Source organism: Mesocricetus auratus, unplaced genomic scaffold (assembly GCF_017639785.1).
Source record: "Mesocricetus auratus isolate SY011 unplaced genomic scaffold, BCM_Maur_2.0 Super-Scaffold_100033, whole genome shotgun sequence".
In the NCBI taxonomy this organism is placed as follows: domain Eukaryota; kingdom Metazoa; phylum Chordata; class Mammalia; order Rodentia; family Cricetidae; genus Mesocricetus; species Mesocricetus auratus.
This window is the reverse complement of record NW_024429213.1, coordinates 7647667-8224382: the sequence shown is the minus strand read 5'-3', so window position 1 is coordinate 8224382 and position 576716 is coordinate 7647667. Positions and strand designations below refer to the sequence as shown.

The following is a 576716-nucleotide window of genomic DNA, read 5'->3' as shown; positions in this document are numbered from 1 at the left end:
ATACTTCAAAATTTCCTCCTTTTCTCAGGCTGAACAGTCTCAGCTCTTCCCCTTCTCCAGACCTTCTCCAGCCACATTGGCTCATGAGTTTCCTTTTCCAAAGATGATTTCTCCCCCAAGGATTCTGCTCAGGCATCCAGAAATGCTTTTATTAGCAGTTGCTAAAACAGCCTACCTACCAGAAAAATGATCTAATGATGCCTTACATCAGTAGCTCTCAAAATGCTTTTGTCTCAAGGCTATTGTAGCCCCTTCCTTTTTGCGACAGGGTTTCACTGTATGTTGAGGCTAGATTTGAACTCTTTTTAATTTTTTTTTACTGTATGGGTATTTTGCATGTGTGCCTTGTGCCTGTGAAGGCCAGAAGAGGACATTAGATCCCCTGGAGCTGGAGTTACAGAGAGTTGTGAGCCACCATGTGGGTGCTGGGAATCAAACCTGGGTCCTTCAGAAGAGCAGCCCCTGACTCTTGATCTTCCTCCTCAGCCTCTCCAGTTCTGGCTGTCTAGACAGGAGTCACCACACTTGACCTACACTCTTAAGCAACTTTAAGGACCCCAGGAAGCTTCTGTTTAGAAGTTAAATTTACCAGTATTTACTGTTGTGGGATATTTGTGCACTATGTGAAAATGTATTACCGTGATTGGTGTAATAGGTTAACCGACCAATAGCTAGGCGGGAGGTATAGGCAGGACTTCCAGGCAGAGACAAAAAAACCACTGGGAAGAGAAAGGGGCGGGGTCAACAGCCAGATGGAGAGAAAGCCGCATAGAGAATATAAAAGAATGAAGATTAAAGGATGTGGGTTAATTAAGTTATAAGCCTAAGCTATTGGCCGAGCTTTCATAATTAATAAGAAGACTCCATGTTGTGATTCGGGAGTTGGCTGGAGGAACAGAAAAATCCGCCTGCAATTTGTTGTATATAGAACTGAAACCGAGACTTTTTAAATGTATCTAATCGCCCTGGCACTTAGGAGGCAGATCTCAGTGATTCAAGGCCAGCCTGGTCTACATAGGGAGTTCCAGGACAGCCAGGGCTACACAGAGAAACCCTTTATCAAAAAGCCAAAGAATAAAATGTGTCTCTATCAACTTTAAAATGCCATTCAGGGCTGAGGGGGTATGACTTAGGGGGAACAGCTTGCCTAGCATGTATACCTTAGGCCCATCCTATGGGCATGAGACACAACTCTCACTTAAAGGGAATAAGAAGCAGTCTATTCTGAAATAAAATATGAGTGACCATGATGGCCTAGGAACACAGATTCAGTTTGCATCGTGAAGGTTCTACACCTATAGAACAAATAGTCATAAAGCAAGGTCTTTTACCTTGGTTGGAACGTAAGGGTTACAGCAAAGCTGGGCAGACTGTGTAGGTTTCAGGTGCTATCTGATGCCATCCTTAGCCTTTGGGTTGGTGGAAGGTAGTGCTCTCAGGGATGTTAAATGGGACGTGGAAGGGAGAAACAAATGGCAACCAAGAGGCTAACGACAGCCCAAGCTAATTTGGCTTCAGGCGTACAACAACTCTCCATAAATACCAAGTTCTAAGACCTAATCAGTCACATAGAATCATTAACATACATGTGGTTATTTTCTGCAAGCTTCAGTTCACAATCCCTAGCACTGCAAAAAATCCATATGTTCTCTACGTGCTAACATATGCAACGTTTCATGAGAAATTTTACCAAAGTCAGAAAGGAAGACATTGTTTTACATTTTGCAAGTCTCTTTCCTGTCTGACTTTAGAAGACAGCCAGATCCCTTATGTAGTCTAGGAAATCTGCATCTGGGAGAAGGAGGTTGAAGGGGCAAAGACTACGATGTTTAAGCAAATGTTCATACACATCACATTACAAATGTTCACCCACATATGGCATGGGCATACAGCTCTGCCCATACCAGGGTTTAACCACAAGGCAATTCTAGGAAAGAGAGGAGGTCTGTCAATAGCATGATGCACATGAGAAACCAGCACATTGTAACAGTAACAAAGGATACATTTGGCAAGAAAAGGCAAGACAGGCAACAAAAGACTTGAAATAAGGGACAGAGAGCATGTGATGACTATTCTTGATTGTCAAGTTGACTACATTTGGAATTAACTAGAACCCAAGGGGCTGGGTATGTATGTAAGGGATTTTTTTTGAGACAGGGTTTCTCCGTGTAGCTTTGGAGCCTATCCTGGCACTTGATCTGTAGACCAAGCTAGCCTCGAACTCACAGAGATCTGCCTGCCTCTGCCTCCTGGGTGCTGGGATTAAAAGCGTGCGCCACCAGCGCCTGGTGAGAAGATCTACTTTTAACCCAGATCTTTTGAGGTGGGAAGACTCACCTTTAATCTGGGCCATGCCTCTGCTGGCAGCCCGTAGAAAGGACATGGAGGAAGGAAGTGGGCTCTCTTTGTCTGCTTGCCCTGGCTCTCACTGGCAGGTGCGTTCTTTTACTGGCATTAGAGCCTACTTCTTCAGGATTCAAGCATACACTGAAGACCAACAGAGGCATCCAGCCTCCTGGACTGAGCCACTGCTGGACTCTTGACCCTTTCATTCATATAGGCAGTCGTTTCGTTAGTTAGAACACAGCCTGCAAGTCGCTTTCATAATTCCCCTTTCTATATTTAGAGATTAATTCTATAAACTCTGTTGCTCTAGAGAACCCTGACTAATAAATTCCACTGGACCACTTCTTCCATGGAAAGGACACTTTGTCCTTACTGGAGTAGATCCTTAGTCTGGTTGCGGATTTGCCTTTCCTGCACGTAATGCTTCTGCCCAAACCACCATCCCTGGACTCACAGAATGCCTTACCCACCATCATGGTATTCCACACAGTATTGCTTCTGACCAGGAAACTGACCCACTTCACAGCCAGAGAAGTAAGCCCCCGACTGTGGAATCCACTGATCTTACTGTGTTCCCCCCCATAATGAAGCAAGTGGCCTGATACAAAGATAGAATGGCGTTTTGATTTTATACGTACAGTGTCAATTAGGTGGCAGCAGCCTGGAGGGCTGGAGCAGGGTTCTCCAGAAGGCAGCTTATGCTTTGAATCAGTGTCCAATACATGGTATGATTTCTCCCGTAGCCAGGATCTGCGTGTCCAGGAATCAAGGGGTGGAAAAGGGAATAATTCCACTCACTAGCACCTCCAGTGACCCACTAGGAAAACTTTTGCTTCCGGTTCCCATGACCTTTAGTTCTTTCGGCCTAGTTGTTTTGGTTCCAGAGGGAAGAAACAAAACATCTCCAGCCAGGAGACACAACAAACATTCCATTGAACTGGAAGCTCAGACTTCCCCTGGCCACTTTGGGCTTCCAGAGCCCTTGTGCCAACAAGCTAAGAAAGAAATACAAACAGTGTTGGGAAGGGTGATTGATCCAGATTACCATGGGGAGATGGGATTGCTTCTCCACAGTGGAGGTAAGAAAGATGATGTCTGAAGTCCAGGAGATCCATTAAGGCGATTCTTGGTGCTACCATGCCCTGTGATTAAAGTCAATGGGAAACTACAACAGCCTAGTCCAGGCAGGATGACAAACGGCACTGACCCATCGGGAATGAAGCTATGGGTCACTCTCCAGGAAAAGAGCCAAGACCTGCTGAGGTTCTTGCTGAGGGTGGAGGAAATACAGGATGGGTAGTAGAGGAAGCAGTTATAAATACCAGTTGCGGTCATGTGACCAGTTACAGACATGAGGATTATAGTTGACATGAGTGTTCCTGTCATATTTTGTGAAGAATGTGTTTGTATAGATGTTTGTGTTTTCTTTCCTCAATTTCTTTATCATATAGTGTAACAAATTAATGGAATATAAATGACTGGGCAGTGGTGGTGCATATCTCTAATCCCAGCACTTGGGAGACAGGGGCAGGTGGATCTCCGTGAGTTCAAGACCAGCCTGGCCTACAGAGTGAGTTCCAGGACAGCTAGGATTGTTTCAGAGAGAAATCCTGTCTCTAAAAACAGAGAGAGAGAGAGAGAGAGAGAGAGAGAGAGAGAGAGAGAGAGAGAGAGAGAGAGAGAAGAGACAGACACAGAGATAGAGAGACACAGAGAGAGACAGAGCGAGGATATAAATGGTTATCATATTTAAGTCTGGGATACTAAAACAATGTCCTTCAAAGAACATTACCACCTATTCTAAAGTTGGGCTTTTGCAGTTATATGAGGGATAGTTGTATTACATTAGGCATAATTATGACCTGGTTAAATATATGCATTTACAATTTGCAGCTGTATATGGGATAGTTATATCACGCTAAGCATGATTATAATCTGGTTACTGTTTTCATCTGGAAACTAAGAATGACATAAAGAGATATGGCTGTGTATCAAGTTGATAAGGGGTGAACTTGAGATAGCTATTGTTGGTTGTCAACCCGACTGCATCTGGATTGAACTAAAACCCAAGCAGCTGGGTTCACCTGTGAGGGATTTTTTACTAAATGAAATCATTTGAAGTGAGAAGAGCCACTTCTAATCCAGCTCTTTTGGGGTGGGAAGAGCCACCTGTAATCTGAGCCGTACCTGTCGGCAGCGTGGGTAAGGACATGGAAGAAGGAAGCTTGCTGCTTACCCTCCCTTCTCATTGGCAAGTCCATCCTCTCATAGCATTAAAGCCTACTTCTTGGGATTCTGGTGTAGACTGAAGAGCAGCCCTGAGACATCCAGCCTCGTGGACTGAACAATGACTGAATTCTTGAACCTTCTGTTGGTAGACAGCCATTATTGGACTAGCTGGACCACAGCATGTAAGCGATTCTAATAGATTCCCTTTCTAGACAGACAGACAGATAGACAGATAGATAGACAGACAGATTCTATAAGTTCTGCTTCTCTAGAGAACCCTGACAAACACAGGCCTTTAATCCCAGCACTCAGGAGGCAGAAGCTGGTGAATCTTTGTGAATTCAAGGCCAGTTTGGGCTACATGAGAGTGAATCAGTCTAAAGGAGAAACAGCTTACGCCTTTGATCCCACATGGGAGGTAGAGACAGGAGTGATATGGCTGGGTGGAGAGAGGAAGATAAGGGAAGAGACAGGCACTCATTGGAGCCTGAGGTTTGGTGGAGACAGATTCAGTCAGACTCAGTCTCATCTGTGGACACAGGATCACCCTTTCAGTCTGAGGTAGCGGTAAGAGCTAGTTAGTGGCTGGCCACTTTGCTTTTCTGATCTTCAGCTTGAGCCAAAATATCTGTCTCTGAGCTTTTATTATTCGTGCAGCCTTAACTTACATGAATCTAGAGTCCCTAAAGAACAAAGAGGAGAAAAAGAGAGAATTAATTCAAAGTATTCAGGTTAATAGTAGAAGCAAATGTGAGTGCTGACAATTTTATAAAAACATAACTGAAAATCTTAGGAAGACAGATTTATTCAGATCATCTGTTGATATGATTTAAAGGGAAACAAATTTTGAAGTACCCTGCACAAGTGCCAAAAACTGAAAATGAGGCAATACATAAAAATTAAAAAGAAGCATGGCATGGCAAAAATGTTAAAAATTCAGGTATTTCAGGCACTAAATGACAACAAGATGAATTCTTCTATCAAATGGTGGTTTCCTGGCAATAAAAACAATCTAAAAATTTGTTGCTTATAAGAAACACAAACCACCTGGCATTGGTGGCACATGCCTTTAATCCCAGCACTCAGGAGGCAGAGGCAGATGGATCTCTGTGAGTTCGACGCCAGCCTGGTCTACAGAGGGAGTTCCAGGACAGACTCCAAAACCACAGAGAAACCCTGTCTCGAAAAACAAACAAACAAAAAAAGAAAGAAAGAAAGAAAAGAAACACAAACCAAGAACATTATTCACAGAGCAGTCATATAAGAGGATATTCCTACATGAACAGGGGACAAGCTGGGATTACTATTTTGGCAGCAGATGAGGCAGATGTCACCAAAAAGCAGCACAATTAATAAATAAGGTCATTACATAATAGCAAATGCATGCAAATTATGAAAATTACAAGAACACTGATGAATGCATTGCCCAAACTATTCATACCCAGGTGTAACGGTGCATGCCTGTAATCTCAGCACTCAGAAGACTGAGGCACAAGGATAGCCAAGAAAACAAAATTGTAATAAAGCCCAAAAAAGGAAACAGACCCACAAGTAAGAAACAACCTCAGTGTCTGCCACACCTTCTTCCTGGGTTGAGATGGGGTCTCATTTGTTGCTTATAAAATAGACTGCTGGCCATTCTCCTGTCTCCATCTCCCATCTTGCCATAGGAGTGTGGTCAAACTGCTACTTCCGGCTTTATGAGGGAGAGGGTGATTCAGGGGATTCGAACTCAGCTCAGGTCCTGACTGTCTGAAGTAACTGCTTTTACACTGAGCTATTCCCCAGAAATTCTCTCTCTCTCTCTCTCTCTCTCTCTCTCTCTCTCTCTCTCTCTCTCTCTCTCTCTCTCTCTCTCTCTCTCTCTCTCTCTCTGTGTGTGTGTGTAAGACAAGGCCTCTTGTAGCCCGTTCAGACCTTGAACTCCTGATCATCTTGTTTATATCTCCCAAGAGCTGAGATTTTTAGACATGTGCCCCCACCTCTGACTGAGATCACTTTTTGCACATTGTTTTTTGGGGTTTGTAATTTTTTGCTTTGTTGTTGCTATTGTTTGAGACAGACTCTCTCTGGGTAGCTTAAAGTGATGTACAACTCATCATGTAACCATGGCTGGCCTCCAACTCATGGTAGTCCTCCTGCCTCAGCCTCCAAGATGCTGGGATTAGACAGGAGCTGCACAAGCCCAGATGTAGTTGGCTTTTGTTTTGTTTATTTAACAGTCACCTTGGAATCGTCTGGATAATTCATGATATACTGAAGTAATGAAAAACACTCACAATAGTAGTGTTTAAAAGCTAGAAATGGCCAAGTCTGTAGTAAATACCTATAATCCTGGCACTCAAGAGGTTGAGGAAGGATTGCCACAAGTTCAAGGCCATTCTGGTCTACGTAGTTTGAGCACAAAAGCGCTATTTATGTTTTCAACCCCCCCAACAAATTTGTCTGACCCATCTGCACCTGATCACACATGATGGGGGGAGTTACGCGGGCGGAAGTATGTCAGGATGTACATTGCCCCTGACTAGATGTAGGCAGGGGGTGCATAGCCTAAAGCGCACAGCGACATGACATGACAGAAGAGACCTTGTCTCCGAAATGCAGTTAGCTGTCAAGAGGCTCTCAGCCGCCTATAACTCGAGATCCAGAGGATCCGATGCACTCTTCTGGCCTCTGCTGGTACCTGCACTTCTCTCTCTCTCTCTCTCTCTCTCTCTCTCTCTCTCTCTCTCTCTCTCTCTCTCTCTCACACACACACACACTTAAAAAATAAAATCTAAAAAAAAAACCCACAGTCAAAGAAAAGAACCAATTCCTGTAAAACTGTCCTCTGATCTCCACACATATGCCGTAATATATATGCATCCCTTATTCTGTCTCTCTTCCCCTCCCCCACCTTCTCTCTCACGTGATCACTGTAAGCAAGTGAATTTTTAAGAAAAATAATACGAAGTTGGTCAAGAAGCCGGCCAAAATGTGAGACGGCTTTTGAGCCCCGAGCCTCCACATGGTCGAGTTCCAGATGAAAAGTGTTCTGCGCCTGGCTGTTGGGCTTAGTCATGTGACAATGACAGCCTGTGAGCTGGTCTACAGAAACTGCCTGGCCATCAATTTCTTGATGGCATTGCTCACAGATTGGTAGGATGTCCAGGTTTTATTCATTGAGATTACTAGGGGCACACCTCACTGTCTGGAGCAGGGCTCACCATAAAAATCTCAGTGCTAACAAACCAAACCAAACCAAACCAAACATTCTGGGGAGACTGGGAACACAGTTCAGTTGATAGAGGGCCTGCCTAGCATGCACGATGTCCTAGGTTCAATTCCCAATTCCACATAAACTGGGGAGGGGGGCAAGCCTTTAATTTTAGCATCCGAGATGTAGGAAGATTTAAAGGTAAAATTCATCCTTGGGTATATGTGAAATTTGAGGACAGCCTAGGTGTCGTAGCTGGGGTTTTTATTGCTGTGAAGAGACACCGTGACCATGGCAACTCTTATAAAGGAAACATTTAATTGAGGGGGCTCACAGTTCAGAGGTTCAGTCCATTATCACCATAATGACAGAGAGCATGGGCAGCGTGCAGGCAGATGTGGTGCTGGCTACATCTTGACCAGAAGTCAGCGGGAAGTTGTCTGAAACACTGGGTGGCATCCTGAGCATAGGAAACCTCAAAGCCCACCCCCACAGTGACACACTTCCTCCAACAAGGCCATACCCACTCAAAGCCACACCTCCTAATAGTGCCACTCCCTATGAGATTACGGGTGCCAATAACATTCAAACTACCACACTAGGCCACATGAGATCTTACCTAAAAAACAAAGGAGTAGGCCTAAGGATGTGTGGAAATTGGTACTTATGCGCATGTGTTAATGCAATGCCCATAGAAGACAGAACAGGGTGTCAAACCTGCTATAGCTGGAGTTACAGGTAGCTGTGAGCTCCCTTGTTTGTGTTGGTAGTGGGAACCAAGTCATCTCCCCAGCCTCATCTTTACCATTCGTGGTTCTAGTTCAGAGAACACATGTGTTCCTGTGTGATCCCAACTCCCAGAGTCCTGCCAGGCACCTGGCAGGCACTCAGTGAATCGCCACCGAGGGAAGCAATCCTCTTAAAAGCTATCGGAGTTTATATGAATCGGACTCTTGGTCAAGGAAGGGTTCATTCTGACCAAGAACAGAAACTTGTCTTTATAGATTATTTTCCAGGACAGGGAGGAAGTAGAGGATTTGAAATCAACAGAAAAGTGTGAAGAAAAAGAATTGGAGGAGAGAGACCCAAGTGTGATAAAACCAAGATTCGAGTCTGGAATCCCAGCACTTGGGAAGTGGAGGCAGGAGGATCGGGATTCAGGGTCGTCCTGTGCTACATGATAAGTTTAAGGCTAGCCTGGGATATATAAGACCCCCCCCCACATCCTTTCTCTCTCTCTCTCTCTCTCTCTCTCTCTCTCTCTCTCTCTCTCTCTCTCTCTCCTCCCCCCACACACACAAAGAAAGGGGGCAGAAAGAGAGAGACTCCTGATATCTCACCATTCCAGGCTACTGCAGACAGCAAGCAGTAGAAGGTTTTTAAGAATGTAATTAATCCGGGCTGGAGAGGTGCCTTAGTGGTTAAGAGCACTGGTTGCTCTTCAAGAGGACCTGGGTTAAATTCCCAGCACCCACATGGCAGCTCACAACTGTCTGTAACTCCAGTTCCAGGGGACCCAACACCCATGGCAAAACACCAATGCACATAAAATAAACAAATAAAATAAATTTACAGAATGTAGTTAATCAACCATCTGTGATCATAATAGAAAGAATTAGGGGTAAAATCTTGAAAAAAAAAAGAAATGGTTGCTGGGCGGTGATGGTGCACATCTTTAATCCCAGCACTCAGGAGGCGGAGGCAGGCGGATCTCTGTGAGTTTGAGACCAGCCTGGTCTACAAGAGTTGTTCCAGGACAGCCTCCAAAGCCACAGAAAAACTCTGTCTCGAAAAACCAAAAAACAAAACAAAAAACAGTGGCATTCTCCAAATAGAATGGTCACTCTAAGCCATGAATTTGAAAAAGAGCAATCCTGAATTATTAAGTGCTACTGAGATATTAGTCTATGTTGCCTTCCATCTCGCAGCTCAAGGTCAAGATCCATGCCAGGCCCCACTGTAATGCTGTAAATAATGTTTGGTTGCCTTGGAATGATCTGAATTCATGCTGTGTTGCTTGTAAGCTGCCTCATGTTGGTGCTGGAAACAAAACCATCTCCCCAGCCCCTACACACTAGGGTTGTCTGGGAAGATAGTGTAATAGGGTCCCAGATCTTAGCACAATGGTTCTCAACCTGTGGGTCATGACCCCTTTGGAGCAAATGACTTCTTTACAGGAGTTGAATGTCAAATATCCTGCATATCAGATATTTATACTAGCAAAATTGCAGTTATGAAGTAGCATGAAATAACTATGTTTGGGAGTCACCATAACATGAGAGACTGTATTAAGGATTGCAACAGTAGGACGGTTGAAAGTCACTACCTTAACACACCTGACTCCATGATGGAAGTGCCATTCAGGCTATAAAACTCAGCACATAGACAGTAGCACCTAACAAAACTAAAACAAAGGCCTAATCTGCCAAAGTCCATAGTTGTGGGAAAGTCTCTAGATGTACCAACCTTGCCTTTGGCTTCTGTAGTCCCATTCCTGGCTGACTATTCTTGTTAACTGAGGTGTTGTCCACCCAGGTTATGGTTTATGTACTTAAGAGCTCACCCTGTGAAAGGCTCAGGGCTGCACTGGGCTCCCAAACACCAGCCAGCTAATAAACTTTTTGTTGGCTTAAACCCGTGTCTGAGCAGTCTTCTTTGGTGGACACCCCACAGCAATGGGACCTAAACTGAGACAATTCCCCCCTCAAACTGATCTATAGACAAGCCTGTAGGCCATTTTCTTGATTAACAATTGAAGAGTGGGCCCAGTGTGGGGCCACCCCTGGCTGGTGGTCCTTGGTGGTCAGTAAGCAGGCTGAACATGCTATAGGGAGCAAGCTGGTAAGCAGCATCTCTCCATGGTCTCTGCTTCCGTTCCTGCCTTCAGGTTCCTGTCTTGAATTTGTCCCTGACTTTCTCTGATGATGGACTGTAATGTGGAAGCATAAACCTTTCCTCTCCAACTTGCTTTTGGTTGTGGTCTTTTTGTTTGCTTTGTTTTGTCTCTGCATGTTACAACTCTGTCTGTCCTGGAGCTCGCTTTGAGAAGAGGTTGGTCTCAAACTTCAGAGATCCACCGGCCTCTGCTTCCCAAGTGCTGGGATTAAAGATGTGGGCCACCATCACCCAGCTTGGTCATGGTCTTTAGCACAGCAATAGAAACCCTAAGAACTGTGCTATCTGAAAGGAAGGGTTTGATGAGTTCATTTTTTCCTTTCTTTCACCTGAGTTCCCGTGGTCCCAGCACTTCAAAGGAGTGACTACCTCCGAGATCTGCAGATCACAGCAACCACACCTTCACAGCATCAAAAAAGAAAGAGGCACCTTTTCCTTATAGAATAGTAAACAAGCATTGCACAAAGACATCTTCCCTGAGTCTGTCTGTTTAGTTTTCTTGGGACGGGTTCTCACACTGGAATCCAGACTGGCCCAGAACTTTCAGTTAATCCTCTTGCCTGATCTTCCTGAGTTCTGGGATTCCAGGCACGAGCCACCACACCTGGCTTTCTCTGAAGTCTGAATATCAGTCACAAGAGTGGCTGTCTGAGAAAATCACGGCTTGGGACTATGTCAGCAATGATCTGTCCACTGGATCCCAAGACATGCCCATGCAGTTTTCTATACATATCTTTGTGACATGTGGCAGCCTCTGAAGTGTGAAGCCTAGGGCAAGACCCTTTCCCCTGGGGCCACCTTGAATACCCATGCAGACTATTGCTGTGAAAAGACTGAGACAACTTAGAGAAGAAGGGGGTTCTCTGGGTGGTGGTGGCACACATGCCTTTCAGAGACAGAAGGATCTCTGTGAGTTCAAGGCCAGCCTGGTCTACAGAGTGAGTTCCGGGACAGACAGACCTACCCAGAGAAACCCTGTCTCCAAATATCAAAAAGGATGGGAGAGAGGGAGGGAGGGAGGGAGGGGGGAAGGAGGGAGGGGGGAAGGAGGAAGGGTTTCATTGGGGGGATTGCTTACAGTTTCCGAGGGTGTCCATAACATCATCATGGCTGGGAGCATGACAGCAGGCAGGCAGGCATCTCACTGGAGTAGCAGCTGAGAACTCACATCTGATCCAAAAGTTGGGGTCAGAGAGAGAGAGAGAGAGAGAGAGAGAGAGAGAGAGAGAGAGAGAGAGAGAGAGAGAGAGAAACTGAGTCTGTGTTATGAGCTTGAGAAACCTCAAAGCCCACCAGTAACACACCTCCTCCGCCAAGGCCATGCCTCCCAGTCCTTCGTGAACATAGTTCCACCAGCTATGCAACAAGCATTCACATGCATTTAGCCCATGGGGGCCGTTCTCACTCAAACCACCACACCGTGTCCTGGATTTACCCATGATGGGGAAGGAAAAATCTTCAACAAAGAACCTTCTGGTCAACTAATCATCTGATTTGTTTTAGTTTCATTTTTATTGTTTGAGACAGGGTCTTTCCATATATCTCAGACTAGTCCTGGGCTCAGGTGATTGTCCTGCCTTAACCTCCTAAGTAGCTGGGACTGTACTCTGCCGTGCCAACTGAGGCTCTTGTGGAGGGACTTGGCAGAAGTGCCAGCAGTGCAGGCAGAAACAGGTCTTTTGTAGAAAGACAAGTCCCATCTGAGGCAGGCTCTGGCTGCCCTTTGATGAGGGCCTGGCTTATTTCACAACCTTGGGGAAGCCTGCCAGAACTGAGAATGAAGCCCGCAGAGGCTGTGTCGGAAGTTCCCAGGGCCTGCCTGTGATGGGATGGGAAATTTGAGGAAGGAAACTGGCCATGATGGGAACCTAGTGACCAGGATAACGAGGCAGATGCCGCCACAGAGATTAACAACGAAATAGGCACCAGTCCTATCTAAAAGCCCTGGGTGAGTTGGTGAAGTGGCCAACTGTCTTAGGGTTTGGTTGCTGTGAAGAGACACCAAGACCATGGCAACTCTTATAAAGGAAAACATTTCATTGGGGCTGGCTTGCAGTTTCAGAGGTTTAGTCCATTATCGTCATGGCAAGTGGCGTGGCGGCACGCAGGCAGACACGGTGCTGGAGAAGGAGCTGAGGGTTCTACATCCATGTCAGTAGGCAGCAGGAAGTGACTGCCACATTGGGCCTGACTTGAGCTTCTAAAACGTCAAAGTCATCCTAGTGACACACTTCCTCCAACAAAGCCACCGCTACTCCTAAGTACCACTCCCTATGAACCTTTGGGCGCCATTTTGTTTCAAGTCACCACACCAGCTTTACCATTCTTCCTTTTCGTAGGCAAAATCACCTCTGGTGGAAGACAGAAAACATGGGGAAACCACAACAAATACCAGCAGCTGATAATCCCTGCCATGATGTTGAGCTATACAATAAGCTCCAGGCCAGGATAGGTGGGTTACAGAGTAAGAACTTACCTTAAACAAAGGTGGGGACTTCTCTCATGAAACAGGGTCTCACTATGTATACCTGACTGGCCTGAAATTCATTATATAGTCCAGTCTGGCCTCAAACTCAGAAATCTAACAGTTCTGCCTCTGTAGTTCTGGGATTAATGGTGTATACTACCACACCTGGCCTCCCAAAACCATTTTTATACATTTATCTAGATCTTTTATTTCATTCACCACAATTTTGGATATGATCCTATATGTATTTTATTCTATCTATACATATATATATTTCGTTATTTTGCTAATATGAATGGCATCATAGTTTTAATTTTAACGTTCGTTTGCTTTGGTCTGCTTATTAAAAAGAAACTGACTTTTAAAAAATAATATTTTCATGTATTCTTTGAATATTTCATACACATATACAATGTATTTTGATCTTATTCACCCCAATTATCTCCCTCCCCCAGGACCCACCAGCTGATCTCTTTCCCAACTTCATGTCTTCTTTCTTTGTATTATTATTATTATTATGAATATGTCCTTGAGTTCAGTTACCCTATATGAATGGGAATGGAGTCATCCCTGGGGCATGGGCAACCTACTTGTAGCCACATCTCCAACACAAAGTGATCCTTTCTCCCCAGCAGCTATCAACTTCCCAAAGCTTGTCAGCTATGAATGGGGCCTCAAGAGCTTATCTCCCCTTGCCCATGCTGGAATTTTCACCGATTTTATCTTATGCTAATCTTGTGCAGATGAACACAGCTGTTGTGGGTTCATGTGTGCATCAGTTATAACATATTCAAATGACAGCATTCACAATTCACCTCCCTATCCTGTAGCTGTTTCATTCCTACCCCATTCCAGATCCTGCTTCATTTCCCAGCAAAAACTCCACCACAGAACATAATTGGAATTTTGACCTATCACAGAGAAGCTAGTACCTCATAACAAACTGGAGTGCACGATCCCTTTGTTTAAATAAATGGTTAGATATAAGGCTGGTCCTACAAGCGTCTGGCGTCTAAGTCTACCCCTGGGCCTGTGGACCTGAAGTGATGCCATGAGACTCCCCATGGGACAGGGGATTCACAATGAGTCCCTTCCAGACATGATCTGGGCGGCAGGATATAGAAAGTCAGTGGTCCTTTACTGTGAGCATTATTCTGTGGATTCTCACGGCAGTATCTATGCGGAGGGGAAAGCTTAGATGCCTTTTTAAAAATTCCTCATTGATGACCAGCACAAAGGCCCCACCCATGCCATGCAGGATGTTAGATTGAAGGCCCTTGAGGAAGTCCCTTCCATCTTCATTTTTGAAGACCTTTATCTAGGAACCCACAGAGCCTAGGTATGTGATGCCTGTCCCTTTCCAGCCAGACTGCATGATCATATGTCTCCATTACCACCTGCACTATCATCCAGCTGTACCACAATATGTATATTCTTGGGGTTCAGGAGCATACTCTTGGCAGGGTGGCTCACCCTGAAGTTAGCAGCATGGGTAGATAATGATACCCAAAACCAACACATTGAAGCCCTGGTACGGCTGCAGATTCTGTCTGATGTGCTGACCTGCAGTCTCCCAAAGCCCTTGAACTCACACTCAGCTGGACTTGTTCCAATTGATCAGGACCTGGGTGGACTCCAACAGGTAGATGAGGCACTGGAAGATGGTACCAGTGGATCTTCTGGAGACCAAGCTGCTGGAGAAATACCACCAGAACTGGGTATGGTTTTTTCCCATGCTGCCCAGGAACACCTGCTTATACTTGTCCTTGAAGGCAAAACTGAGAGCTTGAGTGGAAGTAGGAGATGATATTACCAGATTGCCATAACAGAAGAACAGCATATCCTCATCTTTGGAGATTCGAACTATGTCGTCTACAATGCTCAGGTATTGCTTGTCTGCCAGGATCTGCTTGCCAGAGTGCTGCACCTGCAGGAGCAGCTTGACTGGCTTCATCCACCCCAGCCGTCGTGGGGATTGCACTGACTGGACAGCTGCAGCCTTGGGGAAGGAGCTGGCTAAGGTCTCCTTGCCGCTGCTAAACCCATAAAGCTAGGGCTCAGCAGCAATGCCATCACAGAGATCTGAGAAGGACAAAATTGAGCAGAAGGTGGAAACCAAATGGCTTCTGTCTCAATTAAGACGACAGAGACTTGCCTGCTACCTGAACAGCCTGCCTGGGGTCCTCCACGGTGATCTCACTGGCTTCGTTGGGGGCAGAGATCATCAGTCTTCAGCTGTCACACATGGAAGCATCAGCCAGACCCAGAAGGTCTCAGAGATTTTACTATGGAGGAGAAATGTGGGGATACTGACCTACCTTAGTGAGGCAGAGTAGAGCCATCAAGCCAACAGTGTCCACAGTGTGGTCAGAGCACTGCCCGGGATGAGGCACGGGGCAGTTTTTGCCCAGAGGTTAGCATTACCACACTGGAAGCAAGCTGCAGGCAGAGTCTGTTGCTGCCCATATTTTTGGAGATAGCCCCAGCTGCTGCTACCAGAAGGTGGTATTTTGCCATATTCACAGATCTTTCTCAGGGGTTTGAGAGCCATCATGTAATCTATTAAGTCTACCTGATTTTGAACAAACTTGACTCTTTTTTTGTTACTTGCCTCATGCTTAACCTTGACAACATATACAGAAGACTAAAGGTTGTCCTTGTAAATGAATTACATTTATACCTAACATGACTACAAGCATAGTTCTGAGCACATTAAAAAATCCAATCACTTTCAAGGTGACTGACCTTTAACTTGCATGTCCTAATTATCTTTAACAGCTTAAGTTAGTAGCTGTCCTAGTTACTGTAACACTCCTCTACACAGTTAAAGTGATATTCTGCAGCACAAAGAACTGTAACACATCTTTGCCTAGTTCAAATAATATTTCACAACAGTATTGGGTTAGACCAATGACGGCCTTTCTCTTCCAGCAGCCTGCATGTATGTCTGTGAACCACCTGCATGTACGTCTGTACATCACCTGCATGTATGTCTGTGCATCACCTGCATGTATGTCTGTGCATCACTTGCATGTATGTCTGTACATCACCTGCATGTATGTCTGTACATCACCTGCATGTATGTCTGTGCATCACCTGCATGTATGTCTGTACATCACCTGCATGTATGTCTGTACATCACCTGTATGTATGTCTGTGCACCACCTGCATGTATGTCTATGCACCACCTGCATGTGTGTCTGTACATCACCTGCATGTATATCTGTACATCACCTGCATGTATGTCTGTACATCACCTGCATGTATGTCCATGCACCACCTGCATGTATGTCTGTGCACCACCTGCATGTGTGTCTGTACATCACCTGCATGTGTGTCTGTACATCACCTGCATGTACGTCTGTGCATCACCTGCATGTATGTCTATGCACCACCTGCATGTGTGTCTGTACATCACCTGCATGTGTGTCTGTACATCACCTGCATGTACGTCTGTGCATCACCTGCATGTATGTCTGTACATCACCTGCATGTATGTCTGTGCACCACCTGCATGTATGTCTATGCACCACCTGCATGTGTCTGTACATCACCTGCATGTATGTCTGTGCACCACCTGCATGTGTGTCTGTACATCACCTGCATGTGTGTCTGTGCACCACCTGCATGTGTCTGTACATCACCTGCATGTATGTCTGTGCACCACCTGCATGTGTGTCTGTACATCACCTGCATGTGCGTCTGTGCACCACCTGCATGTGTGTCTGTACATCACCTGCATGTGTGTCTGTACATCACCTGCATGTATGTCTATGCACCACCTGCATGTGTGTCTGTACATCACCTGCATGTATGTCTGTGCACCACCTGCATGTATGTCTGTACATCACCTGCATGTGTGTGTCTGTACATCACCTGCATGTATGCCTGTACATCACCTGTATGTATGTCTGTACATCACCTGCATGTATGTCTGTGCACCGCCTGCATGTATGTGTGTGCATCACCTGATGCTTCAGTCAGTCAGAGGAGAGTATCACATTCCTTGAAATCGGAGCTGAAGAATGGCTGTGAGCATCCATGTGGGTGCTGGGAATCGAATCAGGGTTCACCACAAGAGCAAAGAGTTCCTTAACCACTAAGCCATCTTTCCAGGCCCTCAAACAAAATATTTTAAAGGCAAGCTAAACTTCAGTGTGTGAGGACGTGTAACTGAGAAATACAGTATAGTTCTGTGGTTACTGTCAAAGCAGACATGCTGATTATGTATAGAGGAGGGACAGAGATTAAAATGGAAAGCAGGAAGGTGCTCCTTAGCAGGATAATGGATTATTATCTTTTCTGGAGATTTACTTTTATTATTGTATTGATGAGAATGTGTGAGCAAATGCCTTCTGTGTCCAGGTGCCCATAAAGACCATAGGAGGACACTGAATGTCTTAGAGCTGGTGTCACAAGTGGTTGTCAGCTGCTTAACATGGCGCTGGGAACCAAGCCAGGCTCCTCTGCAGAAGCAGGTGGCCTTAAGCGGGGAGCCATCGCTCCAGCCTGAAGATTCTTATCTTTAAAAGATGTTACATTTTCTTTCTTCTGTGGGCACAGATGCATGCCACAGCACCCATGTAGAATTCAGAGGAAAACCCGAGGAGACCACTTCCCTCCCTCCACCATATGGGTCGGCCACAGGGATTGAACCCAGGTCATTGGGCTTGGTGACAAATGTTGGCCTGAGACTCATGTGTTGACATTCATGGCGGTTATGAGACCATCTAGCTTATAATAATTCGTTTAGTCATGCATTTGTTTTGCTGTGTGTATTTTATTTGGGTTTCGGCTTTTAGTTTCCTCAACCCTTTCCTCAAGCATCAGTTATTTACAACCCACAAGGACTTTGTTTTGATGTTCTTAGCACTCAGAAAACCTTGATATGATTCGTTTTGTTTTGTTTTGTTTTGTTTTGTTGTATGTTTTTCGAGACAGGGTTTCTCTGTGTAGCCCCGGCTGTCCTGGAACTTTGGATAAACCAAGCAGTGCTTGAGTTCAGAAATCCACCTGCCTCTGCTTCCCAAATGCTCAGATTAAGTGAGTGTGCCACCACAATGGTTCTTAAAATGTCCAGTTATCTTGCCTTTGTTGCAGCCACACAGCTCATACAGATGTTTTCCTGGTATCCAGATGTCTATCGTATGTTCTGGCTACTCTGGGGCAGTCCTGATTTCAAAGCTGGTTTGTTCACTGCAAATCATTCTTTCCCCATAGACACCAAGATCTTTAGGGATTTGTTGGTGAGGCGGCTTGAATGTTTGGGGGTAAGGAATATTGAGACTATGGTTCAGAGGAGAAAGTGGTACTGTCAACTACGGCCGGGCGGTGGTGGCGCACGCCTTTAATCCCAGCACTCCAGAGGAGTATGTTTTTTAAGACAGGGTTTCTCTGTATAGCTCTGGCTGTCCTGGAATGTGCTCTGTAGACCAGGCTGGCCTCGAACTCACAGAGATCTGCCTCCCAGATGCTGGGAGTCACCACTCAGTCTGCAGCATTTCTTGTTTCGCATCTTAGAAGGCTTAAAGAGGATCTGCACTAAACTCTTGAATGATTCCCAAGTTTCCTAGGTAACTCAGGGGGCAGAGGATACCACACAACCTTTCTAGAGTGACTCAGGGAAGCCCTGGTGAAACATACCCACTTAGATCCCGAGTCAATAGAGGACACCCGATCTTGAGAGACTGATTTAGTTGTGTCTATCTGCTGCCATGAGCATAATTTAGTCCACCCTGATCCTGGATATCAAGCAGAAATGACAGAAGATTCCCCTGGGGCCTGACATTATCGGACAATTTCCTCAAGGAAGCCACCAAGGACTTCTGTAATCCAGACCAGGGTAAAACTAGGGAAAGAGAGTGACAAGAAAAGAAAGACCACCTTGTTGCTGGCCACCCTCCAATACTAAAGAGCTGCTGGGACTTAGTGTCTCCTACTGGATGATGTGAGCATGTGAAAGGACAGGACATTTCAAGAGGGAGTGCCCAAACAGAAAGTAAGTGTCACCACCCTGTCCCAATTGTCAGCAAAACATTGGAGAGCAGGTGAACCACTTTCCCTGTGGCAAAGGCACGGGTGGACAGAAAGTAACCCGATCCTGCTCCAACAAGAACAGGACTGAAGGAGCTTGGAGTTGTCCTGTACCTGACACCCAGTATCTCTATGTGAATCTCGGGTCGCCCTGCTGGTGGAGGGACAAGACATAAACTTCCTATTAGTTTCGGGTGCTGCTTTGTCAGCCCTTCAGTCTAATCCCGACTCTCCTCCTGATAGCATCACCATGATAGAAGTCTCTGGAAAGCCCATGGCTTGCTGTTTTACTCACTCTCCCATCCCAGTGGAAAATGATAGTGTCAGAGAGCCTTCTTCTTCTGGGACAAGATCTCACGTCCCGATTGGAGACATTTATGGTCCAGGCCAGGACCTCATTCTCCTTTAATGGAGACTGAAATCAGTCCAGGAGTATGTGCTGCTCAACAGGCAGACTGAAAAACCAGTCGTGCCTCCTTATTAAAATCCATCTCTAAGACTCGATTTCCCCATCACCAGCAGAAAGCTTACAAAACACCATAGCTAATCTGAAACAGTAGGGCTTAATTTAGTGATTCCCTGCAATGCCCCTATTCTGGGTTTTCCAAAACCTAATAGAGAGTGGAGACAATTCTTTTATCCTGACCTAGTTTCAAGAGGATTCCAAATGGTTTGTTGCTGTAGATTTGACATAACTGGAGTCATCTGAGAGGAGGGAATCTCAATTAAGAAAATGCCTTCATGAGATCAGGCTATAGAGAAGCCTGTAGGGCATTTTCTAACTCAGTAATTTATGGGGGAGGGCCCAGCCCATTGTGGTTGATGCCATCTCTGGGCTGTCAGTCCTGGCTTCTATAAGACAGCAGGCTGAGAAAACCACAAGGAGCAAGCCAGTAAGCAGCACCTCTCCATGCCTCTGCATCAGTTGCTGTCTCTAGGTTCCTGCCCTGCTTGAGTTCCTGCCCTAACTACCCTCAATGATGGACTATGATGTTATGGAAGTGTGAGCCTAATAAACTTTCTTCCCCATCTTGCTTTTTGGTCATGGTGTTTCATCACAGCAATAGAAACCCTAACTAAAACACACTCTGAGTCTTAATACTTATTTGCTTTTTTTATTACTTTAATTTTAAATAGCTTGCTTCTCATGTCAATCTCAGTTCCCTCTCCCTCCCCTCCTCCCACACCCCCCACCATCCCCCCAGATTCCCACCCTATCCCCACTTCCTTCCATATAGGGGATATCCAGAGTCTGTCATTTCACTCAGGGCAGGGTCCAGACACTCCCCTAAGAGTCCAGGCTGAGAGAGCATCCCTCTTTGTGTTATGGACACACGATATCTGTTTGTATGTCAGGAATAAACGCTGATCTACTGCCCAGGGCCCCATAGGTTGCCCAGGCCTCCTCACTGACTCTCACAATTGGGGGGTCTGGATCAGTCCCATGCTGGCCTCCCAGCTGTTGGTCTGGTGTCCAAGCTCTCCCCCTTGTTCAGATCAGCTGTCTCTGCTGGTTTCGCCAGTCTGTTCTTTGCCAATTTGCTCATTGCTCCTCTCTCTCTGTCACTGGGTTCCAGGGGTTCAGTTCAGTGTTTAGCTGTAGGTGTTTGCCTCTGCTTCCATCAGTCACTGGATGAAGGTTCTAGGATGGCATATAAGGTAGTCGTCAAGTTCATTATCAGGAATGGGCATTTAAGGTAGTCTCTCCACTATTGCTTAGCTTGCCAGTTGGTGTCATCCTTGTAGATCGCTAGAGGTCTCACTGGTGCCAGATCTCTCTTCAAACCTATGACTCCCTCTATTATGGTATTTCTCATCCTGTTCTTCCCCTACTCTATCCCCCACTCAACCTTCCTGTTCCCCCATGACCTACTTTCTCCTTCTCTTCTCTCCCTCTCTTCTTCCCAGCTCCCACTCCCCCCACCCCCTGTCATGTTCCCAATCTGTTCAGGAGATCTTGCCTCATTCCTCTTCTCTGGGGTACCATACATATCTCTCTTAGGTTCTTTCCTGTTTCCCAGAATCTCTGTCAGTGGAAGTACAGACTGGCACTCTTCTGATCCATGTCTAAAATACATATATGAGTGAGTACATACCATGTTTGTCTTCTTGTGACTGGGTTACCTCACTCAGGATGGTTTCTTCTAGTGCCATTCATTTGCCTGCGAATTCCAAGATTCCATTGTTTTTTTCTGCTGAGTAATACTCCATTGTGTAAATGTACCACATTTTCTCTATTCACTCTTCAGTTGAGGGGCATCTAGGTTGCTTCCAGGTTCTGGCTACTACAAATAATGCTTTTATGAACATAGTGGAACAGATGTCCTTGTTGTATGAATGTGCATCTTTTGGATTTATGCCTAAGAGTGGAGTTGCTGGGTGTTGTGGTAGATTGATTCCCATTTTCCTGAGGAATATCCATACTGATTTCCAAAGTGGGTGTACGAGTTGGCACTCCCACCAGTAGTGGAGGAGTGTTCCCTATTTGCTTTTAAAGACCCAACTCCCCAGGCTAGCCAACTCACCTGTCTGATCCCTCCCCAGGGATGCAGGCTCAGTCCCACTCTTTGGGATGCTTTAGCTAGGGACTTGTTTGGCTTCTTGAGCTCTCAAGCCAAGATATGAGCGACCTCTTTCTTGTTTTCCCACAAACAGAAGGTCCCCAAGATGGAAGCAAAACATTCTGAATTTCTTAGTTGAAAGGGGCTAGGAGGTTTCCAACAGTCAGTCAGGGACTTAGGGCCAGTCACATCGACCTAAAGGAGAAAGAGACTTGAGGACCAGGTGCCGCTTATATTTTCCTTCCCTCTGCTGAAAACGCTTAAACAATTTTAGGAGTTTTAGAAACTGGGGATTCTACAGGCTCTGAATTGGCTGTATGGAAAAAATTGTCTGGCCTCTATGTCAGCTAATGAAAGAGACCTGGACAGAGTGAAAACGCAAATCCTGACCCCAGAACTAAGGCCTTCAGCAGGCACCCTCTAGGGCCCTTGCTTTGAGCTCTTCCACTAGTAAAGTCTTCAACCTCTAAGTAATTGAAAGAAACAGAATGACTTTGGGGTGCTTACTCAGTCCAGGGGACCCACTCAATAACCCATTGGCTACCTTGGCTGAGATTTGGATCTTGAATAGAAAGGCTGGCTTGTATGCAGCAGAGCTTCTAAGCCAATCACTGTTCCAGAGGCATCTAAGTTGACCTTGGGGCATGATTTGACTGTTTATCTCCAATAACGTGTCAGGACAATTGGAATCAAAACGGAGTCTGCTTAACTGAATACAGACTCTTAAAAAATCAGCTTTTACTCTTGGAAGGCTCAGCTGTGCAAATAAAAACATGCCACACCTTCAGTCTTGCCACCTTCTTCCTCAAAGGAGGCACAAGCAAAGACAGTCAGAAACACGACTCAACAATAATCCTACAACTCCTATTGTTATGGAAGACTTGGAAAGTCCCATGCAAACTCTGATTATTTTATTTTTATGGATGGCAATGCCTTCATTGAGCACGGGACCCACGGAGCCAGGAATGCTATAGCAACCCTTTGTGACACCCTAAAATGTAACCCCCACTCCACCAAGTAGTAGTCAGGTAACTGACTTCATAGCTCTAACCAGAGCCCAAGAATCATGTCAAAACAAGAGGGTCCCTGTCACACTGATTCTAAATATGCCATTTTAGTCCTTCATACCCATGCCACAACATGGAAGAAGAGAAACTTCCTTACAGCTCTACGATCTCACATTGAATGTCATCAAGAAACAGACAGAGGGCTTTCTGTCATATTTCAACCGAAACAAGTGACAGTCACCCATTATAGAGGACACCAAAGGAGAACAGATGAGGTGCATACTTACTCAAACTAGATTGCAACAGAGGCTTCCTTTTCCTAGCTGTCCTAACTGTGGCTTCCTCACCCGTTGCTCCTCTAACCAAGAAAGGAAAGGGCTTCTCTTTTAATTTATTGTCTCTTGGTCAGCTTGACAGATATTCTCTTACCCTGACTCACTAATCTTTCTGATTGCTAGATCTTTCCACAGTAAGACCCATCTAAGCCTGAAGAGACATCTTTGTGAGCCTAAACCCTGGACCATCCTGGGAGGGGTCAATCTTTTTGTTTGCTTTTTCCAGACAGGGTTAGTTACTCTGTGCAGCCCTAGCTGTCCTGGAACTCACTATGTAGATGGGGCTGGCATTGAGCCCAGAGATCTGCCTGCCTTTGTCTCCCAAATGCTGGAAGTAAAGGCATGCATCACCACTGCCCAGTCTGCGTTGGGTCAAACTTACCAGTCAATATTCTGGCTTTTCATACACCCCGTATACTGATATCACTAACAGCAGAGTGAGAAGAGGACTCTGTCTAGTTGATCCAGACTGGCAGCAAATAGAACCCTCTGAAGCAGTAGGATGGCTTCACTTGTGTGCCTGGAGGAGGCAAGCCTCTCTTTATGCCTTACCTGACTAATGTTTTCTTTGTTCTGTAACAATTTAAAAGCACCCTCCTCGCTGCTTAGTTAGCATCCTGTTTGGGAACCCCTCTGTTTCTGGAATTCCCCCGGCTTTCTTTCTAATCAGCACGCTGATTGAGTACTCTCTGGACTACTGCAGACTTCATTTCTTGTCCCCAGGACAAACATCCTCAGGGGATCACAGATCACAACTATTATAATCCTCCTGTCTCAACCTCTTGAGTGCTGGGATTACTTGTGTGAGCTATCACATACCTGGCAAAGTCTTGATGATGCTACTGTTAGCAGACACTTACGTCCTTGAGCCTGGTACCTTTGTTTTTCTGTATTTCCTTTATTTAAAATGTTTAATGTTTTATTTGATTATTAATGTGTGTGGGAGCAGTATGAAGGCCAGAGAACAACTTCGGGAGTAATTATCCTCTTCCATCATGTATGTCCAAGGGACAGAACTCAGACTGCCAGACTTGGTGGCAAGAGCCTTTACCTGCTGGCTAGTTTTCCTGGCTTTTAAGGCAGGACACAGACACTGGTAAAGGAAAGTTGACGTATTGAATTTGGCCAAATGGAGAAGTGGAGAAGTCGATTTTCCTCCCTACTGTGCCTTTGGTCATTTTACAATTTATAGAAAGTCATGAGACAACACCTAGGAAATATGTAAATGAGGCATGTTTACTGGTTCTTTCCTAAGAAAGGGACCTGGACCTCTTGAGTGCCTACCACCAGTGATATACTACACTCTATAATGTTATATAGTTTGTTTTATTTTTGAATATGTTTATAATTGAAGTAGAATTACATCAATTTCCCTCTCCCATTCGTCCCCCAACCTTTCCCAGCTACCCTCCCTTGAACCCCTCTCATGTCCTCTTACACTCTCAAGTAGATACCCTCTTTTTCTTTATTGTTACATATATAGGTGTGTTGCGCATGTGTACACACACACACACACACACACATACACACACACACCCTGCTGAATCCGTTTTTGTTGGTGGTGTGTATATAGTTTCAAGATTGACCACTCTGCATTGGATGACTAATAAAGGGTCTAATTCTTCTTCTTCCAGAAGTCATTAGTTGTCTATAGCTCTTTGTCTAGGGGCAGGGCCCCATGAATTTTTCTTTTTCTTTTTCTTTTTCTTTTTTTTTTTTTTTTTTTTTTTTTTTACGAGACAGGGTTTCTCTGTATTGTTTTGGAGGCTGTTGGTCCAGCCCGGCCTCGAACTCACAGAGATCTGCCTGCCTCTGCCTCCCCAGATGCTGGGGCTGTGATGCAGATGTAGCCACTGGGGCTGGGCTCCCCATCATCTGTTGATATCTATATTGTGTCCAGTTGTGGTTTTTCTGTGATGGTCTCCATTTGCTGTAAAGAGAGGCTTCTTTGACAGGGGGGAGGGGTAGCTGCATTTATCCAGGAAAGGTGACTCTCAAACCTAACAAGTTTTTTACTCAAATCCAGGCTGAGGAAAGCAAGGGTTTAAAGCTCTCCCAGTTTTGAAATAGAAAATCATCTCAGGAGTCTTGTGGGCGTGAAAAACCCTGTCCCGTCCCAGACTTCTTTGTTGCTAGATGCAGCCTTTGACAGGTAGGAGTGGAAACCTTTGTATCTTTTCTTCGCCTTTGACAGGTAGGAGTGGAAACCTTTGTATCTTTTCTTCGCCTTTGACAGGTAGGAGTGGAAACCTTTGTATCTTTTCTTCCGAGGTCAGCTTCAAGCTCTAGATTCCTGTATGCCTGTCAAACACTAGTTTCCTAAATGGCAAAAGGTGATGATAGTCTCAGAGCAGCAGGGAGGCTCCAAGCCCGTCCCAGCAGCTGTGCTTCAGCAGAGACTCAGACTTACATGGTGGCTCAACATTCCACAGATCCAAGTATCTTTGATGGTGTCTTCTGAAATCAGATGCTTTTGCCTGCCCCATATACTGTGATAAGACACCTTTGAAACAGTCTAAATTCAGTTACAGGCCAGAGAATGGAGGAAGAGAAGAGATCAGAGGAGATTATTTTAACCGACAGCTTCTTACAAAATCAACACAGAAAAAGACAAAACTGCTGGGCTGCATTATTTTCTGTGTGCCGAAGACTGCCTATCAAGGCCACCTCACTTTCAGCTTCCAGAAAAGACTAACCAAAAAGCAGTGCATTTGCTTACGGACTAACCCAATCCCGGGACTCTGTCCCATTTGCTTTGTCCTGACCCTTATGATCATAGGTGTAAACAACGTTTCCTTCCTCCAACATTTCATTCTAAAGCATACAGCTCTGTAGGTCCATAACTAGTGATTTCGACTGCTGTTTGGTCGTGCTGCTGGTGGCTTAGGAAACCTATCCCAGGACCAGTTTTCACCTCTTAGCATGTGTCAGCGCCATCAATCATTGTTTCAGAGGGTTCTTTGAGTTTGGAAGGTTGATTTGATTCCTGGCAGCAGCCTTGCACAGAGTTCTCTTTCTGTTTTTTCTCCCCCCTGGGCAAGACAGATGGCTCTACTGTTCTATTTTGGAGGCCACACAGAGTGGCAATTTCAGAAGTAGCTCCTGGAAAGTGTATGTTGGGGTAATGGGGCAGGGCTTCATGCGCTGTATCAAACTGGGTTATTTTCCACCCTCCCGACTCCAGGGTCAGGTCAGGTGAGTAGGACTCTGGGAGACCCTCCCACGAGGGACATTTGGCAGGTTTAGCTTCGGCCAGGGCAGCCAGCCCTCCCGTGGCTTCAGGTGCGTGACTAAGGTTTCCGGCTCAGGCGTGCCCGGGGCCTTTCCGGGCCTGGCTGTCGCCCACGCGCCGCCGAGCTGGAGCCTGCGTGCCGGCAGGGGCGATAAAGCGATGGCGGTGGCCGCGTTCCAGAGCGGAGTCTCAGCGCCCTCTGATGGGCGCGCCAGGGAGGGCGGGGCCTACGAGCAGATGCCCCGCCTCTTCAGACTTTGGGAGTAGGTGGAGCTGCAGCGGCTGTTACTGGCAGTGGCGGCTTAGGTTTCGCAAGGACATGACCTTGAGGGGGAAAAAAATCCCCTAGTGTGTCACCCGTGGTTGTTATCCCGGGCTAGCGAGCTGAACTAGTTTCGAAGCCCAGAGAGAGAGAGAGAGAGAGAGAGAGAGAGAGAGAGAGAGAGAGAGAGAGAGAGAGAGAGAGAGAGAGAGAGGGGAGGGGGAGAGAGAGAGGGAGAGAGAGAGGGGAGAGAGAGGGGGAGAGAGGGGGAGGGGGAGAGGGGGAGAGGGGGAGAGGGAGAGAGGGAGAGAGGGAGAGAGGGAGAGAGGGAGAGAGGGAGAGAGGGAGAGAGGGAGAGAGGGACCTAAACGTTCATACTGTGTATTCGTGGCCAACTGTCCCTCCATTACCGCCTGGGCTTTGAGCCTGGGGCCCGGAAGCAGGCATGTGTCTGCATCCCGACTTTGTCCGAGCCTGCCCTTGGGTGACATCATTCCATTGAGCCTCAGCAGAATGAGCGAACTGTGTCCTCTCCTCCTTCACTCCAGAGCTAAGGCTCTTGGTTTAGGTGGATTCGCCCAGCCTCTCAAGGAGCTAGGGTTTCTATCAGAAGGATGGTTTCAGTCAAGGCAATTCAGGGGTTTACTCACAAAAATTAGAATGGATGACCTGCCCCATCCGGATCTCACATAGGCAGTGGCTTTTGGCTTTTTGGATTTTTACTGGAGTTCCCCGCAGGACCGAGGCATTGGCCCTTTCCCCACCGTCAGCAGTGTGAACTGAATTTTACTGAGGATAATACGTCTGTATTAGACGCTTCAGACAGCTTGATCAGGTTGAATAGAACAACTTGGGGTGGAGAGATGGAATTTTGTGAAAAGAGAGTCGAAATTGTCTTGTCTTGTTTTAGAACCTTTATTAGTCATTTGCCTTAATCGTGTGAGTGTGGTGTGTGTGTGTATGTACATCTGCGCATATGGGATGCATGTGACATTTAGAAGACAACCTTGGGTGCCCTTTCTCAGAATGCATCCACTTTATTTTGAGATAGTGTGTGAAGCTTTCCAAGTAGACTGGGCTAGCTGGCTAGTGAGCTCCAGGGATCTGTCTGTTTCTGCCACCATCTTTGTTTTTGTTTTTTGTTTTTTTTATTTGGGTTCTGGGGATCCAACTCAGATTTACTGACCAAGCTGTCTTCCCAGCCTTGACCTAAATTCTTTAAAACAAAAACTAAATGGGTGGTGTGTAGGTGTGCATGCCACAGCATGTCGTGGACACCAAGGGCCAATTTGCAGGAGTCCATTCTTGCCTTCCATCACGTGGCTTTGGGGACTGAAGTCAGGTTATCAGGCTTGGTGGCAGGCCTCCTTCATGGCTGAAGCATTTTGCAGGTACCTGGCCTAACATTCTTGTAGTGATTAGGGAAGGAGCGTAGCATGCCTTTGGCCTCTGCCTGGAACAACACTGGCAGGTAACATCTAATACCGATGGAGCAATTGCTGGAGTCAGTCTGCGCGATGTTCTTACCAACCTCACTGGAAATTTATTGATTCACAACTTTGCTTTGATCTGTGACTATACAGTTCATGTTGTCTCTTCCACTGTGGAACACGGCATTCAAGGTTCCCAGGTCCTGGTTACTCATACATGACTCAGAAGAAACTATTTTCTTATTTCCTTTAAGGCAGAGTCACTTTATGTAAATGCTTGCCACCTATGGCACCAGGTCTCTTGCCCGTTCTAGGCCCTCGTTCCCTTGCTTGAGGAATCAAGTGTCTGGTTTAGATTATGTGGCACAGACACTTAGGGTGCCTGTCTGAGACAGCAAGTGAGAGAAAAAGGTCAGCCTGCCACCCAAATCCTTTTATTCTAGATCCTTCAGAAGTTCTCCCATAAACTTCAGTTCTAGTCCTCAAACAGTGGAAACCTCCACCTAGATGGCAAACATAGGCTTGCCCCTAATATTTGTGGGATCTGGGGTTAGAGAACACAGGGAGGGCCATAATACCATGTGTCTAAATATTTGAAAGTTATAAATCGAACTAACAAACCATTAAATATGTCTTATATCCTCCATTTGTGTATGTACCTGTGCATGTGCATGTGGGGGCCAGAGGTAAACATCAGTGTTGAGGAACTAGGCATCAGACACATTCCCTGATTGGCGGACAGATGCGGAAAAGGGCCATGACTAGAAAATAAAAAAAGGCAAACCTCCAAGATGGCCAGCTTCTTCCTCACCCTTCTGAACTGAGACAAAAGCCCGGCAGCTTAAAACAAAGGCCTGGTAGGCTTTTTCTCCCCATCAGTAGCCCCTCCTTGCTGATGAGTTTCAGGTTGGATCAATGCATGTTTACACAATAGTCATGGGTCAAATAGCCGTCCTGTCTTTGTTCAAGCTGTGCAACCCTAAATTAGGGGAGGAAGACCCTTCAGAGACTTTTAAAACACCAGAAAATCTAGAAAAGACTGGATTTTCCCCCAGGCTCTCGAGGGGCCCCGTCTGCTTTGTGCTTGCTGTGTGTTTCCTAGTAAAAGGCTTTCTCCTTGGCCGTGATTCATGGCTGATTCTGTCTGCCATCGAGAAAGACTTTCCCCACTGCTACCTGTCGAAGTGGAGATTAAAGATTTAATTCTTTACCTGTCAGAAAAACTGAACTCTATCAAGACTCCTATCCAATAACAGCGCCTTCCTCCCTTGTCCCCCACCTTCCGGTTTTCAGACAGTCTATCTCTGAACCTTGAGCTCACCAGTTGGGGCAGGCTTGCTGGCCCGGAAGCGCCAAGGGTTTGCCTGTCTCCACACCCCCGGGCTGGAGCTACGAACACACTGCCATGCCCAGCTTTTACATGGATGCTGGGGATCCAAACTCAAATCTTTATAATTTCAGAAGTAGCACTTCACCCACTATTGCCCCAGCTCTCATCTTCCTATCTTAGCCAATGTAGTCCTAGCATTCTGGAAGGCCGACTTGGAATTCTTCTATTCCTCAGTTGTTGTGGCTGGGACATGGGGCTACAGATAGTAATGCCAGCTTAAGGCCATGCCGTGACTTCCTCTTCCTCCCTGACTATATTTGCAAGGCCTCAGGCATTACGCTGGCCTGCCCCTGTCACCTGGCAGAATGCACTCAGGCAGCACTCTGGCCAGCCCAGGTGCAAAGAACCCCTTTAAAAGAAAGACCCCGTCCACGTATGCTCTCTTTCTGCTCTATTCTCTTTCCTGCTCCTCTTTTTCCCGCTCCTCTCTCTTGACAGGACTTTTCCTGTCTCCCTCTTCTCTTCTGTCTTCTCTCTGTCTCTGTGTCTCTTTACCTCTTTTCTCTTTCCTTCCCCCTTTTCCTTTCTAATAAAACTTCTCACTAAGCTCTGTCTGCCTGGCGTGTTTATCCCTTCACCTCGGTCAACCTCGCCCGACGTGGAATCTGCCAAGGTCACCCACGCAAGAACCGCCTCACGCTTTATCACAAGGTCTATCTCTGTACCACAGGAAGAGGTGAACCTTCCCACATGCGCAAGCACTGTATATATCTGCAAACTGCTGCTCTTCTGGAATGTGCACACTGCTGACCTTTAAGACACAACCCGACCTTTGAGAAACTAGACCAAGAACAGTGGGTACAGGACCTGGTGGGTGGAGAATTCCGAGGTCTTAGGTCACCAGTGACTCCTTGCCTGTGTCTCCCTCTCGTCTAGTCTAACTGGGGTACTGGCCAGGTGCTGTGGGGGTGTAGCCTTGGAGCTAGCACAGCTCCTTCACAGAGGCTAGACATCCACTGCAAACTATGAGGGTGCTGGGAAGGGAATCGTCCCCCCCACACACACACACAGGGTTTCTCTATGTAACAGCCCTAGCTGTCCTAGAACTAGCTCAGTAGACCAGACCGGCCTCCAACTCACTGAGATCCACCTACCTCTGCCTGGGATTAAAAGGCGTGCGGCACCTCTGCCCAGCGGGAATCGTTATTTCTTAGAGGTACAAAGGATGCTAAGGCTGGCAGAAAGGTTGAGAAATGGATGCAGATCCTAGGCCAGGGTCTCTGGATTATCAATGGACTGTAGGAGGTTGAACACGTGTCTTCCAAATGGTAAAAGCCCCGACCTGTTGCAGCTTATGTAGCTTTCAGGGGTCAGCCTCCTCTACCAGAACAAGGTGAAACCCTGAAGCCCATCCTGGTGCAGCTTTGTACTAGGCAGAAGTCGGACACCACTCCCTGTACCATGCCAACTTGGTAACCAACGCTTCTATACCAGTTTTTCTTTTTTAAAGATTTTCTTTCGTTTTGAGATGGTGTCTCACTCACAGGTTGGGCTGAATCTCAACACAAAGATCAAGCTGTCCTTGAACTCACAGAGATCCACCTGCCTTCGCCTCTTGGATTAAAGGTGAGCATGTTAGTAGAGGTCAAGAATCCTTTGGAGCTGGAGTTATGGGCGGTTATGAGTTGTCCAACATGGGTGTTTGTAGCACAAATTAATAAAGACCCAGAGACAAATATTAGAGTTCAAGCTTCAAACTGAAGATCAAAGAAGCAAAGCAACTAAGCCAGTAGATCTTATTTCTACCCAGCTGAAATGGCAATCCTGTCTCCACGAATCCTCATGCTTTTATTCCTTTCTCCGACCAGCCATAACACTCCTGTCCTTACCTCCCTAGTGCTGGGATAAAAGCCATGTGATCTCAAGTGCTGGGATCAAAGGCATGAGCTCTGTTGCTCTTTTAGACTGATTCTCTCTCATGTAGCCCTGGGTGGCGTTGAACTCAGAGAGATCCATCTGCCTTTGTCTCCTGAGTCTGGGGATTAAAGGTGTGTGCCACTACTGTCTGGCTTCTATGGCTAACTAGTGTGACTGCTTTGCTATTTTGATCTCCAGTGACTTTAATAAATCATAAACAATTTATCACCATAGATGCTGAGAACCAAAACCTAGCCTTTGGAAGAGCAGAAAGCACTTATTTGTTTTGCTCTATTTTTAAGACAGTGTCTCAACATGTATCCTTGGTTAGCCTGGAGCTTGTCATGTAGAGACCCATCTGCCTCAGCCTCCTGAGCGCTGGAATTAAGAAGGAACACACCATACCATCCAGCTACTGGAAGCATTCTTGACTGCCAAGGCATCTCTGTATCTGTCTCTGTCTTTCTGTGAGATGATCTCATGTAGCCCAGGCTGGCCTCTAACTCCCTAGGTAGCCAAGGATGGCCTTGGATTCCTGATAACCACCACCATAGTTTCAAGGTGAGAGAGCTACTCAAAGCCTCCATGAAGAATTCTGCACAAACTTCCCACCCCGCCAAGATGGCACTAAGAGCAGCTTTTTTCTTTTGCATGTTTGCTTCGTGAGACAAACTCCCACTGTGTAGCTGAGGCTATCCTGGACTTGCTGTGTAGCCCAGAGACCAGCCTGAATTCAAGCTTGCAATCCTCCTGCCCCAGGATTGTCAGTGCATTCCCAGCAGAAGCAGCCTTTGGGAAGCAGAGTGTCTACATCATACTGACACATAGCTCAAGACGCCTAGCAAATATAAAGTCCCTCATCTCCGCTGGAAGCAGTCATCCATGAAGGAGTTGGTAGATGAATGCCCAAGCTTCCCACCCTGCAGCTGAGAGAACTCAGGTGTGTGCTGGGCAGGCTGAGCGGCAGTGGCTCTTGGTGCCTGACAACAGTGCTGCATTCCACCCTCCCTGTTCCCTGTGGGGCTTCTGTCAATCACGTCCCAAGCAAAGTAATTCCATCTGTGTCGTGGTCCCAGGATCTGCTTCTGAAGGAACGAGAGACAGAGAACATTTCATGCTACAGTCTCGGCATCCATAAATAAAGGAGTGGTCTATGGCCGAGACTTCTTTCCCCTGGACCATTGCCTAGACAAGGAGTTAAACACGAGGTAACTAAGAAAGACTAGCTATGTCTTGGTACCTGATAGAGTTAGTGTTCTTCCATGGTAAAGCTACAAGTTGATCATGTTCACAGGCTCATGCTTACTTAGCTAGCTTTCTTATACAGACCAGGACCATGGATCCAGGGAGTGGTGCTGCCCACAGGGGATTGGGCTCTCCCACATCAGCACCACTCCCTGGGAAAGTGGTTCTGGGTTATGCAAGAAAGTTAGCTGAACATGAGACTGTGAGCAAGCCAGCAAGCATCGGTCCTCCGTGGTTTCTGCTTCAAATTCCTGCTTGAGTCAATGCCCCAATGTCTCAGTAATGAACAGTGAGCCAAGTAAATCCTTTCTTCCCTTAAGTTGCTTTTGGTCAAGGTATTTGTCTCAGCAACAGAATGAAACCAGAACACTGGCCAAGTGACTAACATCTAACAGACAGTCAGTGTCAAAGCTGGAGTCAGACATGGATAGAGAGGGACTTCAGCTACCCCTAACTACGTGAGTAGTACATAAATAGCCTATGATAGATTCCCTGGTTGGGCCAGGGCAGCCGACAGAACATGTGGGCCCTTCCTTGGCTCAGCTCCCGATAGCGCAGAGAATTAACCAGTCTTAGAAGATACTTTCTTAGTCTTCGTCTAGTTTCTGGCATTGTCTATAGAAACTCTAGAAAAGGGGACCTCAACAGATGTTCCCCCTGTCATGTAAGCCTCTCCCAATTATCAGGAGTTTCTCTTTCTTTTCTGTAGAGGGAGACTTTTCTCCATGTAGCCACTTGGACCGGTTTCTCCTCACCCACCTGGTCTCCGAAGTCATGTATAAGATAACCACTCAGAGACTTGATATATATTTCTAATTGTTTGGCCAGTAGCTTAGGCTTATTACTGACTAGCTCTCTCTTAAAATATTAACCCATTTCTATTAATGTTTGTATCTCCATATGGTAGTGGCTCGCCAGTGATGTCCTTGCATTTTGCTTCCACAGAGGCATCTCCTTAACTCTTTCTTCTCTCCACATCTTTGTTTGGAATTCCTGCCTGGCTTTACTCTGCTAAGCCGTTGGCGGAAACAGCTTCATTTATCAACCGATAAAAGCAACACATATTGACAGCATACAGAAAGACATCCCACATCACTTTTTCTTAATTTCCCCCCTTTCCTCAGTTTCTCGTTCTTCTGTAATAATTCAGAATAAAGCCTGCCTCTGCTTCGCAGGTTCTCACAAGAGTCTGTCATTAGTATTCTTTGGCATGTGACAACAAACTGGAGTTACTGTCCCAGGCCAATCTCTGATGGCCATAAGTGGTTGGCATTTTAGGTCCACAGGTCGTGCATAACTGTGCTGTGAAAGGTCTCATCACACTAAAAATCCCTGCAAAGGAGGAGTTTTCTATTTTCTTTCTATTGTGGTCAATTCTAATCCACTGGGCAGAAATAACACAGAAGCACTAGGCTGTCTCCTCTGGTGAGGAAGCTTCCTTTAGAAGACTTGCAAAGGTGAAAATGGGTCAGAATCACCTCTCACAGTTTCACTTACCACTCTCTTCCTCCTCCTGCTATCAAATGTATCACTCTGCGTGTTAAGAATAATGCAGAGTGGATTGGAACCGCAGGTGGTGGGTTCCTGGTCCTGCACTGGGAGGACCGCTGCTCCCAGGCGGGCAGATGCGGAAACACAGACCTGTAGACTTGGCTCATATTGAAAGTTTTATTGAGGAGAAGGCAAGAAAACAAGGTAAAGATACACAGGGACACAGAGACAGAGAGAGGACAGAAGAGAAGAGGGACCCAGGAAAAGTCCTGTCTGCCCCAGGGGAACAGCAGAAAGAGAGCATAAGTGGGGGGGTCTTTCTTTTAAAGGGGTCCTTTGTAGCTGCGTGCAGACTATGTAGTCATGGTGCCGTGAGCTGACTAGGGTACCCTCTGAGTGCATTCTGCCGGGTGACAGGGGCAGGCCAGTATGACGCCTGAATCTTTACAGAAGGGCTTTCTACATTTTAAAAATCGAGACAAAGTGTGTGTGACTTCCCTCTGTGTGTGTGTGTGTGTGTGTGTGTGTGTGTGTGTGTGTGAACATATGTCTATTTACTACAGATAGTGTTAATGCCACTGAGCGGGAATAAAGACCATTACCCAAATTCTTGTAGTTGACTTAAGCAAGCTTTTTTTTCTGTCTGACAGGGCTGTCTCCTTAAAGCAGGCTTTAAGACACAGCAGTGAACACAGGAGACAGTGCGGTTTATATAGCTTTAAAAAACCTGCAAGACGAGGAGGTGTCCAAGGGCTGGGGGATTTGGCTGAACATTTCAAAATTATTTGGCAGAACATCTTACTTTATCCATGTGGAAGTCAGGGTATAGAGTACAGAGCATGTTAAATTCCAGAAAATGGGTCAAGACACGGTCAGATTTAAGTTTTACAGAAAATGGGAATGAACTTATTTTGACCTTGTAAGAAGACGACTTCTAATCTTAAAATGGAGTTAGGTTGGTCCGTCAATAGGGCAAGGGCGACAAAGAAGGAATACTTGTTCCTCAATGTCCCCTTCCCTTTCCACTGGGGAGGAGCAGTTCACAGGTGGGAAGGGCCTTCCTCAGTGACACTCTTTTGCTAGAGCTGTTGGCTCATAGGGCTGATGATGGTGGAAGGCAAACTGGAAAGGGCGTGGAGACTTCGCTGGGATGTTTGACCGTACAAGTGATACGGGCATCCGGGGGTGGTGGGCTCCTCCAGGGCTTCCGGGCTTTGTGCTGCAGAACAGTCACTTAGCAGAGACACCTAGATGGTAGCAGGAGCAGGGATGGCTTATTAGAAAAGGCGCGCTTGGGAGTTGGCGAGCTGCCTCAGCAGTTAAGGTGAAGAGCACTTGCTGCTCTTCCAGAGGCCTGGAGTTGAGTTCTTGGCAGCTGACAACCACCTGTAAGCCAGCCTCAGGGGAACAGATGCCCTTGGTCTCCACAGGCAGCTGCACTCGCATGCACATACCCGTATGCAGACACATCCACCTACACATAACTAAAAATGATTAAAAAAATAAATCTTTTTTTAAAAAGAAAAAGACACTTTCGAGGGAGGAAGCTAGAGCAGGGGCAGGTTTAGCAGCACAAATGGTAAGTGCTGAAGAAGGCCAAGGCTTTCCGGTTCCATCGTGTGGGCTTCGCAGCATGTTTGAACAGCACGGGCTTTCTTGCACACGTAACTTAATGGGTTACCTGTGTCATTAGCATCTTCAGACACTGTGCCTCTGGCTTCAGGCAGTTCTAGCAGGGCTCCTGGCTGTGTGTGGGGGTGTGTCGTGGGGGAGCAGGGTGGTTCCAGGGTTGGAGACTTTGTTTACCAGCGTGTTTTTCTCTAATGTTAAATTTGTGTCATTTGTGTTAGGCCTTCGGAACTCACTGCCCACTCTACTCTTCCGCTCCAGGAGGATACCTCTAAGACCGGTGGTTACAAAGACTATGCCTACCGCTGCCACTTAAGGTAGGGATGAAGACTTCATCTGGGATGGGGAAAATTCCTCCTTCACCTACATTACCTCCTTCTAGCCCATCTCCATTAGTTCCCTCGTATCAGAGGTTAGACCAATTCAGTTGTATTTTGGCTTTCAAGGTTCAAGTGTAAGAAACAATTTCCCAGGAAACAGTGGCCTAGGATGGCTGAATTCACACCCAGAGTCCTTATGGAAGGGAATGCCAAACTTCCTCTCAGCAGATGCGGGATTTAGCCGGTTTTCATGGATACCCGAGGCTGATGTTTTACAAGGGAGCAGCAGCCACCCTCCACCCCCACTCAGGCCTTGGAGGAGCTGCTGGGACCAGGAGCATGTGGGATGGCTGAACCGTGGCCAGAGAGACATGCTCCTGCGGTCTCTACACGAACCCGACAGGCAGAGGAATCTCCGGGGCATTAGCTTGTTAAAGGGCCGGGATCAGAGGGTCTGGGTGGGGGCGGGGTCCCCGAGTTTCAGTATTCCTAAGCAGCTCCCAGATGCTGCTGCAGCTGTCTGCCGCCTCTCCTGCATGCACAAACCAAACTGAGAGGCAAGAGCTTGTACCCAGGCCTGGCAGGTTTCTAAAAGCCTCAGCTAGATTCTGAACACGACACTGGACTTCATGGCCTTAGGCCAAGCCTGGCTGTAACCCTCAACACCAAAGCCTCTTGCCGGCTCGGAGGGGGCTCTGCCACCTTCTGCTTGGGGATCATCCACGTCTCCAAACGAATGAAATCAGCAGTCGGCAGTTTGGGCAAATTGTTTAACTGTTAGCTTAAACTGCCGGGTCCCTGCTCCAGCCTATAAGTTACATAATGTGACCTTGTTGAAAAGACTGATAAAAGCATTTGGGAGCAGGAAGCCGATTTCTGACTGCTTATTGTTGGTGGGTGGGGCTAGGGCTGGGGTCGGGGAACGCGGCAGAATGTGGGAAGGGTTTTAGGAACTAAAGGGGCCTGGCAGATGGAGAGGACAGGAAGGCTCCGGTGGCCAAGGCTTGGGATAAAACTGATTGGTGTGTCAGCAAAATCTGTCACTGGCTTTAGCGATTCAGAAGGCAGACACGTTCTCTCATCTCTGCTAATCCTCATCTGATAAAGACGATTTCCCAGGCACTATATCTCCAGAAAAAAATAAGCAGTCAAACCTGAACGCACAGCCCTCTCGTCCGGCGTGCTCTCTGCTCAAGCCTTTCTTTCTTATTGCAACATTTCTTGGGCGATGGAGGGGCTGGGGACGCTGTGGCCAGACCCCCAGGATGGTAAGCAGCCTTTCGGATGGGCCATTAAGGGTTCTCCGCAGAGGCTATCCACAGTCTATTTTTTTTTTTTTTTTTTTGGTTTTTCGAGACAGGGTTTCTCTGTATTGTTTTGGAGGCTATCGTTCCAGCCCAGCCTCGAACTCACAGAGATCCGCCTGCCTCTGCCTCCCGAGTGCTGGGATTAAAGGCGTGCGCCACCACCGCCCGGCTCACAGTCTATTTTCTTGCCGAATCCTGGGTGATACATGAGTTCTCGTTGGGCCTTCGTTTGATGAAGGTTTGACAAATGAATGTACGCAGTGAAATTGGGGCGAGCTTCTGACCGGCTTTTCTTAACCTAACAGTACAAGTTTGTGTGGAGGAATGAATGCAAAGAAAGGAAAAATGGCTGGGCATAGTCAAGGAATCATGGCGGTGTGGGCAGAGACCCCTCCTGGGTACCCTATGACCTGGTGACCTGCACTTCCTCCCCTCAGGTGGGGATCCAGCTGCTGAACGGCTCTAAGCCACCAGGTACTAGGAAGGCCACGGGATGCTGCTCTTGCTTCTTCATGGTGAGTCCTGCTGCTGTGGCTCTGGGGTGGGAAGGTAGGCAAGGGTCACAGGGCCTCTGCCTTGAGAGTAGGGGCTCCAGGTGGCTTCAGCCACAGTTGCATCTGGGTACTCTCTGATCAGATGTACCTGCCGGGTGACTGTGGGCAAGGGGTAGAAAAAGCTGGAAGTGGAAGATTGTTTTTTCCTTAATTTGTTTATAAACAAAACTCCAGAGCCAAATATGAAAGAGTTTAGTTTTTTTCATTTTACATACCAACCCAAGATCCCCCTCCCCTTCTTCTTCCATCCCCCACCTCCACCCACCCCCATCCACTCCTCAGAGGGGGTAAGGCCTCCCTTGGGGAGTCAACAAAGTCTGGCATTCCAAGTTGAAGTAAGACCAAGCTCTTCCCCCTGTATCAAGGCTGAGCAAGGTGTTGCACCGTAGGGAAAGGGCTCCAAAAAGCCAGTTCATGCACCCAGGATAAGTCCTGGTCCCACTGCCAGCCCCCCTAACAGATCAAGTCACAGAACTGTCACCGCATTCAGAGGCTCTAGTTCAGTGCCATGCAGTTTCCGCAGCTGTCAGTCCAGAGTCCGTGAGCTCCCACTGTCTCAGGTCAGCTGTCTCTGTGGTTTTCCTCATCATGATCTTGACACCCCCCCCCCCTTGTTCATATGATCCCTCCTCTCTCTCTTCAACTGAACTCCGGGAGCTCAGCCCAGTGCTTGGCTGTGGGTCACTGCATCTGCTTCCATCAGTTACCGGATGGAGGTTCTATGATGACAGTTAGCCTCGTAGTTGCTAATCTGAGTATAGGGGAAGGACAGTTCAGGCACCCTCTCCACTATTGCTAGGAGTCTTAGCTGGGGTCATCCTTGTGGGTTCTTGGGAATTTCTTAAAGGTCTTTCAGCCATTTGAGTTTCTTCTGGTGAGAATTCTTTGTTTAGATCTATACCCCATTTTTAATTGGATTATTTGATTTGTTGATATCTAGTTTCTTGAGTTCTGTGTATATTGTGGAGATTAGTCCTCTGTCAGATGTGGGGTTGGTGAAGATCTTTTCCCATTCTGTAGGCTGCCATTTTGTCTTGTTGACTGTGTTCTTTGCCTTACAGAAGCTTTTCAGTTTCAGGAGGTCCCACTTATTGATTGTTGATCTCAGTGTCTGTGCCACTGGTATTAATATAGGAAGTGGTCTCTTGTGCCCAAGCATTCAAGGGTACTTCCCACTTTTTTCTATCAGGTTCAGTGTGACTGGATTTATGTTGTGGTCTTTGATTCATTTGGACTTGAGTTTTGTACATGGGGATAGATATGGATACATCTGCAATCTTCTACATGCCAGCATCCAGTTATGCCAGCACCATTTGTTGAAGATGCTTTCTTTTCTCCATTGTATAATTTTGGCTTCTTTGTCAAAAATCATGTTTTTATAGGTGTATGGATTAATATCAGGTTCTTTAATTTGATTCCATTGATCCATGTGTCTGTTTTTATGTCAATACCAAGCCTTATTACTATAGTAGAGTTTGAAGTCAGGGATGGTGATGCCTCTGGAAGTTCCTTTATTGTACAGAACTGTTTTGCCTATCCTGGGTTTTTTGTTTTTCCATATGGCGTTGAGTATTGTTCTTTCAAGGTCTATGAAGAATTATGCTGGAATTTTGATGGGGATTGCATTGAATCTGTAGATTGCTTTTGGCAAGATTGCCGTTTTTACTATGTTGGTCCTACCTATCCAAGAGCATGGGAGATTTTTCCATTTTCTGATATCTTCTTTCATTTCTTTCTTTAAAGACTTAAAGTTCTTGTCATACAGGTCTTTCATTTGTTTGGTTAGAGTTACCCCAAGGTATTTTATGTTATTTGAGGTAATTGTAAAGGGCAATGTTTCTCTGATTTCTTTCTCAGTCTGTTTATCATTTGTATATAGGAGGACTACTGATTTTTTTAGTTAATCTTGTATTCTGCTACATTACTGAAGGTGTTTATCAGCTAGTTCCCTGGTAGAATTTTTGGGGTCATTTATATATACTATCATATCATCTACAAATATCAAAAGTCTGACTTTTTCCTTACCAAATTGTATCCTCTTGATCTCCTTTGGTTGTCTTATTGCTCTAACTAGTACTTCAAGTACTATACTGAATAGATATGGAGAGAATGGACAGCCTTGTCTTCTTCCTGATTTTAGTGGAATCGCTTTGAGTTTCTCTCCATTTAATTTGATGTTGGCTGTTGGTTTGCTGTATATAGCTTTTATTATGTTTAAGTATGTCCCTGTTATCCCAGATCTCTCCAAGACCTTTATCATGAAGGGGTGTTGGATTTTGTTGAAGGCCTTTTCAGCATCTAATGAGATTATCACGTGGTTTTTTTTCTTTCAGTGTATTTATATGGTGAATTACATTGACAAATTTTCATATGTTGAACCATTCCTGTATATCTGGGATAAAGCCTATTTGATCATTGTAGATGATTTTTTTATGTGTTCATGGATTTGGTTTTGAAATAGGGTTATTTTTTTTAAAAACATTCTTATGTATTTTCATTTTCTGGATGTGAATTTATTAGCGTTATAACCCCAAATCAGTGATTTTCTAGACACACTATTTTAAATTCAAGGTGGGTGTTGTGGTATACACCTTTAGTCTCAGCACTTAGGAGGCAGAGGCAGGGGGATCTCTGTGAGTTTGAGGACAGCCTATCTTACATATTGAGTTCTAGGGCTACATAGTGAGTCTAAATATTTAAAAGAATTTCATATTTTAAACTCAGTGAAAAACAAAAATCTCTTGGAGCAAAATCTTCCTAAGGGGGGCAATGGAATTGTGCATTATAGAGTTTAAATATTTTTATTTTTCAAACTCTGGGTGTGTTGAAACAGGGTCTCATATATGCAGGCTTAAACTTATGTGGCCAAAGCTCATCTTATCTCAGCCTCCCAAGTGCTAGGATTACAAGTCCAAGCTACCATCCCCCTCCATCCACCCCCGCCCCCTGCTGCTGCTTTCAATCAGTATACCAAAAATGGGCTCAGCCAGTGGCCCCATGGTAGAATGAGTACTTAGCATGAATAGGGTACTTGGAACCATCCCAAGGATTGTCCCAAAACACCTCTGTCCCAAAAACCTAGAAATACTTGCCACAAAATACTTTCTCCAGTGGCTCAAATCTCAGCTCAAGGGTAAAAATCAATCAATCAACCAATCAATCAATTTCCTTTTCAGTTCTTCAGTAAACGACTCTACACAAAGAATCTGGTTTTCTGATCCTTGTGGGGGAATTAATTACTTGAAGTTATGGTAGTGTATGTAATGATATTTGTATATGGCACATGTTACAGAATATTTTACCAGATGATTCTAAAATTCTTATTTTGTGTTCTAGTTTTCTTTATGTCACTGTGAGAAAACACTCCAACCAAAAGCAACTAAGGGTAAGAAAGGATTTATTCAATTCACATTGAGGAAAATCAAGGCAAGCTCAAGGCAGGGTTGAAGGAAGGCGGCTTGCTTGTCCACGTAGGGTTACCTATCACCTTGGAACTCATTTCAAAGCCAAAGACGTACAGTTGCTGGCTTGTTGGTTGCCTTATACTTAGCTAGATTTCTCATATAGCCCGGGACCACCTGCCTAGGAATGGTGCCTCCTGCAGTAGGCTGTGCCTTCCTACAATCAATGAATAATCAAGACAATCCCTCACAGACATACCCATATGCTAATCTGACCTAGGAATTTCCTTAACTGAAGATACCCTCTCAGGTGACTCTAGGTTGTTTCAAGTTGACAGTGAAAACTAACCAGAACACTCTATATTCCATCTTTTTTTTTTTAAAGTGGGACATGCTCTGTTCCATCAAGCAACAGACAACACACCTTTAGTGTATGCAAGGGATGCTAGACGGGTACAACCACATGGCCTTTGTCTTTGATAAACCTACATTCCTTAATTGGGAGTCAATCAATCAATTGATAAATAAAAGAAATAAAAATCATCAATGGGGCATAGGGACATCATGATAAATAGGATATGACTCCTTACTTGAGAAGCCTCCAAAGGATGGGGTTGACATTTATATAATCACTAATAGCCAACGTCTTGCTATTTCTCCTTAGAAAGGAGAGGTTTGACTGAGTCATGGGGACAGAATGTTTGCTTCTAAGAGCCAGTATTATTTTTAACGAGTATCCAATGATCCGCTGCCACTCACAGGGCCCAGACAGTATTCAGAGCCTGCGTGCTGCAGGATGGAGCTGTCTCCGCTACAGAACCCTGAAAGACATTTAGACTGCTTGTGACAGTTTGGCAAGCTCAGGGGTGACATAATTTGCTAACAATAGACATACTTAAAATTAATGATCAGTTCCATGTCCCCTAGTGCTTTCATTTAGAGCACACTCCAGCAGCACGGAGGCTATTTCTCTGATGACGAGTCACAAGCAATGAGAACAACATGTTCCCAAGAAGCAGGCAGGGATGGTGATCTGCCTCCTTGTTCGGGGAGGGCATGGAAAGGGCTGATTGAGCATCCTCAAACCAGAACTTGAGAGAATCAGAAGTGGCTCAGAGCAGGGGAAATGGGGGCAAGACTGAATGAAGCAGAAACAATCTTCCTGGGGACATGCTTCTCCTCACAGGTGGATAAGGACAGACACTCCCATTCCTCCTCCACTGTTACCAACCCCCCCATCTCCCTGTTGCTCACAGCATCACATCTGTATTCCAGACTTGCTTTTGAGGGTCCTTCATACCTGCTTGCTCTACACCGAGTCTCGAGTCATCAAGATTCCTATTTGTCCACTTCTCTGCCTTAGAATCTTAGAGGTGATGGGTGACTAATACTTGTTTGTCAATTGAATGCATGAAGCTTTGTCAATTGAATGCATGAAGCAGTCCAGAGTAGATGCTTTTCCTCAGTTGGATGCACTCACTTATACTAGGAATTTGGTCTCAGTCTAGAAGACTAAGGACTGCATTTAAAAGAAATCTATAGGAAAGTAAAATCACAAGATGCTATTTTTAGACCCATAACAATAGGCAAAGTGTGAAAGACTGACAAACATCAAGTCTCGATGAGAATATAAGAGGCCTGGAACGCTCATGTATCTCGGCAGGAATATCAAATGGTGCAACTGAAGGCATGTTAAAGGAAGTCCATGATCATCTGAGTAAAGAATGACAGATATTTATTTGTAGAGCTCTCATACAATGACAGCAAATAACTACTGAGGTCTTCTGCTCCTGGAGGTGCAGGATCTGCAATCCAGGATGCTGAGACCACAACCCAAGAGAGCCCAAGTGAACCCTCCTCTTCCTTATAAGGGGTCATGTCCACACACCGAAGCCACACCCTAAGGCCATTACCTCAAGTCTATTGGCAGAACGAGATGCCACTACATGTAATCATTTTGGAGAACCATTAGTCAGTTTCATGGAAAGGTAAACATTTATATGGCTCAAGCAATCCCACTCCGAGATAAGTGAGAACTGAAAATACATGTCCATAAACACACACCTGCCTACACACACACATCGCTTGTGTCCACTTTCGTTACAATAGACTAAAACTGGAAAAAATACAAATGTCAACTGTTAGCTACTTTTCATTTCTCTTGTGGCTCCCGGTTTTGGTTGTCTATCATGGCAAGGAGGGAATGGTGGACTAGAATAGCTAACATCATGGCAGCCAGGAGGAAGAAAAAAGGGAATCCAGGAAGGGGGTGGGGCAAGATACACCCAAGGATTCATCTACCAGACCTAGTTCCTCCCGCAAGGCCTCACTTCCTCAACACTCAAAGTGACTCCAGCAGCTGGGAGCAAGCACTCAGTACCTGCATCTCCCGGGGGCCATCTCATATTCAGACCATAGCATGACTCAGCAGGGAAGGGAGTAAGTTAGCCAAGGTACCCCCAGTACTTATCACAGTCTAGTCAACTCAGAACCGAAAAGTAATGGCCAGTTGATATGTTACAACATGGAAGAACCCCATGGACATGCTGGTGAGTGAAAGAGCCATTTACCATCATCTCTGAAATCCTACAAAGGCAAAGGCCACCTACAGTCCAGAAACAGCTGTGTTGTTGCCTGCAGAGAGGACACATGTCAAAGGGACTTGAAGAAGTCTTCTGGAAATTCGACTGAAATGCTCTCAGTCTTGATTCATGTGGTAGATGTAAGCGTTTGTTGTACTCACTGAACTGCATTTTAAAATGGGTGCTTTTTTGAATACCACCATGCCTGCTTTTACATGGTTCTGAAGCTGAGACTTCATGCTTGCTAGAGTCTAACAACTGAGCCACGGTCAGTAATGGAGTAACCAAAATGGATACATTTTATTGAAGGCAATCTTAACTGTGTCTCAAGCAACTGAATTTAAAAGAAGAAAGCAGGATGTAGGGAGAGAATAACTACTCCAAGGGGACTGCTGTCATTGTAGAGTCAGATACTGTGGCATGTTGAGCAATACATGGAGGAGATTCATTGATGCTATTGTATGTTCTTGATTTTGAGTGCAAGCAATGTGTCCTTTGTACAGATAGAGTGTTTGTTTATATATTCCCTCATTGTTAGGGATTTAAGTTGCTTCCTGTTAGGGGCTTGTCTTTGGTTGTTATGCCAAAATGTCCAAGGTTAAGTATCTCATAAAAAAAGAGGTGAATTCAGGTTAACATTTTGGAGGTTGAAGAACACAGCACCATGTGTATTCAGCCTTGGTAAGGGTCTCGTAGTAGATGAATATGCAATAGAAAGAAATGATATGGTGAGAGAGAGAGAGCAAGACAGATTCTCGGGGAGGTGCCAGGCTTGCTAATAATAATCTACTCTTGTGGGACTTCCTGAGAGAGTAAGAAATACATTAATTCTCTCTAAGAGCAGCAACTACTTACAGTAAGTTCCAGTTCTTGAAGGGCCTACCACATGAGCTGGGCATGGTGACACATGCATATCAACCCAGCATTCTGGAGATGGAGGCAGGAGTATCAGGACCAGGAGTTTAAGGCCATCCTTGGCTATAATAGATAAGTCAAGGTCAGCCTGGGCTACATGAGACTTTGTCTCAAAGATAAGTAAAAAGAAAAAGGGGAGGGACTGGAGAGCACTGGCCTCCACAGGTACCACACAAACTTAGAGCAGAGATACACATGCAGGCAAAACACCCATATCCATAAAACAAAACTAATAAAGAAGAAAGAGAGAGCCCTGCAGCCGCCATCACCACATTTCTTTCTTTCTTTCCTCCTTTCTTATAAGTCTTTTGGTACCCAGTTTCACATGTTTTGAGTGGATTTGGTGGGTTACAACGTTCTCCCATTTAGTTTTTGTAGATTTATTGACTGACTGATTTTAGCTGCTGAACCATGTCTTCTGCTCCTTCTTTTCCTTCTTGTCACAAAAGGTGCCTGCATTGTGGAAGAAGCCAGTTCTGGGGTCACCTGGGGCCAGAGGCCATGGCAGGGTGCCCCCTGGTGCATCTCTGTCCTCCCCAGTTAGTTTTGTTTTGAAAGCCTAGCACTGGGCTTGGCTGGAGGAGCAGTTGGCGAAGCATTTGCCAGGGATGGGAAGAGAATGATTTCTAGAGCCAAAGTGGCTAAATAAATTCTGCTGAAACCAGAAACCAGACCACATTTTCCCATACTATTTTAGTTTTGTGAGGCGCAAGCCTTTTTCAAACAATGAAAAGAAAAAAATATTCCAAGCTCAGCCTGTGGTTGGAAACTCCATGAGTAACCGTTCCCCTAGCAAACCTGGGGTGGGGGAGGGGCACATATTTGCAGAGTCTGGTGCCTCCAGGGAAAAGCTCCCCAGCTGGTCCACATTAAGACAGCAGACCACATTCTGTGGGGTGCCTGGGCCGGGCCAGCAATGCCTCCCTGGAGCTTGGAGCTGGCAGGTCCATCTCACCAGGTCACAGACCCAGAGTCCCTTTCTGGAGTTTGCGCAGAATTAGGGCCACCTTGTAACCTTTTTTTTTTTTAATAAATTGATGTAAAATTCACACAAATTGTACCACACAAATTTAAACTGTGACATTTAGCACAATCACGACATTGTGCAACTATCACTTTTATCTAGTCCCCACATGCTTTGCACTTTCCAGAAGTGTTGAAATTTTGTGCCATTATCAAGCAGTTACTCACAGCTTGCCCCTCTTCTCAGCCCCTGGCAACTACTGCTTTCTGTCTTTATGAATTTGCCTGTTCCAGATATTTCCTGCAAGTGGAGGTAATATGATATGTGGCCCTGCGTGACTAGCTCATTGCACCAAGCATAATTTGTTTTGCAGTTTTGGGATTGGACCTAGGGCCTCACGCATGCTCTGTAAGTCCTTTGCCACTGAGCTATACCCCAGGCCTCTTTTTACTTTTTTTCTTTTTTCCTATCTTTGGTTTTTCGAGACAGGATTTCTCTGTGTAGCTTTGGAGCCTATCCTGGCACTCACTCTGTAGACCAGGCTGGCCTCGAACTCACAGAGATCCACCTGCCTCTGCCTCCTGTGTGCTGGAATTAAAGGCGTGCGCCACCAACGCCCAGCCTACTTTTTTTTTCTTTTTAGTATTTTAAGATAGGGTCTCTCTACATAGCCCTGGTTGTCTTCGGAACTCACTCTGTAGATCAGGCTGGGACTCAGACTTAGAGTCTCTACCTCCTCAGTACTGGGGTTAAGGCATGTGGCATCATGCCAGGAGCTTTTTTTTTTGAAACAGGGTCTCACTATCTTGTCTAGACTGGTTTTGAACTTGAGATCCTTCTGCCTGAGTATCCGGGATTATTGACCTGTGTTGTGAAGCTCAGTTTTCATGTTTTTGAAATTCATCTTTCATTTACATTTGGCATATGCCCATCACTTTTATTTTTAAGGTGGGTTATTTCGGTGTATAGTATGCCATATTTACTTACCCAGTTGTTGGTTCATAGTCACTACTTGTTCCTTTTTGGCTAGTGTTCATAGTGCTGCCATGAATTTTTATGAATATCTGCTTTCAATTTGGTTGTACGCCCATGAGAGACATAGCTAGGTTACTTACTTCATGCTACACCTTGGCACTTTCTCTCTTTAGAGATAAGGTCTTACTATGTAGGTCAGACTGGCCTTGAAATCTTGGTCCCCCTGCTTCAGCCTTCTGAGTGCCAGGATTACAGGTGGTGTGCCGTAACACCTAGCTCAGCACAACATTTGCACAGCACAGTCGGATCCCATTTTTACAAAGTCCTCAGGGACTCTTGCTCTAGCTTCACACTGGATCACCCATGGGGCTGTATTTGCTTGGGGTGTTGGTGTGTGTGTGTGTGTGTGTGTGTGTGTGTGTGTGTGTACACGCGCACATGCGAACCATGAGGAGACCAGAAGACAATCTCGGATGCCATCCTCAGGAACTGTCCTTGCTTTTTGAGACAGGGTTTCTCACTGGCCTGGAACTTGCCAAGTAAAATAGTCTGACTGACTATCGAACTCTACAGATCAGCCTCCCCAGTTCTGGGATTACAGGTGGATGCTGTTCTTTAGAGTCTGTACTTCATAGACTGCACTGTCACTCAGCCCAACCTGTGGAAACTTACAAATGCCAAGGTTCCGTCAAGGCACAATAGTACATGCCTGAAATCCCAACACTTGGCAGGTGGAGACGGGAGGGCCACAATTTCAAGGCTAGCCTGGGCTACACTGTGAGTTTCAGGCCAACCTGAACTACATAACAAGACCTTGCCTCAAAAACAAAAATCAAGCAACAACAACAACAAAACGAGGGCTGTGGCTGTAGCATCTAAGAGGCAGAGTGTTTTCTAGTGTGCACAAGGCCTTGGGTTCCATGCCCAGCATTGACAACTAAACAGATAGACAAAACAACAGAAAAGCACATCAATGCTGGGGTCCACCCTTGATATAATTGGCTTAGGCATCGCGAGTTTAAAAAAACAAAAAACTGCCCATGGGATTCGATGCAGCCCTGGCTGGACCATCCTACACCCTTTGCAGTGTCTCCATAGTGATAGCTTTAATATTCCGACACCTGATGTGCCAGTCAGCTTTCCATTGCTGTGGCAAAAATTCCCAAGCTCAGTGACTGCTGAGGAGGAGGGGGTTTGTCGCATGCCTTCAGAGGTTCCAGTCTGTGACTGTATTGCTTTGGGGACACAGGGTGGAAACAAACTACTAACTTCATGGTGGCTAGGAAGGACGTAGTGTCCCTTCATGATGGCACATGCCCTGTGGTCTCTGAAAGGTTTTGTCACTTTCCATAGTGTCACAGGCTAGGGACCAAGCCTTCAGCACACGAGCTTTTAGGGGACAGGGAATCTAAACAGAACACCTGGTGTTTTGCTTCCTATTCTGGGAGATATTTCCACTGGCTTCTGAGGGATTTGTTCCTTGATGAGCTTTAATCCTGTGACAAATGCCTTGTGGAGTCCACTTCTGGCTTTGGCCCAGTGCTTTCTCAGCTGTCCAAAGCACCACAGGGCACCTGTTCCTCATAGCTGTCCACACAATAGAGATGGGAGACCCGAGTGACGACGGGATATTCTGTCCGAGGCTTAAGAGGAAGGGCACGCTTAGACTGAAGCGGCTGGCAGTCACGGAGCCTGCACGGATCTTTGCTAGCTCTTCTGGCTATATGTTATGGTTGTTGGCTTGGTGTTTCTGGGGGACTGCAGACAGTGCCAGTGGGGATATCTCTGATTCTTTTCCCTGCTTTTAGGACCCCGATGAGAAGGTTTGTGACTGGTCTTGCTCTATCTTACGCTGTATTTAGTTGATGTCCCTGGGAGGCTTGCTCTTTTCTGGGGGGAAGATACAGAGACAGAGAGAGTGGATCCGGGGAGGGGACGGGGGAACTGGGAGAAAGAGAGGGAGGGGAAGCTGTGGTGGGGATGTACTGTATGAGAGAAGAATTAAAAAAAGCCGGGCAGTGGTGGTGCACACCTTTAATCCTAGCACTCAGAAGGCAGAGACAGGAGGATTTCTGAGTTCGAGGTCAGCCTGGTCTACAGAGTGAGTTCCAGGACAGCCAGGGCTACACAGACAAACCCTGTCTCGAAAAATCCAAAACAACAACAACAAAAAGAAGGGAGCAGAAAGAGAGTGGGGGTGAGAGTTAGCCCTCGAAGACCCAAAGTGTATGAGAGAAGGCAGAAGAACATGTCCTCAGGGGATGGATCTGAAGAAGGAATGTTTTTGGAAAGCCTCTCCTCAGACTATGCCTGGCCCAGCTCGACCATTTCTTGTCCTCCGTTCCCTATTCCTTAGACCAGGAGGAAAACACTGAAATCACTTCTGATTTCCAGATGGATCCGTCCCCAAAATACTGCCGTGAGAGGAGACATTGCTAAGCAACAGATAAATGAGTTGACTTTCTGTTCTCACAGACTGTAATCTTTATTTTAATTGGGCAAATGGGCTTTTCTGGCCAAGGGTTTCCCATGGAACTCAGCTCAGGACAGCCAAGGAAATTTGTTTTGGAATCGTCACTACTGATTCTGAGAGACACCACCTTCCATCTGGAGACAGAAAAGCCAGGATTGCCCTGACCCTTCTCAGTCCACTCTTACAGACCTTCTGGCAAGGGACAGGGAGGAATTTCCTTTTGGTTTTGAACTCAGGTTATTTTCTTGAGCAAGGTGAAGTGTTCACAATTCCTCAGGGGCAAGAGGAGGGAGCTAGCATTACAAAAATAAAGGGGGCTGGTTTTTGTTAGCTTTCCATTCCTGGACCGAATACCTAAGATGGACAGCTTAGAAGGAGGAAGGGTTGCTTTGCACTCAGCATTTCAGAGGCATCTGTCCCTGGTCACTTGGCTCTGCCACTTTAGGCCCGAGATGGCGCAGTATGGTGGGTGGCAGGTGGCAGAAAAAGACTACTCAACTACATTCAGTCGTCAAAGGGAGACAAAGACCAGGGCTGGGACCCTAATAGTCCCTTCAAGGACACCCCTCCCTCCAAAGACCTACTCCAGTCAGCTCTATTTCTTAAAGGTTTCTCCTAATACTTCCAGGGATTGTGTAGCTAGCTTTAGCACATGGGCCTTTGGAAAGACATTCGAAAACCAAACTGTAACACTTGTGTCAGGCTGTTGCTTAAGAATTTCACCAGCAAGATGGCTCAGTGAGTAAAGGTGTTTGCCACCAAATCTGATGACCCGAGTTTGATACTTAGACCCCGCGTGATACAAGGAGAGAAATGACTCCCACAAGATGTCCTCTGACCTACATGTACACACACACACACACACACACACACACACACACACACACACACACACACACACACACGAATGCAAAAGAATCTGGATAAAAACTATAGGACCTAGCAGAGACCCCACAACCACTGCCATTTAGTGGCTTTACCTGAACGTGGGAAACATGTTAGGTGCTGGGTGCCAGAAATTCCACCATCTTTTTTTCCTTCCTTTTCCTTACCACTGTGTAAATCTGAAAGCCAGGCAGCTCCCCTGCCATCCTTACCAGAAGATAGTTTCTGCCTGAAGCCTTCTTCTGTTTCCAAATCCTGCTTGGCTGTCTGCTTGACAAATCTAGGTCACTTACTCTGAGCCCTAACTGCTAGACAAAGTTAGGAAGGAGAGTTTCTGGCTTCTAGATGAATGCAGGAAGAGTATTTTAGAGGCACCATCTTCTCTGCTGTCAAATGTCTTCTGTTATCAGTGACCATTTGGTGGTAAGGAGCAGAATCCACTTATCCGTGCAGATGGGTTCAGTTGATTTCTGAAACGGGAACAGAAAGTTCTAGCAGAGGGCCTTGTGGGGACTCAGATCTATTGCTATCTGCACACAAGAGGACTGAAAGTCTGGGTTGCATTCCTAAGTCACAAGGGAAACCAAATTCCCAGTGGGCTAGAATGAGGAGGGAGGCAGGGCCTTTTGGGAGGTGACAAGTCATGAAGGAGGAACTTATTTTTTGGGGGGGGTTTCAAGACAGGCTTTCTCTGTGTAGCTTTGGAGCCTGTCCTGAAACTTGCTCTGTAGACCAGGCTGCCACTGCTTCCTGAGTGCTGGGATTAAAGGCGTGCCTCACCAACACCAGGGGAAGGAGGAACTCTTTAAAGTGCTTTTATTTGGGGGGGAGAGACAGGGTCTCACCATGTATCCCTGACTGGCCTGGAACTCACAGAGATCTATCTGCCTGCTGCCTCCCTAGTGCTCGGGTTAAAGGTGTTCCTACCAACGCTTGGCCCAGGATGGGTGTGCTTCTGAGAGAGATGTTGGAGAGCTCCCCCCCCCGTTTAGGACACTTTGTTATGGCATTATGAGTAGGGGGGCTGCCCACTGGCTTCCTCACACTTCCCTTCTATGTCTCCATAGCTTTGAGTCTCATGCTGCTTTTTGTTCATTTTGGTTTTTTGTTCATTGAGACAGGAGATCATGTAACTCAAGCTGACCTCAAACTTGTAATGTAGCCAGTGATGACCTTGAACTCCAGCTTCTCCTGCCTACACCCACCAAGTGCTGGGATTAGAGGCCTGTAGCAGCACACCCAGATCCCATGTGGCTTGCATATAAACCCCAGCCCCAGTGCTTGCACTCACGAGAGCTTGCTGGCCAGTGGCCTAGTGCTTCTTTCATTTTCATGGAGAAGGAATGGATCCAATTAGATGTGCTTACATCAAGGTGTAGTGGTGCAAACAGCTGTGCCTGGGAGGAGGCAGCGGGGACCCATGGGACTTGGAGTGGGTCATGTTTTCTTAGAAACAGTGCTTGCTAACAACTGCTGTAGAAGCCCGGACAGTGAGTGTCAGAAGGTGCCTCAAAGGTCAGAACGTGAGGTTCTTTCATATCGCCAGGAGCTCAGATTAAGTGTGTGGACTGGCAGATAGCACGGCTTAGTGGAAAGACACACATTAGTGCCATTATCTACCCTCCTTTCTCTGTCTTTAGACACCAGGGGAATAGTGCTGAAGTGCAAGGCTGTAAGAGTCAGTGAAGTAATGCTCGGAATCTATGAGCATTACTTCTTAAACTTGATTATTACAGCGAGGTCTGATGGCATACACTTGTAATTTCAGTACTTGGAAGGCTGAAGCAAGGGGATTGTGAGTTCAAGGCCAGCCTGGATGACAAGTGAAACACTGTTTTAAACTTTATTATGAGAGAAAAAAAAGCCATACAAATTTAGTGGCATTATACATGTTAATGTTACCCATATGACATATACTGCCACAAGTTCCTAAACTATTTCCTATATTCATGGTTTTTGCTCGTTGTTCATGTGTGAGGTAGGAGTTGAGATTCTTTTTATTTTCAGGGAATTACAATTTGAAGGTTCAATTTGTCCTGGTCTACCTTGAACTAATCTTGTTACCACAAATCTAGTAAGTCTAGGTTGAGTTGTTCAATGTTACTGGGGAGCATGGACACCCTTTCAGAGGTCTTAGTCTGAATTTTGTTAATAAAAAAATTTGGCAAGGCATAGTGGTTCACGCCTTTAATCCCAGCACTCGGGAGGCAGAGGCAGGTGGATCTCTACGAATTCGAGGCCAGCCTGGTCTACAGCGTGAGTTCCAGGGCAGCTAGGGCTACATAGTGATTCCTGTCTCAAAAAATAATTGAGAATAGACTGAAGAAATCTTGAGGACAATTTTATTACATTTTGAGGAAAAAAAAAAACCAAAGCAGGCAAATGAGCTCAAATGAGTGTGCTTAGCATGGACAGAGAAGAAAAGGGAAAGTTCCACTTTTCTGAGTAATTCAGACAGGCAAACAGACTAACATTCCTATAAGCCACTGGCCTTACAAGGTGGGAGGGCTGAGAAGGAAAAGTATAGTGTCTCATTAGAGGGGCAACTGTTGCTCCTATCTTTTGAGTATGGTTTAAGGTGAGCCTGCCTTCTTGGGAGGTGGTCTCTTGGCTAGGTGACTGACCAGCTCAACTGGATTAACTCTTAAGTTTTGGCAGCTTTCAATGTTAAGTCTGAGAAGCAGCTCTCTTAAACTGATCTCTCCAGATCAAGGCTACTGTACCTGTCTTACATTGATCCATGTAGAGGGAAAGATCTTTTTTTTTTTTTTTTTTTTTTTGGTTTTACGAGTCAGGGTTTCTCTGTATTGTTTTGGAGGCTGTCGGTCCAGCCTGGCCTCGAACTCACAGAGATCCGCCTGCCTCTCCCTCCTGAGTGCTGGGATTAAAGGCGTGCGCCACCACCGTCCAGCCAGAGGGGAAGATCTTTATTAAAGTAAGTTATGTTACTTTGTCATATTTTCCACTCATAAATGTTGTAAATTCCGTAACACATTTGTAGGAGGAAACAGTGCTCCGCCATTAACCATGTGACTTACTAGAGGTGCCTATAGATGAGGTAATAAAAGGGCGGTTTACCGCACCGCTAACCACACCCACTTTAGGCATGACTAAAGACGTATACGGCTGGACGTAAAGACGTATACGTACGTAGGCGGTGAATTACGTCACTAGCCAGGCCCACTTTTGGGCATGGCTAGGGGCGTTACGAAGGAAGGTATAAAAGACAGGACACAGGAAGTCTCATTCTCTTTTCCGGCTTTCCGGCTTCCAGTTCGGCAGTGGAAAACTACTCGGCTCATCTGGGTTACTTGTTTGTCTCCTGTGAGTAATTTCTACAGTAAATATTTACTTATAATTTCAGTAAGTATGCCGTTTATCGTTGTAGCATCACACATTGCTATTTTTGTTTTAAATAATCACTTGGTAGGCAATGAAGGTGAGAAAAGAGAGGTTTTGTATATTTAGAGACATCTACCATTTCCATCGTTCTTCATTGCCTTCCTATAGCTTTTCATCTAGCTTCATTTACCTTCAGAGCAGGCCCAGAGACAGCTTATCTATTAGGATAACCAAGAGAAGGTTTCTTATACATATGCTAAAAGAATTTACAGGGAAAGATGGGTATAGTGAGTGAAAGCAAAAGGAACATGACTTTCAAAAGAGATACAGACACTAAAAACGAGGGCTAAAGAGATGGCTAGGTCTGCAGACTGCTTGATACACATTCATGAGGCCCTGAGTTCTATTCCTAGCACCCACATAAAAGGCAGGAGCTGCAAGATTACAGCCGTAAACCCAGTGCTGAGGAGGCAGAGACACGAGGTTCTTTGGAGTTTGCTGACGAGCAGCCATCTAACCAAATGGGAGGGCCCCAGGTTCAGCAAGAAACTGACTTAACATGGCGGTGACTGCGGAAGACACTTCATGTTGACCTCTGTCCTCCATGAACAATCATGCACACCCATAGTATATTCCTTGTTTGACTATGTCCCATTTGTTCATCATCCATTAGTCTGTTGATGTATTTGTTGTTTGTATCTCTTGGGTGGTATGAAGATTGGGCTATGAATGTTTCTGTTCAAGTGCTTGTTACGGCCCCTGTTTATGACTCCTTTCATTATATACTTATTCTTGGAACTTCTAGGCACCCAGCAGTCACTCTGTTATATCTTGCAATGTCTCCCACCCCCCACAGATGAGTCCCACTTTTATAAAGTAGGTCTGCTTAGGTCCTTGGTTTCTGACTTCGAATGCATATTGGAATCAGCCCCTTGGAGCTTTACAAATCCCAGTGCCTGGTCCCGCCCCTAAAGGTCTTGATGCTATTAGCTTGGGTTTGTGAGTACTAAAAGCGCTCATGTAATTCCTATGTGAAGCCCACACAGACCTTTCTTTGCAGTCTCCCTGTAGCATTACTTATGGGCATACTGCTGCTCTCAGCAGAAATATTCATTTGATGGAAGATATGCTAGGATTGCAAGCAGAACTCACCACAATATTTATTATTATTATTATTATTATACTATTTTAAATAGTTTTTTGGTGTCCTGCTTTTCTGGCTTACTAAGCTACCTAGTCTTCATGCATGCTAAGCTAATACTGGAGTTTTGTCTGTTTTGAGAACTGACTTGATTCAACTTAAATTCTGCTTACTAATCCAGTAAATTACTTACTGTTTCTAATGGTTATCAAAGTTTCAAAGACCAAAAATAAATCTCTTATGGTAGAAATTTTTTTTTCCGAGACAGGGTTCCTCTGTGGCTTTGGAGGCTGTCCTGGAACTCACTTGGTAGTCCAGGCTGGTCTCGAACTCACAGAGATCCGCCTGCCTCTGCCTCCCGAGTGCTGGGATTGAAGGCGTGCGCCACCAACGCCCGGCTTCTCATGGTAGAAATTTAAGATAAACTACAATCTATGTGTTGATATAGCTTATACATCCACATGGTGTTTTTTTCATCATGGTAAAAATGCCCACCTCAGTGGTTAAAAGCAAGTACTGCTTTTCCAGAGGGCCCATGTTTGGTTTCCAGAATCCACATCAGGTGGCTCACAAACTGCCTGTAACTGCAGCACTAGATGTCCCTTTGTCCCCTTGGGGCACTGCGCTCACAGGCACGATGTTTTCAGTTGATGAAACTTTGATGTTTCTGGGCCTGTGGTGAAGCAGTACGGCATGTTGAATGGGTTTGGTGGAGCACAGCAGCTTGCCTCACGGCCATCAGAAGTGAGGAAAGACCGAGAGTCCTGAGATGAGAGATCCCCCTGACAGACTCCCGGTGCTCTACCTCCTCCCCCCCTCTTTTTTCCCTTGGTGTTTTGAGACAGGGTTTCTCTGAGTAGCCTTGGCTGTCCTGGAACTCTGTAGGCCAGGCTGGCCTCTCTGCCTCTGCCTCTCGAGTGCAGGGATTAAAGGTGAACCCCATCACCGCTGGGCCATGGCTCAAAATTTAATCATAAAATAGAATATACAACAACTAGGCATGATGGCGAATGTTTTTAATCCCAGCACTCAGGACGCAGAGGCAGGCGGATCTCTGAGTTCAAGGCCAGCCTGGTCTACAAAGCAAGTTCCAGGACAGCCAGAGCTGTTAAACAGACAAACCCTGTCTTGAAAAACCAAAACAAACAACCCCCCCCAAAACAACCAACCAAACAAAAAAACCCCAACCAGTCAACCAAACTCAAAAAAAGAGCAAAATACAATGGAAAGCTTCATTCCATATCTCTTGATCGCTTGAAAGCATTTAAAAACATTAGCAACCACCGTTTTGATCTCTTGCATCACTTGTGACAATTATATATCAGTTGTGATGATCTATATTATATTATAAAGTATAGTTAATAATGTGATTCTCTATAGCTGGAGTTACAGGTAGTTGTAAGCCACCCTTTTATAATCCTGTGGGTTGTCTACAAAGAGTTCTTAAAACAAGGCATTCTTTGGCAAGAAGTTCATAAAGGAAGGCGTCAATTCCATTTACTTCTACAAATATTTATTGAGCCATAGTGTGTGCTTGGAACAATGCTGGCTGTTCAGTGGGAGAAACATGAGTCACAGGATTGAGAGTGTACTTTTCTTAATTAGAAAGAAGAGAGTAGAATGAAGGGCTGTTGGTAAGGAAATACTGCAACTTGACCTAGTTGGAAGGGTTGATGAGAACAGGTCACTCCTCTGTTCTGTGGAGGACAGCAGTTAAGGCTTTTGGCCCTGTCTCTCCTGCAGGGTATATCAATCAACAGAGATCGTATTCACAGCCAATCTTGCTGGTAGCTTGATGTCTATTTAGCAGGTTTTTTTGGGGAGAAGGGAAAGCTCTATCAAGCTTCTTCAACAGCAGAATATCAAAGTAGCAGGTTTTCAATTGAATACTCAAAGACAAGTCTGAAAGGGCCTTCAGGGCAGCTGAAAAACTATGGGTGTTTACAACAGATGAACTGCTGGAAGCTGAGGAAGCCTACAGAGGCAACAAGAAGCATCTTGAACACACTCCTGTGTTGTCTATGCCTTCAGGTTCCCATAGGGGCTTAGAGACAAGGTTCTGTGTACATGATGGGAGGGTGTTAGCTAGAAATTGGGCACATTTACTCTTGGACACTCATTTTCCTTGTATAAACTGTGAAATGGAACCCTGCCTGACATCACCTGATTGGAAAACCAAATGGTCCATCTGTCAGTGCTGTCTTTCTCCTCCTATTTTCTTTTCTACAGGGTCTTATTTACCCCTGGTCGGTCTTGAACTTACTATGTAGCTGATGATGACCTAGAACTTGAGATCCTCCTGCCCTCACCTCCTGAGTGCTGGGATTACAGGCATGTATCATATACCCAGTTTATGCAGTGCTGTGGACCGAACCCAGGGCTTGTGTGTGCTAGCCATGCAGTCTACCAACTGAGCTACATCCTCAGTCTTCATACTGCCTTTTCTATTGGTCCCCAGACTAGGATTGGGACCACAGCCTTGCACAAGGAAGAAGACCATGATACCCTGTTTGTTGTCAGTAGCAACCACATTGGGAGGGGGCAGGTTTTGATGACTTTAGTTGATCACCCACTTGAATTTTCAGAACAAAATTAATAAGCATTTTTCTTTCCCAGTATGATGCAAAAAGGTTTCTAGTGAGTACGGGCTGGTGAGTGGAACTTAACTGCATAGTGTTCGTAATCAATTCTTCTGAGATGGAGGAGGTCACTGATAGTGGATTTAATATGCCGTCCTTGAAATAATTGAGTTCATATAGTGCTGGTGATATGGTTCAGCAGGTTAGAGCACATGCCACCAAGCTGGATGACCTGAGTTTGATCCCTGTAACCCACATGATAGAAAGCAGAAAACTGACCTCTGCATGTACACACCCACACACAGGCACAAGATAAAGTAAAATAAGATGGGGAAATAGGGAACTAGGAATCTTCATGGGGACAAGAAAATAAAAGGTTCTCATGCCCTTAATTCATAACCTGATAACCCACCAAGAGTCCCTTTTCCCTTATAGACAATGTATGGCATGTGCTTGTCCTTTATCACAAGATAACAAGAAACCCTGCATGGTGACTCACCAGCCACTGAGCCTGGTGACTAACAAAAACCACCAGACCCCAGACTGCTCAAACCACCCGGTAAAAGGCGTTTTGTTTTTCTCCTACGTCTGCACTGCACTGGGATCTCCTACAATAAATGCTGTCCCCCTTTCCTTCCAATTGAAACTTGTCTGAGACTTCATTCTGTATGTCTCAGTTTTTATTTCCACCATTATTGGGATCTGAGATTATCCTTAATTTTTTACTTTTAAGTGACTGTTAAAGAAAAAGAAAAGAAAGATAATAGGCTTTTCTTTCATTTCCATCCTCCTCCCCATGCCCCCTTTTTCACAAGACTTAATTGACTCGCTGGGGTTTTCCGAAAATTGAATTTTTATGGTGAAAGGGGCCAATGACACCAATAGAAATTTAACAGAAGCCCCATATGTAAATACATTTCCCAAGTAGCCACGTTAAAAAGGTAGAAACATTTGACATTAATATTTAACCCGATATACCATATAAAAATACCATTTAAATATGTAACCCATACACAATTGTTGATGTAATATTCTACTTTTTTGGCATCCTCTATATACTTATATTACTCAGTTTGGGCTGGACACACTTCAAATGGTTAGGGGCCCGTGTGGCACTGGGGAGCACAGGCCTTAATGTCGGGTATAGTGACACCCTCGGAGATTCCCCTACCCACACAAGCAACAAATCCTCTAGTCACATTCTAAAACATACCGTGATGCTACAGGTAAGGAAACTTAGAGAAAAGTGGGACGCAGGGACTAGGGCGTGGCCTGAAGAGGCCATCTGATGACGCAGTCCTCAGTGGAGGATCCATAGCCTGCTACGGGGGTGACCTCTGACTACTGTTCTTTGTCTTTTCTTCTTCTGGCCCCTCTCTCGTCCAGCGGTGGTCTTTGGCCTGCCCTGCACCCTGGCCACCGAGGCCTGTTTGCAGGCCTGCCCTGCGGCCTGCACGTGCAGCAGCGTGGAGCGGGGCTGCTCGGTGCATTGCGACCGTGCGGGCCTCCTGCGGGTGCCCACCGAGTTTCCGTGCGAGGCGGCCTCCATCGACCTGGACCGCAACGGCCTGCGCATCCTGGGCGAGCGGGCCTTCGGCACGCTGCCGTCACTGCGCCGGCTGTCGCTGCGCCACAACAACCTGTCCTTCATCACGCCCGGCGCCTTCAAGGGTCTGCCGCGCCTGGCCGAGCTGCGCCTGGCGCACAACGGCGAGCTGCGCTATCTGCACGCGCGAACCTTCGCGGCGCTCGGGCGTCTGCGCCGCCTGGACCTGGCGGCCTGCCGCCTCTTCAGCGTGCCCGAGCGGCTCCTGGCCGAGCTGCCGGCCCTGCGCGAGCTCACGGCCTTCGACAATCTGTTCCGCCGCGTGCCCGCGGCGCTGCGCGGCCTGGCTAACCTGACGCACGCACACTTGGAGCGCAGCCGCATCGAGGCCGTGGCCTCCAGCTCGTTGCGGGGCCTGCGGCGCCTGCGCTCGCTCAGCCTGCAGGCCAACCGCGTGCGCGCAGTGCATGCCGGGGCCTTTGGCGACTGCGGCGCCCTAGAGCATCTGCTGCTCAATGACAACCTGCTGGCCGCGCTGCCTGCAGCTGCCTTCCGGGGCCTGCGCCGCCTGCGCACGCTCAATCTGGGTGGCAACGAGCTGGGCCACGTGCTGCGTGCCTGGTTCTCCGACCTGGAAGAGCTCGAGCTGCTTTACCTGGACCGCAACAGCATCACTTTTGTGGAGGAAGGCGCCTTCCAGAACCTCTCGGGCCTCCTGGCCCTGCATCTCAATGGCAACCGTCTCACCATGCTCTCTTGGGCCGCTTTTCAGCCCGGCTTCTTCCTGGGCCGCCTCTACCTCTTCCGCAACCCTTGGCACTGTGACTGCCATCTGGAGTGGCTGCGCGATTGGATGGAGGGCTCTGGGCGTGTGGCTGATGTGGCCTGTGCCTCCCCAGGTTCCGTGGCCGGTCTGGACCTCAGCCGGGTGGTCTTTGAGCGCTCCTCTGACGGCTTGTGTGTGGACCCTGAGGAGCTGAACTTCACCACATCCAGGCCAGGCCCCAGTCCAGAGCCAGTGGCCACCACAGTGAGCAGGTTTAGCAGCCTCCTCTCTAAGCTGCTGGCCCCAAGGGCCCCTGTGGAGGAAATAGCCAACAGCACCTGGGAACTGGTCAACATCTCGCTGTTCGACAGCCTTCCCTCTCATGGAGTGGTGTTCTTGGGCTGCAAGGTCACGTTTCTCTTCGCCTCTTGCCTCTTGCTCACCCTGGCACAGTATGTAGTGTTCAGCCTGCAGAGGGACTGACTTTCCACACTGAAGTGACCCAGACCACGTCAGCCAAAAGAGGAAGATTTGTTTGACTGTGATGAGGAGTGTCTGGAGTGAGAGGAGAGGGAATACCACTGGGGTGGGTGCTGAAAGTTCTTGCTGAGGGTGGAAGAAACAGGTTGTCTCCAAAGACAGCCCTAGGCAGAAGAGCACTCATGGAAACGCAACTGACGTGGGTATGAATTTCTGTTCTTCTCACGTGGGCATCCATTGAAGGGGAGAATATGATTCATGGCTTTTATGCCATAATTGGTCCCTTAGTATAAAACAAGAAATCTATTCAAATATAGGTTACTTTTCAAGGGCATGCAGAAAATGCAAAAATAATTAAATTTAGTGGAAAGGAAATGTTAAAACTGCCTGGCAGTGATAGTAACATGATGGTCAGGTGCTCCCCAGGGGTCTTGTTTTTCTGTTTTTAGGAGAGCTACTCGTTCATGGTGTGGCTCTTTTTTTACTCACTTGCCATGCCTGGCACTCCAACGGTCCTCTTATTCACACTCTTATGTCCTTTCACTATGGACTTCTAGAGAAAGTGATGAGAGATTTTCCTTTAATAGGATTAAAAACTCTTTTAAGAACTTCAGGTTCAGATATACAGTCTTTGTAATGGTACCTATTGCTTCGAAATGAGGTCAAGCTGAAAGAACCTTTCACATTTACTTTTTTTAGATATTTTTTATTTTTAAGTTTAAATTTAGATTAGAAACAAGGTTGCTTCACACGTCAATTCCAGGTCCCTCTCTGTTTCCCTCCCCTCCACCCGTGCCCTCCCACCAACCCCCCAATATCCCCTCATTTCCCCAGGGAGGGTGAGGCCCTCCATGGGGGTGGCCATAGTCTGTCATTTCATCCAGGACAGGGCCTAGACCCTCCCCCAAGAGTTCAGGGTGAGAGTGCATCTCTCATTGTTGGATGGGAGTCCAAAGTCCATTTGTATACCCAGGATAAATACTAATCTACTACCCAAGGCTCAATAGATTACCTAGGCCTCCTCACTGACACCCAGATTCAGGGGGTCTTGATCAGTCCCATGCTGGATTCCCAGGCATCAGTATGGGGTTCAAGAGTTAACCTTTGTCAGGTCAGCTGTTTCTGGGGGATAAACCAGCCCAGTCTTAATCCCTTCCTTTGGTCATCAGTCCTCCCTCCCTGTTACTGGCTTTCTTGAGTTCAGCTCAGTGCTTAGCTGTGGGAGTCTGCCTTTTCTTCCATCAGCCACTGAATGAAGGTCCTATTTCCCAGACTCTCTGGCCATGGGATTGTAGGCTGGCACTCCCCAGATCTATGTCTAAAATCCATATATGAGAGAGTACATGCCATGTTTCTCTTTTTGTGACTGGGTTACCTCGCTCAGGATGGTTTCTTCTAGTGCCATCCATTTGCCTGCAAATTTCAGGATTCCATTGTTTTTTCTACTGAATAGTACTCCATCGTGTAAATGTACCACATTTTCTCTATCCACTTTTCAGTTGAGGGACATCTAGGTTGCTTCCAAGTTCTGGCTATTACAAATAATGCTACTATGAACATAGTGGAACAGACATCCTTGTTGTATGAATGGGCATCTTTTGGATATATGCCTAACAGTGGAGTTGCTGGTCCTTGTGGTAGGTTTATTCCCATTTTTCTGAGGAATCTCCATACTGATTTCCAAAGTGGCTGTACAAGTTGGCACTCCCACCAGCAATGGAGGAGTGTCCCCCTTTCACCACATCCTCTCCAGCATAAATTATCGTTGGTGTTTTTGATTTTAGCCATTCTGACAGGAGTGAGATCGTATCTCAGAGTTGTTTTGATTTGCATTTCCCGGATGGCTAAGGATGTTGAGCACTTTCTCAAGTGCCTCTCAGCCATTTTAGACTCCTCTATTGAAAATTCTCTATTTAGTTCTGCAGCCCACTTTTTAATAGGGTCCTTTGGTGTTTTGGAGACTTGCTTCTTGAGTTCTTTGTAAATTTTGGAGATCAACCCTCTGTCAGATGTGGGATTAGTGAATATTTTTTCCCATTCTGTGGGCTGCCTTTTTGTCTTGCTGACTGTGTCCTTTGCCTTACAGAAGCTTCTCAGTTTCAGGATGCCCCATTTATTAATTGTTGATCTCACTGTCTGTGCTACTGGTGTTATGTTCAGGAAGCTATCTCCTGTACCAATTCGTTCAAGGGTACCACCCACTTTCTCTTCTAAGAGGTTCAGTGTGGCTGGATTTATGTTGAGGTCTTTGATCCATTTGGACTTAAGTTTTGTGCATGGCGATAATCATGGATCGATCCGCATTCTTCTTCATGCCAGTCTCCAATTATGCCAGCACCATTTGTTGAAGATGCTTTCTTTATTCCATTGTATATTTTTAGCTTCTTTGTCAAAGATCAGATGTTCGTACGTGTGTGGGTTAATACCCGGGTTTTCAATTCGATCCCATTGGTCTACCTGTCTATTTTTGTGCCAATACCAAGCTGTTTTCAGGACTATAGCTCTGTAATAGAGCTTGAGGTCAGGGATGGTGATGCCTCTGGACGTTGCCTTGTTGAACAGGGTTGTTTTGGCTATCCTGGGTCTTTTGTTTTTCCATACAAAATTGATTATTGTTCTTTCAAGGTCGGTGAAGAATTGTGCTGGGATTTTAATGGGGATTGCATTGAATCTGTAGATTGCTTTTGGCAGGATTGCCATTTTTACTACATTGATCCTACCTATCCAAGAGCATGGGAGATCTTTCCATTTTCTGAGGGCTTCTTTAATTTCTTTCTTTAAAGATTCAAAGTTCTTACGATACAGGCCTTTCACTTGTTTGGTTAGCGTTACCCCGAGGTATTTTATGTTGTTTGTGGCAATTGTAAAGGGTGATGTTTCTCTGATTTCTCTTTCAGCCCTTTTTTCATATGTATATAGTAGGGCTACTGATTTTCTTGAGTTGATCTTGTAGCCTGCCACTTTGCTGAAGGTGTTAATCAGCTGTAAGAGTTCCCAGGTAGAGTTCTTTGGGTCATTGATGTAAACAATCATATCGTCTGCAAACAGTGAAAGTTTGACCTCTTCCTTCCCAATTTGTATCCCCTTGATCCCCCTTTGTTGTCGTATGGCAATAGCTAGAACTTCAAGTACCATGTTGAAAAGGTATGGAGAGTGTCGACAGCCTTTTATTGTTCCTGATTTTAGAGGAATTGCGTTGAGTTTCTGTCCATTTATTTTGATGTTGGATGTTGGTTTACTGTATATAGCTTTTATTATGTTTAAGTATGTCCCTGTTATCCCAGATCTCTCCAAGACCTTTATCATGAAGGGGTGTTGGATTTTGTCAAAGGCTTTTTCAGCATCTAGTGAGATGATCATGTGATTTTTGTTTTTCAGCTTGTTTATATGGTGGATTACGTTGATGGATTTTCGTATGTTGAACCATCCCTGCATCCCTGGGATGAAACCTACTTGATCGTTGTGAATGATTGTTTTGTTGCTCTCTTAGATCCGATTTGCCAGTATTTTATTGAGTATTTTTGCATCAATGTTCATGAGGGATATTGGTCTGAAGTTCTCTTTCTTAGTTGTATCTTTGTGTGGCTTGGGGATCAAGGTTATTGAAGCCTCATAGAAAGAGTTTGGCAAAGACCCTTCTGCTTCTATTGTGTGGAATACTTTGAGAAGAATTGGTATAAGCTGTTCTTTGAATTTCTGGTAGGATTCTGCGCTGAGGCCATCTGGACCTGGACTTTTTTTGGTTGGGAGACTTTTGATGACAGCTTCTATTTCCATAGGGGTTATAGTTCTATTTAAATTGCTTATCTGTTCTTGATTTAGGTTTGGCAAATGATAGCTGTCCAGGAAGTTATCCATTTCCTTTAAATTTTCAAATTTTGTGGAGTACAGGTTTTCAAAGTATGACCTAATGATTCTCTGGATTTCCTCAGAGTCTGTTGTTATGTCCCCCTTTTCATTTCTGATTTTGTTAATTTGCATGTTCACTCTCTGCTGTTTGGTAAGTTTGGACAAAGGTTTGTCTATCTTGTTGATTTTCTCAAAGAACCAACTCTTCGTTGCATTGATTCTTTGTATTGTTTTCCTGGTTCCTACTTTATTGATTTCAGCCCTTAATTTGATTATTTCCTGGCGTCTACTCCTCCTGGGGGAGTTTGCTTCTTTGTGTTTTAGAGCTTTCAGCTGTGATATTAATTCTCTGGTATAACTGTTCTCCTGTTTCTTCATGTGAGCACTTAGTGCTATGAACTTCCCCCGTAGCACTGCTTTCAAAGTGTCCCATAGGTTTGGGTACGTTGTGTCTTCATTCTCATTGAATTCGAGGAAGTCTTTAATTTCTTTTTTTATTTCCTCTTTGACCCAGGGATGGTGCCGTTGAGCATTATTCAATTTCCATGAGTTTGTAGGTTTTCTGCAATTTGAGTTGTTGTTGAATTCTAATTTTAAAGCATGGTGGTCTGATAAGATGCATGGAGTTATTCCAATTTTTTTGTAGCTGCTGAGGCTTGATATGTTGCCAAGTATGTGGTTGATTTTTGAGAAGGTTCCATGTGGTGGTGAGAAGAAGGTATATTCTTTTTTATGTGGATGAAATGTTCTATAGATATCTGATAATCCCAGTTGGGTCATTACATCTATTAGACCCTTTGCTTCTTTGTTGAGTTTCTGTCTGGTATTCCTGTCTAGTGGTGAGAGTGGTGTGTTGAAATCTCCCACTATAGCTGTGTGGGGCTTTGGATGAGATTTAAGTTCTAATAATGTTTCTTTAACGAATGTGGATGGCTTTGTATTTGGGGCATAGATGTTCAGGATAGACACTTCATCTTGGTGGGTTTCACCTGTGATGAGTATGTAATGACCTCCTTCATCTCTTTTGATTGATTTTATTTTAAAGTCTAGTTTGTTAGATATTAGGATTGCTACCCCTGCTTGTTTCTTGGGTCCATTTGATTGAAAAATTTTTTCCCAACCTTTAACTCTCAGGTAATGTCTGTCTTTGAGGGTGAGGTGTGTTTCTTGTATGCAGCAGAAGGAAGGGTTCTGTCTTCGAATCCATTCTGCTAGCCTGTGTCTTTTTATGGGTGAGTTAAGGCCATTAATATTGAGGGATATTAATGACCATTGATTGCTCATCCTTCTTCGATTTGCAATGGTTGTTGTTGGTGGAATTATGTGTGGAATTTCACCCCTTTGTTCTTTTGGCTGTTGGTAGAGAGGGATTCTCTAATGCTTATGTTTTTCTGGTTGTAGTTAGCTTCCTTGGGTTGGAGTTTTCCTTCCAAAATTTTCTGTAGGGCTGGGTTAGTGGACACATATTGCTTGAATCTAGTTTTGTCATGTCTTGTTTTCTCCGTCTATAGTGATTGACAGCTTTGCCGGGTATAGAAGTCTGGGCTGGCATCCATGGTCTCTTAGTGTAGGTAGAATATCTATCCAGGACCTTCTGGCTTTCAGAGTTTCCAGGGAGAAATCAGGTGTAATTCTGATAGGTCTGCCTTTATATGTTACTTGACCTTTTTCCGTTGCTGCTCTTAATATTCTTTCTTTATTCTGTATGTTTGGGGTCTTGATTATTATGTGGCCAGGGGATTTTTTTTGTGGTCCACTCTATTTGGTTTTCTGTAGGCTTCTTGTACCTTCATTGGCATGTCTTTCTTAAGGTTGGGAGAGTTTTCTTCTATGATTTTGTTGAATATGCCTTCTGCCCCTTTGAGGTGGATTTCTTCTCCTTCTTCTATACCTATTATTCTTAGGTTTGGTCTTTTCATGGTGTCCCATATTTCCTGGATGTTTTGTGTTAAGGATTTGTTGGATTTAAGGTTTTCTTTGGTTGATAAATCCATTTCTCCTAGTGTATCTTCAACACTTGAGATTCTCTCTTCCATCTCTTCTATTCTGTTGGTAATGCTTGTATTGGTAGTGCCTGACTGTTTGTCCAGCTTTTCTATTTTCTGCCTTTCTTCAGATTGTGTTTTTTTAATGTCTCTATTTCAGTTTTCAACCCTTGCAGTGTTTGCATTGCTTCTTGCAATTTTCTGTTTATCTTTTCGTCCGTTTGTTGCCTTTTATGAATTTTTTGGTTTGTTCTTTCTTCCATTTCTTGCATTTTTTGGTTTGCTTTTTGTTCCATTTCTCGCATTTTGTGCGTTGTTTCTTCTTCCATTTCCTGCCTTTTTTGGTTTGTTTCTTCTTCCATTTTTTGCATTTTTTGCTTTGATTTTTCTTCCAATTCTTGCATTTTTTGCTTTGTTTTTTCTTCTATTTCTTGCATTTTTTGCTTCATTTCTTCTTCCATTTCCTGCCTTTTTTGGTTTGTTTTTTCTTCCATTTCTTGCATTTTTTGGTTTGTTTTTTCTTCCATTTCTTTGAGGGATTTTCCTATATCCTCTTTTAGGGCCTCTATCATTTTCATGAAAGTGCTTTTAAGGTCGTTCTCTTCTGCTTCGTTCGCATTGGAATGTTGGGGTCTTGCTGGTGTGGAGTCTCTAGAATCTGGCGGGGTCATATTTGTTTTTCTGTTGCTGACTGTGTTTTTGTATTGTCTCTTTCCCATCTCTTCTTCTAGTGGGTGCAGAAAGAGCCCCTTACTGGTCTGGGGACCAGAGTTCCCTTTTGGTGGGTGCTAGCAAGTCCAATAATCTGGTGGTTCTTCTATTCCTTTTCCAAATGCTGGTTCCGTGGGTGGAGAAGAAGAACAGGAATCTGGGGCGCTTAGCCTCCTACCTGGTCCCCTGGACCCTATGCTGGGTCCTGTTGTACCTGATCCGGAACAGCTGTTTCCCTGGACTCCCAGCCTCCTCTCGTTTCCTGGTCTCGTTGGTGGGAGAGAAGATCTGGAGTCTGGGGTGCTTGAGGTCAGGGATGGTGGTGCCTCCAGACGTTGCCTTGTTGAACAGGGTTGTTTTGGCTATCCTGGGTCTTTTGTTTTTTTTTTTATTTTTACGAGACAGGGTTTCTCTGTATTGTTTTGGAGGCTGTCGGTCTAGTCCGGCCTCGAATTCACAGAGATCCACCTGCTTCTGCCTCCCGAGTGCTGGGATTAAAGGTGTATGCCACCACTGTCCGGCTGTCTTTTGTTTTTCCATACAAAATTGATGATTGTTCTTTCAAGGTCTGTGAAGAATTGTGTTGGGATTTTAATGGGGATTGCATTGAATCTGTAGATTGCTTTTGGCAGGATTGCCATTTTTACTACATTGATCCTACCTATCCAAGAGCATGGGAGATCTCTCCATTTTCTGAGGGCTTCTTTAATTTCTTTCTTTAAACATTCAAAGTTCTTGCGATACAGGTCTTTCACTTGTTTGGCTAGTGTTACCCCACGGTATTTAATGTTGTTTGTGGCAATTGTAAAGGGTGATGTTTCTCTGATTTCTTTCTCAGCCCTTTTATCCTCGTATATAGTAGGGCTACTGATTTTCTCAACGAACCAAAACTTGGTTGCATTGATTCTTTGTATTGTTTTCCTAGATTCTACTTTATTGATTTCAGCCCTCAATTTTATTATTTCCTGGCGTCTGCTCCTCCTGGGGGAGTTTGCTTCTTTGTGTTCTAGAGCTTTCAGCTGTGTTATTAATTATCTAGTATAATTATTCTCCAGTTTCTTCATGTGGGCACTTAGTGCTGTGAACTTCCCCCGTAGCACTGCTTTCAAAGTGTCCCATAGGTTTGGGTATGTTGTGTCTTCATTCTCATTGACTTCTAGGAAGTCTTTAATTTCTTTTTTTATTTCTTCTTTGACTCAGGAATGGTGCAGTTGTGCATTATTCAATTTCTGTGACTTTGTAGGGTTTCTGCAATTTGGCTTGTCGAATTCTAATTTTAACGCATGGTGGTCTGATATGATGCATGGAGTTATTCCAATTTTTTGTAGCTGTTGAGGTTTGATATGTTGCCAAGTATGTGGTTGATTTTTGAGAAGGTTCCATGTGGTGGTGAGAAGAAGGTATATTCTTTTTTATGTGGATGTTCCATTTCTTTGAGGGATTTTCCTATATCCTCTTTTAGGCCCTCTATCATTTTCATGAAGGTGTTTTTAAGGTCATTCTCTTCTGCTTCATTTGCATTGGAATGTTGGAGTCTTCCTGGTGTGGAGTCTATAAAATCTGGTGGTGTCATATTTGTTTTTCTGTTGTTCCTACTGTGATGGGAAGCTCTGTGGCCGTCCCCAGTCACTGGAAGGCACATGGGGATGTGGGGCCTTTTTTACCTGGATCTGCTGGTTTCCTGATCTCGTTGGTGGAAGAGAAGACTTGGAATCTGGGGTGCTTGGCTCCCGCCGGGATTGGAAGCTCTGTGCAGTTCCCAGGCAATCCCCAGGCACTGGAATGCAGGCCTGGATGCAGGGCCTGTTTTACCTGGTCCTGCGGGACCAGCTGGTCCCCTGGTCTCCTTGTTGGAAGAGAAGACCTGGGATCTGGCGTGTTTGGCTCTTGCTGGGATGAGAAGCTCTGCGGCCTTCCCAAGTCATTGGAAGGTACGCCGGGATCCATATTTACTTTTATACCTGAAATAAATCATTAAGATACCAGTTTTAATGTAAAAGTAGAAAATATAGTAAAAAAAAACTTCAGTGCTGCTTATTTGTCTCAAACACAAGATTAGTAAATATTAAGCAGGAACAATAGAGTAAAAATATAAAATCTGTACATTTACCTAAACAGAATTATCTGTTATGGTAAAAGGTTTTATATTAACAATGATTGCCTCATTGCGTTTCAAACACTAAAGTGGACACTTGTCTATTCATATTTCTTAACTAAGCATATAGTGATTTGTAAAGAATTCAGTTTCCATATTCAGTATGTCACCACCAAATGCATTCTATTTATGTGGCCCTGCAGTCCTCTTCAGAAGCAGCAGTAATGTCCTTTGCAATATCTTGAGACACAAGTTGTATATTAACATATACATGTAATCTTGATGATAGAAAGGCATCCCAAATACTTTTTAAGTTGTTAGAACAAAACAAAACACAATTATGCGCTCTATTTCCTGAAGTTTCAGTTGAGGTAACCTCGACAAGTCTCAGCCCCACATTTGCAATCAGTTCTGATCCTTTTGGGGGCAGGGCTGTAGAATAGAATCTGAAGGTAATTCTCCAGAACCATTCATTTGTTAATCAAAAGTCAGCTCTTCTCTAGCTTTTATGGTTCTGTGGGAAGCCGAGAATCAAGGGTATTGATGAAAACATTAAAGACCTGAAGATTTGGGTAACAACTATGATTCACAAAGTGAGACACATTTCCATATCAAGTGACATCCACTGTGAATTCATCAGATTCATAGTCCAGATCAAAAACAGATGTGATTCCTCGGTTGTCATATAAGTGTCCATGCCTTTCAGCTTCTTCACTTGTGATTACCTCTCCAACATATTCCATGACAAAACTCATTCTTTTAATCTTCACAAGGGTTTTTACACCCTAGCCACAACCATTGCTAGTTCTAAAGATGCACAGGGAATCCTGTGTACCTTTTTGTACAATCCTATTGGGATAATCAGGTCCACATTGGCACCTTGAGTTGCATTCGTAGATGGGAGTGCCAGGTTTGACTTTAGTTTGTTGGTTCTTATTATAAGCCAAAACAACTCCAGGTCCAATAGGACAACACTTTTTTAAAGAAGCAGACTGTACACAAACATCCAAAGCTTCATTGTTTAAGGTGATTCCTGGAGCTGGCCTGCACTCATTAATGTAGTAGAAGTCTAAAGGCGGTGTTGGGCCCCAGACCCCACAGGGTACAAGTCCATCCCATTTTCTAGTCCTGGCTTCCTGCCCTGGCATTGGCCCTCTGACATCAACATTCAGCAGGAGGAAAACACGCTGTCTTCCACCTGGGGTTTTTCCACTGTGCTGTAAACCTGTATATAAAGCTCCTCACTACTACAAGAGAGAGACCTCTTAGCACTTGCAATGAAGACACACATACACACATTCTCCTGGCAATAAAGGCAGCACGTGCATTTTCTTAGTAAAAACAGCTGGACATCTGATCTTTCTTTTCCTGATACCTTGGAGTTGCTTGTGGCATGCACGCTGCAATTGGAGGTTCCACCGAGATTTGAACTCAGATTGCTGGATTCAGAGTCCAGAGTTCTAACCATTACACTTGGGCGCCACAATTGGAGGTCCCACCGAGATCCAGAGAGACTTGGAAAGACTGGGAAAGATTGGCCAGAAAGAAGACTCGGGAGAGGAGAGACTTGAGAAAGAAAAGAATTAAAAACAGGTACCTCAACTTCTAACAGTAAAATTGAATGATCAAATCTCCAGGCTTTTGCTTGAGAGATCACCTTCTAAGGAGAAGGTGTATTGAATTAATCTCCAGGCTTTCTCCTGACACCAAGGTCGGAAAAGAAAGGGGAACTTGAGAAATCATCCTCAGTTGGAGGATGGATTAAAAGTGGGTGAATTGAAAATTGGTAACAGTTAGTAAACGAGGTACTGGTATTAAGTAAAAGAAAAGGAAAAAATAAAAGTTTATGAAATGAAAAATACACAGAGAGTCTCGATACTTTGTACAGTTGTGTTGTCTTTAAATTGTTTAATTGCTAAGAAAGGAACAATAACTGCTAAAAGACATTTGATTATTAATGCTGCTAAATTTAATCCAACTTATATATTTTGAAAATGCTTTGACTTCTAAATTTAAATATAAGGACGGGTTTCTGTTTTTTGTTTTTGTCATGATCCCCATGGTATTTCAGCGCCCCTTAACAGCAGGAAGTAATTTGGAAAGAACGACACCCACATCCCCAAATATTGTTTGTAAATGTGTTTTACATTTATACAGGGTTGGTTATTGATACTAAGATTGGCATTAACGCCCTAGTCACCTGAGATAGGTGTTAATTTATATATAAAGAAGGGGGGAGATGTTGGGCCCCAGCCCCCACAGAGTACAAGTCCGTCCTGTTTTCTAGTCCTGGCTTCCTGCCCTGGCCTTGACCCTCTGACATCAACATTCAGCAGGAGGAAAACACGCTGTCTTCTACCTGGGGTTTTTCCAATGTGCTGTAAGCCTGTATATAAAGCTCCTCCCTCCTACAAGAGAGAGACCTCTTGCAATGAAGACACACACACACACACACACACACACACACACACACACACACACACACACACACACACACACACACACACACATTCTCCTGGCAATAAAGGCAGCACATGCATTTTCTTAGTACAAACAGCTGGACATCTGGTCTTTCTTTTCCTGATACCTTGGAGTTGCTTGTGGCGCGGGCGCTGCAAGGGGGACCCTCCAAGTCAACCATATTTTCAACAAATATCATCCGTTTGTGTTTCTTTCTTCTGTTGAGGTAATCTTGTCATCTCTGCAGAGCTATTCTTTGCTTGGCTTTCTTTACAATGTACTTGGAGACAGCTGGTGGCAAGGTTTTGCTACTGTTTTTTAGAGTGATTGCCTTGCGTTTATTTCCCTGAGATAAGTACTCTTGTCATTGGAGAACTGCTGCAACAGTTCCTCAAGGGTTCCCAAGTATTTTGTAGACTCTGGCCATCCTTTCCACTTTACAAGATAATATTCCACATCTTTGTGTGTGGGAATCACCTTGACTTCCTGATTCTCTTGCTTCCACGTTGGGGCCACAGGTGTGAGCAGACCTAGGTTTGAAATTATTATGAGCTTCTTATATTGGCACTGACTAATGACCAAGAGAGCAGCAAGGACCTGGGAAGGGGGAACTGAGATTCCTCAGGATGGGAGCTGACTAACTGCATGCCTGAAGGCAAAGGTCTACCAGAACCTACAATGAATGTTCAGGAGTTCTCAGTGTGGAATGTAGGAGGGTACAGATGCCAAGTCCCACCCGCGCTCCTGACACGCCAGTTTTTCTCAGGATGGATGTAGAAACGAGCGGAGGTTGACCATCTTGTCAGCCTCAGAATTGGCATGTGGTGCTATCTTGCTTCAGTAGTTATTTGGGCTCTAGCCATGAGGGAAAGCTTTGCAGGTTGCATGTTGGCCTGTGAGTTGGAGTTTGTGGGTCAGTGGTACAGTGCTTGCCTAATATTGGTGAGGATCTGGCTTCTATACTAATTACTGAAGAAAACAAACTGGTCAGTCACACTCCCATCTCAGTCTGTACAACAGGTACAGAGTCTTAATGGGCCATCAGGTGATGAGGTCAGCAAATGTGCCATGTATCTGCTAAACAGATGTTCCAGTTTGTCTCCACACTGAGTAGCGGCAGCTGTATTTGCCAAAAGTTCTGACAATGGACAATCTTCATGTGCTGTGTTCCTTTCTTTATATGTAGACAGGCAAGTTTTGAAAACACACACAGATAGGGTATGCCAAGCTGTCAATGGCAACAGTACTTTTTCTTTCTTAAAAATAGGGTTTTTTGATTCTTTGATAATTTCATACATACTTTGTGTTTGTGTGTGACAGCGTCTCACTATATACCTGGCCTTGAAGTCATGAACCTACTCACTCAAACCTCCTCAACTGCTGGATTACAGGCATGGGCTACCATGCCCAGAAATAATATTTTTAAATAACACTAAGTAATAGTACTAAGTACTCCTAGTGAGTGAAGGGACATTAGCCCACTCCAGCATGTGGCTCTGGCAGGTTTACCCTTCTCCCCCTGTAACGAGCATTCTTCCTACCAGCCTGGTCCCAGCACCGTGTCAACCCCAAATAACACAGTTACAATGCTGTTGGCCAATGTCCAGGGCTTCTCTTTGGTTAGTTCTGTATTAAGTATTAACCCATAACTACTAATATATATTTCTATGAGGACTTATCTTTCCGAGGACAGCATCCTGATGCATCCCCTCTTCCCCAGGATCACACAGCGACCCCTTCTCTTGACTACATTTCCCAGAATCCTCCTCAACTCCTAGTCCCACCCATCTTGCTTCCCTATTGGCCAACAGTGCTTTATTTATACCAATCAGACAAACATATACACAGAAGGACTTCCCCCATCATCCCCCATTCCCTCTGCCTTGCTAAAAACCATTAGATTACATTTCTAAAGCTAGACACCAAGGTCTATTTATTTGGTCACCTCCTCCACCTGAGGCTGACTGCCAAGGCCCAGCAATCAGAAGCCCCCCTTGGCTCACCTAATTAACATGGCCAATTAAAATTAAATACCTCATCCTAACACAGGGTTTCCCCCTTTTCTTTTATAAACCACCATTTTCCTATGGGCCTCAGCAGTCTCCTTTCTATTGAGAGGCAGTCCTCTGTCCCTCCAGGGCAAACACTTCTTCCCCTTTCCCTTGTCCCCTTCCCCTTCTTTGTCCCCTGTCTCCCTTACCACTGCATCCTAGCCCATTCTAACACAGACCTCCCCTTCTCCTCATCTCAAAAGTATACCTGCAAGGCCATTTGCTGCTGTTTTTCTGCTTGAGTCAGAAAGCAGCACTTTAACTTTTCTTCCCTGCTTAATAAAGGAGCTCTGTGAAAACAGGTGTTTGGGTGTGGTTTGTGCCTCATCTGGGGTCTGGGAGGAAGCCTCCTGCTGTGTGGGGCTCTCCTTCAATGGCCATTGATTCAGTTGAATGAGTAATGACCAGCATTTAAAACAACACATAAGAGGCAGGAGAAATGGCTCATTGGTTAAGAGCACACACTGTTCTTGAAGATTGGAGTTCAGTTGCAAGCAATAATGTTGGGCATCTCACAAGTAACTTCAGGGATCTAGGGGTCTGACATCCTCTTCTAGTCTCCACAGGTACAGCACCCCTGCACGCATGCGCGCGCGCACACACACACACACGTACACACACACACACACTCTTAGGAATAAGAGAAGCATTTAATAGCAAACACAAGGTATAAGTGGTTTGGGGATGAGCTCAGTGACAGTGTATGTAGCATGTACAAGGTCCTGTGTTGCATCTCCAGCAAAGCACCACACAAAGAGCCCCAAATCCAACATCAACAAAAATATGTTAGACTCGGAAAGTTACAAGGTGTCACATGTGACATAAGAGTAAACATTGTAGCCGGGCGTTGGTGGCGCACACCTTTAATCCCAGCACTTGGGAGGCAGAGGCAGGCGGATCTCTGAGTTTGAGGCCAGCCTGGTCTACAGAGCAAATCCCAGGACAGCCAGGGTTGTTACACAGAAAATAAAAAAAAGAGTAAGCATTGTGTTGTGAAACCTGTAATTTGCTTGTTCTTGTTCATATTGTGTGTATATGTGTATACTGGGTTGCTATAATTATATTTTATGGTGGGGTTATAGTTTAAAAATGTGCAAATTGTTGTCGTTTGTTTGTTCCCCCCTCCCCCAAGACAGGGTTTCTCTGTGTAGCTCTGTAGACCAGGCTGGCCTTGAACTCACAGAGATCTGCCTGTGTCTGCCTCCCGAGTGCTGGGATTAAAGGCGTGCCCCAACTCTGCCCGGCTCACATTTGTTTTTTGGTTTGTTTCCTTTTAAAATTATACATAATCCCTGGGGAGGCACTCTTGTGTCAGGGCATGACATGTGTTTGGGGTCAGAGGACAGCTGTGGAAGTTCTTTCCGTCAACCATGTGTCTTGGGGATTGAACACATCTGGTCAGGTTTGGTGGTAAGCATCTTTATCTGCTGAGCCATCTCACTGGCTCCTGAGTATGCATGGTCGCTCAACCTGTGTGGTGGCCAGGGAGACTGAGAGAAGATCACGAGAGTCCAGGAGGGCAGGTCTGTGTTTGGGTAACCATGGATGTTCACAGTGGGCATACAGCCTGGGTTACTGGGGAACAAGGTGTCGCCTTGAGAGGAATGTCCTTTCTTTCATTTGGAATGGGTTCAGGAGTTAGCCTCACAGCTTTGCTGTAGTTCTGTGTGGGTTAGGTGACCAGCTTTTTTTTTTTTTTTTTTTTTTTTTTTTTTTGGTTTTACGAGACAGGGTTTCTCTGTTTTAGAGGCTGTCGGTCCAGCCTGGCCTCGAACTCACAGAGATCCGCCTGCCTCTGCCTCCCGAGTGACCAGCTTTTATTTACTTGGATCAACACTGAAATAGCCTCCTGGGAGACAGTTTTGCAGATATACCTAGTCCAGTAGAATTCTGGGAATGTGGGAGCTTCTTATTGCCAGATAGATCCAGGGATGCCTGAATAGTAGCCCTTCTAAATTCTCAAGACATCAGGGAGTGAAACTTTCCCATTATGAGTTCATTGAAGTCAATCCTGTGGGGAGCAGAGGAAGACCTGAGTGAATGTGTGTGTTTGACATGTGCACAGTCATGTCAAGGATTCCAATGCCTCAGCCCTATGACAGTGGTAAAGCCTTCCTTGGGTGAGGCACAGAGGGATAGAAAAGCCTTCTTGGGGGTCTAAGAGTGAATAATGACAGTGTGTGCAGAAAATGTCCGCATAGCTTTCTTCCCCACCGGAGATTTATAACCTGAAAATTGCTTCCCTACCGAGACCACCCCTAATGAGATTAGCTGTACCTGTCCCGTTGATCCATCTGTATACTCTAAATCCTCCCTCTCTGTTCAACTCTATATAATAAATATGCTGGGCTTTGGGGTGCTGAGGCTTCTCCATCAGAGAGCTCAGTTCATCCACTTGCTAATTTTCAGTGTACGTGTAAGTGTTAACAGCTCTGAAGGGCAAGGTTTCCCCAATGGAAGTGTTGCAGCTCTGAAGGGAAAGGAATCCTAGCAACCAGGAGCCAAGGAATCTCACAGGGTCACACTGTACAACAAACCGCACACAGAGATTTATTGGGACAGACACAAGAAGGTGGCTGCTCAGGTGAGAAGCAGCGGGAACTGAGCAGGAGGCAGGCTTATATAGGGTTTCTTGGGGACGAGTTTTCCAGGGTGAAGACTTCTAGGGGAGGGATTGGCGAGATTTCAAGTCCTGAGCTTGGGGTGAGCTCAGGGATTGGTGGGATTTTGAGCTCAGGACTGGTTAATTTTCAAATCCAGAAGTGAGATCAGACCTTTTACCCTATAGTATATGTATCCATGTGTTTGTCATTTCTTCATTCCCACATGACCCCAGTCACTAATCCTGGAACCAGGCAAAGGTGCAGCACTTTCCCCTTAGCACTTAGGGAAATGTTAGGTACTATGGGTTCTGCTAAGCAAAACTGTATGTAGCAGTCAGGATGGGCCATATCCTGTTGCTGTAACAAACAGCCCCCCAAATCACTGTTTTGCTGGAGTTAATTTCTTGCTTATGGTATATAGCCAATGTAGGCTTTTTAGGGGTGTAATTATGGGGCTTTCTCCTTGTCGTTACTCAGGGACTCAGGCTGACTAGGGATCCACCACCTCAGGCGTTGTTGCCAAAACGAACTTCTGCATTCCCAGTCACAGGAAGGGGAGGTTGGGAGAATCAAGCATTGATGTTGTGTGACAGACTTTTCCTAGGGAGATGTAACACACACATATATACTCAACCCAGATAGGAAGCTCACTAAAGACCAAAGTACCTTCCAACTTGGTGAACCTATGAGTTTTATTGGGGTCACTTACAGGAGTCTGAGTGAGGGTTACTTACAGGAGCAGAAATGACTCAAAGACAGCTGCATCACCAAAGCCCACCCCAGCGTGGGGAAACCTGGAACACACTGCACAGCCTGCAGGCAGCTCAACAGGTTGGAGGGTGTCCTTTCCAGGTGCCTCAGTTGAGCTGAGTCCCTTCCGGACAGCATCTCTTCTGGGTAGCTGGGCTGGTCTCTGTTCCTCCTAGGTAGCTGAGCTGGTCTCAGTCTTCTTGCAGCTTGGTCCCTCTGAGAGCAGCTCTCAGCAGTTTTTTTTTTTACTGTTTTGTCTTGGGAGGGCGGGGCCTAGTGAATCTGGTCAGTTTCAGGGACTTCCTGAAGCTATTTTGGGTTGTTTACTTGCTGTCTTAAGGGGCTTCCCTGCTGGATGAAATGTTCCAATCAAGGAGGAAACTGCTACACAACAGTGGATAGTTGTATAAAAGAAGCTATACTTACCAAGACAGGGAAGTAGGGTCCCTCATGTGCCCAGGAGAGGAGAAATGGGACTATATGTGAATACAGCAAAGCACAGCACTAGTGGCTCTGATTTGGTGGCCCATTAAGTAGAGCACTCACTCTTCAGAACTGCTTGAAGAAGCAGTGACTCCAGGGAGAAGCCCCCAGGAAGGCTTCAGAACACAGCATTTGCTCTGGCCAATAGTGATGCTATGGTCTCTTTCTATTGGTTCTCTCAAGAAAGTGGAGCAATGCCAGGCATGGCGGTACATGCCTCTTATTCCAGCATGTGAAAGACTGAGGCAGGAGGATAGTTCAAAGGCTACATAGTGAGCTTGTCTCACAAAACATGAAGGGGTGGGTTAGATCTTGGAGGAGTTGGGGGTGGGGAGGAGATATGATCAAAATACTTATATACATGTATGGGATTCTTTTTTTAAAAAAAGATTTCTTTATTAATTTAATGAACACGGGTGTTTTCCATATATATATTCTGTGTGAGGGTGTCAGATTCCCTGGAACTGGAGTTACAGGCAGTTGTGGACTGCCATGTGGATGCTGGAATTGAACCTGGGTCCTCTGGAAGAGCAGTCAGTGCTCTTAACCATTGAACCATCTCTCCAGCCCCATGTATGAAATTCTTTTTTTTAAATTTTATTTTCCAGTTTAAATTTAGATAAGAAACAAGGTTGCTTCACAAGTCAGTTCCAGGTCCCTCTCCCTTTCCCTCCCCTCCTCCCGTGCCCTCCCCCAGTCCCCCCCCCCCCCGTTATCCCCTCATTCCCCCAGGGAGGGTGAGGCCCTCCATGGGGGTGCCCATGTATGAAATTCTTACAGAATAAAAATATATTAAAATCAAACCAAAAAAGGATAGACATAGAGTTCATATTTTTCTTTTAAAAAGTGTTTTCCAGCTGGGTGTGATATCACGCACATACCTTTAATTCTTGAATTTGGGAAGCAGAGGCAAGAGGATCTTGGTGATTTCCAGGTCAGCCTGGTCTACATAGAAAATTCCAGGTCAGCCAGGGTTACAGACCCTGTCTCAAAAAGAAAAGTTTTCCAAGCTCAGTGGCAGAGCACTTATCTAGCAGGCACAAGGTCCTGGGCTACACCCTCAGCTCTTAAAAATGGCTTCCATACACTCATCCGCTTTACTATACTTAACTTCCCAAAGTTTGATCTTTGGAAAAAGTTCCCAGAGGGAAGGTCCGAAGGTGGTTTGCACTGACCTCACAAGAATGGTCAACAGCCCTCATTGCTCACCCTCTTCCTTGTCAGCGCTCTACTTCCTCCAGAGGAAGGTCTGCTGGGCACAGCTGTCCTTATTCTTGGTCCTCACTGGCACCCTTCCTCCTTCAGGAGAGGACCCTATTCTCTTTTGTTCTTGGCCAGAGTTGTCCCTGACGTCCGAATCCCTTGCAGTCTGGAAGGGAGGGATTGAAACTTTTCCAAAGGGGCGGTTACAGTGGGAGAGAAGAAAGTAGGCCAGCCAGCTGTTCCTGGGAGGGAGTGTTGGCAGCCCTCAAGGCCCCAGCCTCCTTATAGGCCTCACCCACATGCCGGGAACCGCCAAGGTGTCTCTCTGTTTCCCAAACCAAACTGACATTTTGAAGTCTGCCTCTGAAACTCCACCTAGGAAATTCCAGTGTCTGGAAAGTCACTGTCCTTTTCCTCTGTAGAACTTCCCCCGGGAACATCACTTAGTCCTACTGTGTGATCACTAGAGCAAGAGAGTTGAGGTTGTCATCCCACCTGTCGACCTTCTAGTCTTTTCTCCATCCCAGGTCTACACTGCTTAGATTGCTGCTAGGAGCTACAAGGAACAAACAAGGGTAATGGTGACTCCAGTTAGCCTAAGGTTATATACACTGACATGTTTCTCTACAAATATCCCAACCTGTGTTGAGCCAGGTGGAATCTCATCTCTAAAGTGTTGCACATATAACCAATGTTTTCTCATTTGTGTTATCACACAGGACTCTTAGGAGCCCCCTGAGACTGTTTGCAGGTTCCTCATAGACAGGCCCTGTTGGGCTCTGTCTTTCTACTCACATAAGGCCCATTGGCTGCCTTTTAGGATGCTAGCCCATGTGTTTGTCTCAGGAGGCAGGGACTGCTGAACTCTGTCATCCTGTCTGTCTCTGCATCTACGGTCTAGTGGGTGCTGGGGCTGGCACAGCAAATCTTATTCAGCTTTCAGGGAATGTGGGCGGAGCCGGGTTTATGGGTCATATGGAGATGATTTTGTTTTCAATTCTGGAGATGGAATCCAGGGCCTCATACATATTAGGCAAGTGTTCTGCTACCAAACCATACCCACAGCCCTGCGTTTGTGCCATAAGCAGTAACGACTGGGTCACTGCCACTTGAGGTAGGTGTGTCCCCCACCACCCCTGGGCCGCTTTGAGGAGACTTTCATCTAATTCTCTTCTCCCTGACACACTATGTACAGTCCGCTCCCAGTTTAGAAGAGCAGCTTGGTGTCTGTTTTTCTGTGGCCTGGGGTACAGGCTGGAGTGAGGCCTGGCCTCCAGTCCCCCCTGGCCTACTTCAGTTCCCGAGTGAATGCTACCTTTATTCCCTCTGTCTGTGCTCTGGGCAGATGAAATTGAAAGCCTCTCCTGTAAACATACAATTTTGAAGGGTGTTCCTTTGAAATTTTGCTGACTTTCAGAACTGTGAGCCTCTGAGAAGAAAAAGAGTTTGTTTTTAGCCAGACTGAGTTCTCCCAAGACCAACCCACAGGTAGCCCATAGGGGCTTTTCTCCATCGTTGCCGCTGGCAGAGTTCCCTGTTAGCCTGCAAACAGATCCTGATGCCTGAGGGCTACTCAAAGCTCACTCTTGTTCTTTTGAAAGAATCTTATTTTGTAGTCCGAGCTGACTTTGAACTCATGGCAAACACCCTGCCCCAGTCCCCTGAGTGCTGAGATGACAGGCATGAATCACTGTGCCTGGTTTTTGTCACTCATCTTTTGGCACATTAGTGGGTCATGAAACTGGTAGATGCTACCAGCCTTTGAAAAACCAGAATTGCTCAGTGTAGCTCAGTGGTAGAGTGTGTGCGTCCCATGTGGGAGGCCGTGGGCTCAGTCCTCAGCAAGCCCTTAGCTCCTTTTCCTGCTGTTACCATAAAGTATCCTGGCAAAAGCAACTTAGGAGAAAAGGGGCTTATTTTATTCATAGTTAAAGATACAGGAAAGTTAAGGCATCAGGAGCTTGAACCAGAAGGAGACAAATGCTGCGGTTCAGTTCAGGATCCGAGCGAGGGAATGATGTTGCCCATAGTGGGAAGGTCCTTTTCTTCTCAATAAATGCAATCAGGATATTCCTCCTGAGGTACATCTCCCAAGGGATTCTAGATCTGTTGGCAATTAACACTAATGATCTCTTCCAGGCCCCCAAAATAAAGTAAATGGAAATTTAAGCTTATATCAGTAGTAAAATATGTTATTTCACTATACTATGATTCACCTAAATGTGCATGCACTTCATGTATGTGTGTGTGTGTTTACAAGATTCCAATATAAAAATCTATCTTTCCTTGTGTACTATAATTTTTGTTTGTTTTCAAGACAGTGTCTCACTATGTAGCACTGACTAACTCACTATGTGAACCAGGCTGGCCTTGAACTCACAGAGATCCACCTGCCTCTGTCTCCTAAGTATTGGCATGGGCCACTATACCTGATTAATTTTGACTATTAACTTAGGGCCACAGATATGTTTTTTAAATTGTATGCACTGGTGTTTGACCTGCACGCCTGTGTGAAGGAGCACTGGAACTGGAGTTACAGACAGTTGTGAGCTGCCGTGTGGGTGGGAATTGAACCCCGGTCCTCTGGCAAAGCAGCCAGTGCTCTTCACCGCTGAGCCCTCTCTGCAGTCTCCACAGCTGTCTTTGAATCTTTCTTTTGTCACTCTTGTCTCATGCAGCCAGTGCACTTGCTGTCCCCGTTCTCTGTTTAGAGAACAGGCGTTTGGAAGGTCATCTGGGCAATCAAGGCTGTGTAACCCGTCTGCTAATGAGTGCTGGGCTCCTGCACTGAGCCTCTGCCTCATTTAATAAGTTAATAGCTATTAATGAGAATGTCCTTGAATGACACTCCTGGTATCCTGCAGTGATACTATTAATAATTCTCTTAAGATCGTGACAAACCCAATTACCCAAGGAGAAATAACTATAGAGATTGTCATCAATATGAGGAACCCCATTATGTTACTTCTGTACCTGACTCCTAATGTTATATATGGCTGCCTTTTCCAAAAATTTCCCCCCTTTATTTCAAAATGTGTGTTCCTCTGGAAAGGAGATGGCTAGCACCATTCATGGCTTACTATGTGCCAGGTAGGGAGGGGGTCAATACAGAATTATTTAGTTCTATCATCTACTGTTGTAACAATATTGTGGCACAGGCAGTTAGGCCTATTGTACAGATGTGGAAACTGAGGTTTAGAGGCTCAGACGACTTGCCAAAGGTTCATAGCTAGTATATGACAAAAGTGGGATTTGAATGTATGTCTCTCAACCTCAGACGCTGAGTCGATGTCCCTGCTCTACACAGTAAGGAGACAGGCATTTCTCCTCTGGGACTCACAGTTGAAGATTGGGAGCAATGATCAAAAGGATTTCCAAAGAAGTGGCCTCTGGGTTAGCCGTGGTTCTCATCACTCTGACACAATACCTAAGAGGAGCCTGTTAATGGAGACAAGACTGATTTTGGCTCTTAGTTGCAGAGGGTCCATAACACTAGGGAAGGCATGGTGGGAGTGTACTTCAGGGATTTCTCAAATGACTGTGGTATCCAGGAAGCAAAGAGCTGTACCAACCCAGAACCAAAACTGTAACATCTACAGACCTGGTCTTAGTGACCCACTTCCTCCATCCAGGCCCTCCTCCTAAACAGAGTTTCTCAACCTGTGGGTCACAACCCCTTTGAGGTCACATATCAGATATCATGTATATCAGATGTTGACATTGCAATTCATAACAGTAGCAAAATGACAGCTTTGAAGTAGCAATGAAAATAATTTTATGGTTGGGGGTCACCCCAACATGCGGAACTGTATTAAAGGGCTGCAGCATCAAGAAGGTGAAAACCACTGGTCTAGACCATAAACATGAGGAACTGTATTAAGGGACCACAGCATCAGGAAGGTGAGAACTACTGTCTAGACCATCAGCATGGGGAACTGTGTTAAAGGGCTGCAGCATCAGGAAGGTAAGGATCACTGTAAGGTTTCACAGCCTTCAAAACACCTCCCCAAGCTGGGGATGAAGCACTTGAATCATTCACCATAATCAAGAAGGGGAGCCTGCTCAACAGAGGGCAAGTGGGTATTTGTAGACCAAAAAAAAAAAAAAAAAGCAAAAAGGAACCCTGGCCTGTGGGAACACTAGACCTTGAGCAGAGACCCACTTCCCCTTCTGCCTGGGAGTAGGCAGCTGTAAGACAATGTTTACTAAAAACATGTTTACTAAAAACAATACAATGCCCGGGGGCAATAAGTTCCTGAAAAGGCCTGCCCACAGAAACCACCCTGACCTCGACCTTGTCCAAAGACTAACCGCCTCTTCTGCCATGCCCAGATCAGTTTTTGGGGTGAGAGCAGAACCAGCCAGGGGGGAGGAGAGAGCAGAAGCTTCTCTGGTGGGAGCCTTTCTTAGGAAGTTTTCTTGAACCTTTTTGGAGCCTGTTTAAAGTTTTGTTTACATCGTTGAACGAGTCTCTGTGTTGTCAATCCCCGACACCCTCCGCACGTTCTCGGACACAGGCCACGCAGCAGACGCGACACTGGCCTAAATCTCACACTATATATGAAAAACAACTCAAAAATGAATCATTACATTAAATATAAATATAACACATTTTGGAAAAAATGGGATGGGTGGGGGGCTTTGGAGCTAGGAACAATTCTTAGACCCGATGCCAAAAGGAACAACTTATTAAAAGGAAAAACTGACAGATTCTCATCAAAATTAAAGTGTTATTCTGCAACAGGCCACATGTATAGGATGGAGAGCTAAGTTACAGGCCTGGTGAGATGACTCAGCAGGGAAAGACACTCTCAAGCCTGGTGACCTGAGTTCAATCCCAGGGACCCACATGGTGGAAGGTGAGAACTGACTCCTGCAGGCTCTTCTCTGACCACACGGATGCCAGGGAATGAGGGAATGCATGGGCCAACAGATATCCAAAGTAAATAAGGGAAGAAAATAAGTCACAGACTGGGATGTTGTTGAAAGTTTCTGTCCCACCGGGGCCTGCAGCCGTTTGGTCCCAAATAAACACACAGAGGCTTCTGTTAAGTATAAGCTGTTTGGCCAGCAACACAGGCTTCTACTGTCTAGCTATCTCTTAATTATTAACCCATTTTTATTAATCTAAGTATTTCCACATGGTCTTGGTTTACCCTGTGATGACCAGGCATGTTACTTCTTCTGTCTCTATATGGCGTCCCTCTGGCGGCTTCTCTCTGCCTTCCTCTCCCCAGCTTTCTCCTGGTCTGGTTGCCCCGCCTATGCTTCCTGCTGGGCTACTGACCAATCAGTGTTTTATTCATCAACCAATAAGAGAAACATATATACAGAAGGGCATCCCCCATCTCTGGTAGAAAGTATTTGAAAACCGCATAGCTCATGAAGGACTCTCAAACCCCAATAGTGCAGTTAAGAAATGGGCAGAAGCCATAGACAGACCTCTCCCTGAAGAGGATGGAGTGATGGAGAATAAACACATGAAAAGATGCTCAGCATCTCTAGCCAGCAAAGAAGGACACAGCTAAGCCACAGTGAGATAAGTCAAGGTGCCTATCAGAATGGCAAAAATAAAAACCAATTATGACACCCAGTGCTGATGGCTCATGTATAAAAGTGCAGCCAGCCACTCTGGAAGAAATTTGGCAGTTTCCTATGAAATTAAACACACAACTACCATGTGTTATAACATTTGCACTCCTGGCCCCTCATCCTACTGAAATGAAAGCTTACATATGCATGGTCATAGTAACTTGACTCATGATAGCTTATGGAAATTTGGGTACCAGTGTCCCCCAGGAAAATCTTATCGTTGAAGTTTTTTGCCTTCTCTATTTTTTCAAAAATGGCTTAAAATTTAATTTATCATTAATACTCTATTTCTTTTTGAGAAGAATGTTTAGTGTATTTTGGTCATATGCATCCTCCCCTTACACCTCTCCACACTCTTCTCACTGTCCCTGTCCTCGTCTGCTTTCTGTTGCTGTTAGAAACATGATGACCAAAAGTAACTTGGGGAGGAAAGGGTTTATTTCATCTTCTAGCTTACAGTCCATTATGAAGGGGAGTCAGGGCAGGAACCCGGAGGCAGGAGCTGAAGAGGCCATGGAGGAGAGCTGCTTACAGGTTTGTTCCTCATGGTTCCCTCGGCTTACATTTTGTACAACCCAAGGTCACCCGCACCAATGTGCCCACAGGCCAATCTGATGGAGGCATCTTCTCAGTTGAAGGTCCCTCTTCCCAGATGACTCTACCTTGTGTCAAGCCAACAAAAAGCTATCCAGCACAGTGCTCTCCCAACTTCATTACCTTAACAAAAAACAAAACAAAACAAAAAACCCAGGGGTACAATAGGGCTATGTATGCGTGTGTGTAGGACCATCCACTGGAGACCAGGCAACCTATCCCGAGCCACATACCTGAAGAAATCTGACTCCCCCACCCCCATCTGCCGATTACTGCCAATTACTCCTCTGATGCTAGTGGCGATTGTGAGCCCTTCCCCCATCCGTGCTCTGGGTGCGTGTGTGCACACATCCTGGTGTCTTGTGCTTGGAATTCAGGACTGTGTGCATGCTAAGCGCACTAAGCTGCGCCTCCAATCCAGTTTTACTCTTTTTCCCCCCAAGACCAGGTCTAAGGGTGCAATTCTGACTAGCCCGGAACTCACTGTGTTGTAGACCAGTCTGGTCTAAAACTCACAGAGATTCATCTGCTTCTGCCTCCCCTAGTGCTGGGATTAACCAGTTTTATTGTTTAAAAAAGAATTATTATTGGGGCTGTGGAGATGGCTCAGAGGCTAAGAACACACATCGCTTTTGCAGAAGACCCAGGTTTGTTCACGGCACCCATATGGCACCTCACAACCATCTGTACCTCCAGTTCCAGGGGATCTGACCCCTTCTTGTGGACTCTGTGGGCACTCTATGCAAATGGTGGACTTGACTTTACACATGAGCAAAACACGTACACATAAGATCTTTTAAAAAAGAATTACTAGGAACTTTTAAAGGCAGCATACAAAGTGACGAGCTTCATTACATGTTTCCCTACATGTATGTCATTACACTTTGCCCTCCTTTCTCACTGCCCTCTTCCATCCCCTGCCTCCCCTTTCTGGCTCCTGTCCCTCTCTCGGCTTTTATGTCATATGAATGCCATTGTACTCTCCTCTCCTCCTTATTCTGAGTTAGGCTCACTTAATATGGCGATCTCTGGTTCTGTTTTGCTGCAATGCTATGATTTGATTTCTCCGTGTTTGCACAGAATCTCTCTGTGTGTGGGTAGCCACTTCCTTTATCCATCCATCCATCGTGAGCAGTGCAGCAATGTTGTGCATGACTGTCTTCCTAGCCAAGCAAGTTCTGCTCAACCCCCTTGCAATAGAATTATTCCAGCTGGGCTTGTTTATACCCCGAGTCATGTATGTCACAAGACCCTCACCTGAGTATCCAACAGCTGTCCACCACATGGTGTAAGCAATTCTCTCCTAACTGGAGGTAACCTCAGGAAGGGGCTAGGGTACACAAGGGTGAGGTGGGGCACTAGGGGAGGCTATAGAGAAACCTTCATCCTTGTTGTGGCTATTTGTTGGTGGGGAATACCCACATCCCTGTAAATAACCTCTCACCTGTGCTCTGTAAGGAAGCCCAAGAAAATCATTGGATTTTCAGAATGAACTTGCGGGGGGTTGTGTCTCTGTCACTGGGATCTAGTGGTGGTGGTAGTGGTGGTAGGTTGCTTCCCGGGTGGAAGGAAGTCTAGATACAGGAAGTAATGTGGATGAGCACGTATCTCCAGTGGGTGTATTTACCTCTCCGGCTATACATAGAAGGGATCATATATATGGTCAGTTTTATTTTGAGATTTTTGAGGAACCTCCGTGCAGATTTCCTAGTGGCTGGACCAGTTTACACTCCAGTGAGCAGTGAGGAAAGGCTCTCCACACCAGCATTTGCTGTCGTTTTGTTTCTTGGTGACAGCCATTCTGATTGAGGTGAGATGGGATTTCAAAGCAGTGTCTATCTGCTTTTCCCTGATGATAACTAAGGATGTCGAATACTTTTCCAAATAGTTACTGGCCATTCCTAATTCTTCTTTAACAGAATTAGTTTTGGTACAAGGGCTCACTATACAGACCAGGCTGCTCTTTAGATTGCATTTTCTTGTCCCAGCTCCCCCTCCCCCTCCTTCTCCCTCCCCTCCCCCCTCTCGCGTGTTTTCTTTCTTTCTCTGCATTTCCTTTTCAAACTGAGAGGTGTGTGTTTGGGAGCCTTGTAAAGGTTCCCGTTCATTCGTTCGTTGGGAGCTGCTTTCCTGATACCCAGTTTCACCAGCACACTTCGGGTCTTCTGATTGAGACTGCAGAGATGGCTCTGTGTTTTCTGAGTCCCCTGGCACTTCGCTGACTAAGATAGCAGCTGCAGGCGCAGCCTTCTGGAAAGACAAAGCCAGCATCATTTGTCTCTGCTCCACCGCCTGCAGTGCTGTGGCTCCCGTTTTCCTCATTAGGAAAATTCCTTTCACCTCAAGGAGCTGATGTGAGGAGTGAAGGGGAGAAATAGCCATGGAGCCCTGTTTTTGGAGCCAAGGAAAAATGAGTCACTGCTGGAGACTGCACGGTGCTCAGCAGAGGTAACCAGCTCCGGGGCCAGAGGTTGAGATAAACCAGAAATTCATTTCTTTTTCATAATTCAGTCCAGAGCTGTGACAATATGGGTGAGCTTGAAGGATATTAAGCCAGACACAGGAAGCCAAAAATCACATGAGCTCATCCCTACATAACCTGAAACAAGTTGAAACTAAAAAGGCAGAGAACAGAAGGGAGGCTGGCTGCCTGCTGCTGCCGCATGTTGTCAGGTTAGTACAAAGTTGCAGATACACAGGCTTGTAGGTGGGTTTTTTTCTCTGAACCTCTGGCTCCCAAATGAACAACACAGAGGCTTATTATTAATTATAAATACTGATAGCTTAGGATTGCTACTAACTAGCTCTTACAACTTAAATGAACCCATGCTTATTAAATTACGTGCTGCCACGTGGCTCATGGCTTGTTACCTCATCTTCTACACATCCTGCTTCCTCTGCGTCCGGCTGGTGACTCCGCCCTCCTTCCCTGTGTTGTTTCAGTCTGGCTCTCCCACCTAACCTCTTCCTGCCTAGCTACTGGGCAGTTAGTTCTTTATTAAACCAATGAAAGCAGCACATCTTCACAGTGTACAGAAAGATTATTCCACAGCACAGGATGAACAAAGCCTTCCTGGACAGCATGGTGACTCTAGTTAGTAATACTTACTGAAATTTGCTGAGAGGTTTTTACATGTTCTCACCACAGAAGTGATAAATGCGGGGCCTGGGCAGATGGCTGCTGGACTCTCGTGGGCACCAGACATACACTTGATGCACAGACATACATGTAGGCAAAGACATCCATACACATAAAATAAAAATCAACAAATATTTTTTAAAAAGGAATCCATCCATGAAGCAATGGAGAAAAAGCTTGATTTAGCCATTTCACAAATGCACATGTAGGTCAAAGCATCATGATGCACACTCTAACTGGATACAAATTTTATTTGCCAATTAGTAACTAAGGACAGAGAGTGTAGGAGTATTCACAAGGTCCCAGATTCCATCCCTACCACCCTGTATCAAACCAAGACAAAAACAACTACAGAAAGTTCAGTGGGAAGGAAGTCTGTAGCCTATATGGCAGCTACACTACAAAGCTCAAAAGACCCAGATTTCTCAAGTTATCACTCCACTGCATATAGTTCTTATAATCCAAACAGGCTGCCAAAGCACCAGCCATCACATAAGTATCTGGTTAGAAGGGTCCCTTCTGATTAGAATAAATGAAACTGGACTTTTTTTCCATCAAGAATATTTTCTGGCCAGGAGTGGTGATGCACAACTTTAATTCAAACACTAGGGAGGCAGAGGCTGGTGGATCTCTGTGAGTTCAAGGCCAGCCTGGTCTGCACAATGAGTTCCAGGACAGCTAGAGTTACATAATAGAGAGATCCTGTCTCAAGAAAACAACAAAAGCAACAACAAAACCCCAAATCCAAACCCAAACAACAAAAACCAAAACACAAACAAACCCTAAAAGAAATATTTTCCGGATAATTCTTCTCCCAGAGCTCATAGGCTATTAAAGAGAAATTTCATTGCCTGGTGTGAGATAATTCCTTATGAAACACTGGTTAAGGAGGCCTTAGGGAACCCCAAAATAACACAGGGTTTTGTCATTGCTCTTAGTTGCCTGCTGGAAGGAGATGAAAATAACACATACTTGGGTTTCTGGGTGGAGAGAAGTCAATTTGGAGCTGACTGGGAGCTTTTCTCTTGCTGGTTAGCTTTCGGGATACAGGAAGGTGCTGCAGGCTATGGAGGGAGAAAAGTCACCAACTGTCTTACCCAGTGTAGTGGCTGCTTTTGTGTATCAACTTGACACAAGTTAGAGCCATCAGAGAGGAGGGAGCTTCTGTTGAGGAGATGCTTCCATGAGGTCCAGCTATAAGACACTTTCTTAATTAGTGATCAATGGAGGGGGGCCAGGAACATGGTGGGTGGTGCCATCTCTGGGCTCTTGGTCCTGGGTTTTATAAGAAAGCAGCATGAACAAACTAGGGGAAGCAAGCCAGTAAGCAGCCCCTGCCTCCAGGTTCCTTCCCTGTTGAGTTCCTGTCCTGACTTCCTTCGGTGATGAACAGGAGTATGAGAGTGTAAGCCAAATAAACCCTTTCCTCCCCAACTTGCTGAGAGCAACACTAAGCTATGGGTGTAAACATATTTGAAAAGCAGTCTGGTATGCCCACATAGCTAAACAGTAATAGGTCTCCCACTCACGCCTCCAGGGTTAATGACCTCCCTAGCAGAAGACTGCACTACCTGGTGAACAAAAATATGCATAGGTAAGAGCTGGCAAGATCACTCAGTTGGTAAAGTACTTGCAATGTTAGCATCAGGACCTGTGTTTGATCCCAGCACCCCAGTAAAAAGTGGATGCAGCAGCCATGCATCTTTAACCTTACTAGCACTGGAGAAATAGAGTCAGATGTTTCCTGTCTCAAAACAATGAAAATAAAAAGGTGGACAGGCTAGAAAGATGACTCATTGGGTAAAAGTGCTTGCTGTGTGCGAGCCTGACTGAGTTTGCTCCCTCGAATCCGTGGTGGAAGAGCACTGACTCCCAAAAGCTGTCCTCTGGTCTCATACACATGTACTCCGTCACACCCACCCTACACATTCCCTTTGCACTAATAAATAAAATGGAAATTAAAAATTAAAGTGGAGAACCATTCAGGAAGATACCTGGCATTTACCTCTGGCCTCCGTATGCATGCTTATATGTAAACACACACGGATACACACACACACACACACACACACACACACACACACACGCACGCACGCACACACACACGTACAAGTGTGTTTCTATTTGAAGTAAACCTTCCCTGGCGTGGGAGGAACTTTGCCTTGACATACTCTGCTTGGGCTCTGGACAGTGCTGGATCTCAGGGCCTGAGGAGGTCTACCTTGCTACGGCACAAGTATGGACAAAGGTAAGGAGCTTGTCTTTGCCCACTCTTCAGGGCCTCTACTTCCCTCTACTTCCTGCTTGACTACAATGCTTCTTCCTGTTTACTGAGCATGACCTGCTTACCTCCTCTCCCGCCCCCGCCCCAGCTGCAGCAGTTCCTCTATTCCCATGGAATACTTCCCCTATTCCCATGGCCACTTCTAGTAACTCATGAGGGACACCAAGCAGGAAATAGTAGAGTATCCATCTAGAACATACTTCTCTCTCTCTCTCTCTCTCTCTCTCTCTCTCTCTCTCTCTCTCTCTCTCTCTCTCTCTCTCTGTATGTGTGTGTGTCTCTGTCTCTCTGTGTATATGTGCCTCTGATGTTATTAGCAGATGCTATCCACTTTTGTTTTGTTCAGAAAGTGTTTCTTGCTGCTGGAACTCCCCAAATAGGTTAGTATGGCTGGTGAGAGAGTACCAGTGATCTGCCTGTCTCCGCCCCACCCCTAGCAGTATTGGGATGACACATGCATGTCACCATGTGTCCATTTGTTTGCTTGTTTGACTTGGGTTTTGCTTTGAAATGGACTCTAGTGATTGCACCCAGGTCCTTGTGCTAGCGTAGCAATCAGTTTACTGACTGAGTCATCTCTTTTGGAACCAGCTGTATCAATGCAAAGGATCTCAGTTCCTGTGTCTTACAAAGTGGACACAGCGATACCTACCATCCAGGATTGTTTTGAGAAGTAAATGACATGGCTGTGCCTGGTACAAAGTGCTTTTCTTTCTGTAATTAATAAGTACATGTGCCACTGTCCCTAGGGAGATATGAACACATGTCTACTCACTCCAGATAGGGAAGTGATAATAGACCTAAGTACAGATACCACCAAAGTCTAACATAGGGTTAGTAAGAGGACTGTGGGTGAGGGGTAGTTTACTGGAACAGAAATGACTCAGACAGCTGCATCACCAAAGCCCACCCACCATGGGTGACAGTTCACAAAAAAACAACCCCCAAAACCCCCCTCAAAACCCAGGTTACACCACACAGCCTGCCGGATGTTCAACTGCCTCTTTGAAGCAGGTTAGATGGTTGGAGCCTCTTACAGGCTGCTCTGTTGATTTCTTCTTATTTGGTGGGAGATGGAGGGGGAATCAGCTGGTCTCTGCCTCTTCTAGACTACTTGGCTGGTTTGAGCTCCTTCTAGGCAACTTGTCTCGAGAAGCAGTTTTTAATGCTTCTCTGTGCTTGGGGATGGGGGCTCCTAGTGAAGTTGGCCAGTCTCAGGGACACTCTGAAGCCTTTGAGTTGTTCTGAGCTTTGAGACACTCACTTTACAAGCTTAATATGCTTCCCTGCAGGAGGGAATGCTTAATCTCCCCTAGAACAGTCTACATCTTCACAAGCTGCCCTCCATGATGGATGGTTTTATCTCGAAGGAAACGGCTGAAAATACAAGTGATCAAACCTTTTGTTTTGTTGTCTTTTTTGAGACAGGGTCTCATGTAGCCCAAGCTGACGTCAAACTCACTAAGTAGACGAAAATTGTCTTGAATTTCTGTTCTTCCTGATTCTACCTTCGGAGTGCTGAGGTCAAAGGCCGCCACACCCAGTGTAATGGTTAACCTTGTCAACTTTATGGGATTTGGAACTACGTAGGAGACACACCTCTGAACATATTGATGAGGGTGTTTCCATAGAGGTGTAAGTGAGGCGGGAAGATCCACCCTGAATATGGATGACACCATCCTATGGGGCCAGGATCCTGGGCTGAATAAGAAGGAAAAAGTGAGTGGAATGTGTCTTGTTGCTTCCTGAGTGTGGATGCAGTGTGAGCAGCTGCTTCCCATTGCTATCTCATGTCTTCCTCATCACGATGGACTGTATCCTTTTGAACTGTGACCCACAACCTTCCTTCCTTAAGTTGCTTTTTGTCAGGGTTCTTGCACAGTCATGAATAGAGTAGTGAGTGCAATAGGCCTTATAGTCTTTTCTTCCGTCCTTTCCTTTTTCTCTTTAGTTTTAAGACAGTGTTATACTCTATGTATTCTAGGCTGCCTTGCACTTGTCATCCTCCTGCCTCAGCTTCCTGAATGCTAGGCTTAAATCTATATGCTACCACATCTTCTTTGCCTTTTTGTTTTATTCTTCAAATTCAAAATGTATTATATTCATACTTATTTGTGTGTATGTGTGGGCATTAACATCACGTGGTACCATGTGGAGGTCAGGGAACAACGTATGGGAGTAGTTCTCTCCTTTTATCATATCATGTGGGCCGTGGGTGTTGAATTCAGGTCATCAGGCTTGGTGGAAAGTGCCCTTACGTGCTGAGCCATCTTATCAGCCCTGCTTTGCTTGAAAAAAGCACAACTGTATGTATTTATGGGATACAGTATGAGATTTCAGTACATGTATACAATATGTAATGATCAAATCAATGTAACTGATATATCTATAACCCAGATAAATGTCTTTTTGTTGTTGTTCTGGGAACAATTAATAATCTATTAATTGCTTGTCCTGAACTATAGTTACTGTATCACAGAACATTGGATGTTCATCTTTCTCTCCAACAGTACCCCTGTGCTTAGTAGCTTCCACTGTCTCTATACTTAAACTAGCTTGGATGTTTTTTAAGCGTTAATCTAATTAATTTTCATCAATAAAAAATTGGGAGTCAAATATTGGGGTAAGAACCTGAAAGATCAGACAACAGGGAAGCTAATTGCCTCCTACCTCTTCTGTTCCTCTGTCCAAAAGGGGCTGAGATCCTCTCTCAGACCGCCTTACCACTTCCTGTCTCCTCTCTGTCTACAGTCTTTCAAACCTTTATGGTTAATTTTGGTCAGCTAGTGGCTGGCCCTGCCCTCTGACTCTAAGCAAGCTTTGTTTGTCAGAACACAATCAAAATATCATACAACAGTCTTTGATTCTAGAACACATATGTTCTATTCCTAGATTGCTAAGAGTGTTTTCAGAGATGGGTTTCAAACATTACCAAATAACGTCATTGGCCTCCTATACTGGTTTTCTGTTAAGGAAGTATGTTCAGAGAAGCCATAATTGTCCTTGAAGTTCCTCATACTCTCAGATAATCAGAACCAGAAAAAGTTGAGTTACACTAGTTAAAATGGAGAGCAAGACCATGGTAAACAATAATGACAGAGATATGTTTAATGCTGCCTTGGGAATAAAACTTACATATTAGGAAAATGAGCATGCTTGAACTCATGCCTATCAAAACCATGACACAGGCCAGGAGCAGTGGTGCATGCCTGTAATCCCAGCACTTGAGAGGCAGAGGTGAGAGGACCTCTAGTTCCAGAGCAGCCTGGGTTGTATAATGAGTTCCAAGGCAGTCTAGCTACAGAGTAAGACCCTTTCTCAAAAAGAGAAGGAACAAGGAACCGGAGAACTGGCTTATTGGTTAAGTACACTCACTGCTCTTCCAGAGGACCTGAGTTTCTTTCCCAGTATCCATGCTGGGCAGCTTACAACATTCTGTAACTCCAGTTCTAGAGGATACAACATTCTCTTCTGGCCTCTATAAACACCCACCCACCCACACACACACACACACACACACACACACACACACACACACACACTAAAAATTAAAAAAATTTTTTTTCAAGACTGGGTTTCTATGTGTAGCCCTGGAGGTCCTGGTACTTACTTTGTAGACCAGGCTGGCCTTGAACTCAGAGAACCACCTGCCTCTGACTCCCAATTAATTCTGGGATTGTTTAATTGCTCCCTTTACTGCTGGGATTAAAGGCATGTACCACTACTGCCCTATAAAAAATCTTTAAAAAAAGAGAGTAGCACAAAACAAGTAACTGAAAACAAAGTTGTCTATTCAGATTTACCTAGGCAACACTCTAATACTTTAGAGATCTGCAGAATATGGCATTTAAAATGCTACTTTAAAAGCTTATAATATCAGACAGAGACTCCCAGATCCTGACAGTGACCCAAGGTCTCCAAAGAAGATTATGGGGCACCACGATGTCTATACCTGGATTATGGTGACTCTGACCAGTGGGTGAGATGCTCCAATGCAACGCCTGCTGCCAGAACCCAGCCCAGACTGTGGACAAGCAACAGGACACTAGAGAATTGATTGCACCACTTTGACCTAGACAAAATAAGGTCAGTCTTTTCCGTGCCGCTCTGCAACAGAGGAAAACAAAAACTCACACCTTAAGAGCCTGGAGAAGATCAATGATGTTCTTCTGATACTTCTGCCTCCAAAACTATGAAGACTTGGATACAGCTAACTGTATAGGGACTGGTCCCTGTCATTTTTATTAGATTCAGAAGTTGCATAGAATTTATCCTTCTCAGATCTGATGGTAGTGATGGTCAGGCTAGCTATAACATTGTCAGCTTGGCAGCATCAGGCAGCCAGATCCTTCTGCAAGCTATGGCCAGCTTGGTAGCTCATTTTATATGTAAAAATCAAGTGGTATGGCTCCTAAATAGGGGTCTGAGGATGTAAGTGCATGTAAGTTTTAAGGGTCTAAAAATTATTTAAGATGTATAAATAATTTAAATATAAAAATGGTTTTACATTGTTTTTCCCTTCTGTGATATGAAAATTCAGAGTTTAACCTGTAATAAAGTTCTGATAAGCTGGCAAAAAAGAGAGAGTAGCAAAAGACTTCTTTGGTGACGGTGAGAGCTGTACTTATCTGCCAGCATAAGTATTTAGAATGCAGTTGGGATTACACTGTTTTGGAAAGTGGCAGTAGTATGTTCTCTAGGGTCCACTACCTCATCAATCACAGTTCAGGTTTCCAGTACCAGGCATTAATTCCCTCCAAAGTCCAATTAGATGGCTGTTGGTTACCCTCTAGATGTAAGTGCCACTACTGTACTCTAGGGTATATCTTGTTGTGCTGGTTATGGCTGTTGGGTAGGACTTTTAATTGCTTTTCTCCCTTGGCACCTTACATAGCACCTTCCAAGCTTGTGAGAGCTAGTCAGCAATAGTGTCTTACCTTCAAGAAACTTCTTTTTGTAGCAGATAGTGACCAGCACTGAAACGTGTAACTGGTCAATATATAGAGAATAATAGACCACTTGGTGTCCATCCTCGATTAGTACATCTACAACACAAACCCTACATTTATGACTCAGTGAACATCACCAAAGAGGGGGTGGAAAGACTGTAAGAGCCAGAGGATCAGTATGTCTGTTACTTGACAGTGCCTCCTATATAAATATGACAGGGAAGCTGTGTCCATCAAACCTTAACAATACGGTTGTCTAAACAAGACATGTACAATGACAATACCAGTTGACATCCCAATATGGATAGGGGACATCTCACAAGACCCCACCCCTAGATAAAGAGCTATAGGCAATTAGTGACGTCTAAAAGAGAGACGACCAATCTTCTTCAGGCCATATGCCAGAGACTGACGTCTGATATCTTCCTGGGTAGTCCTCCACTCACTTTACTGATGGACTTTTTTGAGACAGAGTCTTTTTCACTGAACCTGGAGCTTTCCAATCAGCAAGTGAGAACCTACCCTCAGAATGGCAAGGGAGTGCCCACCCCCAGAATTTCTGTTTCTGCCTCCTCCTAATGTGGGGTTCCAGAAGCATGTTACCATGCCTGGTTTCATCTGTGGTGCTGTGTGTCTGAATTCTTGTCATCATGCTTGTGTGGCAAGTGAGCAGTTTCCTAGGACCCACTGTAACTTTTTGGATAGGTTTTAAAGTATTTCATATGTATTTATTTTTATCTTATTTTTGAGATTATAGTACAATTACAATTACATCATTTCTCCTTTCCTTTTCCGTCTTCCAAACCTTCCCATATACCCCTCCTTCCTGTCTTTCAAACCCATGGCCTCTGTTTTCATTAGGTGTTGTCACATCTATATCCCTAAATCTAATTTGCTCAGTCTGTTGGATATGTGTTTTCAGGGCTGACCGTCTGGTATTAGAGAACTGATTGGTGTGGGCTCCCCTGGGGAAGATTATTTCTTCTGCTTTGAGCTTTCCTCAGTTGCCTGTAGTCCTTTGTGTGGGGTTGAGGCCTCATGGGCTTTTCTCCATGCCCATTGGTGTTCTCCCTGTTCAGCTCATAATGGTGCAGTCATTTTGATGAGACTTTATGGGTGCAGCTTCTAACATTCCTAGGAGACACTCTCACCAGCAAAATCCCTGTTCCTCTGGCTCTTACATTCTTTCTGCCCACCTCTTCAGCAGTGTTCCCTGAGCCTTAGGTGCACGAGTTGTTTTGAAGATGTATTCATTTGGACTGGGCTCCACAACTCATTTTGATTGGTTGTAGTTTTATGTAATGTTCTCTGTATTTTGCAAAGAGAAAATTTAAATGTTTTAGGAGCCTAGTATGCACAAAGTCCTGGGTTCTATCCCCAGCGTTATGGGGAAAAAGTATTAGGGGAACTTAAAGAACCTAAGGTAGACCAGATGTTCCATAGTGTAGGAAAATAAACAAATCAACAGCTCAAACTGTTTTGCCGTTCCTCTCCCCCACTCCAGCAAAACCCATGGACCCTGCTGCCAGGTGGAGTCAGAACCTTAGGCACATCTGCCTTACAACTATGTGCCTCTACTGCCACCTTGAGCATAAAACTCACCGGCTTCTTTCTTCTCTGTTCAGGTGTCCCACAGGGGCAGGAGCTGCAGTCTGCTGTTTGCTGCCAGGGGAAGCCGAGAACAGAGCCCATGGCTTCCACTTTGGGAAGTTTACATGCAGTATTGGAAGGTGTTGAAAAGATTCTAGGGCTTTTTAGCCAGGTCCCCACCCCAAGCCACAGCTGTTGAGGATTGAAACAGGGGCCTGCACGTTAACTGTGCTTTTTGTTTTTGACAAATCCATCCTAATTCTCTATTTGCTTTTGGCATAGGATCTCTTGAGCCCAGGCTGGCCTTGAGTTCTATATGCCTTGAGCTCTTGGTCCTCCTTCCTCAGCCTCCAGAGTGCTAGGATCACCACCACGCCTGGCTTCTATCAGCTCTAATGGACAGTTGACTTTATTAACACTGTCCTCTATGCCCTGTGCTGCTGTATCTTTGACTTAATTTGGAGTTATACTTCTTGTTTTTCTTTTAGTGATTATGTAATATGCCCCTAGGAATTAGGGTCTGTTTTCAAAAAATGTCTTTTTTCAGTTACATCTCTGTACAGGAAATACCATACTGGAGTGAAAATAGTCTGTCCTAAAATCAGTGGTGCCAGGAAAAAGACTATCTCCCTGTCTGGGAATTGGAGCCCACAGCTAAATCTAAATGTGCATACTTTCTGTTTTTTTGCTTCATCTTTTCTATAAATTGTAACACTGCTATATGGGCAAAGCAGAGGCAGATGGAGAAATTCTGTCTCCCCAGTTTTGGCTAAATTAATCTCTCTCTTTTCTTCTCAACTAGCATCTTTGACTTACAAAAATCTGTTAATCCCCGACCCTTGACAATGTAGAGATTAAGATATGTTAAAGCTATCTCCTTCCCGGCTTCTGTGTCAGAGTCATAAAGTGTTAAGTCTCAAACCCGGACAAAGGACTGAAAAGCCTGTCTAACATACCAAAGTGGACCAGGTTCTCCGAGCATCCTTCAGTTCCTTACAGAGTCTTCCTGGCTGGCACACCTAGCCCCTACCCTAAATCTCTCCATATTCTGGGCTGCCCTTCCCCCAGCTGCCCTTCCCTATAGAGTCAACCGTTTTGAGTCTACTCTCTTGGCCAGTCTCTTGGCCCAGGCTGCCACTGTTGTTTGGCGTCTGCTCTCCTCTCTCCCCTCCCCCTCTCCCCACATGGCTCAAATAGGACATGCTTACTCTGGGATCTCCCAAATGTCCCTGCCTCTGGCTATGTCTCCCTTTTATCTACAGTAAACTTTCTCCTCCAACATACCTAGGACCAGTCAGGCCCTTTCCTCTTTTCTTTTTTTCATTCATCTGGTGCCAAAACCGGAGACCAGTCATATCCATCCCCCTTTTCATTTTTTCATTCATAAGGTATTTTAATTGTATGTATATTTAAAATTCAAACAAGATATTGATATTTATGTGTATAGATGTAGTCATCTACTTTCCTATTTTCTCTTCACAGTTCTAGTTAGTTTTAAAACATTTATTTTGTATGTATGTATGTGTTTGGGTATGTGAATGCCACAGTACATGTCGGAGGACAACTTTCAGGAGTGAGCTCTTTCCTTTCATCACGTGAGCTCCAGGGATTGAACTCAGGTTGTTAGCTTGAGAGCAAGCACCTTTACCTGCTCAGCCATCTTGCTGGCCCCTAGCTAGTTTAGTTTCGGTTGTATGTCAGACATTATACCAACAAACTGTCCTGAAGAAACTACTCGAAGCCTAAGGTGATGTGCCTTTCCTTCATAGAGGAATGGAATTCAATTCTAGGAGGCACCCAAGACACAGGCAGCCTGGGGTCATCGGAAGCAGATGGCAGGGCTGGAGCAATGTGAATAGAGCACCGGGTTACTTGTGTTTCAACCCCACCCTTCGGCAACCTTTTCTGGAAGAGGCAAGTGCCCCTGGAGGAGGAGTCTTCCACGGCTCCTCTCTCCCCTCCTTGCACGTGTGTGTTTGTGTGCATGCAGAGGCCAGAGCTTGCCATCAGGAGTCTTCGCCGATCAATTTTCACCTTACTTTTTAAGACTGGGTCTCTCAGTGAATGTGGAGCTCACCAATTATGCTAGACTGTCTGGCCAGTGTGCCCAGGCATCCTCCGCTTCCTAGCTTCCCAGTCCTGGCATTATAGTCCTGTGTTGTGCTGCTGTGTCTGGCTTGTCACATGGGTGCTGGGGACCTGGCTTGAGGTCTTCATGCCTGTGTAGACTCAGAAACAGCTCTCTAGCCGCGAAGCATATTTGCTTTATGTTTTGACTAGATCCTTTTCAAATTAGGGCTTGCCATTAGATTTTGTTAAATGATTATTTGGGGCAGCTGCAAAAATCGCAGTTGGTGGATTGTGCTTTGCTGTGTTCTGTAACTGAGATGTGTTATATTAAGGAAAGCACACGGATAGTGCCTTGTCACTATCACATCTATTTAGAGAGCGCACGTCCATGGCACTCAAGAATGTTCTAGGAGAAGTTCTGTGAAAACTGTTAATTGGTGGAGAACCTGCCTTGTGCAGCCTCTGCTTTTCTGCCTCCTGCCTCAGTTTACCACCTCACAGTCAGATTCCACTTGTAAAGTCTCAGCAGGATGTTTCTTTTGAATTCCCCTCCAGTAGCTCATCAGAATTGAGCCAGATGCTCTGGCAGTGAGGAGGGTCCAAGCTTCATGATGGCACCCCCCCCCCTAGTCTTCCCAGCCTAGTTCCCTGTCAGTCCGGCCCCTCTCTGTGGCCATATGCAATTAAGGCAGAGTTTCACACAATAGGTGGCAGAGTGGCCATACTTCAGTGAGGTCTTGTGACTCTCCCGGAACCTTCATGAGTAGGTATAAATAGTGAGCAAGCCCAGCTAATGGGATTCTTTTCCAAGAGTAGCTCAACTCCCCAAGATGGTGGCTGCTTGGTTAGGATTGTCACTCGTGTGTGTGTGTGTGTGTGTGTGTGTGCGCGCGCACGTGTATACATATGTGTGAAGGCTGAAGGTCAGCCTCATGTTCTTCAGTATGTTTGCTTTTGCTTTTGAGATAGGGTCTCTCAGTGAGGCCTGAGGCACTCCACTTCAGCTAGGTTGGGAGGCCAGCCGTGCCACCATTCCTGGCTTTTTCCATTGGCGCTGGGGATCAAACCCTGGTTCTCGTGCCTGTTGGCAGGTACTTACTGACCAGCAGAGTCCCCCGCCCCCAATCATGCCTACACTCTTCTTATAGTGAGAACTCTGAGTAAAGCATTGGCTAGTAATCACTTGTATCCATGTTTGCTATTGTGAATCTTCAGGTGAGCATGTAAAGTGCACTTGGGCTTGGCTCCTCTCTGGGTGTATGCAACACAGGCAAATGTGGGGCTCTGCACCTACCCTCTTGGGAACAGCATAAGGCTAGGGTAGGGAGTGTGTCAACTAGGTAAACAGGGGCACCCCATAGCCCATGTCCCGGACTCTAGATAGACACCAAAGCAAAGCGAACGACAAGGCAGCACCGTCATGAATCTAAGCGACAAGCCTGGACTGCTTCCTCCTACGGCTTTCAGGGCAAACGTCAGACAGGCACATTTGCAGAGCTGGGGCACCTACGTCACGAAAATCAATTTAGACTTCTATTTCCAGCAGATGTCACAACTTGTGTTTGTCTCCCTTTTTCTAAAGATCAGAAGTTATTGGAAATGTGCCTCCAAGTGCAAGCTGAAGGCTGCGATAGCCATGGCTGGAGGGGAAGGGTCCCAGGATGAACACCAGGAGCCTGGGACATGCTCTACCCAGAGGGAGGAAACCACCCCTCTGGTACAGACCTTCGCGGGGGAGGTCTGCGAGGCCTGGCCTGCAGAGGGGTTAAAATCCGACCATCTTCTTCTGCCTTTCATGGTGTTTGTTTCCAAGCTGTTTGGCCTGGAATCTGAGGAGACAAGTGCCTTTTCATGTTTTATACATTTTATTCATACATTTCTCCAACTTTGAAATGACGAAAGCCCAAGTCTATGGTTTCCCATTACACAGCATCCTACAGATATGTATATTCTACAAAGAATACTATGCAGTTTCTCTTCTTCCCCTGTCACACGAGATAACTGGTTAGGGTTTCGACTTGTACTGTGCTGGCAGTGCCACCAGCATTGTGGTTGTCCAGGTGACAGGGCAAAGGGATTGGGATGGGAGGGCGTGTGCTAAGGCATGTAAATAGATACACACAGAGAGAAAGAAAAGCAGGACATTTACAAAGAATCCGAACCTTTCCAACCCCTTCAGCTCCTCTTGCAAGCTAAGGCTTTGCTGTACCCTGCGAATACTTACAATCGGATACGGTGAAATATACAACAACCATTAACATCTCTCTCTTTTTATCACTGAGACAATACTTCAAAACCTTTTATAAAAAGGCAATAATACATACAGAAAGAAAGAACACGTTGGCAAAGCTTTAAGCAAAACCACCCCGGAACTGAGTCTGAATGGCAATGCACCTACACTGCACTGAATCACGGCGCTGTGGTCTCAGCACCGCCAGCCTGCAGAGGACATCCCAGGCGACATTAAGACTGCAAATCAGCCCCTACCCCCCAATTCTTGGTCTCTGCCAAATGAAAAATAAAGGCAAGGCCGCTCTCTGTGGAGGAATGCCTACATCTACTCCCAAGCACAAGTCCTTCTGAGACTCTCTCCTGGTCCAGGAAGACATACCCCTGGGCCTTACTCTTTCACTCGCTCTAGAGAATGGATTTATCTCTAGGCCGTAGCAAAGTGTCCAGCTTTTGCCCACACACAGAGCTGGAGTTGTGCTTGGGGGCTAGACATGAGGTGACCTGTGTGGCTGCAAACATCTCCTTCCGTTTTCTTTTGCTTGGTCCATTTGCACAGGTTCAATCAAGGGAGGTAATGGAGGGTCAGGTGACAGGAGGTGGGAAGTCAGGCTGTCCTCTCCCGGATTATCCCTCTAACAGCTAAGACTTGGGGATGCCTGCCCCAGGGGTGCCGCTGCTCTCTCCCTACAGCTGCTGCTGTGGGCCAAGGGCACCCACAGGAAGTATAGATGGGAAGGTTGGGACACTCTCCCTCTTTCCCCCTACTTCCTGGATGGATGTGATTGTTGAACTTCACTCTGTAAGCTGGGCAATCCGAGACTTCCCCCAAGTTTAAGACAAGCACAGCCAATTAGTCCTCACAGTATGGTCCTGTAGGCAGAGGTGCCACATGAAGAGAGAGACCCTATGTCTAAAGGGGGCACAAAAGGGCAAGTGCCCCCAAACAAAAGCAGTGATGAGAAGAGCATGCAGCCCTTCTGAAAGCCACAGTGAGAAGCAAAGCATCTTTCTAAAGAATTAACCGGAGCCGCAGAACAAGGAAGATGCCCATAGGGGCTTCGGTGCGCCTAGCGTAGACAGCCCTTGTTAAGCGACTAGACTGAGAATGCTGTGCTCAGTTCTGATAAACCATCAGCACTAGCTGCCCAACGTTGCTGATCTGAAACAAGGAGTGACGAGCTGGAAGGGGCTTTTTATGGAATGTTAATCAGTGTGCCCTCTATTCTTTCCAAGGAGACATTTTTGTTAAGAATTCACTAACCAAGCAGTTTTCTCGATAGTGTTAGTGGCAAGCGAAGCTTAATTTTGCTCTGCGCAAGAAACTGACCTGAGATGCTCAAGGAACATCCCATCAGTGGGAGACAAGAGAATGCTTTGGGCTGCTTCCTTCTTAAGGGGCGGCAGCTTCCATTCTGGGTAGCCTTCGCTTCCTGGAGGGTGGCTCAATTGACTGAAATTTGCAAAGAGTAAACTGGTAGCCTTAATGAAGAGACACCTGATTGAAAAACAAGAGAACTCTAGGATGAAAAGCTTGAAAAGATTAACAGTAGCTTCAAAGGATGGTTTGGCCTGCCTGCCTACTCCAGCCCTTGGATACTGGGAAGGGGCCACTTCCAGTGCTCTTTGCGCGGTGGGGGACCCGGCAGCTTTACTTATTCTGCCGCCAATAGGCTGGGCTGAGACTCTGCCTTCTGAATGCAAATAGCAAGAAGTAGGTCAACTGGTTTCTTTGCCTTTCTGAGCAGATATTCTAAACCATCGCACCTGACAGGGGTGCATCTAAAAAAGTTACAATGTTCTCTGACACTGGGAAACTTCCAGATGAATTAAACTGAGTGACACTTTCCTTTTCAGTGTTCAGATAGGAATACAATGCACGTGAGAAGTAAGTACTGCCTTATGATTAGAAAATCAAGCCACTTCATCTTTTTTAACAAAGGACTTAGGAGATTCAAACGCCCCCTCCTGTGGTGTGGGGAGTGGGGCTGGGGTGGCAGAGAGGACCCACAATACGGCTTCCCCACACTCAACTGGCCACTGATTTAGTGATCTCTGATCATTTGCTCTAGTCTTTAAAAGGGGTGTGTGTGGTTCTTCTGATGAGATGGAGGCAGTCAGGAAGGTTTTAGCGGTATCCTCTGATTGCTCCAGGTATGACTGTCCCCGTATTACTGACTTCAGAAGTGATTTCTTCTCTAGGTCATAAACGCACTGCTTTAGAGCTGTGTATTAGTGGAAAAGAACAGATGACCTGTTGGAGAAGTCACTGCATTCTAGGAGCAGGGTTTTCACCACCTGCAGGAGAGCAGGAAGGATGCTTGCCTGAGCTCAGACTCCCCTAGAAGGCCAGTGAGAAGGTCCCCAGGCCCCCAGGTGCCAGAGCACGTCTCTCAGTCCGGGGTCACAGACATTGAAATTGGCCTCACTTTGCAATGCTCATTCTACCTGCAGGAACATGGCAGATGGCTACAGACAGGCCTTGCCAGGCTGTCTGAAGATGAGCTCTCAGGAGCACGTGGGAACGTGAGGGATTCTATCGGAGAGAGGGGCAGCTCTGTTCTCCATGTGTTAGTTGTGGTCTTTGTTTGTGCTTTACTGGAAGAGGTAGAGCAGGTTCAGAGCCACTGGAAAGAGTGGCTTATGGTCAGTACTACTGCAGTAATGGTGTCTGGCCTGGGCACCAGTTAGATCAAGGTCAGCGCTACACAGCCCTAAGCAACTCCTGGAATTTTCTCCCTCCACCTAGCAAGAGCTCACTGTTGAACCTGTCTCTGGTATGGCATTTGATCCCCCTACTACGGGAGCAAACCCAAGTTATTCTCACAACAACTTGTCGGTAAGTTGTGACCCATCTGGACACTGACAAAGAATTGTCTACAAACAGAAACCAAATGGCGTGGCGCACTAACAGCTGGGGAGGGTGGGGTGTTGAGAATGGAAAGGGAGCGTGAGCGCAAACATGCCTTCTCTGTTCAGTGCCCAAGAGGAGCTGTTCAGCCCAGAACTCACTCTGCACATCCTGCCAAGGCACAAAGTGATGAAAGTGATGGTATGTTTCCAAGGACCAGAGTCACGCCAATGCCTTGTTCTCACACATATGAAGGGGAGACACTCTGGTGGCCTCTGGCAAAGAGTCTGAGGGTCCCAGCCTGAACCTCCTCCAGTGATTCTGATATGGCAGGGGATGAGATGGTCAATGGTTCTAAAGCAACAAGGACAGGTGACTCCCCTGTGCCAAGGGATAGAGCAAGAGGAAGGAGAGACCACAGGTGGCCTTCGAGTCACATGTGCTCCAGGCTGTGCTCTGGCAGGCTGCTCTGTTGCCCAGCCAACTGATACTCACTCTTGGGCCTTTGATGGGTCAGTGAACATCCAATGAATTTTAAAACTGAAAAGATTAGCAGCTTGGAGACCTGAACAAATCTGCAATGAAATGAAGGACCCAAAGGCATTTAATTATTGAACACATACAATGAAGTATATTTAAAAAAAATTGGTCAGACTGTCCTGTTAGTTATCATTTTAAAGGAATTTACAGAGTTGTTATAGATTATTCTTTTGGAATAATTCAGTTTATAGCAAATGCCTAAACTGGTTTCTTCATTGCACAGTATATTCTCTTTAAATGGGTGCTTAAAACAATTCCATACAGATTAAAAATCCGCATTTCTTTGCTTAATTAAAACGTTAATACTCTTAGACAACACAGATCTGAAATGGCGAAACCAGCAATACCCCCTCCCACCTTACAACAAATTAAATTGAGACAAAATTACAAACACATTTCACTACATGATTATTATTAATAAAAATCAGTTTCTTTTTTTTCTGTTTTATAAAGTTGCCCGAAATGCAAGGGATGTGCATAGGTTTACAACTTAGTCATAATAGCAATTTATTCTTATTCCCCTGGGTGTGCCCCGTGAACGGAATGTACTTTGCTGTAATTACAGATTGTTTTGTCCAACACAGACACACCGACAGCATAAACGCTCGCGACTGTCCACATGCATTAAGAGTCAAGACCCAACTTCAAATCTCTAAAAGGTTTACAGGGTGCTTCAAAGAGACAGTATCACAGTATCTGGGTGTTACATAAAGGACTTCAAAAAAAGAGAGAGAAAAAAGGCCTTTAAAAATTTATGACTGTTTTGTAATCACTAGACTAATTATTTCAAATAAATAAAGGAAAGAAAGATATTCCAATCCATAAAATCAGACTCTAAAAAGAATGTAGTGTTCCACCCCCAGTCAAGGTAACAGAATCATTGTTTATTATTATTAAAATAGATTATAGAAAGCAGCATCTATTTTGTGCAGTTTTTAGGGGCCTTGGAAATAAAAAGCTATGATTTCCAAAAATATAACATTCCAAAGGATTGAATAATACATACATTTAAAGATACATTTTATTAAAGTTTAGGAGAACTGATTAAAAAAGATACTGTCTCTTTAAATTAGTGTGTAATTGTTTTTCTCCTCCTATCTATTCGGACATGACAATAATTATAAATGTAGGTCACACTACAACTAGGTAGTCTCTAGGGACCACGACCTGCTGACACAAGGCCGATAACAAAGAGGCTTTTCCACGTAGGAGGCGGCTCCCAGTTTTATACTCAGATAGTCAGGGAGAAGCCTAATAGACCCAGGAGACCGGGACCCACTGTGGGGCTGTGCACACGAGCTCAACGGCTTCCTCCAGATGTCTGATTGTCTCATCAATTTCGTTGTTGATAATTGTGAGATCGAAGTAGTGTGCGTATGTTCTCTGTAAGACATCGGACTCCTTCTGCAGGCGCTGGAGAGATTCATCCTGCATAGGGTGGATGGAAGAGGGGCAGGTACGGGAGAAAGGTAAAGCAAATGTCAGAGAGACGTCAGCTGTAGTCTCTACATTGCAGTTTGTCCCCGTGTCAGAACAGGTCGAAAGTAAACAGTGGTGGGGGCACAAGGCCCAGATGACTGTGTGACAGAGATGATTGTCCCTGTCTGGTGATGAGGGGGTTGTAGAACTTGCACTGGCAACTGTGACTGCCTGATATGCAACAGGGGTCACTGTGAAAAACAGACACAAACCAACACTCCAGCAAACACGTGGCCCCCACCCAGGCCCACCTGGGCCTATCCCCAGAGCCACGTGGGGGGAGGCCATGCAAAGCATGGGTTTCCAGTGGTACAGTTCTTTCATCATTGCTCTAAGCCAGGGTGGACCCGAGCTGCCTCCTATGGCGGGAGTACAAGTGTGGCTGGGTTGAACTCTTGGTCTTTTTCCCTTAATTCTTAAAGCCCATTTGAGCCTTGTCTTTGGATAACAAATTAAGTTGTAGTTTTCCCCTTCTACCTAAAAGGTTTAGTGTGTTCCAGGAATGGTACATAATAGCTCTCACTTGACAGCCGTTCATGCCAGAGGCAAAGCCTTCTGGATGCTACAAATAATGGCTGGAATAAGGCCATTTTTCCAACTGGCATCTGAGGAACACCCCCAAGTTGGTCTGTACTGGAAGTGATGAGGCAAATGTCACTGTTTGCACATATTCATGTCTCTTAAGAAAACAACTCTAAAGCCTTGAACTCTTGCTTGCTGAAGGATGACTGACACTCCTGTACACAGGTGGTCTCAGACCATCAGAACTCTCCCCCGGCTGAGCCGACACCAGGATGGAATTTGGGGTTTCCAGCTTGTCCCAAGAATACTGCTTTTCTTTTTGAGCCAGAGTCTCACTATGTAGTCCAGGCTGGCCTGGAACTTCTGTCTTAACCTCCCTAGTGCTAGGACTACAGGCACATGCCATCATACACACCTTGAATACTCTGTTAATGCTCGAAAGAACCACCAGGAAGACAGTCTGCTTCTTTCTTTTTATGAGTCAAATTCCTTTCCTTTCCTTCCTTTCCCCTCCCCTCCCTTTCCTTCTTATACAGGGTCTCTCTGTGAAGCCCTGGCTGTCCTGGAACTCTTTCTGTAGACCAGGCTGGTATTGAACTCACAGAGATCCGCCTGCCTTTGCCTCCTGAGTTAAAGGATTAAAGGCGTGTGCCACCAACACCTAGTAGGTCAAATTTCTTATGCTGAATTCACAAAGGTCAAATTCAAATTTGAACTTTGTGAGTAAAATTAACTACAAGCTCTCTGCTCTACCTGCCCAACACTAGGTAGCATAAACTATTAGTTGGAGTCTTATACACACACACACACACACACACACACACACACACACACACACACACTTCCCTCTGCCCTTGGGAGTAGACAGGGACAGGGCCTCTGTGTAGCCCAAGAGCCTTATTCCATATACATATGTATATATCTATAGCCTTATGCTTATTTAATTACCGGCCCCCTCCTCAGCCAGGGCATAAAGACATGTATTGCATGTTCTGCCATTGCTGTACCCCAGAGCTGAGCAGAGTGGCTCGCACGCTGTGGGTGCCTAATACAGGCTATTGAGAGAACAAGCGTTTTTGACTTGCACTGGTCCCTTCAGGATTTTTGTAAGTGTTAAGTTTATTGTCAAGAAACCGGGTGATTGCACTAGGGTATGGGGCTCAGGGTAACAGAATCTGGTCTCTAGACAATGTCAAAATGGTGATACCTTCAGGGACCAAGGAGTGCTGGGTGCCCAGCCCTGGCTAAGGACCCCTCTTCCTCTTCTCTCAAGGTACAGTTCTCCGGCAAGGGAATGAGCAGGGAGGAAATTCTATTCCAGCCTTGTGCTGGACACACAGACACCAGAGCAGCCAGGAATTCAATATTCCTTATGTGGGAACTCTGACCAATCAAAGTCTACTGGTTTAGTCACCCTCTACAGGATTTTCAAAGCAGGACACAGCATGCTTTGAGTATCCCAATGACTAGTGGCTGAGGTCACTAGTCATCTTCTGAGGTCTCAAATACACACATTCTACTTGTACCTGAAAAGCATAGTATTTTCACTGTGGCTCAGTTCCACAAGAAACACACTCCTCCTTTTCAGCAAACGTGTTCACCGGAGGCGGGAGTGCTTCCTAGCAGTCCCTGGAGGCACAGTTCCTAAGAAGTCACTCTGTGTGCTATGTGGTCCTGGGCCTGGGACACCGCTAGCTGGTTCTGGTTTGTTCAGAACATTGGGCTGATGCAAACATTCAGGGAAATTTATGGCTAGACAGAGTTCTCTTTATGGAAGAGCACAAGTCCCTTGTGTGTGCACCCTTTAAGGTGAGGCTTGGTCACCCTCCTTTTGCAGCAGCTTGTCCCCTCACAGATAAGCAGGCTTAACTCAGTGAAAACAAAATGCCTTTATCCTAACAGTAAAAGCAAGGATTTATGGAAACAAAATGTCTACATTCTACATCTGTTAAAAGACACAGGTGTATTCTATCACCTCCTAGCTGGTACTTACAGGCAGTTTTCTGCACCATTTTGGCAGCTATGGAAAATTAGTAAAAAGGCAGGACAATAGGCAAAAAACAAAAACAAAGCAAAGATGATAATTCAAGAAAAATACATAGTAACCAAGGAAAAACGTTAACCACAACGAGGAGTTTCAAACACACACGGGAAAGTAGAATTTTACAAAGGAATACGCCTTTTGCCAATGAAATGGCAAAGAACAGAGACTGAAAATATGAGCATAAAGGTCAATCTAAACATTAAAGGTACACACAACTTCCAAGCCTTGATATCACTGTACTGCAAATATGGGGCAGCATTCACTGGACGTAGTCGAGAGTCTGCAAAATCATGCTCTTCAGGATAACTGCACAGGAGCATCTTCCTAGCTCAGGACCACAGGAAGCAGATGTGGTTACATCATCAGCATATGCTGCCATCCTTGCTTCCCAGGAAGAGAGCCTTTGGGAGGGCTTGCTAAGACCTGGGCCAGCCTGGCAACTGCTGACTTGAATTGGCTTGAGAGCTCCCTGAATGTACTCCTTTTGTGGTGCTGGGGATAGAACCTAGGACAATGTTCATACTAGGCAAGTGAGAAAGGAGGCGCCCTGCTCAGGGCAGCTCATTTTTAGGTTTGCTAGTGTCCAGAGTTCTTCACAGGCAGGGGGATCCTGGGTATCACCATCAAGGTCACAGATTCTTTAGCGTGCCTCTTGGCTCCAGGGGCTGCCACTATCTTGACACAATCCTGCCAAGGAGGCAGTAGACTAGCTGCCCTGGAGGGCAGTGTCTGCTCAGAACACCTTGGTCCTTGGGAGCTGAGGGGATTTCCTCTTGTACTTCAAGAGCAGACATATTGATTAAGGCTGCAGGCTGCCTCACTGATAGCTCCAGTGCACATTGGATCTCCTGGAGCAGACTTCCTGCTGCAAATGGAGACTGATATGCTTCAGACTGTGCTAGGGAGGAGGCTGGAATCTGTCTAATGTTCTGTTCGCAGAAGAAAACCCTGCTTCTGCAGTCTAACACCAAATATCGAACAAGGCCATGTGCTCTGGAAATCAGAGTGCCCAGCGAAAGGACAAAGCAGGGCCTTGCTCACTCTTACCTCATTTAAACCTGGAGTGATAGTTGGCGCCGCAATGAAGACAACAAAAGGAGCGAACTCAGCAGTTCTCAGGACCTTCAGTGCCTGTGTGGAAAAGACAGACACTCAGCACAAGAAATAACCAAGATAACATGCAAAGGAGCCTATAAAATGTGACACAAGGCCTTGGTTCAGGTTTTTGGCAAGTTATAATTAAATGTACCAACTTTATAAGTAACGTATATTGCTTTCCTCCTAAAGGGTGGACATCAGTTCAGAAAATAGGAGCTGACAAATCGGATATGCTTCTTATGCATCTCATGACTTTGCTGAATTTACTTTTTTCTTTGTAGTTAACACTGACTGTGCTGGTTAATGTTCATTTAAACCTGGTGATTGGATGGACTACATTTTAGTTGACGGGAAATGCATTCTAGGGAGACGTAGATCTGCCGGCTGCCTTCACGGTGATTGGGAACCCACTTTGTCATGTATCTAACTGCCAATTGCTAACCAAAGATAGCAAACCCTGGCCGCCGTCACTTGTATGGGCTGTGTTCACATTTACACAGGCCTTCTGGTGAAAAGCCCCCTGTGGGACTCCTGGGAAAAGGGAGATCCTTGCCCAGGGCTACAATCATGAAGTCCTCCCACTAAGGACACTGTGTGGTTGTGGTCAATAACTTGACCCATGTGAGGACATGGCATTCAAGTGGAAGGCCTTCTGATGTTACTTCCAGTATCTTTCCAAAACGCGGCAAGTCCATGCAAGTGACTAGTTTGCAGAGATGTGCAGCAACTCTGTAAAAGCTCACTGTTCTGTTCCTCTCCTGGGAAGCCATGATACTCTTATAGGTAATAAATACTCATCCCAGCACACAGCTGACCACACCCCGGTACCTAACCCACATGCGACAACATGTGAGTGACTCACAGGCCCCAGGAGTAAACACCATGCTGCTCTATTTAATTTTAGTTTTCTTTCCCGAGACAGGGTCTTAGTATATATAGGCTGGCCTCCCTCAAACTGGCAATCCTTCTGTATTGGCCTGGGATGTGTACACCATTACGCCAGACTGTTTACTGCCCATCATACAAGAACCAAACATGTCTATTTTGTTACCTATATATTTGCTTTGTAAATGATGATTACTTTTTGTAAAAAATGTTTACATTACTTTGTAAATGTCTGTTTCCTTTCCCCTATTTCTTGGGCTCCATCCTTAGCCTGATCTATAGTGCTAATCCATAGCCTGATTCCCTGTCTCTATTTTGGGGGCTTTTAAATCCATATTCTAATCCACCGCTAGATGATCTTTCTGAAACACAAACTCCATTTTTCCCTCCTAACCCTTCAACAACCCCCTCTGCATTGCAGGAAAACACATGCTCCTTTAGCGTAAAGGCTGGGTCCCATGTTTAACCTCCTCTGCCTAGCTCTGCTCCATCTGCTGGGTGGACTGGTTTTATTGAACAACTTTCAGTCCTAGAAAAGGCCCAACTCTTTCTGGTTTCTTAACCTATTTGCTTGGTGCTTCCTCTACCTGGGTCTTTTCAGTTTGGCTGAATAATCCTTCAGAACCTAGTTTCCGGAAAGTATTTTTTTGGAAATGATCTCATATAGACAAGAATGACTTCCAACTTGTAATTCTCCTGCCTCCTTCTCCCGAGTGTTGGGATTACAGACATGCCCAGTTTTCTGTAGTGCCGAGGATTGAATGTAGGGCTTCATACACGTTAGGCATGCATTTTATCAACTGAGCTGGACCTTGAGCTCCGGATCCTCTTGTGTTGCTGATATCACACCTGGCAGTTTCTTTGGAAAGTTTACCATTGGGTTCTGAGGCCCTGCTGTGTATTCCTAAGTACCCATCAATCACACTGGAAACACAGTCACTGGGGGTGGTTTGAGGGCAAAGGCTGTGTCTTGTTCAGTTGTTTGTCTTATACTCAATAATATACACCATGAACTGCCTTTATGAGTCAGTAAAACTGTAAAAACAGGAAATCTAATCTGTAAAACACTTCTCCTGGCCTTTGAAGCACGTCTAACTGGAGAGCCATTGCTCTCCTGGCATCTCCAAGCACACAGAATTCTAAGATCCAATCTGAGTGTAAGCTTGGCATGCACTAGAATTCTAGATCTAGATTTTGGTCACAGACTGTCTTTGGGTAGGCGAGGGGACCGTGGTTCACTGTCGTATCTGCCCAAATCTCTTTAGTGGTCAAGCCACAGGCTCAGAATGTTTTCCAAGCCTCCCCGTGTTCACGTTTGATAGAGGTAGCTGCCCATTTCTTTGTTCACCTGTTGTGACTGAACACGATTCAAGTAAGCCCAGTGAGAGTCCTCACATAGAGATGCCCTCTTTGTCACTATCAGGTGGGATATAAGGCTTTCTCATCATTTCCAATGGATAATCTCTCTCTCTCTCTCTCTCTCTCTCTCTCTCTCTCTCTCTCTCTCTCTCTCTCTCTCTCTCTCTCTCCCTCCCCTCTCTGTCAACTAAGATGTGGAAAACTTTTCTCCCTGAGGTACCTCTGAGTGCCAGATGGAAGTACATACAGTCTGTATCCTGAATGGAATTCACAGAGGACAACAACAACGATACCCCACGAGAGACGGTTTTCTTCTTAGTCACACACCCTGCTGGCCACCCAACCCTGTGAGTGCATTCAATTCTAGCGTGCCAACATGCTGCTGCACAAACAAACTCATTGCTTGGAAAGAGCAGTTCAGCTCCCGGTGGCCTAGCCACACATGCACTGTGTGCTGCCCTAAGTCTACAGCTGTAAATAAGGAGGGCCACTTGACTCCTAACGGCAGGAAAGCCCCAAGGAAGGGCGTGCTCACCACATTTCCAGAGGTTTCTTGTGCCTGAAAAATCAGCTCTAGGTGCCCCCTCCCACCCCACAGCTGACAAAGGTTAGAACCAAATTTAATGCTTATCATAATAACTGCAGTAGGTCCTGTGGTTAGCATATTGCTCCCCTGTCTTTTCCATGGTTTCCTATTTCTATCCTGTATTACTGTGTTTTCCAAAATTCCAATGCGCCTCAAATCCCAACTGTGGCTTTCTTGTCTGGCTAGACTTCAGTGTGAGTATCATCAGCACACAGCTCATTTGTTTCTGACAGTCTCTAGCCTCATATCCTGTTCTAGTTACGGTTTTCAAGCAGGAGCCATTTTAGGTCCAGGCTCTTGGCTGAAGTTCATTGTCACTTTAGGGACAGAAAATGGAACTGCTCATAAGGAGTCCCCTCCCTCAGGTGGTGAACATCAGAGTTACAAGATGAACTCCAAACCTCTGATTTAAGGTGAGATACAAATTTGTTAGTAGTCACAAGTAAATCTCTCTTTCTAAAAGGGAGGAGGGGAAGAAAGGGAGGGAAGGAGAGGAGAGAAGAGAAGGCAGAGAAGAAAGGAGGAGAGGAGGAGGGAGAGAGACAGAGACAGACCGAGAGAAAATACACACTCTAGAAAAACCACTAGAAACACACTGGATTCAAATAATCACTAGATTCATACTAGATTAAAAAAGTATCATTCATTTATGAGGGGTAATTTATGGAGATAAACGCATTTTTATAGTTCATCTATGTATGACCAAGAATTTATCTTAGGCTATCTTGCCAAGGAAAACGAATTAATTTGATTCAAGGACCTACGATGCAGGTCTCATTAGACTATTGTAGTTTGCAAAGTTACAAAGTATACAGGGCAAGCAGCTCAGTTATTTTTTTGCACAATGCAAGGGCTTCAGGAAAAACAGTGACAACCAGAGAACAGAATGGCCTCTGTCTCTTGGTCTTGGTACTGAGGAAGGAACCTAGGAGCCTCCAGCATGCTAAGCAGTGCCCCTACCAATGAGCGAGGCCCCCGCCCCTGACTCTTTTTTAAAAGTTTCTAGTATGTTTGGAATTTATCTCTGGCTGACAACTCTTCTCTCTTTGGGCAAAGGCAAAGCTACAAATCAACTGCCATTAACTGTTTTGGACATAGAATCTAGCTATTTATTCCAGGCTGGCCTTGAATTTATGATCACCTGCCGTAGCCTCCTGAGTGCTGGTATCACAGGCAGGCACAGCTGCTCCCAGCAACTAGTATTAACTTTGCAACACTTCTGACTGGTAAATCAGAACACAGATCAAGTTAAAAACTGTTATATTAAGTTCCAATTCCCTACCAGTTACTATTCTATAGTTTCTGCTTTATTGGTATAGATTAGTTCCTCAAGTTTTATTCCCATGAGAAATGAACTTTACTTTATTTTTTCAGTTTCATTACCCTATAGACGTTTTTAGATGTTAAAGAAAAAAAAGGTTTAATTGAAGTGTTACTCATAAGGTGGGAGGGAGAGCTAGAGGGTGCCCAAGATTGCCTTGCCTTGGATGGCACAAAAGGTTGGGATTTAGCATACAAAAAGTAAAAACCCAACATAGTTCAAAGGTCACTTTCTCCTGACTGGAGAAGCTTGGTTACATTAAGCTGTTTTCTTCACCTATGGCAGTAGATATTGATAGAGTTCCTCAAGCTGACCAGGGATATAATCTCTTGCTATTTTTAAAGCATCCAGGATACTGGTGTATTTTTTTTCTAGCTTAGTACCACTGCTACGGCCCTCTAGGTTGAAGCTGGACCACCACATCTTATCATTTAGTAGTGGTGCTCAAATTTAGCATCACTTGTCTGAAATAGATTAAGACGACACAAAGCATTAGACATGTCGGAAGGGAGCTGAGCACCAGGGTTAGGTGGTCATCCACTGGGCCACCTATGGGACAAGTGGCTTCAGCTGTAGTAGATGCCGAGCAGTTTTAAACAAGAAAAGCCACAAGGCACTTTCCCTCTTTTGGAGTTTCTGAGGTGCATGCAGGAAGGAATTACATCCTCACCAGCTCGTCTCCTTAAGTGCATTCTTAACTCTCGGCACATAGCGTGGCACATTAGTGTTTTGTACAAGTGTGCTGAGTCAGACTGACATACAGTAGAGACCTTAGTCTAAACAGCTGGGGTGGGAAAGGAGCATGGAGGAAAACGTTCTAAGAACAAGGCCCTGCCTGAAAATAAGCCATTCATGGCCATAGACATCCTGAAAGTAGGAGGAGGTTGCTCCCCGGGCCTGAAGAGAGTGGACTGAGGGCAGGGAGGCCCAGCGGAACCCTGTTAGTACGGACCCCATAGGTACCCCAGATTGTACTGCCATACATAGCATCCAGCTAGGAGTCTAGACTGGGCAGGAGAGCCTGGGACCAGAATGGTCAACCAGTCCATACAGGGGCCAGATGGCCCTGGGCCATTCTAGGGCAGAGGCCAGGATGCTTAGGGCCCGCCCTCAGCGGCCAGTGGAACTGAGAGATCACAGTTGTGAGAGGAGGGGAAACAGGAAGCAGGAGAGGAAGCACAGGTGAGCTCATCCAGCAGTCAGGGCAGCAGGGGCCAGTGTGCCCGGCAGGAGGAGGTGCCGGGCCAAGTGCAATGGAGAAAGGATCTGCTGTGGACGTCCTGATGAGGCTGAGAGATGGGTCTCCCGCTCAGCAGTGCAGAGCAGTGCATGGCTGTGCAAGGGCAAGGGACAGGGACAGGGACAGCTGGGTGCTATGAGTGGAGCAGCAGCGGCAGCAGCGGTGGTGGTGGTGGTAGCGGCGGCGGTGGCAGCAGCAGCAGCAGCAGGGAAGGCAGAAAGCCCTTGGAAGTGGCCTGAGGTAATGCAGAGGGATCTGAGGAGCCCTGCAGCCAGCATACTGCTAGAGACATTACTACCAGCAGAAAACGACGTTCAGGTGAAGACCAGTGTGGAACCCAAGGAGAGGATGTCGAAGACCAGGACCAGGATTGAGACTTTGCCTCTAGCCACCCCTGGCCAGAAGATTTTTCCAATCCCTAGTAAGGAGGGATTAGTAGTTAAACAAAGATCAATCTGTGTTACACATCATCATATTTAGTTCTCTATAGGTCCAAGTTAACCGTTAAGTAAACTACAGTGTTTACCCTATGGTTTTACTCCTCCCTAGCCCCTAAGCAGATCCTATTGTGATTTCCAAAGTTCCGAGTTCAATAACCCCACTTGGTGGTAAAATGGAAATGGATGAAGCTATTGGCCATGGGTTAGACCCTTGGAGTCCAGAAATGGAGCCATCAGGGCCCAGGTCACACAGACTGTAATCTACAAGTCTCATGCGGTGATCCCTCAACAGGGCTTTTCCCTGTCTGGGACAGGTACATAAGCCTCCTCCTGTTGAAGCAGAGCCTGCTCAACCAGGGGCATTTCTCTATCTCAGCACGTGGAAGACCCATTCTAGGCTAAGCGATGAAAGATGTGGGGTATGAATCCATCTTGGAAAGGGCACGTCTGAGACCTAAGAGTCCCCATCAGCCTGTCCTGTAACTTCCTCTCATGTCTATCAACCCCAAGTCCTTTTCCTTGTGCTTTAAGCCCTACTTCTACTTGGCTTATGCTCAGACATGAGAAATTAGCTTGTCAGCATTTCTGTTCTGCTTGTGTATGCTAAGCATGTGCCCACCTTACCGCTGAGCTACAGTGATGTCAATCCCTATATGAAGTCTTCAACTTTCTCAAGTTCTAGCATTACTATTGCTTCCTACATAAGACTTGGTTACAAATCATGTAACCAATCAACTTTGTATCTAGCTCCTTTTTGAGTCCCCTCCAAGGAAAGGAAATAGCAGAGGCTGAGAGCCACCTGGGCTCTTAATCCCTGCTTCACCTAACCCTAGGTGAAAGCACTCACAACTACTTTCATGAAAGCTACGGCTGTTTCACATCCAGCCCTCAGGATCAGTTTCTCACAAATGATCAACGTAAGATATCCGCAGATGCTCTATTGGTCCAGCATGGGCTGTACCAGGAGACCAGAGGTGGGCTGCTGTGATAACAAACGGCCAGAGCCTCATCCTGAGGTCAGGTAAGTGTAGGGATTCTGGCAGGCACAGACCCAAATGGGTACTTCACCGAGCTTCTGAGTATAAGCCGCAGAAGACAACAATATGCTTCTTAAATGCATGCTGTGTACGCTGAGTTCAGTTACTGGTCAGTTTACACCCTAGACTGTTGACCCAGGCAGTCTTGAGAACTGAAATTTTCCTGTGGCTTAGAAAATGGTTTCCGTGACCCAAAACTTTCTGATGGCATTTTGGATTTCAGAATCTGAGCTTACCAGCATGCAGGCAAGATGGAGTGGGTTCAGGGTGGCTTGGACATTACCTGAGGCTCCACATCCAGTATGGCAATCAGCCCCTGCTCGTGGATTTTCCGAATGGTCTCCAGTTTTGTCCCATACATTGCATCCTCGTGGCTGCCATACTCCAAGTACTCATTATTTGAGATGTCTTGCATCATTTGGTCATGAGATACAAAGTAATAATTCTTGCCATTTTCTTCATCTTTCTTTGGAGGTCTGGTTGTATCTGCAAAGTTCCATTAGTGAAAGGATTAAATGTGGATTGATGAGTTACACTCCTAATAGACTTACTGAACTCAATTACTGTGTGTGTGTGTGTGTGTGCGCGCGCGCGTGCACACTGAGATCCACGCTTCTGTGTTTATTATGTAAGCTCCTCAATTGTTTTTAAAAGCCGGTTAAGCCAGGTATGATAGCACACAGCTGCAATTCCATCACTTAGGGGAGGTAGCAACAGGAGGATTACAATTCCAAGGCCAGCCTGGGATACAAGAGACCTTGTCTCAAAAAAAAAAAAAGCTGTTGATAATTTACATTGTCTCATAGTCTGTTTCTAGCAATGTTGCAGAAGCAATTTAAAAACCATATTTATTTATGTAAAGCAGCATATCAGATATTTTCTTTGGTTTGTTTGTTGTTTGGTAAATATTTTAGTGTTGTGAGATGCATTTCACACTGTCCCAGGAGGAAAGACATGAAGTGACTGTGATATTTTTGGAATGAAAAATGGCCTTGATAGAGTCAGGTATTTGAACACTTGGTCTCCTGTTGGTGGCACTGTTTGGGGAGTTTGAGCCTTGCTAAAGGAAATATGTCACCTGGGACAGAATTTGAGACTCACAGCCTTGTCCAATTTCCAGTTTGCTCTCTCTGCTTTGTGTTTGAGGCTGGAAATGTGATGTATCAGCTTCTTGTTCCTGCTGCTATGTCTACCCTGCTATGACAGACTCTCACCCCCTGGAACTGTAAGCCAAAACAGACTCTTTTTTCTGTAAGTTATCACAGCAACAGAAAAATAACTAATAGGGTGACCCAAGATTAACATAACTCACTAGCCCTTAGCTTACTTGGGTCCGTGCAGAAGGAAGAAAAGATAAAAGAATAGATAACTACATGTGGCTATTTACATTTAAACCAACGGTAGTGACATAGTTAAGTTTCTTCATCTCACTAGTCGTATTTCAATGACTGAAGAGACAGAGGACTATTCAATTGGACACTTTAGATACTGAAACTTCTCCTAGATAGTGTTAGTCTACACCACTTCACAATGAGACTGTTTCTTGCATATAGCAAAGGCACACCATCCTGAAAACACAATGGACATAAAGGGGTGTGGCTGTGAGTATCCTAGAAGAACTAAACCAAAAGGCGAGGCAAGGAAGTGCTGAACTGCTCTAGAGGCCAAATGGTCTTTCAGAGATTTTTTTTTTAATTTTTTGAGACAAGGTTTTACTTTGTACCCCTGGCTAGCCTGGTTTTTGGTATGTCACTATGGCTGGACTCAAACCTGTAACTTATCCTGGCTTCTCTCTGTTTCCTGGCTGCCATGAGGTAAGTTTTGTTCTGCTGTAAGCTCTTGCCATCATGGTATTCCATCTCACCACAGACCCACAGCAATAGAGCAAGCCAGCCACCAATGGACTGGCATCTCTGAACTGTGAGCCCCAAATCACTTTGTTCCTTTTAAGTTGTTTTTCTTTTCAGGTATTGCCATATCAGCAAAAGGCTAACACAATTGGACATACATATATACCCTCTCTGTCTTCCTTCCCTGTTTTCCCTCCCTGTTTCTGTTCTCTCATCTTTCAACTTCCTTCTGTATTGCTTCCTTCCTTCCTTGAGTAAAGACAAATTCATGCTACTCTTTGCTGAATACATGGACCAACCAACTCAAAGAGGATGCTTTCTCTAGTTACATTGAAAGCTGAAGTTGGCATACCTAATCCTCAGTTATCTTAGGTAATATTACATATTACATCAGGTAATGTACAGTGCATGTAATGTACATCAGAGTCCACAATTTAAGAGATCAGACATGGTTGATGTTATCAAAGGTATGCTTTAAAACTGAGCTACTTAGCTGCACTGTGGTGGCACACGCCTTTAATCCCAGCACCTGGGAGACAGAGGCAGGCGGATCTCTGTGAGTTCAAGGCCAGCCTGGTCTACAGAGTGAGTTCCAGGACAGGCTTCAAAGCATCACAGAGAAACCCTGTCTCAAAAAACCAAAAACCAAAACAAAACAAAAAACTAATCTGAACCAAACAAAACATAAGTAAACATTTAATAACCTGGAAGCTCAACTGCTATGTGATCAAGATGCAACTAAACATTACCCAAATGTAATATGGTCATGGTACAGACATGAGAACTGAATGAACATTTCAAAATGTTTGAGTAGAAAATCGCAATGGCACCAATTGCAATACCCGGTAAGCTTTTCTGGTGCTAACCCGTGTACTTCTGAGGGCCCCTGGCTCTGAGGTCTACATCAACCTTGCTTCAGGAAGACTCTGAACACTCAACAGGAAGGAGTCGGTCTTGACATTTAGCCCTGGCAGGCGTCAACCTGCAGGGGTCCTATTGTGTCTGCCTCTTTTGTGCTGGATGTAGGTGTGTGCCACCCCTGTAGCTCTAGAGTCTTTCCTTCTCCGTTAGCTCTGCCACCCTGCCTGTCTTCTGCATGGTTTTTGGAACTGAAATGTTGACCTTTAGAATAATGATGTGAACAATAAAATGGCAGCTCAGATAGCTATGACTTAACCACCATCCGCTTCACACACATTCTCTCGAACCTTTGTACAACCATGAGATGACCCCATTTCACAGTTGTGGAAATGAAGAGGGCAAGAGGTTAACAGTGTGAAATAGACAAGTAAAGGTGATTGAAAATATTACAGATTTGAATTCCTTATACTAAACAACAGAGAGTTCATTAACTGGACTTTAAAATTATAAGTCAATAATGTAGATAATTGGTGGAAACATGGTTGTATCACAGAAAAATATCAAACAGTTAAAGATTATTTTTAAAAGAATCATTCATCTAGATAATGTTTATGATATACTGCTGGGGAAATTAGGTTCCAAAAAACATGGACAAGACTTATGCTGTAACTCCCCGCTGTGCATATGTTGACATTAAGAGAAGCGTAGAAGGGGGGTTAACCAACATATAAATGTACTTAGTATTTGGAAAATGAGTTTGAATTTCCTCATTCCCTTCATTGCTCTTGTTTTGGATTTTACTAATTTCCTATAGTACACAGTTATTATTTATATAATTAGAAAAATATGCATATTAAAATAACAACATGGTAGGATAGAAAGAATTCTGATTGATCCATTGCTTACGTGGAATAGGGTATGCAAACCGGTCCGGGTGCTTTGTGATGAGGGTGTTTTTTATGTGTCTTCTCCCAACACCATGTGCACCTATGTAATTTTTGAAAAGAGTGGTAAAATTAACAGCTAGTAATAACATTTGTAAAATGGTTTGGAGGTGAGAATAACAAGTCGCTGATCCAGCTAGACTTACCTAGTAAGACCAGTGTTTTCCTTTTGAATGCTGGCAGTTTGACTACTTCTTCATATGTGACAAGATCTAATTGATCAAACACTAAAATGCAAAGATTTAGAAGAAAGGTAAGTTTATGGGATGGTAATTTCATGGAGGCGAATTATAATTTTATTGGAAAAACTAAGTTACAGTAACATCATGAATCCTGCTTATGATATGGAGTTTCCATGTGATTTAATTTTCAGTGCCATTATGGGAGAAAGTTTCATTTTTAAGCCCATGAAAATGCACTTGAGAACCAGGAACAACCAAAGAGATGATGGGTACATGCATGAAAGTCCAATTCTAAAGGATACTTCATAGTTTTTCATGCAGTATTCCAACAAATCATTTGAGTGGACTCAGAAACACATGCTGTTCATCTTTTCACAATTCTAAGAAATTAGCAATGTTAAAAAGAAAAAGTCTTTGGGAAGCAACCAACACAAGTAGACCATGGGTGCAACTGAAGTTAAGCGAGTGAGGGCCAGCTGTAGCACGTCCAGAGATGGGTGAGAAATGCATGGTCATCCAGTTGTTACTTAATGCTATTGCTCTTTATTACTTCTTCAGAATTGATGAGGGTGGCATGTTCCAATCCGTCAAAGCCAGGTTCTGGACGGATTTTTATAAGCTTTTAATAGAACATTTCACAAATTTTACTGTAACTCAGTCAGGTCTTGGGAAGGCATGGGTTTTAAGCAGAGAATCATGCATTCCTGGCCCGGAAACCATGTCAGCCATTAATTATATGAGAAGCTATGTGATAAATAAGGATGGACAGGATGGAAATAATCACGGAGGGTTTGAGCTTCGAAACCTTTAAGAAAGGGTAGTTCTTTAATTATTATAGACAGAGAAATACTTTAAAAATATGTTTCAGAAATGCGTTTTTCAACACTATGATGAGAACAATTTCAAACAATATGGGAAAGCTCATTGTTATTGAAAGGGTCTGATTCTCACACACATTTGAAAATTCTCATGAGAAGGCTGAAATCAGACATCTTCATTTCCTGTAACTACCCTCTCACGGTCATACCCAACTATCATCAAGTACATAGTGAAGTTTCCTCTTAAAATATTAAGTTCTCCTAGGATTTCAGAGGGGGTAAATAATTCAGTGAAGTGGATCCCACGGTTGAATCATGCAGAGAGCTTCTGCTCCCTGAAACAATATGGCCAAATGATCTTGAGAATCAGCTCAGTCCTTAACATCTGTGATCTGCACAGTAGCAAAGAACTTTATGATGCAAAAATAAGGTACCATGGAATGCAATAGATCATAAACACATAAATGAGTTAAAAGCATCATTCTCAAAATATACAAAGGAATATAATATATAAAATAAAGGTTAGTGCATATTAATGGGTCTTTGTATATTTGTTTTTGTTTGATAAGTTGATTCTATAAAAGTTGAGTAAAAAAACTTTAGACCATATTCTCTAGCAATAGCTTATATTGGAGAAATGTTCACAGAATGGCATGGTCACAAAATTAAAGTGAATATGAGACTCCCTGTGGTAGAGCTAGTTTGCTGTGCAACTGTGATAATGGAATGATGAGAATTGCAGAAATAAAAGCAGGAGTGCTTATGGCATTGCTTTCTGTACCCATTACCTTGAATCCTATTTCCATCAAGGAAAAGTGTGCTGATGGGAAGAAGTCATCAGCAAATTGATGTGCTTTTATCTATACAAACCATCCAGTGCTTCATGAAAGAGCAAAATGATGATGACACAAAGTTTTCTGAAAGGCAGACCTCCCTCTCTAGAGTTCTAACTTGAGTTTTGCTTATTTATGCCTTTGTAATTTTCTAAAAGTATACAAGTTAGGGACCAACAATCAACACACCACAAACAAATGAACAGGTAGGTTAAACATTAGAATCTTAGCTATGAATGAGTAGCATGAAGAGGTTACTCCGGTCTAAATAAAATTGCCACATAGTCATAGGGTTGCAAAACAAAGCAAAACAGGATATTTGAAAACAAGAGATACAAGGAATATTAGAAGAACACTTAAATACTGAACTTTTAAAGGGTTTAAATTGCTTGCTGATTAAAGGAAAAGGACTTAATAAAATGAAATCATCAAAAACACAGAGGCATAGTCATTCAACAGGTTACTTACATGCACAGAGGCCATTGGGAGTGAGACAGCATGAAAAATGTACAGGGGTCATTGAAATATGTTTTATTAGTAAAATAAAAATATAATAGGCACAAAATAAACTTTGTCATGCAATATTTTAAACACAAGGTAAATAAACCACATTAAGAAACAAACTCATTTTAATACAAATTCAATCACACCCTTATATAAAAGCCAGTGGATTTTATATGCTGGTATGTATATGGAATTTATGTGGGAATGATAAGAAATCCCTTTTAGAGATAACAAATGTAGGGGTCTTTTACTTTTCACTTTGAAAATTCCTGTACCATCTGTAATTTCTAGTTATGTGTGCCTATTAGCTTATTATTATTGTATTTTATGGTTCTGGGATCAAACTCAGAACTTTGCCTTGCACATGCTAATAAAGTGCCCTATCACCAGCTTCACCTCCAGCCCTACTTTTATTATTAAAAAATGCCAAAATCAGTGAGGTTATAGGCCATTTTTCTTCAAGATAGTTTAAAAAGGCTACTAGTTTGTAGTATTAAGCATAATTTAAACACTGAATATATACTATCCCAGAAATCCTCTAAGTTCATATACACCCACATTAGCGGTATTTTCAGGACATTAAATACCCCTGCTCTAATGTCTTATGTTAAAAAAATGAATACAGCAGGGCGGTGGTGGCGCACGCCTTTAATCCCAGCACTAGGGAGGCAGAGGCAGGCGGATCTCTGTGAGTTCGAGACCAAGCCTGGTCTACCGAGCGAGTTCCAGGACAGGCTCCAAAACAATACAGAGAAACCCTGTCTCGAAAAAACAAAAAAAAAATGAATACAGACTCTCTAATTTGTAAAAAAGTTTAAATCAGCAACGTGAACTAAAAATGACTTTTAAAAAATGTGCATTGGTGTTTTGGCTGCATGTTTGTCTGTGTGATAGTATCAGATCTTATAGTTGCAGACAGTTGTAAACTCATGTGGGTGGTAGGAACTGAACCTAAGTCCACTAGAATAGCAGTCAGTGTTTTTAGCCACTGAGCCATCTCTCCAGTCCCCTGAAAGCGACTTCTTGAAGTCCTGGGCTTCGGAAGCTCAGTGCATCTAGAGTACGGTTCTAGCAGGATGACAATACTGTTTGCATCAGATACATGTGGCTAAAAGTTTGCAGAAAGTGTATTTGGTGTACAATACCATAATCCAATTCATACCCAAGAATTCAGAAATATTTCCTGGCACACTTTGTTTATATTTCTCTGATTTCCTGGTAAGCTACTTAACATTTCAGGCACTTACATATTTAAGCAACTATTTGGGAAAAAAAGGCAAGATGTTAACATTGAACCCTTGCTTGTGTTTGAAAGGCTACAAGTAGCTTCAAATACTGAAAACCAAACAGACAAACAACAAACAACCCCCCTCCAAAGCCAACTTCAGGTAAGAAAGAATTCCAACTAGTGGCACTGGTTAGAGAGGACACGGGATGTCTGTAGTGGCCAGATAGCTAATGCAAAACAAAACAAAGCAGGACATATGGGGGTACCAGGGAATGAAATATTCATCCAAAAGGGATATCAGCAACTCAAAGACCCTAAATAAGGAAGTAACTTAGTGATGCTGCATTTACTATTTTGTCAAGGGATGTCTAAAACCCAAAGTTTTGTGTTACATAACTTGATTTTCAAATGTGATATCATAAAATTATTTAAATATTGTGTTTGGATGAAATTTATTTATACCACTATATTATGTAGGATGTAGGCTGCATAGTTTGGCAAAATTCTGCTTTAACTAGACATGTGGATTTTCCTGGTGACAGAAATAATAGACTTTGATGTTATTATTGCCATTCATGGTGCTGTTGACAAAGTCTCTATCCTTTATTATATTTGAAGATACAAGTAATTTCCAACTTTGATGATAATATTTAGAACTTGTCATAAGTACATGATGAATTTTCCAAGGTTTCGAACAGGTAAGAAAACCCATGACCTTATTTTGAGTTACTGTACAACATAGGAATAGAGCTTGCTATCTTTTATGGCCACTTTCTGAAAGAAATCCTTGAGAAATACAGTTTGATTTGTGAGCATCTGGTTAGTTGTTGGTATGAAAGAATATACTATTTCCATGTTTTCACAGAATCTGCCTTACCTAGATGGAGGTCACCAGTATTTTACAGCAATTCTTTTTTTTTAAACAATACATGCCAGGTTTATTCTCACAACTGCATACACAGCTCTGGGACTAAAATGTTATAACTAATACAAAATGATAAAATTATTTGCAATTAAAATTTGCTACTCTTAAATCTTCTGAAGTGTAATGTTACTTTTGTTTTTAATTTTTTAAAATTTGTAACTTTGTAAGAAGCAGATGTTCTTTCTAAGGTAAGCATGATTAAGACACCCAAGGGGCACGTGCAACTACACCGTCGCCTCAGCAGATCATCACTGCTGAAGGTGTACAGCAAGTCTTTATGTGGGCAATACGATAATTTATGAGGCAACCTCACCCTAGCTAAAGCAGACAGCTGTCTTCTGACAGCTTCATCTCTTACAGGGATAAGCAAAGGGTTCTGGACCTTAGGAAAAACAAGATGGAAACATTCACTGATAAAGTAGAGGAATCCTCAAGAGATGGTAAGAGAAAGGAATGCTAGGCTTAGTTAAGCAAGTATATTACAGACAGACCAGGATAAAAGTTGGCCATCTTCTCCTAAGAGAGAGATTAAGGAGAACTCATGACTATGGGGGAAGGAACCCTGACAGCGATATTATGACTAGACTCCCAGATAAGCAGAAACACAAAGATTTAGAAAGAAACTTAAGTGGCTATGCAAGGACCTTCCTTCCAAGCTGCTCAGACTTTCTTTGAAGTCAGGCAGATAAACACAGACAGGTAGAACCATCAATCCCTCCAGCATGACAAGGACTGCTTGGATGCCTAGAAGAGATCATGGTTAGGAAAATACTAAGGGCAACAAAAAGAATGGTGGCCCTCTGTTCCCTGTGCAGCTAAGGTTACTATTTTTCCTCAGTTTGGGTTTATGAGAACTTTGGCACATGGTTTGGGAATAGGAGATGACATGTCAAAGGATGGAGAAGAAAACAGTTGTATCCCATTGTCTAAATCAAGGACAAATGCTTTTCACCCTGGATAGGCAGCATTTTTCAGAGAGCTACAGCCTGAGCCATGGAGCACTGAAAGATTACTCAGATTTACCCCAAGGGTACCTGTTTGCCAGGCTGAGTGATGAAAGAACCTTAGCTCCACTGAGGTTTACAATTAAGGACAACCTTGATGGGCTAACCTGGCTGCCTTGTTTGAAGGCGTCAATGGGCTAAGTGACCAAGTCACACACTTCCTCTGGGTGGGCTAATGATCCTGTCTCCGGTCACCTATTCGGCTGACAGTCACATTTGTAGGAATAGTGGCCATTGCCTACTGGGAAGCCAAATGGGCATGGTGGAAGAAGCAGAGTGATGCCCCAGTGCTCCAGGAACAGAAAATGTGAACCACAGAAAACGAGGACCACTAGCTTTCAGAATGGATGCTGATTCTCTGGCAACATTCTTCAACGGATGATTTGATTAGGTCTTTGTCAACAGTCGGAGAAGTCGAATTTTCTGATCAATTCACTTAATTATCACCATAGAACATTGGCAAATTGAATACTGATGTCCACATGCCTTCCAATTAGTAAATTATAAAGCTAATGACATATTAAGCAGATTTACCCAGCTATTTCTTTGCTTTTCTAGGTTTAAATAAATTTGAGTGTCATTAGTGTTTATGTATCATTTAACACTATACAAATTACAAGTTGAACTAGATAATGAATGTCCTCTTTCATTTTGATGCTGAGGATGGAACCCAGGGTCTTTCACATGCTAGGCAAGCACTTTACTACTGAGCTACAACCCCAGTAGCTGATTACTTTTTCTGTCTTTAAGTAATCTCCTTGTGAGTTGGCTTGATAGTGCTAGACTAGTGGAAGCAGAGAGAAGACGTCTCAGGAAAAGCTACCTTCTGCTGCTGCTGTGCAGTTTCTCAAACAGCACTACTTGAACATAGTGGTTGCTAGAGTCTGTCTAGATACTCTGCTTTAGATATTTCTGCCCTGTATGCAGCCAACACAGAAGCCATTGTGACGTTACTGCACTGTGGTAGCACATGAGAAACAAAGTTTTAATTGGGAATAAGAGTGCACAGAGTAACCGGTGCAAAGGGAAAGAGCCCCTATTAAATCGAGCCATTTCAACTGAACCCATACGGACATTCACATTCAATTCAGAAGTCATAAATGCCTCTTCCTAGTGGATGTTGATGCACACTGCACAAAGAAAGTCACATTCCAGATTTCTCAGAAGCATACTGAATTGCCTATGAATGAATGGAGTTGTGTGACGTTTTTGGCCACATGTTTGATATTCGGGAGTTATTTCTGAAACCTTGGGAACTATTCTATCGCCAACATTTAATTTCTCAGGAAAAATACTTATAAAAGGAGCCACACTGAGAAGTCATTGAAATTAAATATACTACCACATATTTCCTTTCAGCTTAGATGACATCCTGCGAGTCTGTTGGGAATTCAAGTGCAATACCAGATCACACTTTCTTGGTATGCATTTTGGTTTTTAACACAACAGTGAACCCTGTGATTCATTTGAAACCCAGTTGCCATACAGACACAGGTAAGGTGAGGTAATGAGGGCCTAGATAATGTCCTTGTGTTTTTTAAGAACTTCAAAGAAAAATAAGGGAAGTCACATAATCACAGAAGCTATCTCGAGTTAGTATGCACATCACCCGTGCCCTTTCAGACTAGCTACAGAACCCTCTGTAGCATGGCCCTTCTAAGCAACTTTGTCTTTAATACTGTCATGGGTCCATATCCAAGGGCCAAGAGGAGCTAGGAGGGAGGGTCATTCTCTCAAGTTCAATCTCAGCCAGAGAGGAGAGAACCCCAGGGACTCAACACGCTCCCAAACACTTGGTTCTCAATGTTCCTTTCATCATAGAGGATACTACCTCCAAACAGCACCTTTTGTAGTGGCCATCTTGCCTTGCCAGTGAAATTATAGCAGTGACCACATTCTTTGGGCGTGGTTTCAGGTGCAGACGTGACCCTTTTAAGGTAGAGGAGCTGCGGGCCCACACTCTCTTGGGTTGCAGAGAGCATCGGGAGAGCACAGACTTCATCTTCTGGAGCAGGAAGGCCTCGGCAGTTATTTACTCTTATCTGTGTAAGTGCTTCCATAATAAATACCTATTGATCATTTATCTTGGGTCTGGTGAACTCATTTAAACCCTGCCTGCAACCTTTGTCCTATAAAGTAGAGCTCTGCAAAATAACTGGTAGGAGGCAGGGGTTCTTAAGGCATCTGCAGGTTGGTCAAGGTCTCATAGGATACAAGGTTCTGGAAGAGAACTCTGAAGACCAAATGTAAATGCTGTTTTTGTTTAGGTCTTGGAAATATTTGACCTGGCCTCAGAAGCAGACATGCTTTTCCTACCTGCATTGTGCTTTGCCAAATATTTGTCTTTGTACTGCTTCTTTTTCTTGCCAAACCAAGTACAGCTGGCCTGCTGCTCTTGTTTGGTCTTCTCCATGGCAATGCAAGCTACTCGCCTAGTACACAAAGAAAGAAAGAAGAATCCAACAAAGTTAATGCATAGTTTTATGCTGAGAAAAGAGAAACAGTCATTTGAAAGCTACACAAAACAGCAAGAATATCCTCCCTCCTCGGTCCTTGAAATCACTGACATAAAGGCTGTTCTTTGGCTTTCACGACAGCTTCCTAGAAATGGCTTAAAACTCCAAGCATATGTTAAAATTGCATTGTGTTCCTTGAGCCCACATTAACTGATAATAAGAGTCAGGAGTTTCAACATGTGGTTATGAGATTCAGGATGATGAGCATGGGATGATGAGTCTGTTTGCATCATGATTTGTCACTCACTAGCCTATTTTGAGTGCTGAGTACTTAGTGTTAGGCACGTTTCTGGGAATTTTCCACGTATTAGCCCAGGTAATCATTTTGACACACTGAATCACACATTGCATAGACATTCTTAAAATTTATAGTTTTGTCTTTCATATTTTATTATATTAGAATGATTTTTGCTTGTCATATGAAGTAAGAGTCCAGTCTCTTTGGTCTCCTTTATGGCTACCCAACTGTCCTAGCAGGATATAATGAAAACAGGAAGACCATTCCTCACTGCTGTGTAATGCTATTAGTTACATAGCAAGTGCCTGTTTTGGTATGGGAGTGCTTTAGGATTTTGTCTCTTTAGTTGGTCTATCTGAGCATCTCTGAAATACTATACCTTTGTGGGTTTTGGCATTTGGTTGAGTAAGACCTTGTTCCTTGTTCAAGATACCCTGGCTATCCCTGAATTTGTGCATTTCCAGATGAACTTTAAAGATAATTTATGCATGCATGTATACATGTATGAGTTGGGTGCTGGGTGTCCTCCTTATCACTCTCCACCTATTCCTTCGAGGCAGGATCTCTCCCTGAACCTGGTGCTCATGTTTTCTCAGCTAGGCTAGAAATCAACAAGTCTCAGTGATCCTCCTGTCTTCATTTTCTTAGGAGCAGGCATACACCTGATTTGCTATGTGGGTCCTGAGATCTGAACTCTGGGATTACTCATGAAGTCATCTCTCTAACCTCTCCAAGTAAACTTTAAAGTTAGTTTGTTAATTTCCAAACTTGGAATTTGGACTGAAATGGCATTGGTACAATTAATGTAGGAGGGATAGACATCTTTACAATACTGAGTCTCCTAGTCCATGAATGAAATGTTTGTCTGTGTCTTCTTTAATACCTTAATAAATTTTATTTTGTTTGAGACAGGTTCTCATATATCTCAGTGTGGCCTCAGAGTCTTTATGTAAGCCAAGAATAACTTTATACTCTAGATGCTCTTGCCTGCACCTCCCAGTGCTAAAATTGCAAATTTGCATTACCATGCCTGACATTTTCTCTTATTCTTAGAAACAAGGCTTCATGTAGCCCAGACTGGCCTCAAAGTCACTATGAAAACAAGGTTGGTTTTGAACTGATCCTTTTGTCTCCACCTTTCCAAATTCTGAGATCACAGGCATGAGCCACCACTCCCGGTTCAAAACTCCTCCTAAGGCCTCACACACGCTAGGCAAGCATTCTACCATTGAGCTACATCTCCAGCCTTGCTAGGCAAGCATTTTACCATTGAGCTACATCTCCAGCCTTGTTTCAATAAATTAGAAACCAGTTATCAATCCTGTAGTTTCAGGAGAGTCTATTTTTTTTTTCCATTATGAAAGAAGGTCTTTGTAGCCCAGGCTGGCCTGGACCTTACATATGTAAATTAGGTTAACCTTGAACTCCTGGAAATTTTCCTCTTTAGTTCACACTATATGGGGATTCAGATAGGTATCACAACCTGATTGACTGAATTATTTTTCCCAATGTAAGGAAGGGTGCCTGACAGATTCTCTATCTTCGTTAAGCCTATGTCTTACTCTTGGTTCTCTGGCATAATAGCAAATGCTTTCTTGGTAAGATGGGTTATTTGGTACTCCTAAGATTTTGCTTATGGCTCTGATGAAAGGTTCTCACAGAACAACTAGTTGCTGAGTTTCCAAGTACCCTTTGAGCTATTCAGTGCTTTCAAGCTTATTAAAACAAAATAAAACAAAACACCCCTTCATTTTTTTTTGCAGCATTTTTTCCCTGTGCAGCAAGAAGACTGATCTGGAGAGCCTAGACTTCAGCATTGCCGAGAAGTGAACCATCTTTTTCCACTGTGGCTTCTCCAGATTGCTGCAGAGGACTAAAAGCTCATAATTTACATAGCTGCACTAACTAAGTAGGAGGAAGCCTACTTACTGTTTTTCTTCCCTAAAATTTGTTTCCAATACAGTCTCCTATATTCCAGGATGGCCTCAAACTCTCTACAAAGCTAAAGATGACCTTGAGCTTCCGACCATCCCATCTAAGACTCCCAAGTGCTGATTACACGCCTGCACCACCACACCTGGTTTATTCTGTGCTGGGAATCAAACCCAGGGCTTCGTCACTCCAGCTACTATATCGCCAGCCCACACATGAGTATTCTGAACGAATGCTCATAATATATGACAGCTCTCTAGAAACATTTTATGGAATGGATTATTTCCAGCAGCAGCAGAAGACTTAGAAATTGCTTTCCTTCTGTTTATACTAAACTGTCTGCAGAAGAGCAGACTTACAGACAATGCCAGATGGCTGGCTGCTGCTTCTCCATGTGGAACATGATGGCACCTGAAGTCCTCATCCACTCCAACTTTCTAAACTCAAGAATAGTTTTGGGAAACATGAGGTAGTTGAAAGAGGCAATCAGGCCAAAGAGATTAACCAAGCAAACTCTAGTGAGAAGGACTGGTGAAAGAGCAGAGGTATTTATGGGCTTGATATTTTTGATTATTTTTAACTAAGTTCAAGTATTTTTGGGGGGTACAGGATAAGGGGGTGGCAGAATTCCAGCTTTTGGCAGTCTATGTTTTGTTACTGTTAGTATTCAGGCATCTGTATTGGCCTGCCCTTGGGGTTCTGACAGGTGACATCCTCAACTGCAGGTACATTCACTACATTCCCTTTTAAAAGGGCCCTGTACACCTCCTCCTCCTCTCTCTCTCTCTCTCTCTCTCTCTCTCTCTCTCTCTCTCTCTCTCTCTCTCTCTCTCTCTCCCCTTCTCTGTCTCTCCTTGTCCTTGTCCCTCCCTCCCTCCCTCCCCTGCTGCACCTGTACCCAGAGGCCATCTCTCTTCTCTCTTCCCCCCATTTTCCCATTCACTTTCCTCCAAATTAAAAAAAAATCCCTTCACCAAGCTCTGTTGCATGGCATGACACTTTTAAAAATTAAAACAGTTATACAAAAAATAAACCCAGGCATTAAATTACCTTTTTGGTACTAGATTTCTGGTACCAAATACTTGAGGGTAAGATTATGGACATTTAATAGATAATACACACCCTCTCTTCTCTCAGTTAAAAACAATGTCTAAAATGCCTGTCTGACTTCAGCCTGTTTCACAAGTTCAGCTTTCTAACAGAATAGGTCATCTTTCCCCCTCTCTGTCTCTTGTTCTGTGAATGGAACCCAGGGCATGCCGGGCAAGCATCTACTTCTGAGATAGAAAGACCATTCTTAAGCTTCTGATTGTCCTTTCTCCCAACAGTGGAACAGGTCATATCTTTAAATGCCCTGAGTGACACTGAGTCATGGCACTTGAAGATTTTTTTTTGCTGGTGTTGTAGGATGGTTACAAAATAATACAGAGGGACAAGAGGAAACCATACTTGGCAGAAAATGCCATTCTAAAAAGATTAGAACAGTTTGTAGGAGTTGAGGGCTCTGCCTAACTGATCTGAGGCTAGTCACTCAGCTTGTGTCTGAGCCTGCTTTCCTTACCCATGCGCACATCTAACCGGAAACAGTATCCGACTAGCAGCTGGGCATTGAGAATTCTTGAACAATTCAGTTTTGGATTTGATCTTTGATTGCAGGCAGTTGAATTTTATACAGTTAGCAAAGCAAAGGATTTATCAAGCAGGTTTTATAATACAAAGCATGAAATTGAGAACTGGAAGGGAGGGAATTGTCGCATCATGGAACAACAAAAACATACCATTCCTGAAGTTCAGGAGAAGGAATGAGACCTGCAGTTCCATTTTTGGAGTTTTCCAGTTTACCCTGCCACCAGTTGTGGTCATCCTTACTAATAATCTGAATGATGTCACCAACTCGGAATCGGATGCCAGCTTCTTTGCAGGGGATGAGGTCATCCTTGGCTGGATCATATTCAAATTGTGCTCTTACATAGATCTATAAAATAGGAGTTTGTAAGGAAGGAGGCCAGTGATGTGAAAGAAAACAACCACACACCCACATTTACAACACAAATAGGACATTAGAGGGTGAAACGATGTATGGAAATAGGATACAAGAAACAGGGTGCCACATCTAATGATTACAGCTTCAACTTTGCGATTTATATTTAAAAGGAACACTTAAAATATTTGTTGAATAAACGCTGCTTTTAGTAATAGGATAGGTATATAGTTATAGAGCAGTATGCTCACCAATTTCAAAACTTGCTACGACTATGGTGATGATATGGATATGTTGTCACGACCATGAGGCAGCCTTTAAGGCATGGAGACTGGCCCTCAGAGTGGGCTTTTTTCTTAAAGTAGCAAAAACTCTCTGGGTTGGTATCTTGCTGTTGGATGCTGTCATGACAACTGGAAGTGTGTCTATACACTGCAGACAAAGCTATATGCCTCAAACAATATTAAAAAGTTCAAAATACAGCTTTATTTCTTTACAGGAATTTTGGCTTTGTATTTGTGCTTTACTCTTGTGGGAAAATAAAGATGAATCAGAACCCTTGTTTTGCCAATGTACACTTGAAATCAGTACACAGAATCAAAGCATGCATGATTTAAGGACTTGAGCTTTACGGTGTGTGAATTTAGGAGACATAATAGCAGACAGGGTTATAACACAACAGCATTTTATGAATGACTGGAATTCTGAGTACTTTAAAATAAGGTACTATATCCAAGGTTGCCTGAGTTATTCAGTTCTGAGGCTAAACTGTGGGCATAGTCTACCAAATACTAATTTATACAATTCCTAACTTAAAATCAGATTTTATTTTTAGCATTACATTTCAAGAAAAAAAACCCACGATTCTATCTCTTGATATTAAGTTTGAATAGTTACATTTAAGTCACTGTAAAACCAACCTGAAAGCTTTGGAACTATTGTGTTATATCTCTATTTTAACACTCTACCCCTTAAAATGAACAGTTCTTTGCATTTGTACCTAAAATCCACACTGTAAAAGTGCTGGCTGTTTGAAAGGTACCTGCTGATGCTGCACAGCACTTAGCATTTCTAAACTAGCATAGGCATATCAGGCCAGGGTACTGATGCTGCTTTTCATTACGCATAGCTTTTAGACATACACAGGCAAATACAGACTTAATTTTAATTTAGCTTCAAGATCAGAAAAATCCCTTAAAATGTTCAATAAGGCATGACTTTAAATTTAGAATTCTATGAATTCTTTATGCACTAGAGGCAGGTAAGACTCTCTAAGGCCATCCTCCTTAACTGTGAGCAAAAAAAATGATCAGGTTGAAATTACAATAACCATCACAGCTACAGAGGTGTGAAGAAAAAAATCTTTATAGAGAATTAGTCATGTATAATGTGTTAAAATGAAATGGTACAAGCTTTCAATGCTCAAATGTTATGGTCCAAAATGCAGACATTATGGGATGGAAAGGGTTAATAAAGGATTGACTATTAGCTCGGTTTAGAGAAGTTTCTATAGAGGGTATCTATTCACCTGTCGTCCTTTTGGTTGGGTGGTTGACGGCAAGTCCTGTAGAATAAAGCCAACCCAGGAGAAAAAATTTTCATTTACTTGTCAAGAGTACAAAGTAATTTGTGTGTTTCTGTTACAATATGGTTAAAAATGAACTAGATTTAAGTTGTAAAGAGACCATATACATTATTACATTTCTCAGAAGTGTTGAGTTATATATATATATATAAAAAAATCAAACCCAGGCCATTTAGCAGCAAGCTGAAGAAAGCAGGTAAGTTGAAGCAGAGAGAAAATGTGTTCTTAAGAAACAACTCAGCATCTTCAACACAAAAGCCACTGCGGTTCAAACAGCCTATTATAAAACCCCTGAGCACAAAAAGAACGGTTGTCTGTTTCAACTTCATCACTGCAACCGTTTAGATTTTGAAAAATTTAATGGGTCTATGGCTTTTTACCATCTTAAAAGCATCACATGTTATTGTTAAAAAGGAATTCTTTGGGAGCCTAGGAACAATTTTCTTGCACAATTTTTCTTACTTAGATACTTGGAATATCATTCCATTTGAGATGATCTTTGAATGATTTATGACTTTATTTGATAAAAAGTCGATATATTCTTAAAGGGCAAATTAGAAGTCAGGACAGAAGGCAACACTGATGCATTACTAGAGCTCTCGTAATTGCAGCTGGCTGACAAGCAGCAGCAGCAGCAACTTAAGAGACTTGCTATCTCGAAAAATGGCAAACCTGCACATGTAAATGCTTCTGTTTGATTAAGCAATTCTTTCTATAATCCAGAACGGAAAGTTCTGAAAAAATGGCAACTTTCAAGTTCAAATCTAATATGTACTTTGTGTTAAAGATGTGATCCAGCGTGGCTTAAGTGCAGTTTGAAGCCAGTTCCTTTTGCTTTTCATATCCAGGCAAGGCTTATAATTCACAAAAATATGTGCACGAACCACAATAACAAGAGGGCACACCAATTCGTAAACTTAGATAGCGGAAACTACAACATGTTGCTGATATCCCTCAGAATGGAAAACTATAAAACCCAAGAACACCCAAATGCTTATTCTGCAAAATCCCTTGTATTTCTTCATCATTTTTAATTAAAAAATTCTTAAAGAAATTGAAATACAATTCTATTTATTCCTTTGAGCAGTCATACATACTGGTGGGGAGGCGGAGAGGTATTTTAGAGTAACTATAGAAGTCTTGAACTATGTTTCTTCAAGTGTAACTGATTTTTAAGGAGAAGGAAATGTTGAGGAAGGTTTTTCCAGGAGTACACTGCACTGCTGCTGCAGTAGCCTTGTATGCCTGCAGAAGACAATCTTTCCACTGAACACATGTAACTAAACACTCATGGCAGGTAAGCACCAACATAATCGTCACACTTGGCTGTGTGGAGCTAGAGTTCTTACCGAAACAGAATTGTTAGTGCTGCTATGACCATTAGCAGGGGACTGTCTGGAAGTGGAGGGGGAATCTCTCTGAAATAAGACACAAGGTTCATTAACACAGAACACCGGCACAGAAACAGGTATTTACATCAACAGTTACAACCACAGTCTCACAACCATTTCCTTTGAGGTTAATGCTATAAAAGGTGCCTTACTGACTTACTTGCATGATTTCACAGAAGTATGAAAAAACTTTTTTGTTGTTTGAAGATTCCCATATTATAAGTGAGGATGGTGTTACCATTCCCTAATGATTATTTTTCTCCTGTATCCTAAATTGTACAATCTTTACTTTTTTAGTTGGACCCCAGGAGAGTGATATTAAAATCCTACTAAATATCTCATGATGATATGATGATAAATATTATCATATTATTGTGCTAAAGATCTCAACTGCCTAGTTTTATATTAAAGAATAGGTTAAAGAATAGGATTGAGAAGTAGGCAACGGTTTTTAGGTACCCACTGTCAAGAACTACCAAGTAACTAAATTGAGAGTAAATGAGCCTAAGAGAAGGACTTCACATGTAATCAATTTAGACTTTTCTAGAATAAATATTACTAATGGGGGTAAAAGAGAAAGCTGCATCAGAGAATAGCTCTCTTCCTTTGTATTATTTTAGCAGACTGAGTAAAATAGTAACTCCAAGCAACAATGTTCTACTTCTGGCCAAATTCCTAGGAGCCACAGCACTCTTCCTAGAGCCACCACACTCTTTAGATCTCTCTGCTGTTCAACCTACTCAGAATTCTTTGCAGGTTCTATTCCTCAGTGATCAAATCAACTTTAATGAAAAGCACCAAGAGAAGAAGAAAATAGGGCTTTAAAAACCTAATTTTTAGAGTTCTTTATAAACTTTGACTCAAAAGATATATTTTTCTAGAATATTGAGAGAAAACTTCTGGAATTTGTTAGCCTGAAATTGAATGAGATTCTTTAGAGGAACATTCTCATATAATATTGAGTGGTTTGCTCTCTATTTGTCACCCTTGGGGATTCAAGTTAGTAGGGTTAGGATACAGAGGAAGTATGAGCCTTCATTTTAGATGCCCTGCCATAGGTAGAAGAGGTCAAGCCCAGGTGGCTTAAAATAACAACCAAGAACCAATGTTGGAGGTGAGTAGAAAGAGAGAAGGGAGTCATTACTTTCCCTCTAATATTCAAAGGTGTAGATTTTATATGTATAATACTTGTGTCTCCCTTAAACTAGCCCAACCACCTTGAAAAAAAAAAGAGAGAAACTTGTATTAATAACTAACAATATCTTCTGGTTAGCACCCTCCCATCCAATCTATTTATTCAATTTCATCAACACATGAGAAATGTTGTGAGGAGCACCTATGGTTTTAGAGTATTTAAATTATCTATAAAGATGTATGCATGCTATTCTCTCTTTCCCTGAACTCTAAGTAACGAAATTTAATGCTCTGAATCTTGAAGCTGGAAAAGTTCTGCAAAGTTTTGAAATATATTATTAATTGACATTCCATAGGAAGCCACCAAGAGGAGCTCAAGACCCAACAAAATAGACATTTTAATTGTCACTGACTCACTAAAAACCTGAAAAAGCACAGATTCTTATACATATGTTGAATAGGCTTAGATGAATTATTTTCTTATGAGATGTGTAGCATCATTATAGACTTGAAAAGTATAATTTCTATTTCAAATTTTCTTAAGCAAAAATCTAGTAATTTTGCTACCAGACCTTAAAAATTACCTTTAGAAAATGTGCACTTCATATCTATTTATTTGCAGTGATGGGAATTGAACCCAGGGCCTCATACATGCTAGGCATTCTACCACTGAGCTATATCCCCAGCTCTTATACTTCATAATAACATGCTTGGAAGATCCACAGGAAAAATTTAAAATAAGCTTCAATAAATAATACCTGAGCTGAATGTGCTATAACCAAAGAATGATATTGTTATGATAATTTGTGCCTCTCAATATAGAAAGAATAGATTTTTGACTATAATGAACAACATAAAACTGAAAAAAATGTAAGTTGAAAGAGTTCTAATTGCTAGCTCTAATTGCTTTAAGAAACTTTGGGGTTGTTATTCTACAAAAGGTATTTGTTTATGAGTCATTTGATATGTCAAATATGCAGACTTTTGCAAAAGGTTGCAAGAGCCCTGCATCCCTGCCGTGAAGTCAGTTACCAATTCATCAGGGTCTTAATGTTCATCTTGAGACCTGCCAGTCATTCAAACATCAGTATCTCAGCAGAAGTTGATCACTCCTCAGATTCTTGGAAAGAAGAACTACCTATGAAATTTCTTAGCAAGGGAAGTGCGTGGACTTCCTGGAAACACTGCTGTATTTTTTGACTCAGGGATTTCATTTTTTTTTCTTTATCAAGTTTCATGTTATTGCAGCTTTCCTATATTTGTCTTAGATTTGGCTGCGGAAAGGCTGAAGATATCTGCATGGAATTGGGGCGGAGGAGGTGGGTGGGACCTCCTCTGTTCCGTTATCTTCGTTGTAAAATTGGTGTGCAGTGATCTAACAGCACAGGCAGAAACAATTTCCCAGAAAGCAAAAACATTCAGCCATCAGCAGACAGTCAGTTAAGAACTCAGAGGAGATGGGGGCGGGGCTCGTTAGAGTTATTACCTCACAGGATGAAGACTGAGTGCGGTAACTTGGAACAATCTTGAAGGTAATACTCCCCCGCATTTCCCTCTGTGGAGGCAAAAGAGGAGAGCTCTCATGCAAACACATGATACAAACACAACGCAGGCATAACCATTCAAAACGCATGGGTGCAATTAGTACGCACCACCTGACAGCACACAGCCCTAAACTAAAACCTCACTATAAGGCAGGGACCACTCAGGTTAGAAGTTTCTGGGAAAGGGCCAATGAAGTCTTGTACAGTATTGAATATTCTTATAGATCTCTGACAGTTATTTTTTTGTAGACATGAAATACAAGAGTTGAAATGACATACCTTACGAAAATGAACTAAACAAGAGACTAAGTAATTACATAAAAATCCTATCTAATATGCTACTGTCTGATGCTATCTCTGTACAATTGCTCTTATACTTTATTAACTTTGGACTCTTTTTTATTACAGCAAGTCTTGCATGCTTACTTCATGCCTAATCGGTATTCATTACATGGGAAGCTGCTGCCCTGAGCAGGAGGGACCCAGGGCATGAAACAAACGTTTCCCCCTGTTTGCTACAACAAGCAACACAGGTGGGGGTATGCCAATGGGTGCCAATGCTCTTTATTGAAGGCTTAACTTCAGTAGAGATTTTTTTTCAAGTATAGTCAATAATGGCCTGGCCTACAATGACTTTGCACCCCCTTGTGTTGTAGAGAGATACACTACAGCTGGCCATGACTCAGCTAAACAGGAAAGAGGTTTCTGATGCCGCTATGTCTGGAGCCTTTTGAGGTCCATGAGAAACTAGTTCGCACCAGTACATATCGGGAAGGTTTTGCTGTAAATATCTGGTTGGTGAGAATCAGATGACGGGTGAGCAGTGTGAAAGGACCACACTGCTAAAGGCAGATAAAATGGTTCCAAACTCACTGCAATGAAAACATTTTCCTAGTTGTCAGGTTTTTTTTTTTTTTTTGTGTGTGTGTGTGTGTTTGTTTCTCGAGACAGGATTTCTCTGTATTGTTTTGGAGGCTGTCCTGGAACTCGCTCTGTAGACCAGGCTGGCCTCAAACTCCCAGAGATCCTCCTGCCTCTGCCTCCTGAGTGCTGGGATTAAAGGTGTTCGCCACCAACGCCCGGCTGGTTGTCAGTTTTTAATGAACATGTTACAAATTCAACTTCATGTACATGATGGTATAAGAAGCGTTCTGATTATGACTGAAGAACAGTGTGTGTTTTTAAGTATCTATTTAGTGTGTGTGTAAGGTATGAGTAGGAATATGGTTGTTGTACTGCGTTCAATGTACGTACATGTGGGTATGAGTGCCAGCACCTGTGTGCATATGCTCGCACATGCCAGAGCATGTTAAGCAGTCTACTCTATTACTGTCCACCATATTTCTTTGAGACAGGATCTCTCACTGAACCTGGATCCAGGCTGGTGGTTAGCAAGCCCCAGCCACCCTCATGTCTCCACCAGATACAATGCTGGGGCTATAGGTAGATGAGACCATGCCCTGCTTGGGTGTGACAGCCAAACTCAGGTACTCTCACAAGTGCTTTTACCCACTGAGGCATCTCTCCATCCCCTATATTATGTATGCTTTTACAAAGTAAGTTAATAGAGCTATCAAGAAGGCTCAGCAACAGAGAAGACTGATAGACATGCTATCATGGAAGGGAAAAATTTCATGGGTGTTAGCGGATATTCAATCACACTGTGCACGCTGAGTTTGCATTGCACTAATTAATTAAGTAAAATGAACCTTGGGTCAGGAGGCTGAGTTTAGCAACTAGAGGGCGCCTGGAAGAGAGAGATATGCACTGGAAGGAGCAGGGAGGGATTTAGAGTGGTGTAGAGTTTTTTGTTTGTTTGGCAGATGCCAGCAAGGAGAGAAGGTTATCAAGGTGCTATTCAACCTCTCTGAGCTAGCAGGTTTTCACTCCAGCCTTTGAATCTTGAGTCTTATTTATAAACATAACTATAGATTTAGGTAAAGCTACCTTTAGTGGCAGCAACAGAGCCCTTGCCTGCGGGAACAGAATTCTCACCAGGCTGAAGCCTGAGCAGCTGGGCCTCTGCCAGAGGAACAGGCTAGTAACTGTGGAGTCACAATTGCTGGCTGAAATAGCAGAAGATTAAGGTGCAGGAACTGTGCTGAAGTTAAGAACAACACATGGGACTCCACTCCTAGACAAAGAACTACAGGGAACTAAGGACTGTTGAGAGGGAGAATTAGTCATTCGTAGGGGTGAGTCTCCCAATTGGTCATCCAATTCTAAGTGGTTAGCTCTGAAAGCATGTACATACAGTTAACATTTAATGCACTCAGCAAGTTGTATTTATATATGTAAATATTTACACATATATAATAACAGAGAAAAAGAGTCCATTCGTGAGAGGGATTGAGAGAATGGTCTACAGAAGGGGTTGGAGGGAGGAAAGGGAAGGAGAGAAATGCTGTAATTATATTTTAATTAAAAACACACTAATTAAAAACAAGATGGCTCAGCATGTAAAAGCACTTGCCACAAAGCTTGATGACCTCAGTTCTACCCCAGAGCTCATAAGGAGGAAGCAGAGAACCAGTTCCTTTAAGCTGTCCTCTGAACTCTACATAAGTAGAGGCATGTGTGCAACCACACTCACATACAGACACGTAATAAATAAATGCAATAGAAATCAGAATTTAAGCTAATGAGCTAACAGTTAATCATAGAAAAGGGAAAACTCATTTACTTACAAGCATTTTTTGTAGCTGTTCCACTGTTTGATTAGCGACACTGATGCCATTGATTTCTCGAATTTCATCACCAACATGAAGAGTACCTACAAAAATCATACACAATTATAAAAGTGAAATGAGTAAATATTTTTATAATAATGAAAAGGCAAATGTATCAATGTAATAAAAATAAGTTACACATCTAAAGCTAATTTTCAGAGGCAGGACCACATTTGGTTGTAGAATTATTTAACTTTTATGTAGTAAAACCATCCAAACAGACAGATCTACTTTCAGAAAGCACAGTTTTGATAGATGGCCATAGAAATTTGTTGACAACCCAATAAGAGACTATCAGGTATGAGCAGACAGAACTGAAAATAAGACAAATAACTAGTACTTCTAAAACAAAAACATAAATGATGATATAAGTTAATAAATGAATAAGTTGAACAAGATTTCAGACATGGCTAAGGAGAATTTCAGTGAACTTGAAGATATAAGATTATATATAATATAGGTCATAGAAATAAAGACACAAGGAAAAGAGGAAACAAGAATAAAAAGCTATGGAATGAATATAGGAGTGTTTAATGTACATCTAAGTGAAATTCAGAAAGCACAGAGAGAATGAAGAGGCAATGTTTGGGCAGTTGAACATTTTCTTGAACTGATGAAAGTGTTACCATACAGATCCAGGAAGAATAAGATAAATAAAAAAAATCTGGGCCAGCAGTAACAGGCTCTTGTCACCAGTTCTGACAATCTGAGTTCAATCCCTGGAACCCACATGGTGGAAGGAGAACTGACTCCCACAAATTGTCCTGTGACCTCTACATACATACTACGGCATGTATATGTGTGAATGTATGTGTGCATGCATGTGTGCACCTGTGAGCGGGCACACACACACACACAATAAATAAATAAATAAGCACAATAAAGATATTGTTTAACTTGAATATATGGAAAGTTTAAAATTTCAAGGTAACCACTAATATCACAGAAATAGGGTACTGAAATTAAAAGCTAGTAATTAGGGAGTAATGAAACAAACAAACAAACAAACAAAAAATCTCCAAAAAATGAACAAGGAAAGCAAGATAGTAGAATCATCACAACAAATATTAATGAACTACTCTATCAAAAATAGTGATCAAAACTGGCCACAGTAGTGCATAGCCTTAATCTCAGTGCTCAGAGGGTGGAGTGAGGAGGATTACAAGTTTAAAGTCATCCTTGGCTACATAATGAGCTTGAGGTCCATGTACCTAATTCCTCCAGAGAGATTTATAAGTAGACACTGAAATACTCTACTACTATAAATGGTATTTAAATATTGGTGGGGCAGGCATACAAAAATCAATCAACATAGAAGATTTAAACAAAAACATTAGCAACACCAAACCAATCATTATATAGGGAACTATGTATGCAGCAGTTAAAAAATAAAGGTTCTTCAGAAATACAGATTCACAAAAATGATTAATGTGCTATGCAATTAGGAAAGTCTTAACAAACTTCTGAGAAATGGTGTCATACAAACCACACTCTCTGACCACAGCATAATCGAGTTAGCAGTAAATTACAGAAAGATGTCTAAAAAATCTCTTCAAATATGATAAAAATACTAAATCATGAATGGGCCAATGAAAAATTACAATAGGAATGTAAGAACACTGACAAAAAATCGTGTATCAAAACTGGTGGGATACAGATAAAATTGTACTTTGAGTTTTCATTTTACTTTACTTCGTTTCCAGTGGTGGGGATGGAACTTAGGAACATGGTCTACAATGACTGAAACTCAAAGACAAAGAGCTTTTTTATGTAAACCATAAAGAGAAAACAAAACGATCCCTCCCACTTCTAGCAGTTGGTATAGGAAGAATTAAGGATGGTAAAGAAAGAATTACAGATGGAGCTCACCTTGCCTGTGAATCATACCCCCATGCATGATTCTTGCAACAATACAATGATTCAGCTCATTCATTTTCAAAGTGATTCCCTATTTAAAAAAAAAGGGGGGGAAAGGTTGGTAAGGGTACAATTAAGCGAAAACACTATATTTGTGATTTTACTGTAATTTTAATGAGAAGAGTTATAAAATTGTTAGACAATACATAGAAAATGAAGATACTCTATTACTTTACACACAAAATTGTTTTATGATATAAATGCTACTTGTTGGTGTATTCATTGCTATAATAGCATGCATCCATTTTATATAGTGCTTTTTAATCTTTTGATTATGATTATTTTTTACATCACTCTATTTTTTATCTTGCCAACTATTTAAAAACAAAAAAGGATTTTGCTCCTGCCAAGGGTATATACTTTCTATTAGGGTATCCCTTATATTTCTTTCAAAAAATAACAGTTTTATTTTATAACCCACATAAACTACTTCAAACTATAAAATTTGCTAAGTTTAACATGTGTGGACATGTGTGAATCTTTATTACAATCAGATGGTGACTGTGTCTTTTTTCCTTTCTAGATTTTTTTAAAAATTTAAGTTAGAAACAATCTTATTTTACATATCAATCCCAGTTCCCTCTCTCTCTCCCATCCTCCCATGCTCCCCACCAAACGTCCATCTCAGGGAGTCCCCAGGGAGGGTGAGTCCTTCCATGGGGGATCATCAAAGTCTGGCTGACTATGTTATCTCCAAAAGATTTTTCTTATTTGTTGGTCATCTACTCCCATTGCTCTATGCTCTCCACTCATGCCCAAACACCTACTGATGGGCCTTCCTTGACTATAGCTAAGTTTGTATTATCCAGAAATGGACCACATTCATTTTGGTTGCTTTAACTTATAATTATTTTTAACTTATTTTTTGTCCTTGTTGAACAGTATTGCATTGTTCAGATACAACTCACTCATCCATTTCTCCACTGCACTGCTTACAGTTTTGGCAGTTATAAATAAAGCAGCAATTCGGGCTTAATCTCCATTTATGACATTTTTTTTTAAGATTTGGGACATTTCATGTATTTGTGCATCATCTTTCTACAGACACCAGGATAACTTTTTCTGGGTTAATATTTTAGTATAGACACTGTTGAAATGAGAATATACTAGTGTTTTCATATTTTGCCAATTTGCTTTGCTAACATTAAGTTTAGACATTATTGTCTGGTTTTATAGGGTAGCACTGGCTTTATAGAATGAGTTGGGAAAAACTTCCTTTTCATTGTTTTGGGAAAAGTCCATGCAGAATTATCTGCATGGGGTAAACAGATGTTTGTTTACCTCTCCTCAGGAAACATTAATGCAATAGCCATTTTTTTCATGCCCAATCTGATCTCCTGCTTGACTGATGCTGTTGAGTTTCTGTTTTCTATTCCACTGATTTCTACTTTTTTTTTTCAGTACCGATGATTGAATTCAGGGCCTCAGAGATACTAAGGCAACACTTTACCACTGTGATAAATCACCATCTCATTTGTTTCTATTGATTTTTATTATGTCTTCTACTTATTTTGTCTTTCATTTATTCTCATTTGTCTTTTTTTAAAGGTGGAGATCTGATACAAGGTTATTGACATGAGACATTTTTTGTTCTTTAATATATATTAAATTTTAGAAATATAGTGTGTTACATATTTCTCCTTATTAAGTACTATTCCAGCTACATCACACAAAATTTGATACAGTATAGTTAATTTTCATTAATTGCAAAATGCTGTTTATCTTCTGATTTCTTCTTTTATCTACGGGTTAATTCAAATTGTGTTACTTAGTTTTCAAGTATATGAGATATTTTCTTTCTTAAATTTTCTTTTTACTTTTTACTTATTTTTGAGATAGTCTTGCTAACCTCGAATTCACAATCTTCCTGACTCTGCCTCTAGAGCACTGGGATTAAAGATGTGCCAACCTCTGCTTTTTAATTGGGGAATTTAGACTACTAATATTTAGTATGATTGTTAACATAGTTTGATATAAATATATCTTCTTGTTGTGTTCACTTTTAATCTCTTTTTTCTGTGTTTTTGTGGATTTATTCTCATTTTGTTGTACCTTATGGTACGTTTTGGGTCTGCTGACAAGTCCTAATGATGCTTCTCTGTCCTTCATCTCCAGTGCTGCAGTTATGAGCACATATGAGTTTTTACATAAGTGCTGGGTCCCAACTCAGCAAGCTCTCTTACCCACTGAGTCGTCTCTTCAGTCTTCCCCAATCCAAATTATCCGCAACCCTTCATGTTGCTGCTTGAGCAGCTGCATTTGGCTTTATTATAGCATATGCATTTACCCTGCCAAATTGTCTTTGAGTGACACTATACTACTGCATTTATGAGAACTTTCTGATAGCACACAGCCATTTCTTTCTACTTGACCTTTTGTTTTACCCTTGTAGTCATTCTCCATGCTGTACACCCTAATGCAAAGTATCTTTGAAAGACATTTAAGAGATAAGGAAAAAAGTTACAGTCTTTTAGGTTTGGTGTGTCCACAGATGCTTATATCTGACCCATTTTTGAAAGACACCTTTGGTCTCCCTGGGTTCTTAGCTCTGCTCCTCAGTCTAGGAACTCTGCCCGTTTTGCTTCACAACTCCATTCCCATGCACTGGGAAGTAAGATGGGCAATTACAGGTGCTACTGCCTTTGCATCCTCCCTCTCTCTCAGAGATCTCTGTCCTTTGTTGCTTCATGTCCAATATCTCAAAAACAATTTTCATGTGTAATTTAATATTTGTCATAATTTCATCCATTTCAGATGAGAGGGCCAGAAGTCTAACTTTTTTTTTTGGTTTTTCGAGACAGGGTTTCTCTGTATTGTTTTTTGGACCATGTCCTGGAACTCGCTCGGTAGACCAGGCTGGTCTTGAACTCACAGAGATCCGCCTGCCTCTGCCTCCCGAGTGCTGGGATTAAAGGCGAGCGCCACCACCGCCCAGCTCAGAAGTCTAACTTTTGTAGTTATATTTAAAGCCATTTTTACATTTTGTTTTTCAAATATTCCCTGTTAAAAGACAACTTTTCATGAACATATTTTTGCAGTAGACCTGGTTGGTCCTAAGAATCACACAGGGAGCTGTTAATAATGCTGACTCTTAAACACACTCTTTAGATTTATATTCATGGGGACAGGAGTGGAGCCCAGAATTATGTACCTTTTAACAAGGTCACTTTATAGGAAGGTGGTCTTGAATTTGAAGTGGTTACTAGTAGGCATTCAATTATTCCTCTTTGGAGAATAAAATTCTGTCAGAAAACTTCATGGAATTAGCTGAGAATTTATATTCTAGCTTAATTTGAACCATGCCACAACTTATATTTTTGCATGGTTCCTATTTTGAAGCTCTCAGAAGGATTAGGCAAGTACTGTGAAAAGTATAGTTTTCAAAAATGATTTTGATCCTAACATTCAATTGTAATGCTCAGGTTTCATTTCCAATTTGTACATTCAATCAGCATGTATGCTTACTTAGAGTAGTGTTCTGGAAAATGTCATAAATGAATGCATACGTCAAACTGAGTTTCATAAGGGAAATGATGGCATACCAGAGATCCCACGCTTAAAGCTACTAGGTTTTTATATTAAGTCAACTAACATAAATTGTAACCTACTATGTTGTGGACACCCTTTTAGGCACAGTAGTAAATTATAGTCAATGTTTTTCATTCTGTCTGCCCCCAAATTTCTCTGCAGAGAAGAACTGGCTCTTGTTCTTTCTGTTCCCAAGGTCACAAACTCCACTTATCAAAGCTTGAGGAATTGGGGGGTGGCATATATTCCTGGTCTTTCATTGCTTACACAAGCAAGCCTTTCCCCTCTTGGGTAAGCTAGTTCAAGTATGGTATTTGTCATTTCTAACTAGGGAAACAACTGTGAGCACACTGTTACAAACTGGAAAAATACAGGGTATAAAGGAAGTGTATCACCCTTAGGGAATGCATGCCTTCTAAAGGGTCTCCAGGCAGAAGAGGTCATGTAGATAGAATCTTCAGAGTCATTCAGAGCTATGAAGAAGACAACTGAATAGACGACCAGCCATAGTGGTTGCAGTAGAGTTATATTTAGTTATATTCTGTCACTGTTAATAGACCATCCATGGCCACCCTTCTCCCCCTCCTTGTGTAGCAGTCTGTACAGGTTGAAGTTAGCTGATTATATAACTCAAGCTTTTCCTACTTACCATTGGTTCATCTGTGTTCTTTTGGAACTGTACCAGCCGAACTCTGGTCACATTTTCCATGTCCATGTCTCCGTTGGCGCTTTCTGGAGAATCACCATTTAAATAGGGAGAGGTCGGGGGAGGTGTGACCCTTAATGCTTCATCACTGTAAACTTCATGTGCCACTACGTCGTGAGTCTGAAGTAAGGCCTGGCATTTTTATGAAAGTAGAAACATATTAGCTGTAGTACCATCCTAGCAGAAATCTGCTACATAAACATATATAATATCATACAACTGAATGGACAACTATGTAGTGACATTCATGGTGTCTACCATAAAATTTTTATATAGCCCAAAGGATGAAGGTAATTTATAACATGATTTAGGAATTCAAATTAAACTGTATAGATGTACTTAAGACACCAATTTTCTAAAATATAACACATATAGAACTCAAAATTGAAAGTTTAAGATTTTTTACAAATTTGCATATGAGTATGCACACGCGTGTGAGTACACACATGTGCTATGGTGTTCGTGAGGAGATGAGAGGACAACCCGTGGGAGTTTTCTATTTCTACCATGTGCGTCATAGGGATCGAACTCAAGTTGTTAGGTCTGGTGAAAAGTGCCTTTACTTGATGAGCCATCATGTCTGACATGCAAACATTTGACATGCTTTGTTCACTTTTGTTTTTTGGAGCTCTTGGGTAAATCTGATAATTATTATTATTACTATTATTATTATTATTATTTGGAGATAGGGTCTCATGTATTCTGGGTCAGCCTTGAATTCACTAAGTAGGAAAGGATGACCTTGAGCTTCTGTTTCTGCCTCCCAAGTTCCAGAATCCCAGGGGTGCATCAGCATCCTCGGTTCAGTGCTGGGGATGTAACCCAGGGCTTTGTGAATTCTAGAGAAGCACTCTACCGACTGAGGCACACCCACACCCCTAGGTTCACAATGATTACTTATTCATTTTGCAAAACTCACTAACAAAGACAATTGATTTCCTTGACATCTGTATGCCATCTTGGTGAACTTTGATGCTAAATCTCTTTTGTTTCTCTAAAACAGACATCTTCCTGCTTTGTCCCATCATAAACCCTTTTTTAATAAACATGAGAAATTTAGCTCAAAGAGAATTTACAACTGACTATTGTTGGTCTGTTGGAAACTTTATACAGATATACTACTATATATTAGTGTGCATGCTAACTCTAAATTTAGTTTCATTTTCATCTGTAATATGTGTGGTAATGAGGTATGTTAGGATAGCAAAATGCAATTAAATAGTATTTCACTATCTGAAATCACTTCCTAAAAGGCTCACCAGAGCCATGCTTAGCTATTTTAAAGTCATGCATACAGGGCAAAAATAAGGTAGCGATGTTAAAACCAGAAAGGAGATGGTGCTGACTTGTCAGCAATAGGTGCTCAGAGTAATACATTTATTCTATTTCTAATGGAAATGGTCCATACTGCCACAACCCCAGGCTGCTGTTCTCAACTACAGGTTTAGGTGAAGGTTACTGAAAGGCACTGACAACGCACAGCCTTCACGGAGAGCTCCTCAGGGCCCGGGAACTGTGGCTACCAAGTGTGGAGGTTGGACCACGTAGGCAAATCCTTTCTGTGCTTTAATGGTAGCCACCAAAGAAGCTAAGATTTAGAGAGGCAAAATCAGGAAGGGGCCAACTAGTGAAATTCATCTGTTAAGATCAGGTTCATCATATCAAGTACAGAGGTGTCTTTTATGACTCATGATACTTTGACACGTAAACACAGGCAAGCTTTCATGGGGATAAGGTCAGCCCTGAAGTCCCATGAATTGGATAAAATGTTTATGTCACTTCCTGTAGATTATTTCCATTCATCCTTTCAAGTTTTATAAATAGGCTTGCATTTAATGTATTATTTATAAGGAAGAATAGGCCCTCAATCATAAAGCAGCATCAACCTTAACTTTTAAAAAGTTTAAATTTTATTGTCAACTAAAGTCACACTTGATATTAACCAGAATTTGCTGCTGTTAATGGCAAAATAACACTAAATCCTCAGCTCTACTTCACATGCAAACAGAAAAGGGAAATATGTACAGAATGCTCAGAATAAGGTTTAAAAAGAAAAGAATATATAAGATAAAAATAAGGAAACCAAAGTGAATATTTTCCTTTAGATGTCTTACAGGGTAGGACTGAGCAATTAGTACTAGGCTGAAGTAGCTGGCAGTTTGTTTATTTGTTTGTTTCTAGACACAGTCTTGCTATATAAACAGCAAGACTAGAATTTCACCCCTCCTGTCTCACCATCCTGAGTGCTGGACAGCAGGTTTGGGCTGCCATACAGCGCTTAAATTTATCCTAATTTTTTCTCCCGTAAATTATGTTTTCTGTGTATGCACATGTGTTAGCACCCATGAATATGCTGGCTATGGCACATGTGTGGAGGACAGCTTGCAGGAGTCTGTATTCTCTTTCCATCATGTGGGTTCCAGGAATTGAACTCAGGTTACCAGGCTTTACCTGCCAGGCCATCTCACTGGCCCCTTCATTTTCTCTCCTTTAAGTTACTGCAAATGTTTTCAAAATGTCTGCTTTAAGTACTTGGTAACTGAAAGTTAAAAGCTCTGGTTATAATGATTAGAAATCAAAGTTGAGATAACTGAGCAAATTAAGTATAAAATATCAAATATTCTAAAAACAACACTGGAACTTTGATAAAACAAAAATATTACATTTATTAAAATATTTCTACATAGCTGTTATTACTTTTAAAAACCCAGGGTTTTAAAAATCATTATTAAAATATGTATATGACAAGTCGGGCGGTGGTGGCGCACACCTTTAATCCCAGCACTTGGGAGGCAGAGGCAGGCGGATCTCTGTAGTTCGAGGCCAGGCTGGACCGACAGCCTCCAAAACAATACAGAGAAACCCTGTCTCGTAAAAACCAAAAAAAAAAATGCATATGACAAAACTTTAGTACTTAAAAGCTTATTTAATATATATTTTAGAATCTTATTTCTTACAAGGGACATTATCCATATGTATGTTTATTCAAGAATTATCAATAAGCTTAATATAAGCTTATGGGGAAATTCATTAGCATTACAAACAGTCTGCTTTTTAAGAGCCTGGGCTTTGAAGCCAGTAGATCTGGCTTGAACCCAGGTTGGCCATTTTACAAGTGTTTACCTCACAGGACAATTTGTACTAATGAGGATAGTCACACATCCCAATTATGATCAAGTCATGTTTCCTACTGCTTCCAACACAGAACCTCATTCTGCCACTATCCCCATCTTTCTGTAAGCCTCTATGATTTCTTTCAATGTCTTCTAACTGGTCTCTCTGCTGCAGTCTGTTCACAACATAGGAACTTCAGAATTTTCCCCCCTTCCTTTGAGACAGGGTCTTGCTTTGTAGCCCTGGCTGGCCTGATACCCACTATATACCTCAGGTTAGACCCAGACTTGTGTTATTTCTCCTACCTATCAAGTGCTGTGATGACAGGAATGTGCTACTATGCCCAGGAAAAACCTTGAAAGCATGGATTGGATCATATTTTCTTGCTTGCAATCACTCTTTAACTAGGAGAAAACTGTGGACTCTACTATGGTCTGACCTCTGCTAAGCTTTGTAAGCATTTCTATACCACATTCTGCCCTTTTACTAAATCCCATCTTTAATGGATTTAGTTGCACTCCTTAAACCTACACAACTTCCTTCTGCTTTTTCCTCCTGTTTGAACTTTCAGGGGGGCAGCTCTTCCTTTAACAAGTCTTCACTTAGCTAACTCTTCCGAAGGGCTTCCCCCGAGGATATAATATAGCTCACACTTTATTATTATCACTGTACTACAATCTCTCCTTCATAGTTATTATCACTGTATGAAATTACCATGTTATTTGATGTGTTCAGTTTGTTTCTAATCACCTGCCCACCCTATCCTGCAGCCTCACTGAAATGGGAAATTCCATGAGGGCTGGAACTATGTTTTTCCTATTCAAAACTAGATCCCTAGGGGCTAGCATAGAATACCTGGAGCACAGTAGGGACTTAGATATTTGATAAATGAAGAAAGATGTCTTTTAAGCACAAAGCTAGATATTCAAAGAATTTGGGGAATTATTATCTCTGAAAATGTTTATTGATAGGGACACATACACACACACACTCACTCACACACACACACACCATTCTCTCTGCAAAATAGATCAAGGCTTGGAAGGTAGGTAAGCTGTGAGGAACTGGTCTATATAGGCTCTAATGATTTTCTGGGAAAAAACTTATCCTTTAAAATGGTCTTATTTGGGAATATACTAATTTATTTATGTAGTCTCCTTCAAATCTGAGAGATTTATTAGTCTGAAATGATCCTCTATAATTCTATGAAGTGAGCTCAGGTTAAAGAATCAGATAGGTTTGTTTAAAAATGTGGAGAACACACTGCCCAGAGCAGTGAGTGGTGAAGTGAGCACTTGCGAACGGGGCCAGTTACTGTTGTGCTCAGGGTTTTACTGAGAATGTATGACAGCTACTGTGGGGAAACTAATAATCCTTATTAGCTAACACTGATGAGACAGAAAGCAGGCTAATAACAGTAGACATATCTATTTAGTTCTTACTTCAACTAAAAGAGGTTGAGCTCACATCAGCAAGGATGGAGTTTAACCTCAGGCCTGCCTGAGTTTAGAGCTTTAATCACACTGGGGAGACATGGACCCAATACATGCAATATCAGTGAACAAGATGATCTCAAGGGTAACTAACTCTTTTTGTGATTGTTCAAGTTTGATGATACTAATAGGTCACCAAATCCTTTCATGTTCCTGCTTTGGTATACAGAGGACAATGACTAAATGAGACCACAAGCTCACAGAGTTAAGCTGAGTCTAGGACAGACATAGGAGAATTGCTGAGGCCCATTCTCCAGGGAAAGGGCCTGCTTCAGCAGGTCAGCGTGGATTAGAGTGTTACACATAGGAATAGAAAGTGGAAAACAGAAGGTTAACACAGAGTTAGAGTAATTAGGAATGACTTCAATAGTAAAGGTGGAAAAAGTTCTACAATGACACACTTCAGCTGTAAAAGTAGGCTCACCCAGACACAGAACTGTATTTCTAATTCAGTACAATCAGAATGGAGTTAAACACTCTCAGAGATGTGTTTGAGTTCGGCCATTAAAGCCTAGAGAAATTAGGTAGGGGATACAGGAAATTGCTTCTTTCAAGATGGTTATTTTGAAGGACAATGTTAAAGTTTTAGAAATATTACATGTACAATGAAATAGCATATATGTCAAAACTCACAGGTATGGAGATGTTATACTGTAACTATTATTTTTAAATTAGCATTTGAAATAAATAATTGCAGTAAGACCAACAAGGTTTTAAAGTTGTATTTTCACCCAGAGGGCAGTTGCCTGGATTTTCAATTCTTTGCATATATTCCATATCTACAGCTGTGACTGTTTAGAAATGTTATACTCAGCATGAATTACCATCTGTAATTGTGCTTTTTTTTAGAAAAAAAGATCTGTATTATTTTTACTTATTAGCCTGTGTGTATACACCTTTGTGTAGATGACCTTGGAGGCCAGAAGACGTTGGATCCCCCAGAGCTGGAGTTACAGCAGTTATGAGTCTCTTGATGTGGGTGTTGAGAACTGAACTTGGGTCCTTTGGAAGAGCAGCAAGCACTAGCAAACACAGAGCCATCTTGCCAACCCCTGTAATTCTACTTTTGAAATGCAGGTAAGTAGATAGCTATGAGCTTTTTTTCTACAAAAAGTTTCTTAGTTATTTCAAATTTTAATTATTGGCTAAATGCAAGTGTTATTCCCATCTTTCACAGGAGCCAATGAAAAATGTATATGAGTTCTGCACTATCTAAAACAAGACACCTTGAGTTTAGTTCCTGGAACCATGTGATGGAAGGAAGACTCTTTCAACTTGTTCTCTGATCTCCATGCATGCATTGCGGCACATGTGCCACCACAAAAGCCAAAGCCAGTTTTCATTGAAAATTGTCCTCAATTACAGCTGCCTGTGGTTTAGGCAGCGGAGCGTTCCAGTGAGTGATATAAGAATTGGAAGGAAGCAGATTCCCATTTGAGGCATACATAGTCCTTGAAGAGCCACTTTTACAACTGTGATACAAGGTCAACAAAGACAATAAAGTCAAAGTATTTGTTATTATCTGGGATTATAATCTTAGTCTGAAACTATAGTCATGAACCACAAAATGATAGTTTAGTCAATGATATGCTACATATACAAGATTATATTGAAGCCGGAAAACTAGGGCCTAGTGACTTCATGGCATAGTGCCTACTTACATGGCTGTGGTGGTGATGCTGATGTAAACAAAGCCTGCACAGCCAGTCAGATGAAAGCATAATATATATATACAGTTATCCATGGGCCATCACACTAGAGAGTCATGATGTTACTGGCTTAGTTCCTTATTGTTATACTTTTTGTCTTTATTTTACAGTGTGCTTCTTCTACTTAGAAGAAAGTTGAATCATGATAGCATATGCTTATAACCTTAGCACTTAGGAGGCCGAAGCATGAGGATGCTGAATTCGAGGCTAGTCTGGGTGACTTAGTGAGACTATAGGTCAAACATAAATCAACATCAGGACCAAAGAAACAACACATTTCCTGTAAGTGCGCATGTTGTGCTATCCTGGCTATCCTGGCACTAGCCTCACGTGCTTGTGTTCACTTTGTGTCTCGATTTCATCATTTCTCTTGTGCTTGTCAAATTTCATGTTGTTTTGCTCACTGTGATTCTAAGCACCTCTGAATATATGTATATACATGTCTATACACTGTGTATCCTGGTGTACACTAGCAGCCCATATCACCTAGGCTCTTGGAAGGACACTCTATGATATGCTTCCAATGACAAAATTACCTAATGGCACATTCCTCAGAATTTATCCCAACAGTAGGTGACATACATGACTGTACAAGGGTAAAATACATTTGACGACACTAGCAGTAGTTTATGAAGGTTACTAACACCTTCTTGTCAAAGTATGCTTTAGGTTTACTGATGTGTTACTTACCATGAAATGAGGTTGTGTTAAAATACGCTTTAGTTCCTTTGCGTCATTATTCTCAGGGTAACATGAAATTTCTTCCAATACCTAGAAAAACAAATAAGATACATACATGGTATGAGATTTACAAAGCACGGAACTCCTTTAAATTAAAAACCATGAGTGGATTTTTGTAGTAGGGAAGGCAATTACTTTGGAAACATTTGTTGAGTTCAAAGGTTATTAAAATATTAGAATGGTATTGACAGTAGTAAATGAAACAAATGCAATAATAGTTTGCCTTCAATACCCAGCTATGACCCAAAGGTAATGAAACACTAAAAAACAAAATGGGAAGTTCGTAACACATATTTATTACAGGTTTAAGAAACTTAAGTAGCTTAATGAGAAAATTCAAATTTAGTCCCCAAATCAACTCGTACTGAAAGTTAATAATAGTCTTTAAAACTGAACAGCACTGCTAGTTCATTAAAAGCATGACCAGAGGTTCAATGAAAGCAATATACAAAAGAATGCAAGGTAGAATAATTAATTAAGAATACACTTTCTTCCTTGCAGTCTAGTGGGAGTAATGCTGTTCTCCATGCTTATTTTCCAACATAGAGAAAACCATGCTTCTACCAATGGCTCCCTAGATGAAATTCCAGCGAACCCAACACCAAAATAAAAACTCAAATGCCGTAAGCAGCTCTTCTTCTGCACTCAAGTTTTCCTGACCAATTAGGCGTTACCAGTTTGTTTGGTAAAAACGCTGCTTGCAAGTGAACTGCTCTTAAAAAGTTCTCCCTTTCACCCAGAAATGGAGTCCACCTGTTCACCTTAACACAGGACTAGCAGCCCACAGCAGCACCTCGGCTTTTTGAGCAGGCACCCGTTCCTGCTCTATCTGCACATGGCTGCTTCAGGATTGCCTCAGCACCACTGGGTGTAAGGGGCACACAGCCCATCAACCGGCATGCCTCTTCTGCCCCAACCTGCCAGAACTTCAGGAAGGGGTTCACTTGGCCCGAGTCTCAGATTTCAGCACCCTGCCACTCACACCCATACTGATGCTTCTTTCTCAAATGCCCTGTTGATGATTGATGGCTATGCAGCTATTTCATATTGCTTAATGAAATTAAAGTAGTTCTCTTTGGTGTATTCTCTGTTTCTCTAAACTCTATTTCCCTTGCTACTTTCACGGCCTATGACCTGTGTACAGAGGTGTGATCTCCTAAGCTAGGGGAAATTCTTCTACTGTATAGTTAGGACAAAGGATTTCCCCTGAGTGTCTCTGCTTCTGCGGGCACTGACAAGATTGGGCAGTGACTCATGATTCCTTCCTGATAGTGTATTCCTTTCAAAGAACGAAAGAACACTTGCTGGGCAAATTAAGACAACTTTCTCTTACCCTATTCTCACCAAGTGAGAAGGCCTGCCTGCAGTGATCTAATTTCTCAGTGAGTATGTAAGCATACACTATATATATACACATATAAATCAAAAGTCATGTTCCCATCTGCCAGGAAGCTGGCTGTGGTGGTATACACCTGTCATCCCAACACTGAACTATATGGTGAGATCCTGTCCCAACAAAACAAAACCCAGAACCAAATCTGCTAAGAAAGGGACTATGTCTTCAGTTCTCTTTCATTTACTAACCATACCTTGTAAGAAATATTTTTAAGGAAATATTTCTTTGCATAAAAACTTTTAAAGACCGAACAGTAAAAAAACAAAACAAAACAAAGTATTCACCAATGGGGAAATTTCTACATCATTCCAGTAATAAGAAAAAATTACACAGTGCTATAATCATAAAGATCAAATAGAGGTACAAAATGCTTATTACATAATATTTGGCCCAAACCAATATATTTTGATTGATAATGCATCAAATTCTACATGCAAATGAAAAAGATACAAAAATGGAAATGGGATTCTGGGTGAATTTTGTTTTCCAAGCTTTTTGCAAAGCCACGTTTCCACAAGAGGCAAGTATGAAAAAGCCTGGGGCAAACTTTAATGTGTTGATCATTGATGATGCATAAAAATGACTTCTATGAGTTCAGTCTGTTTAATTGTTATACAAAAGTCAATTAACACACAGTACCATATTAAAAAAGCAACTCAGATTTTAAGGCATGTCTATTTCTACCAGTTGCAGTAAAAATAACAATAAAAAAGGAAAGACTATATTAATATGTTCATTTACACAGCAAAACCCAGAGGTCTGGGAACTACTGTTGCTGAGGCTTTTTTCTTCCCTACATGGATGTTCAACGATAAATTTAGCAGTTGGAATCCGAGTATGAGTCAAACTGCCATCCTAAAGAGTGTGCCTCTTAACACACAGCACAAACATCTTCAGTGAAGGTAGCAAATGAGACGGTGCTACATGCTTCCAGAACAACATGTCACTTACCTCTTTGGCTCTCTGTACTGCATCGCTTGGAGGATTCCTGATTTGTGGTGAAGACTTTGTGTTAATTTTGTCGTACAGCTAAAAAGCAAAGGAGAAAATCCAATCAATACTCATCAGGTTTTGCTCCAGTTTACGTTTTTCTGTTCGTTATTTCAACAAACAATATTTCCCTCTTAAGAAGTCAGGGAGATGAGGTCAGTGGGTCTTCTTTACAATTGTTCATCATTCAAGGGAACTTGTCAGAGTCTGACCTTCATGCATATCTTTTAAAGTAAATACTTTTAAAGAGAGGAAGTAAAATTCTATCCTTAGCAATTAATATTTGTCAATATAGCAGCAATCCCAGTGTTTTTCTCCAGACAGAAGCAACATCCACTGATGTGACTGGAGTAAAATGAAAGAATGCTTTCTGGCCAAGAAGAGTCTAAAAGAATTTTCAGAAACCTAGATCTTGGGAAAGGGCAAAGCCAACTCCTTCTAGGAAGGAGTGTTCTCACAGAGGTTTTTCTTGTCTTACTAAGGACACGGGTGTTCATCATCAGAATCAGGGCTGGAGCCTTCAGCAGGGAGCCAAGACAGAACCCTGTGTCTTTTGCCTTTGCAAATTCAGAGTGTGAAAAAGAGCTAAATAAATTTATATCCCCTATACAAACATGAACGATTTAAGCACCAACTTGCTAAAGAACACTACTTTAATTTATCAGAGAAAATACTGTGCAGTTGAGAAGTGTAATCAAAATGCTAGTCTAGTTCTAGCTCAAATGGACTGTCAATAGTGGACTTTAAAAACTACAAGTTAAAAGTGACCTTGGTTAGTCCGACGACTTCTATTTCCTAACTTCTCTAAAATAGCCTGAAATTTGGGGGTTGTTTGTCCCTTCCCCCCATTTTTCTCTGCACACCAATTCTAGTCTAGAGGTGAAATACTGACTTTAAACATTCTTTAGATTATAGATAGATGCCAGAAAAATCTTTATGACTTGTAAATTTTTAGGCCATACCACATGTTAAAAATTCCTAATGAAGCATTAAAAAATGATCAAAAAGTGAAAATAGAGGAGGGGCCATTTATATGATATCATTAATTAAGAAAGTACTATTGAATTGAAGACTGAAGTTTAAGCAGAAAAGTAAAATGTTACTCTACTTAAAACATTTTAGGGCACTAGTGGTATGTTGTTTGGCCAAATCCTTGGGAGGATATGTGTGGATGTCTTCTTAAGGTTTACATCTCTAGTGATTGCCAAGTAAAATTTGGAATGAAAAATGTACTTTTAATAGAAATGTATCTAGGTAGGGTCTCATTATGTAGCCCTGGATGGCTTGGAACTCACCATACAGACCAGGCTGGCCTCTTACTTGTAGATATGCCCTTTTTTTTTTTTAACTCAGAGAGTTCTGTCTGCCTCTATCCCCCAGTATTAGGATTAAAGGTGTGTAAAACAATGCCCAGCTTACAGAAATAATGTAGTGATTAGCTTTCCAGACTAACTTATGAAAAGAAATGAAATAATTCATATATAAAATATTAAGAAAACCTCAAGCAAAGTGAATGTCACCCACTTCAAAAAGCTAAAACAAAAAGAAACCATCAGTCAGAAATATTTAAATATATTATAATTATAAGATGAATAAATCCTATAACATTGTGTCTGTAGTTAACACAAATTTTTTTATTGATAGTAAACACCATGTTGTGTTCTTAGCAAAATAAAACAATGGTTAACACTTAAAAAAAGACAGTGGGCCTGAGAGATGGCTCATTATATAAAGGCATCTTCAGGTAGGCATGTCAATACGAACTAAAAGGGATGTCTTATCAGATCTCTCTTCTCAGGGCTTGGAGAACCCTGTGGAAGAGGAGGCGGAAAGAGCATAAGAACCAGCAGATGTTGGAGGACAGCAAGAAAATAAGACCTTATAAATCAACAGGGTCAATGCATATATGAACTCACAGAGACCGAGGTAGCATGCACAAGGTTTGCGTGGGTCTGTACCAGATGGGGTCCTAGAGCTGAAAGGAGGAGTGGACACATGTCCCCATTCGTAAGCCATCTCCCATTGATAACCACTTGCAAATGAAAATTGAGTTTAACCCAAGGGATTCTTACTGGGAAAACAAACTATTCTTAAGGGTGGGCTGCATGACCAGCAGGAGATGGCCAACAGAAAGCAAACTCAGTGGTATCTTTGAAGGTTCCTTGTCTCATAATGTTGTGTCAGGACCTTTTTTTAAAATTTATCTTATTTTTTTATTTTATTTATTTATTTATTTATTTATTTATTTATTTATTTTTTGGTTTTTCGAGACAGGGTTTCTCTGTATTGTTTTGGAGGCTATCGGTCCAGCCCAGCCTCGAACTCACAGAGATCCGCCTGCCTCTGCCTCCCGAGTGCTGGGATTAAAGGCGTGCGCCACCACCGCCCGGCTTATCTTATTTTTTTAAAATTATACAAACACATTTGTTGCTGTTTTTCTTCTTCCCCTCCTTTCTTCTCTTTCACCCTGCAGTTCCTGTAACATTAGCACTTCAGTCTAGTGTTTTTGTAGGACTCCCGAGTGTGCAAACTAATGGGTCCTGTTTCGTGTGCCATCTCTTGGACTCTTTTCCTTCTGTTGGTTTGTTTTGTCCTGTTCTTATGTGTTAGTTTTGTTTTATTATTATCCCTTAGAAGCCTGTTTGTTTTCTAATGAGAGGCAGAAAGGGGGTGGATCTGGATGGGAAGGGAGGAACTGGGCAGGATAAAGGGAAGGGGACTTTTATGAATATATTATGTGAGGAAAAACATCTATTTTCAATAAAAGGAAAAAAATCACAAATTTAAAATGTTTCAAAATCAGAAATGCTCCAACATCTGAAATACCTTAAAAATACTGAATTACAAGTGGAAAGTTCCACATTTTAACTCACACAAGGGCTTGTAGTCAAATTCCAGGCACACTAAAGATGTTTCATAAAATTATTTTCAGGCTGTGTGTACATGATATGTTTGAATTATAATTGAAATTTATGTTTAGTCTTTGGTCCTAAATCCAAATTATCATTGTACGCAAATATTTAAAACTAAAAAAACCCTCAAATATAAAACACTTCAATCCTCCAGCAATTCAGATAACAGATGCTCAATCTGCATTACCAGGAACAATGACAACTGCTTCTTTTATTGAGCATTTACTAGATGCTAACTGCTAGTCAGAGACCTTAATGTAAATGTACTCATCTAACCTCAGCTAATTGTGCAAGGCTGGTGCCTCTGTACAGATGAGGAAAACAGACAACAGTGAGGTAAGAGCCACAGTTCTAGCTTTAGGATGACTTCATGGGTGGCGTGCAGGTATCTGGAGTGTCATCACTTTCATGGCTATATTGTAAGGAAGGTGGTCAGATAAAACTCCTCTGTGCCTGTGGTATGGCCTGATGCACACACACACACATACACACATCTAGAATTCCAAACTAAGGCCAACAGGAAGTCTGTGGCACCAAGTCTACTAGGAAGCTGCCAGTGCTGGTGTAGGGCTCGCGTAGCAGTCAGCATTGCCTCTGCACTTGGCCTAGGTAAGTCTTACTCTACCTACAGAGGCACACGCATGACATGTGTAGGAGTCACAGGCTTGAGGAGAGAACATATTTGATTTTCTCTTCCCCTGCTTCTTGAGACAGGAAGGAGAGGGAACTGTTTTTTTCCCCATGTAAAGTGAAGGGTACAGGGAGCGTCCAGAAAAGCCTGCACAGGAATTGGAAGTGGCAGACAGGAGAGCTCCTTGCATTGGTCTCGGGCCAGGGCTTTGCTGAGTTGCAGCAACTGACTGGCCCACATTGGCGCAATGGGGTAGCCTTGTTAAGGGGATCCTCGGGAGGCTCAACATGTGATATTTTAGGTCTTAAGTGAAAAGTGACTAGTGTCTGTAACCTCCAGTACATAAGGTAAGAATGTGTGCTTTCTATGAGTCAAATAAAGACCCAAGAGGGTAACCTGCCCAAGGCCATTCTGATGGAGTCCTGTCCAAGAGGATTGCCCACACAGAGCAGGAAGACCCAGAAATAGGGGCTATGGGTAATATCACAGGGCAGGATGAGAGTGTGCTTCTGAGGCTAGCAGCAGGCTGTGCCAACAATGCTAAAGCTGCACATTTGCACCTCAGGACAGCAGCAACTCTGGGAAGCCTGCCACATCAAGGGCATCAACAAGCAAAAAGGAAGTGGCTGTCTGATGTTCGTGATTATAGATCATGCTGTGTAAGGGTTTCTTTTTCTTCTCCTTGACCCCGGAGTTCTACAGTACAAGATAACAGGACACGGTGTACGTTGCACAATTATTTCCTCAAAAATTAAAAATTTGAACTTGTACATAGAAATTAGTAAAAAATGTAGAGCACCACAAAAATAAGCACAGCAGAAATACTTATTTTAGCTGTTTTTTAAGGAACCAGATACAATTTTTATTTGCTCCTGCTTACACACAAAATTAAACACATCTTGGCCATATTTCTTTCTTTCTTGGATCTTTTAAGTCTGCCTTACTTAACAAGATAGAGAAGACGTTAGATATCAATAAATTCTGTTCCTTCATTTTGAAGAAGATTCTAGAGTTTGGGTAAATGCCACCCAAACACACATGTATTAAAAGTCTTGTTTTCCAGCTGTGTCACCAGTGGAGGTGGTAGAACCTTTAAGAAGTGGGGCCTAGTAGAAGGATGTTAGGTCATCGGGGCTGTACCTTTGAAGTAGATACCGGTATTCCATTCCCTTCTCTTTACTTCTTGCATGTCATGAGACAGGAAGCCTCTTCTGCAATGATGTATTGCCTACCCACAGGCCCAAAAGCAATGGGGAAAACTGACCTGAAACCTCTAAGACTGTGAGCCAAAATACACATTTGTTCCTTTTTTAAAGGTGATTATCGAGGGATTCTGTCATAGCAACTAGAAGCTGACCAACGCAGAAGTGAAAATTAATGTCTACTCAGGTGAAATGCTGCACTTATGGTTACACAACCAGAGCAGCAGGGAATGATAACATGGCCTTTTGTCTCACACCAGATCTCTTGGGATTATACTAGAATTTAGTAATACATAACAACTAACAACCCGTGCTAGGGAGATGCCTTTAGTAATATTTGGGGTAAAACTGCAGAAAATGCTATTCATAGAACATGGAAAATGTAAAGCAAATATGATTTGGAAGTTATTAGTCAATCAATCGCAGATTTTGTCATGCTATGATCTTAGTCTAATTCTGGGCAAACAGAAGTGTTTTAGGCTTTAGAGGCTATCTAGTCTCTGTCACTACTATTAAAGCCTGCTGTGCTGTGTAAAAGCAACCGTTAACAACGAACAGATATGGCTGTGTTTTAATAAAATATTTCTCAAACAAGTGGTTGCCTGGATTTGGCTTGAGGGTGAGAACCTGTAACCTCTGCTGTAGAAATTTAAGTTCAAGGTGGTCTGGCAATGTCAAAAAAACCTTCTTTTTGTTATTTGCATTCCTTAAAGTGGAAGATAAAGAAGCATATTTATAAAGCTGGCATGCTGAAGTGCGTGGGGAAGAGGATAGGAAGATGCTAATAAATTATTCCTAGATGAAAAACAAGGATGTGGAACTCTATGACTGTTTGCATTGTTTTTCTAAGAATTTAGCTACTCAAGTTCAGCATATACATATTTATATCCAAGCCACACACATAACATCAGGGCACAAACAAGGAAATGGGAACAGCTGCAAGGGAAATGGGCTGTCTCACACCGTCACTCCAGACAGGCCTGTTCCCTGCCAGTCTTTGGCGCTGTGTCAGATACGACCACACACAGCCACATGGACACATTTCACCTCTGCCTCAGAGACAGAGAATAGGGGCAGCTCCATTGGCAACCTGCATTACACATTGCAGCTGTTACAAACAAAGCAGAGTAAACTCACTGGTGATATTCAATTCCTATCTCCTGAGCTCTCCAACAGAAAGATGAAATCAATTAATACATCACTTCTAATTTACTTGTAAGCATGAAATAAATCTTCTTTGTTTAAATCTCATACTCTATTACATCTCATTCTTGATTTTGTAGTCTTCAAAGAGCAATTAATGCTCACTGGTTTATTTATCATTGAACATTTAAAATAGAATTAGTGGGAAGGCACTATGAAATAACTATCCATGGGTTGTGTAACCCGTTTGCTTTTCTCCCCCACAGAGGAAACCATATCAAAGAACAATGACATAAACCACTTGAGACATTGTAACTCTTTTTTTTCCAAGACAGGGTTTCTCTGTGTAGCCTTGGCTATCCTGGAACTTACTATGTAGACCAGGCTAGCTTCAAAAGTCACAGAGATCCACCTGCCTCTGCCTTCTGAGTACTTGGATTAAAGGTGTGTGTCACCACCACCTGGCATGATTCTAGTTTTTACAACAAAACTATAAGCACGGACCAAAAACCGAATGGGCTTGTAGAGCTACAGAGGACACTGAAGTTCACTAGCAACCACTTACTATAAAGAAACTGAAGCAACTTCCTGTTGGAAAAGAATTCAAGTGTGTCATACTTAGCCACAAAATAATGAAATGTGCCTGCAATCCTACTAAGACAGATAACAAGAGTATGAGCAAGATTGCATGAAACAACAATGATGAGATAAGAAACAGACTATCTTATTAGGAACTTCCTTCACGGTTTCTGTGACTGTGAACCAAGTTCCAATGCCACACATTAGTGAACTGAGAGGTGATGGACAAAAGGATGTTTTTCACTTATAATACATTTGAAATACAGCAAAATGTTAAGGAAAGGTAGGAGATTTAATACTAAAATACAGGGAACTGACAAGCAGCTATCACAGATGATTTTTTTGAAGTTGTAAATTGGAGAAAAATTTCTGAGATCTAAACTCTAATTTCCTGCTCAAGTTAACATACCAACTTGAGATCTTTAGCATAAACGCCTCCTTGGGAGGTTTGACCAGAGGACTTCCTGGGAAAGCCCATCTCTTAAACATAAACAATTGGTATAATGAAACACGAGACAGTGCAGACAGCACTATGGGGCTGGTCACACATCCTTAGTATCATTAAACATGAGATAGTACAAAGGTAGTCCACACAGGTCTCAAAGAAATATTATGAAAGCTAAAATGGAATTTTCAAGAAACTTAAGGAGCTATAAATTTATAAACTCCAAGAAAAAATGTTTTACACATTTAAGAATGATTATGCATTATTGTGATTCCACGGTTTATAAAAGGATATCAAAACCACCAGGATACTTTTTCTTTTATGGAGTAAATATTTGCCTACTCCATTGGTACCCTTTTCCTCTAAAAACTTATATACTACAGAATTTTCAAATCTGTTCAATTAAAATATAGCTCCCTGTGTCTATCTGAGTGTATTCCATACATGTTCAGGTGCCCACTATGATGCTAAATAAAATAGGCTAGTCATGAAAAAAGCAAAAACTGGATTAGTGAGATACCTCAGTGGGTAAAGTTGCTTGCTTCAAAACCTGTTGACCTGAGATCAATCCTTAGAACCCACATGGTTGGAAGAAAAAGTCAATTCCTGAAAGGTCCAGATGCACTATGCACATGTCTGCCTAAGCAACACACACACACACACACACACACACACACACACACACACACACACAATTAAAAAAAACATTAAAAAAGGTCAGTATTGTGTGCCTCACTGAGGTTCTTGGAATAGTAATACTGATAGAGACAGTGAGTAGAATTATGGCTGCCATGAGCTAAGAGGGAGAGGTGATAGAGACGTTGTTTTACTTTTAGTCCAGTTGAGGAGGATGAAAGAATTCTGGAGACAGATGGTGGCAATGAGTGCACAATGATGTACGTGCACTTAGCCCCACAGTACTGTACACTTCAAATTGCTGAAAGTGGGGCTGGAGAGATGGCTTGAGAGAGCCCATGCCCTATGGTGGGATGCCATGCTCAGCCTTAATGCAGGGGGGAGGGGCTTGGTCCTGCCCCAACTTAACGTGCCAGGCTTTGTTGACTCCTCATGGGAGGAGTGGACTGGGGGGGGGGGTGGGCTGGGGCCCACCAACCAGCTAGCTAGTACCTGCCAAAGCTGATGACTGTTTGACACTGGTCGGGGAGGCTACCAGTAACTTGGCCTCCCAAGGTCCTCAGGGTGTTTCATTCCAGACATTGAAGTCCAGAATTCATGAGAAATAGTTTTGGCATTTCCTGACTGGCAAGGTTGTTACACATTCAAACTGTCGTAACTTATTTCTCAGACTCTAAGTGGCTAAAAAATTCTACTTCTTTTTTTCCTTTAGGAAACTTCTGAGTTCTAAAAATATTCTATTCCAAACATGTCTACTAAATCAATGTCATCTCAAAGATACAAGACAGTAAATCTAGAGTTGTAGTTTTCCAGGCTAGATGGAAAACTCGAACTCTCTCTAAGCAGTAAAGCAATACAATAAAGATGTCAGTCATATGCAATACGAGGGATTCCAGAACTTGTTTATTTCTAATGCAATACTTTAACATATTACTTAAAAAATACTACAGGCTACTTATGATGTAACATCTAAATTAAGCTACTCCTAGAGTGGGCTTTGTGGTTTTAGCAATTCATTTACTGGTTACAGTTTTAGAGAACAAGCTTAAGCTTTCCTACAAAATCATATTAGTTAGGTGGGACATCATATCACTACTGAGACAACAGCATTACATGCTAGCACTCAAGGGGTATGACAGATTGGGAGGGAAGTTTTGAAACTTAGTTGTCAAAATGTGCCAGAGATTATGAATGCACCATTTAACAATATTTTATAATACCTTACTTACAAAGTAAAAACTTATTCTGTAATAGGAAAACTTTTCTAAGAATAAGAAGACTGAGGATTGTTACGAAATAACATTTCAAAACACTCTTTAATCTGAAAAAATAAAACCATCAAAAATGATCAACTGACCATGCAAAGTACCACACAAATTCTGAGCCATCATTGATTTAAAAGACCACAAGAAGACAAAGACTATACTTTAGCGCTTATTTCCAAGAACATGAAGTAACTGACAGGATGACACTGAGTTATTTCCTGGTGGACTTGTACACTTAGCACTCACACCTGATTGAAGTGATAATTCAGAGTAAAGTCAGTTTTCCACATTGTACTGAGTTGAATTGTCTCTCCCCAAGTTCGGTTCTATTTAGAGCCCCAGAATGTAACATTTGGAAATGAAGGGTTTTCAAATGCAATTAAGATGAGGTATATTGGATCAGGGCCAGCTTAAACTCAATGGCTGGTATTTTTTTAAGGGGGTTACATGAAGACAGATAAAAGCACTGAAGACAATGACATATAAGGAACAGAGCAGAGCCTGGAGGGAAGTGTCTACAAGCCAAGGGATAGGGGCAACCCGCAAAAGTTTAAGTCGCTGCTTTAAACCACTTGATTTGTGATACTTTGATTTGGCAGCTTCAGCCAACTGGTACTCACATCAAATTGTATGTTACTAAAATCACTTATGGAGTGCATACATAAACCATCGTAACACTGGCACCTTAGAATTTTAAACAGAGGCTGAAAAAAGTTGACCCAAGTATGTCTCCCTCATGCCTCTCTCTATTTTTGCCTACAAAATGAGGAACAGTGTTCATGTGCTGGGACTATTTAGGCAGCAAATATATGGAGATTTTTGATTCATTTCTAACTATAGATTAAACTAGAATTCAAATTAGAACATAGCTTCCTTTGTAGAACCAGCGGTTTTCTTTTGTAAGTCCACACATAGTAACTGTAGAGAATGGTGTGATGTGCTCAGATGTAGACACTGGGCATATCAAATCAAGGTATTTAGTATATCTGTCACCTCTTACATTTATCATTTCTTTGTGGTAAGAATACTTAAGTCCTCTCTTGTAGCTATCCAGAAATAATCAATACAATATTGTCAACCAAAGTCACCCTACTGGGTAGTAGATCACCAGATCACATTCTTCCCAACAACTCTGGACCACTGGCCGACCTCTCCGCATACTTCCACCACGGGCATCCCCCCAGCTGCTCACTCTTCCTACTCAGTTTCTGTGAGATCACCGCTAGAACCCACATACGAGTGATATCACGCTGCATCTGTCTTTCTGTGTCTGGCTCATTACACGAATCATAAAGCTTTCCAGGTTCACTCATGTTGCTGCAAATGACAGGCACTTCAATGCCACAGTACTTTTGTTCCCTCCAAATTCTAATGAATGCTAAACTTGTTTAAATTTAAAGCCATGACTAGGGCAAACAAAACCCTCAGATGGTCTTCAGTCATCCTTAGGAACTTCTTACTGTTGTTTTGTCAACTTAAAACTTCTGATCTCAAACTTAGATACTTAGAGTGTTACTGGATTAACAAGAATAACATAAAATGGTTCCCCGAGACTCAGAAACCTGAAAGAATTCATGCCCCTCAAAACTATGCCAGTGGTTGTCACTACTAAAGACACCATAGAACAAAACAATTCCTACCAAGCATGGGGTATGAAGTAGTAGAAGAAAGAAATGTGGGTGAACAACGTTTTAAAAGTTTCTCCCCAAGAGCTGTTCATCCCTACTTTCTCTTGCTTTAAAATTTTAATTTGTTTACTATTATTATTGTGTGTGTGTGTGTGTGTGTGTGTGTGTGTATGTATGATGTGTATGTGTTTGTGGGGGGGGGTCCATGCTATTGCATGTGTGGGGAGGTCAGAGGCGATTTTATGGTGTTAGTTTTCTCCTTCCACTATGTGGGCTTTGGATATCAGACTTGGCAGCAAGTACCTTTACCTGCTGAGTCCTCTTATTGGCCCTTTTCTCTTTTAGACAGTCTTACAATATAGACCAAGCTGGCTCCTAACTTGTGATCCTCCTGCCTCAGTCTCCTGAATGCTGAGGATCAAAGCAAAGATCTTGTACATGCTAAGCAAGTGTTCTACCACTGATTTACACCCCCTCTATGCCTGTGTCTAAATCGTATTTTCTAGGTCCCTTACATTCTAGAGTCAGAGATCAATTATCTCCTTCCACTATGTGGGTTCCAGGGATTGAACTCAGGTCATTAAGCTTGGCAGCAAGCACCTTCACCTGCTGAGCCATCTTACCAGCTCCATGCTCATTTTAAAGACTTTATTTGGAATTATGTTTATATATATACACATATATTAATATATATATATATTTATATATGTGTATGTGTGAGTATATGCCTGTAAATACATTTGTCTATAGAAGCCAGAAGAGGGTGTTGAATCTCTTGGAGCCAGAGTTATAGGCAGTTGTCAGCTGTCAGATGTGGGTGGTGGAAACTGAACTTGGGTCTTCTGGAAGAACAGCAAGTGTTCTCTCTCCAGTTCTTACACATATAATTTAGAACTGCTTGTTATAGCAGCTAATGAGCTCCGATTCATATATACACTCTATAAAAAGCCAAAACAGGGAGGGGTAGATGACTCAGTGAGTAAAGTGTGCTCCATGTAAGCATTAGGGCTTGAGTTCAGAGTCCCAGAATCCATATAGAAGGCTGAACTCGGCTTTGTGTCTGTAACTTCAATGCTGGAGGATCCCTTCAGCTCACTGGTCAGTTGTTCTAGACAAATCAAAAAGTGGCAGGTTTAATGAGAGACCTGCCTCAAAAAATAAGGTAGAGAGTGAGCAAAGAAGACACTCCATGTCCATCTCTGGCCTCTACATGTATCACACAGCATCATAAATGCTACCCCCACGCCCACACAAATTCAAACTAAAGAAGGAAATTCTGATAATTTAAGTTGACAACATTTATGGACAGAAGCCACTGTTCAATAACTCTAATTATATCGTGTGAAACTGAAACATCATACAACATTCTTAGCTTTCTCCATAGTGGTCCTCATCAAAATGCGGCTCTACCGGACTTCAAAGGAAAAGATTTGTGTCTGACTTAGCTTGAGAAATGCTATTAAATACATGTCAAAAGGTTTCTTTCTTCAGAACATCTTAGCTCTGTTACTATAATTATACCCACTCTGAATCCTATACTTCTTTAGTCATCAAATAACCAATCAGTTCAAGTCTTTTCTCCTTTTCTGCCATAGTATTACCTAGCAGAAGAATGCTCTATAGAATATCCTGTAAAGTTTTGCTTTAACGTAATCTGCACCCTAGAGTAGGTGAATCAAGTAGTACCAAACAGTTCTACATCTTCCAAGCAAGTTTTGTTCTCTTATTAAGGCAAAGAGCTTCCTACAAAAATGGCTGACATCTACTCCTACTATGGAACCATCCAAGATTTCACTGTAGAACTCAATCAAGTTTTCTGACACTACACTGAAGGTAGGCATGGACCGTCACTTTCTGTTCCTATTCCTTTCTTTTTCTTTTTTCTCATTACGCAGTCTTGGCTGATCTGGAACTCTCTACGTAGACCAAGTTGGCCTCAGAACTACAGAGATATGGCTGCCTCTGCCTCCCAAGTGCTGGGATTATAGGCATGGGCCACCACACCTGGTATAGCTTCTGTTTCTTTTCTTTTTTCTTTTTGGTTTGTTTCTTTGTGCCCTAATCGGCTGTCGAAGAAGCCTGCCAAATTTAATGATGGAACATCCTCTTATGTTTGAAGAAGACACCAAATTTATGAATCCCAGTGTTCCAGCAATATTAAATATTCATGTGTGTGAATATATCTAGTCCACTGCACAGTATCTCATTTGTTTTTATCACTTCTATATGCATTCCTGAGGAATAATGTTTTAAGGCAATAGGAAGAAATCACTGTTAAGACAAATAATTTATTATAATAGAAACAAAAAATGCCTTGGGAAATTAGGGCTGCATTACACTCTTTAAAAAACTCACTCATCACTTGAATACACACATTATTTATAAATATAAGTAAATACAATTTCCCCATAGTGGCTGGTAAGGATATACTGCATTTGTACTACACATATGTTTTACTTTAGTTTGGAATCTGTACTATATAGTTTGCCCCATTTTTTATAGATCCAAATTGAAAACAGAGTGCTATGTTAGAGATCTAAGAATCCCTATAAAGCAAAAATGTCTGCCAAATACTAAATGTTCTCCAAACAAGAAAACTAAAAAGATGAGACTTACATCTAGCAGTGTGTGAAGATGCTGATCCTGGAAAACACTGTGTAGAAAATCTAGGTCCTTTTCACTGCAGTCTGTAAGTGCGTGGATCTCTTCCAGGCTGTCCAGCACCTGAGAGACGGCTCCTGGGGGGTGAAATGGAAAAGAAACTGCTAGTACATCATCAATGTCACACGAGATTGCAACCTTAAGCTTGCGTTTATTAAACACGGAAGGCTTACGTGTTTATTAAGGAGAGGCTTAAATGTGCTTCATGTCATTTAAGGGCAGAATATTTTAAGTGCTTATGTTCTCAACAAAGTATTTGTGTATTTTGTTTTTAAAAGTGAACTTAAGCTTGCATATTTAAATTAAAGCACTCTGTCAACATAACTCGGCTACTAGGACAGAAGATCTGGGTGCAGCAAGGTATACATCTGCTAGACAGTAAGGGTATTGGAGCCCCAAGGCATTTGCAATATTATAGAAACAACACAGGTAGACCTTTTACACAGGGCATTCCATCAGGAACTGAGAGAACAACCAACTATGGATATGAGGCACAGACCATCAATTGAGAGCTGTTGCTGCTTAAAATATGCTTGAAATTTTTGAAAAAATAGTTTTAGTTGGCTAAGACCTCAGTCAATTTTTTTCCCTTTTAAAACTATACATATGAAGTCAGGAGAACCAAAGTCATTCTCATTGTCTCAGGACCTTATACAGACCCACAGACAAAGGGATGGTAGATAAACAGGCATCCAAATACCACATGAAAATTTTTAGGAAAGTCATTTTGTAGGGCAAAGAAAATGAAGTGTTATCAGTCTCCTTACATTTCCTCAGGACCACTAGGCAGGTATCATTAGTGAAAGGTACATGTGAGCATTATTAAAGTCATTTATACAGCCTTAAAGAACCAATCACCTTGTTTTACTCTACAGAAGATATGCAAATATACATTCCATGAAAAAGAATCCCAAGAGGCACATTTGTATATAGCAAGAAAGTCTAAGAACAAGTGCTTCTTTCATTGTCAGTTAAGTCTTCAGATCAGCAGTTCTCAGCCTGGTGGGGGATTTGGATTTTTTCTTAACGTCTGGGGCTATTTTGGTTTGTCACAGTAGCAGAAGGGAGGGTGGCTATTGGTCTGTGGTGGTAGAGGCTAGGGATAGTACTGAATCCGCTCCAAGGTCTAGGACAGCACCCTCACAACAAAGAGTTGCCTGACCCAAAATGTCAGTGCTAACTTTGAAAACCCTGTTTCAGACAACAGTAACAGTTTCTAGTTCTTGTCTCAGATCCCATCCATTCCAATGAGCTCATTGGTGAGAATGTAAATCAGTGTTATTCCCCAGAAGGTAATCTGGCAACATATGTCAAGAAACCTTAAATGCTAATGTATTTAAACTTGCTAATTTCACTTACAAAAATCTACCTTAAAGAGAAAACCAGGATTCTGTACAAGGATATTTAACATATAAATGGAAGATAAATCTAATAGATAATGATTAAATTATAGGATGCTCATATAATGAATATACAGCTGAATAAAAATTGTTTTTGAAAAATTAAAGATAGAGGAAAATTCTCATAAAATTTAGAAAAGTAGAAAACACAACCATGTGACACGTTTCCTAATTATGGTAAAAAGAAAACCCAGACAGACAGATAGACAGACAGACAGACACACACACACACACACACACACACACAGAGTGTAAAAAATAGAACTAAATACACCAGAAGTGTAACAGTAGCTATCTTTTCCCTACTTAGCTCTTCCTGTTCTTATCCATATGGTCCAAGGTTTCTACAATAGCAAAACAAGTTGCTACCTAACCTACTGATTTTCATAGCATTATTTAGCTACATTAAAGTTTTGGTGTTTAAGTCATAAATCATGTGGCTATACATATGGAAATTACTGTGACTATTAAAAAACGTCTTTATTTTGGGACAGTTATAGATGCAATGCACTTGTAAGAAAAATCACACAAAGATTCAAGTTTATCCAGTCTCCTCCAATAGTATCATATGACAAAACCTTAGAAGATACCACAGTCAGGATGATGACATAGGTACAAGCTACAAAACTTTCATCCTGACAAGGTGCCTTCATTTTGCCATTTTGGTGATGCTATATAAATGAAACCAGACAGCATATAACCATTGGAGACTGACTCTTTTTTTAAACCTAGCATACCTCTGTGCAGCCATTCAGTTTGTTCCTCTTCGCTGCTGAGTTGCAGTTCATGACATGAATATGCCAGTTTGACCATTTATTTGTTAAGAAGTAACTAGTGGTACTTTTAAATTTTGGAAATTAATGCCTATCAAGCTATTGAGATTTTTACCAGAAACATAAGTAGATATTGAATGGGATAAAAAGATACAAGGTAGAAATCAGTTCTCATTGCCTATGCTAGTCCTGAAGATGTATGGACACAATCTATTGCCTTTTACCTGCTCTTAGGATTTTTACTTTGCTCAACGTAGCAACAAACAAAACCCTCAAAGAACAACAGAACCCCCCCCACCACCCTGTAAAGTAGCACAGAACCAACTTTGTTCATCCTTACTGAAAGATCTGAAAAGTTAAGAGAACATGTAGAAAAAAAAAACTAGTCCCCAATGTCCCCATGAATCTCGGATTCCCTAAAGTACATCATTACTAGCAGATTAAATGATACTGGGGTTATCACATTTTTAAAACCAGGTCTAAAGCCCTGAACTTATGAAACTTGGGTGTATGCACTCATGGCATATACACCCTCTATACACATATAATTAAAAATAAATAAAATAATTCATAATAATGGCAGCTCCTAATTCTTTAGATTGTATTATTTGCCACCACATAAAGGCAAACATCTTTCTAGATACTACTTTCAGAAGGGTCCAATAAGGTTCCAGCTAGAAAGTGGTTGAACCAGTGCTCAGCTTTGGATTTGTCTAGCTTCAAAGTCCAAGCTTTGCCCAACTTCCTATACTAATTGGCTATGCTAGGAAGCACAGAGAAAACTTTTACAATTATGGTTCATGCATATATATGGACGTTGGTAAAGAATTTGACCATATTGTGTCAACCCATAACCAAGTTCCTTACTGAATTGAATGTTTCTCCTTTGTGCCAGGTGCTAGGTAGGGGCTTCAAAGAAAACAGAAATATGCTCTCAAGCCTCAAGGGGCTCTCAAGTTGGTATATACAGGAGGCAAACTACACACCTTGAAGTGAAAGTTCCTGGGACAGGGTTGGGGAGGAAGAGGAGAATGAGCAGGAAATCCCTGCCTTAACCAGGGGATGAATCTGTTGATGGGGCCACTGGATGGATGCCTTTCTGAAAACATTGAAGGCATCTGTTAGCCTCCATCCCATGGCCTCCAATGGTCTACTAAGTCTCTGTCACTTCTGGAGTGACTTACAGTCATAGCTTATACACAAATGGGGTTCATTTAATGTACTCTCCCTCATGAAAGGGGGCATTTCTCCAGTTGTACTCAAGTCACCTACTTACAGCCCTGAAGAAAGGTCTCTAATTTTAACTTTCTGCAATTATGTAGGATAATTGTTTCATTTAATTTTTCTTTCATTTTTCAAACTGAATAAATGGTTTTGCTCTAATCTTAATTTTTCTTTACCTTTCCACTGTTATTATTATTATTATCATTATTACTGTTACATTCCCAGCTGGGGATTGAAGCCCAGGCTCCACTGATGGCTGGCAGATACTCTTCTACTGAGCGACACTCCACCCCAAACTGTGACCATTTCAATAGCTTCTTTTTAAAGTCTTATAATTTCTTTATTTCTGTTTGTGTTGTGTTTTTTGGAGGCGGGGTCTCACTATGTAGCCCCCGCTTGGTCTAGAACTTAAAAGAGAACCTCCAGCCTCTGCTGTGCTACCATGGCCTGCAGTCTTGTTATTTTTTTCTTTGGGGTTGACCAACAGAAGCGCAAAACACATTTTGGGCTCCCAGATGTGCACAACTAGCATCTCTAACCAAGCCCATCTAAAAGGTACATAGTTTTTCAATGACAGAAAAAAGGTAAGAAACAAAAATTAACATGGGGCTGGAGAGCTAGTTTAGTGGCTACACTTGCAGAGGACCCAGGTTTGATTCCCAGCAGTCACATAGTGGCTCACAACCATCTGTAACTCCAGTTTTAGGGGATATGGTGCTTCTTCTGATCTTTTTGTATACATGTATATACACGCGCGCGCGCGCACACACACACACACACGTAAAAACATTCACACACATAAATAAAATAAATAAACCCTAGTTAAAAAACAAATGGACACAAAGATTTTGGTAGGTCTTCCCCATTGCTATTGCTTCTGATTTTAAATAGAGGTACTAGTGGTAATCAAACACACAAATGGTTAAGCTGTTACTACTATTGATTTTATATTGTCATATAGGACTTTTTCAAAGATGGAAAATGATACTTTTCCTATAAAAGCCTGGAGTAAATTTCTAACTACCTTAAAGAAACAAATCAGCCAATAAGTAGTCCACAAGTTCTCCCTAGGAGACAACTGCAGGAATCCTATTTGCTTTTGTATTCTGGGCTGTACTTTGTAGAGTATGTGGTTCAAAAGGATACTTTATCAAATACTTCTTGATTACAAGTATTTTTCTATTTTTTTTATTTCAAGCTTGCTTCACATGTCAATCCCAGCTCTCTCTCTCTTCCCTCCTCCAGGCTACTACCCAATCCCCACTCCATTCCTCAGGGAGGGTGAGACCTCTGTGGGGGATCTCCAGAGTCTTCCATTTCATCCAGGGCAGGGCCCAGGTCCTTCCCCAAGAGATCAATCAGACTGAGAGAGCATCCTTCACTGTGGGAGGGGCACCCAAAGTCCATCTGTATGCCTGGGACAAACACCAATCTACCACCCAAGGCCCCACTGATTGTCCAGGCCTCCTCACTGACACCCACATTCAGGGAGTCTGGATCAGTCCCATGCTGGTCTCCCAGCCATCAGGCAGGGGTCCAAGAACTCCCCCTTGTTCAGGCCAGCTGTTTCTGTGGGATTCACCAGCCCAGTGTTAACCCCTTTGCTCATCACTCCTCCCTCTCTGTCACTGGGTTCTAGCAGTTCAGTTCAATGTTTAGCTGTGGATGTCTGAATAAATTATGAAGATTTTATAGTTAAGTATTAAAATAGAAGAGCTAAGGTTAAAATAGGAGATTTTAGAGCTAATTACAATTATCCATAGAAAATATTTTTATTTTTTGGAGACAGAATCTGACTATATATATAGCTCAGGCTGGCCTCAAATTCCTGATCTTCTTGTCTCAGTCTCCCAAGAGATGGGGTTACAGGCGTGAGCTAGCATGCCCAGATAAAAACCATAGTGGAAATTATTTTTTTATTCTTGCTATCTTATGTGATTTTATAATAACCCTGTTATGTAAGTAAATGTTTTTATATTTGAAAAACTGGAGGCTTATCAGCATTCAATAACCTAGCCAAGGGCCACTCTCAGGCGGGAGTAGAGGAATGAATCCTAGCACCAACTGTGACTCCTGTCCCAGTGTGCTCTCTATAAACTCAAAGCACATATGACCTCAGCAATGCCCCCAGGTCACATTGCAGTAATGCTGTACTCCAATTTCTATTCTCTTTTCATTTCATTTGCATTTACCATATAAGGTTCTTTTCTAGCATTTGATCCAAATTCTTACACTGATACATTTACAATGATACATTTGCAATGATATCCTGGTTTAGGATAATACTTTACACAGTTCATTCAGTAATCATGTGTTTCTAAAAATTCAGGTTGAAAATCATACACTTGAATTGTAAACATTTCTACTTTTCCAAAGAATCTTGCTTCTCAGAAAGTTTTTCTGAAAAGTGTTCTCTTGCTACTATGAAAACAAATAGTCAAAACAGCATAAATATATCAGCTACCTTAAAATGTTTTCTAGGCCTATTTATTTAAAGAGGAATATGTTTTTAAAGTCAATAAAATCTTTGGATCCAGAACAGTTTCATTTCAAGAGTGGAAAAGTCTCACAAAAAATTACCAAGTAAAAATAAACCCAAAAGGACAGCAGAAAAATAAACAGAATAATATTTAAACTATGAGGTTCTCAGAGTCAGTGTAGGTTGAGTCCCTCTCACCCATCACCTCTTCCCACATAGCAAACTATGAACAATTCCAAACGGGCAGAAAGTCTGACAACCACCCAGTTCACAGAGTTCTTAACAGCTTTCTGTACTGCTCTATCACATACGTGGATAGTCAGCTAGCCATCTGGCAATTCATTGTATTTCTCATCCCTGTCAAAATGGCAGAGTGGCCAACACTAGTTACTTCACTCTTAAACAGTTCAGCAAAGATTTCAATTCTTACCCAGGCAAAATTGAAATACAGCAAAGTATACAAATCTCAAGTTCACCATTCAGTGGGCTTTGCTGTCTCGATGTTCACCTGGCAGTTATTTCAAGAAAGATCTGTGTGCATTTCTCGTATACATGTATAGCTATGGAACTTGGTAACACTGGCAAATGCAGCATGGGAATGCAACTCACTTCTTCTGAAGGGTAAGCCATACCTTCTAGTGCCTATTTCAGGAGTGGTTCATTAACACAACACTATACACACACTCTCACTGCCCAATCAAAGCTCTCTCTTGCAAACATGATACCTTTTTTTTAAAGACAGGGTCTCATTATGTAGCTCAGGCTGGCCTTGAATTATGATTATCCAGTCTTAGTCTCATTGGGTGCTGGGATTATAGGTGGGAACTCTGTCCCCAGCTATGCAACATAATGTTTAAAATTTTGTTTTGCCAGATTTGGAGGCACATGTCTTTAATGCCAGCACTCATGAGACAGAGGAAGGCAGATCTCTGTGAGTTCAAGTCCAGCCAGGGCTACATAGTGAGACCTGGTCTCAATTTTTTTCTTTCTCAAAAGTGTACTTTATTAAGTTAAATTCACCAATTTATATGTACACTGTCATCACTCAAAAATATTCCCAGTGTCTAACTGTAGTCTGTCTCTTCTTACCCCCTCATAGCCAACAGCTTTTATTTTCAACGCACAAAGCAAATTTGGGCTTTTAATCAAGCTATGAGAAATAAGAAATTCCACAATGTAAACTGTATTTTAAACTGTGGCATATGCACTATAAGCAATTCCAGTTCTGAAAATTTATATATAATGGTACATATCTCAGACTCTTTATGTGTGTAGATAATGGTATAGGTACCTCAAAAATGTATTAGCTTAAGTTTCTTAAGGAACTCTACATATATGTTTCATCAGCATATTGAGGCTACAATTCTAGTGGCATCATGTTTATTAAAATAGTCTGTTTCCAAGTATTCTTCATTTTTATTTACTTATTTTTTGAGACAGGATATCACTATACAGTCCTTGAACTAATAGAGAGATTTGTCTGCCTCTGCTTCTCAAATGCTGGGATTAAAGGCATGCAACAGTAGACATAAGTAGTAAAACATGTGACCGTAGGCATAAATAGTAACTTTTTGGGCATTATTTTTTCAAAGTACTTTAACAATATTCTGCTAGCCCTTAAATGCTCATTTGTGCACAGTTTTATACAGATTGGTACACATGACTGATAGGATGCTCATTCTCAATTGTGATGTTAGCTGTGGCTGATTAAACAGGATAGCGAGAGGAAAAGGAGAGAGAGAAGGGAGGAAGAGATTGATTGTTTGATTGATTTCCATTTTTACAGGCACCAGCATGGATATATAGGTAGCTGCTGGACCCTTAAGGTCCTGTCACCTGCTATCCCTACTGTTTGTGATCAATTACTTTTCCTGGCATGGGGACTGAGCATATAGAATGTTACTTCTGTGGCAAGGTTGAAAAATTGTTCCCTGTCTTGGGAAAACAAGGGAACAACTCTTTAGTCATTTGTGTTGGGGCAGCAAGCTGCCAGGTTGTGAACAGCCTTGTAGACAAGGCCACAGCCAGTGAGGAACAGAAATTTTCCATTAACCACTGGGTGGCTTTCAAAGTCATGCCTCCAAAGGGGGATGGCAGCTGTGGAGTGCCATCGCAAGACATCTTGAGGCAGAGGCACTTAGCAAAGCTACGCCCACACTTCTGACACATGGGTGCTTTGGGGAGGAGGCACAGATCACTCAGCCACAGATCGCTAGTATATGGTGAGGTTTTTGTAGCTATAAATATCAAATGGAATAAAAGTGACCATGAATTTAATTGTTAGCACTCAGATTTTCTAATTTATCTTTGTCTCTTATTTACTTTCCTTTAGGAAGCATCACTTTGAGGCAAAGCTATATTTTGCATTTTGAATACTGACATTGATGCAATCTACCCATGTTATCTGGACTGTCTCAGTTTTACTTACTTATGTGTGCATATTTCTTATCGATCAATTTTCTCACATATTCAAATTACTTTTTTTTTTTTACAATGAAAACATACCCATCATTGCTCTTCTTTGTTATTTAGTTTTTTGAGACAGGGCCTCACTCCATAGTCCAGACTGGTCTCCAACTTGTGACCTTTCTGCCCCAGTCTCCTGAGTGCTGGGGCTGTACCACTGTACCTCTGTGTCTTCCAGTCACTATAGCTGATGGTGAAGTTGTTAAAAGACTTGATTTCAGGGCTTACTTTACAGCCCAACATTGATAAACAGAATGGACCCTGTATCAGTAATAAAACCCATTTATGTGTAAAGAAGCTGTCAAAAGAAAACTTGGTTACCCCTAAAGTTTTCTTGAAAGACAACTTCAAAATAAAATGTTACCCTTTTCCCAGAATATATTTGTGTTTGAAATTCACATGTGAAATATTAAGTGTGGTCTCCCCCCAACTTTTGAAAGAAGCAAGAAATGAAGTTGAATGACAATGCCTCAGGAAATCAATATATATACACAAGGTCTCCTTTTATGGTTAGACAGTATTAAAATTCACATTTAAATATCCAAACACAAACAGCCATGGAAAAAGTCAAGCCAACTATTAACCATGCAAAGCCAAACACTTTTGCATAAAGATAAACCTTAGAGGTAAACAAAGGGATACCTACTTTCTGCTGCTAGAAGTCCTAGGAGGAAGGCAGCATATGGACAAAGGACAAACATGATTTTAGAGCAAGCAGGTTATCAAGCCACAGTTGGGCCTACTAGATAAGCCACAAGCACAGCCTCCCCAGGCAATCCCCCCAAAATTTCAGACATCAATTACTGGGATCTAATTCTAAATTCTTTGCTTTGGAATATGAGAACAATCTATTTCTATTTTGAATTAAGTACCAAAGCAACAAGATACTGCTTACCATAAGATTAACCTTAGATAATCTAGTAAACGCATAATGAAGTTCAATAATTGAAATAGAAAAGCATTTTTCATCAAAAAATTGTTTTACATTACAATGATACACTTAAACATGCCCAACTTTTCTTTGGATGACAAGTTGGGGAGCTAATTAATTTTTAAACTGTGATTTTAAATACTCACATTTTCTCAAATGCATACTCATTACAATAATAAACTTTAATTAAAGGAAACAATATGCCATATTTTGTGAGCAAGCAGCTTTAGTCCCTGTTCTCAAATTTCAGATGTTGTAGAGAGAATTTTAAGAAATTTTCTGAGACAAAATTGGGATTGCCAATTACTACTTTCATGAGGCTTATTAAAAAATGTACCTACATATCAGTTCATAAGAATAGAAAATGCATTATTTAAGGTAAAATACCAAGACAGTCTGTGGAAAGAATGGGCAGCTGGGGAAATTCTGTTCCCTGTCTTCTCAGCCCTTCCTGCCCACCCCCAGCACCACCCTACAAGTATAGGTTCTACAGCCATTTCTTTCTCTTGTCTTGGGCTTGGATGTACTTGCAGGTAACCACATAAAGGGCTTCTGGTTTTGTAGTGTAAAGTAAACCCGTACAAATTCAAACAGAAAGACAGAGGAGAGGATAACTTTGGGAATTTAAAGTAAACAAGCATAAGGATAAACAGAGAAGACTTTAGGTTTGAAAATTAATGAAACTACTAAAAATGAGATGGAAGTAATGAAAAACAAATGTAGATATTTTCATTTACAAAAGTGCAAAGCTCTATTTGAGTCTAGATAAAATACAGAAATGGCTCTCTGCAGCTGATGCACCAGTGTTAGCTGCAGAGAGGACATGGGTTGGCAGATGGCTGCTTGGTCAGTAATGCTGATTAGGGCAGAATGCCTTCCTCAGAAAGACTTAGTATTAAAAATTAATTTTAGAAATGTATGAATAATTTCTGATAGTTATGTGAAATATGTAGGAAAATGTTACACTTTCCTTTAAAATTCTCCTTTGCTTTTGTCTACTGACTACATAAAAATTTCCTCTTCATGAGGTAGTGATTTACATTTAGATTTTATTTCTTCTACTTTTGTTTGTAGCACCCAGATTGCACCACTGGAAAAAATCCTTTACAGGTATTTACCATAGCCATTTAAATATATGCTACTTAGAAGATCATGAAGTTCCCAGAATTAAAGAAAAGACAAAGGAGAGAGTACAGGAAAGGGAAGTCAAGAAGGAGAGGAGTGCTCACTTGTGAATAATTAATATGAAGTCTTGCAGGGTAGCCTGCAAGATGGCAGAGGAAGTTTTGCTGTTGTTGTTGCTTAAACAAAACCGTATACTAAAAAAATTGTTTCAATCAAACCACTTAAAGATTGTACTGAAGAAGGGAAAATGTAGGTGGTAAAAACATACTTAATATAAATAAGCATGTCTATGAGTATAGATGATTTCTTTCTGTGAAGAAAAATTTCAACTCTTCCAGAAAAAGAACATTCTCAGTGGGTAGAGGAAAATACTAATTAATGGCAAATTCTGGAGATTAGGTCTACAAAAAGTGATTCACAAGGACTACGATGTTTTCTAAGCCCATTTCAAAAGACAAAAGTGATGGTATAGACGTTGACCAGAAATTACAAAGAGATAAGTTATTCTAAATATAGTACAAGTTGTGACGCTATCATGTCATCACCAATATTAAATAAAATCCATGTCTGGATCCACTCTCCCTAAATAAGGTTAACTGTAATCTGCTGAACGCCAGAAGAGATATGTTCAAGCTCTAAAAACTGTCCAGGGAATGGGAGCAAAATATAGTAGGGAACAAAGGGCAGAGACAAACTGGTCCAGAGCATGTGTATAATGACGACCATGGCCCAGCCCAGTGCACCAGAAGGGCTCAGGTAGCTTCTAAGGCAGCACAAGAGGAAGCCTCTGGGCTTTGTCTCCAGTCACTTCTCTAAGCTTCTGAATGTGTTTGGAAATCACCTTCACTCGAAAGAGGAAGATTCATATCCCGCTTGGTAAAAGTCAAAAGGAGGAAGCGCACACCTGCTGGACTGGGAAGGTCAGTGCTGTCATTGTGCATATGGCGTAGGCACACTGATTGCTAAGAGAGTGTGAGTCTCTATGTGCATGGAGACAGAGCAGAAGCAGAAGCACTGACAGGCATTCCCAGACCCACCAGGGAAAAAGCCTTCATATTGCTGCTGTAGGAGGGGCTTCAAGCCTGGATTCTAATGCTCATACACAGATATTGAAGAAGACAGTTTAAGCATATGAGAACCATTCAGAAGGACAAATTCTACCACATAAAAATTGTCTCCAACAGAAGTAAAGCTGAGGCCAGATGACACACACCTCAGGAGTTAAGTAAACAAACAAGAAGGAGCCCATGGCCAACACTGGACAGCCACAAGATCTGGAAGCTGGATGGCTAAGACACCTAGGGTGGAACCAAACATGATTGACAAAGTCAATGAAATGACTCCAAATGATATTTTGCTATATTCATAGATTGGTGCCTACCCCAATCATCATCAGAGAGGATTCCTCAGGCACCTGATGAGAGCAGATGCAGAGCCCCACAGCCAGACATTAAGAAGAGCTCAGAGAAGCCCCCGGAAGAGGGGGAGGAAGGATTGTAGGAGCCAGAGGGGTTAAGGACACCAGGAGAACACAGCCCATAAACTAAGAAGAGCTCATAGGGACACAGAGACTCAAGCAGCAATCACAGAGCCTACATGGGTCTGAGCTAGGCCCTCTGCACGCATGCTGTGTTTGTTTAGTTTGGGGGTCTTGTTGGATTCCTAACAGTGGGCCTGTCTCTGATTATTTTGCTGCTTGTGGGACCCTTTTCTTCCTTCTGAGTTGCCTTGTCCAGTTTTGATATGAGGGTTTGTGGCTGCATCTTGTTATGCCTTGTTGAGTTGGCATTACCGGGAGGCTTGCTCTTTTCTGAAGGGAAATGAAGGAACAGTGGATCTGGGGGAGAGAGGAAGTGTAGGGGAAGACTGGCCAGGTGTGGAGGGAGGAGAGGCTGTGATAGGGATGCATTGTATAACAGAAGAATAAATAAAAAGAAAAGAAAGAAGTCTAATCACTCTGCATCTAAATTGGTCATTTAGATTTTTAGTGAATGGTCCTGGGGAACACCTCACTGGTCAGATGTCAATGTGAGCATTTTATAGAATGATTGTGTGAGCACTAGCATGTTTTTCCCCCTCAGGAGTACTTACATATCATTCATCAAAACAGGTAACTCTTCTATGAGCTTCTTCCTTGAATACTTTCACGCATGAGTTAGAGACTTTACAGAGAGAAGAACTTGGTAACTGTTTAAAGCTCACAAGACAGCTTTTACATGGAAGACTTAATTTCAAGCAGTGCTGTCCCCAAGTCTGATCCCATGTGGTAGACACGGGAGGCTCTTACATTAGAAGTTTTTTGCAGGGGGAAAAGATGATCATCTAGACCCAGCGAGTCTGATTATGACCCTGGGGTGGGTGAAATGGACTGTAGAGTTTGGAGTGTACAAAGGGAAGAAGTATCGAGGTAAAAAGAAACTGGCACAACGTTGGTCTGGGAGCATTTGGGGAGGAGCTCTGGTATCCAAATAAAGAGGAACCAGACACCTGTAGGTAGGATTTGGTGGGTGACAAACTTCCTCAGAATCTCTTGGAAGACTTAACTAAATTCCCACAAAGATTATTCAGAATGGACGAGAAAAGATAGACGTCAATTAATTCACACAGGTGAATGAGTGAATTTCCCAATTACCTGAGGAGGTAGGGTCTTCCGAGAAATCTGGCAACTCTTCAGGAGGGTCCCCGTAAAAGGAGTTGAATTTGTGACTCGACACAGCAGCTAGTACTGCACCCTAATACAAAAAGATGAAAAAGCATAAAATTAAAACATACACACAAACATAAGGCATTACCTGAATGGTTATTTACCTTAAGGATTATTTTGTTTGTTTGTTTCAGACAAGGTTTTTATCTCTAACAGGCTGTCCTGGAACTCATTTCATAGATCAGGTTGGACTTGAACTTACAGAGATCCACCTGCCTCTGCTGGGATTAAAGGCGTGGACCATCACTGCCTGGCACAGAAAGTAAACTTGTAAGAAATGCTGGGAGAGCAGTGGCTCTCAGAATGATTTTGGATTACTTTACACTAATTCCAAATTCAGAATGAAGTGTATGAACTAATTCCTTCTTGAACTTACATATATATCACATAGTACAAGACTTTGTCATAAAATTATGTGGCAGAAGGATATTTAGTAGAATAGAAAGATGTTTGCAATAAATTATATTTTAAAAAGTTTCCACCAGGTGTTGGTGGAATATGCCTTTAATCCCAGCACTTGGGACACAGAGGCAGGCAGATCTCTGCAAGTTCCAGGATAGCAAGGGTGTTACCCAGAGAAACCCTGTTTTGAAAAACCACAAGGAAAAAAAAAGCTTTCAAAATAGTAAGCCTGATTTCTTCTTTGGGAAAAAGTTAATAAGTATAAAACAGTAAACATATACGAGAATATTAACATAGTATCACTGAGTAGTAGGATTGTTTTTTTATTTTTCAATCTTTTTCCTCTTCTCTTTTTGTAACAATGACTATACTACTCTTGTACATCAATTATCAATCAGGCCACACATTAGAATCAACTACATGCATTTTTTCAATTGTTGAGACTGGGTATTGTGTATCACAGACTGTCCTTGACGTTGCTGTGTAGTTGGGGCTGCCCCAAACTCTTGATCCTATTGCCTCTACCTCCTCCCAAGTGCTGGTATTCTAGACATAATATATTATAGATATAATAGCACACCTGTTTAGGAACCCTAGTAGAGAAGTACTGCCATACTGAGTGCCTGGCGTCTTTTAGGACTACAGTGTGGGGCAGCAATGGGAGTTATTGTTTTAGTAATAGGAAAAGTCATAAGCTGCCATGCTTGCTCTCTAGCTCCGCCTGGTTTGAACTACAAAACATTGCTTGAGTACATCATTAAAGCTGTCTAGGTTTTCTTGTTCTTGTGTATTTGAGCATGTTTATGTGGATGTGTGTGCACACACGTGAAGGGCAGAGGTCAACCTAGGTGCCATTCCTCAGGAGCCATCCACTTGTTTCCCAAGACAGTCTCTCAGTGGGAACAGGGGCTTGCTGATTGGACAAGGCTCCTCATCAGCAGGCTCTAGGCATCCTCTTGTCTCTGCCTCAGGGCTGGGGTTGTGTGTTCTTCTGTGGGTGCTAGGGATGGAACTTAGGTTCTCATGCTTGTGTAGGAGGCACTTTTCTGACTGAGCTATCTAGCTCTTCAATGCCTCTCTAGGCTTTTTCAAATCTGTAAATTGAGAATATGAAAGGGGATGTACCTTACTTTACTCTGTTAAATTGCCAACAGTCTTAATGTACACAAAAGTGCTTTGAAAGCTGTTGAACATTCTGGAAGTATATACCATTACTAAGTCTACTAAAATAGAGGAAGAACATAAGTGTAAATCTTTTGTTTCTCTATATAGAATTGTTCACTTAGGTAGTTTAAATATCAAATTACCAAAGTGGTCTAAGTCTATTATAGTTTCCTTGTAACTTTTCATGATTTTTTTTTCTGAGAGGAAAGATAAATCTGCCATGTATGTAAGTACATAAAAATGTTAGTGACAATGCGTTTCCAAAGGTCTACTTTTTGGGGGTCATGTTAACTTTTTTCCTCTAAATTTTAGTTGAAAAATAGACAATAGGAAGTAAAGAACCAATGCCAGATTGTGATGTTTCATGTCTGTGGTTGAGGCAGGAACAGTGGGAGTTTCAGGCTAGCCTGGGCTACATAAAAGGCCACGTCTCAAAACAGCAGCCGCAGCAACAGCAGCAGCAGCAGCAGCAACAACAACTACCATAACTACCATCATCAAGAAAGAAAAAAAAGTGAAACACACACAAAACAAAACACAAATGGTTTTGATATTGCTATTTGAGGCAATTGCCTATATTTCCTGTAGTATGGGGCTAAAACAAGGTTTTAAATGAAGAATTATATTAACAATATAGGAAAAAATAGTAAATGTTGAGTTCTTTATACGGAAGACTCTTGTTTTCCTTCTTTTTATTTATTCTTTGTGTCTTTCACATCATGCCTCTGGATGAGCAAGGGCGGGGTCAGTTGTCCCTCTTTCGCATCCTCAGGGTTAGTTCTCCCACACCACACCTTTCAGGGCCAGCTCTGTGCTGCCCAGGTGAGACATAGGTCTCCCGAGTGCTGCAGCTGATAAGGAGCAGGGACAGCTCTCTCACTCTTGTGACCTCAGGGCTAGTTCTCCCACCCACGTCAAGTGTGGATGGGGGGGGAGGAGAGGGGAGGGCATCTCTTCCTAATCCATGCCACCACATGACAGATGAGTAGCAGAGACAGCTCTCCCATGCTCACATTGGGGCTGGCTCACCCACACCTCTGCCAACTGTACTGCCCAGGAGAGACACAGGGTCCACTTTCCCGAGTGCTTCTGTTGGTAAGGGGGAGGGTCAACTCCCTCATCCACCACAGGTGGCAGGGGTAAGGAGGAGTACATCTTTCCCTTGCCCTCATCACAACATGGCAGACAAGGGGAATATGGTCAGCTATCCTACTCCCGAAGCTATAGAAGAATCTTATTTTACTTTGCTTATTATACATAGTCCCTAAAAGCTGGGCAGAATGGAACTGCTATGCATCGAATCCTATTTTCTATGCACCCAAATCAGAATTTTAGAGAAGTTCAACTGAGTTTCTTGGAATGTTAGTGTTAGGTTTTAAGGCTTTCCCCAGCTACTTCTGTAGCTGAAGATCCTATAAACAAATATTACACCAGTACTTAAAAGAGCCTGAGAGAAAAATTGCCTTGAAACAGTGAGTTCCTGATTTCTCTGGCCTATGGCTAGAAGTTTGGTTTATTTAGTTTTCTCAGCTCAGTGACCATACATGGTTCCACTAGGCAATTATGTGGAATAGGAAAACAGTTTCAAAATAGCTCAGAGTCACAGAATTTTATTATGCTTTGAGAGCCAGTCTCAGTGACGGGCCATTCTAAAAGATTCATTTCATAGGTGGCAAACCTGAGATCCAGAAAGGCTTAGCAACCTGTCATGATTAAAAGAGTAATCAACAGTGCTCAGAACTGAGACCCACTGATCATTCTTCCTAATTTAAGGGTTTCTACTCTACCAGGAGTTAACATTTTCTTTTTACTCTGAAAAGGGATAGATCATAAATAGTTTAGTCTTAGAAGGCTACGTGGTTTCTTTTGCTACTACTCAACTCTGCCATGAAAACACACAAAAGCAACAACAGACCACATGTAAATGAATATATGGCATTGATTTTCAATAAAATTTAACAACCCTCAAAGGCTGGACTGGACCCCCAGGCCACTGTTTGCCACCTTCCACAGTACACTACAGCTAGTGAACAGCCAGTTGGGTACAGCAATATAAACAATAGCTTACATAAGTGGTCCTCCATTTTTTTGGTTTATTCAACCTTGACAAAGAAGCTTGCCCTTCAAATTTACTAGGTATGCTTTAGCATGTTTTAAGGATGTAACATAATTTTTAAGTTAGGACTATTCAAAATCTGTTAAGAAAACTATGATAAAACAAAAACTTTTCAAGTACTAAAACAGCATTCCTAAACTGCCTTGTCTTATGCAGTTCAGGGAAGCTGGAGGAGACTGATGAGCAGGCAGAGAAGCAGGCAAGGAAACTGTTGCAATTTGCAAAACCTATAAAGGATAGCCATGGAGAGTTGTCAGAAATCTCCAATGCTTGTGTTCTCTTCCTTTTTAAAAGAATTTATTTCACAACTTCTACATGTATTTAATATATTCTGGTCACACCTATTCCCCTGCATCCTCCTATTTTCATATCCTTTTGTTTTGGGTCTGTTTTTACTTTGGGTCCTCCCTGCGCTTAATCAGAGCTGCCTGTATGGATATGGGTGTGGAGCTGTCCACCGAACATGGGCGATTCACTTGCTACTATACTAAGAAAGATAATGACTTCTTCCCCTGGACTGCCATTAGTTTCTCAAACTGGGATGTGGTCCCAGGAACCCTTCTCCCATCTATGACTGTTTAGGGCTCAGTCTTGTGCAGGCTGAGAGTTTATGTGTGCCCTTGAGAGGAGGGTCTTCCCTTGCTTTCTATATTAAGAGGTATGTGGTTTTATCCTCTTAATCGAACTGCTTAGTTTCAACTCACTGTAGCCATTTGCTGGAGAGGGGCTTTTAAAAGATATCCTAGGCTGGCCTTGAAACCTTCCTGCCTCAGCTTCCTCAGTGCTGGGATTACAGGTGTGTGGCACCATACTTGGCTCAAACCATCATTTCCTAAACTGACTGCAGTATATTCACTCAAATATAGAATAGTGCTTCTACTCAGATAGAATTGTTTTCTTTTAAAATCCAAACCCTATATTTATGTCCTGTTATGTTTGTTTAATAGAAATTATTTAAAACAGAAAGCACATTGAAATGAAAATTGTTATTTTGGACAGAAAATTGCTGCTTACACAAAAATCAGTAGTGACAGTGAAGGGGATCAAAATATTTTATTCCAAAACATACCACTTTGATATAAAGATTTTTAATTTATGATACATTTTTAACTGTTTGAGAATTTCATACATGCACACATAATGTGTTTTGCTTCATTATACAGAAATAGGCTTTCTAGGGGTCAAAATAATTCCTGAAGCAAAGGGGATAACTTTTGGAACAGATATCTTATTGAGCTTGTCCCTAGCTTAACAAGCTCACATGCCAATAGACTCCTTTAACAGCTGGTGCCCAAGATAGAAGGCAGTACACCCTCTCGTGATGTTTAATTTCTACTGTCAACTTGGCTGCACTCGGAATCACCAAAGATTCCAACACTGGGTGAGTCTATGAGAGTTTCTCGAGAGGGTTAACTGAGGAGGGAAGATCCATCCGATTGTCACAGCACCATTCCTTGGTCTGGGGACCAAGACTGACTAAAGAGAAAGGACACCAAGCACTGGCATCCATCTCTCCTGGCTTCCTGACTGTGGACAGACACAACATGACTCCTTTTCTCACACATGCTGTCACGTCCTCACACATTCGAACGGTAAGGCTAAGTAAACTGTCCTTCCTTAAGTTGCTTTTGTCAGGCATTTTGTTGCAACGAGACAGTAACTAATATATGACTTAAGGAGTCCACACTTCAGAGCACAGATCTCTTCACAGCCTAGATAACACATGAACATTAAACCTCCCTTTACTCCGGCCCTTAATTCTCCCAGGAACACTGGTTTACACGTCTTGTATTTCTTTTCTGGATTTATTCCTGAACATTTCATTATTATGCTGTAGTGCATAGACTTGTTACTTAATTTCCTCTTAAGACTCTTCACTGCTCATATACGAATGGCTGGTTCATGTCTGTGTAGTGATTCATAACCTATACTTGTTATGAACTTGCTCTTTCTAGTGAATTTCTTAGGATTTTCTACAATATGGAACCATTTCATCTGCCAAGACAGTTTTGTTCTCTTCCCAGATGGAAGCCTTGTCTGAATATATTACGACCCAGTTATCTCTACTTCTGATATGTTCCACGTGATGCTGATCTGCTGGTCCACAAACCTCACGTGAGAAGTGTAGAGTGGTTTCTCTTCTTCCTTAGTTCCAGTAACTTACAATCTTGGTATGAAAACATTACAGGGAAAATCCCAGAAGTCAATATTTTATATGCTTTAAATGACCTTGATAATGGCATATTGCTACAATTATTGCATTTTACAATGAGTTATTGTTAATCTTACTGTTCCTAATTTATTATTCACTGTATCAGAAACATGTTTATATATATATATATAAAACAGCAGAATATATGGAATGCAAGACAGAAAGATTTCAGGCACCTAATGGTCTTACATGTTACATGACCACTATACTACTTGGGGAAAACAGTGGCAAGGGAATATAATTGCATAAGTAGAAGACCTTCTTGTAGATAATGTAAAGGAAAACGATGATCAAAATAAGTGAGAAAAGTTTAAGCATAATTTTTTTGGAAGAAAAATAAGAACAGAGATTATTCAGCAAATATTTCCAGTGTTTTATGTTATTTTTAAAAGTTCCTAAGGGTTGGCAAGGTTGCTCAGTGGGTAAAGGTACCTGCCACCAAGACTGAATCTTTGAGTTCAATCTCTGGAACCCACATGGTGAAAGGAGAAAACTAACTCCCACAAGTTGTCCTCCGACCTCTACATGCCTAGCGTGGCATGTATGATCTCTGTCCTTTAGGCATACAAAGTAAATAAATAAAAAGTAATAAAAGTTCCTAAAAGCTCTAAAATATTAAAGTTGAATGACTAGCAAGAATCTGAAATGCTATATAATGCTTATTCAGGAATTACAGTTATTTATAGATCACTAAATCAAAGGTACTACCATTAAAATCATAATAATGTATTAACAAAAAGCACAAAGTTGTAGTAAAACCCATCTTTGGAGCATTTACCACAGTCTAGTTTTCTTCTAACTGCTGTAAAAGTAACTCATTGAATCCTGCTACTCCTAGAATTAGCAGCTACCACTATGCATACTTTACAGATAGTGACACACATCGAGGCACAGAGATGTTAGGTAATTTTCTTAAGGCTTTCAATGAGGGAGAGTCAGAACTGGGCTTTCCCTACCCATCATAGCAAGGATGCTCTTCTGTACTGCTGCATGAGTCTTACTTCTTACTTCTTCTGCTACCCGTGATCAAAATTCAATAATCAGCTTTCAGTGAATTTTCTTTTTTAATCACTTCTAAGGTAGCCTTAAAATTTAGGCTGCTGCACCATTTGGGGAACTTCAAATCAGTGTCTGCAGTAAAAAATGAGTGGGCGCCTAGCTGTTCACTTGGGGAAATCAGCTGTGGGGTGGTAGGTGTTGTAAACCAGGGAAGTTACAACTTTTATTCTAGAAATTCATAGGAGAGGCATAAAGAGGATAATAAGTCCTTGAGAAGGGCAGTCATGGCAAGTGTTAACCTGGTGGCTGACAAGTCTCAGGGATGCAGTCTTGCCAGAAGCTGAAAACAAGCCCATAATGATTAGGCTGACGTTCCTAATTCTATGTTGCTTGGCTGGTCTTGAGACTTTAAATAGCCTGCAAAGGGATGTGGTAAATCCACATGACCCCTATTTGTTGTGATAGTTTGGCCCTGTCCAAATGAATCTTAGTCACCAGTTTGGCTATTTTTGGTCTAAGTCTGCTTCTGTGGCACCAGGGGAAGAACATGTCTCCTGTGATGGGCGAGTCCAAGCCTGAGTGAAGCATCTGTATTTGGGCAATGAAGGTTCAACCTTGCATAGCGTAATGTTATGTGAAGCCAAAGCAGGACCAGGGATTAAAAAGATTTAGAGAAGAGTTAAGAAAGAAGCACAGACACAGTTTCTTTGGACAATTGGACAGGAAACAAACTGCAAAAGAGCTGACTAAATTTTACTCTGAATGATGTTTGTTTCATTTGATGCCTATACCAGTGTAGATAGATGTCAAGGCAAAGAAACTCCTTTGGCCGGGTGGTGGTGCACGTCTTTAATGCCAGCAATGGGGAGGCAGATGCAGGCAATCTCTGTGAGTTTGAGACCAGCCTGGTCTACATAGTGAGTTTCAGGACAGTCAGGGCTACACAGAGAAACCCTTAAAAAAAAAGAAACTTCTTTGGGCACTACCTCAATGATGGCATATTATTAATTGTTTTTGTCAAAGATTTTCTAAAGGCAGATAGAGAAGAGCCAGTTTGAAGTCCTGACAACAAAAAATTAGGAGAAAAGTTTAAATAAGAATGTTCAACATTAATAACAATATAACAAGACTTCTCTTGCTGTTTAGCAACATTTAACATCCCAAAGAGTCTTCTACAAGGGTGGGGATGTTTTGTAACTGTGCTGTTCAGTATGGTAGGTACTAGCCTACTGAGCTCTTGAAACATGATGGTATGAATGGGGAACAGGCACTTGGAATTTTAAATTTTAAGTAACTTAAATTCACAGAGGTACATGTGGCTAATGGATAGCATTTTGGGCATTTCAGACTTCCATGGTACTATTATAACCTGAGAGTTTTTCCAAACACTTACACAAAATCTACAGCTGTGTAAAATCACTCATAATCTCCAAGGGGTAAAGAATAATAAATTAGCAGTATTATAATTTAGGACATCTGAAAATACTCAAGAAATTTTGCAGCAGGTAGGAGTCACGTGACTAGAGAGCACTATCTAGTCAGCTGTTACAGAACAGACTTACCACATTCAGCACCACAGATCAAGTAAGCTTCAGTCATTTCCTCTGCATCTCTGCTGCTGCCCCACAGAGCTGGATACCTCCACCACTGAATGCTGGCTCTTTTTCAGAAAGTTCTGAATTACAATGGCTCCCTGGGAGGGGTCATTATCATTGTGCCTTTTAACTTTTTGAGGCAGAGGATAAGGATGGCAGGTGATCTGCAAACATTTCCTTATAGATTATGGTGTGGGGCTTTCATTTATTGCTTTATGATGGTTGTTCAACTTTAGATTCAATGTTAACCTAGTTGCACTTAAAAAATTCAAAGTCTTATTCTCATTGTTAGCTTAACATTTTGATGCACTGTTTCGTTATGTAGCCCAGGAGGGCCTGAAACTCATGAACCTCCTGCCTCAGTTTTTTCAGTGGTTGGATTATAGATGTATGTCATGTTATATTTTCTGGATTATAGATGTATGTCATGTTATATTTTCTGTCAAAATATTTGTGTTTGAGAAAACAAAGCTTAGATTCATAACATAACCATATCTCTGCTATGAATTTTAAAGACAAAACAAATAAAAATATAACGTCTTCTAGTTGCTAAATTTAGTTTTGATTCCTACTGAATTATTAACTTAAATGATCTTAAAAACACACAAGTTTACTGAAATGGTAACAATTTTTAGAAATAATTTAGCTACAGCAAAAATAATGGCTAACATGAGGATGTGTCTGTAGGAATCAAAGCAGAATAAAAACATGATCATCAATTCCATCTAGTAGGCTTTTTGGTGGTTTTGAAATTTACCTTTAGTTTTCTCCTTGCATTGAATTTCCTCAGTTGTTCTACTGTTTCTGGAAGATGAATTTTGTAGGCATAACGATCCCGCTCCTATAAAAGAAGATTATGATCATATATAACTACTGAAAAAAGTAAAGAAGCTTAACATGAATTATGAAGGTAAAGTCTTAATGTGAAGTTTAGATTTAATTTTGGGAAATTGGTTATTTTATTCCAAATACTGACACATATTCTGAAATAAGGGATATAAACACTAAAATTGATGGCTAAATAGTATTTCTAGCAAGAATAAAGGACTAAAGTAATAGATTATCTAATTTATAGACCTGTGGCTAAAGTTATAATGGTTGTGAAAATATGAAATTATTTTTTCCTACTTAATTTTTTAGCTAGCATGCAAAATAACAGATTTCATTATGACATTTTCATATATGTCATTGTGCTGAGGCTGTCTTCATCATGAACCGTCAGGTAAAATGAGGCCTTAAAAATTCTGTCTATATTGACTCGGCATTGTGCACTGCCAGGAATAACTAACTGGACTACAAAAATCCCAAAGTCTCCCAACTAGGACAGACTTTTCAAGGTACCTAGTTCAGCCCCTTCCTCCATGCAGGGTCTGCTTCAGCCTTGCCCAGAAGAAATCACTTCCTTTGTGGCAGCCCTTTAGAATGCCAATAGAGCAATTTAGACTTTTATCTTAGGAAAATGAAACTAGATTCCTATCTTTCACCCCACAAGAAAGTCAACTCAAAATGGATCAAAGAGCTTAATTGTAAGACCTGAAATTCTGAAACCATTAGAGGAGAAAATAGGGAAAACATTTGAAATTGTAGGCATAGGGAAGGCTTTTCTCAATAGGACTAGGTCACTTAGCAAATAAGGTAAACAATCAATAAATGGGACCAGATGGTCTTAAAAGGCTTCTGTAGAGCAATGGAAACTGTCAATTGACTGAAAAGGCAGCCTATGGAATGGGAAAAAAATCTTTGCTGGCCAGACACCTGGCAGAGAAGTCGTATCTGAAATATTTAAAGGACTAACAAGAATTAAGAAACAACAAATTCAACAAATGGGCTAATGAAACAGACAGATCTCCAAAGATGAAATAAATATGGTCAATAAATATTATGAAACAATGTTTGACCTCACTAGCCATTTGAGAAACTCAAGTCAGAACTAGCCAGAATGCCAGTCCTTAAGGAAACAATTGACAAACATTGGGGTACCATTTAATAAGACAGTGGTCGAAATAGAAAAAGTACTCACTACAAAAGTTTAAGGAGTGAGGATGTGAGGAAATTCTGATAAAGAGCAAGCAGATTAATACATGTAGAGAGAATGCAGTGATGCAACAGTGGAGACAGATCCGATGGGAGGGACAATGAGGATGGGGCAGTGGGGATGAAGGTGCCTGCTGCCAAGTCTCATGACTTGATATTGATGCCCGAACCCACATAGAAGGAAGAACCAACTCCACACTCTATCCTCTGACCCCTCCCTCCAATGTGCGCCATGGCACACCACCCATATAAAAATATATGTAATAAAAGCTTCTTAGCACCTCAGTCTTTGTATGAAGATACACTTAATTTATCTAAGCAACAGAGTGGCTTTTTACTACGTAGTCAGACTGTTTTATACATTGCATATAACCTTTTACATTCCCAGTAACAGCATGAGTTCCAGTTGTTTTATATCATTGTCAACACTAGGTGTGATTAGTCATTTGTTAATTTGTGTATATTTACTTAACATGTATGAGTGTTTTGCCTGCATGGATGTATATGCATCATGTGTGTGCAGTGCCTGTGGAGGCCAGAAGATGGCATCAGTTTCTCTGGCCCTGGAGTTACAGATCATTGTGAGCCACCGTGTGAGTTCTGGAAATCGCACTTGAACCCTCTGGAGCAGCAACCAGTTCTCTTAACTGTTGAGCTCTCTGTTTAGCCCCAGTAGTTTTTATTTTAGCCATTCTAACACAAGTGTACAGGGGGCTCACTGTGGCATTATTTAGATTTTCCTAACGACTACTAATGTTGAACAGCGTTGCCTGTGCATCTTTGTAAAAATGTCTGCTCGAGTATTTTCACATTTTACATTACATTTTATGTTTATGGAGTTTTGAGGATTTTTTACATTCTTCAGATTAAGACTTTTATCAGATACATAATTTGGGAGGATTTATTCTGTTTGTAGTTTGTTTTTCATCCTATTAATAGTGTCTCTCAAATAATAGAAGCTTTTAGTTTTGCATGTATTTTGCAGGTAGAACAGGATGTTCTGACAGACTGAGCATGGGTAGTCCAGGAAGAGGACACCATGATACACCACAATTTTGGGTATGAGTAACTGAAGTTTGATTCCAACTGTACTGGGAAAACTAGGGCAAGCATGGCAACAAATGGGGTTTATAGTTGATTTAGAAAACACTTCCAACCTAACGGCATAAACAGTTTCCCCAAAGTGTTAGGTACCGACAATATGGAAGTCAGTTCGGAATGGAAGCACTGAGATGATTGCCTAGTGTGAGACAGAGCAAGCACATTTCATCAAAGCTTCTGCTGAGGGAAGACCCTGGGTCAGTTATTTGATGTAATGGCTACAAGACTGAAAGCTGGAGAAAGGAAGGTACATACTTTAGGGATCCCGGGGTTTCAGGAGAAAGCTTAGGCTGATATTGCTGCTATTTTCTTTATTCTATTTCACTACAGCTTTGATTTTTAACACATCCTACCCTCGGTATAAGGTTGTAGCCTGAAAAGCCAAAGGACAAGTTAACATTGACTTCAAGAAAAGCCCATGGGCAAGAGGATATCTGTGCAGGACAACACGTTGTGGCTATTTTACAGCCTGGCTTTGTCTTCCTTTCAGACAAGGAAGTTTACTACAACTGTGACACTGAACTCTGCCTGTACTCAATCCTACTGTTGTTGGGATAGGTATTCTTAGCAAGTATCGTTAATTCAGGTAGATAGAGATGTTAAACAACTATAAGGCATTCATATATTATTTGGTTTAATACTCAGATTCCTTTTCAAGACAAGAGCTGTTTTCTTTAGAGTTTTTGAGATTCTGGGGTTCAAACTTTAGGGCCTTGCACATGCCAGGCAAGTACTCTACTGAGAGAGCTGTTTTAGTGGGGTTGGTAGGATTGGAATAAATAAGAAAGACCTAGTCTTTTTAAGCAAGGAAATAATTATTTTGCTTTCATTTTTGACTCAAAACAATGTTGACTTTGGATACCCTTTATTATAAGAATTTTCATCATTTTATTTCTTTAATTTGCAGTTATTGGGGCATTTTCATTAAGTATTACATTTTAGCCATTCTAAATCAACATAACTTACGTCCCCAGTAATAAGACACATAGATACATTAACAAGGGCTAAATGTAACATAAAGTAGCTCTTTCCAGCTAGATAAGTTCTTCACTGACTTCTTTGTATCCAGATGACATGCAAGCAATGAGAATAACCTATAGTTCACACATGGCAAGTGACTCTGAGTTCAGCTTTCCAGACTTTTCCTTTTATTCTACTGACACTTTAAAACATTTCAGTGCCAGGAATCTATTCTGTATGGAGCTCAGACTACTCAAAATGAAAACTATAATCATTGAAAGAGACAAGAATTTCCAGAAACAAATATGTTATTAGCCAAGATAGGATTTGAAATGAAAGCCACTTTAACTTGTATAATGCTAAGACATTTTTAAAGGATCTTAAAAATGATTTAAACAGCTACTATTGTCCTTATTCGGCAGCAAAAGTAAATTCTAAATGACAAAAGATCTTCATTGGAGAAAACTGAGAGAAGCAAAAAAGAATAGTAATCTTATAAGCTGTTCATTTCATATCAGGAAGAAAAAATACTAAAACTAAGAAAGTAAAAAAATAGTGAAGAATCTAGTCTTTGCTGGGAAAATCAGAAATATTAGTATTAAAATATTAAAAGGTTGAATGCATATTTCAAAAGCAATATTCTTTTTAATGTTATTGGGAATTATACTTTGGATTGCATGTATGCTAGGAAAGTGCTTTATCATGAACAATAGCCCTCATTCCAAGAAATAATATTTCCAAGGAGAATCAAGATTTACTGAAATGTCAGAATTGCTTTATAACACCATTACATGTCATCATCACCAGGAATTCATTATTAACCAATATTTTTACATATCTTAGTATCTTGCATATTCCTGGAGGAAGCAGCATGGTAGGTATAATAGTAGCCAGGGAAAACTTTCCAAGAAGCTGGTATCTAAATAAAGACCTGATGATGGTGAGGGAACAAAGCACAAAGTAACCTAGATAAATAAAATTCTAGGCAAAGGGTATGACTAATCCAGGAGGGTTGAAGCATTGATGTGCCCGTGGCTTGAGGATCCATCAGCAAGGAGGCCAGAATGACAGAAACTGAGGCTCAGAAGACTAGGGCAGAGTAAAGTCAGAAAGGTATCAGGAAACCCAGTTAGATAGCAGGTTAAGGAAGAATACTTCAAGAGAGAGTCCTGGATTCAGGCCTCATCATGTACAGACACTTAAAGGCAGTAAAACTCAATGAGGTCTTCCAAGTGGAGAGTGAGATGGAGAAGAAGATGAGGGCCAAGGATGAAGGCCAGTCAGTGGAATATCTATGTGATGTGGTAGCTAAGGAAAGGAAGAAAAATCAGCAAGATCTGAGGAGCGACAGCCAGACAAGCAGAAGGGAAACAGAGGGCAGGTGTCCTGGGAGTCAAGGAAAGAAAGTTTCAGGAGATGGAACTTTGTCAACAGACCAGGAAGGTCTGGCCCTGGGATCTGATCACTAGATCTAGCAACATAAAGGTCAGCAGTGACCAGACAAGAGCTGTTTTCTTTAGAGTTTTTGAGATTCTGGGGTTCAAACTTTAGGGCCTTGCACATGCCAGGCAAGTACTCTACTGTGAGAGCTGTTTTAGTGGGGCTGGTAGGATTGAGATCATGACTAGGATGAGTTCAAGAGAAAGGGATGGCAGAAAGTGGAGAAATGTATGCATAGGATTTTTTTTTTTTAGTTTTGCAATTGAGGGAACTAAGGATTAGGGGCAGAAGCTGGAGGGGTCTGTGGGAGCAAGAGAAGGCAGATGTGTATGCATGCACGTGGATGTAAGTAATAAAAACAGATGTGCATGCATATGAATATAAGCAATACAAACAAATCCCAACACATTAGACCCAAGAGATCCAGAAAACTGATAATGTGGGAAAGAAGGGAGTGATTGAAGCAATGCCATTTAGTTAGCCAAAGGGACAGGATATAGAACATAAACGATGGGTCATGGTAGGCTGAACTAAAATCTTGGTTCTATCACTGACAACTTTGGTGGCTTAGGGCAAAATTCTGGCCATCTCTGAGGATGTATTTTTCCTTATAAAGCAATAATTTCCTGGAATTACAGCACAATGTTTTAATGAAACAATGCTATTTCCTGACGCCTAGAGATAGTATTTTCCTTAATCTAGAAACATGGGATCCAAATCTTTTGAAGTGTGTCTTTCCCCTAAGTGCCTACTGAAAACCAGTGAAGTCCTACAGAGTGTACAGCCACACCCAAAATAAAGGTAATGCAAGATAACATGGTTACTTCGGCGATTCCTTTTCATCTTTGGTACATGTGTTGTCAGACAACAGCCTGTCTGCCCTCACAGATTCTGTCTTAATTGCTTTTGTGCCCTGTTCAACAGATGAATATCTTCCACGTCTCAGACAAGGTGCAAGACAGCAAGCACGATGGACAGAACTGATGGAAAGACTGAGAAACAAGCAGAGTCAAAAGGTCCATCTCCTAGGGTAGCGCACTGCTGCTGCTAGCCTTTAAGTCCAGGGTGGGTGATGACCCGTGAGCACAGGTACCTTAAGCCATGGGTGATTCAGTGCTTCATAAACAGTGATCCTTTCGGCGGGATCCAGCATCAGCATGCGGCGGACTAGGTCTTTGGCACTTTCAGAGATATGGCTCCACTGCCTTGGATTCATCTGAGGAGGGAACAAGGAAAGCTCCACAGTTATCTTCACCACTTACTATTGTTTAACATTCCATAATCTATACTATTTCAATGTAACATTCTCAGAGCAAATAACTGACATCGGAATGCCTGTTTCCCAAGGAAGAGGAGAACACAATCATTATATGAGGGTTTGTATCAGCAGTTACTCTCTTGGTGCTGCTAAATTGTAATATTTTCAATATTTAAAAGGTAGACCGACTGTGATTCTGGTTTCTAGTTATTGATTTTCAACTAAAAAGGGTAGAATATATAGATCTACAAAGTACTGGAATTTGAAATGAAAAAAATTAAGAAAGATTTGGTTTTTTTGGAGACAGTCTAGGATGGACTGAACTCACACTGTAGCCCAGGCTGACCTTGAACCTCCAGCCTCTAGAGTGCTGGCATTACAGATCCCACCACACCCGTTAAAGAAAGTTTTAAAAGCAATGTCTTCAAATACTGGGATCAGGTGCTGAGTGTGGTATATACCACTACAATTTTAGTAACTGGGAGGCCAAGGCAAGGGAATTTTGAGTTTAAGGTCAGCCTACGTTGGATAGAAATTCTCAAAGAAAGAATGATGCATACAAGCCCTAAAACAAAATTGGGAGTAACATTAATTGTGAAGCTATAAAAATTCATTAATTGAATATTCTGACCAGAGTATTCAAAATCTAAGGAAGAATACACTATCATCATAACTCCGTTAAATAGCCAATTCCACTTGTATTCTGTACTTGGTGATGTCACTTTTTTCTTTTAGAGAGGAGACAAGCAATTAGTGTGGTAAAATTGAACAAAACCAAACAATAAGAATTACGAGTTTTCAAAACGTCTTCTGATAATGGCTGTGGATCTTTGAGGCAAAAGCTGGAGGGCTCCTGGGAAAGGGGATATGTCTAAGCCCAGAAATGAGACAAACAGTCAAGGAGAGTGCTCGGAGCTTGGAAGGGAAGTGGGAACTGGAGGTAGTGATGGAGGTGGATCTTATTCCCTGTTCAACACCAGGAAGTTGCTTGATTGAATGACCATATGGGAGCTGCTAATTGCCAGGCACTTCATGTAGTAGTACAACTTTTGTAATGTTGCTGTTGTTTTTCAGTGTTGGAGACAGAGTCCTGGTCCTCACACATGCAAGGCCAAGTGTTCTGCTAAGGAGTTCCACCTCCAGCTCAGTGTGCTGGCTGTAACAGTAGAGATCTACGTAACCTCTTAAGATAAAATGATGGAGAATGAATACAGCAATTTAAAGTCAAAGGAAATCACAGCATGAAAGAATTATTCCAATTTGGCCAAGGGCTAGCAATAGATACTGAGCTTTGGCTCAGGCCAGGCTTGGAACTTACAGATGGGGAGGAAAAAGCTTCTCCATACTAGGGAGAGCTCTTACAATTGGACATTCTATTTTCCTTTTCTTAGATGCAAAATTACAATAACAACCACTTTAATTTGTTGAATTTTAGGAGATAACTGGCATGAGACTGCTTCAATATTGTCATCCTATTGGAACTGTGGTCAATGGACCTGCTTGAAAGTGGTGACTAATTAGGCAGGGCCTAGACAATTATGCTCCGTTGTCATTTTTTTTTTTGGCCAATTTGACACAAAGGGAAGCTCTTGGAAGGGGAAGTTCAATTGAGAAAATGCCTCCATCAGATGGGCCCGTAGATAAGTCTGTGGGGATTTTCTTGATTACTGATTGATGTGGGAGGGGAGGGCCCAAGCCACATCCGATGGTTGTATAAAAAAGCAGACTGAGCAAGCCACGAGGCACAAGTCCATACTCAACACAGGACCGTGGTGTCTGCTTCACTGCCTACTTCCAAGTTCTTGTGTGGCTTCCCCCCACTGATGGACTGTAATCTGTAAGCCAAGTAAACCTTTCCCCCCACAACTGCTGTGGGTCATGGCATTTCATCACAGTAGCAGAAACCTGACTAAGACACCCTTCTTCCCTATCCTGGGACTCATGTGATTTTCAAAATCTGATTTATTTTTTCTTGGCAAATGAAAAGATCCTAAAGTGGTGGCTACACATTTTGAAGAAAGGGTTTGCAATGGTGATTTCCTGCTCTTTTTATGAGGTGTCTAACACTGACAACACAGTCCTTCAGCTGGCAAGACTACATAAAATTGAGTTATCAGGGGCAAAAAAAATGGGTTAGAAAACAATCCTTTATTTGAAGAGCATTTACTTGAAATGTTAGCATGTATTCCAGTTTACTAGTATTCTCTGACATCTACCTTAAAAGAGCAAGTAAGGGGAGAATGACAGCATGTAGGGAGAAGGACAAATACTGTGTGTTTTTGCTCACACACAGAATCTAGATTTAAAACATATACATGCCAGGAAAGCAGAAGGGGGGCTATTTGGAGGAAGGGGACGGGGGAGGATGGGTAATGAGGAGCAAATGTTTATGTGTGTGTGTGTGTGTGTGTGTGTGTGTGTGTGTGTGTACACAAAAATGGCATAAGGAAACCCACTATTTTGTATGCTAGCAAAAATGTAATAAGAAAGTGGAAAAAAGGATCAAACAAGTCAGCAAATGAGAATCAGCTCTAAGACCAATGACAAGAGCCGGGGCAGCTTCCAACTGAGCTATACTACATTCAGAAGGTGTCATGGAGCTGTTCTTAGAATTGTCCAAGATCAGGATTTTACTGCTTCTTCAAGTACCATCAGGGTGTCAAAATGATTTTAGTTTCTGAGATGTTTTGGAATAACCTAAAAGTGTGGAAATGCAGAATAAGATTAGTTATTGAAGCTGAGGGCTCTTCCTATCCTTGTGTGATTGATGACTTCCATAATGAAGAAGCAGCAGTACATATGGACAACATTGTATCACAGTATGTTAAAAAGTAAAGATAAGGCACACAAAGTTCACAGAGATGGCAGAAACGGACCTATGCTTTAAACTGCTGATGAAAATCTGGGTCTTTTGTAAAGGAAGCTTTGAAAACAAACAAGAAGTGAGATTAGCCAAAGAAAATGGGAGATAAGTTGTAAGGCGCAAAGCTTCAAGTATTTAAAGCATTGGATACTTATTTTTACGCTTTGGTACAGAAATTATGGTATAGTTGCTACCTTATCACTTCCTATAATATTGTCACAATTTGTTAGAAATAGGAAATTTTAAAATAACTTGATTTTTGGACATCACGAACAGTCCAAATTTCTGCCAAGGCATAAAAATAAGTATTCAATGCTTTAAAAATAGACAAAATCAAATACCAGACGCTGTTGGAATGAAGCACATTGCCTTGGAAACCGGGAAGTTAGCAACTGAGCAAACACAAAGGAGGAATTCTATTATTAGCAAATGCTTATAACTCAAAAGGGCAGGTGGGAGATTTTATTATATGGTGACTATGCCATCAGCTGCTGAGAAGACTGAGCATATGAACTACTATGTCTCAGCCACTAGCATTGCTGTTATTCTTAACGTGGTACTTGCTTTTCTTCCTTCTTTCCTTCCTTCCTTTCTTTTCCTTCCTTCCTCTTTCTTTCTTTCTTTCTTTCTTTCTTTCTTTCTTTCTTTCTTTCTTTCTTTCTTTCTTTCTTTCTTTCTTTCTTTCTTTCTTTCTTTCTTTCTTTCTTTCTGGTGTTTCTGAGACAGCCTCACCATGTAACCTTAGCTAGTCTTTAGTTTTATATGTAGACAAGGTTGGCATCAAACTCAGATGCTCTTGCCTCAGGCTCCTAACAGCTGGGGTTAAAGGCATCACCACCATGTCTGGTCCTTGGCACATTTTTCAACTGAGTTTCTTCCAATACATTAGTATTTGTAATTTTATTTGGTTTGGTAACATTCAACCAGAAGGCCCAGCCTATGTATTTCTGATAATCGCTCACAATCTCCAAGGATAGGAGGGTGACGACTGCTTAATAAGCAAGCTCCTAGAGTATTTATTTACCTTGAAAGTAGCACTTTTATTTACTGATGGTCAATTGACTCTATGAGAAGCAGAAAAAAGCTATACTTCTTTCTGTTTCAGGAGGGTACTGTTTTCTCTTATGAGCTGACAGTGCACAAGGCAAACAAACTAAATTATCCACTATTTTCACCTCCAGGTGCTGTATCTACACTTTAAAAGGATGAGGCTGCAACTCTGAAACTACTTTTCCACATTATGGGCTACAAAGATGGCTCAGCTGTTAGAGTGAGTATTGGTGTTGCAGAGAACCTGCCCTCAAACCCCAGCTTCCACACAAGGTTCCCAACAACCACCTGGAACTCCAGTGGCAGGGAAATCGGCTATCTCTGGTGCACATACCCCCACACAAACACATACGTACACACAATTAAAAATCAAATACATCTTTAATAATTGTAGCTGACAAAAATGAAAAGAAAATGTTAGTGGTCCCAGTTTGGGACTAGTGTTACCCAAACTTGTAGTTGGTCTTATGTTACCAGGCATGGCCAAAAATGAAGCAATGATTCAGTTGAATAGAAAACATGAGCTTCAGTGATAATGGGGAAAAAATCTCCAACATTAATGCCTTGACCAGATACAAAGATATACACTCTCATAGTCCCAAACCCTACCAACTGCATGTGTTGGAATATGGCTAAAAACGTTAAGAATTGGGGCTGTGAATGGGCCTTCAGCTTACTTATTTCTGAGACACCTTAGGTCTTTTTTGATATAACCCTTCACAATGTCAGTAATAGCATTATTTTTTTAAATAATGAAAGCAGTAATCTCATAATTATAAGGCAATGATAATAGTTGAGGTTTTCAATGCACAGTAGCTACAGGATATGAATGTTTAACTCATATAAAAAGCCTCTCTATTGGAGCTGAAGATACGGCTTAGCTCTTCTGGAGGACCTCAGTTTGGGTCCTGGCATTCATGTTGGGTGGCTCACTGCCTGTAACTCAAGCTCCAGGGTATCTAACACCTCTGCTCTCTGCATGCACATAGTGCAAACACACAACATTAAATCAATACATTCTTTAGAGAAAATACCTCTGAACTGTTATGAAACATCAGTTTACTCAGTAATATAAAGTTATTTTTCTGCCTGGATGGTGGGAATTTAAAATTAGGATAAGACATGACTGAAAGTATCTGAGTGAAATTTCCATTTGAATGTTATAAATTAGGAAAAAAGCTTTAAAAATAAAAGCCTTTTCCTAACTATAAAAAAGGCCCATAGAAGTCTGCTTCTCGCTGAATTGAGTTCATGGTAACTCAAACTTACCCACACCCCACTGTACTTCACAAGACTACTGGGTCCCTGATGTCAACACAGCCCTTTGCTATGGTGGGGTGCGTACCTAGGTGACAGTCAGTTGGTGAGCAAAGACAGACAATAATTTCAAAACACTTTTTGAGATCTTTAAATCTGAATGGAAAATAAGTCATAATCCATTACCTTGTATTTTCCTTTAATAATGCCTTCAAACAATCTCTCCTTGGTTCCATAGAAAGGCAAACAACCGCTGAGCAGGATGAAAAGGATCACACCACAGCCCCAGACATCGACAGGCTTTCCGTAAGGCTCTCTCTTGACTACTTCTGGGGCCATAAAGTGAGGCGTCCCAACGCGTCCTATATTTAAAACAACAACATTCTGGGAAACTGGTTTTATGAAATGAGGTTTTTTTTTTTACTTGAAAGCTGAAATTAAAAAAGCAATATCAGCCGGGTGGTGGTAGTGCACACCTTAATGTCAGCAACTGGCCGACAGAGGCCGGTTGGATCTCTGTGAGTTTAAGGCCAGCCTGGTCTACAAAGTGAGTTTCGGGACAGCCAGGGTTATACAGAGAAACAAAACCAAAAAGCAATATCAGTCTGAATGAAAATTTTACCAATATCAATGTTCTTACACCACTTCTTTCCCCCTTATAAAAGGAATTCATGAAAGGAAAAAAATAGTTTATCTGACCACTTTTTGAAAACACTGGGTCTAGTTATTTCTTGCTTCTTCAAGAAGTTTAAATTTAGAGCCAGGGCAGGGGCAGGGGAGAGGGCATAAGAGAGCAACAATTTGATGGCAAAACACTTACTTTTAATTGCCAAGTTCCTATCAGGCTGATTGTAGCCAATTCCCAATAGTTACTGGAACGGGAAAATAGCTCCCTCCTAATGTTAACATTTGAAGACAATGAGAGCAAACAGAGGGCAAATTCAGGAACTCCCTTCCATGCAATCCTCTTTTGCTTTTTGCTTATTTTGAGACAGGGTTTCCCTGTGTAGCCCTAGCTGTCCTGGAACTCACTCTGTAGACCAGGCTGGCCTCGAACTCACAGAGATCCACCTGCCTCTGCCTCCCGAGTGCTGGGATTAAAGGCGTGCAGGCCTGGCTCACAGGAGTTGAATGCCAAAGTACCATCTGACTCTGACTCTCATCTTTAAAGAATTTTTCCTCCCTCTGGGACTAGCTGCTTGCGCATTAGAACCATCTTTGACTGAGTACTCTCAAGATAGACTTGCCCTCCATGGAGGAATAAAAGGCTTAAACTCTAGGGAAAGGACTTTGGGGTAGGCCACTGCCTACCAGGCAGCTCTTATATTTTGCAGGCCCAGCCCTGCCTCCCTTCCTCTGTTTGTCCGCCTGTCTCTTCTTTTGCTGAACTCAAGATCATCTTTACTTTGAAGATTGCAAAATACTTTATCTCACTGTGGTCCAGAGTTTAAAAAGAACCTAAGACATCTTTCAGTCCATCTACAGAGAATATGTTGCAAAGGCCTGTTGGTGGCTATCAAACTCAGCTGGGATGGAGAGGGTTAACCATCTCTGCTGCAGATCAGTCTGCTTTCTCTCCCACTCCTCATAATGCAAGAGTCAGCTCAGGGTTCCAACAGGGAAAACACCTTCAGTTAAAATGTACAACGAAAACGCAGTACCGACTACGAGGACCTGATGGGAGGCATACTTTTTATTTCTGGATAGTCTGGTTTTGCTGCCTCAAGCAGCATAAATGGGCTGCAGTGTTGGGAGCTGAACCTCCCAGTTCGCTGGCAGCTTCCACAACACAGAGTCCCAGAATAATAAACTTTGTTCTGATGGACACAGTAGGGGCTGGCAGAAGTAGGGAAAAGGAGGGCCAAGGGTTCAGGGTATCATTTCAAGTACTGCTCCCAGGACAGTCAGGTACCTGCTGAAATGTTCACATGGAACTTTGACAATCAACTCCTATGACTTCCTACTTAGGTCGAGTGACTCGTGTGTGTGGAATAATCCAAACCACCTGATCCAGACCCAGCCATCCCAAAGAGGCTCTCTTCATCCATCTGGACTCAAGAGAGCACAAGTATGGAGAAGTCAGCACTCTTGCTTTGGGAGGATGTATACTCTGAGCTCAAGAAATAGCTCAGAGATGACAAAGGTACACTGGTGGCTTTCTAATGTCAACGACATCAGTAATGTGAAACACTTCACTACACTCTTTGCTTTTGCTACTAATTTTCACTTTTTTGCAACCACTTGACTTTTATGACTTTGATCACAAAATTCTAAGAACAGGAAACCAATCACCAAACCAAACATGCAACTGCTTATGAACTACCTCAGATATTTACATAAATATTTACATGCTAATTTTCATGCAACGATAAAACCCTCCCTCAAACTTCAGGGAGGGAGCTGTTCTGAGTGGTTATGCTTTTTAATACTTTAGGATTTGAATCTCCATACACTCAGACTTTTTTTTAACCTTTTGTAGGCATTTTACAATTTCCTATTTTTCACATAGGATGTTACACACCAGTCAACCTTTTCGTGGTGACCTGCAGTTGTCATCCTGGCTATCAACAGAGACGTTCCACTACAGGAACCTCACAGGTATGTAAGGATAGATCTCTGCGTGAAGCTGTCCCACTTTGCTGTCACCTTTACTATATTTTTTTGTCATCAGGCTTTCATTTTCTTTTCTTTCGCCATGCACTCTCCAGTCTCGGAAACTCTTAATTTGTTGCTTATAATCTGCCACTAACTGGAAAATTACTAGTCACCAGTCTTTCATTTAAACATCTCCAAAGTGCTCGTTAGGTCCTCACCACCATGGTAGGTATACATGGATGAGCTATGGCTCTCCTACTCCTTACAAATCTCTTGTCTTTGCTTTTACTTCATGTCCTCGATCAAATTTTGTAAGGAAGTAGGTAACTTAGATAGTTCTGGTTACATGGAAGAGGGGGGATGACATTTATAATGTGCTTGCTTTTAAAAGGCAATAATTGCTAGCTTAGTCATCAAGCAAAAGACTAAACTTGACAGATAAAATGACAAAAGGCACTCTAAACAGATGGACTAGCAGGTGCAAATTATGAGGGTGCAGAAATCTATACAGTTTTATGAGAGCCAGGCAAAAGTCCTCCTCCTGTGTGTGTATTTACTTTTCAACAGAGAGGTCTATGAATGGGTTTTAAGGGTAAATGATTTTACTACATTGTAATTATTTTCTAGGTTGTATTCATGGTAAGTGGATTCTCTAGTCAAGTGTTAGATGGGGGAAGTATAAATGGAGTTCAGTGGTTTTAGCATATAGAACATATAAAGGACATAATCCTTTCTATTTGGAAACCCAGGTAATCAAAGGTTCCAATCTACAGGAAAAAAAGCTTCCTGTTCCCAAAGTTGGTAAACATTAGCAAAATTTCAAAAGTACTTTGAACAATAGGAAAGTTCTTTTTTCTAAGGGAAATCATGTGTTCCTTTATCTATTCATATTGTGTTTTCAAAGGCACTGCAATATTTAAAATAGTTACTTCAAGAATATACAGAAAGGTTCATTAAGAAGTGACAATATTTTGACTATTAGGAAGTATTTTAGGACTGGAGATGTAGCTCAGCAGAGTGCCTGCCTAGATGTACAAGCCCTGAGTTCCATCCTCAGCACATATTAAAATTTGGTGTCATGATGCACATCTGTAATCCTAGTGCTCAGGAGGTAGAGTCAGGAGGATCAGAAGTTTAAGGTCTTCCTCAATTCCTTGTCAAGTTAGAGGCCAGCCTGGGCCGCATGAAATCCTGCGTCAAAACAAAGTTTAAAAAGGATTTTCATTCTAGAGCATAGATAATAGGAACTTTTGAATAATGGACATGCTATGAGTTCAAAACTATTTGAAAAATAAAATTAGAGGGAGGGTTCATGGACTTTAGGAAAATGGCTGAACATGGAGGCAAACTTAATGAATCTACTTCCTCCTTTCAATCAAGATTTGTGAAATAAAACAGAGTCCATGCCACAGTGAATATGAACAGAATACAGATCTGGAGTAACATACACAAAGTCATTCACTACAGAACATATAAAAGGAATTTGGCTCATTTTTCTCATTTTCATGTTACTGGAAATGTTTAGCTGGAAAAGTATGTAAGATCAGAAGAACTTAACACAATTTAATTTCAAAGAGAATGTGGTAGAGAGTGATTTTTAAAATACAACTCTAATTCATGCTCATTTTTTTCAGAAGACAGTCCATGTCGTTACTGCTTGATGCTCTCTCTAGTCATAACGAAATTGAATGAAACGTCTCGTGTAACAGACAGCTTCTTTGATAGTTATGGTTTGGAAAGCATTTCAATTTAACACCAGCATTTATTTTCTTTTATAAGATAGTGTCTTGCTATATTGTCTAGGCTGGTCTCAAACTCAAAACCATCTTCTTGCCTCAGCCTCTGTAGTGCTGGGATTGCATGTGCACCGTACCTGCTTAACTTGAAGACTCCGTGGTAAGGGGTTGTTGTTATTCTTCATGAAGCTGGTAGTACTTGGAGGTGGAAAAGAGAAAGCACTGGCTACTCTGGCAGTGTGGAATGAAGAACTATACAATTTGTAAAACTAAGAAATAGAGGTAAACTCTGGACAACATTGTGGGCTGGAGTCTGCTGAAAAGAATAAATAAAGACCCCATAACACTGGAATCTTAATTAGCATCTACTTCTATACACCAGTGAAAAAAGTTCCTACTCTTACTTTCTTATTTTCTATTATGGTATAGGGATTTTAAAATCATGTTTGACTTTGGTGAATAAGATACTCAGCCTGTATGCTTATCTATTTGCTCTTCAGAAACACACAGGCTGGTGACTTCAGCAGGATTCTTTGATATATAGAAAAAGGAAAATGGTAGGAAATTTAAACTTAGACACACTGTAACCCTACAAGGTAAACAAAGATACTAGAAGTAACTTTATGTGTGCAGTTCAACTTCTGAAGCTTCTAGACTCCAAACAGTAACCACTTTGCGCACTGTTCTTGTATTGTGCTTCCTTGAACCTTCTTCTCTGTGAAGCCCTAGGGACATACACAGCACTTTCTGCAGTGCTGGAGATGGAACCCAGCACCTCATATATGCTAGACAAGTGCTCAGCCACCAAACTACACCTACATGCCCAGAGTCTGTTTTTTCTTCTTGGTTTTTTGAGACAGTGTTTCACTGTGTATCCCTGGCTGTCCTGGAACTCACTCTGCAGACCAAGCTTGTCTCAAACACACAGAGATCCTCCTACCTCTGCCTCCCCAGTGCTGGGATTAAAGGTGTGCACTACCACCACTTGGCCAGAGCCTATTTTTAAGGGACTAAAATTCTAGTTATGACAGCAGAGTTACTAAGTTGAAAACTATCAGATGGTGCTGGGTAGAACGGGGTGTGAAACACTCAGGCTGGATTAGTATCTAGTTTGAAATTTTACACCAGCTTAAAAGTTATAAGGTTTTGAAGGGGACAAACAAACATGTTACAGTTGTCTTACCTCCAGCGACAAGTCCAGATTCTCCTAACTGAATAGCTACTCCGAAGCCCCCAAGTTTAACAGGTGCCGAGTTTTCTTTTGAGGCGAGGAGAACACAGTGGGGCTGAAAAGAAAAACAGACAATCAAACCCGATGATAAGAATTAATGGGAAATAACTCAATTTACACAAAACTAAAGAATACAATATAATAGTACCTAAAAAATGGAATTGGGTTGGCAAGATGGCTCAGAGGGTAAAGGTACTGGGCCAAGTCTGACAACTTGGGACCCACAAGGAAGAGAGAACCAACTCCTACAAATTGTCTTCTGCCCCCAATAAAGCTACATGTATTAAAAAAAATAAAAAGCCTATTATTAAAAAACAAATTTCAGTTAAAACAAGCTTCTGAAGTTGGGCAGCAGTGCTGCACTCAGACAGGTAGATCTCTGAGTTTAAGGCCAACCTGGTATACAGAGCAAGTTACAGGACAGCCTCCAAAACAATACAGAGAAACCCTGTCTCAAACAAACAAGCAAACAAACAAACAAACAAATAAAGCTTCTGAATTACTTTATAGGCTGAATTCCTTGTCCTCTTCTCACTTCTGAATACTTTCTTTTTTTGTGCAATAGTCTCTTTATTTGATTGACAGTTTATATTTGTTTCAGCAAAAATACATGGTATACTTCCTCCTGCTACAATGTGATTTTACTTATAGTTACTATAGTTTGACCCTTAGGGGCTGCCAATGGCCTTTTCTTTGTTCACCCTCCCCATCTTCTTCATTTTCTTTATTTTTTCTATCTCCGAGAAAAGGAATCAAATGGTCATTTTGTTGTTGTTTTTTGAGACAGCGTTTCTCTGTGTCACTCTGGCTATCTTGGAATCACAATATAGACCAGGCTGGTCTCAAACACACAAAGATCTGTTTGCCCCTTCCTCCCAAGTGCTGGGATTAAAGGTGTGGATGTTGGGTTTTAATAACTTGACTTGAGCTGTGTTCCTAGGGATTTCTCCCTGGGCATGTCTTGCCTGTGGACTTATTTTCTTTCCTTCATTGTAGTAACAATGGTAGTTTCTTATAGGACCTCATCTTCATGCTTCTTCTTGGAAGTTTGTTGGAGGTGATGTCAGAAAAGAATAACTGTAGTGACCTTTCGTGCCTGCTCTCTGATACACCTAACAGTACATTTGAATGATTCTCAAAACGTGCCTAGTATGAAAAGAGAAGCCTGTTAGGCTAAAGCACTTTTTATTCTCTCTTATATGTTAGACTTACAAGCGGCTAAAAGCCACCCAGTGTGTGTGTGTCCTGGGAACTGACACCATTTTAAGTCAGTTTAGCTGACAAGCCAGTTGGCTTGAAAAAAGGCCCCACCATCCTGCACAATAAAACTGAGCTAGTGTACCCATACAGATGTTTGATAGTGATAAGCAGAAGTGGGAGGGATCCTTATTCTTCCCAATAAGAGCATTAGAAATCTCCAGAAGTTATTCTTACCGTTAGAACAATTTTAAAGGCCTTTACATAGTTATCATAAAGAAATGTCAACCCTAAAATATAAGTGTACATAAGTATATGAGAACAACAGAAAGAAAGAGGGGCAAGGGAAAGCAGGCACACAAAAGAATAGTGAACAAAGTGGCATGACAAAACCGTTAGAAGAACCTACGGGAGCTGGGATTGTAGCTCAGTGTAGAGCACATGCCCCGCACACGCAGGCCTGAGAGGATGGGCATGATTCAGGAGGAGAAGATACAGCTTACATCCAAACAGGGTCTCTTGGGCATGCTGGTGCAAGCATCTTATCATCTTCTTGGGAAAAGTATAAGCTTAAGTCAGAAGTCCATGGTACACTCCTCATAGTTGACTATATTTATTCTGAGGTTAACGTTATACCATATCTATCTAATTCTTACCACTATGTGGACTCAGCCATTTTCAATCAATTATGTGTGAAGCATCATCAAAATTGAACTTTAGGTAAAAATACAATAAATCCACAGATACAAATGGATAGATTATAAAGCAGAAAGTATATAATGTAAAATTAAGCTGGTGAGGACTTGGGAACTGCTATTTATTTGAGTGAGTGACAGAGGTAGGTCAAGCTTGACAAATTGGTTCCTGCAATTAGCCTTGGAGTGAAAATAAAGATTCCATTTACTGAAATGGGGAACCCTAGGGGAAGAATTTCAAAGATGGACTACTGAGTGCTAGGTCTTATAAAATTGGGTAGGGCAGGGGTTGAGATGAATTTGGGGATCAACAGCATGCTAATAGCCAAGATAATGAATCAATTTCTAACAGAGTGACTACTATTAGAGAAGAGGATGAAGAGTTAGGTCTTAGTGGGTAACTGGAGGACAGAAAAATGAGAAGAATACGGCAAAGGAAAAGTCATGGTCAGACAGTGAAACAAGATGACTATCAGAGTTTGTATCTTAGAAGCCAAGTGAAGAAACTTTTTTTCAAGAAGAAGTGCTTTGTAGTGATCAATGTTATTAAAGCCATTTTAAATTGAGAACTGAGAAGAGATGACTAGATTTGACAGTTTGGAAGTCACTGGTACCCATGATGAGAGTGGTATCAGTGGCACAGTGGAGATAAAGATGTCTATTGCTCTAGGTTCTGCAGGGAATGGGAAGAGATGATGTGGAGACAGAAAGTATAGATAGGCTCCAAAGTTTTCTGTGCTAGGAATGGAGATAGGGGATGCAGCTAGAGGAACATATGGAACTGAACAAGTCCTGCTCCCTCCAACCTTTTAACATTTACAAGTGCGGGAAAATAAACTTCCGGATCCCCACCCGTCTAATACAAATAACCATCGACACCTGTCATTCTCTAAAGCTTTTTACTACATGTGTGCTTGTAATTGTGTGCCATTTCAGAGGACAGCTTGAACAAGTCAGTTCTTTCCCTTGCCTGTGTAGGCTCTAGGGATCACACTCGGTCATCAGGTGTCGAGCATCTTTACCAGCTGAGCATCTTGCTGGCCCCTATTCTGCCATTTTTGCTTTACCTATCCTCATTAGCTACTGTTTTTGCTCAAACATTCAAAAACCAATCATATAATTCCACTTGTTTACCAAGTTTAGTGCTTCTAGCAGAGGACTTAAAAATAATTTCATTTTTAAATATAAATAACATATGTAAAACATTTTATATAAATCATTACCACATCAAAAGGTAATGATTATGATTACCTTTCTTTTAAAAATATTTTATTTTTATTTGTGTGTGTGTGTGTGTGTGTGTGTGTGTGTGTGTGTGTGTGTGTGTGTGTGTGTGTGTGTGTGTGCCTTGCAGAGGCTGAAGAGGTTATCTGACTCCTGGAGCTGCAGTTACAGGAAGTTGTGAGCCATTTGACGTGGGTGTTGGGAAGTGAACCATGGTCCTCCAGAAGAGCAGGAAGTTCTCTTAATTGCTGAGCCATCTCTCTAGTCCCTCTAATACTAGTACTATATTCAATCTTTCTTGACTATCAAAACAATGATTTTTAGTTGTGCTTTAGTTTAAAATAAGAACCAAACCCTAGTATTTGGGAGGTGAAGACAGGAAGATCAGGAGGAGTTCAAGAGCAGCCTCAACTGCATATTAACAGTGAGTCTGAGCCAACCTGGGCTCCAGAAGATTCTATCTCAAAACAAACAAACAAACACGTAAATTAAATGGAATCCATGGCCCATATATTACCTTATTGCAGAATAGATTTCCCCTTCTGGTATATTCTTCCCCCTCCCTGATTTTCACAGTAGTGATACTCAGTAATTTCCCCCATAAAAATCCCCTACAGTCTAGATTTAGCTAGTAGTACCCACAGGGTTTATAATTTATTATGTTTTGTACTTTGCTGCATTTCATGGAGATTCATAGTTAGGTCCAGAATATTTTTATTTTATTTTATTTAAATAACATTTTAAAATTTATTTTATATACTGATCACAGCTTCCACTCCCTCTTCTCCTTCCAGTCCCCTTCCCCCTTCCCATCTACTCACCTCCCCTTTTACTCCTCCTCCATCTCCATTCAGAAAGGGGCAGGCCTCCCATGGGCTTGAGTAAAGCATGGCACATCAAGTTGAGGCAGGAGCCAGCTCCTACCCTAATCTTTGTTTGTTTGTTTGTTTTGTTTTGTTTTTCAAGACAGGGTTTCTCCGTGGCTTTGGAGGCTGTCCTGGAACTCACTCAGGCTGGTCTCGAACTCACAGAGATCCGGCTGCCTCTGCCTCCCGGGTGCTGGGATTAAAAGCGTGTGCCGCCACCATCACCTGGCTCCTCCCCTAATCTTGATTAGAGTCAGGTTCCATTTCAGCTTTATGTACTAATACTTCATGTGGTTTAATTGTTACATCTCATCAGTAAGGACATGTCTGGTTGCCCTGCTTTAGTTACAGTAGTCAGCTGTAGGTTCAGGTGCTAATTGTCTGACCCATCATGGGATTTATTATCAACTGTTCACTTAATGATGTTAGCAGCCTCATTTCAAAGAGTCACACTTTGGGATCCTAAAATCTTAGTATCTGTAAAAACCCTGAAGTAAGATTTACATAGCATGAAATGTACATGTCATAATGTACTACTAGAGAGTTTTGATGAAGCACATCTGTACAACCCAGAGTCCTACCAGGACAGTACCACCACCCCGTAAACCTCCTTGTCCACTTCCCATCCAGTCTCTGCTGCCATCCCACACCCTTCTGTGACCTTTTCATCAAGGGCTTGCTCTGCCAGTGTTCGGACTTCATATATATATAAAATCATATGCCCTGTTTCATGCAAGATTTCTTTTAGCACATTTCCAAGATCCAGCCATTTTCTTGTGGTCAGGAAGGGAAGTCATTTCTTTTTATTACTGTATTCCATAGTATTAATCAACCCATTTTTTTCTACTCTCCTATGGATGGACATTTTGGGCTGTCCCCCCCCCCCCCGTGTGTGTGGTATATGCATGTGTGTGCAAATGCGCATGCCTATAAACATGGAGATCAGAGGAGGCATCCCGTGTCATGATCTATCACTTTTCACCTTATACCTTTGAGGACAAGTTGCTCACTGAACCTGGAGCTAGACTGGACACCAACAAACCCCAGGGATCCTCCTGACTCCATCCACCACCTTTCACTGAAGTTATAGGCCTGTGTGGCCATGCCCAGGCTTTATGTGGATGCTGGTATCTGAACCTGGGTCATCTTGCTTGTAGAAGAAGAGCCCTTAGCCACTGAGCCATCTCTCCATCCCTCTTGTTTTGCTCTAAAGGATACTATTAGGGCAACTGATGAAATTTGTAACAAGGATTGTCAAATACATAATGGTATTCTTTCAATGTAAATTTCCTGATTTTGATTACTGTACTGTACAATATAGCTTTTTTTAAAGTCTAAAATTATGTCCCGAACTCCTATCCTGTTTTTCAAAGGCACCTAAAATAACTTTCCCATGTGGTTATGCTTTCATTTGTCATGAAATGAAACTCATTTAGTTTAATTAGATTTGTACAGTTTGGTGTTTTAATTACAAAAAACATGCCTGTACTTCCAAATTCAAAACTGTCAGACAGATAATCTCAGATAGGTCTCGTTTTTTTTTTGTCTTTTTTTATTACCCCTCAACATCTCCCTCCTCGTTGGTAGGATATAAAGATAAGAAATAAAATGCATACAAAATATATTTCCTGTGATGTGCCCTGTATGTCCAGAGGAGGTTCCTTTCTAACTGCTTCTATTTTCTTAGGGAAATGAAAAGCAGCCACAAGGTGAGAGTGGGGGAAGGAAATGGGGTTGCTTGCAGTTTGAGAAGGCTGAAGGTGTGAAACACTATTTTTGAAGGACAATGAACCAGGGCAGTGGCTCTCCAATTTTAGCACCAGCCTCGCACAGACTGTTGGGCCTCATCCCCGGATTTCTTGGCTCTTGGGTCTTGATGGGGTCTTTGAGAATTCCTGAACTAAGGACATTAGGATTCACATTAAGGACCGCTAGCAGTCCAAGGGGCCAGTTAAGGTTTCTGATAGCCAATCTGAAGCCAGACTACTGCGTAGGATTGTGTAGTTATACCCAGCCGTCCTCATCTTCACAGAGGAAGGTCAGGTCTGGGGGAGCTGGTGAGCTGAACTTTACTAGGGTTGGGTTTCACATAAAGCGGGGATGGTGACAAACAGAAAGTTAAGAATGAACAGGACAGGCTCATATAAAAATCTAAGATAATACTCCAAGCTGATGGCAACACTGACTGACATGGAGAAGAAATTGTGGTTATAATATGAGAACACTAAAGTTTAACAACCCAATTTTGAAATGGGACGGCTTAGGTGGGGGACAACAGTACAATACAAAATAGTATTTATATTATATTTTAGGACATAAGAAGCACTTTATGACTCTTTCAGTCATAAAAAATTCTGCCAGGATTTTGAAGAGATATTTGCATATACATGTTTGTTGCAGAGTTTTCAATGCCAATAAGTGGAGATTAACCTACATGTCCATTGAAAGATAAATGAATAAAAAATGAAATATAGCCAAACAATGGAAATATACAGCCTTAAGTATGAAGGAAAGTATGTTACATTCTACAGGATAGGTGAACCTCAAGGATAGTAGGCTAAGTGAAATAAGTAAGTCACAAAAGGTTTATTTTACTCAATGTCACAGAATCAAGGTTGCTAATGTTGAGACTAGGGGGAGAGAACATTAGTGTATAGTGCTTTGGAGTTTTAATTTTGCAGCATGAAAATGTTATAGTGATGTGTCGTATGATGATATAAGTATACTTGGCACCAGTGAATGATACACTCACAACTGGTTATGTGGTAAATTCAGTGGTATGTGTTGCTTACCACAGTAAGAAAAAAAAAGACTGCCAGACAGACAGTAAGCCTCTTCTTTCTCAGAGATTCTCAAGGGGAAGTAAGAATTATAAAATATTTTTATTCTAGCAATGTCAAATTATTGTCTTGTGTATTAGATTCTTAACAGACTAAAAGCTCTGGAGAATATGATGTTCAGAAGAATATACCCAGAAAGACTTAAAATGTTAGAAGCGCAATGAGTTAAATAATATTTAAACAAAGTAGAGAATGACAATTATGTTCTCAGCTACGACCAAAAGGGGAAATGACATGCAAGTGCAGGGCAGCAGTTACACAGATGGACTGATGGTGGTTAAACTGTGGCCTGGGACCAGAATGGAAGCTGCAGAGCCTCGTCAGATTTTCCTTGAAATAGGAGAGACCACTTCAGGTTACTTGGGTAAGTTTATTGTTGAGATGAGGACAGACTAGCACTGCAAATCCCACCTACTCTTCAATTTTTTAGGTTGTTATAGAAAATAAATCCAGGGTCTTAAAGGAAGATATGAAAGTATACTAAAATAGCGTAGAGACCAAATAAAAAACTTCAGCAAAACTGGAGTAAAAATGTTAATCACCAATGTTAGTATAATTCAGGGCAGAAAGACCATTTCATGGCAGCAGCAACTTGTAAGATGAATTGAGAAGAAACAGAAATTTAGGGGTTGTATTGTAAAATCCATATAGAAGATTCCTCATCATTTCTTAGGAAAGGGGAGTCTGGCCATTTCTGCTAGTATTTGATAGCTTGTTGGCATTTTAGAGGATGACTGAAGCACTCCCTAGTTTAAGCTGGAAAGGACACATACAGAAGATGTAATTTCCTAAAGTTCAGCTTGAAGCTGTTGCTCAGAGTGGGGTCTTTACACAGCTTCAAAAGGAGCCCAAGGGCTGTCACACTGAAAAAAGAAAGAAAAGGGGAAAAACAACTGTACCACATGTGAATATAAAGAAGAAGAGAACTCTAGCCAATTGCACCATCACCAGACGGGAGAGCCCAGCTGTCACAACCTGGTCTAGGGAGCTTTGGGTTTAGTCCTTCTACTTCAAGAACGCCTCCACTGTAAGTATTCTCTGATATTTTAAAACTACATTCACAAGCCTTTGTTGTAGTTAAGACTTGATAATGTGAACATTCAAAGTGAAGCTCAATGTATGCTGACAATGCTATTTTGATACTAGCAATTCTTTACTTTTTAGAGCCACTGAGTGGACAATACCTCTGCTTGGACAATACCTCTGCTTGGTTTTCAAATGAGGGTCTGTCTTTAGGATATTTAATAACAATACAGTCACACCACATAATGATTTGCAGTTGTACTTAAAGCAACTGTAAGCTATTTTCAGACATTGTAAACTTAACTGCAATGTACTACAAACTATGTATCTAATCTCTTGGCTTCACTAAACTATATTGTCTCCCCATCTTAAATACCTTTTATTATCTTATTACTATCTTAGGGAACTTACCAGATCAATTAAAATTTACGTTTTGTGCTCAGGACATAAATAAAGGGAATACTCAAGAAAAGAAAAAGAAACCACTATATATTTTAAAAAGAATTAATTCAAACAGCTAAAATGAAAGTGGACACTTAAGTTTATAACAAAACTAAATATATTACTAATATTATTTCCCAAGTAACAAGCTTTCAATTGTTGTTCTGTATGCAGCAATTACTGCAACTTTTGAAGCATGGCCTGAATGGGCTCAGTCATATTATCAGTAAATTATCAAATAGGTATGTATTAAAACACGTTATATTGATAGACCCAACACCCAAATTGTACTTTAAAAGCTATTTTCATTTATTTTTAATTTGTTTTGTTTTTTAGAAATAGGATTTCTCAGTAGCTATGGAGCCAGTCCTGGAACTCATTCTGTATACCAGGCTAGCCTCGAACTCAGAGATCTGCCTGTGCTGGGATTAAAGGCGTGTACCACCACCACCACCACCACCCAGAAAAAGCTATTTTCTTGGTTGCAGCCACAGAAGAGACGCTGGGAGAGTAGGAAGACGACGGTGTGTGTGTGTGTGTGTGTGTGGCGGGGGTGAAAGTGCTCATACAGGGTTGCAAACATAAGAACAGAATTTGTTGAGTAACAAACACTAATTTGCAAATGAATGTGACTACTGTGTGAGTTACAAGTCAGGTCCACTATGCGAACAGAGCTTACTCATTTTTTCTTGTCTTCTCTGACAAATTCTTAGCACATCAAACAAGTAGCCTTTGAAATATGAATAAACGTACCTAATTCTTAATTAATTCTAACTAATTCTTAATTCTAATTAGTGAAAGCTGGGCATGGTGTCTCATACCTTTAATCCCAGTAGTCAGGAGGCAGAGGCAGGTGGATTTCTGAGTTTGAGGCCAGCCTGTACAGTTAGTTCCAGGACAGCCAGGGCTACAGAGAAAACCCCTGTTCTGAAAAACCAAAACAACAACAACAATAACAATGACAATAATGAGTGAACAATACGAACAGAACACATCAGCTGACGTATAGCTGACTTATTTACTTTCTTACTTTTGCAATATTAGAGATTGAACTCCAAGGGCTTCGCACTTGATCTACCATTTAGATATACTCCTGGCCCTCTTTCAACTGCACTGCTGTGAACTTGTGATTCTCCTAATTCAGACTCTAAAGGAGCTGTGATTACAGACATACATGAGCCATCAAGCCCAGCTCCTAATTTTAAAGGTAACAGTAGTTAGTTACCAAGGTTGAGACAGGCTATAATTTGTGAATTGGTTGACAGTCACTGGCCGCTGGGCTATCTGCGATCTGGTACGGCATGCCATGGTCCTGTGGCTGTTGAACACACCACTTTTGCTTTGTTCTCCTTCAACTTGACACTAACTCAGTTCAAAAGATTTATTAATGCTTTTGCTCAACCATTATTAATTATTGTTTAATTAATTATATTTGCATATTACAGGATATGTTCTTTGTGCTAATATCTTCCTAGAAACAACTTGATTATTGCTCTTTGGCCTAGAAATAAGTATGAAAATTCTGATTAATAGTTTGATTCTGTGAATTCTATATTTATTTGCATACTGTTATAGACCTAGAAAATACAAAGATTAATAACTCTTCTAAAGGAGCAAAGCTAGATGGTGCAATCTCGTCCTAAGACACTCAAGGTAGATAGTGGTAAAGGAATCATGTCAAACTACTATTGAGTGATAGAATTCAGCATTAATAAGGAAATGGTGATCAGCTATGATGGGAGTGAAGTTTACTGAGGAGGTTCAGGGGTTTTCAGAGTCAGAGTGGAGCCCCAACTTGGGTACTGCCACTTAGGAGTTTTCAGGTCATAGGCAAAGAGCCTACTTATGGCTCTATCCTGACCTAACGTACTATTATAAAGTCTTATATAGACGTTAGGTCAGGATAGAGCCATAAGTAGGCTCTTTTATATAAAGAATTTATATCATGTGTTCAAACAGTATCTGGATCACAGCAAGTGCTAAATAATGATTAGTTATTCATTTGACTATTTAGCACAATTCAATTTTGACTCTATACACTGGACACCACCCAGGAACTTTTAAAATAAACCAATGTACAAAGTCCATTGCAGATACAGGGTATCTGGGAAGAAGTCAGACATGGGTATCTTTAAAAAGCCTCGAAGGGACGCTCATCCACAGATTGGAGTACCATTGAGAATCCCTTCTACAGAGTGCTGCTGCAGGTTTGAATTTTTGGTGCTAAGACTGTTAGTACCTTCCAAGCTAGACTGTTTCATTCTACAAAAGCATTTACTCACAAAGAAGCAATATTTGCCTCTGCACTTTCTACCACTGGTCCTTGCTTTGTTCCCTGCAGACATGAATAAGAAGGGGAGACCCTATTCTCCATGACCTTGCAAACATACTCATCTATAGGTTAATGCGACTATTTACTTCAACTTATCGCTACAACATAATTTGAATTCCACTTCTTCTCCCTATTTGGTGTATGGCTTTTCTTAGGTACACCACCAAGGATGATAAACAATGATATTACAGGAAGACTATCAGCCTGGGACAGAATCCAGGTCAACAGTAACAAGTTTCACTTATGTGTTAAACCAAAGATGGTGTGGATTTTTGCTGTGACTGTATTATATTGCTGATACAGTACAGGGAACTGGATTTCTGTGAATGCAGGGGAAGATTCCAGCACTTGTACTTTTTACACTTTACATCTACTTTTCCCAAATTCCCTCTTTCATTCAGTAATATTTATTGTGCTGAGCACCTGGACACAGAGGCAAACAAAACAGACTTGGTTCTTAATACTAATGGGGTTTAAAATACATCAGAAAGAAAAAACTATTTGGGGATGCCTATTCCAAGTCATTTCAGCTTCCTGAGCTGTCAGCATCCTTTCACCTATGGATAGAATGCTTCTACCTGAGCATCTGAGAGCTTCCTGTATAAACACACAACACAGATTTCTTGGTCTCTTACTGGCATGGCATGTTGCATTATCAGCAGCCTGCTACCCTCCCTAGATTGTCTCTTCATTTTAAGATGTCAGATCACAAGAAACATGCCTGCATGTTCCTACAAACATTGTGCAATTTGTCTTCCTGCATCTGGGACACAGCACAGCCAAGCCTCAGTTCTTCCTTCATTCCTTCCTCCCAGTCCTTCTCTCTTTCTCCCTCCATGGTCCTAAATTGTGGAGACAGTTCTCAAGATGGCTTAACAGAACTTCCTCCTCACCAGTCACTTCCTCTTCCTTGGAACCATCTCCTTCGTTCTGTCAAAATTTAAAGCTGAATGCTACTTTCTATTAAAAGCCTGTACTCAACCAAAATATAGTTTCAGGAGAGGCTATATTCTTCCAAATATTTTTCTCTCTCTATAGCATCAAATCAAGAAATTAATTATGCAAAGACAAATGTTGCATGTTTTATTCTCATATACAGGATCTAGATATAAAAATACAGTATGCAGGAGACATAAAAGCAGGAGGAGGATAATGTGGGAGAAGAACGTGTCTAAGGAATGGGGAACAAGGAGTAATGAGGTGAAAAGACAATACTGCATATTTTCTTAAATGTAGATTATAGTTAAGTATCTGTCTGTCTATTTATTGATCCATATGACATTATGCAGAGGGGTACTATTTGGAGAGGGAAGCAGGGGACAGGAGGAAGGGCAAGGGAGAGTGGTGGGGGTGAATATGAGTAAAATACAATGACACACATATAAAAACATCATATTTAGTGAAATACATTTTGTAGACTAACTAAAAACACCTAATTTAAAAGAAAGCAAAAATTAAAAAAATATTGTGGTGAGATGTGGCTCAGTGGTAGATTATTTGCCTAGTACGTGTAGAGTTCTAGGTTCAATCCTCCGTACCATAAAACAACGACAACAAGAAGAAATTAATTTTCATAATTAAGATCTATTCTTTATAGCTGGGAAGTGGCACTACATGCATTTAATCCTGGTACTTGTGAGACAGAGGCAGGTAGAGCTCTTAGTTTGAGACCAATCTAGTCTAGCGTTCCAGGACAGACAGGGCTACACATAGAAACCCCGTCTCTAAAAATCAAAAACAACAACAAAAATCTAGGTGCCTAATGATCAAACTAAGCATTTCACAGTCATGTAAGTACTGCTTGGAAATTGAAACCAGTATAACAACATTGGATAGTAAGAATATTAACACAGAAACCCTGCTCTCAGTAAGCATTTTTAGAGGAGTGTGTATTCAAACCCTGAATGCAGTAATAAAGAGCAGTTTGGTGGGTTTTGTTGTTTTGCTTCGTTCTAAAAATGCTTTTTTTTTTGAGACACGGTTTCTCTATGTAGGTAGCCCTGACTGTCCCGGAACTTGCTCTGTAGACCAGGCTGCCCTCAAACTCACAGAGTTACACCTGCCTCTGCCTCCTGAGTGCTGGGATTATAGGCGTGTGCCGCAACCATCAGGCAAGGTACCTAGTTTTTTTAAAGCTAGCTTAAAAAAACCCTGAAAAAAAAGCTAGCTTTTTTTTTAGTGTTGGAAACTGAAACAGGGCTGCACACATACCAGACAAGTGTTCTATCACTGAGTTACAAGACCCAGGCTCGAAGCAAACTATTTTGAACACTTATATGAGAAGAGGCTTAGAAAAGATCATTTGTCCTTATCTGAAGTTAGGTATGACTTTGAAAGCCTTGCTTTGAAGTATTTAATTTTCACACATCTATTCATTTATTCATTCATATATGTGTATGTATGTATGATGTGAATGTGCCACTGCACACATCTGGAGGTCAGAGAACTTGTAGAGTCAGTTTTCTCTTTCTACCACGTAGGTCTTAGAGATCAGATTCTGGTAATTAGGCTTGGCAGACCATACCTTTACCCTACTAAGCCATCTCATTTGCCCTCTGCTGTAAAGTCTTTGCTACACCCATGAAAAGGTTTTACAGAAAAACAGGGTCGTTACTATAAGAAAGGAATGTGAGGAGACTTGCTCGAATTATCCTTACATACATAATAGGTCCCAACAGTCAAATGCCTGAGAATTGTCCAATAACAAGTAGCTCTGGGACCAAGTAGAATTGAGATACTTAGAAGGTTCTGGTGACAATCTCAAATGATATAATCCAGAGCATAATTAAAAGTTTAGTTAATTAACCTCTCATACCCTTGAACTCCATGTGCTGTTTCCCATCTATATTATTGCCCCACGCTTCAAGGGTGGGCGTGGTTTGCTGGCTGCTATCTGATCTGGTATTAGATGACCACTGTATTCTCCTATGAAGTGATACAAGAGTCTGTGAAGGGAGGCAGGCCCCAGGCTTGGTCTCTTTCGATAAGTGTATATCTCTACAGATAAGTAATTTTAATACTCCTATCTTGGTCTTAGGTGAAGGAAGAACTTTGGGATCCTCTTTTCTATTCTCTCAGTGGAAGCAGAGGTCACTACAGCTTATCCAATACATACCATGTGCAATGTATGTCGAAATGAATGGATGCCAACTGTGAGGGGAAGGGGAAGGGGAAGGACAGGAAGCATTTCTGAAGCTGGGCAGCGGCAGCAGGGAACTCGGCTCACCCATGACAACGTGCACCTTTAGGGTCAATTTATACTCATCCTTGAAAAATATGAGCTGCTGTGTCTTTTTACTATCTCTATTCCTATAACAACAATGCTAAGAAATGACGCTCAGATGGTTCAATTATCTATTTTAATATAAAAGTGAAATGAACTCTGTACACATGCCATAGCAACAGAAAAGGTTAGAGAGCCTACTGTATTTATTGCTGTTTTGTGATGCAATAATGCTACTACACACATTGTGCGGATAGCCAAATGATTCCAAATAAGGTCCGAAACGAAATCCTTATTTCTGCTTTGTGTTAAAGCAGCTGTTGTTATCACAGCAAATGACTCATGTTTGGCATTCTATTGTAGGAAAACATGAAGAAATAAAGAAGTACACACAAAGAGTATGTCATTTAATACTCTGTTCTGACAGCTACAGAAGACACTGAGAAGTCACACTGTGACAATGACGACTACTTCAGTTGACAGCTGGCCTTGCTCCTCCTATGGAATGCACTTTATAACTAATTACAGTGACAGATCCTCACAACATTTCTCTGCAGTGCCAAATGATACTAGCTGTCTAATGGATGAAAAATTACTATCTACAGTGTTAACAACCTTCTACTCTGTTATTTTCATCGTGGGACTGGTTGGGAACATCATTGCCCTCTATGTATTTCTGGGCATTCACCGCAAAAGAAATTCCATTCAAATTTATCTACTTAATGTCGCCATTGCAGACCTTCTACTCATCTTCTGCCTCCCTTTCCGCATAATGTATCACATCAACCAAAATAAGTGGACACTAGGTGTGGTTCTTTGCAAGGTTGTGGGGACACTATTTTACATGAACATGTACATTAGTATTATTTTGCTTGGGTTTATCAGTTTGGATCGCTATGTAAAAATTAATCGGTCTATACAACAAAGGAGGGCAATAACCACGAAGCAAAGTATTTATGTTTGCTGCATAGTATGGACAGTTGCTCTTGCTGGATTTTTAACTATGATCATTTTGACACTGAAGAAGGGAGGGCACAATTCCACATTGTGTTTCCATTACAGAGATAGGCATAACGCAAAGGGAGAAGCAATTTTTAACTATGTTCTTGTGGTAATGTTCTGGCTTATTTTCCTACTGATAATCCTCTCATATATTAAGATTGGCAAGAATCTACTAAGGATTTCTAAAAGGAGGTCGAAATTTCCTAATTCTGGCAAATATGCTACAACAGCTCGGAACTCCTTTATTGTACTGATCATTTTTACTATATGTTTTGTGCCTTATCATGCCTTTCGATTCATCTACATCTCTTCACAGCTAAATGTGTCTTCTTGCTACTGGAAGGAAATCGTTCATAAAACCAATGAGATCATGCTGGTTCTCTCCGCTTTCAACAGCTGCTTAGATCCAGTCATGTATTTCCTGATGTCCAGTAATATTCGCAAAATCATGTGTCAACTTCTTTTTAGAAGATTTCAAAGTGAAGCAAGCAGAAGTGAAAGTACTTCAGAATTTAAGCCAGGGTATTCCCTGCATGATCTATCTGTGGCAGCCAAAACGCAGTACAGTACTAAGGGTAACTGAGGCAAATGTGCTAAAATAAAATGACACGAGTCGGCTTCTTCATTCCTTGAGATCGGTAAAATTATGGAACAAAGCTCTAGCATATCCAAAACCCAGCTCTTTAGAAGTGATCTTTCACTTGCTTAATTGTAAAATAGTTCAGGCAAAGAAAGGCTCAGATTTTTAGAACTGTATGTAGAATCTTCTCAGAATATATTGTTAACACTTTTAACATAAGTTGTGAAGTTAAGTAAAATTCGTGGATTTAACAACAAAATGGATGAAGTGTCATTGTTTTTCAAGTCAATAGAGAGTTACTAAAATTAGGCACTTGATAATAATTTTAAATGTTTAAAAATAAAGCAATTTGGGGACTGTGTTGAAATGTCAGAAAACATGTTTGTTACTTCAGAAGCATGTATCACTTGCTGCTGTATGCATTTATGCCTAAATATCTGCTAACAAATGAATTAATAAAATTCTAATAAAAGTGAGACCACTATCACTGCTTAGATAAAAATGGGAAGATTTTAAATATATTCGCTAACAACTTGATAAGCTGGCAAAGGGACTGACTTAAAGGAGATTCATAAATGATTCATCCACTGACAGAGGAAGAGGGTGCAGCATGTGATGATATGACCCAGGAAGTCCATTGCAAGGTACAGCTCTTACGGAAGCATGCCAATACACACATAAGAACATATGTGCAATGATGCTCAGCTGTCATAACTGGGAACAATTAAGGATGTTCCAGGAAAAGCACGAAGAAACAAACTGTGGTTTATTTACCAAATGAAGTACCTTTAACACTTCAATGCAATAAAGTGCATACACATACATCAAACATGGGGATGTCTCAGAAAGCAGTATTGAGTGGGCTGGAGAAATGTAAGAACCCTGGCTGCTCTTTCAGAAGACCTAGGTTCAATTCCCAGCACCTACATGGTGGCTCACAATCATCTGAAACTCCAGTTTCTGGGGATCCAACACCCCCTTCTGGGGCAATGTACAAATATGGTACACAGACATACATGCAGGCAAAATACCCATTCATATAAAAAATAGTACTGAGTAAGAAAAAGTAGCATTGACTGAGAAAGAAAACCACACACAAGAGTAAATCATTTATGTAAAATATTAAAACACTATAATTTTCTTTACTTACACACAATAAAAGTTCAAAGCATGCATGAAACATACAACATACATACCAATTTAAATTTAATGGTCACATGTGAAGAGTTTTGACACAAACATGGTAAAAGCTTAATGTGTATTAAACCCAGGTGCCTAAGTGTCACTTTGACAAATTTCTGAGTAAAAGCTGCAGGTTAAAATTAAGAGGGGCAAACTGAAAACTTCATGTATGTTCAAGAACAAATAGTAAGCTCTAAGGAGAAGGGACTTAGAACTAACTCCTATGTCAGTGTAGCTTGGCAAGTCAGAAACCACTAAATATTTTCCAAGTAGTCGAAAGAACAAAGGAAGAAAAGATAAATAAGATGGGGAGGAAAAGATGTTTAAAAGAAAAAATGGGCATAATTACCCTTTCCCCAGTCATTATTCTGAATAGAGTGGAAGGAACATTGTACATTGCAATCTACAGAGGAAGTATCCTTAGGGGAACTGCAAAAATTTGGCCAGTGTCTGTACATATTTTTGCTATATACAGAACTACAATGCCATTGTCTGAATGTGTAAAAGGTTGTCGTGACAAACTCCAAGAATCTATGATATGTTTCTATCACAGAATGTGGATTTTTAAAAAAAAATCAGAATGCTTCTGCAGTCAATGCTCTCCCAACAGAGCTATTTTGGCAACTAGATGACAGCAAGACTACTACTACCTTTTTTCTTTTTGAGATGGAGTCTTACTATGTAGCCCTGGCTGGCCTTGAAGTTGCTGTGTAGACAAAACTGGTCTTGAACTCACAGAGATCCACATGCCTTTGTCTCACAAGTGCTAGGATTAAAGGTGTGTGTCATCACATTCAGTCTAGAATACTTCTTAAAACTCGAGTTAGAGCACTGGCTGGGAAATCAGTGTTAAAAAGTGTTTAGAATGCAGTTAGGAATTATACTGGTTTAAGTACAGTGGCAGTAGTAGGTTCTCCTCTAAAACCCATGACCTCACAAGCCCTGGGAGAATTGCCTAGGTTAGTACCAGACATGATTTCCCTCCGTAGTCCTTATATGGCATTGCACATGTGAGATATTATTTAGAAACTTGTTCTGCCTGCAGATATTTTGCAAAATGAAGATAAGCTGCATATACTTCTGAATTTCCTTTCTCTATGTGTATCTAGTACTAACCCTTGTGTTGACAAGATAGAAGGACAGTATTTCCTATGTACATACACCAATGCTCAGAAAGAAATAAAAGATTATATGTAATAAATAACCCTAAATTTAATGAGCCACAATAACCAGCATGACAAAAGATCTCTAAAGGTGCAAGATTGACACATATTTTGGTAGTAACCAACAGCTTTCTAATTGGAGTTGCCATATAAGGACAACATGAATTGCCTGGTTCCCTGAGTGACACCTCAATTGCTGCTAGTTTTGGGAAAGTATTCTGCACAGAGTCAGGGTAGACATAGAAACAGATGTCTGTTTAGAAAAAGACAATTTTATGTAAGTCTTGATTTTTAACTTAAAAATGGATTAATCGTGCTTATACAAAAATAGAGCTAATAAAATTATAACAATTTAAACTAAAGGCTATTCAAAATTACTCATAAAACCCAAGATAGAATTTTCTCAACAGACAATATGGATGCTGCAGAACTATCTAAAGTGGGTATCTAAAGTAGTACTGAGCATACCTAATTTTAAAATCTGAAAGTCAAAATGCTCCCAAATCTGAACCATTTTAAAATTGCAGATACTGGAATTTTAGGGCAGGGATGTTCAACTAGTAAAGTGTATGCAGATGTTATCAGATCAGAAGAACTCCAAAATCGGAAACACTTAGGGCCCTGAACATTTCAGATAAGGGATACCGAATCTGATAGCAGAAACTTACTTCACTGATACCGAACATATTCCTATCCCCAATAAGAAAAACAAGGGAGCAGACGTGGAGGAAACTGTTGATGATGTGAGGGGGGTGTGTGGAATGGGATGGCTCTCAGGAAGGGACAGGAACTAATCAGAGGGAGACCCGCAGCTTTGTAAGTTAAGGTGTGCTTGGTTTTTGAAAAGCTTCCAAGGTGACTGTCATAAATCCCTCTCTCTGAGACATAATCACCGCAAATAAAGGAACCATCACTAAAAGCTTCAAATAGGAAGAGGTGGCTTAATGAAAAGTGCTGAGCAAATTTAAAATAAAAAGTCAATTTACAGCCTCACCTTGTATAACACTAAAGCAATTATAAGTGGAATTAAAAGTTAGTTGTAAATGAAGAGGCCATAAACATTAAATAAACAGACGACTAGATTGTCTGTGGATGATTAATGCAATGGTAGAAATCTCTGTAGTTCATGGCCTGGCTGACGGGCTGCTGCAGCACCGCTTAGCTCTGTGTGGGTTTGCAGATGAAGACTCGGTGAGCTGCTTGGGTGATGGGAACAAGGGCACAGATCTGGGAAGGAGATAAGGGGTTGGTCCTGAATTTCCACTTTGTCTCTTGCTTCCTTCCTTCATGTTCACAAGCAACTGCATGGGAATCAAAGTAAACCTGTCTTGTTGTGCCTTTCAGTCTGCTAGTGGTGTGGGAATGCATACTGAGGAGCTTTCATTCCTCACGGACACTGTCTCTGCTACGGCAATGCTTTTCCTTGTCATTTCACTCTGCCTAAGCACCACAGCAATTGCCAAGATGTCTTTATGTGTTCATGTGTACACCTTTGTGTGCATGCATGTGTGCAGGTGCACACTGAAAGTCAGAGGTCAGCATGAGATGTCTTCCTCAATCACTTGCCACTTTAGTTTGGAGACAAGCTCACTGGCTGAACCTGGAGTTCTGATCACGCTAGACTGGCTGGCCAACAAGCCCCAGGGATCCTTCTGTCTCTGGGATAGTAAGTGTGTACTGCCATGGCCTATATTTTCATGTTGGTGCTGGGGTATTGAACTCAGGTATTAATGTTTGTGTGGTGAGCAATTTATTTGACCAAGCCATTTCCCCAAGACCCCAAGATGATATTTACCCAAGACTAAAATCTACCCCTCCCCCAAAAAACCCAACCTCCCCAAACCTTAAAGTACTCCTAACATGTATTTAGGAGAAAGACTTCTGTTTATCATTTATCAAAATTGTATCATGCCCAAGTCCCCAAACCTTCAAGTCTGGCTTTCTGGCCGTCACACATTTGTATATCTTGCAAGGTCAACCTGAATCTTGAAAGCTAAATCAGAGCAAACACACAGAGGTAGAACAAATAAAAAATAACAGTGAAGTAGTACATCTTACCTGAATTAATTGCTTTGAGTTCATAAAACACACAAAAAAACCACTATGAGTTGAGTTTTGAAAAGTTTTTAGTTACAATTTAGATACATGTGTCTCTTTGAGCTTTGATTACCTAGGGAAATTACTTAGGAGCAACAGTTAGCTATTAGTTATCTTATTGGTAGATTCACATATAAGTTTTGCCCTATATAATTACTGATTAACTATTATTGTTTTCTTGAAACAGGACAGTTATATTTAGTACAGGTTGGTCTTGAACTTGTGATTTCACTGTTTAGTCATGCTAGGATTTTATAGTTGTGCATTTTTTTTTAATGAGACAGGGTTTCTCTGTATTGTTTTGGAGGCTATCGGTCCAGCCCGGCCTCGAACTCACAGAGATCCACCTGCCTCTGCCTCCCGAGTGCTGGGATTAAAGGCGTGCGCCACCACCGCCCAGCATACCTAAGTTTAATTTAAAATTAGAAATATATTTAAAAGGGCGGGGGGAGGGAAGCTACACTACAATAGACAGTTAAGGACCAATGACTCAAATTTAACATAAGTTAATGTTCCTTAAAAGTTGTTTCGCTGGGCATGGTGGTGCATGCCTGTAGTCCCAATCATTCAGGAGATTGAAGCAGGAAGATTGAAAATTCAAGGTCAGCTGGGGTGACACAGTGAGACCTTGTCTAAACATAGGAGGCGGTGATAATAATAATAATTCTCTAATACCCATACACAGTTCAAAGTTAGATATAGTAAAGCTTACCTCACAGCATCCCCCAGTGTATGTTCTAAAGCTAATGTATACCTTTTCAATGCATGTTTTTGTACTTTTATAACACTTATGTGTATAGCAAGATATACTTTTTGTTTTAAAAGTTTACTATTTTACCATTTTATTTTAAACTTTATAGTTTCTTTTTTACAATTATTTTTATTTTATGCACATTGGTGTCTTGCCTGCATGTCTGTCTCCATGAGGCTGCCAGATCCCATGGAACTGGAGTTACAGGCAGTTGTGAGCTGCCATGTGGGTGCTGGAATTGAACCTGGGTCCTCTGGAGGAACAGTCGGTGCTCTTAACCACTGAGTCATCTATACAGCCCCTATTTTTTTATTATTTTATAATTTTCCCCAACTATGGGTATGCTTATCTATGTATCTGACATGGAAGCTTTCTTTCTTTCTCAGATGAAGCATTTTAGGGTGTATTTCCTCTACCATTGGGCACTTAGGTGGTTTCCAGTTTTTCTGTTAGTAGGAACCATGACGAAGAGCAGTCTTCTGTTCACCCAGGGTCCTTGCATGGAGGTTCCTTAGAGTTGACATCTACAAGCAGCAATGCCTGCCTGGAGGCCTACCCAGGTCTTCAGCACGTCCCAATTCTGATCACTTATTTTCCAAAGCAATTTTACTACTTATATACCAAATCTCACAACTAGGCAGAAATGAGCTCCTAGCTGCCCACATCCTTGCCAACACTTGATTTCATCACACTCTACTTTTTATCAATCAGATAGGTGTAAGATGGTATCTCCTTGTGGCTTCAGCATGTACTTTCCTGATCACTAGGGTAATGGAACATCATCTCCTGTAATACTTCCCACAGCAGGCTTTCTTTTGGGTAAATAAATAGTCTGTTCATAGTTGTATCTCCCACCTCCTTCCTAGTTGCTTAACTTCCTAGCCCAATAGTCATCAGAGAGGCTTCACCTAGCAACTGATGGAAACAGATACAGAGACCCTCAGCCAAACACTGGACACACCTTAGGGAATCCTGTGGAAGAGGCAGGGTGGGGGAACAAGGATTATGAGAGTCAGAGGGGCCAAGGACACCACAAGCAAACCTACAGAATCAGCTAACCTGGGCTTGCAGGGGCTCACAGAGACTGAAATGCCAATCAGAGAGCTTGAATGGGATTGACCTAGGCACTGCACACATGTTACAGTTGTATAATTTGGGTTTCTTGTGGGACTCCTAACAGAGGGATCAGGAGATGTCTCTGACTCTGTTACCTGCTTTTGGGACCCTTTCATCCTACTGGGTTGTCTCCTTATCCTTAATAGGAGAGGAAGTACCTAGTCTTACTGCAGCTTGATAAGTCGTGTGATGGGGGATGTCCTTCTGTATGCTGTGAATATATGTTTCTCTTATTGGCTGATGAATAAAGCTGTTTTGGCCAATGGCCAGGCATGAAGTATAAGCATGGCTACCAGACTATGACTGGGAGGAGGAAAGCAGAGAGTGAGTCTCGAGAGGAGATGTTATGTAGCTGCCGAGGAACAGGAGACCAGGGCATCACAGGTAAGCCAAGACCACATGGAGATACACAGGTTAATAGAAATGGGTTAATAATTAAGAGAGAGAACTAGCCAATAAGAAGCCTGAGCCATCGGCCAAACAGTTTATAATTAATATAAGTCTCTGTGTCTTTATTTGGGACTAAACAGCAGCCAGACTGGGCGGAACAGAAACTTCTGTCTACAGTCATGGTTGGGAGGCTTGTTCTTTTCTGAAGAGAAAGGACAAAGAGTGGATGGAGGGGAGGGGAGGCTGGGAGGAGAGGAACGAGGAAAAACTGTGATCAGGCTGGGAAACATTAATAAAAAATTGTTGAAGTAGTTCTTTATACATTCTGAACATTAATCCTTTCTTGTTGGAATGGATAACAAATAGCTCCCACCTGTATGTGCTCAATGGCTTTTTCTGCCAGGCAACTGTAGCAAGGAAACAAAGTAACCTTATCAATAAATCTTGCCAATCACTAGTCTTTTAGTATACATTCTTCAAGGACCCTAAAATTTGTAGGCAAAATCATATTTTTGATAGCTTAGCACTTTAGTTATAAGTAGTACAGAGGTGTTAAATGAGGGGGCGTCTAAGGACATAAAAATAGAAATGTTTTCTGAGTGCTAAAACTATAAAGCCCAGACATTCATGTATAAATATGTAAAAACACATTTAAGAAGCACAATGTCTCAGATCAGATGTTCTGATTAAATATATTAATATGTCACATGTTAATTAAAGAAGAGAATTAGTGGTTCACCAGGTAATGAAAGAAAATTAAGGGAAGGATGTGCTGGGGAAAAGTCAGTACTACCTATCCAGACAGTCCAGGGGACTAGCGTTGGCCAATTGATATGGAGTACAATCTATGACCTCACTGATATGACCATGGGGAGAATGCGGTAAAGATGAGTCCAACTTACACCTTAATAACATTTCAATAAATAATGAACAGAGAGGTAGCATATAATAGACAGGCTAGAAGTCTGCCTGTGTTCAAATGTTTGCTCCACCATTCATGAATTGCCTTGGACAAGCTCTTCCTCTTCCATAAAAAAAACAAATAAGCAATGGTGGTATCTCACTCAGAGAGTTGTTAAGAGGGCTGAATGAGTTAATAAATGTACCCAGCAAGCAGAGAATATTTGGTATGTTATCCAAATAGCCGAATTCCAAGGAAAAGGCAGAAGTACACAAAGAGCAATGACCATAAGCTGAGGGTAAACATGAGATCTAGGGAGGGATACAATGAGCTGCTCTGGGTCAACTCTGGGAGAAACTCAAAGGGGAACTGAATCCTGGCTCCCATTCCTAACAGCGGTGATAGACAGGAAAGCAAAGCAAATTTATTCTGTTATACACTAGACAGATCATACTCTGAAACTCAGCAAGAAAGGTGCCAGAAGACACATTAGGATATATTTGAGCCTTGGCTTTTCTATATAACCTGGGTGGAGGAACTAGTCATCCCGCTGTGGTGGAAAATGGTGACAAGGCACCTTCCCTAAAATCTGCCCCAATGGTAGGGACTCAAGTGAGAGTAGCAATCCTAATCTCCCTGCTGTGTTACTTGTTTTTATTCTTTTGGAGGCAGGGACTCCCCATGTAGCCCAGGCTGACCTCCAACACACTATTCTAATGACTCTCCCAAGTTCAGGGATTACAAACATACACCACCATGGCCAGTCTGTGCCCTATCTTCAAATACTGCCCAACAGTAAGTTTCTAGATCAAAAGTTCTTTATGCTGTCGGCCAATACTGCTGGCACAGACATTACAGACAGTCCCTTAGCGGCAGTTCCTTTCTGTTGCCATCCTCCCTCTCTGGTGTCCTGGGGATTCAGACTTTTTTAGCGGCCAGCCGGCCGGGTCACTCCCTTCTGCTGACTTCCTTTCCTGTGCTCAGCAGCACCTCTTTGTCTTCCTCAGTTCAGGTTTGTCTGTGGCCCGACTTTCTCTTTTAGGACTGTTTGCACAATCACATGCCCTCTTCTACACCCCCTCTCCAGCTGTCAGAAGCAGAAATGCTCACATGGATGGGGAAATTCGGTCTGTACTCAGAAGACGAACACCGTTTCCTCTAGATTTTTTAAACAAACACATTCAGCTGGCTGCAAAGGGAACTGACAGCTTTGCATGCATGCTCATATTCAGTTCCCCTTTGTGGCCAGCGAGGCTTGAAAAACACAGGACACAGGGGGTCAGATCTTGTGAGTAAAGATGACAAGGTTCCAAGTATTTGTGGCAACTGGGGAGAGAAGACTACTAAGTAAACATATGTGAGTCTCCAATGGTTGGCCATTTATGAACCTCAAAGCAGCGAAACCTTGAGTGAGGACAGCCCAGGGGGCGGGGGGGGGGGGGAGGGGGAGGAACAGCTCCTCTTCCCTTCTGGAATGATCGTCTGTCTTTCCATCGATTTACCCGGCTCTCAGGATTGAACTACTAGGAGCTAGCAGGACTAGGTTTTTCTTCTAGTCTTAGTGCAAAGCTAGATTAATATTCTGGAAGCAAAAAGAAAGGGAAAGGCTATTCATAGTGGATAAAAAATACAAAGGAAATGGTCCAGATTCATGGCACACACACTTAAAGTAGCTTTTAATATGAAGAGGAACAAAAGCAGTGTGACAGCTCCAAGACCTGCCTGGGACACGTGTGGTCCTCTGCGAAGCACAATTTCTCTTCCTCTGAGGAATGTTCCCTAGTAAATAGTGAACTGACTCAAAGGTACACACACCTTATTAATCCCTAAGGGGACAGCCAGTTTATTGTACTTAGAGAAAAAATATAAAAGCCTAGTTCAAACATCAAGTTTGAAAGCATATTAAAAGAAATATGGTAGATTATAAAACCAATTTCTACAAAGGGGATAACGGATATAAGATTCTTTTAAGAAAAAGTGAGCCTTTGAGTGGCTTTACTTGTCAGCTCTTTTGTTTGTGAGGTGGGAAGAGGGAATGGCGTTGTTATGTGAGAGCCCCAGGCAAGATGGGGAGTGGCAGAACGACTGAAGATTTAGTGAGAAACCCCATGTTCTCAGGGATAAAACAACATTTGTGTCCCCAATGTGGAGCGCTGACTTGTGAGGCACCTTACCAGGAAGGATCAGGATAGCTGATAGGCTATAGGTAAAATCTACTTAAAATGTATTTATTAGTTACTTTTATTATAAGCCTTTTAGTATTATCTGGCTTTTCAAACTATATCCATCAGCCACCATGACTTTAAAAGTTAAATACTAGAAGACGGTCACAAAACTGTCCCATGCTAAAATGTTAGACTTCCTTTTCTTCTTTGGGAGGAGGGGCAGGGTCTCATTTTGTAGGTGTGGCCGTCCTGGAGGACAGCCTGGCATCACAGAGATCCACCTGACTCTGTCTCCTGGGTACTTGTGCCACCACACCCAGGGTGTCACATCTTAACCTCCAGGACAATTATAGTCATGAATATTTCACAGAGGCGACTCTTATGATAGTCATTAGAATAAACAGACAAGACAAAAGCAAACCAAAGAACCCTTAAATGATCTATCCTACTCATGGCTGATTGTGGGCTTTCATCTTAAGGACAGAATTTACAGTCTTTAAATTATTTAATTTTATATTTAAAGTGGTTTTCATCCACTGGAATAAGGACATTTCTAGATTAATTAGGTCTTAAAAGGACAAATTCCACATTTTTCTATTTGCTTAGTTTCCAGCTGGAAATAACTGCAATGCAGGCAGGTTCAGCTTACACTGGTGATACACTGCCCTCTGGTGGCCAAAGCTCTGTGTTAAATTTTAATGCAGGCTTTTCTCTCCAATTGTTTTCTACCAGGTATTTATTTCTGGAGATGTGGAACTCAAGCAAATTTATTATTGCCAAGCATCAATACATTAGTTTTACTAAAGGATTACATTTAAGGTTACTCTTCCTTGAAAGAAAAGGCAACAAGAAAATATCAGAAGCAGTGCCATAAATAGTGCTATTTGAAAGGTTTAGAAAACAAGGTTTGTTTGGAATGATGATTTGAAATGACTATTTCAGCTCTAACCTATTTCTACATGTCAAAAGATTACCAAGTGGCAATGGAAGAGACTTCAGTTTAGCAGGAATCAAGAATGATTCCTAAAATCCACTGGGTAAAAGGGTAACATTAAATTCAGAATCTGAAAGAATGACCCTCGTATTACATGGAAAGGTGGCAATGGGTACATAAATAAGATCTGGTTTTGGTCAAAGGAGATACTTGGTCGGTCACCTTATCAAAACCAATAACCCCCAAACAGACTCCGTGCGCGCGTGCGTGTGTGTGTGTGTGTGTGTGTGTGTACGCGCGCGCATGCACGCTTTTTGTTTTGTTATTTATCATATATACACAATTAATTTTGGTTTTAATTTTTGACAGGGAGAGGAAGGGAGAGCATGAGTTTGGGTGGGTAGGGAGGTAGGGAGGACTTGGGGGAGGGGAAAGAATATAAAATACAGTATATGAAATATCTTCTTAAATAAATAAATAAATGAAAAACAATAACCTAGATTCTGTGAGTGCTATCCTACTTGAGCTGAGTCAGGATAAAGTAGCGTTTAATACTCAAGAGATCAACAAATCAAGGCCCTATGCTAGCTGTGTTACCATAGAAAGTGTGTGTGTGTGTGTGTGTGTGTGTGTGTGTGTGTGTGTGTGTGTGTCCTCTATGGACCTCCATCAACCATCTAAAAAGTAGAATAATAACACTTATCTCAGAGATATCCTAAAACTTCTCAGTATGTGTCTGCATAATCATAAAAATGTAGTTAAGGGATTGTCATTTATTATCAAAGTCTCTTTTTTTTTAACCCATCCCCTCTCTGAGACAATGTCTCATTATATAGCATTGGTTGACCTGGAACTCTCTATGTCAAGTTGAGTGGCCTCAAAGTCACAGAGATTCACTTGCTTCTGCCTCCTGAGTGCTGGGATTAAAGACCTGTGCCGCCATGCCCAGCTATTTTCAAGTTTTCTAAGAGCAGTTTATATAAAATGTATTGTTCCAATATCTGGGGCTGCCAACAGGAGAAACTAAACACAGACCCTTACAGACACAAGAAGGAAGACCTCATGCCCACTTCTCCCTCGTCTTCTCTTGAGATCTACCCCTGTTCCTTGGGTAAAGACAGAAAGTGACAGGGAACACATCATTAATCTTAAGACAATTTTATCTAGAAACTCAAAAGCAACTCGTAATAAAATGGCCAGGAAACTTTGTTCTTGGAGAGGAGCAGAGGAGACCTCTGGGCACTGGTGCATGACTAATTACCCCAGTCTCTCTGCGTTCCCAGTTGCTGTTTCATGGTGTGATGTGTGCGCGTTTCCATCTTGTCACATGCTGCTACTTTTAAGGAAAGGAAGTTTCTTTGAGCACTGCAAGGACATCACAGGCATGGCAGTAACAGAACTGCTGGTCCATTTCTGTCTTTACCTTTGGCTTTTAAAGACGCCAAAGTTAAAACTCTTTCCTTCGAGACTTTCTTGCTTTCTTTAATACATTACTAAGATCACCCCCCCGCTAAACCTCCTAATTTCTGGTTTGCATTCCAGCCGCCACCACTGCGGTGATCCCAGTTCTGTGATGGCTGCTGAGGAGGTTCCATAATGTTTCTGTGCATTCCTGAAAGGTAATGGTTAGCTGTTGTATGCAGGCCTATAAGAAAGACAAAAGCCAAATCCAAAGAACAGGGAAACCTGGATTACCAGGTCCCCCATGTTTTGGTATTCGACACTTTACAAGTTTGATAACTCGTTTTTTGTTGTCTTTGGTGCTGGGAATTGATGATATTTATCAATGTCCAAATTTTGGATAGATTCTCTACTAGTTTTTAGTAGTTATCGAGACAAATATTCACGCTGCTTGGTAAGAAATCATCTCCTAAAAGCAAGAACACCTTTTGGGGGGCACAAAAACCCAATGTTTAACAGACACTTAGGAATTGCTTTTGCTAGAAGCCTGGGGAAAGGCTCAAGTGGTTAAGTGCTTCATGCAAACATGAGGACCTGAGCTTGATCCCCAGAATCCATTAAAAAAATCCGGGTATGGAGGAGTGCTTTTAATCTTAGTGCTGGGCAGGCAAAGACAGGTGGGTCCTAGCAGCTTGGTTGGGCAGCCAGTCTAGCCTCACTAGAGAGCTTCATGCCAATGAGAGATCCTATTCGCACCGGAGGTGGATGGTGTTTCTGAGGCTACAATCTGCGTTTGTCCTTTGGCTTTCCCATGCACACACACATGCACCTGTATACACTCAAACACGTGTACACATCCATACATGTAAAAAGAGGGGAAAAACAGTGCCTTCTCATTTAGAAGCCCAGGTAACTAAAAGCACAATGTAAGCCTGGCATCTCTGCCTTCATTTTGCATCTATCCCTTTTACCTTGCCTTGCTTGTTATGTTTTAATCACCCAAGGAGTGTCGATCAAAACATCAGCGATAACTAACTTATTCCATTGCCCTTCAAGGCCAAGGACACAAAGACAAAACTAAAAAGGGCATCTTGGTATCCGCCTTTTACCATGTCCTACTCCAGATGCCTAAAAGCTGTCTCCAGTCATTCTCCTAACCCAGCAGTCCTTTGGATCCAACCCACTAGATTAGGACGGTTAGCCACAGTGAGGATTACAGCCTGAGCAATCATCTCTTGAGAACCGCCCTGTCCCCTCCAACAGTAAGAACTTCGACAGACCACCTCCCTGAACCAGAACTATCTGTTGACCACAAGGTGATTCACACAAAGTATTGGCTACACCTTGACCAAGCTGTTTAATTATGCACAGCTCTTGCCTTCTTGCCTCAATTTGCCTTCTATTTAAAACCTAAAGCTGATGTCAGTACTCTGCAGAGGGACTTGGGGTTACTAGACACTTAACTGTTCCTCTTTTCAATGTGTGCATGTGATTAACTCTCCTTTCTCTGCTCTTCACAATTTCTCATTGTTTCTTGAATTGGCACAGTAGAATGGGTGCCATAGCCCAGCCTGTTAGGGCTACTGGAGAAGAGGCTCGCATCTTAAAACTCTAGTTACAGATGGGTCTCCCCTGATTACAGCTTCTTACAGTAGACGGGAGGGCCTGAGAGCAGTAGAACTGGAAACAGGGCTGTGGCTAGACACCACATCCTGAAGACAAACAGGAGGTTCAGTGAGCTTGAACAAACCACAGCTTTGAGTAACAGGGTTGCACTTCACGTCTTAAGCTAAGTAACTTGGTAAACATTGAACTGAACAAGGCTTACCATGGCCCCCTTCGAGGGAAATCCTAATCTTTAGAATGTAACGTTCTAATGTGCACAAAATAAGACATGGGTTTATTTTTTGTCTTGTAGACCAACTTCCCTCTCAATGCCCTGAGCTTCTGATCAGTCAGATGGACAATTTAAAAGGCCAGTTACAGCCAGATTAGATATTAACTTGGAGAGCCAAAAATAACTTCCCATTTGAAACACATAAATTCAGGTATGACTAAGCTAGCTCATGTCCTCTGGCTTTTGGTTTTGAGGGATACTAGTACATGTGACCTTAAGCCCCTCCTGCCCCCCAAGTTCACAGAGTCAGTAAAAACAGCTCACCATGGGTTGCAAAACTGAATGTGCACATGCCTGCCTTTCGGGTCACTCTTACTGAAGTACTCCAAACGAATTCTGGGGCCAGACTTAAAAACTGTACCTGATACATGCATCAAGAAAATTTAGGTCAAAGTTAGACTTTCTGCATCAAGAAAATTTAGCACAAGGCAGGACTTGATCCGGGGAAGCTAACACTTCCAAGAGGCAGATCACAGAATCAGAGAAGAGCCATTATGTGGACAAAGAAAGCAGAACTTTAAGATGTGAATGGTGTGGAACACAAAGAACCAAAGACAACTCCTTGTAACAAGGGGCACTTTTTATTTCACAGAGAATTTGCAACTTGGTTTACTATTCTTAAAATGACAAGTAATATTTTTGTTAGTGTATTATCACCCAAAATTATTTTTTTTCTACTACTGGAAATATTTTCTACTTTCTTAGAAAAAATTTCCGTTATCTTACTAGCAGCCTCATTTTCCACCACTATTCATCAAACATTCTCTGTTTTCTCCTTCCAGTTATTTTCAGAAGGTTTTTTTTGAAGCACTTTGATTTACTGTTTTTTCCATTTTCTAATTCACAGAGCATTTGAGGTCTGTATAACACATCACATCTTCCTTGAATTTTAAGAAACTCTACCTTATGGCTAGCCACTCTACTTCTGTGACCTCCACATGCCTCTAGAAACGTGGTAAAAACTCCAAGAAATATTTGAGTGAACTGCACTGCTTAAGGAAAATACAGAACACTAAAGGCCACCTTTGTAAGGAGTTCTCCATCTTGGGGAACTCAAGTACAGTAAAGGCTTGTGGGATATGCAAAGTCCCGGAGTTCTATCCCCAGTACTGCAAAAGGGAAAAGGTTTTTGTAAAGGCAGGGAGGGGGTTGAGTTTCCAGTTGGATGATGGAGAGAGAGCTGTGCCCATCCTCCCTTTGCCTGCTGGCAGAGTTATCTTTGCCTCTTCTGCCCGTTGCTACTGAAGAAAAGCATAGCAAAATGACAAAGATGCCAACCGCCAAACAATTTTTTAGATTTATAGAAATTCTGGTGACTTTCAGATAACATCAGAGTGTGTAGCCCTACTTGTTCTTATAAATCTCTGCATCAATCAGCACAAAGCATACAAATTGCTGTGAAGGCTAACGTGTGTTTGTAACTAGCCCCAGGAGGTCAAGGTTGATTGCTATGTTCTTGCCAGAAGGGGAAGGGGAATGGGCACAGAGCTTCCTGCCCACTGTACCACTGCATAAGCCAGACTTTCGCTCCATATAAACACCCTTCTTGTAACCCAGTTCTCTGAGATAAAACTTTGCCACTAATAGCCCTCTCCAGCTTCTCAGGACCAATCTTTGAATAAACTCGACCTCTGATCTGCTAGGTACTGGATGAGTGGTAAGCAGGCAGGGTGGACTTGGGTTTGGAAACAAGAATTGGCAAAACTGGGCTGGGGATGCAGGCAGCTCAGTGGTACAGTGCTAAGTGTACCCAGCTCTGGCTATGTACATTTCCCCTTCACTTAGTGGTCAGTTCACAGACTGAACAACATAACAATTTGGTATAACTAGTAACTTGTTCTGAAACATATTTGTTACTTTCAAGGACCCCCCAAATTCACTATTTCAAGCACAACTTCAACTTACTTCAAGCACATTCCAATTTGAAGGAGAGAGAGAGAGAGGAGAGAGAGAGAGAGAGAGAGAGAGAGAGAGAGAGAGAGAGAGAGAGAGAGAGAGAGAGAGAGAGAGAGAGAGAGTGAGTTGGTTTTCATACCCAAACTGAGTTCCAGTCCCTGGGTACAGTCTGTATATCTCTGGGCATCAACCTTTTCAACCTCAAAATAGCGTTCAGACCACTGATGCCCATGTGGTTTTAATCCAGCACAGTGACACTTGATTTGAACAAGCTGGTATAAATAAAACTTGAACTTTTGCTTCCCTCTACTCTTGGGAAGGATGAATTGCCAAGAAGCCACTCACAGATGATGTTGCAGTTAAGTTTAGAGATGAATATGTATCGGTATTTTATTGAGTTACTGGAGAGTAATTCCTTCAGTCATGCTCACAGAAAAAGAATTAGCTATGTGGGGTTAAACCTTTTAATGCAACTTCAGCCAATCACAATAGTAACACTAACTACTTCAGGAAATAATCATAAGGAAGTATACTAAATATGTTTACAGGTAGATTGTCCACTAACTTCCTCCCACTAAAGAAATAGAGAAACGAGGTGTTTTTTGTTTTTTTCTTTTTTTGAGGAGGTACTTGCTACATCTACCATAACTATTGAATTTCTTCAATACTCTGATTTCCCTTTTCTCTCCATTGTACTTAGTGTCATGCAAGACTCTATCCATTCTGGCTAAGGATACTGGAAGAGTGAAGAATTGAGTCTGAAATTTGCATCAGTCCCCTGAACAGTATAACCTTAGTCAGCATAAGCTCCTCATCCAGGTAAGGGGGACTCTTTGTTCGGTTTTAGCTTAAAGGTTAACTCTTAATGTCTGGAAGGATGAAAGTGTCTGAACTGTGAAATCTGATCGTTAAGTAAGGTAGTAGGCAGAGCAAGTGTTTAACTAGCCATGCGTAACTGCTAGAGTCGTGGAGTTTTCCTACTTGTCATATCAGCAGACCCGGTGTGTACCCACACATTCACCTGAGGGGAATGCACTCTTGGAGACATTTTCTTGGAAGCAATTCTGTAAGAGCTCAGTTTTATCTGACTTCTCAAGTTTAATGATGTTTTACAAATGTTCGAAACTTTTTCTGGTAGCTTTATAATCCAAGGCTTATTACTGAAGAGGACAAAAATTTGGGAAGCCAAAGAGAGGGAACTAGTTGTCATTTGTTTCTGTAGCGACTCAACATCATTGTCCGATCGTTCTCAATATTCTCTTGCCCTCCTTTTGCTAGGGAATATCTGCTATGGATATTCATGGAGGCACCATTGCCTCTGCTGCTTTTAGCCTCTGAGGCAGAAGCTACTGCTTTTCACAAAAGAAACTTTGTCCCTTAAAAGACACGTTGGCCCTTCTGTACAATCAAATTCTCCTTTCAACAGGGGATTTTTCTTAAGAAATGAACTGGTTCACTTCAGTCTCTATCTGTCTGATTCTAAAAGCAGCAATGTTATGCAAACGAGGCTTGCATATTTAAGACTATCTACAACTGCAGTCCGTGTAAATCACCAGCTATAGAGGCACTCTGAAACATATGGTGCAATTTCTAAATAAAAACTGTAAAGAAATAAAACGGGGAAGACAGTGCTACACCTTAATTAAGGGTCGAAGTATTTGAATGCAGACAAACTGCTCAGTGTTTAACTGTTTCAAAATTATAATGTATTAGGAAATAATTCTCATTTTTATAAAATCTGACATATAATTTTAATGCAATCCAAGATACAGAAAATAATGAGAACATGATTCTGAAGAGGGGTAGAGAATACAAAAATCCCAAGAGGCAGAAGTCAGAATATGGGAAAATGTTTTAAAGTTTATCATCAAAAGAGAGAAGGTGATTAAAAAAAGAAACTCTGCTGTACAACATAAAAGCCCACAGAATGTAGCACTTCACAAGTTAATAGTGAGGACAACAGAGAAATGGTACATTCTAAAGAGAAATCACATTCCTTAAAAAGAAAAAAATTTGCTATGATAATGGCAATTCTGGAAGACAGAAATCATGATTCTTATTTGACCAGAACTAGTAACTTTTCTGTTACTATCATCTGAAAAAATGTAAATAAGGAGAAAAATAAACCTCTGCAGCAAGAAAGACTTAAAAAATAAGATGTAAAAAGGTAAAAACAAGCCAGGCAGTGGTGGCACACACCTTTACTTCCAGCACTTGGGAGGCAGAGGCCAGATTGTGAGTTTGAGGCCAGATTGGTCTACAGAGTGAGGTCCAGTACAGCCAGGGCCGTATAGAGAAACCCGGTCTCAAAAAAAAAAAAAAGTAAAAACCAGCTGGTCTGTGGTGGTGGAGCATGTCTTTAATCCTATCACTTGGGAGACAGAGACCTGGGGGAATTCTAGTTCAGTCAAGGCTACCCAGAGAAATCCTGTCTTGAAAACAAAACCAAAAAGTAAAAGCCAGGGCTGGGGAGATGACTCAGTGGTTAAGAGCACTGGCTGCTCTTTGAGTGAGTCTTGGCAGCCATAGTGATCCACAACCATCTGTAACTCCAGTCCCAGGGGAAGTCAAGACTCTTTTCGGGACCCTGCAGGCATTGCATGCACATAGTGCATGGACACATATGCAGGTAAAACGCCCATGCACATAAATAAAAATGAAAGCTTTTAAAAAGTAAAAACCACATTTGCACTTACACTGGGTTGAAAACACTATATCCTCTAAATAAAGAAACAAATCCTGAAAAACACATATACTAGGTGACAGAGGAGGACGCATTAGGGTACTCTAGCCACCAAGAATACCAAGTATAGTTTTGACACATAATTTAATTTACTGAAGTATGAGAGTTTAGCGCTATTTGGAATGAGAGATTACTGATAATCTCGTAATGACCACTGGAGTTGACCCTTGGTCTTAATGTTTTTCTTCTGTTTAATTCCTTCAGGACCTTGTCTGAGTTTTGTTCATTTGGAATTGGGTTGACTTCTGGATTATGAGAAAAGAACCTTCTAGTAGTACTATAGAAAAATGTTTTAAATTAGCCATAAATATACTCAGAAATGATATGTAATTAATGTAATCAAAAACTAGTTTTTATTTATTGGTTTTAAAATAAGAGCTTTAATATAAAAACTTGCAAGTAAAACTATTTTATTAATTTTAAGTTGTCATATAAAGTGATGGGTTTTACCTGTCTGCTAATGTGGCCACATCTGTAGCACTGTCCTCTCATCAGCATGCATTAATTAGTATGTGGATTTGGCTTTCTAGGCAAAACCTATCACAAGTTACATATTGCTTCATAATTAGAACTACAAATTCCTCTAATGAATGAATGATAAATCTCAGGCATTTTTAATGATTTGTATCAACTTTGTTTTCTAGACGAAGGCATTTCCCATCACTTTAAATCCTGTTGCTTCTACTTCAACTGGACCACTGTGACAACTAGAAAAGGTGAGACACCATCTGGATTTTCCAGCTTCATCCAGTACATTTTGCCGCTTTACCAAAAAGCATAAAAAGAGACTTAACTTAAATACCACATATAGTTTTAATATTAAGTATATGTAATTCTGTTCTAGCTCCTGTGACAAGAAAATTCAAGAAAATCTGATCTAAATGAATAACATCTCGACATGCATTCAACCATCCATGATTTCTACCACAGCTTTACCGATCATTTACATCTTTTTGTGTGTCATTGGTCTCTTTGGGAACTCACTTGCTCAGTGGGTATTTTTAACAAAAATAGGTAAGAAAACATCAACGCATGTCTACCTGGCAAACCTTGTGACTGCAAACTTACTTGTGTGCACTGCCATGCCTTTCATGGGAATCTACTTCATGAAGGGATTCTATTGGAAATATCAATCTGTACAATGCAGACTGGTCAATTTTTTGGGAACCCTATCCATGCATGTAAGTATGTTTGTCAGCCTCTTAATTTTAAGCTGGATTGCCATAAGCCGTTATGCTACCTTAATGAAAAAGGAATCCTCACAAGAGGCCACCTCATGCTATGAGAGAATGTTCTATGGTCACTTACTAAAAAGATTTCGCCAGCCCAACTTTGCCAGAAAAATGTGTACATATATATGGGGAGTTGTGTTGGTCATAATTATTCCTGTTACTCTATACTACTCAGTTGTAGAGACCACAGAAGAAGGAGAAAGTCAGTGCTACAATCAGCAGATGGAATTGGGAGCCAGCATCTCTCAGATTGCAGGTCTCATTGGAACCACATTTATTGGATTATCATTTTTAGTCGTAGTAACATCATACTATTCTTTTGTCAGCCATCTGAGAAGAGTGAGAACCTGTACCTCCATTATAGAGAGAGATTTGACCTACAGATCTGTGAAAAGGCACCTTTTGATCATCCAGGTCCTCTTAGTAGTTTGCTTTCTTCCATATAGTATTTTTAAGCCCATTTTTTATGCTCTGCACCAGCGAACAGACTGTCAGCAGCTGAATTATTTAATAGAAGCCAAAAATATCCTCACTTGTCTTGCGTCAGCCAGAAGTAGTACAGATCCCATTATATTTCTTTTATTAGATAAAACATTCAAGAAGACACTATATAATCTCCTTAAAAAATCTTAATTCACCACATATACTACTGTATGGTTGACTTTTGGATGGAAACCACCACAAAAGAGGAAAGCATTTGTGTGACTCTATTAGTGACATTAGTTAAATGATGAAAATGTCGCAGCTGGGTTGACAATGGACACCAAGGAAATCTCTTTGGGTTTTATAAACAAATATAGGCATAAAATTGGACTTACAGTTCTACGTATGCTGAAAGTCGAGATGGCAGAGACTTTCAGAAGCAAGTCAAGTATACCAACAGGATCCCACTGTGTATGCAATCAAACAAACCTTTTTTTGGGGGGAGTTTCAGTCAACTATGGATCTTCTGTTTAATACACAAATTTTATGACTCGAAAGATGAAGAAGCAATAGGCTTATGGGTTTGCCTGCTTCTAACCTAACACAAGAACCCATCTATGATTAAATTTTATTTTGTTGGGAACTCAAAAAAAAAAAAAAGAATTAGGAATGTAAGTACTGGAAAAGTCAAACAGTAAGAAATATCTTCATTTAAGTCTTATCTAACTGCATGAATAATGCACTGTAAAGTACATTTGGCATAATCTGGCTCATTTTAATGGGAAAGGCAATAATCAATGATTCTCATATCTAATAGCTAGATTTCACTTAAAATAGTTATTAATGACAGTACCTGCCATATAGTTATGTTTAATTAATCTTTGTAAACTAAATGAATGAATGGTGAAGAAGTGTAATCATGTTACAGAAAAGACTGGCCTATGGATTTAAACTCTGTGGGTTCAGTATTGGCTCCATCTCTTATTTAGCTGGACAATCTTTATGTATTAATTTCTCTAATTGTGGAACAGAAAATATGGACAGATTCATATCATTACTATTAAATTAGATACTGTTATATTGTGAGTGAGCAGTTAGTACTTGCTGTGTGTTAGATCCTGTGTGTACATATGAGTATAAATTTAATCATCACAGCAATAAAGCATGTTAATGTACGTACCGATGAAAAAACCCAGATGCATAGTTAAGTGGTCATCTCAATTCTCCCAGCATATCAGTATCTTTAACAAGTAATTATTTCTTAGTGATAATTTCTTTCAAGTAATCTCACCGGCAAGAAAAAACAGTGATTATATTCTGTATTATATACATTATGATTAAAAAGCAAAAATAAAAACCGTGTTCCCCAAATTATCGCAAGTTCCTTTGGAACTATAATCTATCTTCTTCTTTTATAAACTTCCATTCTCTTCTCACACAGAAACAAAAGAGTTGAGTAAAGTCAGTCATTAACCACAATTTATCACCGTGTCAGAAACTTCGTAAAGACTCAGGTTTGCTCTTCCACTTCATCATCACTTGGGTGTTCAGAAAGAAGTTCACATTAAGTCCAAGTCTTTAATTTCAAGGCAGGTTTTATTCCTGAACTACAAGTGTAGACCAGATTTTCTAAGAACTATGTGCTCAAAATTAGTAGACATTTTGTGTAATTTTCATAAAAAATCCAATACAGAAACATAACCAGTATAATACTTGTTTTTATTTCTTTCCTTAACTGAGAGATGAAAATATCCAAAGTTGGAACCCATTCTGGCATCAGGTATTAACAGTGTATATCCTGAGTATGTGTTTGCTTGTTTGCTTGTGTGTGTGTGTGTGTGTGTGTGTGTGTGTGTGTGTGTGTGTGTGTTGGGGCATGTGCTTGGGTGTGGCGATTATCGACTTCAGGCCCTACCCTTCAGGAGCCATCCATGTTAATTTTGAGAGAGGGTCTCTCTCTCTCTCTCACTGGGACCTGGGGCTTGCATATTATGTGAGGTTGGCTGGTCAGCAAGCACCAGGTATGTGCCTGTCTCCCCAACACTGGATTATAATTATGTGTACTAAGCCTATCCTAGTGACACTTTGGTGCTGGCCACTGAATTCAAGTCTTTGTGCTTGTGTGGCAAGTACTTCACCAACTGACTTATCTCCCAAGCCTGTTCACCTATTCTTTCACAGTACTGATTGAATTCTCCTTTGTCTCAGTAACATGCAGAGACAAAGGAGAATTACAAATTCCTGGTGACCTCCTTGTGTGCAGGCTGAAAACTGAGGTATCTAATGTAGTGACTTTGTAGACATGCAAATCGAAGAATAACTCAGAGTCCATTGGAGACTGCCTGAGATGCTCAGATTTCTTCAGTTACAACACATTATCCCTACATGAGATTTAAACCCCAAACTCGTTAGACTAAGAGGAACTGAAACGATTATAATTTTTATGGAAACTATACCATATTAATTCACTGCACTAAGAGTTTAAAACACATGTAAAACTTTAAAAAGTCATTATTTAAAAATCACTTGAAAGGGCTAGAGAAATGGTTCATCTGTTAAAAGTACGGGCTTCTTTTCCAGAGGACCTGGGTTTGATTCCCAGCATGCATATTGTGGCCCACAACTGTAACTCTAGTTCCAGGGAATCTAATGATACCATATTTACATGGTACGTAGACATACACACAGGAAAAACACCTATACTCATAAAATAATAAAATAATTTGAAAAATCACTTTACAGGCCAGGTGTGGTAGTGCAAGCCTTTAATCACAGCACTTGAGAGGCAGAGGCAGGTGGATCTCTATGAGTTCCAGGCCAGCTAGGCCTACATAGTGAGTCCTTGTTACAGTTCTATTTGCTATGTTAAAGATAAATGATATTACCAAACTAGAATTACTTATATTTAAAAATGACATGTAAAGAGGTATGTGGTATGTGGTCTCTCTTCAAATTGCTCATTCTGACAGAAAATGGAAGCTGTATTAAATTATATGCTGAGTTTATTCTCAACATATTGGTCTTTGCATGATTTCCTAAACAGGTGACTAGCATGTTGAATTTCTTATTTCTTAGTAGTTGAAGAATTGGTTATTTAATATCATAGAAAAATATTTTATACAAAGTATCACTTTCTAAATCTACCCTAATTTTACCACTTGTAGTTTAGAAATCTCCAACGATACTTTAACTATAGAAAACAGGCACGATTCCTCTTTTCTTCCTCCCTCATATACAGTCTCCTTAGGCAACTGGGAAATTATAAACTAGGAATTCAAACTATTACCTCTGGACAGACAAAATTCAGGACGCACTATTTAATGTGAAGCAAGTCAGCCCTTCCTGGGTAGGAGAGGAAGGTGACCCATGGTTCTGATTTGGTGAGGACTTCCTGGTCTTGCAGTCTGTCTGGGTGGGAGCTATGATGGATAAGTGGGTGAAAGGAAAGCTTGCAGACAGACCACAAAGGGAGCACTGGTGACTTGCTGAACATTTTGATCATGTAGCCCAAAGCTGGGGGTTGCCATGTGATAGCCCTCTGCCCCACTGATCCCATTTCAAAAAGTTACTGCAGACAGAAAAGTTTTGTAACTGATATTAAAACCTCTCTGGCTATATGACATACATCTCCCCAGGCTCAGGTAGTGGAAGGAGCTACTTCTAGTAAGCAAAAGAAATATTTATCCTTTAAGAACTTGTGGGGCCATTTTTCAAATTCCAATGACTAAGAGCTTATAATCAATCAAAACGTGCACAAGATGCTCAAGGACCTTTAAGAGCAATGCCCAAGTACTAATTACCAGTGTGCTTCTTACATTAAGGACAGAAAGGGAGTGGATCTGCATGGGAGGAGGTGGGGAGGAACTGGGAGGAGTAGGGAGAGGGGAAACTGCAATCGAGACATATTGTATGAAAAAAAACCTATGTTCAATTGAAAAGAATAAAAGAGTGAATTGGTTTTAGTGAGAATCAATTCTCTAACACGGAATATAACACAGGGACGGTTGGAGTTATGGCAGGTAGCTGCTGTAAAAGAAATGCCAGTGAGTGAGCACAAGAGGAAGGGATATGTCAAGAAATCAGCACTGCTACAGCAACCGCTGTTTATTGTAAATGCGGAGAAGGCCCATTTATGATAAAGTCAGGCACTCAGCAGGTGAAAGGGGAACCGAGAGCAGAAGAGGACCAAAGAGCAGTCAGGCGTGCTGACACAGGCTGCAAAGGAAACCGCCGAGGAAACACAACTAGGAACACTGAGGCAGGCCGGGGGCCTTAGGCTGAGTGTATGCGCAACTGAGGCTAGCAGTTTTGAGAACTAAAAATTGAGCTCCCAAACTTCCTTGGCCAGGTCCCACTCAGAATGGAGAGCGGTTGTGCTAGGCAAGCAGTTTGCATGCTCAACAGCTGCTTTTCTCCGACTTCAATTCCTGCAGATGTACCAGAGTAAAAGAGACAGACAGCTGAAGAATGCAGGGTCTCTGCAAACCCAGACAATGCCTTGGGACTCAGGGGAGCTGAGAGCATTGGGCCAGCTCTCCCAGAGTCAGTCAAGGAGCCAGGAAATGCTCTGACCTTGACAACAGTCTGATTTCCCTTCAATGTACTTCAAATTTAGGGGTGAGAGGACAAAAGGGGGGATATCATTGAATCAAAATGGAACTTTCCTCGACCTTTCACAAGATACAGAATTAAAGGGAAGAAGATGGCAAGAGCATGAATGCCTCCGTGTCCACAAGGAGGCAAACCATAAGCAATATAATATTACAACAATGGGCTTAACTGGGGGCAGTTTTATGCCTCAGGTGACGTTTTTGGTTGCCACAGCCTGGAGGGCTGGAGACGTTACTGGCATTTAATGGGCAAAGGTCAGGGTACTGCTTAAACATATTGCAATATCCTAGACAGCTTCCCACACCAATCTCACTAGTATGACCGCTGGGAGATCCTTCATGGTCATGATATGGCTCCTTAAACTTCAAAGAAAAACATTTTCTTGAGAAAAATACAATTCTCCAAAGCAAGCAGCTTCCACTATGGTTATGTGGTATTATATGCTCAAATCTAACCAAAACACCTCTTTTCAACTTAATTATGATTTCAAAAGGAAACAACCACTAAACAGATGAAAAAGTACCATTAATTGATATAAAATCTACTGCTTTTAGATCATCTGGTAAGGCAGGGAGGGGGAAGGAGAAAGGGAGGGAGGGAGGGAAGGAGGGAGGGAGGGAGGGAGGGAGGGAAAATGAGAATATACGATTGATAGCTAGATGAAACAAATTAAATCTAAATTTCCCTCATGGAAGTGAAATATTATCATGGTCTTTATTTTCTTCATTAACTAAAAAGGATGTAAACAAATAAAATCTTTTAAGTATAGAAACCAAAATTTACATATATGAAGTAAATATACATATAGACAAGTGTCTAACTTGGGTGAAAAAACATCCTGGATAGGCTGTTTCAGTGGTAAAATATTAACATAATAAACCAAGTGAAAATGCAAATCATTAGTTGTGTGAAATATACTGGTATTGTACGTGAGAGGGCACAGCTGCAGGATGTCCCGATCTATGGATGTCCTGAGACCGAACAGGGACGAAGGTTTTACAGTGACCAGCAGGCAGAATCACCCACTAGAACAGGCACCTGAATCTCACTAAGTGTAGGTAAGTTACTAAAGTATTAGGAAATTCTGTTGACACAACCTTCAGAGATCAGCTGCTTATCTAACTGCTCGCTCTTTCTTTTCTGTTCTTTTTGGCCACCTGCAATGTTCCTCCTCTGCTCTTGGCTAAGCACAGTCATTTCCAGTCTCAATTAACTCATTCTGAGTTTTGATCACTCTGTCTGGGCCATAGTGACTTCCATGCCTCTTGTCCAAGCAAGCCACCTGTGTTCATGTCTCGGTACTAGGAGGATAACTTTTCTTTACTCTTAGGTATCGACTCAGCATACTCCCTCTAGTTTCTTCAAGTCTTTGCTTGGGTGCCATGTCATCTCAATGCGCTTGCTTGGAAAACTCTATTTAAGCCTCTAGCTCCTTCTTCTACGTCCCCCTTCCTTCCTCCCCCCCCCCCTCTCTTCAGGGCTTCTCGGGATAGTCCTGGCTGTCCTGGAACATGCTCTGTAGATTAGGCTGGACTCAAACACACAGAGATCTGCCTGTTTCTGTATCCTGCATGCCTCTCAGTGACTTGCTATCTGTCTCCCTGTATTAGAATGTCAGCTCCATGAGGGCTGTGACTATCTTGTTCACTGGTATAGCTCCAGGTCCTAGGACAGTGTCTGCCACATAGGTACTCAAAAAGTATCTTTTGGATGAATATCTTAAAAAAAAGATTTATTTATTTATTATGAATACAACATCTTGCCTCATGTATGTCTGCACACCAGAAGAGGGCACCAGGTCTCATTATGGATGGCTGTGAGCCACCATGTGGTTGCTGGGAATTGAACTCAGGACCTCTGGAAGAGCAGTCAGTGCTCTTAACCTCTGAGCCATCTCTCCAGCCCTTGGATGAATATCTTAAGAAAATATGCCCAATTCAACAATATCAATTAAGCAAATTGAATATTTCATTCACTCATGCAAAATGTCCATATTTTAGGTACCATTATACCTGAGTATAAAGGCCATGAACACTACTGCAAGCACTCTGTTGGGTCTCCCTGGCAACTGAAATACAGTGCTTTTACCTAGTCATTTCTTAATTTGCAGTCTGAGAATTACTTCTCTGTTTCTTTCTTCAGTGGGTTTCTAAATGCTTCCTAAAAATAAGGGTATTATGTATCTATTGGGTTTAGTGTGAACTTTTCATAATGACAGTACCGATGTCAATTTCCCACATCTGAAAAGAATGAACAATAAGATATTGTGTAATTAATTTGCATTAATGGGTATTTTGTACATTTTACAGTGATTGTCATTTGCTATATTACACTTACTTAGATGGTTTTAGACTTGCTCATGAGGGTTCTCAGCTTTTAGCTACCAGATTTGCCATTACTAAATTCTACCTAATTTCCTTAACCATTCAAAATATGTCAAAGAGTAAGTAAGGCCTTGAAAAAATATGCCTAGGAGGAAAGAACATCACCTCTGTGCATGCCAGGGCCAGCACAGTTAAGCATGAAAGCATAGCCTTGGGACTAAAGAGACCTCAGAGACTCTCTGGTAGAAGGACTTAGAAGGGATGAGTGAGAAGCCCACTGGGATCCTTTATGGCCTCCTTCTATGTTTTCTGACACTGATGGCAGGGACTGAGATTTCTCATTAACTCAATACAAGAATGGAACAAGAAAAAAGAACCACAATCCACTGATATTCTAATGTCCATTCTATCTAGAATTGTGACTTCTTGCTATGTTTAAAACTAGCTGCACCAGAAAGGGGAGTGGGTGAGCATGGGCAGCAGCAGGAGGTAAAGTGAAGAGCAGCGGGATGCACCAATGCTCAGCATTTCCTTCATCATTCCCTTGCCCCCTGGGTCCAAGTCCCTAGAGCCATAGCTCCCGAGATTTTCTCAGTCCTGGCTCACAGACTATCCTTGGCTGTGGTATTCCAAGGGTACCAGCCTTATGTTTTACTGCTGGCATTAAAAAGACTCTTGAGGATAAAGGAGCATCATCTTCCCCAAATAGGACATGGTAAGCTTTCATGAGGGATCTGCAATTATAAGAAACTCTTGCTCCTGAGCCACCGTGTGTCTACTGAACAGACGGCATGATGCCAACATCAGAAATACCACAAGTCAGAAATGACATCAGAAAAAGTTAGATGGGAGCTGAGGGGAGAGAATGGGAGGAGAGTAGAGGAAACTATGTAAAATAAATGAAAAATTAATTAAATTAAATAAAAAATCAAAGAAAATAGGTTACTATAAATTAATAGTAGGCCAAATGAGAAGTCTTACTACTGCCAATTTTTTTCATAATTAGATGAACAGAGAAAGAAGATACTTGTAATGTCAGCATTATGAATGGGGAAATCTTCGAAGGTCATAGGAACATTCTGGCTGTAGGCATCCCTCTATTTAAGACTTTAAATGCATTGTAATTTAAGCACATTTGTAAAGAAAGCCCTAACCAGAACAAGACTGCCTATTTTGATGTCACTGTAAGTCAAAGCTGTTTTAGTTATCTTGGACTTCTTGTACTCTAATAAGGTACACACTGGATGGCACTTAAAGTGTTGTGAACACTGTAGGGTCAAAGCTTTATAGCAAACTACCACGGGGGCTGGATTACATAGAGTCCTCACATAAGCAGATAGTTACTAAAGTAAACTATGTTTTATTTTTAGGATATAAGGTAACTACTTGAGTCCTATCAAAATATAGCAGTTGTCCTTTATAGAACTTTCATCCATGGGCCACTTTAACATGAAATGTTAAAATGGCACCCACTTGTGGAAGTACAGTGACAGTTGACCCAATCCCCCTGTTCATCAAGCTACTCAGGCTAGTTTGTACTACTAGAGTTTTGATGCTATTTCATTTTAAAATTTTATTATTTTAATATGGACTTTTAGTGAGGATTTTTCAGCCCCACTAGTTCTATCTTCTTTAATATGATTCATAACCTACACTAAGTCTCTTCTAGTCGTAGGTACTATTTTTAGTTATTTTGTGCTGATAGGTGTGTTTGTAAGAAGCCATTATTGGAATGAATTGGCTTCTTTCATCATTCCTTTCTTTTTTGAGACTGATTTTTACTACTTAACAAATAACAACAATGCTGCAAAGTAATGGAGGTCAAGTTAGCAAAGACCACGAAGATGACTCTGATTCCAAGGCAACGCTCCCCTTTGGCTCTAACCTGATAAATAGTTTTTGGTTTCTGGTATCTGTTACTTTGGCACTATTCTTGTCTCCAATTATTTTTTTCAGTTTACAACACTTTAGCTTTACTAAACAGACAGAAATTTGGTTGCAGAAAAGTTTTAGAAAAACAAATGATAAATTTAAGAATATAGTTAATTTTTAAAAAATAGCTTTCTTTTCCTTATTTATTGCCTTTGTGATTTCTTTTCTCTCATGGCAAAAGAGGAAAAACATTAGATTGCATGTATCTTTTAGGAAAAAACCTAAGGAAATTGAAATCATACTGTTCCTGATAAGGATTAGTACAATGACTCTGAATACAAAATAACTGATTCTTATTTGCAAGTAAAATTTAAGATGCTCTCTATATTAAAGAAAAATTCCTGGTTATTATTATTATCACCTAGTAGTTTCCCTTTATAAACATTATAGTTAGTGACAAGAAATACTTACCTTCACATCCCTGTGAATTATGTTATTATCATGACAGTAGCGCAGAGCTTCCAGGATCTGTCTCATGTAATGGCTGCAAAATACAAGAGAAATCTAAAACTGTAAAAACTTTCATGGTTAAAAATTAATACAAAGTGCCTCTACTTTATAATTCCCACATTTACATTAGCTGGGCACAAACATCTTTCATTTGGGCAAACAAGACAGTGACTTAATAAAAAAAGTTGACAAACTTATGTGCTTCTTCAAGAAACAGAATTTTTTTTTTGAGCTAAGTCAAAATAATTCCACATAATCAATAAACAGCATAAACACGCCAAAGAGACAAATCTAAAATATGAAAAAATCCTCTAATATCTTGGCTACCTCTATTTAGCTAAACTGGATTGCTATGAAGGAAACTGCTCGATGCTATCGGAATGGTTCTGACAAAAGGGGTTGTGGTCTTCAGTCAGCTACTCAAAGCAGCTCTCTGTCTTGTGACCACTTAGCCATGAGGAGAATCTAAAAACCTGTACACATGTGATTGCTCTTTGTAAGTTAGTCAGGCTTTAGCTGAAGGTGCTCTTGAATGAAGCAAGGCTATTTCTAGACAGCTGGGGTCTGCAGAGGCTTCCACTGTGTACAGGCAAAGAACAAAGGAAGAATTAATGTTTTTTTCAAGTTATAACAGGGTCAACTATGACTGAGGATGACAAGAGTATAAATGTTCCTGCAGTTATTATAGGTTTACATCTAGATGAAACTATCTGAAGCTGAAAATATGGTAAGTTGAAAATGCATTAAACACACCCCCAACCTATTACCAAACATTAGAGTTTAAGCTTAGTTTGCCTTAAGTATGCTCAAAACACTAACATTAGCAACGTTACCCTGCATAGCACTACTCCAGGAAAACCTAAAGTGTAGTTTCTACTGACTGCACATCCTTTTTATACCATCATAAAGTACAACATTTGGAAGTCAAACTAAGGCAAGATAGGGATGCCCCCCCCTTATCTCAAGCAACCACTGTATAGAAGTGCTTTATTTCAACATTTTATTGTACAGTGTTTATTAAACTTAACTGTGCTTTCAGATAGTATATTTCTGACATTAAAGTAAAACAAAACACTTTAAATTAGAGCACTCACAAAAGACCTTACAGGTATGTTTATGACTTAGGACAAAAAGCTTTCCTGTTTTATAACTGAAAGATTTCTATCAAGTTCTTCTTTGGTACACTATCGTCTAACATGCTCATACAAATAACTATTTTATGTATTATAATAGATTGTAAATTTCCCTTTTAAAAAATGAGAGGTAGAGGAGAAAAACAACCCGAGCTTTAAAGTAGACCAGGCTTTTATCCTGTAGGGGTCATCTCTCCACACCTGGGCCCTAAGCAGTTCTTAGTGTGATGCTCTGCTGAGAATAGACATGTAAGGGCTTTGTTTGGACCAGTGTAGCCTACAGTTAAGTTTTGTTTAAGTCAGGAGGACTTAACTTACGGTGGAGAACTTTTACTCATTCACGGTAGACCTTGGAGGACTTATGATTCCCTGAAAATGGCTAACAACAAATGTCAAGGTGGTTTGAACCTTGCAGTAAAATCATTATTATTATAGTTATTAGGAAAATAGATCAGTCTGATTTTAAGAGCTGGAGTTGACAACCTGATGTTAGCCTGTTCCACAACTCATTAGCACGGAAAGGACAGAGGCTGTCACTAACTAATTGTGCTATAATGTACTAAATAAGCACTACACAGATCTGTGCTTTGTGCCATGTTTGCCACTCTGCTTGAAACTCAGTCAGTTAGAGAACAGCTCTGGTCATTTGATTATTTGAGACTCTAGGTCTTGCAGCAGCTGGATTCACTAGATTACCCATACAAGCTGAATTTCCTAATAGAAAATCACTGAACCAGAGAGAAGAAAGTGAGAAGTCACTTGGCCAAACACTGCACAGCATGAGAAGACTCTCTATACCCTGTTATTGATGTGGCATAAAAGGGAACACAGCTAATGATGCCACCCGAGTCTCCCTGCTTCCTTTTTCATTGTTAGGGAAGAAGAGACTTCAAGAAGGTGTGTCCACACATTGCTGAGCAATGCTGGTCCCACTGCTGTTCTTTTCTGCTCCATTCTCAAGGGTTCCTTTCATAAAACCATCATTTAACAGCAAATCTAAGCGGGTTTTAAAAATCAATAAGCTTTCATCCTGATATATACACAAACAGATTCCTTTTCTGTAAAGTCTCAACATTGCGGGAGCCCAGAAGTCATTTAGCTGCATAGCATCACTTCTGCATGCCTACGCCAAGACCCCGAGCAACTGGAGAGCCAGGACTGAAGGTGAAGGAAAACTAAGGAATGTTACCAAAAACTGAAGATGAGAGGAAAAGCAGTGGCCACCATGCATGCCAGGTGCTCCAGTGTGGCCGTGCTTCAAAAGGAAAAAAAAAGTCACCTCCTTTCATTGAGAAAAAGTTCAAACAATGAAAATTCTGAAATTTTGATTTTGCTTACTTCATGTTGTTCTTATTAAATGAACAAAAGACCACGATAGGGAATAGGGTAGAGGACTTGACCAGCATGGCATGCAAGAGGTCCTAGGCCAGGTCAATGCTTGGTGACAAAAAATATATATAAAAGTTTCCTTGAATTCTTTAAGAAATGTGTGCATGTGTGTGTGTGTGTGTGTGTGTGTGTGTGTGCAAAGTCTGAGAGTTCCCTTTACTTTAATAAGGTGTTTCACAACAATGCCACAAGAAAAATCAAGATAACACTGAGTGCAGCATTAGAACATGCTTGTTACTTTGGAAGCACAACAATTTAAAAACTGTGATATAAAGCCGGGTGTTGGTGGCACATGCCTTTAATCCCAGCACTCGGGAGGCAGAGGCAGACGAATCTCTGTGAGTTTGAGGCCAGTCTGGTCTACAGAGCGAGTTCCAGGACAGCCTCCAAAAACAATACAGAGAAACCCTGACTCAAAAAAAACCCCAAAATTGTGATATAAGCTCAAAAACAGAAGAATGGGACTTAAAAACACCTAGAATGTGCTTTAGTGAGCATGATACACATGACAAGAGGATATTTAGCTTCCATTCTACTATATGTCAGTGACACTACTAAATACTATAGTTAATATATTAAGTCTTCATTTGATTTTTCCCCAGCTCCAGGAGTCCAAAAACATCAGCTATTTCACACTGAGCATATTATTATTCTGTGCTCAAGTCCCACCCACTTCATCCTCTGCACTGGAACCTCTTGCTCCTCAGTCAGCCTACATGGGGCTAGAAGTTGTATTAAGGTAGTTACATAGTTGTTTCTAACTATTTCTTTCTAGGATACTATAAAAGAATGACAGGAAAGTTAGAATCACTTATGAAACAGTTTAATCAATCCTTTCACCATATTGTGGCCAGTGACTGAGGAGGAAGGCTCTATCTCAGGTTATCAAATCAGTAACGTGCCAGTGCATAATTATGCTGTGACTGAATCCAACCAAAGCAGAAAGCTGTATTGCTTTAAGTCTATAAGCTAGTGGTGTAGTGCATGCGTGGCTACTATAAGTTTTCATATTTACTTCTCTTTTGAGTTTTTATGACTACTGCTCCAGTTGGTATAACAGCCGTCACTTGGTTGAGAGACCACATATTGGCCTGAAGCAACATATTCATCAGAAAAATGGTGATTTTAATTTTGCTCCTCTTATTCTTATGTGCTTTCCTTAGATTAACTGGCCACATAATAATGTGAAAAATCACTAAAAAGCAACAGAAAGAACTAATGAGGTACAATTTGCCAAACCTTCAAGCTTAATTCTATGTGGTTCCTGGGCTGCCAAAACCCTTTTTGTAGAAAGACACCAGGAATGGGTAAAATAGGAGCATTTGCGTGCAAAAGCAGCCATGTTAGCAGATGCAGGGTTGGTCATCCACTGTACATTTCCAGCTATTGTCAGCTTCTACACACATACTGCAGCAGCTAAGTTATCTGCAGACAGAAGAGCTGGTAACTTCCCACGATTTCTTGGTCAATTCCATCTCTTACTTCCACTTTACTTCTGGGGATTACATGCAGATCACATACCTGGCTACAGCTTCACTGTACACGAAACCAGCATCAGCTCGCTTTACGATTTCAAAACACAGATCTGCTCCATCCATACTGCAGAGAAATGTGAAAAATAATATTAGAAAAGAGCAACTTCCAAGACAACATTCAAGCGAACACATCAATGTTGGGAGCTGAATGACTACTGACAATTGTGCATTATTTAAACCCCCCTTCTTTCAATGAAAAGCACACACCAATTGTAGAAGGAATTATACAATTGTTGGAAATCTACAGAAAAATAAACTTTTATAGAGATTAAGCTAACAGAAATATCAAGTAACGCAGCTATCATAGTAGTAAGTCTAAGAAGAGAGCAACTCTAGAGGTGGTGTGTGTAATTTTTGAATTAAATTACCAAATTCTCTTTGTATTTTAAGAATACAAAGTCCTCCCCCCAACATTCTGTAATAGTTATCACCAATAAATGGGAAATTTAAATTACTTTTTGTGAAAGGAAAAAAAGAAAAAGTCAATACAGAATTTATTTATTTTACTTTCTATTACCCAAATAAATTACTACAGACACATCCTAACATACTGATGTGTTAGTAATACTCTGTAATACTACCTTGCCCTAAACCTTAAAATTTCTCAATTTCTCACCTTGGAGGTGAGATCTCTTCAATCTAATCTGCTCGTGACGTTTTAAGAAAATCAAACTCTACATAAACTGATCTTATTATTACTTTCTTAATATACCTTTCCTTTTTCCTGGCATATGCTTCTGTATATGCTTTTCCATATTTAAAACCTACCTTAATTCAAATTTTCATTCCATTCCCATCTACAAAGCTTTTAGTTGCTAAGAAACTACAGTCTGCACCATACCTTTTAGATTGCATGCACACACAGACAGACACATACTTGAAACTCAGGTAAGATTACTTATATTAAAAACTATTCAAATATTAACAGCTAATATTTTCATAATGCTCATGAAGTACTTTCAAATTCTGTAGGTCAGTTTTCAGTATAATTAGTGCAGGTAAAATATTGAGAAACAGAAATTCCTGGAATGGAAAGTCAGGGCACTCACACACTAGTATTATGTGATTTCATGGGAAGTAGTCTGTCAGATCTCCTTTCATACTTACAACTAAGCACCCATAAAAGTGTCAGTTTGATTCTTAAGTAAACCTAGTTAATGGATAGAGTAATGGTAACAGGACTCAAATCAGTCTGCTTGTGTTCATTGCTTTTCCCAGGGACTTACAATGAACAGCTGATTACATCATTTGTGTGCTTTTATGCAAATGAAACATTCCCATACTTATATGAGGTTTTTAAATTTTTTTTAATTTAAAATTGTTTTCATTTTACATACCAAATCCAGTGCCCCCTCCGTCCCCTTCTGCCGCCCCCACCCCCTATCCACTCCTTGAGGAGCCAACAAAGTCTGACATACCAAGTTGAGACAGTGTAACTAGGCTGACCAACAGAGAATGGGCTCCAAAAAAACCAGTTCATGCACCCAGATAGGTCCTGGTGCCACTGCCAGCCCCCCTACCCCAACAGATCAAGCCACATTCAGAGGGTCTAGTTCAGTTCCATGCAGGTTCCCCAGCTGTCAGTCCAGCGTCCGTGAGCTCCCGCTGGCTCAGGTCAGCTGTCTCTGTGGTTTTCCTCATCATGATTTTGACCCCCCCTGGTTCATATGATCCCTTCCTCTCGTCAACTGAACTCCGGGAGCTCAGTCCATTGCTTGGCTGTGGGTCACTGCATCTGCTTCTATCAGTTACTGGATGGAAGTTCTATGATGACAGTTAGCCTCGTAGTCATTAATCTGATTAACAGAAAGGTCTATTCTGGCACCCTCTCCACTAATTCTAGAAGTCTTAAATGTCATACTTCTTGGGCATTTTTCTTATCTTTTATCCCCTTGGGCATTTTTCAATGTCAAGTCAGATTCTTCAAAATGTTTATTATGATAAAAATTTGCGTTTTAAAAATTTTGTGTGTTCTCTTGTGTACTCAAGATTTGTGCACAACTCTGACCATGTTCTAGAAGAGATTTTTTGAGTGGGAGTATTTATAATAATACTTTTGCTATCTATACTGCCAGACACATTTTAACAATTCATACTGTTATTGTAGAGAGCCCTTTCCTCTACCATGCCCCACCAATGACTGCTCTTTCTCATCTTTGCCAGAGGAGGCAGTCATTTATGCCTGTTTTAATTTACATTTCCATGATTACCAGAAAAGCTGAGTATTTTCTTTCTTTATTTTTACTGTGGGGTAAAAAATGGCTGCAGTTTAAGTTGCTTAGTTGATCTATGAGAACTGACAAAATGAAATCTCACAGTGAGGAGTTTCTCCTATTTACGCATTTTCCATTTTCATTGAATTTTAGGATAAGTGCCATTCAAAAAGTTGGGTAAAGGAGAAAGCCAAATGGATCACATAATACAGAAATAAACAACTGAATCTGTCCTGAGGGCTAAAGGAAGACTTTTCAGATGGATCTAGGGCAGGAGAGGGGGGAAGGAGACGGTGCTGGGGAGGTGGCAAAGTGATTAGAGGTCCAAGTCTAAGAAGGGAATGATTCTGAGAAGTAACTAGGAATTACTTACCGACCAGTGCTATAGCTATCAGAACTGATCAATGCATTACTTTCTGGTCATATCTGAAATACTAGCACCTCCAATGACAATCTTCACACATGCACATACACACACAGGCTTTTTTTTTTTTGGTTTCTGTTCCATTTCACTGACTGGTCTATTCTTGTAGAGTATTATACAATTTTAAATACTATAATAGCATACTATAATATTTGGCAAAATTAAGCTTCACATTATCTTTATGAACTTTTTCTTCCAGTTAAAAAGTAAAACAATTTCGTGAAACTGTAAGATATCTTTATATTTTAGCTCAGATGGAATTATTTATATATTAACTTCCAGAATGTAATATTTTCTAATATTTTATCTCTGAGTAATATAGCCCTTATTTATTTTCATATCTCTAAGTCAGGACTTTAAGGGTATTTTTTATACTGATTTCAAATACTGATCATTAGTTTCTTCCATAGGTATTACGTCTATATGTGGCTAGTTCTCTTTTCCCTGTCTCACTCCCTTCCTTTCTTCTTTACTGTAGTGCTGAGGGTAGAAGTCAAGGCCTCAGACAAGCATTCCAATATTGAGCTACATCCCTAGCTCTGGTGTTTTAGTTATTAATAAAGGAGGTCTTTTGAATATTATATGTTTTTTAAATTCAGAGATTCATAACCAGGAGCACTGAACAAAAATCCCAGGTTTAACTTATTTTAAAATATGCAGGCATGTTTTAGGAAGGATTATTCAGCAAGAATGATGAGCATGAAAGAAAGCATCATTCTCTTCTTCTTCTTCTTCTTCTTCTTCTTCTTCTTCTTATTATTATTATCATTATTATTTTAGTTTATTCGAGACAGGGTTCTCTATGTAGCCCTAGCTGTCTTGGAGCTAGCTCTTGTAGACCAGGCTGGTCTCAAACTCACAGGGATCCACCTGCCTCTGCCTCTTGAATGCTGGGATTAAAGGCATGTGCCACCACCACTCAGCTGCACCTTTCTATTATTAAAGTCATCTGATTATTTATAACATAAGTAAAAGCAATGTACTAATTTTTAGTTTCATGAGATACAGAAGTAAAAACTAAAAATATTGTTATTTATGCAAATTTTATTCACCATAAATTTAATCTATACACATTCATAATATACACAATCCTGATGTAATAACCTTAAACATTTTAAACAAAACTGATGATTTGTTTCCTTTGGTACACTATTTGAAAATACAATACTTCTAAAAACAGTGAGAAAGCTTTTTACTGATCTTCTCTTTGCTTTCCCATCTTGGGGTACTTATTCAGCAGTTCATGAATCTTCAAAAAACAGGTTTTGTATTTTCCTAGCTGTCTCCTAAGAGTGTGAAATGAGAGGGAGAAGAAATCCTGTATGGAAAAGGATGGGGAGGAGATCTGTACTGCATGTGGAGAAAAACCGGGGGAGGTTTACTATAATGAATGACTTTAACTGCTCTTTCTTTGTCTATATGAATCATGAATTATTCATATAATTAAGAAAATGATCCAAAGTCAATGTCTCAAACAAAATAGGTCACAAGGTATGATTGTGTGTATTGTGAAAAGGATGAGAATATGCCACTCCCAGTTCTGCCACTCTGGCCTAAGGATGATTCTGAGCTGAAAGCACAGCACCAGACGTTATGATTTATACAGCCATTGCCACAGCAATTTCTACATATTTACAGTCAGTTTCTGTACCTGTCTCATAGCACGCCAACTTGTAAGAGACGGCAAGTTGGATTTGTATGCAAATGACTCTTTGAGGAACACTGCTAAAAAGGACAGACAAATTTCTCTGACTGGTACTTTTCCTGAATTTGACAGAAACAACTATAAAACCTAGATGAAATTTGAAAAAATATTTTACATCTTCAAAGAACAAACAGCACAGCGAGTTGAAACCAGAGAACAGACCAGAGCTCAAAGGCATGAGCAAGAAGAGCTGCGTCTGTCCTGGGCAGTGTGGGTGGTGGGTGGTGGGTGGTGGCAGGGACAAAGGAGGCAGCTGTGGGAGGACTCTTTGGGCAAACTATGAAGTGCCAGGGTCTTGATGCTTCTGCACCTGGCTGATCTAAGAGGAAAGACTGAGCTCTTGTTTGGCAGATGTCTGAAGAGCCTGTCAAAGGCTACACAGCTGTGTTTTGAAAATTGGAATATAGAGCACATTCTGCTGTGACATACTGCTAGCACAGAAAACCCCTAAATGCTTATTATTAATTACCATGTAGGTAAAAGGCGAATCTAGAAATTTCAGCCATAGCAAGCATTCAGGATATGTTTCCTGATCATAATGCACTTGTGCTAGAAGTAAATTAATAAATCAACAATAAAATCCCCACAGAACTTGTTAGTTGAAGATAGCATGCTCAGTAACTTATCATTCAAGAAATAGCTCATAATGGATGATTAGACAATATTTCTAACATCAATAATAAAGAGTAGGTGTCAAAACGTGTAAGATTGAGGTATTGGCCTTGGTGTGGTAGTATACACCTTTAACCCCGCATTCTAGAAGTGGAGGCAGACAGGCTTGCTGTCAGTTAGGTCAACCTGGTATATATAGTTGAGTTCCAGCACTACGTTATAATAAGTTGGGACATAGTTCTAGTCTTTCAGAGTAAGAAGACAATCCATGTAACTAACACACACACACACACACACACACACACACACACACACACAACTTGGCCTTGGAGAAACTTTTCTTCAGTTGGCAAATTCATTACTCATGGAAAAATACATCAACAATCAACATAACCTTTCTGAGAGACAACTTTATAGTGTTTGTCAGATTCTTTAAAATATACAAGTGTTCCTGACTCAGTTAATTTTATTCTAAAGGGAAGAATTAGGGATATATCCCAGTTTTAATGAGAATAGTTTATCATAGTTGTTAATAATAGGAAGTTGAAAGTAACTGAAATTGCAGTAACAGAAGAATACCTAATGAACTAGCTTTTTGGAGTCCATTCCCTATGGAGAAATACTTTGCTCAGCCTTGCTCAGCCTAGATACTGCTGGGAATGCCTCGGTCCTGCCCCCGAATGATGCCATAGACTTTGATGATCCCCCATGGGAGGCCTCATCCTCTCTGAGGAGTGGATGGGAGGTGGGATGGGGAAATGGTTGTGGAAGTGGGAGGGCGGGAGGGAGAGGGAACTAAGATTGGTGTGTAAAATAAGATTTTAAAAATTTAAATAAAAAATTTAAAAAAGAATGCCTACAAACCGAGGCAGTGGTGGCGCACACCTTTAATCCCAGCATTTGGGAGGCAGAGACAGGCGGATCTCTGTGAGTTTGAGGTCAGCCTGGTCTACAGAGTGAATTCCAGGACAGCCTCCAAAGCCACACAGAGAAACCCAGTATCCAAAAACCAAAAAAGAAAAAGGAAAACAGAAAAGAGAAGAATGTCTATATAAACTGGCATACTCACAGTGTCAGGAATATAAATGACGTTCTGTATTATTGACATAAAGATTGGAAGATGTTTGAAACACTTTGCTTCTTTTTACTTTTTCATAAACAGGCATTTATCCCAATAAATCAGTTCTAATCATTTAAAAGTGTGATTCCTTCAGAACAGTGTTAAAGTGGCCCTTTCAAAACTGTTTTAATCCATTAATTTGTGACAATGATCTTATTTTGCTGGAATAAAACAATTATGCTGGTATTCAGGGCATAGTTATGCGATGGGCGTTTTCTAGGTGTTTTCCATGCACTAGTTTATTCACCGGCTACTGGAAGTCTATTAAGTAAGGTAGTACAAGCATCCCCATTTCATTCAGGAGAAAACAGAAACAGCACAGGACGAGTGAAAGGTCACATGATGATCTTTCTCTCTTTAAATTCTCAAGTCAGAATCTTACTGCATAGCCCTGGCTGGCTCTGACCTTTAATAAGTTCACGATTCAAACTCAGGCAGTCTGACTTTGAGGTCCATGCAGTATCCCCCAAACTGGTTAGGTTTCAAAGAGGAAAACATCCCAACTGTGCGCATCATTCATTTTCATGCCAATTATGGAGGTCCCATGGTCTAGACCACTGTGCTCAAGAACATGAACATGCTGGGGGTGATCTTCAGACTGCAGAGCTCCCCATCCTCACCCTCCTGAATGATACATGTAGATGCTATTATTGATATTGTTTAAATGAGTCCTCTGATTTTTTAAGACCAAGGTCTTACTTTGTAGTCCAGGCTGGCCTAGAACTCATAGGGCTCCCTCGACTCAGTTTTTTAAGCGCTGAGATTATAGGTACATGCCACTATGCCTGTTCAGTACACTTGATAAGTCCTGAAATGCTTGCATATGCAAACTAATCTTCTGATTATAAAGAATCTTAATTTTGTTTTAGTTTTCCTCATGTTTACAGCTTTGTTTGTGGTTTTGATTTGATATCTTCACAAATGCTACATAACCACTGTCTCTTCCTTATTCGTTAGTCCTTGTTATGCTTCTGTCCAGGATATCCTCTGTCTAATTTTATACATGTCTGACTCCTACACCTGCACTGATGCCCTCCATTAACTTCCTATGAACCTTCCTGTCTATCACAGCTCCCAACTCTTCTCTCTACTGAATATGTGATGTGGGCTGTAAGAATCGGGGCCTATGACCATTTACACTCATACTGCCAGTTACTGTTTATTTTACAGGTAAGCACCTGTCTGGTCTACATAATTAGACTGTAGACAACTTTATCTTCATTATAAAACCCCATGTATTGGTGATTATTTATGAGCATTTATGGGGAATGAGTTCATTTCTGAAAAAGAGAAATCACACACAGACACCTTTCTCAGTCTTCCTGCATTTATACCATTCCATAACTGGGAGGGGCTCTAGCCTCATTCAGTTAGTGAACACTTAGTACAGGTAGAGGATACCAAGACCAATTTCACAAATAGCTTATCTTTTATGAGCCTATGTCACAGAAAATGAGATGAAGAAAAAATGAAAGCAAAACAAAACCAAAGATGAGTGCATCTTTACATTCTGATGGAGGGAGGTGCTCTGTCTTTGAAGGATACGGAAAGTTTCTGTGAAGTAGGCCTCTGAGATGGGTTCTGAAGAAAAGGGGTAGGAAGAGGATGAAAGAAAACAACAGTGCAAGATCGGAGCTAAGGGGGTAGTTTAGAGGAAGGTAGTGTCTCAGGGTATTTCTTCTCTAAACAGGGAACAACATAGTCTGGATGGAGTCCCAGAAGTGAGTCAGCATGTGAGCTAGGTTTGTGGTGGATAAGGAAATGTGTGAGGCTCTAATCTGAGATAAGTTCTCCCTTCCTATGGATACTGTAAACAGGCCACAATCGTATTCTTTCAGTGTGAACCTAGGCAGAGACCAGAAAAGTACTTAGGACTGTCAATGAAAAAACACCACCATGTCAATGGAGAAAGGTCTCACTCACTAGAATGCTTAATAAAGCAATTATGATATATTGTCAAAAACATTAATGGGCATGGCATGGGTAGTTCAGTGCTAGAATTACTACTTGCCATGTGACAGGCCCAGGATTTGATTCCTGGCCCATGCCTGACAAGAGGTATTAACTTTCAGACAGGGAAAATAACACTAGAAATAGTGGCAGCTACATAATTGTTGTCAAATATGTTATGAGCCTCACAATTTCTTAGATGGAAGGCATAAGCACAAACGTGGTAGCATTTACAGAGGAAGGTATTGGAAGGTAATTAGATTTGTATAGATTAAAGCACATTGGACCCTCAAGATAGAATCGGTTTCTAGAACAGCTCTCGCTCTCTTCCTGCCACATGGAGGTTTAGATCCCACAAGGGGCTCACCCAGCCAAGCGGAGAGGTAACTGGAGATGATGTGACTAAGTCAGATGGACTTGGGTAGCAACTTGACTATGGACTTCTAATTTTCAGAATATCAGAAAATTTCTGTTAGTCAATTGGTTCCGTTAGTGGTATTTTGCTTCCTAAGACTCTGATGATATCTACTTGTGAATTTATTTGAAATTCTGTAATTTTTAAAATTATGTTAAACCTATGCAATAAAAAGTATGTTTGTACTTCAAAAAACAAAAACAAAAAAAATCGTTCTAATATAGCCCCAAGTGCCTATCTGCCAGTTGTATTTCTTTTGGTGAGAATCACCTATTTTTCCTCACCTACTTGTATGTGAAGCTTAATATCTTCCCTTTCTTTTTACAATCTTCCTCCAGTGTCTTTTATTGGAGTGAACTCGATGCTCAATGGAATATAACTCTTCTACATTAATATTGAGTGAAATTAATTTTTTTTTCAGTTTAAAAAATCTATTGATGTTTTCCTTTGTGAACCTCAGTCCTTTGAAGTTTTAAAAGCTAATCAAAGATCTGTTAAACAATATTCTGTTACTTGTTGGCTTTTCCTGGTAAATTACACAAGCTCAATTCAGTCTGTAGTTTCCCTATTTGTGTTTAGGGGTAGAGTGGGTTTCTGAATTGCTAGTTTTCTCTACACTAGTCAAAATTCTCTGTAATTTTCTGAACCTTATCACATGTACTGCTCGATGAGCTTCTACAGAAAGGGAATGCCAATGCTGCCTAGCTGGGAGCTCTGGGACATCTGCTGCCCAGTGTGGCCTTTCATAGCTTTATGGATCTGAATGTTTGGTAGAACCTAAAAAGAAACCCCTCCGAGTGGGCGCTGAAGGAGCTTCTTCTCAAAATCATGGAAGGAATGAATATACCAATACGAGCATCAAGTGAGGGAAAGTGGGCACAAGGAGGCGGAACACCAAAGGAAGGGGAAAGGTCACGGAGCAAAGGCGGTACAAATCCGACACATTCGCCTCCTTTGTACTTTGCTAGGCCATCAGTGTACAGATCCATACTGTTTTAACACATCTCACGGGCAGCCTTCCTTAGTTCAGGCCACCCCTAGTGTGTTCTGGGCATGGACGTGTGCAAAGGAAGCCTATGCTACCCTGTGTCTGAGAATTTAACAGCTTAGAGGAAGTCTTGCTTATCCAAAGTACTCAAGAGCAGAGTGTTTGGGTTTCAAAAGCTTTTCAATTTTTAAATAGCACATGTTCACACACGCACACAGACACACACATATCCTGGGGACAGGACTCCAGTTTAAACACAAAATTCATTTATGTTTTATATATAAAGGCTATAAATAACTGAAGGCAATTTTATCAAAATTTTCATGTGCCTGCATTTTTACTGTCATCTATCACATAAGGCAAGGTACAGACTTTTCCACTTGTGGCCTTTCTGTGCTACTCAAAACTTTAGGATTTGGGGGTATTTTGGATTTTTTTGATCAGGGATATTGACTTGTCCATCAAAAATTTACAAATTGCTAAATATGTTCTACAAGGCCAAATGTGGTAGTACACAACTCTAACCCCAGAACTCAGGAGACAAGTGGGTCTCCGAGTTCAAGATCAACCTGGCCAGGGTCACATAGTGCAACACTGTCTTAAAGAAAAAAAAAAGAGTGCCACTAAACATGTTCTAGGTGCCTTGAAAAACTGCAAACAGATTTTCCAAAGTACTTGCAATTCTTGTGTTCCTCACTAGAACTATGTTTGATAATGGTGCCTCCTAGTGGATAAAAAGAAATAAACAAAACCCAAGCCAAACTAAACCAAACCAAAACACCCACTTCAAGTAACTGCAGAGCATCTTACAATAGCAGCAGCAGTCCTCTGGAGTATTAGCTGCTTATGGTCCCATACCTCTCTAAAGTTCTGTGAATTTCCTGGTCGGAAAAGGTGGCAGATGGGAACCACAGTCCCTGTTCTATCATATAGCAACCTAACTGTGCTCAGTGTTCTCAGTAATCCCCACAGCTGAATACCCATCTCCCTAACCTCCAGACATCAGTGACCATAGTCACACCACACAACTCTTTTTTTGAGACAAGTTCTCACTCTTCATTCCACACTGGTCTGGAACTCACTAGGTTAATTCACGTTTCAAAGCTACTGTTATTTCTAAGCAATCTACAGATTTCACCTACAATACTAAGCGGCCTGAGTTATACTTGCACATTACCGTGTCTAAAGTTCAAGACCCTCAAGTCTCTCTTTTCTGTCCAGCCTTCTTCCATAAATTGCTTTTTTTTTTACCACCATTAGTTCTAAAACATAATATAAATACCTTACATGCAACTCTTCACCTACTGTGTATATTAGCTCATCTAGTTTGAAGACATTTCTTTTCAAGTTTTCAAGTTTCTTCGATGTTTGATCTGGTCCTGCACTCCCTTGCAGGTGAGAGCTGGGTCAGAACCCCTACCACCCCATTTCAAACACAGTCAATGCACCAGATTGCTTCTAATCGCATCTAAATTCTGTGTGTGTGGTGTGAGCGTGAGTGTGTGTGTGTGTGTGCGTGCGTGCCTGAACATACTCATGTGGAAGCCAGAGACCGATGTTCAATGTCTTTCCTCATAGCTTTTTACCGTTTTTTTGAGACAGGGTCTATCATTCAACCTGGAGCTCACAGATTCAGCTACACTGGCAGGCCAGTGAGTTCAGAAGATCCACCTGGTCCACCTCCTAATCACTGTGCTTACACGTATGTGCACCCACACTGGTTTTTTCACCTGGTTCCTTAGGCAGGCACTATCTTCCCAGAATTCTTATATCTGACATATGTATGGATAGTCTTAAATAATCATGCAGTTAATTATTGATTTTCTATTTTTTCTACTGTCATTTGCATACTGAAATCAAATCAGCTGCTTTAATTCTTACTTCCAGGAATTTCTTAGCTAAAATGAAATGTTAATGTTGGGATTTATAAACTGATAAATAAAACCAGGTATAATCATTGGTATCTGCTTAAGAATGAACTGTACTAACTTGACAAGAAGAAAATGAAACCACTTTCTATGTACTGAGGAGGACATCTTATATGCCTATAAATTAATTCTAAATTTCAGGAATTACGAAGTAAAAAAAAAAATGAGCCCTTGAATGTTCAAATAAGATCATGGCCAATTTGCAAACAGCAACAAAACTGTTTACATAGACAAATAAAAGTCAGCAGTTAACTAAACTGATCCTTTGAGTATTACAGGAACACACAGAAACCTAAATTTATTATCCCCGTTTACTATAATTTTGTAATAGTCACTCCTCTGGGATTAAAATACTGGATGTTCCTGTTAAAAGTGGGTATGTTAAGAGCTAATACCAAAGATTTACTGAGTATTTAACTATATGCTATACCATTTTAAGTGGCTTGTAAGTATTAATTTGATGCCTATAACAACACTAGGAGATAAATACTATTTTGCAGGTGAAGAAATTGAAGCTTAATACAAATGTTATGTAATTTGTCCAAGGTTACATTGTTACAAAGTAGTACAGCAAGGATTGAAATGTAAGCAATGGACTCTTGGGTTCTAAAATCATAATCCCTAACCCAAGGCTCTATACTAAATGGCATTAATGACTATGGCAATGAATTTAGCATAGTGATCTAACTACTCTTGCATTTCATTTCAATCTCACAAGTGGGCAAAGTAGAAACTGAGGTGCCAAGATGTACAATGTAGCCACGCCTAGATTCTACCTCTAACTGGGAGGTCAGGCTTCTACTGGATAACAATAGGTGTGTGTTCTATAATCAGCACAGATGCTAATGACCTGAGTTGATGAGCAATACCTATCTATTCCCAAAACTTACTTCTGAAAAGCTAGTGTTTCTTCAACTTGGGACCATTTTGGGCTATTATTTCTTTAGCAAGGTCTTTCCTTTTCATTATTCTCTCTACACTCTATTTCTAGAATTCCTATTCCTAAAGTATGTTGGATATTGTCCCATTGGCCTTCATGCTTCTTAGTTTCTCTTTTATACTTAAGATCTCTAGGTAACTGTTCTTTGTTCTCTATTGTTTCTTCAATGCTACCTTTCAACTGGCCCCACACACGTATGGATATATACCACACACTCTCTAAGGCTTTTTCAACATTTAGCAAAATAGCCTCTTGTTCTATAGTTGTTATTCCTTCAAAGTCCCCTTTTATACTATCTATATTTTCTTGAGCTCAAATTTTTGGGGACTTCAAAATTCCTTTTTCTATTATCTACATTTTCTTGAGTTCAAATTTTCCATGCTGGAAGTTTTATGATGGTAGCTTTGCCTTGGATCTTTTAACACAAATACTAAATCTTAAGTGGAGATTCCTTTTTCTTCTGACCCCTTGGACTACTCCTTCATATCTGCTGACCAGAGTCTTTTTCAGTCATTATAGCAGGTTTCAGGATCTCCTTCATCTCTTGACTTCATTCGTGAGCATGACTCCTGTTCCCTCTTCCCTGTAGGAGCTTTTGGTCCCTCTCTAAATGGAGAAGTTGAAATCCAAAATGTATTTTGCATGAATTCTTCACTGACTTTTGTTTCAACTGTCTTCTACTATTTTTCATAGTGAATTAAGAGGTCTCTCTATCATGTACAAATCTGATTATATTATTACTTTGGTAAAATTATTCTAATGTGCTCTATCACCTAGACAGTCAAGATTTACATGTGATTAAAGGTCACTTCCTGAGACAGGGCTTTCATAGATATCCTATCTGAAGCAAGCAATAGTCACTAATGCTCAGCATTTTCTACCTCCCACCGGGTTCCACTCCTAATGGCACATTCAGTACTCACTTTTAGTATTACATACTCGTTAATCTCTTCCATTACAATATTAAGTCCATGTATTTATGGACTCAGAGTTGCTCACTGTTAAATCTGTAGCACTTAGAACAATACCTAGTACACTGCAGGCATTCTATAAGTACTTGTTGAATATATGGATTAAAAACCTTGGTAACATGGAATCAAAAGACACAGACATAGCATAGTAATTATGAGTGGGCCCTAGACTCAAACTGCCTAAGTTGGAATTCTGGCTGCAGCACATAGTGTTGTAGACTTGAACAAACTGCAACTTTATAAGTATCATTTTTTATCTGCAAAATGGACATTGCAGTTAAAGTCAGTTGGCTCTTAAGAAGACTTCAAAGACAATAAAATATAATGTGCAGCATGAAGTTGTAAACATTACTGATGGTTTTATTATGACATGTTCAAACTTATCTTCAGTCATGTTCTTGTCTTATACTTGACTTCAAAGTAAGATCTACCATTATTAGAAACGCCCCAAGCATACACTCTGACTCACATTTCTAGTAATTCTACATGCTTGCTCTCCTGGCTGTAATATCTACCTCTTTTCCCATGAATGTAGTCAATCTGCCACCCACAGTCTATTAAATTTATCCATCCTGCCATAGAAACAAAACTGGACTTTGATTTGCCCTTGTTTACCAAAGACAATATTATGGATTCAAAAGAAGTCTGTCCATAGTACACCAGGTAAATAACTTAGGACACTAAATTCTAGAAAAGCAGGTGAGAAATGAGACAATCAGATAAAGCTAGTCATATTTTCTCTCTTTATTTGGAATGTCAAGTAATAGAAATCTTAAAAATACTTATGCTTTGTCCAGCAGTGGTGGGGCATATTTTTAATCCCAGCACTTGGGAGGCAGAGAAAGGTGGATCTCTGTGAGTTCAAGGCCAGCCTGGTTTACAGAGCAGTCAAAGGCACCATCACATGCCAAGTGCTCGAGTCAGAGATGGAGAGCCAACCTTGGCTCCTCCTTTTTCCTAACTGCCTGTATCCAACCATCAAGCCCCACTCCTTCGAATTTCCAAGTACTTGCAGCCTATATTCACTTCCTTTGCTGTCTACTGACATTCATCTACCTTGTCACCAATGGAATGTCCATACTTAACTACTTGGATTGTCTCCTGATTCTCCCTACATCCAGATGTGTTCCTGTTAACCTCCCAGCCACACTATTTCTAAAAAGTCTCTTTAAAAAATGTAATCTGAGAATATATACTCTGTGATGGAATCACATCTTTAGGATAAAATGCTGAACTTGCTATTGTCTTAAAAGACCTACTAAGATCTTGTGATTCCCTTGATCCCTGAATTGTGTGCTTGAAAACCATGAAGAATATGCTAAGGACAAGCAGCATTCTTTTAAGATACACTTTTAAGAGTCTGGCAGAAAGGAAGAGGAGCATATTTTTTTTACATCTTTTACTAAGATTCAATGATATTGTGTAAAGTAAACAATGACAAGTATTACAAGTTTTTTAGATTCAGTGGTCATATAGTGACAAGAAATCTACTGTAATTAACAACATGCTGGGCAAGTCCACAGATATGAATGAGGTCCATAAAACACATCATAATTTATCTATAGTCATCATTGTCCAGACATATACATATAAGTACAACAGATTTATAATGAGGTAAATATATACTAGCTAATATGGCTGAAATTTAGTTCTGGTCCTTAAACACAATGTAAGATCAAAGCTCACATTTTCCTACAATGCTGGTGGTATAATATTTATAGAAGGAAATTGAAATCAGCAACAGTATGAAAGGAAGCCTGCACAATGTTTTTTATGTGACAAAATAAAATTGGAAATAATCCAAATATCTACCACCAAAGGAAAGGTTTCATGACTATTCTGTATCACAAATGGGTTACTAAGCAGGTATAAACAGCCATGAAAATGTCTCCCTTCTACTATAGAATACTACAGTGTTTTCTACACTCAAAATACAAAGTCAAGGCATTATAAGAGAATAATAAAAATAAATTTAGGTTTCTACTAGGGAAGGGAAGCAAGTGTACTGAAGGGATGAAAACTAGATATTTCTGATTGAAGCCTAGTCCTAAGTTTGATTTTGTAGCTATGTAGATGTTTTAATAACCTACAAACAAAATTTAAGTCAGAAGAAAAAAAGGTAATCCCTCCAATTACAAACAAATGGATTCAAATAAGACTGCTAGATTTTCTCAATGTCAGTAGTCTTGCTGTGGCATTATACTACTTTTGCAGAATGCTACATTTTGAAGAAAATAGGCAAATCTACAAGGCTATGCCTTTTTTCTTTCTTTTTTTTCTGAGACAGAGTTTCTCTGTGTAACAGGCCCTAGCTGTCCTGGAACTCACATTGTAGACCAGGCTGGCCTTGAACTCAGAGACCCACCTGTCTCTGCCTCCCAGTGCTGGGATTAAAGGCATGCACCAACATGCCTGACGGGATTTGTCTTTTCTTATACTGACATGTGAATCTACAATTATCTCTATAAAAAATTTAACCAAACAACTGACTGGGCGGGAGAGGCGGTGTGGTGCATGCCCTAAATCTCAGTACTTGGGAAGTAGAAGCAGAGGTAGGTAGATCTCTGTGAGTTTGAGGCAAGCCTGGTCTACACACAGAGTTCCAGGCCAACCAGAGCTACATAGTAAGATCTGGTCTCAAAAACCAACACCCCCCCAACAAACAAAAACCCAAATAAACCTAATCTGATCCATAAACACATGTCTGTGGCATAAACACAAAGAGGAGATATTTCAAATTACTTTAAAATTTGGCATTTTTGATTGTGTACCTGTGTAAGGCTACAACCAAAGGAAAAATAAGTGTAATGAAATATCAACCTGCTTATAGTAGTCATACTTATACTATATATTTAAACTAACAGGAAGAAGCAAGTAAGTGTGTTAACATGGTAAGAAACCAGAAGTTCTTTTACATATCATTTAAAGTTAAAAAAATTTATAATTTTACTAAAAATATAGAAAATTTCAAATGTTAAAAATATGAAACCTTCTGTAAAAGACATAACACACTAGCTAATTTTCTTTTATGTATAATCTTGTGATGGGCCTACCTTCAGCCCAATTCCCATAGGTCTTGAAGGAGGGACCAGTCACTGACCTCTCTAATTCTATTTCCCCAACTTTTTAACTCTCTTAAGGTTTTCTTTCTTACTGCTATCATGGATCCCAGGAACAACAGGTATGATTGACTGAACATCTTAATACTTAAGAATAGGGGTTTCCAACAGGGACTTTCTTGGTACCAAGAGCTTTGCATGACTGACTTGGAGGACCAAAGTAATGATCAAGCAGACTATACCAGACAGAGATGACTTGGACTGCTACTTGGCTGATTTTGAGACAAATCTCAGATGTAACATGTGATGCATAAATATTTCATTACTTATCTCCAGACAGAAAGAGCTCCTTTTTTGGTAAAATAATTATAGTACTAAAATTACAGATTAGAACTAATAATTTACTGTCTAATAAGAACCATTATATAATAACTGTATTATCTAGTGAATGAAAATCTTAATTGCTAATTTAAGCTGGACATAATGGTGTAAACTCATGGTTTATTTTTAGCTTATGCTTAGTTTTTTATTAAAGACAGCATAAAAAAATATGGTACTAAGTGCTGTGCACTCAGGGCTGGGGACGCATAGAAATTAAGGAACAGTCTTCCTTCAAGGAGCACCGTGAATGATCATTTTTGTTTTATATTTACATATAAGTTGCAAATATCGAGAAATTGTGCACACCTACTAGCAATTTCCCTCAGGGTTAACAACTCATGTTACAGTTTCTTAGGTTTTCCTTGTTTCTAATGACCTAGAGACTTAAAAAAAAAAACCACTGGCCAAGGATTTATAGCGTCCCTCATTTCTTCTTCCCTAGCTCAGGACTGTGCTTTTCTTGAGGGGTGGAGAGAAGAGTAGCCTAGGTGAAATGCCTTTCTTATCACTTATGGGAAGGATCTCAAGGGAACGAGGACTGTCTCCACAGTGTGTCCAGCATTGCTGAGAGCTCTGCTGCGTTTTCCCCCTTATTGTCCACTTCTTCGTAAGCTCTAAATACTCACATTCTGACACACTGTGTTATTATACAATACTACTTTAGTTTGCTGCTCCAATTGCTCTAGGTTTGGCTACCTGGGACACTTTCAGATTGCTTTCTGTGTCTCTTTGACATGCATGTATCCTTTTGAACACTTCAGTACCATTAGGTACCCTAAGATGCTTCTCTGTCTCAGCCCTAGAACTAATAAACTTGTTTTCAAGAAGCCTTGGCTCCTTCTATTACAGAGGCATATTTAGAAATGAAGGCTTGGGAGCATGTGCACATGTAATAAATGATTTGGAGTTGCCCTCAACCTCTAAGCAGTAATATAGGACCCATCCTAGCCCATTTTCTTGCTTATTTGTAACTTCTTCATGGACAGAATTTTAGCCTTCTGACTTAGTTTTTTATTAACAAGCAAAATAATCAAACACTATAAACACAATTAAGCAAACATTTTTTTGAGAAACATTTGGAAACAAATGAAAAAGGCAAACATGCTTAGAAAATAAGGAATTCTTTAGGGCTGGAAAGATGCTAGGATTGATTCCTAGCATCCACATGTAACAACCATCAGTAACTCCAGTTCTATGTGCCACCTTCTGATTTTCAAAACCACCAAACATGCATGTGGCACACACACACACACACACATAAAGGGAAGGCATTCACACACAAAATAAAATAAGTAAATCTAATGAAAATATAAAAACAACAACAAAGTGAATGGAAGACAAAGAAACTAGTAAACATGCTCTAATGCATTTTATAGCACTAAGGAAAAATAAATGTCATTTTACCCAAAACATCATTTTGCCCTATCCAAATGTCAACTTGGGGGCTGAAATGGCTCTGTTCATAAAGTCCTTGTTGCAGAAGCATTAGGATTTGAGTTTGTATCCCCAGCACCTACTTAAAACCAAGGCACAGTGGTGTGTGTCTGTAATCCTAGCACTGGAAGGACAGATAGGCAAATCTTTGGGGTTTATAGGTCACCCAATCTAGCCAAAAGGCAAGCCTCATGTACAGTGAAAGTTCTCCCAGTCTCAAAAAATAAGGTAGAGAGAAACTAAGGAAGACACAGGACATCGACCTGGTCTCCATACATACTCCCATTCTAAACATGGATCTGCTCATCTCTGACTGGTATGAAAACAGACATAAATATTCATGGGAAGTAATGTCAAATTACATAAAGATCTAGCTGTGTGTTGTGAGTAATTAGCCAAGCCACAGATCTCAACTCTGACCTTATATCTAGGTATCCTGCAAAACTCTAAGTCTTGAACTTTAAGACAGTTTCAAACTGCTAGAGCCTGAGGGTATCTAGCAGAAGGGGGAAAACTGTCTTTTGAGGAAGAAAAACATCTTTCTTAGGCTAATAAGCTTCAAGATAATTTCCAGCAGAAAGTCAAAATGAATTAGGTAGTTGGCAAAGAGCCAGAAAAGATAATGGACAAAAATAAAACCATGTGGAGTCCTTGGGGACAAGATCAATAAGTAAGGACGCTTACTATGTTTCCAGAATACAAAAATCAATCTTGAAGTTTTGTAAAAAGTAATAGAAAGTAATATACTAGATACTTAAAAAGAAATGGAAACTATAAAACTCAAAACTAAAAAGTGCAATTAAAAATCTAAAAGGCAGACTGACAGCAATTCAGCAGTGCTGAAGAGAGAAACAGACCTGAAAGAGAGGTCAGAAGAAACAAGGTGTGGGAAGGGGGAGCCAGAGGGGGAAAGTACCGAAAGAGACTACTGGAGAGGGGGTGGGGTGGCATTTTGGGATCAGGTAAAAACCTGGCACAAGGCAATCTCCCAGGAATCTACTAGGATGACACCAGCTAAGATTCCTAGTAGTAGCAGATAAGTAGCCTGTGACCAGATTGGTGCCTGGCCCAGTTGTCATCAGAGAGGCATCATCCAGGACTGATGGAGGCAGATGCAAACCCTTAGCCAAACATTAGGTGGAGTTTGGGAATCCTGCAGAAGGAGGAAGGGTTGTAGGAGCCAGGGGGGTCAAGGACACCACAAGAAACCCCACAGAATCAACTAAGCTGGGCTAATAGAACACCTCAAAGCCTCTCCCCACAGTAACACACTTCCTCCAACAAGGCCATACTCACTTCAACAAAGCCACACCTCCTAATAGTGCCACTCTGTATGAGATTATGGGGACCACTTACATTCAAACTACCACAAATTTTTTCCATGTTAGAGTTAGGGTTTGGCTTAGGGTTAGGACTCACAGAGACTGAACCATCAACTAGGGAGTCTAAATGGGACTGACCTAAGCACTATGCATGATACAGTTCAGTAGCTTGGTCCTCTTGTGGGACTCCTAACTGTGGGACCAGGGGCAGTCTCTCTCGACTCTTTTAGAGGCTTTTGGGACCCTACTCCTCATACTAGGGCACCTTCCTCTGTCTTAATGCATGGGAGGTGTTTAGTCTTATTACAAATTGCCATGTTTTGTTGACATTCATGAGAGACCTGCCCTTTCCTAAACAGAAATAGAGGAGTGGACTGGGGTGATAGAAAGGGATGGGGGAGGGGCTGGGAGGAGAGGAGGGAGGAGAAACTGCAGCAGGGATGCAAAATAAATAATTTACAAAACATAAAAGTATAAAATATAAGAGTGTAGAATACATACAGAATATCATAAGTTTTATCTCTAAGTATATTTAATTGGCTTGTAAAAAACGATGAGTGAAAGGGACAGACAGTATTTGAAGAGATAATTGCAGAGAAGTTTTTGTAACCATGAATAATATCAGCACAGTGATTTAAGACATTTACAGAACTCAAGGCAAGCTTAAAACACACAGACACAATTCTTAAGATCTATCACAGAGAAAGCAAAGGATGAGGGAAAATTTAATAGCCTGAGAAACAACCACCACTACCTTTAGAGAAATGTCAGATTGCTAACTGTATTCTCAACATCAATGGAAGCTGGAAAAGAGTGAATGATACCTAATAGACAGAAAATGCCAGTCTAGAATTCTCTACACAGCAAACAACCCCAAGATGAAAGGGAATATAAGAAAACTCTGAAACTAATAAAAATAGAAGTTTGTACTTAGGAGACTGACACAAGGAAAACCAACCCAGATAAAATCAAAGCTGTGCTCAAAGAATAAAGAACAAAGATAGGCAAGTGGGGGATCTAAATGACTAAAATAAAAGAAGCTAGGAACGATGTGAATACACATCACTCATATTTGATCTATGTAAATAGTTAAATGAAACAAGGATATAAGTCAAAGGAGATATTAAATGAAATGAATGGATTCTACAGAACTTTTACTTTTCAGGACTATAATTGCTTATAAATATTTGAATGTGATGGGTTAGGGAGTATATATTGCAATTTCTGGTTTACATAATGAAGTAACAGGAGAGTGTTTAAACTTCATAATTAAAAGAATGGAAATATAATGACAAAAGATGTTAAATTGATCTAAATAAATAAAATAAAGGAAAGGAAACATGTCAACAAGTGGTACAAGTAGAATAGTATAACCTCAAAGATAAAAGATATAATAAAAATAAATTAAAACAAAACAAACAGCAACAAAAGGAAGCACACAAGAAAACCACACATGTAAATCAAAAGGCATGAAATAGGGAGGCAAGATGTCTAAGGCATTTGCCACCATCCCTGATGACCTGAGATCAACCCCTAGGAGCCACATAGTGAGAGAATCAACTCTTCCAAGCTGCATTCTGAGGTCTGCACATGTGTTCACACACACGCACGCGCGCGCGCGCACACACACACACACACACACACACACACACACCTAAATGAAAAAGATATGGCCACAGAACTCAAAGAAATACTACAAATAGCTTTATGCCCAAACTCTTGAGGATCCATTGCTAAACATATCATTCTAATGTCTAGAACTTCTGAATATTCCTGTAAATATTTAAGGAACTGAACCAAAACCAGAAACTCTTCTCACAAGAAACTTGTTCAGATGAGCTTTATGGATCATATATAGAAGGAAAAGAAAAGCCAGATAAAGAGAAGAGCCTTCATCTACTTTATAAAACTAATATAATATAGATATGAAAACCTGTGGATAGTACTAGAAAATTATAACAAAATTGTTCCATAAGCATAAATGTAGAAAGCTTAAACATAATCCAGCAACATGTAAAAAGAATTATAAAGATTATTTATACATCACAATCATGTTGCATTAACCCAAGAATCCATGCAATTCAGTACATCAACAGACTAATGGCTGACAGTGTCTGACTATTTCAAAATACATGGAAAAAAGTTGTGGTAATTTGAATGCAATTGGTCCCCATAATCTCAGAGGGAATGGCACTATTAGGAGGTTTGGCTTTGCTGAAGTGGGTATGGCCTTGTTGTAGGAAGTGTGTCACTGTGGGGGCAGGCTTTGAGGTGTCCCAGTGACTTCCTGTTGCCTGCAAGATGTAGGACTCACAGCTACTAATCCAGCACCATATCTGCCTGCACACTGTCGTGCTCCCCACCGTCATGATAATGGACTGAACCTCTGAAAATGTAAGTGAGCCACCCCAATTAAATGTTTTCTTTATAAGAGTTGCTGTGGTTATGGTATCTCTTCACAGCAATAAAAACCCTAAGGCAGAAGTTGGGACCAGGGACAGGAGGCATTCCTGTGATAGGCTGACCATGTTTTTGTTTGGTATAATATGGACTTTGGGAGTTTGGGCTAGGAAAGCAGTGGAATGCTTTAAGTGCTGCTTAATGGGCCATACTAGTAGGAGCATGGAAGACAGTGGTGCTGATTGTGATTTGATGAACTGTGGGGATCAAGATGTTTCAGAGGAGAATTTTAGTATGTTACCTAGACATAGTTCTTGTGATATTTTGGTGAAGAAAGTGTCTGTCTTTTGCCCTTGTCTGAAGAATCTGCCTGAGACTAAAGTGAACAGTTTGGCAGAGGAAACCTCAAAACAGGCTAGTGTAGACTCTGTCATGTGGTTATTAGTGTTAACTCTAATGAGGATTTACAATGAAAAGGAGCAAGCTGAGTAGGGTAAATTACAAACTGTAAATTTTGAGGAGAAAAAGAGCACTGGGAAGTGGAATGGAGCTAAGTGCTTTGTTCAAAGAGATAAATGGATTATAAAATGGACTATAGGGGGTGGAAACATCAGGGCAAGAGCCTACCCAGTTAGGTTTCCAATTTGTCAAAAGGAATAAAAAAAAAAGCTTAGAGCTGAGTGTGTTGGGGCACACCTTTAATCCCAGCACTGGGAAGACAGGGGCTCATGAATCTGTAGACCTGCCTGGTCTACAGAGAAAGTTTTGGGACAACCAAACTTAGACAGTAACCGACAGAAAGCTTGTGAAGATGTAATTGAATGAGGGGGGCAAGTTCTAGCCCCATTAAAATGCAGCAGGACTTAGCAGCTTTGGCCATATGATTCTGATTTTGGAGTCGAGGATAGAAGAAACGGGTTATAAAATTTGCCTCCACACTTAAAGAAAGACGCTGAGGACAAGCATGTGTCAGGGGTCCCTGAATGGAGACCTGGAGAGGTCATTGTGTGAAGCTGTGAGGTTGAAGCCTGAACTGCCTTAGAGAACCCAAGATGTTAGAGATGCCAGAGTGTGTGTGTGTGGGGGGGGGTACCTGCTGGGGAGAGCTGCTAACAGGGAGTGGAACCAGTCCAAGAGAAAGAAGTGTGTTGCAGTCAACAAAGCTGAAGGGAATTGGAGATCTGAAAAGCATTTTGACATCAGACATGGAGATGCAGAGTTTGGAGTTTGCTCAGCTGGTTTTTTGTCTTGTTTCCAGTCCAGTTTTTCCTCACTATGCTCCTTCCCTATATTTTGGAATGGCAATGTATCTCCTGTGCCATTATATGTTGGATGTGTGTAATCTGTTTTTTCCTTTTGATTTTTTAGGGGATTATAGTTAGGAGATTGCATGAATCTCAGGAGAGACTTTGAACTTTGGACTTAAACATTGTTGAGACTGTGACAGACTATGGGGACTTTTGTAGTTGGACTAAATGCATTTTGCATTATGGTATTGTTACAAGCTTATGGGGTCAGGGAGTGGAATGTGGTAATGCAATTGGCCCTCATAATCTCATGGGGAGTGGCACTATTAGGAGGTGTGGCTTTGTTGAAGTGGGTAGGGCTTGTTGGAGGAAGTGTGTCACTGTGGAGGCTGGCTTTGAGGTGTCCTATGCTCAGGATACCACCCATTCTCGGTTGACTTCCTGTTGCCTGCAAGATGTAGGACTCACAACTACTACTACTACTACTACTACTACTACAGTACCAACCATGTCTGCTGCATGCGGCCGTGCTCCTCACCATGATAATAATGGACTGAAGCTCTGAAACTACATGAACCACCCAAACTGTTTTCTTTATAAAGGTTGCCATGGTCATAGTGTCTCTTTACAGCAATAAAAACCCTAAGACAAAACTATTTGATAAAACTCATTTTTCATTCACCCTTACTATATCCAATGTTTTTCTGGTTGCTTTATATGCCACAATAAAACAAATGCAAAACAATTGTTGGTTGGCAAGATGGCTCAGTGAGTAAAGGTATTTGCCAAGAAGCCTGGCAACCTGAGTTAGATCCCTGAAACTCATACAGTGAAGAGAACCAACTGTCAAAATTTGTCCACTGACCTCCATATGTGTGCTCCCCAAAACAAACAAATAAATGAAATTAAAAATAATTCAGATAGAAAAAACAAACAATCATATGCAAATAGTGTGATCTGAATTCAGAAAATCCAAATGATTTACTAATGAGTGGAATAAAAGTCTTTTGCATGGAAATGGATAGAGTTAATATAAGGAAGAAGGAAAAGAGAGGATAACAAGAAAGGCTCATCTACCCTTAAAAGCAAATACATATGAGTAAATCCAAGAAAACTCAGTTAATGTAGATGTTGTCATTATCTAACATGTACTATATTAAAGAATACAGCTAATATAGATGCATGCAGTCTCCATAGAAAAAGCATTAAAGTTCACCGAAAGAGGTCAAAGAGCTAAATGGAAAGCTACATATGACATTAATGAATTGGAGGATTCAATATTAATATCGTTAAGCAGGTCAAATTGTTATAAAGATTGAATATAAGCATTAATGTCAAAACTCTTTCTATGTTTTTATTGGTACAAACTGATAGCAACATTCTAAAATATTTTTGGAAAATGCAGAGGCAATTATGTCCTCCAAACATGCCTGTAAAGGAACACAGGTAGGACTGCTCTACAAGTTTCCAGAACTCATAAGACAACAGACTCCTGGCATGATGCCAGGCAAGCAAGCCAATTGGCCCAGATTGAGCCTGGAAACAATCATTCATATATTGATGCTTGATTTATGGTAAAGGCTACACTACATAGCAGGCTCTTTAATAACTGTGCTGGGACAATTGAATCTCCATATGAAAGACATAAAACTGGACTGCTATTTCACAGTATATCTCAAACCAATTCCACATGAATGATAAAGTACAGGAGAAAATCTTTATTTTCTCAGGGTTGGGGAGTGGTTCTTAAACTTAAGATACAAAATGCTAACAAAAAGCAAAATAATTGATATATTATATTAGATTAAAACTACCAACCTCCTTTTCATTAAAAGAAGAATGGAGAGGACTCAAAGTGGCAATTAGCAAGGACAATGAGGAAAAACTACAATGAGGAAATCCTAATGCATACCAATTGGCAAAATGAAAAAAAATGTTCTGGCAACACTAAGTATCAGGAGGGATATGCAGTGCAGTAATACATAGTTCTGAGTATAAACAGGGAGTGCTGTTAGTAATGACCAATCACAGGCCAAAATGAAGGCAGTTCCAGGAAAGCTAGGGCTTAGATCACCCTAGAGAGCCAGCATCCATAGATGGACGATGGGTTCATACAGATACTTTAGAAAATGGATTGTTATTTTCTAGAAAAACTGAAGTTGAATATATAAAAGCTCACCAATTATATATATTACCATATATATATAATTTAAATGTGTACTTAAGTGCACCAGAGTGCATGTGCCAGACTGTTTAGAAAGAACTGTTCAAATAGTCAAATCTAGAAAGCTCCAAATACTCATCGACTTTAAAAAGAATAAATAGTAAGAGTTTGTTAATTGCAATACTATACAGTGATAAGAAGGAATAGAGGCACGAAACAACTTGGATGGGTCTTAGAGATCTAAAATACACACTATATGACTTCATATAAAACAATCGGCACTGAGTTATATTACTCAAGGATGCACAAAAATGAAATACACATTAAAGGTATTTCTTACAGAGAAAGGGGTTAGAAGAACTAAGGCTATTATGGAAGTGCTGGTAATTATTTTTATTTCTTGACTTAGGTTTTATTTATGTGGATGTTCCTTGCTCCTTTTACAGTAATTCCTTAGGCTGTGTATTTATGTGCACGCATTATTCTAAATATGATATATGCATTAACTTGAATCTAGGATTACTATGTTTGTTAATACTCATATAACCGATTATAAAGTAATTCTGTTTAGGTAATTGTATACAGGAATATTAATTGTCAAGTGTCTGTAGTGTGCTCAGCCATAAATGGGACATCTATAGCATACATCCACCTCCAAGGCTCAGGTACCATTGTGGAAAAGGGTGCAGAATGATTGTAAAAGTCAGAGGTCAGGGAGGACATGACAAGACTGAAGTACTCATGATCTTACAGCAGCTGTGGTTGCCTGTATATGATTTATATGGAATCAGGCCAGCCAACATTATAGTGTGGAGGGGAAGGAACTTAAAAGCACACATTCCTAGCTGAGGAACAGGCTGCTGGGAAAGGGACAGTCAATTTTCTTTAAGCCTGTGGCCCCTGGTGGGCAAACCATGCTCCAGATCCATCAAAATATGGACAGTACAAACTGGACTCGATAGGTTACTGAAGTTCTCAAGGATTTAATAAAAATATTTATTAGGGACTGGAGAAATGGCTCAGCAGTTAAGAGTACTGGCTGCTCTTCCAGAGGACTAGGGTTTGAGTTCCAGCACTGACATAGCAGCTCACAATCATCTGTAACTCCAGTTCCAGGGGATATGATAGCCTCGATAGACACCAGACATGTACATGGTGCACAGACATACACTCAGGTCTAACGCTCATACACATACAACAATAAAATAATAATAAACTATTATATTAAGAGGAATATTAAACACAGCATTACTTCTAATAGGGAAATTATCAAATTAAATATGTACATGCACCTATCTAGGTACCTTACTGTAGTCATAAAATACTATTTTCAAAAGATCCAATGTCACAAAAAGTGCTTAAGACCATTAAGTAGAAAAAAAATCAGGAAACACAATTAGGTATATAAGAGGAAATGTTGCAAAATCTTTGCTGATTAAGTTTTGTGAGTGGCATTATTTGTGACATTATACTTTTCAGTCATTTGTCAATTGGTACAAAGTAGGTATATTATAAAGATTTTGTATCTTAAAATTAATTGTACTTTTAAATACCAGAAAAATCAACTGAATTTATCCTATTGTATAGACATATAGTGAATTAAAATTGTTTTATTGTACTGAAGATCAGATTTAATATGCTGTACAAAAATTACTAGAGTGACAACTCTAAATATATTTCTCTAATAACAGTATCAATATAATTTATTTTCAAATGCAACTTCAAAGCTTAAAATCTACACGCCACACTGTAAAATCTCAATCAACAATTTGCTTCAGAGATATGACCACTCAAAAATTTTTCTACTCCATATTAAAATGATACCATAATTACACTTAAAAACAATCCCAAACCCAAAGCTCATAATTATCTTTATAAGCAATTACATGTGGTTTGTGGAGCGAGTTAATCAAATCAAAAATCTACCTTCCAGTTCTCTCTGTTTTAGTTTATATGGGATGAGCATAGCAGATTCTATGGAAGGTTTGACGGTCCTGCTTCTGATGTTGACTGATGGGCAGGCATCTGAGGACTTGAACCCTAGGAAGTCCTTATCTCACTAACTGAAAAGAGTGGCTCCCTGAATGTCAACGGTGCCAACAACACTTTATGCTGAAAATCTCCTTGGGTTCTGGGAGTCTGGAAGCTGGTAGTGGCAGGCATAGGATACATAATGAGATTCTCTGGTTTGCAGCCTTTCACAATTGATTGTTGGAAAAGACCACGGGAAATGCGGCCCTAGGATCCTATGCACCATTTCCTTTGGCTGCAATACATCCCAGCTGTGGATGCCATCACACACTGCATCGTTTGAGTCTCTTAAGTAAACCACCAACCTGAGAGTAGTCTTGGGGACCGTGAGATAGTATTTAGAACTAAAATTAACTGAATATTTTGATATCGTGAGTTTGAAAATGTTAGTGTGCTGCACGAATAGTAATTTGTATTATCATACATAAGAAAAAAAAGTCAAATAGACTAGACAAGGCTATTTAAAATCTGTATAGATCTTCAAATAAATTAAGGCACTACAGGCCAGATTTTTGTTGTGTGATAGGAGACAAAGACATTTTTCGCTTAAAATGTCTTTCACAGCATTGCCAGCAAGTAATAATTAGTTCCACTTAGTTTAATGAATTTCACAAATACTCCCTTCCCCATGCATCCATATCAGACAAAATTTAAAGTTAAAAAAGCAGTTCCAGCCTATTATCTCCTTTGTAAGCTTCAAAAATACAAACTGAGGATGTTATTTTAAAAGATAAAAAACTATTGTTTTCATGTCAGATGTGTTTTAAATCCATATTTAATTGCTGTAAAATTCTCCCTGCGGTATATGTAATCATACTCTAATAAGGTAATTAAAATTCCTTAGCCAGCCAATTTAGGATTTACAGCTTAACTCAAGTACCAGACAGTACTAAAAACAAGCCCGAATGTGCCACTGAGAAACAAATATTTCAATTTTTTTTGAGGGGAAACACAACTCATCCCTAGCTTCAAAACTGAATCTGTATTTTAAAACAAGTTTGGCAAATCACTGCAGACAGGTTCAAATTGAAGAATAATCCCAAAGCAACAGCACTATATACTTGTCTAACAGTCTGACTGCAGGTGGTGTTGAGATGACAATATAATTGCTAAACATTAGCTCAGCTTTAAAGGTCACTCCACTCACTTGGTCCCATGAAGACCTGTATGTGTTTAAACTGAACCCATGGATGAACCTGGGTATGTGCCTCACTAAGATACTCTCCCTCCCTCCCTTCCTTTCTCTCTCTCCCCCAGGATTTGTTCCTTCTCATTTTCTCTCTCTCTCCTCTTTCATTCCCTTCTTTCTCCCTGAGACAGGATTCCTATGTGTATCCCTGGCTGCCTTTGAACTCGTTCTGTAGACCAGGCTGACCACCAACTCAGAGATCTGCCTGCCTCTTCCTCCTGAGTGCTGGGATTAAAGGTGGCTGCCATTACAACTGGCTTGCAAAGGATTTTCTAAGATTTGAAATCTACTGCTCTAGTCTTTTCCAGTTCAACTCTGGTTCCGTGAGTCTGTATTTAAGTAGGCTTTGCATTTACAAACTATCTGTAATTATGTGGATATCATCTATTTGCTGGGATTTTCTAATACTCCAGGAACATAATTATGCCATATAATTTCATGAGCACAATTTAGAAAAAAGAGTATAGGTTACACACAGACTGCAGCAAAGGCAGATATGGATACCAAATTTAAAAATGTTCTGGTAATCCAAATATGTTGTTCAGTCTAGCCTTTCCCTCTCATAAGAGCTTCCAAGAAGCCATAAAACAACAAAATCAATTGGTGTAATTTCATTTGTTTCCCTGTCTACTCTGTATTGATGAAACATTAAAAAACTGTGAAAAGGATCCAGATCCCTCAGAACTTGAGCAATGAGCCTTTGAATACCAGGGGAAATTACATTTATTGCCAGGAATATGGAACAAATTCTGGAGTAGCTTAATCCACACTGCAGCTGTAGATGCATTCTCTCTCTTTGCCAGTAGGTGGAGGCACATACAAATGTACTGACAATGCTGTGTGAGCCATAGGACCACAATTCCTATAGCAATCTGTTTCTGGTTTTTTGGTTTGAAACCAAGAGATCAAGAGGTAGAAAAACAGGGCAAAGATCCCTGTGAAGGCTCATTTATAAAATAATGATAGAAAAGAAGAGTTTTCCATTTCTATTTTGGTTCTGGCCTTTTAAAGAAATCTGTTATTTTAGCTGTGAATTTATAATCTACTTTTGGATCCCTAGAGCTCATAAAAACGTTCTAAATTTAGATAGCTGTCATTTAAGATTCATGTTCAATTAGGAAAAACTGAAAGTCAAGTGAATATGATATGATGTTAAGTAATTATTGGTGATTTTGTTAGGCATGATAATAGCGTTATCATTTAAAACAGGAGTGTTTCTAGGTGAAATGACAGTGCTTTAGCAGTCTCCAGGGGCAAATGATAACAGGAAAGGACAGTTTCAGCAGGGAATAGCAAATGTTTTGATAACTGTTGAAGCTCAGTGCTAGCTTTCATGATATTAGGTCTCCCATTTTATTTGGAATTTTCCAAAATGGAAGGTGAAAAAAGAAATCAGCCATGTTCTATTAATTTAGGCTAACATTAGGATTAGGCCACAAGTAAATGTTTATCTTTAATGAGGCACAGCCACTAGATTATTTTAATCCTGATGGTATCATACAAAATCAAGTCACAAAAATCTCCCAAGGACCACCTCAACACTAAGAAGCCCAAATCCAGATTCTAGAACAACAAAGGGCATCTTCTGTCCACCTCACTGTTATTTTAGGACTCCCTGACACAAGTAGCATGACTGTCAAAATGCAGGTGCACTGTAAGATTTTGCTTTCTGTGCTTGTTACTTCATAGCACACCATCAAATCTGCTTTTAGTTCCCTTAGGATAAAATATGGGCAGAGACAGAGTTCTTGAGTGAAGAATAAAATTAAACTAGAAAAATGATATAAAAAGCATTTTAATTTGAAAATTGAGTGGGATGTCTGAGACCCTCTTCAGTCTCAAAGTAAAACCCTCTCTTCAGCCCTCTTGGATGGATATGGCCCCTCGAGTGTGAGGAGCTAAGTATGAGCCCTGTAAGGGAGCAGCTTCATCCCTGCAGTACATCTTATTATTCGAGACCCTTCCTTACTTAAAGGTGAAATTTGTCACTTGTTGATTCTAGTGGCAGCCTGTAACAGTGAAGCACATACTCTTACAGGTGTCAGTCTTTCCAATAACTGAAGACAATGATCATGTTCTCTCCATGGACTCTTAGAATAAGAAAATCTATCCATTCCTGGGTAGCTATGACTCCAGTGTCTTTACGAGCTCTTCCATCCCAGAGCACTTCATAAGGGATTCAAATATGTCTGGGAAAGCTCAAAACCTTTCCAAGGAACATGTGAAGTAGATTTCAAAACCTTACCTATTATTATCACGTGTGAGCAACACAGTGTGCATGGAGGTCAGAGGACAACTTTCAAGGTTGCTTCTCACCTTCTTCCACTTTGCGAAGGCAGGGTTTCCCCTGTTTCTGCTGCGTGCACCGTGTACTCCAGGCTAGCGTGCCCGAGAGCTTCCAGGCTATTCTGGTTTGGGAATTTAAGTCAGGTGGCCAGGCCCACGCAACCCAGCAAGCGCTTTTATCTGTTGAAGCCACATTGCTGGGCTCCAGACGTAGGATGCTTTAAAGCCACCAGTTTCCATCTCCTCATTAACCATAGTCTGGTCTGCCTGACACGAAATGCTATGGTCTGCAAATGCTACTTTTCCTTTCACATCTCTGGGTCTACAATCAGCCACCTCAAAAGAACAACTGTTCCCCTATTCCAAAAAAACCTGTCTACCTTCCAAGGCAATTGGGGAAAGTGAAGCTTCTACAGAGGAAGGTGCCCTCGAAGCAAAGCCAAGATCTTGAGGAACAAAGGGAGGTGCCACCTTATATCTAGAAAATGGGTTCATGGAAGAGCTTCATCTATTTTAGAATTTGAAATCAATAGTTATATGAATGTCATCAGCACATCTATTAACATTTCCATTTTATAAAGAAAAAAGAAGTTGGATTTTTTCTTTGACAGAAAGCAAGTCTGACTGGGCTCTGTGATTTGCCATGTAGGCCACATAGTGGACATTTCCTAAAATGTAGCTATACTGTTGTGAAGGAAACATTTTAAAAAGAACATTCAAGGTGCTGAAAGTAATATTCTTACAATAAAACTTAATTCTATGTGTGAGTGTTTTGCTTATGTGTCTGGGTACCACATACATGTGTGGTGCCTGCAGAGGGCGGAAGAGGGCAATGGATATTCTACAAGTGGAGTTACAGGTGGTTGGGAGCTGCCATGTGGGTGCTGGGAATCTAACACAGGTCCTCTCCAAGAGCAGCCTTAACCTCGAGTAACCTCTCTTAACCTCTGAGTCACCTCTATAGCTAGCTACACAAGGAAAGTTTTTTTAAGATTTATTTATTTATTATGTATACAATATTCTGTCTGCATGTATGCCTCCAGGCCAGAAGAGGGTACCAGATGGTTGTGAGCCACCATGTGGTTGCTGGGAATTGAACTCAGGACCTCTGGAAGCGCAGTCAGTGCTCTTAACCTCTGAGCCATCTCTCCAGCCCCAAGGAAAGTTTTTATATGTCAACTTACAGCAGGCTCAGCTCACAGGTCTAGCACATCTGCCAGCCAGTGTTTTGAAGGCTGTGACTCCAGGATGGAATTTGCAGGCTTTTCTGTTCTAGTTATCCTCTTTAACAAACACTGTGGTGTCCTGTTACTATCAACACTCCAGGGAGAAAGAGCAGTGTGTACGGGTGGGAGTATGGCTTTGTTTTGAATTCTATATACTTTCTAATTAATGTAGCCTAAGATTCCATTTAGGATTTCTAAGCTGTTGCAAACAACTAATCAAAACATTTACTTCTTTTCCAAGTAAATAGTCATAATTAAATTCACACTGATTTTGCACTTATGTAGCTGCACTTGTCTTCAATTTTACTTTCTTTGTTTCAGTGCATTGGCTACAAATTTCTATACAGATAGGCAGCATATTATCTAGCATTCTGTAGGGGGCGACTTGTACAATGCCTCCTAGACACTCCGACTTCTTGCTATCCAGGTCCTGTCTGTGAGCTGGATCTAATGACTCATTTCCCGCTAATAAAATATGGCAGGACAGATGATGTGCAACTTTCGGAACTGATTTGTAAGACCTGATCTCTACTCTTGTTGCTTGCTCCATCAAGGCTAGTAGCTATGCTAGTCTATGAAGAGGTCCATGTGACATGGGACCAAGGGATGTCTCTGGGCAATAGCTCTTAGGAAATGAGTCCCTCAGTACATGATTGCTAACAGTCAGAGTGTTGGTAAGGTCCAGAGTCATCTTGTGAGAGATCTAGAGCCAGAGGATTTGGCTAGGTTAGGCCTCATTCCTGATTTACAGAGAGTGAGGTAATAAAAGCCACTAAACTTTGGAGCAATGTATTATGAAGCAATACATGATCTGATTTTGTATCTTGAATATCGAAGCTAGAATATCCTCCTTTTTCTATTTTCCTAATCAAAGTCATGGGTTAATTTTGAATAGAATAAGATTAAACACAAAATATTGTATAATACCATCCTATAAAGCCTTACACAATCATTTTGGACATTTATCCAGGCATCTACAAACTATTTAGCTGTACAAACTGCTCACACTGCTCCACCTTAAACAAAGTTAAGTGAGAAACAAGTGAAGCAGTATATTAAAACCAAGATACTGTTAGTTGTGAAGTTGCCTTTTATATGGCAATATGTTTATATCAAAAGAGAAACTTAAATATGTTATTACACTTTTTGAGTTTCCAGAGAGACTTCCTACATGGAATCCTCTACTCTCCTCTCTGTCTTATTCAGTAGGATGTGAACCAAATATTTTGGGGTGTCTTATCCCTTTAAACTCTAGTTCCTTTTGGAGCCTCTTCTCTGAAGTGTGCTGAAAATATGTACCTGACATGCCCAGCTTTTGTTGCTCCACCACTTGTAACCTTAAGTGAGAAAATCCTTTTTTTACCTGTGACTTCAGGTCTCTTGAAACAGATGAGTCCACGACTGTTGCTAAACTTGAAGAGAAAGGTGTTAAGATTTTCTACAACCAGCATCACTTAAAACTCTACTCAAGAAATAAAATGTACACTCACAATTCAAAAACCATGTAAAGCATTCCATCTGAACTATATGTCTCCAATAATTCTACAATGTGTGGATGTTTCAGCATATGACAGATACTGGCTTCCCGCTTTAGATCTGCAAAATAAACATACGACATACTTCATTAGGTAGGAACAAAAGACAATTAGAGTGAAGGGTGAATGAATGAATGAATGGATATGATCTATGGTAACATGATGACTTCTCTGACTAAAGAGATGAAATCCCCCATTTTAAACTAAGCTAATCTTCTTGCCCTTTCAAGACTGTGACAATACAACTTTTTATACTTTTTGTCAGCTTCCACCTATATATGGGAGGAAGCTCCTACTAACAAATGTTTTCCTTTCTTAGAGCAAAGAAACACCTTGTCCCAAAGTAAAATAAGCACATGTATATTTCCCACAAACTTATAGTCACCTTTCTGCCTCCAAATTTATAACCTTTCCTTGATCTGCTGATAAGTAACTCAATTTGTGGTTTTGAATTTGACCTTTGTCTTAGTTTTCCTTAAGTCAGATAAGAATAAAATGTAGCATTTATAGACATATCATAGAAGTTATGTGAAATACAAAAGGAAGTAGTACGGCTTACTATTCCCGGAGCCAAAGTTCGAATTAATTAGTTTTTGCAATGATTGGAATGGAATTCAGGGCTGTGTATATTATAAGTAGGCACTGTCCTGCTGAATTACACCCCTAGCCTGGGAAACATTTTTTAATATCATCTATAAAATATGTTAGATAACTCAGGATATTTTAAGTACTTTGCAATGTTATTCTGAAGAACAAACAGATAATGTGGTAATACCTGTTGGGCATTGTGATACATGCCTGTAATCCTAGCACTTGGGAGGTAAAAGTAGCAGGATCAGGAGTTCAAGACTATTTACTGTTAGATGGAGAGTTTAGGGCCAATCTGAACTACCTGAGAGAGTATCTCATAACGAAAACAACAACAACAAACAGGCCTTATTTGGAAATCAAAATTAACAGTAGGGGCATTCCATTACTATTAGTGCTATACCTGTTTAGTGATGTATAAAATACAATGTGGTGTTTTTATATTTGAATGTAGAAGGGAGACAAGAAAGTAAGAACCAAGGACAGACTACACAAAGCAATAGATAACATGATCTCTTTTCTGGTTTATTAATGCTACTTAGTCCTGTCAACAAGAGCAATGGCTGCAGGTAGAACCTTACAAAAGCTACTCACATACAGGCAAAATAAATAAAAGAAGGCACTACAGAATAGACCCCATCAGAAAAGGAGGGACCAATAATGCAATGATAAGAAAGTCAGGGGTATAGAGGAAATGAAGGTACATCTAGGTGGAGAAAACTGGAATTTGAGAAAAGGCCATGAACATTCTGAACTGGGAAAATTCCAAAGAGAGATCAGTTGGTGTATGGGACTAGTGATGTCTTGAGCGAAAGTGTGCTATTGACACAGACACAGACACATCAAGGACCCCAATGCCTTAGACCCATGGGGAATGGCAATACTTGCCCTGACTCAGGCATAGGTAAATGACAAAGCTTTCCCTCCCGGTCCAAACGTGAATGTAACAGTATATGCAGAAAATGTAGCTTTCTTCCCCCCCCCACTATGTTTACAGCCTGATAACTGTTCCCCTACAGCCCCTGCTATGATTTGATAAATAAGCCTCCTTGATTCAACTGTATACCATAAACCCTCCCTCTAGGTTTGGCTATATATAACAACCATGTTGAGTTTGGGGGTGGAGGAGCACTGCAGCTTCTCCATCCGAGAGCACAGACCACCTGATCCCATCTTTTCTCGTTCTTCATTACCTTGTTGTCCCGAGGCAGGGTCTTGGAACTCAAGCTATGAAAGGATGTGACAGGTCAGGGCTGAACTTAGTATGCATGGGACGGCTATTTAATGCTAGATTAAAATTGATCATTTCTGTGTGGTAGGTACATTCCTGATGAGGAGGCTCACTCAGGCTTGGAAACATGTTCATGATCACACAGTTATACAGCTATTCCAAGAGTGAATTTTGAACCCTGGCTCCAAACTCAGCAATCTTTCCATTAAGCTGTGTTATGGGTGTGAGTGTGATCACAGTTGAAGAATCTGGCAAACAAAGCAGAAGAAATGGCTGCGCCAAAGCAGGTTTTGCTTGTTTGCTCACTGTCGGTGTGAAGGAAACCCCGTGTGTGTGGCTGTGAGCTGCACTGCACTGATAAGAAGCCCACAGGATCTGGAGTGAGAAACTGGCTGTGATGCCTGCCTTTGTCCTTGCCACCTGCACACCAAGTACCAACTTTTACAAAGGGCTTCCTTTTAGCGACTAAAATGGGAATGGAGTCGGTTGCGGCAGTACCTTCAGAGGCTACTAACTGACATCAAAGGGCAGTGCCAAGGTTGCATCAAGAAGCCAAGCGGGAAAGGACCATGTAGAGCACAGCATGTGTGGGAAGGGGCTAAGGGGGACAAGTGTGGGTATGGATGGGTTCAGTGTGGACCTCAAAAGAGAAGACTGGAGGCCCAGGAAAAATGCCTCTTTGCTCAGAAGCAGTTGGGAAGGCCTCGTCGGAGAGAACGAAGCAGCTGCCTGCTTGCACAGGGAGATGCTAACTATGAGGAAGGTTTGATTTTGTTTTGGTTTTGGTTTTTCGAGACAGGGTTTCTCTGTGTAGCTTTGGAGCCTATCCTGGAACTCTCTTTGAAGACCAAACTGGCCTCCAACTCAGAGATTCGCCTGCCTCTCCTTCCCAAGTGCTGGGGTTACAGGCGTGTGTCACCACCACCAGGCCTGAGGCAGGTTCTTAACAAGCATGTTGGAGGGTCAAACTGAGCCACACATCAATCAGACGCTTGCATGGTTCTCTCCTCTCAAGAATGATCTGCTTCCCAACTCCAGGGGAAGCTTGAGGGTTTTATTCCTTCTTTTTATGTTTTCCCTAGCTTCTCATTCTATCAGAAGTCACCCTTTCATGCTTCTGTTTTCCACGTTAGTGATTCCTTCACATTAGTTTCTGTTCTGATGAATGGCAATTTTAACTCTGGGCTCTGATGCTGGAGTCATAAAGCAAACACAGTGAGTGTTTTGCCACAATAAAGGCTGGTCTCTTTCCCGCTCTTCAGTTTATTTTCCATTTTGCCCCTTTCATGTAACTACAACATGCTTCAATTCCCATCACTTTTTGCTACACGACACCTTTGTTACACTGAGAGCTTTTAGTAGAAACAGAACTGCCCAAGTCCCCCCTGCACATGGCATGGTGAACAGCTGAACAAGCTCTGGGTCTAGTCTTAATCCCCACCACTCCGAACAAGCAAAGCATTTCTGGGGCCCCTGCTTTCCAACAACAAAGCGGCATAAATGTCATTAGATCTGACATTTTGGAGAGTAAAATCAGAGTGCTGACAGGATAGCACAAGTCTGACAATATGAAAATAAATTTGAAATGATAGGGACAGCAATGTAAAAGACGAATTTTCTATGAAATCAAGTATCAAGTAAATAGTGCAAATCAAAAAGCATTCTTTAAGAAACAAATAAAGATGAATATTTAAATTAAGTAATTCAAAAAGCACAAATACATTCTTTGTGCATTTTAGCTGTAGACTCCCAAAATAGGAAATTCAAAATGGTCATTTCAAAATGTGTGAACATGACCTGAAGGAATATGCACCCACTGAGTGCTGGTAAGCCTCTGACGACACAGTGGATTAAAACTATAGCTTGCCTACATATTGCCTCATGAGGCAAAGGAAGGAAGAACTGGAAAGTTGATGTACGACTGTCTGAGTGCTCACAGATACTAGCACGGAACACACCTGTGAGGAACATGGCTGAAGGGTGCCACCCCTGCCTGGAGTGTGACTACTTTGTTCACTGTCAACCTCTCCTTCCTCCTCCTCCTCTCTTCCCAACATACTTACTTTTACAATTTCCTAGGAAAAATGTGAAAGATATGCTCAATCCTCTATTTGTGTATTTGGTGCCCTTACATTTAACCGTGTAACCGTATTTAATCAACTCCGTCCCCTTTTCCTTCTCCTTCTTTCCTTTTACTCATTGTGTCTTTCACATCGTGCATCTCCATCCCATTCATTGAACTAATTTCCTTCTAAAAGAGGCACTAATGATATTTAATGTTATAGCTCAATTCAGTAACATATTAAAACTAAATAAACATGCCATACAATCTTAAAATTATTATTCATTTCTTAAGACGCTTGGGCTGTCCAAGAGCAATAAAGTGAGTACGGAACTAGGCCTGGCTTATCAGTCTCTTAAATAAGGAATAGCTACGGAAGCTGTTTCAGTAATAAGTTTAAAAATAATTTTGCTGAAAAATATCTTCATTATTCATTTTACTTCCACTTAGAAGAGTTCTTTCATAAAAATTGGGTACCACTTAGTGCTACAATTCTGCAGTAAACTTATTCGACAATGGGTAAAAGCTAGGTTTGGTATTTATAAATGTAATCGAAGAAAGAGCAATTTCAAAAATGTTTAGCTTTCAAACAGTAATCTGAATCATTGTATCTGAATTTAAAAGCCTACATTTAAGAGTTAAGTTTGCCGAGGAACATTCAATGAAGATTAGATCAGCTATTTTAATAGCATCATATTCAACCCAATATATTAAAAGTATTTTCAACACTTACTTAAAATAAAAAAAATAATAGTTTTGTGCTCCTTGAGATCTGGTATGCGTCTTTTTTGATAATTGGATTTTTAATTTAAATTAGAAACAATCTTATTTTACCTATCAATCCCAGTTCCCTCTCCCTTCCATCCTCCCATGCCCACAACCAACCCCCATTCAATTCCCCTTCTGATCCCCAGGGAGGATGAGGCCTTCCATGGGGATCTTCAAGTCTGTCACATCATTTGGGACAGGGTTTGGCCCTCCTCCGTGTGTCTAGGCTGAGAGAGTATCCCTCTATGGGGAATGGGCTTCCCAATGTCCATTCATATACTAGGGATAAATACTGATTCACTACCAGAGACCCCATAGATTGGCCAGGCCTCCTAACTGACAACCAAGTTCAGGGGGTCTGGGTTGTTCCTATGCTGGTTGCCCAGCTATCCGTCTTGGGTCCATGAGCTTCCCCTTGTTCAGATCACCTGTTTCTGTGAGTTTCCTCAGCCTGGCTTTGACCCTTTTGCTAATCACTCCCCCCTCTCTACAAATGGATTCCAGGAGTTTGGCTCAGTGCTTAGCTGTGGGTGTATGCTTCTGTTTCCATCAGCTACTGGGTGAAGGCTCTCTGATGCATTTAAGGTAGTCATCAATCTTATTATAGGGAATGGGCATTTAAAGTAGTCTCTTCACTATTGCTTAGATTGTTAGTTGGGGTCATCTTTGTAGATCTCTGGACATTTCCCTAGTGTCAGATCGGTATATGTCTTACACTTACAGTCTATATAAAATTAGTCTAGTCACAATTTATGTGTTTAACAGCAACATGTGAATAGCAGCTACAAATTAGAATGGTACAGGTCTAGATGAGTTCATTTGCTTTATTTTTTATTACATTTATTTATTTAACTGTGTGTTCATGTGCTCATGAATGACAAGGTCACATGTGGCAGTCAGAGAACAATGTATGGAAATCAATTCTCTTCCTCTACTGTGTGTTCCAGGAATGTTCTCAAGTCATCAGGCTTGATAGCAACCAACTTGACCTGCTGAGCCATCTCACCAGCCTGATTTGTTTTAAGTCTTATCCTTTTCTGTGACCCCCCCATCAAATTCATACCTGTATGCCACAGGTGAGCGTTCCACTCATAAGCTATATACCCAATCTCTCTTTGCAATTCTTAGGCATGCATTTGCAGCCAGTCATTAACAAAGAATCTAAGTTCAATTATGTGCAACTCAAGACCATGTCTATAAAAGGAAATAATGTAGTTCATCTTATCAATAACTAAATCTGGTTTTCCCACTATTGCTAATCTAAATTCTTTGTTCTGTCATTTAGATTCATTTTTATTTTGTTTAATTTACCAAACAAGCATGGTCAACATCACTGTATATAGTTTACATAGAATGGCTTTATAGATTTAACAGTAGACTACACAATAAAATATTTGAGGATTTACTATGTATCATTTGTGATTTTCAAGCACACCCTCTTCAAGTACTTACTGACTAATTGTGACCACTCTAGTGTGTGTGTGTGTGTGTGTGTGTGTGTGTGTCTGTCTGTCTGTCTGTCTGTCTGTCTGTCCTCATTTTACATAGAAAGAAACTGAGGTCCTGGGTTCAATGATGTAAGCTGCTGAAAATTCATATAACTGGTCAGGAGAGGACAAGACTAACAACAAAAGCCCAATGCTCTTGATATTACATCATAATGGCTTGCAGAACTGTGTAGTTTACTTATGTCCCAACATCCATCTGGAGAGTGGAGCTAGTATGGTAATGCAGGCTTGGCTATGTAGCTAGCAAGGCTGTTAGACACCCAGCTTCTTCTGCTGCACTGTCACCACAGAGGGCCAGAAGCCAGACACTGACTTCCTGACCAAACACACAGAAATATTCTCATCCACTTCTAAATGTCTAACTTATATCACTAAGGGCTGACTCAAGCACCAAACTCAAACAGAATATCCTAATGCTGTCCTAGAAATAATTAAGGCCAGTAGTAATGTGTTTATTTGAATATTTGTTAATAACAAAATAAGTAAATGAAAATCAGTATTGACAATATTTTTCCTTGTTGTCATAAAACTAATGACCACATGATATTTTAAGAAAAAAAATCTAAGCAGAACTTTGGAGAAGTTACAGTAGTAAAGTCATTTTCTGCTGCTGAATTCCACCTTTATATAATAACCAATATGAAGGCTAAAGTGCAGGTCATGTTTGTTTTAATACGGCTATTTTTCTGTAAATCAAAAATGATCTTGTCTTTTTTTTCCTCCCTCCCTCCTTCCCTCCCTCCCTCCCTTCCTTCCTTCCTTCCTTCCTTCCTTCCTCCCTCCCTCCCTCCCTTCCTCCCTTCTTCCCCAAGACAAGGTGTCCTCTGTAACTCTGGCTGTCTTTCAACTAGTTCTGTTGACCAGGATAGCCTTGAACTCACAGAGATCTGCCTGTCTCTGTCTCCTGAGTGCTAGAATTAAGATGTGCAACACCACCAGGGCTAAGAAAGACATTTTCAACCAGTGATGACCAAAGGCTCAGACAGATTCATGCAAACATTTTGGTTAATTGCAAGATCATTACTTCTTTGATCTTTTACACATTTTACTCCAAATTTCATTATCTCTTTTCACACAGTTGTAGAGTTCTGTGCATTTTCTAATTTCTTTGTGTTCTTGTTCACATTTTAAACCTATAAGCTAAAATCTCATTTGTCCTTTGAATGAAGAAAAGGAATTGGAAATGATGGACTAAAAGGGTTTTAGTTTGTTTCTTAACTAGACAAATGTGCATTAATTAGAAATTAATTTCAAGTGCATTGAATATTCCAAAATTAATGAGATTTTGGTAATGTATTTCTCAAGTTTTGATTCTGGTAACTGAAACAAACACATTAAAGCACACTGCCATGTTTAACAATGAATTTAAAATAAAGTCAATACTATATGTACAAATACCAATCAACTATAAAATAAAGCCAATTACTGTGACAACTACTTATCTTTCATTATGATGACTTGGTAAGTAACTGACTAAAATGTCACTTACTTACTTTGGATTTAAGTTATAAAAATGTCAGGTCATTCCTAATCCATATTTAAGTTCTAAAAATCATTGATCTTACTAGCTAGATATTAATAAATGTTCCAGGTGAAAAATTCAAAGCTCTTTATTAATATTAATCTTCAGAGATATTAAAGTGTCTTTAAAGAGAGGTATTTGCTTAAAAAGCCATTTATGGTTAAGAGTCAATGTAGATAAAAACAAACCAAATTATTTGTCTCAGAAAATATAGCTCTCAGTCTTTTACGAAAGGAATTACTCAACCATGAATATGGTGGAAGTCTGTTTGGAGATGCAACTAATAAAGCAGATGTTAATCAGACAGCTAAAAGAGAAGGCAATTGAAATCCAAACCAAATCAAGTTTCAGTGTTTCATTTTCTCAAATATATGAACGACTATTGAGAGTATATTTTATGCATGATAGTAACTAAATACAATGTTCCTAATGCCTCTAATAGGTACAGCTCTCTGCTTGCTTTTCTTTTGTGGTAGGTATAAACCAAAGAGGCAAAGATCAGGACATTTTATGACAAAAACCAGACACCTGTTTCAACATGGTATTCTTTACTTTATAAAAGGAAACTGGAGAAACCCTAGTTTATGCTTCAATTACCTCTCAATATTAAAGTCTTAAAAAGTATCATACATTTCGGGAGATAGGGGTACTTTGTAAGATGATGAAATGTATACATTTGTTAAAGTTCATTAACTGCAGATGTAAAAGGGTTTATTTTATTATACATAAATTATCCGATAAAGTTTAAACAGCAACAGAAAGCGTCATTAAAATGACAGTTCAACTAATTTGTCAAAGTAACAAACATTAGGCACACACCTAGTGCATAATATTTCCTGATTATATTATCTAGATTTATTTCCTATTTGTATTTATTTATTGATAGGTGGGGATCTCCTAAACGACACATAGCAAGACAGATTTCCTTACTACTTACTTCTCTCTACCAAACCTTTCTCCATGAAGGAGCCACTGAAAGAAATACTGCCAGTAAGGCCAATAATTTCCCCAGAAAACAACCTGTGATTTATTTCAACATACAAATAAGCAAATAACCAAGATCAGGAATCCCTATGGTACAGTGAAATTATTATCAAGGTTTTTAGTTATATAGGTTTCTCCATCTAGTCATAAAATCCTTTTGTCAACAATATCTCATAGAATAATGTAAAAGTTGTGCATAGCAGCTTGCACCTGGAATCTCAGCAAATTGAGTCTGAGGCAGAAGAACTCCTAAGCATGGGCTACAGAGTGAAACTGTCTCAAAAAGAAGCATGAAGCAAATTTGTATCGAAAAGGATCAATATCTAACATTTATTGTGGAAAACAGCAATGGAAATAATAAGATAATTGTTTTAATAAACACTGTAAAATCAGGGATCGAGATAATACTTGCAGATTTATACATACAAGCACCAAATTATTTATATGTTTTATTTTCTTAGTCTACAGACAAAACTCAAAGTGTATTATCAACAGAAGCTTGCTAACAGGCAAATAGCCAACCATTTAGTCTTAACTTTTTAAACCAGTCACAAAACTTTGAAAAACATTAGAAAATCTTTAGTTCAAAGTAGAATCGTCCAAAAGTTACTGGAAAGTGGCAAAAAGATGCTTTATACATAATGAAACTCTGGTCCAAGGGAACAGCCTTCTGAAAAGGCTCTGTTTTCTCAGTTTTTTAATAACTTTTAGATACATGTTATATTGTCCTGTCCTTGTAACAAACCTTTAATTTCACTTTTTTTAAAAAAATAAGGAAGTATCAAAAAAGGAAATATAGTACGCAAAATGCAGTAGCTATCTAAATATGCAATTCAGAATTTATTTGGAGTCAGAGATCATTCAGAAAGTCTGTTGAAGTAGCATGTGCTCTGTCCCCAAACAGTCTGCAGTGACATTTAAAGGAAGCACAGAAGCCACAATGAGTGAGGTTAGAGTCAGGAAGGTAATTGTCTAATCCACCTCCGGCAATATGCAAACCCGGAAACTCAGGCTCCCGGCAATATGCAAACCCGGAAACTCAGGCTCCATCTTGTACTCCTGCAACGATCAATTCTGAGAATAATTCTTTAGGTTTTTTTTTTTTTTGGTTTTTTCGAGACAGGGTTTCTCTGTGGCTTTGGAGGCTGTCCTGGAACTCACTTGGTAGTCCAGGCTGGTCTCGAACTCACAGAGATCTGCCTGCCTCTGCCTCCCGAGTGCTGGGATTAAAGGCGTGCGCCACCAACACCCGCCTAATTCTTTAGGTTTTAAAAAGTACAAGTCATATCATTTTATCTGTTTGCAGTCAAACCTAGCACTGTGCTAAGTGAGATGTGAGATAAAACTACCATTAACTGTATTTCTCTGTGCTTCAAAAAATTATGAGAAGTTCCCTTGGGGACATTCTATGTGGTCCAATTTGCTGTTTCATATTTTGATATCAAAATAATATAAAGTATGTACTAATTAGTGTATAAATGTTTACAAAATGAAATAAATATATTTTGGAGTGTCTGCCAAATAATGACACTAAAGCTCTTCTCTAGTTTTTTGTAGGCAGAGTGCCAGAATGTGCGTTTCTTACTCTGTAAAGAGCGTACACTCATAACCAATCTTTCATCTCTGTTCTTTTTTCTTTGAAAAGCTCTTTTGCCAGTTCATCAAAGTGGGGATGAAGACAACAAAAGTTTCCCTAACAATCGGGTTTGGGCGGCAGAGGTTTCTCCTGTCTGATTCACAACAGCTGAGTGGAGCCACAGCAAGGCAGGCTCCTCAGAGCTAGGAGAAACAGACAAATGCAAGGCAGACCTCGACTCCTCTTCATTGAAGAGCCAGGGTTCACTCAGTAGTAACAAAAGGCCTTATGGTAAACAACTACGATGGACAGATTAGTTAGCTCGTTCTAGATAACGGCTCATTTGCTATAAAATTTCATTTCAGCTTCTTTGGTTTGCTTAGGACTTTTCCAGGCTATAGTATTGAAAGTGTTGTGTCCTTAGAAGTTACCCTTAGTCACAGCAAACTAGGCTGGTCACGCTACCCTACAGATCTGGCATGTATCCTTTCAAGCATTAACAGTTTCAGGAAGGTGGTTAATGCTACGATAGTATAACAGACTTCTAGTCAAAACGTCCATTTTAAAAAGTTGTCTCAAACAACTGGTAGCTGTATCGCCTGTAGAACCTCAATTTCCCCATCTGTAAAATGGGAAGAGGAAGACAAAAACTTCCCCCCAGAATTGTGGAGAAGCATAGACAGTTTGCATAGCATGTGAAATCACTTTGCACAGTGCATGACATGGGGTATGATTCTTTTTCTCTGACCATTTTTTTGGGTGGGTCATTCCTTCCTATCTTTAGCAAAATCATTTGAAACCACTAAAGACGAAAAGATGACAATGTGAACAGCCATTAGCAAGCCGCGCGGTTACACGGTTTGATGTCCTCTTTAACGCTACTTTTCATCTATAACTTTTTGGGAAATCATTCATCTAGGCACTTCCTGGAGTCATCCTTACACAAGCCACTGCTTCTCCTCCACTTTGTAGTCACGGCTGCCAAAACCTGTCCATTTTATTTCTTCATCACTTGTCAAAACTCCCTTCCTCTTACTGCTGTTTCCCCAGTTTCAGTCTTCACCAGCTCTTGTTTGGATCCCAGCAAGGATCATCTAACAGGCTCCTTCACAGTCAGTTTCTTCTTTTGATTCGATGCGCTAAAGTGTTCTCATAGTTTAAAGCAGATATTATCATATTACTTCAAACCCCTTCAATGCGCTGTTCCATGCAGTAAAATGTTATAATCCTTCAGGATGGCTTTGATTTTTACCCCCAATGACTTAACTAGAGTCCACAGACCTATTTAGTAATATAATTGGAACCTAAAGGCGTTTTCCCTTTTCTCTAAAAAGGTCCCACACACCTACACTCTATTTCAGCTGCTTTCCCTTTGGCTTCTCTGACCCATGCTTGTGTGCTTTAAAAGGCACCTTCTTTTTGAACTTCCACATTGATTCCCACAGAAAAGAAAGAGGACTAGTGGGAAGGATTGGTGGAAAAACTGGAAGGTAGGGGAGGGTGAATTTGGTCAAAGTTCATGATGTACTTGAAAAAAAATCTATGAAATGCATTGCAATAAATGTTCCTTTCCCGTTTAATACTTTACATGCTTCTTTACCCTGATGAAAGCCACTCATTCACCAAAATCCCATTTACACTTTGCCTTACAGTTGCCCCCAACAATCTTCAGCACAGGTAGGCACATGCTGTTGTGATGACGTAGCAACCCTGCACCCCCCCCCATGCCTCAAGATCTCAGCATTGTCAACTTAGCCCGCTGCTGGTGATTAAACTTTCTAAAATCTTGCTGGAAGACAACACTGAGCACCCAGAACCCATTCGACCTATGTCTATTACATATCGTTGTCACATAGAAGTGTCTCATTAAAGCACAGACTTCTAAAAATGAACGTAACTGTAAGCCATCATCGTAACACCACTTTTAATGTTCATATCGTACTCATAAAGAAAATGAGGCTCTGATAGGCAGGTGCCATGCTTAGATTCATATGGCTAATTTATAACCCAAGTGAAAGAGGAGCACAGGTTTTGTATTCCCAATCTAGCACTGTTATCCCCTACTTTCTAAGGAAGATGATGCTGAAATCATCCAAATTTCAAGACAATCTGTTCTCGGTGTCATATTCACATTGATTAGACTTTTTAGAGACTGGTCAAGACATACAATTTATATGCAACAAAGGGGTATGGATATTATCCTGGACATTTTTTGTTATCATGATTGCAGAATACACCAGTTTTAGGGAAAGTAGTGTATGCCTAGCATTTCTATGCCATTGTGTAGTTTATACACGACATTATTTAATATTATTATATAGTGCTAAGGTTTTTCTTGAAAACAAACCTTAAGAACAAAGGTTTCATGAAAATTTTAACAAAGACATTTATATATGTGTATCTGTTTACTACAGGTTACCTATTACGGAGTAATTAGATTAAATAATCACAATTCTGAAAGAAATGGTTTTTTAAAAAGAGTATATCTGATTTTCCTCCACTAGAGGGAACTAAAAATCATCTATACTCATCGAGGAAGAAGGATATCACTAAGATCTATGTATACAGATAACATTATTGAGGTGGTTGCTGGAGGTTGTCTTGTCAAGAATGAGGTGGGCAGACAGGAAAGGGTGTATGAAGGAGAGGTACTTTATTATCACAGGAGTAACAGTCAGAAATGAGATCAAACAACTTTAAACTGGAAAAACAGGTCTCTGGGAAACTGCTAAGAGTGGAATAGTTTTGAACTCTTGGGAGCTTCGGGGTATTACTCTTGCAGGTCTTTGGAGCAGTCTCTGAGGCGGTGGGTCTTGGAGGCTAGAAACAGCCACAGGAATGAATGCCTACTAGTTGCAGAGGTCTTGGAGACTGAGGCATTACTGAGTCCCTCTGTAGCGGTGGGTTGAGTTCTTTAGGTTGCCTTACTGAGTTCTCTCTCTGTCCATACTCTGTCTTTGATTGGTCTTGAAGGCAGTCTTCCTTTTCTTTTTCCTCAACAAGACTATTTCTTTAATGCTCATTCACTCAGTTACATTGAGCCACCCGCTTCCTGACTGGCTGAATGTGTGTGCATAAAAATAAGGTGAAAACCTGACAAGGGAGAGCTCCTGGACCCCAGACTGATGGCTGAGAGGCCAGCTTGCGACTGATCCAGAACCCTTGAATTTGGGTGTCAGTGAGGAGGCCTCAGCAATCTCTGGGGCCTGGGGTAGTAGATCAGTGTTTACCATGGCGTATGAATGAACTTTGGGAGCCCATTCCATATGGAGGGATTCTCTCTCAGCCTGGACACATGGGGGGGGCTAGGGAGGAGAGGTGGGAGAGGGAGCTGAGATCGACATGTGAAGCAAGCATGTTTCTAATTTAAATAAAAAATAAGGTGAAAATTGGGACCAATGAGAGAACAGTTGTCCAGCCTGGAGTGGGAGGGAAAGAACACGAATCCCACCAAAAGTACCCAATCAGGTTGTTAACTCAGCTTCCCACCATCACGAGAGCTGGGTACACTTGGCTGTCAAAAGGCACCAGGGTCCACTCCTGTGATGTCTTCCAGGGGCTGTCGCATTGCTGTAGTCAGGGAGAAGGTTGTTGCAGGTTGCAGCGCACTCCTCACTCTGATCCACTCAGGAGCTCTGCCCGTCCCCTTTCCTTCAGTCAAGCTTCTTTGCTTTGTTCCCCACCGTTGCTTCACTGATAGTTTGGATGGTGACAACAGGGACTGTCAATCGGCAGTCTGCTACCAGCAATTCCTTGCTCTCAGGGTTTGGGCATGGGGACTCCTCTTATCCCTATCATTATTGGTCTAGATAAAATAATGCACGGATGAGATCAGGAGTTCCTGTCCATCACAACAGTAAGCATCAGCTAAACTTGTACTGGGTATGTTACTATGAGTCAGGTTCTATTTTAAATGGTTGACCCACTTAATCCTCACAACTTTCAGAGGTAGACAATACTTATATGAGACAAAGGAAGAGAGCAATTCAGTAAATTGATGACAGAATAAACTGTAGAACAAAGATTTGAACCTAAGGGCTCTCTCTCTCTCTCTCTCTCTCTCTCTCTCTCTCTCACTCCCCCCCCTCTCTCTCTGTGTGCTCCTCACACACATTATGCATAAGTGACGCACCCATGGAGGGACATGTGGATCTCGGAAGATGACGTTGCCTTTCCATCTTAGTTTTTGAGAGAGAGCCTCTCAGTGAACCTAGAGCTCACCGTTCTGCTAGACCCAGGGCTCTGCCACTTCCCTGCAGGTGCTGTGGCTACCAGTGTATTCCATAATCTGACTTGTAGGTGGGTGCTGGGGACACAAAGTCAGGTGCTCATGTTTGCACAGCAAGCGCTTTACCCACTGAGCCTTTTCCCCACGCCTGAATCTATGTTCTTAATTCCCTGACACAGTACTTCTTAAACCGATCAACTCTCAGGAGGACACTTACAGGTAAGCTATTTCTCTGCATTATTTAAAAAAAGCTTAATCAAAGTTTAGTAATTAAATCCTAATATCTTTGTTTTTTCAGTCCAAGTCACCTGATTAGAATTTTGAAAATTACTTTTAATTCAGAATCATTAAAGCACAATGACTAGGTAGAGTTCTAAGACAGCTGTCTGAGCAGCTCAGGGAAAGCTAGTCACCTGGAGAGACATATAAATCCTCCCATGGTATCTGAAGGAGAGTTTCCAGAACCCTACCCCCATACCAAAATCTGTGGCTGTAAAGTACCTTATATAAAACAGCGAAGTATTTACATGTAACCTATACTTTAAGTCCTCTCTAGATTGCTTATAATACCAGTGCAATGTAAATGTTGTATGAGCAGTAGTTATACTGTATTATTTAGGGAATAATGGCAAAGCCTCTACTTGCTCAGTACACACACAGCTCTGCCCAAATATTTTCAGCCGATGGTTGAGTGAGTCCCTGGATGCACACCCTGCAGGTACAGAGGTCTTACTGCATTTAGCTGGTTAGAGCCAACAAATACATTCATTTAAAGTCTCTGGAGACAGATCAAAAGGCTTACAACAAACAGAGAAGCATTTATTCAGTACAATCTACAGAAACTGGGTAAGAACAATGAAAAGCCTCCACAATGCAGAGAGAACTGGATTTCAGATTACCTTAAAGTAAAAGGGTGGAGTAGGTGACCAGCAGATACTGTGGAAGGCCTATAGTGAATAGGTGAAAACAGCCAATGGAGCAGTCAGTCCTCTACCTACGCTTACAGCTAAACTCAGAGCATTTAGGAGAAGAAGCTGAGTGGGTATAGTTACCCCTTTCCAAATAGTTCTGAGTTGTAAGCGAGCTGCACAGATGGGTTTGGTAGCTGACTAAGAACTGCCATCTTCAGCTTTCTAGGGTAAAAGGTCTATCCCAAGTCCATTCAGCATCTGGTGAAAGCTGGCAGATGTCATGCTCCCTGGCTCTAGGCTATAGGGTATCTATACCACTTGATATAGAACCAGGAGGATATCAAGTCATGCTACATTCTCCCTTATGGCACAAAGCCTCTGCTCCTACCAAAAAAGGAGGATCTACATGGAATGGCCAACGAGGTGTGATTTACCTATTCCTTGCCATTACTCAAAATAACTAAGGTTAGTCACCGCCAGGCCTTAGTGTGTGTTCACATAGGATTACTTTATAGGAAGAGGTAACTAGAGAGTCATATAATACAACAAAAATAGAACACATATTGTTCAATAAATTATATTTGAACTTTATGAGTAAATAAACTAGTGTTTCCATTTAATCAATGGTTTAAACACCCATTTCTCTACTTCTATAAATTCTTCATAGTTTTGCTTTATTATATGAGAATTTCAGACATGTATATGTTTTGATAAAACCCATCCCCCAGCTACCCAAATCTCTAGTACTTCTTGAAAGCCAGCTAATATTTCAACAAATGAATTAAAAGTCAATAGCTTAAAACAGGAAGTTAGCAGGCAGAAGTATACTGGATAGGTAAAACAAATTTCAGATAGGAGAAAGTAAATGGTCAGTTAGGAGATCAAAGGAAGTTGAACTCCAAATGTGGCTATTATTATGATGTGCCCCTCAATCTATGAGGGCAGGAAGTGTAAAGGACTGACGAGGCAGAACACAATGAATTTATTATTCACTACTTCCTCTCAACAGAAGCACTCTTCCTGGAGAGGAGGGAGGCTCATGTAAGATTAGGAAGTAAAGGAAACATACACAACCCAGGAAGTAAACGAAAACTTATAAAGCTAAGAAGCTTCTGAAAGTCCTATGGTTTACAAGCTCCTTTGCAAGGTTATATAAGCACTAACAACTCTGGGAAGAGGGCAGACTTTGATAAGCCCTGCTACCTGCAGGGGCTCCAGGGACACAGCTTCCATTGGTTTCCACCTATGCTTTTCAGTGGTGCCTTTAAGCCACTCATGTTCCTCTAAGCAGCATTTCTAGAAACTGTACTCCTATAAATTCCTATCTACACTCCTATAAACTCATTGCTTCCATAAGCTAGGCTTGAGTGAATTTTTTTATTTTGACCTGTTGTCAGTTCCCTAGACAGGGTGAATAGTGAGTGGTGTGTTTATGTTTCCCCAGTGAATATCATGCAACAAAATCCATCATTGCATTCTCACTAAGACTATGCTTAGAAATGCTACAAGCAGCTGCTAATAAAAGGGAAAAGAGCATACCAAAGCAAGTTTATCCTTGTGAGATAAGGGACTTCGATGGACAACTTTGGCAGAAGGACTCCAAGTAATATGCCATAGAGGTCAAAACACCCTTGAAACTGTCTAGGAATTTCCCATTCTCTTCTCCATTTATTTCTTTTTTCACATCACCAAAGGATTCAGACATCCATAACCTGTAAGTGCTCTTTCAGCCTCCTCAGGATCCTTACCCACCAAGTTCCCTCATTGGTCATTTCCCAACAAATGTCTTATGCATCTAATCATTCCTGACAATTACTTCTTTGTACAACCTGACCTAACATATAGTGGTTCTAACAATGGAACCCTGTGAACAAACAAGTTGGCCATGCTTCCCAAATTACTGAAGGAAGTGCAGATATAGGAGGCATTAGGAATTTTCAGGGTAGTAGTGCTGGTAAAGCAGAAAACAAGAGTACCAGTTAAACTTGTACAGGAGCAGTCTGTGGCCAAGTAATTTACTCCTCTCTTACTTTCTGGAGACTTTGGACCCCAGATGCATAGCTCAGATCAAAATGAAGTGTTGTACTTAAATGGTAGAGTCAACTAGAAATTTCCTGTGTCAAACATGTTAAAATAAACAGCCTCAGCCTCGTGTGGTTAAGTTGTCTTGTGGAACTCTTATAATTAGGCTTAGATGTTTCTGTGTGGGGCATCCTCCCAGCAGGTACACCTCTAGCTCAAGACAGACACTCAAAAGATTCTTCTCTATTAAACTGACTAGCTTAAGACAAAACCAAGCCAAACCTACAGATACTAGACAGCTATGGGGCTGTCAAAAATGGCTCAGTTCTTTCTAATCACCTATAGTTAAGTTACTCCTATATCCAGAGTTTCTAGGCAACAATTTAATACTGCCTCCTAGAAAGAGAGAAGAGGGAGGGAGGGAAGGAGGGAGAGAGGGAGGGAAAGAGAGAGAGACAGAGACAGACAGGGACAGAGAAACTGACTGAATGACTGACTGACTAAGAGAAATCAGATATGAAGAAAGCATCTGAAAAGAAAAAGTCAATACAAAAAATTCTTTCTGATGAGGCCATTTCTCACAAAAGCTGAACAAAGGGAATGTCAAATACAATATGATAAATATAACAGTTATCTTGATTAACTTGATTGGACTGAGAAGCACCTAGAACAGTGGTTCTCAACCTTTGGGTTGCAATTTCCTGGGAGTTTTCAAACAACCCTTTCACAGGGGTCACATATCAGATATCCTGTATACCAGATATTTATATTATATTATGATTCATAACAGTAGCAAAATTAGAGTTATGATGTAGCAACAAAAATAATGGTTTTATGGTAGGGGATCACCACAACAGGAGGAGCTGTATGAAAGGGTCGAAGCACAGATGATTAATAAAGCACATTTCTGGATGTGTCTATGAAAGTGTGTTTGTGTGGGTGTTTTCCAAACAGGATTAACAATGAGCAGGAGACTTTTTCTGAACATCACCAGCACAATCCTGGGGGGTATAGATGGAATTAAAGATGAAAATCAACGCAGCCAGTGACCACACACATTCTGTTTCCTGGCCACCATGATGTGACCTGTGCCACATTCTTCTCACCATGATGGATGAAGCCTTTGAAACCCAAAGTAAATCTTCCTTTTCTTATGTTGTTTTGCTAAGATATTTTGTCGCAGTCATTGAACAAGTATTTGACACAGGAAATTGGTACCAGAGAAGTGGTGTTACTGTTTCATCTGACAATGTGGTTCAGAAGTCTTGGAACTGATTCATGGAAGGATTGTGGAAGAGTCTTGAGATGTGGGCTACAGTAACTCTAGAATGCTATAAACATAACCTAATGATTCTGGTGGGAACTCACACCAAAATGGTATTAGGAATGTGGAGAGCACATTACATTCTAGCAAGAACCCTGCTTTGATAGTTGGTTTGAAGCTGACTTGAAAAGCGGTAGACTAATGTGACGGAGGAAGTCTCAGGACAGCCCAGCATTCAGCCTGGAGAATGAACACTGCTGACTGCTTTTAGCCAAATTCATAAGGAAATCATGAGCAAAAAGAGGATAGAAATATCTGAAAAATTTGCAATTTGCTCAGTAAAGAAATGTGGAAAGCTGGAGCCAAGGAAAGTGTGAGTGCTGAAAAGGTTAGAGTCATTAAGAGGAAGCCAAACACTTTGCCTTGGGAGAACAGGAAAGATGCCTTGAAAGAATCTCAAGTATTACCCAGACCACACACCACTGGAGCCTCAAGAGTGGAAAGTTTCTTTTTTAACAACAAGTAATTAAAAAAGGCCAGACTTCTCTGTTTATACAGAGCTGCATAAGAATGCATTTCCCTTCACACAGTAATTCAGGCACTCAGGTCACCGCAGCCATGGCCTAAAGGGTCCTGCCTCCTATTAGGACTGTGGTAGACTTTGGCATAGTCCACGGGATGCTGGGTTCACAGGCATGCAGAATACAAGAGTTGCAGGGTCTTGGAGGCATCAGAACAAGATTTCAGTGGCCAGGCAATATACGACAGTCCACATAGGCAGCTCCTGAGAGGGAAATTCAGGAAGATGTTAAAGTAAAGCCAGAGATGCAGTGGAGACCCTAGGAAGTTAGATATCTGGAACACAGAATATCTGCTGAGGATAGCTAATGGCAATGAACAAAGCCAGGACACAACAGTGGATACACGAGCTGCAATTGCTAAGGTTACTGGGGCAGGGCCACCCAAGCCCCCTGGAACTCATATGACACCACCATTTATTCTGGAAGCTGCATACAGATTTACAAGATTTAATGTTTTCCCTGTGGGTTTTCAGTGGTGTTTTGGTCCTACTCTTTTTTTTGCTACTCTTCTGCTTGTCCTTTGTAGTACAAACATGTACACTGTGTCCGTATAGTTTGGAAATATCTGATGTCTTCTTGATTTTATAGAGGCTCACAGCTAAGAGTTTGCATGGAGTCTCAGATTTTGAAATTGGGCTTTTGAACAGCTTTTGTCTGTTAAGAGAACTCTTGGAGATAGAATGAATATATTTTTGCAATATGAAGCTAGATAGGTGTTTGGGGGGTAGGGGAATGGGTAAAACATCACAGTTTCAGGAGACATGTTTGGGTGTCAAGTTGACAAGCGTTGACCAGTGATATTGATCTTGATTGTTAGCTTGATTGGACTGAGAAACATTTAGATTAGTAAGACCATGTTTCTGGTTGTTACTCTGAAGGTATTTCCAAAAATTAACTATGGAAAGAGGATCTTCCTTGGATAGGCTAGACTCCTAGGTAAACCAAAGGGAGAAGGGGAGAAAGCCCTCTATATAAGCATTCTCTGTGTTTCCTTCTTGGCAACCATTATGTAAGTTGCTTATGCCATCCCTGCCATGATGAGCTAAAACTCTTGGTACTGTGTACCCAAATACATCTTGCTGACTTAAAGGATTGTTTTTCTTTCTCAGATGCTTTGTTGGAGCAATGAAAAAAAACCTAACACAGTAGGTAATAATGATATGAATCTGTACAATACTGACAAGTTAAAAGCAAAACAGAATAGTGTCTTTGGAAATTAGATAAATTAGAGCAAAGATAGGAGAGTCAAATAGATGGGTTAGAAGATCAAGTTGAAAAAACTAAAGCCTGGGCAAAGGAACAAGAGATAGAGAAGGAAAGAAAAGGTTAGAAATGGTGGCTAATTATATATGCTATATTATTTAAATAACAGCAACCAGAAAGGAAAAACAGAGGAACTGGAGGCATGTAGTCATAGATTTTTTCCCCCTCTCAACCAAAGAACAATGCGTTTGTAGATACAAAATGATTCCTAGGCATAATGATTTTTATAAGAGTCCACACTAAAACATATCACTGAGAAATTTCAAGGATTACTGGAGCAAAGAGAATATCACTACAGCTTTCAAAAGAGAGAAACGGGGCCAGATATTTTTCTAAATGAAATATGTAGCTCACTAAATCCTCTCAGCAATTTTGGAGACCTGACATTTAGATGAAGAAACAGGCAGAGATGATATAGGATATACCTATGTCACACAACTGGAAGGTTTGATGTGAACAAGCTAATTGCAATGTATAAGTCTTTATATATACGCTATATTTTTTTCAAAACACTGCGAGGTTACATCTGACCAAGAATTCTACACATAGTTAAATTATTGATCAAAGCATAAAACTGAATAAACACAGTTTCACATATTTAAAAAGTACCTTTTCTCAGGAAGTTACTAGACAGTATACTCTACTAAATGAAAAATAAAACTAAGAAACATGGGAAACCTAGAAAATAGGAACACCAACAGAGGAAAAAACCCTAAGAACTCCTTCAATGACAATCAAGTAGGCCAAGGTGTAGCAAGAGCGGAACCCTCTGTTATCATGAAAAACAATAAATGTACTGGGAGAAGTCACACAGTTCAGGGGGACAACCTATGAATAAATAATCAACAAGACACAAAAAATCTCAGCAAAGAACTAACCTAAGTGTTGTGAAATAATCTTTCTGTACGTGGTGAATACGTGTTCCTCTGATTGGCTTAATAAAAAGCTAAATGGCCAATGGCTGGGCAGGATTTCCAGGCACAGAGGACGCTGGGAAGAAGGCAGGGATGCCAGGAAGCCTGGAGAAAGTAGGAAAGCAGGATGGACAGTACATGGATGAGGTAAAAGGTCTCAGGTAGCACATAAATGAATACAAATGGGTTAATTTAAGTTATAAGAGCTGGTTAGAAACTAGCCTAAGCTATCGGCCAAGCTTTCATAAGTAATAAGAAGTCTCCATGTGGTTATTTGGTGGGACAGAGAAAGACTCACCACAGCCAAGTATTTATTCATGAGCAATAATTATAACAAATATCACATTATGCCAATAACTCAAGTGTCAATAATTAGAAATGGGAAAACAGAATAGATTTTGCAGGTGGGCTGGGTGGATGAGGTTAGGAGTGGGAAGGATCAGGTGAGGGGGGAGAAAGGATGGAGTAAAAAAAATTTAAAAAGTTAAAAAATATAAATAAAAAAGAATTGGATAAAGAAAAGTAAGGAGAAACAGGAAGGAATATAGAGGCAATTAATAGATGAGCTATATCTTTTGAAACAGTAAGGTGATAACTGATGATATTTAAGACTATAAAGTCAAGAAATAGTATTTGTTGTTAGGTACAAAAGGAACAGCGATAAGCTTAAAGGGCTTGTCTCAGATAATGGGCTGGGTGAGGTGGAATGAATTAGAACAGAAATGACTTCTGTGTTGTTGCTGAAATAGTATGGTGTGCTATTGAAATCTAAGTAGAGGGCTGTGGGTATAGTTTCTTTCTCAGAGAGATGGACTATTACCTGGAAGTGTAAACTGAAATAATGCCCTCCCCAAGTTGCTTTTGGTAGAATGTTTTATCACAGCAACAGAAAAACAAATTAGAACAGGCACAAAAGATAGAAAAGGAGAGTCCAGCTGTGAATGAACCTACCTAAGAAGCATCTTTCTCACTAAATTTAATGATGTAATATCAGGGATCCAGGATAAAACTGACTTTGTAAGTAATTCAAAACTGGCTCTCTTTGGGGGGAGTATTATTTTACATGTTACAAATTATAAAGCTTTGGTTTCAAGGGTAGCAACACTGATATACTCTACTGGAGCTAAAAAAGTATACCAACAGCAATAACAAAAAGGTCTTCTTAGCTGTTTTATTTACTGTATAAGCTTTATTAGTCAATTTTAGTGTTTGTTCTCCTGTATAACTTATTTTAAAATCCTCTTGTCAAAATGGTAGAGATTTAAAAAGCATTGTTACCAAAATGATAATAATACTCCCTTAAGTCTAAGATACCCTGAAATAAATCTATACCTCTGTGCTGAATATGGATGCCTCTCCCACTTAAACATAAGCACTCATTTTATACTGTCCCAATTCACATAGTTTGAGTCACTCTTAATGGAGTGCTAAGAACCACAATTCAAAAGGTCCTTTTCTCATTTTCTTTCTTGGTTAATTACAATGTTCAAACAGACCACTGGAAATAATTTCCTTTTAAAATTATCAGTTTTGCCTGTTTTATTCTCTTTCAGTCTTTTTAATATGGCATGGGTCTCATTAATGTCATTAGTTGCAGTGCCTGCTGAGAGAAAATGCTGACTTCATGCACATGGAATCAATTTTCTGAATTAAAAAAAAGAGCTTTGTGAAGCTACTTCTTGTATAGTATTTATTTTCTTAGAAGCTTTCTCTGTAGGAAATGCTTTGACTAGTGTGATAGGTGCTGGATTGCCAAATCTCATTTATGCAATGAATATAGTCTTGAACTATGTTCCTTTTTGTTTCCAACTATTTAACCTTGTTGCAATTTATGATGTATGCTGTGAAATATACAAACCTTATTAAATGTCTGTCCCTAGGAAGACTGTATACTCTCTAGCTTTATATTTTATGGCCAAGGTTACTCTTGAGTGAAAAGAGCAGAAAACCAGGAGGGCATATGAAGAAAGGTAGAGGCAGAAGGGAAAGAGGGAATTATATGTACAGTTCAAGAGTGATTAGCATAGCAGGTCATGGACAGGCGAGCCTGCTATGGAGAAAATCATAAAATAACTACTTTTCTTCAAAACGGAAGATGCAAAGTAGCATATAAAACATGCCACTTTTCAATCAAGAAAGAGGGATGTGTTTATGTGTGTTTTCAATACAGTATTTATAATACTGAAACAAAATTATATAATCTGAAAGACAAAGAACAAAAGCTACTGAAAATGATTAACAATGAAGGAATCAGGAATAGAATACATTTATGTGACTTCACAGTTCACTTTTAGAGCCATCAAATTGGTTTTTATGATTTAAAAATATTAAATAGAAATTAAAAATAACTAGAAATAAAATTAGAGTGAAACAAGTTAATATAGTCAACCAGTGGCTAAACCAAAGAACAGCTATTTTTAAAGTAAACTTTGTTTCTGAGATTTTTTACTTTGAAATAATTTCAGACATAGAAAAATTACTGGAAGCTTTGTGATTATAAACACAATTACCATGTTTCCAGTAGTGTCCTCTGGTTCCACGACACTTCCTCATTACTAAAAAATTGTCTTAACCCAGCTACAATAAAAATGATAATCAATGGAAAACAAGGTTACCAATAGGTTCTCTTAGAGTTCCAATCATATGTAGACATAGAGATGTCATCAGAATCTTCATGTAAGTTTTGCTTAAAAGACGGATGCCATGGTCTTTTAAAGTAGAAAAAGCACTGAGACAGCAACTGAAGAAGACTGCTCTATGAAACCTGGAAACGCCGCCCTCCACTCCACCCCAAGCAGTAGATCTGAGACTTCAAGTTCTGAAGGCGATTCCTCACCTGTCAGAGCTGCCTATCCACTTAAAGGCAATACAATGTGGTGATTATGAACAAGACCTTGGAGACTGACAAGGCTGACCTGGACTTTGACAATATGACGTTAGAATCTAGGCCACTTAATTGATTGTTTTCCTAGTCTGAACAAGCCACTTAACCTCTGTCAAGCTTCAGTTCTTTTGCCTGCAAAACTGGCATAATTTGGAAACTATATAATAGAATTGTAATGAGAAAAACGAGACACCTTTTAGCAAGGCATTTTATACAACTAAAATGCTAAGTAAATGTTACCTGTTGCTGGCATACTTTTGTATTATTAATTTTCATCACTGTAAGTTCCTACCAAATTTCTATTTTTAACCACATTGGAAGTGTAGAGATAATTTTCTAACTACAGCATCAATGGAAATAAGATAAGCTTGATCATATTTAACAGAATTCGACAAGGAATTCGACTTCCTTTCTAGAAGTCACTAGAATTAAGATTCTTTGAAATCACATTAAAAACCATGATGGAGACTTTTTCTAAGTATGGACGTTTAATTGGAAGAGAACTTTCTTTTCCCACTGAACTAGAAAGCTGAACAAACGTATGAAACAAATATTTTTCAGCTACTGAACTAATTCTTTCTAGAAGGAATGCCCAATTCCAACACAGAGGAGACAAAGCAGAGCACAACGGTGTCTCTGGGTTGAGAAGACAGATTACTGTTTCAAGAGGATGAAGGAGGAGGACTATTCTGGGCAGTAGAAGAAAGAGCAAGGCACAGAAAAAGCTTCAAAAATCTACACAAGGAGTACTGCGGTTCCTTACCTTCGTAGTGATTTGGGTATACATAGCTTGAACCTCCATGAAACTAAGTGAGGGGAGCAGGTGCTAGAAGAAAAGTGCTCTGGACTAATAAAAATACTTCAAAAGTTAAAGTCAGCCCTCAATGAAAATTCTAGACCCACATGGCAGCATTGATTAATGCTATCAAACATATAATAATGTCAATTCTACACAAATCTTCATCCTCAAAATGAAAAGGAACATGTCTCAACTTGGTATCTAAGATCAGTGTAACCTTGTTATCAAAACCAGCTAGAGATATTACAACAAAACTACAGACTGATCTGAATTTTTCAGAATTGATTTAACACTACAGAAATCAATACAGTTGACTACTAATAAACTTAAAGGTAAAATATATAATTATTTTAACAATGAAATAACATTTGATAAAATACAATATTCACTCCTGAAAACAACAACAACAAAACTGAGTAAGGTAGGAATAGAAAGGAATTTCTTGATCTGAAAAAAGTCATTTACAAGAAAATTCCCACAGCTGACATCAGACATAATGGTAAAAGACCAAATGCGTTCTAATAGAAAGATGACACATTTGTTCTCAACACCAGTTATAAATTTATATTGTAGTAGAGTTCTAGATTGTGTACCACAAGAAAGCCAGATTAGAAAAGAAGATGTGTATTTGAGATGGCACTGTTAACACATAAGCAGTCTTCCATGAGAAAAAACATGAGGAAATCTATCACAAAATTCCAGCACTGAATTTAGCAGGAATGCAGGATATAACACAACTAATAAATCAAAAATCAACTCTGTGTATGTATCCTAACATAAAAAATATGGACACTAAGACTAAGACATGTAATAGAGTCAAATATAAGAAATAAAGTTTATCAACTATGTGAAAAGATTTGCAACAATTTAAAATATTATTTAGACATATATTTTTTGGGGGGGGTTCCAGGATAGGGTTTCTCTATGGCTTTGCAGACTGTCCTGGAACTAGCTCTTGTAGACCAGGCTGGTCTCAAACTCACAGAGATCCACCTGCCTCTGCCTCCTGAGTGCTGGAATTAAAGGCATGCGCCACCACCAACCGGCTTTAAACTACCATTTAGACATATTAAAACATAATTAAAAGAGTGTGAGTTGAGTTGGAGGGCGTTCTATAAACATGCAGCAATCAATAAGAAATCATTTATTAGCATTAAAAATATTAGGTATAGAGAAAACCTAAGATCATTTCCTATAAAATTAATAAGACAAAAAGGTAAGATGTCCAGTATTACCATTCTTACTCAAAATAATGCTTGAAATCTTAGTCAAACAATAAGGGAAGAGACTAATATAAAAATAGATACAGATAACAAAAGAAGCAAAATTATCCCTGTTTGCAGACAGTAAAACCCTATATTTCAAAGATCTAAAAGACTACACTTTATGACTATTAGGTCTTATGGCCACCTTTTCAAAAGTAGCAAGACACAAAAAGTCAGTAGATTCTTTATACAACAATTAGCTCACTGAAGAATAACTCAAGGGAACATCGCTCACTCACAATAGCTTAAAATTGCCTATTCATAAATTTAATCAAAGATATCAATAACTTCTACAATAAAAACTTTAAAACATTAAATCGAAAACCTCCCATGTTTATAGATTGGATTCATATTGCTAAGATTCAATGAAAACCTCATAAATACTGACAGGGAACTAACAAAAGCAATCTTAAAATTCAGATTGAAGCCAGATGTGGTGGTACTTGCCTTTAATCTCAGCACTTGGGAGGCAGAGGCAGGATGATCTCTGGGATTTCAAGGCCAGCCTGGTCTACACAGGGAGTTCCAGGACAGCCAGGACTGTTAAACAGAGAAGCCCTATTTCAAAAGCAAAAACATAACAAAACAAAACAAACAACAAACAAAACAAAATACCAATGTGAAAACACAAAACACCCTGAATAGCCAAAGCAATCCTGAGCAAAAAGAAAAATGCTACAGCGGTATTACAATTATCTTACTTCAAACTACACTACATAGAAATAGAAACACACACCACACACACACACACACACACACACACACACACACACACACACACACTACATGTAGAGCAATGGAATAGGGTAGAAGATTCAGAAACAAGCATATATCACTACAGTTCCGATTTTTGGCCAAGGTAACCAAAGCATATTCTGCAGAAAAAGATAGCCTAATTAACAAGTGGTGCTAAGTAAACAGTATATTCATAGTATAAAACTGGATCTAAAACCTGCTCTCCCCCACTACAATAGAATCACTCAAAATGGATACTAGGACTCAAGAGGCAGAAGCAGGCAGAACTCTGTGAGTTCAAGGCTAGTTTGGTGTACAAAATGTGTTCCAAGACAGCCAGGGTTACACAGTGAGAATCTGTCTCAAAACCCCTTAAATAGAATAAAATAAAGGAGGATCTTATTGTAAGATTCCAAATTTGACACTATTTGTGGAAAATACACTTTAAGATCTAGTCAAAGTATAAACCACAAGGACAAGCATGGCCCAACAGCCCTAAGGGTCAGTAGTGGCACACGTACCTTGGCAGTAAGCAACACTTCTCTGATTGAAATTAAGACCACACAACAAGAGGTAAATCATATGTGGAATGCAAACATAGTCAACTGCCTATGGCTAGTGAAATCCTGGATCTTGGAGGAGAACCTACACCTACCACTTTACTAAACCAGTGTGATCCCTAACTACATTCTAAATCTTTGTCCTTATGCCCACAGATAAGTGTTAGTCCTCATCTCTCATCAAGGAAACTTCTCTTTGCAATAGACAGAGACCACCACAGAAAACCACAAGCCATTAAAATGCAGAGTTAACAGCACCTACCAAACACTCTTGCACCTAAGGCTCAGGGACAAAATGATTGTAAGAGGCAGAGGATCAAGATGTTTACGGTGAAGTTGTGTCTTCCAATGATGTCAGAAGCTATACCAAGTCTCACCAACATATCTGCCTAAACATGAGCTGAACAAGAATGAACACCAATAGACATGCCAAAGTAGGTGGGGGAAAGACCACATGGCCTCAATCTTCTACACAAAGAACTATAGGCAACTAAGAAACGCTGGGAGTGGGAGAAGTCATCTTCACTAGGGAGGAGCACAGCAATTGGTTATCTAATATCAAACAGTCAGCCCCGAAAACATGTATACAAGTAACAGTATACAGACTGGGCAGGTTATATTTAGGAATATACATATCTATACACATACATAGATGCATGTAACACCAATAAATGGAAAAGAGGCCATGAATTGGAAATAGAGCAAGAAGGTGTTCATGGGAGCACTTGAGGGAGGAAAGGGAAGGGAGAAACGATGCAATTATATTATAATCTCAAAAATAAAAGAAACATTAAAAAAAAGAACTAGGCATCGCCCTACCACCTGTGGCGGGCAAAGGAGCTGCCCCTGCCCCTTACCAGGTGCAGCACTTGTGAGAGTGGGCCCTGCACCTCTGCTGGGCAACACAGTAGAGCTGGCCCTAATGGTGTATGTGTAGGAGAGCTGACCCTGAGGGTGGCAAAGCAGAACTGGCTCCACCCCCTTGTTCATTGCTGCAAAGCGTGAACTCGCCAGCCAAGGCAATGCAGGGGAGCTCATCCTGGTGGTGAGGACAGGGGAGAGCTGGCAGACTGACCAACCCTGCAACTACCCCAGCCCAGAACCAGGGCTATGAGTTGCCCATGCCCCAACATCCACCCATCCAGGATCTATAGGAGCATGTGAAGGGGCCAGTCCTGCTGACCCAAAGCTGAAGGATCGCCATGACACAGGGCCACAACAGGATATCTGAGAAGAGTCCCAGTGAGGGTCCAGCGTCGATGGTGTAGCAGAAACCAGAGGCTTTGAGCCAAACCAATGAGTGCAATGAACACTTGCAAGAAAAGATAAATGAACAAAAGGGTTTACGGAGTGAGTCACTGTGTCACACTGCAGCTTCCATGATGAGATTTTTACTTTTTTTCCTCATAAATTTTATTTTGGTGGGAAGAGGTTGCAAGGGCAGACAGCAGATCTGCAGGGATGGGAAATGAATAAGACTGACATGCATGATGTGAAAGACACAAAGAATAAATAAAAAGAAAGCTAAAAACAGATCTGGGTATAGGCAATGCCTTTCTAAATAGAACTCCTGATAGATTATCCAGTAGTAGCAGGAACTGACAAATGGGACTGCAAGAAATTAAACCATCAGCAGAGTGAAAAGACAACTTACAGAATTGAGGAAGTCATTGTCAGCTGGTTGTTTAACAAGAAATTAGTATCCAGAGTATATATGAACTAAAACAATTAAACATCAAAATAACAAATAATCACATTTAATCTTTCAAAGATTCCATTAAGTATATAAAATGGAATGTCACAAACTGTGAGAAAAAAGTTACAATACATGTACTTGATAAATAACAAGTATCCAGAAAATACGAGTCATTGTAACTTAATACAATGAAGATATGCTTCTTTCTCTCCCCCCCCCCCACTACTAATCCACTGTTACTACTGCTGCTGCTGCTGCTGCTGCTGCTGCTGTAACGGCATACAGTGGTCCTTAAGCACAAACGTATGTCATCATCAGGTGAATACAAATTAAAGCTACATGAACTACCATGACACACCCCCCAGAATGGCTAGAAGAAAAAGATGACAATGCCAACCACTGGCAATGATGCTGAGTAGCTCTAACTCTCACATGTTATTGGCATTATCATTGGTAGCAAAGTAAAGTAGTAAAACAATCATGGGAAATAATTTGGCAGTTTCTTTTTTGCTTTCTTTTTGAAGGTCACTGACTTTATTAGTCTAAAAAATCTTTATAAGGGCGGTGACTATTTTCGTCAAAAAAGGGGAAAAAAAAGAGCCAAAGGACACCCAACAGATCGTGAAGGGAGAGAGAAAGAGGCCAGGAATCCATTCGGGAAAGTTAACTGTTGCCATGGAACGGCAGGGGGAGGAGGGTCGAGGCATGCAAGGGCAAGAATTCTAAAAAGGTTGAAATGCTGAGGGGAGAGAACTCCTAAACTTCTGGAGTACATAGGAGGTGAGCGTGACAACAGTAATCTTTTCCTTCATGGAGGACAGGGAGGAGCCCCGCCAGGCTTCAGACTCTGGAGACTCAATTCTGTGGCTGAGGGCTGAGGAGTCCCAGAGTACACTACAAGAAGGCATCACACCATTCTCGAAGGCACCCAAAGCAGTCCCGGGACTGCTTGGCATTGGCACCACATGCGTCTTTCAGCCATTCTCGGAAGAGGTCTTCATCTTTCTTTAGCACCAGAAACTGGCCAAGGACCACATAAGCCTTGTCAAAGCCCCTTTCCTCCAGCTTCTTGCCCAGGGCTTCGCCAATCCCTGCCAGGCTCCCCACTGGCTTTTCCCTCATGGGCCCTGCCAGGAAGTCAAGGTGCTTTTGGGAGGTTATCATCTTGATCAGCGTTAACCAGCTGCTCCAGCTCCTCACACCACTAGGCCGCTCCGTGGGTACCTCAGTTTGGCAGTTTCTTAAGGACCAAAAGGCAAGAAGTTTGTAGTGTCTCTCCCCTTGAGAAGGCCTAGAAATCTCCCCCTCTTACCTCCTCTCTTCCATTTTCCTCAAGCGCTATTATGAACCTTTCTTTCTCTACTATCTACCACCATGTTTCCCACTTTACCAGCAAAACCACTCTGGCCCCTCCTGCCTTCAACTTCTGTCCTAGTTTCTTCTCTGTTACGGTGGTAGCAACTAAGAGGAAGTGTATTTCTGTTTACAGGTTACAGTCCACCATTGATGGAAATGAAGGCAGGAACTGAAGCAGGAGCTTAAACCAAACCACGGAGGAAGGCTGCTTACTGGCTTGCTCAGGGGTGTGCTTCAGTATATAACCCAGGACTACCAGCCGAGGAAATGGCAGTTCGAGGGGGGGGGGGCATTTACATCAACTAACAATGAAGACAATACCCCACAGACATGCTGACAAAGACAGTGTGATCTCTCAACTGAAATGCCCTTCTCAGGTTACTCCGGACCAGCAACCTGTGGGTCACCACCCCTTTGTGGGTCATATATAAGCTATCCTGCATATCAGATATTTACATTACAATTTGTAACAGTAGCAAAATTAGTTATGAGGTAGCAGGGAAAAATAATTTTATGGATGGTGTCAGCACACACATGAGAAACTGTATTAAAGGGTCACAGCATTAGGAAGGTTAAGAACCACTGATCTAGACTATGTCAAACTGACAGTTAAAGCTAAAAAGTACAGCTTCTCGTTTACGTCAAGGGACATCCCTCTCCAGTTGTTTCCTGTCAAAAATCACTCCCATCAGCCATGCTTTCTTTTCCTTTCCTACTAGCTTTTATCTTCCAGGAACACTGATGCTGATCCCCCACTTAATCTCCACCCCTACTCTACACACTGTTCCTCTTTCTAGAGAAGGGCTTCCAAACCTTTTCTACTTGTAATCCCTTTTTGGCTCAATAAATTTGTATCCGACCTCAGGTATATAGGTATATAAAAATCAAACATTTACTAGTAACAAATCATAAAGATGCTTGACAACAATTCTTGGGCACTCATATAATTTTACTATTGATTAAAGATGAAAGCAAATTTGCATACTAATGAGATAGATGTGCTTGTTTATTTGCAAAGAACTAAATTAGGCTGGATATTGGATACTACAGGACAGAGAGCATCTTTGTTTTTCAGAGTTGATCAATATTTTGATTTTATAATTGGAAATGTTGAGATTGCCGTTTTGCATAAGTATGCAGTATAAAAAGGTAGAAATATACTTAGGACTGTTTCAGAAATTTCTGAGAATTCTACACTAATTGAAAGCCAGATTATTTAATTATTTTTAAAAAATTAAAGCAAAGCCAGCAACTCAAACAGTAATTTAAAAAATCAAACATTTACACACAATTCAATGATATACTCATTTGAAATTTACATGCTAAGGATCAATGATAGGGAAATATTGCCTTTATTCTATAATCAAACTATTATTATGTTTCTATAAAAGCCAAACATTTTTTATGTACAAGGAAAACACTAAGTTGTAACATACCATAGTCTGGAATCTGAGCTAAGGTGTTTGTTAGTATTACATCATGTGATCGATGAGGTGCAAAATGTGTGCACTGTGTGTTTAGAAGCAAGGCCGCATGGAGCCACATGATGTAACATGGGTGATTGCTGCTAGAAATATTTCAAATTCAGTATGCATTTGCTTTTAAATCAAGTTCTGGTTGTCCCATGTTCAGAAACTGTTTCAGGTTGCCAAATTTTCACAACCCCCATATTCTGTTATACGACATCATGTGGGGCTGTCACCCACAGTTTAAGAAGGCAGGATCTAGTGGACCACCCCTGTTACACATGTGTCTTTTCTTCCCACTGGAAAATCTCTGGAATACCTCCAGAGCAATTTTTCCTCTCAAAAAGTATCCTGTATTTACTTCCTTTCTGTTTATTCCTTCCCCAGCCTACTGCAATCTGGCTTCTGGCTCAATAACACTGAAAATGCTCTGGCCAGGGTTCCCACTGATTTCCATGCTGACAAATTCCACTGGCATCACAGTTATTTTATTAATTGGTCTCTAAACCATTTCTGACACCACAGAAATTGTTTTCTTCTCTCTCAGCTTTGATAACAGCATTTTCTCTTTTGGTAACTCTAGCTCTGCCCACCCCTTTTTATAAAATGGAGGTGTGCCTCAGGATCTTGGTAGCCTCGTCCCTTGTTTCTTTCATCTTTTGTTCAAACCTTTGTCCTGACTTCTAAGTGAAAATAACAATTTATATTTTAGAAGTTCACCAGGAGCTAACAGCAATAAACCACTTGCACAACAAGTCGACTAATTCACCTCTGCACCTCTGCACATCCTTTCCCCTACCACCTTCAGTGACCTAACCCCAACGAGTTCCCTTACTAATTCACTGACTGCCATAGGAGTTGATACTTTCCCTTCTGCGCAGTAGTTGAGTGAGTTGCTTTGGTAGTGAATCACTTCAGACTCTATGCTTTAAACAACACAACACAATCAATTTATAGTTTTAGAGGTCAGCCTCTATAATAAATCCTACCAAGCTAAAATCAAGGTGTTAGTAGGGCTGGTTCCTTTTGGAAGTTCGAAGGGAGAATCTTGTTTCGTGTCTCTTTAACTTGAAGAAGCTGCCAAGGTTTATTTTGGATCACAGCTGCATCACCCCAATCTCTAATTTGTCACACTACCTTCTCCTATAAGTTAAATCTCACTTGACTGTCCTTTTAAGAAACCACTGTCATTAGATTGAGCCTACACAGATAATCCAGTATAAAATCCCATCTCTAGATCTTTAACCACATTTACAATTTCATTTTGCTATATGAGGTAACATAATCTTGAATTGTGGGATTTGGATATGAATTATCTTTTAGGGGTCAACGAATATCACTCAGCTTCCACACACTGTAACAATAATCATATAAAATTTAGATTCTAAGTAAATTTTCCTTTGCTGTCTCATGACATCCTTCAGAGTAGGTTGATTTTTGCTTCTGAGTATCTGACATAGGAAGAAGGTTATAAAGATTTATTAAATCAACCTGACAAAGCAGTCCTGTTGGGAACTGACATAACACATAAATGTCCTGGAAATGCAAATAACAGATAATTTAATGTTAGTGTTTCAATTCAATCTTAAAGCAATGGGGCTATAGAGAAAGCCACTATTAACAATATGTTCTGAAGATTTGGGGGAAATGAGAAAAATAGTAATTAAGAAAGAAAAAATCGTAGTTAATTGACAACAAATTAGAGGTGGGGTGAAACTGAAGAATAGCCTATAAAAAGAGTTTTGCAATGGTTCAGCAATGAGTAAACTTGAGCGCCAACTTACATGTTGTATGTGGGCATGGAGAAAGGCAACAAAGGAATACACCTCCTGTTATTAGAAAGATAGAATAAATTAGTCTCCAGTGTTGTGGAATATTAGTGTAAGATGAGTCATGTTTGTTTATTCTGTGGAATATTTGTCTAATGATTAAAAGATGGATTGCAGTCTTTTATGCTGCATTTGTTTAACTCTGTAAAGCTGTGTTACTTTGCCTGCCTAAAAACCTTGATTGGTCTAATAAAGAGCTGAACAGCCAATAGCTAGGCAGGATTCAGACATAGGCAGGGCTGCCAGGCAGAGAGAATAAGTAGGGGGAGAAATCTAGGCTCAGGAGCAGAGCAAAGAGAAAAGAAGAGGAGCAAGAAAAGGAGAAGAGGAGGATGCCAGGATCCAGCCACGGAATAAGTAGTAAAGAAAGATGTGTAGAATAAAGAAAGGTAAAATGTAGTTAAAGAGAAACAGGATAATTTAAGTTAGAAAAGCTGGTTAGAAACAAGCCAAGCTAAGGCCAAGCATTCATAAGTATGAATAAATCTCTTTGCATTTATTTGGGAGCTGGGTGGCAGGCCCCTAAATAATTAAAAAAAAACTACACTCTAGAACAGCATTATTAATGTGATCACTTCCCAAAGTCTCAATGTGTTGGTTGGCATTTATATGACATACTACTGAAGGAATACATTTGATCACATCTACTTCTTCATACTCTTCTTACAGTAATTTTCAGAGAGAAATCTTGGCTTTTACTTTAATATACAGAGAAATAGAATTTTCACCAAAACTCTCTTGGCCATTTATATTATTCTACACAAATTCTCTAAGTAATATTTGTGAAATCCTACCATACCGAGTACAAATACACAATATGGATTAACAGATATTCTGAATCAAATCATGCATTTATTTCACTTATGTTTATGATAAGTAAAATTTGATTTTTTTTAATTTTTATTTTAATTTTAAATAGCTTGTTTTACATGTCAACCCCAGTTCCCTCTCCCTCCCCTCCTCCCGCACTCCCCATCCCCCCCAGCCTCCCACCCTATTGCCAATTCCTTCCACACAGGGGATATCTAGAGTCTGTCATTTCACTCAGGGCAGGGTCCAGGCACTCCCCTAAGAGTCCACGCTGAGAGAGCATCCTTCTTTGTGCTATGGGCACACGATGACTGTTTGTATTCCAGGGATAGACACTGATCCACTACTCAGGGCCCCATAGGTTGCCCAGGCCTTCTCACTGACACTCACATTCAGGGGATCCAGGTCAGTCCCATGCTGGCCTCCCCGCTGTCGGTCTGGGGTCCAAGAGCTCTCCCCTGTTCAGATCAGCTGTCTCTGCTGGTTTTGCCAGCCCATTCTTTGCCAATTTGCTCATCACTCCTCTCTCTCTGTCACTGGGTTCCTTGGGTTCAGTTCAGTGCTTAATTGTGTGTGTTTGCCTCTGCTTCCATCAGTCACTGGATGAAGGCTCCCGGATAGTTATAGACATCAAGTTCATTATCAGGAATGGGCATTCGAGGTGGTCCCTCCACTATTGCTTAGCTTGCCAATTGCTGTCATCCCTTTAGATCACTAGAGGTCACTCTGGTGCCTGATCTGTCTTCTAACCTATGATTCCCTCTTCCCCCTATTCTACCCCCCCCTCAACCTTCCTGTTCCCCCATGACCTACTCTCTCCTCCTCTTCTCCCCCTCTCTTCTTCACAGCTCACACTCCCCCCCCCACCCCTTGCCCTATTCCCCATCCATTCAGAGGATCTTGTCTCAATCCTCTTCTCTTGGGTACCATGCATATATGCATACTTTTAGGTTCTTTCCTGTTTCCCAGACTCTCTATCAGTGGAAGTGCAGACTGGCACTATCCTGATCCATGTCTAAAATCCATATATTAGTGAGTACATACCATGTTTGTCTTTTTGCGACTGGGTTACCCCACTCAGGATGGTTTCTTCCAGTGCTATCCATTTACCTGAGAATTTCAAGATTCCATTGTTTTTTTCTGCTGAGTAATACTCCATTGTGTAAATGTACCACATTTTCTCTATCCACTCTTCAGTTGAGGAGCATCTAGGTTGCTTCCAGGTTCTGGCTATTACAAATAATGCTGCTACGAACATAGTGGAGCAGATGCCCTTGTTGTATGAATTTGCCTCCTTTGGATATATGCCTAAGAGTGGAATTGCTGGGTCTTGCGGTAGATTAATTCCCATTTTCCTGAGGAATCTCCACACTGATTTCCAAAGAGGCTGTACGAGTTGGCACTCCCACCAGCAGTGGAGTAGAGTTCCCCTCTCTCCGCATCCTCTCCAGCATAAATTGTCTTCGGTGTTTTTGATTTTAGCCATTCTGACAGGAGTAAGATGGTATCTCAGAGTTGTTTTGATTTGCATTTCCCTGATGGCTAAGGATGTTGAGCACTTTCTTAAGTGTCTCTTGGCCATTTTAGCCTCCTCTATTGAGAATTCTCTATTTAGTTCTGTATCCCACCTTTTAATTGGATCCTTTGGTGTTTTGGAGACTTGCTTCTTGAGTTCTTTGTAAATTTTGGAGATTAGCCCTCTGTCAGATGTGGGGTTAGTGAATATCTTTTCCCATTCTGTGGACTGCCTTGTTGACTGTGTCCTTTGCCTTACAGAAGCTTTTTAGTTTCAGAAGGTCCCATTTGTTAATTGTCGATCTCAGTGTTTGTGCCACTGGTGTTATCTTTAGGAAGTGGTCTCCTGTACCAAGTCATTGAAGAGTATCTCCCACTTTCTCTTCTAAAAGTTTCAGTGTGGCTGGATGTATGTTGAGATCTTTGATCCATTTGGACTTAAGTTTTGTACAAGGCGATAAACATGGATCTATCTGCAGTCTTCTGCATACCAGTATCCAGTTATGCCAGCACCATTTGTTGAAGATGCTTTCTTTTTTCCATTGTATAGTTTTAGCTTCTTTGTCAAAAATCAAGTGTTCATAGTTGTGTGGGTTAAAATCAGGGTTTTCAATTCGGTTCCATTGGTCTACCTGCCTATTTTTGTGCCAATAACAAGCTGCTTTCAGGACTATAGCTCTATAATAGAGCTTGAAGTCAGGTATGGTGATGCCTCCTGAAGTTCCTTTATTGTATAGGGTTGTTTTAGCTATCCTGGGCCTTTTGTTTTTCATATAAAGTTGATTATTGTTCTTTCCAGGTCCTTGAAGAATTGTGATGGAATTTTGATAGGGACTGCATTGAATCTGTAGACTGCTTTTGGCAAGATTGTCATTTTTATTATGTTGATCCTACCAATCCAAGAGCATGGGAGATCTTTCCATTTTCTGGTATCCTCTTTGATTTCTTTCTTTAAAGACTCAAAGTTCTTGATATACAAGTCTTTCACTTCCTCGGTTAACATTATCCCCAGATATTTGATGCTGTTTTTGGCTATTGTAAAGGGTGATGTTTCTCTGATTTCTTTCTCAGTCACTTCATCATCTGTATATAATAGGGCCACTGATTTTTTTGAGTTTACCTTGTATCCTGCCACATTGCTGAAGGTGTTTATCAGCTCTAGGAGTAACCTTGCAGAGTTTTTTGGGTCACTTATGTAAACTATCATATCATCTGCAAATAGTGAAAGTTTTACTTCTTCTTTTCCTATTTGTATCCCCTTTATCTCCTTTTGTTGTCTTATTGCTGTAGCTAGAACTTCAAGTACAATATTGAAGAGATATGGAGAGAGTGGACAGCCTTGTCTTGTTCCTGATTTTAGAGGAATTACTTTGAGTTTCTCTCCATTTAGTTTGATGTTAGCTGTTGGTTTACTGTATATTGCTTTTATTATATTCAGGTATGTTCCTGTTATCCCTGATCTCTCTAGGACCTTTATCATGAAGGGGTGCTGGATTTTGTCAAAGGCTTTTTCAGCATCTAGTGAGATGATCATGTGGTTTCTCTTTCGCAGTTTGTTTATATGGTGCATTACATTGATAGATTTTCTAATGTTGAACCATCCCTGCATTCCTGGGATGAAGCCTACTTGATCATGGTGGATGATTTTTCTGATGTGTTCTTGAATCCAGTTTGCGAGTATTTTATTGAGTATTTTTGCATCGATGTTCATGAGGGAAACTGGTCTATAGTTCTCTTTCTTAGTTGTGTCTTTGTGTGGCTTGGGTATCAAGGTAATTGTAGCCTCGTAAAAAGAGTTTGGCAGTGAGCCTCCTGCTTCTATGGTGTGGAATACTTTGAGGTTCAGGCTACAAAGCCAGCCACAAGCTATAGAGGTCAGGCAATAGTGATATACACCTTAATCCTAGCAGCCATGCTAACTAGCCACAGAAGCTAGGCAGTGGTGGTATATACCTTTAATCCCAGGACTCATGAGACAGAGGCAGATGGATCTTTCTGAGTTCAAGACCACCCTGGCCTAATCCCAGCTCTAGAGAGGTATATAAAAGACAGGAGCCCAGTGTCTCAGGCTTCATTCTGAGATTTAGTCTCCACCCATGTTGAGGAGAGGCAGCAGTCTGAGGCTTTGAGAAGATTTCGTGGAGACAGGATCAACCCTTTCAGCCTGAGGTAGCTAGTAGCTGGCTGCTTTGTTTTCCTGATCTTCAGCTTGAAACTTGAAGCCCAATATCAGTCTCTGGGTTTTTATTTTTCGTGTTAGACACTGGAGAGTGGCCAAACACCTGCCTAAGTGTTCCACTTCAGCCCTTGGAGTAGTGGCCATTCCTTATGCCTGCTAGTCCTATATTTATTTTTCAGAGTCCTTACTATCCCATACCACGTGGGGGAAATAATTCATTACACTAAACTTTTTCCAAATAATTGCTGTTGGTTTCCATCTCTGGAAGGGACTATGAATGCCACCCCTTAGGTTCAACCAGATTATTTAAAATGATAAAAGTATTCAGCAAACCCATTGAATTCTAAGAACTATAGAGATTAAACTGGCTACGAATAGAATCAAAGACAATGGCTTTAGAATTTTTTCCCTTATTTCAGGATCACGCTTTTAAAAATACACTATGAAAGCAACAACAGCAAGTGCAGTTCCTTTCATGAGTTCTTTCAGTTAAACCACCTACATCTGTCTATTGTGATTGCACCAAACTAGCTGTGTGCTCAAATCTAACCAGTTTCTGACAAAAGAATTCCACACTGTCTTCCAAGGTATTCTACCACTGACGATGTGTCCTTACAGATTTTTGTTTTTTTGCAGAATTAAACCATTTAGCAAAAACAAGAACTGTTTTACAGTTCAAAAGGCAATTATTCTCTGTTTCCTTATAATATTCCTGAGAACCATGTTAAAAAGCATATAAAAAGTCTGACTAAAATAATTTTTCTTTTGATTGTAAAACTATTAAAAATTCAGTTTTAATGAATAGTGCTAGACTGGATTTTGGTGTCTAATTGCAGAACACAATATATCCTTATTTTAGTCTTTGATTCAGAGACAAATTATTCACTGTTGTCATATTTATCTTCAATTGAGGACATCTGCATACTGCTTTAGGATAGAATAAGGTCCAAGATCAACTATATCCTCGCTCAAACAATTAAGGTAATAATCTGAGTTTAAAAATGTATTTGGTATGACAGAGTAAAGACAGCCAGAAATGTCTTTCTTTCTCATTCAGAGATGGGATCTATATCCTTTCTTCTTCACCGCCAGTAAAGAAGAGTGGAAGAGCCATTGTCTGTGGATCCTTTTCTTTATGAACTTGGGTAGCCCTGTCATCACTCCACCTGGATTTCTGGTTGAGATTAGTTTTAAAATGTCACATGTTTTGTGTATGGTTGTCTAATGATTGCCAAATTTCACTCAAAATAAGTCTTTACATTAAATATATTACTATCGTTTTTCTAAACAATAGCACTGTTATTACAACATAATAGTAATTTAGATTGTTATTATTTAATCTTCATGCTTGGCGGTAACTGCCTTTACCCGCTGTTTCACTGGCCCTGTACCAGAAATATCTTAATATAAATGCACTTAGCTTCCATTTAGTAGAAAACTTTAACTCATCTCATGCTCATAAGCAATTTTGCTTATTAAGATCAGTATATGATTCAATAACTTTAAATATGTATTACTTTATTGAAGATCCCATATTATAATTACTTGAATATTTGTTTTTTATTTTTGGCATCAATATCCCAATTTTGTATTCTATGGCATAATGATTTAAAATAAATAGTTTTAGAGTAACAACTCATATTAAATTGTTTCAATTCTGACCTTATTATAATGCCAGCTAAGCTATTTCCATTTTAAAACTCCATTTTCCTCTCTGTTAGCTGGGCACAACAAACTGGGTTGCTGTGAGAACTAAAGAGGTAATGATATAGCAATCTCTTAGCAAAGTGCTTGGTATTTAGTGTGCAGTATTTCCTCTTACTAATGGCATTACCTTATATAATTATATGTGATATACAATTATTTCACACAAACACATTCCTATATCATCTTCACTTGACAAGTGAAGAAACTGAGTTTGGGTTCTCCTTAAAAGCACACTAATTCTATTCATGGGTGTTTTGTCTCTGTGATTTAATCACCTCCCAAAGCCCTACCTCCTAATCCTTGGAGACTGGAATTCAACTATGAATTTGGGGAAAGATACAAGCATTCACATGGTAGTAAACTCAACCCCTCCACATGTCAGCTGACTTTAATATGTCTGACTTATGAAGAAGAAAATTAATTTTATTAGTTACTCTGGTGACAGAGAGCTTGAAAGGAAACAGTAATATCCATGAGCATGTTTCATTTTTTATTTAAAATAATTTTGCACATTTTGCTAACAGTATTAGGACACTCTTTGTCTTTTCATAGCTTTTGGTAGTTTTGTTTGGGAGTAAAGAAAATAAAATAACTAAAATAAGCAAACAAATTATAGGAATGAGATTGATGTTGCTAAGATTAAGGTAACTCCAGAACTAACTGACAATGCATTCTCACAACAGAGGACAGGGAAAATACACACTACCTATCCTTACTCTTAGTCTACTGCCAGCCCTGTGAGGACAGAATCATTGTCCTCATGAATGCTGAGGTCATGGTGTACAGACAATTCGGAATGCCTGGCATGTCTGACTCCAGCTTTTCCTAGGGTTTTCCTGCTTTGATGGATCTAAAAGAAAAACTAAAGCCCTTTTTAGCTATAATCCACTTAGAACTTAACAACCTTAAACTTTTCTTGGATTTAATAAGAACTCAACAGGATAGAAATGTCATTTACTTAATCGCCATGAATAAGAGAAGCATTATCAAATATCATGGGACAAGATGATTACATTAAAACTAAGTGAACTCAGCAGCAGGCTCAATCTATACACACACACACACACACATACATACATACATACATACACACACATATCACTCACACACACACACACACACACACACACACAAAGAGGTCATGAACTTGAGAAGTAGGGGGAGCGGGGAGAAGGTAGGGTAAACACAAGTACTCATGTATGAAATCTTTGAAAGTATTTTTCAAAACAGTACAAAGTTAGGTTCTAAAGCTTAGCTAAACAACAGAACTGAATAAGCAAGCAATTGCAGTGGAGATAGCAAAGATGCTTTGCAATGCTTTCATTCACATATTGAAAGTGTCTAAAATATGTACACATTATAGAGACAAACTGGCCAAGCTTCTCAGAAAGTCAGCACTGCTTACTAACTTTACACTCAATAATGAGTAATTTGGCAATCATTCCTCAAATAGTAGTGTTAAATCTGCTGGCAGCTATTTCTGAAGACAAACAGAGAATAGATATAATTTACCACACTAATGGGGAAGAAATTTAGGCAAGCCAAAATAAAGGTTAAAATATGGAAATTGCAAGGCCAGTTCAAACAGATTAGAAGAATTGTTTCCTAAACGTTTCAGAAATGGCATTACATTATAATTTTAAATAATTTTTTAATCATTTGGAACCAAATGACTTTTCATCATTTTCTAAGTATCCAATGAGGATAACAAATCAGATTTACTATTGCCCCGAGTAGTTTGTTTTCTTTAATGTTCACTATTGATATGACAACCTTTTGTCTGGGTTACCAGACCCACAGTTATTTATGCTGTATATGTATTTGTACTCATCCATGTCATTAGTATCGGCAGAATAGTTATCTAATAAGCTTTTCCCTGGCACAAAACTGAAAGAACACTTTTGAGAACAAATAAAATCCATTTATTTAAAATGTAACTATCTAACTAGCTCATCTTTATCACACGAATGGACAAAATAACATATTAAAACTGTTCCAGCCTCTTGCCCTTAGAAGAACACAATTGTCTTAGCGAGGGTTTCTATTGCTGTGAAGAGATACCATGACTATACTATAGCAACTCTTATACAGTGAAACATCTAATTGTTCAGTGGTTTAGTCCATTATCATCATGCAGGAACATGGCAGTGTGCTGGCAGACATGGTACTGGAGAAGGAGCTGAAAGTTCTGTATCTTGATCCATAGGCAACAGGAAGTGAACTATCTACTGGGCGTAGCTGGAGCATAGGAGACCTCAAAGCCCACCCCCACAGTTATACACTTCCTCCACATCTATTCCAACAAAGCCATCCTTCCTAATAGTGTCATTCGCTATGAGGGACATTTTCTTTCAAACCACTATGCACACCTACTCATTGCATATAAATTACGTGTGTGGCTTGCTGAATGTTTAGTGAATTCTTTAACAATCAAGAAACAAGAGTACAACCAACAGCTTAGTAGCCCTTCTGTTCCTCAGTAGCCACCACCTTCTCTCAGAGGTAGCTACTAATTTGAACTCAAATATAAAATTAAAGTATTTTTGTATTTTAAATAAATGTGACTATATAGCGAGTAATCTTATTTTTTGTGTATATATGTGTATGTTGAGGGCAGGACATGCCACAGCAAGCATGTGAAAGTCAGAGAACTTTCAGGGACCATTACATCCTGTTGATACAAGGTCTCCCTTTGTTTCTGCTACTGTGCTGCATACTACAGTCAGCTGGCATCTGAACCTCAGGCAAGTACCCTGCCTGTGCCTCCTATCCTACATACAGTATACTGGGATTATAGACATGACCTGACATGAAACTCAGGTCATCAGGGTTGTGCCACTGTCACATTTATCTTCTGGGTATTTCCTGGCTTCTTTTTTCCTATCCTTTTCTTTTTTATTAATGTTTTTCATTTATTTTATATCCTGACCACAGTTTCCTCTCCATCCTCTCTTCCCATTCCCTACCCCATCTCAATCTACTCCTCCTCTGTTTCTGTAATCTATTGAGCCCGGGTATACAAATGGACTTCAGACACCCATCCAACAACGAGAGATGCACCATCACCCTGAACTCTTGGGGGAGGGTCTAGGCCCTGCCCTGGATGAAATGACAGACTATGGACACCCCCATGGAGGGCCTCACCCTCCCTGGGGGAATGAGGGGATATTTGGGGGGTTGGTGGAAGGGCACAGGAGGAGGGGAGGGAAACAGAGAGGGACCTGGAATTGACATGTGAAGCAACCTTGTTTCTAATTTGAATTTAAAAATAAAGGCATATATATATATATAATTTATAATCCATATATATATATATATATATATATATATATGAAAGGGCAGGTCTCCCATAGGTCAACAAAGCATGGCTCCTCCCCTTGTATTAAGACTGGCGTGACAACTCAGTATGAGGAATAGGTTCCCAAAAGCCAGCTTCCACTGTTAGGAATCGCACAAGCTACATAACTGTCACATATATGTAGAGGGCCTAGGTGGGTCCCAGGCAGACTTCCTAGCTGTCAGTCCAGAGCCTGTGAGCTCCCATGAGTCCAGGTCAGCTGTTTTTGTGGACTCCCTTGTGATAACCTTGACTTCCCCTAGCTCATACAATCCTTCCTCACTCTCTTCAACAGGACTCCCAGAGCTCTGCCCAGTGTTTGGCTGTGACTGCCTGGCTTCTTTTACATTTGCTTGTGGGAATCATCTATATTTTTTGTGTAACAAAGATTTGTCCATTTTCTTTTTATTGCTTCACTAGAAATACTCTATAATATATTGTGATACTCTTTTTGGACCATGGGGTGCTTCTAATTTAGACTATCATGAAGAATTATACTAAAACCACACTTGTACAGTTTTAGTTTTTGGTGGATATATGTTGAAATAATTCTATTCCACCCAAGGAGTGGAAACACTAATCACAATGTCATTAGGTGTGTATGTTAGCTTTGGCAGATGCTTCTAGTTTACAAATTTATGCTTTAATTAGAAGAGCTCTGGTTATTTTACATCCTCACTGACACTGGAATTGTTGTTTTCACTGTCAGCTTTTCTGTTAGTAAAACAGTGCTACCAATTTGTGGTTTAACATGGATTTTTCTGATGACTAAGTTGTGTACCATTTGCTGACCACATGAGTAAATTTCTTTTTTCCTTCTTTTTTTTTGTTTTTTTGAGACAGGGTTTCTCTGTATTGTTTGGGAGTCATAACTTTCTTTTATAATCCTGAAATATTTTAAGTCTTTTGCCCATTCTTGATCTGCCTTTGGAATCTGCAGGGTCTACTTTGAGGATACCTAGACTGGACTTCTCCAGCTACTACCATAACTGAATATATGACCTAATTATAGACAACTACAGAAAAAGCTTGCACAACTAAGTAGTCTGGATAAACTAGAGAGTTGGCCAGGCTAAAGGGGGTAAGCAGTATTAGAATCATGTATTTTTATAGTTCAGGTTTGGAGTACTGACCATGGAATGTAACATTGCCATTTAAACCTTTCCAGGTGCAATAACCTTCACCAACAAATAGAAATCTTCTTGCACTATTAATACCACATCATTGCTTTACTCTAGTATCCCTAGAATCATCAATACATTAAGAAAATTTCTGGTATTTCTTTATTCACTGAGTAAATATTCACGAAGTGTCTATTTTGTGGCAGGCGCAAATCTAGATGGTAGGAGTAAATTAAGCTGGAAACAAATCTAGAAAAACTACTCTTACCTTTACTTCACCTACATACATTTCTATTTTGAGGTGTGGGCTATGTGAAGCCAAGAGTTCTGAGCACTGTGATATAAAGTGGGGGAGGGTAATCTGAAATGGGGCGAAAATATAGACTTGGAGTCTAAAACACAGATCAACTTAGACTCATTCACCCGGTTCTATCATTTCCCAGGCATCAATAGAAAAGCTCTTAAACTTCTCTAACCCACAACTGCAAAATGTATTTTTTTAGAAAAATAAAATATGGCAACATATTTATAAACAGCACCTACTAACATGACTTGAGTTTCAAATAGCAAATGACCAGTACATGACAGCTCTTTAAAAAGTAGAACATGATTATCATTTGGGAATGGATACAATCTTTACTAGAAACAGAAGCACAAACTACTTCTGTTTATAGACACTATTCTTTTTGATACTTGTTATTAAAATATTTTCATTATATACTCAATTTTCACCATACTAAAAGGGTTCTTTTTGATACTTGTTATTAAAATATTTTCATTATATACTCAATTTTCACCATACTAAAAGGGTTGAATTCGTATAAAACTGTCAACTTAAAAAAACTGTCTTAAACCCCTTCTAGGCTTAACAAGTTCAAGCATAAGGATTAAGCATTCTAGATTCGATGCTACAAATTGGCCATGGGGAAATTGGGCAATAGGGAAGTGAGACAGGTGGTAAGATGTTAACACAATGAAAAAAAGCAAGGAATCCACTTTAGGCAAATTGTAAATGTTCCTTAAAATTGGACATCTCTCTTTAGGGTCCCTTGAAAGCTATGCATATTTATGTGTTACGGGTGTCTAAGCCATGGCAATTCCCAGACTGTCTAACAAGGAAGCCACTTCCTCGTACCTGGTAGAATATGACAATGTTTAACTTAAATTTGAATCCTATTGTCATCTTCGTATATATAAATGCTGAAGAAACTTGTTCATAAAAAAAAGATGCTATCGTTTAGCCTTGCAATGCTACCCTTTTATTTCTTCTTTGGCTGTAGTGGGAATGGAACCTAGAGCCTTACAGATGCTAGTTAAAACCTCTACAACTGAGCTACATACCCATACTACAATTCTACTCTTAAACACACACTCAAGAGATCGTGAACATGTGAACATGTATATCCATGAAAAATACAATTGAGTTTTCATTACTCATAGTACTTATGTTTTCTAAGCCAGCCCACGCATGGGATAAATACTGAACCATTGCTCTTCAGAAGAAATGGAGGGTTAAGTTCCTGTGAATTTCTGGTCACACCTTTCTGGTCAACTAATCAATCCATATCCTCTATAGATGTTCATGTAAAGATACATTTTTTGTCATATATTGTTCATCTGCTAACTGAACTCATGGCCAATAGCTCTGTAACTCATATCTGAAGGATGCATTTCCTTTGCTTAAGCACATAATAGCATTCTTACATTTAAGCAATGCTAGGCAACACTTTGGCACTATAGTTGATGGCTTCTTTAAAGAAGTCAAATCTTCCGCCTGAACAGGGACTTGAACCCTGGACTCTCAGATTAAAAGTCTGATGCTCTACCTACTGAGCTATCTTACCCATCCTGAGTATACACACGGACTTTGGACTCCCATCCAACAATGTGAGGTGAACTCTCACCCTGAACTCTTGGGGAAGGGTCTAGGCCCTGGCCTATATGAAATGACAGACTATGGACACCCCCATGGAGGGCCTCACCCTCCCTGGGGAAATGAGGGGATAATGGGGGGGTTGGCAGGAGGGCACGGGAAGAGGGGAGGGAAAGGGAGAGGGACCTGGAACTGACTTGTGAAGCAACCTTGTTTCTTACCTAAATTTAAACTAAAAAATAAATAAATAAATAAAAACAACAAAAAAAGCCAAATCAACAATAAAAAGCACAAAAATGTGAAGTATGGAGGTAAACAGACCTTGAAAAGGACACTCATTTATAGAATGAGAGCCAAAACAAGAAGAAAAGAGCTACACTGTTTCACCTCAACTAGGAACCCAAGTGTTGAGCAATTGAAAAATTTCACTGGTTTACAGGTCTGTGGGTGACCACAAAAGTGCCAGTGAATATTAGTTTGAGAGTTACAAAGAAATATTGCTGAATAGATGAATGTATAATGTACAAAAACCACAAATGAAGACTGATAGTCTTCATAGCAGAATTACACATGACAGCTAATAAAGTGGTCCAATACCAACCATCAATTAATATGCAATGTGGTACATCTACACAATGGACAAAAAAGTAACCAGAGCACTGATCCAATCTACAATGTGTAAATGCATTTTTGAAACATGTTAAAAGTGAAATATCTCCTATGGTATGACTCCACTAATGCCCAAAATGTGTAAATCCATTAGAGACAAAGTAGATTCAAGGTTGCCAGGAGGGGTGAGGGAGGGATCGTGGGTCTACAAAAGGCAAAAAGTTCCTTTGGGGGTTTGATGAAATGTTCTAGAAATAAGAGTTGCACCAGTGAAAACCACTCAAATACACAGGCTAAGGGATTGAATTTTATGGTGTATAAATTATATCTGAATAAGACATTTTGATATTTCATTTTTTATTAACCTGCATTAAGTTCTATTTATTATTGAGACTAAGTATGGTATTTCAACACATGCAAATATCATATATATACTAATCAAATCCAGCCTGCTTTTTGTAGGGAAAAGGGACCAGTCAAAGAAACACACCCTGAGCAGAGCCAAAGAAACACACTTTGGCCCTGCAACCAGAACCAAAGAAATGTACCCTGACCCTAAAACCAGTGCCAAAGGAACACACTTTGTCCCTGGAATCAGAGTCAGTGAAAGAAATGTACCCTGGCCCTAAAATTGGAGCCAAAAGGCTAAAAAGGACCAGAGAAAGAAACACACTTTGGCCCTGAAACCAGAGCCAAATCTGACCCTAATCCTGTGTAAAAAAGTAACCAATCCCGGAGCAGAGCTCTAGCCAATCTGAGCTCAGCACTGAAATCGGACCAATCCCTACCCTGGAAAAACTTCCCCAACCCCAGGAACCCCTATATAAACCCTGTGTATGTTCAGCTTGGCTGGTCCAGCTGTCTTCCAATAAACACCTTTGGATGAGCTTCGGGTGAAGATCTTCTTTGCGGCTGCGACAGAGCAAAGGCGACCCTGGGCAGAGCAGAGCAGAGCGAGCAGAGGCGACCCTGGGCAGAGCAGAGCAGAGCAGAGCGAGCAGCGCTGTAACACTTGCCCGGGAAACCTTCCTTGGCAGAGCGGAGTTGTTACACTCTGCTCCCGCCCGGCTCCCTGCTCTCCGCTCGGCTCTCCAGGAGCAGAGCTGAACTGTAGCAACTTCGCCCGAGAAACCTCCTGCGGAGCAAAACTGCTACACTAGGCGAACATCCCCAGCTGGAAGACCCTGTCCTGCCGTGCCGGAGCGGAGCTGACACACCGGAGAAGCCTTTCTCTGAGGCAAGGCTGTAAGCTGCCAAGCTTACTGCAACCCGTGGTGGTCCTTGGCTCCCGAGCTCCAGGATACCTTTCTACCTGAGCTGTGTAACACTCAGTATCCTTGGCTCCCGAGCTCCAGGATACCTTTCCACCTGAGCTGTGTAACACTGGGTATTCTGTGACTCCCGAGTGCCAGAATACCTGACCCACTCCTGTTCCATCCTGTCCTGACCCATCCCGACGAAACGCTTACATTTGGTGCCGAAACCCGGGATAGGCTCTCCTGGTGCCTGTGCTCCCTTTCATGGTCTGAGCCGCACTGGGATCCTATCCCTCATCTTCAGTCTACCCGTGACTTGGATAGGCTCTCCTGGTGCCTGTGCTCCCCTTCGTGGTCTGAGCCGCACTGGGACCCTATCTCTCATCTCCAGTTGGCCTGCAGCAGACTCGCCTTCCAGCTCACCAATCGCTTGACACTACATCCACCATCAACGATTGGGTAAGTCTCCCTTCATTTGATGTTTCAGCTCCCTAAGTCAGGGATACTTGTAGAGACGGAGGTACCCCAGCCAAGGCCCTTAAGGCTACAGCTGACCCTCCTTACCTTACCCCATCCTACCACCCTTGAAATTGCAATCCTGCAGTTTCCTTAGGCCCCACCGGGTCATTGCGTCCCTTCCTGACCTCCTCCCTTGGAGCTGGCTGTCGTTGCACAGCTCCTCTAGGCCCTTGCGGCTTCTACGATTCCAATCCTGACCCTTTCCTTTGGATGAGACCCTTTTAGAGCTCGGTTTCCGTCTACGCCTTCTGGCCTCTAGAAAAGCCCTGGTACCAGGCGCCGAGTCTCTTCTGGCTTAGCCGGGCTAAGCCTGACCCCCGTTGAGTTGGGTGACGACCCTCTGAACGGCTTGGTCCTCTTTCGGTGGTCCTCCCTGAGTCCTGGGGACGCCCTTGACTACAGACTGCAGTGACCTTTTCCTTCTCATCCATGGGAACCGTGTCATCCGTACCCTCCCATTCCCCCTTGGGATGCCTCCTAGAAAACCTCAAGTCTCTACACCTGACACCTGAACTAAAGGGTTCTAAACTTATTCGCTTTTGCAATAAAATTTGGCCTAAATACCATTTAGATAATCAGTCCAAATGGCCACTTAATGGCACCCTCGATCCCAATATTATTCGGGACCTTTACAACTACTGTGAGCGATTGGAGAAATGGAAGGAGATTTTCTATGTCCAGGCTTTCTCTCTGCTACGCTCCAAGCCTTCTCTCTGTGCCTCATGCTCTCCCACTCAACTCCTTTTGGCTAGGAAGTCTGAACAAGATGATCCCTCTACTACTTTTGATCCAGCCAATGAGCCTTCTCCCCGTCGAACAAAACCCTCAGCTCCTCCTCTTGTGCTGGCCCCTCCGATTTCCCTTCCTCCCTCTTCAGTGACAAGTCACCCTAGTCAGCATTCACTGGCACCCTCCTTCAGCTCACCACCAACAGTCCCTAGTCCTCCCACTACTCAGTCCCGCTCCACTAAGGGACCACCCCCTTTACCTCCCCAACCTAAACCAGCTCCAGTTCACCCCTTGCGAGAGGTTGCTGGGGTGGATGGCTTAGTCAAAGTTCATGTCCCCTTCTCATTGACTGAACTCTCCCAAATAGACAAAAGATTGGGATCCTATAGTGCCAACCCTTCCACCTTTATTAAAGAATTCCAGTATATTACCCAGTCCTATAACCTTACCTTCCATGATGTTTACATGATTCTTACCAACAATCTCCTCCCTGAGGAACGCAGGCGAGTTTGGAAACAGGCTAGAATCTATGCAGATGACATCCATCAAACTGATGATACCTACCCAGTTGGATCTATGGCAGTTCCTGACCAGGAGCCTGACTGGGATTACAATACCCCAGGGGGCATTCTAGCTAGGAAGCGGTTTTTAACTTGTCTCCTGGCTGGTCTCCGTAAGGCTGCTCTTAAAGCAGTAAATTATGAAAGGATCCAAAGGGTCATCCAGGACAAGGATAAAAACCCATCCCAATTCCTAGACCGTCTTACAAAGGCCCTCTTACAATACACCAATGTGGATCCTGAGACTCAAGATGGAAACCAACTCCTTATGACCTACTTTTTTTCCCAAAGTTACCCTGATATTAGGGCCAAACTCAGACGTCTAGAAAAGGGCCCCTTAACTCCACAGTCAAAAGCCCTAAATGTGGCATTCAAGGTGTACCATGAAAGGGATAAAAAGGCCCAAAAACAAAAATACCTAATGATGGCTAAAAGCTCTTGGCCAGCCAAAACGAAAGCCCAGGCTCCCAAAGGACAAAGGCTCCTACGTCCTTGTTTCAAATGCGGTCAGGAAGGCCACTGGGCCCGGGCCTGTCCAAACCCTCGTAAACCACCAGGACCATGTCCAAGGTGCCATCAAGAGGGACACTGGGGCATTGATTGCCCCCATGTTCCTGACAGCATGGGGACATCAATCCCAGATCGCCCTTCAACTGACCTCCTTGGCCTGGCCATTGATGACTGACGGGGCCCGGGCTCCCTTGGCCTGACCACCGCCATCTCCGACAGGGAGCCTCGGGTAGTTATCATAGTATCAGGGAGGCCTATCTCCTTCCTCCTGGACACTGGAGCCACTTTTTCAGTCTTGACAAATTTTTGGGGACCAACCACTCTTTCTTGTTCCTCTATTGTCGGAGTAGGAGGACAGCCCTATCAGGCCCAACAAACCCCACCACTTAACTGTATCTTTAAGGGTATCCCCCTTACTCATTCCTTCCTAGTGATACCAACCTGTCCCATCCCATTGCTGGGAAGGGACCTTTTAGCCAAAGTGGGAGCCTCCATTTCTTTTGCTCCTCCTATCCGTTTGGCCTCAGGTTTGCCAGCTGTTCCCCTTCTCCTCCTCCTACAAACTACACAGTCTGACACACTTCTTCCCTTACCATCCTCTCAGGTATATCCTCAGGTATGGGACACCCAAAATCCCTCTATAGCCAAACATCACACCCCTCTAATCATCCGACTACAAAACCCTGCCAAATATATAACTAAGGCTCAATACCCACTTTCACTCCAAAGTCTCAGGGGACTCAAACCTCTCATCTCTGACCTCCTGAGAAAAAGTCTTCTTTGCCCCACTTCTTCCCCTTCAACACCCCCATACTTGCAGTCAAAAAACCTAATGGAACCTACCGCCTGGTTCAGGATCTCCGACTTATTAACTCAGCAGTAGTGCCCCTTCATCCTGTAGTTCCCAATCCTTATACTCTACTCTCCACCATCCCTTCAAAAACTTCTCATTTCTCTGTCCTTGATCTCAAGGATGCCTTCTTTTCTATTCCTCTAGACCCCCAGTCACAAAATATCTTTGCCTTTACTTGGACTGACCCAGACACTCACATTTCTACACAACTTACTTGGACAGTCCTACCTCAAGGGTTCCGGGACAGCCCCCATTTATTCGGTCAGGCCCTAGCCTCTGATTTATTCTCTTTGTCTCTCCCAAAATCCAAGTTGATACAGTACGTAGATGACCTTCTCCTTTGTAGTCCATCCCTAGAAATAAGCCAGGCCGACACCTCTACTTTGTTAAATTTTCTATGTAGCCGAGGATATAGGGTATCACCCTCTAAGGTCCAGCTGTCCATTCCTCAGGTAACTTACCTAGGACTAACTATTACTCCAACTCATAAGGCTATTACCCTAGATAAAAAAAACCTAATACAATCACTTACAGTCCCCACCACAAAGGATAAAATCTTATCCTTCCTAGGAATGGCCAGCTTCTTACGTTCTTGGATTCCTTCCTTCTCCCTTCTTGCTCGCCCTCTGTATCAGGCAGCCCTTGGCCCATCACATGAGCCTCTCCTTACACCTGTTACCAAGCCATTTCGTCAGCTTCAACAGGCCCTCCTACAGGCTCCAGCCTTACACCTTCCAGACTTAACGCGTCCCTTCTCTCTCTATGTTACTGAGAAAGAGGGATATGCCCTCGGGGTCCTGGGTCACCAACTGGGACCTTCCTTTACACCAGTCACATACTTATCAAAAAATTAGACCACACTATCCAAGGTTGGGCACCTTGTCTGCGGGCTCTGGCTGCAGCTGAACTCCTCATACGAGAATCAAAGAAGTTAACCTTTGGGTCTCCTACTACTGTCCTCTCTCCTCACCACCTGTCCCATCTTCTAACATATAAGGGTCTCCAAACATTACCCCCCTCCAGAGTTCTCTCCCTTCAGGTAACATTAGTAGAGGATACAACACTTACCTTTCAGCCATGCCCACCTCTTAATATTTCAAATCTTCTCCCCCAACCAGTCTCAAAATACTCCCCATCTCACTCTTGCATTGAGACCCTAGAAGAGTTACTTCCTCATCCTACACATATACACGAGGGAGCTCTACCCCAGACCACCTATACATGGTATACGGATGGCAGCTCCTTCCTACACCTGTCATACCATCTCTTATTTCAAACCTTAATCTCTACATACCAGCTATTAAATAATGTCTTGCCTAACCGCTTTGAAGAATGCTGGTTGTGTGTCCCTCCTGGGTCAAACTCACAACCACCCTTTATGGCCTCACCCATTGTCTTAACAGATTTTCCCACTTTGCCACTTCTAAACTGCTCTGAGCCAAACATTACTACCACCCCTTATCTCTACCACATGTCTCTCTTCGGTATCTCAGACTGCTTTAGCTCAGCAGGAACACACCTTGTGGACATTCTAGATTCTAAAGACTACAACAATACCACAACGCTTAATACTACCACACAGCCCCTATGTCCAAATATTCACAATGCGTCGATTCTCTGTGGCACACAGGTATACCACTGCCTGCCTGCCAGTTGGTCTGGGACATGTACCCTGGTGTTCCTCTTCCCTAAATTAGGAGTGATACCTGGTGAAGAGCCCCTACCAATTCCCATCACTAAGTTTATAGCAGGACGACATGACAAGCGAGCAATTCAGATCATACCCCTCCTGGCAGCTCTGGGCATAACTGCAGGTGTGGCCACAGGAACAGCAGGATTAACTATTTCCCTAACGATGTACCATAGGCTTTCCTCACAATTCATCCAGGATTTCCAACAGGTAGCTCAAACCATCCTCACCCTTCAGGGTCAGATAGACTCCCTATCTGCTGTAGTACTACAAAATCGGAGAGGACTAGATTTACTAACAGCAGAAAGAGGTGGACTTTGCCTCTTTCTCGGGGAAGAATGTTGCTTTTATGTTAACCAGTCAGGAATAGTAAAGGATAAAATTCAACAACTTCAAACAGACCTTCAAAAATATAAAAAACAACTTAATAGCTCTGGCCAGTGGATCACTAATAATCCAATATGGAACTGGATGCTACCTTTTCTAACTCCTCTTCTCTCTGTTTTCTTAATTCTACTAGTGGCACCCTGTCTTATAAATTTTTTGTCTAGATTCCTTCAACAACAAGTTCAAAAAATTTCTAACCAAACTTTCAACCAGTTGTTATTACAGGGTTATCAGCCCCTAGCTAAGGAACCAGAAAGCTACAACACCTGGACACATCTGGACAAAGATGAAGATTGCCCCATGAACCTCGACGCCCCCATTCAGCAGGAAGTAGTCTAATGATAACACCGCCCCTTTTCCAAACCCCAGTTTTATTAAACAAAAAAGGGGGAAATGTAGGGAAAAGGGACCAGTCAAAGAAACACACCCTGAGCAGAGCCAAAGAAACACACTTTGGCCCTGCAACCAGAACCAAAGAAATGTACCCTGACCCTAAAACCAGTGCCAAAGGAACACACTTTGTCCCTGGAATCAGAGTCAGTGAAAGAAATGTACCCTGGCCCTAAAATTGGAGCCAAAAGGCTAAAAAGGACCAGAGAAAGAAACACACTTTGGCCCTGAAACCAGAGCCAAATCTGACCCTAATCCTGTGTAAAAAGTAACCAATCCCGGAGCAGAGCTCTAGCCAATCTGAGCTCAGCACTGAAATCGGACCAATCCCTACCCTGGAAAAACTTCCCCAACCCCAGGAACCCCTATATAAACCCTGTGTATGTTCAGCTTGGCTGGTCCAGCTGTCTTCCAATAAACACCTTTGGATGAGCTTCGGGTGAAGATCTTCTTTTGCGGCTGCGACAGAGCAAAGGCGACCCTGGGCAGAGCAGAGCAGAGCGAGCAGAGGCGACCCTGGGCAGAGCAGAGCAGAGCAGAGCGAGCAGCGCTGTAACACTTGCCCGGGAAACCTTCCTTGGCAGAGCGGAGTTGTTACACTCTGCTCCCGCCCGGCTCCCTGCTCTCCGCTCGGCTCTCCAGGAGCAGAGCTGAACTGTAGCAACTTCGCCCGAGAAACCTCCTGCGGAGCAAAACTGCTACACTAGGCGAACATCCCCAGCTGGAAGACCCTGTCCTGCCGTGCCGGAGCGGAGCTGACACACCGGAGAAGCCTTTCTCTGAGGCAAGGCTGTAAGCTGCCAAGCTTACTGCAACCCGTGGTGGTCCTTGGCTCCCGAGCTCCAGGATACCTTTCTACCTGAGCTGTGTAACACTCAGTATCCTTGGCTCCCGAGCTCCAGGATACCTTTCCACCTGAGCTGTGTAACACTGGGTATTCTGTGACTCCCGAGTGCCAGAATACCTAACCCACTCCTGTTCCATCCTGTCCTGACCCATCCCGACGAAACGCTTACACTTTTATCTCCCTGCTTCTAACTACCTGAAAACTTGTAGCTCATCCTTCCCTGCCTCCAGTAATACTATTCTGTTTTCAGTTTGACTTCTTTGTTTTAAAAAAGGGACATACAGTATTGTGTTTCACTGGCTGACTTATTTCATTAAACAAAACGTCCTCCAATTCCAACCAGTTTTCTACAAATGACAGGATCTGATTCTTCTTTAAAATTGAACAATGTGCCCATACATCCCTGCTCATAAGTGTGTGAGTGTGCAAGTGCCACAATGCATGCGTGCAACTGGCAAGGTGCATTCTTCTCCATCATGTGTGTTCACAACAGTGATCTCAGGTCATCAGGCAAGAACCTTTACCTGTTGAACCAGGTATAGCCTCTATATGGCCTTTAGCCAACTTTTAAAATTAGGTTTATTTGGGGTATGTATTTTAGGTCACATATGTAATTAAGTATTAATCCTTTGCCAGATATATAGTTGGCAAATATTTCTTCTGTTATATGTGTTGTTTCTTCTCTATTGATTCAACTTTATTATTTTTTAAATAGGTAGATGGAAATGGCTGGTGCTTTGTAAGAGAAATTTCTTTTTGGTTTATATACCATGAGTTCCACAATGACTTAATAAATAATAAGTTTTAGTGATCACCAGGTAGCAAGTTCATAGTGTTCCATGAATTTTACTGAAACTAAAAAGAGAATCAACCTAACTAATTCTCTTTTTCAACCCTGATGCCAATTTTCAACATTTCTTTTTATCTGTTATTTTAGAGGCTTTTATAGATACTGCAACACACTACAATATTTTAGTTGGGAAAGAAGAAGACTCATTGTAATGTGAGACAATAAAATATTATGGAAGGTAATATGAGAGAGAAAAAACTGTATATCCATCATGAGCATTTTTTTAGGCATATCAACTTCAGAAAAATAAGAGAGAAGATGAATACAAAAGTTGTTCATTTGCAAGTAACTATGTCTGGTGCTATGTGGAAGTCTTTGTGAACATTTAGGAACACTTGTAACCCCCAATCTGAAGAATGCCTGTTACAAAGTGAAAATTCAAGTATCAATTCCCTAAATTCTTTTTTCAACATCAAATTGAATTCTTTGTTCTATTGAACAGTAATGCATGCTAACACTTAAAATTTGTACTCCCATACTATCCCCAAGTGTTTCAAATTTCAACCAGACAGACTGCCCATTATATTGCTGAGAGTAGGGCAATGTTAAGGGGTATTCAGTATCTCCGGGTTGTTTTCAAGCCCCAAGTAGTTGCTGAATTATACTGTTTGGAGATTTATGACAAGATCAAATCTGTACTTGTTTGGTACTGATACATTCCCCTCCCCCATATACTTCCAATCTATGTTTGGATGAATCTAGTGATCTGGAGCCCATAAATGATGAGGCCTGGACACTACACATAAAAAATTGCTGACAATAAAGTCTAGTCCTTGCCAAAGAAAACCAGGACTAATAATATATTCTTGTATAAATCAGGAATATAAAAACAATGCAGTGAATAGTAATAACCTTTCAAACTCTTTAGAGTTGAACATTTGTTAAATTTTACTTAAACCCCTTACTCTTGGAAAAATAGCAAAAGTTAAAAATTTACCAACTTTGATGCTTTGGAAAACAGCTTACAATGAAGAGACCTTTCCTTCATGTCTCATCTGAGATTCATGGTGCTTCTTTACTTCCCTATGATAAGGCCAAACACGGACACTCTGAACTATCATTCTTTACTTTAGAATTGATTAACTCAACTGCTTTATCAATAAAAACAATATAAAAATCTGTTTTGTCTAATCTTTGAGAAATAAATAGATGTTCAATGAACACAGAGTTCTCTGCTATAAAACATATCCCACTCCCTTTGTTTGGCATCCTGAAGATTTTTGTACATTTCAGTGAACCATAATAAGATTGTGGGTGGGACTAATATAAACTCTTATCCATAATGTATTGCCAAAGCCTCTTTCTCTTTTGTGCAATAATCCTTTTGAATAGATGCTCTCCTTACTAAGTGAGGATTTGTTTTTAAAAATATACATTCAATTACTTAATGCAAACCTCTGTGAAACAACCACGTTAATAACAATAGATGACTTCTTAGGTTATTTCAAATGCCTACTCATTTAGCCATAATAACAGCAACTCAAACATGTAAGAATTACCACTCAGCTACTTTAGACTTAAACATTATAATCATCAACTACACTGTAAAATTCTCACACTTATTTTACAGAATTTTTTCCATCCACACCTAGCAGGGTTTATGCATCCACCAATCTACCAAAATATCTATCACTGTCTATCTTTATGGCTTCCAAGGAATTCTCTAAGTCGCATAATGTAAAGAATAATGAAATAAAGATTTGAAACAAAGGTAGTTATATGTATAAAAAAAGGGAAATGGAAAACTTTTAAAAATCCACATTTGGTGGAGGTGAGACAACCTTAAAATACTATTTTATTTATTTCAGAATAAATATTGAACAGAGGCTCTCATTTTACAGTTTTTCATACTGTTATATTTTCCAAATTTGACATGAAGACGAAATTGAGTCTATAAACCAAAGGTCTTTGAGAGGACCAATATATAAACATGGAAACATGACAGCCTCTTTATCAAAACATCTAGCACATGAGATGGGAAATCCAGATTAAGTGATATTCATAATATTAAAATCAAAAATTACAGTTGACATATTAAATGTTCACATCTAGAATTATACCTAGGGAGTTAGAGTCATTTAAGTTAACAAACAGCCATATACTTGTAGGAGCATGTAGTCTGGACCAAACTGTCTCCAAATTCTTAAAGGGCTAAGAAAAGAACCAGTATGTAAGAAATCAGTGCTCTTTTTCCTCATGGATGATCTCAAGAATAGTCACTGTAAATTGCTCGACTTCAGAGATACATTAGCACTTTCTGACAGAACTAGTTGCAGGATAATATTAACAAGACAATCAGAAACTCCACATTTGGAAGATGTACATCTTATTTTAAATGTAGTTATCCAGAAATAGTTGCCATAGCACCACTAGTGATCATTTTTTAAAAAGGATGCATTTGTTTCAAAGTTGACTGTTTAGCTCAACAGGGTTCAATACAGACAGACAGGTATGCAGGAAGGCAGACAGAAACACACACACATACACAACCCCCCTCTCTCAAAATAGTCAAAGATGTACCACCAATGTAATTTGATAAAAAAGCACTAATTCTATCACCTAAGATGCATGAAATACAAAAATATATGAACTCATTTTCCTTTTACTATATGCTTCAACAGTATAGGAAAAAAAAACCTAATGGGCAATCTTTTAGAATATACTACTCAGTTACCCATGCAGTAATTAAGTGGGAACTATGATCAGAAATGGTGAAAATAGAAGTTCTGTAGAAAATTATAACACTATCTGGAAGCTGGTCTCCAACCAGTTTTGTTCAAATATTGCTTTCAATACAAAATCCTTTCTGTTTTTTAACCATAGAACAATCAAAAAATAAAGTGATTAAAATATTCGTCAAAGGTAATTATGGTTCTCAGAAATCCATGTTTGTTCATAATATCAATGCTAAAGATGGTTATGTGATAACCCCACAATAAAATGAATTTATGCTTCACACCCATAGGATGAGACACATACAGGATAATTCAATAACGTTTGAAAGAATGGGTGTTTTCATTTTAAATACTAATTCACTAATTACAATTTGATTCATTAAATCTGTGTCCAGGACTTCATACCACATGATGAAACTGATGGGGAAAAGCACTGTATAGTATTTTACATGACAAAATTAAAGTTTAAACCTTAATACATTGGTATTTGCTGGTTTCTATACACGCCATAGCAGAAGAAAGGATAACTAACACTAAGGAATATCGCTGCAAAGAAAAGGTTCTCACATGCTTTCTGCATGTAGAAGGAGGGGATATAGATTAATTAACTAAACCAGTAATTATCCTACAAAATGAATGTAAATTCATTATGTAAATTAGAATTATTGAATATTCATGTTTCCTAGGGAAAGCAAGTAACAACGTTTGATGGTGTTCTCAGTTACATCAATCACGATTTGCCTGCATGTACCAATTTGAGCTATTAGAAACCCAAACCTTTCGTTAAAATGCATTTTCCTATACTCTTGAATATTTGACAGATAATTATTACTCTTGTAGAAGATTGTACAAACCACAAAGAAACTTTTGAAGAACATCTTTCATTCTAGAATAATTATACAGTAACAGAAATATGCAAAAGTAATCCAAAGGGGCTTTGTGTACTGTCAATCTAGTCCTTCCTTAACTTGGTAACATCTTACGCAATCTCAGTACAATACCAAATGCAGGAAATTGACATTGATACAAACAATAGACCTCATTTTGGTTTCACAGGTTTACATGCATTAATACATTATATGTAAAATTATCCAATATTAGCATTATATGCAAATTCTTGTCACCAACAAAATGGGAATCAGTTGTGTTCCACAAGGAAGATACCCCACAATGAGCCCAATTCTATTCCTTTAAAATCACACTGATCATATTTCATGATTTTTTCATATTTTTATTTAACTTTTTACACATGCCACTGTCAGTTCCCTCAGTGCTGCATACCAGACAATTATTAATTTGTCCTGCAGTTCTAAACTTTTATCACTTTGAAACTTGCATAAGGAGTCTGTAGTCCATGATACTTCCACTAAAATGTTCAGTACATTACTATTCTTTTTTTGTGTGGCAGGATTTCACATCATAGATGTACCACAGTTTATTAAACTATTAACCCATTGTAAGATATTTTAGCACTTTTTCAATTTTACCCAGTGTGAACAGAAGTACAATAAAAACTTGATTATGATCTTACCATGAACTTAATTTTCATTTCTCTGGAAGGTTTGTTTTCTTTGAGTATAATGGCTGGGTTTTATGGAAAGGCTTTGCTTAGAATTTTTAACTTTTTATTTTCCAGGGTTACAATACCAGTTTATATAAGATTGGGAACACGGCGAGGGGTGGGGGAGGAGTGGGAGCTGGGAAACAGAGAGGGGGAGAAGAGGAAGAGAGAGTTGGTCATAGGGGAACAGGAAGGTTGAGTGGGGGGGTAGGATAGGGGGAAGAGGGAATCATAGGTTAGAAGACAGATCAGGCACCAGTGTGGCCTCTAGTGATCTAAAGGGATGACACTAACTGGCAAGCTAAGCAATAGTGGAGAGACCACCTCGAATGCCCATTCCTGACAATGAACTTGATGTCTATAACCATCCTGGAGCCTTCATCCAGTGACTGATGGAAGCAGAGGCAAATGCAGCATATTGAAAGCTATTCCGCTGCCATCTAGTCTTCATGATTTCAGAAGAAATATCTTCGGGTAGACATTGCAGATCTCTTGTCTATGATGAATTGCCTCTTTCTTGTTACTTCCTTCTGTCGTTTTACATTTCTTGTTATAATTTTTGACAGTTCAATTAAGATATATAGTTTTGGTTTATCTATGTAGAGTTTACTAAAGTTCCGTGCCATTATGTCCTTGGGGATTTCTTCAAACATTCTATTTCCTCTTCTCCTACCATCTCAGTATACTTATTTTGGTATGCCTGATGGTTTTCTGGGGGGGTCTCTATTTTGCTATTTTCCCACTTTCCTCAACTATATAATGATAATGAGCTTATCTTCAAGTCTTCTGATTATAATTCCTGTGTATTTTTTCATTTGGATGATTTGGTTTTCAATTTCAAAATTTCTACTCTGTACCTTTTCTTCTTGCTTATGTAGTTTCTATCTCATTGCTTATATTTTCTATTTGTCGTGATATTGCTTTCACGCCTTCTTTTACTCATTTTATACTGTTTTCCTCTACTGTTCTTAGCATATTAAAGCAGCAAATTCAAATATCAGCATTTGTTTATGGATAGTTCCTGTTGCTTGCTTCTTTCAACTGCTTGTGCATGAATTGTACTTTTGTTGTTGTAGCTTTCCACGCAATCCTCATAGCTGGCTGTTTTTTACAAGTGGTTTTTACTATAATATTTCCTGTCAAAGATTTATTATTGTTATTTAATATTTAGACATTTTTTGGGTTTTTTCCAGTGTTTCTCTGTGTAACAACCCTAGCTGTCCTGGAACTCACTATGTAGACCAGGACTGGCCTCGAGCTAACAAAGATTCACCTGCCTTTGCCTCCCGAGTGCTGGAATTAAAGCGTGTACCACCATCGCCCAGCTCTTTCTTATGTGTGGCCAGTGAATCCTGCCTGGTTTGCTTAGACTTTTTTAAAGGCATTGTAGGCAGTTTTTATCAGTTTTTCTCCCCAGCAATTGCTTACTTCTTATAGAATCCTGTGAAGATATTCTTACAACTTTCTGAGCTTCCTAAGCCTTGTGAGTTTCATTGGTCTTCTCTTTCCTCTAGGAGGGAATGTTTTAACTTGTAGGAAATGCCCACACAAAATGATGATCTTTCACTAAACAATCTTTATTCAAACTGTGGTTATGGGCAGGGAGTAGAGTTCATTGGTACATCATATACTTAGCATGCTCAAGGCTCTGGTTTCACCCCCTGGCACCAAAATAAATAAATAAAATTAAAAGTAGCTCAGAATTTCAATATTCAGTTTCTAATTCCATCTGTTTTATGTCTTTTAATATCCTTATTTGCCTCAATTAATTTTGATACTATTTTTAAAACAAAATCAAATTAGTGGCTCAGCAGAATAAGAGACAAAAAGTATATTAATTAAAAGTTGAAAGATAATAATCTAAGAAGTTCACTAATGGATGCATCTATGTGTTTTTATACACGTGTGGATGAAAATATCTTCCAATCAGGGGCTGGTGAGATGGCCCAATGGTTAAGAGTACTTCCTGCTTTTCTACAGGTTCCAAGTTTGGTTCCCAGCAATCATAACAGGTGGCTTACAACTATCGGTAAGTCCAGCCCCTGACAGCTGGCTTCCACAGAAACCTATACATACATTCACCCAGACATGTACATATAAAAAAGTAAAATCTCAGAATTTTTATTACACTTATTTGTTCATTCTGTGTGATTGTGTGTACCTGGATGTCAGAACATGACTTTGGGGTATCAAGTCCTTCATACCACAACAAATTAACTAAAGTTGTCATGCTTAGAGGCAAGTGACTTTACCTGCCGAGCTCTCTCACTGGCCCCATGTTAACCTTAAAAAGAACACATGCATAGAAAGCTGGTTTTATTCTCAAGGAACTATTGGATTTTATGTAATATGAAAACCTTATTGAGCAAAAAAATAGAATATTGATGGTAAAAAATAAAGAATATTCAAATTATAATATGGACTCTTCGTAAGGCAATACAAATTTAAAATTTATTGAACCATATAGTTATTTTTGATTAATATTTTGTTTCAAAATTAAATTTGTATGTTACTTATATAGAATTTACTACATATTTTTCTAATAAAATCATATAAAGAATACTCCATGGTGATCCTCATGAGGCATATATACTAATATTTGTTATTTTCTTTCTTGAGACAGGGTTTTATGTAGCACAGGTTGACCTCAAACTTGCTAAGTTGCCAAGGATGACCTTCCAACTTCTGATCTTCAAGCCTCCACCTAATTTTTGGATTATAGTCCTGTTCAATCACATCTAGCCCATAATATATTTTCAAAACAGACATGGTGGCAGGAAAAAATGTGTAATGACAAGGGTCAAATAAACCACAAGTCAATGAGAGGAAAGATATATGTAAGGTAAGAATAAGTGATAGGGTGGAGTTTTTAATGATTTGTTGCTTAACAAATTGTCTTCTACATGTCCGCATCCAGTTATGCCAGCACCATTTGTTGAAGAAGCTTTCTTTTTTCCATTGTACAGTTTTATATCTATCGCCATGGACAAAACTTAAGTCCAAATGAATCAAAACGTCAATGTAAATCTAGCCACACGGAACCTGTTAGAAGAGAAATTAGGAGGTACCCTTGAATGAATTGGTAGAGGAGACAGCTTCCTGAACATAAAACTCCAGTAGCACAGACACTAAGATCAACAATTAATAAGTGGAAGCTCCTGAAACTGAGAAGCTTCTGTAAGGCAAAGGACACAGTCAACAAGACAAAAAGGCAGTCCACAGAATGGGAAAAGATGTTCACCAACCCCACATCAGACAGAGGGTTGATCTCCAAAATATACAGAGAACTCAAGAAGCTAGCCACCAAAACACCAAAGGATTCAATTAAAAACTGGAAGTACAGAACTAAACTGAGAATTCTCAATAGAGGAGTCTAAAATGGCTGAGAGACACTTGAGAAATTGTTCAACATCCTTAGCCATCAGGGAAATGCAAATCAAAACAACCCTTAGAATGGCTAAAATCCAAAAGACCAACAACAGTTTATGCTAGAGAGGATGTGGAGAAAGGGGAACACTCCTACACTGCTGGTGGGAGTGCAAACTTGTACAGCCACTTTGGAAAACAGTATGGCGGTTTCTCTGGAAAATGGGAACCGGTCTACCTCAAGATTCAGCAATCCCACTCTTAGGCATATACCCAAAGAATGCACATTCATACAACAAGGATGTCTGTTCCACTATGTTCATAGCATTATTTGTAATAACCAGAACCTGGAAACAACCTAGATGCCGAACAGTGGATAGAGAAAATGTGGCACATTTACACAATGGAGTACTACTCAGCGGGGAAGGGGGGAGAACAATGGAATCTTGAAATGGATGGAACTAGAAGAAACCATCCTAAGTGAGGTAACCCAGCTACAGAAAAACAAACATGGTATGTACTCACTCATATACGGATATTAGACATGGAGCAAAGGATTAGCACCCTCCAATCCACACCTCCAAAGAAGCAAGGAAACAAGAAGGACCTAAGAGAGACATACACGGTCCCCCAGTGAAGGAGAAAAGACAAAAAGCCCCTGAACAAATTGGGAGCATGGGGGAAGGAGAAGTAGGTAGGAAAAAGAGAAGGGAAGAAGAGGAGGGGGTAGGAGAACATGAGGGATCAGGAAGATTGAGAGGGGAGAGGAATAGAGGAGATCAAGAAAAGAGACACATCAATAGAGGAAGCCACTATAGGTTTAAAGAGAAATCTGCCACTAGGGAATTGTACAGAGATCCACAAGGATGACCCCAACTAGGAACCTAAACAATAGTGAAGAAGCTACCTTAAATGCCCTTCCCCTATAATGAAAATGATGACTACCTTTCATCCCATAGCTGATGGAAGCATAAGCAGAGATCCACAGCTAAGCACTGAGCCAAACTCCTGGAATCCAGCTTCAGAGAGGGAGCAGTGACCAACAAAGGGGTCAAGATCAGCTGGGAAAACCCACCTGAGCAAGTGGGAGCTTATGAACTCCAATCTGACAGCTGGGGAAACCAACATAGGACCAAACCAGGCCCCCTGAATGTGGGCGTCAGCTAGGAGCACTGGGCAGTCTATGGAGCCTCTGGCAGTGGAACCAGGATGTATTGCTAGCGCATTAACGGACTTTGGGAGCCCGTTTCCCATAGAGAGACACTCTTTTGGCCTAGATACACAGAGGAGGGCCTAGGCCCTGCCCCAAATGACTTGACAGATTTTGATAACCCCTCATGGAAGACCTCACCCTCCCTGGGGAGCGGATGGGGGGGTGGTCGGGGGGCATGGGAGGATGTGAGGGAGAGGGAACTGGGATTGATATGTAAAATAGGATCACTTCTAATTTAAATAAAATTCATAAAAAATCAGAAATTGTCTTAAATAGTTGGAAATCAAATATATTTCTAGTTAGTCTTACTTGAATTTTTAGGTTCTGCTTTACCATGCTAAATGTCACTTCAATAATTGTTTCTTCTTAATACAGTATGTCTTATATGCTTTGCCATGGAACAGGAAATTTTTGGATCCTAAAAATTTACAAACGGAATAGAAGAGAAAGAAGCAGACTTTTTTGCTTATAGTAACTGCAAAAGGGATAAAAGAAGTTGGGCAGAAAGGTCATAAAGGGGGTCAATATTCAGAGATTTTTATATAATAATTTACTATTTATCACATCTATTATATATCTTATAAAATGTGACAAAGTCAAAATGAAGTAAACTAGTGTGAATAAGATCAATAGAGGGTATGGGCATTCCATTACAAAAAATGAGACCGCACTAGTGAAATTTGATTCTGTTTCTTGGTTAACTTACAGTAAGTCACTGTGCGGATAAAGACAGGAAAAACTAAAGGATAATATCATGAATATGCCAATAGCATAATTTCACTAGAATACCACTGAATTCTGACCCAAAACAGATAAAGCCATGGGTAATATGAAGAATTCAAATGGGTATCATTTAAAGTATGTAGGTAGATAACATTCATAGAGAAATAGTACAATATTCCAATTGGTTCAAAGAGTATAAAGGATCAATTGAATTGCTTTGTTTTGCTTTCAGGACAGAACTTGACATTTTTTTTAAATCATCAAAGCAATGAAACAGTGAACTACAACTTCACGATGAATACATATATACAATATTAAGTAAAGACAGAACTTCAAACCAGGAATACAAATAAATTATATGTACTACTGCCTTCCTTTTAAAAATTTGGTGTTTTAATGTCTGACTAAATGGGGTTTTTTAGCTTTTTTTTTTTTGAGAAAGGGTCTCAGTATATAGTCTTGGCTGGTCTGGAACTCTTTAGACCAGAATGTCCTTGAAATCACAGAAATCCATCTATCTCTGCCTCTGCCTCCTAAATTCTAGGATTAAAGGTGTAACTCACCATGCTCTGCTCTAAGTGGTAATAGAGATTCATTCTCATATTCTGGGTTTAGAGTTCCAGAGATCTGGCTAAAGAAATCTGTTAATAATTCACTATAGACAAATGAGCAAGTAGTTGTCTCCTTTAAAAGTATCTTTACCCTGGAAAGACACAAGTAGGTGCAATGATAAGAAAAATCCTATCTTTGATATTAAAATTTTGGAGCTAAGAAATAAGTATTTATTTTAATTATTTGTAATATTATATAAGGAGATCTCACTTATATTACTGTAATTTAATATAGGTAATTTAATAATTGATTTAATATTTGTAATTTTATATTAGAATCTCACTAAGTTTATAAACAATATCAGAGCTTTTTATAAGGTTTCAAAACATCTACTTGTTTAATAATCAGGATTGAACAAAATTATCTCAGTACTCAGGAAGGTTTCCCTTAATAGGTTACTGACTAATTAAAAGGTAAGAGAAACAGAACTTGCCTAGCTTGCCTAAGGCCCTGGGTTTGATCCCCAGCACAACAAAGAAAATAACACAACCAAACATAAAACAAAATAGTTCAAAGGAAAAATCTAACTGTAAAGTCCACTGAAAGGCAAACTTTACATTTTGCTAAGCATATAAAATAACCTATATTTAAAAGTAGTAAATGGCCAATTCTGACAATGAAATCATCAACTATGAAACATCTAAATTTTACTAAGATTTTCCCTCCTGCAGTATGGTCATGTTTATTTAATCTAAATGGATGTATACCATTTTACCTGAAAACAAATCAGTAAGGGATTGTTTCTAAGTAGGAACTTAAAGAAAAGTTTGTTAAAAGATTTATTTATTTTTATTTTATTTGTATGGGGGTCTTGCCTGCTTGCATATATGTGTACTATTTCTCCAGCCTCTTAGTAGTAATTTTTAAGAATCTTCTAAAACATTATATTGATAATAATAACTTAAAGAGTGTTGGGGAATATTATTTTAAGGTGTGCGACTTTTGCTTATGTTGCATTTGTTTAAGTCTGTGAAGCTGTGTTACGGTGCCTGTCTAAAACACCTGGTGGCCCTAATAAAAAGCTGAACAACCAATATCTAGGCAGGAGCAAGGGTAGGCTGGGCTGGTGGGCACAAAGTATAAATAGGAAAAAACGAGGAAGGAGAGGAGGACTTCAGGGCCAGCCACCCAGCTACACAGCAATCCACGGAGTAAACCTAAGATTTACAGAAGTAAAAGAACAGGAAAAGCCCAGAGGCAAAAGGTAGACGGGATAATTTAGGATAAGAAAAGTTGGCTAGAAACATGCCAAGCTAAGGCCAGAGATTCATAACTAAGAATAGGCCTCTGTGTGGGATTCATTTGGGAGCTGGGTGGAAGCCTCCCCAACCAAAAAAGAGAAAAAACTTCTTTTTATAAAAGAGTCACAAAATATTTAAAGGTAATCAACACGAATGAAAATCTATAGGAATAGATTAAGTTGGAGCTCACAGTGTGTGATATTCTACTTTCCAAAATGAGATAATTGGATAAAACACAAATGGGATACTTCAGCTTGAATTTTCTAATCTAAACTCTCAATTGCATTGCTTTAAAATTAAAAAGCAAAAGACTAAAGGAGGCTGTGGAAGTCTAAAGTTAGTAGATAGGCTAATTAGAAAAGTCAATATAATAATCAGCTTTGTCACCTTTAGTGTGACTTATGGCATCTATTTTTAAAATAAGTAACTTCAAATGCACATTTATATATAACAATATCTTACAACATAAGTCTAAGTCCTACAAATTCCAATACTGACTTTTCAACTTTCACAATTGCTATGTGATTAAGCCAAATGTGAATCAAATATTCATTCGCTAGTTATACTAGATAGTAATCCTAAAGACAGTAAATTATATTTAGAAGAACCTTGGATGCTTTTAAATCTTCAATCATCATCTTTGCTATTACTTCCTTTCCGATCATACATCTCACACAACAGGACTCAAATTAAACCCTAAAAATATGTGAACATATTTCATTCTCTTTCTAGTTAAAAAAACAAACAAGCTCATAAAGATCCCAGATGACTACAACCCTTCCATATTTTAAATGCTATCTTTTGGATTTCTGAGCAACTGTTTCAAATTCAGTTCAGACTGTCTCCACCCACTTCCCCGCTACATCACACCCCGATTCCCCACCCCCAGATGAGGATAGGTTGATAAATGGATTTTGGAAATGGAATAAAGCCAGACATCAAATAACTTACTTGAAATCCATCTCTTACCTTCTGTACTTAACCCTGGACTTGATGTGAACTTGGCTACATCAACAATTTTTACAGCAAATTGTTGCCCAGTTTCTCTGTTGATACATCGCCGTACAACACTGAAGGGACCCCTAGAAAACAAAAAGTCAATTTAAAAAATCTGATATTATGTTCTCACTTATAATCCCAGTGAAAAAGTTTCACACACACACACACACACACACTCCTAATCAAGAACCAATTACTACATAAAATGAAAAAAATATTCCACAAAATCTGGACAACATTCTTGAGTAAGAGTTCACAAATAAAAATCTCTGCATGACTTGGTTTCCATTAACCTCTCTAGTCTGACCAAAAATCTCAGAGAAATCCTCCATTCTCTGAAAACTTCAAACCATAATTGTTTAAAGTACCATAAGAAATGAAGTACCTTACCACTGTACTAATACTGTACTAGTCTAGTGAGTTGCTTACCTACTCCTCCCTTCAGTCTTCATCAGTGACTCAATATTGCCACACAGTTGGATATGAAGAGTGAAATAAAATGTCAATACCTGGGGTCCAGGAAAACACACACACACACACACACACACACACACACACACACACACACACACACAGAGAGAGTTCTTTGAGATTAATAATTATCAAATAGATGTCACAATTCAAGTTAACCCAAAGACAGATTTGTGTATGAAACTGGCACTTCAACTATGATATAACCATTAAATACAAAAGCATATGTGCATATATACATTTTTTTTCACTTTCTAATGGTGGGAGATAGAGAAAAGAACACTTTTTCTGGCTTTGATAGAGTACTTGTATGTGTGCTCAAGGTACATACAGGAAGAAAATAATTTATATAGTGCTCCTTTGACTTGTAATACTGTTTCTCTTTCTTTTTTCACTTAGAGAACCAGAAAATGAATTTAATCTAACAAAAACATAAATTTTCCTTTGAAATCACATTAACTCCATCATCATGGCCATCAGTTGCATCCAGCCTCAAGTCTTTCTCCAAACAGCAAAGCTAACATGGAAGGATTAATAATATTAACTTCCAGATCAGAAATCTACATAAAGAAAACCTTTTCCATAATCACTCAAAACCATTAAAATACATTCTTCTGTGACAGCACAATGTGAGGCAGGACTCCCACAAATGTTTCCATTTTTAACCTGGGTGTCTTACTAGTGATTATTTGGTCTGACAATAGCATGCAGTTTCAGGAAATATTTAACATAATCAGCTTTTGTCCACACAAAACTCCTCACGGTTATATATACATTTGTATGGTGTGATTCACCTTGCTGCATCATTTTGGAAATTTTCCAAGTTTTGTTTGTAGCATTATTTGTGGTCAATCCAGTCAATTTTAAAACCCGTTTTCTGCTTGAATAAATGTAAGGAAGAAAGCATAAGCTTCTCCTGCTACCCTTTTATAAAATTAAGATAGGTAAGAAGAAAGAGGATAAAAGGCAATGAGACAACAAACCATCTTTTAAAAGTAGGAACACACATACACACAAAACAACAATTAAAGAAAAAAGAGCTCATGAATTTGAAAGAGAGCAGGGCAGTACATTATAGGAGAACTTGGAGGGAAGAAAGGGAAGGGAGAAAGCATGTCATTATAATCTCAAACTATTTTTTAAAATCTGAATGAAAATCAAGGTAAATTCACTAATCACTAAACTAATTGGATGAGCTTGAAAGAGGAATGTATTTATGAATTCTTCAAGACCTGAGCACAAGTCATAAGTAAAGCACATTAAAGGTTTTTCCTTAAGAACATGCAGGAAGCTAACAAAGGTGTGCTGAGCCAATTTAATAACCTTAAAAGACATCAAACCATACTCTGAGACTGCTTGTGATTTCATTTACAACTTGAAACTCAGCAGATACTAATAAAAGATATAATTTGAGTTGGTCTTTTATGAAAATGGAAAGGGTAATAAAGTATTAACATATAGCCATATTATATTTATTAGTTGTATTTGGTTGACAGTTTAGGGAACAATAAAAATATCAGGAAGAAAGGATTTCAGTTTAGCTTGTACCCTTATTGACAATTGACATTTCTACTTCAATTTTTAAAAATGTACTGTATAGTCAATTCCTGAGTATTGATGTGAAAGAAAATAAGTCATCTTTCTCTACCAGAGTATTGACCAAAGTAGAATAATAACTGATTGCATTTCAGAGTTGATTAAATATTTCTGGGGGGAAAGAATTTGTTTGTTTGTTTATTCACTTATTTTGGGTGATACGGCCACTGGTGGGTTCCTTATACTCCAGTGACTGGTGGGTTCCCTATACTCCAGTGACTGGTGGGTTCCCTATACTCCAGGGACTGGTGGGTTCCCTATACTCCAGGGACTGGTGGGTTCCCTATACTCCAGTCACTGGTGGGTTCCCTATACTACAGTGACTGGTGGGTTCCCTATACTACAGTGATTGGTGGGTTCCCTATACTACAGTGATTGGTGGGTTCCCTATACTACAGTGACTGGTGGGTTCCCTATACTCCAGTGACTGGTGGGCTCCCTATACTCCAGGGACTGATGGGTTCCCTATGATCTAGTGACAGCCTCATACCCATGCACATATGAGCTGCACTAGTTGGACTTAATGAGTCATTAAATAAAAAACGGCATGAAGTTGGGAGGGTCTGTGTTGTAGATATTAAGAGGACTAGAGAGGGAAGTTAAGAGTAAATAGGATCATACTTCATTCTGTATATGTATGAGATTCTCAAAAATAAAAAAGCATAACAAGGCAAAACACACACACACACACACACACTTTCTATTTAACTCCTTGAATACCAAATATTGACTGAACAAAGTTCTTACTGAGGCAGATGGCTACTTACGTAATTCCATGAGCTTTACATTTTTAAATAAAATTTACTGCTTGACAATTTAATTCATGTACACAATGCATACTAGCCACTCTTGATTTCAACCTCTCCCATCTCGCTGCTACTCCTTTATGCATACACCCCCTCTTTCCCACAACTTTCTCACATTCATGTCTATTTGTTTTATTTCCTGGGGCCCACTGTGTTTAACCAGGCTGTACAAATCACTGTGGCTTTGGAGCTATCTGTTGAAACCTGGTAGGCTCAGCAGTGGAGACAATTATTGCCCTGTTCCCACAAAACGTTAATAGCCAATAGTGCAACAGTAAGATGTGAGTCCTTTCCCTTTCCATGACTATCAACATGGCCTGACTTATGTGGGCCAGTGAGGGTAACTGCAGTTGCTGAGTTCAAGACTGTGACAGTTGTATTGAGACCAGAAGATGGTATCTCACAGGCTTATCTTTTGGCTTTTCTATACTTCCTACATCCATATTCCACAGTGCTCTCTGAGCCTTAGGGGGAGGAGTATAATATCTTGTTTAAGACTATGCCTTCAACCAACACCTATTGTCAGAATATTAGTGTTATATGAGTCTGTTCTCTATAGTCACTGCTGTTCATTGTAAAGAGAAGATTTTCTAACTAAGGTTGAGAGTAATCTTTGTCAATGGGTATAAAAATACATATTTAGGAGGCAGTTTGATGCTGTATCAATTTAGTTACATCAGTTGGGCCTACAACCTCCTCAGGTGGTGAAGTGGGCTTCTTATACTAGTTGTGAGTTCTCCTCTTGGGAACAAGCCTTAATCTTATAAGATGACAGCTGGTTATCTCCACAACAATTGTGTCACTATTGTATAGGTAGGCACATCTTGCTGGGCAAGGTGTTTTTTTAACTGTTTGTAGGATACACAGATGGGAAAGACCCATCCTTTTCTCTCCCAGAAGCCTGCAGAGTAGCACCTTCTGGGACTGTGAGGGTCGCCAGCAGGGAGGAAGTTTCCAGCTCAGTTTCAGCTTGCTTTCTTTCTATCTTGCAACCAGGGTATCCGTTTCTTTAGCAAAGAGGTCATAGCCTTTGATGGTGGAAAACTAAAAGTACTGACAGAACCTGTGTTGTGCTGGGGACGCCTGGGGCTTCCTTGGTGAACTCCTGTGGAGGTGTCCCATACCTGGGATTAGAAATTTTGCTTTATTGGAATATCATTACCTAGTCACACAGGTTCACTCCCATTCAAAAGATCTTTAATAAATGATGCACCTCAAGTCTTGGAAAAGCAACAACAAGCCAAGCCTGAAAACAGGAGATAGTGAGTTGAAAGGGTGGGCATAGAGGAGGCAGAGGTAGGCAGATTTCTGTGAGTGTGAGGCCAGACTGCTCTATATAGGAAGTTCTAGGCCAGCCAAGTTTACACAGTAAGACCTAGTCTCAAAAATTTAAGATCAGAGCAGACACTAATGAACTAGAACTAACACTTGATACTACACAGATTATTCTACAAAATAGAAAAGAAAGGAATATTTCCAAATTCTTTTTATGAAGTCAGTATTACCTGGATACCAAAGCCAGATAAACAACAACAAAACCCGTTGGGTAACATGAATTAAACCAGAATATAATGAATACTGTATTGTCTCATAGAGTCCTGGAAAGATTATAACTGTCCTATGTAGACACAGAATAATCTCCTTCACTTTTCATTTATAGAAATAGTTAAATGTAGAAAATAGAGAATTCTTATATAAAAGCTAAATATACTTGAAAAATCAGAATAGAATTACATGAAAGTATTCTACAAATTATGCTAGTATGCTGCTTTCCAGAATATCATGATTAAACTGAGCACAGTACATCCTTATTTCCCAAATCTACTGAAAGGCGTTTAAGTAAAGGACTGGGAGAACAAGAGAGGTGAAATAGTAATAATCAAATTTGAGGGATAAGAGCATACACAGATGCAGTGATGTTAACTGGTCTGGCAAGCTTGGAAGAGCTGATTTAGAGAAGACAAGAAATACTATTTGAAACCAAACCCATTTACATTACAGAATAATCAAGAATCTCACGCGGTTTGTACCCACTCATGAGTAGATATTACATGTAAAAAAAAGACAACCAGACTACAATCCACAGCTCTAGAAGCTAAGTAACAAGGAAGGCCCAAAGAGAGATGTGTGGATCACCCTGGGAAGGAGAATTAGATGAGATCTTCTGTGCAAACTGGGAGGGGGATAGAAGGGATGAGATGAGGGATGGGGGGAACATGGGGCATCAAAAGGCCAAGTTTGGGGAGAGCAATGAAAGAGATTATCTTCATAGAGGGAGCCTCTATGGAGTTAAGGAAAAACCTGGTACTAGGGAAATGTCCAGGAATCCACAAGGATGACCCTTGCTAAAACTCCTAGCAATAGTGGAGAAGGTGCCTAAACTGGCCTTATCCTATGATCAGATCTATGACCACCCCAATTGTCATCATAGAACCTACATTCAGTAACTGAGGGAAGCAGATGCAGAGATCCACAGTCAAACACTGGGCTGAGCTCCCGGAGTTCAGTTGAAGAGAGGGAGGAGGGATCATATGAACAAAGAGGGGGTCAAGACCATGATGGGGAAAACCACAGAGACACTTGACCTGAGCTAGTGGGAGCTCACGGACTATGGCCTGACAGTTGGGGAACCTGCATGGGACCGAACTAGGCTTTCTGAATGTGGGTGACAGTTATGTGACTTGATCTGTTGAGGGGTGTTGGCAGTGGGACCAACACTTATCTCAGGTGCACGAACCGGCTTTTTGGAGCCCATTTCCTATGGCAGGATACCTTGCTCAACCTTGACACAGGGGAGAAGGCCTTGGTCCTACCTCAACTCGGTATGCCAGCCTTTGTTGACTCCCCAAAGGAGGCCTTACCCACTCTAAGGAGTGGGTGGGGGGTGGAAAGAGAGGGAGGTGGGAGCAGAAGAAGGGGAGGGAGGGGAAAAGTATATAAAATGAAATAAATATTTTAATAAAAAAGAATCTCATGAAGCTGGAACTAGAAGAAATGTGTCAAAGAAGCAGTTAGGTCTCTAACTGTCAATATACCATATATTTCTGGACAGTCTCAGTCCTTTTTCCTATCAGAGGGAATGTTGAAAGTTGGATCTTAACCCTAAGAGATGAAATGTTTTTCCTATTGAATATCTGACCAATCCAGTGGAAAAGATGAAAGATAACATGAAGTTCTCTACATCATTCAACTATATCCCAGCTTCTTACAATGTGGGATGTGACCCTATGAAACCACAAAACTGAATGTGTCACAGACACAGCAGATACAAAAAAAATCGTGGTGAAAGGTTTCACATGCCCAACAACCCCCCAAAAGATTAATTCAAAACCAAACATGTAATGAATCTGAGTAGTAACAGGTATTGTGTCACAGCTTTGGTTTTGAAAACACAGCATGGCCATTTTGCACTGCACATGTCACTATGTTGCTCAACACTAATGAATGCTTCCTAAAACACCTTAGCTCAGATTTGAGACTGATGCTATGAACGACAGTGCATATTGTACATAGAATGTTTTCTGCTTTTATAGAAACATAACATTTTCATTATGAAAAACAGACCTTTAATATTTTCCTACTATGATTCCTGAGCATATAATAAATTAGTGGTCCTTTGGATTGGATCTGGTTAGAATGACTGACTTTTAAAATTGCTGTTTGAGTTTCTGACTTGGGTTTCATTAAAAAAAATCTTTAAATGCATTTTGGGTTGGTATCAAGACAGAATTTTTAACAATTTCTAAAATGGTTCTAAACGCTTTTCTATCGTTGTATTAATGCAAAACAGTGATCTCAGCACTGACAATTGTAAGATCAGTATCAATTGACTCTGAAAAATATTTAATATGCTCTAAGCTCTTTGGTTTCAAACTTTCAGCCAAAATTTAATTCATGTAAAACTAAGCACAATGGTTTAGAGTGAAAATTTGCTTTCATCCTTAAAAATGGTAAAACTATATATGCACAAAGGAATTGTTTTAAAATAAATTTATTTCTGATTTATAAAGTAAGTGATTGCTTTGTATACTGACTTTACCTGAAGTTGCATAAAAATTTCTCAGGTGAAAAGAAGTTATGATTAGAAAACGCTTAAGATGCCCTAAATTAATTAGATCACCTTCTAGAGAGATTCATGGTCTCTCAATGAGCTTTTAGTCATTCTGCTGTGGGATTTCTCAAGTTAGCACTATTACCATTTTGGGCTAAATGTTTTCTTGTCTAGGAACATAATATGCATTGCATTTACTGAAAACTAGTAGTAACCCCCCATTGATAACCAAAAATGTCTCCACGTGTTGCCTGGGGAGAGGGGGTAATACAGTCGCCAATTGAAAGCAATGCTTGATTGATAATCATAACCAGACAACCACACCTCTTAAGACTTCTGGAGAAGAGTCAGAAAACAGAGGCAAATAAGAACACAAAGAGTAATTAAGAAGAAACAGACCAAGCAAAATAAACACTAAAAATTAGCATTAATATTCTTTAGTAAAGTTTAATAACAATGAACAAAACCAGAGATTTTAGAAAGCAAAAAAAGGCTTTGAAAAAATAAACACACAAAGAACCTTAAAACTCAACATAAATGTTGGCAGACAGTGCTGAGGAAATGTCCCATAAAGCAAAGCAAAAATAATAAAGAAAATAGAAAGAAAAAATCCCTCTTAAAAGGCTTTGCCGAAGATTCAGCAAAATAAATAGGCCAGGTCTATACACACACCAGTGTGAGGTCAAATTTTCACCTCCTTCCCAGATATGGAGGTAAGAGTGCACAGAAAGCAGAGATGACACTTCACATACGGTGCTCCAGGCAGATCATTCAATAGTAACACTGGAACAAGAACACAGTAGAGGAAATCCTTCATAATGAAGGAAACTGACTTCAAATTTTTAATTCTGTATCCAGCCAGAGCATCAAAAACCATCAAGGTATTCTCAGACGCTAGAAGTCAACAATTTACTTACCATGCCTACATTAAGGGAAACATTATAGAGACTATTTGTACATAAGAGTGTACCAAGTAAAAAGACACAAAGAATTTCAAATAAGAGCTTCAACACAGAAGACAGATGAAGAAAATCCCTAGGAATGTAAAGAAGGGAAGTTTCAGGCTGACTGCTAGTCACCAAATATAGAGGGAAGCAATCCAGGCTGTGTGACAGCGGGTTCCCACAACTACTGCCTACCCTTTTGAACCTGGAAACACAAGGGTCAGGTGTGTTGGATCCAGCATCTCCTGTTGGGTGTTTTCTGGCTCCCCTGTTCTTTTCTGCTGTATGGACCAAGTGAGAACCTTCATTTTACTCCACTGCAGCAGTCTGCTTTCACGTATCCCTGAGTGCTAGAGGCAAGAGCAGGAAATGAGGTATGACCAATGCTCTGGACCACATTCCTGTTGAATCTTTCACAACAGCTTACTTTCGCAACAGCCCCAATCTCCTTCCTTCCTGGCAAAAGGCCTAAATTCTAGAATGTACAAGTGATCATGGCAGCTGACTTGTCAGAATGGAGTTCTAAACAGTTCCAGGGCATCTGAAGTCACAATATAAGAGAGATTCTGTTTCATCATTCCACTTCTCAAAGTCTTCATAGGATGGCAGCAATACTGTTCTTTACTTACGTAGCTAAATTTGTGTATGCAACACAGTATACTGTTAAGGGACACACAAATTTAAGATAAACCTACAACAAAAATAACAAGAAATACTGACGATAAAGACCAAGATGGTGGTTTAAACAGGGAAGGAGATTGTATGAGAGAGATTTTTGAAAGCAATAGTGATATTCTACTTCCTACTATGATATTAGATTAGTCACTTTTTACTTTATTACCATTCTTATTTTTGTTTTTTATTTTTTGAGACAGGGTTTCTCTGTGTAATAGCCCTGGCTGTCCTGGAACTCACTATGTAGACCAGGCTGGCCTCAAACTCAGAGATCTACCTGCCTCTGCCTCCTGAATATTGGAACTAAAGGTATGTGCCACCACCGCCCAGCTTATTATCATTCCTCACACATATATATTATAAATTCCTTCATACACTGCTTTCTTTTTCTACCTTTAAAATATTTTAATGGCCAAGTGGGTAAATTTCTAAGATTTTGCTAATCAAAAAATTCTTAATTTCTATGTCTGTATAATACAAATTATTTCAAATAAACTGATACGTGTTAATAAAGAAAACAATGGGGTCGCATGGAAACACCACAAAATATCACAGGCTATTGCCAAGGCTATTGGTTGTTCTCCACAACTAATGATAAGGCCCTACTGCAAAAAGATAACACTTGTGTATGTTATCAAATATAGAGAAGTTGAACGGGTACCCTACTAGAAGCTTCACTCCTACTGACTAGTTTTCATGGCGAGGGAGGTAGATGCACTACACATTACTGGAAGAGTAAGACAATCATCAATATCACCCAACTGTAAACCCTGTGGTCTACAACTATGGCTGGCTTGTACTAGTGTAATAGCAGCACAAATGTTGTATGAGTAGCCAACCACTTTTTGGTTGGATTTAAAGTCCACATCATGAGATGGAACCTATAGGTGACACTAAGAACCTGAGACTAGATAGGTCATGGGCATAGGAGAAAGCCGAATACTAGTATTTTGCCGAAGGAACATAGCAGGAAAATGACTCCTGATGACTATACTCCTATTACTATACCCATATAGATCAGTGTTTCCCTCAACCTGCAGTAGATGGGAATTAACAGAGACTCACAAGTAGACAATGTGCAGACAGTGAAAGACTTTGGAGTACTCAGCCCAAATGGGTGTCTTCATCAAAGCTCTCCCTTCAAATCTCAGGGATCTATGTGAAAGAGGAGACTGAAAGACTGTAAGAGCCAGAGGGAATGGATGACTCCAAGGAAACAGTGTCATTCAGACACAGCAGGACTGACGCACATATGAACTTACAGAGACTGTGGCAGCACATATAAAACCTACACAGGTTCAAGCCACACAGGGTTCCAGCACTGAGAAGGGAAAATAGACCTGGGTTCCCACCCTAACCAAGAAGCTATTTGCAATTGATACCCACTGGCAAAGGGAAAACCAGTTTTCTTCAATGGAGTGTCAATCACACTGCAGGGTAGGTCCCATACCCAGGAGTAGTTGGCCACCACAAAACAAATTCCATTGTTCATTTTTTTGTTTGTTTTGTGTATGTATGTGTTGGCATTCTTGTCTTGTTGCTTGTTTTGATTTTTATTTTTATGGGTTTTATTTGGTTTTGTTTTCATAAGAGAGAATGAGAACATAAAGTTGGGGAGGTAGGAGGACCTGGACCTGGGAGGAGTTGGGAAGAGAAAAGGAACATGATCAAAATATATTGCATAAAAACCTTTTATTGAGACAGGGCCTCTCTATATAGCCCTGGTTGTTCTGGAACTCGCTCTGTAGACCAGGCTATCCTTGAACTCACAGAGATCCTTCTGCCTCTGAATGCTAGGATTAAAGGTGAGTGTCACCGTGCTGAAAGACAAGCTCCTAGACTTCAATATCTTACAGAAACACAACACCAAAGCCAAATATCTAACAAACTCTGCCCCACACACTATCACATCGGAAACTGGCCCACTTGAGAGACAACATTTTTGAAATCGGCCTCACTTTTTCTCCTTTTTCCTAATTTTCTACTAGTGTTCAATGAGAATGAAATTATACGTAATTAGTGCTAGCATTATCACAATTGTCAAATTTTCTGTGCATAATCCAATGCTTACAAACTGAAACTAATAATTATTGAAGTCTGAGAGTGTGAAATTATATTGTAAATCAAATCGTCAAAGTGATGTGTTTTGTTGTTATGCCACTAACAGATTGTTTTCAAGATGGCACATTATCATATAATAGTGTTGTTGGAAGCCCTTATCACAATTGCACCTAAGAGTGAGGTGGGATTAATATTTAGGCTTAGAAGCTACCTTTAACGGTCTGCTTTTCAGTGATATCTCTGCTGAGTGTTATTAATCTTTTCCTGTTCAGAACCCTGCTTTAAAGATCCCCAGTTAAACCTCCTAGAAACTACATCAAATTAATGTGTCTAATTTAAACTAAGTTAGTAAAAGAAACCTTGAGGCCAACAATACTCCCTCCTTCTCCTAATATTCATTTTAGCTGCTTAAGGTTATACAATGTTGATATTATAAACAAAGGAAACAAAATTTAATTAGCTAACACTCTAAATTGAGGGTTTCCATCCTGTGGAGCTCTTTTTTTGTTTCTTTCAGACAGGGTTTTCTCTGTGTAGCCCTGGCTGTCCTGGAGCTCACTCTATAGACCAGGCTGCCTCCTAGGTACTGCGTGGCTATGTGGAGTTCTTTAAAGGAATAAATCTGTGTCAAATGAGGTTGGGAAATATCGCATGAAGACCTTATATTCGCCTCATATTCTGTGAAATGTTAGTGACCCAGTCTTGTGATTGGGGACAGACATCCTGCCCTTGCTGTGCTCTACCCCTATCACCCAAGTAGAAACTACTAATCATTGATGCTCTCTGGAAAAAACTGATGTTACAGTGATATGAATCTTTCTTCTAAGGATTAAATTTATTCCCTCATAAACTCATATATATGTATATATTATATTCTGAATCTTAATGTTTAGAGTAACAACATGAATTATGATGTTGTAATGTCTTAAGGAGTCATTCAAATATCACTTTTCTCTGTAACATATAAACTGTTGATTAAATAACTTGGGGGTGTTAATTCAATTGTTAGCTTAATAAAGGATGGAAAAGATTTAGCTATGTAATTCAAATATCTATTCATTAATACTCCCCAAAGTAATTTACTTTCTTTTACAATTGTTAATATAAGCATATTCAGCAGGCAACCTCTAGTTTTTTAACCAAAAAAATGCTTAACACAATGGCAAAGCATGCAAAAGAAATCACCATTTACACTCAATTACCCAGCTCAGTGCAGGGCAGCAGAAAATAGGTTCTGAATTATAATTGTAGTAATCAGTTTCTAGGTCTAAAGAAGTAAAGTAGATGATCTGGAAAATAATTGCTTTGGGCAAAGAAATCTAAAAATAAGAGTACAGTGGATATAATTGTTTAAGCAAGATAGTGAAATATCAAAACATTTAGGGAAAAAATTAAGTTAGGTAAGAAACCAAAGTCCCTCAATGCAATAATAGAATATGCTAGTCAGCAATGTTCACTGTAACTAGTTCAAAGAACAGAACTTCTCAGTACTTACATGACTTTTTATTAATAAGGCACACAACAGAATATGGAGAACAAGGAAAGAGCAACCAACCATATCCATCAAAATAAATGAAAGTGAACTCCTGAGTGTTCTCTTTCCTCCTCTCCCTTTTGCAGTTGAAAGTAACTTCTAATACCTTAGCCAAAAATTATAATACCATTCTGACCATTTTCTTCTACATTCTAATTTTAATTAATGAAGCAATGCTCTGGCTGCACTTTGTAAATCTTTTCATTCAGCTGATTGTCAGAACAACTTTAAGACTCCTGAACAAACATCTTCTTCATCAGATCATTCCAATATCTGCTTCATCTCAGTCTTGGAGTGAGTTAAATGCTTATTCTCATTCAAATTGTTTTACCTGGTACTAGTTGTGCCGATAGCAAGTTTGTATATTCTTCAGGGAGCGGGGATTATAGGATACTTTAGTTTGACAGGTAGCCACCCTGTTTAGGTTTAGTGTATAGATCATAGGCTTTAGCTCCAATGGAAATTTAAGCTATTCTGGCTTACTCTTCCAGGACTCTGTGATAGCTAGTATTCATTGTCAACTTGACAGAGTCTAGAATCACCTGGAAGATGGGATTCTGGACATGCCTACAGAAACTGTCTTGATTGAATTTCAGGTTGGAAGGCCTGCCCTCTGTGGATGGCACCATTCCCTGGCTCAGATCCTGGACTACATAGGTGGAGAAGGGGAGCTTGGCAGCAGCAAGCATTCAGGTTTCTCCGATTGCTCACCAGATGTGATGCAGCCAGCTCCTTCTAGCTTCTGCCACCCTGACTTCCTCACCATAATACCCCTAAACTCTCAGTCTAACAAATCCTTTCTCCCTTATGTTACTTGTGCCAGCACATTTTGTCAAAGCAACAGGAAAAGAAACCAAGACAGGCTCTACTGATATATCATCTGTAGGGACAAAAGATATCTCCCAGGGCCACGTATTATTTATCATTGGGCAGTTCTGATGGAGAGCACAGAAGCTATTGGGCCTTGGTCTCCTTAAGACAAAGGGTAAAGGGAAGGTGCATACATGACTTCAACCTATGAGATATGTTGATGGCAGTAAGGAATAGAGATAGGTATAACCTAAGTCTTGCTGTTGTCATTTTAGATCACATGTGTTACGATAACTTTTCCCGCCAGCCTGGTCCCAGGGCTGCATCAATCCCAAATGAACATGCCAACATAAAACTGTTGGCCATTTGCTATGGTTTCTTGTTGTCTATCTCTGACTTAATTATTAACCCATAACTGCTAATCTGAGTATTTCCACGTGGTCTTCTCTTACTGGAGAAAGAGTCTGGACCTCTTGCTCCTCTCACATCCTACATGGTAACTGAGTGTGTCTCCGTTTCCCAGAATCCTCCACCTCTCCTAGTCCCACCTATCTTGCTTCCCTATTGGCCAACAGTGCTTTATTTATCACCCAATAAGACAAACATATACACAGAAGGACTTCCCCCTTCACACATGGACCAGAGTTGTGGCACAGAGGATGAAATGACCAGGTATTATAGTTGCTGTCAGATCGGACTCCCTGCTAGGGTTCAACTGTGGCACAAGGGATTAGAGGGACTGGATATTTCGGCTCCATAGGGGTCCAGTGTGGAGCAGCAGGTCTCTGCTGTTGGGCTTCCTACTTCCTGGTCCTTTTATCAGGGGAAGTGAGCTTTGGGGATTTTTGTCTTCTATGTCACTTGATGATATGTGTTTTAGATCTCTCTGGTGTTCAGTCTAGGAGCAAACAGAAGGTAAACTGAAAATCTAGTGGGGTAATTAATGCTTGCTATTTTTGCTAAAATTCTAAGGTTCCTAACTGCTCTCAACATTTTTAATACCAAAATTCAGTTAGCTTTTTACTGTTTTTACATGATCCCATTTTCAGGACAGTTAGTTGTATTTATAAGGGAGAGATGCTGGGCTTAGATCTGAAATGTTCCCTTTTGGTTTGTGTTTTGAACAGTTGTTCCTCAGCTGCTAGTGATATTTGGGGAAGTTGTGGAAACATTATGAAAAGGAGCCTCATTTGAGGAAGGCCACTGGGAGCTGTTTGTTCTTAAATACTTTATATTATTCTAATGACTGAAAAGCAGCCTTGTAAACTTGAGAAGTTTTCCAAAACAGTACCTTGTAATACCAGAGAACCAAACATAGCTCTTTTAAAGCTCAGAAAGTTTTCCATCCTAAAGTTTCATCAAAAGCTATGACAGTAATTTGTTACATATTTCAATAGTTCACTAAAAACAATTCAGTTTGTATGATTAAATATGAGTTTCAGCTATTCTAATAGTTTACCAACATAAGATACGCTAAGTGGAAAGAAAACTATATTATCCATATAATCACTTTTTTACAGGCAGAAAGAGACTTTTAAAAGTCATGGTTCCAAATTTATGCTGAGCATGAGTTTAAATTGGTAGATAGCCATGAGACATGCAAAATCAACCCAAACCACCCCCAAGGCCCCCAGAAACACGTTAGCCAATTCATCGGTTCATTTTAAAACTAATACATATGCATGTCTTACCCTTGAGCCAAATCCTTTCTTTCATATCACCCAATAGGAAAACATACAGAATCATGCATGAAAGATATCTGGTATAGATAATAAATGGAGTGATCATAGCAAAGAACATGTTTTAAATGTAAGGTTTCTTTTGGGGTGGGGTGTGTGTGTGTGTGTGTGTGTATGTGTGTGTGTGTGTGTGTGTGTGGTTTAAGTGTATACATGTGAAAGCTAGAAGGAGAGGGTGTTAGGTGTCTGGCTTTATCCTGCTCTAACTTATTTACTGAAGGCATGGACTCACACTAAATTTACAGCTTACCATTTTAACTAGACTAGAAGTCAGCAAGCCCCAACTATCTTCCCATCTCTACACAACAGCACTGAGGTTATGCACAGCCACATTAGGCTTCTTACGTGGGTACTGGGGATTTGAACTCAGGTCTTCATACTTACACAGCAAGCACTATTATCTACTGAATCATCTCTCTAACCTCAACATTTCAGGTTTTTTAGACACCTTCATTGACTGACTACTGAACTAAAGCAAAACAAATTCATTATACTAGCCAAGAATCCTTGTACATTAACATTTCACGATGAATTTACAGCTTCATTTTGGCATGCCCAGGCAACTTGGTAGTACAAGCACTCCAATTCCAAACATCTTTTAATTAGAAAATTGTCTTCTTTAAAGAAGCCATTCTTGATAGACTTCATCATTTTCTTCTTTGAATCAAATCTATTATGGAGAAATTGGGAGGTCAGAAGACCAGGAGTTGAATCCTGGATATCATTACTAATTATGATGATATAAGCCCAGTTGTTTAATATTTTAGAGACTACCTTATTTGAACTGTGAAACAGAGATGTAAAATACTTCAGAAGGTCCTGAAGATGGCATATCTAGCATATACACACAAGACAGGACACCTAGGGGTAAGCATCTCTTCACTACTTCTCCCCTAAAATATGTTACTACTTATACTACAAGAGTGTCATTTAGCTAACACTAAGAATCAAGAAATAACTAGGAAGTGCTATTTTCAACAATAGTGAATAGGTAGCCTAGGCCAACCTTCCTACTGAAAACATAAAACTTGGATGGACAGGCAGGCAGGCACGTATGCACGCATGCATGCACGCGTGTGGGTGTGCGCATGTGCACACACACACACAGTGTGGATAGAAATAGAGAGAGACTGTTTTATGAAAGTATCAAATATCTTATAAGATACTTCAGTTTTTCTGGTTGAAGATCTAGGTAAGGGGTTGCAGATGTAGCTCGGTTGTTAGAATACTTACCTAGGATGCATGAAGCTCTGTGTTTGATTCCTAATACCCCATAAAACTAGGAATCGTGGCACATTCTTATATCCTAGCACTAGGGAAGTAAAGGCAGGAAGTGAAGGAAGTAAAGGATTAAGAAATGTAAGATCATTCTTGGCTATATAGCAAGTGCAAGGCCAAGCAAGGATATACAAGACCCTGTCTCAAAAAGAAAACAATCTAGGCAGAGATGAGGACGCATAGTGTTAATTTCAGCCACAGAGAGCTGCTTTTGCTTAGTGGACAATTTTTTACCCTTTGTAATCAACCATCTTATTCAGAGGGTCTTAGAAGAATGGATGAGGAAAAAGACATTTAGCCAACATGAGAGAATTATACCACTCCTTTTCAGTTTCTCTTGAATCATTCCCAGATTGGAGGTAAGTCAAAAGCAAATGGCCTTACATGAATTTGAGGACTTGGTTCCCTCTCACCTGGTGGTCCATAGAATCTCAAAGAAGTTAGAATTGGGTAGTCCCAACTGTGAGCAACTCAATCCCTCCCAATAGGTAGACAAATCTCATGAAATACTGTTATCTTAGAATAAGAAAGAATTAGAATAAAACACAAAGGCAAAGGCATATGATACCGGAATAGTATTTTTGCATGCAAAGTCAAAATGTAAACCTTACTCAATAGATTTTAGTGCATCTGAGAGCTGAAGAAAGAACTATGAAAACAATCCATGTCAGAAGAAATTATCCAGAATATACCATGGAGAAACAAGAGGATGGGTTTCTCTCATAGGTGACAGGAAAATAAAGATGAGTAAAATAAGAAGTTTTAATATATGTTGATTGTGAGCACAGCAAGAGAGAAGAGAGAGAATGAATGAGTTAGGACAATATTTGAGGAAATGGTTCAGAATTTCTCATAAAATACTGTCAGAAAATTTTTATCAAACATATCTATCTACAAGCTTGAGATTCTCAGTGAATTATAGGATCGTTAAAAATAAATTTGTACCTAGGCATAGAATAAGAAATAATGAAAAAGAGAAAAATATTATTAACCTGAGGTTAAAAAGAGAATTATTTTTAAAGACAGTATGACAGCTGATAATAGAAATAAGAAGACAATTAAATAATCATGTATTTTATGTGTTGAAATAAAGTGTCATTCAACCATTTCTGTACCAAGGGAAATTACTTGATGATGGAAGGAAACTAAAGATAAACACATGCTGATAGCTTATCATAGAAGACAAATTTCTCAACAAATTTCTGAAAACTCAACAAATTTCTGAAACAGAAATTTCACATTTCAAACAGAAATGCAGCAAAATGAAGGAGAAAACAAGATGTATACACATGGGTAAATCTAAACAAAAATCATCTGTAAAAACAATAAATTCTTGTAATGTTTTCAAATATATAAAACATTAAAATATATGATAGATATTATATGTTAGGAAGAATTGAAGTTAAATGTGTGAATATCCTTGTAATGTCTGAGATTTAAAAAATGAGACTGGTTAGTATTGTTTTGACAACTGCATGGTACATGATACTTTAAGGCTAATCACTAAAAAGGTTAAAAGAGGTATCTACCTTTCAAACTGGGGGGTGGGGAGTAGTAGATTGGGGAGTGATTTCAGAAAATTGCATAAATAAAATGAAAATAAAAAATAAAACAGGACATGTAGAGACTTAAATTTATTACTGCCTTGTGTCCAAACAGGAAGAAATATACAAATAATAAACAAAACAAATTATAAAGTGCAATAAGGAAAATGAGTCTATAAGGGAAAAAGCAGAATATGGCAAGGGGGTTGAAGTACTAAAGTGAGTTGTGATGAGTTTTAGTATTCCATAGGGTAGCCAGGGGAAGTCTCATTAAGAAAGTGGTCTAGACCAGCTGTGGGCACATACTTTCAATCACAGCACTCAAGTATTTTTAATATATTTTATCCCTCCCACACTTGTGAATCCCTCCATTTTGTTGGTGTTCCTAAGTTCAATAAATACCTTGGGCCTGTTCAGAGGATGACAATAGCAGTATTACTACCATTTTTTGGATACTTGCTGACTGCCAGGTACTTATTAAAGTGTGTTGCAAAAGGTTTCATGCAGTGTTCTCAACACTTATAAAGGATAAAACCATTAAGACTTAATTTAAAAATGTTACACAATGCTCCACACTGCAGAGCTAGAATTCTAACATAAACTTTATGGAGCTGTAAGGTCTATGAGATTTCCACTTATCTGGTGCCAAGTGCTAATGCCAAGAAAAAGGCAAAGTAAATTTAGAAGGATAGGGATCCCTCTGCCTCCCAACCCCCCAAAGGTTGGTAGATGCTCTTGGGCCTATTAAGGACACTCATCAAGCAATTGGCTGGATAAGAAGTACAAAGAAGAAAGTTGTGTATTAAATAATGCACAAAGAACTGAGTTTTCAGATTGGAGTGCAAACCTATCACAGAGCCACTTTTAATAGCTTCATGACATATTTCATTGCTGGCCATCCTCCCTTGCTTTGGTTTCTAAGGGATCTCTTTGATTGTATCACCCTAATAGTCACAGAATCTTAGCTGCTCTTGATCTCCACACAACACTGTGTTTTAGTCTTATTAACTTTCTATAGTCTGAAATGCTATTATTTCACTTCTTAAATCGCATGCTCCTGATTTCTCCCAAATAAGGAAAACTTTAAATCCGATAGACAGGAAAGTTAACTTTTCAAGGTGTTTTAAAGAAAATCCTAACTAATATTTTATTCTGTTAAGCCAGTCAGAGACAAGATCTTCCTGTCACCATATGACAAGTACCCCCAAGACCTATAATGAGATAAGTACTGAACAGACTACTTTCCCCCAAAGTCTTCAGTCTCTCCAGTTTTGGGGGAGTGGCATTGGGGAGAAGGACACAGTCTCTAATAGTGTAAGGAGAGTAAGACTGTATCCTGGCAAGAGTAAATGTGCCCTAAAGTACTGGTTCTCAACCTGTGGGTTACAACCCTTTGGGGGTTGAACAACCCTTTCACAGGGGTTGCCTAAGACCATCAGAAAAACAGATATTTACGTTACAATTCAAAACAGTAGCAACAAATACAGCTATGAAGTAACAACAAAAATAATGTTATAGTTGAAGGTCACCACAACACAGCATGAGGAACTGTATTAAAGGGTCACAGCATTAAGACAGTTGAAAGTCATGCACTTGCTCCTGATTTCTTTCAGTGTCCCACATTATAACCATCTACTTCATGGTTAGAAAGCAAAAGCAGCATTACTTCTAATAGCCAGAACCTGGAAGCAACCTAGATGCCTCTTAACTGAAGAGTGGATAGAGAAAATGTGGTTCATGTACACAATGGAGTATTACTCAGAGGAAAAAAAAAACAATGGAATCTTGAAATTTTCAGGCAAATGAATGACACTAGAAGAAACCATCCTGAGTGAGGTAACCCAGTCACAAACATGGTATGTACTCACTCATATATGAATTTTAGACATGGACTAGGAGATTGCCAGCCTACAATCCCACTGACAGAGAGTCTGGGAAACAGGGGAGACCCTAAGAGAGATATGCATGGTACCCCAGAGAAGGGGTATGGGACAGCATCTCCTGAGTGGATTGGGAGCATGGGGGGGGGAGAGGGAGCTGGGAAAAAGAGAGGGGGAGAATAGAAGGGGAAAGGAGGGCATGGGGGAGCAGGGAGGTTGAGTCGGGGGAAGAATAGAGGAGAGCAGGATGAGAGAAACCAAAATAGAGGGAGGCATTATAGGTTTGAGGATAGATCTGGCACTAGTGAGATTCCCAGCGATCTGTAAGGATGACACCAACTAGCAAACTAAGTAATTGTGGCGAGGCTATCTTAAATGCCCTTCCCTGGTAATGAAATTGACTGCTACCTTATATGCCATCCTAGAGCCTTCATCCAGTGGCTGATGGAAGCAGAGGCAGCCACCCACAGCTAAACACTGAAATGAACTCCTGGAATCCAGTGGCAGAAAGGTCTGATGAGCAAAGGGGTCAAGAGCAGACAGGCGAAACCCACAGAAACAGCTGACCTGAACAAGGGGGAGCTCATGGACCCCAGACTGATGACTAAGAGGCCAGCATGGGACTGATCCACACCCCTAAATTTTGGTGTCAGCGAGGAGGCTTCAGCAATCTATGGGGCCTTGGGTAGTAGATCAGTATTTATCCCTGGCATACAAATGTACTTTGGGAGCCCATTTCACATGGAGAGATGCTCTCTCAGCCTGGACACATAGGAGAGGGCCTAGGCCCTGCTCCGGATGAAATGACAGACTCTGGAGATCCCCAATGGAGGGCCTTACCCTCCCTGGGGAGCAGAGTGGGGATTGGATGGGGGGCTGGGGATGGGGAGGCAGGGGGGGATGAGGGGAGGGAGAGGGAGCTGGGATTGACATGTGAAGCAAGTTTGTTTCTAATTTAAATGAAAAAAAAATTAAAAAGAAGGCAAAATAAAAGTTCATAGAAAAGTGATTTTCAGCACAACAATCAATCAAGAAGATGGAAAAGAACACTTCAATACTACCTGAAAGACATATTTTCATAAAACTTTTTAATCCAAAATATTTAGTTATTATATTATTTATATTATATTTTGGCCAAAAAGAAACGAGTACTTTTGACTTTGACCTAACCAATGCCAGCTCCATTCAAAGAACACCCCAAGAAGAAGATGCAAAGTCAATGCTGACCTTGCTTTCTTCCTTTGGGGAAAAATTATGAGAATTCAATTATCTTCTAGGAAGACACACTTATACCACTTAACATTAAGTGCCCCGAATGAAAGGTTAATATGGAAGGAAAAGGTAAAAAAAATGCCAAGAACCAAAACTTTGCAACTGCATCTTTTGTACAATTCACTGCAGGCTGTAGACAATTAGGGTTTCCTCAAATCTATTTTAGAAAGCCAGCTGTAACAGAAGAGATGAGTTCTACTGCACAGACTCATTTTACTTTGGGTGTAATATTATTAGGAAAATACTAGAAGTACTAAATAACAAAGAGTTTATCAAGTGGCAAAATTATGACTCACAAATCTTTCCTGGGAACACATCAAAAAAGCCATTACCACTTCACTTACAAAACTTCTTGCACTTCCACAGGGCACACATTCAGAGTTACGTGTTTATCCCTGGCATACAAACGGACTTCGTGTGTCCATAACACAAAGAGGGATGCTCTCTCAGCCTGGACTCTTAGGGGAGTGCCTGGACCCTGCCCTGTGTGAAATGACAGACTCTAGATACACCCTATGTGGAAGGAAATGGCGATAGGGTGGAAGGCTGGGGGGGGGGAGATGGGGAGTGCGGGAGGAGGGGAGGGAGAGGGAACTGGGATTGACATGTAAAACAAGCTATTTAAAATTAAAATAAAAAAGAGTTACTATCCTTAATGAGACTGGAGTTTGTAACTTCCATATAACAGACTGCATTTTTAAAGCTTCTTTTATGCCCCTGGATTTCCACAAATACTTATCTGGTCTGTAATACAAATAAGCCAAAGCAATATACATCTGCTGCTTTCCTTTATTACACAGATAAAGTGGATCTCGATACTAGGTAAGCAAATCAAATGATAGTAAAAATCTCATATACAAGTAATATATTACTGATAAAAATTAGTCGTTTTTAAGACATCATTCAGCCTTAACCTTAAATGTCACAATAAAAAGTTTCAGAGTAAACAGAAAATATGATTGCGATTGGCAGCATTAGCAAAGGCTACTTCGATCATAGCTCTATACTCCTTAGCCTTGCCATAATACTATTTTCCACAAAACAGAGACCAACATGAATAGTAACAGATGCTTACTAATTTGGATTAGTACTTGATTTGAATGTATAATGCTTTAAAAATTAAATAAACTATTAACCATAGCACATAATGCTAAAGTCATTAGAGCAAATCTGTCTTCATTGCTTTAGCTAAGATCTTGGGAGAGTTCCACCCTGAATGAAAAAGTCATTTTGCAAGAGAATGGTCTCAATAATGCATTCGTTAAGGAGTGAAATTTGGTGTTTGTATCTTTGATGGGAGTGGAACTGATCTGAAACAATGAGTATTTGAAAAGCAGCACCATACTAACACTTCTTGAGCCTCTAGGTTTCTGTGAGTCTTCTTTACCACCAATCTAAATGTTGTGGCCTTCTTTTTCAGCTGGAGGTCCCACTGGGCTACAGCACTGCTACAGGGACATCTGACCCTCATCCTCTGTGCCAACATCTGCACCTGCTTAAGCTCTCTGGACCTAAAGTTAACGGAATGCTTTAACAGTATCACAGAGGAAGGAGGTTGACAGAAATGACTGCAAGGGAAACAAGAATGTATTTTAAATGAAGCATGACAGTCATAAAGGCATAATAATGCTTCCTTTGAAAGGTTATATTGGCTTTCTGCTGTGCACCTGCTGGCTGTTGTCGAACACTGATGATGCACCTCAGGCCACTGCTAGAGATATACTCTGGTGGCTAGAATTCTCTGATACATGTAACAAATAAGTGTACTTCTAATAAAACAGAGATTATATAATTTTGGTGGGAATCTAATATGGGTATGAATCAGGAATAGCATAGTGATTAAGAAGGCTGTTAACAGTACATATAGAATTTTAAATTTTGAAATCTGGTTGAATCAGTTATGAATGTTGCCAAGTTATTTAACTTCTCTGTACCTCAGTTTGCTCATCTGTAAAATGGGGCTAAAGAAACTACTACTAACTATAATTGGTTCAGAATTATTGTGAGAATTAAATGAATTATTGGCATGTAGTGGGTATTTCATATCTATATAATTACAATTTCTTATGCCACTTTGTACCAGAATAACATTATCACAGATTGGGTAATTTATAACAAACATTCATTTGGTCATGGTTCTGGGGTCTAGGACATATTCAAGAACACGAGCTGCATCTGGGAACAAGAGATACATTTAGAATAAAAAAAGTCAGGTGTGGAGATGATTCCAAGGCATCACTTGACCCATCCCCTTGTTTTGTTGGTGACTCTATGTCTGTAAAATCCAAGAGATGATCACTAGCTCTCACACATCTCAGATGAACAGACACCCAATGCACTAGGGACAGGGAGAGAGCTACAAGTATTAACAGTTTTCATTCACATTATATTACTACTCTCTATTTCTTTTCCTTCTAAATGCCCAAGATTCATACACCAGGGCTTTAGGAAGAGTGAAAAACCTCACTAGCCATGGGTAGTTGGCTAGGTATGAATTTCCTTCTGTTGAGCAGCCATCAAGTTCAATTAGAGAGCTGTTGGTTACTGCCAAAATATAAGTGCCACTATTTGCACCCTGTGATATGATTATTAAAACTCAGGATGACTCTGGGTCTTGTTCACATAATGGAATACACACTAAAATTCAAATTTGACTTTTTATGTAATTAAAAATTATTACACTTGCTAGTATGTATGTGTGTGCACATGTATGTGAGTATACACCACAGCATGTGTGTGAAGGTCAGAGGACAACTTGTGGAAGTCAGTTTTCTGCTTGTGCTTTTTGTGTCCTGGGGATCAAACTCGGGTTATCAGAATTTGGCTGCAAACACTTTTAACTGCTGAGTCATCTCACCAGCAGATTTTTTTGTGTAATTTTTATATTATTTAAATTGTCCTTGTAGGACAACAGAGGAGGAGTTGATCTGGGGGAGGGGGAAAGGGACTAGGAAAAGTAGAGGGAGGGAAACTGGTTGGGATGTAATGTATTTTTTCTATAAAAACATAATAAACTGTGATTTTAAGTGTAATCTTGTCTCAAGAACATTTACCAATATTATTTTCCATTGGAGACTGGGGTAGGATGTGTCCTGAGAACTCTGCTATATTTACTGTTTCAAATTTCATTTTATTGACATAAAATTGTGCATAATTTATGGTCCATATGATGTTTTAAAATGGTTACTTATATTTCAAAATTTTTTATTTTTATCTCATTAAAATCTGAACAGATCAAATAAAGTGTTATAATAAGAATTGCTATCAACTAACTATGTATTTCTTAGGGAAGAAAAAAAAATGTACCACAATATAAAACTAATAGACCCTCCAAAGTAAAAGCCTAACATCCGATAAATTATTTATCTTCGACCACTTGCTATAAAAAGCAAACATAAGTGATGTTGGATGTCTTTATTACATGGACACAAACTTTTTTCAAAGGACAAGATTTTGACACATTAGAGGCAGACAAAATACATGTTATTTCTACTCCAAAGAACAAGTGTTTTTAAAATTGACACTCTCCCCCATGGTTTGAGGAGATGTCTTTCTGTTGAAGTGATTGTAAAGATCTGATGGCAATCTGAAGAGGCTATGTAGGTTTTCTGCTATTCTAAAGGTAGCAGGGATGGCTGAGCCTACAATAAACAGTCAGAACAGCATTAAGTTAAATTCTACAAGTAATGAATTTTGGAAATTTATATAAAATGTAATCACATATATCTCAGGTTACTTGAAATATTCTATCTGGTTGTATCACCAAAAATAGCAAACTATGGGATATGAGTTATAATTGTTTCCAAACTTTTATCAGTTGTGCAATAGATGACAGGAACAAGTCCTGCCCCTTACTGAATATAAGATTTATTTCAGTAATAAGCTTTTGTTGCCTGGGAAACACTCCAATGTAGTATGGCAAAGTATTTTCTTCCAGTACAGGTGAATAGGGTAACCATTCCCTTCTGCCTAAACAGCTGTAAGAAATTCAAATACAATTACAGCAGTGTCTCCCTAAATGGGCTTGAATTTAAATTACCTTATGCTGTGTTCATATTTAAGACACCTTCTCTAACCACTAACCTACATTCTGTCTTCTAACTAGTGACTAGGTTTCTCTATAATGACTCAACATCAACCTCTGGAAGTCCAAAAGTATGCAGTCAATTCAAGACTTGTGTCCATTTTCAATACTTGACTTGTTTTTCATTTCAGGGAGTTATACTATTACTTAGACAATCAGATAGTGAGAATGGCTGCACATTTGTTCACATTTGTTGGCTGTGAAAAACTATACATGCTGTTATAATTTAGAATAGTGGGTTATAGGAACTATATAAGGCATGAGCTATGCCCACAGAAATATGATTGAAAAACATATCACATTTACGTATTTTCTTGTGTGTGTATGAAGGGAGGCATGCACATGGAGGCCAGAAAATAACTAAAGGGAGTCGGCTCTTCTTCCACTGTGTGGGGCCACAGGTGGTCATCAGATTGACTGTAAGTGACTATCCACAGAACCATCTTGCTGACCCCTATATGATTAGTTTTAGACAAACAACTATTTCATCCTTTGCTTGGCAGTTTTCCAGGTTATTTTCTTGATCATTTCAATTTAATAGGTTTATTAGTGATGCTGCAAATAGATGTTTTTTTGGAAAACTGATCCTATGTCTTTATAATGTTACGGGGCTGTTTATTTTCTTTAGTTTTGCTTTGTTTTTGTTGCTTCTTGGTTCTCTTAAAAATGAAAAAGGTCATTTTCCCCAGTATCAGATAAAAAGAAGAGGGCTTTTAGTAACGTTCTAATTTCTTTACAGGAGTAAACTACATGCACTTTTGATTTTCTGCTGTACTTACTATGTGTCATGGTATACACCAAGAGGAAGTTTTGAAAAGTAAAATACTGACTCACACTCCAGAATGCTCAGCAATTAGTGCCAAAGATTAGAAGTGTCCAGTTCTGATGCAGAGCATGTAATTTATGGGTAGTTCTCAATATCATATATCAATCCCCCTATGCTGCCTCTTACTCAATCTCCTATTTCCTCTTATGTTCATTAATAAAACTCTCTGCTCCATCAACAGAAAATATTTGGAAGACCAGGATTAAAAATTTTATCTTCAAGGTCTGGAGAGATAGCCCAGTGGCTAAACATACCAGCTGCTCTTGAAGAGGACACAGGTTCAATTCCAGTACCCACCTCACTCAACTCACAACCACCTGTAAAACTCCAGTCCCAGGGATCTCATGCCCTCTTTTGGCTTCCAGAGTGCCTGCATGTACATGGTAAACACACATATACCCAAGCATACTCATGTACATAAAATAAAATAAGTCATTCCAACTTTCTCTTCAGGGGTTATGGATGAAAATCAGTGGTAGAGCACTTGGCCTGGCATTCATAAGGCCTTAAATTCGATCCCTAGCAATGGAAAAATAGAACAATGCTTACTTTTGGGATTCAGTTTGTAGCTCAGGGGTAGAGCACTTGCTCAGCATGGGTAAGTGTCTGGGGTCCCACCTCCATCTCTCTCTCTCTCTCTCTCTCTCACTCTCTCTCTCTCTCTCTCTCTCACACACACACACACAAATGAGAGGGGGATGCAGAGAAAGAGGGAGAAGAGAGAGGAAGGGGGAGAGAATGAACAGCACCACCTTTCTTTTTGAGTTTACTTGATCTTATACGAATGATAATACAGTCCTCCCCCTTATGTATGTGTAATGATTCCTACTCCAGCTCTCTATATTAAATGGGATATTTTTACATACAACTAAGGCATATCCACCTACATCCTTTAAATTCTCTATTACTCAAAATACCAAACATGATGCAAATGCTATAAGTAGCTTTTATACTGGATTATTTATAGAAAAGCATGTACAGTGTTAGTAGAGATTCAATATTTTTAATCTGTGGTTGGTTGGACTCACAGATGTTGTACTCAGACATGGAAAGTTAACTGTATATTCTTATAATACATAAACCTCAGCTTAGCTATAAGCACCTCATGCATTTTACTGACTAATATCCTTGGCTTTGTGTATTAGTTACTTTTTTGCTGCTGTGACAACATAACATGATGGAGGCAACTTATAGAAAAAACAAGAAGAAACAACTTTATCTTATCTTACAGTTTGATAGAGATAAAAGTTCACCATAGCAGGCAAGCAAGGCAACAGGCAGGCATGGAAGCAGGAGGGGGAAGCTGAGAGTTTACATCTTGCTCCACTACCACAAAGCACAGTTGGTCCCCAGTGACATATTTTCTCCAGAGGGGCTCTAGCTCCTAACCTTCCTCCCCCCGATCAGCTCCAACAACTGGAGAGCAAGTTTTCATGTATCTGAGCCTATTCAAACCACTACAGTTTGGCAGTGATTCCAATCATTATTACTGCCATATGTATATTCTCAGAACTATAAGACATCTCATTATCCAAACTACTTTAACCTATATTGATATGCTTCCCTTTTATAATGTTAGCAATTAGAAAATGGAAAAAAATAAAATTTCACATTTCTTAGATTCACTTAAGTGATGGAAGAAAGAGTAATAGAAATAATACTCTGCAAACCAGATTTGATTACATAAATATTTTCATCCTCTGCCTACCTTTCCTGGCTCATCACTCAACACAATCTAGACCTGTATCACATCTAGCTACACCAACCACAATCATCTTCCTAAGATTAGCTTCTCCTCTTTCCCAGTCCTTCTGGGGAAACTTTACACAAACTTTCCCTCAGTCTAAAATACCCTACCTTTACAACAACTCCTACCTATAATCCATCAAGATGCATCTCAAAGAATTGTTTTTCACTCCCCTCAGATCAAGTTAAGCTCATTCTTCCCACTACAGGTCTGTAGTATACTTGCAGAACGAACAAGGAATCAAGAGTCACAAAACTCAGTGATAAAATATTAGGTTGTGGAAATTGAGAAATCTCACCTCAGAAAATAGACCATTCCATTAACACTCACTTCTGAAGTAGGTTTAATTTCTTTTTTAATGTCTATCATAGAACCTCTGTGACTTTCCTTCATAGCATTAAACATCAATGAATTTTAGACAATTATTTATTTAACATGTTTCTCTCTCTGTAATTGTGATTGATATGACAGAAACAGAATCTCATGTATTACTCAGCACTGTATCCTCAAGGTCCAAAAGAACCCAGAACAGAACAAAATAACTTCTCAGACAATTTTGTTTAATAAATATTTCCCAAAAGTTCTACACCATTTGGGGTTGAAATACCATTTTAGTTCCAAAGATCATTTGCATATAGTTTTCAGACACTGTAAAGGAACACAGCAACTATATCTAAACTAAGAACATGAAATAATTCAATTTGCTATTTCTGTTTTTACTTCCCCCTATTAAAATGAATTCCCAAATGGCAAGGGCCATACATAATTATGGCTAAAGAGTTCAGACTTCAGAATCAAATTAACTTAGACTGTCAACCTTATGGCTTACATCTCTCTGAGCTTCAGTCTACAAATCTCTATAAAGAAAGGAAATACTTTATATCTTAAATCTCCCTCATGTGCTGGGTTAGGGGAAATGCCTCAGTTGGAAAAGTACTTACCATGCAAGTATAAGGACCTGAGTTTAGATGCCCAACACCCACATAAAATAGCCAGGTAGCATGTTCCTGCAAACCTAGTACTGGGAAGGCAGCAACAAGAAAATCTCTGAGGCTTGTTGGACAGATAGTCTAGCTAAATGGGTGAGCTATGGGTTCAGTGAGAGACTCTGCCTCAAAAAAATAAGGTCGTGTCAACCTCTGGCTTACACAAGGGGGGGCAAATCATGGGTTAAATATTCTTCTGTAGCACTGCACTTTGGGAGGTTGCATAACCTTTAAAAACTGGGGCATATTGGGTGATCTTAGGATCCCTGCAGGTGTGCTCCTGAAAGGTAGAGTAGGACCCCAAACATCATCTTTCTCTCTTTAGTTACCCAGTCATGAGGTACGCAGTTTACCTCTACAGTCATCATGGGCTGCCTTGTCACAGATGCAAAATAATAGGTGTAATTGATCATGCTCCAAAATCTATGAGGCAAATATATTGTTTTTTATTACAAGCTGATTATCTCAAGTGTTACTATGACAGAAAACTAACACAGGATAATATTATCTATCCTTTGGGGATTTTGTTCTGGGGATTAAAGGTTGTACAATGCTTACTATTATGCCTGTATTTAAGAAATGCTCAATAAAGCAACTATTATTTACCATTTCTAAGTCCTGATGTCTAACATAATAACTAACAACTGCTTTGGTTGAGAAACTTCTTTTGTGGAGACCAGTGGTAACTGCAGAGACTAACAACTGTTCAAAGTCTGAGAATAGGTGCCTGTTGAATGCTCAGCTACAAATGGGACCCCTATTAGGCTCAGAGAATATCACATTAGGGGAAGAAAAAAATGTAAGAGCTGGAGGAAACCAAAGAGTGGGGTATTGCTATGGAATACCGACTTCTAGACATACAATGTCTATTGCACTTTTAAACACACATCAGCTGTGGTTACCTGTACAAGACTGGGCTCATCAACAACCTGTTGTGGAAAGGGCAGGGATTCATGGGACTCCAAATTCTCCCAGAGGATTGAGACACGTATACATTCACGCAGCAGCGCAGCAGGTACAGCACTTGCCAATGAGAAATGGTAAACTGAGTTCAATCCCCAGGAACCATATAAAAATGGAAAAGAACCAAGTCCCAAAAGTAGTCCTTTGACCTCCCCACACATACCATGACATGCACACCTGTACAAACATATCATAGGCACACGCATAATAATAAAACCCTAAACCCTACTGTGCCATGAATATATAAATTATTAATTAAATCTACAAAATGCAATTTATTCTTCACCTCAAGTATAATAATTTGCTACCCTTTAAATATACTCAACACCTTTTTTAGGTCTTAAGTTCATTTAAAGGACACAGTTATGTTGTCCCATGTAGAACTATATTGAGAGTTCACAGTTCTGATTTTATACCAAAGAAATAATGACCTGGGATAGAGAGAACATAAAAAAGATCAAAGGGTATATTCCAATTGTCTCTATTTCTTTGGTTTCGCCAGAGAGAACACAGTTGACTGCTGACTAAACATAATCATCTGTTGTTATGATAATAGTACATATTACAGCTCCCTCTGATCTCAAGGAGAACAGTGAAACAACCCAAGATAAAAATACAACTGAAATTTCAGTAATATTAAAATCCATTAAAATCTCCCTACCCATGTCCTTGAAACAGGTGCTATTACACTACATTTTCTCTCTGAAGTCCACTAACTTTTTCTCCCATACCCATGATGGAAACTAGGGCTTTGTGTGTGCTCCACAAGTGCTCTAACCACAGTTCTAGCCCGTATTAAGATTTCTCTTGGAAAGTCTAGAAACCTTACCTTTAAAACACTATAAAGGAAGCAACAGCAATGTAGAACAAGTTACAAAGCCATTTTTAAGGTCAAGGTTACTTAGATCAGTTTTGCAGTATCTTATACACTGAATATATGTAAAATAACACAAATCCCAACTACGGGCGGGGGGAGGCATATATGCAGAGAACACGATTGCCTGTTCTACTTGAGGCTATAAGTTAATGTATCTAATGCTAAAGGACCTGAGTATTTGTTTTGGGGGGCTTTTTGGCTGTGCTTGGGGTCAAACCCAGACTAAGCAAGTTGTCTACCACTGAATTGTATCTGGAGCCCCAGGACCTTAGTTTTTAAAAGGTAACAAATAAGACCATGCAAGTTAGTAAGAAAATTTCAAGTGAAAATCTGGCTAGATAAGAAGATCAAAGGTTACCTTTTAAAAAATGCAGTTACCTGCCAGAGATAAAAATAAAAGATAAATCTGTTGTCTAATCTATTCTACTTGGCTGATGTAGATGGAAAGCTTCAGAAAGTTTCTAAAAGCTACTCTGCATAATATACATGTTGCAGCGCACCTTTGACACTAGTTCACAAACTCATAAAAGGAGGCATATGCTAGACACTGTGGCATTAACAGCTTTCTTCCTTGCTATTACTATCCATAATGGCCACCATCTGGCCTGACTTAGAGAGTAATAATACAAGGAAAAAGACAAAAGGTTTAAATATGTTACATATTCTCCTGTACAAATTTATTTACACATAGTTACTTAAATGGTATTAGATTTTTAAAAATGGAAGTAGCAACTTCTGGGGGAAATGACCAAAATTAAGACATGCATCAAGAGGTAAAAGAGCAGGACGGTGGTGGTGCACACCTTAATCCCAGAACTCAGGAGGCAGAGGCAGGTGGATCTCTGTGAGTCTGAGGCCATCCCGGTCTACAGAGCGAGTTCCAGGACAGCTTCTAAAGCTACAGAGAAACCCTGTCTCAAAGCACCCCCCCAAAAAAAGAGGTAAAATGGAATATTTTATAAAAACCAAAGGCAAATTCTTCATCACAGGTACATCCTAAACATGTTCTCATGTTACTCCTCTGACTTCTGACCAAAGAGCATTTATCTTTCTTCTAGGCTAGCTCTGTGTGTGTGTGAATATGCACATACACACACACAAAATCTCAAATTTCTAGACAAATATTTAATATATCTAGAATTTTTATCAGATACCCATGCAAATAAGCCTGAGTATATTGCTGCATTTCTAAGATAAATGTTCTTAAATAGCCACATATGTGAAACATTAAAATTTAACATATTAAATTAAGGAATCACCTTCAGTTCAATTAAATGGGGCAGTCAGAATACAGTGTGTGTTTAGGGCTATTTTACCCTTTTCAGTAGATTCCAAGACTTTATTTTAATGTGTCAGACACATCAGGTCAACAGATACTGAATAAAAAGCTTTGTAACACTCTTCTTGAAACCTATACAAAGTAGTGACACCTTTCTAATTACTTTAAGCCTCACTGCTGAAGACACCAGCAATAAATTGCAACTATGGAGGCTGGGCATGATGGTTCATGCCTTTCCCAGCACTAGGTAGAGAGGAAGAGGCAGGTGGCTCTCTGTACAAAGTCAGCCTGGTCTACATAGCAAGTTCCAGGATGGACAGATGGAATAATGGAAGGAAGAAAGGAAGCAAGAAAGGAAGCAAGGAAGCAAGGAAATAAATCAGATCTATTACACTATCAACTCTCATAAATGCCAATTTGCCTTAGCTCATTCCAGGTTAAAAAAATGTGAACTGAAAGAATAAAAACCAAACAAACAAACAAAGAACAAAAAAACTACACCCAATCCCAAGCAGTGATGCTATCATTTATCTACATATTTTGACAAGCATCAGTATTTTTCAGTTCACAGAAAATATCACAACTTTCTTTTTTCATTAATCAAAAATGTTCATTATTTTGCTTCCCAATCACAGTTTACCCTCCCTCCACTCCCCCCCCCCCCGCTTTCCCCAACCACCTCCAATTCACTCCTCCAACTCCTTTTAGAAAGGGTCAGACCTCCCGTAGGTATCAAAGAAGCACAACTTTCAATGTATCCTTCCTCCATTTCATTTTCCCTTCTAGTATAGAATAAAAAAGCAAGATAAATGAAAACTCTGACACAAGGGTCTCCCAATTTAGTCATCTGCCAATGGCTCCATGTGCTTTGGCTGTTTTTTTAGCAAGAACATCCATGGCTTAACCCTGGGAGAAGAAAAAGTATAGGCCTTGACATTAGTGCATTCCAGGGGAAGGGAAGACTCTGCAGTAGAACCCAATTTCCCTGTTGCTTGGTTCTTATCTGTGTGCTTTAATGCAAAGCTGGCAAATCACTCTGAAGTTACTTATGATATCAACAAATAGTAGGAAAACTAAACAGAATCTATCAAGACCAAACATTCTGAAGATAAAACTTAACACTAGTCATTTAAAGTATTGAAAAAGCTAGGCCTAGCACAAACACTACCACGTAATCCCATTTTCTACTAAGAACTCTTGCCTCACAGCAGTTCCTGAATATTGTTTTCCATGCAATACTAGGAAGTCATTCATAGCCTTAAACAGCATATAGCCAAAGTTTCCTAGCTGATGTAATGCTATGTATGATCCAGGAAAAAGTAGTTGCACCAAAGGAAGACTTGCATGAAAAAAAAATATTTAAAAGATGAAGAATATCCCAGCAGAAACACACAAAACTGAGAGCAAATCATGGTTTCAAGTTGGACAGCTTGATAGAACATTCTTTAATTAATTCTTTGTTGGCATAGTCTTTATTAATGAACTGCACTATAACTATGCTAGTAAATAAACTGCTTTATCCACTATTATCTAATTAGAGACCAGCTACCCTTTTCAAATGCCCATTTGTGGAAGAGTCCAGGTAAAGGGCACCTGGAGAAATACCTACTTCTAACTAGCTCTGTTCTTGCCCAAGTTTTCAGTTCTTGTTTTTCTCTTTCTCTGGCCCAGTTCCTCTCTATTGGGATGAAACTGCTATGTATGCTTTGCTCTAAGCTACTGCAAGTTGTGTAAAACAGTAGTTTTCAGGTTGTACCTTGCTCTGGGTGACTTCATTCTATAAACAGTATTTGGCTCCATTTTGCATGCAATGCTCAAGCATGATTACTCTGTACTTTATTGTACACATCTATATTACCACCTATCCAGCACCACTTATGAGACACTGGTTATTCCTAAAAGTAAAATGGCACCACCTTATAAGATTAGCAAAATAGACTGGCATGTATTGACACACAAGTATATTAAAACCACATCAGAAAAATCAGGCCTAAGAACTCATCAAACACACCAGATCAAAGAATGGTGCAGTACCCCCAACTGGACCTCATAAAAGGAGAACACCTAACAAAGTAATGGTGATGGCCCCCACTGCCCTATAATCTGACCTATTATCTCTGTGTGTCAAGGGACCAAGGAATTGACAGGATTCAGCTCCATCTTCACTGCTGGCACAGTCTATTCATTTTTTTCCATCAGTACCTGACCCTGCATTTCACCCCCATGGCCCAGTGGTCCTGCATCTCACCTTTTACAGTCTCCACAGGTGTGTAGTGTATCTGCAGCTGTTATCAACTCTAAAGCCCACCAGCTCAATCCTGTGGACCTGAAACACCTCCAGTTTAGCTTCGTACCTCCAACAGCTTTCCAACTCAGTTTATACATATCTAAACACTGAAATGACACTCTACAGTTCTACAAGTTCTCTGCCACCCTTTTGTGGTCATTTTGTAACCTAGGTAATCAGGTCAATAATAGAGATAAAATTATTGTGGGCTATGTAATGTACAGGCACGCATGGGAGGGAGATCTAAGAGGTTAAATATTAATAATTATCATTACGATAATAGCCTATATTTTCCATTTATCAAGGGAACTGAGACTACTTGACAAGTTGCAGCCAAGGAAACTAACATAGCTAGTACATTTATTATTATTTAACAAATTCTAGCATTGTGGAAAAACAGTGTGTTCATGACATTGGCCCTTCTACCTTTATTCCTCCCTCTTTCCCTGCTCTTCACTCCATATTCCACCTGCCTTAACCCCAGGGGTAAGAGAGACTTCCACTCCCAAGGACAAGCCTTATTCTCTTCTGTTGACCACTTCTCTAATTATGAGAAAATGGAAATGATGTCTTTGATCTGTTTCTTTGAAGAAAGCACTTGCTACCCTGGGGTAAGGGGAAGGTTCCTGCCACACAATTTGAGAGTAGGAAAAAAAACCAATTCTTCACTGCTCACTCAAAAAGTAAAGAAACATCAGATTAACCAAAGACAATAAGAAATCAAAACAAAAGAAGGAAATGGTGGTGAATTTTGCCATGATGTTCAGGAAGCATCAAAGCAACCAAAGAAATAAGGAAAAAGACTGCTATAACCTAACTATAATCTAACCTCCACTTAACACACTTCACAGGGTGAAATTTAATGAATGGCCACAGCACACTGACTGCTCAACGCTGACTGGCTACTGGAAAGTGCATGTGCTCGAGAGCCCCACACACTAAAATGTCTATGAACCAAAAGTCATTTATGTTTGTTAGCAAATGTGTTTCTCTTTATGCTAGTTTTGTAGGTGTTTCTGGAATTCTTAATTATAGGTTGCTGCAAAACCCAGATAAAGGTGATCCTATATTAAATGTGGGTGACAAAGCTGCAAAACATTTGAGACATGAAAGGGTCCAACAGTCAGATTATAGCTCATTGTTACTCCAATTTAAAGATGTACAAGCTCAGAATGACACGACAGAACTAGTGAAATCAGCCAGCCACCGAAGTCCAAAACTACATGCTCTCAATTATATGTGGAAGCACAGTAGTACCCAGAGGCGGGTAAGGATAGCAGAAGGTATGGGGGTAGGTAGATAGAGAAAGGATAGTTAATGTGGTTGGCAAAAATTATCTATATCAAATTACAGGATCTTGGGCTGGACATGGTGGTGCATGCCTTTCCTGGCACTGATAAGGCAGAGGCAGGCAGATCTTTGAGTTTGAGGCTAGCCTGGTCTATATAGTAAGTTCCAGGCCAGCCAGAGACATAGTGAGACCTGTCTCAAAAAACAAAACAAAGTGGATGGGGGTTGGTAGGGCATGCCTTTAATCCCAACACTCGGGAGGCAGAGGCAGGTGGATCTCTGTGAGTTCGAGACCAGCCTGGTCTACCGAGCCGAGTTCCAGGACAGCCTCCAAAACAATACAGAGAAACCCTGTCTCATAAAAACAAAAACAAAAACAAAGACAAAACAACCCCCAAACCTGTTAATAGTAAGCTAGAAGTTGCTCATGTTTAAAATTGGAAATAACCTCTTCTCTCTTTAATAGACCAGCAATGATATCCAATCACATCAAATAGAGGCTTCTTCTAGATGATTTTTAGTTTTTAACATCCAAATTCATTAGGACAAAATGTTTAAGTAAATGAAATATATTTAAAAGGTAATATCAGATTAGTATCTTTGCTCTATGAAATATATGTAAATTAGAGGGAAAAAGGGTGTGGATTTGGATGAGTGGGAAAGTGGGAAGGACCTGGAAGGGGTTGAGGGAGGGAAAACGATAATCGAGTATATTCTATAAAAATCTATTTTTTAAAAAAGAAAAGTACCAGGCAATGAAAGGACAAAAGAAAAAAATTAGCAATTTGTAAAAGAATTTTTTTTGGTTTTTTGAAACAGGGTTTCTCTGTGTAACAGCCCTAGCTGTCCTGGAAGTCTCTCTGTAGATGAGGCTGGCCTCAAATTCACAGAGATCTTCATGCCTCTGCCTTCTGAGTGCTGAGACTAAAGGTGTGTGCCACCATCGCCCAGATCGAGAAATATTTTAAAAATTAAGAATGAAAATTAATACTTTCACTAGTTATCAGAAAGATAAAATATAGTTCAATGTGATAGCAATCTTTGCCTATCAGATCAATAAAATGTAATCAGTCATGGTGGCACACAACTCTAGTCCTAGCACTTGGGAGGCAGAGGCAGTCAGATTTCTCTGAGTCTGAGACCAGCCTGGTCTATGCAGTGAATTCCAGGGCAGCCAGGGCTACATAGTGAGATCCTGTCTCATAACAAAGCAAAACAGTCTTAAGCAATAAGCACAATCAGTACTGCCAAATGCACAATACAATAGATAATTAGTTTGCCACTAAAATCAAACATTTTGTTGTAAGTTTTCTAGAGATCACACTGACAATGGTTCTAAACCTGGAGCTTTAGACATATTGGTAGTGATGAAATAGATCAGTGGGCAGAGGCATTTGCTCTGCAAGCTCAGCAACCTGAGTTCAATGCCTGGGATCCATGTGAAGGTGAAAGGAGAAAATTGACTCCACCAAGTTGTCCTCTAACACACAAGCCAATAATAACTGAATGTCTCTATCATTTGAATGAGCACTTTCTTTTTTGGAACTCCATTCTTGGTTTAAAAAAAAAAGTACACACACACACACACAATCTGGATAAAGCTTTGATACCAAGGCATACTTTATAAAGTACTAACTGAAATATTTTTACAAAGTAGGGAAACAAAAATTACTAGGCACTGAGGGTGAAACGGTAAAACAGTTCCAGGCTTTAGTGAGGTTAGTCTATTGGGAAAGCCAGTCAAATTATGCAAGTAATTATCTAAAGTACAATAATAGGGGAATCACCAAGCAAATTATGAGGCATTCAAATAAATGAGATGACACACAGTCATCAGAAATTATTTATAATGAATTATCAAGAACACGAGAAAATACTTGTACTAAATGAAAAGCTATCAAATTACAGATACAGTGTAACCCTATGGGGAAAGGCAGGACAGAAACATGGCACGAGGCCTCTGCCTACTGATGACAGGTAAGACCCGCAGGTCTGTGGCACTTGACGTGGAGCTGTTTCCATCCCTTACCAGAACTCTGTGGTCTCATAGCTTTGTGGACACTGCCACTGAAGGGAGTTGACCTGATTTTGAACCCCATTGTTGGGGCACTGCTGAAAATAATAGTAATCATTAATGAACAATCAAAAGCCACAGCCGCTTAAACCAGCACTATTTCTTTGAGGCAAATAAGACAACAGCCAAGCATGTAACTGGGAGATCTTCAAAATGACACAACAGAGGGCTTAAAAGCACTGCTGTATTTTGGAGGTTCAGGAGGACTGTGCATATGTGCAGAGCGATGCACAAGCCCAAGAAGCAGTGGAGAGGGTCCTAAATACCTATTACTGCTGTCTGGTTATGAGGCTCTGCACAAACTCTGAGTGGAGTAAAGGTAGGGTGTGTGTGTGTTTGTGTGTGCATCTTTCTCTTTTTTGTATTAGTTGACAAATAATAGGTTTTCACACGTTTGGTTTAGGCTGGGTCTCCCCCACCATCCCTCATCATTCTGCCTTCCTCACCATATTTTCCCCCAGTATCTTCCCTTCCTCTTTGTGTTTCCTATTGATCACTGCTAGAGTCTCTGTTTCCTGTCATGCGGCCATTTTTAGTTCCCTGCCCATACTCTCCACCCCCCAGATATGCATTATTTTACGGTTAGAGGCTAGAATCTGCATATTGGAATGAACATATGTATATCTATCTTTCTGAGCCTTGATTACCTCACTTAGTACTTTGTAGTTCCATCCACTTTCTTGCAAAACCCCAAGTACGTCTTTCTTTACCGTGGAATAAAACTCCATCACACACATGCACACACACTCACATACTCATGCAATCTTCTGTTGATGGCTATCCAGGCTGATTTCATTTCTTTGCTATTGTGAAAGGAACTGATAAACACGGATATCCAAGCACCTCTACAGTAGCCATTCTTTGGGTAGATGCCCAGGAATGGTATAGCTGGGTTACCTGATTTCTATAGAGGTGCATTAGACTACACTTGCTGTGGCATAGAAGGGTTCTCCTTTCCTATATCCCAAGGTGAATTTGTTGTCATTTATTTTCTTGATGGTCACCATACTCAATGAGGTGTGATGGAATCTCAAAGTAGTTTCAGTTTGTATTACACTAAAGGTGAAAGATGCTATTTTCTTTTATTACACAGAAGCTTAATTTTCATGTAATTCCATTTAGTAATTAATACAGTTGTTTTCTGTGTTACTGGGTTATAGTCAGAAATCTGTTGCCTGTACCTACAATCTGAAGTGTTTCCCCTTTGTTTTCCTTTAGCAGTTCCAATGTTTCCTGTTTTCAATTAGTATCTCTGATTTAGTTTGGGTTTTTTATGCAAGATGGATCTAATTTCAATCTTTTGCCAACACCATTTATTGTATGGGCTTTTTCCAATTAATGTTTGATGCCTTTGTACTGGTGTCCAGTGCTGTATGGGTTTGTCTCTGGGTATTCTAGTAGGTTCATTGGTCAACAAATTAAGCAAATGTTTAAAATTTTATTTTGTTATTTTTAAGTCATATATATGTGTTTTCATGTGCACATTAGTGCAGGCACCTAAGGAGAGAATAGGGTTTGGATACTGTGGAGCTGGAATTTAAGGTGGTTGTGGGCTACCACTGCCACACATGGATGCTGACAACTGAATTCAGGTAACAGAAGTGCAAGCTCAGGCCCCAAAGGACTTTCAAGCTACCTGAACTTCAAATGTATGCCCCACTCCAGATACAATTTCTCCCTAACAAAAAAATGCAAGGCTTACTAGCTCAAAATGTTTAAGGGAAACTGGCCGGTCACTGACTACTCATTAAGTTATGATGACCCAACAAAAAACCCTAGAAAGACAGACCAAGGATTTAAGGAAAATAAAATGCTCATTCAGGCAGGATGCCATGCACCTGTAATCCAAGCATTCCGGAGGCTGAGGCAGGAGGGCTACTTTGAGTTTGAGGTCAGTCTCGGGTGCATAGTAATTATTGTTCAACTCTGGATTGACATGTGCCACCTCCTATTACTGAACCTTGTAACCAAGGATAATTCTTTCAAAATAACATATGTAACTTTCCTTGTTTTGCCTTTAAAAAACATTTATCTACTTTTGACTCCTTGGTGTGCCTATAATCCATTGTGACACCCACAATAGCAGACTGCAATCTTGTCATTTCTGATTAAAATTTTCCCGTCACTCAGTTGAGGTTGATAAAAGGGTAGATGACCCTTTTAATCTGTTATTAAATATGGATTGCTTATATTTGGTTGAAGAAATTTCAGGTATGTTCATCATGGATATTGGCTTTTAATTTTCTTTTCTTGTAGTGTACTTGTCTTTGGCATCAGAATAATGCTTACCTCATAAAATCAGTTTGAAAATATTCTTCCTCTTCAAATTTCAAAGAGTTTGTAAAGGAATGTCATTAACTCTACTTTAAACGTTCAGGTGAATTTATCATTGAAGCCTACCAACCTTGCCTCATTGCTTTTTGTGGTGGAAAGGTTTCTGATTACTAATTTAATTTCCTCTTGCATTATTGGTTTGTTCAGACTTTACTTCTTTTTGATCGAATCTTAGAAAGATATATTTTTCTAAGAATGTACCCATTTCTTTAGGTGATCTGATTTGTTACCATATAATTGTTCATGACAATCGCTTATAGTTCTAGTTCTCTATCTGTTGTGATTACCTTTCTTCAGTTATAATTTTGAGTCATCTTTTTTATTAATCTGGCTAAAAGTCTGTAGATTTCATTTTTTCAAAATAAACTTAGTTTTGATTTTTTTTTCTATTTTCTATTTTCCTAATTTTTGCTCATTTATTCCTTCATTTTGATGATTTGGGGCCTTAGTGTCTTCTTTTTTCTACTTCAGGCACAAAATTAAGTTGTTTATTTGTGATCTCTACGTTTTTGATGTTGACTTGTGTATGTGGGTTCATGTGTACATCATGTGTACATGTACATACATGTGATGCGGCTGCATTGTAGGGCAGAGGTGAACAACAGATGCCTTCTTCAGTTCTCTCCAACTTATTTTTGAGGCAGTCCCTCACTTTCCCTGGAGCTCACCCTTTTGGCTAGTCTGGGTTAGCCAGTGAATTCCAAGGATCTGTCTGACTCTGCCTCCCGAGTGCTGGGATTAAAGACTTGCGCCACCAACGCCCGGCTCACAATCAGACTTTTTACTTGGATGACAGGGATCTGACTTTTGGTCTTCACACTTGCATGATCATGTTCCTGTATCCTCAATGTTGTGGGCTGTGGAGACAGGAGGATTGCTGGGATTTGTTGGCTTTAGGTTCAGGAAAAGACCCTGTCTGTCCCAAAGAAATAAGGAAGGTACAGAGTAATAAAGTGTTAAGAAAGCATTTTCCTCTGGCCTCCATGTGTTCGTATGAGCACACTCACCCACAAACATGTATGTTCATACACCATACATATACAGAGACACTCCATGCCCCAATACACACAGAAGTTCATGGGGAAAAGTTTTATGGACATAAAAATACTAAGCACAGAAATGTGAGGGTAAAAAAGAGCAAAGTTCAGTCAAGTTGTATGATAATTAGGTGGAGTTTAAAGACTCTCATGTGTGTATAAGAGGTGATGTATAAATTAAAGCTAAGGCCTAGACTAGAAGACAGCATCTTTGTTAGAGTCACTACCACAGGCACTATGGATGGGTCTCAATGTGTCACAGTGTCACAAACAATAATCTTGTCAGTACTCTTGCCTATATCTTAGGATGTCATACAAATCTCAACCAGGTGAAACAAGGGCCCTCAAAGTTGCCTGACAAAGTAAATAATTGTTTCCTTAATAGGTAAATAATTAACTATAGAAATGGGAACAGCAAAAAGGGTTAGTATGGGTATAGACAGCTTCACAAAAGATGAGGTACTTGCATTGTGCTTTCAGACAGGTGACATCACTAGTGTGTGCATACATACACATTAGCATCTAATATGACACTACTATAAATAGTTTCAATGAGAAAAGAGAATGGAGCATAGGAAAATCAGAAACAACAAGTGGAAAATTTTCCTTAAACTAGAAACTAAAAATATAGATTAGAAACTTGGTTTGGCCCCTACTAGCTATGAAAATCTCTTAATACCCAGTAAAGCCTTGATTGCATCATTCATAAGGCATAAATTATAATAGCATTTACCAGATGCATTTGAGAATGATAGTAAATAGGCTGGGGAGGGGGTCTTTTAGTTCAACAGACAGATAGCAAAAAGGAGTAAAAGTAGTATTCAAATCTCTTTCGGGTTCTTTGTGATTTACAGACTGTGCCTTCTCTTTTGTTTTTTGTTTGTTTTGTTTTGTCTTCTTTTGGCAGAGAGGGGGTCCCAAATTGAGACTCTCAGTTCCTTTAGATCAGTGCTATCTAACAAAGCTTTGGTTGATGGCAAATTGCCACTAGCAACGTAAAGCTATTGAACACATGAAATGCGGCTAATGTGACTAGGGAGCTAAAATAAAAAAATCATTTATTGAGATAATAAAATTCACTACTCTAAAGTATGCAATTTGGTGGCCTTTAGTATATTCAACGCTGGGCCCTGATGAGCAAACACTATTTCAGAAACCAAAGAAGAAATCCCATGCCCAGTTACAGTTACTCTTCATCCTGTCCTCCCCACAACTCCTGGTAAGCACTAATTTAATTACTCCTTCAGAAGACTCATTTATTCTGGACATTTCATAGAAATGAAATTATATACATCATGTGATATTTTATGTCTGGTTTCTTTCATTAAGCATAAGTTTAGAGGGAATCTATGTAGAAAATTGTACACATACTTCAATCCTTTTATGGTCAAAAAATATCTCACTGTGCAATTACCACATTTTCTTAACTGCTCATCCAACAATGAACACGGAGGTTGTTTATACATCTTGACCACTGTGAATAATATTAGTATGAACATTTATAATTTTTATGAGTTTTGTGTGAATAAAAGTTTTTAATTCTCTTGTCTATATACCGAATAGTGGAATTGCTGGATCACATGAAACTATAACTTTTTGAAGAATTGACAGCTTATTTTCCACAGTGGCTTTACCACTTTATATTCTCATCAATCTACAATCTTGTTATCATTCATCTTTTGCAAATCAATTAAACATGTTCCTTGATAATTCCATATGTATGTAAGGCATTCTCGTTACTTTCTCCTCCCAATCTCTTTTATCTTCCTCCCATTTATGTGAACCTCTCCTCTTTTTTCTCAGTCCTGTTCCCAGATTCATGACGTTTGGTTTTCTGATCCATTAGTTTAACTAGGGTCACCTGTGTAAGCACAGTCAATCTTTTTAGTTCTAGCCATCCTAAGTGTCAAGTGTTTGCAACTATGGTTTCTTGTTTGCATTTAGCAATGATTTAATGTTGTACCCTTTTTTCATGAGTGCACTGGCGACTTAGAAATGAGTTTTATCTAACCCTGACTAACCTGAAACAGCTGCATCTTAGCAGCTACGGTATTACCTAACTTTGCTCAAGGCCAGGTGGGGTTGCTCAGACGATCCCTGTGGGTGGATGGTACTGTCTGGGAAACTAACACTACCTTTTGAAAAGAGTTCATGCTTTAGTCATCGCCATAAATAATTTTAAAAGTTCTTCACTTCTAACACTATTTTGAGGAAACAGCAAAACTCAGATTATCTGACAGATAGGCTTGCTGCCTTGGGCAATAGACCTGAATGACCACATTGTGTACTTGCCTCTCTTCTCTCTCTCCTCTCCCCCCCCCACCTCTCTCTCTCTTTGTATCTCACCACTGGAGTGAGTAAGTAGGGCAAAGGGTATGAATTAAGTTGATTGGAAAAGTCTAAAAAACGAAAAGGCTAATTAAGCCATGTCCAGTCTGAAATCCATTGAAATTCATTGCCTACTTTCCTTGAGTGGGATATATCATGAACCAAAACAAAGAAAGTAAGATAGCTCAGTATCACTTAGTTAAGTGATCAGTCATAGAAGGAAAAGAAATATAAGCATGGAGTCACATCTGCAACAGAACCACTTCTTCTGCTTTTGATACTAGAGCAGGAGACTATGGCATGGCCTTTCTTACACAAGAAACCCAGTGGTTTTCCTTCAGTGATACGGGGAGACAAAAGCATCCCAGTCCAAACAGTAGTAAAGTCACTCCTTATATTTTATGTGAAACTGACCACCACTCACCTTAACAACTTAGAGCAAGTACAAAGGAAAAATCAGTAGTTCCAAATGATGCCCCAACTATAGACATGAACAACCATCCTTGGTTGGATGTGCAAATGCTAACAATAACTCTCCCAGGAAATGCTCAACTATGTGTTCCAATCATTCTGGTGACTGCAAGCAACTACAGCACCACAGGACAAGAATAACAGTACTCCAGGCACAGCAATCAGCTCACAGATTCCTAAACATAGCAGTCACAAAGTGGGATTTGTCCTGGGGAAATAAAAACAGCAGTAAAAATAGAGAGAAATGAAGATTACAAGAGATGATTAAATTAGATTATACTGGAGTATAGAAACACCAAAGACACACCAGCATGGAATCAGTGAGAAAATGTCATAGCATTATTAAACAGTTAGTACTATTACCAAGCACAAAAAGGGCAATGTAGAACATTAGTTTGAGTGACTAAGTTGATATTAGAGAGAGGAACGGGCTTGTAGAAAAGTGAGGGTCATGTGTAAAGGCAGATATGGGTGTTCACCTAATGATTTTAACTACTCACAAGAAAACACTAATAAGACTTCATCTCAAGCAGGGATCAATGAGCTTTTGGTTTACAGGGCTAGACAACAAATAGCTGAGGCTCAGTGGACAATGGTCCCGCACAGCTACTCAACTCTGTCTACAGCATAAAAAAGCAGCCACAGACAATAAACTGGTAGTAAACAAATTTAGGCTGAAGACCATCATTTACTGACACAGAGTTCTAAGGGGATAGTTCTCAAGATTTGGTGTGCATCAGAATTCTCTTGGAGGGCTTGTTAAAGCAGTGACAGTGGTATTCTACTTCCTTAGCTTCTGATCTGAAGGGTCAAGGTGAGGTCTGAGATCTGCATTTCTAACACATTCCTAGAATGCTTACATTCTTCCTTACAGGCTAACCAGATGTTGAAGAGTTTAAGTTTCTATCTGATTGGACACAGATGTTTCCCATGTGGAGTTTCAAATTCGAAAATTCAACCAAAATTTTACAATTTAAGGAAAAATATCAGCATGTGAATTTACATGCTTTCTCTTTGCTTTGACTTCAGTGTTAATTTATTGTTGTTCCATCAGTAAAATAAACATATCTCACCTTCAAATAGTTAACATTTTGACCTAATATGTTATAAGTCCTACCTAAGAGGCAAAGCAATGTAAAGCTCATAAAGATAACACAAAATCAGTTTAAAGACAAAGGTAGGACCCAGTAAGATGTGTGTAAAAGTACTCACTGCACAAGTCTTACAACTTGGATTGAATCCCTGAGACCAACATGGTACAAGAAAAGAACCAACTAAACAAGTTGTCCACATATGCACTGTGGCCACTCAAGACACTCATGCACACACGCACTTTTTCAAAAGGTAAATTATCCTTTCCAAATCAAAGAAAATTCAACAAAGACTATTTCTAAGTAGACATGCTTCATTCCAACAAAACTTATATAATGTCTAGGGCAATGTAAGACTTTTTGAAAATCATGCCATCTTCTGCTCATAAGAACCCCATACAGTGTCAGTTGTTACTATCCCTCTAAAAAGGAGAGAGGCGCCTTTGTTTTATTTTATAGCCTGTCTGTGTGTCTGTGTGTACATGTATGTCACGTGCATCCAATTACTCACAGAGACCAAAAGATAGCACTGGAACCCCTGGAGCTGAATCGGAGGCACTTGTGTGATGCCTAGCAGGGTGCTGGGAACAGAACTTGGGTCCTTTGCAAAAGCAGCAAGCTCTCTTAACTGCTGAGCCATCACTCCAGCTCCCCATTCTTCTTTTATGAGGTAAAGAAATAGAAGGAGGAGTGACAATATAAGCAAAGGGGTCAAGACCATTTTGAGGATACCCACAGAGACAGCTGACCTGAGCTAGTGGGAGCTCACTGACTCCTGAATGACAGCTGGGGAATCTGCATAAGACCAAACTAGGCTGTCTGAATGTGGGTGACAGTTGTGTGGCTTGGGCAGTCTGTTGGGCCACCAGCAGTGGGACCAGGATTCATCCCTAGTGCTTGAACAGGCTTTTTGGAGCCCATTCTCTTCGAAGGGATACCTTGCTCAGCCCAGATATTGGGGGGAGGGCCTTGGTCCTGCCTCAAAGTGATGTGCCAGACTTTGCTGACTCCCCATGGGAAGTCTTACCCTCTCTGAGGAGTGGAGGGGGTTGGAGTGAGGGGGAAGGTAGGAGGAGCAGGAGGAGGGGAGGAAGTGGGAACTGGTACTGGTATGTAAAATGAGACGACTGTTTTAAAATAAAAAAGATTTTAAAATGAAATAGAAGAAAATAAGTCAAATACTGATATCGTGTGAACCATAGTGTAATAATTTTCCAACAGGCATTATGGCATATGCCTTTTCAGTACTCCGGAAGCTGAGGAAGCTGCATCTCTGTGAGTCTGAGGCCTGTCTGCTTTATATAGTGAGTTCCAGGCCAGCCAAAGAGACCCTGTCAAGTAAACAAACAAACGAATAATTTTAGAAATAAAATTTCTTTAGAATACTTATTTCTCTTGTGGTGTTTTTGAAGGGGTACATTTTAATAGACTTTCTCGCTCCGTAACCCAGTCTAACCTTGAATTTACAATAATCCTCCTGTCTCAGCCTCCCAAGTGCTGGAATTGCAGGAATGAGCCATCATGCCTGGATCGACAATTACTAAATTTCATTTTTTTCAAATCTAATTTACAGTTCTCTATGTCTAGAAATCAATCTGGACATAAGGGGAAATGTGCTAATGAGGCCATCAAATCCATATTCATATTTGTAAGCCTAATGATGAAGCCACCAGGGTAAGTCTAACCAAGAAGCCAGAGGTTCCAGACATTAACTAAAGTCCACTAAACCTGCTTCCAGGTCATGGAATATGAAGCACAATCCAGCAGTATAATGAGAACACTCAGCCATGGAAGAAATATTATTGTTGAAAATCTAAAAGGTGTAGCAGCGAGCCTTGAATGCTCCCTCTTGAAATTTCCAGGCTTTTCCTGCAATGATGATAACAAAGCATTTTCACATGAATAGACGTTTACACAGATCACTTTAATTGCCAGGAAAGAAATCTTCTTAAAAAATGTTTGAGACTATAATTACAACATTTCTCCTTTCCATTTCCTCTCTCCAAAACCTCCCATATACTCCTCCCCACTCTCCAAATCCATGGCCTCTTTTTTCACTAATTGTTCTTGCATGCATATATATGTATATACATATAATATACATTTATACACTATACATATATACACATATATAACCTACACACACACACACACATATATATAGATATATATATATATATCAAGATATATTCCTAAATATAGCCTATTCAGTCTGTTTATTGCTACCTGTGTGTGTGTATTTTGGCACTGTTAGGCACTGGACAACCAATTGGTGTGCTCTTCCCTGGGGTGGGCCACCTCTCTCCCACCCAGCTTTCCTCAGTGGTGTGTAGCTCTTTGTGTAGGGCTGAAGCCTCGTGGGCTTCTCTCTAGCCATTTTGGCATGCTCACTGGTGTCATCCTTGTTTAGCTAATGTTTGGGCAGTCATTTTGGTGAGACGTATGCGTGTGGCTTCTGATATTACTAGGAGACACAACCTCCCTTGTCTCTGGCTCTTACAATCTTTTCACCCTTTCTTCCTCAATGTTCCCTGAGTTTCAGGTGTGAGAGTGTTTTGTAGATGTATCCATTGTGAGAAATCTTTTTAAGAAAAAAAGCAACATGTATGACTAGTAAAGGTTTCTCCCTTAAAAATACGTTGATTATAGTGTGAGCTAAATATATTCTCAATCTGACCTGTTATCTGAATAGCATGGTTTTTTCAAATTCATGTGAAATATACTTAATAATGCTCTTAGTGAAAACAGATTCCTGCTTGTTTTACAAGCATGTAGCTACTTTACAAGTAATTTAATGTAAAAGAAAAATATTTATTAAAAAGATAATCATGCTGGAGTGATGGTTCAGTGGTTCCTAGCACTCACATGGCTACACATAAAAGTAAATAACTCTTTTTTAAAAAAAGATAATATTGAGTCGGGGGAAGAATAGAGGGGAACAAGAAAAGAGATACCATAATTGAGGGAGACATTATAGGTTTAAGGAGAAATCTGGCACTAAGGAAATATCCAGAGATCTACAGGAATGACCCCACTAATAAGGTAGTGGAGAGGCTACCTTAAATGCCCTTCCCCTATAATGAGATTGAGGACTACCTTATATGTCATCCTAGAGCCTTCATCCAGTAGCTGATAGAAGCAGATGCAAACACCCACAGCTAAATGCTGAGCCGAACTCCTGGAATCCAGTTGTAGAGAGGGAGGAGTGGTGAGCAAAGGGGTCAACATGGGGCTGGTGAAATCCACAGAAACTGCTGACCTGAACAAGTAGGAGCTCATGGACCCCAGACTGATGGCTGGGAAACCAGCATAGGACCAATACAGACCCCCTGAAAGTGGGTGTCAGTTAGGAGGCCTGGGCAATCTATGGGGCCTCTGGCAGTGGATCAGTATTTATCCCTAGTATACGAATGGACTTTGGGAGCCCATTCCACATAGAAGGATACTTTCTCAGCCTAGACACACAGGGGAGGCTTTAGGCCCTGCTCCAAATGATATGAAAGACTTTAAAGATCCCCCATGGAAGGCCTCACCCTCCCTGAAGAGCTCTTGAATATAGTCTTAAAACTTTCCTAAGAGTTATTAGAGTTCCTCTACCTGAATTCCTCTAATCCTTTTCAGAAATGAAGAAACAGGCCTAATATTTCAAAAATTACCTAAGGAGGAAACTAGCAAACTCTTCAAGTTTCATGTCCTCTACAAGATTCCCTCAACTTTATTCCCTGCTAGGTGGTTACTCTGTCTCTAGATTTCTCACTCAATATTCTGTACTGATGACATTCTGCATGCTAGTTGAAGAACTATGCAGAGACAGCAGTGTGAACAAATCAGCTGTGACTCTTGCCTTATCAGGATTCAAGAACTAGTGAGATATGGTCTAGATTTATCATCTTTCTCTTTTTTATTGATAGCGAGCTCCTTGAGGTTAGAGAATCCAAGTGTTCACTGAATAATAATAATAATAATCCAGCTAAAATAAAAACATATAGACATTTCTATAGATTGTATCATTTGATTCTCATAATCCCCCTAAGAAGAATGTACTATCATTTTCATTGTATAGGCAAAGAAACTAATGAGCAGAGATGAATACATACTAGCACCTTGGATGACTTTACCTACACAGTAGGAAAGAATGTTCATTTCCCCATATTATTTATGTAACAGAGCATGTGTTCAGCACTGAGAAAGTACACATCTGAAAATTGTTGAAACTTATGTTCATAACTGCCAAAAGAAATTTGAGTATGGCAGTGACATTCTACAAATAAAAAACACTCATGCTGCACTTGTAATCACTAATCTATGCAAATAGCTTGTAAAGTAGATATCATTCCTTCTATTAAGAAGAAAATGGCTACATTGTGCCTAAAGGTGACTAAATCAGATCTTACAGGGCTGTCTTACAAGCCCCAAAGCAAAGGAATCATATATTCGGGGGCAAAAAGATGAAGCAGAAAAGCAAAAAAGAAAAAAAAGAAAAAAGAAAGAAAAACCTATGTTTCTTTAAAGCACAAATGTGGTTACATGAAACAGCAGTGATACAATGGCTATCTGCATACCATAGCAGGGGTAGACACCTCTGTAACTAAATAAACCATCTGTCATTCAATAAGCAGTAAAATCTATATATGGTTTGGTGCTGTCCTAGTTTGTTTTCTGCTGATGCAATAAAACATTGACCAAAACCAACTTGGGGGAGGAAAGTGTTTATTTGGTTTCCATGTCCCAGTCACAGTCCATCATTGAGGGAGGTCAGGGAGGAACTCAAACAGGAGCAGAGGCAGTTATCGAAAAGCAAAACTGCTTATTGGCTTGCTCAGCCTGCTTTCTTATACAAACCAGGACCACCTGCCAGGAATGGCACCACCCACTTGGGCTAAGCCTTCCCACATCATTCATTCATTCATTAACCAAGAAAGTATACCCCACAGATATTCCCACAGGCCACTCTGATGAAGGCATTCCTTAGTTGAGGTTCCCTCTTCACAGGGTGACATGGTGACAAAAACTAACCAGCACAAATGACAATAATCCCATCTTAGATTGACATACACCAAATACATTTTTAACATTGTGAGTATGTGTGCATGTGCGTGCGTGCGTGCGTATGTGTGTGTGTGTGTGTGACATTGAGACAAAATTTCATGTAGCCTAGGCTGGCCTCAAGTTCCCTATGTAGTTGAAGCTAGTCTTGAATTTCTGCTCTTCCATCTCTATTTCTCAAGGGCTAGAATTACAGGTGTGACACACCATGCCTAGCAATATAGTATATTTTGGAGAATAAACCACAGGGCTGACAAAAGAAAGAATGGAGGTTAGGAGGATGAGTATTAATCATTCACTGTACATGATCAAAACAGTCACAATAATGGTTATAAAGCCAAAACAGTATACTAAAAGAAATATGAAATTTGGTTTAAAAAGATAACACAGGAACCCAATAACAGAACATAAGAAGCTGGAATAAAAAAAATGTATGCTTAGATACAAAAACATATCTTGGCTTAAGTACAATTAAATAACCATTTTCTTTTTTTTGGTTTTTTTTTTTTTGGTTTTTACGAGACAGGGTTTCTCTGTATTGCTTTGGAGGCTGTCGGTCCAGCCCAGCCTCGAACTCACAGAGATCCGCCTGCCTCTGCCTCACGAGTGCTGGGATTAAAACCGTGCACCTCCACCGCCCGGCTAAATAACCATTTTCTAAAAGATCAAGTATTTACTTTGTCACTCAGTGAAAGGCTTCCATCTAATTCATGGTCACATGCAAGCAAGATAATGAAAATGACATCATTTTAAAAGCCACTAATCAAAAATCTACAAAACACAAATACAGTGAAAAAAGAAACCTGTATTATAAATTTGCAACTAAAATATAAGCTCCAAAATGTGAAAGCAGAACTTCTCATCAGCTTGGAGGCTGGTGACAGGTACTTGCTCTATAGTAGTAACTATACAAAAGGAGTCTTTTGACTCCTTAATTGAACAGCGCTGGTGACCAGATGAGACAGATTCAGAAGCTTCACTTTAGGACATGGTTTTCAAAGTCAAAATGCAATTCAGTATTTATCACAGAAAATAAGAAATCACCCCCACCCTGCCCTCCATCAAATGACTATCTCTGAAAACCTCACTACTTCTAGCTTAGAAGCACAGAATTAGTCTGAAAAAATAAACACTGTAAGAGTAAAGGATATGGAGAACGTTTCAAAACCAATTAAATTTTGGATAGATGGTCAAGACTCCTTACTTCCACTGGTAAAGAATACGGAGATTTATCAGTTAGTTTGGTAAATGATAATATTTCATCATAGAGCAGTGGTTCTCAATCTCCCTAATGCTGTGACCCTTTAATAGTTCCTCATGTTGTGGCGACCCCAACCATAAAATTATTTCATTTCTACTTTACAACTGCAATGTTGCTACTGTTATGAATCATAATGTAATTTATCTGATATGCAGGATATCTGATATTCGAACCCTATGAAAGGGCTATTCAACCCCCAAAGGGTCATGACCCACAGGTTGAGAATCACTGTCATGGAGCAAGAGAAAAAAGAAGCAATGAAAGAAGGAAGAGTATATTCTACCAAAGAGGTGAGAAATGTAACTGGAAAGTAAAGAAATAGTCTTTTGTAGTAATGAATTTGAAATGTGAAAATTGGTCTTATTTTAAAGACATCCAATGCAGTCTTGTTCACAACCTGAATCACCAGTAGAATGTGGCCAAAAGGAACAATCTTTAGAAGCAGATAGAATCCCATGTGATCTTGGCCGGATTACTCCTCACCACCTCTTGTGCTCAGTCTTCTCTGTAAAAGGGTTAAAATTAAATGACATGATACATGTAAAATGCCTAATATTAGAAAGGTGAGTTGATGTCCTTTGCCAAGTAGTCATTAGGTTATAAAACATTATTTTATTTGTAAAACATTTACAAAAAGACAACCATTCAAGTACAATCTCTAAGCAATGTAGTACACCTATTTCTATAATTTATTGATCATAGTTATAAATAGAGATGTGAGACTTTTCAATATAAATATCTAAGAACAATTTAAGGGAAATCAGAAATATAGTCCATTGTGTGATGGTTATATATACAAGAGAAAAATGAAAGGTGAACTGTGCATGCCAAATTGTACACAAAGTATGCCACCATTATGGAAGTTAGGGGAATCCACATAAAGCACTTAGGAAGAAGTTGCAAATGACAACTCCTAAAGCAAGTGGTAAGTCTACATAAAGAGATATGTACATAGACAAGTAACTGAAGAGCTCACTTTCCCCCCAACAGGGTCCCAGAATCAACTGCTCAGGAATTGACCTTGTCCCAAAATTCTGTAGGTTGTCTTCTGTGGAAAGGTGGCTGAATCCCAAGTGTTGGAATTATCTAGATTCTTAGAAATGTAGCTGGTGACTGTGTGTTTCGTTTGCATTACTACATGGTTATTGCTGTGATCATGTTCTTTTTTCTTGTAACACTACTCGCTTTTGGAAATTTTTTAAATCATTCAGACTTACACATGACCTTTTCTTAACATTAAAAACTAGTTTATGTACATGGTCTGCTTAAATTTTCAGGAAGATTCTTCTGCATGATGTAACATTCCCCTTGAGGTACTAAAACTCCAAATCACTGAGATAATCAATACATGGGAAATTCAGAGTAACTACTACAAATCAGTAAAGCTGATTTTTCCTTCCATGCTCAATTATATATTTTATATATTATTAACCCAGTATTTACATAAGACTGCATTTAACTCAATTCTCTGGCAAACTGAATTATTGTAGTCACAGGTACAGAACTTAAAGTATGTAAGTAACTTAACCATTTTCTTTTAATCAAATGTGTGTGCAAACAATCCATACTAAGCTAATGAATTTCTTATTAAATTAAGCCATTGTAGTAGAAAACTATCATCAATGGTTATTGAAGCAATCCTTGTTCTGTGTTGTCCCAAACATCAAGCAATCACCATGTTAGCATTAGATGAGTGTCATAAATCAATGTGAATCTTAAAAGGCCCATGAAGCCAAAGCCTAACACAGACTGAAACGAAATTCTTATACAACAGCCTCCAAGACATAGGTGTACAGAATATAAAAATCCATGTTTTGGTCTGATAGCTTAAATGCATTACAAAATATGTTTAAATCTACTTTGTAAAAATTTTAAGCCTTTGAAATGCTAGTCCCAGAAAACTATATATCAGCTAAGTTTTAAAACAGTGACTCTTCACCCAAGATTGATGTCGTTTTAAAAACTACCTGACATATCCCAGAGAGTCTGCCTTACACTGCTCTGTCACAGGGCCTGGCACTGATCATTTTAAAAGCTCCCCTGATGGTTCTAATATGCAGCCAGGTAGAACACCACTACTTTAAACTAATTCTGCCTTTTGGGACAATAATGACTCCAAGGTTGATAAATACACTTTTTGTCTTTTAATGAGATTTTATTAAAACTCCTCAATTTATTCCATAGCTAATGAGTTACTATTACATTGCAGGCAGTGTGTTTAGCAATGGAGAAAGATGTGTGTTATATATTTCCCTGCCTTCAAGATGCTACCTATTAGCTAGGTAGAGAGACCATAAATAAGTAACTGTAATTAAATATGATAAGTGCTCTTGGGGTGTAAGCAAATACAGCAAGCCTGGCAAACTTGCATGTCATCCTTGAGCAAGGGTCATGCTGCATCGTTCCAATTTTAGTCTATGTCTTAGCATAGCAGGAGAGTCAGAAGTTCCAGTTTACTGAACATCCTAAAATCCAAGACAAATATTCATCCTCCACGAGTTAAAAAGTGTACATTTTGTGATCCTTTTTCAAATACACTGCTTGTGCCAATGTGGGTTTTTTTATGTTTTAATTTAAAACTGTTTTTTAACTTCTTTCATATACTGTTACTGGTTTTACATTTACCTACAACACTATAAATCTGCAAAAGGGACAGTTATGACATAAATTAGTCATTAACTTGTATTTCTGTAATACCTTTTATTTCTAGTAATTGCTACATTTGTTAGAACAAGAAGTTTGGGGACTAGATGGGTATAGTGGTAAAGTACAATTAATCCCAGCATGTAGGAGGCAGACAGGTAGATATCTGTGAGTTTGAGGCCAGACTGGTCTAGGAATCAAGTTCCAAGCCAGCCTGGGCTAGACATAGTAAACCCTGTCTCAAAATCAAAAAGGGAAGTTTGAAACTATAATTGAATTTCCTTCAATAATTTGAAAGATTCCATATGAAAAATATTATAGAAGAGGCACTGAAGAGTTTCTGGAACTTTAAAAAAAGAGGAGAGGGAGTTTTAATTTTTTTTAAATGGCATCTTCCTAATCTTTATAATTAAGATATGTGATTATTTCAAAGACAGCTTTAGCAAGAATAAAGGTTGCAACAACTACAAGGAAATTATATTCCAAATAGCATCTCCCTTCAAACCTCCTTACCTCAAGCCATGTTCTTAACCAAGAAAAATACATCTAAGGAGGGGTCTAAATTACACTGGAATTAAAGCCAAGTGTGACAGTACACACCTTTAATCCCAGCACTCAGAAGATCTATGAGTTCAAGAGCAGCCTGATCTACATAACAAGCTCCATACCAGCCAGGGCTACATTAGTGAGAACCTATCTCAATAAATAAATAAGTAAACAAACAGATGAATAAATAAATAAATAAACTGGAAATTTCCTTTGTACCATCAATAATGCCTAGCTCATAGAAGATGGGTGAGTGGGTGGATGGGTAGGCAGAGGAGTGAATGGGTAGCCAATATGTCTTGAAAATTGCAATCTATTTTAAAAAGCCTTAGTAAAATTTTAAAACTATTAAGACATTGTGGTGTAAACACAATTTGTGATACTAATTTTTTTTTGGTTTTTAGAAGACAGGTTTTCTCTGTATTGTTTTGGAGGCTGTCGGTCCAGCCTGGCCTCGAACTCAGAGAGATCCGCCTGCCTCTGCCTCCCAAGTGCTGGGATTAAAGGCATGTGTCACCACTGCCCGGCTTGTGATACTAATTTGATACAAAAGAAAACCAAAATTCTGTAGAGTCTGGATAGAAATCAACAAAAAGATTTTCAGGATGGATGATGATCTGCAAAGGCCTTTCTGTTTAAGCTCATGATTGAACAAATTCTTAGTTTAAATGTATGCTGTCAAGGTCCCTGCAAAAAAAAAATCTCAAACGAATTTCAATTTCAGGATCAATATACACTGACACAATTTACTGGAGAAACCTTCGACCTTTGCACAAGCCGAGAAACACCATCATTACATTCTTTAACACTGAGACTATCTTGGATTCATTATTTCAAGAAATGACATTTTATAAACGACACCAAGTCAGATTTTGTAGAATAGGAATGAAATTTCACAGTTCACAGAAGTGCAGGCAGCCACTGACTACCTAGCATCTCAAAATTAGCTCGTTCTTTCTTCCTCCTTATGCAGCTGCAAAACAACAGAATAGATAAACTTAATTCTACCAGGGGTGTCTTCTGAAAATATGTTACATCAGCACAAAAAGACTGCTAATATGAGGCTGACCACTTTCCAAAATCCAAGGGGATCACACTGTCATCCTTTTAGACCAGAAGGAATCAGAGGCAGTCACCATAATTGATTCAATTATGGCTATTTTCCAACATCATAATATATGGAAGCATCTTAATCCCACATTTTCTAAATGCAGGCTCACTTACAACAGCCATAACTAAGATACAGCAAACATCACTCACTCACACATGGTCATTTGGATGGTTTTGAGAAACATCAAATTTACCTTCTTTGTGTGCTCTCAACAATGAAGAAATGAAGGAGATTTTTTTTATATTTTTTCTCTAGAAATGTGGTAGTCAACTGTGACTATTAAGCTCTTGAAATGTGGCTAATCCAACTGAGGCAATAAATTTTGCATTCTGCTTAATTGATTAAAATTTAGAATAGTAAATTCCGTTACTGGAAAACTTTTATGTATGTTTGGAACAACTTGAGTATGTGAATCTACTTTTGCACATGCAAATTTTATGAGACCTAAATACAGATCAAGTACTTCTGGTGAGAATTTAGCTTAGCGTCAAAACTGAGATGTGCTGTTAGTATAAAACACACATCGGATTTAAATGGCTTAGTATGAAAAGATGGAAAGTATTGCAAAAAATTTCATGCTGAAATCACTAATTCGGATGTAATATATTAAGAAAATATTTTACTAAAATTAATTGCACCTTTTTGTTTTAAATCTTTCTAATGTGGCTACTAGAAAATTATAAATCACACGTGGCTCTCATTAAATAGCTTTAGACAGCGCTGCTCTAGGGCACAACCACACACATTTGGACATCTTCCTCCTAACAGACAGGCTGGTCATTGAACAATGGGGCAAGGAGTAATGCGTCCTCGAAGCATTTGGGTCTAAGAAAAGAGTGTAGCAAGCTCTACCCACAATTTCACCATGTGAGCGGCAATGTAATACCTCAATATGGAGGAAAAAAATGAGTTATCAGTACTCAAAAATTGAAACTGAGTATACTGCAGACAACTTAAAAGAGGTAGAGCCAACTGCTCTATCTTGGTTTCATTTCCCAACTGTGGACCTTAAAATAGACAATAAAGCACCGCTACCAAAAAGAGGTAAAATATTTCAATACTAGCTATCTAACGAGCCCTAGTAAATAAGCAAAAATCGCTCTTAAATCTTATCTCAACTTCCAAAGCTACAGAATACACGCTGAGCTAGGAAATCAACTTCAGATTGCCAGCATTTCCCTCACAAGCAAATTAGCAGGATTGTGCACTTGGAATATTGTTTGACAAGAATGAAAAGGAAACAATTCAAAACAGATTTCAGGACCGGACAATTAGATGAGGAACTGCAGATTTAATTCTCAATCAGTACTGTGATTAATCTGATTCCCTGCTTTTCCCTGGTGTAATTATACAACACAGATGAAAGGATGAGCATTTGGACTGTCAGTTCTATATTCTAGACCAGCCCGGTGACTCAAAGCAGACGGCTCCTCCACGCTAACCACCATCCCAACAACAGTGAAGGGAGCCTCGAGCACTGATTGTACAGTCATTGCATAACGAGGCATTAAAATTTTGGGTGCCCCTAACTCTTTCTACGTTCGTCTAAGGCAGGTGAAGAATTTGCTGAAACTGGACGCACCCGTCTTCAATGACCCTCTTAAATCCGGGCACGGGGTGAACACAAAGGCATCTGTCTAATATCCTGGCACAATAGACACACACCCCACAATTAAAAACCCTGGACGCGCTCTCTCGCTCTCTCCACACACGCACACGAAATGCAGGCTGCTCTTTTCGTTAAAAGGTCTATGGTACAGGAAAGGTAACAATAACCCCAACTGTTCCCAGGAAACAACTATAAAATCGGTCCTGCCACGTCCCTGTGTAACCGTCAGATAAAATGCAGGGAGCCCGCCCCACGCCTTATGGGGTGGCCGACCCGGGCTCGTTAGCCTCCACGGGTCGCTGAGAAGCCCCCAGACCCTCTCCTGGCAGGAGATCCAGGTACACGTCTATAAATACTCCAGGGTGAAGAGGACAAGGGAGGCAGAGGGGAGGACAAGAGGGCAGGGGGCAGGCCCGGAGCGGGTGCGGGAGGCCCCGGGCATCGCTGAAATGCATTTTTCCACACTCCCGCTCCCTCGCGTGGAGACTCACTTGCCGATCACCTCGCACAGCTCGTACACATCCTCGAACAGCACGTCGTCGTCGGCCATGGTCCAGAGGGGACAGTGGCCGCAGCGTGGAGGGTTCTGAAAACTGGGTTGGGGGCGCCCAAGAGCTCAGTGCCCGGGCTCCGGGCTCGCGTCCTCCCCACCGGACCCGCAAGCCCTCGGTGCTGAGGAAGCTCAACTGGGGCCGCGAGGCCCGGAGACTGCAGCGCCTTTCCTCTGCCGGCTGCCGCCCCGGCGCGGGCGGCGGGGCCGGGGCGTGGGAGCGAGGGCGGCCCGGGCCCGGCGCCGCCCGCCCGCCCGCTGCTCTCGGCGCTGTAGCTCGCCGCCGCGCTGCCGGGCGTGCGGACCCTCGGGGACCCGCGAGGCGCCGCACTCTCTGCTCGTCAGCCCGCGCGGGCCGCGAGGCCCCCGACCGCTCCCTCTGCCCGAGACCGGCTCCGGCGCGGCGCGGGGCAGCTCGGGCTACAGGGGGGGCCGCGACAGCACCATGGAAGGAGGATCGTCGCGAAGGGAGGTGGTGGCGGCTGATCGGCGCTGGGGACCAGGAGGCGGCGGCAGAGACGCTCCCTCCTCCTTCTCCTCCTCCCGCCGCCGCCGCCGCCCGCCCGAGTGTGGGAGGGGGCTTCGCGGGATGAGTGTTCAGTGCGGGCGGGAGCGGCGACCGCTGCCTTCAGCTCCTCCCCTAAGCTTCAGCTGCCGCCTGGCTCGAAAGCCCGGAGCACCCGCCTCGCGCACACTCACCCTCCTCCCTTTCGGCCCGCGCGGCTGCTAGAGCCGCAGGCCCCGCCCACTCCAGCCCTTTGGTAGGCGGGGACCGCGAAAGGAGGCGGGGGATCGGAGAGGGGGGAGGCGGGGTGGAGGAAAGCGCTCCCCGTGGCGCATGCGCGCAGCGCCCGCAACGTCACGGAGAACCGGCGGGCGCGGGGAATCTAGAGGGCGCTGGGGGTCGGCTGGCGGAGCTCCGCGGGTTGCAGCTGCTGAGGTGGGGCTGGTGGAGGTCGTCGCCTCTATTCCCAAGCTGCGACCAAGTGGAGAAAGGGGGCTGGGGACAAAAGGTCCACAGCAGTATGCACGTTTTGGGACAGCATGCTCAGCACTCTGGCACCTTTCCCCGTTCTTTCGTAACCTCAGGAAGCCGTTCCCAGTTTTTGGCTGGGAAAAATGCAGGGAAAGGGTTCTAATGAATGGAAAAGCCAGAGAGGAGGTGGAGAGAGACTGTCACTCAAGAAGGCACTTGGCGGCGGATGCTTTTAGTGCCACCCTGCCATTCCTTAATGAAGTGAGGGCTGGGGGAGGGGGAAAATTGTCCAAGGAAAGGACCGAACGAAAACTGCAGAGGAAGGTGTGCAAGAACGAACAGTGAACTCGAGAAACAGCTTCTCCTGCCGCCTGCCCCAAACTCACCAAATATCTATGCAGTGTCTACTCCCGCTAGACAAAATAGACGGGTCAGGAAGATAGTGACATAAGGAGACTTTAAATCCATTGTATATTGTTCCCCAGTCCCAGCATCTACTTGGTTTACTGTAGTCCCTACAAATGTTGGAGTTCTCCGCATAAGAATGCAACTAGAAGGAATGGCTGCACAGGTCAGCCACGGAGTAAGGATGTGGGTGTTGCCGCTGTGCAAGGTTGTATGCAATATGAAGATTTCTGTTCAACTGAGCATGTGCAGAACGAGCCAACGCCATGAGACAGGTATATGCCTTAGTTGAAGACCAATAAAAAAGAAGTCTTTGTTCCTCCACACAGCAGAAGTGTCCAATTAGTTCATAAGTCGGCTTTCCAGAAATCATCTGTTAAAATTTTCAGCGCGGTCTTTTTAAAGTACTATGTACCAAAGTGCAGGGGGCAGGGTGAAGACGCAGCCTGTTTCCCTTTCAGAAATGATCTGCACAAACCCTTGAGTGCTTCCTCAAGAGGCTGGGAGATTTGCCTGTTAAATAATTGGTAGCTAAACCTCTTTTCTTTTCTTTCTTCCTTTTTGAGAAGCAAATCAGGGGAAAATATAATCGCATAAGGCTTTCCTCATTTCCCAAAGATTGTGTGTTTTCTCTAAAGAATGAGCTTCAGAGCCCAAGAAACTTTGTCTTTGAGGGCATAACAGTTGCAAGTCACTTACCCCAACCTATCATGTCTACCTGCCACCTAATGAGTAAGGCATTGCTCATTCTGCTCTGAAGCGCACATAAATCCACACAAGTCACCTTGCCAGCTTAGCTTCCTTTCTCCAGCCCAAATATGAGCTATGCTAAGCCTTTATTTTGAAGTTTGTCTTTCACGGAGCATTCCTCTCAGAAGCAGAAATGGACAATTAGAGAGCAGGAAAGGGAGGACTGCAAGCTCAGGCATGGTCTCTGCTGTCAGACAGCTGCTTTAGAACCAAGGAGAGTCAGAGCGGCCAACGGGTCCAATTCCCTGATTTCCTGGAGCGGAGGGTTCATAGGTCGCTTGCTCTACCAAAAGCCACCCCATACCATCACTATTTGATAGCAGTTCTAGGTTTGATGTGGGATTATACTCAAACTTTGTCGGAGAGGTAGACACCAGACTCATTAAGTTAATCAGTGCAGTCCCCACCACCACAGGGGTTGGTCTAATCTTATCTGCTCCTGACACTTCCTGGTCAGTCCTTTCTTGAGGGTTCAACATCTTCCCATCAGCACAAAGTTCAAAAGTTTCCCCCCAGCTAGGACTTCCATCTCCCAGCTCCTAGGAAGTACTTATTCACACAGAAGGGTCTCAGGGGTCCACAGCTCCAAGAGTTTGTATCACAACTGATGGCAAGTGGAAGCTCCGGTCTGCTTCCAGGATGAAAATGACCAAACCTTTCAGATAAACTTACTTTTTTCTAAGTTTCTTTCAAAAATCCAGTACTTCACCCCAAATGTAAATGGTCAAGTATTAATAATTCAATTCTGTCCTAGTTAATTAAAGGAAATATTCAAGTAACTAGTTGCATGAGTTAAAGCTAAATTCGGTTTTGTTAATAACTGAATCTTCTGCCGGGCGTTGGTGACACACGCCTTTAATCCCAGCACTTGGGAGGCAGAGGCAGGCAGATCTCTGTGAGTTCAAGGCCAAGAACTAGTTCCAGGACAGCCTCCAAAGCAATACAGAGAAACTCTGTCTTTTGTTTGTTTGTTTGTTTTTCGAGACAGGGTATCTCTGTGGCTTTGGAGGCCGTCCTGGAACTCACTCTGTAGACCAGGTTGGCCTCAAACTCACAGAGATCCCCCTGCCTCTGCCTCCCAAGTGCTGGGATTAAAGGCGTGTGCTACCAACGCCCGGCCAAAGAAACCCTGTGTTGAAAAAACAAACAAACATAAAAACAAAAACAAAACCCCAAAACAGACTCTTCTAGTAACAATCATTTAAACGAACAAGGTTGGTGACTTTCTCATTCAGCAAGGAATCTGGAGATGTGCGGTTACTGACATTGGATCCACTACTCCCCAGTTTCATCAATGACCTAGTTTGTTGTTTCCACTCTGCCATCCTTGGTTGTTTGCCTCTTTCCTTTAGCTTTGTTTGCTCATCTCAGGATGGATGTCACTGTTTCAGACATCAACAGTATGGAACAGGAAGGCAGGAAGGGCAGGTGAGGTCTTTTTACTCCCTGTCTCTTCTCTGTTAAGGAAATAAAATGCATTATCTCTTTTCACTTGTCCCTATCAGAGTCACCTAGCAGGTAACCTCACTTGCAAGGGAGGTTAAGGACATGGGTGTTTTTGCCTTCGGAGTGGATGGGAAAGAAACAGGTGGGGGACAGACTCCAATAATCAACATGGGAAAATTACCGTTTATTGTCATCATAATGTAGATATACCACTAATGTATAACTGATAAGTCTGAAGTTTTTTGGAACTCTCTAAAAGCCTCAAGCATGTTGTAGATACTATATAAACTTGATTCTTAGACATCATTACAAATCTCCAATGATTCTGAGTGTTTGTTTGAATTTCTCAAAATTAGGATAGATATTGAAGGTTGCCCAGCTCCAAGTAATTTCAGGATTACACAGATATAGAAGGGGAAAACACACTCCTGAGAAATACTAGGATGAGGGCCACACAGAGGGCAGTGTGGCATAAGCCTAATTTAGTCAATTTAGAGATCAGCCTCATTCTTCCGTCTGATTGTTTTATCATATAAATTATCACTGAATTAATGAATAAAATTAAGATGGATACTGTTATCGACTAGAATAAAGTTACTGCCTCATGGCATAAACAGGGTATTCTAAGCTCAAATGGAAGACACTGCCCATTGTTCCAGTTAAAACCATATAGATTACACTTATGCTTCAATACTTTATGGTCTTTTGCTTGTTAGTAATTGATTGAATATTTAAACAAGCCAACAGGGCTAAAGTGACAAATAGGGCAGGCACAATCCCTGTCCATTCTCAGCTGCACCCTAAAAGAAAACAAGGATGAGGCAAATAATTATGAGAAGTAATATTCCTTAGGGTTTTGGAAGTTTGAGGCAGCCAATCTGAAGAGGGTCTATAAACTGGGGAGATGCCTTATGGATGAAATGTTTGGTGTGCAGGCATGAGGACCTAAACACATATCTCACCAACCAGTCTAGTTGAAGCAGTGAGCTTTGGACCTAGCTAGAGACCCTATCTCAAGAGATAAGTTAGAAGGAGAGTAAGACACTGATTTCAGCCCCTGGCTTACCTGTATGCACAGATGATAAACCACACCTTCACACACACACACCACATCCATTCATCCATCCACCCATTCATCCATCCCACAATTAACTATCAATATGCATATATTGGTTGAGGAAGACCAAACTGAAGAAATATTTACACCAAGACTGAAAAAGTATATAAACTAGCCAGTTGGGAGATTTGGGGTCTGTGGGTAACCAACAGAGAGAATAGCATTTACAGATTTATGGAGGTGAACAAGAATATACTCCCTGAAAAAAAAAGCCAATGCTCTTTTGGAGTCCTGGTTCATGCAGTGTAGGAAGAAAGAGGCCATAGAGATAAACAGCGGCCAGATAGTAGATGTTAAATGCCCTGTTAAAGAGTTTACCTACTAAAATGCTTGATTTCAGTGATACTGACTCTTTCTGTGTCAGCTTTGGGCCTAGCCCTGTGCATAAATGATGTACTACATTTTAATGATTTGTTATTAATGTGTTTGTGTCTGTTGTGTGTGTATACAGCAACACACACACACACACACACACACACACACACACACACACACACACACCAGAACAGATCTTGGCATCATCTAAAGCTGGAGTTACAAGTGATTGTAAATCACCCAGTGTATATGTGCTGAGACCTTACTTCAAGACCTCAGGAAGAACAGCAAATTCTCTTAACTGTTGAACCATCTCTCCAGCTCTGGAATTAGGCTTTTAAGTAGTTCTTCCTTTTGTACTTGGTGCACACTGTCTTCTTCCTCCATTACTTTATAAAATGTAGGAAACTCCTCTAATACAACATTTCAATCCTCTCTGAATCCATTTAGCATTTCTGAGTGCCCCACTCCAGCATCAATGTAGTTTTGCTTACAAAGACTATGCCTGTGACTTAGATGACTTCCCACAAGCTGCTGCAACTATTTTGCAATATGGAAATGCCTGAGAGTCTAGGTCTCCTACAGATGACTGTTAGCTATTAGCCAATCACTGATAGTGCAAGAATGGGGAAGTCCAGTTCCCTTGGCTGGAAAAGGGATCAGCTCCTTCCACTGCACAGCTTCCCTGAGGGATTGAGCTCAAGGTATGTGGCCTCTTGCAGGCCTTTACCTAAAATCACACCCTGGCTTAGCTTCTTCCCCTTCATTTCCCCCTCCTCTATCTTTTCCTGTTTTTTCTTGGAGTATCATTACCTTAGTGACTCACTTGTTTTTGGCTCTGTTATCAAGATTAACTTTGGGGGAACCTGAAAGTAACAATTTCATCAAAATCATCTGAAAGTTTGTAAAACTTTTGTTTTTTAATGTAGGTTCCCAAGCCTTACCCCAAACCTAACAAATCTGACTCCATTGGAGCTGTTCCTGGATTGTATATTAGAATCTTTTTTTAAAGGATCAAAAAATTTTTAATTATATTTGTGCCTCTCTCTCTCCCTCTTTCTCTCTCCCTCCCTCCCTTCCTCCCTCCCTCCCCCTTCTCTCTGTGTATACGTAAGTGCAGTGCCCATAGAAGCTAGAGGCTTCAGATCCCCCTTTATCTGGAGTTACAGGCAGCTGTGTGCCACCCAGTGTGGGTGCTAGGAGCTGAACTTGAATTAGAGTCCACTGCAAAAGAGGTACATACTCTTATTGACAAAGCCATTTCTCCAGCCCCAGGGATCTATATTTAATATGCTTCCTTCAAATGAATATTACATACCTAAAATTGAATAACCCCTGCTCTAACACTAGCTTGGAGAACTATCTTGAGGGAAAAAAGCAAGATTGACATCCCCACTAGGATAGGAAATGTACAAGAACTCTCTAGGGAGCAGGAGAGGGCCTGAATATAAATGTTTGCTACCCAGTTTCTTCCAGCTCCAGTCATATAAACTTATCTTACTGTTTGGTTGGGGTTTTTTTTCGCTATTTTAAGACAGGGTCTGGTAGCCTTAGCTGGTCTAGAGCTCATTTTGTAGACCAAGCTGGCTTTGAACTCATAGACTTCTACCTGCCTCTGCCTCCATATTGGCTTTATCTTTTGGTGTCATAAGATGCTTACTGCGTCTCTAGGTTCTCCCCTTGAACTATCAAAACAATTGTCAGTGTTTCTGACTTCATCAGCTCATACACAAGAGAACAGAGTCTTGTCTATCAGGTCCTATCCCTGCTCAAAGATTTCTTTTTTCTCATTGCCCGGATAGTGAGGCTCCTAACTATGCCAGACCAATCGTTGTAGGCAGGAAACGAGTCTTCAACTCATTTCACCAATCAGGGTCTACCCTTATACTGTCACAAAGGAAACTCAAGAGAAAGGCAGAAGCCCCCTGTTCTAGTTACCAAACACTAGCACTGGCTGTGTCTTAGTGCTCTATTTTGTTCTCCAGTTCACCTAGTCACTGTATCCTGTCAACTTTTCTTTCAAAATTTCATCTAGATTCCTCCCTTCTTTTCCATTTTGTCAGTCTACTCCAAATCCACTTTCCTGCCAGCCTACACTTACATGTTGCCCACTGTACTCACTGGGCTACTACCCTCAACTGCTTGCCCCATCCTGTTCACTGGACAGGGATTGAGAGATCCAGTTTGTATTCACAAAAGAGAAATCTCTTTATCAAGAACTGGGTGTTTGGCATCCTGAAGGTGTTTGGCAACCGTTGAATGAATGAATAGCTTTACAGATCTCATGAATTCCTGAGAATCTCCTTTATTGACCTTTGCTTGCAGTCGTGTTCCTTCATGCCGGCTCCCTAGAACATGTGTGGGGCATACTAGGTCTTCCATGTGTATTTGTTAAATAAGTAATAGACTACAGACAGTCCCTGGTTTATAATGGTTCGCCTTATGATTATGCAACTTTTCTATTGTCAAAAAACAACATGAATTCAGTAGAAACCATCCATTGGGGTTTGAACTTGGATCTTTACCAAGGATAGCTGTATATGGTCTGATCTTCTCTAGTGATGATGGACAGCAGCAGTGGCAGCAGCGATGGCAACTCCCAGTCTGTAACACAATAAGTAAAAGACCCAGAGACAGATATTGTGGTTCAAACTTCAAGCTGAAGATCAGAAAAGCAAAGCAGCTGGTCACTGGCTCTTACCACTACCTCAGACTGAAAGGTGATTCTGGCTCCACCAAACCTCAAACTGCTACCTCTCCTCAGTGTGACTGGAGAATCCTGAGACTTCAATGTCTTCCTATCTTCAATGTGACTGGAGAATGAGTGCTTGATACTGAGACCTTGCTCCTGTCTTATATACCTCCCTAACTCTGGGATTAATGGTGTGTGATCCCAGGTGCTGAGATCATCTTTGTGTGAGCTGTTTCTCTTTAGGACTGGATCAATCTTGTGTAGATCTGGGTGACTTTGGACTCAGAGAGATCCATTTACCTCTTAATCCTGAGTCCTAGGATTGAAGGTGTGTACCACCACCTCCTAGCTTCTGGCTGCTGGGATTAAAGGTGTGTGCCTGGCTTCTATGCCTTGTGGCTGGCTTTGTTTTCTGAATCCTCAGGCAAGCTTTAGTAAATCATAAATAATACATCACCACATCACAAAGGAAATAATGCTCCTCAGTGTGCTGTGTGGCTAAGCTGGAATGAGTGGGACATAGTATATTACATGCATTAATACTTAGGGTCTTTTCAATTATAATGTGTTTATTCCATTGTAAGTAAAAAATCAAGCTTGTGAGCGTGTTCCTGTGTGTGTGTGTGCGTGTGTGTGTGCGTGTGTGTGTGTTGGCAATACTGGGAAAGGAACCCAGCACTTCTAAATTCTAGGTAAGTGCTCTACCACTGAGCCACCTTCTCAACTCAGTTCTTCACATTTTTCTTGAGACCGTGTTAAGTCTCACTATGTATAGCCCAGTTCATGATTCACCTGCTTCAGCCTCCAGAGAGCTGCGAATACAGGGATGGGACTTTATGACAATTTCATGTGCTTCTTGAATCAAGTTAGATAACCATTTTATACTTAGAACCAGGGCTTGAAACCTAAAGAAATAAAATGATTGAATTCTTTAAAATGGAAATATGTAACAGAAAGTTCAAGATTTCTATGGAGGAAATGGTCAACAGTATCATAACTGAAGATCTGTCAAGGGGAGCAGTGACAGACATAAAGGCCATTGAATTTATTTCTAATAATTGAAAAAGTTTTACTAGTCATCTTTTGTCTAGGGAAAGAAATTAACAATCTCATACGGCATTGGATTTTTTTCCTCCTGCTTAGCTGTAAGAGATTTCAAAGGTAAACACAGGGAATTAAATGCCCTCCTTAATTTCTTTTGTCTGGATTTCCTAGCTCATTCTTTCCAGGCTGGCATTAAACTGTCACACACGGGAAAACATGAGAAGAGCTGCAATATGTTCAGTGCGTGACTTCTATCGAGCCTGGGTCTGGCAACATTACAAAGAGTCATGTTAAGTCGCCCAAGCTTCTCTAGAAAGGAGTATAATTTACTATGCTAAGTGCACTGTGGAAAAGGTCAAGTGATTAATAAGTCACCGATATGAAATACAAGCCTATCAACGCTGGAAAGTTTAATCATTTACCCTTTGCGGGCTCAGGGGAAGCAGATCCTTGCCGGGGGTCTTTTGTGGCACTGAGACTCTGCAGACCTCTCAAGCAGGGATTTCCTTCTTATCTTTCTTTCTCCTAAAATAAATGGAGGCTCTCTTCCTAAAAATCCTTATTCTCACAGAAGCGATCTATAATGCCAGGCTCTGTACTCACGTGATATTTTCCGTTTTGGTCAAGAGAAAAAAAAATACACAGACTGTTTGCCATAGTTCTCAGGTCTGAGAGGAATTTTTCAATGATATTTTACCTCCTGTGTACTAATCAAATACCTCCCACTCAAACCTGTTTACCCTGGTTATGGCTTTTAAATTGTCTTGTAAATGGGGACAATAGCTAAGAAAGTAACCTTTTAAAATGAACTAAGGGGAAAGAGAGAGATCTTAATGATCTGTAAAGAAATAACTGAAGGACCATTTGTTGAGGGCTCATTATAAATGCCAGGCAGTCCGAGAAAGTGTTACACGTATTTCATTCATCCACGCTACAACCTTGTGAGGTTAGTAGCATTGCCTTCCTTTTCCAGATGAGGAAATTGAGGCTTGGAGAAAGGTTGAGTGATATGCCAAGGACCATATAACTAGAAAGAGATGGGACCAGTGTGGGAAACAGCTTGGTAAGTCTCAAAGCCTGAGTCATTTTGCACCCCATTGGCTTTCTCAGAGGCAGCGGTAGGTCTGCCTTCTTAGACTAAGCAGAGTTTGCCTTGGGCAAATGTTACAATGGGTTGAATAACAACAATGACAGTTTCTGCTTCTTGAAGATTTTTTTAAGTGCCAAGCACAGCAGTGTGTATTTCCAAACACTTATTTGCTCAATGAATAAGACTTTGTTGAGCCTTTATTATATACTAGTTACCAAAGGTACAATAGTCAGTTAAATCAACTGATTCTCTCCTTTTTATTTTATTTAAAACTTGAGAACTGCTCCACTATTAGAGTTTGAGAGAAAAACCACAAGGCAGGCAAGCTGTAAATCTCAGCAGCTGCCAAGAGGAGGGAGATGGAGAAGCAGAAGAGAAAAAGCCATGCCTTTTGAATCAAGGTCAGCAACAGAGGTCTGCAAGCAGCTGTGTGAAGACGGGGTGGGGAGCCAGGATTCAGCGACACAGTGAGAAAGCTGAGAGTGTGGGGCAAGCAGCTTAGGGCTTTGATTGGTATCCAAAGAAGAGATAGAAAGAAGTAAAGGAAAAGTTCAGAATTTAAATGATTTGTCTATTTTACATTTATTTTTTAAACATTAAAATTTTTTTAAATTACAATGATTTATTTTATTTGTATGCCATCACACCTAACTGGTTGTTCGTGTGTGTGTGTGTGTGTGTGTGTGTGTGTGTGTGTGTGTATGTGTGTGTAAGTCACAGGAAGACTGTGAAAGTGAATTCTCTCCTTCCACCGCATGAGTCCCTGGGATTGAATTCAGGGTATCGGCCTTCTTCAGAAAGCTTCTTTACCCAACGAGCCATCTTGCCAGCCCTCAAGAGTTGTATTTTAAGTTAGAACTCAGAAAAGTAGGCAGGCAACTGCCTCAATCTGATTCTTGTCTTCTTGGAACTTATAGGTTGCTGAGAGAAGCAGATGTAAGCCATCACAACAGCAAATTTATGATTATTTCTGTAACTGCACAGGTCAGAGAGTGTAGGTAAGTGCAGCCCTGGTTTGATCCCTAGCAGGGTATGAGCAGGACAAAGTGGTGAATACCTGTAATTCCAACAGTTAGGAGATGGAGGCAGGAGGATCAGAAGTTCAAGTTCACCCACAGATATATAGTGAGCATGTTGCTTTTTCCAGAGAACCCAAGTTTGGTTCCCAGCACCCATGACAAGCAGTTCACAACAGCCTGTAACTCTAGCTCCAAGGGATCCAACTCCTACTTCTGGCTTCAAAGACATCTGTATACAAGTTGGCAAACACTCACACAGACACATAAATAAAAATAAAAATAAATCTTAAAAAAGGAAGAATGCAAAGATCACTCAATAGGGAAAGAATTATTTCACTTAGTGATGATGTAGAAAGTGATATCTATGTGCAAAGAATGGATTCTTGCTATTACCATATTTGCAACTTCACTGAAAATACTTTGTGACATTGGCTATGGCAATGATTTCTTACATATGTTGTAAAATGCAAAAGCAACCAAACTAGAAACAGATAAATTAGGTTACATCAAGATTCAAAATTTCTGTGCACCAAAGATGGAAATCACCCAGGTATGGGGTGGCATGACTTTCATCCTGACCCTGGGAGGCAGAGGCAGGTAGATCTCTGTTAGTTCAAAGCCATATCGGTCTACATAGCAAGTGACAGGACAGCAAGGGCTACAACAGTGAAACCCTGTCCAAAAAAACGTACAATCAAATGCTGAGTGTGGTGGTGGGAAAAAAATAAAAGAAGAAAAACATTCAAGGACACAAAAGGTTAAAGATTTCTCTGGGCACAGCCCTGGAGAGGGGAAGGACTACAACTGCAGTATACTAGGAGTGTGGGCTGTGTCGTTACTTCTCAAAAGGAAATGAGTCTGAGTGGGGTGGGGGCGGCGGGGTGCTCTCCGGGGTAATCAAGGCTTGGTCATTCTAAGCAATTCCACTTGCTTGTCTTAAGCCATCCCGACTAAGATATGTTCTGTTTCCCCCCACATAAATAGGAATCTTTTATAATTGGCATAGTTGTTTGAACATGGTGCAACCCCAGTGAGTAGCTGCTATGCACTCTGCTGTCCTTGTACCAGATCTGCCACTCTAACTGATACTTGAACCTCCTTTTCACAGTTTTACATGTCCCTTGGTGCTAACATCTCTTGGGGGGAGGTAAGTTGGAATGTCTGACAATAGCTGTTCCTCTCCTTTGTTCTCAATTTGCTATTAGGTACTTTGTGGTAGGTGGGGGTCTGAGAATGCTTAGAAACGAAACATTCTTGGAATGGAAAGGTAAGACTGAGTGTGGTAGCTTAGAACTGTATTCCTAGTGAGGGAAGACAGGACATTCCCAATTTTAAGCCATTTTGGACTATGTAGCCAGTCCCATAGAAAGGTACCTTATGGAAGGGGAAAAATATTTATAAATCAACCCAACAACAAACCCCCTAACAGGTCAATTTAAAAATGTTCAAAAATGGAGCTGGAGAGATGGCTTAACGGTGAAGAGCCTTTATAGCTCTTCCAGATGACCCGCGTTTGATTTCCAGCCTCCACATCAGGCTATTCAAGGTCACCTATAACTCCAGCTCCAAGGGGATCCCACACCTCTGGTCTCTGCAAACAAAATTCACTTCTGTAATACCCTCCCACACAGATCACATGCAGCCCCAAAGCTCTTGGGACTGGAGAGAAGGCTCAGCAGTTAAGAACATCTACTGCTCTTTCAGAAGACCAGAGTTCAGTTCTCAGCACCCAAGACAAGTTACTCACAGCTGCATGTAACTCCCCCTTCAGAGGAGTGCGCGCCCCCTGCTGGCCACCATGAACACATGCATCCACTTTCATGGACAAACACACACACACAGACACACCAGACACACAGACGTACACATATATAAAATAAAATAAAACAAACAAACATTTTAAAAAGGCTTCTCATCGATCTTTTTTTTAAAAAAAAGTCAAAGCCAGTTCTGGCCAAAGAAGAAAGTCACGTGATGGGTCTTACCAAGACTTGAACTCGGATTGCTGGACTCAAACTCCAAAGTGCTAACCATTACACCATGAGACCTCCCTGATAAAGATGAGCTATTATCATCCTTTTAAGGAAAACTCTAGTTTCAGAAAGGCCATTTCACATGCCTAACTCATAGTTGCAGATGGAATTTGATTGCATTTCCTGACCTTTAGGTTTATAGTCTACACTGTCACTCAACTTAAATAACCATATCTAAAAAATAAGTTAAAGCCAGCCAGTGGTGGCTTTAATCCCAGCACTCGTGAGGAAAAGGCAGGCAGATCTGTTTGAGTTCGAGACCAGCCTGGTCTACAAGAGCTAGTTTCAGGACAGGCTCCAAAGCCACAGCTGGAAAAACCAATAAATAAATAAGTAAATAAATAAATAAAGCAATAAATAAAGCCCCCAAAGCCACGTCTGGAAAAACCAACCAATCAATCAATCAATAGAGCCTCCAAAGCCACATCTGGAAAAATAGATAGATAGATAGATAGATAGATAGATAGATAGATAGAGCCTCCAAAGCCACTTCTGGAAAAAACCAATAATTAAATAAGTTAACATACAATAGAAAAAAGTGGAAAACCACCTTACCTCTTGATGGCCTTTCGTGACCAAGGAATGAGAAATCACAAAGCACTAGATTTAGAATGAAGTGTGTTTATCAGTGACTGTCTAGGTTGCCTGTCTCCTGTAATTCTTCCAGCCCCTCTCTACACACATCCCTATTCTAGACAAGGAGAAATGCATCTAAATGTGGAATTAGGATAGCAGTTTACTTTCTTTCATTTCAATTCTAAAAGCTTTCTTTTCCTTATGCAGTGAAGATAACACCCCAAACCCAAGTGGAGGTAGAGCCTGGAATTTTTTTAGTAGAGCAACTGCCTCAAAAACCTGTAGGAGGAACATATTTAGGTTTCTAAATATGGCAGCTGGTGGATGTGAACTGGGAAGCAGTTTTCTCTGGGAAGAAAACAGGCATATGCCTGACTGCACAGCCATGGGGGATGTTGGTGGTGTTATAACATGCTGGAGCTAACTGAGATATTTAAGAGTGAAGAAGTTACTAAAGCTACTATGACACTAAAGAAAGCCATGAGCATGGTATGGTTCAGCCAGGACTGTACTTCAGGAAGACAGGCTAGGATAGGGCAAGGGTAGTTTTGGGCATGTGTTGGAAGTACTACTGGCTTAAGAGGGACCAAATCCAGATAGAACTTTGGTCAAAGGAAGGAATGGAGCCCTGCCATCCTGCCTTAGCTCTGAAGGAATATATATATAACTCAGGGTTGCACAAGCAGATCATGATTTCATTACCAGAGGTCTGATTCTCTTTTGGACCAGGAACTTGAGAATGAAAGTGGCTAGAGTTGGGAGAAATGTCTCAGTGGTTAGGAGCAGTTGTTGTATCCACAGAGGACCCTGGTTAGTTCTCAAAACAAGTATGGCAGTTCAAAAGTGTCTGTAATGACAGTTTTGGGTGCTCTATTCTCTTCTGGTCTCTATGGGTATTGCATGTGCACGGTGAATGTATTTGAAGGCAAAATTTTGATAATGCAACTTCTTTATCTGATGTGATGCTTCTTCTTTTCTTTCTGTTTTGAGACAGGGCTTCTCTCTGTATCCCCAACTGTAACTCATTCCGATAGACCAGGCTGGCCTTGAATTCAGAGATCGGCCTGCCTCTGCCTCCCAAGTGCTGTGAATAAAGACATGTACCACCACCGCCCAACTCGATGTAATGCTTTTAAATAACACTAAAGACTAAGCCAGACATGGTGGTGCATGCTTTTAATCCCAGCACTTGGGAGGCAGAGACAAGAGAATCTCTGTAAATTTGAGGCCAGCCTGGTCTACAAAGTGAGTTCCAGGACAGCCAAGGCTACACAGAGAAACTCTGTCTCAAAAGAAGAAAAGACCAAACTATCCCCTCATCCTCTAAGATACATTCCTTATAACTGCCGTTCCATTTTGACTTTATTTTATGTATATGTTTGTTTTGTCTACATGTCTCTCTGTGCACCATGTGCATGTCTGGTATCACAGAAGCCAAAGAGGACATTGGATCCCCTGGAACTGGAGTTACAGACAGTTATAAGCTGTCACCTGGGGGCTGGAAATGGAGCTAGGAGTCTCTGAATGAGTGGTCAGTGCTTTTAACTAAGTCACCTCTGCAGTCTCACTTTTTTTTCCATTTTAATAGAGCCCCACTATGTAGCCCAGACAGACCTTGAATTCACAATCCTCCTACCTCTACCTTGTCCTCCCAAGTGCTAGGATTGTTGGGATGTACAGTCATACCCAGATCTCGAATTACTTTTTCTGGAATTGAGGTAGGATAGAAAGACAAGGGAAATTAAAGGGATACACAATAAGAAAGGAGTCGACTTAAAATCTCCTGTTAGCTGTGAGTAAAGAATTTCAGAGCAATTAATATTTGCTGTGAAGGTTGCTTATATAAAGAGACAATATCCTATTCCCTTTTCCAAACCAGAGATTGAACATAGGGTCTCAAACATGTTCATCAAGTTCTCTACCAGTGAGCTGTAATTCCAGCTCTCACAATTTCTTCAACAGAGAAATATTTTTCAATACGAATTTTAAAATTGCAACGAAATACACTTAAGATAGATATTAGCTATAAAAGAAAGAATAATTATGCTGCAATCCACAGACCCAGATAGACTAGGTAACAAGGAGGGTATATGGGGGACACCCAGATCTCCCTGGGAAGAGGAAAAAGAAGAGATTGTGTGAGTGGACTGAGGGCAGGTGGGGATGAGAACATGAGCGATCAGGCTGGGGTGGGGGCAGAGGGGGAGAGTGCTGAGGGGGATGCTGGGGGAAGGCATTTCAGGGTGGGGTGGAAGCCTGGCACAGGAGAATCTCCCAGGAGTCTATGGGGAGGACCCCAGCTTAGACTCCTAGCAACAGCCTCCTGTGACCAGATTGGTACCTGGCCCAATTGTTGTTACAGAGGCATCATCCAGCATCTGATGGAGGCAGATACGGAGACCCACAGACAGACATTAGGCAGAGTTTGGGAATCCTGCAGAGGAGGAGGAGAAAGGAGTGTAGGAGCTAAAGAGATCAAGGACACCACAGGAAGGCTCACACAATCAGCTAACCTGGGCTCATAGGGGCTCACAGAGACTGAACTGACAACCAGGGAGCCTGCATGAGACTGACCCAAGCACTCTGCATGCATATTATAGTTGTGTAGCTTGGTCCTCTTGTGGAACTCCTAACTGTGGGAACAGAGGCAGTCTCTGACACTTTTAGAGGCTTTTGGGACCCTATTCGTCATACTGGGTCACCTTGCTTAGCCTTAACACACGGGGAGGTGCTTATTCCTACTGCAACTTGATATGTCATGTTTTATTGATATTCAAGGGGGACCTGCCCTTTCCTAGATGGAGACTAGAGAGGAGAGGACTGGGGGTGGGAATTGGGGGAAGGAACTAGGATGGGGGAGAGTCTGCGGGTGGTGGGAGGCTGTGGATGGGATGCAAAATAGATTAATTAAAAAACGAAATATACTTAAGGCCTGCAAATACATGAGATTAAGTATGGCATTACTTCTTTCCTACATTTAAATCTGAAATTTTATGCATGTCTCATAAATAAGACTCTAGATTTTGTCTATAATAAAAACATCTGAATCTCCCCTGTGACTTAGGCTTCACCTCATGCGCTGTCTGTCTGTTTAATACATATCAGGATCTCACCTAAGTTCCTTAGCAACCATTTGATAAAAAACTTCAGAACCCACCAAAATCACATCTACACACAAATTGTTGTATCAATCAATACCATGGTCTCTTACTTGCTTTTGTATTTTGAGACAGTGTCTCAAGTAGTGGAGGCTGTCACTGAATTCCTGATTTGGTATCAGACGGTTTTAGATTGTGTGTGTGTGTGTGTGTGTGTGTGTGTGTGTGTGTGTGTGTATGTGTGTGATGTGTGATGTGTGTGATGTGGTGTGTGTGTGTGTATGTGTGTGTGTGTGTGTGTGTGTGTGTGTGCCAGAAGAGCATCTCAGAACATTTGGAACTGAAAAACTGAAATTACACTTAGAAGCCATCTGATGTGGGTGCTGGGAATTGAACTTGGGTCCTTTGGAAAAGGAGTTAGTGAGCTATCTGGCCAGCTCCAGACATGTTTTTTAAAGACAAGGTCCTGCCTTAGCCTACCACACGCTGGAGTTGCAGGTATACATCAGCACAGCTGGCTAAGATCAGATTTTAGACCGAAAGGCATAAACAATGCAGCTAGCCTAGAAGCTGAAATGTCCTGAGTCATGAATTCCTATCTTTCCTGACCCAAGAGGCAGGAGAAAAAGTTGAAGAACTTGTGCGGACTAGCACCCACTTAAGTCATCTTTTATGTCTAGAACACCCGGAGACAGTTTCACTGTCCCCTACTAGGAACTTGTAGGAAGTTCTCCTTTGGGAGATTTGGCACTGAGTCTATGCTGGAGCAAGTGCTTGCAGGAGAATGATGGAAATCAGAAACTAAGAAAGAGAGGATGCTTTTGCAAGGAAGAGATTGCTTTCTCTAGCTGATGCCTATAGAAGTGAGCTTTAAAGTTAATTTTCTTTCCCACATCCACTTTAGCTCCTGTTTGAATTAAAAGAAATAAACTCAACCTACAAGTAAGTTGTTAAAATTAAATTTTCATCATTTCGGTGCCTAAGTAGGGGGGACTGAGGAGCACACCCAGTGGACACAGAACTCCAAACAAAGCTATTCTTAGAATGACACCATCCCGTCTTGAGGAAAATGCAGACTTAACTAACCTAGACTAGAAATGTGCTAATGGGAAGCTAGGTAAGGCTTCCTAGAGGAGGCATGGACTAGGCCAAAGGTTGGGTTAGATGTTGGGAAGCACACACATAAAAGGAAGAATGCTCATAAAGGGCCATGATACTAAAAGACAAATCCTAAATGCTATAATGCCTAATTTTGAAATCCACAAGCATTTAAGGTTTGTAATGTTTAAAATCCCCAAAATATTCTGGAGTAAATAATTTAAAACTTCATTGAACGTATTTATTTACATTTAATTATTTTTATATATTTTTTGTTTTTTTTTTGAGATAGGTTTCTCTGTATTGTTTTGGAGGCTGTCCTGAAACTCGCTCAGTAGACCAGGCTGGCCTCGAACTCACAGAGATCCACCTGCCTCTGCCTCCTAAGTGCTCGGATTAAAGGCATGGGTCACCAACTCCTGGCTTATTTGCATTTTAAAAGAACATCAGTTTGAGAAGCATGGTAAAACATGACAGAACACTTTATAGGTTGCTTTGCACATTAAAATCAGAAACAAAACCATACATATTTTTGTAGGCATAAACACTCAGGTGTTGCAGGCGAAAGAAATATAATAAACATTAAAAAGAGTGCTGGCATCCAAGATGTTCTGTGATGAATATTTTAAGGAAACACGGAATATTTTTTAGTATTTATCATATGAAAGATCATATAGACTACTCACAAATGGAGGCTCTCAAACTAAACAGAAAGAGGCTCATTGCTTTGTGAAGCCCTCAATTAAGGTAACTAAATTAACAGAAAGTACAAGGCATAAGAAGATTGCATGGCTGTCAGAGCCATGAGTAGACAAACCATATTCAAGCATAAATAGACCAAGAAGTAAGTGAGTATATAAATGCGTATCACTGTGGTTAGTAATTGAGTGCACCCAGATTTGTAACTGCTGTTATCAAAATACTGTGAGAGACAACCCCTTTCTTGTGTGTGTGTGTGTGTGTGTGTGTGTGTGTGTGTGTGTGTGTGTGTGCGTGTGTGACTTTGCAGCACAAGTTTGTTTGGGATTTGCTAGTAGCCAGGCTGATCTCAAACACACTGTCTTCTTGTCTCCAGGGTGCTGAGATGACACATCTATCCACTATGGGCTAATCTCAGATGTTACCCTTTACATCTTCAGTCTTTTTACATGTTATAGGCCTATTCAAATTTCTTCTCTGAGTTTTGAGCTTGTGTCTTTTTAGGCTTCATCTAGGTTATTTAATTTGTTAACCGTGTTGTTAAACATCTTTCTATAATCCCTTTTGTTTCTGCACTACCAGTGAGATATCCCTTCGTTCATTGCTTCTTTTCTCTTTATTAAAAATATTTTTATTCTTTGACAGTTTCATTCATGCACACAATATATCTCGATCCTCCTACTATATTACCCAACACATCCCCTTCCCACCTCCACATCGTCCTTATATGTAATCTACTGAGTTCAGTTAGTACTACCTGCTGGAACACTGACTGATCTTGTTGGTTTTATCTTGTGCAAGTGTTGGGCAGGCAACAATAACTGAAGTGGATTCATGAGTGCAATGGCTACACCATGTCTGGAAGACAGTATCTCTTGGTATTCTTTTCACCCCTGGCTCTTTCACTCTTTCTGCCCCTTCCTCTGCAATGATCCCTGAGATTTGATGGTTTTATATACATCTTCGTCACTGTTTTGTGACAATGACCAAGGCAACTTATAAAAGAAAGCATTTAATTGGGGGCTTGCTTAGAGTTTCAGAGGATTAGTTCATAACACTATGGTGCAGAGCATGGGACCAGGCAGGCAGGCATGGTGCTAGATAAGTCGTTAGAAGCTCACATCTTATCTGCAAATTGCAGAGAGAGGGAGAGGTTGAAGGAGAGGGAAAGGAAGAGGGAGAGGGAGAGGGAGGGAGGGGGATGGGGATGGGAAGAGGGAGAGGGAGAGGGGGAAGGAGAGGGATGAGAGGGAGAGGGAGAGGCAGAGGGACAGGAACAGGGAGAGGGAGAGGGAGGGGGTGGGGAGGGGGAGGGGGACGGGGAGAGGGAGAGGGGGAGGGAGAGGGATGAGAGGGAGAGGGAGAGGGATGAGAGGGAGAGGGAGAGGCAGAGGGACAGGGACAGGGAGAGGGAGAGAGAGAGATTGGTCCTGTCATAGACTTTTGAAACTTCAAAGCCAATCCCCCAGTGCCACACCTCCTCTAAGTCCACTCTCTTAATTCTTCCCAAACAGTTCACCAACTGGGGGTCAAACATCAAACATATGAGCCAAGGGGTCTATTCTCATTCTTACCACCACAAAATAGATGCCCCATTGATCTAAGCACTCAACAGCCACTTATTCTCAGCTCTTGGACCAAACTATGAGTCATTGCCTAATTGCTACTCACTGCAGAAAGAAGCTTCCCTGACCAATGTTCAGAGCAGCAGTAATCTATAGCTATAACCATAAATATTTAGAAGGCAGTTTGATAACATGTCTGTTTAAGAGAACAATAGTAGTTGATTCCCTACCTCTACTTCTGCCAAGGCCTGTGACATCCCAAGTCTTGGACTTTTGACTAGGCTTACAGTACCAGGCATGAATTACAACCTGTGGAGAGGCAGTCCTCAAACCTAATCTGAGCCTTCATGTTACTATTGCACCAGTGGGAATATCTTGCTTGGCAGGTCAGTCTTGTAGCACCTAGGGTTCACCACTGGGTAATACTGTTGATGACTTTTACCCTCCAAGGGCTTGTACCTTAAAGAATTGTGAAAGGTAGCCTGCGGGAAAGAAGTTTTGATCTTAGTTTCAGCTTGATTTCTCTATGTCTAGCAACCAAATGTGTTGTGTCTTTAGCAATAAAATCTTACCATTTAATTATTGTAGATAACCAAGAACAACGGCAATAGCTTGTGCTGATTTGTGTCTAACCTGTAGGGAGTTGTCTCATGCCCAGCACTGAGATTTTCATTTAATAACTCATGTCTTTTGGGGGAATATTGTTTACAATGCAGGGTAGCTGTGCTCATACTCCTCTATGAAAAATTACATTTTAAAAGTAGCTTACAAAGTAGTGGTTTCCACAAGAGACTTTTATACATCCTTAGTTTTTAAACCAAGACTATTGACAAAATTTATTAAAAACAAAACAAAACAATGATTCATTCACTATTCATGAATAGAACCCAAGAATGGTTAGCTTAAGTAATTTTATCTTTTGTTGTTTGAGACAGGTCTTGCTATGTAGCCCTGGCTGGCCTGGAAATTGCTAGGAGGCCAGGTTGACCTTGAACACACAGAAATCCACCTGCCTTTGCTGGTATTAAAGATGTGTCTCACTATGCCTAGCCAAGAATTGTATCTGCTGCTGATCCATGTTTACAAACAGGACATCGCCTCATTATTGAAGACTTTCAACATTTAAATACACACTCTCAGTACTTACACACAAGAACAATGTTGTGACGTGTGCTTTGTGGAGTTAAATTTGTAACAAAATGCATAAAATTAATTAGAACTTTCTGAAACTCTGTATAGCGTGTACCTCCAGAACTGCAAGTGATATATAAATGAAAAGCGTATCAAGGAAACTGTAAAAAATAAAGATGCCAGGCATGGTGACACACGCCTGTAATCCCAGCACTCTGGAGGTGGAGGAAGGAGGATCACAAGTTGTTGATGATGATAATAATAACAATTAGAATAATAATACTGACAGTTTAAACTAGCAGGAGAAAACTAAAAAGAGAAATAGAAATAGAAACGTCCAAATTAGTTGTTTAGACATAATTTTGACACATGGAAGAAGTGTACTACAAGAATAGATTGTGAGCAATTATATAATGAGACTTCATACAAGGTCATCAGCTAATAGATTCTGAAGTCTTGTATTATTGTAAATAGTTGCTCCTTTCCTTTAGGCACAGCTTCTCAGAGAATATTGCACAGTCACATTCATTTCCTGCTTGGGCACTGCCCCTTTTAAAATCCTTTTAGGATTCCATATACATGTGAGCGTGTCCAGTGGAATTTTCTCATCTTCTATGCAATGCTTCTATGCTGTTTTGGGTTCATGGAAATCCATTCCACACTCACTCATACACCTATCAGAGATTTGGCAAAAACAATACTGATGAGGTCAGTGAGATGGCTTAGCAGGTTTGATGCCAGCCAGACAACCTGAATTTGGTTTTCTGGTCCCAACTAATAGAAGGTGAGAACCAACTCCTGAAATTTGTCCTCTGGCCTTCACCTGTTCACCATGAAAATCATGTGGCGAGCGCATACATACTTTAGCCTTGATGGAAATTTACATAGCTACCTAAAACTGGATATTGTGCAGAGAATGAGAAACTTAGGAGTACTCAGCCCTAAGGAGACTTCTTTATCAAAACCAAGTCTTGATTTCCATCACTAGTCATAATCCCCCAAAGCTATAATACAAGTGCTAAAATCACAGAAGACCCAAATTCCAAGGTTATTATTCCAAATACTGAAAACACCCAAAGCCAAACTCTTAAAAACAAAGACTATAGGAGAGAAAACTAATTTGTTGGAAAGGCCCGGCGGTATAATGTACCAATGATGAGAAATTTAGATTGACAATGTATCATTTTTCTGCACTGGCATTCATTCCAGGTGATGAAATTCTAGGAACTCCTAATAAATCAAAGCTACACTTACATAAAGAAGCCAGCAAAGTTACTGGCTAATTCTAAAATTATTATGTGCACCATAGGACAAGAAGATGTATAAGGAACTATGTTGCTGTTTGAGCATCTGTATTATTACAGTTTTCAAATTGCAGTGTGTGTGTGTGTGTGTGTGTGTGTGTGTGTGTGTGTGTGTGTGTGTATGCTGGGGATGAAAATCTGCCTCTTGCACGCTAGGTAAGCATTCTAACCCTGAGCTACACCTCTAGTCCTCCATGAATCTATAACTTTTAGTAACTGCTCCTTGATGGCTCAGTTCAGGGTTGTTGGTAGTAATATTTACTCCAAAAGGTTTCTACAATGTCTACATGGTATTTCTCTGAACTTAACCTCAATGCAAGTAATTCCTCTCCCAATTCTTCTAGTTTGAAGGTGTTGTATTGTTTCCTATTGGTGGCTTTCCCAGGTTGTGGGATATAAAATGAACAGGTTAGAGACTGAGTCGGAAGATAACAAGATGGTTGATGATGGAAAAAAAACAGTATTTACAGGCATAGAAATGTTACTTCCAGCATTTTAATTTTTTAAAATAAATTTATTTTTTACTTATTTTACATCCTGCCTGCAGTTTCCCCTCCCTCCTCTCCTCCCAGTCCCACCCAATCCTGTTCCCATCCCACAATCCAGCATTTTAATTTTTATGACAAACAAAATAGCATGAGCTCTTACCTGAGAATGATAATATTTGATGTATTTTAGTTACCTTTACATTGCTATGACAAGATACCTGACAGAAAGAAGATCTGGACATCTCCAGCCCTATATCTTTTACCTTACATGGTACTACAATGATGCTTCTCCTACCAGATTCCAAAACTAAGGGAATGCAGAAAAGATACAAAAATATGAGGATGCTGAAAATACTGGTTTTTAAAAGTGAGAAACGGCTAAGGTAGTAAGAACTTGAGCATGAGATGTATGTTCTCCACAGAGATCCAAGCAGTCAGGAAAAACCCAGAGCTCAACTTAATTCCATGGGGTTCTCTATAGACCAGGATAAACGTAGAGGGGAGACTTCAAAGGGAACAACAACTTAGCAGGGATTTCTCATCGTTACAGTTCAGAATCTAGCACTATTTGCTTGGTCCATTTTGATATGTGGCAGGTGAGTAGCAGAATACTTACACAATAGGAACAAAAGAGATTAGTTTGAGGAGGATGATGAATGCTAGGAATAGAGTGTCAGAAATGAAACTGTAGTAGACAAAATAGTACCCACTCCACCACAGCATGTCTGAGAACCTGTGAACATGCAAGCTTTCACAGAAAAGGGGACTTTGTATGTGGGAGAAAGTTAAAGTGAGATAGAAAAAGAACCTTGGATTACTTAGGTTGCCCTCTCACCCCTCCCCCCCCAGCACACACACTGTGGCACTGCTTTTATTAAATTTCATATATTTACTAAATATTTCACAATGAATGTGTAGTTTTTTGATTAACTACAAGATAGAAAAGTAACATGTTTATAGTTTTAACATTACATTATAACCTTACCACTAGTTTTATCACAGACCTCAAACAAAAATTTACATTACAATTTAAGCATTTTCTTTTTTGGAGATCAGACTTGGCTACATAATTGGTGGGCCCTATATAAAATGAAAACATGGGTCTCCTAGTCAAGCATTGTTCCAAATTCCAGCACTGCAAAAGTAAAGTAAACATTAAATGAAGTGTAAACCCCTTCTAATCACAGAGTTTTATTTGACTGGATTGGTCTTCTATCCATTAAACAAGCCCTGGCTGTAATCATTGCCATATGTAAATACAATGGACTTTGCTTGACGTTAAGCAAACAATGTGAGCATTGAAGCTGATTTTGAACACTTCAGTGGTGAGTGGTAACAGGTGTTGAGTAACACCTTTGTCATAGTTCGATGTTTTATTCTTTCACTTATATTTTGGGCAATGATTATGAGTTGGACTGTGTCTACCTGATGGCAAAATTCCCTTTAAAAATATGAAGCATTTAGTCAGTTCTTTAGCTCTTTCCCTAGAGCTACATGTTTCACACCATGCAACCAATAAACAGTGGCTAAGCCTTCAATGACTAACCAGCCTTGGTGCTGCCTTAGAATCCCTCACCTCCCCAGATTGGAATACTTTATCAGGCTGACAAAACAAAATAAAACAAAACAAAACAAAAATATTTGCCCTCAAGTTAGTGCTTAAAATCTTGGCCTTTGGTATGACTAAAATTTATTCTTGGCATCATGTTTAAATTGTTTCATAGAGCTTATTTGTCGTGTTATAAAAGAAAATAATTAAGGTATTTAAAGTATCAATCCACAGAGATACCAAATAAAGAGTTATTGGAGATCCTCAAGCTAAAGAATGCTCTGAAAATCCAAATTTTTCTTCATTGCATCGTGTCTGTAAAGCCCTACCTCCTATTTAAGTGAGGGATAACCTGTTCCTAGAAATCTTTTGAAATGTAGTTTTATTTTTTACAGAATTGATTTTTTAACAGATACAGAAAACCAAAAATGGCCATATTTATGAGATACCTGATGATGATGTTTCAATATATGCATAAATAGCATAGTGTTTACATAGGGTTAAACACATTTATCTCTAGAAACATTTATTTGTTTATGGTAAAAATACTCAAAATCCCTTTTTCTGGGTCACTGAGATGGCTCAGCAGTAAAAGTGCTTGTCATGTAAGCCTAGTAACTTGAATTCAACTCCTAGAATCAATGTAAAGATGGTAGGAGAGAAGCTGTTCTCTGGCATCCACACATGTGAAATCTCCCATAATGCACTTATACATGATGATGATGACACATAATTCCTTTTTCCTAGTTTTAAAAAATAAACAGTACGTTGTTGTTATCTATATTCATACAATTATACAATAATACATTAGTGTAATAGTCTTTTTTGTCCCTTCTCTGACCCAGTCTCTGCCCTTTATTTCTCTAGTAACCTAAACATGTGTTTATTATAGTTTCCCTCCCATTGTGATAAAATTGTATTCTTCCTACTAGACTATGGTAGAAATCAACAAGCACTGCTCAGATTCACCAGCAGCAGGAAGGGTGGTCAGATCCTTCAAGGGCTGCTTCTGTTAGAGAGAGACCTCTTGTGCTAGGTCACATGACACAGAGAGTTCCCTCTCCATCTCAGATTCCTTCTTAGAATCCCACACCCTATGGCTGGTTAAGCTAGGGATGTCCAGATTTATGACAGTTCAGATGGACAGTTCTTGCCCCAGAGCTCCGAAGACTCGGATAACCATTAGCAGCTTCTCTTTCGATCCGGTATCACCCTCCTTCACACTCATTTTATAGGTACCAATTCTCAATCCCATCTCAAGGTGTGCGTTTGGAAAATCTAGCCTACAGCAGAGGTTCTGAGCTCCTGTTTCATTTGCCTTTGTATTCATGACCCTTAGAACCTTCTCAGGCCATAGTACACACTCAATAAATGCTGGTTGAACTGAATAGTGTACTATGAACTAAAAACACATAGCATTGTTCTCTTTTTTCCCTTTCCCTGTCACAGTTGTATGATGAGAATCATTGTGATGCGTTTTAATGTTGTTAGACAACTAATAAAGAAAAATGTAATAAAGTGATGCTGAAATATCTTTAAGCAAGTTATTCAGCCAATATAATCTTTATGTGCTATCTTCATAATCTAACATGATAATATCAGCATTTTAATATAGTGTTAGACTTTGCCAGTCTCTTTATATACTATTAAAGTACAGCCTTTGTTAAGCCCTGAGAAAATGTTTATTGTTGGTAGAAATGAAGGCAATCCCCAAAGTGCCTTTTAATACAAAGAATGCAGCATGAATTCTTAGTTATGGGTTTTCCTTATGATACATTCTTGTTTGTTTGTTTTCTAACAGAATGCTTTAGAATAGAAATCGGGTTGGGAGGGGAATTGAAGGAAGCAATGAAGAGAAGAAATACTAAGTTGGTAGCAATGTCAAGAGACCTTGAGTGACATGATACTGTGAAATCAGTTCCCACTGAAATTAGGGTTGGGAAGAAAATTGCAAGAAAAAATCAAAAGAAGACAAGTGCCAAACAACAGCATTACTACCAACCTCCTAAAGACACCATGAAAAAAAATCCTCTCCAATAATCAGGCATTACGGTCAGTTCAGAAGCTTTGATTTCCAACTCATAGGCAATAAATCAATATAAATGCAATAGATTTTGCAGCTCAAAAGATGTCAGAACTCAAGGGATAGGGACATTCAGATGAAATCTAGCTCATTCCAGCTATAGATGTGATGGGGGTGTCTGCTCAAATGTGGTAAGGTGAGAAGAGGCAAATTGGGGTGGTATTAGAGATCTGAGGGTGGATACCTACTCATTAAAACAAATTGATTAGTTTGCAAAATAATAAGTATCTTTAAAATAATGGAAATCTTAATAAAGCAAATGTATTATTTTCAAGCTTTTCAGAAGTGTTTATTCTAAACAATGTTTCAGTCTAAACTATGGCAACTAAAAAGACGGTCATTTCAAAGTTGAAGGGAAGGATTAGGATGTATCTGAGGAACCCAAGCGATGCTTCGGCCAGGAAAATAATTCTGTATTAATCAGTAACGGTGGTCACATGATGTCAGGTATCTGGAAAAATCCATAGAGTGTATGACACCAAGTAGTGAAAAGCTAATGACATTAGTAAATAATAGTGTGCTGAGATTGATTCATCAGCAGTAACACACGTGCCATCCTGTTAACATTTGTACCATTGTGAAGCTGGACATTAGTAGAGTGGAGGGGAGGGGAAAGGGCATATATAGGAACTCTCAGTACTTAGTGCTCAGTTTTCCTATAAACTGACAATCTGGGAGTGGAGTAACGGCTCAGCTGTTAAGAGCTGAATTCATGTGGCACACACGCACACAGAGATACATGGAAATAAATACAAATCTCCAAAAACTGCTCTAAAATCAAAATCTAACCACTTAAAAACAAACCCCATTTCTGTTAATGATAATGGTGCTAAAACTGCCGTAAACAAGTTTTGCTATGGTCTTCCAGGAGATCTTTCTCCTGTTGCTGGGTCTGAAAGTGTGTACATTTAAGTCTTTGGTGAATATTGACAATTAAGTCTCTAGAAAGCTTTCTTATTTGTACACTCACTAATGGTACAAGTTTCAATTTCCTCACACCTTTGGCCATACTGCTTGGCTTTTTAGATGCTATTTTTGGAGGATGCTATTTTGAGAGCACACTTGGAAAGAATTTCAAGATTGTATACTGAGTTTTGCTTCCTTTAAGTTATAACAATAATACCGGGTGGAAACGCATTTATTTATTCACCCAATATTTTAGGTACTGTGTTTGGAAGACTGTGGATTAGAAGCCAGTAGTCAAACCATTAAAGATTGTAAATTCAATGAGGTGTGGTGTCACTACACCTCTGCAATCTCAGCATAGGATAGATAGAGGTAGGAACGTCATGAGTCTAAGGACAGCCTGAGCTTCATAGTAAATCTACGGCCAGCCTAAGCAGCTAAATAGTGAGACTGTCTTGAAAATCCACAGACAAAATATAAACAAAACCAAAATACCTGGAACCAAACAAACCACCACCACAAACAATTATGAATACCATTTAGTCGTGGATTTAGAAAAATGATACTGCATAAGAAAGGGTAGCAGCTGTTCATGGTGCCTTGCCCAAATTCCCTCGCCCTTACCATGTCAGAGTGACATTGGCCTTAAATGATTCCCGGCCTCCAAGGCTTACTTTACCATTCATGACCAGGTCAGAAGTACAAATAAATTAATGTTTTCCTGGGAATATGACTTAGTCAATGAATGACAGTAATCCATGGTGTACTTCAGCTATCTGGTCCCCTTTGAGAAACATCTCTGTGCAGTGTGTGTGTGTGTATGCCTGCCCTGTGGCCATCCCAACTTCATTAGTGGAACTGAATTCAAATTGCTCATGTTAAAAACAGATGGTTTTGTTGCATCTTTCTTCTTTTCTGCCTCATTTATCTACTCTGCTAGTAAGTGTTGTGTTTACCTTTCAAATGAACCACATGGCCTCCTGCCATTGCTTCAGGGCTTGCTCCTGAAGGATGCCAAATCTAAAACCTAATGTATATTTTGCTATTGAGACAGGATCTCACTATATAACTCAGGCTGGTCTCAAACTTGAGATCTTTCTATCTCACCCTCTTGAGTGCTGGGATCACAAGTGTGCACAGCCATGCCCCACTTTCTAATCTGCATTCAGGCGCTTCTATGGTAAATTGCCCTGTAATTGATCCTTGCGAACATATCGCTTTCACAATCTTGGAAAAATTATAATTCACAAGCAGTAGTACTCTGCTATGATTTTCTTTTAAAATGTATCGGAAATTCAGAGAATTCATGATAAGCAGCGGAATCTTAGCTTTAAATGATTAAAGAAAACTTTGCAAACAGTCAATGATATTTATTCTCTCATAGCTTAAACATCATCTTCGCCTGAAGTGTAAAGGTTATTGTTCTCATTTGAATGTTGTGCTTTCTCCCTTTCGCATCTGAGGTGTGACAGATACATGTGCCCTTTGTTCTCTGGGACTTTTTAATATGCAATAATTATCACACAGAGGCTACAGTCCTATATCTTTACAACCATCACTCCTTTCACCTGATTGCTGCATTTGAATGACCCAGTGGCCGCTTTTCTTTTGTGTTATTCCACCCGAGGAATGTGAATACAAATATTTAGGCTTCATTGGATTCCCTAAACCTAAATCCATCCAATGACAAAACTGAAAAGCTTTCTTTGTCCCCAGTAGACTGATTAAGCATGGAATTCCATAAAGCTACCACAGTCCTGTGAACTGTGAGGCTACGATATATTGAGTTCATTTGTTTCAACAAAACTTCGTAGGTTCCGTTATATGTAGTGATTTTCAGATTTAGTGCATTGACACTTTATATAGCAAAATAATTTCATTCAAAAGCCAGCATGCAAATTGGAACTTTTTTCAGATTTATTTTTCATACATTTATGTCACGAATTCTAATAATTTGCATCCCCTGTTCCCCTCCCCCTCCCCCCATCCCTCTCCTGCTGAAACCCTTCTCAACCAGTTCCCCTTCTACCTTCATCTCTTCCTTTTGTGTATGGCCACTGAGTTGAGTTACAGTTTCTTGCCAGATCATGGGTGGGAGGTCATTTATTTGTGCAAGAGCAACATCTCAGTGGTTACATCCCTGAAGAAAGTGACCTCACCCTGGTGTGGAATATCAGTTTAAGATGTGTTACATTCATTTATGCTGTGTAACATTTAACGATGCAAAGATGTGTTGCATTCTTTTATGTTGCATTTGTTTAACTCTGTAAAGCTGTGTTACTTTATCTGCCTAAAATAGCTGATTGGTCTAATAAAGAGTTGAATGGTCAATGACTAGGCAGAAGAGAGAAATAGGCAGGACTGTCAGGCAGAGCATAAATAGGAGGAGAATTCTAGAAAAAGGAGAAGGAGTGAGAAAAGGAGAGGAGGATGCCAGGGCCCAGCCACCCAGCCTCACAAGTAAGCTATGGAGTAAGAAGGAAAGAAAGACATAGAGAATAAAGAAAGGCAAAAAGCCTAGAGGCAAAATGTAGTTAAAGAAAAACGGCATAATTTAACTTAGAAAAGCTGTCTAGAAACAGGACAAGCTAAGGGTGGGCATTCATAATTAAGAATAAGTCTCTGTGTATTTATTTGGGAACTGGTTGGTGGGTCCCCAAAGAGTAAAAATCCAACTACATCACCCAAAGTCTCTCATGGGCTTCACTTCCCCGTGGATGATGAAATGTTGGTAGGACCCAATTGTGTGCTGTGTTTGTTTGTATTACCATGACTGCCATGAATGTAACAGCTAGCTCTTATCTAGAAGACATCTTTTTGCCGTCTATCTCTCCATCTGCTGGCTCTTACATTTTTGTGTGACATTGCCTGAATCTTGGACAGTGCTATATACCTATCAAGTATAGGGCTAAGCACCCCATCCTCACTTACTCCTGGCACTTAAGCAAGTTATGGGTTTCTGCATTAGCTGAGGCTGTCTACTGAATAGGAAGCTTCTCTGATGACAGCTGAGCACATCTCTACTCTATGCTTATAAACACAAGCATTTAGAAAGACAGTTTGACAACATGATCATTTATCAAAGCAATAGTAGTAGGTTTCCACTTAGGTTCTGTGGCCTCCTCGGCCGTAGGCTCTTGACAAGATTTAATGTCATATTTTATGACTTAAATTTCTACCCTCTGCAGGTGTTGGGGCAGAGGAAGGGCACACACACACACACACACACACACACACACACACACACACACACACACACACACACACACTGCACAGAGATGTTTCTCAAAAGGGACCAGATAGCTGAAGTACACCATGGATTACTGTCATTCATTGACTAAGTCATATTCCCAGGAAAACATTAATTTATTTGTACTTCTGACCTGGTCATGAATGGTAAAGTAAGCCTTGGAGGCCGGGAATCATTTAAGGCCAATGTCACTCTGACGTGGTAAGGGCGAGGGGATTTGGGCAAGGCACCATGAACAGCTGCTACCCTTTCTTATGCAGTATCATTTTTCTAAATCCACGACTAAATGGTATTCATAATTGTTTGTGGTGGTGGTTTGTTTGGTTCCAGGTATTTTGGTTTTGTTTACATTTTAGAAACTGGATTCTTTATAAATTGTGTGATAGAAAAATATATATACAATTTCAGAGGCAACAAAACCTAAACCACTGTTGGCTTCATAATCATAAGGGTGGTTTTTATTTGCAAAGGAAAGTAAACTTAAAAAGGATAGCTCTGGCAGGGTTTGGAGAGATTCCGGAGGAAAAGCACCTAATAGGCCTAAAGCTACTGATGGTTCACACAGGTCTGCTATGTGGTTTGTTCTGGTGCGAAATGAAAGGTCATGGTTGTGGGGGATAGCACAAGCGTAACAGAATGGGTCATTTTGCATTCTAGACACACTCCAGCTATAGTTAAATCTCACAGTTGCCTGGCTCCAAGAGAAAGCAGGGATGCCTTCAAGGACAGAGCAAACTGGCTGATGAGAAAGCATCTTATCTGACCCTCTGGGCCTGCTAGTTTCTCTCCTGTTTACAGTTTCTTTCCTAGCTGGCTCTCCCCCTGTAGCATTTAACACCAGCAGGCTGCCTCTGAGGAGAAAGGGATCAAAGCAGCTCTGATCTGCAGGAGCTTCTGTGTGTAAATCCTGGAAGCCTTTCATGCAGATGCTGTCTGGGAACCGAGTCTTTGAAAACCTTTTTGCTGAAGGTTTGAGGATAAACTTGGTTTTCTTGGTGTTAGACAGCTCATGTGGGTCATGCTGATTGATACTGAGATGCATTTTCTGCTCTTGTCACTTAGTGTCAGGCTCCACACTCAATGCTTCTAGAATTCAGTTGCTTAAAGAGAACAGAGGATGGTTATTTACTATGTTCTAGTTAAACGTATAACGATGTACCTCTCTTAGTGGCTTCTATTTGTGTCTATCTATCTATCTATCTATCTATCTATCTATCTATCTATCTATCTATCTATCCATCCATCCATCCATCCTATTTATTTTTGCTATTACATTCTGAGCTTTCTAGGCAGTAATACAAATTAAAATTTTATATTAACTAATTAATCGATTTTGTATGTGTATGTTCTTAAACATGCCATGGCAAGTGTGTGTGTGTGTGTGTGTGTGTGTGTGTGTGTGTGTGTGTGTGTATAGGTTAGAGGACAACTTGCAGGAGTCACCTCTGTCTTTCCATGTGAGTTCCAGGAATCCATTCAGCCTTGGTAGAAAGTGAGCCATCTTATTGGCCCAGTAAATTTTAATATTGGTATCTCAAACAAGAACCTCAGAAATTAGTCTGTGACACTTGCCAAATAAATGGATTTTTGTTTGCAAATATTTTCTGTGTTTCTTGAGCCTTTTCATGTCTTCCCTTATGTTCTTTCTACTGAAAGGTCTCTCACACACATACTCCATATTCACATGATTCAAAAACCAAGTAGAGTTGGGAAGGGGTTGTGCTAGTGAGGGAGAGGCTTTGAGGGAATTTGGGAGTGGTAGTGGCTATGATCTAAGTACAATACACACATTATGACATTCTTGAACAATATGAGATATATTTTATTTTTCAAAGTCAAATAGGTACATATGTTTACATAGTGAATATTTCCTACTTAATTCCTACGCTCACTCACTCAGTTCCCCTGTCTGGAATAGCCATGATACAAGTGTGTGAGTGTGGGGATGTAGGGGGGAGAGAGAGTGATGGAGAGAGGGAAAGGGAGAAAGAGAATGTTTGTAGGTATGTATATAAAGATACTTTATGAGCATACATGTTTTAGGCACACATATATAGGCTATATATTTTTCCTTTACCCATAAAGATGATAATGAGTCACGAATACTGCTCAGTAATTTCATTTTTTCCACTTACAAATGTGAAATAATCCCATTTTAATGCATAAAGAGTCTCCTCATTCTTTTTAATGGATTTATAGCATTCCCTGGCATGCGTATGTCATGGTTTGTTTAACTAGCTCCTTATTGGTAAAATATTAGAATGTCTCCATTGTTTTCTATTACAAGCAGTGCTGCAAAACCTAGCTATGTACTTCATTTCTCCCCCGAGCAAATATGTCTCTAGAATATATTTATAGAAGTAAATGACAGGTCAAAAGTAATATGCTGAATATGCTTTGTAATTTTGATAAATGTGGACCAATTGTCCTCCACAGAACTATCCTCATTGACCACTGCCTCTGCATCTGAATCTCACTTGCATATTTTTCTGTTTCTTACTCATCAACCAGACTAAGGTCCTTCTTATGGTATTGACTATTCTTTATTTCCAGCATCAAACAAAATAATTGGTTATTATCTCATATAGTGAGGCTTACTTGATTTATTTTTGTGGTTTTAGGGATCAAACCTTGAACCATCTGCATGCCAGGCAATACAGCCCTGAACTAACTACAGCTTAAACCCTTTTCCCCTCTTTTTTGTGACAGGTTCTCACTTACTTTGTATCCCTGTTGTCCTGGAACTTGCTTTGTAGACTAGGTTGGCCTTGAACTCACAGAGTGCTGCCTGCTTCTGGTTCCTGAGTGCTGGGATCAAAGGCATGTGTTACCACACCTAGTGACAGGATTCTTACATTTTTTGTAGCCATTTTGTTTTAGAAACAATCTTATTTTGCACATCAATCCCAGTTCCCTCTCCCTCCCATCCTCCCATGCCCCACACTGATCCCCCAACCCATCCCCCACTCACTCCCCAAGGATAGTGAGGCCTTCCATAGAGGATCATCAAAGTTTGTCATATCCTTTGGGGGAGGACCTAGGCCATCTTTCATGTATCCTGGCTGCAACAGTATCCCTCCATAGGGAATGGGCTCCCAAAGTCCATTTGTACAGTAGGGATAAACACTGGCTCCACTGTTTGAGGCCCCATAAACTGCCTCGGTTCAATGCTGGTTCCCCAGTTTTACAACTAGGGTCTGTGTGCCCTCACCTTACAATTATTTTGAGATACCGTGTTGCTAAGAAACTCTGGCAGGCCTTGAACAGAATAATTTGTTTTAAGGAAACTGGGGTGAAAAAGATTTGGGTGTGAGTCTCTTTCTTTACATCCCTGTCATTGGGCAAAGTGCTTTTCTACTCTGAGATTGTTTATTATCTGAAAACCTGAATGTCTCTATATCAAAAAAATTTAGAGACACTGTCTAAGAAGTGCTCAATAATGTCTTGGCATAGAGTAGGAATCCTATAATTGATTGTTTCTTCCCTTCTTTGTCCTATTGTTTTGTCTCATTTTAGAAAACAGGCACAAGGTTTCTGAGACTGTGGAATGATGAACTATTTGGAATTGTTTTGTAAACTATACCTAGTAGGCAGAACTGTGAGATGGTCCCCCATGGCTCATATTCATACATAATTTTCCTTGGTTGAACATGAAAGGTTCTCAATACTCTCTCACTATTATTTCATGTTAAATGGCACTGTTAACTTTTAAGAAAGGGCGATTAGCTTTGTGGGGTTGACCTAATCCAGTAAGATCATTAGAAGCCAAAAGTGTTCCCTGGCTGGTCACCAAAAAGGAAGGTGAAGTGACAGTCTCTGTTTGGCTCAGAAGAAAGCAAACGATTATGGGAACTGCCTTTGGACAGCTTCCAAAAACTGACACGTGATTCTTAGTCATCAGTTAAGGGGGAAATGAGGGTCTAAGTCTTTCAATTACAAGGAAACAAGTCTTGCCAACAATAAGTAAAGCCTGAAAGGGGACCACGAGGTCTAGAAGAGAATCCTAGCTCCAGTCAACCAGCTCTGTGACGTCAATCTGATGAGACTCTGGGAAGAAAAAATCTAAGCATGTTGTGATCAGTTTCTATTGTACAGAACGTCACTATAATTGATGTATACTGCTTCATAATAAGCCTGTAGGTTTGTGGCAAAATGTGCTACAGCACTAGAAAACCAGTACAAATCCCATGTTTGTGAGATAAACCAGCAATGAGGTTGAATAGAGGCTAAAGAAAACAAAAGGTAGTTTTTGAAGCCTTTTTTTTTCTTTGTACAATGTTTGTAAGCAATTACTAATTGTACATAATAGTGGGTTTCATTATTGCATTCTCATACAAGTACATAATATATTTTGGTCGTATTCACTCCCTGTTACCCTTTATAGTCTCTCTCCCATCAATCCTCTTCCTCTTATTAACCAGCCTCTCCCTGCTCTCTCCCTCTGTCCCTCCATCCCTCCCTCCCTCTCGTCTCCTTTCCCCCTCTCTCTTTCTCTTTTTTCTAGAAGGAAGTTTATTTTGTGCTTAGTTCCAGAAGTATGAGTCTGTTGCCATCCCCATCACTGTGGGGGAAGTGTGGCCACCGGCAGGCATGGTGGCTGAAGCAATAGCTGAGAGCACATTTTGAACCACAAACAGGAAGCAGAGACAACAAACTCAAAATGGCACAAGTCCTAAAATCTCAAAGCCCGATGCTAGTGACATATTTTCATCAGCAAGGCCACACCTTTTAAACCTCCCTATATAGTCATCAACTGAGGAACAAGTATTCAATTATCCAGACCATCAGGGACATCTCATTTAAACCACTACCCTGGATAAAGGTTTATAATAGACCGTTGTGTTGGTTTGAATGTGAAATGTCCCCACATAGACTTTTTGCATTACATACTTGGTCCCAAGTTGTTGGTGCTATTTGGGTAGGTTTCAGAGGTTTATCCCTGTTAAAAGAGGTATGTGACTGGGATGGTGGGCAGCCGGGGTGGGGGTGGGGGGCTTTGAGTCTATATACAGCCTCACCCCATTTCCAGTTCACTCTCTCTGCTGCACATTTGTGGTTGAAGATGTAGTCTCTTAGCTTCCTGTTCCAGCCACTGTGGTGATATTTTGTTTATGATCGAACAAATAAAGCTTGCCTGAAGATGAGAGAAGCAAAGTGGCCAGCCACTAGAGGGTTCTCACCTCTACCAATGCTCAGACTAAATGGGAGATCCTGTCCTCAAACTGCATCTGTCTCCACCAAACTTCAGACCGCACTGAGCTCCTGTCTCCTCTGGCCTTATATTCCTCTGGAGTGCTGGGATTAAAGGCGTGGGATCCCAAGTGCTGAGATCACCTTTGTGTGAGCTCTGTTTCTCTTTTAGACTGGGTCAATTTCATGTAGCTCAGGGTGGCCTTGAACTAACACAGATCTGTCTGCCTCTGGTGTGTACAATCTCTGCCTGGCCTCTATGACTGACCATTGTGGCTAGCTTTGCACTCTGATCTTCAGGTCAGCTTTATTTGTTATATTATAAACAAAATATCATCATATTTCCCCTTTTTGTCTAAAATAAAAGGCTATAACTAAGAAAAACTATATACAGTAAGTACAATAACTATATACAATATACACAGGCAATCAGTACATCAACAGTGTCTAGTCCATTTGCATTTGACAAATTCAAAGAAAATATTCCATAACCTATCCTGTCTTGGTGAGCCCAAACTCTTGTACATAATTTACCTTCTATCATAACTTGCATTACCATCCAAAACTATCTTTTGCTATGTCTCAGCCTTATGTACTTTATACCTCTTTAGCGAGTTCCTTTTCTGCATCTGGTAAACAAGGAAAATTACAACTATAACTATCTAGTTTTCTTATCTGTGCCTGTCATTTGCTGTTAGACTCTTGGACTCTTATCCTTCTGGATCCACAAGTCAAAAATTCTTATTCCATTTGTTGCTCTTGTTATGATGTTTTTATTTTCTAAATAACAAAATAAAATATAATAAAATTGAACAGTCTGCTTTGTTGGATATTAATATGGCTACCCAAGCTTGCTTCTGAAGTCCATTTTCCTAGAATATATTTTTCCAACACTTTGCCCTGAGGTTATGTCTATCTTTGATATTAAGACATATTTCTTGGATGCAGCAGAAGGCTGGATCCTGTTTTCACATTTATTCTGCTAGTCTGTGTCTTTTTATGGGAAATAAGACCACTGATGTTTAGAGATATCAATGAGCAATGTTTTTTGATTCTCACTATTTTGTTGTTGTTGTGGTGGTGGTAGGTATGGTGTGTGTATGTGTGTGTGTATGTGTATGTTTCCCCTCCTTTGATTTGCTGATCTGAACTTTTAATTTCATGTATTTTCTTGGGTATGGGTAACCTCTTTAGGCTGGAGTTTTCATTCTAGTACCTTCTGTAGGGCTGGATTTGCGGATAGACATTGTTTAAATTTGGTTTTTTATCATGGAATACCTTACTTTCTCCATCTATGGTGATTGAAAGTTTCACTGGGCATAGTAGTCTATGCTGGCATCTGTGGTCTCTTAGAGTCTACATGACATCTGTCCAGGGCCTTCTGACTTTCATCAGAGTCTCCATTGAGAAGTAATTCTAATAGGTCTGCCTTTCACATGTTACTTGGTCTTCTTCCTTTGCAGCCTTTAATATTCTTTCTCTATTCTGTACTCTGTGTTTTGATTATTATGTACTGAGGGGACTTCCTTTTCTGATACAATCTATCTGGTGTTCTGTATGCTTCTTGTACCTTGAGAGGCATGTCCTTCTTTAGGTTAGGAAAAAGTTCTTCTATGGTTTTGTTGAAAATATTTTCTGTGCCTTTGAGCTGGGTTTCTTCTCCTTCCTATGTTCCTATTATTATTAGAGTTAGTCTCTTCATAGTGTTCCAGATGCCCTGGATGATTTATGCCAGGCGTGTAGCTGAAGCTTTTCTGTCCTGCCTGCCAGTCTCACAGCCACTTATAAAATAATCACTCAGAGGCTTAATATTAAATATAATTGTTTGGCCAATGGCTCAAGCTTATTACTAGTGAGCTTTTATATTTAAATTAACCCATTTCTATTAATCTATGTATTGCCATGTAGCTGTAGCATTACTTAATTTTCTACATTTCTTGTTTCCTTGGCGACTGCTGGCATCTTCCCTCGACATGGCCTTCTTTCTTCCTGTATCTCTACTTGGATTTTCCACCTAGTTATATTCTGACCTCCCATAGGCCAAAGCAGCTTTAATTATCAACCAATAAAAGCAATACATATTTGCAGCATACAGAAGGGCATCCCACATCACAGGAATTTTTAATTTAACATTTCTTTTTACTGATGTATCAATTTCTTCCATCGTGTCTTCAATGCCTGAGAGTCTCTCTTCTATCTCTTGTATTCTGTTGATGAGGCTTGTCTCTGTAGTTCCTGTTTGAGTTCCTAAATTTTTCATTTTCATATTACCTTCAGTTTGGGTTTTCTTTATTGATTCTATTTCCAATTTCAGGTCCACCATCTGTTTGTGTTTTCATGAATTTATTTAAGGGATTTATTCATTTCCTTTTAAAGAACATCTATCATATTTATATATGCTATTTACTGTCTTTGTGGTGTGTGTGTGTGTGTGTGTTTCAGCTATGTTGCAATGCTCTGTCTGCTGTGGTAGGATTCCTAGGCTCTACTGGAGACATATTATCTTGGCTGTTATTGATTGTGTCTTTATGCTGGTGTTTAGGCATCTGGGTGTGGGAAGACTGTAATTCTAGGTGCTGATTGTCTTTGTTGGCTGTGTGTTTTGTTCCTTGGTTTCTGTTTCTCTTCTTGGCTCTTAAGAGAGTGTGGTGGCTGTGTGTTGCCTGGTAGAAAATTCTTCTGGGATCCTGCTAGTTATGGCCACTAGGGGTTCCAGGTAAAATGTGTTTCTAGATATTGGATGCTGACGCTTAGAAAGGGGGATGAGCTAGGATGAGAGGAAAGAAGTCTGCTTCACCAAGATCTGATTAGTCCCTCTAGGAATGGGGCAGAGATTGAGAACAGGTGAAATTAGATGGTCTGTTACAGAGCTGGGGCTAAAACAGGGGGACTGGACTTGGAGGAATGGGGTAGAGATGAAGATCCGCGGTATCCTGGCTAGAATCTCCGCGGTACCCTGGCTAGAATCTCCAGCCTCCTTTCTCCTTTCACTTCTTTTTCCCAGTGAGTTTCATTAGGTGTTTTTGCACGAGTGTGGGTGAGAATTTGTTTACTGAGGCATGTGAACCTTACTAGTGGGTAGACTGTTGAAGAGAATACCTCTCTGTCACATCCATCAACCTGCGAACTGTTCCACTTTTGTTGATAGGTCCAGTCTTACAGAGATCTGATGCAGGTAGCCATAGTTGCTGTGAGTTTAGGAATGAAATAGCCATGTCACACCTGGAAACCAATGTTCTACACAGGTCCCTGCTACCCTTTTATGGCTCTTACGTTCTTTCTGCCCAATTTTCCATATTGTCAATATTTCCCGAGCTGCAGAAAGGGTGATATAAATGTCCCATTTATGGCTGCACATTCAAATGTCATTTATTCTCTATACTTTGACTATTTGTACGTGTTTTCAGTCACTATTGACATCTGGAAAAAGGTTTTCTGACCAAAGTAGATGGCAGCACTATTCTATGGGCATAAACTGTTATTTGGGAGGTGTTTTGACAAGTGCATCATGTCCATTTAACACAAAATAGCAACTTCCCAACTAGGGCCTACAACTTCCCCAGCCATGAACTTTACATGTTTTTATAGCACCATATCTGAATATCTTCTTGTGGAGCAGATCTCACATCTAATCAGAAAGTATTTAGTTATCCCCATAACAGGCTTGCCAGTATTGCACCAGTGGCCTCATCTTGCCTGGTAAGTTGGTGTTGTGGTACATGGGGTCCACAGCTGGTCACTACTGCCCAGCTGTATTTTCTGTCTTTTAACATAACACTAGCATCATTTGATTAGATTATGAATTAATTTATTTGATGCTTATCTTCTTTCTCAGATGCAACTGCCTCTAACTCATGGCACCTTAATAGCTCTTTTTCATTTTTATGGTCTTATATTCATCACACGTCTTTTTTTCTTTTTTCTTTAAAAATGTTTTCATACAATGTATTTTGATTCTTTGTCCTTCTCTAACTCCTCCCAGATCTTCTATAACTCCATGTTATTTATGTCTTTCTCTTTCAAAAAAGAAAAACAAAAAAAATAGACATAATGCAAAAAGGAAAATAAGACAAAAGATAAAACAAAAAGTGCACCCCCCCCAAAAAATGGTGTCTGTTTTATGTTGGTCAACTACCGTTGGGCATGGAATCTGCTCTGGAGTGTGGTTGATATTCCCAGTGCAACTCCATTGAAGAAAGCTAATTTCCCCTTCCTAGAAGATATCAATTACAAAAAGCTTCTTGGTCAGGGATGGGACTTTGTGTCTTCTGTCTAGTTCAACGTATCACATGTCTATCTTATTGCTGTTGTTTTGAATTGGGGTCTTGCTATGCAGATTAGTCTGGCCTTGCTCTCTACAAGGAAACAAATCTTGTTAGGACTATATCTGGTCACCAGCATTCTTATCCCCATCAATTGCTTCTAAGAGTGCATTTTTCCTTTTTCTTAAGACAAGTTTTGATTAATTGAATGATTAACTGAACTATGTTTTTAACAACAAAATCTAGCTTTGAAAGTACTGATTGGATTTTTGGTAATTAGAATGATTCCATTATATTACTCAGAAATGGTACAGCTAACTCTCAAACGAATAGATTGAGAATTCCATGCTCTCATGTGCTTCTTTATTGTCCGCTCACATTGCATGTGTTTAGTGTATTCTTAATCTCTTATAAAGATAATTGTTCATTTTAAGTAAGATGAACAGCTAGTCATGAGTTTCCTAAAGAGAAATCCATTAAGTAACTTGACTTTAACTGATACCAGTAATGCCCATAAGAACAAAATTATGAACCAGAAGAGCGTGCAGAAGCTTAATTTGAAAGTTTATGAAGGGTATAAGATGAGCTATTATATAGTAACAATTATCTGAGAGATAAAACTGATAGATCCTATAAATGCTTGAAGTGTGCTGGCTAATACTTCTTTCAAATTACCATCTTAGTATTTTTTTAACCTCAAAAATTAAAACAATTATTATTCATTAAAATACATTTAATGAAAACAATGTAACAGACATATTTGTCTGGTTATTAAAAATAAATGCCAATTAAGGTACATTTTTTGAAATTTTATAAATATGATTTTGAATTCTGACTCCACATGGGGAACAGGGATTCCTCTGTATTGAGCTACATATAGGATCTATGAAATGATATGATTTGCATGTGTCCTTGGATAACATCTTTTTCTCAAAGATGACTCAAAAAGGTGGTTGAGAGAACAAATTTCTAGATGGTGCTCTATTTTAGGCTATTAATTCATTAACTAACTGGTTAGGGGCTTTTAATATAGAAGTGTTACATATTACAGTGACCAGTAATATATTTATTATTCTATAGCTATTGATTGTTTGAAAATTAGTGTGTATGTATGTGTGGAGGGGTAATATTTAAGAGTCTCACCATGTGTAGCTCAGGGTGGAATGGAACTTTTGCTAGGATTTTGGTTGTGTGTCACCATGCCGGTCAAAAATTGGCTTTTGACAGTTTAGATTTCCTAAATAAGGGACTGAAAGTATCAACGCTTTGGCAATATGTTCATGATAGTGGCCAATTCACGTCCAGTTAATAGACTTCTATAAGTGAAACCTACGTACCTCTCTTTTTCCCTTTGGAGCTCAAGAGATTGCACAACTAATCCTCCTAGCATCTGTTTACACTTGATTAAGAACAGGTGGTAGTATCCTGATTTCCCAAATAAGACTCATATACAGAAAGAGGTTAATGGTTTGCTGACAAGCCAACAACCAAACCGGCTTGGCAGCCCTCATGGCTGCTCTCCCAGCCCAGTATTTCCTGCTCTGAACCAACATGCTTCTGTCCTTACAGCCATGGTCTCAATAAACCTGGTTTTAATTATAAATCCCATGCTTGCCTTGATGATGAAAATGGAAAACTAGACAAGCAGGCCCTTTATCATCTTGTTTTGTAATATTGGTTAAATAGTCACTGGCCAAAGTATCTGAAAATTTATTCATGTTTTGTTCTTTGTTCCTCCCTTTTGGCTTTCTTTGTGAAGATGCTAGAAATAAATGGTATGGGCTATCATATTTTTGTGTTTTGCTAATATCTCTGGAAGACTGTTGTAATAAAAAAATACAATTTTAGGGTGAAGGGCTGCTATGATGGATTATTGACACAATAGCATTGACTTAGCTAAACACCAAATAAAAGATCTTTTGTTCCATGAGTATTTCATGAAGTGTGCTTCCTTTGTAACCATGTAAGACTGCTAAGACATGGAGAGCTTTTATGCAGTCATGATTATAAAATAAGTCTTTGCTATAGAAACATCAAAACACCTTAGGATCACATCCTACAATCTGAGTTACCCCACTGTGTTATAAAATTTAAAATGAAGAGAAGTAATTGTGGGCCTCACTTTAAAGCTATCAAACATAAGAACTTCACACAAGCTGCTTCCCCCTTCTCCAGCTGGCAGCATCGCCACCAGAATCGCAAACAACAGCAGGTAACTTTAGCAGAATATGTCACATCCAAAAGAAAAAAATGCAGTTGTACCAACAGAGAAGCAAAATTCAACAATTAAGCAACAATTAACGAATAATGTGCCATCGACTCTACAAAGAATATTTGAAAACTGTAACTGAACTTGGAAAGGTGCACATTATCTTTGCTAGAAAAGAAAATGATTCAAAGGCAAAAAACTCAAGTTGTCTAATGTGGTTAAAAAATGAAATACTCCTAAGAAACAAAATCTTCATCAACAGAAGCAAATACAACATTAACAAATCTCAACCTACAAATCCATGAGTTCAAACAATGAGCTTTAAAAATATCACTTCATTCATTTGTGGGGTTTTCTTCCCTAAAATGCTGTTTCCCATGCTAGGTTCTTACTTGTTCAGAGTCAAGGCACTGTATAGGGGTAAGTGACCATCTGATTTTTTGTAATAGCTCCAAGCTGGACATATTCTGACTTTGCCTGTGTGACTTCTCTTCTTGTCTCATGTGTTGCTCCCTCCCTAAGGTCATTTCTGGGAGCAGGCTGCAGATCTCCTTGCTGTAGGGATCATTACAACTTAGCTCCACCAGTCTGAAGGAATCTATTTCTGGCTGGAGGGAAATGTTTCTCCAAAAAGTTCTAAACTTATAGTCCTAAAAATCTCTTTTGGGAAAAAAAGGTAGGAAGACTAAGAGCCCTTTCCAGCTTTCTGCACTGCCAAATAAATATTTCCCTTGAGGCAAGATAGCTGCCCAGCTAAAGAAGGTAGATACAGAAAAAGAAAAAAATCCAGATTCGTATTGCAATGTATTAACAGCCATTTATTCATTCAACATGGGAGTGTGGAACACATGTTATGTACTGGGCACCTTGGGATGTAGCCTGAGTGAAACAGGGGGCATCCTGCTTGGGATCTTACATTCTAGAGAAGATGCATATTCAAGAGTGGCTAAATGATTAATTATATAATTCCAATTGCAACAAGTGCTGTAAGATTCACATAGGATGTGTTTAGTATAAGTGGAGTCTATTGAATTTGTGGTTGGGGAGTTTTCTGTGAGTTCTGAAGGATGATCCATAATCAATCCAGTTGGAGTAGGGAAGGAGTATTTGGGCAGAGAAGAGGGTGTGTGTCTGACACATGGAAGGGTAGGAGCCTCTTGAACAAGGTTGACATCACATAGCGTGCTACAGATGTGCAAAGTAATATTAACATGTTCTGCCATCACATTTAGCAGCTCTAGATCAAGGAAGCTATCTAGCTGAAGCAGACAGTTCATTCTATCCCTTTGTAGTGTGCCTGATTTGATTTACTAAATATCCCCTAATTTGATGACTATTATTTGTTACTACCAAATTCAGAAGTGTGTCAGTTATTATTTGGCACTATCTATTGGGATATACTTGGACTGCCACACAACTATCTAGAAGTGTCTAACTCCCTTATCTTGCCCCTGATTTTGGGCCCCTGGAGGGACCCTGAGAATTCACATGAAAATAGGTGTGTTAACCCTTCCTTTCTCTGTGGCATTGAGAATGGATGGAAAGAAGGCAAGAGATCACAGGAGACTTGATATGAGCCTGAGCTCAGGTGAATAAGAAATAGAATCAATGATGTAGCAAGTACCTGTAATCAAGGCATACAAAGGAAGGATAAAAAAATAGGATGTAGTGATTGGTTGGATGTGTGTGAAGGGTCATAAAGGGAGTTCTTTTGGCTTTCAGGATAGATGGTGCTACTTACTGAAGTATGGACCACTGGAGGAAGTCCAGGCTTGGATGAAGAAAACGTCTCCTCAAATAGCATCTTTTAGGCAGAGGTTGGCATCTTTTGAATTGGTGCCTCAGTTAGACTGTCTGCTGGGTTGATTCAGATCCTGAGAACTCTCTCTCTCTCTCTCTCTCTCTCTCTCTCTCTCTCTCTCTCTCTCTCTCTCTCTCTCTCTCTCTCTCTCTCTCCCTGAATTTTTTCTAGGCTAGCCTGGGGTCCTCTATGTAGTTGGTATTGAACTTTCTTTTTTAAAAATGTGTTAGTTAAAAAAAAAAGTCAGCCGGGCGTTGATGACGTATGCCTTTAATCCCAGCACTCGGAAGGCAGAGGCAGGTGAATCTTTGTGAGAAGCTAGCCTGGTCTACAGAGTGAGTTCCAGGACAGCCTCCAAAATAATACAGAGAAACCCTGTCTCAAAAAACCAAAAAAAGTATTAGTTTGCACTTATGTGTATGTTTGTGTGCACATACATGTGTGTGTGTGTGTGTGTGTGTGTGTGTGTGTGAGTGAGTGCCTGGAGAGGTCAAAAGAGGTTGCCAGATCTCCTGGAGCTGGAGTTAACAAATGACTATGGCATGGGCGCTGGAAACCCACAGTCCTCTTCGAGAACAGCACATGCTCTTAGCTCCTGAACCATCTGTCCCCAGATCTTGAGAGTTTTCTTAGATTACAGTGCCTCCCCAGTCTGTCCTCGTAAGTGTGATATTGATATCTTATACTTAACATGCCCTGAATGGAGTTCCTGATCTTTAGGAAAAACATAATCCTCTTGGTGTCTATTGTCTTTTTCCAGTTGTTCTGCATGAATTGCTGAAATAATCTTTAGTTCCCCTCTCCTATGCCACACATATGCAAGCAACCATTAGCAAATCCTGGTAGTCTTGCCTTCAAAATACATTCAGAATCCAATCATGTCTCCCCTCCACTGCCATCCAAGCCAAGATGTTTAATTTCTTTTCTCTTGGACTGTTACAGCAGTCTCTTACAGGCCTCCCTTCTTCCATTGCTCAGTGAGACTCAGTTGTCCTCAATCAGTCAGAGTGATCCTGGTAAAATAAGCCAGATCATGCCACTGCTGTTATCAAACCTACGTCTCGTTACAAAAATTTAACTCTTCATAGTAGCCTCCAAGGTCCTCCATGCTCTGCTTCTCACTACCTCCCCAACTGCATGTCCCATCACTCTCCCTGTGGTACCTTTATCTCCAACCGCTCTGTATCCATCTGCACAGCTTCACAGTAATACTGTGAAAAAATTCTAAGCGTAATGTTCTCATCTAAGGCTCTTACAGTACTGTTCATTCCACCGGGAATGCTTTTGGTTTCTGTGGATGCATGCTTCACTTTCAATGAGGCCATTTCTGATACCCTCCCTAAAATTATAGTCTTGATGCCGCAGTCATCTCTGTTCCCTTTCTGTGCTTAATTCGTTTTCTAACTCGCAATCATCTAAGGTATACTGTTACTTGACCTTTTTTATTATTTGACTCTTTCCTCCCCTAGAAGGAAGCACTTTCCATTTTCTTCCTGGTGTTGGTGATACTTGACATAAGACAGGAGCTTGGGTGGCTCTTCCTTGTCACCAACCCAACTGCATCTCAAGTTTGGCCTTATAGTTGAAGTAATCATCATGTTTGCCCAGCTGGGACAATTTAGGGACTGGAGGAGTCCCAAGGTTTAGAGATTTTTAATGCCTTTGGCTTTAGCTGTGGCACTACCATTCCAATTACCAATATAGGACTTTTTTCTAAATGGGTCATTAGTTTTAACCCAGAGAATCCAGCATGACTCAGAAGCTAGATAGTGCTATTTGGCCAGGCTCGTGCCTGTAACCAGCAAAGCTCACAACTGTCTCCTCATGGAGTTCCCAGTAGACTTAAGTTTCCAGCATCCTGGGTCAGTCTGTTGATATGGCAGAGGCACTATCCTTCTTGTCTGAATGGGTTTCCTATCTGGGAAATCTTTTTGAAAAATGATGGTTCAGGTTCAGACATGGCAGCTGGCCAAAAGTGAAAATGTAGTGAGTTGATTGGGTCCTTTGCAAAACCAATATGGTTATGAAGTAAAGATGTTAATTGTTTCATTGAGAATAAAGTTTGCAAAAGGTAAAAGTGGGATGCGAAAAAATTAAGCAGAGAAATCTTACAGACTGTAATACTCATGTATCAAATAATCAACCCAAACATAAGCTCTAGAGCAAAGAGGGGTCCTGTATTGGACAAAATGGCCAAGTCTCTGATCTTTTTGCCTAACTGAGTCATTGTACTGGGCTGTGCAAGGAGAGCTTGGTCTCAGCTCCACAGTGCACCTCTATGTCCACCATATGTACTGAGATATGTTGACTATTCCTGGATCTTCACTTGACCTATGGTGAGTGAGGAGGTAGGGAAAGGGCAACCAAGTGGACTTGTGGTTATTGCGTTTGTGGGATGTAGGTCTGACTTTAAAGGGCTCAGGTGGGAAGATTTTTCTTTCTTTATCTCTTTGGTTGGGGATGACAAAAATCAATGAGTTATTGGGTTTTGTTTTGTTTTTTAATGAAATTGTTAACTAAAGTCTTTTCTTTTCAGCAACAGATAGAGCAATCCATAACTATAGGATAACATCAGTTCTGTTTATATTTTAAAAATATCTCTCATAACAAATGCAAATCAAGTGCCTTAAATTTTTTAATCATTCCCACCAGCCTACACTTAAAAAAACAAAATCATTGGCAATTATTACATCATCTTAAAACATATACTCTCTTGTAATCAATTAAGCTCATTATACCTGAGTAATCATTACCAATGATGCATAATTTAAATATTCTCTGCAAGATGATTTATTTACGACTGTCAGGCCTAGTAACAACTTTCCAAGGCACCACTCAGTAAAGTATTATAAAGTTTCCCATGCAAGTCCTTTCAGCTTAGGGAATTCTCAGCATTTCTTTGGAACAAAGTGTTATGGACAGAAAGAATAGCCCATGAAAATTACCTAAGTGCCTTGCTTGTCCGTATCTTCCTCTAGCTGGGCACATTGGGGCAGGGATTGTCTCTGTCTTGATGTTTTTGTTACTCATTCAGATATCCTTCTATTGGATACCAGGTCCCTTAAATCCCCTTCTCAATGAGTATTTATTTGGAGACCCTTGAGATTTCTGGCTATAACTTTAGCAGTTGTTTTGTAAATAAATGAACTGTCATTTTCCTGCCATGACACTAGGACTCCTTGTTAATATCAATCCTGTTGTTTACTCCATGGCTGGTGCCATAGTTTCTCTTATTTTCCATTGTATGCAACTTTCTCCCGTTTTAGATATGCTTGGAGCAAGAGGCAGAAATGTACTCAAGCTATTTTGAAGTGAAGCAGGGTTCATCATCACATCCTTCTCTTGGTACAGTTGTTTGATTCTACCTCCTATGCTATCCTGTTCCATAACTTTAATTCATTTTCATGTGGCTTTTGCTTGTCATCACATTGCCTCATACACTGTCTTGACTTCATTCAGTTTCTCAGTGTTCAGATCTTCCAATTCAGTTTCTGAATTCCTAGGAGGAAAGAATCTTACAGGCTTAGAATGGCTTAGGTGTAATCTAATCCCCTAGTCTATTCAACTGTGAGTAAGGGAAGGGATGACATAATATGGGCTTAGTAAACTTAGTACTTCTATAGTGGGAGATGAAACTGGTTGTTTAAGAAAACAATATGGGCAGTGTGTTAATGAGTACTATGCCAACTAAAAGCTAAGATGCACTTCCTTGAATCCAAGAAAAAGGTTGCCAAAAAAAGAAAATAAGATTGTATATACATGTTTGAAATATTTTTTCTGATTTCTTATTTTATTAATGGAGTTTTTTCATTCCAATCCCAGCGGAGACATTATATTTTCTGTATAAATTCTGTTTATAGCAAAACAAATATTCTTCAATTTATTGACATAAACTGATAAAGTGTCTGAATAAACAGATAAGTTCAGTTCTATGGCTTGGAGGTGTTTGCTTTATTATTTATTTATATTTATTTGTATAAATAATGACTTTTATTGTATCTATATACTATTTAACCAAGTCTTTCTTTAAATTAACACTTAACGGGAGAAAAAAATCTTAATTATACTACCTTAAGGGAAGAAACACTTCATCATGACAATAGATGAGGTTGTGTCACTCGCCTTAAACAGATTACAATTTGCATAAATACAATGAAAATCACACAATGCTCCTAAATGCTAAGAAGATACATTTGCTTTCTTAAAGCCTGAATTTGGCTTTTTGTAAAGAGAAAATAAGAAAAAAATAGAAAACGAGATCAGAAAGTGTTAGAGAGTATTAAAGACTAACACACTGAGTTGAAACTTTGGTAGTGATGTAATCAGAGGCTTAAAGAGAATTGAGCATTGAATAGGGCATAATGCTCTCACTATGTGATTTACTGTTATTTAATGGTAGGTGTGAGGACTGCCCAAAGCCATATCTGAAAGTCTCTCTCCCACTACCAGTGGTACAAGAGCCACACAATAGGAAACCACTGTTTGGACTAACAACTCATTAGCAAGGAGGAGAAGAGAAATGGTGCTTTCTTCTTTTTTATTTCATATTCTCCATAGGAGAATTATACCTCGAAGAAAATTGGAGGGTATGGAGTCCAAATGCTTTCCCCACCACTTAACTAGCCTTGAAAGTGACTTATCTCTGCATCCTTTCATGCAATGTTGAGAGAAATAATAATGCCTAACATGCAGAGTTAATGTGAAGATTAAACATGACAATACATGAAGAGTGCTTAGCATAGGACCTGAGTAAAATAACTCCCAATAATATATGTTTATTGTAAATGGGATCATAATACACTGATTTACTTTTTATTCTCAGCTACAAGTATTTTTATCTCCCTGCAGGTTCATGTAAACATTCCCCACTTAAAAAATGGCTGCACACAATCTCAAAGTATGTGTTATTCGTACTTTCTTTAACTACTCACTTGTTCAGAGCCATTCAGGTTGGTTTTTGTGTATATCTGTTTGTCCACATAGTTATTCTATAAACATAGAGACCAGGTGTAAGAGGCTAAATAATGTTAAACATCCCAAAGGTAGTATCATGTTCTGTTTCTGTACTGTAAAACATTGCCAACAACAAGTTTTTCCCCACCAATGGTGGCACGTTATTTATATACGCCAGAAAGATTGTCTGCCCTTGGTGTCTACTGAGATTTGACTGATATGTAAAAGGGTAAGTGATACCTCTTAAGGGGTATGGAGAAGACCTGCCTGTTAAAAGCTCATTGTATGGAGTGGAAGGCAAAGGGTACAGACAGCCAGGGATATGATAGGGCTGGGAAAAAGTTAGAAGATTCCTGGGGTGGGATTTGGGGAGTTGAGACACAAAACCAAGGCTCACAGGGAAGAGAAGTGAAAGGATTTTTTTTCTGAGATAGAGTTTCACTTTGTATCCCTAGCTGGACTCAAACAATGCCTCTACCTCTATGACACTGAGATGAAAGATGTGCATCACCATGCCCAGCAGGGTCTTCTTTTGTCACCTGTTAATGGTGTAGAAAAATAAAAAAATGGCATTTCATGACTTGTCTAACACAGTGCTTCATTCTGCAAATGCCCAATAAATACTTCCTATGTGAATGGATAAATTGCATTACTTATTACTTAAGATTCAGAGAATCTTGAGCTAGGCCTCCAGGTGTAATAGGGATGTGGGAATAAGAGCATCATCCCATGTAGCCCACAATGGCAAGCCATGTCTCAATGGCATGGTTGACACATGAAGTTGCACAACTAATAGCGTTGTTTCAGGTGCTAGAAGAGGGGAGAAAAAAATCTTAAAAGAACCATTACAAGACAAGACTTCCCATACCCTTTGTGCAAAACCATAAAAATAGAATCTTAACCTGAGTTTCTGACTCCATGTTAAAGGAAAAATAAATCTATTAACAAATCCAAGAAAAGATATTGACTATACATTATTTGACCAAGTCAGTTTATAGAACACATTGAACTGGGCTATGTGGCCCATAAGAGTAAAATCCATGAATTATTTTGGGTGGTATTAGTGCACCTACAAATAAGTTCAAGGCTTTCTGCCTTGGGTGGCTCATTTTGGGTAGCCTTAATATCCCCTTTCGATAGCAGACATGATTTCAAGGTGTAATACTAGTAGCCTAGGCAGCTTTTTTTTTCTAGGTCAAATGACTCTGAAGTGAATATTTCAGAGCAGTAGAGCAACCTGATTGGCAAAAGTTCAAATCAAATATGGGCTGTGGTGCTTACTTCCTGGCTGTTCCTTGTCTCAGCTATGTATATCAGTCATGATTTCTAAAATGGTGCCCTCTAACTAATCTCCCTTACTCAAGAGCCATGGGGGTCTGTGCTTTTGTTGATTCAACTGGATTGTTTGGGCTTACTTCTAGGAATCACTCTGGTCTTGGGTCTCTTCTCATCATCTTCTCATTTTTTTTTGTTTGGTTTTCAAATATGGTTTCATTCTGTAGCAATACTGGCTTCAAATTCATGGTCCTCCTGCCTTAGCCTCCTTAGTGCTATGTAGCCAAGCTTTCTTTGGATTGCCAGCTCCCAAATAATAACAAGACTTTTCATTAATTATGAAAGCGTGACCTTAGTTAGGATTGTTCCCAACTAGCTCTTAAAACTTAATTTAACACATTTATATTAATCTCTGTTCTTCCATGTGGTTTGTTATTTCTCCTCAGTAACGTAAGTCCAACTTCCTCTGAGACTGGCTAGAGAATCTCCTGCACTCCCGAATCCTTCCCAAAGTTCCTATCTCTCCCTGGAAGTCCCGTCTATTCTCTCCTGCCTAGCTATTGACCATTCAGCTCTTTATTAAACCATTCAGAAGGTGCCTTAGGCAGGTGAGGAAGGACAGAGACATGTATTCACACAGTATGCAGTCAGATAATCCCAACAGTGTTGGAATTACAGGCATGCACTGCCACATCTAGTGTTACCTCCTCGTTCTTGAGAAACTAATTGGGATATGTTCCCTCATAGTGGGGAGTGAGAGTTTCAGAATAAATTTCACATCACACAGATGGCTGTTCATGTTAACTTAGTTAACATTTTATTGTCCAAAGCCTGTGTCAATAGAAAAGGGAAACTTCCTTTACCTGTTGAAGAAGGACATGTCCAGAAGGAAAAAAACAGAAGCACATAATGCAATACAACACGCTATGTGGCCTTGGTTAAGATGACAAACCTCTTTGAAACTCAGATTTCATAATCTGCAAGATGGATGTCATAATTCTAGATGGGGACATATCCGATTATAATCCTAGGACTTGGGAGGCCAATGACTTGGCAATATCTAATCCAGCCTTGGCTACACAGTATGACCCTGTTTCAAAACAAAACACTATCATATTGTCCTCTTTTTTCAGAAGAGAGGGTCAATAAATATTAACTTTTCATACTTAAGTTATTTTCTAAACAACAAAAAACAAACATTTTATATTTCTACCAATTTAAATTTTAAGCAGGTTTGACATAATTATACTATTCATATTGATGAATTTATTAGCATGTACTCAGAAAGATAACAAAATATAAGCATAGTAAGTGAAACGTTGATTAAGCAGACCTCAATTAATTTAGTTCTAAGAATTTTTGGTGTATGTATGTGTGTGAATAGATGTCACATGTGTTTGCAATCATGTGGTATGTGAAATGTAGGGGTAATTTAAATGCCCTTGAATTTGTCAATGGTTTCTTAAATATGATACCCAAAGAGCACGCCTAACAGAAAAATAGATACATCAGACTTCATAAAAATAAAAATAAAAGCCACAAGCCATATGAGACACACACATACCTTTAATCCCTGCACTTGGGAGACAGACGCAGGTGGATCATAGCAAGTTACAGATAAGCTAGTTCCAGATAGTGAGGCCCATTATCAACACACACACACACACACACACACACACACACACACACACACACACACACACACACACACCCAACAAACAAACAAAAAAGCATCTCACAAGAAACAATTAAACAAACAATTAAAAACAAACCATTGATCTTCAAACAACACTATCAAGCTAAGCAAGGTGGCAAAACATACAATTCCAGTGCTTTGGAGATGAAATAAGACCTCATCCAACACCAAAACCAAACCAAACAGGAAAAAGGCAACCTATAGAATAGGAGAAAAATCTTTGCCAATGATGTTCCTGTGGATGAATGCTCATGTGCCATACAGGATTCAAATGTTGAAACCCTAACCACCCACATGTCAGTATTTGCCTATGGGACTTTTGGGAGGTAGTTAGGTTGAGACAAGGTCATAAGGGTGAAGTCCCATGATGGAACAGCAGAAAAGGAAGAGAGAATAGAGTGACATTCCTTCTTTTACCCTTCCTTTCTTCCCCATTTCCCCTTCCCCCTTTCTCCCTCCTTCTTCTTTTCCTCCCTTCTTTCTCTCTTTCCTTATTTAGTCTGTGGTATTTTGTTATGGAAGCTTGAAGTGACTAAGATATCCCATATCTGATAAGCATATGAAAAATATATGAAAAGCTTCCAAGATTCAATAACAATAAGACAACTCCAATGTACAAATAAGTAAAGGACATGTATAGATTTTTTAAAAAATAAAAGTTGTACATATGCAGACAGTTGTTTTTCCTTTGGTTTTTCAAGACAAGGTTTCTCTGTAGTTTTGGAAGCTGTCCTGGAACTTAATCAATAGACCAGGCTGGCTTTGAACTCACAGAGATCCAGCTTCCTGAGTGCTGGAATTAATGGCATGTGTCACTCCCACCCCCACCCATTTTTTAAAAATAAAGTATTAGTCCATGGGATACTAGGTGCTGAGATACCCCACCATCTGCAATCTAGAGGTTCAGGAAAATCAGTGTATAGTTCAAAGGCCTAAAAGTTGAAGGGCAGGTGGTATAGATTACAGCATATGTGTTTGAGGGGGTGGGGGAGGCAAGGGATAAGAGTGCTGAAGGCAAGGGAACATGATAGGCCAGCTCATAAGTCAGGCAGTGGGATTTCAAATTCACACCACTTCCTCTGACCTTTTGTGTTCATCAAGCCCTGTACTTAAGTGGCTGTACTTGGTGTACCAATTCATGTGCTGTACTAATCTCTTCTCTCATAGCAACATAATCACAGGCATGCTCAGAAATAATGATTGTTAGCTCTCTGGGCATCCTGTAGTCTAGTAAAGTTGACACCGAAACAAACCATCACAGGACATTTTGTTCCATATTAGATAGCCAGAATGTGTATGGAAGAAGAAGAAACAGAATTTAATAGCATCTTCAGGGAGGCAAGGGAATGATGAAACAAAGATCATTTTTTGAATAATCTCTTGCTTGAGGACTAAGAGAATGGTGTTCTTCATTACTCATGGTGTGCAGGTTGCCCAGGATGGAGAAGGATCAGGGAGGGAGAGAAACATAATCATTCCTCCATGGAGCAGAATCAAAATGGCAGAGTCCTTCTGTTTTGATGAAAGCCTTGTAAGTGGGCTTTCTACAGTCCCCCTCAGTACCATAAGGAACACAAATATACTTCTTGAAAGTATTAGAGTTTCAATTTATTGCAGTAAAATGACCCCGAGAAAAGGTTGTCCAGGAATTATTTTCAGTTGGCTAATGGGGAGTATAGTCCTGTATATTGAAGTGCCAGTGAGGGATGTATTTCAACATACTGAATTCTTCTGAGAAAACTGTTAAATAATGAAAACTACCACTGATGCTTGCTGCAGGCATTTTCAAACCATCTACATTATGACTGCTTAATAAATACAAAACTGAAAAAATTATGAGATTGAAGAATTATATCTAGATTCCAGCTATTGTCAGAGGAACCAAACAAAATGTTCTCATAGAAAATAGCCTTAGCATTCTACAAACAACAGGTATTAAGAAAACATGCTTCAGTGTTGATGATATATGCAGCCACCCAGAAGCCATGTTGATGCCCATGGTTTGTGCTGCCAATGAGGGTCATGTCTGGGCCTGTGGTCCTGCTACAACTGGGGACCATGTTGATATCTGTGAACATGTTATCACTAAAGTTCACATGGATCCCTGTGGTCTGTGCTGTCATTTGAAGCCATGTTATCTGCGGGTGTGGTGATATATTGTTTATGATTTATTAAAGCCACTGGAGATCAAAACAGCAAAGCAGCCGTATTAGTTAGCTATAGAAGGCAGGCAGTGGTGGCACACACCTTTAATCTCAGGACTCAGGAGATAGAGGCAGGTGGATCTCTCTGAGTTCATGGCTACCCAGGGCTACGTGAGATTGTATCAGTCTAAAAGAGAAACAGAGCTCACACCTTTAATCCCAGGACTCATGAGAGGTATTTAAGACAGGAACAGGTCTCAGAGCTGGCATTAATTTTCCAGCTATGTTGAGGATAGGAAGGCGTAGAGTCTCCAGCTATGCTGAGGAGAGGCAGCAGTCTGAGACTTGGTGAGAGCTCATAGAGACAGAATCAGCCCTTTTAGCTTGAGGTAGATGTAAGAGCTAGTAGCTTGGATGCTTTGCTTTTCTGATCTTCATCTTGAAGCTTGAACCCAAATATCTGTCTCTGGGTCTTTTATTTATTTATTTATTTTTTGCTGCACATGGGTGTACTGCTGCTGGGGCTATGTTGAGATGGATGGCCTGTGCTGCCACCTGAGTCCATGCTTATGTCCTTGGGTCAGGTTGCCACTGGGTACCATATTGGTGTCCTTTGCCCATGTTTCCCAGAAGGTCATATTGATGTCTTTGGCTTGTGTTTCCTCCGAGGGCTATGATGATGTCCAATGACCCATGTTGTAGTGGAGGGGCCATGTTGATGTCCATGTTCTATACTACCATTGGAGGCCATGCTGAGGTCTGTTGTGTAATATTATTTTAAGATGTATTACCTTTAGTTTATGCTGTGGAATATTTTTTAATGATGCAAAGATATGTTGCATTCTTTCATGTTGCTTTTTTTTTAACTCTGTGAAGCTGTGTTACTTTGTCTAAAACACTGGATTGGTCTAATAGAGATCTGAATGGTTAACAGCAAGACAGGAGAAAGGACAGTCAGAGCTGGCAGGGAGAGAGAATAAATGGGAGGAGAAATTCGGGAAGAAAAGATAGAGGAGCAAGGAAAGAAGAAGGAGAGGAGGACATTAGGGACCAGCTACCCAGTTACACAGCCAGCCACAAAGTAAGAAGTAAATAAAGTTATATATAATAGAGAAAGATAAAAGTCCAGAGGCAAAAGGTACGATGGCTAGAAACAGGTCAAGCTAAGGCCAGGCATTCATAAGAAAGAATAAGACTCCGTGTGAGTATTTATTTGGGAACTGGGTGGCAGGTCCCCAATAAGTAAAGAGAAAACAACAACAACAACAACAACAACAACAAAGCAACCAAACAACAATAACAAAACACCAAAAACAACTTCAGTCTGTGGCACATGCTGATGCTGGAGACCATGTGGATTTCTGTGGTCTATGCTGTTATCAAAAACCATGTGGAAGTGCATGATCCATGTTCCTGCTGACTGTAAAGGCCAAGAAAGCTACTTTTGCAGTGACTTGTGCTTTTTTTCTTCCTTTTTGGGGGTGGGGAACAAGGGTGTGAGGGGGAACTGAGAAGACTGGGAAGTGAGTGTGATCAGGGTGCATGATGTGAAATTCCCAAATAACCAAAAGAAATTACGTTGGAAACAAAGAAAACAAGCTTCCCTAGATTCAAACGATGCTAGCCGAACCACAGACTCATCACCATAGACACCTGCAAGCTAAGAGAAGTTGGGAAAAGACAGACTGCAGATGACCCTGCTTTAGTGAAGGACCCACTGGAAGGAATTTCATGAAAAGTACAATCTCTTTCTTTTTGAATTTGCAAAGAGCTCAACTGGTGGCCACACTTATGTTCTATAAAAGCATGTGGATTCTGCACCACCAGCCATTAGAACTGTTTCATTTGAGAGAACCATTAAGACCATTTGACTCAAAACAGTTATCCAAATCAACTTACATTCTTAGTGACTTAGTTATGCTATACTAGAACTCGGTCTCTTTAAACCTCACCCCTCCGTTGCATTCTGGTGCTCCATGGTAATTTGTGGGTTTTCTTCCCTGGTTGACTCTCCTGTGTCTTTATTCATTTTATCCCTTGTTGGCGGTGCTTGGCTTTTTCACTTTGGGTTTCACACTGTTGCAAAAGGTTCTTACTGATTTTTACATCTGTGTCTTCCTGGTTCTTTCTCCTAAGCCACTCTGCAGTTCCACTTCACCATTTAGCTGTTTCCCCTAGTTTGAAAAAACCAATCTTATGGCCTTGGGTAGTAAGATCAGTGTTTACCATGGAGTACGAATGAACCTTGGGGGTCCATCCCACATAGAGGGACACATGGGGAGGGCCTAGGCCCTGCCCTGGATGATATGACAGACTCTGGAGATCCCCCAAGGAGGGCCTTACCATCCCTGGGGAATGGTTTGGGGATTGGGTGGCGGGTTGGAGGGTAGGTAGAGGGGCAAGTGAGGAGGGGTTGGAGAGGGAGCTGGGATCAACATGTGAAGCAAGCATGTTTCTAATTTAAATAAAAAATATGTTGAGAAAAAAAAGAAAAACCCAAGAACCTATGACTTTAAATGGCTGGGAAGAGTCATTTTATATTGTACTGGGGATCAGACATAAAACTGAGTAACTATTAGGCAAGCACGCTGAGCCACACACAGCAAGAATGAGTTTTAGTGGGGAGAGTCACCATACCTCTTAATTTTAACCTAATAAATTTCCCCTGTGAATCCCACTTTCAGTAACAGCGTTAAAATCTCAGTTAGCCATCCTGAATTATTCTGATCTAAATTATGAGAATATAAAAAAGAAAACAAAAACCAATGTTAGATAATATAGGCATTGTGTTGCAGACCTTGAGTGAGAATAGAAATTCTCATCTCATTAGCATGTGAAGGTTGAAGTGAATCACGACTTGTTAAATTGTTTGAGCATTGGGGTTCTGTGGCCTTCTTCCAGGAGTGTCAGAGGAGAGGGGAAGGGAACATTTAACAAAGAATTTACCCTGACTGTTGAGTCTCAGAAATGTCAACTAGAAGGGCTCAACTTTCATCTTTCTCTGTACTCACTTTTGTTGTTTGTTTTGTCCCGTGTGTGTGTGTGTGTGTGTGTGTGTGTGTGTGTGTGTGTCTCGCATGCACCCACAAGCATGATGGGGAGGGAGAGGTGGGAGGTCTCATATAATTCAGGCTGATGTCAATTATGCAATAGAGCTGAGACTGGCCTTGAACTCCTGATCCTCCTAGCTTCACCTCCCAAGGGTGGTGATTACAATAGGCATGTGCCATCACACCTGAGTTTTATATATTGTAGGACTTTGTTCAAATGTTTCATAGTCTAAGTTTTTAAAAAAATGCAGATTACCTGTTCCTTGAGACCTGCTCTAGTTTTTCTATTACATAATTCCATGAAATTATTGAAAAGAGACTACAGAATGAGTACTATAAACAAATACTTTATACATATGCTCCTTGCATTAGACAAGTTCAGACAATAAGTATAAAGGAAGCATTATTCTGTTGGCTTGTGTGGCTCCATGGATGTTCTTGATTTGCAAGTAGTAGTGCTCATGTTTTACTAATATTCTTCAGTTAACCATAGAGTGATGAAGGACAAGAGTGTGTGGAAACACACTTCAGCTCTACCCCCTGCTTGACTGGTATGTTTTATAGTCACTAAATACCTCCAGTATACTCTTTTAATTAACTTCAGGCAATCTGAAGCTCTCCTTGACTTGTAGATGGTGTTCTCCATGTCTTCACATTGTATACATTCTGTATATATTTATCATATTCCAATTTCCTATTTTTATAAAGAAAGACATTAGTCAAATTGAATTAGATCTTTCCATATGAACCAATTTCAATACCAAACACTCAATCTTGATCATCTGCATAGGCCCTCTTTCCAAATCAGGCTTCATTCCCAGGTCCTGAGCTAGGTGTGGCAACACGTGCCTGTAATCCCAGCACTCAGGAAATGGAGGCAGCAAGATTGTGAGAGTACCAGATCTGCCTGGGCTACATAGAGAGTTCCAGGGTTATGAAATTCTGTCTCAAATACCAACCAAGCAACCAACCAGCACTATCACTGCTATTAACGTTAGACAAGCAAACATGCAAACAAAGAAACAAACAAGTCACAGTTACTTGAGCTAGGATTTCAATATTATTTTGGGAAGATGGTACTCAAGAATTTTTAAATGACCTATAATTTATTGTACAGATGACAATATTTAGCAACCTTAGGGCCCAGAGAACTGAAACAACTTGGAGGGCTAGAGGAAGATCCTCATGAAGTTTCATTGCAGATGCCCGAGGGAGAGACACCACTTGACTGGCACTAGTCCCTCTGTGCTGAGAAGAGTTTTCATAGGTCTGGACTTGGACATGTACAGAAAGGTTGCTGGCTGACTGGTGCTGCTGTTCCTCAGGTGCTGGCAGAATGGAATTGCTTTTATAAGTGCTGGACAAACTGAAAACTGAATTGCACTGCTCCAATAGGGAGGAACTGGGGTTGCTGGGATTAGGGAAGCTAATAGGAAGAAGCCCTTCTATCTGCATCCTTGCATCGCTCTCCAGGGCACTGTGTAGGCCAGAGTGTCACAGGGAGCTACTGAATGTCAGAAAGGTCTTTGGAAAATCCCAATCCCATCATTGTAAAGCTGGCTTTGGGGTTTGGTGTACCAAATTCAGGCAATTGGACAGCTCAGAAAAGTAAGGTTTCTGTCCCAAGGAAAGGAAAGATTAGGCCCAAGAAGAGCAGCATGAGTGCCTGGCTAATACCAGTTAGAAAGGCAATATTTGGGTAAGAAAGAAGCACCTTCTGCCCAGGTGTAGATATGAAGTAGTGACTGATTTTTTAACACTGTATTAGAACTGTAGCATACAAATGAGGGATTTTCTTTTTCCTACTGAGTCTTTAAACTGGCCATGGTTTGATGCTGGGAGCTCCTTTGTGGGTACCTATAGTCTGCACTTTTGACTCCACCCAGGGTGTCATTCATTTGTCTTTTGAGAGCGAATTAACTTTTGGGGGAACTCTTGTCCTCTCAAGTTACCCACGGTGAAGGAGAGCTACTCGGCCAGGCTTGATTCCTCTTTTCTTTTGACAGGTTGAGAGCAGAGGGTGGCATGTCAAAATGAAGATCTAATGTTTTTCTACAGATAGTGTCTAGCTGTAATTCTCAGTTTGTCAATAAAATAACTATGAACACAGAAAAAGCAAAGGCTTGAAATAAGAAGACTAACATTTTGCTACTTTCTAATTCTGTAGAACTTCATTCAAATATAAGTGTTTTTTAAAAATTCTTTGAAAATATTATACATGTGTATACCACATCTTGGTCATATTCATTCCCATTTCCTTCTTTAAATTCGCCCTAACCCCTTGACATATATCTCACATGATTTAAGGTTCTTTTTAAATTAAATTTAATTAAAATGCAATTATATTATTTCTTCCCTTCCTCCCACATTTTATCTGTGCTCTCCCACTTTCCCTCCAAAATTCATGACCTCTTTTTCTTTAATTATTATTGTTACACATATAAACAAAAATATGTAAATACAATGTGTGCTGAGCTAATATCTTTTCTAAAAAAACATCATCTGCTGAGTCTAATTCATGTTGCCTTTATACACATGAGTGTGGAGTCACCAGCTGCTGCATGAAGAACTCATGAATGGCTACCTCCTCAAAGAAAAGGGACTTCCTTTTTTTTAAGCAGCTGTTAACTGCCAAAAACTCCTAAACTAGGAGTGGGGTTCCTTCCCCACCATGCTACACTTTTTTAGATTTTTATAAACTATTATTCCCATCCCCTCCCCCGTGTATGTGTGTGTGTGTGTGTGTGTGTGTGTGTGTGTGTGTTGCCCATGTATGCCAAAAGATGTCGGAGCCTCTGGAACTGGAGTTATAGGTAGTTGTGAACAGCCCTATGGAATTGATGGGAGTTGGGAGTGCTGGGAGCCACACTTCTGTCCTCTGGAAGAGCAGCAAGTGCTTTTAACTTCAGCTTCCCTTCCATTTATTTTTTTAATAGTGTGTGTGTGTGTGTGTGTGTGTGTGTGTGTGTATGCTTTTGGAATGTATGCCATACATGTGGGTGCTCATGGAAGCCAGACTAGGGTATCAGATCCAGTAGAAATGGAATTACAGGAAGTAGTAAGCTACCTGGTCTAGGTACTGAGAACTCAGCTTGGGTTCTTTGGGAGAGCAGAAGTTAACCATCTATATAACTTTATGCTGGAATTGTTGACTGGATTGATCTTTTGCAGGTCTTGTGTAGGTAACCACAGCTGCTTGAGTTTGTGTTCACAACAGCTATTTCATATTCCAAGGACAGCATATCACAACATTTGAATTTTTTTGAAAACTGTAATGTGTTCCTTGTTGTCAATTAAAGAAAAAAAATTTAGCTGGGCGTTGGTGGCGCACGCCTTTAATCCCAGCACTTTGGAGGCAGAGGCAGGCAGAACTCTGTGAGTTCCAGGCCAACCTGGTCTACAGAGCCAGTTCCAGGACAGGCTCCAAAATAATACAGAAAAACCCTGTCTCGAAAAACCCCCCAAAAGAAAAAAATCGGTTAATGTGATAAAGGCAATCATTCCAAGCCTTCTTCTTTCTTTGATATGTGGTTCAAAATCATCAGATCTGAACTATCAGCAAACATGACAGCCAACTATTTATCAGTGGGAAGATTCTGTGAGAGATACAGAGCATTTGTCCCCATTCACATCATTTTCTATTAGTTCATCTCTTGATATATTTAGTAAAGAAAAATGATGATGTACCAGTTCTGAGCCACAAAAAGGAAAGATATAAAATTATTTCCTTCATCACACTTGCAGGATTTTTTCCTGTAATTGATGACAGACTACCAGTAAATGGTAAATCTTTACAGCAACAAGAACAAACCATTGACAAGTAAATAGAAGGAGGATAGTGTAATGGGTCTTTCTTTTGACTGCCAGCTCCCAAATAGTGACATGGAGACTTCTCATTAAGTATGAAAGCTTGGCCTTATCTTAGGATGTTCCCAACTAGTTCATAATTTAAACTGATGAGTTTATAGTAATCTACATTCTCCATGTGACTATTACCTCTCCTCCATACTGCACATCCCACTTCCTCTGTGTCTGGCTGTTGAATCTCTGCCTCTCAGATTCACCTCTTTCTCCCTGAAGTCCCACCTATCCTTTCCTGCCTCGCTACTGGCCATTCAGTTCTTTATTAAACCAACAAGAAGCCTTAGACAGGTGAGGAAGGATAAAAAGACACATCTTCACCCAGTGTGATCAAATGTTCCAAAACAGGATAGATAATGCTTTGTTGTAGCTAGAGAAATCAGAGGAACCATCATCACACATGTATGCTAACAACTACAATTTTCCATATTTTTTGTTGAATGACAGCCTCAGAAAACCAAGCTCAAAAAAAGTTCCTACTTTAGTGCATCAGAACTTCTGAAAATGATTATCTTCTGGGAACTGAAAACTAGAATGACAGCAACGCCCATCAATGCAATCAAATTCTCTAAAAGCAAATTGAATAATACTCAGAGGAAAATTAGAACAGCAAAAGTCTGTTTTGTTTGTTTATTAGTAAAACTCATCAAACTTTGGGGATGAGAAAATAGAAAAAGAACACCCAAACAGTTATGTAGGTAACTATGACAAGCAAGCAAGCATGCAAACAAAGAACACATAGGAGAAGTAAAATGCAGAAGACTTGAGGCAAGAATGTAGCTGGGAAAATGATCTTTAAAGCTACAAACTGTAACTTCTGTGGAAGAGGCATAGAAATTTTAGAGTCTTTTATAATAGAAATGAAGACATCTATTAGAGAATAACGAGATGGTTGATTTAACCAAAAAAAATTAAGAAAACGAATCCCTAGAGAATTAAGACTTTAATAACAGAATAAAAATTCCTTTCTAGAAAACATTCAGAATTTTTGTTGAATTATCAGTGCAGAAAACAAATATAATTTTCTCCTGACTGTGGGTGGAAAGTGTGAGGATGTTTACTACTCTGGAGGTAGTGGGGCTTGGGAAAGTAGAGCTTAAAAATGAGGCACAGTATAGTATCATGCTATAGCCAAATTTATTCAGAGTATCAAGCAATTTACACACTGAGGGTTAAGAAGAATCACATGAATAAGGTGTTCAATCACGAAGACAGGCCATAAGTAGCAAAACATGTTTTTCCTCAGAGACATATAAACAGATAGCAATAGCTAATTGTAATGAACCATTGTGGTGGGTAAGGCATGGTGGCTGAAGAGACTAGGCTTATGGCAGCAGAAACATGGGGCTGACTGCTTACACCTTGGCAGGCCAGGATGCAGAGACCTTGACTAGTATCAGGGTCAGGCTAAAACCCATAAGAGTCAAGCCTATATAACTACCAGCTAGCTTCCCTGTTTGAAAGGTTATATAACTTCTCAAAAGAGCACCACCAGCTGAGGATTAACTGTTCACATGCAAAAGCCTATTATAAGGCATGTTTCATTTCAAACTATAACAAAGATATCCTACAGATATCTAGACATTTAAATAGTTAATCAAGAGGAGAAAGTCAGGGTAATCCTAGTGTTTACAACTTAAATAAATACCTAAGGGCTACAATGCTTTTGGGTAACAATTATTTTCTTTTACTAAACAATTTTCACTTATGAATAAAGGCAATAGAAAGGCATGGTTGTTAACTCACATTACTTTTTGTGAGAGATCTAAAACATTTGGCTTCCGTCACCTCCTCTTCTATTAATTGTATTGGTGACCTGAGGTCCAACCTTGGAACTTACATAAAAGTAGGAGGTGAGAATTGGCTCCACGAAATTATAGTCTGACTTTTAAACAAATGTGTCGTGGCTGCAAGTCCCCCATAACACACACACACACACACACACACACACCACAGACACACACAAGCACACACAGAAATAACAAGTGCATTTTTAAATGAAAATAAATAACTATTATCCATTGTCTGTGTTTAAATACTTAGTGCATGAATTACGAAATTTCATATTTGTATCCCTTAAGAAGATAAGTTATCATTTTATGTAACTACTAACATATAATTAAAATTAAGAAATAAAACAGCAAGCAAGGGAAAATAGAAGAGAGAGGAGATGTATCGTCATTTTAGCCTAGAAAATTGGGTCCCTAAATAAGGACTAGCCTTGCCTCTTTGATATACTGTATATACTATAACAAAAATAGTGATTATGCTTTCTAAATGTCCAAATGAGAAAAGCATAAAACATGTTTATAATGTGAACTTAGAGGAGTACAGAAATAAAATGACATGCAAGCAAAGAAACCAGGTAAAATAATAGATTGTTGAAACTACCTATGTTGGTTTGAAAGAAAATGGCCCGCAAAGGGAGTGGCACCATTAGGAGATGTGGCTGTGTTGGGGTAGGTCTGCCTGCAGACTGCCATGCTCCCCTCCATGATGACAGTGGACTGAACCTATGAAACTGTAAGTCAGCCACATCAATTAAATGTTTTCCTTATAAGAGCTGTCATGGTCATGGTCCCTATTTCGTCACTGCCTTGAGATACTGCAGGGGGCTGGCTCAGACTTAGTACATACAGTCCCCCTCATCCATGCAGTCAGGGGCATTGTTGATTGGTTGTTCTTGGTACATGGCTTCCCTAGAAACAGTTTGGCTCTCTCACTACCTTCTGTGAGTGCTGGGAACCAAACTGAGGATCTCTGCAAGACCAGTAAGTGCTCTTAAACAGGAAGCTAGCTCTTTAGCCCCTTAACAGGTAGCAGAAACCATTACTACCACAATGACCAAATAGGGACAGATCCAGGGAATTATCTGAACATACCCAAAGATGGATGAACTATAACCTTAGCCCTAGTCAATCAGAAATGTACTAATGTAACTCCTGCTTGCTTAGCCAACCTTTGCTAGGATAACCAAACTGTCCCTAAAATTTCCTATGTCTGTGTTTAAAAGGAGCTTGCACACTCCACTCAGGGTCATAGCCATTTTGTGTAGATGCACAACCCCCCATATGCTGGTATAGTAAATAAACACTCTCGCTGATTACATACACGTCTGGTAGTCTTTTATGGGACTTCTTGTGGACCCTAACAGGTAGCCCACTTGTAACTCTAGCTCCAAAGGATCTGATGCCTTCTTTTGACTGCCAGAGGCATCTACTCTCATGTGTAGGGAAACCAGATGGTAATGGTACACTCCTTTAACCTCAGCACTCAGGAAGCAGGGGCAGGTGGATCTCTGAATTTGAGGCCAGCCTGGTTTATAGAGCTAGTTCTAGGACAGCCCAGCCAGGGATACATAGAGAAACTCTGCCCTGGGAAACAAAAAAAAGGATAAGATTATAATACCATTTATTATTATTACAAACAAAAATGTTAAATTTTAATTTTAGGTAGGGTCTCACTGTGCAGTTGACCTAGAACTCCCTCTGTAGATCAAGCTGTCCTATAATTCACAAAGATCCACCTGCCTCTTCGTCCCTAGTGCTGGGATTAAGGTGTGAGCTATCATGACTGTTCACAAGAGTTGACTCTTAAAGTAAAAAGATTGGACAAGCGTGTTTTCTTCATTTGTGCATATAAACAAAAAGAAAGCAGGGACGGCATGCTAATTTCAGACTGAACAGAATTCAATGCAAAACATATTGTGAGGGACAAAGGGATAACACCAAATTGCTTGGTATCGACATCATAAAGTAGACTCTGTCAGAAACTCACTGACAAACTCATACAAATCTGAGAACTTTGAGGGCCTTTTGGTAAAGCTCAGTCAGATAAAACATGAAAACAAAAGACTACATAGAATATGAATAACATAGCTAAGAAAGTTAATTTAATAAGATATATTGAATTTTCTTCTTACAGAGAATTTATTTTCTTTCCAATTAGTCACATCACTGCTACAAAATTGACTTTATTAGGACTCAAAGAAAACTTCAATGTACTTCAAGTACTGGAAATCATGCATGTCATGTACTTGAGCACAATGCAAGTAAACTAGAAAATAATGACAATAATTTAATAAATAACCCAAACATTTGGAATTTAAAGCTGTAATCTTTTATTTTGAGACAGGGTCTCACTTACTGTGTAGATCAGGGTATGTAGCCATAAACTCAAAGATCTGCTTGCCTGCCAGTGCTAGGATTAAATGTGTGTATCACCATGCACAGCCAATTTAACGCCTTTTATATTACATTTATTTATTGATGAGGTGGGGTGCAACTGCCATGGTGCTGTGAACATCAAATGACAATAGGAGTCAATTCTTTTTCCACTATTTGGTGTTCAGGGTCAAATTCAGGTCTTCAGGCTTGCTGGCAAACACCTTTACCCACTAAGCCATGTCATCAGTCATTAAGCTGCAATGTTCTGGATTAAGAATAATATTCATTATAAATGTAGCTGTACTTTATAGTCAATGGCAATTTGATAGTTTCAGCTGTTGTTTATTACTAATAAGAGTAAGTGAAAGTAAATTAATTTAGCTGAAGAATTTAGGAGTTTCCAGAAGAGTGTGTCCCCACCTTTTATTTGAGCCTTTTCAGAAGAAAGTAATTTGATTGTTATACTTAGCTAGGTCTTCATATGGTTTTCTTTATTGAAATTCATGACCATAGAATGTATGTACTTTCTTAGTCTATGGTAGAGACCTCTGCTGTTCATTGAGGGCTTATTAAACCTATCTTGTTTGTTCTATTTGGCTGCAGTTCTGAGTAGATTTTCTTAAGTTAGCTTCATCAATAATGAAGCTATAATATTCATTTTTACCTATTTCCTATGCTTTACTGACCAGTTAGGCAAAGTCTTCAGAAGAGAAGAGCAAAAGCATGGGAACCCTGGACAGTTTCTTTGGAAGACTAAACAGTGAAATGGTCTCAAACCCGTTGAATAAGAAACATTTGCTGAGCACCTACTATGTACCAAGTGTTGTGCTATGAACTTGGCACAGAAATAATGAAGAGAAACACAGTTAGTATGCTTACCATCTGGTGAAGAAGCACAGTCAAGTAAACATTCAATGTGTCACATTATAGCACAGAATAATCCCTGTGATGCGAACAAGTCATTTCTGGGGAATTGGAAAAGCCACTTCAGTATTCCAAGAGCACAGGTTTGAAGGGGATGACTGATGAGAGACAAATTGAGAAAAAGCAGGAATCCAATCATGTTAGACCTTTTAAGCTCAAGGGATACCACATTCATCCTAAAGGCAATGGGGAGCCATTAAAAGGTTTCAAGCTGGGCAAAGCTTAGAATTAGATTTTCATTTTGTGAAAATCACTCTGATCATAATATAGAAAATGACTTGATGAGGGAAAATCTGGAGTGCAGATTTTACATGATTGCCCCCATCTCTTTGGGAGTCTGTCTCCCCAATCTGTTTATCCATCTTTTGTCTAATCCCACTGTCAGTTATCTAGAATATCTAGGTAATTGACAGTGGAACTGGGAAAGGGTGTGTATGTTTGAGGGAAATCTATAGAAGGTAGACTGACATGATAGGACCTTGTCTCTGATTGTATGTAGGGAGTGAGGGGAAGAGAAGAGTGACAGACGTCAAGTTTTCTGGCTTGGACAAATGAACATAGAAATGGAATAGAATGGAATGGACTTGTCAGGTGGCATTAGTGAGCTTCTTACTTTCCCTGTTTCTTACCATAAGGCTTGCTCAGACTTCTGTGGATATCTGCTGGAGTAATTTACTTGGAAGGAATAGATCAAATGCCATTGGGAATAGAAGGCTCGTTAATATGCAGTATACCAATTTTGCAGATACTTCATTCTAATTCCTTCAAGAATTTTCTGGGACTCAGACAGAAACTGCTGAGTCACCCTGCAGGTGATCCAGGCTCTATTGCTATATATCACTTTTTTTTTCTGGAAAAGTAAGTAGGTGGAAGCTTAATTAGTGTACACTGTGTAGGAATGAGTCACAATCAGTTAAAACATCTTCTTGGGACACACCCATCTATTAGTCAGATTGATGCAGTCTTGATGAGCCTTTGTTCAGCAGTACATTATCCCTACCAGGAAAGTTGTGATACTCCTAAAAGGCAGGTGGGTGGAAACAATTTATGCTGTTTTTCAGGAAATACTGGAGAAGGTCAAGGACTTTTCAGATTAATGCTCTGTGTACAAATGAAGTTTAGCACAGAACTCAGCTAGGTAAAGACTTCGTCTGAAGCCGCATTTCCTGGAATGGTGAGCTTTAATCACAAAGGGTGGGCATGAAATGGGTCAAGTTCAAAAAATAACTTGGCATGAATGTTATCTCATTTTTCTACTCTTCAGGGATGGCTTCCTTCAAATAAAGATGGAGATCTAGTCAGTGAAAAGATTGCTTTAGGTTGAAAAATTTATAATTGGGCCTGGGGAGATGGTTCAGTAGCTAAGAGAGCTTGCTATGCAAGCAAGATGACAAGTATTTAAGCCCTCAGAATCCATATAAATTCTGGGCATGGCTGTCTGTGCCTGTAGCCTCAGCATTAGGAGGTGGCAGACAGAAACAACACACAGATTCAGGGAGCTCATTGGCTAGTAGTCAGCTTAAACCTAAATGGTGACCTTCCAGTTCAGTAAGAAATCCTGTCTCAAGGAAATAAGAAAGAGAGGAATAAGGGAAGATAGTCAATGCCATCTTATGGCCTTTACATGTAAGCATATGGGTGCCCATACTTGCAAACACATGTACACACACACACACACACACACACACACACACACACACACACACACAAAGATCTTTTTTAAAAAATGTGCAAACCTGAACTTTGCACCGAAGCTGTGCATTTAGAGTATAGTTGTGAAATTCAGATTTCAAGGGCAAGGTCTTGTGGCTAAATATCTAGCTTAAATAAACAGCACCATGAATAAAGCTGCAAGGGCCTAGTGAGCTAGTGGATCGAAGAAAGAAAACTAGCAGTCTGGGGCCAGCTCCACTGGGCAAATACACTGTCAGTTCTGACTGTACGTCTGCACCACTGTGCTTTCTGCTTGAGCACATTCAATACAAGGAGGGAACATGAAAGTAAAGAGAAAGGAGGCGCGGACACACAACTATGAAGTTAGTCTTTCATCTAACATTTATTGAGTCCTCATTGCGAGTCACACATTGTGTTAGTCTGTGGGCATAGATTAAAAGGTAGATTAAAAACCCAGAGGGCTTTTCAGTCTAGCCAGGAAGAGAAACACAATCAGATACAATACCTGCGATCCATACTGGGCCAGTGCTTCTGAAGTCTTCATATGTATTAAGAAATACCTGAAGAGATTGAGTAATCCATGTGCTCAGATAGACGCGCGTGCAGGCTGTGCTAGGCCCAGGAAGAGGGAGGGAGTCATCTGTTTTTCCTGGAGGTAATGCTGGAGCTGAGTCCAAAAGTTAACTAAGTAAGTAGATATTCACCAGGCAAATGAGGGGGACTGGATAGAATCCAGAAGCAGAGTTTGCTACATTTGTGGCACAATGTATGACAGGCGAGAATGCAGAAATGAGCGTGGGCGGTGCCACTAACTGCCTTAAGTGCCATGCTGAGGAGCTGAAATTTTATTCTACAGGCAATGGAGAGCTATTGAGAATTTTGAACAAGGGAATATGCTATGAAGGTATTTTGTAAAGAACATTCCAGTGCTAGAAAACAATAAGAGTAAAGTCCTTGTTGTTGAAGTGCCCTTGGCCTGAGTACACACTAGCAAGGAGACAAGTGTAGCTGAAATACCAAACGAAAACTATTTGGTGATGAGGTCAGAGAGGTTGGTGGGACCAGCTCAAGCAGAGCTCAGAGGCTGCGGTATAAACACTGAGTTTACCTTCATTTTTGTCAGGTATAGGTACCATATGATCAGAGTGGAGACTAGAGAGCAGTTAGAAGATCACTGGAGGAATCAAGGGCAGGTAACTTGAACTAGTAACATTTTCATAAAGCCCTATATTCATATATCTGCTACTACTACAATAGTAATGGTATAAAATAACTCAACTACTATAAAAATTGCCTTATATTGCCTTTTTGAGGTCATACCATTCCCCTATCCCTTTACTTCCAACCACTGGAAATTACTGACCTATTTTCTGTACGTATCATCTTTTCCAGAACTTTACATAGATGAGTTCAAGCAGTGTATAACGTTCTGTGTTTAGCTTCATCTACTAAGCAAAATCCATTTGGTACTCATTCATAATGTGTGAATAAATGGTTAACTCCTTGTTATTCTTGATTTAAACTTCCTTCGTATGGAGACAGCACAGTATACTTTTTCGTCCATCAGCTGAAGGACATTTGGGTTGTTTCTGTACTTTGTGATTATGGATAGACATTTGCAGTTTTTTTGCAGAAATATGAGTCTACATTTTTTGGATAAATATCTTGGAAAAGGATATTGTACTGGCTGGTTGTGTGTCAACTTGACACAAGCTAGAGTCAACCGAGAGGAAGGAGCTTCACTTGAGGAAATGCCTCCATGAGATCCAGCTGTGATCAGCTGTGATCATAGTGATCAGTGTGGGAGGGCAGCCTGTTGTGGGTGGGGCCATCCTTGGACAGATGGGTCCTGGATTCTATAAGAAAGCAGGCTGAGAAAGCTGTGGGAAGTAAGCCAGTAAACAGCATTCCTCCACAGACTCTGCATCAGCTCCTCCCTCCAGGTCCCTGCCCTGTTTGAGTTCCTGTCTTAACTTCCTTCAATAATGAAGAGCGATATGGAAGTGTAAGCCAAATAAGCCCCTTTCTCCACAAATTGCTTTTTGGTCATGGTGTTTTGCCACAGCAAATAAAATCTAAATAAGATAAGACAATATAAATAATATATACATTATTTATTATATACATATATTATTACAAATAATATATACACAAATCATATTCTTATATGTAGATGTGTATCTTGCACATTTAACTTTATAGGAAACTGCCAACCTGCCTTCCATAGCAACTTCTATCATTTTGCAGTTTGGTAATAATACAAGAGCTCCAGTTTCTCTGCAGCCTCATCAGCCTTTGGGATTGGTAATAGATTTATTCAGCAATTGTAGGGAATGTGTAAGGGTATCTCACCCTGGCTTTAATTTATGGTTTCCTAACAATTAGTGTTCCTGAGCAAAGTATAATCAGATTTACTGGTGCAACGGATATGGGGCGTGTCGTAAAATGAGGAGTTAAGGACAATTACAAGACTTGATACCTAACCAAGATAATAGTGAAAAAATGGGCAGAATTTCAAAAGCATAATTAATCTGACATGAATTCAATGGCTCAGGAAAAGCTCGAAAGTAGTCACTAGGAAAGAGAAAAATGGCGATGTTATTTGGGCATAGGAAAAGTGATAGCATACTCCTACCCCATATGCCCATGAGGAATTGCAAATGAGATTTATTCAAAGCAAATAGAGCTAAAGATGATTAAAGGACTTTTATGGGTGGCGTGTGGGTGGAAAATGAAAGGTGCCACCCTCAAGGAAAGACATATTTGTCTGGGAAAAGCAGGCTCCTCTTAACATCTCAAGGATGTGATTCACTGTAGAAATCTGAAACCTGTTTTATAGCCTGGGTGGGTGCTGGCTGGTGCAGGGTTGTTTTTACTGACACATAGCTGGGAGCAGTTGATGGAATGGATAATGGAATTTGGTACCTTGGCATAATGAACCATGTTATCACTTTGAATAAGCAAATCTAAGAAAACAGTTACTCTGCCCATATGAGGGAAAACCACAAGAAAGCTGGGAAAGTAAAGGAATCTACCAGGAGTACTTTACCATGGGTTCACCCCCTAAGTTCTCAGAGTAGCCCATGCTAAGTATTCATGGATAGGTAGTCATTTATCTATGGCTAATATATAGGTGATAGTCATTCAAGAAACAGTAAAACCAGAGCTGAAGAGACTGCTCAGTGGTTAAGAGCACTTTGTGCTCTTCCAGAGGACCTGGAATCTATTCCCAGAACCCACTTCAATAGGTGGCTCACAACTGCCTGTAGTTACAGCTCTTAGGGATCCAATCTTCTCTTCTGGTGTCCTCATGCTATCCACATGTATGTGTACACATTCTCACATATACACAAATAGATAATAAAAAGAAGTCTTTAATTGTTGTTAAACGTGTGTATTTATGCATCCCTAAAGATATAAATACAACCTTCTTAGTATTTTTCTTTTTTTAACTTTAATTAGAAACAAGCTTATTTTACATGTCAATCCCAGCTCCCCCTCCCTCCTCTCCTCCCTTACCCCCAACAACACCCTGACACCCTGTCCTACCCCCTTTCTGTTCCCCAGGGAGGGTGAAGCCTTCCATTGGGGATCTTCAAAATCTGTCATATCATTTGCAGCAGGGCCTAGCCACTCCCCCACCCTTGCCCTGTCCCCTGTGTGTCTAGGCTGAGAGAGTATCCCTCTATGTGGAATGAGCTCCCAAAATCCATTTATATGGATAAATACTGATCTACTACCTAAGGCCCCATAGATTGACGACGACTCCTAACTGACACCCATGTTCAGGGGATCTGGGTCGGTCTTATCCTGGTTTCCTAGAAATCAGTTTGGGGGCCATGAGCTCCCCCTTGTTCAGGTCAGTTGTTTCTGTGGGTTTCTCAAGCCTGGTCTTGACCCCTTTGCTCATTACGCCTCCCTCTCTGCAACTGGGTTCCAGGAGTTAGGTTCTGTTTAGTGTTTAGCTGTGGGTGTCTGCCTCTGCTTCCATCAGCTACTGGATGAAGGCTCTAGGACAGTGTATATGGTAGTCATCAATCTCATTAGAGGGGAAGGACATTTAAGGTAGCCTTTCCACTATTGCTTAGATTGTTGGTGTCATCCTTGTAGATCTCTGGACATTTCCCTAGTGCCAGATTTCTCTTTAATCCTATAACGGCTCCCTCTATTATGGTATCTCTTTTCTTCCTCTCCTCTGTTCTTCCCCCCACTCAATCTTTCTGCTCCCTCATGCCCTCCTTTCCCCTCCTCTTCTCCCCTTCTCCCCTTCTCTTTCTCAGAACTCTATTTCCCTTCTTAGTCTTTATAATGTTACTTATATGTGTATGTTTCCAGGAATGACCATTCTGTATAGGATAACCAGTTAGTGTTCCCTGGGGAACATTGTTTCCCTCATTCTCAGTATTCCTTAGTTGCTTGTAGTTCTTTGTCTAGGATTGAGGCCTCTCAAGTTTCCCATTTGGGAGTTAGCATGTCTATTGGATAATCTCAAAAAAATCTTAAAAGGCATTATAAAAATAAATAAAAATAAAGCAAATCTTAAAAAGGAAATTGTTAAGAAAGAGAGAGTCTGTGGGAGTCCCTGACATAATGATAGGTTCCAATCACAGAAATACAAAACCTTCTTTACATCATGTTTCTGGATGTTTCATTACCTGCTTTCTAATTCTACTTTGGTTTCTTCATCCATTTCCCTTCTTTAACTTTCTACCTTTACTTTTGTTTATTACCAATTGTAATGAAACATCTCTGTAGTTTTTAAAAATTCTTTTTGCTTTACTATTTGGGGGCCTGCCACCCAGCTCCCAAATAACTATGTACACAGAGACTTATGAATTCCTGGTCTTAGCTTGGCCTGTTTCTAGACAGCTTTTCTTAAATTATTCCATCTATCTTTTGCCTCTGGGCCTTTATCTTTCTCTATTCTATATACCTTTCATTACTTCTTATTTCATGCCTGGCTGTGTAGCTGGGTGGCTGACCCTTGATGTCCTTCTTTTCTTGCTCCTCCATCTCCTTTTTTCTCCTCCTATTTATTCTCTCTGCCTGACAGCCCCACCCATTCTTTCTCTTGCCTTGCTATTGGTTGTTTAGCTTTCTATTAGACCATCAGGTGTTTTAGACAGGCAAAATACACAGCTTCACAGAGTTAAACAAATGCAACGCAAAATAAAAGAGTGCAACACATCTTTACACTATTAAACAAATATTCTGTAGCATAAGCAAATTAACACATCTCCAACAAATGTTCACAACACATCTTTAACTTGGAAATTGAAAAATATAGTAAAATATTTGGAAGAAAAGAAACCTCTTCTGAAATCCCACAATCTCAGGATTCTCATCACTAATTGTTTTTCGTTTGTACTTTCATTTGATATCTACATACCCATAAGTATACTTCTACCTAAATTATTCCACATGCAGTTTTCAATAATGGAAAAGTTTTGAAAAAATCAAGTTTCTTTCATATTTTTATTAACATGTAAACCTCCCATTGATATTCCTAATAACCAGTATAAATGAATTGCTTGTTTTTCTACACATTGCTCCATGACCATGCAATTTGATAAACACACATGCACGCATTGTTTAAAAAAATCAAATTTCAACACAAAAAGCCATATCTCATAAATGCACAGCTAATATCATAATGGTAAAAATGAAAAGCGTCTTGTCTAACACGAAGGACAAAACAAGGATGCTTGCCCTGATCACTCTATTCCATATACTACTGGATTCTTTTTCTCTTTTTTTTTCTTTCTTTCTTTTGTTTTGAGATGGTTTCTCTGTGTAGTCTTGGCTGTCGTGGAACTCACTCTGTGGACCAGGCTGGCCTCAAACTCAGAGATTCTCCTTCTTAGTGCTGATTTTAAAGGCATGTGCTACCACTACCCAGCCACCACTGGAATTCTTAGCTAGAGCAATCAGGACAGAAAAAACAAAAAAACAAAACAAAGACATAAATAAAAAAACAAAGGCATCCAAACACAAAAGGAAGATGTTAGTTTGTCTTCATTTACAAAATTTTGCATATTGCAATCTCCAAAGATGCCCCAAAAACCTATTCTAATTGTGTGTATTTAGGAAAGTCAAAGCATGCAAAAAATTACAAAAACAGTAACATTTTTGTATCTTAGCAAATGGAACTTGCTAAAATCCATTGAATTGTGCATTTTAAATGTATGGGATATATGGAATATGAACTATATCACAATGAAAGTGGAATAACTTTTTATCATAGTTTCCATCCTACAGATTATAACATGTTTGACGTCTTACCTTTCACTGTAAATAAATGTCTTTATCATTTTTGGAACAATGTAACAACTTCATAGCTCCTTAACTCCATTTGCTCTTCTTCACATTGGTATGCCACTAATGTCAGCATTGAATTCTTTAAATATTTTAAATCTTGCCATGAAATTTGAAATCCTAAGGATGGGCCCTAGGAGAAAATTCTACAACTATTATTCAGCTAAAGGAACATAGCAATAAAATGAGTCCTGTGACTCCTAATAACATACCTATAGATCTGTACCTCATTTAGCCCTCATCAGAGAAGCTTCTTCCTGCAGTAGTTGGGAATTAACAGAGACCCACAGCTGAAACTAGGTGTAGAGAGAGACTTTGTAATGAGATATCTTTATCCACCCCTGTCCCTCCTGGATCAGGGATCTATGTTAAAGAGGAGACAGAAAGATTGTAAAAGCCAGAGGTCATGATTGACTCCAAGGAAACTTTTCCAGACACAGTAAGACTGAAATACATACAATCACAGAGACCGTGACAGCATGTGCAAGTCCTGCAGACTCAAGTCTGGTAAAATCCCTAGTATTGAGAAGGGGAAGTAGACACAAAGTCCAGCCCATAACCAAGAAGTTATTTGCAATTGATGACTATCAGAAAAGAGAACATCAGTTTTCTCCAATAGAGTGTCACTGGGTGTATCAACCACACTGCAGGGCAGGCCCCATGCCCAGGAGTGGTTGGTTAATCAATAGAAAATCGATTCCATGTGTTTTTTTGTGCTTTTGCTTTGCTTGTCTTCTTTGCCATTTGTTTATTTACTTATTCATTCGTTTATTTTTAGAGAGAAAGAACACGAAGCTGGGTGGGTAGGGAATGGGGAGGATCTGGGAAGAGTTGGAGGAAGCAAAATAATGATAAAACTTATTGTACAGGAGTTTTGTAAAGCCCATACATTTACAAAACCCTTAGGACTGCATTCTCATTTAGAGCTTGCTGTCTTTGTCTTTCCCTGTGCTCTTGGTTCCTTGTGTTAGTCTACTCCCACCTAAGGTACTTCTTTTATCATTTCTCTTCTCTGGCTTTTATTTGTAAGAACATTTGCTTTGGTTTTCTTTTTTGAAATAGTTTTACCGAGTTGAATTCTGTGATGGCAAGCAATTTAAAGATATATGTTGGCATTTAAAGTTTCTTTGAAAAGGCAGTTGTTGGTAATACTGTTACTGGATTTTGGTAACGTTGTTTCTTTTTCCCCTCTGGAAGATTTTGATGTATCCTACAAAGAGTTCACAGGAATTCTTTTGTTTTCTGTTTTCACTTTCTTTTTTAATTTTAGAAATAATCCTGTTTTACATATCAATCCCCCATTCTCTGGCACTCCCATCCTCCCATGCCCCTCACTGACACCCCAAACCCCCTCCCCAAGGATAGTGAGACCTTCCACAGGGGATCATCAAAGTCACAGGAATTCTTTTTTTAAAATTTGTCAAATAACCCCACTTTCCTTGGTAACAAGGTCGAGGTAGGCATTTTTTTATCATCTATTTTTTTCATTATTTTTTATTGCTTTTTTTAGAAAAAAGTTTGCTTCACATGTCAACCCCAGTTTCCTCTCCCTCCCCTTCTCCCGCACCCCCTATCACCTCCCCCCAGCCTCCCACCCCATCCCTACTCCTTTCCACATAGGGGATCTCCAGAGTCTATCGCCTCGTTCAGGGAAGTGCCCAGGTCCCTCTCTCAAGACTCCTCCAGGCCCAGAGAGCATCCCTCTCTGTGGTATGGACACACAAAGTCCATTTGTATGCCAGGGATAAACACTGATCTATCGCCCAGGGCCCCATAGGTTACCCAGGCCTCTTCACTGACACCCACATTCATGGAGTCTGGAGTCTGGATCAGTCCCACACTGGCCTTCTAGCTGTCGGTCTGGGGTCCAAGAGCTCCCCCGTGTTCAGGTTAGCTGTTTCTGTGGGTTAAACCAGCCTAGTCTTGACCCCTATGTTCCCTTTTAAAAGAGCCCTGGCCACCTCCCATCTCTCTTTCTCTCCCTCTCCCTCTTTGTCCCCCTTTTCCTCTTTCCTGCTGTTTCAGTCCCTGGAGGCCAGTCTCTTCCCTTCCCTTTTCCTTTTTTATGATCCCTTTCCCTAATAATAAAAAAAAATCCTTCTGGTTGAACCCTGTTGCATGGCATCTTTCTCTTGCGTGCTGCTTTTTTTTTAAATTGCAATAAAAAGTCCCAAGAAAATGTGGCACTCATCAATTTATTCTCCTCCTCTTAAAAGATTCACTCCTGCAATCTTGCCTGCCTGGTTGTGTTCCATCGACTCTAAATACTTCATGTATTCTTCACCCTTTCAGATGGTTTTGTCAGGAAGTTATGCTGAGAAAGTTGCTCATTGTGATTAAAAACTGAATGTCCTTTTATTGTATTTTGAGATGTTTCCTACTAGATCCTTATACAGCCAATATAACTCTCAGAAATAATTTCTTTCTCTTTTATACACTGAGTTGTGAAAAGTAAAAAATTCATGATTCTGGTCCAAAATTTGTTTAAAAATTTGTTTATTTGTATGTATATTGGTGTCTTTGCCTGCATGTATGCCTGGGCACCATATGGGTGCAGTGCTGGAGGAGGCCAGATGAGGGCATTGGCTTCCCTAGACCTGGAATAGCAGTTGTGGGCTGACATGTGGGTGCTGGAAATCAAATCTAGGTCCTCTGGAAGAACAGCCAGTGCTCCTAACAGTTGAACCATCTGCCCAGCACCTGCCCACCCCAAATTTATTTATTTTGAATTGTGCGAGCTGTCTTTAGGCAATCTTTCTCTCATGTTGGTGCCTGTGTTTCCTAGAAATTTGTTTCACCATTACACTTCTGTCTTTGGCAATTAGATACCAAGATGAAGTAATATTTTCATTGTTTTTTTATACTGTATGAGGGAACTCCTGCAGTTTCTCTGGCGGGGGTAGGTGAGACTTACCTTCAGATTCAGCTCCGCTGTAGCTTGGACCACTTCCTATAACTTTCCTTACTTCTTTCTTGGTGTGGTGAATTGAATTACAATGGCTCCCACAGGTTCACATATTTGAATGCTTGGTTCCCAGTTGATGGAGTTGTTAGGAAGGGTTAGGACATCACTAGTTTCAAAAGCCAACACCAAACCCAGTCTCACCCTTGGCTTTCAGTGCCATGCCTGCCTGTCTGCAGCCATGCTTCATGTGAATCATGGGCAAACCCTCTTGAAACTGTAAGCAAGTCACCAATGAACTGTTTCCTTTTATAGGCTGCCTTGGATTGTGGTGTCTCTTCACAGCAACAGAAGAGTAAATGAGATGGGTGGGATACTTTTTGTGATTTTTATGAGGCAGACGTATTTGTAAAAACTAACAAGCTTTAGTTATGGGTCCTGGAGTTTTTGCCATAAGAATTTCCTCCAGTCTAGCTCTGACTGGTTGGAAGCAAAATTCTGTGGAAGCTCCTTCTTCAGGACTTTGAGGTGTCTGTTCAAGCCTTCACATTCTTCAGCTTCCACCTACTCACTGGGCCATGGTTGATCTTGTACAGAAGTAAGAGACAGTGGCACAAATATGATGAGACATCAGGTACCAAAGGTGCATGTTTCTGCTGATATCTAACAGAAATCTTTTGTAACTTTTGGTCCACATCTGAATTTAGATGGGTGACCACAAAAAACCATGTTGATGCTGGTGATGAACAGAAAACTATGTGTTCTGATTGAAGAGAATTGTATATTGTTCAGGATAAGGCATTAAAAAATTAATACATCATCATTAGAAAACAAGCTAAAATATATTTGGATGGAATGGAATTTTGGCTGAAAACACTGAATATTATAGCACTGGTGCACATGCTTTAATTTGGCTCTGAATTTCCATGAAACAGGAGTAGATAAAATTTCATTTAAGTTAGAGACATGTCTTTTGCAATTTCAGCACTTTTCAAACTATTCTTAACAAGGAGGCCAAATATATTTGTGCAACTCTAAAACTAACTAGGCTTCAGTTTTGCTGATGCCCTGTTCAGCACCATTCTTATCTTAATGTGTATCGTAAATCTCCAGAAAAGGGGAAATCAGTAGTCACATATAGCTTGCTAAATTTCGGTTTGGGAGAAATACTGCTTTATTTCAGTGACCTGTGAAATAGCAGATCAAAAATGTCAGTCAAAATAACATCCCTAGCAACCTGAGCGTTTTAGTTCATATTCCCTATCTCAAATCAGATCTTTTGAGTAAAGCCAAGTGAAGAATTTTATTCAGGAAGTGATGTCAGAAAGTATTATTAGGGACATAGAGATGTGAAACAACATTTGAAATAAGTTCTTTTAACATGGCAAGTGGGATCATTGCTGCCCAGAAAGCATAACAGAGCTTGAAAAGTGAACAAACTGGGGAATTCATTAACCCATTTCCATCCTTCTGAGTCTGAAGGCAGTGTATAGAGTGAGTTCCAAGGAGATGTCTGCTACATATTTTAAACAATACTGCAAAAGATAATGTATTATATGTGTATGGTATATTTCCTATTTTTCTTGAGTACCTCATAGCAATGATTTTAGCCAATTAATGTGTATGTGTGTTCTGCCTGTATGTATGTCTGTATATAGTATGTATCTGGTGCCTCAGAGTCCAGAAGAGGGTGTCAGATCCCCTCAAAGTGGGGTTATAGATGATTGTTAACTACCATGTGGGTGCTGTGTCCTCTGGAAGAGCAGCCAATGCTGTTAATCACTGAGTCACCTCTCTAGGCCAAGCACTACAATTTGAAATCCTAACCAAGTTCACATTTCTATAACAAATACAACTTTTCCCTGAAGTTATTCCTCTGTTATTGCAGATACAAGTGATATTACTCAGTATGCTTGCCATCATGATATTCATCTTTAAAAGTTACTTGAATAATTTTGCTCTTGTATAACTCTATGCTATGGCATTGTAGTTACTTTCAAGTAAATTATATTCCCCTTACCAAGATAGTTTATTCTTGAAGAGATAAGCACACTGTTTTCAGCATGCTAAAGTTGCAGCATTTAGCACAGTTGCTTGGCAGGTCAAGAACTCAATCACTGATTGCTGAGTGGTTGAAAGATTGTAGTGAAGGCTGAATTGAGGTAAGAAGAATTTGCTTCTTACTTCTAACAGGAAGAGAATGGCTTGAATACTTTATTTTTGGAACAGTTGTTAATATTTGTTGGATGATGTTTTATCTAGACAGCCAGATATTTAAATAAATGCCAAGAGGTGCTGCAAAATTGCATCATGCCATCTGGATCGCAAGACACAAGTATGGGTGTGTCTGTTGTGAAGTCACGCTTAGAAGTAGTTAAGTAAGTCCTCAGGAATTTTCAGACTTTTAAAGGCAGATGTTTTCTTTCCTTGTAAAATGTATTTTCTAATTTTTAGTTTACAAAACAATGAATTTCATATGACATTTTCTTAGATATATATCCTTGTACTTTGTAACTAGTCAGTTCCCTTTTGCCATTCCTTGTCTACTATTTTCCTTTCCATTCCTCTCCCTAATAGTTCCCTTCTGTTTGCATCACACAGATGTTTTCTCTAACTACTATTGGCCTTTGTTTAGACAAATGTAAAAGCCAGGATAGTTCCATTTGCCTTTTAAAAACAAAACAGAATAAACTGTTTTTCCATGCATTCATAATAAATGTTTATAGCTATTTTATATATTAAATGCTATTAATCAGGAGAAGTAATTTGAGTTAAGATTTTGCCCTAAATAAGTAAAAATGGGAGCATAATTGAAAATGGTTTTCCTTCTCCTATTTTTGTACTGTTCTACTTAATATTTGGCAGATGGAGTATGAATAGAAATGCTTAAGTTGGAATGCTTTATGGGGTTTTAAACTGTTGTTAATTAGTCATGAAATAATTTTAATTGCTTAAAAATTCCATTATGACCATGTTTCAAATATGTGCTTCCTATTGGCAAACTACTACAGACCATCATTTTATGAATCATTTTACTTACACTTAAATTTATGGGAAGGAAAATAAGGTGGATATATTTCATGTATTCTTAGAGAAGAAACCTGACAGGACAAAGAGAAACTGTTTACCTCAAATTGGACTATAAAAATCTTGAAGCCTTTGGCAGTTTATTAGCAGTTCAAAGCAACTTTTGAAAATGTAGAAAGTAGTAGGAAAGAGAGAAGAGGGTGATCAACTGAATGTAAGTATCTTCTACACTTTTCTTCCTACTCTCTCTACTCTTTAATTTGCTTCTTTGCATTTTACTACTAGTGTAGAGAAAAGAGGTGGCATCCATGGCTATCAATAGTAGCTGTTCTTAATTTTTCCAGCTTTCATGAGGTATAATTAACACAAATTATATATTCAAGATATACATGTATTGTTTTGACATAGCTATACATTGTGAACTTACTATCAAAAATCATAATGACTAACATATTCATCCTCTCGTATAGTTAGCTACTTAAAAAATCCTGGTTTTTGTGTATTTGGTGAGAACAGCTAAAGTCTACTCACTTTAGCAATTTGCATGTTTATAATACATCACTAACTATAGTCTCCATTCTGTGCTGATGGCAGGGCTCATTTGTCTAATAGTGAAAGTTTGTTCTTTTTGACTAACATCTCTCCTTTTCTCCCACACCCTGATTCCTGGAAAGAACCATTTGATTCTGTTTCTATGGGTTCAACTATTTAAAATTTCATATGTAAATAAAAGCATGCAGTACTTTGATTTTCTATGTCTTGCTTATTTCACTTACCATAATGTAGTCCAGTATCATCCATGTTGTCCAAATGGCTGGATTTCCTTAGTTTTAAAGCCTGATAAAGTAAACTATTTTTGATAGGTCTAGTAACTGTTGATGAGAAGGCGATGATGTTATGTATAAGGCATGAAGGAGTAGAAAGATATGCACTCATCTGTTTATTAATCATTCAAATATTTGTTGAATGAGTAAACAAAAGATTAAGACGACATGTTCTCAATTTTAAGGAATTGTATAATCTAGTAAGAGACATAATATATACAGTCAAATGACAATTATAAATTATAGACTAAGTGCTATAGGACAGACTATAAAATGTTTTTTAAAAATGTAAAATCCACTTCCTGTTTAGGTGTGCCTTTTGAGTCTTGAAATTCTTTTTGTTATTTTAATACAATTTTTTTCATTTTGTGGGTGTATGTTACATATGTGTATGTGGGTGTAGGCAAGTGGAGGCCAGAGTTTGATTGTGTGTCTTCTTTAGTTGCTGTGTGCATTGATTTTGAAACAGAATCTCCCAATGGACTTGTGTCTCACTAATTCAACCAGATGGTTCCATGAATCTATCTGTATCCACATGCTTCTCTTTCAGCACTGGAGTTACAAATGTGGGTTCTGTAGATCCAAAGTCAGGACCTCATGATTGTACAGGAAGAACTTTATCAATTGAACCACTGCCTCAGTTCTTGGAAGGGCTTCTTTAAAGACACAGTATCAAATCTTATCCTGAAGCATGCATAGAATTTTAATAGGCACTTAGGAGAACACTCACAAGAGATATATTGCCCATTTCCTCTTCCTGATTGTACTGTCTCCTCATTCAATGCATGTTGGGGAGAGCAGACTGTATTTCAAACTTCAAAGGCACCAAGTTCACAGGAGAAGCCTAAAATACCAAAGCCCCTGGAGGCTGTGTGGATTGAGAATTGAGGAAACAGGGGTGGGGATTCCTAAATATTTATACTCTGAGGAAGAACTGGATCACAATCTGGGAACAGAATAGTGGGAGCACAATTGTTGTAAGTAAATAATTACCATATGTGAAAGTAGAATCCATATGGTTAGTGTACCATTACATGTTCACAGTCTGAAGGACTAGGGTAGTACTTAGGTCAAAAATATAGGTGGAATCACTGCATCAGAGACCTGGATTAGAGTAGGGTAGAAAGTCCGACATTAAGATTGAATGGTAGAGTTATGACAGTGCTAGAAATTTGGGATGAATCTGTTAGGGACTGTATGTTCTGACTATCACTCAGGTCAGAGTAGTTGATTCATTTTGTCGTATCAATTTAGATAGGGCAAACAGTGGGAAATTGTTCCCATTGTGTGTCTGGAACTCACTGTTGCTTTAATAGATTGGCTTTGGTCCACTAAACTGTTCAGTCTGGTTTTAAGTGTGTGTCTTATCCCAACACTCATTCTTGTCTCCAAAACAGTGGTGAGCTCTTCTGCTTTATTTTAACTTTCATTAATTTATGTATGTGTGTGAGAGCATTGCGTATGTATGGACATGTGTGTAGACATCATGTGTGTAGACAACAACTTGCAGGAGTTTGTTCTTTCCTTTCACCATATAGATACAGATTGTTAGGTTTGATGGCAAGCCCCTTTAGTCACTGAGTTATCTTGCAGCCCTATTTTTGTTTTGTTTTGAGTCAGGATCTCATTGTGTAGTTCAGGCTGGCCTTGAACTTGTTATTTTTTGAGTCTGGCTTCCCTTCCTGAGTGCTAAGATAGCAGGCATGTGTTACTATGACCATCTCTTTTTACTGTATCTTCATACATTTTTCAGATCTCTATACTTCTTTCTGTCCCCACTGTTGCTGTCTCTAGTTCTCCTGTTATTATCCCCCATCCTTAAGACAAAAAAACCCTCCTAATTTTTCTCCCTGGCTTCCATCTGACAACTTACTCTTCCATAATGACTTTTCTATGGCCAAATAAAACAAATCTTATTATGTTATTTGAAGGCTTTGTCTTTAATGACTCTCAATTTCCACCTTTGCCATGGTCATCTGAGCGTGTGATGGCATACTGATACTCTCTACTTTTACGTATGCTGCTTTTTTAATTGTAACCATTGTATTTCCTTCCTTCTGTTTCCATAATTTGATTCAGTCCTTCTCCAGAGTGGGAATATTTAGGACTGCCCCCTTTCCTTCAAATCTCAACCCACACAGACTCAGGGCATTTGGTACTTGGGGCTTTTCCTGTGACTATGAAGGCAATCACTGGGCAGCAGAGAGCTGGCTGGTTTGTATTTCGGAAAATGTGATACAAAATTTAATGCCCGCTTCCAGTTCTCCAACTCTTATGGAGATAACTGAGTGAGGACTGGACGTTGAAGAGGCCATCTGTTAAGTAAAATCAAGATAGCTAGAGATCAGGATCTAGAGGTCTATAGAGTGTAGGTCAGTATATTGTCATGATGGAAGAGTCTTTGGATTCTAATACCCTCTTTGCTAGTTTTATATTGCCTGGCTTATTTGTATCACCCCCAATTCTTAAGACTGGTTGCTGGAAGTTATCTTGATGCTGAAGGGAACTATTTTGTGCTGATTTTGAATCTCCTTGTAAAATGTAATAGCAAGTACTTCTATGTTTCAAAAAAGTTTGCATTTGTAAACTTTCTCAGCAATAATCATTGCTAAACTAATTGTATTCTATAGGTAGAGAGGGCTAATTAAATCATTCGTAAGAATGAGCTTTTAGAATAATTCCTCTCTTGTCTCAGGCAACATGGAATTTTAACTAAGTACCAGATAAATTAGTTCTGCCTCTGTGGCATTTTCCATAGCTAATGTTTTACAACTGTTCAAAAACATAATCCGTCATTGTAGGACAACGGGTTTTGCAGCTGCGTTAACAAAGAGAGCTGCATGGCTTAGATTTGTTATGTTCACTAATCTTAATATTAACACATACTAATAATGATTCAATATAAAGTCCTTTATTTGACAACTCAACTGTATATTGAGCATCTGGTATAAACAACACACTGTTTTAGGCACCAGCTGGGGCGCAAGGACATGGATGACCCACTCTAAATGTCAGGGAGAGACCTGTAGGAAATGTAAAATGCAGAAAGAAAAAGAAAAATAGAAGGAAGGATGTAATATGTATCACTAAAGAGGTACAAAGTTTAGTTATTCCAGTGGAATGATTAAAGAAAAAATCGAATCTTGAGTATGTATAGATAACAGACATGAAGACAGCAGAAAGTAGTAGCTAGGGAGAGAGAATTTCATGAACAAAACAGTATGTATAAGGATTGTCCAGTGTAGTGATGAGGGAAGTATTAGCCAAAGCTTTTAAAACATTCCAGTGAATGATGCCATTTTAGCTAATTTTATGTTGAAAATGTTATTGGTGCATATTCATTGTACATAAGGATGGGTTTCATAAAGATAATTTCATTCAAGTATATCATGTGCTTTGAGCATATCTACCTCCCCTTTCTAGAATCTATAAGGAAAGAAAACATGATATTTGTCTTTCTGATACTGAGTTGTTTAATTTACTATGATGATTTCTGTTTCATCCATTTTCAGGAATGACTTAATTTCATTCCTTATGGTTGAATAAACCTTTGTGGTACTTACATACAGCATTTTCTTTATTTACTCCTCTGTTGATAGACACCTGGATGGATTCCATAATTTTATAATTACGAACAGTGAAGCAATGGGCATGCATGTACTGAAATGTCTGTAAAACATGAACTATGAACTTAGAATCCCTTTGTTATATACCCAGGAATGGTATAGCTGGAATATATATATATATCTACATATATATGTATGTATATATATATATACATATATATATATATATGATATCACACACACACACACACACACACACACACACACACACACACACACACACAGGGTCCATTCAGGTTCCGTATCCCCCATCACTAGCAGTCTTCACTAGGGTCACCCTTGTGGATTCTTGGGAATTTGTATTACATTAGGTTTCTACCTTGTCCCCCAAATGCTTCCCAATTTCAGCCTTCTCCATATTCTCCCCTCACCTCCTTCTGATCTCTCATGTTCCTGTCCCCACCCACCCCCAGTTCACCCATGAAACCTCTTCTATTTCCCTTTCCCAGCAATATAATATGCCCCCACTTGAGCCCTCCTTGTTATCTATCTAACCTTTCTGGGTCTGTGGATTGTATCATGGCTATCCTCTTCATTAGAGTGAGTACATACCATGTTTGTCTTTCTGGGTCTGGGCTATCTCACTCAGGATGTTTTTTTCTAGTTCCATCCATTTGCCCATACGTTTCTTGGTGTTATTTTTTTAACTGGCGAGTAATACTCCATTGTGTAAATGTACCACAGTTTCTTTATCCATTCTTCAGTTGAGGGGCATCTAGGTTGCTTCCAGTTGCTGACTATTGCAAATAAAACTGCAATGAACATATCTGAGAAAGTGTCCAGGTGGTATGATTGAGCATCCTTTGGGTATGTGCCCAGGAGTGGTATAGCTGGGTCTTGGGGTAGATCTATTCCCAATTTTCTGAGAAACCGCCATATGATACAGAACATTTAGAAATACCTTTATTGGTTGGTTATCTGCACTTCATCTTTTGAGAGCTGTCTGCTCATCTTGTTAGCTTGTTTATTAGCCGGGATATGGAAGTCAGAGTTTGACAACAGGTTTCTTATTTCATCACTGCCCCCCCTTTCAGGGTCTCTCATTGAATCTGGAGCTCACTGTTTGGGCCCCAGGGATTACCCTGTAACCTATTATTCGATTAATTGAGCTTTCCCTTTCCAAAATATCAACTTGAATTGTTCATTGAATTCATGTTTCATATCGTGCATTGCCTTAATTATTTCATTCTGGGGTTTATTTTTTATTCTCTTTGAATTCATTCAGAAGTTTATTCATGTACTCTTTTATTTTCTGAATGTTATTATCATCGCTCTTTTGAATGATTTGTCTGGAGTTTTATCTAATTAATTTTCATTGGAATCCAGTACTGTGAAACTGGCAATTTTTGCAGGGTTATGTTGCCTTGGTTTTGTGTTTCTTGCGTCTCTGTGTTGAGCCGTATGTATGTAGGACTGGATTGTCAGTTGGGTGTTTTAAAATCACCTGTGTTCTTTCAGCTGAAGTATTTAAGGTGTTTAAGTGGAACTAACTTGTAACAGGGTTGGTGTGTCATTCTTTCTCACTGGACTAGGGGGCTGTGTAAATAATTTGCAAACCCTCAGCACATATGCTTAAAGCAGGACTCAGAGGAGGATACTGTCTCAGAAGTAATCACAACTGATGGGCATGCTCAGTATGAAAATACAGTAGTAGAAAAAATTGAAACAATTACTGCTTCAACTTTAACAACTTTTGGAGAATAAAGGAGCAAGTACAGTGCCATATATAGAGATATTAGTTAAAGTAAAGAATGGAAAGAGAACAAATTAAAAGTAGCAATTAGTGCTAGAGCAGCAGAGGAAAAAAGATAAAAATAAGGAGCAAAAAGAAAGGGAGTGGTAAGGCATGTCCAGGTAAAGGCACAGTGAAAAACAGAAGGTGTTCAAATAAAAGAGTGCAGTCATAGAAACTAAGGAACTTCCAGCACTGGAAAGACTGACACAAGGAGACCCTCAGCTCAAGGTCTACCTGTGCAGTTCAGGATAGCTTACCTTAAAAATAAATAAATGAATAACTAACTAACTAAACTAACCAGCTAACTAACTAGATAAACAAACAAACAAATAGAGAAAACAGGGCAGGACAAAGTGATGTATAAAATTAAAAGTAGATATTAAAGAAAGTCTGTCTCTGTGTGATTACTTGTCTGAGCTCAACTGTGGCATGTTTATATGTGGTCACTTGTTTAGATGCAGGTGCACATTTCTATGCAATCTTGTTTTTCCTTCCTTGGCTATTTGGGCTGCTGTCTTCTGATGAGCTCAGAACCTTTGTGGTTTTACACTTTCTGTGTTGGTCTTTGTGTTATTTTCTCTGCAACCAGGGGGTGTAATTTATGGCCAGGGAATACTCTAGCTATAGGTACCCTGTAGATAGGGTTCTTGAGATGCTTTCCACTAATTCACTTCAGACCCTAGCACCTTTAAGCACTCACCACTGCTCTTGCCTTTTCCACGAAACTAGCGAGTGTCAAGTCAATCTCAAAGCAGATTTGCAATGTGTGCAAACCTGTGTGGCTCTCCTTCAGCATTTTCTCTTCTAGACAGAGACATGCTGCAGGCCAGGACTCAGGGAGTGTCCCCCTCACACTTCTCTTGTGTTCTCAGAGTCAGCTGTACATAGAGAGGCCTTTGTTTTTAGAACCATCTAACTACTAAATCAGTAGGGGCCTTTAATTATTTTTAAAAGGTTATTTAGTATTAGTATTAGTATTGTGTGTGTATATATAGGCCACAGTGTGTGTATGGACGTCAGAGAACAACTTTGTGGAGATGGTTCTCTCCACCCATATTTGGTTTCTGGGGATTGAACTTAGGTTTCTAGACTTGAGAGGCAAGCACTAAGCCATCTCACTGGGTCAAGGGCCTTTTAAAAACGGTTTCTTGCTGCTCTTTTAGTCAAGTGCTGAGAAAGAGCATCTTTTCCCTTTTGCCTGTACAGTATGTGAACTCCAAGAGACATGTCCACTTGGACTGAGATTTGCTCAGTGGTGCACTGAGTATTGGTTGGGATTTAGTCTCTTTATTTTCTGAAGTTCTCTCTTTGTTTTAAGTCATAGTCACTCATGCCACAGTGGGATCATCATATGCCCCAGTTTGAGCAGAGCCCTCCAGGGTAGACTATGGACTCGCTTTTCTGTTTTTTCATTTTCTAAAGCTCTCTTTCCTTCTTTTTTTGTTGAATGTGCATTCTTCTGCTACCATCTGCCTCACTGGATAGCTGCTCTCCAACTTCTCCTGACTCTTCCCCTAGTATCATCTGCCATGCTCTCCCCTAGGTCAACATCTCATTGAATAGCATCAGACCTAATATGTAAGCCCTGGGTAATGTCTTTAAGATCATTTTTGCAATATAGAAGTATTGCAAACCACATCTGTGTTTTGGACTAGTTGTGGTTATGGGTTCAACTTTTCACAAAAGCATCTATCTGGATCATGGCTAGAGAGCAGGATGGAAGAAGAATATGGAAAGTCATTCCATACCATATAAAGTGATATAAGAAATGATATATTTCATGGGCTAGATAATATCAGTGAGAATGCAAAATTTTTATGTTTTCTTTTCGTTCAAAGGACAGTCTTTTTAAAAAGCAAATCTAGTGTAATACATATGACCTGAATCTTCATCTCTAAACTGAAAACGCCCACAAGCTGGGTTTTGTGATTACATGACTCTAAATCATACCACCGAGTTATTTGATGAGAACTCTTCCTAGGCAATTAGAGCCACTTGGAAAAAGTAAATGATACTGATGTCTTTGCCCTAGTTGAAACCAAATGACATCAGCAGTGTACAATGGAACTGTTCCAGGGCTTTGAATAAAGAAGCTGTGGGGTTTAGTCATCCCAGGTGCATCACTGTAAATGTGAGCCAAAAACAACCACCACCATCACCAAACCTGTGCTGTAACATGCAATTCTATGCTTATGTTTAAGAAGATAATTAACATGCAATTCTACACTTATGTTTAAAAAGATAATTTAGTTTAAGCCTAACATTAGCTATGGTATTAAACTATTGTTGTTAATTTGACTTTTATTGGTTTGGTAATTTGCTTTTATTTACTTTGTAAAGTTATCTTAGTTGTTGTTTGTACGAAACATTTAAACATAGGGAGTTTATGTTACCTTTTTATTTGCCTATAATTAAGTAAAATGTTGATAACATAATTTAAGCTTTTTTTTTCTTAAAAAAACAAAACCTATCTAACCATGTGTAGTGGTACATTTCTGTAACCCCAACATGAGGAGGCCAAGGCAGGAGGCTTATAAATTTGAAGCCAGCTTGGAGTCTTCTGATAAAGGCAAGTGTGTGCAAGATACATACATACATACATACATACATACATACATACATACATGATACATACATACACATACACACACACCAGATTTGCATATGCCTATAATCTCAACACTTGAGATATAAGAAGAATTGATATTTCAAGAACAGTCTTGGCTACCTAGCTAATCTGAGGCAAGACTCTGTCTCAAAACAAGTTTTGTCAAGCTGGGTGTGATGGTGCATGCAGAGGCAGGCAGATTCTGTGAGTTTGAAGCCAGTCTGGTCTACATAGTGAATTCAAGAACAGCCAGGGCTATCTAGAGAGATCTGGTCTCAAACAACAAAATATATTACTCAAGTATGAGAGATATTTAGGTAGGGAATGGAAACACACTGAAGAATTTGTGACTATGGGTGACATGGTTAGGGCTGTACCTAAGCAACCCGGCCTGGTAACAACATAAAGTGTTTCTGAGAAAGAATACATAAATAGGAGGAAGACTAAAATTTAGAGGGTCTAGGTGTGTGGCAATACAAATTTATGGGAATGGGGCAGGGTGTGGTGACACAGGCTTGTAATCACAGCACTCAGGAGACGGGGGTAGGAGGTTCATGAGTTAAAGGCTTGCATGAACTTTCTGAGTTTCAGGCTGCTCTCAGAAATGTAAGAAGACTGTAAGAAAGAAGGGTTCATGGAGATGGGAGAGACAGATGGGGGACATGTAGGTACAGGAGGACTAGTGGGAAATTTGTAGGGGCTAGGATAGGAAGGGCTACTTGTTGAGAGTTTCTTAAATGTTTTTATTCAGTTCTTTGACAGTTTATTATCTCTAAAGGAAAGACTATCAGGAACAGGAATTGAGGAGAAATCAGTTTAACAAAACCAAAGTATTTTACTTTAGACATGCTTTTTGCTTTCAATGATAGTTTTCAAATAGGCTAATGGATTAAAAGCACATGAAAATAAAGAGAAAGGAGAATGCCTTTTTGGTGTTGGAATCGAATGCAGCAGTTTACCTCTATGCAATTAAATGTTTATATTTTCAGGGTCATCTAATCATTTTGTACATAGCATGCATTTGATAAATGTTTTGATGAGCTAGATTTTCTGAAGTTGAAGACTTCCCAGTGCCTCAGAACAAACTGTATTCTTCACAGGACACACTTTTTGAAAGAAGATAAGCCAGAGACTCCTGCACTGAGCCAAACCTTTCAAGATGAAGTCGTCCTTTGCTTTGTGGAAGAAATAGAAGCAAAACTTCTCTAGAGGAAACCCTCTTCAAATTTCATCTGTGAAACCTCCCCCGATGAAAATGAAACACTGAGTTCATTATCAAAATTGTGGAACACGTGGTAAGCAAACTCACACTGAATGAAGTTCAGCACAAATAACACAAAATACATTTGGAGTCTCCAAGGACACGAGAGTCAAAATACTCAGGTATTAAACATTGACCAAAAAGGCATAGGATATATAAATAAAGAGAACAATAAGAAATGTAATCATTCAGTATGATAGTACCAGAAATGACTAAACAGAAGTGAAAAATAAATTCTAGAAACAAAAACTAGAATTGCTGAAGTGAAACTTATTGGATGGAATAAACATCATATCAGAGAAAACTTGAAGAAGAAGAAGAAGAAGAATTAATAAGTGCAGTGTAGAAGGAAAAGGAGACAGAAACATAAAAATAGGACTGGTGAGATGGCTCAGTAGGTAAAGGAACTTGCTGCCAAGCTGATAGCCTGGGTTTGAGTCCCAGAATGCACATGTGGAAGGGGAGAATTGACTCCCTTAAGTTGTCCTCTGACCTCCGCATGTCCAGTGTCCAGTGGTACACTCTTTCTCTCTCTCTCTCTCTCTCTCTCTCTCTCTCTCTCTCTCTCTCTCTCTCTCTCTCTCTCTCTCTCTCTCTCTCTCACTGTCCCTCCCTCCTTCACTTTCTCTCCCTCCCTCTCTCTCTCTAACTTTTGTTTGTTTGAGAAAGGATATTATGGATTCTAACTTGCCACAAATTAGAATCCATGAGTAAGAATCCTTAGCAGAACTGTCTGGATTGACTTGATGAATGTGGGGGAGTGGCCGGTATTGGACTGTGGGTGGCTCCTTCTGGTAGTAGGACAGAAAAAATGTATATTTCAGAAAGAAGTTTCCTTGCCTTTTGTCCGATTTGCCTTCCTGTCTGCTATCACAGCCAGCACTTCCATGCTTCCATTGTAGACTAATGGCCAGCAGCTCCCCAGGAATCTTTGGGCTTCCTCACACCAGACTGGAACTGCTGAGGCACCTATCTTTGTGAACTGAGCACTAATTGCCATCTCCTTCCCACACTGCCCTGGTGTACGAGGCAACCGTTGTGGGGTTACTCTGACTGTTGAGGCACCAAAGCTAAATGAACTAGTAACTTTGGGGTTTTCAGTTTCCCAGGTAATACAATAAATTCACACATATATACTTATCCCATTGATTCTGTTCTTCTAGAGAACTCTAATACACAGTGTCTCACTCTGTAGCCCTGGTTAATGTGGAACTCATAACTTAAACTAGTCTTAAACTCATGGCAATCTTACTGCTTTAGCCTCCCAAGTGCTGGGATTACAGGTGTGAGCCATTGTGCCTGGCATGAAATACAATTGGTAAAAAGAAAACAAAAAATAGAGAATAATCTAATATGTACCTACTAAAAGCACTAGGGGAAAGAATATGAAAACTGGTGGAAAGGTAATAATAAAAAGAAAGTGAATGGGAATTTTTCATACCCGATGAAAAATGTGAATTCTGAAGCCCAGGAAAGACAACATCCAAACAGGATCAACAATATACAATTGAAATGACAGTGAAATTCCAAAAACAACAATGAAAATCAAAAACACTGGAATAATGCCTTCAAAAGGCTGAGTGGTTAAGGCATTGACTTCTCTTCCAGAGGATCAGAGTTCAGTTCTCAGCACCCACATGGCAGCTCACAACCATCTGTAACTCCAGTTCCAGGGAACTTGATGCCCTCTTTCAGCCTCCTGGGCACTGTACACAAGTGGCACATAGCCAAACACACGCACGCACACACACACACACACACACACACACACACACACTAAATTATACAAAGGTTCAAAGAAAATATTGCAGGATTGCCTTTAAAAATTAACAGCAAAGCTAAGACACTTGTATGAAACAAAATTAAGAAGCAACATTTCCAAAACAGCTGCACTAAAAGATTTCTAAGTTATGTTTTACCTGTATTTGAAAATTATCCTACAAAACATATGAAATACAAGAAGAAAGGATTCATGAACAAAATTATGGGAGCTGAGGAGATAGTTCAGTTGGTAAAGTGTCTGCTATGAAAATATGAGGGTTTGAGTTTGGATCCCTAGAATCCATGTAAAAATTTAGGCATGACACTATGTGCCTGTAACCCAGCATTGGGCAGGTGGATCCAGATGGATCTATGAACTCACTGGTCAGCTTACTGCGGTCAATGAGCTCAGTGATAAGTAAGAGACTGTCTCAAAAAAATTTAAGGTGCATGCACTTACACAGACAAGTACACATACCACCAATACAATGAAAACGGCATAGACTGACTTTAATATTCCATCTGTTGGTTGGCAGTTTTGTTTTCTTTGTATTTATTTTTTGCAGTTCTTTATAAATTCTGGATATTGGCCCCCTGCCTGAAGTGAGACTGGTGAAGGTTTTCTCTCATTCTGTGGGCTGCTTGCTTTGTTATTAATTTCTTTTGCTATTCAGAAGCATTTAAATTTCATGTTATCCCATATACAGATCCTTGGGCCAAGCTCCTGTGCTATTGGAATTCTGTTCAGAAAGTTTTTCCTATTCTGAAATCTTGAAGAGTATTCCGCATATTTTCCCTCTAGAAGTTTCAGAATTTCAAGTTAAGGTCTTTGATTCACTTTGAATTGATTGTTGCATTAGGTAGAAGATGTGCATCTAATTTCATTTTTCCAAAGACGAATATTCAGTTTTACCAATACCAGTGTTCATGGTTCCACATGAATTCTTGAATGATTTTTCTAATATTGTGTCTTAAACAATAATTGCAAAATTAGTAAATTAGTAAAATATTAATACATCAAAATGGGGATAATGAACATTAAAGTGTTAAATAGAAGTAAAAGGTTTACTTATCATTTATTTATATTTTGCAAGATAATTAGTAATCCCCCAAATCCAAGGGAAACTATTAAAAGATAGTACATAAGTTTGATACAAGTGTAAAAATAAAATGAATAAATTTAGCTGAATAAACTTAATTCTACTAAGTATTAAAATAGAAAAATGGAGTAAAGTGAAAACAGATCATAGAGAAATAAAACCGTATTATAGAAATAAAACCATTTATAGAATGATCACAGGAAACAAATACAACAATACAAAAGCATAGAACACTCAATTGACCAGGGATATATGAATATCCTAACTTTATATATATTTAATAAAATATCCTGAAAAATATAATTCAAAGTGATAGAAATGTAAAAGCATAAATCATCAAAATGAACATCATAGTGCATTTTAATATATTTTCCCAGCATGTCAAAGTACATGGAAGATTCAAATGGTTAGCAATCTTGATATAATGATCATGGACCGAATTGTATACTCAGTTTTTAAAGACTGTACATTTTTCTTCATGTCATGTGAAACATTTATAAAAAGTGGATCATTGCTGGAGAGATGGCTTGGTTGGCAAAGTGCTTGCTGTGTAAGCATGAGGACTTGAGTTTGGATCTTCAGCACTCACGTAAAAAGCCAGACATAGTGGTAATGATATGTAATATTATCTCAACCTTGAAGTTTCTTCCTGTAGTGGGCAGTGGTTCACTTCCTACTCACAACTCTCAAAAAGCTGGGGACAGTGACTGCTGAGCGTGATGGGTCCTAAGTAGGACATCTCCATCATTTCTACCACTTCACAAGATCCAGAGAATATCATGGAAGAGAGTGGAAAATATGTGAGAGCCAGAGGGTGGGGAGGAGTGCTGGGAAGGGCTGTCATGTGGACATGACATAGTTGTTGTATTCATAAACTCACAGCAGCTGTGTTTACCTGTACAAGCTGTAACCTGCCTAAGATCTAACCTGTCAGTATGCCAGGATCCATGGGGAAATGGTACATGATGCCCTGCCCCTAGCTGAAGAGCTCTTGACAGTTAATGGCTGCTGGGGTATAGTCACTGGTAAGTTGTCCACACTTTAGTGAAATAATCCTGTACCATACAAAAAAATGTAAGCAACTCAAACTCTGTGGGTCATAAAAAAGACACAAAAAATAAAAGCAGGAGGAGGATGGGTTGTGAAGAAAGGTTGCAGGGCCACTGGAAGAGGTGTAAGAGAGGGGAGTTGAGGAGCACTGGATGCAATCACCACATGATATAAGTGTATGGAATTGTCAAAGAATAAATTTTGAAATACAAAGAATAAGTTGGAGCAACCTAGGAAGACACCCATTGTCAGCCTCTGGCTTCCATACTCACATGCACACATATGCATGAACATCAGCTTCCACATGTAGACACCTGAACACACACACACACACACACACACACACACACACACACACGCACACACGCACACACACACACAGAGCAAGTTTTAATATATTTCAAATAACTGATATCATGCTGAACACATTCTTTTGCCATAATGTGCTTAATCTAGAAGTCAACAATTATTTTTAAATATTCCAATGTACTTAGAATTACATAAAAACCTCTTTTGAATCAAATACTCTATAGTGGATATTAAAATAATACTATTACACATCATAGTTTGGAGGGAAGTCAGCATCATTGGTATACACAGGGAACTGTAATCTTAAAGTGTTTATATTAAAAAATATGTAATACCTTAATGAGCAAAATGACCAACTGAGAAAGTAGTGATTAAGAGCATAATAAGTCAAAGTAAGTAGAAGAATGAATAAGGATATAATAGAGAAGATTGACAAAGCCTAGCTTGGTTCCTTGAAAATATTAATAAAAGGATAAAGCTCCATACAATTCTTCCTTTTCCAAGTATAGATAATATGTTCTTTCTCACTCAGATATTCTAAGAAATGATTTTCCAAGAAGGACCTTCTCTTATGAAAATCTTCTGAGGTATTTCTGGGTCCTTCACTTTGACATTCAGTCTGCTAATCTCTGCTGAAGAAAATGATGTACCCTTGGGGACAAGATCACAGATAATAATGACCCCTAACTGTAGTTTATCTACAATGACTTGTTTAATGTTTACTTTCAACAGAAGAAATGAACTTATAATCTCACAGACAAAACAGACAGAGGTATGTTAGGCATGATGTCCCTTAGGACTCAGTAGCATTCATTACTACTGATCATTGTGAACAAATAACTTAATAGGTGCAGTGAGCTTGTGACTATAAAAGGGAAGGTGGGGACTGGCTGAACTAAGAGTTGATGTTTGCTATGTGAGAATGGGAACTTAGATCTTCTGAGGTTTCAAGAGAAATTGAAGCTATGGATTTTAAATAGCTACTGAAGCCCAAAACATTTCTATGTTGTAACCTTTCTTATGCTGAACATTTTGTTTTGTTTTGGTATAGTTTGGTTATGGAACGTACCCTCAAGGACCATGTATTAAAGATTTGCTTGTCAAATTACGGTACCACTGGGAAGTGGGGAAACTTTCAGAAGGGGAGTGCTAGTTGGAGGAAGCCAGGTCACTGCAACTTCCTTTTTCCAAAGCCATTTCAAAGGCCTGGAACAAAGTCAAATTGGTCACGGTGCATGATCTCAATGTGTTGTTGAATTCAGTGTGAAATGGTTTTATTGAGAATTTTTGTTCATATTCATCAAGGAATTTGGTCTATAGTTTTCTTTTTTGTTGCTGTTTTAATATTGTTATCAAACTAACACTGGTTTTATAGAATGAAGTCAGCCGTTTTCTTCTCTTTTTATGAAATAATTTGAGGAGCGTTGATCTTAGCTTTTCTTTGCAAGTTTGGAAGAACTCAGTCACAAACATGCCTAGCCCTATGATTTTCTTCGTGCTGAGACTTTTTGGGGTACATACTCATTGTATGCAGTATTCTACTCTATAAAGACATTTCCATACAAGTATATTATGTACTTTGAACATATTCCCTACCTTGCCCCCTCTTCACCTAGGCCCCTCCCTTCCATTAGTCCCCTTTGTTCTCCTAGACAGCTTTGCTTCTGCTTTCTTTTTTAAAATTATTTTTATTAATTTTTCATATATTTTTATATTTATCTTTCCCTACCCCAATTCCTACCAGATCATTCACACCTCTCTACCTATCCAACTTCATGTTCCTTCTCTTTCAAAAAAGAAACAAGTGAAAACACACAAAAACCAAGCTAAAATAAACTAATATGATAAAAAAAACTCAGCCCAAATAAAACAAAACCAAAAGGGACACAAAAGACATGGAGTCTTTTTTTTTTTTTTGTGCTGGCCAACTACTCCTCAGCTTGGGGCTTGCCCTGGAGTGTGGTTCTCCGTTGCAGAAAACTGATGTTCCCTTTTCCAGCAGCTGTCAATTGCAAATGGCTTCTTGTTTAGAGATGGGACTTTGGGTTCACTTCTGTTTCTCAGTGCTGGGATTTGGTCAAGTTTGAACCTGGGTGGGTTATTGCATGCTGTCACATCTTTATGACTTCCTTTGTGTGTCAGCCCTGATGTGTTTGGATGACACTTATTACTTTGCTTGTGCTTTCATGTCATATATGCATACATGATTTTACATATCTCTATAAAAAGTCTGGAATTCATATAAAACAAAAAATGTGATACTTATATGAGACTGACACATTTGCTTAATATGATAATCTCTAGTAGCATTTATTTTCCTACAAATGACATAATATTTTGCTTTTATGACTAAAACTGGATTGCATGTATGTACCACATTTGTTAATGGACACCTGGGATAGTTCCATAATTTCGTTATTGTGAACATTATTGCAAGAAAATATAGACGTGCAGGTATTCCTGTGATCTGTTGCCTTTTGCATCCTTCAGGTGAATATCCAGGAGTGGAGTATTTGGGTCAAGTTGTAGTTTGTTTTAGGAATATCCATGGCAATTTTCATGCTGACTGGTCTAGTTGGCTTTCCCATTAGATGTCCCTTTTTCTCTGCATACTTGTCAGAATTTGTTATTTGTTTTCTGAATGACTGTCATTCTTACTGAAATGAGATGTCATCTCAAGGTAGTTTGACTTTGAATTTACTGAAGGTTATGGATGTGGAACATTTTTCATATGTTTTTAAGCTATTTTTACTTCATCTTTTGAGGACTGACTATTGATTTCATTATCTCATTTATTGATAAGGTTGTTTGATTTCTTGTTTAATTTTTTAATTTTTGTGTATTCTAGATATCAATCTTCTATCTAATATGTAGTTTCAGTTTCTTAATTTCATGAAATACCACATGCCAATTGTTGGTATTTCCTGGAGTTTTCATAAATTTTTGACGTATGCTTGTATATTTCCTTCTAACTGTTTCAGAGTTTCAGATCATACTGTAAGGTATCTGATTCATTTGGAATTAAGAGATACATGGGTCTAGTTTCACATCCAATTTTTGTGGCCAGACTTTTTATTCCTGCTTCAATCTTGTTAATTGTTGTTTATCTGTTTAAGTTGTTTATGTTTTCCTGATTTAATTTTGGTAGGTCATTTATGTCTAGGAATTATCCCTATCTTTTATTTTTCCCAGGTTTTGTGGAATATACCTTATCAAAATATTCCCTAATGATTTTTTGTACTTCATTAGAATCTGTAGCAATCTTCCTTCCTTCAGCTCTAATTTTATTAATTTAGCCTCTCCTCCCTCTTGTTAGTTTAGGTAAAGAGTTACTAATCTTGTTGTTTTTCTCAAGGAATTAACTAATTTTTTACCCATTTGACTCATTCAAGAATGTATTGTTCCATTTCCATGTGTTTATATTGTTTATGTAGTTATTCTTGTTTTTAGTTTCTAGTATTATAGTAATAAGATACAAGAGATTATCTACTCTCTTATGCATTTGGTAAGATTTTATTTGTGACCTCATATGTTATCTATTTTCGAGGAGTTTCCATAGGTGCCTGAGGAGAATGTGTATTCTGTTTCTTTGGATGAAATAATCTGTAAATATCTGTTAAGTCCATTTGATCTCTGGCATAGTTTAGCTCTAAGCTTTCGCTGTTAATATTTAGTTTGGAAGACCTGTATAGAGATGTGAGTAGTATATTGAAAATTCATAGTATTTTTCTATCAAGTCCTTTCTGATGTTTTGTGTTTGCTACTGCTTGCTTATCAAATTGGGAGCCTCAGTATTTGGGACATCTGAATTGCCAACTGCTATGTCTTATTTATGTTATTTACAGTTTTTGAAAATTTCATGCACAAGAATTTATATCTTTTCTACCCACCCCTTTCCCAACCAACGCATATATTAAACCTACTAAGCCAAATGACTGTTCTGTATATGCAAATGTGTTTAAAGCAGATCACTCAGGATTGGGGGCTTGTCCCTGAGTAAAACTGATTCCATCTCCCTCCCCAGTTAGCCATTTATTGCCTGTAGCACTTCATCCAGGGGCAGGACCCTGTGACTTAGGCATGTCAATTGATGTGGTCTTTGAAGGCCTGGTGTAGGCAACTATATCATTGAGAGTTCATAGGTGCAACATTCCTATTTACAGCAGTTGTCCCTGTCCCCAAGCGTTCATAATCTTTCCATGCCATCCTCCTCAATTTTCTCTGGGACACAGGTGCTGTGTTATAGATAACCATTATGAGTGTGGGCACACCGTGGCTAATTACTGTTTATATTTTACTTACTCTATCTTATAGGTTGTGGGTCTCTCTATTGTCTCCATCTGTTGCAAAGGAAACTTCTTTTGCTATGGGTGAGAGCTGCACATATTTATGGGCATAAGGATGATTGTTTAGAAAGTGATTGGAAACTGTATTAATTTAGCACAAGGGTAGCAGTAAGTTCTCCTATAGCACTGTGTCTTTTTGGTGAATGATTGCCTTCAATGTCTTTATTTATCTTTTCTAATTCTGGTTTCACACAAACTTTGTTTTGTTTTCTGTTCACTTGATAGATTATTTTACATTCTTTGATTCCCAGTCTGTGACTGGCCATTTGGTCTACGATATAGTTAAACACTGAAATTTCTTTGTTGATTTTTCTTTTGAATGAGTTCTCTAGAGATGACAGTGAGTTATTGAAAAACTATGGAATTTTTTATGAATTTATGCATCATTCTTATGCAGAAGTTATGCTAGTATCTTTCCAACTATAGTACATATACTGTAGAATCAAGCACTAGAGGGAAAACAGTTTCTTAATCTGTGGCTTGTGACCACATGTGGGGTCATGTAACTAAATATGGTAGTTGTGAAAAGTTTGGCAATGATAAGAGATTTCTGAATACGCAGTAACAAACTTAATTCAAAATTAAGTGTGCTGTCAATTTAAGGTGTTTTTAGAAGTGTTCATTTGTGTTTCATCACAGAACTCCACAGAAGCCTGCAGTCAGAACATGCAACATGTGCATTTTGTACAGTTCATAATGTTATGTCATGCAATGTGAATTAACACTGCCTTGTCTCAGACTACTGTGTTTTATGAATGGCAAAATGTACGTTCAAAATTTCCTACTCCTAGAAAAACATAATGGCTTAATTATAGAAAACAATGACTTTTAATATTTTCCAAACTATCATTACTCAGCATGTAAGTATCAAATTAGTATATCTTTCAGTTGAATTGTGTTTGAATGTTTGATTTTGAAATTACTGTTTGAGCTGCAGACCTGAGTTTCATTAAAAAAGATTAAATGAATTTTGGGTTGAGATTAGACAAGATGTCCAACAATTACCTAAAGATCCCTAAGTATATTATTGCCATTTTATATTACATATTTACATGAAATGGTGTTCCCAGTATTGATAACTATAAAGTCAAAATATAATCAATTCTGAAAAATATTGGAGGTGTTCTGCATCTTATAGTATCACAGATCCACCAATGATTTAAGTTTTCATGCCAAAATACACTAGAGTATCTGTTTTCTTTCAAGGTTAATAAATGGTAAAATTATATATATATATACCAAAGATTTTTCATAGCAAATTTTGTATGATTTATTCATTAGTATTTGATTTGTATACTTATTTTATAATCCTATATACCTCAGGTCACATAAGAATTTCTTGGGTCAAAAGAAGTTACAAGTGGACAAGTTTGAGAAGGTTTGTTTTAGAGCAGCCTTTTGAGTTCATTCTGGGCCATATAGACAGATGATTCTGGTTTTGCTTGAGAATCTAAGCAAACCTTTACAACACTGTTTCTAAGGGAAAACACGGCCGGTGTCCCAAATAATGGAGATATACACTTCTTAAAACATGCCTATGTTGGGAACAACCTGTTGTAGAAGTCAAAATTTTCTTTCAAATCGCAAAACTCAGTTTTCCCCTGCTTTCCTTAGGATAGCCATCCTTCACTGAGTCTTGCTCTGTACATTTTACTATGTCACTTAGAAAATGTTTTCTCTGAAGTTATATCAGAGCATCTGTCCATTCATCTATCAACATGTCCAGCTGTTTCTTTGAATGTTCTAATTATAGTGTTTTGAAGAATTTCTACTTTATACTACATTTATACTAATAGCTATACTTCCACTAGGTAAGAAATTATTTGTACTGATCGCCTACAGTTTTTGAAGCATGTATTAAATGAATAGAGTAAAAATGTTTTGTTGTGATATTCCTATACATGTATACAGTATATTTTGATCATATTCATCACCTCTATCACTCCTTTTGTATTAATTTTGTTCTTTTACAACTTCATTCATGTACATCATGCATATTGACTACTCTCATTTTTTATCCTCTCTTATTTCTGTGCTATTCTTGTCTACTCTCCCTTTCCTTTTGTGCTGAGGTTCATGTTCATGTACATGTTTTGAGACCCATTAAATTTAATGAGGACCATCTGTATGATCATGATCTGGAGTTATGTACTGGAGTCGGTGGGATCAGTCAGAAGTTATTACACAACTGAAGATGGTGACATACATTCTTCCAGAATATGTCAGTAACCAATAATTCATCAATAAGGGTTTGGGAGGGCTATTACACTTTCTTATCCCCTTCTTTTCCCCCTCCATATTCCTATTAATCTCCTTTTTTGTTATAGCTGTGTGGAAGTGAAATAAAAGTTCTAGTGATCTATAGTTTTCTATTGTAGCATAAGGCCTAAATTTATCTTTGCACATCTTTTCTCCATCACAAGTCTTTTTTTGTTTTGTATTTTTTGTAGAATCATGTATTTTTTATTATTTAGGTTAAAAACAATCTTGTTTCACAGTCAATCCCAGCTCCCTGTCCCTCCCCTCTTCCCCTCCCTCCCCACCAGGTCCCCCTGTCCCCCACCCAATCTCCAGTCTTATACCCAAGGAGGATGAGGCCCTCCATGGTGGATCTCCAGTAACTGTCATTTCATCCAGGGCAGGACCTCCTCACTGACACCTACATTCAGGGGGGTCTGGGTCAGTCCCATGCTTTCCACACAGCCATCAATCTGGAGTCCAAGAGCTCCCCCTTGTTCAGGTCAACTGTTTCTGTGGGTTAAACCAGCCCACTCTTAACTCCTTTGCCCATCAGTTCTCTCTTTCTGACACTGGATTCCAGGAGTTCAGTTCAGTGATTGTCTGCTTTCATCAGTTGCTGAATGATGATGGTTTTGTTTCCCAGACTCTCTGGCAGTGGGATTGTATGCTGGCACTCCCCCTGATTCATGTATAAAATCCATAAATGAGTGAGTACATACCATGTTTCTCTTTTTGTGACTGGGATACCTCACTCAGTATGGTTTCTTCTAGTGCCTTCCATTTGCCTGCAAATTTCAAGATTCCATTGTTTTTTTCCCACTAAATAGTACTCCATTGTGTAAATGTACCACATTTTCTCTATCCACTGTTCAGTTGAGGGGCATATAGGTTGCTTCCAAGTTCTGGCTATTACAAATAATGCTTCTGTGAATGTAGTGGAACAGACATCATTGTATGAATGTGCATCTTTTGGGTATATGCCTAAGAATGGAATTGCTGGGTCTTGTGGTAGACTGATTCCCATTTTCCTGAGGAATCTCCATACTGATTTCCAAAGTGGCTGTACAAGTCGGCACTCCCACCAGCAGTGTAGGAGTGTTCCCCTTTCTCTACATACTTTCTTTGGAGTTTTTGATTTTAGCCATTCTGACAGGAGTGAGATGGTATCTCAGAGTTGTTTTGATTTGCATTTCCCGGATGGCTAGGGATGCTGAGCACTTTCTCAAGTGTCTCTCAGCCATTTTAGACTCCTCTATTGAGAATTCTCTATTTAGTTCTGTACCCCACTTTTTAATTGGATCCTTTGATTTTTTGGAGACTTGCTTCTTGAGTTCTTTGTAAAGTTTGGAGATTAGCCCTTTGTCAGATGTGGGGTTAGTGAATATTTTTTCCCAATCTGTGGGCTGCCTTTTTGTCTTGCTGACTGTGTCCTTTGCCTTACAGAAGCTTCTCAGTTTCAGGAGGTCCCATTTATTAATTGTTGATCTTAGTGTCTCCATCACAAGTCTTGAGTGGTAGACACTAAAGAAATCTTTCTTACAATGAGATCAAACATTATTGTTGTGTTTCATTTTGAAATATATTACCATGACTCCTGGCATTGAGAAACTTAGCTCATTACAATTTCCTTGACTACTAAGATTAGTCAGGTTAAAAGTATAAATTCACAATTGGTATTTTCAGGAAGAAGAAAACTATTTTATACCCTTGTGATAAAGACTGCCTACTTTGTCATCACACCAATTGATTCTCTTTGGGTTCACAGTTACAGTGCACTTCCCAAGACATCTGTAGGTAAAAGTAACTGAAACTCCAGGCAATGGTTTCATACGTAACCTTTCATTGTTCTTTCTCTATTTTATAGTTGAGTCTGAAGGACTGTGGATCCTAGGAGAAGGTGAAGACTTGAAATGGAAGGCTATTTAATCAGGAACATCCATTTTGAATTGTATATGAGCAGGAAATAAACTTCTATTGAATTCAGCCGCTAAGATTGAAGGGCTTGTCACTAAAACTAATGTACTGCCTGAACATTCTTGAGAGGTGTTTTTTGTTTGTTTGTTTGTTTGTTTGTGTTTGGTTTTTTAAGACAGGGTTTCCTTGTGGCTTTGGAGTTCCTTTGTATGTGTATAGAATGCTTGTTTTCTGAAAGCAATTCTCTGACACCAACTGAGTGTCCTACAACTCAAATGAATTTTGGCATTAAGGAACTGGAGCCAGTGCAGACTTCACAGGTTAAGGGACTTAGTCCACAGGTTCTTAGCCTTTAATTCCTGTTATAAGTCCCCAGTGTTCCAGAGTCACCTGCATGTCTTTTTAGACAGTTAAAACTTTGAGTGATCTCATAACTACCCCCACTTCAAGTTCAATAACTTGTTTGGTTGATCCAGAACTCACTGAAAGCACGAATTTTAAGATAAACTTTTTGTAAAGGATGAAACTTAGGAGCAAGCCAAATGGAAGAAATACATGGGGCAAGGTCTGAGGGAGGAGAAGGGAGGGGCATGGAGCTTCTGTGCCTTCTCTTCATGGAATCTGAGCATCCACTTTCCAAGAACATCAATATCTTTACCAATATGGAGTTGTTATTGAGTCTCAGGGTCAAGGGCTTTTATTGAGGTTTTTATTATGCAGCATGTCTGCTTAAATCATTGGCCACATGATTGAATCCAGTCTCTAGCTCCTTTCTCCTCTTTCCAAGTCGGGAAGAAAGTTTCAACTTTCAATATTGTTCTTTGCCTTTTTGGTGACCAACTTCCATTGGAAGTTACCTAGGGGATCCACCATGAGTCATCTGATCAGCATAAACTCAGGTATAAATGAAAGGGGATTGTTATGAATAACAAAAGCACTCCTATTAGATATTTCAAGGGTTTTTGAAGCTTTGTGTCAGGGAAAAGGCCAGATATTTTCTTTATTATATCACAGTAGTAAATGACAAAGGTGAACCTTTGCAGTATAAAAATTTGGTTGTTTGAGATTCCTGATGAAAGATTGTCTGGACTGGGGCTTGCTCATGAGGCCTTCCCTGCTTAAACTCTAGAGCTTTCTCTTTTGTATTGGATCTTTTCAGATCTTCACCCCTATTACAGACTTGGAACACATTTGCTTTCAAGTTAAGTTAGAAGGGAAGTTCCTACTCATGTTTGACTGGTCAACAGGTATTTTAATCATCTTAAATTCACTATTCCTTTATATTGTTTTGTATCCAGAATTCTACTGTGTTGATAGCTTACTTGTTGAACATTTATTACTCTTTGATTACAAAATGCATATATGATACCAAAATATAGTAAGAAATAACAGCTATTAACCTCATAATATATTTTTATAATCTTTTTGTATGCATATACTTACAAATTAACAATATTTCTTGATTACAAAATGCATATATGATACCAAAAGTATAGTAAGAAATAACAGCTATTAACCTCATAGTATACTTTCATAATCTTTTTGTTTGCATATATTTACAAATTAACAATATTTCTACTTACATATTTGGAATTATATTGCATCTAGAAATAGTATTTTTTACTTTCCTTAATCTTATATTATTCAATATTTTTTAAACCATTTTTAATAATTTAGTAAAAAATGTAGCAAATGCCCACATATCCACATATCTGCTTTATTTATAGATCTATCATAATTTATTTGGACATTCACCAATGATCTGAACATTTTTTCACATTTTTAATGTTATAGACAATATATGTTGAGCATCTTTTATAGTATGCATTGTGAATTTTGGACTATTTCTCAAATCTTTTAAATACAGAATTTAGTATATTTTGAGTTATTTGAATTCTCAGCAATGTGAAGTTTTATATTGAACAATTTGGTACTAGGAAAAGAATAAAGGCACTGTATCTTTTGATGTGGTGGTTCTTTGATTATGGAGAATTAAAAATGAATAAGCAAACAAAGACACAAGAAGTTTGTCCAGAAATTATGTAGCAGTTCTTACTTATAACCATGAACCATAGCAACTGCTCAAACATATCCAGCTACACATACAAAGTCATGAGCATGACATATGGATGGAACATGGTCTGTTGAGTATTCTGGTATTTGTAAATATATACAAATTAACAATAGGTTAAAAACTAGAACAGGTAATAAGAAGTATACATGAACTGCCTATGTGAAAACATATTGACTGCTCTGTGCTGATAAAAATTGGATGAGAATTTACTGTAACATCAAGATTGGTGGTTTAAGTTTATGGAAGTCTTTTCTGTAAGCTTGTTTAAATATTGTGGCAGTTTGCCTTTTAAACCCTCTCCCTCAAATTGCCTCAGGAAAGAAGAATTTATTGTTTGAATGTTGATCTACTGGAAACAAAGAGTAGGAAGATGTGAACAAGCGGCGAGGGTTAGGTTACGAAGAAGAGTTTCTCTCCTTCAGTCCTGTTCATCCTTGTGCATCATGTTTGCTTCATACAAAGATCAGCCCACATTTGCTTTTCATCATTTCTATGCACTTATTTGGAATCTGCTTTTCATTACCCTATCACGATGTTAGAATTCCCAAAGTCATTTTAGAGAATGAAACACTCCACTTTTCTTGTTTGAAGTCCAGGGATCCTGAAGATATTATACAATTGACGGCCTTCTACCTGGTACTGCTCAATTCGTTCTTGTTTTCTTTTTTTTTTCACTCTATGTGCATGTGTATGTGCATGTGTGTGCGGGTGCCCATGGAGGCCAGAAGAGGACATTATATCCCCCGGAACTGGAGGTTAAGATGGTAGTGAGTTGCCTGGCATGGATTCCGATGACCAAACCTAGGTTGTCTGCAAAGAGCAGTAAGTGCTCTTAACCACTGAACCTTCTCTCCAGTCCTTCTCAGTTTCTTCCTATTGATAACATACATGGTACATTGCCACTTTTGCTCACCTATTCTTTGAAAGTCACAGATCATGTGGTTTCATCACAAGTTAAGTCAGGGGCATTGAAATTTAGGTGTATTTTGTTTTAAGTAGATGAAACTCTAGGTATTTGAATTTTGGGTATATAAAGAAGACATTTAGGATGAAATCTGCTTTATTTAACCATACCTGGGTAAAAATTCAATTCTTTTATAAGTTTTCTGAAAGTTTTAATGATACCTTACATCATTAGATACTCCTTGGAATAAGATATTAAAGTGGTAGGTGGGGATAAAAAAGACCTAGGCTACAGAAAACTGAATATCTAGTATATAGCTTATAGCTTTTCTTCATGTAGAGAAATCAGCTTATATTCTTAAAAATTGCTAAGAGTATGGAAATGGTCTGTGTTTCTAGTTTATGGCTCGTGTTGTCTTATAGCTTCTAGTCTGTCCTGGTGTCAAGGGATTGCATGTAGTGTTAGAAGAAAGCATGGGAAAGACTGGTAAAGTAGCTTAACTGATAAACACTAGGGATGAAAGCATAAGTACTAGAGTTCTGATCAATAGAAGCCATGTAATGCTCTGTAAGCATGGTAGTTCCTCCTCCATGATTCTAGTGCTCAGAAGATGGAGACAAGGGATCCCTACAACATGCTGGTTAGCTAGCTGCCCTGGTTTCAGGTGAGAGACCCTGCCTCAACACATAAGGTGGAAAATCATTGAGGAAGGCACCTGAAGTTAGCCTCTGGTCTCCATACTTAGGCAAACACATGGGCTAGCGCACCTGTATACAATTGCACACACACACACATGCAAACACACATTACACAAATGTACACATGCACACATATATACACAGAAAGAGCAGAGGATCATGCACATGGAATGTCCTTAGTTCAGAATTAATGACGATGGAGCCCACTAGAATTCCTTGGCAAGAATGAGGCACATGATCCCAACTCATTGCAAGACGATACTAGGTTAGTTGGTAGATGTAGTCTGTTGAAATAGCCAATTTCAAGCACCATAAAAGGTTCTAATTTTGTTGGTCTCTATGCCAGTCTCCCAATTCATTTTTTGTCTACTTTATTAAATCTACTTTACATATTCACAATGGATTAAGCAGCTCTAATCATGCCAGTTAATTACTTAAAAAATAAAACCTATGATTCCCCACTGCTTGCAAAGTTAAGTATCGCCTCCTTACCCTGGTACTTAAACCCTCAAAGAACATAATCTCAGCTTGACATTTTGGCCTCGTCTTGCAATACTCTGATATGTTTTTCAAATGTTCTAGTCCAACTAGACCGCTTGCTGTTCTTCAAGCACAGGGTCTTGGATTCATCGTATGTGCCCATCTGTTGTTCTGTCTACCTCTCCATTCTGCCACTCATGGGTAGCACATATTTCAAATAAATTCAGCATAGTTTTCTCATTTTTATGCTTTTCTGAGTCCTCCAGTGAGGGCAGCCACTGTCAGTGTCAAAAAATGATATTCCCGTTGAATTGTTGCAGCACTTGGCAGCAGCAGGAGGCTTGGTCTGCCAGCCAGAGAAAGTAAGTCCCTTCTTTGACATGTTACAATTAGCACCCATGGAGACAGCAGCTTATGCACAATCCACTGTTTGTAACTAGTAGTTGAGAGTTTTGGCACGAAGTCATTTCCTAGGGCACGGTGCTTACCAGCTAGAAGCCAGAATTTACTTCTCTATAGCTCAGAATTTATGGCTCTTCCTCATGAGTCCAAAGACTCATTACAGTAAAAGAAAAAACAACAAACATACGTGAAACCAAATACCACATATGGAATACAGTAATGAGGTCAGTGGTACAATAAAGAAACAAACTCACAAAAAACATATAAGCCCTTCCCCAATAATGAGATTGAGGACTACCTTATATGCCATCCTAGAGCCTTCATCCAGTGGCTGATGGAAGCAGAGGCAGACACACACACCTAAACACCGAACTGAACTGGAACCCAATGACAGAGAGGGAGGAGTGATGAGCAAAGGGGTCATTAATGGGCTGCTGAAACCCACAGAAACATCTGACCTGAGCATGGACCCCAGACTGATGGCTGAGAGGCCAGCATGGGACTGATCCAGACCCCCTAAATTTGGGTGTCAGTGAGGAGGCCTTGGCAATCTATGGGGCCTTGGGTAGTAGATCAGTATTTATCCCTGGCATACGAATGAACTTTGGGAACCCATCCACATGGAGGGATACTCTCCCATCCTGGACACATGAGGGAGGGCCTAGGTCCTGCCCTGGATGAAATGACAGACTTTGGAGATCCCCCATGGAGGGCCTCACCCTCCCTAGGGAGTGAAGTGGGGATTGGGTGGGGGGTTGAGGGTGTTGGAGGGGGCAGGAGAGGAAGGGAGGGAGCTGGGATTGACATGTGAAACAAGCTTGTTTCTAATTTAAATAAAAAATTTAAATGAAAAAAGTGGAGGAGAGAGGGAGCCAGGAAAAAGAGAGGGGGATAAGAGGATGTGAGAAGAAGGTATGGGGGAGCAGGAAGGTTGCGTCAAGGTAAGAATAGAGGAGAGCAGGATGAGAGATACTATGATAGATTAAGTCATTATAGGCTTGAGGAGAGAGCTGATATTAGTGAGATCTCCAGAGATCTACAAGGATAACACCAACTGACAAACTAAACAATAGTGGAAAGACTACATTAATTGCCCCTCCTTGATGCTAAGGTTGGTGACTACCTTATATGCCATCCTAGAACCTTCATCCAGTGACTGATGGAAGCAGAGACGGATAAACACTGAACTGCACTCCTGGAACATAGTGACAGAGATGGAGGAGTGATGAGCAAAGGGGTCAAGACCATGATGGTGAAATCCACAAAGATAGCTGACCGGATAAGGGGGAGCTCTTGAATCCTGAACTGATGCCTGAGAGGCCAACAGGGGACTGATCCAGACTCCATGAATGTAGTGTCAGTGAGGAGGCCACAGAAATCACTGGGGCCTTGGGTAGTAGATCAGTGTTTATCATGGTTTATGAATGATCTTTGGGAGCCCATTCCAAATAGATGGATGCTCTCTCATCCTGGACACATGGGGAAGGGCCTAGGTCCTGCCCTGGATGAAATGACAGACTTTGGAGATCCCCTCAAGGAAAGCCTCACCCTCCCTGGGGAATGATGTGGGGATGGGGTGGGGGGTTGGTGGAGGGACAAGGGAGGAGGGGTGGGAGAGGGAGCTGGGATTGACATGTGAAGCATTCATGTTTCTAATTTAAATAAAAAAGAAAAAAGAAAAAAATGATAAGTGAAAAAATATATAAGGGCTTCTGAAAAGACCTCTCTAGATTTATTACACAAGGTTTCTGATGATAGAAGGTCAATCCTGAAAACATACATTAAAGTAACATTATATGAACTGGACAGATTATATTTAGGAATATATATGTATATACATATATGCAAGCAACAAAACAATGAAAAAACATGCCATGAGTTTAAAGGACAGCAAGATTTGGAGGGAGTAACGGGAAGGGAGGAATGTTGTAATTAAATTATAGTCTTGAAAATAACAAAAAGACAAAAGCTAAACTAGTTACTAACACTTGGTTCCCTTCATGCCTACTTACATATTAGATTTTCTTGAGGTTTCTGACTCTTATATTGTGTTAGTGTGTGTATTGTCTAACAATCTAACCAGACTCATCTGTCTATGGAGCTCAACCTTTGCTTTAGTCACCAGTTTCTTTCCTTGGACTTACTTCTCTAGCCTCTTTGAGTATCCCCTCTGAAGACATAGATTTGATATCTGTTATCTGCCTTTTCAGCATTCAGTACATAGATCACGGATCCATTCTGATTTGACAAGCTCACAATACCCACAGTCATGTTCTTAATAGATAGGATGTTATAGAGCTTTGATAACTATTTGGTTAGATTGAAATGAATGTTTAAAATGAATATACAAAATGTTGTAGATTTCAAGATATGAGGAACCCGAATTAATATCCATCCCCTCTCTAAACTAAAATATTAAGTGGAAAAACTGTCTTTATTCTGGCCTTCCCCATCTAATCTTTAAACTGCCCTTCCTTCTGTCTGCTTATCCATCAAGTACTTACTGTAAACTTATTCTAATAACTATTGTACTTATTTCTTCTAAGGATGTTCAACAAAAGACAAACAAAGCTTCCCACTAAGCTTTAATCTTCTCAAAACTCCTGGATATTTTTGAGCTATTTTCTCTTTTTTTTTTTTTAAAAAGTTTGAACATCATTAGACCAGATAAGTAGTCATAGACTACATTGTTTTCGTTGACCTGAAACTTTCAGTATTCTTGAAAACAAGCAAACACATCTCAAATCTATTGGACACCACAACAAAAAGTAACTAGAAAAATTTCAATTTGCTATTCAAAGTCCACTCTGATGCAGGCCCTACTAGCTTATTTTCAGCTTATTTCCCAGTCCTTTCTTTCTTCTACTTACCTTAGCTGATCATTTTGCAATTCTGTGACATTCTCTTCTGCATACCCTATGCTAAGATCCTCCCTAATGTGATACCTTTACTAATTTCTGTCAAAATCCTATTCTTTCCAGTTCTGATGCAACAGGTTCTTACAGTTTTTTTTAATTAACACCATTTATCCATTTATCGTTGTCTATGCACACTGATGATATTTTATATGTTATGTGCTTGTGTGCATGCTTTTAGCAAGTTGTTTGTTAAATATACAAACACTAAGGACAACCCATTTCCCCCTCCAATTAAAGATGGTTCTTTTCAATCATTGAAAACTAGAGTCCATGTAGAATGCTGCTATGAACAATTACATTTGCAGTCCATCTTTTGTTTGCTTGACTAGGCATGTTCAGTCATTTAAGGTCCATAGAGAGGAAAGCAACTGGTCTGGGGAGAATGGAGACATGAGAAAGGACATGGAAGAAGTTACCATTGTGAAGGAGAAATTTTAGAAAAGCATTTGGATCTCAAGCAAAGTGAAACTGGAAAAGGGGTGTGACCATCAGGGTCCATGCAAAGAACAGATTCTAGGAGGTGAAGGGAACAGGAGTCTTCATGACTGAGAAAAGAGAGCATCCTCAAGAAGCTCAAAGAAGAGTGGCTTGGACAAAGGAGAAGATCTAGGGAGCAGATAATGAGTTCAGTGCTTCAGGTACTGAGTTAGAGGGAGAGACGGAGCCCGGAGGAGGGTTACAACAGACTGTTCAGACTGTTAGAAATGTGAAATTGCGTCTTTGGAGGGCCAGTTGCTTGAAGGTGGTGGCTGGAACTAAAGCGCACAAAACTTTTTCTAGAAGAAAGCCATGGAGTCAAGCAAGAGAGCTGGGGCTAGACCTCAGAGAATGGAGACAAATCCAGAGTGTTGTCACAGGAGCCACTTGTTCTGTTAAGATTTGCTGAGTAATGATATCTAGTGTTAAGCTGATTATTTCGTTGTGGCCACTGAGATGCTTTCTCCATTCACAAGTCTCCTCTTTTTCAGGATTTTCCAGGAGAGGGAAGAGAGCTACTTCCTAAACCTTGCAATCTTGTCTTTTAGAAGACTCCAAATAAAGTAGTTACTTTTTAACCTGGGAGCAAAGCACAATGTGCAACAATTAAAGCTAGTGAACTGCGTTTTGCATATCATAGCTAAGTGCACTTTGAACTTTGAGTGGTGAGCAAGGAAAAGTACATTACTGGGAAGAAAAACAAATAACTTGGGTGGGAACAGACAAAGCAGCCCTGGAAGATTTTATGTTTAGGTAGGAGAGAGACCACAAATGCTTATTTATTCATTTATTTTACACATTGGAAAACTTCCTAAACAGATCCAATACACATTTATTGAGCATCTATTTTTCTATTTAATTAAGTTTTCTCTTTAATATTTAATCCCTCCCCAAATCCTGTGAAGGGCACATTCTTCTCATTTTCAGGAGAGAATGTCCTGGGCATTTTTGAGTTAGTTTTGTTGGTCCCACTGCCAGGGACCCTGGATATTGAGCCTCCTGAACACACCAATGCCATTTCCCTAGTTGCCAATTCAGTCTCAGGCGGCTCTTAGTCATGTGTCTGTGTCCTAGCTGTCAGGACTGGACTTTTGTATGGCTTGATTTCATCACTTCCTCCAAGGTTCACACAATAGGACCCCTTCCGCCTAAAGAAAAGAGATCAAATTTTGGGAGGCTCCAAACTTTCAAAACAAATCCATTTCATTGGAGAAAGCAAAAATTATATGTTCAGAAGGCACTGGAGCTGAACACAATCCTGGATCTTCTGACTCAGATTCATCTTTCTGTTTGACTCTTGGTGTCTTTATGTATTTTTTTAAGGATAGTCAGTTCATTTCCTTCCCCTTTCCAAAACTTCCCACAATGCTTCAAAATATACATGGTTTATAATGTACATAAACCTTCGAAAAATACTGGAAGGAATTAGTATACCCATTTTATAGGTTGAGAAAACTGACATGGAGAACCATTATGAACTGGTCCAGAGTTATGTGTAAATAAAGGGCTCTATCCAATTATGAAGTTGGTGACCCTTCTATATCATGGTTCCTTCTGAGGCTGGGCAGTGGTAAGGATTTGGTGTGTGCAGGTAATGAGACAGGGTCTTGTTATGTAGCTAAGGTTGGTCTGGAACTCATTGTCTGTGTAGCTGAGGCTGGTCTCATGCTTGTGATTTTGCTTTTGCCCCTGAGGGCTGGGGTTGCAGTTGTATATCATCTTGTCCTGTTGAGATGGGCAAAGATTAAAGCCTAATTGTTTTTGCTTTTCCTCATACATCCAGCCCTTAATTCAGTGGCTGGTATTTATTAGGGTGCCCATAATGTACATGAACTATTGGGTGTAATTGAGCTAAATGGAGTAGGCAGGAAAGAAAACTTAAGTAGTTACGGAAATATTACAGTGACATTGATTTTTTAAAAATAGATTTATCGGGGCCAGCAAGATGTCTCAGTGGGTAAAGGTGCTTGTCTGCAAGCTTGATGATCCAAATTAGAGCTCCAGAACTTGTGTAAGGGTGGCAGTAAGGAACAGAGTTTTCTGTTCATATGTGTGCTATGGCATGCATGTCTCCCCCTGCCACATATACATCATGCATTCACACACACACACACACACACACACACACACACACACACGAACACAGTGATGATGATGGTGATGATGATGATTATGATGATGATGATGATGATGATGATGATGATGATTTATTGGAGTTAGAGAGATGGCTCAGTGATTAAGAGAACTTACTGCTATTCCAGAGAACCTGAGTTTTGGTTCCCAGCATCTATGTTGGTATGCTCACTACCACCTGTGACTGACTCCAACTCTGGGAGATCTAATGCCCTCTTCTAGGCTCTGCAGACATCTACATATACTTACACAAACATACATATACACATAAATAGAAATAAATCTTATATTTTTGGTTGTGAGCCTAACATTTAAAGGGTGAGCCATCTCTCCTGCCCTAAAAATAAATCTTAAAAGTTTATTTATTTATTGGTGTGTGTGTGTGTGTGTGTGTGTGTGTGTGTGTGTGTGTGTGTGTGTGTGTGTAGATGGTAGATGTGGAGGTCATAAATGGGTGTTGACTGGAAGTCTTCTATCACTTTCTACCTATTCTTTTGGGGCAGTGTTTCTCCTTGAACCTGGGACTCTCATTTTCTTTGCTAGGTTAGAAGCCTGAAAGCCTGAGAGATCTTATCCTTGCCACACTCAGAGTTGCAGTTCTAAATGTGAACTTCATGGGTGCTGAGATCTGAACTCCAGTCCTCATGATTGTGCAGCAAGTATTCATAACTGCTGAGGCATCTCTCCAGTCCCTGAAAATGATCGACACATGAATAAATGGGTTCTAAATATGGCTCTCTCTCATGCTAAGTATTCATAAGACTATTAGAGCTATCAATAGTTTGATATTCTTTTCTATATTCATGACATCTCTCTCCTTCTTCTATTACCACTGTCTGAGGCAAGACCTTCCTTACTCTTCACCTCCATTATATAGCCAGTGGCTCCTACAGGCTTTTCTAGAATACTGTAATCTCCATTCTTCATTGTGAGTACTAATTCTGACTATCAGACTGCTCTCTTAAACCCCTCTTAAAGTTCTTTAGTAATATCACTTTCAAGGTTAAGGCCAAATTCTTAGTAGAGGTCTCTCCAGTTTTGTCTCTCTGTCTCACTTGTCCCCACCAACTCTATTCTAGGTATATCCTTTACTAGGTATATCCAATACCCCATTGGGGTATTGGTATGTTCATACTTTTAACTTTTCTGTTTAGGTCTTTGTTCTAATTTGCATGCTGTTGTTATGATAAAACACTAACCAAAAGCAACTTGGGGGTAGAGGGAGAAAGGGCTTTTTTCGGCTTATACTTCAAGGTCATAGTCTATCACTAGAGAAGTCAGGGCAGGACTCAGGGAAGGGTGAGAGGCAAGAACCATGGAAGAAAGCTGCTTCCTGGCATGCTCTCTGGCTTATGCTCACCCATCTTTCCCAAAAAGCAGACTATTATGAAACAATCTTTTTGTACATTGTGAAGATGTGTCTTTGCCAAAGCGCCTTCTGATTGGTTTAATAAAAGAGCTGACTGACCAATAGTTAGACAGGAGCTAGACAGCAAGACACAAAGAACGCTGAGGAGGAGAAGGGCAGAATCTTGGGAGTCTCGAGGAGAAAAACAAGATGAACGTGCAGTGTTAAAAGAAGGTACCACCACATGGCAGAGGGTAAATAAGAAATATGGATTACTTTAAAATGTTATGAGTTAGCTAGTAATAAGCCTGAGCTATTGACAGAGCATTTATAATTAATATTAAGTCTCTGTGTTGTTTATTTTGTTATTTGGGAACTGGTGGGCAGGAAAGAAAAGTTTGCCTACAATAGACAAACCAACCAACAAACTTTTGGTTTTAGAACTTCATACATAATAATGCATCTATATTTCTCTGCCCCCCCAACTCCTTTTAAGGATCCCCCCTCTTCCTCCCAAATTCTTAACTTCTTCTTATTTAATTATTGTTTCATATGTAAGCATATATGTGTATATAACTTAGAGTTCAGTTAGCATTGCTCATATTAACATGTACCCAAAGCTGACCACATGCGATTGGACAACTTATGTGAGAACTTATCCCCAGACAAAACCGATTCTTCTCTCAGCAGGCATTGCCCACATGGTAGCTCCTCATCTAGGTTAGATACTTGTAGGATTTCCCTTTTCATCTAGGTTAGATACTTGTAGGATTTCCCTTTTCATCTAGGTTAGATACTTGTAGGATTTCCCTTTTCATCTAGGTTAGATACTTGTAGGATTTCCCTTTTAATCTAGGTTAGATACATGTAGGATTTCCCTTTTCATCTAGGTTAGATACATGTAGGATTTCCCTTTTCATGTTGGTGTATCAAATGGTGTTGCAGGTCTTTCTCAGACAACCACAGTGTCCTTTGAGTATATGCCAAGGAGCGTTTAGCTGGGTTGTATGGTAGATCAACTTTTAGCTTTCTGATAAATCTACACACTGATTTCCAAAGTGACTGTACCAATTTGCAATTCAACAAATAGTGAATGAGTGTTTCCTTTCCCTCCTTTCTAATCTCAACTGGAATTTTTTATAATTTATTCTTTTAAATAGTCAAAGCTCACCTATCTAGGGATGGTGCTCAGTCGACAGTGAGCAGAACTTCCCACATCGATCGTCAATTAAGACAATATCTCACAGACATGGCTACAGGCCAATATGACCTGGGAATTCCCTCAATTGAGGCTCTGGATTCCCAGGTGACTCCGAGTTGTGCTGAGTTGACAATAAAATGTAGCTATACAGTCTTGATCCATTTTGAGTCCATTTTTTGTGTATGGTACAAGGGTCAAAATTCATTCCTTTATATGTATATATCTAATTTCCCTGAGATCATTTGTTGGAAACACTATCATTTCCATACTGAGTGGTCTTGGAACCCTTGCCATAAAGTCACTGGGTATATGTGAGAGTATTTCTGAGTTCTTGAGTCTATTCAATTGGACTATAGAGCTACCCTTGTGCCAGGATCATACTTTTGATTATTGTAAACTTTGTAGTAAAGTCCCCCAACATTGACTGTTTGGACATCTTTGAGTCCCTTGAAATTCTGTATTCTAATTTTGCAAAAATATTTTGTATGACTTTCAGTTTTAAAAGTAGGGCTTTAGTTGCACACTACACATTTTAGAAGCTTCATCTTAGTTATCCATTATCACGGAATACTTTTACATTTCTCTCTGGATTCGTTCTTCAATCTTATTATTTGAGTACATTGCTTATTATAATTCCCATGTATGTGTGAATTTTCATAATTTTTAACCATTTACTTTTATTTATGGATATGTGTGTGTACTTGATGGTCTGTATGTTTATTACATTTAATTCTTAACTTTCTGTATTAGTTTTGCCTAGCAAAACAACACAGCAGACCTGTAATCTACATATAAACTATCATTCTAAATTAAGTTATTAATTCTCTTGACATCTCCCATCTTACTTGAAATCAAATCTGTCTGACTATGATATCTGCCCAGTCCTGTGCTGTGTATATCCTTGGGTATGGATAGGTCCTTGTTTCTCCTTCTCCTACATTCTGATGGATCCTGGATTGTATGCAGCATGATTTCTTCTGCATTTGATTTGTACATATACTGTTTCTCAGTCAAACAGCTATTGAAGGTGCCATTGAGTGTGCCTCTGTAGTTTCAACTTTTTTTTCCAAGTTAGAGATGGTGGCACTCTTCCAGAGTTGGGATGCCTTCACTTATTTGCTGCTTTGTTCTGGGATATCATGCCAGTTTTATTGTTATTGTGAAAAAGATATCTGAGAGAAGAACTTAAAGGTTCTGTGTTCACAGTGACATCATGGAAATGTCTTGTGTGGAAGAAGAGCCTGTTCTCTTCATGGCAGACAGGAAATAGGAAAAGTTAACACAGAAAGGGACCAAGGCAAGGTGAACATTTCAAAAAATACCACCCAAGTGACCCATTTCCTTTGATCAGAGCTCCACATTCCACAGTCTCCAATACTTCCTAAAAACCTATTCAGATTTTTAATCCATTAGTGAATTTAACCATTAGTTATGTCAGAGCTTTTGTGTGTGATATAGTTGTCTCTGGAAATGCCACCACGGACACCTGAGAAATATGCTTTCTAGTATTCTAGCTATCTTGGTTGAAAATCAAGATTAACTACCATACAACCCTAGCTCCAACACAAAATCTTGTCACTTCCCCAGGCCTAATTTAATCACGTAAATGAGTTGAATGATTGACAAGACATCTCACACTTTAAAGAGCATCAGCCATAGGCCAATACATGTACCCCACCAGGTGACTGATTCTTGCACTTCCATCATCAGAGCTAGAGGTTTTTAAAGTACAGGTGATTTAGGGTTGTGTTGATTTCCTAGGGTTAGAGTACTAGAAGCTGTAGATTCAGGCAACAAAATTCAGTGTCTCACAGTTTTAGAGACTAGAAATCTAAATTATGTTCCCTCTAAAATCTGAGTGGAACTCTATTCCATGCCTTTCTTCTAGCTTATGGTATTTACCTACAATCTCCCCTTAGCTTATGAGAGCATCACTCCAATCTTTGTCTCTATGATCTTGGAATAGAGAGAAGATGGTGAGGATGTGCTGTTCATTGTCTGTTGGAGTTGAAGGTGGGTCTGACCTATCCCTGTGATGTTTTGTCAATTTACTCTTAAGGAAGGGGACACTGAGGAGACAGAACCAGTATAGCTAGACAAAGAAACCAGAAGTAGGCAACCAGGAGGATTCCAGGTGAGTTCAGAGAGAAAGAAATATTGGATTTAAGTCCACTGCTCTTTTCTAATTGAAATACTTTTGATAGGGGATTGAAATATCATATTTAAAATTGTCTCAATTTTGCCTCATTGTTCTTTATTTTTGGTTGTTTCATCACAGAATTCCTAGAAGTTTAACTTTTGGTTTTTCATTACTAGGATTTGGTTTATAATTCTAAACCACAACAGGCCTTTAATTTGACTTCAGTTGTGTCATCTTAATTATTTGTAGATTAGAACAATTGTTAAAATGAGATGTCAAAGATAAACATAAATCCACAGTTGGACAATGGTGAGCCATGCCTTTAATCCCAGCACTTGAGAGGCAGAGGTAGATGGATCTCTGAGTCCAAGGCCAGCCTGGTCTACCGATAGCTGGTCTGGGAGAGACAGAGATACATAGAGAAACCCTATCTTGAAAAACAAACAGCAAACAATCCACAGCAAAATTATCAAAGGCTTGTTTATTCATCAATCAACTCCTAGCAGGAGAACCCTTGTACAGGTCACTGTCAATTCATTAAGGGCTCAAAGGAGTTAGAAGAAAGTCAGTTTTATAGTAAAAAGTGAGAAAATAATGAGGCAGCCTTTGGTTGGCAAGCATTCTATGAAAGTGAGTGAGGTTTATTTTTGGAAACGGGGGTCATAGTCATCTTTAGGTACATCTGGCAATCCATGAATGGCTGCAAGAGGTTAAATAAGAAACTTGAGAACATTTCAAAAAGACTTTCTTAGGGTTGGAGCTGAAGGCTTTTTTATGGTCTAGCATATGGTGGAAGAATTTGGAACCTATGAAGTACTTTATTATATTCAAATTACCATTGTGGGAAGAGAGAAGTTCCCATAGCACAAACAGTCTTTTGAAAAGAGTAAGAGCTAAGAATGAAAAAGGAGGACTACTAAACAGTGGTTGGAAACAAAGCTGAATTATATTTTGGCAATGGCAACATGTAAATACTATCTTAGGCCAAGCATGACAGCACACACCTGAAACTCCAGCACTCGGGAGCTGAGGCAGAATGTAGAGTTTGAGACCAGCCTGAGTTACACAGTGAGACCCTGCCCCCAAAACAAACAGACACACATGATCCTTAGCTACTCTCTTAGCAGAAGTAAAGGTCTGGATCTACAATGAGAAATGGGAAAGTACATGTGTTGTGTTGCTTCTCCTATGGCATGGTAAACATCTATTCACATAAGTTAGGGCACCAAATAAATGTTTCCTCCCTCTCTGCAACTGGTTTCCAGGAGTTCAGTTCAATGTTTAGCTGTGGGTATCTTCCTCTGCTCCCATCAGTTACTAGATGGAGGCTCTAGGATGGCATACGAGTCACATTATCGGGGAAGGGCATTTATGGTAGCCTCTCCACTATTGGTTAGATTTCCAGTTGGTGTCATCCTTGTGGATCTCTGGAAATCTCACTAGTGCCATATCTCTCCTCAAAACTATAGTGGCTCCCTGTATTATGGTATTTCTCATCCTGCTCTCCTCTATTCTTCTCCTGACTTAACCTTCTTGCTTCCCCAGGCAGGTCCTCCTCTCCCCTCCTCTTCAACCCCTCCCTTTCTCCCAGCTTCCTCTCACCTTCCCCTATGCTCCCATTCCCCTCAGCTTCCCAAGATTATATGTGAATGCAAATAGGATAGAGAAGTGAGTAGAATTCCAGGTGAGGACCCTGTAACTTCTCCTTCCACTTCCTACTGTTATAGAGAACTAATATCTCCATTACCATTCCATTACTATTACCATTTCCATTACCATTACCATTACCATAGAGCTGTCTATCACAGCATTGTACTGCTAGTTTCATTGCCATGGTTACAAGGCATAGGTTATATTTGCTTCACCATGACAATGGCATGATTATGTCAGGTATGGTGGAAAAGGCTTTACTATAACAATATCAAATGAAGCAAAATTTTGAATTCATATCCCCAGGTGGCAGCTTCCTTTCCCCCTCCTTTCCCTCTTCCACCCCATCTTCCTCCTCTACTTCCAAGTATACCTCTCTCTCTCATATGCCACTGGTCACTTTTAGCTGTTTTACCACCCTATTAGTTACCTTTTCCATTGCTATGACAAAATACTCAAGAAGGTCAATTTAAGGAGGAAAGGGGTTTTTGTACTCACAATTTGGCACATGTGAGAGAAGTAATGGAAAGAGGTGTTTGAAGCAGCTGCTCATATTATATACACAGTTAGGAAGCAGAGACGAATGGTGGCACTCAGCTTGCTTGTTCCTTTTTAAAAAATTCTTCTCTTGATTCAGTCTGGAACCCCCATCCTGTAGAATAGTGTTGACCATATTTAGAGTGCATCTTCCTGCCTCAATGAACCCAAATCTTCAAACTTCTCAATGACATAGCCAGCGGTTTGGCTCCTAATAGTTCTAGATCCTGTTGACTTGACAACCAATATTAACCATCACAGCTACCAAATGTCAGAAAGCAGACTTTCGAACAAGTTCAAAATATCATGTGTTAAATTGCAGCAATGGGTATGGCTTCTTGAAGCAAAAAAGCCCATAGGCACGAGGAAGCAGCTCAGCCATATCTCTTTAATGGGGAAAAACTTGCATAGTTGCCTTCAAGAGAATTGGAGCCAAGAAAGCATCCATAATTACAGAAGCCTACCTCCTAAGCAACATTTTAATGAGGGGCATGGCTATTAGGTTTCCATGCAATGGACACATTTACAAACATATTGATTATGCTGTTTTGTATTTCTGACTTGATGATCTAAAAATATTTTCTGCATTGTTTCATAGTCTGTATAATTAGTATTTGATAAACTCTAATATGTATCTCCAAGTTAATATAACATTATTCATTCAAAGCTTCCATTTTAAAACATGGTGGTAATGAACATCTTCATCAAGTCACCAAATTTTTTGTTCTAAGTGACTTTCTTAATTCCTTCAAAGTTAACATTCTTTGTCAAAGGGAAGAGATGGGTTCTTGTCCATCAAAAACCTTGCTAATTGCTGAGAGGTAGTAGACACAAGCTGCCATGCATAACCCAGAGCTATCTCCAATTGATAATTGCTGGCAAAGGAAAAATTCATTTTCTCCAATGGAGTCTCACTGGGTATACAAACCATACCTAAGGACAGGCTCCATGCCCACCAGTAGATGGCTAACACAAAACAAACTCAGTGGTAGTTTTGGAGGATTTTGTTGTTTCACAGTGCTTTGTCTGAGCATTAAAAAAACATCCTGAGTGAGGTAACCCAGTCACAAGACAAATATGGTATGCACTCACTCATATATGGATTTTAGACATGGAACAGGGAGGGGATTGCCATCCTACAATCCCACGCCAGAGAGTCTGGGAAACAGGGAGGACCCTAAGAGAGATATGCATGCTACCCGGAGAAGAAGGATGGGATGGGATCTCCTGAGGGTATTGTGAGCATGGGAGGAAGGAGGCGGGAGAGGGAGCTGGGAGAAAGAGAGGGGAGAAGAGGAGGGGAGAGGAGGACATGAGGGAGCAGTAAGGTTGAGTCAGGGGAAGAATAGAGGAGAGCAGGATGACAGATGCCATAACAGAGGGAGCCATTACAGGTTTGAGGAGAGATCTGGCACTAATGAGATTTTCAGAGATCTACAAGGATGACCCCATCTGGCTATGAGTCTACCTTAAATGCCCTTCCCTGATAATGAGATTGATGACTACCTTAAATGCCATCCTAGAGCCTTCATCCAGTAGCTGATGGAAACAGAGGCAGACACCCACAGCTAAACACCGAACTGAACTCCTGGAGGCTAGTTTCAGAGAGGGAGGAGTGATGAGCAAAGGAGTTGAGACCCGGCTGGTGAAACTGACAGAGGCAGCTGACCTGAACAAAAAACAGCTCATGGACCCCAGACTGGTGACTGAGAATCCAGCAAGGGTCTGATCCAGACCCCCTGCATGTGGGTGTCAGTGAGGAGGCTTTGGCAATATATGGGGCCTTGGATAGTAGATCAGTATTTATCCCTGGCATACGAATGGATTTTGGGAGCCCATACCACATGGAGGGATACTCTCTCAGCCTGGACACATGGGGGAGGGTCTAAGCCCTGCCTGGGATGATATGACAGACTTTGAAGATCCCCCATGGAAGGCCTCACCCTCCCTGGGAATCGTAGGCGGATGGAGTGGGAGATGGGGGGATTGGTGTGAGGCGGGGGAGGAGGGGAGGAAGAGGGTGCTGGGGTTAGCATGTGAAAAAAATTAAAATTTAAAAAGAAAAAAGTAATAAGAATTTTTAAAAAGATGTTTTGCTTATGTATTATGGTTTTTAATTTTGAGTTTTTTATTTGCACAGTTTTGTAACTCTGCATCTATATGCGTTTCTTTGCTTTATTGGCTTTTTTGTGTGTTTGCTTGTTTTGTTCTATTCTGATTTGTTTTTATTTTCTTTTTTAAATGTCTATTTGTTTTCTAATGGTAAAGAGAGAAAAAGCAAGGGTCTGGATTTGGGGGGGATGTGGAGGTGGGGAAGGTCTGGGGGGAGTTGAGGAAAGGGAAAACATGATCAGAATATGTTATGTAAAAAAAAACCTATTTTCAGTAAAACTAAATAAAAACCATGCTAATTTTATGTTATCATAAATGATACCTCAAGTTATTTTAAGCTAGCTGTGGTAGTGCATAGTTGTAACTCTATCACCCTGGAGGCTGGGGGAAAAGACTCATGAGCATAAGGCTAGCCTGAACTACATAGTGAGGCTATTAAAAACCCTTTATCTTGCATCTCTTCATTTGGGAAGATACACATTTTTCATATCATAGTTTATGATGTTAAGTATGTCTTTTCTCATTTAGTACAGTTGATTTAGAGCTGACACAGCACCCTGGACATCCCTCTATTTGCCCCAATAAGGACTCACTGAAAAAGAATGCCTTTTGTTCTGTACATTCTGCATAGAGTGTCTGCCCACAGTACACTCAGTCTTTTCTTTTAAAACTTTCTATTTGCAGTTCAGCCTCTGTAATGTAAGGGAAAGTTCTTCAATATACTTGTCCTTGATGAGAACACTGAATTCCACTGACTTAAGAACCTTCCAATAATAATGCAAATGTCTAGTGTTTTGATTTTTTTCTCCTCCAAATTAAATGGTAGATTTTAACATGTGATCTATTTAGTCAAGATGTATACCTTTCAGTTGTGTCCAGTGTAGAAGGGCTCCTCTTAAATTAAAGGTTTTTTTCGTTTGCCTTTCCAATTGCCACTAAGTGATTCTTTAGATTGTGATCCATAGAAACTTTCTAACCCGTGCCTCCTTCCTACCTTCCTACCTGGGTCCTAGAACCAGTAGCACCAGAAGGGGACTATCAGTAATAGTCATACTTTCCCCAAATACTTTCACTTTCCTGTAGGTTCTATGCTTTACTGTTGGTTGAGCATCAATGCATATACTAGTGCTAGGTGTTTCCAGTATAAGTGGAATAAATGTGTGTAGCATTATGTATATTCAGCCTCATTTTATGATTTCATATAAATAGCATGTAATGTCATCCCTGGAGCCTGCCCCATGGTCAGTACAGAATTTCACCATTTGGAAAACTTTTTCTTCTAGAAGCCAGATAGCAAATCTTTAGCTTGTAACATAAGATCTTCATCTCCTCGCCTCCTCTTCCTCCTTCCTTCACCCTTTTCTTCCTTTTCTTCCTTCTTTCATTAAACTATAAAAAGCATTCTATGTCTAGACCTTTCTAAAATAGTGTATTTGGGTTTGGCATGTGAACTAGGATAATTGACTATCCTGGAACTAGGATAATTCTGGGAGAAAAGTAAAATTAAAAACTTTAGATTTATTTATTTGTAAATCTCTCTCTCTGTGTGTGTGTGTGTTAGTGTGTGTGTGTGTGTGTGTGTGTGAGAGAGAGAGAGAGAGAGAGAGAGAGAGAGAGAGAGAGAGAGAGAGAGGAGGGAGAGTATATATACATGTGCATAGGTACTTACAGAGTACAGTAGAGGGCATCTGTTTCCTTGGAGCTGGAAACAGGTTACAAGGGTTTTGGAGTCTTCTGATGTGGGTTCTGGGAAATGATGAACTCAGGCTCTCTGGAAGAGCATCAAGAGCTCTTAACTGCTGAGCCATCTGTCCAGCACACCCTCAAAAACGATTTTTATGTTTTACTTTTGGAGCTAATTAATGCATGAATGAGATTATTTAGCTAGTTGTGTTTTTTTCCCTTGTAAATAATAAAAATGCATGGCAATAGGGAGAAGGACTCATCTGAATGGCTAATGTTACTTATCTCAACATAGCTATTTTTACATCGCCATTGATACTTTCTTAAGGAAAAACTGGCAGACAATACTTGGAGCTTGGGTTTATTTATTTCACTTCTGCAATTTCTTGCAATTGTAAACCAAATGACTGCATTTCCTGATGGTGCATTGAGAAAACTAGTAGTGTTGATTGTAAACATTTAGAGTTTAATTAAAACATGGTCACTTAAAAGGTTTCATACTAATTTTATTTTGTTACTTTGATTTGTCTCACCCTGTGCCAAACAGCTATGCTTTATGCGAACCACTAGATTTTATGCTATCAACCACGGCACTGGATTTTACTTCATGAGATATTTTCTGTAGGTCACAAAATGGAGCACTTCTATAAATCTTTATTTAATAATACTGTACTTGATTTAAATTTTTATTTATAGTTCATGTACATTGGTTTTGCCTGCATGCGTGTCTGTGTGAGGGTGTCAGATCTCTTGGAATTGGAGTTACAGTTGTGAGCTACCATATGGGTGCTGGGAATTGAACCTGGGTCCTGTGGGAGAGCAACCAGTGCTCTTAGACGCTGAGCCATTCTTGCATTTTATTTTTAAAGTGAACTTTTGCAGTACACCAGAAACACATGGATATACACTGTATCTTTCCACAGGGTCAGAATTTATTAAGTAACAACAAATTTCCAAGTTGCCACATGTCTTCAACTGTAATATGCCAAATAACCACAATTTCCTTTGGTAGCTAGTCTTTGTAAACATAAATTCTTTCATTCTAACCTTAAGTACTAATATGAACTCTCAGATCACACACTGACTACAACAAAATGATTGTTTCTCTCTCTCTCTCTCTCTCTCTCTCTATATATATATATATATATATGTGTGTGTGTGTGTGTGTGTGTGTGTGTGTGTGTGTCTATATATGTAGGCAAATAGTATGTGTAGGCTATAAGACGGCCACAAAGGGTCAAAGAGGCTACTGAGTTCAAAGAAGCTTTGTTGGAGGTAGAGTCCAGAGTAAATACTATGGTATAGATGGAATTTTCTGTCCCACATGGTCCCACAGTTGCTTTGCCCCAAATAAACATACAGAGACTCATATTAATTATAAATGGTTTGGCTGATGGCTCAGGCTTCTTATTGGCTAGCTCTTTCTTAATTATTAACCCATTTCTATTTATCTAAGTATTTCCATGTGGTCTTATTTTACCGGAGAATGCTCCAGGATGTTACTCCTTCAGCGGCTACATGGTGTCCCTCTTGAAACCTCTCTCTGCCTCCTGTTCCTAGAATTCTCCTCATCTCATAACCCTGCCTATACTTAGTGCCTGGTTACTGAACATTGGTGTTTTATTTGTCAACCAATAAGAGAAACATATATAGAGAAGGACATCCCTTATCACTATGGTGATATATTATTTATGATTTATTAAAGCTTGCCTGAAGATTCAGAAAAGCAAAGTCAGCCTCAAGCTATATAGATCAGACAGTGGTGACACACACCTTCAATCACAGCAGTCAGAAACTAGGAGGTGGAGTTGCACACCTTTAATCCTAGGACTCATGATTAAGAGGTACAAAGATCTCTCTGAGTTCAAGGCCACCCAGGGATACATGAGATTGAATCAGTTTAAAAGAGTAGCAGATCACTTGCCTTTAATCCCAGCACTAGAGAGGTATAAAAGATAGAAGCAGGATCTTCATTATTGAGTATGAGGCATTCATTCTACAGCCACGCTGAGGAGAGGCAACAGTCTGAGACTTGGTGAGGGCTTGTGGAGACAGGATCAGCTCATTCAGCTTGAGGTAGAGGTAAGAGCTAGTGGTCAGCTGCTTTGCTTCTATGATATTCAGATTGAACCCCAATATCAGCCACTGTGTCATTTATTAATTCGTGTTGCAAAACACAGATGCAGAGAAGTTTGCTAAGGTGGCGAGAGAAGAGACGAAGGAGCCCAATTGGAGACTTTCTGGGGACATGCATGGCCAAACTGTAGAGGCTTAGGATTGAGCAGGGCTGCAGAAGCACTGGGCCATGAGGTTGCAGAGGCAAGCTGCAAGTTGCAGTGGCATTAAACACTAAGAATTCTGCTTACATTGAAAGCCCAGGGATGGTTAGGCATTTTCTGTCAGTCTCTTTACATACCCACACAAGGTGTTCAGTTTATGGGGCAGCCACCATTACAATAATAGGTGTCCTATTCTTTATAGGGTACAGGTGAGGCTGCTGCACGCTCTGTTAGTCTGGCGTGTTTGCTAAGTTCTTGGAGTTGTGTGTGTGTGTGTGTGTGTGTGTGTGTGTACCGTTTTAATCTCGTGTCTTCCAAATCTATTTTGATGAGTTTCATAAATAAAAATATGATACCTTTTATTTTTAGGAATCAGTTATTTACCAGGCTATTTCTCATGGGTGGTGTTGGGCAAGTAGTTGTATTTAGGTGCACAGTCATCCTGCCTCTGCATTTGTATGCACGATGGAGCCAAATGGTGCTTTGTAAAGTGGGGCCACCCAGGGTGAGTTACAGCCTCTGACAGCCATTGTTTATATGTTATGAAATACATCAGCGCAGGGAACAACCAGCCTGATTTCCATACCCACCCAGAAACAGGGAGGTTGCTGAAAATTATCAATCACAGCTCTCCAACAAAACAAAATAAAACAAGCAAAAAAAGCCATTCAGTATGCTATGTAGGCTCTCTATAAACTCATGTCTTGGGTGCTTGTGTGCTCAGGTTATGACACAATTGTGGGAGATGGTGGAAACTGTAGGAGGTGGAGCATAGCTGGAGGAAGTGGGTAAGTAGGATTGTGTCTTTGAAGGTGTCATGTGGTTTCTGACCCCTTCCTTGCCCTATTTCCTGCTTGCCTCTGCCACATGGTTCCATTTCTGTCACTGTGAGTCAAAAACAATGGAGTTGAGGACTATGAACTGCAAACTTGGAAGTTGTGCATGAAAATCAACCCTTCCTATCTTTAGCATGAGGATGAGTAGAGTAACTAATCCAGTCTATCAGAGTGCCTGGGGTGCCATAATAGAACACTAGATAGGATTACTTACATAACAGGTTTAGTTTTCTATAGCTCTCAGCGCTGGTAGTCCAAGACCAAGGTCGGCAGGCTTGGCAGTTGGTGAAGCCTCTCTTGCTTGCTGGAGAGGAGAAGAGACTCAGTGTCCCTGCTCCTGTGCCTATAGCTCCCTCCATGTACCCTCTTCAGAAGAGAAGACCATGATAACTGATGTGATAACTTTTTGAAGGAATGAACTCTGAATCATTTTTTTTCTATTTAGTGAGCAATGGTTGCTTCTACAATCCTACTTTATGGGATCTCATATTTTCTAGCAGTAAACCTGTGACATGGAAACCAAAGGCAATCATGGAATAAAAACCAGTGCAGACCATGGGGTCTAAAGAATTGGGCTCAGTAGGATAAAGGAAAATAGCATACTAAATGTCACAAGGGTATATCCTAGTACAATTCAGCTGTTGAACTTCAGGGGCAATATATTTAACTATTTTTATTCTCCCCTCATTTGGTTATTTGAGATAGGGTGTCCAATAGTCCAGGCTGGCCTCTAATATCCTATGTAGCTGAGAATGACCTTGAACGCCCCCCCATCCTCTCATCTCCATCTCCCAAGTACTGGAATTGCAGAACTGTATCACAGTGGCTGGTTTAATCTTATATTCTCAATGAACTGCATAACTAGAAATTAACTGCATTACTCTGCAAGAGCAAACAGCATCCCAGGAAGAAAACATTAAACAAAAATGGAAGAAAAATCCATGTCAGTAATATAATTTTTTGTGTTCCCTCAATATTCTTTTTAAAAATTCTTTGATACAATACATCTTGACCACAGCTCCCATCCCTCCCATCCTCTCAATCCAACCCCCAAAATTCCCTCTCCCCTAGATCCACTCCTCCTCCATTTCCCTTCAGAAAAGAGCAGGCCTCCGAGGAATATCAGCAAAACTCTAAGTTATAAGATGCAGTAAGACTGGGCATATTTCATAGTCTTCATATCAAGGCTGGACAAGGAAACCCAATAAGAGGAAGCAGACAAGAGAGTCAGAGACACCCCCTCTTCCATTGTTAGAAATCCAGCTAAATTCCCAAGCTAAAGAACCACAGCATATACACAGAGGGCCTAGCACAGACCCATGCAGGCTCTGTGGTTGTCACTTTAGTCTCTGTGAGCCCCCCATGAGGCCTCTTGAACATGTGGATCATGTTCTCCTCAAACCTTCTCACTCCTACTATCCCCCTCCATCTTCTGTGGGGTTTCCCTGGGCTCTGCTTAATGTCTGGCTGTGGGTCTCTGCATCTACTCCCATCAGGTGCTGGAGGAAACCTCTATGATGACGATTGGGCTAGGCATTGATTAGAAGAATATTGTTAGGATTCATTGATTGCTTTTGTTAGTCATGTTTGGCTCTAGATTTCTGACCATCCAGTTTCCAGATGCTGGCCATACAGGCAGTGTCAGGCATGGGCTACCTCTCATGTTGTGGGTCTCAGGTTAGACCAATCATTTGTTGGCCAGTCCTACAAGCTCTGAGCCACCTTTGCCCCAGTGTATCCTGCAGGCAGGGCAGATTGCGGGCCATAGATTTTTGTGGCTGAGTTGGGTCCCAATCCTAATGGTAGCCTAGTGTTGTTACAGAAGATGGCTGGATCAGGCTCTACATCTTCCATTACTAGGAGTCCTCACTTGGATCAATACCAGGTTTCAGGAAATTTCCACTGCTCTAGGTTTCCATATTGTCCCCTGCATGTCCACTTTTTCGAGCCGTCTTTCCCCAAATTTGTGTCTTCATGGTTGCTTTTTGCATAGAACATTTAATTTCCTTCCTTGGTTATTGCTCATCTCCATGTGGAAACTGTTGGTTTGGATCCTAGACTCAGATCTGGAAGCTTTGTCCCGCTGAAAAACTTAAGCTTTCCATTCAATAGGCCAAGGCTTCATCAGCGGCAACACCTCTCAGCCATATGACAATAAATAAATGTTACAATAGGGAGAAACAGAAAGCAGCTCATTAGTCTGCTGCCGCCTTCTTCAGAAAGTTGTGCTAGTTGTACAAGGAAGGAAAATTTCCTGTGTTTGTTGGTTTGTTGAGTTTCCATGACCACTGCCAGCTCTGGTGGAAGCAACAAGTAAGTTGGATGGTGGTTTCGCAATGGAGTTGGATGTGACATCAGAGACTAGAACTACATGAAACAGAAAGTAAGCTGCTGTGCAGCTGCCTAAGCAGATGCAGGAGTCATCCTTTCCCATAATCTGGCTTTCAGAAAAGCTCCAAAAGATGAAGTCATCTCAAACAACCAGCTGTGGAAACTAAGTCTTTTCATAGTTTCCTCTCTTGAACTTGGGGAAAAACAGGTAAATAAAGGTGATTTTGGTTTGGGAGCATAATAACTAAAGCATGGCCTTCAAAAACTGATACATAGTTAAGAGCGTATACCAGAAAGGTTAGTAATCTCCTCTATGTCTCTATTTAACAGAGTAATTTCTTGCCTTTTGTTCAGACAGTCTTCAGGGTCTCACTGTGTAGCCCTGGCTGGTCTGGAACTCATGATGTTCCTGCTGCAGTCTCCTAAGTGCTGGGATTTCAAATGTGTAGCACCACTGTTTCTAAATCTGGGTAGAATATGCGGCATTTCACAGTGATTACTATAAACTTAATGGTATTTATTCTTCTGTTGATGTCTTCATAGCAAATTTGGAAATTGCAGATTCTATACAATCAGCAACTGGTATATTATATATAACATACAATATACATAATAACATATTATATATATAATTTATATGGTATTATTTTCATTCTTTGAGAATTTCATAAAAATATATGGTAAAATATGATCAAATATGTGATTTCTCTCATAGATCCCCTATATGTCCCCCAGTTTCTTCTCTTCCTAACAGCATGTCTCTTTTTTAATAACCATTAAGTCCATATATACATGGATGTAGGATTATTCACTGAAGCACGGGAAACTTATCAGTGATCAGTGACCATACTTTTAAAAAAGAATGATTTTTTTCCTCCCCCAGCAATGATCAAACTTCCAACAGTTCCTCCTTAAAGGACAGAACTTAGAGATCACTCCTGCCCCCCCCAGCCTCCATATATGTGGGGATTTTGCTGGCTTGATCTTGTGTGGGTAATGTAGCTGGTGTGAGTTCATGAGTACAACAGCCATGTTGTATCCAGAAGACAACTTTCCCTAGGACTTCTCCCATCCTTGAGACCTTACATTTTTTTTACCTCCTCTTCCATGATTAGCCAATTCATCTTGTTGTTATTTCTGCTGATATTTTCTGAGACATGTTTTAATTATGTAGACCTGGCTGGTCTGTAACTTTCTGTGTAGACCAGATGGCTTTGAACTCACAGAAATCTGCCTACTTTGGCCTCCTGAATTCTGGGATTAAAGGCATATATCACCACATTCAGGTCATCACTCTTTTTATAACCTCTCAGATAAAGTTGGCCTTTCCCTCTGAAGGGACACACTTCACCCTTTACCAGATAAAGTTGACATTTCCCTCTGAAGGGACACACTTCACCCTTTACTGGGTAAAGTTGGCCTTTCCCTCTGAAGGGACACACTTCACCCTTTACCAGGTAAAGTTGGCCTTTCCCTCTGAAGGGACACACTTCACCCTTTACTGGGTAAAGTTGGCCTTTCCCTCTGAAGGGACACACTTCACCCTTTACCAGGCTATCTGCCCTGTTGTCGCACACAATTTTAAGTAATATTTGAACTAGATATAACTTCCTTCAGTAGACCAGATGTGATATCAAGATGGTGACAGCCTCCTGGAAGGAATTAGGCTCACTTATTTAGTCACTTGAAACATAAATAAGTTCAACTAAAGAGAAAATCATTGCCTCACATATAGCACTAGACCTTACTATCCCAGTTAAATTCCTGACATTGTAGAGAAACAGCTATTGACTTACTATCCACAGAATTAAAGGGGGCCTATTCTCTTTCAGGTCTTTGAGGTTTCAAAGACAATGAGTTTGTCATTAATTAATTTTACTGAAGCCCATTTATACTGTTACTTACACACTGGCTGTATTCAATGGGGTTGGCTACACAAAAGGCTCCAGAAAATTTCCAGTATGTAGCAATGAGTAATGGTTACTTCTGTTAGCATACCACAGAAATTTCCTCATGGTAGAGTCTCTAGCAACCCCCTCTCATATCTCCTGGTTCCTCTTAACCAATCAGATGATCATGCATTTCTAGTATCTTCAGTTCCAGAAACTGGTGTTGGTCCCATGATATATACCACTAGAGGGGAAAATACTGGTTACCTACTGGGTCCTTCTGAAGACAGAGTATCTCACAGGTCCACAATGTCTTGGACCATGACAGAAGTGCCCTGGAAGTGTAGCAGAGCTTCTGAAATGTCCTTGATACCACTGAATGCCAAATCTGGATTTTCAGATATGTTGCTTCAGCAGGAGATAGTAGCTTACTTTGTCCTCAGTTTCTTGCCAAATGGCATGGTGTTGGGTTAGGGTACATTACTCTAAGACCCCACTTACCTACCTAGGGAATTTGAGTCAACTGAGTGGAAAACAAGATTTCTTACACTTTGTATATGGTGCATCCACCAATGGATCCAGAAGGTAAAACTGGAGGGAAATTGCTGCTTTTCATCTCTTATCTATGTCTTACCCAATCAAGCATGGTATCTCAGCACAGTTATCTGAACTTCATGCAGTTATCTTGGAAATGAATATTATGGACAGCAATTAGCCTTGTTTGTATATAAATACACTCATGAGTCATTGCCAATGATGTTGCTTGACCAATAGGAGTGCATAGTTCCTTTTTCAAGGCTGCCTTCTTTTGCTTAAAGAACTCTGGAAGACTCTTACCTCAAAGATCCTCAGAATATAAATGAAATGAATAGCATCACCAGGGCATTCATTATTATCTCCAGCATTCTAGATGTTGATGAGAGTGACTTAGGCAATCATTTTACTTCTCAAAATACACAATGCTTGGATCTTAGGAAAGACAATAAATCTTTATTTCTCTGACAGGCTTTAGGCTACAGGCATCACAGCGTATCTGTTACAAGTTCATTCAACTGAATGAAGCGTGGTCTGTTCCAGCCATCAGAAAAACACTACAGGTATAGTAAATGCTAATAAGGAATCAGATTGATTTCTTTACTTTGACATCATAAATTAATTACATTCTTCCTTCCCTTTCCTCCCTCCAAACATTCCCATATACCTGATCCCCTTCAAATGGATGTCGTTTTTTCACTGTTATTGTATTTTATGTATATTATATTGTATGTATTTCCCACATGCTTATATATTTCTAAATATAACCTGTTGACAGACTCATTTTTTTGTATATGATTGTTTATAACTCCCAACTCAACAACTTCTTTGTTATCTACTACTGCACTTCTGGACATTTGAACATAAGTACCTTAGGACTCCCAGCATTGACACTGGTGGGAAGACCAAGCCACAGAAGCATTAACACACATGATGGAACCCTCTTCAGAGCCCTGCCATCTAGCCACTACCAAATCTCAATCCAGTTTCTCCTTAATTTCTCAAGTTCTTTTCAGATTTCTTTGGAAGCCTGCCCTGATTTCCCTGGAAAGACTCATTTTATGAAGTGATAAATATTCTGCATACTCTTGGTAAGTGGAATTACTGCTCTCAATATGCAAAACAGATTTTTAATAGGGTTTCATTATGTTTCTGTGAGCTTGATAATAGGGACAATATACAAGAAATTTTTCTTGCTTAAATGAATATTTCTTATTAATGATTGGTTTGCCTTCAAATGGTGGCTTTGGAGCTCAGGCTCCCAGGTTTGTTTCACCTTACAGTTCGCAACTATATCCTGGGACTTTATCTTCATTATATGCTCCTAAGCTTCAAAAAAAGGGGAAGAGAACAGGAAAAGTAGTCCTACTTTTTAACAGTCGTGGATCAGATAGCTTCCCTGGTGCTCTCATTCCATTGGTAATATCTAGTCATACAGCCACAGTTGGCTAATAAAGAAGACTGGGGAATGGTGTTTCCTGGGTGTCCATAAGAAGTCTACCCTATTGAAGAGCACAAATTGTAGTAGAAATCTCACCATGTTTTGTTTTTCAAAACAATATACTTCATCATATTTGCTACCTTATGTTTGACAGCAAAATAGAAGTTACATTTATAACTGCAGGAAAAAGAAGCTTTTCTGTTATTACAAAGTCGTAGGCTTGTCTGAAATGACTGAGCAGGAAATATATTCTTAGAAATATGGGGCTTGGCTAGCCTTTTTTGCCATAGAAATATATCCCATGCCTATAGGTATTTGAGAATTTGAAGAGCATATGTTTGAAATCTTGAGATCAGATTACACCCTTTTTTACATTACTCCATATTGTGTAAACCTGTGGTGCTCCAGTCTCCCCTGAGAGACTCAATTTTACATACAGACTGTGAGTCTATTTTCAGAATGGAGGATTGCTCTGTACCTTGGTAGACACATAAATAACACCATCTGTACAGACTGATAAATAACTTATTCCTAAAGGTAGAAAGGGTGCCGCCCTATACATTTATTACAGAAAATTGGGACTGTAGGAGTACATAGGTTCTTCAATTGATATGAAGAAAATCAGGCCCAAGACTACTTAGTGTATGCACCAGACTGAGGAAGGGTATAACCACCTTACTTTGATTCAGTAAAGAGAATGATGCCTAACACTGTGGCAGCAATGGCTCCAATGACCTGTCATCTGAGCATCCCATGTATGTATCAGGGGACTTATGGGCAAAGAACTCCTGCTGACTCAAGGGTTTACATATGGCATACTTGAATTTCCATCTGCTTGACCCATTTGCCTGTCTGGTCATGACATCCACTTGTCTGTGTGTTCGTTCATTCACTTGGCTTCCACAGCATCCACTGTCCCTGGCTTTTGCAGCTCTATTCTGACCCTGCAGCAACAGTAACCACTGCAGCCATGGTGCCTCCAGCAGCCTGCTAGCATGATTCCTTATCTCTTTCTTGCTTGGGTTCTCTTTGTACATTTATCGGGCTCACTGACTATCAAGTCTCTTTGAAACCTCCTGAACTCTAATGTGGCCTTTTAAACACTTTGTAGCTATTCTGCAACCCCTAATTTTTTTCTCTCAATCTACTTCTATCTCTCTCATAAACACATATGATCTACTGAAGCCCCTGCTGTTGATGCTGTTGTTGTTAACACACATACACACACACACACACACACACACACACACACACCTGAGTGCATAATGTGTAATGTATGATCTGGGAGTTAAAATTAGTAATTTCATCCAAGGCTATCAAGGAAAGTGGGACTATTTGGAAAATTTATGTAAATGGAGCTGTTATAGCTTATGAATTTATTGTTCAACAAATACTGACATGAAAATACGTAAATGTGTTCATTTATGTTTTTGATAGCAGTATACTCACAAGTAGAAGAAAGCACCTATGAAAAAGCTGTATGGAAACATACAATCTTGTAACTCATATAAAGTATAATAAGATAGTAGTACATGCGATATAAATATGAAAGAATGGGGGTGGGGACTACTGGGCACTAAAGATTTAAGCTTGGATGGGAGCAGGATGATGAAGGGCAAGAAGGTATAGGGAGTGGCTTAACAAAAAGGAAGGAATTATGAAAAGTCTTATGAAAATTCCCTAGTTTGTAAGTTGTTATGGGTAATCTTGGTTGTCAATTTGACAAACCTTGGAAGAAAGACCCACAACTGAGGAATTATCTCCATCAGATTGGCCTGTGTGCATGTCTGTGGGTCATATTCTTGATTGATGATTGACGCAGGAGAACACAGCCTATTGTGGGTGATAGCATTCTTAGTTTGGTAGGTCTGGGATATAAAACCCACAGAATCAATTAACCTGGGCTCATAGGAGCTCATAGAGTCTGAACTGACAACCAGGGTGTCTGCATGGGACCAACTTAGGCACTCTGTATATATGTTACAGTTTAGCTTGGTCTACTTGCAGGGTGGGTCACAGAAGGGAGGTGGAGGGAGGTGGAGGGAGGGAATGGAAGTAGATGAGGGAGGACAAACTATAGTCAGGCTTTAAAATAAATAAATTTAAGTAATAAAAAAGAATAAATAAATCTTAAAGAAAAAAAAGGTAGCTAAAATTTGAGCTTTTGAGCAAATTTTCTCCCGTGGTTTCTGCTTCAAGCTCTCGTCTTGAGTTCCTGCTTTGGCTTCCCTCAATGATGGACTATAACTTATATGACAAAAGAAATTCTTTCCTCTCCAAGTTGCTTTTGCTCATATTGTTTACCCCAGCAATGCAAAACAAATAAGCTTTAAAGGTTTTCAAAACCAGGGTACCTGGAGTGTATGAATACTGCTGCTCCCAGGAGACATGAGATAGTAAATGAAACTGTCAATTCTAGGCATAAGTAGTGCTTAGGAGGACCCAGTGGCACCCCCAAACACCACAAACTATTGCCAATGCTCTTGATTGCCCACCCTAAGAAGATGATAAGACTCAGTTGTAGAAGACATCATATACTCTGGTCGCAGGACATGGAGAAATGAATCTTGAACTGACCAGGAAATGCTCTCCCTGCTGAGTAGATTTTTTCCCTTCATTTAATTTTTTAATTTAAATTAGAAACAAACTTGTTTCACACGTCAATCCCAGATCCTTCTTCCTCCCCTCCTCCCCCGGCCCCCACCAGTCCCTTCAACCCCCTACTCAATCCCCACTCTGCTCCCCAAGGAGGGATATCCACAGTCTGTCATTTCGTTCAGGGCAGGGCCTGGGCCCTCCTCCAAGAGTCCAGGCTGAGAGAGCATCCCTCATTGTGTGATGGGCACCCAAAGGCCATTTGTATGCTAGGGATAAATACTGATCTACTATCCGAGGCCCCATAGATTGCCTAGGCCTCCTCACTGATACCCACATTCAGGGAGTCTGGATTAGTCCCATATTGGCCTCTCAGCCATAAGTTTATAGGGAGGAGCACTATTAGGAGGTGTGGCTTTATGTAGAAGATGTAGCCTTTTGAAGGAAGTGTGTCATTGTGGAGGTGGGCTTTGAGATCTCATGTATGTTCATGCCACGCCCAGTGTCTCAGTTCACTTCCTGTTGCCTGTGGAATAAGAAGTAGAATTCTCGGCTCCTTCTCCAGCACCATGTCTTCCTGTATGCCACCATGTCATACTATGAAGATAATGGACTAAACTTCTGAAAAAGCAAGCCACCCCAATTAAATGTTTGCTTTTATAAGAGTTGTCATTGGCGTGGTCATGTTGTTTCCTCACAACAATAGAAACCCTAAGACAACATGTATAAAAATTTTGGACAATAAATAAAAATTATTAAAAATACACACACACAGACACACACACACATTCTTTTGAGGCCTGCTTTCTTCCTTTCTCCTTCTGTGCTCATGACTATAAGACAAATTGTCAGGGAATGATGTTGAAACTGATGTTGATCTCCTTTTCATGACCATAGTAAAAGAGATGTGGGCCAGGAGAACAGAATCAATTTATCTCCTCTCTTTCTGTCATAAACCCCAAAGCAAATTCCAAAGTTTTACATGGCATCTTGACTTCCTCAGCTATTTAAATTTCAAATGATTTGAAATTAATTTGGGGACAAATATGCTTCCTACTGAGAAGGAAATCTAGATAAATATTACTACTACTACTACTACTACTACTACTACTACTACTACTACTATTGGTTTTTCAAGACAAGGTTTGTCTGTGTAGCCGTCCCAGCTGTCCTGAAACTTGCTTTGTAGACCAGGTTAGCCTGGAACTCAGAGATCCATCTGCCTCTACCTCCCAAGTGGCGGGATTAAAGGTGTATGCTACCACTACCTGGTTTATTTTTATTTGTATCTTCCATATCAATGTGTCCAGCTTGTAGTCTCCCTTCTATCCTACTTCTCAATTTTATCTTCTGAAAGCTTAAAATAAGTGTTGTGATGGTCAAAGTGCCCTAATGATGCCACTCAGGTTATCTCTGATAGGGCACTGAGAGGTTGTTTTTCAAATAATCATTTCTACTATGTTCATGCTTATCTACTGCATTTTAACAGTCTTCCATGAATCAAAATATCAATAACAAGCTAATAAAATAGTATTGAGCTGGGGTTGAATGAGGAGAATCAGCGAGCCACAGGATTTTCATGCTCTCCTTTGGCATATAGATTTAACATCACATATGATTTAAATCCATACAGGAGCTAAGCTTTCCATGCACTGTTCTCATTTTTTTTAAAGCATCCTCAGATACATCTTGCCAGGTCTATCTCTTTTTCACTTTAATACCTTTTAAATGATTGAAAATCAGATTTTCCTACTGACTGTGCCTTTTGTCCGGAATGATAAATGATGATTTCTGCCTCCTCCCATCTCTGTCTGGTTCTGAATGTTGTTCAAAACAAGCTGGCTGTTGGCGATGAGTTTTGCTGCTGTCAGGGGATTTATGTAGGATGTGAGCTGAGCTATGGTGACTGAAGTGATTGGATAATGGCTCCTACAGAGCTGCACGCATAGCACAAGCCACGATGGGGCTTTTTTTGGTCCTTCCCCAAATAGCTACAGTCCTTGTTTGGGGGAATTTAAGATGTTCATGTATTTCCAAGTAAGAGAAGGATTGGGCAAAAAATAAAAGTTTGCACTTTATAATTTAACAAATGAACCTTATTTTGTCATATTGGATGCGTGATTTGAACAAATCATGTAAACATTTTGAGCCTCAATTTATTTAGCTGTGAAATGAAGAGATTGATGATGTATGAATTTTATGGTCCTTTCCATGTAAGAAATTTCATGTTCTATATTTGGAGCCTTATATTACTTGACTCAGATTGTGTGTGTGTGTGTGTGTGTGTGTGTGTGTGTGTGTGTGTGTGCTTATGTGTATGTGGGTATACATGTGTGTAGGTGTACATGCATATGTGTGTATTCATGTGGAGGCTTGAGGACAACCTGAGGCAGAGTTCTTCAGAAACCATATACCAATTTTTGTCTCTCACTGGGGCCTGGGACTCTCTTGTTATGCTAGGCTGACTATCTAGCAAGTCCCCAGAGATGTTCTTGTCTCCATCTCATCAGCGCTAGCATTCACAAGCTTGTCTGCCACTATGTTTGCCTTTTTACATCTGTTCTGAGTTTTGAACTCAGGTCCTCATGTTTGTGTAGAAAGCACATTATAGGTTGAGTCATCACCACAACCGCTGTGACAATTTTTTATTGAAAATTGACTACCACCGTGGTGGTGTTGGGGAGGTAAGGCCCTTAAAAGCTGATTAGATGGCTAAGAAGGATTAATACAGCCAGCATGAGACCGAATAAGTTGTTAGAGGAAAGAGTGGGTTGTTGCAAAATAAGGTTGCCCTTTGGGTGTTCTTTGTTCTGCAGGTGCCTGCTTTTTCTTCCATCTTTTTCTTGGAAAATGTGAAGCAGAACCAGGCTCAGCACCGTATTATTAGGGTCTTCAACTTGTACCACCATACTCCAAAAATTCCTTTCCTTTATTAATCATCTAGCTTCATATATTCTACTATATCAAGAGGAAACAGGCTAAGACCCCCTGGTAACAACAGATTTATAGGCTTTTTTTTGTTTCTGTCTTAAAGCTCCACTCACATGGATGGATAGGAGGATGGGCAGTCAGTAAGAGTGGATGAATCACTTTGATGTGGTGCCATCTCCCACCTAACTGTATGACTCATCCACCATGCCCCGTACACAAGATCTATGCCCTTCAGCTGTTAAGCACCATTTTTCTTACTTCCCACAAAGATATAGTTGGGTCTTTTCCACCGATGGTTCATTTTACACTGGCCTTCTTCTACTTGATGATCAACCCACCTCTATCCCCTCTAAACATTGCTGAGCATGATAGATGGTATTTTCCAAAGATGGACGTAACATAGCTCTCATCTTACAGGATATTGAACCACAGCAGCGGTTTTCAACCTTCCTAATACTGTGACACTTTAATACAGTTTCCTCATGTTGTGGTGACCCCCAACCATAAAATTAGTTTCCATTATTGCTTCATAACTGTAATTTTGCTACTCTTATGAATGGTAATGTAAATATCTGTTTTCCAGTGGTGTTAGGTGACCCCTGTGAAAGAATCACACAAAGGGGTTGCAATGCACAGGCTGAGGACTGCTGTACAAGATGATCAGCCACTCTCTCATCAGGAAGTGGATTCTAACTCTCCTGTGTTTGTGGGCTAGCCTTAGTGGCTTAGTAAATAACATCAAGATTATTTTTATTCCTAGTTCCTATAGGAGAGGTGATTGTAATGGGGTATCTTCATGGGGAGATGTATGGGGCCATGATATAAATACTCCTGAGCCAGGTGACCAGGCAGCTGCATTCTGTGGCCACTTTTCTCCCATAGGGTATGGAGAGGTAGGAGAAAAAGATACTGAGGTCTGCTGTGAAGCAATTTGAAGGATGATTTTTACTCACAAGAGTTGTGTTATCAAGAAAAAGACAGTGGCTTAAATAAAAAATCACCGTGAGATGAAAAATATGTGAAATCTGCCAGCTTCCTTCCAGCCGAGTCACCCAAGAAAGGGTCCAAGATGGTGGCATCTAGTGTCTCATCACTTCCTGCAGTGGCATCTAGTGCCTCTGAGGCTGGGGAGTGAAACCCTAATGAAACAGAAAGCAGACGTGACACCAGTACTCTGAATGAAGTCAGTGGCCAAATGACCTGGTGAACATTAGAGAGATAAAAGAATCTCCTTTAATTAAGAAACTCAAGTTAACCAGGACTGGCCCTGAATCCTGAGCTTCTGATGATGCTTGGCTACTGTACTCCTGAGCCTTTCCACTTCACTGGTGTAAGGCCACTTGAGGTTTTGGAACTTAGAATGTCATTTCTGCCATATTCCATTGGTCAAATTTATCTATTAGTTTATTAAGGTTAATTATTAGTGTTGAGGATGCACTGTAGTGGCTGAGTGCATTCCTAGGATCTTCAAGACTTTGGGTTTGAAACTCAGCACTGCAAAAACTGGAACAACACAGGTTATGTTTTACATCACTCTGACAAAATATCCCACAGGAAGAATCTAAGGGAGGATAGGATTGTTTGGGCTGACATTTCCAGTCTGTTATGGTGTGGACAGCATTGTAGAGGGGTCTGACGTCTTGACATAACAGGAAACAGAGTGGAACTGGAAATCGGGGGGACTAATCTTCAAAGATCCACTTCAGCTGATCCAACATCTGCCAGTGCCAGCTCCCATCCCAGAAGTTCCACAATTTCCCTAAGCAGTGCCACCAGTTTGAGAGTGCTGGATGTAGCCTTCTTAAATGCAGCGCTTAACTTGTCAAATAAGACAAGGGTCTTGATAACCTGCTGTCTTAGTTTGCTTCCTGATGTGTGACAAAGTACTGACTAAAAGCTATTTGGGGCAGGGAGAGGTTCATCTGACTTACAGGTTATAGTCTATCATCAAGGGAAGTCAAGATAGGAACTCAATACAGGAACCTGGAGACAATAACTACAGCAGAGAACCACAGAGGAACACTGCTTACTGGTTTGCTTAGCTACCTTTGTTATACAACCCAGGCCTGCCTGCCCAGGTATGGCACTGCCTACAGTGGGATGGGCCCTGCTACATCAATTAACATTCAAGAAAATGCCCCACATACATTCTTTACAGGCTAATCTTATGGATGCAGTTCGTCAGTTTCAGTTCCCTCTTCCCAGGTATGTCAAGTTGACAACTGGGGTTAGTCCTCACACTTGGTTTTAACCAAACTCTGTAGACACTTCCAGTCTCTTTCCTACTTCTGCAAATGCCTCAACATTCATTAAACCTACGTTTTTATTTCATACACCACAGTGTTACACTGTATTCTATGTGTGGTAGTTAATTTGGATCCCCAACTTGATTGGTCAAAAAAGGTTTTGGGGGGGGATTGGTGGGATAAATTTTCCAGTGTTTCCATGATGACATCTCCAGAACTGATTAGATCATCAGGATTTTAACTTAATTACCTCTTGACGGATTCATAATATGATGGCAGCATTGGGAGGTAGTGAAAAGAAAAAGACGGGTCCTAGTTGAGAGAAGCAGGTTGTTGAGGATGTGATCTTGATGGCTGTCCTTTTCCTGTATCACCCTTTCCTCTGACTCCTAGATACTGTGATGTGAACTGTTCTGCTCTGCCACACATTCCTTATAGTTCTTCTATCATTTGTCTCTACATCTTTATAAAGTTATTCTCATGCAATTGTTTGCTTACATGCTTAATTATCCTAATAGATTGTTAGCTCCTGAAGTGGAAACATGATGTCGTGTCTTGCTTTTGGTACAAGTTACTAAGCCTATTTTAAAAGCTAGTAACATTATTTTTGTTTGTTTCCTATTTTTCCTGGAGTGGTAGTGGATTTGTTAGCAGAGAATGACTGCTTTTCTTTTTATATAGAGAAAAAAGTCTTTAATGAGGTGTTTGTCTATGTAAAACCTGACTTCTCACACATTTTGTAGGAGAGTTAAGGGCAAAGCAAAAGTCCAAACTTGAACATGCTTTTGTCCAACAATTTGTCTCCTAGTGCTCACCATCTTAGGGGGCAATAGAAACCACCAAGTTAAGCCGAAAGGAAGCACAGCACAGATTTCTTTACAGATGATGGTTGAGGCTCTTCTTGTTTGGATGTCATAATCGAGTTTCCTGGAGTGAAATGTTAACTAAGATGATCTGACAACTGAACTCCAATAAGAATTGTTTCTTGCCTATTGAAAGATATTTCTAACTGATTCTAAGTTTCACAGCCAGGCAAGTATTTGGAGTAGCTGAATGATTTTGCTTTGCAGTTTGTATTTTAGTTTGACTCCTTTCTTTTTTCTATTGTGATGCTAGAAATTGAACCCAGGACTTTGTATATGCTAGGCAAAGACTGTACCACTGAGATGCATACTGAGACCTAGAATTTCTTCATTTCACATTTTTCCTGTTTATAAAAATTTCATAACTCATGATGACTGCATATATGTGTATATATGCAATATATATTGCATACACATCTATATACACATGTACACACAAATTAAAACCTGGATAAAATAGTTTAAAGCTTCATGGCTATTTCTTTTTTTGGCAGAATTGGCATTCTAATGCATACAATCTTGATGTACATATCATAACCACTAAATATTCTTTGAGGAAAATATTTTCAGTAATGTAGCTTAATTTAAACATTTTCTCACCATTTAGTGTATTTTAGATACTGAAATGATGTTCTAAAATACTTTCATGTGCATATTCTTTTGTGTTTATTGTCATTTCCTTGGGATATGTTTCTTAATGGGCGATTATTGAATCAAAGAACACAATCATGTACACAGGTCTTGTTCTGTATCACCACACTGCCCTTTAGAAAGGCTGTAAAATTGTAAATTCTTTCAAATGTGTATTTGTTTCTCCAATATTTGTAATTTCTTTAGAAATCACTTTACCCAACTAATAGTGAAAATGGCATGCGGTTGTGTTTAATTTGTTCTTTTTTGTGTATTGATGTAGCTTTTCTTTCAATAAATTACAGCTTCATCTTTAGACTCTTACAACAAGAATGGCACAGCCTGTCTACTTGGATTCTAGAGTTCATTTCCTATTTTCTGAGTTAGAACTTGATTTTCTTTATTGGAAGCAAAGGCCAGGTGCCTGGTTTCTCTACAGCAACCTTTCTGAGTTCACCAAGGGAAATTTTCTCACACAAAACTAACAGGCTTCAATTCACTGAATGTTTGCAGGGGAGACAGAGGTGCTATGATGGTTTGGAAGCTTTGGCTGGCTCCCTTACCACTGAGTCCCTTTGTTTCCTCTGTGTCCTCCATAGTTCAGGTTTTCTTTCATTGTATCTTATTTGACGACAGTCTCATCAAATTCTCCCTAGTCTTTGGATGTCATTTTACGATTTGAGCCAACTAATGACTTTAAAGTTCCCGTGCTTTTAAGGATTTCTTCTCTACCTCTATATTTCACCAATCACTATGTCATATATTAGGGGAAAGTGACTAATGCCATAGCTCTTTTTTTTAATACCATAACTCTTAATGGAACAGCATTCCCCTGGTTGTTTCGGTAGCATTATATACAATTATTGATAAAGTTAAGATGATATATCTCTTAGACTGTGTTTCCAATTTGGGGGGGAAGCCACCGGGGTTTCTCCAGAATAAGAATTTGTAACGGGATGAGGGAAGCAGGATTGGCCAGAGGAAGACCTTCTGATGTGATGCATCTACAGCAGAGGCTTCAGCTGCCCCTCTGGCTGCTTGTCATGAACATTCAGGCTCGCTCTGAGTCAAGATAAGGGAGTCAGACTTTCATATCCCATACCCACAGCCAGTCCTTGCATGTGGCTACCCTCAAGGGAGTGCGTGTAACTTTGGAAAATGCTTGCATACCAAGAGCCAAAGTGGGGAGGAGGCCCAGTCCCCAATATTTAGCAACTGATGCTTTCAACAGCTGAGGAATAAGAACCTTCTCTGAAGGGAGGATTAAATGGTCTTCTCAGTCATTTCATTATTTCTGGTTTATTTACACTGTAAATCTCTGAATCTAAGCCAGTGTCAGATATGTTGAGCAATCCATCCTGGAGGTATAAGAGAAGATTATTTGTTGAATAGAGGTTGGCTTCAAATTCTGGTTCTTGCCATTTTATCTCTATGGTCTTTATTTATCCCTATATAAAGTGGCATAATTAATACCTTACCTCTTAAAGGACAGATAAGGTAAGTTAAAGATGACTAAAACTAGATACTGATCATTGTGCCTCCTGGCACTTTTAGATATTCAACTCATGATTTTATGTTTTTTTTAAATTTCTTCATCTTTTATAGCATTTGTTTCAAGACATTTTTTCTAGACAATGAGGAGACTATATTAATTTCATATTTTTAATAACTCTTCAATAACTTAAAAGGCTGGGATCTAAAACTGGGAACTTAGACTGCATGGTTTTTAAACTTGGTTTTAACATTTTAAAGTTCTAACACTTTGTGATTTGATGCATTGGAACATGTAGGATAATTAATTCATATCTCATTAGTATTCTCACTATTATCACCTTGATCTTAATGAGTTATATTGGCGATCCTGGCACGCTGTGTGTTACATGTTCCTGATAATTAGAAGAAGTACATGAGGAGAGTCTTTTGGGACAGTTTCAGGACCAGTGGCACCAAATTGGTATTCCTTTGTTGCCAGCGTCCCTGGAAGGAAGCACTGATCCCGTGTCTGTACAAGAATAATTCCAGCTGCACAAGTATCACAAGTGAGAAGAACTACATCATTTAGCAATATCAGTTTTCTTAACTCAGTTGTTGGCAGGAATGGCTTCTGTTTTGTATAGGGCTAAGCTGCCTAGGCTTGAAATCACTGTGACTAACCAACCATTACTATTAGAACCACACAGACACACAGATACAGACATACACACACACACACACACACACAAACACACACACACACACACACACACACCACTGATCACTACAGCAACTGAGTCAGTTAGCTGCTGTGTTTACTAACTGACCTGGGAATCACTTCGTGCATTGTGGACTTCCTAACTATCTTATGTTAGTCATTTTGGCTATCGGTGAAAAATTAACACAGATCACATAGGCTAAACAGCAGAAATTGACTTTTTCATGATTGTAGAGCCACATGAGGCCTCCATTTCGCTTTGTAGATGTTCATCGAATGGCTTTGCCTCTGTGTAGCTAGATGTACTTCGTATGGGTGTAAGGAAAAAGTTAGGTATCTTGTTTTTCAATAAGGGTATTGGTTTTCTAGATCAGGGTTCTACCATTATGACTTCATTTAAATTTGTTTACTTGCCTAAAGACCCTGTCTCCAAAAACTTTTATTTTAGGGTTTAGGGACACAATGGAGCACATAACAACCTCTAAATTTGACTTTGGCTTCTGTGGAATTATTCAGATTGTAGGCAATCAGCCAAATGAGTCACTTGCAGTTTTAATTATTTAGTTATTTAAGAATTAACTAGGACCTGAGAGAGGGATCAGTGGGTAAAGCTGCCTGTCACCAAGGCTGATGACCTGAGTTCAATCCCTGGGACCCACATGGTAGAAGGAAAGAACCAACTCCTCCTTCAAGTTGTCCTTTGACCTCCACATATGCTGTAGCACACACACGGGCATATCACACACACACACACACACACACACACACACACACACACACTGAAATAAACAACTAACAAACAGACAATGTTGAAAAATTGATGTGGTGGCATATGCCTTTAATCCCAGCATCCAATAAACTGAGGCAGGAAGATCATGACTTTGAGGCTGGATTGGGCTGAGTTGGACTGAGTATAGGTTGGGCTGTACACGAACACCCTGTCTCACAAGAAATCAAAGTGTATATGTATATATATATATATATGCACAGTGTAATGTGACTTATTCTTAAATCATAGTAAGTGTACACAGCTGTCAATGTCAAAAGGAAGAACATATCTTCAGACTTTTTGGAAGATCTATATAATGAGGACTATTTAGCTATTCTGATTTGGAGATCTCTTTTTAATGGCTACTCGTGTGGTGTTTAAGTCATCTTTTTGCTCCTCCTTTGAATTTAAGTTTCCATTGTACTGCGACATTTTCCTAGCACTGATTTGCAGTGCTATGACTGACTTTCAGAAGCCACGCTTTTCTGTTTCACCGAAGCTGAAATGTTGCTGTTTGAAGCTGTTTTATGTGGATTTTACTGCTTCTTTCAGAGTGAATAAGTTCTGTTTATTTATTTTCAAGGGAACTGTTTCTTAGAAAAATGATTCCCTACAGGTTTGTGATGGTTTTAATATATCTATAAACAAGGCCGTTTCCCCAGAACTGCCGTTGTTACTTAAGAGAATTCTTTTGTTTGTCTTCATTCAAACCTATATTTGAAAACAATTTGATTTTTGTTCTCCCTATTCAAATCTTCCTTTAAGCTATGTTTATCCATTGCCAAGCCCTTTGGAAAATTTGACAGTAGGTATCCATAACTGTGTGAGACTACCTGTTCTGAGCTTCATTTGATGTTTTCCATTTATATTTTCATGGGCTTGAGTAGCAGAACACAGAAGAAAGGATACTTACATTTGATCCCCAATTTTCCTCATTATTAGCCATTTTTTGTATATTAGCTTCATTTCACTCTGAAAAAATTCTTGCTCAAATGTTCATTATGGCAACTGAATTTATGCTCAGCATGCCTTCAGCCTCTTTAGGATCGCCTGCTACCACAGTAGAATGGAGTTTGCTATATCAAAGCAGCTTTAAGTGAGGTCCAGTCTACTGGTTGGTAAAGCTCACAGGTGTGCTAAGTTAAAAACTGAGACTAAGTCAAAACTCCGAAGTGAGTCTGACATGGGAATATATGTGCCTGTGATCTCAGCACTAGGGAGGTACAGGCAGGAAGATTAGAAGCTTGAGGCTAGTCAGGTCTAGCAAATCCAATGCCAGCCTGACAGACATAAATTTTATCTTACAAACAAACAAACAAATAAATAAATAAAAATCAAGGCCTCGCAGGCCCAAGGCCTTGGATTCTATCCTTATCACTACACAGACAACTAAAGCAAAAACCAAACCAATAACGAAACAACAGTAGCAGCAGCAACACCACCACACACACACACACACACACCCTTCACAGTAATTTAACACTGAAAAGATAGCCAAGTGTACCTGAATTTATCTTGAACAGACTATTGTCCTGTAGTATAATGAAGCTACTCTGTATTGAAGGATCTGCAAATACAAATAGCACATTGGATTCCAGAGGCTTTATTTGATAAAAGAGTGCAAAAACATTTCATTAGTAATGTTTTAATAATCACTTTATTGGGCATGGTTGTACTTGGGGTTGAGCACAATGCTTGACACATGCTAGACTAGTCCCCAGTCCAGTAATATTTTTCAGTAATTATTTGCAAGTTAGAAGTAATATTTTCATGCAGTTTTTTTGAATAAAATATATTATTGAAATTCAAGCCACTTGTTTTCTTTTTACATTCCCCCCTGAAGTAGGTTTTATTTTTAGAGCAGTTTTGGGTTGACAGCAAAATTGCAGAGAAAGCACAGATTTTCCATATACCTACTTCTTTCCATCCCAGCCTCCCCACACCAACATTCCTGACCTAGTGGTATAATTGATGAAAATGACAGTTATCACCGAAAGTCCACAGGTAAAAGAGATCATTCATTTGGGAGAGAGGGGGAGACGATGGAGGAGTTGGGGACAGGAGGGAGGGGTGGGAGTGATGGAGATGCTGTGTTCATGTATTAAGTGGTCATAAATAGATAAATAAATAAGTAAATAATAAATGAGCACAGTTTACTTTTGCCATTGCACATGCTGTGAGTTTTCTCAATCATCGGCCATCACTATAGCATATAGATTGCTTCATTGCCTTCAAGATTCCCTGTGTTCTGCCTACAGTTGATTCCTTCTCCCCTGACTTCTGGCAACCACTGATCTTTTTTATCTACACTGTCTCCACAGCTTTGTCTTTCAACAGTGTCCTAGAGTTGGAATCATATACTCTCTATGGTTTTCATATTGGCTTGTTTTACACTTAGTAATATGGATTGAAGCTTCCTTCATATACTTTCATGACTTAATAGCTCAACTATCTAAGAAAAGAATTCTCTGCCTCTCCTTTTGTGTTTCTGTCTTATCTGTCAGTCTCTCTGTGTATGTATGTGTTTGGTGCTGTGGCTAAAGTCCAGTTACTTGTGAATATTGGACAAGCACTCCACCACTGAACTATATCCCCAATCCATGGGTACCATTTTAATTTACATTTTATAATTACATATAATGTTGAACATGTCTTCATAGGCTTTTTGGTGAGCTTCTTGTTCATGTCTTTTGGGCATTTTTATATGAGGATCTTTGTTTTCTTATTGTTGAAGTATACTAATTCTTCAGATGTTTTGGACATGCCCTTTATAAATGTGTCTTTTAATGTAACTGGAACAATGGCTCAGTAATCAACACCACTGGATGCTTTTGCAGAGGTTTGGTCCCCAGCAGGGTTTGGTCCCCAGCACCCACATGGTGGTTCACAATCATTCACAACACCACAATTTAGAGTATCCAAGACCCTCTTATGCCATCACAGGCAACATATACACACATGGTGCACAGACATATATGCAGACACAATATCTTTATGCATAAGATTAAATAAGTAAATCTGAAAATAATACCTCTTTTGCAAATATTTTTTACTAACCATTTTTAGTAATCATTCATTCTTCTGAAACTATCTTTAACAGGACAAAACTTTTTAATTACCATTTATTAATTGTACTTAGGAATGGGTCCCACTATGGCATTTTCACACATATATAACCTATTTTGTTCTCACTGTTAACCATGTCTTATGTAGTAAAGCAAGGGCTGGTCATTTTAGGTAGATTTTCTTAGTTCTAATTGATTTTGTAAATATTTTTGAGTGTCATTGGCACCTTGTCTAGATTTATCTTCAAGTCACAAGACATAGCAAAGTTACAGTATGTCACACAGGAGTCTGGTTTGCATAAATTGGATGTGACCTTAAAGGTTACGGTGTGAAACTTGAAAACCTTCATTTCCTTTGGTCATAGAGTTCTGCTCATTTAATGAGTTCTTCATCGCCTCTGTGTTTGCCACATTGATGGGAAATCCACTCCTTTCTTTCAACTTGAGCTCCAATGTTGTCTCCTCTGTAAAACTTGAGTTTGACCCTGTATTATAGGACTTCCCATAGTCTTCTTTACTGCAACTCAACATTTACTAAATCACATCATAAATGTGGTCCAAGAGACCTTCCTTTCTTGCCATTCCCTCATCTTAATACGTTTGCTTTATTCATCTTCATAATGATAGTATCCAAATAAATGAATGCATACTACAGTATTTTCCAACGTTCTTTATACTAGAACTGCAATGTATTTTATAGAATAGCACCATATTTTGAAAGCCCAGTATTGACTATTCACTCCAAAGACATTTTTCGCTAATTGTTTTGCAAAATGCTGTTCTGGTTACTGGGTATATGGCTTTTGTTATCTAAAGATGCTTTATGAGTTATCCTTTTCTGCCATTTATTTTCTGAATCCCATTCAGTGGAGAAACTGCTACTTTGTGTGTTTTGATAGAAGGAGGCATTCATCTTCAGCTAGGAGCATAGAAAATGTCTGATCCACATTTTCCTATGTTCCTTTATAGTGGGTACATTGACACATGACCAGGGCTCAATGGCTCAGACATACTTCTTTCACACTGGACCTCAGAGTACTGTCTCAAAGAAGCAGACACCATGGGAATTCTTGTTTCCCAGAGATATTCATCCCTCCTGTGTGTGTGTGTGTGTGTGTGTGTGTGTGTGTGTGTGTGTGTGTGTGTGTTGGCAATGTTTGGCATCAGAATCCTTTGTGGTCTGTGGAATGATTTGGGGGCATTGTTTTGAGCCAGGTTCTTAACACCTGCTGGCATTTCCATGAGTCACCTAATGTTTCTCTGATAAATTTCCTTTCAGTATAAATCAGTCAGTGTTGGCTTCTATTGCTGACAACTAAATATACTGACTGATTCAGGATAATAAGAAATAAATACACAAAAAAGGAAGTAACAATTCAACATCCCAGTATAGAAAATGTCACAAAAGCAATAGATTCACTGCAAAGTGAACTATGTGGGAAATGTGCTATTATTGAATAGGCAATGGTCTCAGCTTGTTGCTGCAGTAACCTGGGTGGCTTTGTTAGGGAGGCAGCCTAGCGTCAGGCTTGGAGAGTTGGACTGGATATACACATGGACCCACTGCTGGGAGAAACATGAAGGGACTAAACTAGTGGTGTAGGATATACAAGGCCCTGTGCTTTCTTTCCATCATCACAAAAACAAAACAAAGAAAAGGAGCCATAAGATGTGTATCTAACCACGAAGCAGATTAAAAACCCAAAGAATCTACAGAAAACCTCAAAAATAGGAAATGCTAATATATCATTGAAAGGATATTTACTGGATTCAGCAAGTAAAAGTGAGGATGATCAATTGAAATTTGAATTTTGGGCAATGAATAATTGTTCAGCATATGTACCAGATACATATCTTGAAATGTCTATAATATTTTAGATAACATAGAAATGTACACTTTTCTAATTTTTAACCCATGTGTATCCTTATTTTAGGTCACAACCTCATGTGAAAGGAATTAAGGGACTTGTACAGAAGAGTCTGGAATTAGCAAGCAAATTTTTCCAGAGTGATGCTTTGAGCTCAGCTTTAAAGAAAGTATGAGATATGAAGCAAAAGCCAGTGAAAGAAATAAAAGGGGAAAATAAGTGAATAAGCTTCTATTTCTGGAGTCATAGTCTCTGTCTCTTTCTCTGTCTGTTTGTCTCTCTCCATCCACATTTTATAGCTCAAGCTGTCCTTCATTTTACCCCTACCCCTTGGTTTTTTTTATATAAGGTCTATGTACTCCAGGCTAGCTAGAACTTAGGATAGCTCAAGCTGGTCTGAAACTCCTGATCCTTTCTTAGCCTTCTGAGTTCTGGGATCTCAGGTGTCTTCCCCCATGCCTGGCTTCACTGGGCACTTTCAATTATGCCACCTCATTCCTACCTCAGAATACTACTGAGATGCAGATGTAATTAGCCTCTTCTTCTTTAAAAATATGCAACAAAAATGTCAACTCTGGAGTCGAATAACTTGTCTAAATTCATCTAACTAGTGAACAGTAGAAGCCAGAGTCTTTCTGGGTGCTCTTCCTCAAAGCCCACAATCCCCAGAAGAGATCTCTCACATGAAGGCTGAAAACTGACTTTGCTGTGTACACTTAGAGCTAGTCTTGTATGCTGGTAGACAAAAGCACATTAGCCCCGAAAAGCAAAATGATGTTCTTTGGTTTGATTTAGTTATAGGAAAGTTATTCAGCACATGAGATAGTATAGTATCAAATAGATAAGCAGTAAAGATGTAAAGGTAAGAAAACGGATGAGAAGATTCTCCCAAGAATTTCAGTTTTAGCTGATGTGGTCCTGGTCTGGGATGAGAATTCAGAAGCTGGAGGAAAGAGAATAATGTGACAAGAAATCTCAATGTTGATAATGGGCAGCCTACAAAGAGAGATGCTGATGAAAAAATTACTTTTACATACATTTTTGTAGGTTTTCATGGGTCAAATATACTAATAAAATAACTGGTGATAGGAGCCCAGAGAGAGTCTTGGTTTTGTGTGTTATTTGATAGAAATTGGGTTTTGTGATTAACCATACCATGACAGAGAAAGGAATAAAAATAGAGAGGAAGGTCAAAGGTCTTCAGAGAGATGGGGGAGGCTGAGGAGAAAACAGTTGAAGGGGTGATCAGGCTGTTGAGGGACAGGAAAGTAGTCTGTGGTGCTGAGGGGCGCAGGGAGGGTAAGCAGCCGATCTAGAGGCTCAGACCTGTCATCAGATCTCATTAAACTACTAATACACACAATAAGCCTATTTCAGAGTTTTTGTGGCTAGTTTGTGTCTTGACAACTACAGGAGTGTGTGTGCCCTCATGTATATGCTTTGCTTTTTGTGAGTTTTGGTCAAGGCCTTTTCTTTTTTAATTGCTGAGTTCCAAATAACTGTCAACTTTAGTCAATGGTGTTACAGTTATCTTAAAATTAAAGGAGCTGCTCTTTACATGCCCTCAGGAGGTAGAAAGTGAACTCAATTCCAAGGATTCTTTCTCAGAGGTCTCTCTGTCAAATTCTTGGACTAATTAAATTTATTCCATGTTTTCTGTTTGATTCCTCTGTCTCATGGCTAATGTCTTCAAAATGTATATGTAGAATTTATCTATAATATATTATTGAACAAAAATGGTACTCTGGTTTGACAATGTATCTTAAAGATGTTCAACAACAATACTTAGCGATTTAATGTTGTTTTTAATAGGAATATATGCTACATTCTTTTGGATGCATATGGTATTAGGTTCTCTCACAAGACAAGTAAGCACTCCACCACTGAGGCATACACCAGCCCTAAAGCAATAACAACAACAACATAGCTACTGATTTTGAGGTAGGTCTCTCCAAGTTGCCCAGCCTGCCCTTTAACTCACAGTTGCCCAGCCTGCCCTTTAACTCACTTGTATCCCCAGGCGGCACTGAATTTGTGGTCTCCTGCCTCAACTCCTGAATACCTGAGATTATCAACTTGAGCCACCAGACCTGGGCTGATGTAGTCTTTTGTTGGATATTTGAAATGTAGTAAACTTTCTGTTTGGACAGTACAACTTAACTGAACACCTTGAAGTAACCTGAGGCTCCAGGACAGATTCTAGGCTTACAAGTTTTAAACTGGGAGAGAAAATGACCTCCGTATGTGTATGTGTATACATGGTTTGTTATTCTGTGCCTCTTGAACCTTGATAGGCACTTTTCCTTAGATTTTGTTTTCTTGTGTGAGTTTGTTGAAAATGTTTTTGTGCCTTTGACCTGAACCTCTTTTTCTTCTACACCTATGATTTATAGATTTTTTAAAAAATATATAATGTCCCAGAGTTCCTGCATGTTGCATTCATAGTTGGGGTTTTTTAATATTTAACATTTTCTTTGAGTGATTCAGTTCCTCTACTTTGTCTTAAATGCTTGACATTCTTTCTTCCACTTGATCCAATCTATTACTGAGGCTTTCCTCTAAGCTTTTTCTTTGAATTCCTGAATTTTTCATTTTAAGTGTTGTTTTATTTTAGTTTTTCTTTGAAGATTCTCTTTTTAAAATTCATGTATTATGCATGCATATATATGGGTGCATATGTTTATGTATCTTGAATTGTTTTCAATATTTCATTTAGCAGTTTGTGTTTTTGAGGTCTTCATTTATTCATCAGCTTTGGGTCATTTGGAAGGAAATCTGATTTTCTTTACTTCTCAATTGGCTACCAAGATAGGGATGGATGCAACCATTTAATCGATGCCATATAGGAAAGTTACCTCCTGAGTTTCAGTGGTGTGTTTCCCCTCTTTGCTGAGCTCATGTCTATAAAAAACTTGACGATGACTTGGAGGTAGAACAAAGTCCTGATTTGCACATCCTCCCATTCCCATTAACTGCTGAATTCTTTTCTTGAGAGATGTCTAACTTCGTTTCCAGAGCAGTCATTTGATGTCCCCCACACAGCTTCTTCCTGCTTCTTTTTCTTTCTTAGCTCACAGTTCCTCAGGCCCCTGAGAAGCTTCGATAAGGGGTCTTAGGAGAGTTTCAGATATGTAAGGCTAAGAAAGAACATGGGACCTAAATGCTAGGTTCAGCATTTTTCTGTGACTGTATCTGTTTGAATATGACAGCCATAGGAGTATACAAAATATGTCTGTGATCAGTTGGCTCATTGTGGCTCACCAACTGCTAAGTCTGTAGCATATCCTGAAGATTGTACTATTTCCTATGCCTTAGTTTATGGTAACAATGGATGTGTTTTCTTCTCCAAATCCTAACCCCAACTTAAAGAATTAGAAAGTAAAACTTTTGGAAAGCGAATAGATCATGAAGATGGTGTCCACATTAGTGATATTAATGCCTTTATAAAAATAGTTGTGGCACACAGGTCACTTCTGCCAGAGAAGCAGGTAGGCTAGCTACAGATCTGTACTTCTCCCTCCTTCCCTCCAAGCCCAAGCCCCCAGTCTCATCCCCAGATCTCTAGCAGACATTCTGTTGTGCCTTCTCTCTGCCCTCATTCTCAGGGGGGCTAGTTAAGCAGATCTGGTGGAACACTCAGCCCTTCTCCCTCGTGAAGCCCCACCACTGACACCCCAAATCTGAGGTCCCAATACTTGGAACTTCCAGTGACCACACCTACCAGAGAGGAAAAAGAAAACAAGGAACAAAGCACCCACTCAGTAAAGACAAGACCAGATACCAACACCTACAATTACAATCTTCCCAAACCCAGATGCCTAGACATCAACATAAAAACACAACAAATAACACCAGGACAAAATGTCTCTCAGAGCCCAGCAACCCTACCAGAGCAGGTCCTGAGAATTGCAACATAGGTAAAGCACAAGACAAAGCCCTTAACATACCCTTTATGAATATGATAGAGGTCCTTAAAGAAGAAATTAATAAATCACTGAAAACACAAACAGCGGAAGGAAATGAATAAAACTGTTCAAGACCTGAAAGTGGAAATAGAATCAATAAAGCAAACCCAAACCGATAGAATCTGGAAATGAAAAATTTAAGAACTCGAACTGTAATCTCAGAGGCAAGCCTCACCAATAGAACACAAGAGAAGGAAAAGAGAATTTCAGGCACTGGAGGCACGATAAAATAAGTATATACATTGGCCAAACAAAATGTTAAATTTAAAAACTCCTTGCACAAAACATCCAGGAAACCTGGGACACTATGAAAAGATAAAATCTAAGAATAATGAGAATAGGGGAAGGAGAGAAACCCAGCTCACAAAGTCACAAAAATATTTTTGACAAAATCATAGAAGAAAATTTCTCTAACCTAAAGGAGATGCCTATCAAAGTACAAGAAGCATACAGGACACCAAATAGACTAGGCCAGAAAAAGAAAGTCCCCTTGAGACATAAGAATCAGAACTCTAAACATACAGAACAAAGATAGAATGTTAGAAGATGCAAGGGAAAAAGAACAAGTAACATATAAAGGCAGACCTATTAGAATAATACCTGACTTCGTGTGATAAAGATGCTAAAAGTCAAAAGAGCCCTGGCAGATGTGCTGCAGACTAAGAGACCACAGATGACAGATGCCAGTCTAGACTACTATATGCAAAGAAACTTTCTGTCACTATAGATGGAAAAAATAAGACATTCTACAATAAAACCAAATTTGAGTAATAAAAGCTTGTCGCAAACTGGTGTTTGTAGGGCTACAGTCAGGACCAGCCGGTCAGCCTTGGGTCCACTCCTGAGTGCGGGTGTGTGGATGACGGAAAGGCTAGCTAAAAAAATAAAGAGTCAGAGCCACAGAATAGCTGTCAGGAAGGCAATTTCAGTTCATACTGAATGTGCCTCAGTTTATTCATACAACATCTTACGTAATCAACCAAAGGTGGGAACAATGGCAGAAGGCTTCATTATCATGTATAAAGGGAAAATAGCAGTTACTTCCCTTAATCCTAAAGACACTCTGTAGCTGCATGTACTACTTGGCCTTCAGGCACTTCATAGCTGCACATATCACCTAGCCTTCAGAGTGAGAGTAAACCAGCCTGGGCCCAAGTCTATTGTTATTTAGATAGGAGCCATTCACCACCAAGACCAGGGCATCCTGTAGCAGTTAAGCTAATGTCTTAGAGACAATAGGAGAGATCTGAACTCTCTGGATTTCCAAATATGGGTCCCGACAATACCTAGAAATTGGAAATAACCTAGATGTCCCTCAACAGAAGAATATATAAAGAAAATATGGTATATTTACACAATACTCAGCTGTTAAAAGACCAAAATCATGGAATTTGCCAGCAAATATATGTAACTAGAAAAATGTATCCTGAGTGAGGTAGCTTATACTCAGAAAGACAAATATGATATGTTTGCTTATATGTGGATATTATCTGTTACATCAATGATAACAACGATACAATTCATAGAGCCACAGAGGTTAGGCCTGAAATAGGGGCCTGGGGTGGGAGTGGGGCAGATCCATCTTCCCTAGGAAAGAAAATAGATAGTTATGGACAGATGGAGGGAGGCTGGAATGAGAGATCAAGCATGGAGGGGATGGAAGAGGGAGAAAATTGAGGAGCACAGAGAGAGGCAAGTAAAATTAAGAACCATTTGAAGATTAATATTAAAACTGAATACAATATAAGTTTTACATATATGAAGGTGATCTAAATGAAATCACCAAATAATGGGGGAGACAGAGCCCTAACTGAACATCTTTTGTTACCAAATGAAGTACCAGGTTTGGGAGGTTACGTCTAAATGAGTTTCCAAAGGGGCATCACAGAAATCTCCAAACAACTCAGGGTGTTGCCAAGACTATAGGTTTCTCCTTCACAAATGCACATCAAGGCCCCATTGCTAAAGCTGACACCTACACAACTCATTGTAAATGGAGAAATTGAGCTGGTGCCTACATAGAACCTTCACTCCTATGTTCCAGTATCTTTGATACAGGAAGGTACTCTGTATACCATCAAAAGAGAAATGTAAACACCAAGCCAGCCATAAATCCTTTGTCTACAATGGTGTCCTGCTTACAAGATATGCTAGGGAAATGGTGACACAAAACTTGTGGGAGTAACCAACCAATAACAGATCTGACTTAAGGCCCACTCTACGAGATGGGACCCATATCCAATACTCTAGATGGAGTTTTTGTCCATCCTAGTCCCACTGCCCTTCCAAATAAACACGCTGATGCTTATATTAATTATAAACTGTTTGGCCAATGGCTCAGGCTTCTTACTGGCTATTTCTCTCTTAATTATTAACCCATAACTATTAGTCTATGTATTTCTACATGCCCTTATCTTAGCAGAGAACACTTGGCATGTCCTATCTTCCTGGTAACTACATGGTATCTCTCTCTGTGGCTGCCTCTCTCTCTGTCCTCTTCCCAGCATTCTCCTCATCTCATAGCCCCATCTATACTTCCTGCCTGGCTACTGGCCAATCAATGTTTTATTCATCAATCAATAAAAGAAACATATATACAGAAGGATATCCCCCACTACAATACTGCTTGGATGACTAAGAACCTGAGACTAGATAGCCCAGGGACCTAGGGCAAAGTAAAATAATATTTATGTTAAAAATGGAAAAAAATTGCTATCAAAGAGGCTTCACTCAGCAACAGATGGAAACAGATGCAGAGACCCACAGCCAAACCTTACTTAGGTAGACCTCTAGGAATCCTGTGAAAGAGGGGGAGGAAGGATTGTGGGAGCCGAGCCAGAGGGGTCAAGGACACCATAAGAAAACCACATACTCAACTAACCTGGACTCATAGGAGCTCACAGAGACTGAACCAACAACCAGGGAGCCTACATGGGACTGACCTAGGCCCTCTGCACACATGTTACAATTGTGTAACTTGGTCTTCTTGTGTGACTCCTAACAGAGGGATTAGGGGCTGTCTCTGACTCGTGCCTGCTTTGGTGATCCTTTCCTCCTACTGGGTTTCCTCATCCAGCCTCAGGAGGAGAGGAGTGCCTAGTCTTACTGCAACTTGAAACAGCGTGGCTGGCTGATATGTATGGGAGGCCCGCCCTTTTCTGAAGAGAAAGGAGGAGTGGATAGGGGAAGGGGAGGTTAGGGGAAGGAATGGGAAGAGAGGAGGGGGGAAACTGTGATCAGGCTGAGAAAATTAATTAATAAAAATAAATTAAAAAATAAAAAATAGTGATAAAATAACTCATAATGATAGTCTGCTATACTCAACCATCATTGCTTTGTCCATCCATCATCAGAGAAGTTTACAGAAGAAATACAGAGATCCACAGCCAGGCATTGTACAGGGAGAGAGAGACCTTAGAAAACTCAGCTCTAAACAGGTTATCTACATCAAATCCCTCTTCTCAGGGCTCAGGAAATCCCTCGGAAGAGGAGGTGGAGTATAAGGGCCATGATGGTGGAAGTCCTTCTGTATATATGTGCTTATCTTATTGGTTGTTGAATAAAACACTGTTGGTCAATAGGGAAGCAAGATAGGTGGGACTAGGAGTCGAGGAGGACTCTGGGAAACAGAGGCACAGGAGTAACAATGTAGGATGTGGGAGAGGTAACACTTCCTTCGGTAAAAGAAGGCCGCATGGAAATACTCAGACCAGCAGTTATGAGTTAAATATTTAAGTCAGAGCTAGCCAGTAAGAAACCAAGCAAACAGCCAACAGCTAATAATTAATATAGTGTCCTGTGTGTTATTTGGGGGCTGAGACAGCAGCAGGACCCAAGCAGCTGGCAGGAAGACAATATGTTACAGAGACAGGGAGGTTGGATGACACCAGGCAAACAAGGCCTTCTAAATCAACATGATCAAAGCTTATATGAATTCATGGAGACTGAAGCAGCAACCACAAGGCCTGCATAGCTCTGTACCAGGTTCTCTGCTCTTATATTATGGAGTCCTGTTTAATGTTTTTATGGAATTCCTGAGTGTGCAAATGAGTGCTTCTCTGATTCTTGTGCCTTCTCTTTTCCTTATATTGGTCTGTCTTACCTGACTTTGATGTTATAGTTTCCATTTTATCTTTTTATATTTTATTTTGTTATATTTAAAAAAATGAATGAATGAATGAAGACTACTACTAGGGTAAAAGTTAACAATTGAATTGTCTTTTATACTAACATGCAATGAACTCCATAGGTGTGTGTATGTGTGTGTGTGTGTGTGTGTGTGTGTGTGTGTGTGTGCTTTTATTTGGTTATAGTTTTGTGGGTTAGTTTCTGTTTGTTCTCTTTTTGGGTGATATTGTATTTTGTTTTCTAGGTTTTTTATCATTTTTTATTTTAATTTTAAATAGCTTGTTTTACATGTCAATCCCAGTTCCCTCTCCCTCCCCTCTTCCCGCACTCCCCTTCCCCCCCCCTCCCTCCCACCCTATTGCCAAATCCTTCCACATAGGGGATATCTAGAGTCTGTCATTTTACTCTTGGTAGGGTCAAGGCACTCCCCTAAGAGTCCAGGCTGAGAGAGCATCTCTCTTTGTGCTATAGGCACATGAAGACAGTTTGTATACCAGGGATAGACACTGATCCACAGGTCAGGGCCCCATAGTTTGCCCAGGCCTTCTCACTGACACTCACATTTGGGGGGGTCCAGATCAGTCCCATGCTGGCCTCCCCACTGTCGGTCTGGGGTCCAAGAGCACTCCACTGTTCAGATCAGCTGTCTCTGATGGTTTCGCAAGCCCATTCTTTGCAAATTTGCTCATCACTCCTCTCTCTCTGTCACTGGGTTCCTTGGGTTCAGTTCAGTGATTAGTTGTGTGTTTGCCTCTGCTTCCATCAGTCACAGGATGAAGGCTCCCGGATGGTTATAGACATCAAGTTCATTATCAGGAATGGGCATTCGAGGTGGTCCCTCCACTATTGCTTAGCTTGCCAATTGATGTTATACTTTTAGATCACTCGAGGTCACTCTGGTGCCTGATCTGTCTTCGATCCTATGATTCCCTCTTCCCCCTATTCTACCCCCACCCCCTCAACTTCCTGTTCCCCCATGACCAACTCCCTTCCTCTTTACCCCCTCTATTCTTCCCAGGTCCCACTCCCCCCCATCCCTCGCCGTGTTCCCCATCCATTCAGAGGATCTTGTCTCCATCCTCTTCTCTTGGGTACTATGCATATATGCATATCTTTTAGGTTCTTTCCTGTTTCCCAGACTCTCTATCTGTGGAAGTGCAGACTGGCACTATCCTGATCCATATCTAGAATCCATATATGAGTGAGTACATACCATGTTTGTCTTTTTGCGACTGGGTTACCTCACTCAGGATGGTTTCTTCCAGTGCTATCCATTTCCCTGCGAATTTCAAGATTCCATTGTTTTTTTCTGCTGAGTAATACTCCATTGTGTAAATGTACCACATTTTCTCTATCCACTCTTCAGTTGAGGGGCATATAGGTTGCTTCCAGGTTCTGGCTATTACAAACAATGCTGCTATGAACATAGTGGAGCAGATGCCCTTGTTGTATGAACCTGCCTCATTTGGATAAATGCCTAAGAGTGGAATTGCTGGGTCTAGTGGTAGATTAATTCCCATTTTCCTGAGGAATCTCCATACTGATTTCCAAAGAGGCTGTATGAGTCGGCATTCCCACCAGCAGTGGAGGAGTGTTCCTCTCTCTCCACATCCTCTCCAGCATAAATTGTCTTCGGTGTTTTTGATTCTAGCCATTCTGACAGGAGTAAGATGGTATCTCAGAGTTGTTTTGATTTGCATTTCCCTGATGGCTAAGGATGTTGAGCACTTTCTTAAGTGTCTCTTGGCCATTTTAGCCTCCTCTACTGAGAATTCTCTATTTAGCTCTGTACCCCACCTTTTAAGTGGATCCTTTGGTGTTTTGGAGACTTGTTTCTTGAGTTCTTTGTAAATTTTGGAGATTAGCCCTCTGTCCGATATAGGGTTAGTGAATATCTTTTCCCATTCTGTGGCCTGCCTTTTTGTCTTTTTGACTGTGTCCTTTGCCTTACAGAAGCTTTTTAGTTTCAGAAGGTCCCATTTGTTAATTGTCGATCTCAGTGCCTGTGCCACTGGTGTTATGTTTAGGAAGTGGTCTCCTGTACCAACTCGTTGAAGAGTATCTCCCACTTTCTCTTCTAAAAGTTTCAGTGTGGCTGGATGTATGTTGAGATCTTTGATCCATTTGGACTTAAGTTTTGTACAAGGCGATAAACATGGATCTATCTGCAGTCTTCTGCATACTAGTACCCAGTTTTGCCAGCACCATTTGTTGAAGATGCTTTCTTTTTTCCACTGTACAGTTTTAGCTTCTTTGTACTTGCTACAGCAATAAGACAACAAAAGGAGATAAAGGAGATACAAATAGGAAAAGAAGAAGTCAAACTTTCACTATTTGCAGATGATATGATAGTTTACATAAGTGACCCAAAAAACTCCGCAAGGTTACCCCTAGAGCTGATAAACACCTTCAGCAATGTGGCAGGATACAAGGTAAACTCAAAAAAATTAATGGCCCTATTATATACAGATGATGAAGTGACTGAGAAAGAAATCAGAGAAACATCACCCTTTACAATAGCCATAAACAGCATCAAATATCTGAGGATAATGTTAACCAAGGAAGTGAAAGACCTGTATATCAAGAACTTTGAGTCTATAAAAAAAGAAATCAAAGAGGATACCAGAAAATGGAAAGATCTCCCATGCTCTTGGATTGGTAGGATCAACATAATAAAAATGGCAATCTTGCCAAAAGCAGTCTATAGATTCAATGCAATCCCTATCAAAATTCCATCACAATTCTTCAAGGACCTGGAAAGAACATTAATCAACTTTATATGA

General features: G+C 40.4%; 5 protein-coding genes and 1 pseudogene across 21 annotated transcripts; 3 read left to right on the top strand and 3 right to left on the bottom strand.

Moving 5' to 3' along the window:
- Window positions 1-58377: 58377 nt before the first annotated feature.
- On the top strand, window positions 58378-60592 carry Nyx (nyctalopin; the record flags this gene model as incomplete). The annotated part of the gene is made up of 1 exon (XM_005088359.4): window positions 58378-60592. A coding segment is annotated over one exon (1461 nt), but the record flags the coding sequence as incomplete, so codon positions are not given.
- Window positions 60593-68837: 8245 nt separating this feature from the next.
- LOC101837003 lies at window positions 68838-69297 on the bottom strand (annotated as a pseudogene).
- Window positions 69298-100089: 30792 nt separating this feature from the next.
- Window positions 100090-415898, bottom strand: Cask (calcium/calmodulin dependent serine protein kinase). Of its 11 annotated transcripts, none has more exons than XM_040733749.1 (27): window positions 415699-415898; window positions 358609-358739; window positions 290468-290573; window positions 256959-257036; window positions 252877-252949; window positions 207837-207939; window positions 202509-202684; window positions 196988-197110; window positions 191117-191200; window positions 181800-181899; window positions 177758-177775; window positions 168725-168846; window positions 155629-155706; window positions 153231-153311; window positions 146168-146356; window positions 141943-142021; window positions 140032-140117; window positions 137287-137355; window positions 134625-134693; window positions 133219-133254; window positions 131488-131684; window positions 127340-127455; window positions 119676-119756; window positions 119492-119572; window positions 116158-116360; window positions 108956-109039; window positions 100090-105291 (listed from the first exon to the last, which is right to left on the bottom strand). In XM_040733749.1, exons 1-27 carry the CDS (start codon window positions 415755-415757, stop codon window positions 105115-105117), a joined length of 2799 nt encoding a protein of 932 aa, XP_040589683.1. In that variant the 5' UTR covers window positions 415758-415898; the 3' UTR covers window positions 100090-105114. The 11 variants fall into 11 exon arrangements, with proteins under 11 accessions (XP_040589683.1, XP_040589684.1, XP_040589685.1 ...); XM_040733750.1 differs by having other exon boundaries at window positions 358627-358739; XM_040733751.1 differs by having other exon boundaries at window positions 119676-119741; window positions 358627-358739.
- Gpr34 (G protein-coupled receptor 34) lies at window positions 214930-223783 on the top strand. 7 transcript variants are annotated; one of them, XM_021233251.2, is made up of 4 exons: window positions 214930-215070; window positions 215542-215733; window positions 217215-217377; window positions 222089-223783. In XM_021233251.2, exon 4 carries the CDS (start codon window positions 222186-222188, stop codon window positions 223308-223310), a length of 1125 nt encoding a protein of 374 aa, XP_021088910.1. In that variant the 5' UTR covers window positions 214930-215070; window positions 215542-215733; window positions 217215-217377; window positions 222089-222185; the 3' UTR covers window positions 223311-223783. The 7 variants fall into 7 exon arrangements, with proteins under 7 accessions (XP_021088910.1, XP_021088908.1, XP_012976321.1 ...); XM_021233249.2 differs by lacking the exon at window positions 217215-217377 and adding an exon at window positions 216345-216412; XM_013120867.3 differs by lacking the exon at window positions 217215-217377.
- Gpr82 (G protein-coupled receptor 82) lies at window positions 242793-243858 on the top strand. The gene has a single exon (XM_005080549.3). The coding sequence runs from the start codon at window positions 242825-242827 to the stop codon at window positions 243806-243808; it is 984 nt and encodes a 327-aa protein (XP_005080606.1). The 5' UTR covers window positions 242793-242824; the 3' UTR covers window positions 243809-243858.
- On the bottom strand, window positions 320634-321052 carry LOC101827696 (barrier-to-autointegration factor-like). Its single transcript, XM_040733761.1, has one exon. It carries the CDS (start codon window positions 321035-321037, stop codon window positions 320768-320770), a length of 270 nt encoding a protein of 89 aa, XP_040589695.1. The 5' UTR covers window positions 321038-321052; the 3' UTR covers window positions 320634-320767.
- Window positions 415899-576716: the final 160818 nt, after the last annotated feature.

Bases quoted from the DNA above. Each gene is read 5' to 3' on its own strand.
- Cask (XM_040733747.1), bottom strand. From the start codon at position 366,832: ATGAAGGTTCTCACTTGGTCCATACAGCAGAAAAGAACAGGGGAGCCA. The intron at 207,940-252,876 runs GTAAGTATTTCT...TTTTCTTTTCAG, and splicing joins TAATTCACAGGGATGTGAAG to CCCCACTGTGTTCTCCTCGC. The intron at 105,292-108,955 runs GTAAGAGTGAGC...CACCCTATGCAG, and splicing joins TCACTCCAGGTTTAAATGAG to GATGAATCTCTCCAGCGCCT.
- Gpr82 (XM_005080549.3), top strand. From the start codon at position 242,825: ATGAATAACATCTCGACATGCATTCAACCATCCATGATTTCTACCACA.
- Gpr34 (XM_013120867.3), top strand. From the start codon at position 222,186: ATGACGACTACTTCAGTTGACAGCTGGCCTTGCTCCTCCTATGGAATG.
- LOC101827696 (XM_040733761.1), bottom strand. From the start codon at position 321,037: ATGATAACCTCCCAAAAGCACCTTGACTTCCTGGCAGGGCCCATGAGG.